The sequence below is a fragment of the Saccopteryx bilineata genome, chromosome 4 (assembly GCF_036850765.1).
Source record: "Saccopteryx bilineata isolate mSacBil1 chromosome 4, mSacBil1_pri_phased_curated, whole genome shotgun sequence".
Taxonomy (NCBI): domain Eukaryota; kingdom Metazoa; phylum Chordata; class Mammalia; order Chiroptera; family Emballonuridae; genus Saccopteryx; species Saccopteryx bilineata.
The window spans coordinates 12,577,020-13,106,699 of NC_089493.1; the positions used below are offsets into that span (position 1 = coordinate 12,577,020).

General features: G+C 48.1%; 5 protein-coding genes and 2 pseudogenes across 11 annotated transcripts; 4 read left to right on the forward strand and 3 right to left on the reverse strand.

The window, feature by feature from the left end:
- Nucleotides 1-31,525: 31,525 nt before the first annotated feature.
- Nucleotides 31,526-36,536, reverse strand: LOC136335388 (eukaryotic translation initiation factor 3 subunit E-like; annotated as a pseudogene).
- A 5,855-nt stretch (nt 36,537-42,391) lies between these two features.
- PPP4R3A (protein phosphatase 4 regulatory subunit 3A) lies at nt 42,392-87,154 on the forward strand. 2 transcript variants are annotated; one of them, XM_066272471.1, is made up of 15 exons: nt 42,392-44,216; nt 58,284-58,339; nt 61,419-61,517; nt 66,349-66,966; nt 69,936-70,013; nt 70,095-70,211; nt 71,066-71,221; nt 73,070-73,201; nt 73,299-73,401; nt 74,697-74,855; nt 81,551-81,720; nt 82,931-83,073; nt 83,752-83,942; nt 84,377-84,603; nt 86,436-87,154. In XM_066272471.1, exons 1-15 carry the CDS (start codon nt 44,075-44,077, stop codon nt 86,544-86,546), a joined length of 2,502 nt encoding a protein of 833 aa, XP_066128568.1. In that variant the 5' UTR covers nt 42,392-44,074; the 3' UTR covers nt 86,547-87,154. The 2 variants fall into 2 exon arrangements, with proteins under 2 accessions (XP_066128568.1, XP_066128569.1); XM_066272472.1 differs by having other exon boundaries at nt 71,066-71,182.
- Nucleotides 87,155-95,973: 8,819 nt separating this feature from the next.
- Nucleotides 95,974-228,981, forward strand: CCDC88C (coiled-coil domain containing 88C). Of its 3 annotated transcripts, XM_066273235.1 has the most exons (30): nt 95,974-96,195; nt 96,943-97,043; nt 103,819-103,927; nt 154,753-154,822; nt 168,258-168,316; nt 169,470-169,553; nt 171,910-172,050; nt 172,469-172,653; nt 173,379-173,460; nt 173,788-173,946; nt 181,927-182,073; nt 182,776-182,920; nt 187,180-187,364; nt 191,006-191,143; nt 193,015-194,085; nt 195,282-195,409; nt 196,808-196,949; nt 198,081-198,269; nt 199,361-199,522; nt 201,138-201,415; nt 204,813-204,956; nt 206,911-207,097; nt 208,356-208,501; nt 211,109-211,198; nt 212,550-212,788; nt 217,635-217,823; nt 219,916-219,984; nt 222,080-222,148; nt 223,560-223,846; nt 226,691-228,981. In XM_066273235.1, exons 1-30 carry the CDS (start codon nt 96,136-96,138, stop codon nt 227,687-227,689), a joined length of 6,054 nt encoding a protein of 2,017 aa, XP_066129332.1. In that variant the 5' UTR covers nt 95,974-96,135; the 3' UTR covers nt 227,690-228,981. The 3 variants fall into 3 exon arrangements, with proteins under 3 accessions (XP_066129332.1, XP_066129334.1, XP_066129333.1); XM_066273236.1 differs by lacking the exons at nt 95,974-96,195; nt 96,943-97,043; nt 103,819-103,927; nt 154,753-154,822 and adding an exon at nt 161,763-161,862; XM_066273237.1 differs by lacking the exons at nt 217,635-217,823; nt 219,916-219,984; nt 222,080-222,148; nt 223,560-223,846; nt 226,691-228,981 and adding an exon at nt 215,387-215,823.
- On the reverse strand, nt 101,805-103,721 carry LOC136333826 (V-type proton ATPase subunit D pseudogene; annotated as a pseudogene).
- A 2,903-nt stretch (nt 228,982-231,884) lies between the features above and the next one.
- GPR68 (G protein-coupled receptor 68) lies at nt 231,885-253,950 on the forward strand. 3 transcript variants are annotated; one of them, XM_066276551.1, is made up of 2 exons: nt 231,885-232,432; nt 250,305-253,950. In XM_066276551.1, exon 2 carries the CDS (start codon nt 250,403-250,405, stop codon nt 251,519-251,521), a length of 1,119 nt encoding a protein of 372 aa, XP_066132648.1. In that variant the 5' UTR covers nt 231,885-232,432; nt 250,305-250,402; the 3' UTR covers nt 251,522-253,950. The 3 variants fall into 3 exon arrangements, with proteins under 3 accessions (XP_066132648.1, XP_066132650.1, XP_066132649.1); XM_066276553.1 differs by lacking the exon at nt 231,885-232,432 and adding an exon at nt 244,774-245,077; XM_066276552.1 differs by lacking the exon at nt 231,885-232,432 and adding an exon at nt 245,278-245,490.
- Nucleotides 253,951-257,420: 3,470 nt separating this feature from the next.
- DGLUCY (D-glutamate cyclase) lies at nt 257,421-319,813 on the reverse strand. 2 transcript variants are annotated; one of them, XM_066274694.1, is made up of 13 exons: nt 319,608-319,813; nt 299,241-299,376; nt 295,485-295,638; nt 293,664-293,862; nt 290,992-291,142; nt 289,810-289,932; nt 286,729-286,932; nt 281,332-281,592; nt 276,097-276,196; nt 272,913-273,061; nt 265,907-266,026; nt 263,919-264,070; nt 257,421-257,750 (listed from the first exon to the last, which is right to left on the reverse strand). In XM_066274694.1, exons 2-13 carry the CDS (start codon nt 299,341-299,343, stop codon nt 257,601-257,603), a joined length of 1,866 nt encoding a protein of 621 aa, XP_066130791.1. In that variant the 5' UTR covers nt 299,344-299,376; nt 319,608-319,813; the 3' UTR covers nt 257,421-257,600. The 2 variants fall into 2 exon arrangements, with proteins under 2 accessions (XP_066130791.1, XP_066130792.1); XM_066274695.1 differs by lacking the exon at nt 319,608-319,813 and adding an exon at nt 319,353-319,457.
- Nucleotides 319,814-359,683: 39,870 nt separating this feature from the next.
- Nucleotides 359,684-494,680, forward strand: RPS6KA5 (ribosomal protein S6 kinase A5). Its single transcript, XM_066276052.1, has 17 exons — nt 359,684-359,996; nt 390,920-390,991; nt 412,188-412,406; nt 435,797-435,912; nt 438,191-438,298; nt 455,172-455,255; nt 458,100-458,203; nt 470,276-470,426; nt 473,190-473,351; nt 475,014-475,139; nt 475,528-475,661; nt 476,351-476,444; nt 479,828-479,998; nt 483,728-483,919; nt 490,957-491,116; nt 492,264-492,427; nt 493,746-494,680. Exons 1-17 carry the CDS (start codon nt 359,894-359,896, stop codon nt 493,983-493,985), a joined length of 2,400 nt encoding a protein of 799 aa, XP_066132149.1. The 5' UTR covers nt 359,684-359,893; the 3' UTR covers nt 493,986-494,680.
- The last annotated feature ends 35,000 nt before the right edge of the window (nt 494,681-529,680 follow it).

The following is a 529,680-nucleotide window of genomic DNA, read 5'->3' on the forward strand; positions in this document are numbered from 1 at the left end:
GGGATCTCTGGGGTCTAAGTCTAAGCTCCGGGAACGTGGCTAGCAGAACACCTGAGAAACCCCTGGAAGTGAAGCCCTTTCCCTTGTCTATCGAACTGTGTATTTTTTTTTGTGACTTGTGTATGTGAAGTCTTTGTTTAATGTGTAACTGTGTAGGGCCTGAATTTTTATGCATGCAAAATTGGAAATTCCCAAATTAAAATTAAATTGGAAATTTCTGGGCAAAAGTAAAAGGAAATTTATAATCTGTCAGAGCTCGCAAAATATAAAATCTCTTTTCTTGGATCCAAGACCTCTAGCTTCAGGACACTCTGGCTTCCCCTGCCCTCATTCTCTTCTAGTGGCTTCTTCCTCTCTTGTCTCGTATTTGGGTACTAGTGAATTGTCTTTCTTTTATTGGTGTGCTAATTTCTGCATTTTTTGGACAGTTTCAATTTTGTATATTGGTGGCTTGAACTATTAAACATGGGAGGAGGGCCCAGTACACAAAAGATTGCCTTAGGCTGTCTCCTAAAGCACTTTCAAGAAGCTTATGGAGACTACGGGATTAAATGGTCAAAAAGAAGGCTTCTCACTCTCTGTGAATCAGAATGGCCCACCTTTGGGGTAGGATGGCCATCAGCCTGGACTTTTAACCTCCGGCTAGTAAGGGCAGTTCGGAACATCATAACTGAGGATCCAGGCCACCCTGAGCAGTTTCCATATATTGACCAATGGCTAAATTTAACAATGAATCTGCCACAGTGGCTAAAAGCTTGCTCCATACAGAATGGGCGCTATGTCTTCCTAGTCAGGCCAGATTTGAGTCTAGAAAAGAGAGGGGATAAAAAGGAAGCCTCAGGACTTCCTGTCCTTACAGAGTCTTCTGAGGAAATGGAGTTACCACGCTCTTATAGGCCAAAAGCTAAAGCCCCTGATCCTACACAGCAGCTACAGGAGGAGGCTATAACTTCCAATGTTACATCCCCACCTCATACTCGGAGTGGATCTGAGCATGGGCAGAGAAGGGGTCCTATGTTGCCACTCAGAGAAGCACCCCCTTCGGGAACTGATCCCGACCTTGAGGAACGGCTCTTCCTTGTGTATGTTCTATTCTCCACCAGTGACCTATATAATTGGAAAAGCCAAAATCCCCCATTCTTGGAAAAGCCTCAAGCTCTAATAGAATTCATAGAAACTATCCTACAAACTCATAGACCTACCTGGGAAGACTGCCAGCTACTTTTAAATACTCTCTTCACTTCAGAAGAGAGGGATAGAATCAGACAGGAAGGTAAAAAGGCAGTTCTAGGGCCGGGAGGGGGATCAATAGAGGAAAATAGGGACCACATCAAGGCAGCTTTCCCCTCTACTAGACCTCAATAGGGTCACAACTCCCGGGAGGGGAGCGCCTCGTTGGACACTTTTCACCGGTACCTCTTATCGGGCCTAAAGGCTGTGGCCCGGAAGCCCACCAACCTCTGGAAGGTTTCTGGAATTTCCCAGGACCCGCAGGAATCCCCTGCTGCATTTCTTGATCGCCTTTGCGAAGCATGCCGGGTGTATACACCCATAGACCTGGTTGCTATCGAAAACAGCGTGGCTATTAATTTGGCTTTCGTGTCACAGTCAGCCCCTGATATTAAAAAGAAACTCCAAAACCTAGGAGGGTTTGAAGGCATGAGTAGGTCCCAGTTAATTTCAATAGCTCAGGAAGTTTTTCATAATAGAGAGACAATTGAGGTAAAACAGGATAAAAGGATAGCTGAAGTAGTTGTAGCAGCACTCCAAGAGACGAACTCTTAAGGAGAGGGGACCCTTAAGGGAGCGAGATAAAGGAAGAGATTCAAAGAGGACTAGGACTTGGCTGGAAAGAATCAGTGCACATATTGCAGGGAGGAGGGGCACTGGAAAAATAGATGTCCCCAACTACAAGCAGCTAAGACAAGTTCTAAGGTTCAGAACCTTGAGGATTGATGGGGCCAAGGCTCCTTTTCATTGAACCCCCGGGAGTCTGTGGTAACAGCAGAAATAGGGGGGAAAACTGGACTTTTTAATAGACATCAGAGCAACACATTTGGTTTTAATCAAGCCTCTAGGGCCCATTACTACACATAAAATTCCAATACAAGGGGCCACTGCCTACTACCCATGGACCACGCAGTGGACAGTCAATCTAGGACAAGGAACGGTCACCATTCGTTCTTGGTCATACCGGAATGCCCCTATCCCCTGATAGGGCAGGACTTATTACAAAAACTCCAAGCCACAATCTCCTTTAAGGGAGAAAATACCACCTTAACTATAGGAGCCAATAAGAGAACTCCAGACCCTGTGTTACAGCTACTCCTAACCTGCTCCCTCTCTGAAGAATACCTTTTACAGTAATCAGCTGAACCAGAAGAAGCCTGCAGCCTGTCGCTACTCCAACAGCTTCAGGAGCGTTTTCCAGAAGTATGGGCTGAAACCAACCCTCCAGACTAGCAGCCCACCAGCCGCCTGTGGTCATACAATTGCTATTCACTGTGACTCCAGTAGCGATAAGACAATACCCAATGAGTCAGGAAGCTAAGGAGGGAATAGCTGTCCACATACGGCGACTCCAGGGAGTAGGAATCTTGGTGCTCTGCCAATCCCCATGGAATACTCCCTTATTACCGGTCCTAAAGTCCGAAATAAAAGATCACCGACCAGTCCAGGACCTTTAGGAAGTTAATAAACAGGTAGAGACCATATACCCTACAGTCCCTGACCCATACACATTGATAGAGACCATACACCCTACAGTCCCTGACCCGTACACATTGATAGAGACCACACACCCTACAGTCCCTGACCCGTACACATTGATAGAGACCACACACCCTACAGTCCCTGACCCGTACACATTGATAGAGACCACACACCCTACAGTCCCTGACCCGTACACATTGATAGAGACCACACACCCTATAGTCCCTAACCTGTAGACATTGATAGAGACCATACACCCTACAGTCCCTGACCCATACACATTGATAGAGACCATACACCCTACAGTCCCTGACCCGTACACATTGATAGAGACCACACACCCTACAGTCCCTAACCTGTACACATTGATAGAGACCATACACCCTACAGTCCCTGACCCCTACACATTGATAGAGACCACACACCCTACAGTCCCTGACCCGTACACATTGATAGAGACCATACACCCTACAGTCCCTGACCCGTACACATTGATAGAGACCATACACCCTACAGTCCCTAACCCGTACACATTGATAGAGACCATACACCCTACAGTCCCTAACCCATACACATTGATAGAGACCACACACCCTACAGTCCCTAACCCATACACATTGATAGAGACCATACACCCTACAGTCCCTGACCCATACACATTGATAGAGACCATACACCCTACAGTCCCTGACCCGTACACATTGATAAAGACCACACACCCTACAGTCCCTAACCTGTAGACATTGATAGAGACCATACACCCTACAGTCCCTGACCCCTACACATTGATAGAGACCACACACCCTACAGTCCCTGACCCGTACACATTGATAGAGACCATACACCCTACAGTCCCTGACCCGTACACATTGATAGAGACCATACACCCTACAGTCCCTAACCCGTACACATTGATAGAGACCATACACCCTACAGTCCCTAACCCATACACATTGATAGAGACCACACACCCTACAGTCCCTAACCCATACACATTGATAGAGACCATACACCCTACAGTCCCTAACCCATACACATTGATAGAGACCACACACCCTACAGTCCCTAACCCATACACATTGATAGAGACCACACACCCTACAGTCCCTAACCCATACACATTGATAGAGACCACACACCCTACAGTCCCTAACCCGTACACATTGATAGAGACCACACACCCTACAGCCCCTAACCTGTACACATTGATAGAGACCATACACCCTACAGTCCCTAACCCATACACATTGATAGAGACCATACACCCTACAGTCCCTAACCCATACACATTGATAGAGACCATACACCCTACAGTCCCTGACCCGTACACATTGATAGAGACCATACACCCTACAGTCCCTAACCCATACACATTGATAAAGACCACATATCCTACAGTCCCTAACCTGTAGACATTGATAGAGACCACACACCCTACAGTCCCTAACCCATACACATTGATAGAGACCATACACCCTACAGTCCCTGACCCGTACACATTGATAGAGACCATACACCCTACAGTCCCTGACCCGTACACATTGATAGAGACCATACACCCTACAGTCCCTGACCCGTACACATTGATAGAGACCATACACCCTACAGTCCCTGACCCATACACATTGATAAAGACCACATATCCTACAGTCCCTAACCTGTAGACATTGATAGAGACCACACACCCTACAGTCCCTAACCCATACACATTGATAGAGACCATACACCCTACAGCCCCTAACCTGTACACATTGATAGAGACCATACACCCTACAGTCCCTAACCTGTACACATTGATAGAGACCATACACCCTACAGTTCCTAACCCATACACCTTGCTCAGCCTCCTGCATCCTGAGCATTGGGTCTACTCTATACAGTCTTAGACCTTAAAGATGCCTTCTTCAGCATCCCACTAGCACCTAAAAGCCAGCCTGTTTTTGCCTTTGAGTGGATAACCCGACAAGGGAATTCTCTGGCCAACTAACATGGACAAGACTGCCTCAAGGCTTCAAAAACTCTCCTACTATCTTTGATGAAGCCCTGAGTGCTGACCTGGTAGCCTTCCGGCAGGAACATCAAGACTGTACCCTACTCCAGTATGTAGATGACATATTACTGCCAGCATCTATGGAGGAGCGCTGTCTCAAGGCCACTCGAGACCCCCTAGCCTCACTACAAGTATTAGAGTACCGAGTGTCAGCTAAAAAGGCTCAACTCTGCACTCCAGAGGTTACTTATATAGGCTACAGGGTCAAAGAAGGACAAAGAACTCTGTCCTATGAACGCATCGAGGTCATACTCCGGGTTTCCACTGTAGCAACTAAACGGCAAGTAAGAGAATTCCTTGGGGCTGTAGGATATTCCAGTGATTTTCAACCTTTTTTGAGCCACAGCACATTTTTTACATTTACAAAATCCTGGGGCACACCACCTACCAAAATGACACTCTAACACAGTACATATTATACATATAGTTAATAATATAGTTTCTAAATGTATTTATACTCACACCTGACCATGTCTCACGGCACACTAGTTGAAAAACACTGTGTAGACTATGGGTTCTAGGTTTTGCCGAACTAGCAAAGCCTCTCTATGCCTGCACGGGTGAGTCACAACCTCTACACTGGACTGAGACAGAGCAAAAAGCCTTTGAAAACCTTAAGAGGGCTTTAGCATTGGCCCCGCTCTTGCCCTACCTGACGTCTCAAAGCCCTTCCAGCTCTTCATTCTTGAGGCTTGGGGAATCGCAAAAGGGGTACTGACGCAGCCTTTGGGACCATGGAAATGACCGGTTGCTTATCTGTCCAAACGACTGGACCCCGTAACAGCAGGATGGCCTGCCTGCCTGAGGGCCATAGCAGTAACCGCAATCCTAGTTAAAGAAGCTGACAGGCTCACATTAGGTCAAGAGTTAACTCTAACAGCACCACACGCAGTAGAAGTGCTCCTAAGGGGAACTCCAGAGAGATACGTGTCTAACACCTGAGGAACCCAGTTCCAAGCTTTACTCCTAGATCAGCCCAGGATAAGGTTTCAGAAAACAACTGCCATCAACCCTGCAAGCCTCCTCCCGGATGACGACCTGAACACCCCGTTCCATGACTGCGAGGAGGTCGTCAACATCATACAGACTGCACGGCCCGACTTAGAGGACTCTGAGCTGCCTGATGCCAATGAGGTACTGTACATAGACAGGAGCAGCTACATACAGGACGGCATCAGGTACGCGGGGCTGCAGTAGTGACCCTAGATCAGGTTATCTGGTCGCAGTCGCTGAGCCAGGGAACGTCAGCACAAAGGGCAGAACTAATAGCCCTTATCCAGGCCCTCAGATGGGGAGAAGGAAAAGCAATTTCCATTTATATGGACAGTAGGTATGCCTTTGCTACGGCACATGTACATAGTGCCATTTATAAAGAAAAGAGGGTTACTAACCTTAGCTGGGAAGGATATCAAAAATAAAGAAGCCTGACCAGGTGGTGGCGCAGTGGATAGAGCGTCGAACTGCAATGCAGAGGACCCAGGTTCGAGACCCAGAGGTCGCCAGCTTGAGTATGGGCTCATCTGGTTTGAGCAAAAAGCCCACTAGCTTGAACCCAAGGTCGCTGGTTCCAGCCAGGAGTTACTGGGTCTGCTGAAGGCCCGCAGTCAAGGCACATATGAGAAAGCAATCAATGAACAACTAAGGTGTTGCAACGCGCAATGAAAAACTAATGATTGATGCTTCTCATCTCTCTCCATTCCTGTCTGTCCCCGTCTATCCCTCTCTCTGACTCTCTCTCTGTCTCTGTAAAAAAATAAAAATAAAGAAAGAAAGAACAAATCTTAGCCTTACTAGAAGCTATCAAACTCCCCTCAGCCGTAGCGCTCATTCACTGCAAAGAACACCAAACAGGAGACTCAAAGGTAGCCCGAGGGAACTGAGCAGCGGACCTAGAGGCCCGGACAGTAGCCACAAAACCAGTGGGGCCACTCCAAGTTTTAGTAACTTTGATTCTGCCTGAGTTGCCTAACACCCCTCACTGCTCTCAGGAGGAAACTACCTTAGCTAAAGAGAAAACAGCTACCCAAAGTGCCGATAGTTGGTGGAGCTTACCAGATGAAAGAATCTTGATCCCAGAGACATTAGGGCGGACAATAGCCCTCCAAATACACCAAGCATCCCACCTCGGAACGTCCAAAATGACTGAATTGCTTCAATCCAGGTATTTCGTACCACACTGCACCAGATACTATATAGCATTATAGGACGTTGCCAGGCCTGCGCACGAATGAATGCGAAACAAAGTAGGAAAACACCATTAGGAGTTAGAGACAAGAGAACTATGCCTGGGGAACATTGGGAAATTGATTTTACTGAAATAAAGCCACCCCACGCAGGGTACAGGTATCTCCTAGTCTGTGTATAGACACTTTCTCCGGGTGGGTAGAAGCCTTCCCCACTAGGTCAGAGACTGCTACCACAGTACTTAGGAAGTTACTCCATGAAATAATTCCACGGTACAGCCTCCCCAAACCATGGGTTCTGATAATGGTCCAGCATTTACTGCTAAAATATCCCAGGACTTAGCTAAAACTTTAAATATTAAGTGGAAATGACACTGTGCATACAGGCCCCAAAGTTCAGGGCAGGTAGAGCGTATGAATCGAACCTTAAAAGAAACTCTGACCAAATTTGTTTTTGAAATCGGTGAAAAGTGGCCCACCTTACTACCCTTAGCCCTCCTTAGGGCAAGGTGTACCCCTTATAAAAAAAAGGATTTACGCCTTTTAAAATAATGTTTGGAAGACCTTCTCCATTACTGTCAAAACTCAGAGAAGAAATAAAAGCTGAATTAAGTAATCACTCCTTCCTTGCAGGGTTTACAGGTTACACAGCAGGCTGTTCACAAGACTATTCGAGAGGGACTTCCAGCAATGCCAGGAGATCTGGTACATCTCTTCCAGCCTGGGGACTTAGTCTGGGTAAAGAAGTACATCACCCAAGGACTGACTCCCACGTGGATGGGCCCACACACCGTGATCCTGACCACTCCCAGTGCTGCCAAGGTGGAAGGCATGCCCGCCTGGGTCCATCATAGCCAGTTGAAGCCTGCAGTCCCAACAGAGACACCCTCGTGGACAGCGGAGACTGATTCCACCAATCCTTGTAAATTAACCATAAGAAGGACAGCATGCCCTGCTCCAGCCGAAAACCAAAAGCTGGTTGGTATACGTACGATTAATGCCAAAAGGAACTCAATAAGGACTCCCTTTTAATCAGACGTCAGGGTAAAAGGAAAGCCAGGGTGGCTGTCACTAAGGGTTAAGGTTGTTTCTTTAAGAAGTTCAGATTAAAAAAAGGAATTGTATAATTTTAGTAACTAAAAATATAAGATATAGAAATACTTTTTTTGAAAGAGAAAGGAAAAAGTAAATTGTCATGAAAGCCAGTTAGTTTTTGTAAATTACAGAGTGTAAATTAATCAATGGCATTTATTGAATTGTATTGTCAAATATCTATTACAGCCTCATGCTCTTCAGTAAAATAAGTCAAGGATTTGACTTATAAGATCGGGGGGGAATGTAGTAAGGTATTTGAAGAACTTCCTTGCTCTTTCAATAGGAGATAGAATTTGTATATTTCTTTCTTTCTCCCCCTCTTTGAATCCTAGGAATAGCATGCCCCTAGGCAATGGAGGGAGGGGAGAGACATTGGAGGAATCTGTGAAATGTACGTCTTGTGAATCCCCACCTGTATGTAGGTGTAAGCTTGTGTTCTGATGTTATGCCTCCCCTACCTGTATGTGGTCGAAGAGTATATAAGCAGCCTCTGAGAGGTAATCAGGGCTGCATGGTTTGGTAGGAGGATTTCCCTGTGTATGCCGCTGGCTTTTCATAATAAAGCTCCTCAAAATTCATATTGGACTTGGTGTCTCTACATGAACCCTCAGAAATGAGGTACAGTACTTTATAAGAATGTAATATTTGTCTGTTTAGCATGTTCCGTGTTCCAGCCACACACTAAGTGTTGGGGCTGTGAAGAGGCAGAGAGCATGTCCTTTTTCCTTATAGGATCTGGGAGCTTCTAGTTAGGAAAAACACGTCAGTTTAACCAAAAATGTTCAGGTAGGGTGCCATCACAAAGAAGTGATTGTCAACATGAATCAATGGAAAGGCAAAAAGGATTTAAAATAAGTAAAATTAGCAAAGAGTTTGGGAAGGGGAAAGGGCTCGACCTAGCTATAATTACCAAGGAATGGTGTGCATCTGAGGTGGGTCTTGAATATGAAGAAGGAACCATATTGATACACGGGAAGAGGAAGTTGTTATTGTCATTGGTTTTGCTTTGTCCCTATGGTGTTTTTTTCAGATGATGTTTACATTTTGAATAATATTGGGGCCTTGCTAACTTCCCTAGAAAGAGAGACTCGTAGATTGATGAGCCTTTCCATTCATGATGATGCTGACAATCACCTCTTGGTCATTTTTTATCAAAGTATGTCCCTGCCCCGCCTACTTTATACAAACCAAAAAGTAAGAGCTTGAAATTTGATTTATTTACTTTTTAATATTTTCTTTAAATAGGTGCCATTAATATTGTAAAAACTTTTTCCATGATGTATTCTTTGTTAAGGAAAACTAATGATGTTACCTGGTTGGTATTTCAAGAGGAAAATAACATCAGTAATAATACAGGCAAAAATTATTTGTATTACTTCTCTTCTAAGTAGGTTATAGTTTAAATATCAACGACATATATATTGAGATTTTATGTTTGAGTAAACTATTTTGAACCAAATTTAGAAGTTGACAAAAAGGTTAATAATCGCTTTTAATCACTTTGCGATATTAAACTTAAAAAATTTCCAGACTAAATACTTTCATGAAAGTATATCTACTAAAAAAGTATCATACAACCTAACTTCCTAATACTATTGATATTTCAATTTGTTCTTCTCAAAAGTTTTAAACTCATTATCTCTGTATGGACCAAGAAAGAGATTGATTTCAAGCAAAAAATTTTATTAAGAAGAGTAAAATTAAATAATCTTTCAAATGATGAAGGAAATGATGGTTTTAGCTCATTTAGTTATGAAGGAGCAATGGGGAACAGCAAATTTTGGCTGTAAGGTATTTAACTTGTCGGAATTTTACTCCGAATTAAAGGCAGTGGGTTGATGGAAAGTGATGGAATCTGTCACTAGAGGAAATAATAATTTCTAGTTATTGAAGTTCTGAGACAGGGTGTCAACATTAAATCTAATGAGAATTGGCAAAGATTGATAACACAATAATATCTAGTGTTAATGAGAACAGCTGTTTGAGTGTGGGCTGGTAGAGTCTGACGGGAAGATAATTTGGAAATATATTTTATGAGCTTTGAGAAAATAGACTACAAAATCACCAGCCATTGTAAGCTACGTAAGAGAGCTCTTTCCAATTTTTTAAGCTCTGTAAATTTCTACAGTAAACTTGTACTAATTTTAGGAAAAACAAATTTAACAATATTATAAGAAGAAATATTTTTCATATTTTTTGTTTTCTCTAGGAAGCCAGGCTTTATCTGGAGACATTGATGCTGAAAAAAATGTGGTACAGTGATACCTGGTTAAAGAGTTTCCTTAATACTGGACTTGGGGACAAGCAGAAAGCTCTGGTCCTTTGTCACATTGCCTAAAAGAGTACCAATTGCAAAGATATTTCCACCAAAGACTTGATTCTTATGTGACTTTAGACATCAAAATGGCATTATTTTGCCATTCCATTATTTTGGTTATTTCTAGCAAATGTCAGTATTGGATTCAAAGACTCTTCCACAGAATGAAGTAAGTGGTCTTAAGTATGTTGATCTGGGACCATTTCAGGATCTTACCTTTAAAACCACCCCTGCTGGTAAAGGTGAGCTTAATACCTGTATGCTACCTTTCATACCTACTCCAAACTTTATTCAAACATTATATTCACTATGTTTACGAGATGCACAATGAAATTTGGTTGACTTTTTTATTCTAGCAGTTAGTTTCTTCTGAGAGGACATTTTTCTTATTCTCTTGAATTTTCAAAATTATTTCACATGAAAGTGCTAGTATTTTCATATATAGGTGACTTAAAATTCTTTAAATTTGATTTATTGATTGATTTTAGAGAGACAGAGAGAGAGAAGCATTCATTTGTTCCATTTAGTTATGCATTGATTGGTTGCCTCCCATATGTGCCCTGACCAGGGATCAAACCCTCAACCTTGGGGTTTCAGGACAACACTCGAACTGACTGAGCTAACAAGTCAGGGCACGTAAGTGACTTCAAAAACAGCTTTATAGAAATATAATTTATATGTCATAACTTTGACCTGTTTCAAGTATATCACTCAATCATTTTCAGCATCGAGTTAGGCAGCCATCACCATGACCTGAGTCTAAAATACATCATCGCCTCAAGAAGAGACTTGTACCCATTAGCAGCCATGCCCGTTGTGTGCTTCAAGCCCGAGGCAATCACTCATCTACTTTCTGTCTCTGGAGTTGTTTTCTCTGGACATTTCATATACACTGCATCACACAGGGTGTGACCTTTTGAGACGTGTTTCTTTCACTTAGCAAAATGTTTTCAAGTTCATCCACGTTGTATCATGAATCAGTACTTCATTTCTTTTTATTGTTGAAGCATATTCTGTTGTTTATAGATATACCACATTGTATTGATCCCTTCACCAGTTGAGGGATATTTGAGTTGTTTTGACCTTTAGGATATTATGAACAATGATGCTATAAACATTTACATCCAAGTCTGTGTGTGGATATAGGCTTTCATTCCTCTTGAGTAGCTAACTTGTGAAATTGCTGAGTCATATAGTAGCTCTAGATTTAACATTTTGAGGACCTGCCAAATTTTTCAGAGTGGTTGCACTGTTTTTACATTCTCACTGGCAATGCAAAGGGTTCCAGTTTCCCCTCACCCTTGGCAATACTTTCTATTGTCTGTCTTTTTTATTATAGACATCCTAGTGGATGTGAAGTGGTGTCTCAGTGTAACTTTTATTTGCACTTGCCTAATGACTATAATGTTGAGTCTTTTCATGTGCTTTTCAGCCACTTTTATAAACTTTTTGGTAAGCTATTTGTTAAAAAGCCTATTCTTTCACAATTTCTTTTTTAAATGAGAGGAGGGGAGACAGAGAGACAGAGTCCTGCATGTGCCCTGACCAGGATCCACTCGGCAACCACATCGGGGACTGTTTGCTTGAATCAACTGAGCTATCCTTAGTGCCTGAGGCCAAGGCTTGGACCAATCGAGCCACTAGCTGTGGGAGGGGAAGAGAGAGAGAAGAGGGAGAGGGAGGGAAACAGAAGCAGATGGTAGCTTCTCATGTGTGCCCTGACTAGGGATCAAACCCCCGATGTCCATATGCCAGGCTGATGCTCTATCCACTGAACCAACTGGCCAGGGCCACACAGTTTATTTTTAATAGTAAAATTTATTATATATGTCTCCATTATAAAAAAAAGTAAACTTCTGCATAACTTGAAAAATATAGAAAGAAATAAAAAAATTATTATTATTACTTAATGACAACTACTTTTAACTATTAAAATATGCAATATGTGCATATATAAGGTCTACCGGAAAGTTCTGTCTGTTTTTGGAATAAAACAAAATACAAATTTTTTTTACCGTCAATAAACTTTATTAAATAATATATTTCCACACCAATCCTATATTCCGAATATGGTCCGAAATTGTTTGCTGAGCAGAATTAAGCCTTTCTGCAATCTCCGATGTTGTCAGAAAAGGATCTTGCTCTAACATGATCTTAACAACATCATCATCGATCAAAGATGGTTGCCCAGAACGTGGCTTATCAGAAAGGTCAAAATCACCTGTTTCGAATTTTTCAAACCATCTTCTGCATGTCCTATCAGAAACTGTACCTTCACCAAACACTTTCAATAAATTTCTACATGCTTCTGCAGCATTTCTTTCTTGTTGAAATTCATAAAAATACAGTGGCGTAAATAAACTTTATCAGTAGCAATGGTACACTATCGCTTCACGTATAAGATTAACGTGAATCAACTTTGTTTTAGTTAATTTGCTACGTCAGTATGTATACATTAAGTGATAAAAATAGAGAGGCACACATGTGCCAAATAAACATGTGCTTACGTGTTGAAACTTGTTGTGATAGAAACGGACAGAACTTTCCGGTAGACCTTATATATATTTAATGTGCATGGTATTATGCTATAAATTTTGTCATTCAGTATTTTGCTTTGTGTACATTTAATTGTTGCTTCTAACTAGTGCATAGTAATCATATTATAAATATACATTTACAACATTTTTCCACTTCCCTAATGATACAACCTAGGTGGCCACTACTTTTCCCTGACCATAAATGTCGCCATCACAACTGGCATCCCAGAGCATGTTACCTGAAGGGCATGGATGGAAATTTCCCTGATATTTACCTAGAAGTGAAGATGCTGGGTCAAAGAGAATTTACATTCTTAATTTCATTAAGTACCTCCAAATGATTGTTTCTAAAATGTCCTTTCCAGCTTAGACTTTTATCAAAACTGTAAGAGTTCCCACGTACCCCATCTTATCCAACACTTGGTAGCATATATCTTTTTATTTTTGTCTTCTGGTGGGTTTAACATGATGTCTATTGTTTCAAAATGTCTCCCACCTGATTACAGGAAGTTTGAGCCTTCTTCACATACTTAACTATTCAGGCTTCCCTCTCTGTGTATTGTCTACTGACAAATTTTTTGTTGAATATAATTTCTTTCCTTACTAATTTGCTTGAGCCCCTTGAGTACTGAGTGGTTTTCATCATGGTGATCGTAATTGACAATAGGAAGTATATTTTACATCACAACTAACACATACACTTTATATATTTATTATGCATAAAGCCTATACATGAATATATTTATACATGAATATATTATTAATCATAGTATATGTTGAGTATATCAATAATACATAATTATGTACTAAATATGTGCTTCATTATATGTTAATATGTATTAATATACTATATATGCATATATGAATATATTTCTAACCAATATACGGTAGATATATATGTCTATTTTTAAATTTATATTTTTATTTATATAATATAAATAAGAGGTTGATGAATATATTCTTCTAATACTTGCTATGCACTATTCTATTCTACTTTATTTTTTAAAATGTTGGTTGCGATCCAAAGTTGAATTTATCACCCAACAGTGGTCCACAAATCATAGTCTAAAATCAGTTGTCCTTGATGTAACCCCTGATCAGTTAAGAGATTTGCAAACATCTCCCAGTCTGTCCCATCTCTGTTCATTTTGCCAATGAGCACATTGTTTATCAAAAATCTCTAATATTCTTGTACTGAGATCTTGATCCATCATCTGAATCTTAGGAAATTCTCTCCACTTCTACTTCATATCCATACTCTCCTACATTTTCTTCATTCAATTTAAAACTTTACCTTTTGTATTTAGGTAAATTCAGTCTGAGGCCAACCTTCTTAATTCAATATAAGGTGGGGATTCAACTTTATTTTCTTTACTTTTCTCCATAGAGTGAGCAAATTTTCCCAATACTATCAATTAGCATTTTTATATCCTTTTATGGTATCTTATATCAGATTCCCACAAAACATGGATTTAGTTCTGTTTGTTGGTCCATTTGTTGGTTTTGTGCCAGCATTCTGTTTTGGTAACTTTTTTATGTGATGTATCTCAACGATAAAGATCAGAGATTGATGTTTTTCTGGGAAGTCGAGGGAGCATCCAAGGTCCTAAGTCATGGTGTCTCAGAGGGGTGGTTTTGCCTTAGGCTTTTATAGGGAGGAGTAAACAAGTTGCCGAGGGGTGACTTGTAGTAGAGGCTGTTTTTCAATCAGAACTCTCCATCAGTTATGTGAACAGGAAATGTTTTTCTCTGTGGTTAGCTAATGTCAGAGGACAAGCATTTTTAATCTTAGTAAATTGATCATGAGACAAAGATTGGGAAGTTGGAGGGTCAGTGTTGGGCCTTGTCATTAGGTTCAAGGAACCGGGAGAAAAGTCTGTATTTGGCCTTGTCAGTGCCCTTCTTGTTCAAGACAAACATCATCTGTCTTAGAGAAAACTCAGGGATTGGAGTCATTTCTGTGGGACCCTGGTCGGGACACAGTGACATTGCCCAGAGAGTCAGCAGTTTCTGGTTGGTGTTCTCCTTGGAGCACTAGCTGGGCCATCTGCTCAGCTCTGATGGTGGTCTGAAGCTGAGAAAGGGTTCTGGGGCAAGGCGTTTCATTCGGAGGATACTTATAAGACACAGCAGAAAAAATGATTATTGGAGGATGTATACAGAGTAAGAAAAGCAAGACTCCAGACCAGCAGGATTCAGTCTAGTGGGTTCCAGGCAATTGGTGTGGAGAGGCGCTTCGATGGTGGGGTCGGGGCTGTGGTGGCAATACAGTGAATTTCTAGGGTAGCGTCTCATAGGTCCTTGCTCATGCAGAGTCAGAGAGGTTTAGGGGAACAAATATGCAAATATTGGGAGCCCTGAGTGTTTGTAAGTAAATTAAGAGTAGAGAAGAACATGGTAACAAGAGCAAACATAAAAAGGTAAAGGGAAGGCATGCCTTAAGGAAGTACTGAAACTAATGAATAATAGAAAGTAAAATAATTATGAGAGCCTGACCAGGTGATGGTGCAATGGATAGAGCGTCAGACTGGGATGCAGAAGACCCAGGTTCGAGACCCTAAGGTCGCCAGCTTGATTGTGGGCTTAATCTGGTTTGAGCAAAGCTCACCAGTTTGGACCCAAAGTCACTGGCTCGAGCAAGGGGTTACTCGGTCTGCTGAAGGCCCGCAGTCAAGGCACATGAGAAAGCAATCAATGAACAACTAAGGTGTCGCAACGAAAAACTGATGATTGATGCTTCTCATCTCTCTCTGTTCCTGTCTGTCTGTCCCTATCTATCCCTCTCTCTGACTCTGTCTCTGTTAAAAAAAAAAATTAATTGTGAGGAGGCTCCGAAGCAGAAATGTGGAGGGGACTAGACAGGAGAATCCTGAGGAGTTAACATTCCAGCATCATGAGTAGAAGCTGACTCCCGCGGGATGTTATCCACTGGTTCCAGAATGTGTGAGAAAGTGGTCTGTCTCATATCCTGATCTGCTTCTGGGAGCTCTTAAAAGAGCCTCAGTTTAAGTCTCCTGTTGGGATAAACTTTCCCAAATTCAAAATAACCCTTGTTTTTCTACAGTTGTGAAACAGGAACACAAGGTTGATTCCTGATAGTTTTGCAAAAGCATGAATGGTTAGGAAGACAGCATAAGGTTCCTCCCAGCTGGGGTCAAGATTGGTCTTTGGGCCTGACCAGGAGGTGGTGCAATGGATAGAGCGTCAGACTGTGATGTGGAGGACCCAGGTTCGAAACCCCGAGGTTGCCAGCTTGAGTGTGGGCTCATCTGGTTTGAGCAAGGCTCACCAGCTTGAGCCCAAAGTCACTGGCTTGAGCAAGAGGTCACTCGCTCCGCTGTAGCAACCCCGGTTAAGGCACATATGAGAAAGCAATCAGTGAACAACTAAGGTGCCGTAACGAAGAATTGATGCTTCTCATCTCTTTCCCTTCCTGTCTGTCTGTCCCTATCTGTCCCCTCTCTCTGTCTCTGTCACACAAAAAAAAAGAAAGAAAGAAATGATTGGTCTTTTCTTGCACATTTTATATATGTGCATTTTATTTTCTTAGGGGTGGTATCTTTTCCAGAAGACTAGGTCTTCAGCCTGAAGATAAGGGAGGGGTCTGGGAGAGAGGCATATTTGAGCTATTGGTGATCAATATGAATGTATTGACATTCATACTTAAGACCTTGGCAGGTCTTAAGAGTATAGATTAGACCAGGTAGGGATTGCCCATACTCCAGCATGAGTAAGGCATCCTCATTGGCTCAGCAACAACTGTTTTATAAGCAGATAACCAATGTTGAGAGGAGAGTGAGGATGGAAGGACCATCAGGCAAGTGGCAAGACTTTGGGCCAAGTCAGGCTGAGTTCCCCAGAGTTTCGCCACTTTTAGTGTAGGAGCAGCATTGGCCCATTTTCTTTGTAGAGAATTGAGGATGGTGAGGACAGTGCAGTTTTCGTGAGAGTGGAAGTGCTCCCTGACTATCCTGAATAAACCTTAGCAAGAAAGTGAGTTCTTCCTTCACTAGAGAAGAACAGAGCGATTCCCCAAGTGGGAAAATTCCCTTCCAGCAGCACCTTAGCTGGAGATGTGGCAGTAGCCTATTGCAGGGAGAAGCTTCCAAGCACTCTTTTTAGAATGCAGACTATAGTAAGAACATACTTATACCCATGAGAGTCCAGGAGTTTAATCAAATCCATTGGATGGTAGAGAAAGGGACCTGACGGAGCTGGCTGTCAGTTTTGCTCCACTTTTACAAGGATGATGTTTCTGGCAGATGGTACATATTGAGATTACCCGTTCAATGTGAGTGCCCAAGCGTCCCTGCCAATGTTTGTGTAGGAAACTGTTAAGCTTTTCTCTACCACGATGTGTAACCTTATGGAGGCTGTGCACCAATTTGGCGACTTCTTCCTATAAATTCAAGGGAAGTGCCTGAGACACTGGGTCAAAAATGAGGATGACGTACCAAAAGGCCAATGGCATGTTATGTTCTTGAGTGAGGAAGCCTAAAACCTGTCCTTCCCTTTCACGTTTATAAAGAGGAAAGGGTAATTGTGTAGGGTCTTAGAGAAGTAAGTCAGGGCCTCAGGAAACCCCTGTGTCCTGACAGTTCGTGCATATTGTTGACTTGTTCTTGTGAAGGCAGAGAGATACTATGAGCTGGGGGAGGGGGGTAAAAGCAGACGTAAGTCAGTGACTGTGACGTGGTGGGTGGGCCTCGAGTGGCAGAGGGTTAGGAACTAGAGGACACCAGGGTTTGACTCTTCTGTTTCTTGTTCACAAGCCAGTGCTGGCCAGCATCCCTTGGCAGTAGCTTCTTCATTGGGAATAGGGGGTATTACAAGGACTGGATGTGGGGACTAAGAGTCTTTTGTCAAGGAGGCCTGAAATTACAGACTGAAAACCTTGGCGGGGGGGGGGGAGCTTCTGCTTTTAGAGGACATTGTGGTAATCCTGGAAGGGTTCATTTCTACTCTGAGAAATCCAGCCTCCTGGTTTTGGCCTGTAAGGGGGGTGAGCAAGTCCAAAGGGAGTCAGGTATCTAAGTTCATGTAATTGGTACTGTCCTAGTCTGTTCAGGCTGCTGTAACACACCATTGTCGATGGGTGGCGCACTTCTCCCAGGTCTAGAGGTTTAAGAAGGCTGTGATCAAGGAGCTGGCAGATTTGGTATCTACTGAGAGCCTTCTCTCTGGTTCATAGATGGCCATCTTTTAGCTGTGTCCTCACATGGTGGAAGGAATGAGGGAGTTCTCTTGGGGCACGAATTTCATTTATGACCAATAACCACCTCCCAAATGTCCTACCACCTAACAACATCATATCAGGGGTTAATTTTCAACACATGAATTTTGAGGAAACAGAAACATTCAGTCTAAAGAAGTACATAAGGGCCTAAAGAAGTTCTGGCACAAATGAGTTAGATGGTCAATGGGAGTCATTAAAGGGCAAAGGTAGTAGGCACAGATGAGGGACCTTAAGGGGGAGGCTCTCAGGAAAGGAGGGACTACTGAAATTCCAATTGGAAGTAACTCTCTTCCCCGAAGGTTCACTGGGTAATGGAGCTGAGCAGAAAGCTGATGGGTATTTTCATCATCTTGATTGTGGTGATGTCTTATTGGTATAAACACTTAGTAAGTTATACATTTTATATATGTGCATTTTATTTTCTTTCCATTATACCTCAATAAAGCTGATAAAAATAAAGAAAATGTGAAAAAAATAAAACCATAACCACACAAACCAGCAAGACTTTTTAAAAAAACATACGTGACTTTATGTGCCACTCAATGGAAAAAGCAAAATTTAAAAGCTGGAGAAAATGCGTACTTTCCTACCGAATTCTACATTACCAAAATAGACCCTTGGCACTGAGTGGTCTGTGCACTAAAAAAAGAAATAGAATCTGTGGATAAACCAATTATCATACAGGAGAACGGAAAGAGTGCTAAACAACTGCCCGTGAAATAAGACCACAACCAGAGGCCTTGACAGCAGAGATGTACTTAACCTATAAGGAAAAGAGAATTCCAATGTTATTTGAATATTTGCACAGAAAAATGTAGAAACTGCCGAGTTCTTTTATAAAGCTTATATAATTTTAATAAAAATGAGCAAATTTTGAAAGTGGATGCAAAAATTCCCAATAAAATATTAGTTAATACAGTCCAGTGTATAACAACAACAACAAAAAAATAGCACATGGTCGAATGGGATATCCCAGGAATGCATGGATAATGCAATGTCAGGGAATTATTCATGACAATGGCATGGACATGTTAAAAGAGAAAAATTACATGAACACATTTAATTCTTAGAAAGCATCTGATAAAATTTGGCAGTCCTTCCCTAAAATAATAGGAATTGTTATGGGAAAATCAATGGCAAATTATTCACTACATCTTTAAATGGTAAATGACTGACGCCACATCAAGGCAAATCAAGAACATAAACATTTGTGGAACAAAGGTGTTCAAGTCCCCCTCCCCTCCGTGGCAGCCCTTCTAGAATGGAAGTAACATGCATCCAGGGACATTGCAGTTTTCAGTGTTTGCAACTAATTAAGAACTTTTAAATCTAGTGTGCGGGCCAGATACAGTCGTAGGGCTGCCAGTTTCTGGTTCCTGTTCTAGAATCTTGCCACTGAGTGTAATGTTAACTTTTTACAAACTTCTTTCTCTTTTCATTATCTTACCAGACGACTGTTCATAGTTCTTAGTTCCACAACAATTGCGGTTGTATTGTATATACCATTTATTCAAGTGTTATTTGGAAATCCAAATGTTTTTGAAATAAAAGAAATTATTTGGATGATATGGACAGCTCCACAGTGGAAGTAATAACTTCTGCTAACCTCCACCATCTGGCAAACTACCCTCCTGGTATATCACAGTTCAATATCTATTTTTAAAAGATTATTAATCAATTTAGAAAATAATTACCTCGGTAAGGATTTTGGGCTACTTTGTCTAATTCTTAGTTTTAGTTCAAGTTTCTATTCTTAGCAAAAGAAAAAAAAAAAAAAAAAAAAAATATATATATATATATATATATATATATATAAATTAACTAACAAAAAAATTAAGGAATTTCAAAAGTGAGAAAGCCCTGGCTTGGTAGCTCAGTTGGTTAGAGCAGTGGTAGTCACCCTGGTCCCTACTGTCCACTAGTGGGCATTCCAGCTTTCATGGTGGGAGGTAGCGGAGCAACCAAAGTATAAATAAAAAGATAGGCCCTGGCTGGTTGGCTCAGTGGTAGAGCGTTGGCCTGGCGTGCAGGAGTCCTGGGTTCGATTCCCGGCCAGGGCACACAGGAGAAACGCCCATTTGCTTCTCCACCCCTCCCCCTCTCCTTCCTCTCTCTCTCTCTCTTCCCCTCCAGCAGCCAAGGCTCCATTGGAGCAAAGTTGGCCCGAGCGCTGAGGATGGCTCCATGGCCTCTGCCTCAGGCGCTAGAATGGCTCTGATTGCAACAGAATGACGCCCCAGATGGGCAGAGCATTGCCCCCTGGTGGGCGTGCCGGGGTGTATCCCGGTCGGGCACATGTGGGAGTCTGTCTGACTGCCTCCCTATTTCCAACTTTGGAAAAATACAAAAATAATAATAATAATAATAAATAAAAAGATAGATTTAACTACAGTAAGTTGTTTTTTAAAGATTTATTCTGCCAAACAGTGAAAATCCGACATAAAGTACTTGGTAATTATTATATGCTTTAACTTGCTGTACCTCTGCTTTATAAATTTTATAAAGTAAAGTGACCTCCCTACTTTATAAATTACCATTATTGTGGAACCAGTGGGCAGTTAGAAAATTTTACTACTAACAGAGATACAAAAGTGGGTGGTAGATATAAAAAGGTTGACTACCTCTGGGTTAGAGCATCATCCAGATATGCCAAGGTAGTGGGTTCAATCCCTGGTCCGGGCACATAGAAGAATCAACCAACGAATGCATAAATATCTGGAACAACAAATCAGTGTTTCTCTGTCTCTAAAATATTAATAAATAAGTAAATCTTTTTTAAAAAAGAAAATTATATAAATCACACAACCTAAGAAATTCTCATTCTTTTCAAGTCTGCTGAATTTTTGGAACCTAATTTTCTTGCTGATATATCAAAAAGAAAAACTTAAAAAAAAAAACAGTTCTGCTGGCTCATCTGAAATGTAGTTATCTGTCTTGGCAGCAGGGTTCTTACTGATTGTTCTAAGAATAGTCAGATACATAAGGTCTAAAGGCCCAGGCATCATTGAAGAAGCAGGACAAGTGAAACCTGATGGGTGTGGCATGCCTTTGCCAAGATGTTTCTGCTGGGTGTCACCAGCTCGTTGTCCTGTAGGGATGTGCGCAGTGTGGCCAGATTTCCCAATCCCACAAGAGGAGTCAGAATTCCGTGTGTGTGGTGTGTGTGTGTGTGTGAGAGAGAGAGAGAGAGAGTGTGAGTGACAGAGACAGAGAGGGATAGAGACAGACAGATAGGAAGGGAGAGAGATGAGAAGCATGAATTCTTCATTGCAGCATCTTAGTTGTTCATTGATTGCTTTCTCATATGTGCCTTGACCAGGGGGCTACAGCAGAACGAGTGACCCCTTGCTCAAGCCAGTGACTTTGGGTTTGAGCCTTACTCAAACCAGATGAGCCCACACTCAAGCTAGCAACCTTGGAGTCTCGAACCTGGGTCCTTCATGTCCCAGTCCAATGCTCTATCCACTGCGCCACTACTTGGTCATGACAGAATTCCATATTTTTATGTAAAATTTCCCAGTATCCAAACTGCATAGGCACACTTAACAGACCAGTAAACTGGATTTGACTGTCAGGTTAGTGGTTTGCAACCTCTAATCTGAGGTAGGAAAGGTTCTCTTGGTAAGGGATGGAGAGGCTGGGCATGCAGAAATCAGAAGTGTGTTGGTTATTAAATTTGAAGTGACAAATGTGGCCCAGTGGTTCATTGGGCCTCAAACTCTGTTGTCTATCACCTCACTTAGAAATATAAAGATGTTCTCAACTTCAAGTTGGTTTAAACTACAGCTCTCTGCCAGGCATCTTCACATATAGTTTATCAAAAAAGCCAGCGCTCTTTTATTTAAAAAAAATTTTTTTTATTGAACTTATTGGCGTGACATTGGTTAATAAAAGTATATAGGTTTCGGATGTACAATTCTATAATACATCTTCTGTATGTTCACCACCCAAAGTTTTTTATTTTTATTTAGTGTTTTAAAACTCAAGAAGTGAATGCCGTTGTGAATCTTCAAGAAGCTACTTCCCAAATTCAAAAAGAGAACGTTGCACTTCCTGGGTAAGAAGCTGGCAGAGGCTACTGAGGGATGACCACTCTAGTAAGGAACATCTCCACCTTCTGGCACAGGCAGGAAATGCAACAGCTAACAGTATAGGGAGCCACTCAGTGCAAAGCACTCAAAGATTGAAATCCTTTGAAAATTAGTATAAAATTGCACTTTTAGTATAGCTACATTTTGACTAGCTGCTTACATAAAAATTCTGGGGATGGGCACTGACATTTGAATCACTGGTGATCTCTAATACAGGACAGTCTTCAATGTATTCTGAATGGGTATCCAGTTCACCCAAGAGTAATCATTGCTCACATTTCAGAGATAACATGCCCAATCTCCAGGTAGCCATATTATTTTCATGCAGAAGACATAGTGCACACGTAATTACCCTTTTTTGGGGTAACTTGTTGTGAAAGGAGGTCATGACAGTCATGGTTTAAGAGTGTGGGTGGAGCGCAGAACGCATTCCTAGCAGCTGTGGCTGATGCAATGCTGTGAGAATACTCCAGCTCTCAGAACCCTCCTGGGCATGCCCAGGAAGGGAGCTTGCCCGCTATAAGGAAGTGACTTAGCACCAACCACGCAGCTCCCTGATCTTTTCAGCCATTGGCTATGGAGGACACACTATAACATCCTATAGGCTGAACCCATGTATATAAGCTAGTTTACTTCCTGAATAAAGTAGATCTGTGTCACTGAACCTGGTCCCCGGAATTGGGTCTTTGCGTCTCCGTTGTCCTCACCCCCAGCAGGACTTGTCCACAACTGGCGCCCAACGTGGGGCAGGGACCTAACCGGCATCCAAGGGACGGGTGAGTGACCCTCTGCAGTGGGAAACCTTCTCTCCCACTCTCGAGCCCCGCAGGCTTGAGCCCTGCATGCCCTATTGCAGAGTAGGCGAGTTACAGTTAGTGAAAGGCTCTTTGTACCTACTGGGAAGTTCTCTCAGGTTTCGACCCTTGGCTCCGGGATGTGCCTCTCTGGGACCCGGATACTTGGGCCTGAGTTTTCTGGGGCATCTGTTCGGCCAAAGTACATGGGGGACAAACCTTCCCTCTCAGCCTCATTCCTGCCCTGCTAGTGATACATGCCTGCCTGACCAGTGCTCCTGCTGGGGACTCTCCGCCAGTGCCAAAGATATTGCAGGCTGCCCCTCTGTCTGGTGAGCCCCTACCTTCCTATTTGCCCCTCTACACTGAGAAGGAAAGTAGTTTAGCCTCTGAGTTTGACAAAATCGCAGCTGAGCGTGCAGAAACAAAACCAACCAAATTGCTAACTGCACCATCAGCTCTGCCACCGGAAAAAGCGGAAGTCACTACTTTTGCATTTCCTGCCAGGGCTCAATGCCCCACCCCAGCCTCTCAGACGCCATTTTCTACCCCAGCTTTAACTCCAACATGTGTTCCTGCTGCAGACCCATGGGCCAGCCTATATGCCCCCATGTGTCTTTTTTCTTTCTGTCTGTCTTGTCTATTTTTCTGTATCTCTCACGCTCTCTCTCCCCCGACCCTCTCTCTGAAATGATGCTGGAAGGACCCAGCCACGGCACAGTGGCAGGGATCACACCCTCTTCTAACACAAGAGAGAGGTTATGCTTGTGTTTTTCAGCCAATTTGGATCCCAGGAACCCCCCAACCTGCTTGACAGGGTTTCTTGGGCACCCACTGAATGGTTCAGTCTCCACCTGTCCAAAGCCACAGTCCTGGCCTCCTCCACACTGACTATGCCTGAGGGGAGGAGGTCCTCAGTGCTCCAGAAGAAGACCTCGCGGCTGGCGTGTGCGCCCCATTACCTGGGGGAATGTGGAGGCTTTGGTGAGGTGGGCCCAGAGAATGACCCCTGATGGGCCCCCAGGCCCTGGTGCTCTGTTCTTGCTTATGTGTACTATAGTTACTGCTGACTCCCAGATGCAGGCAGCAGCAGCCTGGGGCTCGAGCCCGGCAGTGCGAGCTGGTTTTTTCAGTTCATCTTTGGAGGATGAGGAGAATTGGGCTGGAGTTGCGATTTGCAGACTCCAGAAGGTAAACGGCGGCAGCTGCGGCGGGAGGATGAACAGAAGCCAGGCTTGCATCGTTGAGTGGCTGCTGGAACGGCAGGGAGTGCCTGCTAAGCTGCTGATGGGTTCACTGACATTTTGGGACATAGGGGTGAATGCCATCATGCTCTCCAGAGCAGAGAAGGAAATGCTGACAGCCATTGCCACGTGATCCTCTTTGGGACAGTGTAAGACCTGCCACGACGGTAGGGATGAGGGGGGTGGCTGAGGCCTCATGTGCATGGACTGATTTCCTGGACTATGACCCAAGAGACCACTGGCTCCTTTGTTGGATGGACTTACAGATTTTGGACAATGTGAAATACCCTGATGGGGGTGGGGGGCGGCTTTGCTGGAGGCCCTTCCCCTGCCCTGGGAAGCTTTTCCCATGGCTAGAAAGAAGGCTGAGGACATTTTGTGCTTTTGGCAAAGTGCTCAGAGACTGGTGAAATGTACCTTTGTAATTGTTGAAATTGTATGATTTGTCATGTTGTAATTTGTGTAATGTGCCTTGCAACCATATGCAGTACACAGCCCACAGCAAGCCATCCGTTCTGTGTTTGGATGCTGGGACCTTTGTGGGAAGGGGGCGTGCATGGACCTACGTCCATTTTTTGCAATCAAAATGGAACTGTGTTTAACAGCACCTAGAAGTTCTCTGTAACACAATGGGAGGAAAATGACATCCCGACCCCTAGGAGGAATCCCCTGTTTAGGACCCCCATTCTATTTCCTAACTAGTCCAACATTACAGAAGCCTGCCTCATTGTTTAATCTAGCTAATATCAGGTCTACTGGAAAGTTCTGTCCGTTTCTATCACAAGTTTTGACATGTAAGCACATGTTTATTTGGCGCATGTGTGCCTCTCTATTTTTATCACTTAATATATACATACTGACGTAGCAAATTAACTAAAACAAAGTTGATTCATGTTAGTCTTATGTGTGAAGCGATAGTGTACCTATAGCTATTGATAAAGTTTATTTACTCCACTGTATTTTTATGAATTTCAACAAGAAAGAAATGCTGCAGAAGCATGTAGAAATTTATTGAAAGTGTTTGGTGAAGGTACAGTTTCTGATAGGACATGCAGAAGATGGTTTGAAAAATTCGAAACAGGTGATTTTGACCTTTCTGATAAGCCACGTTCTGGGCGACCATCTTTGATCGATGATGATGTTGTTAAGACCATGTTGGAGCAAGATCCTTTTCTGACAACATCAGAGATTGCAGAAAGGCTTAATTCTGTTCAGCAAACCATTTCAGACCATATTCAGAAGATAGGATTGGTGTAGAAATATTCAAGATGGGCCTGACTGGGTGGTGGTGCAGTGGATAGAGCATCAGACTGGGATGCCAAGGACCCAGGTTCGAGACCCTGAGGTCACCAGCTTGAGCATGGGCTCATCTAGTTTGAGCAAAAAGATTACCAGCTTGGACCCAGGGTTGCTGGCTCAAACAAGGGGTTACTCAGTCTACTGAAGGCCTGCAGTCAAGGCACATATGAGAAAGCAATCAATGAACAATTAAGGTGTCACAATGCGAAACAGAAAACTAATGATTGATGTTTCTCATCTCTCCATTCCTGTCTGTCCCTCTCTCTGACTCTGTTTGTCTCTGAAAAAAAAAAAAAAGAAAGAAAGAAAGAAAAGAAATATTCAAGATGGGTGCCACATAAATTAAGTCAGAAGAATGTGGATGATCGAGTCGTCATATGCACATCTCTGCTTGCTCGGAACAAAATCAAGCCCTTCTTGAACTGGAAGATAACTTGGGATGAAAAGTGGATTACCTACGAAAACATCATAAGGAAAAGGGCATATTGTGAACCTGGAAAACCTAGCCCTTCCACCTCTAAACCAAATTTGACTCTGAATAAGAGAATGTTGGTTATATGGTGGCACATTTGAGGACAAATACATTATGAGCTTTTAAAACCGAATGAAAAGTTCAATTTGGAGAAGTATTGTCAGCAACTGGATAATTTAAAGACAGCAGTCCAAGAAAAGAGGCCAGTGATGTTCAATAGGAAGAACATCATACTGCATCATGATAATGCCGGCCACATGCTGCTTTGGGGACTCATCAAAAAATTGCAGAACTAGGCTGGGAAATTCTGTCGCATCCACCATATTCCCCAGACTTAGCACCCTCTGACTATCACTTGTTTTTGTCCTTACAAAATTTTTTGAAAGGCAAAAAATTCAAAAATGAAGATGATATCAAACAAGCACTGGTTCAATTTTTCGCATCAAAAGATAAAACATTTTTCAAAAATGGGATATACAAATTGCCCTCATGCTGGCAAGAAATCATTAATAATAATGGCAATTATATTATTTAATAGTTTATTGATGGTAAGAAAAATTTGTATTTTGTTTTATTCCAAAAACGGACAGAACTTTCCGGTAGACCATATATATTAGCATACAGTATAATAGGTATTATAGTTATTTTAGTTCTACTAGGGTTTCGTTGCATAATGCGTGGCATTCAAAAGCTACAACAACAGCAAGCTGTCATTCATCAAGTCCAAGTGGCCTTAATTAAAAGAGAAGGGGGAGATGTGGGTAGAGCACAGAGTGCATTCCTAGCAGCTGTGGTTGATGCAATGCTGTGAGAACACTCCAGCTCCCAGAAGCCTCCTGGGCATACCCAGGAAGGGAGCTTGCCTGCTATAAGGAAGTGACTTAGCACCAACCATGCAGCTCCCTGATCTTTTCAGCCATTGGCTATGAAAGACATGCTGTAACACACTATAGGCTGGACCTGTGTATATAAGCTAGCTTGCTTCCTGAATAAAGCAGATCTGCATCACTGAACCTGGTCCCTGGAGTGGGGTCTTTGCATCTCCGTAGTCCTCACCCCGGCAGAACTTGTCCACATAAGAGACACTGAGGGAAGGTGGGAGAGTGAAGAAGTGTAAAGAATAAATTGGGGCCCTGGCTGGTTGGCTCAGTGGTAGAGCATCGGCCTGGCGTGCAGGAGTCCCGGGTTCGATTCCCGGCCAGGGCACACAGGAGGGGCACCCATCTGCTTCTCCACCCCTCCCCTCTCTGTCTCTCTCTTCCCTCCTGCAGCCGAGACTCCATTGGAGCAAAAAGATGGCCCGGGTGCTGGGGATGGCTCCATGGCCTCTGCCCCAAGCACTAGAGTGGCTCTGGTCACGACAGAGCGACGCCCCGGATGGGCAGAGCATCGCCCCCTGGTGGGCGTGCCGGGTGGATCTTGGTCGGGTGCATGCGGGAGTCTGTCTGACTGCCTCCCGGTTTCCAGCTTCGGAAAAATGAAAAAAAAAAAAAAAAAAAAAGAATAAATTGGAAATTTTACACTTTGACCTAGAGCAGCCTGATCATATAATGAAAATTATCTAGTGAATCTTTTAAGCATGTATTCCATTAATTGTATCTATTACAAAGACAGAAGACAAAGTGAAGGATACCTAAGCACTATTCCATGCTTGTAATCCTATGGTTTTTGGAAACTATTTCCTATTGTATTATTTAGGACTCTGTGAGGTTTTAACTTTTAACTCTCTAGTATGAAGAGTCCCAATATTAAGCATTTAGTACAGAGGTCAGGAACCTATGGCTCACGAGCCAGATTTAGCTCTTTTGATGGCTGCATCTGGCTCGGAGACAAATCTTTAATTAAAAAAATAATAACGTTAAAAATATAAAACATTGTCATGTATTACAATCCATTCATTTCCTACCGCTCATGTTCATAGTTGCAGGTGGCTAGAGCCAATGCCAGCTGTCCTCCAGGACAACACCAAATTTTTATTGGATAATGCGTAACGTACACAGGTTGTTGTATAGCTCTCACGGAATTACGTTTTAAAATATGTGGCGTTCATGGCTCTCTCAGCCAAAAAGGTTCCTGACCTCTGACTTAGTAGATAGCAAAATTGTCATATTTAATCCACATTCTGTTTAAATGTAAGTCTGTTGCTAAACTATGGTAGGATGATAAAACTTTTCTTTTTACTTTTAAAATAAAGATTTGACTTTCTCTCCATTTATACATCCTATTAAGAAGTAATAACAGCCCTAGTTGGGTAGTTCAGTGGGTTGGAGTATTGTCCTGATTTGCCAGGGTTGTGGGTTGGATCCCTTTTTGGGGCACATACAAGAATCAACTGGTGAATGCATGAGTAGGTGGAGCAATAAATCAAAGATTCTCTCTCCTCCTCTCTCTCTCTCTCTCTAAAATCAAAGAAAATTTAAAGAAGCAATAACAAATTATTTGTTTTTAAAAAATTGACAAATAGAATATATTTAACACTCCTGTATGTACTATAGTATGTTCTTGACAACATGGCTTCTTTAGGATTATTGTATTTCTTATTTGAAGAGGGATACCTTGTCGATGAGGCAAATTTCCATGGTAGAAAGAACACTGAATTTGAGGTTCAGAACCCCACCTTCAAGCTTCAAATTTCCTCTTGTCAGCCACTAGAACCTCGGGTAAGTCCTATCCTTTCGCCATCTCATTTCCTTCTTCAATAAAATGAGACACTTGGATTTCATCACTTCTGGGTTTTTCCATCTCACTGTAACCACCTGTTCGTTTTTATTTTTATTCTTTTTTAAAATAATTTTTCAGTTACCTGCAATATTATGTCGACATACAATATTTTGTTAGTTTCAGCTATACAACATAGTAATTAGACATTCATATAACTTATGAACTGATCACCCTGGTAAGCCTAGTACCTATCTGACATCATACAAAGTTATTACAGTATTGTTGACATATTCCCTATGCCAGTGTTTTTCAACTGCTGTTCTGTAGACCAGTGCCGGTCCACGAGAGAGTTAACTACCCTGATGTTGTATGAAGACATTGGATTTATCAGGTGCATACTACAGAAGAGCTGTGCAGACTAAGTTTAAATAAGAAATAAGTTTGAAGATCTCTTTAGGAAAAGAGAGGGTTAGTTGACTAGATCATAGGCTGTTATAACTAAGCAATCCAATAAAAACAAAGAATGTCAACTGGATTCAAGAGACAAAAATAGATGGAAAAGGCAGTAAGAAAATCTAAAGTATAATGAGTTCCCTCAAGGGAAGAATAAGAGGGCAGAGGGCAATACTTGAAATTTTTTTAGAAATTTGTCAATTTTATTGATCTTTTCAAAAAATCAGCTTTTTTTTCATTGATTTTCTCTATTATTTTTCTGTTTTCAATTTTTTTTTTTTTTTATTAGATAGATGAAGGGAGGGAGCAAGAGAGAGAGACAGGAATAGCTGTTCCTGTATGTCCCCTGACCAGGATTGAACTGGCAGCCTCTGAGCCTCAGGATGATGCTCTAACCAATAGAGCTATCCAGCCAGGGACTGTTTTCAACTTTATTAATTTCTTCTCTAATATTTATTGTTTCCTCTTTCTTGAACACTTTGGGTTTATTTTGTTCTTTATCTAGTTCTTGAGGGTAAAGGCTAGATGATTATTTTGAGACTTTTCCTCTTTTTTTATACATGCATTAAATACTGTTAAATTCCTCTCATTACTGCCTTACCTGTGTTCTACAAACTTTCACATGCTATTAAAATTTATACTTTAAGCTTCATTCAGTTCTGTTTTTTTTCTTTTGTGACAGGGACAGAGAGAGAGAGACAGAGAGAGGGATAGATAGGGACAGACAGGAAGGGAGAGATGAGAAACATCAATTCTTTGTTGCAGCTCCTTAGTTGTTCATTGATTGCTTTCTCATATGTGCCTTGACCAGGGGGCTACAGCAGAGCAAGCAACCCCTTGCTCAAGCCAGCGACCTTGGGCTTCAAGCCAGCGACCTTTGGGTTCAAGCCAGTGACCCCACACTCAAGCCAGTGATGTTGGTGTTTTGAACCTGGGTCCTCTGCATCCCAGTCTGATGGTCTATCCACTGTGCCACCACCTGGTCAGGTTCATTCCATTCATTTTTAATGTGTTATTTCTTACTGAATTTATTGGGGTGACACTAGTTAACAAAATTATACATGTTTTAGGTGCACAATTCTACAACACATCAATCATCTGTACAATGTATTGTGTGCTCACCACCCCAAGTCAAATCTCCATCCATCACCATTTATCCTCTCTACACCTTCTCCCACCTCCCCCGCCTCCCTTTAATGTGTTACTACAATAATATGGTTTTGTTTTCATTCAGTTCAAGTTTTTAAAATTTCCCTTGGAACTTCCTCTTTAACAGATGGTTATTTATAGATGTGTTGCCTAGTTTCCAACTGTTGGAGACTTCCCTGTCAAACCTTTCTGTTACTGATTTCAGCTGATTTCGTTGTGATTAGAGAACACACTCTGTATGTTTTCAATTCTTTTAAATTTGTTGAAGTATGTTTTATGGCCCAGAATAAAGTCTATCTTGGTATATGTTTTGCAGGCGATTTATTTTGCCACTTCTTTCTGGCCTGTGTGGTGTATGATAAGAAATGTGCTGTTATGCAAATTGTTTTTCCCCCTTTAGTTAAGGTGGTGTTTCTCCCTGCTTTCAAGATTTTTTCCTTCTTTTTAGTTTACAGAAGTTTGACTACAATGCAAATGGTGTGGGTTTCTTTTGGCTTATTCTGTTTGGAGTACACTCAGCTTCTGAAATCCTATGGTTTAGACATTTTGCCATATTGGAGGAGTTTTCAACCATCATTTCTTTGAGTATTTTTTCAGCCCTCCCTTCTTCCTACCCTCCTTTTGGGTCTCCAGTAACATGAATGTCAGATCTTTTGTTATTTTTTTCTCTGTTGTTCAGATCAGGTCATTCCTATTGTTTTATCCTCAAGTTCACTTATCCTTTCCTCAGTCTCCTAGATTCTGCCCTTGAGTTCCTCCACTAAGTTTTTAATTTCAGATGCTGTATTTTTCATTTCTAACCATTTCTATTTGATTCTTCTTTATACCTTCCATTTCTTTGCTGAGACTTTCTATTTCTTCACTTGTTTCAAGTCTATTTGTTAGTTGAACTGCTTTTATGATAGTCGTTTTATAATGTCAGATAATTCTAACATCTCTGTCATCTCAGTGTTGGCATCTATTTATTGTATTTTTTTTTTCAATTTGAACTCTACCTGGTTCTTGAAATGATCATGATTTTTCAATGAAATCTGGTACATTTTCAGTAATATGTTATAAAACTCTGGATCTTTTTCTTTTTCTTTGAAACACAGCCAATTTTATTCAAATTCTCCAAAGGTTATACTCAATATGTTGTTTCTGAAATGTATGTATGTCATCCTTTTTATAATAACTTTATTAGCCCATCTTTCCTTTATAGGTTTTTTTCATCTTTTCTTTGCAGTGTTTCATTAGATGCCAGAGTCTTAAGTTACCCACTTAGGAGCCTCCTACCTACTATTCTGATTGTTTCTTCTCAATATTTATGGCCAAACTCTGGCTTCTAAATGAAAATTTTTTGGTCTTTTCATTCATCTGTTAATAGGGTGAGACTGCATTATTACCCACAACCACGTGACCTAATTTAGAATCAACCTTGGCATCCAGTCTTGCATTTCTAATCAAATTTACAATCCACCTTTCAGCTTCTTCTGGAGTCATGTTCAATTCATCTGCATATATCTTAATGCTGATACACTGGTAGATGTGACAAAAAGTCTCAAATATGAAGAGATAGGCATTTTATTTATTTATTTATTTATTTATTTATTTTTCATTTTTCTGAAGCTGGAAACAGGGAGAGACAGTCAGACAGACTCCCACATGTGCCCGACCGGGATCCACCCGGCATGCCCACCAGGGGCTACGCTCTGCCCACCAGGGGATGATGCTCTGCCCATCCTGGGCGTCGCCATGTTGCGACCAGAGCCACTCTAGCGCCTGAGGCAGAGGCCACAGAGCCATCCCCAGTGCCCGGGCCATCTTTGCTCCAATGGAGCCTTGGCTGCGGGAGGGGAAGAGAGAGACAGAGAGGAAAGCGCGGCGGAGGGGTGTAGAAGCAAATGGGCGCTTCTCCTGTGTGCCCTGGCCGGGAATCGAACCCAGGTCCTTCGCACGCTAGGCTGACGTTCTACCGCTGAGCGAACTGGCCAGGGCGAGATAGGCATTTTAAATGAAATCCACAAGACAAGCCACCATGAAGAAGCCATTCACAAGCACAAATCCACATCCCCTCAGCTTTTTCTGAGCCCCATCAAAGTCAAAGTTAACAAAGTTGGTATTCAAAAAACTCTATAATTTGGTCTTTATATGTGGAAGACTCCTGTTGAAGTTTGACAAGATCTTTTAGCACCTGCTAATGTTTTCGACCATCTTTGTTTGTTATGACTGCTATAGTCAAATAGCAAAGAATATGTCACCACATCATCCAAATTGCATTAAGATCCTGTGTCTTGTAAAGGAAGAGTTCAAAATAATATTTTGCCCTTTGGGTGGTTGAAGAAAACAGAGACCAGTGAATGAGCCATGTTCATTGCTGAAGAGACTGGAATGGAGAGCTCACCAACACTATCTATGGCGGTGTTTCCCAACGTGGGGCCCACGCCCCACAGGGGGGCAATTCGATAGTTAAGGAGGGCAATTTGAAAATGGACTCGACAGGACTTTAACACTTTCGCCCCAGGCCATTTAAATGCAATGCTAGATATCGGTGCCAAATTTAACAAAAAATGCAATTCTTAAATAATTGCGGTAAATAATTAAGTATAATTTCATTTGATGAGACCAAAATATCAACTGGGTGATTGGCGTCGTCAAGTAAACTTCATCCTGGGTTCACCGCGGAGCGTGCCCTCTGCCGTGGGGAACCCCGGACGTTTTAAAAGCTCGCTAAACAACGCAGTTATTCTCACCTAATTGGCCCATCGCAACTTCTGTAGTGTTTCACATCATTCAGTTGGTGTTAATTTGAAATAAGTGTCAGTCAAAACTGTTGTAAAAGCTCGTTGATTTAATAAATATACATATATATAGTATAGATATAATTGGTAAGTATTTGATTTTATTTTTATCAATATTAAACTCTTTATTAAGTACTTCTTGCATCGGGGCTAGAAAGCACTAATATTTTATAAATATTATTGGGGCTATAATAGTGCATGCATGACAATTTAATTTTAGAAGCATAACTTTCCAGAAAATTTTGTCAAGTGGAAAAAATATAGATACCTTTTGATTTGCTGTGGTAGTGTAGTAAATGTGTTATATACATTTTAAAAAATATGAATTTTTAGTATACGTTTACTCTATGTCACATTGAATATATTTTAACACATATTTTAATATTAGTTTTTAATTGATCTTATTTTTATTTCTTATAGCCCATAGTAAAATGAGTGGTGCAAGCAAGAAAAAAACTCGTCAATATTCGGAGGAATATTTAAAATTTGGGTTCATACCCGCTGTTCACGATGAGCGGATTCCTTTTTGTCTTTTATGCCAGCAATGCTTGACCAACGAATCAATGAAATGAGGTCGTCTTGAGGCGCATTTGAAGGCGAAACATAGTGCTCATATTAATTCAGATTTGAGTTACTTTAAAACTTTAAAGAAAATTTTTGAAAAAAGAACAACATTAAAGTCTCTATTTACTGCTCATACTTCAACTAATAATCGTGTTCTTGAGGCTAGTTATCAAATTTCTTTATTCATCGCTAAAACTGGAGAAAATCACACTATAGGAGAGAATTTAATAAAACCGTCAATATCAGCATTTCTTAAAACTGTTCTTGAAAAAGATGACAAAGATGTAAAAGCTATGCCACTCAGTAACAATACTGTTAGCAGAAGAATAGACGAAATGAGTGAGAATATTGAAAAACAACTTATTGAAAAGCCGAAAACAAGAAAATTCTCCTTGCAAATGGATGAATCAACTTTGAGAGACAGTGAGGCAGTATTGATAACTTACGTAAGATGTATTGATAAAGGACATTTTGCTGAAGAAATGTTGTTCTGTAAAAGATTAGAAACCACCACTACCTCCAAAGATATATATAATAAGCTAAAAAACTACTTAGATGTCAATGATATACCAATGAAAAATATAACATCTTGTGCTGCAGATGGTGGTCCCAATATGATGGGCAAGAAAAATGGCTGCTTAAAATTGATGAAAGATGCGAATCCAGAAATGATTCTTGTGCATTGTGTTATTCATAGGGAAAACTTGGTAGCTAAAAACATCTCGCCTGTTCTGAATGAAGTATTACATACAGTAATAAAATGTGTTAATGCTATTAAAGCTAGTGCCAAATGTTAGCGTCTTTTCAAGCTATTTTGTGAAGAACAAAATGAAGACCATGTGAGACTTACTTCATACTGAAGTAAGATGGCTATCTAAAGGAAACTGTTTGAAAAGATTTATGGAACTGTTTGATACTCTTAGTGATTTTTTTAAGCGACAAACCTGAAATGAAGTATCTGTTAACAATAGATGGTAAAGCATTTGTGAGTTATTTAGCCGATATCTTTGAAAAACTAAATATATTAAATAAGCAACTTCAAGGAACAAATAAAACTCTTGTCGATGCAAAAGCAAAGATATTTGGTTTCATTACCAATATTGAGTTATGTCAGAAACTTATTAACAACAAAAACTTTAAACAGTTTCATTGGCTCCAAAAATGTGAAGTAACTGATACTGCTTTACTTGTTATTGTCAATCATTTGAATATTCTATCGGCTGATTTAAAAGAAAGATTTTCTGATTTAAAACAAATTGATTTCCCAACATGGATGATGCAGCCAATGTTAGTGGATTTGTCTGATATATCAAATATGCAGTATCAAGAAGAACTCGCAGAATTGCAAAATGATGAGTCAGTTAAAGCTTTATTTAATATCAAAGGAGCGATGGCATGGCTTTGTGAGGAAACAGAAATCAAATACCCAAATTCAACCAAATGTGCAAGAAAACTATTGCTACCGTTTCCGTCTTCATTTTTAGCTGAATGTAGATTTAGTGCTGTAAATGATTTACTGGTAAAAAAAAGAAATCAGCTGGATATAACACAACGTGGAGACTTGAGACTAAAGCTAACCAAATTGGAACCTAATATAAAATCTCTGTGCAGTAAGCATCAAGCGCAAGGATCACACTAAATTAAAATAATAAATTAATATAGAAAAATCTGTATTAAAATTATTTGGAATTTAAATTTCTGTTTTTCATTATATGTTTTGAAATTTTACTTACTGTGTTTTGTTAATAATTTCATAGTGATTTCTTCCTAGAACCTATCATTTATGTTTATTAAGTGAACAAATCAATTTTTTAATGTTAAAAATTATGTATGTTACATAGGGGGGGACATAAAATTTTTAGAAAGGTTAAGGTGGGGCATGGCACAAAAAAGGTTGGGAAACGCTGATCTATGGTCTCTTTTAATGTTCTAAGGTCTTCCGGGGCGTCATCCCAATTCTGCATTGTTTCAGAGGACAGTTTTCCCCAGAGTGAACTCAAAGTATTTTTCTCCATTGCTGGAATGTGAGAAAGTAAATATATCCTGCTGCTCCAAAGAATTCCCACATCCAGAGAATTTTGCAATATCTATAGAGTGTATCTAAATATTCTCACTTAAAACCCTGCTTGCATGCCAGCTAGTGGAAGAGCATTTAACTACCCCTGGTTGACTGCATTTGTCTTATAGTTTCTGGATCTTCAAACATCACAGTTAGTTCTGTTTCTGCCTGAAGCTGTTTTAGTTGCACAACAACCCTGATTCTTTTTTCTCCCAAAGCATAATGAATGTCATGAGAATAAAGGTATTTTATTTTATTTTATTATTTTATTTGTATTTTTCCGAAGCTGGAAACGGGGAGAGGCAGTCAGACAGACTCCCGCATGCGCCCGACCGGGATCCACCCAGCACGCCCACGAGGAGGCGATGCTCTGCCCACCAGGGGGTGATGCTCTGCCCCTCTGGGGCGTCGCTCTATTGTGACCAGAGATACTCCAGCGCCTGGGGCCGAGGCCAAGGAGCCATCCCCAGCGCCCGGGCCATCTTTGCTCCAATGGAGCCTCACTGCAGGAGGGGAAGAGAGAGACAGAGAGGAAGGAGAGGGGGAGGGGTGTAGAAGCAGATGGGCGCTTCTCCTGTGTGCCCTGGCCGGGAATCGAACCCGGAACTTCTGCACGCCAGGCCAACGCTCTACCACTGAGCCAACCGGCCAGGGCCGAATAAAGGTATTTTATACATCCATAGCCAACTCTACCATGTTGGTATCACTAATGAGATCCAGTTTTTCTAATAATTCTTTTCCATTATACAGCTCCTTTATGGAGAGAAACTCAAGCAATGGAAAGGCTAGATGCAGATCCAATAAATGCACAATGTAAGCAGTGAAGTTGTACTCCACCATCTTGGCAAAGGAAAAGAGACATCTTAATTAAACCCTGGTGTGTTTTTTTTCTGGCTTTTTCTGCTACCTTTACAACAGGGGAAGGGAACACTGCCTCATTGCTGCCAGGAGGAAGTAAGAGTCCAGGCTCATACTCAGCCTCCTCTGACATCCAAGCTGGGATGCTCCCCATTACTGTTGGTTGGGGTTGGGGGTTCCCACAGCCCAGTAGGCATCCAGTGATACCTTTCTGACTGGGAGAGGTAAGGATAGAATCCATTTCTCCTCCTCTGTACTCACTGAAACTACTTTCATTCAATAATTTGCCATTTCTGCATGATCTGGGACATTTATAATTAGATTCCACTACTTTGATACCATCTTGCTCCAATCCTTCCCCACAATGCTTCCAGAGTTATCTTTTAAAAACAAGTCCAGGTATCGCATTCCCTTACTTAAAATCCCTTCCTGACTCCCTGTGCCCTCCAGAATAAAATCTGCCACAAGGAAAGGGCTTCAGGATTTGGTCCACACCAAATTCCAGCCCTGTCTTACTGCTTTGTGGGACCCTGCACTTCAGCCACAGCAAACTACTGACCCTGGAACTCAGGCCTGAACAGAACTGAGGCCCCGAGGCAAACAGAGAACAAGAGGAAAAATACCACAATCACTTTTTCCTTCCATTTCCCTCCCCCTCAACAATCTCCTGCCATTCCTCCTACTGACTGAGCCCAGCCAGAAGCAGAAACCACAGGGCCAGAGAGGCTGGGTGAAACACTGCCCCGGGACCAGTCCCCAGGGCACAGACAGGGCAGGGCAGGGCAAAAACTGGATGTGGCCAGGGAGGGGCTGCCACATGGGGAATAACCAGCACACTGAACTTCAAGCCCACCTAAGTCCCAGAACCAAAAGTCTTGCCAAATGCCACTCTTATTCCCCAAGATCATGAGTTTTCTGACAAAGTTCATTAAAGTGTGAATTCCAGCTTTCCAGGTCTCAACTCAAATACTATTAAGTGTGTTATGCAAAATTCCATTTTCATTATTTTGTTCTCCGTGGTTTCAAGATTCTCCATAGCTCAAAAAGGAATGAGATAATTATACCCATAATACATACCCGACTATGCTCACTGACCAAAACATCTTTTCATTCCATTCAAGAGTCGTTTCTTAGAATGCAGCATGTAGTACATTTTCCAGAATGGAATAGATGGAATTTAAGTAGTTTTGTAATTTTTTAAAAATACTTTCTTCTGCTATACTCCTGTGCTTTCTAGAATTCTTTACTTAAGCAGGTACAATGACTGTATGAAAGGAATTTTGGGCATAATCTAGATCTCAAATGTCTGACTCAGGTTCCAAGATTTGATTTGGGAACTATAAATTGCATCTATTAAATCAACCTTACAGGGACTTGTAGATATTTTATAGTATTAGACATCTACGTGTGTGTGTGTGTGTGTTTTACAGAGGTGGCCTTGAAATTTATGCTTAAACTTAACTTTTATTTATGAAACTATTTCTATCTGAAGTTGGATCAAAGAAAACCAAATGGAGAGATGATGATTGAGAATGAGAACATGACCTTCCTCCTGTCAATGACTGAGTGGGACCAACTTTCTCTGAGAGGCGGTGAAAGCTCAGTGTTACTCCTGGCGGTCTGCGGGGTTGATTAAAACTGAGAGCCCAGGCTTGCAAGAGTAGCGTGAGAAAGGAGAGACTTCATTGCAGTTGAGGTATCTACGCTAAGGTATCAAAGAAAGCAAAACCTGAGACAGAGACTTGAGAAAGAGTCTTTTGTTGGGGAATGTGACCCCATGGAGAAAAGAAAGGCAGAGAGGTACGAGAAAACGGGTCTGCCCCTTGCTTTGCTTATTGTTAACCCATGAAGATTTGCTGGGCTGCATTTTGTGAAGTCATTTTTTTCTAACGAAATGAATTGTGAATGGTAGTGAGTTCTAAGTTGCTAAAAGTTTGTTGTTGCTCCAGCGTTCACCTAAAATTACCTTCATTTTCTGATTTGTTCATGCTAACGTTATATTAAGGGTAAAGGATAAGAAAAAATGTTGTCCCCTCCAGGTAAGACCTACCAAATTAAATATTTACCTAACTTATAAAAATAGTTTAGAACAAAAAATGGATGGTTGCTGGACCATTTTATTGTTAGATTTTATTTATTGATTTTTAGAGAGAGGAGAGTGAGAGAGGGAAGGAGAGAGAGAAAGGGGGGGTGGGGAGCAGGAAGCATCAACTCCTAGTAGTTGCTTCCTGTATGTGCCTTGACCGGGCAAGCTCAGGGATTCACACTGGCAACGTCAGCATTCCAGGTTGACACTTTATCCTTTGCACCACCACAAGCCAGGCACTGGGACATTTTTCTGCTATTTTTAAAATTTTTCACCTATTTTATAACATGGTGCTATGAAAATGCCAACGTATGGTCATATTGGCATCTGCCTGTATAGGGATAATTTAATGGTTTCTGTTATTGTCACCGTTATTGCTGCACACCTATGGAATTTAAAAGCTGTAAGTGTCCTTAAAGGTCATCTCATCAGGATTAGAAAACTGAGGCCCAAAGAAGTTAAGTGTCTTACACTAGACCACTAATTTAGTGGCTGAACGACAGAGTTCCGATCTTTTGGCGCCATGCCTTCCCTCCACGTAGATAACATGGTCTCCCAGGCAAACACGCAGGTCGTCTATGTGAATGGTGCATTCTGGAGCAGGGCTGTGCACAATCCAGTAGCTTTGTCCTTGTTCCTTCCAGGGTTTTTGTTTGTTTGTTTTTGTTTTTTTTATTTACAGAGACAGAGAGAGAGAGAGAGAGAGGGATAGATAGGGACAGACAGACAGGAATGGAGAGAGATGAGAAGCATCAATCATCAGTTTTTCGTTGCGACACTTTAGTTGTTCATTGATTGCTCTCATATGTGCCTTGACCGTGGGGCTACAGCAGACCGAGTAACCCCTTGCTTGAGCCAGCCACCTTGGGTCCAAGCTAGTGAGCTTTGCTCAAGCCAGATGAGCCCGCGCTCAAGCTGGCGACCTCGGGGTCTCGAACCTGGGTCTTCCGCATCCCAGTCTGACGCTCTATCCACTGCGCCACTGCCTGGGCAGACCAGGGTTTGTTTTTTATTAGCGCAGGCAACACTATAAAAGAAAAATGCAAATGGATCAAGGTAAGTAACATAGAGTAGGTATAAATATTGCATAGTGAGTTGGCTCCACTGTCTATGAGTTGACTCTCTGCATGGAGGTGAAGGTATAAGGGTTCAGGGGGAAAGTTTTATGTTTAGAGCATAGGAGGAATCTGCATCCTTTTTAATCCTTACAACCTTAGAATTATTATTATTATTCCTCATGGGTGAGGAAGCTGAGGCATTGGGGGGGAGAGGGAGAGGTTAACAACCTTGCAAATATTGTATAGCCACTAAAAGACAGGACCTGAATCCATAACATAACACTCATACATTTGACCACTGATATTGTATCTCAGCCTTTTGTGCTTTGCAACCCCCCTTATTGAACTCCATTAGGAATTTTCTTAAATAGGATTACTATTTGTGCATGGCATGTGGGTAAGTGATTAAGTGAAGTATTTCTTTACTACTGTAGTCATTTTGGCTAGGCTATAGCATCCAGTTATTCAATTAATCGGTAATCTAGCTATTGATTTTGTAGATGTGGTATTAAGAAGATCATCCTTGGTGATCTGGGTAGGCCTCATTTATTCAATGGAAAGGCCTTAAGACCAAAACTGAGGTTTCTCTGGGGAAGAAGAAATTCTATCTGTGGACCACAGTGCCAGCTCCTGCCCAAGAGTTCCCAGCCTGTTGTTGACCTGCCCTATGTATCTGACTTGCCTAGCAATACCTTATCACATAAGCATTTATTTCCTTGACATCTCTTTCTCTGTATAGATGCATCCTACTGGTTGTTTCTCTGGTAGGACCTTGATTGATAGAACTCAACTGTTATTTAAGATTATATTAAGTTTATTTAAACATAAGCTAATGTTCCTGGTAACATATATAATTGTAAATCTTTTAAAAATCCTTGATAAATAATCCCTGATATTTAACTTAGCTTAAAAGGATAAAAAAATGTATTTTTCCACAAATTATTTCACGTTTGGTTTGGGGAACAAATAAGTAATACCATAAGTAAATTTAACGATGTCTTACTGTGTCAAAAGTGGACAGAATCATTGCCATGTCCTGATTTTTAAAATTACTGCACTTTACTTTTTATCAAAAACAATTGGGGCCCTGGCCAGTAAGCTCAGTGGTGGAGGTCTGCCAGGAGTGTGGATTTCCTAGGTTCGATTCCCAGGCAGGGTACACAGGAGAAGCGACTATTCTCTGCTTCTCCACCCTCCCACTACCCTCTCTCTCTCTTCCCCCTTCCACAGCAATGGCTAGAAATGGTTCAAACAAGTTGGCCCAGGTGCCATGGCTCCACGGCTTCACCTCAGGCACTAAAATAGTTCAGTTGCTGAGCAAGAGAGCAGCAACCCCAGATGGGCAGGGCATCACCTGGTAGGGGACTTGCCAGGTGGATCCCAGTCGAGGCACATGTGGGAGTATGTCTCTGCCTCCCTGCCCTTCACTTAATTAAAAAAAAAAGGCTATTATTTTTTATAATTTTCCAGTTTTGTTTGTAAATGATAGCACTCTCAGGTCCTTTTAAGCATCTCTTTGTATTTGACACTGTGGGGGAGAAAGAACCCAACTTCTGGCCTGACCTGTGGTGGCACAGTGGATAAAGCGTCGACCTGGAAATGCTGAGGTCGCCGGTTCGAAACCCTGGGCTTGCCTGGTCAAGGCACATATGGGAGTTGATGCTTCCAGCTCCTCCCCCCTTCTCTCTCTCTCTCTCTCTCTCTCTCTCTCTCTCTCTCCTCTCTAAAATGAATAAATAAAAATAAAATTAAAAAAAAAAAAGAACCCAACTTCTGATTCTAAAACTGACATCCTGCATCCTGGGAAGCCCCTCCGCCCTACCAGTGCCAGCAGGGCCTCTTTCTGAACAGATGGTTATAACTCAAACTACACAGCAAGTTTGACAGGAAATTCCTGGTAGTGTTAAACACCTGCACCTGCCATCAGGGTAGGCATAGTCACAGGTTGCTGCTGAGCACTTGAAATGTGGCTAGAGGAACTGAATTTTAAACTTCACTTAATTTTCTTTAAATTGAAAAAATGATAGTTGATTCATTTTTGGAAACACTTTAAGTATATTTGAAATAACTTGGGTATGTGTATCTTTTTCTATAGTAAATTTAATGAAATCTAAATACAAATCATGTATTTCCAACAAAAATTTAGCATCCAAATAGAAACTTACACTAAGGGTAAAATACACATTGCATTTTAAACAGGAAAAAAAGGAATGTAGCAGAGCACTTGAGATCTTCCTGCTTGGCATGTGTCTCAGTTTGGCTCCAATAAACTCTTATACAAACAAAAAAAGGAAAAAACAAGCCCTGGCCGGTTAGCTCAGTGGTAGAGCGTCGGCCTGGAGTGTGGGAGTCCCGGGTTCGATTCCCGGCCAGAGCACACAGAAGCGCCCATCTGCTTCTCCACCCCTCCCCCTCTCGGTCTCTCTCTTCCCCTCCCGCAGCCAAGGCGCTGAGGATGGCCCTGTGGCCTCTGCTTCAGGCGCTGGAATGGCTCTGGTCGCAACAGAGCCACGCCCCAGATGGGCAGAGCATCACCCCCTGGTGGGCATGCCGGGTGGATCCCAGTCTGGGGCATGCGGGAGTCTGTCTGCCTGCCACCCCATTTCCAACTTCAGAAAAATACAAAAAAAAAAAAAAAAAAAAAAAAGGAAAAAACAAATGTGACATCTCATATTTTTATTGTTTTGAAGAGACTATTCAATAAAATAAATTCCAGCAGTTTCTTCATTCTTTTCTTAAAAAGTGTCTACTATAAAATTTTAAGTTACATATGGCTCGTATTTTATTTCCACTGGACAGCAATGACGTAGACATCCTGGCAAATGAAAACGGAGGAATGAGAACGTTATTTCTGGTGAAGATTTGCTGTGCTTACCACGGAACGTTGGGAATTACTCATCCTGATTATACAGTACAGCATTTTGATTTTGCAACCTCCTCCACTACTATTTGCAATGGAGAAGGCTAGTAAACAATTGTTCTCATAAAGGATGAAAAAATGGAGGTAGATGAATTTTAAGGTGAGGATTCAGCCTTGTCACTTCCTGGGCTCAGTCCCAGACCCAGAAAATACGAACTGTCCCAAGTTCCTAGCCTCGCCGCACCACGGAGTGCCCTCCGCTGCAGCTCCCAAGACCAGCGGCTGGCCGCTCTGCCAAAACCTGTGGCCGTCCCGGAAGGTTTCCAATTTCGTCCCCAAGGAGAGCCGCCTCAAGTCCGCGGGGGTCCGGCGGCCCGATCTCCGCGCGCCCGGTGCCAAAGGTGGCCCGAAAAGACAGTGGTAGAGGCGGGCGCGCCGCGGGAGAGCCCCAGGCCGAAGGGGCCCGGCGACTGGACAGCGAGCCCTTCCGGCAGCCGGCGGGCCGATTCTCAGCCCCAGACACCGAGCGCGCCGGGCGGAGATTACGGGCTCACCCGCCCGGCCAGAGGCGGACTCCACGCCCCTACCTAGTCCCCGAGCGGGGGTGATGACGAACACAGGGCGCGACGCACGCACACACCGCCCCACGCTCGCACGACGGTGCGTGCAGCGAGCGCGAGGGAGCCCCGGCCGTCACCGGCGCGACCAGCGTTCTCCCTCCTCCGCACCCTGTGCTCCCGCCACCTCGGCAACTCGGCGCCCGCCTCCCGCCTCCGTCCGAGGCCTTCGACGCAGCGAGGCTCCTGGCCTCACTCCTGTCTCTTTAAATGGTGGGGTCAGCGGGCCGCCCCTGCAGCTGCTGCCTGGGTGGCCCCGCGCGCCGCTATTGAGGGGCGAACCAAGATGGCGGCGGCTTTGGCTCCGTGAGGAAGACGGAAGAGGCGGCGGCAGCGGCGGAGGAAAGAGACTTCCAATAGCCTGGAGCGCTCGGCGCCTGGGGGCCCTCGGAGTCTCTCGCGTTGAGGAGGCAGCTGCAGCAGGAGCAGGCGCCCGGCGGCGTGGGACATTTGAAGCGAGCGAGAGCGGATCGGAGCCACCGGCTGCGGTGGCAGGGCCAGGTAGCAGGAAGGAAAACATGGCGGCGGCGGCCTGAGGAGGCGGCGGCGCGGGAAGCGGCTTCGCGGACGTGATGGTGGCGGCGGGAGCAGGGCAGTGACCCGCGGCCCGACTTGCTAGCGCGGCGGGGCGGGAGGCTGCGAGGCAGCCGGGCTCGCCGGGCCCGGACAATAGCGCCGCGGCTCCGGAGGCGAGGAGAGGCGGCGGCCCAGAGCTCGGGGGCGGGAGCGGGCCATGCGGGCGGCGGCGCGGCCCCGCGGCGGCCAACGGCGCCAGTGAAGCCGGCAGCCTTCCGCTTGCAGGCGCCCCGCGGCCTCGGCCTCGGCCTCCGCCTCTCCCGGGCCCCCTTCCTGGGCGACTCCGGCGGGGCCCGCGGCCCGGCCCTCGGGCGGGCGGCACGATGACCGACACTCGGCGGCGGGTGAAGGTGTACACGCTCAACGAGGACCGGCAGTGGGACGACCGGGGCACGGGGCACGTGTCGTCCGGCTACGTGGAGCGGCTGAAGGGCATGTCCCTGCTGGTGCGAGCCGAGAGCGACGGTGAGTGAGCCTTCGCGGCGGGACCCTCGCCCCCGCGGCCCTAGGGCCCTCTCACCCCGGGGGCGGAGGGGCGCCTGCCACCGGCCCCCAGCGGCCCGGGAGCTGCCCGAGAGCGCTCGGGACGCTGCTTTCTCCGAGCGCGGCGGGCTGTCCGCGCTGTGCGCCGGGGCGTGGGGGCAGGTCGGGGACTTGGGACCGGGAGTCCGGCCCCGGCCGCTCTTTGCGCTCCAGTGACCTTGAGAAAGGCTCCGATGAATCCCGTCTGCCTCCTTAGTTCACCCATCTGTGAAGCAGGCGTGCGACTTTGCCGGAGCTGCAAGTTCCTAGCTGTTTCCCCGTTTGGAGGACATTTCACTGTCTTTTCTTTCTCTTTTTTAAAAAGAAAAACATTTCTGTTACACCTTTCTGATGTTATTGCAGGTTGGCAACACTGGTTCATGGTCCTGGCAACTCCACTCGGCAGAGAAAAAAAATGCTACTTTGCTGGGAGAAGATAGTTTTGTGTTCCCCATCGTTAGTCGTCTTTCTTTTTCATCAGTAATACAGAATTTTGCTTGTAGTTTCACTGTGTAAACATCTTGCAAGTTTGAGATCATTCTCTGCTAGCTTTTTTGGTTGCTTAAAGGTGTATACATTATTTGGTTCAGTTAACAGGGTGGAAAAGTTGGCAGATTATCTTTAAAACCGTTGGAATCGGCCCTTGTGCCAGTGCTCCAGGTATTTGGAAACAACCCTAAGGTTCAAAGACCAAGTTGTTAAAAAAATAAATGGTTCACGTTTTTAACAACTTACTCTCTTGTGACTGCCACTTCCCTCCCTCTGTGGCATATGCGAATGTCACATCGAATGCTCCTGTCCGATGACACTCTTTTCAAATTGTTTATCCTAAATTTAAAACCTCTTTTGTTGGTTTATAATTTTACAGTAGCTGTTTTGTTTTATTATGATTGCATTTCCCCTGTAGCTGAATTATTACAAACGAATTTTAAAGAATTTAAACTGGACTTTCTACCCCCTAATTCCAGTTCTATGTAAAAACAAACAAGACTCACCCTTGCGTAATTGAAGACTATAGGAACATTGATTTTCAACTTGAATTGAAAAATAGTAATTTAGAGTATATTGCCAACAGGTTATATTAATAAGGTTACCCAAAATAACAAACTTGGAGAAAAATTATATTCCTTTGGGAGGCATTTAAAGGGTCTTAAATGCATCAGGTTTATTTTTCTGAGGGCTGTTAAAATATAAGTTTGAATGTCAAGTGTTAGTGAGCTTTTGTATTTGACTGTTACATAGTAACCAACCCTCTACAACTTGGGATGCTGGGAAAACTTACATAGTAAGTTGGAAAGCATGGACTTGGTAGGTTCAGTTAACTGTTGAGATGAAAGCGTAGTAGATATGAATCAAATCTCTGAAGTCTCATAATTTAGGACAAAACCTTCATGTGTTTAATTGGTCTCATTAAATCAGTCTTGTCTAAAGTACTTTTATAAGTTCTTAATGTTACTGTCATAGGGAATTATACTCTTACCAATTTTTTTTTTAAATTTATTGATTGATTTTAGAGAGGAAGGAGGAGAGAAACAAACATTGGTTTGTTGTTCCACTTATTTATGCATTCTTTGGTTGACTCTTGTATGTGCCCTGATTGGGGATCATACCCACAAACCTTGGCATACTAGGATTATGCTCTATCCAACTGAGCCACCCAGTCAGAGCAGGAATCATACTCTTAGCATAATAATACAAAAATCTGTGTGTGGGGGGGTTCCCTCCATTTTTATTTTTACTACTGTAGAAATCGCCACTAACCTCCCTCCATCCCATTGGGGCCCGCAATAAGGCAGGTTGAATGGCTGGCACAAAATAGATTTAAATTTTTTTTTTTTGTATTTTTCTGAAGTTGGAAATGGGGAGGCAGTCAGACAGACTCCCGCATGCGCCCGACCGGGATCCACCCGGCATGCCTACCATGGGGTGATGCTCTGTCCATCTGGGGCGTCACTCTGCTGCAACCAGAGACATTCTAGTGTCTGAGGCAGAGGCCACAGAGCCATCCTCAGTGCCCGGGCCAACTTTTGCTCCAGTGGAGCCTTGGCTGCGGGAGGGGAAGAGAGAGACAGAGAGGAAGGAGAGGGGGAGGAGTGGAGAAGCAGATGGGCGCTTCTGTGTGCCCTGGCCAGGAATCGAACCCGGGACTCCTGCACGCCAGGCTGACATTACCACTGAGCCAACCGGCCAGGGCTAGGTTTAATTTTTATCTTAATAGGGAAAGAGATGAAACAAGTTAACTGTTGTGCCCTTGTCAAGGTTTTGGAGGGGTTTTTTTTTTGTTTTTTTCTGAAGTGAGAAGCAGGGGGAGGCAGGGAGACAGATTCCTGCATGCGCCTGACTGGGATCCACCGGGCATGCCCACCAGGGGACAATGCTCTGCCCATCTGGGACATTGCTCCTCTGCAACCTGAGCCATTCTAGTGCCTGAGGTGGAGGCCATGGAGCCATCCTCAGTGCCTGGGCCAACCAACCTTGCTCCAGTGGAGCCGTGGCTGCAGGAGGGGAAGAGAGAGACAGAAAAGGAGAGGGGGAAGGGTGGAGAAGCAGATGGGCGCTTCTCCTGTGTGCCCTGGCTGGGAATCGAACCAGGGACTTCCACACGCGGTTTCGACACTACTGCTGAGCCAACTGGCCAGGGCTGCCCTTGTTAAATTTACATTACAAAGAAGACTAAACCCAAAGAGTTGGCTTAGATTCTAAAATACTGTTGTAAATAATCTTTAGTTTGATGACTAATATGCTTTTTTTCTTTTTTTAATTTATTGATTTTAGAGAGAGAGAACATCAACTTTTCTTGTTCCGCTCATTTATGCCATCGCTGGTTGGTTTTTGTATGTGGCCTGACCGGGGATTGAACCCACAACCTCAGTGTGCTGGGATGACACTCTAACCAATTGAGCTACCCAGCCAGGGCTTGAGTAATGTGTTTTCTAGCAGGAAATCTGCAAAGAGGAATAACCAGAATTTTTTGAAAGAGTCTCTATGTTCCAGAGACTCTTTCTTTGTGTCTTGTGGAATAGGATTTATTTGCCTTATTTTACAGATGGGAAAACTGAGGCTCAGAGGGACTAAATAACACAGCTTAGTTAAGAAGCAAGGTCAGTATTCAAACTGTTTGAGTGAGATATCTAGCCTATGGCTTGAAAATAGTATTTCAGTTATTTTATTATAATTAACTGTTTACAGTGTTTTAAATTCCCATGTGTTCATATTGTTGACTTGCATTTGCTGCTTTCTTAGATTCAAAGCTTATTTCAAAAGGAAAAGAACTTTTAAGCAGAAAGGTACTTAAACGTACAGGTTATCTCCAAGCCCCACACGTAGGAGTTTTTGTATTGGCTGCTACCTTGAGTTATCTATTATTGGGTGCTTTACTCATTCTCCATCATCGGATAATTGAGAATTTTATTTTTATTGTGAAGAGCAAAATAGAAAGCATTTCTGATTTTCTATAAGATGAGTCATTTTTCTTATTAGAGGAGCTTATACACTTACCTGAAAATCGGGAACGCAGTTTCTGAATGGAAGTGCTGTGGCCTCCCTGTTACAGGGCACATCTGTGGGGGTAGGAATGCTCTTTACCCCTGAAGCTGAGTGGCTTGGAAAGTCTGTAGTCCATTTTGCCGTGGGGAGGATAGATGTCCCACCAAGCCCTTGAGCCCATTTTCTGGATTGCATCCTTATTCAGTAGGTTCCTTTGGACAAGATAAGTTTTAGGAACATATATTTTTCTTAATAAGCTAGGCTATCTCATTTCTCAGGTTTTATCATAGCAGTGTGCCTGCTATGTTTCATCTTCCTATAAAGATTACGTAGTAGTTTTTTTTTCCTTTCAGCTTATGCTGTACCTGTTAACTTCCTGAAGTGAGGATAATGTCATCTCTCACTTTATGTTCAGCTCATTCCACTTTTCTTCATACGGTCTTTACTGCCTTTACCTGCTGATTTTAGACTTGGTAAAGGAAAGAAATCGGAATTTCTCTACACACTGAAGGGATATCTTTAAAAATGAAGTTATATCCATGTTCTCTGCTCTAAATTACTTGCCAAGCGCCAATAATAATGGGTTGTTGCTTTGGGGGTTTTTTTTGGTTTTTACTTTAAATTTTATAAAGTACTTTTTACATTTCAAAATAGTTTTGTCAATATCTGACTGGATAGTTTTACAGTTAAAAAGGCTGAATGCTCACTGTTGGGATGAGGTGTGAAGAAAATGAGACTTGGGAAAATGTTTTGGTCAAGGTAGCACTGCTAGCTAGTGGTAAGAACTGGAATCCTGAGCTTCTGCCTCTTGGTAGACCATGGTTGCCTCTACCCTATTATAATTAGAAAAGGAGGTCAGAGCACTGGGGTGGGGAAGTCTTTTTTGTTTTGTTTTGGCTGCTGTGGTGAGAAAAATGAACAGAGAAAGCATCAGCATTTTTTATTGCTTTTCTTATAAATCGGTAGTATAGAATCTTGCATGCAGGAAGCAGGCTAGATTTAGCTACCAAGAAGAGCTTAATGTCAGTACTGGGAGAAATACTTCATTTGAACAACTGATTTAAATACTTTTTTTTTTTTATATTGACTGACTTTGTAGAAAACAAACAACCAAACCCTTATTTATTATCATCTGTTACATGTGATAACTGAATGGTTGAGGGCCATCAACTGCATTGGATATAGTTGATGGGGCTAGATAGAGTGTGGTGAAGACTTGACACAGCTGTGAAACCTTTTCATGTAATGCTACCAATTTTTTTCCCTAAACCTTTTCAGTTTTTAAATGCCATGTGTAATCTATGGATCATAAAATCAGCAGAGAGGGACTCGGAACATAGACCTGCTATAAGTATAAAGTATACACTAGTTTCCTCTCCAGATGAGATTTTGGACTTCTAGTAACTAATTTTTGATGGTGTTTCCTTCCTCCTAATGAAGCATAGTACCTAAAAGCCCCTGCCCTTAACTTTGAGCATTGATAAGAACAATATACTGGAGCCTGACCAACAGTTGCACAGTGGATAGAGCATCAGTCTGGGACTCTTGAGGTCCTAGGTTTAAAACCCTGAGGACGCCGGCTTGAGCATGGGCTCACCAGCATGATCCCACAGTTGCTGGCTTGACTGAAGTCCTCTGGTCAGGGTACGCATGAGAAGCAATCATTGAACAGCAAAAATGTCACAACTATGAGTTGATGCTACTTTCTCTCCATGTCTCCCTGTCTCTCCAAAAAATAAAAAAGAGGCAATGTACTAGAGAGCCTAGAGATTGAACTGCTTACTCAGGAGTGACAGACCTGGAGCTGAATTTCATCCTGAAATTCGTGTTTATCCAATTCTAAACTAATGCTGGGACCTATGCTTCTTAACGCCAAAGCAGACATTCCTATACTGGCTGAATCTGGTTGGTTGGTTGGTTGTTGGTTGAATATAGAACCAAAAAAGTTACAGAAACTCTATAATACTCAGTTCTCCAGTGAAAGGAAATGAATTTTCCAGGTAAATAAAACTGTGTACCAGAGGCCCTGGCCAGTTGGCTAAGTGGTAGAGTGTCAGCCTGGCGTGTGGAAGTCCTGGGTTCAATTCCCGGCCAGGGCACACAAGAAAAGCACCCATCTGCTTCTCCACCCTTCCCCCTCTCCTTCCTATCTCTCTCTTCCCCTCCCACAGCCAGGGTTCCACTGGAGCAAGGTTGGCCCGGGCGCTGAGGATGGCTCCATGGCCTCCCCTCAGGTACTAGAATGGCACCAGTTGTAGTGGAGCAACGCCCCCTGGTGGCCATGCAGGTGGATCCTGGTTGGGTGCATGCAGGAGTCTGTCTGACTGCCTCCCCACTTCTGACTGGAAAAATACCAAAAAAAAACTGTGCCAGAGATTACAACTCTCAACAGTTTTCGTGTGGTATTTTCTAAATATCTGCTAGAATCTTTTTCTTAAGCAGTGTGATGAACCTGTGCTGGTTACCCTTTTATTTGTGATGTGTTTCTGGATCATTATTTTCAATACTAATTTTTCTACTATTTAGCTGTACAATGAGGCCAGTGAAATAATTTTCTATTCATGCCCTAAAAAAACTAGGCTTGAGTACTAATTTATGTACTAGCTACCCGTATAGGCACTTCAGTGTAAATACTCAGTTAATACAGCAACCCTAGGATGTACTATTTATTCCAGGGGTCCCCAAACTACGGCCTGCAGGCCGCATGTGGCCCCCTGAGGCCATTTATCCCCCCCCATCGCACTTCCGGAAGGGGCACCTCTTTCATTGGTGGTCAGTGAGAAGGAGCATAGTTCCATTGAAATACTGGTCAGTTTGTTGATTTAAATTTACTTGCTCTTTATTTTAAATATTGTACTTGTTCCCGTTTTGTTTTTTTACTTTAAAATAAGATATGTGCAGTGTGCATAGGGATTTGTTCATAGCATTTTTTATAGTCCGGCCCTCCAATGGTCTGAGGGACAGTGAACTGGCCCCCTGTGTAAAAAGTTTGGGGACCCCTGATTTATTCTAACCATAAGTCTTGGTGTATTGCTTATTTGATTAGTTAGTCTTATGGTCTTATTCTACAGGCACCCAGCCAGAAATCTATACTTTTTTTTTTTTTTTTTGGTATTTTTCTGAAGTTGGAAACCCGGAGGCAGTCAGACAGACTCCTGCTTGCGTCCGACCGGGATCCACCCGGCACGCCCACCAGGGAGCGATGCTCTGCCCATCTGGGGCGTCACTGCTGCAACCAGAGCCATTCTAGCACCTGAGGCAGAGGCGCAGAGCCATCCTCAGCACCTGGGCCAACTTTGCTCCAATGGAGCCTTGGCTGTGGGAGGGGAAGAGATAGACAGGAAGGAGAGGGGGTGGGTGGAGAAGCTGATGGGTGCTTCTGTGTGCCCTGGCTGGGAATTGAACCCAGGACTCCTGCAAGCCAGGCCGACGCTCTACCATTGAGCCAACTGGCCAGGGCCTCTATATATTTTTTAATGTAAAATCTTTTCATTTAAAAATATTTGTGTGTGTGATTATGATTGTTAGATTAGGGAACAGACTGGCTATCTGCTGGCTGGATTCAGGCTGATTTAAACTCTAGTTAGTTTGCATTAAACTACCTTCACCATAGTTCTGGGAGGTGTTTATTTTGACAGGGTGTATTGGGGATAGGTAACAGTACAAAAAAGGAAGAGGAAAAGCTCTCACATTTAATTTTATAAGAGGAACCAAAAAGTCAGAGAGGGACCTTTTTTTTTTTTTTTCTGAAGCTGGAAATGGGAGAGACAGTCAGACAGACTCCGGCATGAGCCCGACCGGGATCCACCCAGCACGCCCACCAGGGGGCTACACTCTGCCCACCAGGGGGTGATGCTCTGCCCCTGGGGGGGGGGGCGTCGCTCTGCTGCTACCAGAGCCACTCTAGCGCCTGGGGCAGAGGCCAAGGAGCCATCCCCAGCGCCCGGGCCATCCTTGCTCCAATGGAGCCTCGCTGCAGGAGGGGAAGAGAGAGACAGAGAGGAAGGAGAGGGGGAGGGGTGGAGAAGCAGATGGGCGCTTCTCCTGTGTGCCCTGGCCGGGAATCGAACCCGGGATTTCTGTACACCAGGCCGACGCTCTACCACTGAGCCTACCGGCCAGGGCCAGAGAGGGACCATTTTTAATGACCTAATTATTTATACTTGGTACTATTTGTTTTATTGTCACTTTTTCTTGCTATCAGTGTGTGATGGCTTCTACCTCCAGCTGTCTTGATGTGATGTTCTTTGTGGTGTTTCCCCTCCTCTACCATTGTGTCCCCCATTTCCTGAGTGTACAGACCTTCTTTTTGTCAGTATATTTGGGGCATCCGGTTGTGTTAGGATGGAGAGTTCTATTTCATCTTTAAGTAGAGTAGTATTCCACTGTATATTTTATTTACACAGCATTTCTCAAACTTTTGTCCTCAGGATACCTTTTATACTCTTAAAACTGAGGATCCCCAAAAGCTTTTGTTTATGCAGGTTGTATCGATATTTACCATATTAGAAATTAAAACTAAGACTTTAAAAAAGCCTTTCTAAAACAAGAAATTTAATGAGAAGAGTGTCATTATTTTACATTTTTACAAATCTCTTTAAATCCTGGCCAAATTTTTTTTAAAAAGAGGATTCTCATCTGTATTCAGCTTGTTAACAGTATCACAGTGTGGACACTGAGGAAAATAGAGTGAAAAATACAAATCACCTTTAATAATATGAATATAGTTCTGATTTTCCAGACCCCTGTAGGTCCTCACACTTTGAGAACAGTTGGCATAGAGATTGTTTCTAGAGGTTACCATTACGAATACTGCCAATGATTCTTTATTCATATGCTTGGTACCTGTGTGAGGAGGTAAGATAATTTTGTCGAAGAGTTGTTGGACTAAAGCATATTATGTTTTGAAAAGCTTGGTAGATAAAGTTAAATGAATGACCCTCCAAAAAGGTTCTGTTGATTTTCAGTCTTGGTAATAGTAATTGAGAATTAAGGACCTTCTTTTTATTTTCTGAAGTATATGTGCAAATAGTGACTTGAAGACCTATCATAGCTTCTTTGGAATGGACTCTGACAAGCACCTGCTGTGTAGGAGTACTCTTTAGTTCACCCAAGGACGTTTGATTATGCTTGCTAGTGTCTAATTGATAGCAGGCAATGACACATTCAATTGCATTATTGCTGCATTCCCCTTAGCTTGATTACCCTCTTGATTTTTCTTTGTGTCTCCATGTTTCTTTCCCAAATACATATCCAGGTTGGAAGTGAGAAGGCCTTTCTCAAATTTTGATACTGACTCTTGTTGTGTGGGCTTGTCTTTCTCTGGTCTTTGTGACTGTCTTTGTGAGACAGTGTGAGGAGGTGTCACTGGGAGGGTAGGAGTGAATTCCTCTTGGGGGATAGGGGCATCTCTTTCTTTGGAAAGGATGAAATGTGTTTCTTAAATAAGGTGGGAGGTGGAGGGCTCTCTTGTATATGTGCCGCAGTTATTGAGATGTACTGGACGTACTCATCAAAAGTATGCGTACCCCTTATTGAGAACCTTTTTTACCTCCCTCGATGTTGGCTTAGGTTCTACTAAGGGTCATCTTGCTCCGTTTTCTCATCGTCTCTGATGTGAAAAATGCCTCTCGGCTACAGCTGAATTGGACATCTGCAGCCATACTCATATATTACTAGGATGGAATAATTGTTCCTAGTACTGTAGCTATAGCAACTGATACAAATAAACTTGGGGGGAAGAATTGTTTGTTGCATACTCACATTGAACTGAATCCTTTTCAGTTGATTGGAGAAGTGTTCATAACTTCTGGAAACTAGAAGTTGGAGGTGAGGAACCTAAGAAATGGTTTATAAATATGTCTTTTCATTATTATCTCACTTAGCCTTCAAACTGAAAAGCTGTTTGCCATGTTCCATCCTCTACAATCTCTACTGGTATCTTAGGGAACATGGTATTTGGGGACTGGAGCTGAACTTTCTAAAATGGTATCTTAGACCAAAGCCATTAGATGTGGCTGAAATGGGTTTTAGGAAAGATGCTTCCCTTTAACATCTTGAATGAGCCCCCCAAAAGAATAAACATAACACTAGAGGCTTCTAGTGCATGCTTATTCTTGTTTTAGCCAGAGCTTTGGGAGGGAACACTTCAAACTTTCAACTTGTGATTTCCTTTGTATTTACCCTGACCCTGTAACACTACTGAGAGAGAGTTTTAAAGCAAATGGAAAAAGGACTGGTACTTAAAAAATAATAGGTTTTTTTTGTTTTGTTTTTAGTAGCTCCCAAGTCAGGTGTGTATGTTTCTTGAAAGCACAACTTGATTACTCCAACTCCCTGTGCCATGTGTTGTTTACCCTGTCTCTTAAATTTATAATCTATATATCAGAAGGGTACACAGATTCTAAGTACTGTATTTAGCTTGATGAATTTTTACAAAATAACCAGTACACAGATGAAAAAAAACATATAACCAGCAGAAGCCTGTTCATGTCCTTTCTCAGTTGCTACCTTTCCTTCACCTCTCCCACCCCCACTTGATGACACTGTAAAACCACAGCCTAACTTCTAATGCCACAGGTTAATTTTTGCCTCTTTTTGAACTTTATGTAAATGGGATTACATGGTATACATGTAGGTTTACGGTTTATATGGAAAAATACAATAATAAATAATACAAGAATGAAGGTTTCGTGTAATCTCAATGTAAACTTACTTTTGCCCACACTTGTATTTTTGTGAACATGTTTTCATTTTTCTGGAGTATATACGTAGGAGGGGAATTGTTGATAACTAACTTTTTGAGGAACTGCCAAACTTTTCCAAAATGGATGCCTTTTTCGTACCCATAAGCAAATGTATGAGGGTTCCAATTTTTTCACTTGACTGTCAGCACTTACTATTGTTTGTCTTGGATTATAGGCAGCCTACCTGGTGTGAAATGGTATCTTGTATATATTTGTAGTTTTAATTTGTATTTCCCTAGATCAGGGGTTGGGAACCTATGGCTTGCGAGCCAGATGTGGCTCTTTTGATGGCTGCATCTGGCTCGCAGACAAATCTTTAATAAAAATAACGTTAAAAATATAAAACATTCTCATGTATTACAATCCATTAATTTCCTATCGCTCATGTTCATGGTTGCGGGTGGCTGGAGCTAATCACAGCTGCCCTCCGGGACAACACCAAATTTTTATTGAATAATGCGTAATGTACACGGGTCTTTGTATGGCTCTCACAGAATTACATTTTAAAATATGTGGTGTTAATGGCTCTCAGCCAAATAGGTTTCCGACCCCTGCCCTAGATACTAATGATAAGCAATTTTTCATGTTTATTATGCATTTGTATATCTCCTTTGAACAGATATCTGTTCAGATCCATTGCTTTTTTTTTTTTAATTCAGTGAGAGGAGGGGAGGCAGAGACAGACTCCCGCATGCGCCCCAACCTGGATCCAACCAGCAAGCCCACCAGGGAGCAATGCTCTGCCTATCTAGGGCGTTGCTCTGTTGCTCAGCATCTGAGCTCTTCTTAGCACCTGAGGCGGAGGCTATGGAGCCATCCTCAGTTCCCAGGGCCAACCCGCTCCAATTGAGCCATGGCCTCAGGATGGAGAGAGAGAGAGAGGTAGGGATAGATGAGGGGTAAAGAAGCAGATAGGCACTTCTACTGTGTGCCCTCACTGGGAATCGAATCTGGGACATCCCACACTTCAGGCAAGGAGGCTCTACTACTGCGCCAACCGGCCAAGGCCCATTACCCATTTTTAAATCGGATCTTTTTATTACTGAGTACATGTAGTTGTAAGAGTTCTCAATACCAGTCTCTTATCAGATACATGATTTCCAAATAATTTCTCCCATTCTATGGGTTGTCCTTTCACATTCTTGATAGTATTATTTGTAGCACAGAACTTTATTTTTTTAATTTTTTTACAGGGACAGAGAGAGGGATAGATAGGGACAGACAGACAGGAATGGAGAGAGATGAGAAGCTTCAATCATCAGTTTTTTGTTGCGACACCTTAGTTCATTGCTCTCATAATGTGCCTTGACCGGGGGCCTTCAGCAGACCGAGTAACTCCTTGCTGGAGCCAGTGACCTTGGGTCCAAGCTGGTGAGCTTTTTGCTCAAGCCAGATGAGCCCGCACTCAAGCTGGTGACCTCGGGGTCTCGAACCTGGGTCCTTCCACATCCCAGTCCAATGCTCTATCCACTGCGCTACCGGCCTGGTCAGGCAGAACTTTATATTTTTGATTATTTTTTCTTTTGGTAGGCATTACTCAGCTTGGTTCTATGACACTAGACCCCTTGTATTTTTTCACACATTACAAAGTCAGTTTTTGTTTACTCTGCTATGTAGTTTTTTAGAGATAGATTGCTTTTGAGAACATGATATATTTCTTTACTTTTTTTAAGTGAAAGGAGGGGATATAGATGGACTCTCGCATGTGCCTGGGATCCACCCAAAACCCCAATGTAGGGCCAACGCTCAGATCAGCTGAGCTATCGTCAGCTCCTGGGCTGACGCTCGAATCAGTTGAGCCATTGACTGCAAGAGGAGAAGAGAGTGAGAAGGGGGACAGGGTGGAGAAGAGAAGCAGATGGTCGCTTCTGTTGTGTGCCCTGACCGGGGATTGAACCCAGGACGTCTGCAGGCCAGGCTGACATTTTATCCACTGAGCCAACTGGCCAGGGCCATGATATATTTCTAAGTAGTTTTTTGGGATGTAGTTCTCATAGAAACCATGTTTATGCCATGACTCCTCTTTAAAAAGTAATTTTGATCCATAATGTATCTGACATGCTCTGTAATTTCATTGTGAAATAATAGAACACAGTTTTTGTTCTAGTAGTTAAAACAGGGGTCAGGAACCTATGGCTGACGAGCCAGATGTGGCTCTTAAAATGGCTGCATCTGGCTTGCAGACAAATCTTTAATTAAAAAAATAATGTTAAAAATATAAAACATTCTAATGTATTACAATCCATTCATTTCTTACCGCTCATGTTCCTACACGCTCATACCGGTGGCTGGAGCCAATCACAGCTGTCCTCCGAGACAACACCAGATTTTTATTGGATAATGCCTAACGTACACAGGTCGTTGTATGGCTGTCATGGAATTACATTTTAAAATATTTGGCGTTCATGGCTAACTCAGCCAAAAAGGTTCCCGACCCCTGAGTTAAAACAATGAAATAATATTTACAAAGTTAGAGATTTAATACTTTCAAGGGACTTGAGACATAGAGTTCATTCACTTGCTGCTTTTTCTTGTCATGACTATAATCACTACATTTCTTAATAATTACCAAAATAAAAATCATGTAGTTGTGCACAAAGAAAATTGAAGAAACACTGGAAAATTTGACTATTCTGGCAAATGTTAGAGTAAGATAAGAGGAAGAGGATTAAACAATTTTCTCTAGAATATGAGAATACTTATCTGAACCTTGGCTAAAATTAGTAAAAAGAAAAGTCTAAAGAAATGGATGTGGGGATACAGGTGGGAAAAATATAGACTGCTTAGCTACCTGAAGTACAGAAAGGAAAAGAGATTTTGGGTTAAACAGTTTCGCTAGTGTGGACACAGGATTTGCTTGAAGTGAAAAGTTGTTCATGTGCATAGGGTATATGCCAATTAAGTCATTACAACTTGATAAATGCTGGTATTTTAACTATAGTATATAACAGCACTGTTACGAGCACATAGTAGTAAATGGTCTGTAAATCACTAATGTGGGACAGTGTCATAAAATCAGTAACAAATTTTAACATAAAAGCAAGCTAATTAAATCTGGAGATGTTAAGCACACCCTTTCCTCAACTGTCTAGCCACTGTTTAGACTGAGTAAATCAGCTTTTAAGTGCTATATGAGAAGAAATGAAAGCTTTGGGCGAGAGGTGCAGAGAAACCTGCTTCTCAAGCATTTTGGGCCAGAACCTGTTTTTAGATTAGTGCATTTGGGGGATAAACTGGAACTGGTTGATGAAGGGAGAGGTGTAAGTATAGTCTTAAATTTTGCTTTTTGTTAAAAAGCAGTAATTTTCTAAATGTCCTAAGTCTTATGACACTCTTAGGGGTAAAAATCCAGAAATGTGCAGATTAGCTTACAGTGAGAAATAAATTATTTGAAGATGGAGAAGTGTGGTAATATTTGTATTAAGAAGTTTCTTTAACTTTAACAAAAAGATGGGGGAGACCTGGCGGGATAGTGTGGTTAGTTAGAATGTCATCCCGAAGCACAGAGGTTGCTGGTTCGATCTCCAGTCAGGGCACATACAGGAATAGCATATGTTCCTGTCTCTCTCTCCCTCCACCCCCTTCTTTCCTTTCCCCTCCTCTTTCTATAAAATCAGTCAAAAAAAAAATTTTTTTTAGGAAAAAGAAATTTTCTTAACTGAAGTTGTATGTACGTCAAATGTTTAGAAAATACTGTATGTATGTGTGTTTGTAAGGAATATATAGTTTTGTTGCTTTGTAGTTACATAATGGAATGTTTTGTCTTTTTGTTTCTTAGGCTCTCTACTATTAGAATCCAAAATAAATCCTAACACTGCATACCAGAAACAACAGGTAAAAATTTGAAGATATGTTTTATTTTGTCTATTACTGTAGCCTCTGTTTGGTGTTTAAATGAAAATTTACCCTCTGATTCCTTACAATAAAAAATTAAAGACAGATTACAACATACTTTGCCAATCTAATTCTAAAATATGAGTTCTACCAGTCTCTCTAGCATATAAAGCAGTTGTCTTAAATTAAAAAAAAACAATTTGACACTATATTCTAGATAGTTGAACCAGCTGAGCCTTAATTCTCAAAAGTTAAAACATCACAGTTATCTTGTTTGTGCCTAAAGTTTAAGAGAAAGTGGCCACTGATAGAATCATCAGCCAGTAACACAACTAAATAGTAGAAACTCCTTCCTTTGCTGTTGTAGAGGCTAGTGTAGATATGAATTTGATTTCTTACATAGCCTGAAGAGGGCCTTATAATGTTATAATTTTTAAAGTAGCTCTCAATTTGAGTACATTCTTTCTTGTACCTTTCTGATATGCAAGAGATACCTGAAAGTAAATCTTTTCCCCACTTAGTTCCTGCTAGCACTACCCTCAAATGGTATCTATTCAGAACACACATACGCTGTTCTACACCACAAGTGAAATCAGTATCAGTTTCTTCATTGCCCTGAAGGTGCAGAGATAAAATAATTTAAAATATTAAAGAATATTAACTAACACATTCATGTATATATTTAATAAATATTTGCTTATATCATTTTGTAAATTATAAAATTCTTTGCTTCATCTTCAACACTAAAATACAACTACAAGGAAATTAGTGTTTTGCTTTATTTTGCGCTTTAGGTGATGCCTAAAGATTGTGCCTTGCTTGAAGTTACACAGAGTACCTACCTAGGAAAGCTGATACTGACTTCTAAATTTTTTTAATGGTGATTTTTTTTTTTGTCCAAAAACATTGGTACAATATGAAATATTTTCCTGGTAGTTTAATGGTTTTTTAAAACACTGTTGCATTTAGTATTCTTAAGAAAACTTAGGTTTGATTGGAGAGGTTGGAGACTAGAGTATTTGACTTTGATGTTCAACACTTAAATACATAAATTCACGTTTTGAGGTTTCAGTGAAGTGTAAAATGTATCCTAAGAAAAAAGGAAAGATTGAGTCTGTTTTGAGGATGAATGAGCAAATCCATGTTTGGTTGGGTGATAAGCAGGCAAGGTGATTTGATGAAAATTAGGTTCTTCAAGGAAACAGAAGAGCAAGTTGTAAAAATTTTCTAACTTCCAAATTTGCAATTGGATAATTAAGAGCATATGTATAGCTGTGCCCTGATTTAAGCCTCCAAATTATTCTGAATATACATTATAGCAGAGTAGTTGCTTACAGTTATATTAATCTATCTTATTACTAATGTGATACTGGTTTTAGGCTTGTTTCAGTGGGTCTTGTACTATCATCCCCTTCATAACAGTATATGTTATACTCATTTTAAAGATGAAGAAACTGTGGCTCAGGGAGATTACCCAACTAATTTCTGGCATGCTGATCTTAACAATGTTCATGTAAATTATTTTGAACCTGAATAGCTACTCATACATGTGAAAAGTTTGCCTGCCTAGGGTCTGTGGTCTCTAGAAATCCATGGAGATGGTAAAAAGGGATCTTGGAGCTCCTTTTAAAAATTCTGAGTAAGTTTTTGTATACTATTAGTAATGCTACACAGCCGATCAAATGATCACTTATAAACTTCTGAATGGCATTACTTTAGTTTGGTGAAAGACCATTGGTCTTATGATGAACATTTGTATACTTGACTGAACAGAGTTAATATGCAAGATTAGCAAACAAATGTTTCAACATGAGATCCATTTGTGTACAATAAAAGGTGTCTTTGATAATGAAAGTATTAGAAACTGCCACAGTTAAAATATACAGTTAAAGTTTCTTTAAGGCACCTTAAAGACAATTTAATGTTTCCTCCTTAATATAGGAACTATCCTCCTGATAGATGCTTAGCCAGCATTTACATGGCTCCTTTCAGTTACTTATTGGTTGAATTGAGATGTTTTGTTTTCCTTTATATTGTACTCAAATCCATCTAACTCTAATTTCTCCTATTTCTTCTCTTTGGACCAGCTTGAAAAAATGCTACATGGTAGCCATTATGTTAAACTGCATTTTTTTGAAATGATTGGTTGCTATGAAACTGTGTATATTTTTTACAGTAAGTTTGAAAAGATACCTAGAGCCTATAAATATTTCTGTTATGCCATGCATGTTTTAGGACACATTATCTTATGCTTCGGGGAATATAAAATGGTCTCTATTGCAAGTGTAGGGTCTTGCTGAGATTACATCTTAATAAAAACTGTTGAAGCCTGACCTGTGGTGGCGCAGTGGATCAAGCATCGACCTAGAACACTGAGGTCGCTGGTTCAAAACCCTGGGCTTGCCTGGTCAAGGCACATATGGGAGTTGATGCTTCCTGCTCCTCCCCCCCTTCTCTCTCTCTCTCTCTCTCTCTCTCTCTCTCTCATCTCTAAAATGAATAAATAAAAATAATTAAAAAAAAAACTGTTGAAGAGTTTATTAAACTTACTACATTAAGAAAAGTGAAAAAGTAAAGGGAGGTAGGAGCTTCCTTGAACCACAGCACTGATTAAAGTTAAGAAACCTGTCTAGATAAATGCTTACATATTATACACTTAGCCAGTAATTTCAAGGGTTTCATGGGCCCCTTGGGCCCCATGTGCACTAGGTAATTGATGTTGACAACAGGAGGAGGAGCGAGGCTTATCAATCCCATCCTCCTAACATACTCTAGTTATTAAATGCTCAGACTTGCTCTTTGGTATAAACTGGAACTGTTCAACCATAGGATTGTACAATGTTTATTTTGTATGTTTTAGTACAGGAGAGATCGCATTCTCATTTGTTGTGCTTTTCCTCAAGGAAAGACAGATTTATAGATTGGATAAAATGAAGCATAAAAAGGCATAGGTAATTACCGATATTGATGTTGCAAAAAGTAAAAATTAATTTCTTTTTGCTTTATCTGTTTGCCTTATACTTGGAAGTAGTTTGTGATAATGTATGTTAATCATTCAGACTACTTTTTTTCCCTCAAGGACACTTTGATTGTGTGGTCGGAAGCTGAAAATTATGATTTGGCCCTTAGCTTTCAAGAAAAAGCTGGATGTGATGAAATTTGGGAGAAAATATGTCAGGTAATTTTAAAAATGAGAAAGCCAACATATTCTCTACTTTGTTTTGGGGAGGATTTTTGTTTTGTTTTGGTTTTTTGCTGTGCTTTCAGCTAATGCCCAAGCTTCTAAACAAATAACAGTGGTGGGCAAAAGTATGTTTACAGCTGTGAGTATTCAAAACACAGTTTATTTTTGTATTACTATTTAGTAAATATTGTATTTATTTGTGTAACTTAAGCATACTTTTGCCTATCTCTGTACAAAGTATTTCATATAAATCTCTTAAATTCACTACTTTCTGTGAAAAGCCTGATTAAAGAAACATTCATTTTCTTGACAGCAAACTATGTAGCCCAGACCTTTGTTGTGTGCCAGTTTTCTATCCACTGCCTTTCTGAGAGCTGCCGTTAGTGCTCACTTGCGTCTCAGATTTAATAGTCCAAAACTAAACATAATGTAACTTAAGTCTGTTCTTTCTCCTCTTCCCCTCATCTCAGTAAATGCCATCTAGTTGCTGAACCCAGAAACTAGAGGGCTGTATTTATCCTTCCTTCACTTCACTCCTTATATTCCTTCATTCCCTCAATTCTAGATATTAAACTCATTCACTTATCTTCATTTTTACTATCAGTTTACTAAGCCATCATCATTTCTTGTCTGGTTTATTGCTTTCATCTAACTGGTCTTTTCAAACCCACACTATAGCTAGGGTGATCTTTTTAAAATGCAAGTCTAATGATATCACTCTTTTTGTTCAGTAATTTCTTTGGCTCTTGACTTATTTCTTCATCCTCAATTTGCATGTTCTAGTTCAGTGGTCGGCAAACTCATTAGTCAACAGAGCCAAATATCAACAGTACAACGACGATTGAAATTTCTTTTGAGAGCCAAATTTTTTAAACTTAAACTATATAGGTAGGTACATACCTTATCGAGGTAGCGCCGCACGTGATATTTTGTAGGAGTCACACTCAAGGGGCCAAAGAACTGCATGTGACTCGCAAGCTGCAGTTTGCTGACCAGGGTTCTAGTTGATACTGGAGTTTCCTACTAACTCGAGTACCTCAGTCTATAATCTTGATAATCTTTTGTGAATGCATCTTACATGTTTCAAAGTCTTAAGCCATTGGCTCTTGTTAAGGGTTCATTTAGACCATTGCATCCTGAGGACAGTTTCTCTATCTCCACATTTATTTTAGCTGGAGAAGAACCTTCAGCAGATTTTCTCTTCTTTTTTCTTTTTCCAAGGGAGAGGAGGGTTGACAGAGGGACAGACTCACACATGTTCCCCAACTGTGATCTACTTGGCAACCCCTATCTGGGGCCAATGCTCACAACCAAGCTATTTTTAGTGCCTGAGGCAGAGGCTCCATTGAGCCATCCTTAGCGCCCAGGGCCTATATGCTTGGACCAGTCGAGCCAGGTCTTCCAGGGGTGAGGGGGAGCAGATGGTCCCTTTTCCTGCGTGCCCTAAATGGGAATTGAACCCGGGACTTCCACATGACAGGCTGATTCTCTACCACTGAGCCAGCCGGCCAGGGCTTTCAGCAGATTTCTTAATTCAGTGGTTGTCAGTGTTTAGTCCTCAGACCAGCAGCATGATCATGGCTTTAATAAGGCCTCTAGATCACATTTTCTCTGAGGGGCAAGAACTAAATTATTTTAGGCTTTGTGGGCCACACAGTTGAGCTACTCTTCAACTCTGCTGGGAGTTTGTTTTTTTGTGTGTATTTTTCTGAAGTTGAAAACGGGTAGGCAGTCAGTCAGACTCCCATATACTCCCGACCGGGATCCACCTGGCATGCCCACCATGGGGCGATGCTCTGCCCATCTGGGGTGTTGCTCTGTTGCAACCAGAGCCATTCTAGCGCCTGAGGCAGAGGCCATGGAGCCATCCTCAGTGCTCGGGCCAACTTTGCTCCAATGGAGCCTTGGCTGCGGGAGGGGAAGAGAGAGGAGAAAGAGGGGGGAGGGGTGGAGAAGCAGATGGGCACTTCTCCTGTGTGCCCTGGCCGGGAATTGAACCCGGGACTCCTGCACACCAGGCCGACGCTCTACCACTGTGCCAACCTGCCAGGGCCAACTCTGCTGTTTTTTAGTGCAAAAGTAGCCATAGATAACAAATAAATGGGAGTGTTTTCTCTTCGTGTATAATCGCACAAAAACAGGTGGTGGGCCATATTTGGCTGTAGCTTGTAAACCCTTGCTTAGGGCAATTCTGATGCATCCTGACATTTGAGAGCCACTGCCTTAAGAGAAGCTGCAATGTCCTTGAGACACAGTTTTTCCTTAACTTACAGAATTTATAAATGATAAATTTATAACTTGTAAATTCTGTTATAAATTCTGTTCTGCTGTGCTTTTCATAAACTAACCTTCCTGTTAAGCTGTGTCTTCCCTCCCTTAACATGTGAGAGACTTAACATTTATATCTGAATGTCTTCTTTGCTTTCTATTCTATATAGTTATTTTTATAGCCTGTTCTTCTAGATCAGGGGTCCCCAAACTTTTTACACAGGGGGCAAGTTCACTGTCCCTCAGACCGTTGGAGGGCCGCCACATACAGTGCTCCTCTCACTGACCACCAGTGAAAGAGGTGCCCCTTCCGGAAGTGCAGCAGGGGCCGGATAAATGGCCTCAGGGGGCCACATGAGGCCCGCGGGCCGTAGTTTGTAGCCGCCTGTTTTTGTCTTTTGGCATTCTCCCATAATAGAGGTGACATTAGTGAGCTTAGGGTATGCAAAAATAATTCTCACCCATTCAGACAAGTCTTGTTCTTCTCCACCTTTCTGAGTTGAACAGTCACGTATTCTTCTATTAGACCAGTATTTAACTCAGACCTGCACTCAATGTGCCTGGCTCTCCTTTAATATAATTATCTGGTCTTGAATGTACTTAATCTGTAATACACAAACTTGTTGTCTTCACTTGGGGCACAGGTAGTAGTGCTTTGTATACTTTCTCTGCAATACTTTTCCTAGGAATCACTGCTAGTTTATGTTCTTTTCTGGTCTCTTCCTCCAACTTTGACATAGCTTATGTTCAGTATTTCATTTCTCAGTCACTCTTTTATGATCCTGTCTGTATTTCTCAGTTATTATTTCTGGATCCTAGGGAATTCATTATATTTTGCTGCCTGAGATCTTACATGTTTCTCAATTTCTTGAACCCTACTCACCATTTTTAGTATACTCTTGGATAGCAGTTCTGTTTGGGTGCATCTCTTTTCCTTTTATATTTTTCATGGCCTTCACAGTCTCATTATCTTCATATTTGACCAGACAGACTTTTATACTTTCCCTTAATGCAAGCTCTTCGCTAGCTTATACCTCTTTTTCTTTTGTTTTCATTCTTCCATTGTTCCTGTTCTGAAAGTAACACCGAAACATTTGTCAAATTGTACAATTCCACTTTGAATTCCCTGAGCTGGTCAGATTCCAAGAGCATCCTAAATACAGGCCCTTTTAATCACCTTCTTAACTTTTACATTTGCAGATTGGCTCAAGAAGACAGCATTTTCATTACAGTAAAGGCTCTTCTCCCATTTCATTTTGTTTTTCAATCAAATGCTACCATTTTTCTGCAGGTAAAGCCATGGCTTGAGTGTAGGAATCAAAAGCTCTAATGAGAGCTTTTGAAATGAACATATGCAGAGCCAAACTTGAAATCCTGCCAGGTACAAGCTGAGGATGCACCCAGCCTCCTTTCAGTGTCCCTGCCCCTAGGTTAAGATGCCACCTTGCAGCAGATTTCAGGACGTATCCCAGGCCTTCTTCCCTCCCAGTACCCATCAACAACATCTCTTAGCTATGCTTAGTAATTTAAGTGTCTTGACCATTTCATAGAAGGCCTCATTTTCCCATACCTTTACCATTCGGTTTGGCCTGTTGGGCTGCCTTAGTGGCAGTGTTTCGAATGATAGGACCAAGAGAACAAAACTTGTTTTATTTTAAAATATGTCTTTGACCTTTTGTATAAATATTCTTTTACCTTCAAGTGCATTCAGCTGTGGAGACTTTATAACCAGATCCCCTACACTGACAGAAGTTGGGGTTTTAATGACAAACTTCAGGACTTCTGGGGGTTTATGAAAGCTACAGGTTTGGGTGTGTAGATAAGACAAAATTTTGTGATTTGGTTACTTTTAGAAGATACTCTTGGGGATAGCTCTTCTTAGATAGGCTGCAGCTAACTTTTACATGGTCTTCCTTTTGTATGGGTATACTTGTGTGTCACTCAACTGTTTTCTTCATCATATTTTTGGCCTAGCAGCCAACATTTATAGCAAGTCAGTGATCCAAAGCCAGTTTGTATATGCTTTTTGGCCCTTGATTTCTAAAATTAAATATTTTCCTTGTTGCTTACAATTTTAAATATTTTCTTAGGTCACAGCATTTTTATTTGTTTAAATTTTACTTAAAAGTTTAATTGTGAGGAGTTTGGTGACTATGCTGGAGCACACAGTGCTGTGAATGTTTCTAGGACTTGCCCTGGTCCGTTGGAAAAGAGGGTCATGGAAATGAGATGTGAGTGTATGTCTCAGCATCAGGCTTCTACACTGAGGGTCTGAAGGGCACTCTTTCTTAACAAGAGTTTAGCATATCCTAGAATGTTTTGTTCCTAGTAAACTTTGCACTTACAAGGAAGCTCATCTTATATCTTAACTTTGAACTAACTTCCTTAAAATTGAAACTGTATTATTTGTAGAAATGTAACTTAGACAAGTAGGCAGTTGGATCAGGTTTGAAGGAGTCTTAAACTTGAAAATTATCATTATAGTGTTTCTTGTATTTATGTAAGAATATCACTTAGGTTGATTATATTGTCAGCTATCACAAATCTGATTTAATAGGTTCAAGGAAAGGACCCTTCAGTGGACATCACTCAGGACCTTGTAGATGAATCTGAAGAGGAGCGTTTCGATGACATGTCATCACCAGGTTTAGAATTGCCATCTTGTGAATTAAGTCGCCTTGAGGAAATTGCAGAACTTGTGGCATCATCTTTACCTTCCCCCCTGCGTCGTGAAAAACTTGCACTAGCACTGGAAAATGAGGGTTATATTAAAAAGCTCTTAGAGCTTTTTCACGTGTGTGAGGATTTGGAGAATATTGAAGGACTGCACCACTTATATGAAATTATCAAAGGCATCTTCCTCTTGAATCGAACTGCTCTTTTTGAAGTTATGTTCTCTGAGGAATGTATAATGGATGTCATTGGATGCTTAGAATATGATCCTGCTTTATCACAGCCACGAAAACACAGGGAGTTTCTAACAAAAACAGCCAAGTTTAAAGAAGTGATCCCCATATCAGATCCTGAGCTAAAACAAAAAATTCATCAGACATACAGAGTCCAGTATATACAAGACATGGTTCTACCTACCCCTTCAGTCTTCGAAGAAAATATGTTGTCAACACTTCACTCCTTCATCTTTTTCAATAAGGTAGAAATTGTTGGTATGTTACAGGTGAGTTTGGTCATTCTTTTCTTCATACTTAAAAAGATACCTACTTGATTGATAACCATATAAACTGTTGTCTTTAGCAGAAATACTTTTGTGTTTGTTTTATGTAACTAAAGTTTCTTTTTACAGTATGCCCAGTCTCTCAGGTCTGGTGTTTTAGGGTGCTCACATCAGAATTACCTAGGCTGCAATTTCCTAGATTCTGCACAAAGCACAGAATCAAAATCTCTGTGAGCTGGCCAGTAATCTCCATTTGTAATACCCCCAAAGTCAAAAAACCTCTCAATATATTATCACATAATGCGTGAATTAGTCTGTTTTAACTGAAATAAAAGTTGGCATAGTGTCAAGATTTCTGATTTATACACCTCCCATATTTTATGTTTTTTTGATACTCATAAGAATAACAGATATGTGATATGACTCCCTCCTTCCGTCCCTTTCTCCCCTCCCTCCCTCCCTCCTTCCTTTCTCCCTCCCTCCTTTCATTTATTATTATTGTTTTTTATTTTGAGAGTAGTTATTAAAGGCTGGGCGGTGACACAGGAAGGGCCTGGGATAGGAGAAGCCCTAGGAGAGAGTCTGGGCGGGGCTGCTTTGGCTCCCTGGGAAGTCAGAGAAAAGGGGCCTAGGAGACAGGCTCAGGGGATTGGCCCTAGACGAGCTACTGTTGCCTATTGGTCCCCTGGTTGCAAGTTTCATGAGGTTCCTTAGAGTCTAGGAGATGCACTGCTGAGAAGGAAGAAAGGTGTGGGCGTGCTCCGGGAGAGGGATGGGGAGGGGGATGGGGAGGAGGGGTGCTGCTAACTGGTTCTTTAGCTCCACATGGCCCTGCTTTTGTTGAGCAGTGATTTGTCACTTGAGTGTTTTCTTGGTCTTTATACCTGTAAAATGCCAGTTTTACTCATAAGTATGAATAATTTCAAGTTAAGTGCTTCTGTGAAGAAAAGAAAATTTAACAAAATTTTTTTGAAGAGTGATTGAGGTATACTTTTATTTTTTGATAGAGGTATAATTTAAAACAGGTGTTTACCAACCCTAATTGCTTTTCATATGTGCCTTGACTGGGCAAGCCTAGGGTTTTGAATCAGTGACCTCAGCGTTCCCGGTTGATGGGCGCTATCCATTGTGCCACCACAGGTCAGGCTACACTGTTCGACAAGTAGAGAACAAGAGTTCTCTACTTCTGTACCCCAAGTGCAGCAGTTCAGAGAATCTTTTTAATCATTTCATTTCTTTCTTACATTGTATCTGGGATACATCTTAAAATTGGAATACCATCCGCAGCTATGGCCTATTTGTACATTTTAGAAGAGTAAAGGTGGGAATAACCAGACTACTTTAGTATCATAGAAAATATTTATTGAGTATCTAGAACAAAGAGTATGGAGTTTATAATATAGTGGGAGATTATGTGTGCACACATACATATTTAGACTCAGGCTGAAGTAGTTAGTGTTGAATTTATTTCTAGCTGAGGTGGTGTGGAATTAAAATACAACAAAAATCTTAAAAAATAGTGATGGAAATAATTGGACAGGAAGACTCTACTATGTACTGTAGTGGGCTTTGGGTAAATTTCTTCATCCGTCTCAACTATAAAATAAGGAGGTAAGATAACATCTGAGGTTCTTTCCAAGTTCTCTACTTGTATTTGCCCCAGGAGAGTGTCTTTTGAATCCTTTCAAAATAATTTAATGTATGTTAAATTATGTATGTATATTGGCTATTTTCAAATAGATGTTTCTTTAAAAGCTCTGAATTTAGCTTTTTTAAATATTAAGTCATTTTCTGTGTTTTTTAAACATCAAGGAACCCTGACCGGATAGCTCAGTTGGTTAGAGTGTCATCCCAATATGCCAAGTTGGCAGATTCATTCCCAGTCAGGGCACATACAAGAATCAACCAAGGATGCATAAAGAAGTGGACCAACTTCAGTGTTTCTCTCTCCCCCTTCTCCCCGTTTCTCCCTCCTCTTTTTCCCTCTTCCTCTCCTCCTTTTCCTTCTTCCTTTTCCTCTCCCTCTCCCCCCTCCTTCCTCTCCCTCCCTCCTTCCCTCTCCCTCCTTTCCCTTCACCTTCCTTTTCCTCTCTCTAAAATCAGTAAATTTAAAAAAAATCAAGGAAACTTCATATGAGAGGTCATAGAACCTTGCCTTCTAAAGTTATGGTCATGAAACCCTTTGAAAACCAGGGGTCTGTAAACTGGTCCATACCTGTTTTTATAAATAAAGTTTTATTTAAACACAGCACACACATTTATTTATATACTGTCTATATCAGGGGTCTCAAACTCGCGGCCCGCCGAACAATTTTGTGCAGCCTGCAGACTAATCCACGAAGTTCAAAATATTTTGGATAAAATTAAGTAAGCCTAGGGGCCTACTTGTATTTTTCATTTCTCTAGCATCCTAGCTAGATATTAGCTTAGTTAACAGCAGTTGTGATGTGAACTACAGTTTCAGTGTTTTGTGACACTGAGTAAACTGCATGTACGATTGTGCTTGTTGTACTGATTTTTTTTTGTTTTCAACTGCAGTGAGAAAAGTGTTGCGTAACAGTTGCCTTTTGTAGACCTAGTGCGGCCCGCTGAAGGGCTGTGATCTTGTTCTGCGGCCCACATGCTGAGTTGAGTTTGAGACCCCTGGTCTATATGGTTGCTTCCTAGTATAACAACAGAGTTGTAGTTGTGGCAGAGACATATGAGCTGCAAACCTAAAATATTTACAGTGTGGCTCTTAAATAGACTTGGGAAACAGAGCGCTGCCAAAATATAAAGAACACACTTTCTATATAAATTGCCAATTCATCCTCTAATAGTTTGGTTTTTCTTTCTCTCTTTTAAAAAAATAACATCACCAATACATTCTTTTTTCAGTTACAGCTATTTACATCTTCTATTACAGTATCTTGAAATTATTTTATTATACTCTTACCCATTAATTAGCATTAATTTATCCTTTGATTTCACAGGAAGATGAAAAATTTCTGACAGATTTGTTTGCACAACTAACAGATGAAGCAACAGATGAGGAAAAAAGACAGGAATTGGTAAGACATTTCATATTATAAAGGACATGAGACTAAAACAACAGACCTTCTATATTCACTTATCGTCTTTTCTGATTTCAGGTAAACTTTTTAAAAGAATTTTGTGCATTCTCCCAAACGTTACAGCCTCAAAACAGAGATGCTTTTTTCAAGACTTTGTCAAACATGGGCATATTACCAGCTTTAGAAGTCATCCTTGTAAGTCTTGTTTTTCTGTACATTCAATTACCATTATATTTTTAATCCACAAAAGGAATGTATATTTATGTAACATACAAGTATTTGATTATAGTTAATATTAGCTGTGTATTACAGTTAAAAAGGTATAAAATTTTAGTGTCAGTTCTTACATTACTGAAAGAATACTCAAGGGAAGGTTTCATATTCTTAATGATAATTTGTTAACTTTGCAGTCTACTGGTTATGTTAAAGTAGAAAAGTAAGAATAAAAGAAAGTATAACTGTATATAAAGAATAAGGGTTTTTGCATGCAGCAGAATTTCCTTGACCTCTTTTTGTTTTATGTTTTTTTGTTGGTTGGTTTTTTTGTGTTTGATTTTTTTGGGTTTTTTTTTGTATTTTTCCAAAGTATAAGTGGGGAGACAGTCAGACAGACTCCCCGCATGTGCCCATCTGGAATCCACCCGGCATGCCCACAAGGGGGCGATGCTCTGCCCATCTGGGGCGTTGCTCCATTGTTACCTGAGCCATTCTAGCACCTGAGGCAGAGGCCATAGAGCCATTCTCAGTGCCTGGGCCAACTTTGCTCCAGTGGAGCCTTGGCTGCGGGAGGGAAAGAGAGAGATGGAGAGGAAGGGGGGGAGGGGTGGAGAAGCAGATGGGAGCTTTTCCTGTGTGCCCAGGCCAGGAATCGAACCTGAGACCTCCACATGCCAGGCCGACGCTCTTATCGCTGAGCCAACCAGCCAGGGCCTTTGACATCTTTTTTTATTGCAATGTTTTCTTATAAATTTGTTAGGTTTTGAATTTATGTAGCAATAAGTACTATATTTTTATAATTGTAGGAGAAATAAGTGATTTTTGATCTGCAGGGCATGGATGATACACAGGTGCGAAGCGCTGCTACTGATATATTCTCATACTTGGTTGAATATAACCCATCCATGGTACGAGAGTTTGTCATGCAGGAGGCACAACAGAATGATGATGTAAGTAAGAAGTTAACAGAGCAAAAAATAACCAACAAGGTAAATATTATTTGCACTAACAGTAAGTATTTATACATGGGAAGCTATAGTGTATTTATTTAAGATTTAAATAGTTGCTGTTTGGGAAAAGTGTAGTCATAATATCAGATGGCTTCTACTTCCTCTAAATTGGCTCCTGTCTTAGTTTTAAAGTGTGTCTTACAGCAGTTACTTTTTTAATGCTCAACTTAAATTTCTTTTTCAGTTTTTGAGATTGTTTTTTAATTCTTTAGTTAACTTTCTGTATTTATATCATTCAATCAATAAACTGTTATTCTGGATGTGGAATTATGAATAACTTTCCTAGGAAAACATTGACTGCTAGGGATTGATTCTCAAAGTCATCAAGAATGAAGAAATGAAGCATACTCCCTTGGAAAGTATTTAGGGCGCCTTTACTCTAACCATAGGGAACAAGCTGTTGTCTTGTTCATACACACACATAACAGTGTTAAAGTAAGTGAGAGAGTATATCCTTGTAACGGGAAGGGCACTCTAGAATGCATGGTGTGTGGCATATGTGGTAGCCCTAAGTGTGTGCTCTGTTTTGCTGTCAGGTAATTAATGCGGTGATTCTGGTCCCTGCTTTTCTTATCCCATTAAATCTTGAAAGTAATTTTCTACTGAATAAATTAGGATGGTCTGCCCTCAACTCCTTAAGGGGGTGGGGGAAAAGACATCCTCTTAGGCTGGAATTCTGTATAGATTTTTTTCCTCATATTTTTACAAAGTGAGAAAATAAATTACCTTTTTAAAAGATCCTGAAGTGTTGTGATGTCAAAGTGAAGTAGAATGTCTAGTTTCTATTTTCAAGTTATTTTTTTCATTGTAATGTCAGGGTAGGTGCAGAGTACAAGTTTGAACTGTTGAATATTATCATGTTTTTCTTTAGTCCTATCTTGGAAACCAAAATATCTGTATTAAAGGCTGTTCTTGTTGGCTCTATAACCCACTGGTTGACAATAAAATGATGTACTTGACTCCATGCAGTAGTAATAGGTCTCTTGATTTCCCGTCTTAATCATCATTTCCACATACTCTTGCATTTTCATTTTGTCTATCCTACCCTTGCACATATAGGCAAGTGCAGGGATTTTTCCATTGAAACTGTCTTGGTTTTTATTTACTCCTTGGGCCAGGAACACGAGTCACAGTGACATTCAGAATCTATATAATACATATATTCTCCTTTGTTGTCCTGTAAATATTGTAATCTCATTTCCCCTAATTTTAGACGTTCGGATACTAATTTATAGTTTCTTAAAAAAGAAACTTTATGTTGTTTCCATAAATGGAGAATAGATATAGATACCATTTGCCGTGAGTAGAAGGAATCCATAAAAATGTGGCGAAAGTAGAACAATGTTATAAATTCTAGCTAAAAGGAAAAGAAAAGCTTGACCCATGGTGGCTCGGTAGATAAAGCATCGACCTGGAATGCTGAGGTTGCCTGTTCAGAACCCTGGGCTTGCCCAGTTAAGACACATGGGAGAGGTAGCTGCTGCCCATTGATGCCTCCTACTCCTCCAAATAAAATCTTTAAAAATATATAATAAAAAAGCTATGGACCTAAGGCTATTTTGTTATACAAACTGAAACTTTGATTTAATCACAGGGATTAAAGATACTAGAAAAAGAAACATTTTTTGGTACTGTTTAGTGTAATGTGCCTGTACAATATTTTAGGGAAAGACTTTCATATATTCCCTTAAAGAAGACAGTTAATCATTTGATTTTTGTTGTAGTTAACAAGACAGCTAGAGCTAGGTATAACGCTGTAGTATGTCATAGTGTGTGCTTTTTCTGTTCTCTCATAGTAAGTAATCCTTATTGTATTTTTCTCACCAGGATATTTTGCTCATCAATCTCATTATAGAACATATGATTTGTGATACAGACCCTGAACTTGGAGGAGCAGTCCAGCTTATGGGCCTGCTTCGAACTTTAGTTGACCCAGAAAACATGTTAGCTACTGCCAATGTAAGCCGTGGCCATTTTTCTGTCATGCTTAGGTATTATTTATTGCTGGTAGAAACCAATGCAGTTAAAATTCATGGAAGTATTTTTGATTCCTTAGAAAACAGAAAAGACTGAATTTCTGGGTTTCTTCTACAAACACTGCATGCATGTCCTCACTGCTCCTTTACTGGCAAATACAACAGAGGACAAACCAAGCAAAGGTAAGGTGATGCAGGCTGGTAGTTCTTTGTTCTTGAATTCTGGAACTTGCTGTTGGTGTTAACATAGAGATCTAATGTATTTTCACATTAGAGGCGTCCAAAGTAAAATTTCTTTAAAGTGTTATCAAAGATAATAAAAGTAAAAAATATATATATAAGGGGTGATTATTTGTTGCTTTCAGAATTTTAAAGCAATTTTTTGTTAAAGCAGTATTTGGTTTTAGTTTGCATTTATACAGATGAGATAAATAGAAGGAAGTAGCTATGAAGAAATTCACTTAAGTTACTTGTATTCCAGATGTGTAGCAGCATAGAGCTTGTACTCAGTATTAAGCTTTTTTCATTGGCATTGAGGATTATTCCTATGTTTCAATTATCAATATCTATTATTTCTGCATTGTATTCCTTTAGCTTTTAGCTTGTGTATGTCTTTTTAATTTAGAAAGTAGTTTTAGGGCCTTCATTGGGAAATCCCTTATTGAAGCTTTTGAGAATAAACACATTATTTTGTCATGAATTATCAATACAGTATATTTTAACCTTACAACACTACTTAGAAAATAAGTGTTAAATTTACTTTTTTTATGACTCTAGAATCAAATCTGAAAAACATGATACTCATTTTTCCTATCTACTTTGTTAGGTAAAACTTGAGGCTTCTTTTCAACCACATGTTCAATTTATCAGACATTTATTGAGAACCCATTGGATGGAAGGCATGTGCTATATATAATCTTTATGGGCTTAGTGGGGGGATTGAAAAAGTGAGAAAAACATTTTGAGAGGCTTGCTGCCTGATGAGGAAGATAAGCCAGTCATTACAATTCAGTGTGGATTCATTATATGTAATAAAGGAGGCACAGAACACACTTGATTCATAGGAGCAGAGAGTAACTCAGCCAAAGACCAGATGGTGTATGGCAGAACCTCTTATGCTACGTGCACATCTGCTGAGGGAGCAGATGTGCTGAGGGATGTCTTAAGACGTGGTGTAGAGCATTCTTGCACTTCGGAATAAAGCAGATCTTATAGATTTGTATCCCATCTCTGCAACTAACTTTTCAGACTTGGATCTTATGAAACTATTTCCTCATATTGTTGTTTAAATAAGAAAAAATGTAAAGCATCATTCTTGGTACATGGTAGGTATTCAATGAATGTTAGTTTCCTTTTCCTTAACTTTAAAATATTTGGATTAATAGAAGGGATTTTACTTGATTGGAATTTGGAATCTTACATTTGGGGAGGAAAAGAATATTAGCCATTAAATATAAATTGTGTTTTGTTTATTTTAGATGACTTTCAGACTGCCCAGTTGTTGGCACTTGTATTGGAATTGTTAACATTTTGTGTGGAGCACCATACCTACCACATAAAGAACTACATTATTAATAAGGACATCCTCCGGAGAGTGCTAGTTCTTATGGCCTCGAAGCATGCTTTCTTGGCATTATGTAAGTGTTACTTCTGCTAGAACTACTTAGCTGTTTATTATCATGTTGTTATCTGTGGGCCTTACTGCCTGAGAAGAAAAGATCACTGGTTTTAGGTCAGGAGAGCTGACACTAAACCACACTGATTATGTACTTGTGCCACATTTTGAGCAGGTGTTGTCCTGACTCCTGTTTCTCATCATTGCACAGCAAAGGGGTTGGAGCATATCTATCAAGTACAGTGTGTCCGTAAAGTCATGGTACACTTTTGGCTGGTTACAGGAAAGCAACAAAAGACAATAGAAATGTGAAATCTGCACCAAATAAAAGGAAAACTCTCCCAGTTTCATACCTATTCAGTGCAGTTCGATGTGGGCTCACGCAGATTTTTTAGGGCTCCTTAGGTAGCTATCCCGTATAGCCTCTACAGACTCGTCACTGACTGATGGCCTACCAGAACGGGGTTTCTCCACCAAACTGCGGGTTTCCTTCAACTGCTTATCCCATCAAGTAATGTTATTCCTATGTGGTGGTGCTTCGTTATACACACGCCGATATTCACGTTGCACTTTGGTCACGGATTCGAATTTAGCGAGCCACAGAACACACTGAACTTTCCTCTGTACCGTCCATATTTCTACTGGCATGGCCGTGGGCTGCTCCGCTGTATACACGGTGTTCCGTCATCATCTGCGCATGCGCATATGCTGCCACATCATCCTACAGAATCTGGGAAGGTTTTCCTTTTATTTGGTGCAGATTTCACATTTCTATCATCTTTTGTTGCTTTCCTGTGACCGGTCAAAAGTGCACTATGACTTTACGGACACACTGTATATTACTCTACTATAGTCCTTCATGAAGATAGCACCGAAGATTGTTTTACCTCAATTATTTTTTAAATTTAGAACAGCATTACTAATTACAAATTAGGAATTCTTTTTCTGAGACAGCTCTCAACACAAATCATGAAGAGCATTTTATAATTCAGAAAATTTATAGCTAATAGAACTGAGTTCCCAAAACATGTTCTTTCTAAGTACAGAATGCCAAGCACAATGGCTGCAGTTGGTCCATTTGTTAATTCCACAAATTATTTTTCCCCAGCTTTATTGCAATATATTTGATACCTAACAGTGTGTTTCCTCAGATATTTTAGAGTAGGAGAGGTAAACTACAGCTGTGACCAAATTCAGCCTCCGATCTATTTTTGTACAACCTGCAAACTATAAATGGTTTTTGTGCTTTAAAGCGGTTGTTTAAAGAAAGAAAAAGCTAGGTACCGTATGTGTCTCACAAAGCTTAGACTATGGCTCTATAGACCTTTCTGGGAATGGTTTGTCAACTCTTTTAGAGCAACAGATTGTCTTTTAACAAGGTTGTTTTAGTTATGTGTGTTTTTCAATTCAATAATTGACTTACTGTATTCTTAAGACTTATTTTAGGTAAAAAACATTTTACTGAATTGGAAATAGGATAATCCAGAATATTCTTTGTCATATAGCAGCTAGCCTTCTTTGGTTAACCTGGCAGTCCAATTTTAGGGATACCCTAGAGCCCTGGTCTGCAAACTGCGGCTTGCAAGACACATTGGCTCTTTGGTACCTTGAGTGTGGCTCTTCCACAAAATACCACATGCGGGCGCTACCTCGATAAGGAATGTACCTACCTATATAGTTTAAGTTTAAAAAATTTGGCTCTCCGTCGCCCCCTGGTGGGCGTGCCGGGTGGATCCCGGTCAGGCGCATGCGGGAGTCTGTCTGACTGTCTCTCCCCGTTTCCAGCTTCAGAAAAATACAAAAAAAAAAAAAAAATTTTGGCTCTCAAAAGAAATTTCAATCGTTGTACTATTGATATTTGGCTCTGTTAACTAATAAGTTTGCCAACCACTGCCCTAGAGGCTTAAGTGCCTGATGGTTTAATTTATGCTTTTTGAGTTTTATAGGTAAGTTTGGTTGTTTCATTGTTGTTTAAAGGCATCATAATCATAAACTAATTAGAAGCCTGAACATATATATATCCATTTTAAATATTTTGCTGAATTTTAAAAATACCCTTAGATTATGAAAACATTGTTTATATAAGGATGTTCCTGATGTTGATTGTCTTATCAACATTTTACCTTTAAAATAGTATTAGAAAAAGATTTCTTTCTTTAAAAAATTTCCCTGGTCGGTTGGCTCAGAGGTAGAGAGTCGGCCTGGTGTGCAGGAGTCCCGGGTTCGATTCCCGGCCAGGGCACATAGGAGAAGCGCCCATCTGCTTCTCCACCCCTCCCCCTCTCCTTCCTCTCTGTCTCTCTCTTCCCCTCCCTCAGCCAAGGCTCCATTGGAGCAAAAGATGGCCCGGGCACTAGAGTGGCTCTGGTCGCGACAGAGTGACGGCCCGGATGGGCAGAGCATTGCCCCCTGGTGGCCGTGCTGGGTGGATCCTGGTCGGGCGCATGCAGGAGTCTGTCTGACTGCCTCCCCGTTTCCAGCTTCAGAAAAATACAAAAAATTATTAGCCCTGGCTTGTTGGCTCAGTGGTAGAGCGTCAGCCTGGCTTGCTGGAGTCCCGGGTTCGATTCCCGGCCAGGGCACACAGGAGAAGTGCCCATCTGCTTCTCCATCCCTCCCCCTCTCCTTCCTCTCTGTCTCTCTCTTCCCCTCCCGCAGCCAAGGCTCCACTGGAGCAAAGATGGCCCTGGCACTGAGGATGGCTCCATGGCCTCTGTCTCAGGCGCTAGAATGGCTCTGGTTGCAACAGAGCAACACCCCCTGGTGGGCGTGCCGGGTAGATCCTGGTTGGGCACCTGCGGGAGTCTGTCTGACTGCCTCCCCGTTTCCAACTTCAGAGAAATATATATATAAAAAAAATTTGATTAACCCTTCTATCAGGTTAACAGTTGTTAGGCTGATTTAGTTTTTCAGGCCAGTGGACAGGACACATTGCAGTATGTACTGAGACTATATCTGGTCAGAGTATATTTTTCATTTTCCTGTTTTCAGATATATTTAGTACAGTTGCTTTCTGCTAATTATACAGAACTTTCATGTTACCTTAGTAAACTTTTTTTTAGCCATAAGAAATAGGTAGCATCAGTGGCATTAACCTAGACTGCTAAGGACAGCAAAAAATAAATTTATTGGTCTATTCTTCTTTCCCTATGTCTACGAGCTTATTAGCACATACGAAAGCTATGCGTTTTCCTTATATACCTAGCACAGCGAAAACGAGAGCCCCAGGACCAAGTTGAGAGGCAGTTTATATAATGCTCCTTTGAATTATGTCACCACAGAAGTTGAAATGTGGGAAAGGGAGTTTGTGAGCCGACGGGACAGAATGGAACAACTGAATAATAAGTTAGTCGTGTATCAATAAATTTAATAAACACCTACTACCATATTTCATTGATTCTCAGATACATTTTTGTTTGTACTTATCTTAAGGTGAGTCTTAACTAATGGCATGTCATCTGTAGCTCTTTTTGTTTGTTCATTTTGTTTTCTTAGAGAAAAGTTTTTTTGCAATCATTGGCATCTTAGAGTTGAAGAATTATGCTGTATACCTGGTACTAGGGAGATTAAGGTGATTAAGACCTGGACTCAGCTGTCACAGGAGTCACAGTTTATTAGGAGGAGAGATGGTCTACAAAAATCAAGACACAACAGAAATACTACGTTGTGATGTGTTTGATCTATATTGGAAATTACATATTCTACATGAATAAGGCAGATTAGGAAAATTTTGTAAGAGTTCAGTTCTTTTGGTCGGGAGAGTGTGACATTCTTGTTTGAATACACAGTTAACGTGAAAATGTGGAAGTGTGGTGTGTTAGTGTCTGGTGTATGTAGAGCATGGGTCCCCTTGGGGAGCGGCGGGCGAGGCTAGTCCTTCAGTTTTTTCTCTCATTTGGCTTGCAGTGTTGTTGCAAAGAAAATTTCTCATAATTTAATGAGCTATGATGAGAATCATTAAAAGTTAATGAAAGTTTATAGTGTAGTAAATTTAAGCATGCCAGATAAATTTTAGTTACATTTTTTTATTGTTAATGTTTTCCAAACTAAGTTATCATTAACTGTAATTACTTCTCAAGTCACTATCAGTGTGGCTGTCTCCCCAGGAGTGAGAGTGTAGAAGCTTCTGAGAGAAGCAGCAGGCAGCAGGAACGAGCTCTTCAGGACTGGCTTTGCAGTGGACAGGAGTTTTTATCAAGGGTTTCTAAAACATGTTAAGTGTAAATTTGAGATCTAAGATATTTTTGGTCTTCTGATAAAGGAGTACTTTAAAATAAGTATACATTTTTAAGGGAGGGCTTTATGAGTAAATTTAGGTGCAAACTTGTTAGGACAAAAGATAACAAGTGGTTAAATGTGAACAGTTTGAGAGGTTGGGGAAACTTGACACTAAAGCTGCTGCTTCTTAGTTAGCATACTTTCATCATATTTAAAAACAACCAATTCAAGTTTGTAGATGAGACCAGCAATACTTTTCAAAATTTAGTCTCTCTGGGTGAGATACACACATACTATGCCCCAAATAATAGTCTCATTTCTTGGCCTTTCCAGGATTCTTGGATCCTACATTGTAGCCTTAAAGCTCATACTTTTATGATGTCTTTATTTTTCTTAAAATGTGGAAAGCTATAAGAGGAATGAAGTAAAGATGATTTTATTCAGCTTTCAGTAGTTACATATGAGGCATGGTGTCTCAGACTTAGTACGTGCAATCTCATGTTGTGTAAGGTCAAGACGGAGTACTTGGACTTGTTTTAGAGATGACTGAAAGCAAAGACAGGACCCCTGGTATGTGATAACGAGGTTGGGGGTGTGAGTGGAAGCGGAGCGTCCTTTACATTGAAAATCTGATGCCTATGCCAATTTGACCTAGCCCAAAAGCTTGCTTTAAAACCCCTTTGAGCAACTTCCTTCACAGAATGCACTGGTACATTTTTGAAAGCAACTTAATATTCAACAAACAAAGAGTAGTGGTTGGATACTTTTGATGCAGGTTTCTTTTGGGGAAGGGTTTGAGTGGAAACATCACAGTTCTCGATATAAATAAATGAGGGCAAATGGAAATGAAGAGCAAAATAAAAAGACCATTCAAACTACCTTTTGTGTACATCAGCAGTTTCTGAACAGAACTGCCCTTGAGGAGATAGTGGTGCCATCTGCATACCCTGGGTCTTAGTGAATTCTAGGAAGGGGGCTTCTTTTCACTTGCCTGGGAACTGCACGCAGACCACAGGGCTTGGCTAGTGTATGTTATGGTAGGACACAAGTCTCCACAGAGCCTGCAGAGTTGGAGTACCAATTCTTAATATGTAGCTCCTGCCTCAATTACTGAAAGCTTAAAATTTGGCCTTAGTAGCATGAGCTCTAAAGCATTGATTTTTATGCTAACAAATGGAACTGCCTAAGTTTGTCAAGTAACGTTAAAAGAAAAACCAAACTCTAAAACCATAGTTTAGTTTTGGGAAAATAAACCCTTGTTTGGGTTTGACTTAAAACACACAAAGATGCCTCTTACTGTTTAAAATGTCTTATTTCACCATGCTTATGTATTTGAAAATATTCAGTAGTTTGAAAAATAAAATGCAATTACTATTCTATAAATTATTTTGAAATTCCCTGCCCAGAGTGTCTCTTTAGAAAGAAACACTCTTATTTAAAGTTGGATTGTTAAGGCAGTTTATAATGAACTGTACCTAATTGGGCATTCACTTGTGGACCTCTTTTCTGCCAACTAAAGAAAAATTGAGCTGCTTTACTCCTCTGCCTTCCCACCCAGAAACCGTGTCAGCATGGTTGCCTGGCTACCTGCTCATGAAGGACATGATTAATAACAAATTGGCAATTTAACGAGCCACTTCCATGATCTCCAAAGAAACCAAAATACAAACACAATATTTAATCTTGCCAACCGAAGACGATGTGACTGCATGAAGTGAGTATGCTTTTTTGAACTGTTTACAATAACTGGGGCATTAACTTACTGATAATTCCATTTAGGTAAAGAGGGCTTTGTTGAAGTCTAGCTGTCTGTATATTTGGATCTTGACGAATGGTGACTTACCTCCCCATACCTCAAGATGTAAATATACCTTCTAATCTGTAAGTTAAAGCCTAATTAATTGTAAAAAGGAAAACTGAAAAAAATTAAAAAGCATACTCGCTGCAATAAGAATAGAGGACCACATTTAAAACAACATCCTCTAAATTTATTTCTAAACTGTGGGAAGGCAAATTTTGGGTCATGCAGATTTTTGTGGTTTATAGCATTTCTACAAACATCCACAAATAAACCAGTACAACCCATGAGTTCTGATGCAAAATAATAAGTGTCCAAAAATAATGATCAGATTATACAGTGGATTGCCCTAATAAAACAATGGTTTTTCTATTGTTTTGAGGTATATATATAAAAAGATATGTTTGGAATTCTCAAGTAGTATGATAGGTTAAATCTCTGCTTCATCTGTAAAGTACATTTCAGTCATTAGTAACTTACAGAATTTTTCTGGCTCTTCTAAGACTTGTGTTCTATGATGACGTGCACTACTTTTAGAATACTTTTTTTTGGTTAACCCTTTTCTAATCCTTATCTTCCAGGTTAACACTTCTGGAAGCAGTAACATCACTGCATGAAGAATTATATTTGTTAAACTTTTTTTTTAAGTCTAAAATATGGAAGGTGTGGTATGTAATTTGAACAATGCCTCTTTGTTTCAGGTGCTCTTCGTTTTAAGAGAAAGATTATTGGATTAAAAGATGAGTTTTACAACCGCTACATAATGAAAAGTTTTCTGTTTGAACCAGTAGTCAAAGCATTTCTCAACAATGGATCCCGCTACAATCTGATGAACTCTGCCATAATAGAAATGTTTGAATTTATTAGAGTGGTAGGTTCTGTACTTTCTTAGTTAGAATTTTGGTTTTAATTATTTGAGAAACTTGATGCATTATTGGTACTTTGGCTTATTTGAGTTACTATATTTAAAGAGAATTTTAAAAGAAAAGCCATGTGGCCCTGGTCGGTTAGCTCAGTGGTAGAGCGTTGGCCTGGCATGCGGGAGTCCCGGGTTCGATTCCCAGCCAGGGCACACAGGAGAAGCACCCATCTGCTTCTCCACCCCTCCCCCTCTCCTTCCTCTCTCTCTCTCTCTTCCCCTCCTGCAGTTGAGGCTCCATTGGAGCAAAGTTGGCCCGGGCGCTGAGGATGGCTCTATGGCCTCTGCCTCAGGCGCTAGAATGGCTCTGATTACAGCAGAGTGAGGCCCCAGATGGGCAGAGCATCGCTCCCTGGTGGGCGTGCTAGGTGGATCCTGGTTGGGCGCATGCGGGAGTCTGTCTGACTGCCTCCCCATTTCCAACTTCAGAAAAATACAAAAAACAAAACAAAACAAAAATAATAAAAGAAAACCCATGTTACCAAAGCTTGTGAGAAATTCAAACGAAAAAAAAATCTCTTTCAGCAGCCATGACTCCTTTTTATAGGCTAGTTTGAAAACTGCTTTAATGTCATGGTAATCATTTTAAGAAAGTAAAGTTACAGTTGATAAGTATGTGGATGTGTTTTTGTTTTAACTTTCTTGACTTTGTTTCAAACATTTCTAAAGAGCCATTTCCTAACAAACTCCTCTTGATTCTTTAATAATATGTTAGGCTAGTGGCTCTGAAACATAGGTGTATGTTTATCTGTGGTATGCTTTTTAAAATATTATGGTAAAGTATAAAATTCACCATTTTAACCATTTTTAAGTTTATAATTCAGTGGCATTAAGTGCATTTATACTGTTGTGCACCCATCACCACCATCCGTCTCCACACCTTAGTGTGGTTTAAAATATATGTGACCAGATCCTGCCCTAGATGTACTGACTTGGAATCATCTACGATGGGACCTGGGCATTTACTTGGGAAAGACCCACAGATGGTGCTGAGGTCCACCAAAAACCGGGGACTGTTACGCACGTTTTCATTGTTTGAGGATCTCTAAGGTAGTTGAATTTTATGAAGTTAAACTATTTTGGGTAGGTTTGTCAATTTACTATAATTTAGTCATATCTTTCTAAAATAACATTTCATTTCATTTTTTATTATTTTCTGTAGGAAGATATAAAATCATTGACTGCTCACGTCATTGAAAATTACTGGAAAGCACTGGAAGATGTCGATTATGTACAGACATTTAAAGGATTAAAATTGAGATTTGAACAACAAAGAGAAAGGCAGGATAATCCCAAACTTGACAGGTAAATTACCATATATTTGAGTCGATTCATTCAATGACAAGTTGCATAACAGTGACTCTTTTTTACTGCGTTTTACTCTTTGGCTTGGCAGGGGAGGAGGAAACAGCATATAGCAAAAGTTGTACTGTTCTGTGTAATGGTCAGTGTAAACGCTGTCCTGACGGTGTGGGCAGTGTGGTCTATGGGCTCTTCCTCGGACAGATAATCAGGCTAGGTGATGGAGAAGAAAAGAAAAGAATGCCACTTAAGTGGCATTGAGGCTTCATGTGTCCAAACAAATCAGAGTATTATTATCTTGTTTTGAATTACTTGAAGGTTACAAATTACTTTAAGAAATCTTATATATTTCCCCTAAATACCTGAATTCACATACTGATGGTCTATTTTAAAATCTATAAATTATGCCTTATTTGTTCCTAATGTTAAATTTAATTACTGGTCTGTAATAGTACAATTTTGATAATAGGAAGTTTGATTCCACTAGTTAACACTAGATATGGCAGAGAGTGTTTTTAAATTATATGTTGGATAAAATGTTTTTGTCCTCTTTAGTGTATATAAATCTATTTTGTCCTATTTATCAATTAAGACTATATCTAATGCAGAACAATACTTGAAGACAGACTATCTAATGAAGTCTTTAGGAGTCTATTTACTGTGCCTTCTCTTTACTCACAGTATGCGGTCCATCCTGAGGAATCATAGATATCGAAGAGATGCCAGAACACTTGAAGATGAAGAGGAGATGTGGTTTAACACAGATGAAGATGACATGGAAGACGGAGAAGCTGTAGTGTCTCCATCTGACAAAACTAAAAATGATGATGATATTATGGATCCAATAAGTAAATTCATGGAAAGGAAGAAATGTATGTTGAAAAGATAGGCAAGGAAAAATGAATTCTTTCTCACTCTAGGTTTATTGACACAATGATTAGTATCTAATTGTATGTGTCAGGACATAGATTTTAAAGACTTTGTTGCTTTATAGAGTGTGAATTAATAGCTCTGTTGTGAAGATAACGACTAAATATTCTTAATCTGACTTAAGTAAGGAGGATAATATATATTATTTCAGGAAGGGTAGGAACACTACATATAATACTGAAGGCTTCATTCCTTCTCAGTAGTAAAATCCAGTGGGTAATGGTTTATAGTATTTTGCAAAATTTTGTTCAGAAATTGTCAGTATGTCTCCCTAGCAGAAGAGTAAACTATATGTGTTTCAGTGTTACCTAATTTGGGGGGGGGGGGGTCAAAGATTGGTATGTTTGACAGCTCTTGACAATATTTTTTGTTTTAGTAAAAGAAAGTGAGGAAAAGGAGGTACTTCTGAAAACAAATCTTTCCGGCCGGCAGAGCCCAAGTTTCAAGCTTTCCCTCTCTAGTGGGACAAAGACTAACCTCACCAGCCAAGCACCTGCGTCAAGTCTGCCTGGTTCTCCAGGCTCACCTGGGTCCCCAGGGTCTCCGGGCTCTCCTGGGTCCGTCCCAAAAAATACATCTCAGACGGCAGCTATTACTACCAAGGTACGTTTCTGACTCCCGGGCTTACCTGATTCAGCTTCTTTAGTGGTGATTACGTTGTATCTGAGGGTCCCTTTGGTTACAGTCTTTTAGAACTGATTTAACATTTGTGAACTAAAATTCATTCTCCCACCACCACCTGAACTTACCTAAAGTTGGGAATTTTATTTTTTTTTACAGAGACAGAGAGACAGTGAGAGGGATAGATAGGGACAGACAGACAGGAAGGGAGAGAGGTGAGAAGCATCAATCATCAGTTTTTCATTGTGACACCTTAGTTGTTCATTGATTGCTTTCTCATATGTGCCTTGACCATGGGCCTTCAGCAGACCGAGTAACCCCTTGCTCAAGCCATCAACCTTGGGTCCAAGCTGGTGAACTTTTGCTCAAACCAGATGAGCTTGCACTCAAGCTGGCGACCTCGGGGTCTTGAACCCGGGTTTTCTGCATCCCAGTCCGACGCTCTATCCACTGCGCCACCGCCTGGTCAGGCACGAATTTTCTGAAAGGTTTTAGGAATGATACAGAAGTCTGAATACATCCTAATTTTCATTATTTGCATTTTAGAACCTTGGGTTCAGATTTGTATGGGTCAGACTATTTACAGAAATTTAAGTTTTACCTTTTTTATCAACTTTCCCAATTAATACCAACATAAAGACTATGGAGAGGCCCTGGCTGGTTGGCTCAGCGGTAGAGCGTTGGCCTGGTGTGCGGGGGACCCGGGTTCGATTCCCGGCCAGGGCACATAGGAGAAGCACCCATTTGCTTCTCCACCCCCCGCCCCTCCTTTCTCTCTGTCTCTTCCCCTCCCGCAGCCAAGGCTCCATTGGAGCAAAGATGGCCCGGGCTCTGGGGATGGCTCCTTGGCCTCTGCCCCAAATGATAGAGTGGCTCTGGTCGCGGCAGAGCGACACCCTGGAGGGGCAGAGCATCGCCCCCTGGTGGGCAGAGCGTTGCCCCTGGTGGGCGTGCCCAGTGGATCCCGGTCGGGCATGGTCGGGCGCATGCGGGAGTCTGTCTGACTGTCTCTCCCCGTTTCCAGCTTCAGAAAAAGGAAAAAAAAAAAAAAAAAGACTTTATGGAGAAAAGATAATCTAAATATCTAGACACCCCTAACTTTAAAAATAAAGTGTATAAATTTTGCTAAGCAAGGTTTACAAAAAAGAATTACTCTTCTATTAGTAAGATTTCATATAAAATGTATTAAAATTTTAACACCAGAAATGTAGGAAAGGAGTCTCAGAATGAAAATCAATTCTTTTGAGTGCCTTATGCTGCCCTGGATCAGCCTAACAGACTGGCATTTGGGACTCATTGATCTAAATCAGGAATATAATGCCCACCCACATGTGAGCATTCCTGTGTTGTGAGCAGGAGACCCCTAAGGGCTAAAACAGAACGGACAGGCTCAGGGTGAGAATGGTGAATTTTTCCTGTCGCTACTACATGGAAGCCCAGATGAAATGATGGGGAGGAGATAGGGCTAGTTCACTTTCCTAAAGTCTTACTGTCTTCATTTCTAGTCATCTGTTTATCTTCTGTAGTTTATTTTTATACAGTTGGTTAATTTTAAAAACATTCTAAGTGTAATGATTAATGTTTTTCTCTCCTGGGTAATTTATTAGGATTATAAATTTCTAAATTTTACTGTTTTATTTTGGAAAATTTAGGAAATACATAAAAATAATGAATTTTAGTTATATATAATCTCTCCACCCAGAAATGACCATGATTGTATATTGAGGTAGAGGTGGTGGTCTGTGTCCTTTATCTAGACTTAAAATGTGTTGAAAATAAGGTGTTTTCTTTAAATAATCCTTGTTTCTGAACAGGGAGGCCTTGTCGGTCTGGTAGATTATCCTGATGATGATGAAGATGATGATGAGGATGAAGACAAGGAAGACACGCTACCATTGTCAAAGAAAGCAAAGTTTGAGTCATAATAATGGCAACTGCCTACAATCAGTACCTGTTGACAAAAACTGGTTCTCTACCCCTACCCCCTACAAAATCCACAACAAAGCAGTGGTCTCTTGTGAATGACTGACACAGATCAGCTTCCCACATTTGACTTCTGCTCATCAAGTGCCAATTCAATGGAGCAGGAGGAGGGGATATTATACATTAGGGGAAAGATGTAAGCCTTTGAGCTCTCCAGCTTGGACCACACATTGCCCTTTTCTCAGGGAAGGAAATGGAAACATAAAGCCAACAGGGCAGGGGTTTGTAAGTGGAACTCTGGATTGACTGGTCAGTTGCTACAATCAGAATATGCTTTCTCGGACCATGTTTGGGACTCAGAAGAATAGGCTTTTCGGCTACAATTCTTCAGTAGTTAAGAATGCCAGCAGTTTCTTTGTATAAAGAGACCTGCCTTTAAAATCGTACATTCTGAACATTTTAGTCAAGCCACAACAGGTTTGGAAAACCTTTGGGGGAGGGGCGAATATAAAGTTTCCTCTTTTTTATCTGTTCCCTTTGCCCTTCAAACTGCAGATTTTTTTAAAGTGGGGATTTGTCCCTACTTGATTAAAGATTGAGTGGAATTCTAGATGTGGTCATTTGTGTCATAATTTTTTTGTTTCATTTTGTTTTTGGTTTTTTGCTCCCCTGAGTGTATGCTTAGTTGAGTATATATATATATTTGGGACCATTAAAACTTTTTTTGATGTAATATAACCTAACGTTGTGCTGGTACCTGTTTCACCATGTGTAATTTTTGTTCTACATCACTTTCTTAATTTGTTTAGAGTTTTATGAAAGATGGTATAATTTTTATTGACAAAAGCAAAGTAATCTTACAACTATGTGCATACAAAAGCAATATTTTGTGACTAAATATTTTATATTAAAATTTACATCAGCAACTGTCTTGAGAATTCAGGGAAGCAGAGTGGAATTTAAAATCTCAACAGTTTTGTTAAACCTAGAACCGTGAAATTAGTATTCCAAAGAGATTCTGAAACTTCGTATCTTGGGGAAATGACGGTACATTAAATCAAAATTGAGGATGGATGATTTAAAAATAACACTTTTGAATAATAAAAGAAAAGCGAAGAGTAAGACAAACTGTATTAATTGTATGTTTTTTTGTTCTTTTTAACTACTGCCTGGAATAGCAGCTGGAATTGAAGGTGGTGGTTCCTAAATAAATACACGGCCAGGGGACCATCAGATACCACCCTACTGAAGCAGTATTTCAAAGTAGGGTCTTTTATTTTCTTAGGTGTGCTAAAGATTATTTTAAGGGGATGAAAATAGGTATCTCGATTCCACATACCCCCACTTTAAGGGAGGGCTTTAGAACTTACTGAAGAATGTATTTGCAAATGTGAACAAAACTTCCTATCCAGGAAAGGGTACTGTGTTAAGTATCATATACTTTGAGTATCTCTTAAGCACTGTGTGCTTTTTTTGCATTAGTCCTCAGTAAGTTCTAATTTGTGGCACCAAAAACAAGGTTGTATTGAACAGCTGGACAGAAAACCAGAAAGCAACATTTGCTCTAATCATGAAAATTTTTGTTGTTAGCTAGTGACTTTTTTAATAGAAAACCTGAATGCATAAGAGTTTAAGTGTGCTTCACTACAGTGTAGAGCTACTTCTGAGTCATAAGTTCTGGCTATTAATAATTGATTGAATTCATTGTGCAAATAAAGAGAAGAAAAAATAGGATCTAAGTTAATTATATTATGTCTTCTTTGTTACCTAGAAAGTACCATGTGAAATGTTTGTGCTTTAAAAATAGTTTAAACTTACCTTTCAAACTGACTCGGAACACTTATTTGCCTTCGTATTCTGAGGGTTCGTGGGTAGAGGGAAGAAGCATCCCTTGTCTTCTTCAACTGTCTGTATGTTTTTAAGAAAGATGTTAACTGTTGGCCTTCAACATTTAAGAAACGCCCTTCTGTGGATGGACTGTTGTGTCTCCGTAGGGATTGTGGCTACTGAAGCAGAAGTTTGGCACTGGTTGCTATAATAGGAGAAAGGAGTCTAAAATAGCTTGTCATTTCATTGAGGAAGACTGTTAGCTAGTAATACAGCATCTGAACCTGACACAGTTCCACCTGACTCCAAAGTCCATGCTCGTACACATGCATAATGTAAATACAATGATGTGAATATGTTTGATGTTTTAATGGTGCTTACTGGTTCTTTTGCTCATTTTGTAATGTTTAAAATGAAAAATATTTACTTCTCAAAGCAATTATGAAACAATTTCTGAAAAGATAAGTAAGTGAATTGCTGCAGGAAACACCTGACATCCTGACTTGCCTGGAAACTCGGCCCTGGCTTTGCTTTGCTTTTTTTTTTTTTTTTAATACAGACAGAAGCTTGATGGTTTTCCCCTGCCTACCGATTGTATTCAGATCCTTCATTTTGTCCCTAGGAACTCCCAATTTGTGTCAATTTTTGTGAATTTGGAAAAGGGGAGGCGGAGAGCAGGGCAGAAACATCCCTCCTGGTTTTGTTCTTAATTGATGTAAGCAGTGGTCTCTATAAAGCTTGCAAAATTCTGTTGGCAGGGTCAAACTGGAAGATTTCTTCTTTAAGTGGAACTTTTCAGAGTGTTTACAATTTCTAGTGTTTACCATGAAAATCTTGGTTTAAATAGAATTGTTGAAATCCCTTTTGGAGGAAAACTTGAGGACCTTCAAAATTCTAGCCCTGGCCGGTTGGCTCAGCGGTAGAGCGTCGGCCTAGCGTGCGGAGGACCCGGGTTCGATTCCCGGCCAGGGCACACAGGAGAAGCGCCCATTTGCTTCTCCACCCCTCCGCCGCGCTTTCCTCTCTGTCCCTCTCTTCCCCTCCCGCAGCCAAGGCTCCATTGGAGCAAAGATGGCCCGGGCGCTGGGGATGGCTCTGTGGCCTCTGCCTCAGGCGCTAGAGTGGCTCTGGTCGCAACATGGCGACGCCCAGGATGGGCAGAGCATCGCCCCCTGGTGGGCAGAGCGTCGCCCCTGGTGGGCGTGCCGGGTGGATCCCGGTCGGGCGCATGCGGGAGTCTGTCTGACTGTCTCTCCCTGTTTCCAGCTTCAGAAAAATGAAAAAAAAAAAAAAATTCTTACCAGGTTATATTAAATTTGTCATGACATCCATTTTGAACAAGAGGATTAGAAAAGGTTAAAGGATGGAGTATTGTTTACCATTATACTGAAACAGACAACATGAGGCAATGGGGCAGCCATCTGTCCGCATGTTGTGATTCCCAATGCTAGATCCCTTTGAGTTTTCTCTCCTTGTCCCTTATGTTTCACCTTGGCTCTTTTGAATGAAACTGTTAGCCTCTCTTCAGACACGTCTTAACTACTGGAGTCAGATGTCTTGTTCCTCAAAATAGCTCTGGTTGGGGACAACTTTCATTGACCTTTCACTCTCCTAGGTACAGTATTCCATGGACTCAGTGAATAGTGATTTCTTCAACACGATGTTAAATAGGTTTTTGTTTCGCATCTTTCTATTCCCACCATTCCAAAATACTGCCTGGTTAGGGCACACCTTACCTGCCAATTCCGTGGACCCCTTTTCATCCTTAACACTACTTAACAGCATTTACTGCTGTCCAGTCTCCTTGATCGTTCTCTTGGCTCTGGTTGTACCATGTGCTTTAATGACCTTTCTATCTTGTCATAGCTCCCTTCTTTACCCCTTAAATGCTAGGATTCACTAGGGTTCAATCTTGGGTATACATCTTCCCAAACTCCAGCCAGACCACATTACTTGTGTGTTCCTGACCCAATTGTGCCATGCCCTAAAAGATACAGCCATTGTGTGTCCCTCAACTCTTCCTGCTTTGCCTGCTGATGAACTCATATTCACCTTCCAACGTACCAGAAGTGTTCTCTGAGAGAATACTTCTCTTTCCTCATAGGAAGGGTATGTTACAGCATTTTTAACTTGGTAATTCCTGGTATCTAGCATGACACCTAACCCAGTGTTTTTCAACCGCCAATCTGTGAGAAGTCTTGTGCCAGTCCGTGAAAGAGTTAACCATCTTGATGTATGAAGGTTATAGACCCAATGCTTATAGACTCATAATCTTCATACATCAGGGTGGTTAACTTTTGTGGGCTGGCACCAGGCAGATCAGTGGTTGGAACACAGTGGCCTAGCCCACAAGTGGATCTCCAAGTGTTTACTGGATAAATGATCGGAAGACCAAGTATGGCACACAGACTGTATAGACTGGAAAAGCCTTTTAGCTGATGCCCTTGCACAGTCAAAGGCTTGATTCGGTCTTGACCACAAAATTCCCTCTTGTGGATATAAAGGGAGGACTCGAGACTTCTGTCCTTTCTACCTCTGCATGTTAAGTTAGTAATAAGAACAGAGTATTTTAGGTTCAGAAATTTACCCACTCCTTGACTCATTTCAAATCAAGTTCTTATTTCTAAGTTTTTCTGGTTGATTCATCCCTGGCTCCAGCACCTCTTACTCCTGCTCTTACTGGTATTTGGTCATAAGTCACATGGAAGTACAGACCTTTGCCTTTTGTCGCCAGACCTAGGCATGAGCTGTATTTCACAGACCACTACTAGTCTGATGTTTACTAAGTATGCGCTAAAACTTGTTAGCATCTTGGTATATTTCCTGGAATGTAGCTCCTAGAAGGCGGACCCAGGTTTATATGATTCTCTCTGTACAGCAGCATAGATTGTGGTTAGGTCCATAGCAGAATTCACCAGAAGGAAACAGACGGTTAGCTCCCTGACATCTTGATTTTTTTGGATCCGACACCAAAAGCAAAGGCAACCAAAGCAAACATTAAAAATGGGACGTCAAATAAAGCTACCGCAAAGGAAATCAACAAAATGGAAAAACCTGAATGGGAGAAAAATATTTGTAAATCATAGCAGGTAAGAGGATTAGTAATATCCAAAATATATAAAAAATTTATAGAACTCAATATCAAAAACAATCAAATCCAATTTAAAAACGGAGCCTGCCCTGTGGTGGCACAGTGGATAAAGTGACGACCTGGAAAGCTGAGGTTGCCAGTTTGAAACCCTGGGCTTGCCTAGTCAAGGCACATATGGGAGTTGATGCTTCCTGTTCCTCTCCTCTATCTTCTCTAAAATGAATAAAGCCTTTAACACAGCGGTTCTCAACCTGTGGGTCTCGACCCCAGCGGGGGTCGAACGACCAAAACACAGGGGTCGCCTAAAGCCATCGGAAAATACATATTTATTATACAATACATTTTTAAATAAAATATGTATTTCCAAAGCTACAGCAATCAAAATAGTGTGGTATTGGTATAAAGACAGATACACCAATGGAATAGAGTCTAGAAATAAACACTATTCTATATGATCAGCCGATTTAACAAGGGTACTAAGACCTTTCAGTGGGGAAAGGTCTGTCTTTTCAACAAATTGTATGGGAAAAACTGGATAGTCACATGCAAAAGAATGAAGTTGGGCCCTTAAAATGGACCAAGGGCCTAAAACTAATATCTAAAATAATAAAACTGGGCCTCACCTGTGGTGGTGCAGTGGATAAAGCGTTGATCTGGAAATGCTGAGGTCGCCGGTTCAAAACCTTGGGCTTGCCTGGTCAAGGCACATATGGGAGTTGATGCTTCCAGCTCCTCCCCCCTGTCTGTCTCTCTCTCTCTCCCCCTCCTCTCCTCTCCTCTCCTCTCTAAAATGAATAAAAAAAAATAAAGAGTATTTCAAAAAATAAAAATAAATAATAAAATAAAATAATAAAACGGCCTGACCTGTGGTGGTACAGTGGATAAAGCATCCACCTGGAATGCTCAGGTCACTGGTTCGAAACCCCAGGCTTGCCCGGTCAAAGCACATACAAGAAGCAACCACTACGAGTTGATGCTTCCTGCTTCTCTCTGCATCTTTCTATATATATCCTCTCTCTAAAATCAATAAATTAAATCTTTAAAACAATAGAAATAAAATAAAACTCTCAGAAGAAAATGTAACACCAAAACTTCATGACATTGAATTTGGCAATGATTTCTTAGGGTATCAAAGACAAATCCAACAACAAAGTAGACAAACTGGATGTTATGAAAAACATTTTTAAAAATTTGTTCAAGAGACACTATCCACAAAGTAAAATGGTAACTCAAAGAACTGGAGAAAATATTTGCAAGTCACATCTGATATGGGGTTAATATAAAAAACAGAGAACTACTACAACTCAAATTTTAAAAAAATTCAAAAATGGGCAAATGACTGAAATAGACATTTCTCCAAAGAAGATATATGAATGGCTATTAAGCACATGAAAGGACACTCACCATCATTACTCATTAGGATAATGCAATTCAAAACTACAATGAGATCCCACCACAAAGCCGTTAGGATGGCTATTATCAAAATCAACCAGAAAAGGAAGTGTTGGCAAGAATGTGGAGACACTGGAACCTCTGAGCACTGCTTTGTAAAAGGGTCTAGCTGCCCTGGAGAACACTGTGGAAATTCCTCAAAAATAAAACATAGCATTACCATATGATCCAGCAACCCCACAACACCCAAAAGAACTGAAAGCAGGGTTGTGAATAGGTATAATACAACTGTGTTCATAGCAAAATTATTCACATTAGCTAAAACATGGAAGCAACACAAGTGTCCATTGTCAAAGGGACAAGCAAAATGTGACATACAACGGAATATTGTCTAGCTTTAAAATGTAGGAAAATCCTGCAATATGCTACAACATGGATGAACCTTGAGGACATTAGGATAAATTCAGTTAGCCAGTCACAAAAAGATAAACACAAATACTACATGATTTCACTTATATGAGGTAGTAGAATAGACAAAATCATCAAGGCGGAGAGTGGAACGGGACTGCCAGGGGCTGGGGGAGGGGAGAATGGGAGTTACTTTTGAATAGGTACAGTTTCAGATTTACAAGATGAAACTGATGGGGACGAATGGTGGTGATGACTGTATGACAGTGTGAGTGTATTTAATACCAGTGGACTGTACATATAAAAATGGTTACAATGGTAAACTGTGTATTTTAACAATAAAAAATAATTTACATTATGACAGTAATATATGCTCATAACAAAAATCAAATACAGACACATTAAAAAATAGCCACTCTTCCCTCCCCCAAGTTGCACAAATAATTTAAACTCCTATCAGGTATCATAGAGATGACATTAGCTTATACTGCTAAGCCAGCATTTTCTGAGAGGGGTGAAAATTCCTTTATCAGAATGAAGATCATAATTACAATATTGCTTCTGTTTAGGAAACAATGTATAAAGAAGAAAAATTATTTTTTTTGATGCAGAAATTAAAGACAAGAATATTAAAACAAAGGGTCAAGTCTTAGATGAAGTGAAAGCCAAGAGGGCCACTGCTTAGTGGTTAGTACATGATCCATGTGTCTGTTCTCTGAAGCTATGTCCCAACTTGATGGAGACGTAGAGGGAAATAAGTTACTAAAGTCGTGGTAGAACAGGGCAGAAGAGACGGTGATTATAAACCCTTTTCCATGCATCACCTTCAACTTCAAAATTATAAAGTCATACATGGAAAATGTCCTTTCTCTGATGTTAGGGATTAAGAGACTTTTGAGAAATAACTTGTCCAAGTCATCCGCTTTTCAAAGCCTTCCAACCCTGTAGCCTCAGCACCATTCAGTTTACAAGGCCAGGAACAAGGATGCTGAGTCAGTTCCTGAATGGTAGGCGGTCTCTGGCCAATGAACTGTTGAAACATCAGTGATGTGAGCCCAAAACAAATTCCTGACCTGGCTGAGGCCTAGGTACCATCAACACCTCCAGGGACAAATTCTCTCACTGAGATGGGAAATGATTTCACTGTCAGAAAGGTTTTGTCCAATGTATTATAGTATGGTGAAAGATTATGCTTATTAAACTAATAAATGACTTTAAAGATCCCCTACTTCGTTTAACAAAAGAATTAGGGTCAGTGTGAAAACAATTCTAGCCACACACACAAGCATCCCTTTACAGAACGGGCCTTCTAAATAAAAATGGGTGTGGCTACAATTAAACTTAACCAATTTTATGATATGGGCATTTAAGGTATTAAGGAACTACTGAATTTCTGGTGCACAAGAAAACCACATAGGCTCGAAGTTTTAGTTCATCCGCAGTCTCCTACTTCCTGTTCCATCACTCTAATTCCACACTTCTCTTTAGAAACCCCTAACTGTCCATTTGGATCCTGGGGCCACACCTCCTCGCCAGCCCACAACCTGCGATAAAACTCGGATGCAATACCACCTCTCACCTGCAGATGCCGCAGCCCTAACACTCAATGGAGCCAACTTTCAAATTACTAACAACCCATCCGCAGCCATTTAGCGCATACTGGATACTTGACGAACAGTGCGCTAGATGCTTCAGGTCAACCCTGCACCCGTTGGCTCATACGGGTAACTCCTGAGAATTAGATACATTAAATCGTATAAAGTTCTTTGAACAGTGATAATATAGTGTGAAATTATTACCACTCTAAGTTGAGGTGGCAGAGAAGGACAGGAGCTCGGATCTACTGCCGCTGGTTCAGCAGTGAGGTCTGGGCCCAGGGCTTACTTTCCATCCAGTTTGGGGTCTTTGTCCTTTCTCCAGTCGCTTGCCACCAAGATGCTGCTATGCCCCCCAGGTTGGAATCTGGAATTTGGCTCCTATCCGGCAAAGTGGCGGTGGGGTTGGGGGCTGGGGGGAGGGGGTGTTGGCACATATGGGCTTGGCCCAGGTCGGTGCGGCCACAGAACTTCTAGCGGGCAGCCAGCCCGGGAGGTGGCACTGTGATGCGCAAAAGGTCGCTTCCTTACGGTCTAAACTCAATCCAAACTTTCCTCCTTTGACCTCAGGGCCTGCGCCCCACCTGCCAGAGAGACCCACCGCGGCACGTAGGCGCGCGCACTGGCCCTCCCGGCGGTGCGAGGGGCCGCACCTGCCTAGGGCTTGCTGTCTCGGGGTCGGGCTCCACTGTGTCCCCGCGTACTGCCGGCCGGAGGCAACCTCGGCGGGGCAGGACGCCCCAGTCCTCCGCACGCACCTGGGGAGGCACGAGAGGAGGGCAGCGCCCGCACACTCAGGTTGGCACTTGGCGCTCGGGCCTCGCGGAAAACGCACGCGCGCAAGGAGGCGCCACGTGCTGGGGCCCAGAGCGCGCGGAGGCTGCGCTTGGCGGCCACCCACGTGCGGTCCGCCGGGCTCTGCCACTCGGACTCTTAATACCAAACGCACGTGCGCGCCGCCGCCCGCTCCCCGCGCCCAGCTCAGCCCGGGCCCGGTTGCCGGGCAGACACCGCGAGGCGGCGCACCGGCCGCCTAGGGCTGCCGAGGGGCGGGGCCGCGCCCGCATTGTTCCTCCCCGAGAGGCCGGCCCTCCTCTTCCCTTAGCCCCGGGCGGGGCGCGGGGCCGCCGGAGCCGCGGAACGTGGGCTCGCGCCCCGCCTTTGTCTCCCGGGCGCGAGCTGAGCTGCCGTCGCCCCGCTCCCGCCGCTCGCTGCCAGAGCCGCTTTGTGCCGCGGAGCGGGGGACGGGGGCGCGGAGCCGGCGGTTGTAGCGTCAGCATGGACGTGACCGTCTCGGAGCTCCTGGAGCTCTTTCTGCAGAGCCCGCTGGTGACCTGGGTGAGTGCGCCCGACTCCCCGCCCCATTGTTGGTGCACCAGCTCCTCTCCCGTCCACCGGCGGTCGCCGCAGACCAGACCCGCCCGGGACTCGGGGGACTCAGCAAGTGTTCTCGGCCGGGGTCGTGGTCCGTACCTTCGGGTCCGGAGGCGTTTCCAACTCCGGAGTCGGCGTACGGGGTGCAGGACCCCGCGGAGCTCCCGGCCCGGGCTGAGAGTGGGTACACCTGTTCCCGCCGGGGTGCTGGGCTGCGGGCCCAGGAGTCAACAAGGTCCGAGTGGTCACCCCGGCCCCTGCAGCTTGACCACTCGGGAAAGGGACCCACCCCCCCAAAATATCCTCGTGTAGTTTTTGAACCCGAGATCAGCCGGTGCATGGCGGTGACGGGTGGGGATTGGGTGTCCGAGTGGGAACATGTACAGGCTGGGGTGGGCACAGTGATTTCCAATGGATCTGGGACGTGAGAAATTTATTGAAAAGTCCCTTTTATTTTTCTTTTTTCTTCTTCTGGGACGCTGGGGGGAAGTGGCGAGGAAGTTTTCCTCCTGCTGTCTCGCGTCCGTTGCCTGGAGCGGGCCGGGAGAGAGGCCCTAGAGAAGGGTCGGCTCGGTGCCTGCTGAAGCGTGGGCAGGCGTTGGGTGACCCCCTTCGGACCACACGGGCCCTGCCCACCTTGGCCCTGGAGAGCCTCAGACTGGGCGCGGGGTGACTTTTCCTGCCTTTCTCTCCTCATCCCTCTCCTCGCAGGTGAAAACTTTGGGGCCATTCGGAAGCGACAACCAGGACAACTTGACTATGTACATGGATTTAGTGGATGGCATCTTTTTGAACCAAATCATGTTGCAAATGTAAGTTGTTGTTACAGACGGAGGAAGGACAAAAACGATACTTTGGAAAGTTTAATTTCAAGTTGTAGAATGGGAACCAGAGGTTGCAATGGGAGAGTTCTTTGCACGTGGGGCCAGTGGTTTCTCAGTATAAGTGCCTTTTTGCCGCCATACGTTAGGGTATGAAGAACACCAGGGTGGGGTTGGCAGCTTGTGTGATGAAGGAAATGTGGAATTGAAAGACTGTCAGACACTTGGTGTAGATAGTACAGTTAACTTCAAACTCAGGTACTTAATGTGGTTTAAGCAATGAAACTTTAAAAAAAAACAAAACTTTTAGGGGTCAAGGAACTGTAACGGACAGTGTCTGGTTACAGGAAGTGTCAGGGGTGGGTCGGCAGCATCTGTGAGTGACTAAGGTTTCACTCTTGGTTAGAATGCCTATGTTTCTGAGCTCCGTTTCATTTCATCTTCCATTTTCAGTTGCTCCGTAGCAAGGGCGGCTGGTTAAGTTTCTTCTCCTGAGCTGGATTGCAGGTCACTGTGTTAGGAGAAGCACAGGGAGTCAAAAGGCTGTGGTGCTTTTTTGGAGTATGCATCTTAAACAGGGTCTTGGTGCGAGTTGTACTTGTTAGCATGTATGTGTGACCACATCCTTTCCTGTTGCTGAATTCTGCAGAGCCTGTCTGATTGACAGCCTGCCACATGTAGGTGTTGGCTCCCACTGCTGCGCTCTGTTTTTAACTCAGAAACTGCAAGGGATATAGTCGAACTTAGTGTCAGTGTGATTCATAGGCACTTGAAGGAAAAGGAAACATCCTAATGTTCTCCGTGGGTCAACCTCTTATGCTCACCTCCCCACCTGCAGCTAAGCAAGTTGTCATATTTGAGTATAAACCCTTTAGGTGATGAGAATCCATTTCTTCTGTGACCCATGCAGGAGAAGGAGGAGTTAGCTTTGGCAGATTCAGAAATTGGTTTAAATAGACTTACCTAAGAAGGTCTGTTTTAAAAAATTTCCCAAGAACATTGCTCTTTTTGTCTCAATAAGTCATGAAGTGTCATGCTGAGGAAGAGACACTTGAATCCTGATAGTTTTTCTCCCAAAAGCACTACCAATCTTACCGATCCTGTATTTGGTTAGATTCTAAACGACTAATCTGTTAGCTTTGGCAGCACTTATCCCGGAACATTGATGAGAATGAGTTTTCCTGGGGTTGTCCCGTGGCATAACCAAGTTCTGGTGATGACCCCTCTATTTTGTTAGACCCCAAAATCACGGGATTCCATTGGTGCCGTCGATCAGTGGATCTGCAACCTGTCCTTACCCAAGCCCAAGACTGTTTAATTAAAAAAACCAGCAGTGCCCCAGCCTTTTCATTGGGCTTTTACACCCAGGCGGAGAGGGAACAAAAGCCCTGGGACTGTTTCTCTTTCTTCCCTGACCTTTGGAATTCCTGAAGCTTTTACCACTTGCTTGTAAATCAGGAAAGCCTGTTGGGCGGTGCTTTGAGCTATTCCAGCTCATCACTCCTTCACACTTGGCCCATGGCTAAATTCCCTGTGAAGGCCTTCTTCCCTCCCCTTGACAGTTTCAGATGTTATTTTCTCCTCTCTGATTTGCTGAGGTCATCAGTCTAGAAGTGGGAGCTGAGAAGTGTGCGGGTCTTCAGGGCCTTAGGCAGTGCTTCTGGGTCCTTCTGCCCAGGGCCAGGCACAGAAAAGGGACAACAGAAAGTTGTTTGGGTGGCTGGCTCTCCAGGACGAGGTAATCAGGAGAGAGTGGCACCGATAGCAAGCAGCGCCTGGCTTACTGATTGGGTGTTCAGGAGGCGCTGCCTGGGTTGGTAGAAATAAGAACAGCTGTAGCCTCCAGAAGTAGGTGGGGGTTGACTGAAATCTATAGGAGAACTTCGGGGACAGGTAGAAGTTTTCTGTATATTAACTGGAGTGTTTCATTTTTCAAAACTCATCAAGCTATAACTGAAGATACATGCATTTTACTCTAGTAAAAATTTCCTCAATTAAATAAAAAGCATTCCAGCTAGCTCTAGTGTCAACACTTAGGTAGCCAGCCTGGGGTTGAGTCCAGGCATCTCATGCTAGCTGCCTGACGCTGGGCATGGCACTCAGCTCCTCAGTTCCCTCCGCTGTAAAACGGAGAGTAAAGTACCTCCCTGAAGAGATGGTTGTGAGGGTTAAATGAGATGATGCACTTCCTAAATGCTAACACATTAAATGGTGTTAGCGTCAGTTTAACATTCGTGTTGACGCCATCTTAACCCAGAAGGGATTTGGGGCACCCTATCAGAGTTGGGGTTCTTTTCTTCAGTTGTCCCCGCAGTCCTGGACTCCCAGATTACTGCATGATCCTAGCCTTTGCCCTCTCCCGGTGAGATCTGGGGCAAAGCTGGACTCTGGGACCCATGTCCTTGCTCCACATCTGACACTATGCTTAAGTCTCTGATTTTTACTTTTGACAAATGGAGACACGTCAGCTCACTAGCAGGGAAGGTGGTTCTGTGTTATCTCCCATGCTAGGAGCTTCCATTGTGTGCTGCTATTCACCTTTTTTAACATTTTAAAAATTTATTAGAAATTAAATTTAATGGAATGCCATTGATCAATATGAGTACACAAGTTTCAGGGAAACATTTCTGTAGCATTTGATGATGATGTGTGCTCATCACCCAAAGTCTTCCGTCACAGTATATTTGTCCCTCTTTACTCCACCCCTCCCCCACATAACCACTTCCCTTCTATCTATGTCCATGAGTCTCATGTTTATATCCCACCTGTGTGGCTGTGCACCTCTTTTGCTTAATTCTCCCCAAGTTGGTAGGACCTGAGGGGAGAGAGCTGTATACTGGCTGGGTTGCGGGAGCTCAGGTAAGAGGCATGTTACTTAACACTTCAGAGCCATATGGAGGCTGGCTGGGGCTCACGTGACTGCACCTGGCCATTGTCTCTGGCAACTGAAGAAGGCTGCGGTCTAGTCTCTTGGCCCTGGCCTCCCGGTGACATCAGTGCCTGGAAGCAGGAAAGCCCTGTGAGCTCAGCTTTCAGGGGAGGCCCAGGTCTAGGAGAATTCCTGAATGAAAGTGAGGCATTGAGTGGCGTGGATGGAGACACATGGGGAACTGGCTGAATAGGTCCTCTGTAAATGCAGAGTCTCAGGGCACCTACTAGTTCCCAGGGGAGAAGACGTCTGATTCACGCTGGACTCATTTTTACTGTCTTGTAGGAAACTTATCTAAGAACTTTGACTAGAGCACTAGGCCGACAAGTTCAAATCCCCGGTCTGCCACTTACTAGTTTGTTACCATGGGAAAATTCCTTAAACCCTCTGAGCCTCCATTGACTGATCTGTACTAAGGGATGGTGCTGTGTAGATCTGGGAAGGATTGAGAAAGATCTTGTATGTAGAAGATGCCCAACAAATGTCAGTCATCATTGTTGTTAGAGCGAGGCCCAGAACCAGGTTTGTGTGTGGTGCCCGCGTGTACTATGTATGCCGCTGTGCATGTATTTATAAGAATAAACATCTTTTGATTTGACCCAGAGTGGAATCTTTCCCTTGATCTAGTTCCTGCAGCGTGGAGAGGTGGGGGTTACACATCGGGCCAAGTGGGGACAGGCCTTCCTTAGGTCCTTGAGTAGTACGAACGTTCTTGTAGGTCCTCGTGCCTCCTGACCATCCAGAGGATGATCGGTTTATTTTAAAAATATGTAAGGAAACAAAAAACATAGCAAATGTATGTTCTTACTGTTTCTATAAATTGGTTATCAAACATGATTTTAAGTTAATAAAACTGTAACTGGAACTAATTTTATTTTTTGAAAATAAAACTCACTCCCGGGGGTCAGCGAGCATGAAAAAAACTCACTACTCAAAGGGTTAAGTATACTTGACTTTTGCTTCGATTTTTCCCAGTAACTTTTCTTTACTCTGAGAGCATGAAAGGAGGGAGTATTAATTAACAATCGTGATAATTAGTTGACTTGCTCAGATAGTAAATGTCAGGGCTCTTTTGGAGTGCTGTTTCAGTTAGCTATTGCTCTACAGAGCTGATGAGAACAGAAGCAGAGATGGCCAGGGCAACCCCAACCCTGAACATCCACTGTCCACACGTGTGCTGAGGCCTTCAGCTCCTGGCACTGCTGGGGTGGTCCTGTCTGACTTAAGTGAAAGCTAGGAGCACAATAACAACAAACAGAAAAAGCCCTGCATGTTCTCAGATCTGCTATATTAAGAAGCGCATTTGTCACTTTATGAAATTGCTTCTTACCTCTTAATGTACTGTAGTCAAGGGAGAATTGCATCTTTAAGGTACATATTTTGCAATGCTGGGTGCACATCTGTAGCTAAAAGCACCTTTGTGGTTTAAATTCTGAATGCCTCCTCTATGCCTAAATTAATTCCCACTGAACTGTTAACCTTTACTTTCTCAGTAATGAATGGCTCCATGAGAAATGTGTAATGTGTATCTTATTACTGTGTGAAGACAATCAGAAATGTTGTCACATGACAACTGAGAAGAGGTCCTCTGGTTTCCCCCAGGTAACCCACGTGACTATTTCAGGGGATACAGAATGAGTAAGACCTGTGGCTGAGTATTGCACGTGATGAGGGAAGGGATTTGCGTGCAGTGCAGTGCAGTGCAGTGTGGGGACGCCTAGCATAGCTATTGAATATTTACTTAACAGTTGAATTTTACTTTATTTTTTTCAAACTAAAATGGTGCCATGTTAGGACTTCTGAATGAACCAGAACAGGAAAGTTCATTCAGACAGAAGACTCTCATCCTTCTCTTTAGCTGGAAGGTTGGTGGGCTCCGTCTCCTCCCCAGCTGCCCTCCCTCCGTCGCTCCAAGTCCTCCTAGGTTTTTCCTGAGACTCTGTCTTCTCCTGTGTTTTCTTTAACCTGTAGACCGCTCCTCGCCTCCTCTCATGCAGCTCCGTGCTGATGCAGGCAAGGGCGCCTTCAATCCAGGGGATGATGGCATGTTCCGCAGCATTTGCACGCCTGTTCCTTATCTTAGTAGCTTCATCCAAAGTGACGAAGGGGGGTGGCGGCGAAGCCAGTTCCACCACTAGGCCCCCTGCTTTGGCACCATCCCTCTTTAATTTAGCCAGTTGCCCGCCTCCAGCTAAACTGGTCGGTTCATAAGGGACAGTTCCCCCATGGTAATGTCCACATGCTGGCAGAGTTAACACCTGCCACATGATCTTTCCTCCCTAGACTCTTCCTTGGGCTTGATTTGCATTTCGGCTAAGTGTGGTACTCAAGTCCCCTGCCGTGAACTTGACCTCGGCAAAGTGAGAAGGCAGCTTCTCTTATCACTTCCCTTGTCCGTGCTCCTTAGGAGGATCCGTTGAAGTCGGAGAGTTAAGGCATCAGATTTTTTTTCTTCAGGAGCTTTCGACTTGTCTGTGCTCCTTGGAATCGAGCCCTCATGATGGTCTCTGCCTTTTGCGAAGGAGAGGCTTCAGTTTCAGGCTTTGCCCTACATTCTGACGGTGACCGTGCAGCCTGGCTTCCCGGCTGGGCGGTCGTGGCTGCCGTAAGACGCGGCCACCTGTCTCCCTCGACCAGTCGGCTGGATGTGTCCGGGTTGAGTTGGACATCGCTTGTTTTTTGTAAAAAAGAAATTGTACATTTCAAATGGTTTCTACCTGTAGGGTTTTTCTTTCTGTGTCAGTTTTGTATTAATTATTGACTTCGCATGAGCCAAATGGCATTGAGGTTGATTTCCGTAAGTCCCCAGACTCCCCTTCATTATGGGGGTGGGGGGCAGTCTGCTGCGGAAAGAGGGGGCGGCCTGCCTCTCTTCCATCATTCCTCTCCCAGGAGGCTCCGCACCCTTATCGCAGGGCTCGGGTGACAGATGAAACCTTGAAGACAACCCTCATTTGAATTAGACATCCCTCCCTGTGTCGTGGGACAGAAGCCTGTAGGAGAGGGCTTTGTTATGAAAAGCAGGAGAGGTGGCCACTCAATTGTCCTATTGAGTCTGTTCTCTTCAGATAGGAAACCTTTTTTTGACACTGAGAATTTTGAGAAATAATCCTGTACACATACATATCTATAGATGAGTGAAATTACAGATCACTTGATTCAGATGGCTGGTTTCATCGCAACCAGACCCGACCTCTGCCTGAGACGGGGAAATAAATGACGCTTTGGGGGTTTCCCACATGAATTATTCGTGTCTCCGGTTAGCATTTCCTGTCGGCCGTGTTGGGCACCATTTAGCACCCCAGACTGATGCTGTTGGGTTTTCAGAGTAGAATTGTGTCCCTGGAATGTAAAACCACAGGCAGGATCAGCCCAAGACCAGTGCTGATGGTGACAGGACGGGGAACCCACATGAAGTGGAACGTTAATGACTTTTATTGATTTAAGTGAGAAAGTGGACTGTTTTCCCCCTTTTTCTTTCTCGATAGTTCCTATATTTTGTTTTGTTCAGCTTTTAATCCTTTTGATCCTGAAATGTCATTTTGGGTAGGGTATTGATTTTTGCAGTGTAACTTTCAGAGTCTGCATTGACATTTGGTGATGGTTTATGGGTGCTGCTAGGAGTAGGAACGGACGTGAGACTGACTAAGGGCCTGGGGTGGCCTCGGGGCTTGCTGTGGGGGCGGGAACGATGCTGCCGGTGGCAGGCCCTCCGCGTGAGCCACACTCAGCAGAGCCATGCAGGAGCCCAGGCTTGGAGAGGTTGGCGCCCTGCTGGGAAGGGTGGGGCGGCAGGTGCCGGGAGACGTCTCTCCATCCTCATGTTTCTTCCCCTAGAGACCCCAGGCCTACAAATCAGCGCATCAACAAGCACGTCAACAACGATGTGAACCTTCGCATTCAGAACCTGACCATCCTGGTGAGGAACATCAAGACCTACTACCAGGTAAGGGCAGCGCTCTGCGCCCCGGGAGCTCTGCTCTGCGCCTGGCGGTGTCATCACATCGCTCAGGACGGTTTCCCTTCAGGAAGCCTGCAGGAAATGGTGTTCGTGCTCAGGCATCTATGTGCTGACGCTTGGTGTGGTTTTTCTTTTTTCACTGTCTTTTTTGGTGAGAGGGCATTGTGAGAAGGGTCAGATGTTGGATTGCTTTATTGTGTCTAGCAAGTGTTGTGTGAAGGGTATGCAAGGCGTTGTGTAGGTCACTGTGAGGCCCCAGAGCCGAGCCTCAGTTTGGCATGGTGGCCCCCAGCACCAGTCGCATGGGGAGCGGCTGGCATGGGCTCCGGGAGGGGCACCCTAACACGGTATCACCCACAGCTCAGCGAGTCTTTGCACGTCGGCAGTTCAAGGAGTTCGAGGAGATAGTGGACCGCAGAAGGGCTGTGTGGGGCCAGGAGTGTAATCGCCAAGCCCCCAGCTTGCAGGCGGGAGCACTGGGGGTCACGGTGTGCTGTCTGCTTGCCGAGTGCTCATCGTGTCTTGTTAGCAGATGGTCGGTGGGTAGGAGGACCTGAGGGGAAGGGCTGTTAACATCTCCATCGCAGCCCGGAGAGGGTCGGGTGAGAACCTTGGGTGTTTTATGATCTTTAAACTGCCAGCACTGATGCACTATGGACTTAAACGGCACCCCGTAGAACCCTGGTTTTCAAACTTCTTTGCACTAACTTTTTCCCCCTTCATGTGATTTTTTTTTTTTTAATATAAAGATCTCAGGTAAGCCCCGGCCAGCTAGCTCAGTGGTAGAGCATCGGCCCGGCGTGTGGAATTCCCTGGTTCAATTCCCGGCCAGGACACACAGGAGAAGTGCCTATTTGCTTCTCCACCCCTCCCCCTCTCCTTCCTCTCTATCTCTCTCTCCCCCTCCCACAGCCAAGGCTCCATTGGAGCAAAGTTGGCCCAGGTGCTGAGGATGGCTCCATGGCCTCTGCCTCAGGTGCTAGAATGGCTCCATTGCTACAGAGCAACGCCCCAGATGGGCAGAGCATTGCCCCTGGGGGGTGTGCCAGGTGGATCCCTGTTTGGGCACATGTGGGAGTCTATCTCTCTGCCTCCCTGCTTCTCACTTCAGAAAAATACCCCCCCCCCTAAAAAAAAAAGATCTCAGGTAAAACCCATGGACTCTGATTGACTTGAGTGTTAGGGGATCCTAGTGCCCTCTGCCCAGCCCCCTCCTCTCCCTCCAGGGCATCTCTGTGGGTTCCCAAACCCCAAGGAACATGGTTTGAGAACCACTCCCTGCTCAAGAACAAGTCCAAATTCATGCTGGGGTTTCACTGAGATCATGGACCAGACTCTGCCTCTGACTCCTGTTCTAAGCACTCAGCTTCTTGGGCTGTAGCTTAGCCTTGGTTGGGGGTTAGGAGTGTCCCCTCTCTGCCTGTGTGGTGGTGGCTGGTCTGAGGTCAGCCCAGGGCCCACTGCGAAGCTGACGGGTGTCAGTGCTATGGCGTCGGGCTTGCACAGGCCAGTTCCTGCTGAGGGCTGTGCTGGCTGCAGGAGCCCTTCCGACTCAACACAAATTAGAAAAAGACCGGGAGAGGGAGGGCGTGGACAGTGTCCTGGGTTTTCTGAGATGGTCGTTTCTGTCCTCTTCCCATTGAGGTCGGGTGCAGGAGAGGGGGTCTGGGGTGCTGGATGCTTTGCCCGAACGGCCGATTCAGCAGGCCCCCTGTGCTCATTCCACACACTGTTGGAGGCACAGCACCGTGACTCCGAGCAGCCTCCGGGAGGCTTATAATCAGCCCCATCCTTTTTGTTAGCACTGCCAGCTGTGCTGAGGAGGAGCCGGGGTCAGAGGGGCCGGGGGAGCTCGAACCATGGGACTGAAGCGGCTTCATTTCCTTGTCTGAGAGGAGCCACACCCAGGGCTGGGCGTGTTGTACACTGTGTGGTGCTGCCCTTGTGGTGGCCGTGGGCAGGGGAAGCTGGGCAAGGGCGATGGTGCTGCCATTGAACCGGGGGCTGGGCATGGGGGGTGCTGTCTGTTCACCAGGTACTCAGGGCTTGATTCCTGTGTGCAGGCGCCATTCTTGGTAAGCCGGTGCTTTTGTGCTGGGTGCTCAGTGCCGTGGGAAGCGATGGTGCCTACCGTTCAAGAGACCAGGCTAACTCAGGCTGCAAAGTGGGGATAGAGGACGTGTTGGAGGCATGAGCCAGTTGTGACCTCCATCCGTCACAGTCAGCACAGGCCACAGTGGTTTGAATGAAGGCCTGTTTCACCAAATTTCAGATGAATCAAAACCAAGGAGATGTCAACATGGGACTCTTGACAGGTGGCCCCCTGCCTCAGGTGTGGCTGGAAGGTAGTAACCTCCCCCTTCCTTACGGCAAGGTGGAGGTGGGGTTTCTGAAGCTCTCCGTGAGCTGCACGGAGCAGCCAGGCGCTTGTGTGCGCTATGGCCGTGCCAATGCTGTCCTCGGGTCTTGCTGGCCGGGCAGGGTGCTGATGGTGATCGCCGGCTTGGACGGTCCAGGTCTGGGCTGGCCAAGGGGGCTCAACACTGCTTGGGACCGTGTCTAGCTGCAGGCAGTTCGCTGCTCGTGGGGCTCTGCTAGAGCTCCCGAACGTGGGACCATCACAGGAAGCCCACCCTCAGGGCCCAGGAAGAGTCCCAGGTAGGAGGGAGGTAGGACCCTGCGTCCTCGAGGGGCTTCTGCGCTGTGAGCCCCCTGAGGGCAGGGCTGGTGTGCAGCCTCGGCGAGAGCCCAGACCAGGTGCTTGCGGAAGCCCGCTGTAATGCCCGTGGTGGCTGAGGCCAGGCAGGTTCCCTCTAGATTTGGGCAGATGCCAGAAAAACTGTGGAGCCAGGAAGCGTTGGGTCGTACCCGTTTATTGGACGCTCTCAAAGACAGGTGAGCAAATGAACAACAAAAGGGAAAGAGCTAATAAACAAAGGAAAACCTGCTCTTTGCAGTACGGGGGCAAGGAGCAAGGAAAATGCACCTCACGGCCTTTGCCTCTGCCACTGGCCCACGCACTAATCAAGCAAAGTGCTTGCGGCCAGTAAACCCCGAGCAGGCCTGACACGCTGCCCGCACCCTTGCTCGAGGCCCCAGAGCCGTCCTGCCCCTCGGGCCTGCGCCCTGGGAGGAGGCTGCAGGACTCTGGCCTTTCCTGCTGACACAGGTTAGGGGTGGGCGGGGTCGTGCTGCATGGTTTTCCCTTCCCATTTATTGTAAAATAAAGTTAAGTTCTGGTTGTATAAGTAATACGTGCTTTTTATAAACAACTTGGGAAGCAAACAAGTAGCAAGAAAACCGCCCACAATCCCACCGCTCCGAGACAATCATCACGCAGTTTCTGTGTTTCCTCCCGGGGTCTGCATGAATAGTTTTTGTTTCACGCTGCTGTGGTGCTGCTGCCTTATAGACAATTGCATATCCTCCCCCCCCCCATCATAACATAAACATAATTGGTTATTTTTGTAAAGCGACAATCAAGAAAGTTTTCCTAAAGTACAGCCCAGCGCCCCCTTGTTATGAGGGCTTGTGCAAAGCAAGACAAACATCATTCCTGCTGTGACCAGGGAGGGCGAGAGGCCACCTCCAAGGAGAGCGGGATTCCCTGTTGCCTGTGGCTTTTCAGGTGGACATGTCACGGTCACAGAATCCAGCCCTGAGTCTTGTTTGCCAGGCAGTGACTCTGTCATCCTGGCTGTCCTTTTCTGAGGCATGATGGGGCGGGGACAGCTAGGAGGTGTTATAAGGTACCTCACCCCGGATTCTGAAAGGCACCGTACCTCACTTCGTCAAGTTCACATAGAGACACCCAGTCCAGATGCATTTTGAAGAGTTTTATTAAAGGAGGAGATTTATTAAATATGCCGGCTGCATATGGCTGACATGGGCAGCAGACTCAAATTTGCAGACCCAAAAATATTTCAGGGGCTGCTTATATACCCTTGATCACACATGGGTGGGCAGGGGAGAGCATGACGTTCATGGCACGAGCTGACAACATTTGTTTAGGGGATACACAGAAACATTAAGACTTTCAAGGTAACGCAATCAAAGATGTTTACAAATCTTTCAGGGTTCATCTTCCCTCACTAGCCTAGAGGTATTTTACCCTCAAGATTCCAGGAAGGGGAAGGAACTACAGTCAATGCAAGGTGGTATGTAAATGCTGCCTCCTATTGAAAGAGAAGAAGTTTCTAGGTTAACCTTTATTTTAGATTTAAAACTAAATGACCCATTGTTCTTGCAAACCAGAAACTTCTACATTCCCTAAAGGAGGGACGGGACAGGAAAGCCTGACCTTTCCTCCCAGAATATCAATATTTTCAGCTTTTTGTTACCTTACAACAGAGGCCCAGGGACCTGTCTTGAAAAGCATGGGCTTGTTCCACAGGAGGCTCAACTTTTGCCTCTGGAAACCTGCGGAGACGCTGTCCTTGACTTTTCTCAGAGGACGGGTGGGAAAACAGCATGGCCAGTTTCAGTCTGACCGCCGAGGTCTCCGCCCGGGTCTCGGGCTCCTCCTGCCCTGCTGCTTGGACTTTGCTGAGGCTGGTGCCAGGAGTCTGTGTGTTCAGAAGTTCCCCAGCCGTCTGAGTCTCACCGTCGTTCCCACAGCACTGGGAGTCCGTGGGCTGGAGTGGCGGTTCTCAGAGTGGGGCTCCCAGACCAGCGGGAGTGGCGTCATCTGGGTGCGGGTTAGAAATGCACCTGACAGTCCGCGTCCCTGACAGGCTCTCGCGAGGCCTGCTGTGGGGGTCCTGCATTCTGTCCCATCAGCCCTCCGGGGGCCCAGCGCACCCGTACACCAGAACCCCTGGTTAGGGAGCCTTTCTCGTGATGTCTAGAAGGGGCCCCTTCAGCCAGCCCTCACCTGGTGACTCCTCTCCGTCACATACGGCAGACACACATCTCTGTCCTGGGACAGGAAGTCGGTCCGGCAGCACCCTGGCAGAGAGGAGGTGACCGGGTGGGGTGTGTCACGGCTGCTGGGAAAGGGCAAAGGAAGGCAGAGTTGGGCAGGGCCTTGAGGTGAGCGCCTGGTTCAGGCTCTACCTTTTAAAGAGGTGGGCGGCCCGGGGGAGAGGAGCGTGGGCCAGCGCCGTGTGCCGCCTCCCACCGCCTGGCAGGTCAGCTCTGCGCGGCCGCTGCTCCTGCTTGTTCCACACTCTCTCACCTGAGTCTTGTCTTTGAATTAAATTTTGGAGTAATACAGTGGTTTCGTTTATACCTCAGAGCCTGGAGTCCTTACATTAAACACACGTTCATTTGCTAGTGCAGCCAGTAGGAAAATAAGGCTGGAGCAGCAGACATCGCCGTGAACAAATCGCTGACACGGATTCATTCTTTTGGGGGTTGCCCGTGGCGTCCCTCTGCCTTCCTCTGCCCCGGGCACCTGCAGCCTTGCCCCTTCTCCTGACGTTAGGGCCTAACGGTCCCCGTGCAGTTGCTGAGGTCTCTCTGGCTTCATGGTGGGGGGAGGCAGTTCACACAGCGCCTTGGGTGGAGTCCGTGATGTGCGTCTTTGTTCTGAATCCACGTGGGGTGTGCGTCTTTGTTCTGAGTCCACGTGGGGTGTCCATCCTGAAATGGGACTCGTAGATGGAGGTAGGGACTGACCTGTAGGACTGGCTGACTCTGAGATGGACGTTTGCTGGGTTTCTTCGAGCTCCGCCCCTCCCTGACCGTGCTCTGGGACCAGTGCGTTTCTTCCCTGGGCTGAGTCCTCGTCTGTCAAGAAGAGGATGGGCCCGGGGGGCCTGCAATTCCACCTTCGCGTGGCATGATGTCCAGAGACGACCAAGATTCCGAGTTATGATCACCGCCAGGAAGTTTTGTTTTATGAGTTCCTTGCACTTGGCTCTTCTGACTTCTGGTCTCTCACCTTCTTCTGCTTAGAAGCTCAGCAGACCCCAAAACACTGTTCTTTTTCTCAGAAGAAACAGTAGAAGAGATAGCCAGGGGTTGCCTCTTTCCTTATTGCTTTGAACAATTAAAAATAAAACAGTACCAGTGTTGATAATGTATCTGTTACTCAAGTGAATATGAACATACGTGTATATTTTTCCTATTTGTTTCAGACCTTTTTTTTTTAGAGAAAGTTTTTCTTTCTTTCTTTCTTTTTTTTTTCTGAAGCTGGAAACGGGGAGAGACAGTCAGACAGACTCCCGCATGTGCCCGGCCGGGATCCACCCAGCACGCCCACCCGGGGCGATGCTCTGCTCACCAGGGGGCGATGCTCTGCCCCTCTGGGGCGTCGCTCTGCCACGGCCAGAGCCACTCTAGCGCCTGGAGCAGAGGCCAAGGAGCCATCCCCAGCGCCCGGGCCATCTTTGCTCCAATGGAGCCTTGGCTGCAGGAGGGGGGAAGAGAGAGACAGAGAGGAAGGAGGTGGGGGTGTGGAGAAGCAAATGGGCGCTTCTCCTATGTGCCCTGGCCGGGAATCGAACCCGGGTCCCCCGCACACCAGGCCGACGCTCTACCACTGAGCCAACCGGCCAGGGCTGAGAAAGTTTTTCTGATAGAAACTCCCAGCATGCCTCTACCAAGTCCAATTATCTCTTTCTCCCTCCCTGGAGATAATCCATATCTTTAATTTGCTGGGTATTTTATACCCTTGCAGTTCACATTTTTTATACCCTTGTTGTGTGTGTACACATGCATATGAGTGTGTATACACATACATGCACACAAACATTACTTTGTGTGATGTCTTTGGGTAAAATGTCCGTACGCTGCCTCTCCCTTCTCCCCGTCCCGCCTGGCCCCGCCTGGCCTTGTGTCTGAGACCCGCCAGCTGTATTAGATAAGCAAGGGGCTGATGACAAAGAATTAGTATTATCTTTAGCAATGTGCTTGCTTGGTTTGGAAAAAAAGAAAGACTTTTGTCAAAAGTAAGAATTGTAGGAAATGTACATTTGACATTGTATGGTGGGAACGCGGCAAACTCACGTAGCGCCGTCTCAGTCTTGTGGTCTGGAGGATTTCAAATGAGGTCCCCTTAGGTTGGGGTGACCTGCTCTGACGAGCGGCGACGGTGTTCAAGGGAGCTTGCACTCTGCTCAGGCCGAATCTATGGGTGTCACCAGGATTTGCTTTATGAATTATACACTGTATCGAATTTGTGGGGTGGGGGCGTGACTTGCTCCACTTCCAACTTTAAAGAGGACAGCAGTGAAGTGGATATTCTTGATTTTGTGGCTTCTGTCTACATTCCAAATGAGAGTTGCCAAAACAGAAGGAAAGGAGCCAAAAGAAAGGGAGTAGGGGTAATAAAAGTAAGATTTTTTTTTTTTATTATAAAACTATTTTCTGATTGCAGATTGGGAAATATAAAGAATAGTAAATCCATTCATTGTCTGTTCATCGAGGGATACCATTGTCTTGGTGTTTGTGCTTTCTGAGTTCTTGTCCGTGTGTGTGTGTGTGTGTGTGTGTGTGTGTGTGTGTGTGGTTGTGTGTGTGTGTTTCAAGGTGTGGATAGCATTCATATTACTTGTCAACTTCCTTTCCGTTTACTGTGTAGTGTCATTAAATAGGCCTTCGTGATAAGGGTTTTAGTGTCTACCTGGAATTTCATCACGTGGCTGCCCCACTATTGTTGACACAGTTATTTCTGTGTGAGGATCATAACCAACACCGCCATGAACGTACTCAGTACACAGATTTGTCAACAACTGTTCTTCTTTTCTTAGGATAAATGCCTGGCTCGGAATCCCTGGGTCAGAGAGCATGCACACCTTGAGGACTTCTGCTACTCACTGCGCACACTGCCTGTTTACACGCCTCTTGTTTTTCTTTGCCCGGGTGCATGTTCTTGCCCGCCAGGCATCGTGAGGGGACCTGTTAGAGTGCAAGGGTCTGTATTTTCGGTGGAGGCTGATTTGGCCGTTCGGATGAAGGTCTGAGATTTTTACTGCACGTCTTTGCAGACCTCCTCGTGTTGGCGAACCATTGGGTCCTGGTTTGGAATCTCCAGCAGGACCGCCGCCGGTGATTGGAGGCGGGAGGGGGGTGGCTGGGTGCCAGGGCCAGGACACCTTCGTCAGAGAGGCCCCTGTGCCCTGTCCCCAGTTCAGCAGTGGGAGCCCCTTGTCTGCTGTAGACTTGACCTAGGAGCTTACAGCTTCCCTGTGAATGTTTGCTTTCAGTCTGAACTTCAGGAGAACCTTCCAGACTGTGTAGGGAAGTGAGCCCGAGGAAGGCAGTGGTCTGCGCGGACCCTCCTTTCCTCCTTCCTTCCTCTCGCCTCCCGTCCCCTGCATGCTCTCTGCTGTGGAGTGACGAAATGTGGGAAGAGGAAGCCCCGGTGTCCTGGAGAGGTGGGCGCAGCTCACCGGGGTCAGCCGGTTCTTCCTCTCTCTCTTCCTTGTTCTTAAGGCTGCTCTCCTGCCTGGGACACTCCCATCTAGGGGGTGCGAGCTAGGCCAGCTAAACTGCTCGCTCTAACCCCTGTGTGTGCCCAGGACACGGGGATGTCACAGGACCTAGGAGCGAGTTCCCCAGCGGGGGAAGGGTGGAGCTCATGGAGAGCTTTCTCAAGGGGGTGACGCTTGACCTCAATCTTGAGGGATTGTCAAGGAGCTAGTCTGGCAAAAATGGGGTGCATGGGGGTGTCCTGGGGGAGCAACATCATGGAGACATAAAACAGCCTGAGGACTGATGAAGTCGCTTCAGAGTGGCGCTGGTGACAATGGATGAGGCTGGAAAGGTGGCCACATCCCAGGGGGTGGACCTCATGCTAACACATATGAACTTCAACCTGAAGACCTCGGGAGTCCCTGGAGAACCTTTAAAAGGGAAAGTGAATATTGAGAGCGGATTATGTCAGGGGGTAGTAGGTAGTCCGGGCAGGTCGTGGGGCCCTGGACCAAGGCAGGGGCAGAGGAGAGAGGGGACAAGTTCCAAGAGACGCTTGCGGGACTGTGCACAGCAGCTTGCTCAGTGCCCTGCCTGGAGCGAGCATCTTTGGGGACAATAAAACCCTTTCCTAGGCCCAGAAAGCGGGGGGAGGGGCCGCAGGAGGCTGAGTGGTCATGGCACTGGGTCAGCCAGACAGGGGCTGCAGGAGGGTAGCAGTCTCAGGGCCACCAGAGTTCTTTTCCACATGGAAGGCATTTACTCCCGCCAGCCAGGGATGGGACAAAGGGGCTAAGGACGCCTGGTCGTGTACCACATGGGCCCAGAGCTTTCCAGAGGCAGGTTTGCTCTTCTGCAAGATGTGAGACTGCCAGATGGACTTAGTTTCCTCTCTCTCTCTCTCTCTCTCTCTCTCTCTCTCTCAATAGGAGAGGAGATAGACAGGGAGGAGGGGAGATAGACAGACTCCTCCTGCATGCGCCTGGACCTGGATCCATCCAGCAACTCCCGTCTACATCTGATGCTCTGCCCATCTGGGGCCAGGCTCGCAACCAAGCTATTTTTAGTACCTGAGGTAGAGGCTTCTTGCAGCACTCAGGACCAGTGTGCTCAAACCAATTGAACCATGGCTACAGGAGGGGAAGAGAGAGCATGGGGGGGGGGGCAGATGGGTGCTTCTCCTGTGTGCCCTGACTGGGAATCGAACCCGGGACTTCCACACACTGGACCCACTCTCTACCACTGAGCCAGCCTGTCAGGGCCACTTGGCTTCCTTTCTTTTTCTCTCCTTTTCGTTTTGAAAAGAAAAGCTGTTGAGGCGTCCTGAAGGGCAGCTGAGAACTTCAGGCTTCAGCCCTGTGCCCAAGTCAGAAGGTTGAGAGAGGACTGGGTGGCAGTTGTGAGCCTCTGCTGGGGGCTTTCTCCAGCCTCCTCGTGGTGAGGAAGGGGTCACTCACTGTCCCCACGTTAGACAGGAAAGCAGGACAGGGAGTAAGACAGGGGAGCAGCCCCAGGGAGCTGCATGTTTTCTTGGTCCTTGGCCACTTGGGGAAACCTCTTCCTAAAAATCAGGCTTTCCACAGCCCCCGTGAAGGGGGCAGCTCACTGCTGCTTGGGAAGGTTGGCAGGTGCACAGGACAGCAGGCCGGCTGGTGGGCCAGGCTGGGAGTGCCGCTGCTGGAGGCCTTCCTGCTCAACTCTCCCTTGTTTACCTGGTTTCACACGGCCCAGCGGGGCCCCAGAGGAAGGGACCGCTCTGCTTCAGGCACTTCCGGGGTTGGGCTGAGGGTGGGACCCAGGGAGCAGCTGGCCCAGACTTTACCCCCACCCCCCAGCAGCAGGAAGCTGAGAATCAGGACTGATTGCAGGGGCTGAGAAGGGGCGAAAGGTGGGCCTGATGTAATTAGCAGGGCTGGAATTCAGCCAGGCCATGGAGGCTTAAAGCGGGAAGATGGCGAGAGGGAGAGAGCAGTGTGCGTGTGTCCCTCTGTCCGACTCCCATCTCCCGGCCTGCAGTCCAGACCTTGAATTGCTAGGGCTTTTCGTTCTGCTCCTGAGCTGCCACTGTCTCCTTTGCCTCAGCAGAAAGGAAGCAGCTCCCGGGTCTTCCTTTTGGTGCCGGGGATGCCCCGAGGTCCCTGTGGGCTGCCCCCGAGGCCCCTGTGGGCTGCCCCCGAGGCCCCTGTGGGCTGCCCCCTTGCTGCGGTCGGTTCTGCACACGCTGCACCCGAGTGCCCAGTACTGTACACGGTTGGCCCAGAGACCCACTCAGGTCGTCACGTTTACAGATCTGGACTTCCTTGTGTTTCTGATATGTGTCCACTCGCTGTGTGTGTACTTTCCACTCTTTGCTCAAGTTTTTCTCTCAATTTTGCAACCGTGCATTTAAGGAGGGCTTTGTTTTAGAGCTGTTCCCGGGGCTCCTGCCCCGAGAAGAGCGGCAGAGCTGTGGCGGGGCGGGAAGCTGGCCCGTCGCCCCATCATTGGACTGGGGTGCAGGGGAGGGGGGGTGGGGGGCTGCGCGGGAAGCTGGCCGTCGCCCCGTCATTGGACTGGGGTGCAGGGGAGGGGAGTGGGGGGCTGCATCGTGGCTTCCCGCAGGGGATTTGCTCAAACCATGACTTTCTGATGGAGCTCGCTGGCCTCATTTTCAGTTAGGTCTTGCTCGCTGCAGGCTCAGAACCGTGAGCCGCCAGGCCTGAGAAGCTCGGGCGCTGTTGTTGGACAGATGCACTTGGAAACACAGCTTATGTTACCTGGTGCTGTAAACACAGCACCAGGGAGGTAGGAAGTGGTAAGAGGCACCACTTGTGACCAAAAGGAGGGAAGTGGGTAGGAAATGGATTTCTCAAGTTGTTAAAAAGTAAAAACAATGAGTCTCTCCTTTCCCTGGGTCTTGGTGTTCAGTTCCAAGATGAGCATGTTTGGTGTGGGAAGTGGTTTGCAGAGGGAGAGCCGAGGCACCTGCCCGGGCAGGCCCTGCCTCTGCGTGGCTCACGGCTCATGGCTCACGGCTCATGGCTCACGTCCAGGGCTAATAACAGTTTTTGTTAGTCAGCTGTTCCTTTTGGAGGGCGGGGTTTTCCTCCTGCTCTTTCGCTGTAGCATTCGGGGACTTGGTCCTTTACGATGTCGTTTCAGTCCTTTTTCTAGGAATGAGGATGAGGAGGTACTTGTCTTTGGTTGGTGGGTGGGGGTATTGACACGGCTGCCCCCCGTGTCCTAATCCGAGTTTGTTGGTGACCCTTTGAGGGGAAGTGGGGGTTTCAGAGGGCTCCCCGAGGCTGCTGGCTGTGTGCTGCAGGGGTTCCACTGGTTTGGGATTGGGTTTCAGCAGGTTCGGGGGAGACGGTATTCCAAATATTGGGCTCTCTGCATGGAGGGAGATGGGGCACAGCGCAGCGTAGGGGACGTTAGCTGCCACCCAGGCCCCCAAGGAGCGGTAGTCAGGTTTGCTTTCTCGGTGGGGGGTTGGAGCTCAAGGCAAGCTCCGTTCACTACCTTGTCAAATTGGGTCATTCACTGCTTTAGAAACTTGTGTGTCGGGGAGGCAGGAAAGACGGATAAGTATGCGGGGACGGAAAATGATTTGATTTTGAGTGATGGGCGCACAACACAATCAACAGTTCAAATGCTCTAGAGATGTTCATCTGAAACCTCTGTACTCTTACTGATCAATGTCGCCCCATTATATTTAAGTTTTTAAATAAAATTTGGGGGTAAAAACCTTGCATGTTACTGTTAGTAGGAGCAAGGTAACGTCCAGTGCACCATGTAACTTCATATTACAGGTTGTCGTGAGGCCCCAATGAAATAACACCAGGTTTTCTGAGTCCGTGAACCCTAACGGGACAGCCCACGCTCCCAGCCTGACTCTGCAGGGGCTGCTGTGCTTGGTCCGTCTTCTGCCGGTTGAGGGGCGACGTCACTGGTGCAATGGGGGACACAGATCCAAGTACAAACAGAGAGTAAGAGAAGCAGCGGCCAGCCCGTCCGTCTGCAGAGGCAGAAGGTACAGGCGTGGGTTCCATTGCGCTCGCCACTCAGATGGTGGCCTTGGGTAACTGCATGTCCTGCCTCAAGGGTGGTAGGGAGGACTGACCAGCACCTGGTACAGGCCCATGCTGATGGTGAGAATCAGGTGTCCCCTGGTCCAGCAGAGGGGCTCATGGGCAGTTTATGGAAGGGCCCTTCCAACAGTTGCAGCCTCTGAGTTTTGGGATTAGCCCAGAGCACGTGCACATGCATGCTTGACTTCTGCCCTGCACGGTGTTCTCCTATATGATGAGCTTTTTGTGTTGAGCTCGCTGTGTGCTCACAGTGTACTGAGTGGCCCAGGTACATTATTATCTCTTGGAAGCCTTACGATGTTATCTGCCACCAGCAACGAAACTCCATTAAAAGCAGGCATCTTTGTCTCTACGTGTCTCACCGCACCAAGGTGAAGACGTGTCTGACAGCGTGTTAGTGACAAGATACAGAACAATAGAAGCCATGACTCACTGGAGAAAGTAGCTCAGAGATTAAGTCATTACACGCAGAGAATATTATACATTGTTGTCCTGCTCCTTGGCCCGGGATCCTATCTCTAGGCTGAAATGACCTTACAAAGGTCCCTGCCCTGTTGCCCCCTTTCGAGGCTGCTGAATAGTTGAGGGTGGGTCCTGCTTGATTCATTCTCTGTCCCCTGAGTTCCTGACACATATCAGGTACTAGGGACCTGACTGTTCTGGGGTCAGTGGGGGCCAACCAGGATGGAGACGGGGTGTGGGGGAGGGGGAGCTGGAGCCTTTGAACCCCGCTCTCAGAGGGTCCCCCGCCGCTTTCACACCAACCTGCAGGCTTTTCATGTGGTGTTTGCTTTGTTGATGGAGATGCCATATGTCAGGTACCGGGAGGCTCAGTCCCTGGAGGGTGGAAACGCAATCGATTGTTTTCAACTTTGTCTAGCCAGCCTGGCTCCCTTGAGCTTTCTAATGTTCAGGCTTAATGAGTTTAAAACTTTAAAAAATAAACGCCTCCTTTCCAAACCACAGCAACTAAAGAAACCGGCTTGTCCTCCGGTTCTGGCAGCCGGTTGGTCAGAGTAGCCTCTGTCCCTTCCAGTGGTGGGGTTGTGGCTACTGAGGTGTCCGTCTGGGCACTTTCTGTGCTGAGTTGGTCTTTTTTATTTTATTTTTTTTATTTTTTATTTTTAGATTTTTATTTATTCATTATAGAGAGGAGAGAGAGAGAGAGAGAAGGGGGGAGGAGCAGGAAGCATCAACTCCCATATGCGCCTTGACCAGGCAAGCCCAGGGTTTTGAACCGGCAACCTCAGTGTTTCCAGGTTGACGCTTTATCCACTGCGCCACCACAGGTCAGGCTGAGTTGGTCTTTTAACCCCCCTCTCCCCACCCCCTGCCGTTGTTGGGGTGAGAATGTGTGACTTTTGAATCTGATTAAAGTCAAACTTACATAATTGGAGATTCTGGATGGAAATGGTCAAAGTGGCCTCTCTCTTCGAGATGCCCAACCAAGGGAAAAACTCCCGGCTCATGTTTGGCTGTCTGGGGCTCTTATTCCAAACTTTTGGCAGAAAGAGGGCACCCTGTGGGTGACCTGGGAAGGGTGGAGGTCCTTCGCTCTGTCCTGTATTTATTTTTGTCGCCTGCCCTGACCCTGGTCGCCTCCTGTGGGAGGGGAACCCCTCTCGGCTGCCTCGGCTGAGCCTGCCCCTCCCCCACCCCTCAGGGGGTCTCAGGCAGATTCTCCTGTCCATCCTGCAGACAGCAGGCCTCTGCAGAGCCGCCTCGCTTCCTCTGCCCGGTCAGCGTGACCTGGGACAGGCGTCCTGACCCCTCCAAGCCGGTGCCGTTGTCGTATGGGGATGGTCACTGCACTGGCCTCCCGGGTTGTGACCGGTCAGGGCTCACATGGTGCCTGCTGCCAAGCTGGAGGCTGGTGAGCATGGGCTGTCCTGTCACCAGACGGCAAACCTGTCTGTGCCCCTTGCCTGGGTGCTTTCTCCTGCCCACGGCGCCTTCCCTCGTCCGCCTCAGGTGCTCTGAACCTGAGTTTAATTATTTTTATCATCTTCATCACACCTTTCATTCCCACCGGCTCTCTCTGAGTCCTGCACCAGGTTGCAGGCTTCTTCTGGTCAGAGCTGTGGTGGGGAGCCTTTCCATTCCCCCCTCTCCCCAGGGTCAGGAGCGCAGTAGTTGCAAGTCAAAGGGTCGCCCTAATATTTGCTTGGATTCCCGTGCCCTGGTCCCCTGACTGTGTCTTATAGAAGCACAGCGCTGACCAGACCCCCTTTCCCCCAGCCAGGGAGTGGGGGAGTCTGGTACCAGGCTGAGACCCCCCCCCTGCAGGTCCGTGTGATGGGCGGCCCTCTAAAGTGTTCCTACTTCAGTGCAGCCCCTGTATTGAAGCTCTGAATTGTTACTGACCCCGAGTTCAAAAGGTGGGATACATCGATTTTTAAAGGCAAAGCCACTCCAACAAGCCTTTTAATCTTGTCCTCTTAAACTCAATCGGCCTTTTTAAACAAAGTAATGGGGAACGTGACCAGTGAAGCCTTCCTCCGTTCTTTTATCCCTTTGAAACGATTGTCCTCTAGTTTTGACTCAGATCCCCTTCTCTGCTCTGGGAGGTCAGGTCAGGACCGCAGAGTTCCATGTCCATAACACCCCCACCTCCAGCTTTACGGGGCAGGAAGGGGCGATCCAGTGCAGAGTTCATAGGTCATTTACATTCCTGGGTCTGTACGCATGCCCTGAGGTACAGTCTCAGGAAGGGAGAACTGGAGCCACTGGACGATGGCCCCAGTGGCCGGAACGGGGTCAACTGGGCGCAGCTGTCCTGGTGGCCCCAGAGGGCTGGGAGTAGCCAGTTGGTGTTGGGAGGTGGAATTCATGATATGACTTTGAAATCCAAGTCTGAGTTCAGATTGGTTTGGAAAGAGTTTAGAAAGTGCGAGGAGTAACATGACTTTTAAACTCCCAAGTAAGTAGACCAGCAATAAAAATGTGAGCAAAAGGGATACGATGTGTTCAAGAAAATCGAACTTTGAGTCCTTGAGGTGATGACCTCTGACTTCTAAAAAGCAAGGAGTGAAAACACTCACGTCCGTAGCAGCATTATTCACGAGAGCAGAAGTTGGAAGCACCCGAGTGTCATCGGTGGGTGTGTGGACTAACAAAAGGTGATGGACATGTACAAGGGAGTATTAGTCAGCCTTAAAAAGGAGGGAAATTCTGGCCCTGGCCGGTTGGCTCAGCGGTAGAGTGTCGGCCTGGCGTGCGGGAGTCCCGGGTTCGATTCCTGGCCAGGGCACACAGGAGAAGCGCCCATCTGCTTCTCCACCCCTCCCCCTCTCCTTCCTCTCTGTCTCTCTCTTCCCCTCCCATAGCGAGGCTCCATTGGAGCAAAGATGGCCCGGGCACTGGGGACGGCTCCTTGGCCTCTGCCCCAGGCGCTAGAGTGGCTCTGGTCACGACAGAGCGACGCCCCGGAGGGGCAGAACGTCACCCCCTGGTGGGCGTGCCGGGTGGATCCCAGTCGGGCGCATGCGGGAGTCTGTCTTACTGTCTCTCCCCGTTTCCAGCTTCAGAAAAATACAAAAATAAAAAATAAAATAAATAAAATAAAATAAATAAAAAGGAGGGAAATTCGGACACATATTGTAACACGGGTAAACCTGGAGGGTCCTATGCTCGGTGAAATGAGGCATTCACGGAGAGCGACATGCTGTGTGGTTCTACCTGTCGAGGGACCTGGAGTCGTCAGACCCCCAGAGTCGGACGGGAGCCTGGTGGTTGCCAGGGCCTGGGGGAGGGGCGGGGGAGGGGAGTCATCCTTCAACTCATTAACCCTAGAGTTTGGTTTTGTGAGATGAAAAGAATTCTGGAGATTAGGACAATAATGTGTGAACATCCTTAACACGGCTGAATTTTACTCTTAAAAGAAGTTAAAATGGTAAATGTTTATGTGTATTTTCTGTGTTTTTGTGTTATGTGTCTTCTACCATAATTTTACCAGAAAAAGGACTGAACCCACACCCTTTCTTTCCAGAGGCCCCCGTTCACGCCGCTCGCTCCCTGGGTCAGATGGGTGACCCGTGGCCCGGGCAGAGGAAGCAGGACGTCCCTACTCCATTCTCTGGACTTTGGGATCTGTGTTGATTTGGTGGGGGGGTTTTTTGTTTGTTTGTTTTTTTGGTTGTTTGTTTTTTAACTTACGTAGGCGCTGGGAGTCCTGGTATAGAATGAGACCAGCCATTGGCTTTTTGCACGTGGTCCCTAGAAGGTGGTTCTGGTGGCCCCGTCGGGAGGACTGGACAGGTGTGACCGCGGGCTTGACCTGCCGGGGCCCAGCAGTGCGGATTGGGAACGGCCAGTTAGAAAACCTGGGGTCAGGACTGCTGGCTGCTCGGGGGCCTCTGCGTTCCAGCCCCAAGGTTTTCTGTGGGGGGGTGGGGACACCTTTGGGATGCCCGCTGTGTGATTTCTGCGTGGAGCACAGACTGTGTGCCGTGCTTCAGGGGTGGCACTGAGTTAGGGGGTCCCCGCCCTCTCTAGTATGGTAATGAGATGGAGACGCTGAAAGCATAAATTAAGAGGATAGAAGGTTTTTATGGAAGGGGTGGCACTGCGCCAGACGAGGGTCTCAGATACTTTCTAAAGGAACGAAGAGGCATCTAATAGGAACGTACGTGATGCTAATCATAACAGGGCCTGAAGGCCGGGCCGCGGCTCTCAACGTGGCGAGCTGACCGGGCGCGGCGAGTGGAGCAGGATCAGTCAGCATTTCTTTTTTTTTCTTGCCCTTTGTCTTTTCTTGTTTGTTTTAAAGGAAAAAAAAAAAAAAAAACCTTTTCCCTTGGAGTCAGCAAAGGGGTTTTTCCACACTGAAGCAATTCATCTTAAGTAACTAAAAGCAAAGATACTTCTGTTGATGATGGATAGTCCTGAGATATGAGGACTTTTTAGAAGTCCGCACTTAAATCAAAGCAGGATTAAACTGCCAGGCACGGAAGCATCCCTTTCCCCTTGAAGGCTTTTGGGTCTGGGTCAGCGACTTCAGCTTTGAACTTGGCATCACATCTATTTAGAAGAGCAGTCGGAAGCTTCCTCTGACGGGGCCGGGGAGGAGGAGTAAGGTGGTCGCAGGGTCAGGCAACAGCAGTTCCCCTGCTTTGGGAAGGAGGGGCGATGGAGCCATTATTTTTCTTTCTCAGACTACCTACCCCTACCTGGCCCACGAAGGCCTCCGCTCTACTTGACCATTTGCTGTTGAGCCCTTAAATGAACTCATTTGACCCCCCTTCGGGGCGGAGGACAGGCGTGCCCCCTGCGCACCTCGGTTTCCCTGGGTCTGATGCTAGCCTGGCATCCAGACTAATAACTGCCCTGAGCTGGTGAGCAGTGGCTGGGGAAGAGGTCCTCTCCACTGGGATAACTGCCCTGAGCTGGTGAGCAGTGGCTGGGGAAGAGGTCCTCTCCACTGGGATAACTGCCCTGAGCTGGTGAGCAGTGGCTGGGGAAGAGGTCCTCTCCACTGGGATAACTGCCCTGAGCTGGTGAGCAGTGGCTGGGGAAGAGGTCCTCTCCATTGGGATAACTGCCCTGAGCTGGTGAGCAGTGGCTGGGGAAGAGGTCCTCTCCACTGGGATAACTGCCCTGAGCTGGTGAGCAGTGGCTGGGGAAGAGGTCCTCTCCACTGGGATAACTGCCCTGAGCTGGTGAGCAGTGGCTGGGGAAGAGGTCCTCTCCACTGGGATAACTGCCCTGAGCTGGTGAGCAGTGGCTGGGGAAGAGGTCCTCTCCATTGGGATAACTGCCCTGAGCTGGTGAGCAGTGGCTGGGGAAGAGGTCCTCTCCACTGGGATAACTGCCCTGAGCTGGTGAGCAGTGGCTGGGGAAGAGGTCCTCTCCACTGGGATAACTACCCTGAGCTGGTGAGCAGTGGCTGGGGAAGAGGTCCTCTCCACTGGGATAACTGCCCTGAGCTGGTGAGCAGTGGCTGGGGAAGAGGTCCTCTCCACTGGGATAACTGCCCTGAGCTGGTGAGCAGTGGCTAGGGAAGAGGTCCTCTCCACTGGGATAACTGCCCTGAGCTGGTGAGCAGTGGCTGGGGAAGAGGTCCTCTCCACTGGGATAACTGCCCTGAGCTGGTGAGCAGTGGCTGGGGAAGAGGTCCTCTCCACTGGGATAACTGCCCTGAGCTGGTGAGCAGTGGCTGGGGAAGAGGTCCTCTCCACTGGGATAACTGTCCTGAGCTGGTGAGCAGTGGCTGGGGAAGAGGTCCTCTCCACTGGGATAATTGCCCTGAGCTGGTGAGCAGTGGCTGGGGAAGAGGTCCTCTCCATTGGGATAACTACCCTGAGCTGGTGAGCAGTGGCTGGGGAAGAGGTCCTCTCCATTGGGATAACTACCCTGAGCTGGTGAGCAGTGGCTGGGGAAGAGGTCCTCTCCATTGGGATAACTGCCCTGAGCTGGTGAGCAGTGGCTGGGGAAGAGGTCCTCTCCACTGGGATAACTGCCCTGAGCTGGTGATCAGTGGCTGGGGAAGAGGTCCTCTCCACTGGGATAACTGCCCTGAGCTGGTGATCAGTGGCTGGGGAAGAGGTCCTCTCCACTGGGGTAACTGTCCTGAGCTGGTGAGCAGTGGCTGGGGAAGAGGTCCTCTCCATTGGGATAACTGTCCTGAGCTGGTGAGCAGTGGCTGGGGAAGAGGTCCTCTCCATTGGGGTAACTGCCCTGAGCTGGTGAGCAGTGGCTGGGGAAGAGGTCCTCTCCATTGGGATAACTGTCCTGAGCTGGTGAGCAGTGGCTGGGGAAGAGGTCCTCTCCACTGGGGTAACTGTCCTGAGCTGGTGAGCAGTGGCTGGGGAAGAGGTCCTCTCCATTGGGATAACTGTCCTGAGCTGGTGAGCAGTGGCTAGGGAAGAGGTCCTCTCCACTGGGATAACTGCCCTGAGCTGGTGAGCAGTGGCTGGGGAAGAGGTCCTCTCCATTGGGATAACTGCCCTGAGCTGGTGAGCAGTGGCTGGGGAAGAGGTCCTCTCCACTGGGATAACTGCCCTGAGCTGGTGAGCAGTGGCTGGGGAAGAGGTCCTCTCCACTGGGATAACTGCCTGAGCTGGTGAGCAGTGGCTGGGGAAGAGGTCCTCTCCACTGGGATAACTGCCTGAGCTGGTGAGCAGTGGCTGGGGAAGAGGTCCTCTCCATTGGGAAATGAACCTTCCTGGCCCCCCCCCCCCCCAGGAGACCTTGGCCAACTGCAGAAAGAACTGGGAACCTGCAGGCTTTCTTTGCTGCTTTCTATTTTTATCACGTCACCGACACCAGTCAGAATAAATCTTTGCGTGAAAAAGAGAAGGCAGATGTCCCCACACCATCCTGCCACCTCAGCACATTAAAGTGGTTCAGAGTTCACTGTCCTTCAGGGCTGGCCCTTCCTTGGGAAGGGAATCTGTGGCTTTTATGGGGACAGCTGAGAGCTATTAATACCCCAGGAAGTCCTCCACGCCAGGCCCGAGGCGGGGGGGGGGGGGCAGCCTCTCTACCCACAGGTGCTTCTGAGCGGCCCAGTGTGAGCGGGACCTCTTTCTTTGGCTGAAACGTCATGTGTTGGAGTGTATCGGTCCTTTTTTAGTCATTCTCTGCGTTTCCCAAGTGGCTGCCAGCTTGCCATGTGTATTTCTTCTTGTTTACAGATCCGTTTGGGAGCTTACTGTGAGCGCCGGGGTTAAGCCCTGAGCCGCAGGCACGCTCCGTTCCTCGAGGGAGCAGTAGCTTCTGTCGTGCAGGAGAGGCTGAGCGGCCTCCGCCGGCACCTAGAGTCCCTGTGGCGGAGTGCGGCAGAAGCCTTAGCCCGGGGCGGTCCGGCACGGGCGCTGGCTGCCACCTGCCTGGACCTCCGAGTGCGTGAGGCCAGTGGTTAGAGTCAGCCAGGAGCATTGGAAAGCTGGGCGGAGGCAGCTCGGAGCCGCCAGGTCCAGTTCCCTCATTTCACACGGAGGGGTAGGGGGGTGGGGGAGGGGCTTGGCATAGGCCACACCCTGAGTGATTATAGCGGAGCTGGGACCCAGCTCCCGTGTGACAGGGCAGAACTCTGAGGGGCTTGGCATGGCCACACCGTGAGTGATTATAGCGGAGCTGGGACCCAGCTCCCATGTGACAGGGCAGAGCTCTGATCATACGTTGGTGGATCCTCGCTCACTTGCCGGAGGGGAGGGACATCCCGGGGGCTTGATGAGTGTTCCTCTGTGTTGTTAAGGCTCAGGGGACTCTAATGAGGGTGGCATCAGAACTAGTCCCGATGGTGCGTGGCTGGCGGGATGTGAAAGCCCGGAGGGGTGTGAGGAGGACGGTGGTCGTGGTCCTTGTGCACCCCGCCCCCATGGAGTGAGAGATTCTGATTTAACTGGTCGGGTGGGCTGGGGTGTCGATATTGTCTAAAAGCACTCTTAGGTGTTTCTAATTGGATGGTGCTGGCGTGCAGCCAGGCTGAGAACCAGTAATCCTCCTGTTCAGCCTGCGACTGTTTAACAAACAGGAAGACACAAAGATTGGGCCCTGAGTGGTGTTCTTTTGTCTCCTCAGCTATGTGAAGGTGAGTCCAGGATCTAAGGTCTCCACTCCTGTGCCCTGAGGTCACTTTCTCCCTCCTGGCCCTGTGTCTCCCTGAGGCTGTGGAGAGCCCCCGGGGCGGCTCTGGCTGGCTTGCAAACTGGTGGACAGGGCCACTGGAGAGAGAGCACCCGAGTCTGTGTCCTGTGCCTTTTTCCAGCCTATCAAGACAGAACAAGGATGCCTGGGTTTTTCTGTTTGAATCTGGCTTTGGGACTGTGGGGGAGATAGGAGAACCCCCAGACACGCGTCGTAGCTCTCGGCCCCAGAGAGGTTTTGTCTGGTGTGTGATTTCTTCAGTGCACGCTGCCCAGGAGGCTTGGCCTGAGCAGGGTCCAGCCGTAAACATCGCTGGAGCCCCTTTGCTGGGCCTCCCTGGGCAGGAGACTAGGCATAGCCTTCTTAGCAGCACGGGCCTTTGAACCTGACCGGTGTGTCCTGGAGTCCCTGTTGATAGGGCTGGAGAACACAGTCTGTGGTTAGGGACCTTGGAGCTGGTTTTTGGGTAAGTGTATCACTCCTGGTCTGGTTACCAGTGGTGTAATTACCTTGTTGTCAGGTGCAGCCATCCAGAGGGGCTGTTCGGAGTGTCAGGTGCTTCTGGTCCCATTGAGCACCTCGTCCTTTTAAAAGGCCTTTGAAGTAAAACCCTGGATGCTCCTTGTTCCCCAGCCAGCACTCAGCTCCAGGCTGGCTGCCTCTCAGAAGGCCCTCCTCCCACTGAGCGCCTGCTGTGTGCCCACCACTCTCCTTGGCAACCCTGAGAGCACGTGGGAACGGAGGGGCCAAGAAGTTCTGTAACGTGACTCAGCCAAGAATGCACCTTCTTCGGGCTCAGGAGCTGAATGAAACCGTAACAGCAAGTTCCACAGAGGCATTTAAGTGACCTTTGCCTAAACATTTTGTTTCCAACCCTGCGGTTCGTTTGCTTTTCGAACACAAGTCCTGGCATCAGACGCTGCGCGTGTTTGATGTGAATGGTTCTCCAAAAGCTGGTACCCCTTCGGGCCCGGTCACTCCGCTTCGTCGTGCCTCCAGCAGCAAGGTCAGACTAAAGATAGGTAGGTCGTGTCATTGTATTTAAGATACTTAGAAGAGCCGGGCCTGTGGTGGCACAGTGGATAGATCGTCAACCTGGAAAGCTGAGGTCTCTGGTTCGAAACCCTGGGCTTGCCTGGTCAAGGCACATACGATAAGCAACCAATGAATTACTACAGTGAAACAACTGAGAGTTGCTTCTCGCTCTCACCTACCCCCGCCCCCTCCCATAAAATCAATAAATAACACATTAGGAAAATGGGGAGAGGGCCTAAAAAAAAGCAACACTTAGAAGAGTCGCCTGGCACTTAGAACATAAGCATGGGCAGTCACCGTCGTCACCGCGTTTGATAGCAGAGAATGCCCAGAACCAGCCTGCGGCAGTGAGTTCTGGTTGCCGTCTCTGGCTTAGGGGCTGTAGTTGGTTGTAAGGTCCCTTGGGTAGTCTAGGGGACAGGACTGGCACATGGACCATAAGAGCAGATCCCAGGACCCTTTCGGTCGCCGTGACACTGAGCGTGAGAAGGAAAGGTGCCAACCTGAGGGATGGGTGACATCTGGAACAGTCACGTCTCTCGCCGTGATGCAGGGTGCCTACAAGATGCCACGCAGGCCGCCTGGGCAGGAAACACACACAGGCGGGTGGGTGACAGTTCCTGTTCTGGAACAACAAGACGCTACCATGATGAGTGTGTGTGTGTGTGTGCACATGTGTGCAAATATACGCAAGCCCTGTCGGCTCTGACATGAGTCCACTGGCTGCACTTACTTTTTAACTGTAGGTTGGTCACAGGAGAGGAGGAGAATGCTCAGTCATCGAAGGATCTATGGAAACCTATGACGTAGAGGGTTCCAGTATTATTAGCCCATCTTACAGACAAGGAAATGAGACCCTGGGGATAAGTGGCTGCTCAGCGTCAAGTACGGAGAGCGGGTGTCAGACCTGAAATTGGAGCTCAGGCCTTTCTGCGATTGGTGTGGAATCCTCTCCTGCGCTGCAGGGCCTCTGCCATACAACCGCATGCGGGTAGTTCTCCAGGCTGAGGGGGTGGGGGCGGCGAAGCGCCCGAAGCCCTGAGCCCTGCACGCCGTCCAGTGCTAAAGCAGACCTTGACGACTTCAGACAGTCCGCGCCTGTGTCTGGCACACCCCGGATGACCCAGGAAGGGTCTGGCTTCATGGCCACCCCCACCTGGGGACCTGAAGCCCATCTGCAGTCACAGGCTTCCCGTGGGGTAGGCGGGCACGACACCTACCGCCTTCCTGGCACCTGCCCATCGGTGCCTCCCTGAGGCTGCAGGAGGCTCCCGCCCAGGTGCTGCGTGCCTGGGAGCCACTGACTGTCGGAGCGGGAGGTGGGGGAGTGGGGTGCCTCCCTGAGGCTGCAGGAGGCTCCCGCCTTGGTGCTGCGTGCCTGGGAGCCACTGACTATCGGAGCGGGAGGTGGGGGAGCGGGGTGCCTCCCTGAGGCTGCAGGAGGCTCCCGCCTTGGTGCTGCGTGCCTGGGAGCCACTGACTGTCGGAGCGGGAGGTGGGGGAGCGGGGTGCCTCCCTGAGGCTGCAGGAGGCTCCCGCCTTGGTGCTGCGTGCCTGGGAGCCACTGACTGTCGGAGCGGGAGGTGGGGGAGCGGGGCGTGCAGCCACCACCGGGGCGTTCCTGGGGTCCACGCTCCTGGTTTCAGTGGGACAGGAGAACTCTGGGTGTGGGAGACGGAAGCAGAGGACTCCGGGACCCTGACTGGTTGGGTGACATTTATTGCTAAACTTCTTTTTATCCCCAGGCTGTTAGAAATATCCGAAGTTCGATAGATAAGATCTGTGGTCAGCAGATTGCACGTGTCACCCAGGGTTCCCCGCTTTGGGGTCCTGCAGGCCTAGACGTTAAAGCAGAACCAGCCCTGGGAGCTGGGAGCTGGGCGGACCTTCTCTGTGTCAGAAGGGCGGGCTCTGCGGGCCGTGGGCTCACCGTGTGGCTCATCTGAAAGCACTCTTGGGAATCTAAGTGCTCACATTGCATTGCTTCATGTGGACAAGTTTCTTTGAAAGAAAACAAAGAAATAGTTTGTCTCTAGAGAGTGGAGAGTACACGGTCACTTGGAGTTGTGTGGATGGTGGCCCGAGACCCACCCCTGTGCTGCCGATTTGAGGGGCAGGGTCTGGGGCATCCTCAGATGCAGCCCTGGGTCCCCTCCCCTGGGGTCCTCTGGTGACGGAGGACATGCCAGTGGGCCTGGATCCACCACAGGGCTGTGTGTGACCAGGGAGGGAGGGAAATGAGGACGGCAGGGCCCAGAGTCCAGCATGTGACTTGTTAGCACCACACTGACCAGCCTAGTTCACTGTCTGGCCCTCGGAGCCACTGAGAGGGCGGCTGACAGGGCCGAGGAGGGCAGTGGGGAGTGGGGTGCTGGCTGCCCTCTCCTCCCTGCGCTGGTGCGCCATTCCCAGCCTGGTCCTCCCAGTCCGGGTCTTCCCTCCTGAGAAAGCACAGGTGACCTGCACCGCTTGGTTTTCATGCGTGGAGTCTCTTACCTCAGTCTTACTGAGTGCATTGGGGACCCAGGTGTGGTGTCCCCAGAATATCTTCAGAATGTCTTCCCAGGTTGCACCAGTGTGCCATGGTCCCCAGGGGCGGTGCTCCCAAAGGCCTCCCCTCCCCCGGGTGCAGAATTGGCCTTCAGAGCGGAAGTCCGCAGAGCGGTGTCTGCAGGCTTTCCGGCGTCACCTGTTACTGGGAGTTGACTTGCTAGTTCAGTTTGTCTCCGTCTCCCTGTGAGAAAACAGGCCTCGTGTGGTTTGAGGCAATAGCATTTCGGTGGCCCGACCCCTCCGTGGGCGACTCCGGCGCCTTGTCCCAGCACGCAGCCCACAGGAAAGTGGTCTGTAACCCACAGGAGTGCTTGTGTCTTTTCCCAGCGCTTCATGTCCCCGAGAAGGGCGCTGTTCCCAGGGGTGTCCGGTTTCCCGCCGCCATTCACCAAGCCCCACGCCAGTCCTTAAGCAGCAAGAACTGGTTTGGCAGAGTAAACGGATACCTCCGTGTGTCCTCCCCGAACAAGGATGGGGGCTTAATAAGTTACTGGACCTTTGAGAAGGCCGCATGACCCCGGGCTCCTCCCTTCTCCCCACCCCCTTCTCCTGGCTCCTTAACACTTGAGCGAGCAAGGAGAATGAGGGAGGGCCTGCCGTTCCCTGGTGTCGGAGAGGAAGGCTTCATCAAAGAAAACGGTCTTGCCTGGGGCCCTTTACGGCCCCTAAAGTTTCTGGCGACCGCCCACTGGAGCAGGCAGACTGTTCACCTGACTGCTCTGTGCCGGGCCCAGTGAGTCAGGCCACACGGGTGGCTGTGTCGCCCCATCTCCAGTTCTGAGCTGTGACGGAGAAGAGGGGGCTTCTGCAGGCAGCTGGGAGCCTTAAGCTTCCATGGGTTTGGCAGGAAGACCCTGGGGCTGGGGAGCATGGTGGGGCCAGGCACCGGAGCCTTGGTGTCCTTCAGTAGGAATCTGACTTGACCTTAGAGACTGGGGTCAGTGGGGGGGGATGCGGGGAGGGAGCACAGCCCCAGGCTTGTGGGGCAGAGGCTGGGGTTTCAGCAGTGAGGTAGACTCTAAGGCTCATTCTGTCCCTGAGGGGTTGACGGTGACCCCCAGGCCCCAGCACTAGTGGCCTCTCCTGGGTTAAAAGCAGCACAGTCAGGTGGTGGGTGCTGTGTGTCTGGGGGAGGATAAATCGGCATTTGTACCTGGTGGCAGGGCCAGGTTTAGAAGGTGTGGTTGAGTCTGTGCCTTGTGTCCTGGAAGACAGGTCTCTCTTCCCGCAAAATTTTTGCAGGAGACCAGACAGTGTGGGACCCGAAGAGCATCCTCTCACACCTGCACTCATTCCTCAGGCTGAGGTCAGACTGGGGGTTATGCCCCACCGTGGTGGCTGTGTCTTCACCTCTTCTACGCTCTCTCCCCTCACCTGCTGGCAAGCTCCCTTCTGCACAGGGGGCTTGGCCTTGGCCCTGGGCCCCAAGGAGAGATGTGCAGACATCTTGGGGTTGAGAGACTGTAGATTAATATAGCAGAGGCAGAGCTGGAGATCAGACAGCTTTGTATGGGTCTCAGTGGGAAGAACCCTTCAGAGTCTGTTACTCCTAACAAAGGTCACAATTCAAGAGTCCAGATTCTCAAGGGAAGCATGAATCGTTCCCACTTTTTGCCCCTAGCTTCCCAATAGTCTTCTCCTAGGTGCTGTGTTGTGGGACCCACCCCAGGTACTGTGTCCTTAGAAACCACCTAGTCCAGGAGCGGCAGGTAGGGTTACTCTTAGGTGCAGGTGGGTTCGTGGTATCTGCCCGGTGTGCCTTATTGAGAAGGGTTAGGAGGCCCTGATCTGGATTCCGGGGGAAACAGTGCTGCAATCAACTAGTGATGTCTGGCGTGGAGGTGGGAGGAGGAGGGTAGTGGTGCTCTCTGCACAGTTATTTCTGATTTCACAGATGTAGACTCTAAGGCCCAGAGGTGCTGTGACTTGTCTCCGTATTGAACGGTGGGGATGGTGCTGGGAGCTGAGGCTGCTGAATCTGCACCCAGGTCTCCTCCTACTGCCCTGGCTGTGAGGAGCCTGTCCTGTCTAGAGGGGCCTGGAGGAGGAGGAAGTACCTGGTCGGGGCCCTGATAAAATGCGCTGCTCAGAAAACACACCTGGAAGGGATCGGGAGGGGGTGGGGAGACAGGTTGTACTGGAGAGAGGAGGGAGCTGGGTCTGGCAGGAGGGGCCTGGTTTCGAGAGAAGGCAGTTCTGTCCCCTCCACCAGCACTCTTTGTGGCAAGCCTGGCCACCTGGGGCAGAAAGTGCCCTAGAGGAGGAGGGGAGGGGTAACTTCAGGGGCAGAGGGATGCAGAGTAGAGAAGATCTGAAACTGGAGATTCCTTCCACGGAGCCGACTGGTTTGTCACACCTGCTGGGGCCCAGCACCTGTGTTCTGGTGTCTCTGAGACTTGGGGTTTGTTCCCCGTGGCTCCCAGCACTCCTGGGGCAGGTGGGGGATGGGGAACGCAGGCTCCCCACAGAGAAAGCCCCTGCACCTGTGACTTCTGTGCAGCCAGGTGCTTCTCTGGGAGCCACTGTGATGCGGGCAGGACATTTTCCATGGTGGGAGCAGTAGCCTTCACAGGTCAAACAACGGGGGGATCAAGGCACACGCTGCTTCTGTCCTAAATTTGGGCTCCTTTTCTCCTGGACAGGGAGTCTGTTTGACACTTACAAGGGTTACTTGATTTTTCCACCATTTGTGTGACTGCACCTTCGCATGCCATCAGTCCCCAGTTTCACATTCTCTTTGGCCAGTGGGTTAGAGTCATGGACGGAGCAAATGAAAACCTGCTTAGGACGTGCAAATCGGAAGCTCTCCCTAGAGCAGGGGTCCCCAAACCTTTTACACAGGGGGTCAGTTCACTGTCCCTCAGATCGTTGGAGGGCTAGACTATAAAAAAAGCTATGAATAAATCCCTATGCACACTGCACATATCTTATTTTAAAGTAAAAAAATAAAATGGGAACAAATACAATATTTAAAATAAAGAACAAGTAAATTTAAATCAACAAACTGACCAGTATTTCAATGGGAACTATAGGCCTGCTTTTGGCTAATGAGATGGTCAATGTCCAGTTCCATATTTGTCACTGCTAGCCGTAACAAGTGATATGACGAGCTTCCGGAGCCGTGACGCGTGCGTCCTGCGTCACTGGAAGTAGTACTGTATGTGAGCGACACCGTGCTTTGCGGCGCCCCCACATACAGTACTCCAGGAGCACAGGATGCGATGCATCTCACTGACCACTAGTGAAAGAGGTGCCCCTTCCAGAAGTGCGGCGGGGCCGGATAAATGGCCTCAGGGGGCCGCATGCGGCCCTCGGGTTGTAGTTTCGGGATCCCTGCCCTAGAGTGTCTTTCTGTCTGTCTGCAGGTTTCACCAAAACAGATTCTATGTCCTTGCTCCACCCACCCCTACTCCCTCCCTCCCATTACTCTCCCTCCCTGTTCTCTCTCCTACTCCCCTTCCCTCCCACTGCTGGGCTGGCCTCCCTCCAAAAACAGAGTGCTTCATTTTAAGAAGCACATTGGAGGGGGGGGTGTTGCTGCATGTGATTGTGGTTATTATGTAAGACAATGCCGGTACTCTTTAGGGATGCATTCTGATGGAGGGGTGAAGGGACATGGTGCTGGAGTTAGTTCGCTTTAAAATTCTTTTTGTTTTACAACAAAGAGGAAAAGATGGATGAAGCAGATCTTGCTCATTGTTGCAGTGGAGTGATGGATTTCTGGGGACGTACTATACTGTTCTCTCTCCTTTTGTTTACCTGTGAAGCTTTTCGCTGTAACTGTTTTTAAAGTGGATAGGATTCTACTGAAAACATCCTGGCTTGTGTGTCGTTCTTGGTTCTGGTCTGTAAGACGGCTTTACCTGCTCAGAGGCGCGTGTCTGACTCACAGACCCTTACGTCCTGGCTTCCTCCTGCTTGTTGAGCATGGACGTGCTTCTTTCTGCAATGTTTTCTGAAAACTTGGCTGTGTTCGTTCACCCCAAGATGGCCAGAATTCTGCCAGTAACATTTTAAAGAAGTTTTTGAGTACTCTTGTTTTTGTTGGACAAACGTGTATTGAGCATCAATGTGTGAAGACAAAAAAAGAAAAATGAGGACCTGACTGACAGGGGGGAGGGACCCTGCCAGTCTCAAGGTCACACTGGAACCCGGCTGGTGAGCCCCAGGCGGAGGGTCCCTTTGGGACCCTGTCCCATCGCGAGGAGGTGTGCTCTCGCCGTGGGCCTGTCCAGTGCCCGGCCCTCTCGCCCTGGTATCACAGGTACTTACGTTCAACCCCTTTGCCTTTGCTTGGATTTTCTCAGCCTGTTCTCAGGGTAGACTACGTTCTCTGGTAATTAAACTTCTTAGGGGCAAATAAAGGCCAGTGTTGTGTTGTTTTGTTTATTATGTTGGTTTACAGCCGGCCCCTGGAAATGGGGAGCGAGGAAGACACTCCGGTGGAGATCCAGGCACCAGGGTAGGTGCCAGGCCTGGCTGTGGAGGGCCATCCCCGGCACCCGTCCCTTTAGCCAGGACGGCGGCAGGTGCGGGGAGGGGGGGAGGGAAGGAGGGGAGCTCACACTTGTGGGGCCCAGTCAGCTGCCCGCTCCTGTAGGGGTGCTGGGGGGCAGTGCCTAGGTCAGGGCAGTGAGTAGCGGAGGGGGACAACAGTGGCCCCTGGCCCTGCAAGACCAGTCAGACCTCCCCCAGGGACATCCCCTGGGCCTACTCCCTAGCGACAAAGGCTGGATCTGTGCAGGCTGGCCTGGGGTGTCTGTGTGTCAGCTCTTGACCCTGCACTGGACCCTGTTGAGGGGTCCGCCTTGATGGAACCCCCTGCCTGCCGTGTCACCCTTGGCCTGTAGAGTGGGCGGCCTTGGCCGGGGAAGCACGGGGTTTCAGCATCCGGGCAATGGGGTCAGTGCCCGCTCCCTGTGAAGGGGGCACTAGCACAGGGGAGTTGGAAGGGGTCAAAGCTCTAGGTGAACTCTAGCTTGACAGGGTGTTCTGTCCCTTAGCCGCGACCAGAGGGACTGCAGACTGGTGCTGTCTCTTTGGAAAAGGGCCTGGCATGAACGCGTTAAGTTCTCCATCCACATCCAGGTGCCCTGTGGCCCAGCCAGTGTCAGGCCCAGGCGTGGGCCCGAGAGAGGCACCTGCGCACGGACGGACCCCGGCGGACTGTGCAAGAATGTCCACTGCCTTCCTGTGCACTGGCAGCAAAGCCCGGAAACAGCCCAGATGCCCGCCAGCGGGGGATGGGTGAATACCCCGAGACATGACAGCACAATGGAATATTATACAGCTGTCTGAACCAATTAACCACAGCAGCGTGCAGTGATGTGGAGGGATTTTAGCAATATCATAGATATTAGGCAGACAGAGCATGTGCTCCCAGAGGTGACATATGGCACTGTTCCCTTCCATACAAAGGTCAGAGGAACTAAAATAAATGTACAGTGGAGGAATATTTACCAATCCACTAAAACTGTAACAGAGAGCCAGGAAGTGCGCATTTCTGATTCAGCTTGATGGTGTCTTGGATGGGAGGGGGCGAGGGTGGGGCGGGGGCCCATCTGGTTAGATGCAGGTCACTGTCAAGGTCCCAGCCTTTGTTTTGGGTGGTGGGTTTGCAGGTGCTGATTACATTGTGAGAAGTAACGACAGGAAAGTGAGCTGCGTGTGACCACAGAGGAGTATGTGAGCCAGGATTATGATTGATAATTAACCCAGTTCTGTGCCAGTCAGGTCCTGTACCTCTCCCCGCCCTGAGATAGTGTTAACAAAGGCTGGGACAGCCCAGAGTTCGCTGGGGGCGGGGTGGAGTCTGGTCTTCCGCAGCTGCCCCCCCTCTGCCCCAAGGCCCATCCATCCACCCCAGGCCTCCACAGCCTGCTGGCCAGAGTGACCTCAGCTGCCTACGGCTTCACTCTTCTTAACCACTTGTTTCCTACGGGTCACACAATTGGGTCACACAATCGATGCCTTGTTGTAGATGGCCTCACCCACTAACCATTTCCACACGTGTGTTATCTTTCTAAGGAGGTGGTGATTTCCGAGAGGCCAGAGGGCGTGTTTTATCCCCTATTATGTGACCAGTGGCTCCCTGGCTCCTGTTCACCTCCTTCTTCCTAATAAAAGAGCCCCAGCCTCCCCCAGCCAGTCAGGGCCCTGCGGCCAAGAGAGATGTAGGTGCCGGAGTTGAGTGCTGCTCTGGGAAGCCTTCCGGAAAGGAGGCAGCGGCGTCCCTTCTTCCCCTTCCCCCTCCTCGCTGCCCGGATCGCCGCGTGATGCCCACATCCTGACGCCCTGACAGCCTGGGGTGGGTGGGCTCTCATGGTCTGAGACCTCTTATGCTGGCCTCTCTTGTAATATCTAGACCAGGGGTCCCCAAACTTTTTACACAGGGGGCCAGTTCACTGTCCCTCAGACCATTGGAGGGCCAGACTATAAAAAAAAACTATGAACAAATCCCTATGCACACTGCACATATCTTATTTTAAAGTAAAAAAACAAAACGGGAACAAATACAATATTTTAAAATAAAGAACAAGTAAATTTAAATAAAAAAACTGACCAGTATTTCAGTGGGAACTATGCTCCTCTCACTGACCACCAATGAAAGAGGTGCCCCTTCTGGAAGAAAGTGCGGCGGGGGCCGGATAAATGGCCTCAGGGGGCCGCATGTGGCCCGCGGGCCGTAGTTTGGGGACCCCTGATCTAGACTCTTATGTAAGTCACTGTTTTCAGGTCTCTGTTACTTGTAGATCACAGTAATTGTCGGGGATATGTCGCATAACCCCCCCCCCCCCCCCAGCCCTTAGCGCAGTGAGATACCTGGTGATTGCCCCATGAGCCCCGTGGATTGAAAAGATCAGCAGGATCTTAAGTTAGCATCTGGATTCCACGGAGCTGGCGTTGGGTCCTGTGCTCCACTCACCTGCAGGTGACCTGGGCAAGTCACTTAACCTCTCTGAACTCCGCTAATTCAGGGACTTAGGGACCGGGCCTGCGGACACACCAGAGCTTGGCAGCCTATCTTGTCAGCTGTTGAGTGCTGTGTGCCCTGGACACTCATGTCGTGACTGGTAATTTTCAGAGCAGTACCGTGAGTTGGAGTTCGCTACGGCAGTGGTCCCCAAACCCTGGGCCGCGGACTGGTACCCATCCCTGAGCCTGAGCCATTTGGTACCGGTCTGCAGAGAAAGAATAAATAACTTACATTATTTCCGTTTTATTTATATTTAAGTCTGAATGATGTTTTATTTTTAAAAAATGACCAGATTCCGGCCCTGGCCTGTTGGCTCAGTGGTAGAGCGTAGGCCTGGCGTACAGGAGTCCCAGGTTCAATTCCCGGCCAGGGCACATAGGATAAGCGCCCATCTGCTTCTCCATCCCCCCCTCTCCTTCTTCTCTGTCTCTCTCTTCCCCTCCCCCAGCCGAGGAGGCTCCATTGGAGCAAAGATGGCCCGGGCGCTGGGGATGGCTCTGTGGCCTCTGCCTCAGGCGCTAGAGTGGCTCTGGTCACGACAGAGTGACGCCCCGGAGGGGCAGAGCATCACCCCTTGGTGGGCAGAGCGTCGCCCCCTGGTGGGCGTGCTGGGTGGATCCTGGTCGGGTGCATGCGGGAGTCTGACTGCCTCCCCGTTTCCAGCTTTGGAAAAATGGGGGGGAAAAATGACCAGATTCCCTCTGTTACATCCGTCTAAGACTCACTCTTGACGCTTGTCTCGGTCACGTGATATATTTATCTGCCCCACCCTAAAGGCCGGTCTGTGAAAATATTTTCTGATGTTAAACCGGTCCGTGGCCCAAAAAAGGTTGGGGACCACTGCGCTACAGAAGCCCCCCAAGCTGCCCTGAGCATTGGTGCCACACCTCAGGAGTGGATAGAGGGGCCCCCGTGCCACAGCTGGGCCTGTTGAAGGTGCCCCTTTCCTGGCCCGATGCTGCCAGCTGTTGGCGGTGACTGCAACCCCTGTACTCTCTCCAGGAAGCCCAGGGCCAACAGTCCCAGATGAGATGAGCTTGCTCTTTCAGGTGGGGGGGGGGGGCTTTATCGTGGCTTGTTTCTCTTTTTACCTCTACTAACAAAGAGCAATGTCTCAATGGAAACCTCTGCGGAGGGGTAGGTGGCTGTGCTGGGTACGAGCGGAGGAGGGGGTGGTTCATATGTGTGGGGCTGCCCCTGGTGTGGCCAGGGCAGTTCTGTCCCACGGTCAGTGTCCAGCCTCGTTTTCCTGGGTGTGGGTGGCCAGAAGTGTGACTGGTGACAGGACAGACCTTTCCTACTTCGGTAGGCCGGGTACCTGCGGTCGGTCAGCTGTGGACTGAGCCCGCTGCACCCCCCACCAGTGTCTTACCTGGAGTCTGTGGTCCCTGCTGGGAGGGCAGACATCCTGTCCTCCTGTGTCTTCCCTCTGCTCCCAGATGGGAGATAGGATATACAGTGACCGGCTGCTGGCTTTCCAGAGTCCCCACTCTCCGTGCTTTCACTCAGGAAAGGTTTATGTAGAGCCTCCCCTGCCGCATGTCTGACCTGAACCCTGTGCCCGACCCGAGCCCCGTGCCCCGTGCCCGACCAGAGCCCCATCCGGACTTTGAGCTCCATCCTGACCCTGGACGCTGTTCTCAACCAGAGCTCCGTGCCCGACCAGAGCCCCGTCCTGACTCTGAGCCCTGTGCCCGACCAGAGCCCCGTCCTGACTCTGAGCCCTGTGCCCGACCAAGACTTGTTCCTGACCCGAGCCCTGTGCCCGACCAAGACTTGTTCCTGACCCGAGCCCCATCCCGACTCTGAGCCCTGTGCCCGACCAGAGCCCTGTCCTGACTCTGAGCCCTGTGCCCGACCAGAGCCCCATGCCTGACCAGAGCCCCGTCCTGACTCTGAGCCCCGTCCTGACTCTGAGCCCTGTGCCCGACCAGAGCCCCATGCCTGACCAGAGCCCCGTCCTGACTCTGAGCCCTGTGCCCGACCAGAGCCCCGTCCCGACTCTGAGCCCTGTGCCCGACCAGAGCCCTGTCCTGACTCTGAGCCCTGTGCCCGACCAGAGCCCCATGCCTGACCAGAGCCCCGTCCTGACTCTGAGCCCTGTGCCCGACCAGAGCCCCATGCCTGACCAGAGCCCCGTCCTGACTCTGAGCCCTGTGCCCGACCAGAGCCCCATGCCTGACCAGAGCCCCGTCCTGACTCTGAGCCCTGTGCCTGACCAGAGCCCCATGCCTGACCAGAGCCCCGTCCTGACTCTGAGCCCTGTGCCCGACCAGAGCCCCGTCCTGACTCTGAGCCCTGTGCCCGACCAGAGCCCCGTCCCGACTCTGAGCCCTGTGCCCGACCAGAGCCCTGTCCTGACTCTGAGCCCTGTGCCCGACCAGAGCCCCATGCCTGACCACAGCCCCGTCCTGACTCTGAGCCCCGTCCTGACTCTGAGCCCCGTCCTGACTCTGAGCCCTGTGCCCGACCAGAGCCCCATGCCTGACCAGAGCCCCGTCCTGACTCTGAGCCCTGTGCCCGACCAGAGCCCCATGCCTGACCACAGCCCCGTCCTGACTCTGAGCCCCGTCCTGACTCTGAGCCCCGTCCTAACTCTGAGCCCTGTGCCCGACCAGAGCCCTGACCTAACTCTGAGCCCTCGAGTCAGGGTGGTTGGTAAGTGCCCATCTCCACCGCGAGACCGAGTCCCAGGAGGGCAGCCTGCCCTCCTTCGCCATCATGTTGCCCACTCCCGGTGCCCTGCGTGGACTGGAGCAGCTTGGGACGTACTGGTCGAGCAAGTGATTGAACGAGTCGGTGTCCGAGTGAGGCAGGTTACAGTGTGGGAGGGCGCAGAGCACAGAGGGTCGGGGCCGAGGTCGAGCAGGCGGATGCAAACAGAGCCCCCTGGGAGCCATGACTGCAAATGTCCCGGGGTAGGCACTTCGGTGTTTTGAGGCCCTGAGAGGTCAGGACACCGTCACTCAGGTCAGAGCCTGCCGTGATGATTGACGGCCTCTCCTGGGGCCCCAGCCTGAGGGACCAGGGAAGCCTTTCCCGCTGCTGCAGGGTCACTGGTGGTCACGGCTCCTCTCGCCTGTCGTCTCCTCTCGCCTGTCGTCTCCTCTCGCCTGTCTCTCCTCTCGCCTGTCGTCTCCTCTCGCCTGTCGTCTCCTCTCGCCTGTCTCTCCTCTCGCCTGTCTCTCCTCTCGCCTGTCGTCTCCTCTCGCCTGTCTCTCCTCTCGCCTGTCTCTCCTCTCGCCTGTCGTGTCCTCTCGCCTGTCGTGTCCTCTCGCCTGTCTCTCCTCTCGCCTGTCGTGTCCTCTCGCCTGTCTCTCCTCTCGCCTGTCGTCTCCTCTCGCCTGTCTCTCCTCTCGCCTGTCTCTCCTCTCGCCTGTCGTCTCCTCTCGCCTGTCTCTCCTCTCGCCTGTCTCTCCTCTCGCCTGTCGTCTCCTCTCGCCTGTCGTGTCCTCTCGCCTGTCTCTCCTCTCGCCTGTCGTGTCCTCTCGCCTGTCTCTCCTCTCGCCTGTCTCTCCTCTCGCCTGTCATCTCCTCTCGCCTGTCGTGTCCTCTCGCCTGTCTCTCCTCTCGCCTGTCGTCTCCTCTCTCCTGTCTCTCCTCTCGCCTGTCTTGTCCTCTCGCCTGTCTTGTCCTCTCGCCTGTCTCTCCTCTCGCCTGTCTCTCCTCTCGCCTGTCTCTCCTCTCGCCTGTCGTCTCCTCTCGCCTGTCTCTCCTCTCGCCTGTCTCTCCTCTCGCCTGTCGTCTCCTCTCGCCTGTCGTGTCCTCTCGCCTGTCTCTCCTCTCGCCTGTCGTGTCCTCTCGCCTGTCTCTCCTCTCGCCTGTCTCTCCTCTCGCCTGTCATCTCCTCTCGCCTGTCGTGTCCTCTCGCCTGTCTCTCCTCTCGCCTGTCGTCTCCTCTCTCCTGTCTCTCCTCTCGCCTGTCTTGTCCTCTCGCCTGTCTTGTCCTCTCGCCTGTCTCTCCTCTCGCCTGTCGTCTCCTCTCGCCTGTCTCTCCTCTCGCCTGTCGTCTCCTCTCGCCTGTCGTCTCCTCTCGCCTGTCGTCTCCTCTCGCCTGTCGTCTCCTCTCGCCTGTCTCTCCTCTCGCCTGTCGTCTCCTCTCGCCTGTCTCTCCTCTCGCCTGTCGTCTCCTCTCGCCTGTCTCTCCTCTCGCCTGTCGTCTCCTCTCGCCTGTCTCTCCTCTCGCCTGTCGTCTCCTCTCTCCTGTCTCTCCTCTCGCCTGTCTTGTCCTCTCGCCTGTCGTGTCCTCTCGCCTGTCTCTCCTCTCGCCTGTCTCTCCTCTCGCCTGTCGTGTCCTCTCGCCTGTCTCTCCTCTCGCCTGTCGTCTCCTCTCGCCTGTCTCTCCTCTCGCCTGTCGTGTCCTCTCGCCTGTCGTGTCCTCTCGCCTGTCTCTCTTCTCGCCTGTCTCTCGTCTCGCTTGTCGTCTCCTCTCGCCTGTCGTGTCCTCTCGCCTGTCTCTCCTCTCGCCTGTCTCTCCTCTCGCCTGTCGTGTCCTCTCGCCTGTCTCTCCTCTCGCCTGTCTCTCCTCTCGCCTGTCGTCTCCTCTCGCCTGTCTCTCCTCTCGCCTGTCGTCTCCTCTCGCCTGTTGTGTCCTCTCGCCTGTCGCCTCCTCTCGCCTGTCGCACTGTGGACTCCCAGGGTTGCAGGGCTAGATTCCAGCCCCAGCCTGGTCATCACCAGACATGTGACCCTCGCGAGGTCTGTGCTTACCATGGACATCTCAGTTTATTCTTATGTGAGATGGGCGCAGTTCCAGCGGCTGCCTCATTGAACACATGGAGATTCACGCGCAGGGGAAGGTGCTGGACCAGAGTGAGATGTTCTCCCCACATACAGCCCGTGCCTCACAGAGCCTCACACGGTGAGTGCTTGGTTAATGTGCATAATCTTCTTTGTCCCGGGCTGGGACAGTCCACACTCGCCTGGTGGCTGGGTGGGTGCCGACAGTCATCCTGTTCCATGCGGGCTCAGGAACAGCTGGTGAGGGTGCCCGTGTTTGCCTGAGGGGTGGGCTCTCAGCCGGCCCTGCTGCGGGAAGTCCGAGCACCTGGCCGGCCTGTGACCAGTTGTCAGGGCTGGTCTGTGTGCCTTCATCTCCTTCTGTCCCGCCGGCCCACACGCCCACCGTGCCCACACCTGCAGAGAAGCTTCCCTTCTCTTTTTTGAAAGTCCTCACTCAGGTCAAGGGCCTCACGCAGTCGAGACCCCGATGGTCTAACTGGAGGGCACTGTTTCTACCCCCCTGTCCCCTAGGAACCACATTCTAGCTGTTTGCACAGCAAACACCGTGCCAACCCTGGGATCGTGGCCCTCCGTGCCAGGCCCTGGGATCGTGGCCCTCCGTGCCAGGCCCTGGGATCGTGGCCCTCCGTGCCAGGCCCTGGGATCGTGGCCCTCCGTGCCAGGCCCTGGGATCGTGGCCCTCCGTGCCAGGCCCTGGGATCGTGGCCCTCCGTGCCAACCCTGGGATCGTGGCCCTCCGTGCCAGGCCCTGGGATCGTGGCCCTCTGTGCCAGGCCCTGGGAAGGCACAGAGCCCAGGACCCCACCCCTGGGAGCCCACAGCCGGGTGTGGAGACTTGGAAAGTGAAGCTGGACAGAGGAGGCTCAGTCCACTGCTTCCTAATCAGTGATCTGGAATTACTAAGTCCCTTCCCCACATCCCCTCCGCATGGCTCACCTCATTGGGGTACAGCAGGCAGTGTCGCTGCGGCCTAATTCCTGGTTCAGGCAGACATCCCTAATCCATCACGTCCCTCTGCCTGTAAGCTCGGACCCGGCTTCGGGGTCCTTCTCAACACGGCACTGCAGGTAGCTGCTACCAGTCACCTGGCCTGGCGTGCGGGCTCAAACTGCCTTTACAACCTCTGGTGTCGTAGTAGTTGCTCGTGTGAGAGCCCTTTGTGCCTCCCAGGGCTTCAGAACAGGACATCTGACCACAGGAGCCCCCTGTAAGCACTTTGGACGGTTGGAAGTGGCTTCAGAGATTAGGCTGGGCCACCACCAGCATCGAGCGCGGAAGGACTGCACAGGCTGTTCCGGCTGCCGCACCTTCCCATCGCCTGTCCCCTCTGCCTGGGGGTCTCTCATCCCCCCTCTCACCTGGCTCACACCTTTCCTCCACGGGGCTCACCTGTCGTTGATTTCACCGGCAGGCCGTGTCTGACCACCCGTATGTATTAGCTTCACTTTTTATCATTCTTGACTGTCCTGCCCTGTCCTTCCTGGCACAGATGCATGACATATTTCTATGCCTCTTGATATCCCCAGTTTACTACGGTATCCCCGGAGGGCAGAAACATTTCTTGGTCAAATGGATTTGCGCCGGGAAGTGGCTGGTGGACCAGGAGTACCGCCTCCGCCTGCCAGTCAGGATGAAATGAGATGGCACACGCGGTGTCTAGCCCAGGCCCTGGCTTATCGGGCACTCTGATCTATCAGCGTTCAAAGGAAGGTGCTCTCTGCATTCTGAAAAGGGGAAGGTGTGGTTAGTGGCCTGTCCGAGGTCCTGAGGTGTCTGTTCTCCACGGACCCTTCTTCCCTGTGGTCGGTCAGTTCAGTTGGTGAGCATCTGCTGTGGGCAGCACGTCCAGAGGCCTGGGGCCAGGAAGGCTTCAGAGGTGAGCGCACCACAGCAGCTGTCCCTGCGATCCTGAGTCACCTCGGGTTGTGGGTACCGTGTGCGGAGCTTGGGGGACACAAAGGAGTGATCCCTTCCAGCCAAGGCAGTCTAGTAGGGGGAAGATACTGAAGTGGGGAGTGTTGTAGGGTGGGGAGCATTGCGTTCAGTGTCTGGGGGGTCCGACCACCCCAGATCCCTGCCCACCGCCAGTGCAGACTCGGCCTGCCTCGGAGTCCTCAGCACAGCGGCGTTGAAGTCGATACCATCTGTTGAGATCTCCACTTCCTGCTCTGATGTTAGTCATCACAGACTGGGTGTTTCTTAACCTTCCTCCTCCCCAGGGTTTCAACTGTGTCCTGAGTTGCCCTCCCCTAGTTTCCTGCTAGAGAACAAACTCAGTGGTAGAAGAACCCTCCAGAGCTCCTTACGCTCTCAGTGAAGTGTGATCCGTTGTTGCAGACGCCCATGATGGGAAGTGACCAGTTCACAAGACGTGTTCCCGAGTCCCGTCCGTGGCCTCGGCAGCTGTTTGGGAGGGGTAGACGGGGGTGAGGGAGGCAGGAGCCGTCCTACCTCGGTCGCTTACCCACTTCGGAGGTCTCGCAGTTCCCTTGGTGGTTGCACAGAGCTTGGCCACCTTCTCTCCGGCCGTCACTGTTCTCCCAGGCACCGGCTGCGTGGCTCTGCCCAAGGTTGGCATTGCTCATCAACCAGACACACCTTCCCTGGAGACTCGGCCTGCCTCGGAGTCCTCAGCACAGCACCCCCCCCCCCCCCACAGTGAGGCCAGAGGGACAGACAAAGGGAGAGTGAGGAGGGGGCGGTCAGGTGTCCTGTTCAGTCCTTCCTCCTGCCTGGTGCTGAGCCCCGAGCGAGCAACAGAGAAGGAAAGGGGAGTGGGGTGAGCCCGGGGTGGGGACGATTTCTGTGTTCCTGAGGAACCCAGGGTGGACCCTCAGGCCCGAGTATCTGTGGACATCTTCCTTTATGGGTTTCATTTTCTGGTCACCGTAGCCTCCTGTGTGTGTGCTCCGCGGAGCAGTTCTAAGCGGGCTCCCTTGAAGCAGGAGCCGGTGTGTGTGTTTTCCCCGAGCGCGTCTGGAACGGCACCAGCTGGGACCGCGTGTCAGGTGCCGTGTGTGGTCTCCAGTAGGGTAGGTGCAACGCCTGCCCACCCAGCTGCTGGAGACCAATCACAGGGCTTGAAGCCGAGGTCCAGCAGCAACAGGCTGGGGGTGGACCTGGGCAGGGCACTCCTCAGCCACCGCTGCCACCTGAGCAGGGGTTTTGGTTCTCTTTCATCCTAGGACTGCAGTGTGGGGAGACACGAGGTGGGGGAGTGCCTTCTGCTTCTTCCATTGCCTTTGCTGCCCTCTCTCCCTGCCACCAGCATAACCCCCCTACATGCACACACACTCGGGGGGCACCTGCTCCTGTTTGTTCCCATTTCAGCTCAGCACCGCCTCCTCCTGGAAGCCTTTCTGGATTAGTTCCTCCCATGTTCCACTCTCCCCTGGCTCAGATGTCTCTCATCCCCTTTGTTAGGGCAGTAGACTTGCCAGCGGGCCTGCCTGTTCCCAGGCTGTTGCGTCTGATGGTAGGGCCTGGCCTCATGCACACACCTTGGGCACCCTTGCTGTTGTTCCCTGTCTGTTTTGTTGACTTCGTTGCATTTCCTGGATTTGAAGACAGAGGTCTTGTCTGCTTCAAATGACAGAGGTGGTGTGCTTGTCTTCTCTCTCCCACAAGCACACCGCCCGCCACCCAGGTGGTGTGTAGGAAATACGGCGGTATAGACAGGAGGGGGCTGCTCTTCCCGGCCCCCTGCCCTAGGGCGAAGGATTTGGGGGCCTGGTGGAATCGGGAGCCTTGTTGCATTTCATGGTGTGACACTCATGCTGTGGGGTGGAGGGGGGCTGGCTTCCCTGTCTCACAGGTCCCAGCAGGCTGCCACCTGCCGCTGGAGGCTTCCTGGCACACTCTGCCACTCCTCCGACAGGGCCCCTGGGGAGGAGGGAGCTGGTGTGGCACCGTCAGGCAGCGGGGTGTGGGTGCCAGGGTGGGTGGGTGGGTGCCGCAGGCCTGGCATGAGGGGTGGGATGGGGCAGAGGGGCCACAGTGGGTGTATTTATGCCATACTACCTGGCCCAGCTACTTGCTGTGACAGAAAGGCCACACCTGCCCCACACAGCTCCGAGGCTGTGTCCAGGGAGAAGGCACCTATGGAATCAGGCCGGAGCCCCCATCTAACAAGGGTGCAGGGAAGCAGTTTGGGTCCCATGGACCTTGCAGTGTTGGTGGCTCTCCCAGCCCGTTGGCCAGCGTCCCTGGCTTGCTGTGACCCCTACATGTTGCTCTCTGGCTGTGAGTAGTGTGGGCTGTTAAGCCCCACACCCTCCCTCGCCTGCCAATCAACAAAATTGTTGACTTTTCCAAGAAGCTCAAAGAAAGAGCTTTAGAACTGCTGATTCAAAGTTGTTAGATTCCTCACCGCCATAAAACAGGGCCCCTCATATCAAGCCTGCCCCCAATGCCGCTGTTTGAGTTGGGAGGAAAGGACAGGGTGACCCAGAGTCCCCCCTGGCATGGGAGTGTGAGGACAGACCTGCCCCGCCTCCCCACCCCTGGCCTCGTGGTCTCAATCCTTCCTCGCTGTCCCCTGGGTCCCCCACTGGAGGGGGGACCTGTGCATGGGAAGCTCTCCGTAGACACTTTTGAGTGGAAGTGGGCTTGCCCGGGCGGTGGAAGGAGCCACCGTGACCGAGACCCCGGAGACCTGGCTGTCGAGGCCTGAATGTGGTGCTGTGCCCCGGTTTCCTTCTCCAGCCTCCGTGGGCCACTGTTAAGGTCGTCTGTGAGCCCCCCAGAGACCTGGCTGTCGAGGCCTGAATGTGGTGCTGTGCCCCGGTTTCCTTCTCCAGCCTCCGTGGGCCACTGTTAAGGTCGTCTGTGAGCCCCCCAGAGACCTGGCTGTCGAGGCCTGAATGTGGTGCTGTGCCCCGGTTTCCTTCTCCAGCCTCCGTGCGCCACTGTTAAGGTCGTCTGTGAGCCCCCCAGAGACCTGGCTGTCGAGGCCTGAATGTGGTGCTGTGCCCCGGTTTCCTTCTCCAGCCTCCGTGCGCCACTGTTAAGGTCGTCTATGAGCCTCTTCTCTGCTCCGTGCTGGTCCCCCCACCCCCTGCTGTTGGCCGGGGCCTCCGCCGGCGGGTCCACCTGGGCCCCGTGCGCCCTCCCCACCTGCACCTGTGTCTGCGCAGGGTGTCCCCGCAGAGGTTGATTGCTAAAGCCCAGCTTTGGTTGCTGGCGACCAGGAATGGAGTGGCCGTGTGAGATGGCCCCTGGAACCCCACTCGTGGGCAGAAGCTCTCGGAGGAGAGGGGGCAGTGCCCGCCCTGCTTCCGAGGCCGCCCCACCACCTTGCCCGGCGCAGGGCTCAGAACACGAACTAGCATCAGATAAGACGGCTGGCTACACCCGCCCAGCACCCCCAGGCCAGGCCCAGCCCGGTTGGGTTTCCCCTGTGATCTTCCGGGACACGTGGGCACTTGCCTTTCTCAGAGTTGGCAGCCCTGCACGAATAACTCCGTAGAGACCTGCCGTGCTCCTCTGTGCCAGCCCCGTGCCCCCTTTCCTGACCCCCTCTTCCAGAGGAGTCAGTCATCCCTTAGAGGTAGTCCTCGTCCTTTCACGGGTGAGGGTGAGGCTCAGAGGGACGGCGACCTGCCCCCCAGCGAGTGGCTCCATCCTCACGGGGTGGCGTTGGCGTTTCCAGGTGCTCCCCCCACCCCCAGGTCTCCTCCTCCTCCCTCCGCTCAGAGGAAACGTTTGTTTTCCTTTCTGTGAACAAAGAGCGGGCTGGGCTTGCTCTGTGCACAAGTGAGGACGGTGTCAGGATGTGTTCCTGGGGGGGGGGGGTTCTGATGACGTGGTGGCCGTGACTCGCTGGGTCCTATGCCGCCGTGTGGCCTAGTTAGGGGAGGCAGGTGCTCCTGGGCCTGGGAGGCTCGCGCCGGTTTCAGGCCCCGGGGACCCCAGATTAATTGAGACAAGGTGGAGCAGATGGCTGGAGTCTATCAGCAGCTTTATGTGACAGCCTCTTAGCACGAAAGCACTTCATTACCCGCTCGTTCTGCCAGCCCCCCATTCGAGCAGGCAGGCGGCAGGAACGAGAGCCCCTGTCCTGAAGGAACTGCAGTTGTGGGGCCCTGGGGGCCGGGCTCCAAACTGGCGGCCCAGGGGACAGCATCAGGCCTACCTACATCACCTCTGAGCGGCTAAACTAGAAAATCGTGCTCCTGGGAGCGGCGTCCCAGAGAGCGGGCTGGGGCGCTTGGTGTGGGTGTCCAGTCTCTGTTGTACTCAGACGGGGCGACACCGTGGGAGGCATGCTGGGGGGGGCAGCGGGCTGTAGCCGTCACGACTCACAGTGGAAGCTACGAGGCAGATCAGCTGTACCAAGTGCCCCGGTGTGGCCACTCGGAGGTCGGTGTGGTACAGGGGACAGCTCCCAGGCCGGACCGTGCAACCCCGCTCTTGCTGTGGGTCCTGCCCTTACACCCTGTCACTAGGATGGTGCCATGCAGTGACTTACCCCCTCTTGGAAATTCTAGCAATCCTTGTCCTGACCACCTCCCATAAATGTTGGGCAGGGAACAGAGATGGGACCCTCCCTGTGGTTGGGTTGTAGTTGTGAAGGTCAGGTTGTCGGGCAGTTTTTATTTGGGTCCAGGAGTTGTTGAAGGGCGTTCAGGAACGCCTGTTGGCCTGATCTGGTGGGAGGTGTGAGCTGGAGGAGTGGTAAGGGGTGACATGGGCACGGGCCCCAGGGTGCGTGCGGGAGCCCTGGGGAGCTCCTGACTGTGGATCTCTCTGTGGGGTGCCCTGTGGGTGTCCCAGCCTTCCAGAAGCCCGGAGGCATCTCCTCTGGGCTGGAGAGGAGCTGTTGCTGGCAGTGCTGTCGCTCCTCTTCTCTCGGGAAACCGGAATGGGGCTGGCACGGGTGTGGGACCGTTTCTGTCTCAGTCACTTCTGGAGTTTTTAGAAATGGAAAATTAACCTTGCTTTGCATCTCTGGCTCAGAAAACGATCGTATTTGGGGTTTTACAGTTGGAAAGCATGGTGTATTCAAACCAGCATGACCAATTCACTTTGAGATGTTGTTAACTCGCGCTAACCTCTGCAGGCCGTGGAATCTTCAGCATGTGTATGGTGACTGGTTTTGCCCGGTTTCTGGGACATGGAAAGTAACGGGGGAACCGTCGTCATGGTCAGGGAGCAAAGCAGTTGGTTTTCAAGGCTTGGTTCCCTCGATAGTCTGTGAGACAGAGAAGACACCTCTTTCAAAGAAGACATTTTGTTTTTTAAAAAGTTAATATAGGCCTGACCTGTGGTGGCGCAGTGGATAAAGGGTCAACCTGGAAATGCTGAGGTCGCCGGTTCGAAACCCTGGGCTTGCCTGGTCAAGGCACATATGGGAGTTGATGCTTCCAGCTCCTCCCCCTCTTCTCTCTCTCTGTCTCTCTCTCTCTCTCTTTCTGTCTCTCCCTCTCCTCTCTAAAATGAATAAACAAAAAAATTAAAAAAAAATTAAAAACAAAAAATATAAATTTTGAGAAATGTTTTCCGATCAGTCTAATTTTGTGAACTGTGGCTATTAGCAGCTTTTTGCTGCCTCTGAGTGGGAAGTCAATTGACAAGGCAAAATGTGAAAATGCTTCAGAGGTGGGCAGATAAGTGTTAGAAATCGAGGGGAAAGGAAATCGTATTGATTAAGGGCTTCCAGGGTGGCTGCCTGGAGGAGGCGGTGTTTTTGCTGAGCTTTGGAAGATTAGTAGGGTTGTGACTGGTGGTAATCAGGGCCGGGGATGTGTGAGGAAGAGAGTACCAGCGAGTACACACACCAGTGATTGTGTATACAGATAGTGTAACCAAAGGCTTGACTCGCTGGCCACACTCAACAGTTTATATGCATTTCCCAGCTCTCTCCTTGACCAGCTGGACTCCTAAGCCCAGCTCAGAAGCCACCTCCTCTGGGAAGCTTTCCTAGACGTGCTTGGGCAGAGCTGGGATGTGCTCCTTGTGCTCTGCTGCTCTGACACCTGTCCTTCTGCGCAGAGATGGCTACCTGCTTGCCTTCCCAGCTAGGCCGAGTCCTCAGCTCACAGCAGGGTGCTGTGTGAGTTCTGAGTGCACACTTGAAGCTGACGTCACTCATGTTCCTGATTTTCATTACTGACTGAGAACGTGGATAGGTTTTTGGTGTTTCTTTGACTGTGTGGAAGGCGCATTTCATTATCCAGATCAACTTGATCTCCTTGGCAACCGTGAGCATCATCTTCTATCTGGGTGTTTGTCTTAACTTTTTTGGGATTTCTCTCTTGTTTACTCCACATTCACAGCTCCCATTCAGACCCCCGTGGAGGGTCAATCCGTGGACCTAAAACTCTGGCCTTTAGCGCTTTTATTATTCCTTTCCGGCAAAATGTCAAGACATAAAATTCAGTTTCATGTGGAAAGAGAAACAGATTTCTTCCCATTTCTTGATGAAATCATTGTTCTTAATCCAACAATGCCAATGTTTGGAAAGGAAACAAGATAACCTTTGCCAGCCGTGTGCACACGCACACACACACACACACACATTCACACACACACATTCTCTCTCTCTCTCACACACACACACACACACACACACACACACACAAGTGTTTACACCCTGTGGCTTTTCCAGGACCTGGCATTTTTTCTACCAGCAGGGAAAATGACCTTTCCGTTTGAACAGGCACAGAGGTCGGCGTGGGCCCAGCAGGACTTGAAACCTTCTCAGCGAGGCCCCTGCGTTGCCTCAGGCAACGGGTGGCACCCTGAAAGCCCAGGCTTTCCCCAGCCAGCCCTGCCCTACCTGGTCAGGCCACCTAGCGGCTCCTGGCAGCATCTCCTCCAGCTGCTGGAAGCCTTGCAGTTCCTGATGGGAGGTGCTAGAGTATGCCATGATTTGGGGGTGGGGGTGGGGTGGAGGGGAGACTGTTTTTAAAAATAAAATCAATAATTCAAGTCATTTTTTATCTTGGATATATTGTGAATTGTCTTGAAAGGATTTTTTTTTAATTCAGTGGTGCTGTCCCATTCCCAGCTCAGTATCTGATGAACACTGCTGACCACACTTTCTCTGTGTGCAAGCGGGCCACAGAGCAGAAGCATTTTAATTTAAGGTGGTACAACCACATTGCAGGATCTTTAGGAGATGTTGGGGAAACTAGCCCTTGTCCTGATCACGCTAATGAAAAGAGTTCTCTCATTTTGGTGTAGTTCCTTTTTTAGCATAGCTTTGATCCTGTACGTACCATTAGGTGTCCTTTTACTCATTCAGGCATTTTGTTTTGTTTTTGTCATCTTCCTGACCAAGACGAGTGGCCACATCTCCCAGGACCTGACCCCCACCCCCCTCCTTACCAGCTGGTGGAGCGCTGTTCCTCACCACAGAGCCCTGCCGTGCTTGACTTCGGACTGTGAGGGTTCGGTGGGGTGTTTTAGGGCCTTTGTTTACTACAATCCTGCCGTAGACAGTTTACTGAGAGTTTGGGGTACACACACTTCTTGTCAGGAGTGAGTTGAAGGGGCTGTTTTAAGGGGCCTGTTGCTAAACCAAGGGACAAGGTCCTGGGAGAAAGCTTGGGCTCTCGTTGGGACTTCTGAGACCTTCAGCCTTGGTGGTTGGCTGGGTGCACTATTTATAAGTCCTGGGAAGAGACCGGCTAGAAAGGAATTAGGAGGCCTGGCCCCTTCTAGCACCTAACAATCTAATGGGAGGTGACTGAACAAAACAAAACAAAAAAAAATGAGTTTCATCTATAAGCCCTGGGAGCCACCAGTCACCTCAATCCCGAGGGGCAGATTAGGTGGCCTGTCCTGGGGTCCTTCCCGGGGTCCTTCCCAGGGTCCTTCCCAGGCCCTGCTGTGCCCCAGGCCTCTGCCTGCCCCATTTATCAGGCACTTAGCACCGATTCCATCCACAAGGTGAGGAAACTTGGGTGCTTCCCTGGGAGGAGTGAGGTAGGAGGGGCCTGGGGAGGATGAACAGCTGAGGGCTGGCCTGTTGGAGGGTTTGGTGACGGAGGGGATGGTGGGGACGCGGCGTGACCTCCTGGAGTCAGCCTGGAATTGCAGCCCGGGCCCCACATCGGGCTCTGAGGGGCCCGGAGGGGGATGGGGACAAGCGTTTGGCATCGTGGGCTCAGTGAAGCCATGGGCCTGGGTGCTGGTCTTGTTTGCCGTAGGGTGGCTAAGAGGTCGCGTCATCCATGACCACTCAACCTGGTCATCAACAGGTGTGAGTTTTGCGTGTAGCCAGGTGCCTCTGGAGTCTGCTCACTACCCTTCTCCGTCCCTTCTGTCACCAGCAGAGCTCAGTCACCTGTGGTGCCTGGAATGGGCCACCCACCTCTCTGTGTCCTCCACTTTGCTCAAGACGATTCTAGTAGGAAGGGAGGTGTCTTCCTTTCACATGCCTTCCTGGTTCTGTTCTTAGCATTGCTCTCCACTGGTGACCTCTGCGAGCCAGTCCACAGGCCTCAAGACCCCCCTCCGCACCCTCCCCGTGTCACTCACAGGTGCCTCCGGAGCGTCCAGGGCAGGAAGCTGGGAGTCTGATCGTGCCCAGCGGGCGGGGCTTGTTGACACCTTGTGCAGACACAGATGCAGCCGCTGGGACCCACCAGCTGGGGTGACAGACGCTTCCTGGGGAATTTCCTGGCCTGTCCCATCCCTCCCCAGCATGTGTGGGGCCTGGATTTTGTTGGGATAGCCCCCGGGGCACGTTGGGATTGATAAGCTCTTCGATTGAGAGTTGCATCCCGAGTGGTGCTCATCACAGTCGCTTCCCAGCCCCCAGCTGCTGAGGGTCCAGGCACGCCCTTCCTCCCCGGCTCCATCTCGGTGGTGTCTCCTTTGGTTTGAGGCGGTGACGGTGGATCCTTCCAGGATGCTGTCAGTGCGGTTTCATCCCCGAGTGGGAAGACGAGGGTTTCCCCAGCATCCGGGACTAGGATCCGAGAGCACAGCTGGTACACAGTCTACCCCAGTTCACACATTTTAACATCCCACGAGGGTTTCCCCAGCATCCGGGACTAGGATCCGAGAGCACAGCTGGTACACAGTCTACCCCAGTTCACACATTTTAACACCCCACCCTCTGTGGGGAGCCAGTGCCTCCAGGAGGGCTGAGCTTCAAGCCTGACTCTGTCCTGCCCGTGTCAGGCCACAAGGATCGGTGACAAGACGGCGGCTGTCCTCGTCCCTGCCTGGGGGTGTGACAGTGGCCTTTGTGAAGGCCTGGGTGGCACCAGGAGGTGCCCGATTTGAGGGAGGCCCAAGCACACCAGTGGGTTTGCACTCCAGCCTCGCTCAGTTCCACCCACGCCATGCAGCCGGCTGCGGCATGACCAGGTGCCCGCTGAGCGGGCCAGTGTCAGCTGCGGCCTCCACAGTGGCTTTCTGTTCCAAGTGCCAGGCGGGAGGGTCCTCTTGTCAGCAACCTCCTCACGTCCCCACTAGATGGAGGGACTGGCCTGTTGCCCTGGACGCCCTGCCACCCCAAGGGGATGCATTTGCTAGGCTTTCCGCAAGGACTGAAGGCCACCAAGTCCCCTTGTCACTGGTGTCGGGGCGCACGGCAGCCACTAGCCACAGGTGGCTGTCGGGATCCCCCGATGTGGCTAGTGTGACTGAGGGATCTTTAATTTAAATTTAAAAAGCGATGCTCGATTCAGTTACTGGAGGACTTCTAAGTGTGTTCGGAACAACTTGGGTAGAGAAAGGCACTGTTTCCGGTCAAGTGTTTCCAATGAACACGTAGCCCCCGGACTGAGACGGGCTCTCAGTGCCAGCTGGGCACTGGATTCCAAGGACGCGGCAGGGAAGAAAAGAACGTGAAACGTTCATGACTTTTTGTCAATTCCGTGGTGCCATGACAACACTTCGAGTCTATTGGCTTAACATATACTGTTAGGACATTCTCACCTGTTTCTTTTTACTTTTTTGAACGTAGCTATTGGAACGTTCGAAGTTAACGTGTGTGTCACGTTTTCTGTTTCTGCTGCCCTCGCCACTCAGCCCTCTGAGCTTGCTTCTGCTGGCAGCGTGCTCCGGGGCTCCGGAGGGGACACTGAGCGCTCAGGAGTGTTTTTGGTCACAGTAAGGTCTTCAGAGACTCATGGTGTTTTGAAAGAAACAAGAAAAAAATTCATAAAACAATACGGCCTTGGGAAAATTCAACACGAGAGTCTCTCAGCTGAATGGCTCATCAAATGCTTCTTTATCTTTAATATCTTTATCTTAAATGTTTTAAAAAAACATTTACTTTCAGTTTTATTTTGTGTATTTGTTGTGTGTTTTTTTGACAGAGACAGAGAGAGGGACAGACAGGGACAGACAGGCAGGAAGGGAGAGAGATGAGAAGCATCAGTTCTTTGTTGTGGCAGCTTAGTTGTTCATTGGTTGCTTCTCATATGTGCCTGTCCAGAGGGCTACAACAGACCAAGTGACCCCTTGCTCGAGCCAGCGACCCTGGGGTTTCGAACCTGGGTCCTCCATGTCCCAGTTTGACGCTCTATCCACTGCTCCACCGCCTGGTCAGGCTGTATTGTAAAACATCTTTTTTTTTTTAATTTTTTTTAATTTATTCATTTTAGAAAGGAGAGAAAGAGGGAGAGAGAGAGAGAGAGGAGAGAGACAGAGGGAGAGAGAGAGAGAGAGGAGAGAGACAGAGAGAGAAGGGGGGGAGGAGCAGGAAGCATCAACTCCCATATGTGCCTTGAGCAGGCAAGCCCAGGGTTTCGAACCGGCGGCCTCAGCATTTCCAGGTCGATGCTTTATCCACTGCGCCACCACAGGTCAGGCTTGTAAAACATCTTAATTGCACCAGTGACACATATTTCTTGGGGAAAACAAGCAAGCACTGATTAGACCAAGTTAAGCATCCTGTTAAACACGCAGCATTCCCAGCGGTTTTGTGCTTGTTTAATCCTCAGCACAGAAATGCCACGCAGCGTTACTACAGGGACCCTCGGGGTGCCCACCGGCCATGCCTTCTTTAGACACGTGCGCGCCTCTCCCAGCTCCCTGATCGTGGGGTGGGTGCGCCACACAGTTGGACAGGGCAGAGGAACACCTGCCAAAACTTGAGAAGAGACTGGAGATGCTTGGGCAGCGATAACAAGCGAATCTTCTCGAAACCGGGCTGAGCGTGTGACTTTGTAGGAAGGCGGTGTGGGGACTCCCCAACACAGAGCGCATCCTCGTGCCAGACGGGCAGCTGGACAGTGGCTTTTGCCGACTGTGCTCGTGGGGCGTGTTTTGCCCCAGGGTGGGACTGCAGCATTTGGTGAGCCATTCAGCTGAGAGACTCTCGTGTTGAATTTTCCCAAGGCCGAGAGGGAGGCTGACTTACTCAATGCCGACTTCTGTCCAGCACAGATATTCACCCACTGAGACATGTTGAAGAAAACGTTAGCCATCTCTGATGCAGTGACATGTGACCCCAGATAATCTTTCTCCAACACTGAGCAGAGAGGGGGCCCGGTGAGTTCGGGTGGGTGCACCTCATGGTTTAGCGCCCCTTCCCCCAATTCCTGGTGTGGACAGGAGCCATAGGACAATAATAGAAGGGAGGGCGCAGTCATTGCATAAATTCTTTGTCAGCGCTGGCCCTGCCCGGCCTGTGTGCCCAGGCCACCATTCCGATCTGAGGATTCAGGATGGTTCTGGGGTGTCCGCTGGGCCCTGCTGGGTTAGCTGATTGTGTAATCATCCTCCTCTTCCTCGTCACTGCTGGCTGGCAGGATGCCGAAAGCAGAATGTCCTCGAGTTATGCAATAGGGTGACTCCTAAAACAAGTTGGGAACACTTTTTCAGAGGCATAAGAAGAGCTTTCTGATGAAGAATTTTCTGTTGTGACCACTTTTGTATGACCAAGAATACACAGGAAACCTACTCCCTTGTCTCCTGTAAAATTAGATTTTTATTTTCTGATTTGTAAAAACAGAAAGCAAGGCCCATCTGGCCAGGGAAGGCAACCTGCCCAGGCGGAGCTCCCGGAGACGAGGTGGTGGGTCCGGGTGCGAGCCGGCACGCTCTGGGGAGAGCCTGTCAAAGTCCCCAGGCGAGGGGCATGACGTATGGCGGCTGCCTGGGCCTCCCTTCAAAGACCCTTGGTGTGAGGGCCAGAAGGCAGCCCATTGCCCGCGCCACCTCTCTGACAGCTACAGATTAGCGGTGATTTATCCCTGTCCCAGGGAAGTCGCGGCCGTAAAGGAGACACATCTCCCTGTGTACAGCTCGTACCGGAGACCTGCTGCATGTCAGCATCCTGAGTCGGAATCATCAGGTTCCCGAGACCCAGCTGCATCTCCTTGTCCTTCTTTATCTTTAATTGCACGGGCAAACCGTGACATAAAATCCTAAGTATTTCTTCCTCTTATATAACATATGTTCCTAGTGACCGTGGACTGGCGGCGGGCTCACCCAGTGACTTTATAAACTATTATTTTCTTAATCGTTAGTTATTTTTGTTTCCTCCTCTTAATGGTATCTTTCCCCCTTTGTTTCCCTAGGAAGTTCTCCAGCAGCTGATCGTAATGAATTTGCCCAATGTGTTGATGATTGGCAAAGACCCGCTGTCTGGTGAGTGAAAGCCGCCCCCCGCGGTGCTTGGCCCATGCCGCTGGCTCCAGGCAGCTGTTGGACGCAGAGCTCCGGCCGCCGGCGTGGAGCCAGCACAGTGAGAGCACGTGATCACTTTGGTGAGATTTTAAAGGGTGGGTTTATCGCCCGAAGGCATGAAGCCAAGAGCACGTTTCCTTCTGAAGGACTCCTGGCGACCCCCCCCCCCCTACGAGTGCAGAGGCCAGCAGGACTGCTGCTTAGGTGGGCTCCGGGCCCTGAGTCATAGGGCGGCCTCTCCGGGGGTCTCCCCGCTGCAGTAAAGGTGGAATCAGGGGCACTGTCCTGGGGTGGGCACCTTTTGGTAAGAGAGTCGGACGCTTGCGGGAACTCGCCTCTCTTCCACAGGGAGGCTAGTGCTGCGTTCAGTCCCCAGCAGGTCCCCCAGGATGTCCTGTCATGTCTGGTGTCCACGTCGCCCACTGCACCCGGCGGCCCGGGGAGGCAAGGGCGCCAGGTCCTCGCTCGGACACTCGGTGTGACCTTGAGGGACCCGGTGAGATGGGCTCCGGGAGCTAGTTCGTGCTTGTCGGTCAGCTCCCGGGGGAGTTAGCCAGGCTGGTGGATCTCCCCCACCACGTCCCGGGCATCTGCTGCACCCGCAGCCTCTGGACGTACGCTCGCGGGCCCCGGGGACGTGCTTCATTCCAGGGGAGACCTCGGCAGTGTTTTGGAACCCCAGTTCCAGGCCTCGTGGGCTAGGTCAAGCAGTGCAGGAAGGAAGGGTCACCACGCATTCCAGGCCTCGTGGGCTAGGTCAAGCAGTGCAGGAAGGAAGGGTCACCACGCAGGAGGCGTGACGGAGGGGACTGAGCTTCCCTCTGTCGTTGTCGCTGAGCCTGGCCCTCCTTGCTCTTGTCCGTACGACAGTAGCTGACGTTGCCTGGAGACAGAAGGGCCAGTGCACTGAGTGGCCAGCCAAGGACATTACTCATAGAGGAGCAGTTCTTGGTTAGTGTCACAGCCTGAGACCAGCAGCAACAGCAGCTTCGAGGGGGCACCAGGCCAGGTGTGGCTGAGCATTACATCACGGTGCTGGGGGGAGGGGACCCTCCTGAGTCCCAGCTGGCTGACACATCCCTTTTCTCTGTGTGAGCCTAAAGAAAGCGGTTTTCTTGACCTCCCGTTAGTTCTCGGCAGGGCCGGCCCATGAACCCTCACACCCTTGCACGTCAGCTTTGTGGCGTCCACCCAGGTCTGCCTGGTGGCTCCTGCCCGTGCACACACTTCCCCACTCCACGCATCGGTAAGAGGGAGCCTTTGGTCGCCTCCTCCCCACTCCTCGCTCTGCCTTTGGGCCATTTGTTCTCTGGCTTTATTTCACGGTCCCCCCAGATAGAAGGTACCAGGTGCAGTCCGTCCCAGCTACAGCCCTGGGCCCCGGGGACAGCTGCGACTCCGGTCTCTGTAGTAACTTCAGGAAAGCGGGAGGTCTGCTTTGCTGAGCAGAACTGCGTTCCGTGTCCTGATTTATTGGGGGCGGGGGCTGGTGTTAAGGGGAGAGAGGATTAAGGTGCTGAGAGAGGTTGGTGGTGCAGGTGCGTGAGGCACTCGAGGAAGGCCGGGGCATGGAAGGGGGGCGGCTCACGTCTTCAGCACTTGGTGAGCCCACCGTGTGGTTTACGTTGTCCGTGTATTAAACAGCAGAAATGGAAATGTGCTTCTGAGGTGTGACTGTGCCGTCCCCAGTTATAGATGAGAAAACGGAGGCTCTCAGAGTTCAAGGGTCGAGTCCTCGGTCACTCGGTCCGTCAGCAGAGGTGCTGGCTGGAAGCCTGCTTCGCCTGACCCTGACCCTGGGCCCCCGTCTGTGTCACCCGCGGGTGTGGACGTGTGACGTTGAGCTGTGCGGGATTGCCAGGGCTCAGCCCGCGTTGACCTGCACAGCAGCAGTGGGCGCAGTGGGTCTGGCTCAGCCTGATGCTAAACACGCCTTCCTCCCTCGCCCACCAGCCTGTCACCTCATCACACTGCATAGCTCGGCCACCGTCCTGTCGATGCCCCCATTCCCTGTCCCTGTCATTGTCCCCACTTCCTGCTGCCGTCCGGGAACCCCTGATCCACCGGGTACCCCCCCCCCGGACCAGCCCTGGCTCCAGCCCTCCCCTCACTCAGCACTCTGTTCCAGCCTCTTTGGAAACCACGTGGGATGACCAAGGTATCCACGTGCAGAGCACACAGGTGCCTGCCCGGGGTCTGGTGCTGAGCGGACGCATCTGCAGAGGTGTGGGCACTGAAATGAAAACACACACACAGGCCCTGGCCGGTTGGCTCAGCGGTGGAGCGTCGGCCTGGAGTGCGGGGGACCCGGGTTTGATTCCCGGCCAGGGCACACAGGAGAAGCGCCCATTTGCTTCTCCACTCCCCCTCCTTCCTCTCTGTCTCTCTCTTCCCCTCCCGCAGCCGAGGCTCCATTGGAGCGGGGATGGCCCGGGCGCTGGGGATGGCTCCTTGGCCTCTGCCCCAGGCGCTAGGGTGGCTCTGGTCGGGGCAGAGCGACGCCCCGGAGGGGCAGAGCATCTCCCCCTGGTGGGCGGAGCGTCGCCCCCTGGTGGGCGTGCCAGGTGGATCCCGGTCGGGCGCATGTGGGAGTCTGTCTGGCTGTCTCTCCCCGTTTCCAGCTTCAGGAAACACACACACACACACACACACACACACACACACACACAAAAACCCTCCAGTTTTATTAAGGTATAATTTTCATACCATAAAATTGACCCACTTTAATATTTTCAGTGATCTTTTTTTTAAGTGTACAGCATTATGCAACCTTCATGAAGAGAGTGCCCCCCCCCAGCCTCATATAGAATGATAGACGCTGATCAAAGGGGCTGTGGCCCCAGCTCCGAAGAAGGTGGAGGTGAGACAGGGAGCCCCCGGGAGGTGAAGCCCCAGGAGGCCCACCTGTGCCACAGGCTCGGAGGGGGCGGGGCTGCCTGCCTGTGGTGTCAGGACCAGAGAGAACTGGGCTCAATGCAGGCCTGGGCAGGTTGGGGCGGGTCCTGGGGGTGTGGGGAGGGACCCCCAGAGCCAAGGAGGTTGGCAGGTCCAGCGCAGCAAGAAGAGGCAGCCCTGTGTGCCAGAGGCAGGGGGACGTATTTATGGAATAGGGTTTTCAGTTGTAAATTTTAAATCTATTTTAAAATGTGTGAAGCATTTGGGGTTTCTTTGTAAATAAAGAGTGAAGTTGGCTTCTCTCTGTGCGGTTGCCTGGAAGTCAGGGCGGGGGGCGGGGAGCGGGGAGGGGTGCTGCTTTCTTACTAATTCTGTAACGCGTTTCAGGAGCGTGCCTGTCTCTGGTTGTTGACAGGGTCCTGTTATTTAGAACATGGCACAGTTTTGGGTTATTTTTTGTTTTCGACAGTTGCACCGCAGTGGAGTCCAGTGCCAGGGGCAGGACAGATCCCAGCAGAGCACCTAGTGTCCCCCCCCCACCGCCATTACACACAGTGGCACAGAGAGACCCTGAGGCGTCAAGCATTTGTCCCCCTTCCTCTGATCTAAGTAGAGGGAGATGTCGCAACTAGTACAGTTATGAGATTCTTCTGCGCCCATTGGACAAAACAAGGTCCCCTGTTTTTCTGCCCTGGGATTTGAGGACAGCCGGTGGATGTGAAAAAGCCTCTCCCATACTTTAAATTGCTTTCAAGATCTCTCACTGTCTGCCCCGCTCGGCCCCCAATCCTCGCCCTCTCATTTCCTGTTTTGAACTTGGGACCAGGTCCGTGGATTTCCTCTCCGATCGTGCATGGTTCAGCTCTTGCTCAATAGGACATCTGTCCTTGGGGAAGCGTCTATCCGGCGCCTCCTTTGTAGACCCCCCCTTCTTGGAGCCCGGCCTGGGGTCCTGCAGGACCCTGCTTTGAACCCCCTCTGTCACCTGCCGACGATGGCACTTAGCACAAAAGCCTTTTCCTCGGCAGCTGGCCTGTGTCCTGGCTCCCAGACGGGGTGGCGCATGGTGTCCTTTGTGTCGTGTCTTGCTGGATGAATCTTACCCTTTTCTCTTATCTTGCGGCTGTTCCTGAGGCAGGTACCTTGGCTCTTTCAGCACAGCTGAGCCCTCCTCTCCCCCTGCCTCACTGCCACCCTGCCACTCTGCCGGATGCCACCCTGTCACCTTGGCTCCGGCCACCACCGCCTTCTGCCGGCTGCACGCCGTAATAGCCCTCCAGCTACCTGCCCACTCTGCCTTTGCCCCTGCAGCCTGTTCTCAACACAGCAGCCAGAGCGGTCCCCTTAGAAGGTTACTCAAATCACGTCACCTTTCTGCCTGTCCCCGCCCTCTTAGCACTAGGGCCTGTGCATTGGCTGTTCCCTCTGCCTGGAATACTCTTCCCGTCAGATACGAGCTTCTGCTGAACTGCCGCCTTCTCAGAGCAGCCTCCTGACCTCGCTGTGGACAGCACCAGCCTCTCCCGTGGGACGCGCAGTCCCCCAGCCTGCTCTGCCTCCCTTCTCTCGTAGCGTTCAGCACCTTCTGTGTCAACAGTACTGACTTTCTTTCATGTCTAGTGCGTTGCTTGTCCTTCCTTCTCTAGGATGTGGTCTCTCATGAGGGCATGAATCTTTCTAGGTTTATTTTGTTGTTGCGACATCTTCTAAATGTGCAGATCAGAGTCTGGCACATGGCAGGTGCTCGATGAATAGAGTGTAAGTGCTGGCGACCCCCTTCTCTCTCCCTTCCCTACTCCCTCAGGCGGGTGCTCCCGCCCAGAGCCAGCCCCGTGCTCTCACAGGTACAGGGTCAGCATCGGCTGAGAGTCAGTCTCAGCACAGCATCACGGCTGTGGCTCCCCAAGGCCGGAGAGAACGGCCCGCACCTCACCCTCTTGCCAGCTGTGTATCCATAAACATGTCTGCGTGGTTTGTCAAAGAGAATCTTCTAGAAAGTCATATGGGAACCGAGAGAGGATGGCATCTGCTTCGTCTGTGAAGGGGGGCGGTTGTAGGACGAGAGCCGGGCCCGGGTTTCCCAGCAGCGGGCCTGTCCCTGTGCCACACACGCGCGTGGAGGACGAGGTGTGTCAGACAGGGAGCCAGTACATTCACTTCTGGGATGAATCGCAGGGCAGTCCGGCTGGAAGGGGCCGTTGCTTTTCTTCCGAGGTTTGTATGCAAGAACAGTAGTGGTTTTCAGCTGCCCCCACCTAAGCTGTTTAGAACGGAAGGGAGGGAGGCACAGAGGTGCAGAACGCAGCCCGGGGGGGGGGGACGACTCATTCAGAGGCACTCAGCATGGTGGTCCCACAGCTAAGAGATGTATTTATCATAAACTGCATAGATGGCTGTATGTGGGGACAATCAGCCACAGGTCCCAAGCAGGAGGACTGGCCACGGCCACCAGCCTTGTCCTGCCTGCCGTTTCTTGGATTCTAAGTGTCAGACAAGATTCCGAGCCCGTGGAAGGCTGCCCTGTATTCACACCCTGCCAAGTCCTATCTGTGAGGACGGTGAGACCTTTGGGAGTAGCCTTAGGGCCCTCAGGCCTCTGTTGTCTCCCTCGTGTGGCTAAAGAAGGGGCTCCCAGGGACAGAGAAAGCACCTTGAGGAGCTCAGGGCCAGCCACTGTTTGTGGAAACCAGAGGTCCAATTCCTGACCCTCCCAGGAGAAAACCGGAAAACCCTCGAGCCCTTCCTCCTCGGAGCAGACCACCCCGGCCAGAGGCTCAAAAAGGACCTCAGCCAAGTTCGTTCTCCGGCTTTCATTGTCGAATACCCACCTTGCTGGGCCCAGAGGTCCCAGAGGCGGATAGTCTATCTCTGCTCAAGAAGTCTTCAGTCAGTGTTGGGGCAGGGAGGGGAGGACAGTATCCAGAACTATGTCCATCCCAGGGTGAGAGTGCTGTGAGCGTGCTCACAGAGTGCAGAGCAGGTAGGGAGTTCTGCCTAGACAGGTCAGGAAGACTTCCTGGAAGAGGCGGTGTGTGACAAGGCATTGAGGAACTGAGCAGCAGAGGGAAGGAGTCCCGGGTGGAAGCAGCTCAGAGGAGTGGAAATATGGCAGTCTTCTGTCACAGCAGAAGTTTGTCTCGGAGAAAGGCTGGAGGGAAACGGAGCTCCTGACACCACTTGGATTTAATATTTAACCCTCTCAGTGTTTACTTGCTCTCTTGCCAAGGGTGTCCTTGAAGTGCTCTTCAGGTCCCATGGCAACCTTCCTGCACTACTCTGCCTTTTGGTGACTGACTGGGACCCCGAGGGCTGGTGTGCCCAGCGGCCCAGTTCCCTGCCCCGGGGCCGCTGAGGAAGACGGCTCACAGCTGATCTGTTAGGACTAGTCTTCTCGCCACTGAGAATGTTCTTACAGAAAGCTAAAGGGCTTTTTCCTTCCTTTCATGGGCCTGGGCCCTGCCCCCTCCTCCCCGGGGCCCTGCTTGCCCTGTGACCTGCTGGGTCCAGGGTCGACAGTGGGGGCTACCCAACCATTTGGTGTTCTTTTTCCCCAGCATTTTTTTTTTCTTCTTTGTAACTCTCTAATACAAATATTTTTAATGTTTGCATTTGCAAAAGCCTAAGTTTCTTCGAATGGAGAGGAAAAAGTAAGAAAGGCTCATTTTCAGGCATTCTGTGCTATTACTGTTCCCCATTCTGTCCTGGAGGGAGCAGGTTCAGGGACACCCTGGAGCCCTGTTTCGGATGTGCGGCTGGCGGCCCGCGCCGTGGCCTCTGTGCTAGCGCTGGCTTCAGATGAGTCTTCAGTCCACCGAGAACGTGGCGGGGGGGGCACCGAGCTGGAAGAAAGCCAGCTCTCTGCTTTTCCAGGGACGTGAAAAGCTTGGTTAACACCAGGCCCAGGCCAGCGTGGCCACTCGGCCAAATGCTGGCCTTGTAAGCAGCCCCTGGGCCCTGCCTGGAGACCGGACTTTGTTTATAAACTTCCTAGCGATGGCCTGTACACAGAGAGGGTGCTCCCGGCTGCAAGAACCACGCCATGGCTTCCAGCGGGCCTGCTCTCCGCGGCCGTCCGAGGAGGGGGGACGAGATGTTATTTGTCAAAGGTCACTCTGTTCCCTGCTAATATTTGGGCTTTGAGTTTTCTGCCCGGTGGGGTGGGGTGGGGTGGGAGGGACTCTTTCTCAATCCCCCCTCCCCAGAGCCAGCACAGACTCTGGTCACTGTCTGAATTCTTGTGGTTGGTTTTCCTTTTCTGATCTTCAGCCGAGGGATGCTAGGAAGTAGATTTGCTCTCAGCTTCTGCGGCCTGGGCAGGCTGGTGGGGTTGGGAGTCGTTTTTGGTGTTGGTGGTGACGCTGAGGGGCTGATGTGGCTTTTCATATTGTTCTGCAGAACCTGGGAGAGCGGCCTTCTGTCTTCTGGGCTGAGGCTTCTAGTTGCCCACACGTGGCGGTGCTGGGGGTGGGGGTCGACTTGATGTGCGTTACAGAGAGAGGCTGAGTGGGGCAGGGGGCCGCTGGCCTGGGCGCGCTCAGGAGGCCCGGGCACCATTGCACACCGACGGGTGACTCACTACCCGCCCCAGTCTGCATTTGATCAACATTTGTTGAATGACTAACTGAAGAAATAAGGGAGTGCTGGTTATGCTGATGCCTGTTGGGAGCTCCCTGTGTGATGTTTTCAGAGTCAGAAATCCAGGTGCGGGTTTCACCAGGGTTGCCGTCCAGCTGTGAGGTGGTGTGTACAGGTGCCTGCTTCTTACTGCATGGACCAGGACGGTAGGGTGAAGGGTCCTCTGTGCCCACCCACAAGGAATTCATTGCTCACACTGTTCCTTGGCAGTGCCCGTGGAACCCAGGGTGACCCTGATAAAATAACAAACAGCTGTTCTCGTAAGCAGAGCCGCCAGCAGGGCCCACAGGGCTGTGGCGATGTGGCTGAGTCTCGGGATGTCATTACACATAGAGGCGACATACACGGGGCCGTGTTCAATGCAGTGCTATTTTCAAATCAGTGAGACAGCCCCAGAAATCATCCTTATGCAATGACTGGTTTTTAAATACGAGACCAGGGAAAGCACAGTCAGTGGTTGGCTCTCACCTGAGTCAGAAGAAAGCAGAATGTAGAATTATTGAGAAAACAAAATATAAGCGAGCAGCTTTTCAGTTAACATTGCCCGCAGGTTCTGTGGCTTTAAGCAAAACTGTGTATAAACAAAACCATGTTTACCTCGGACAAGTTGATAGAATCAGGAATTAGGTTCCTACAGCGTCTTACCACCGTGCTAATGAAATGATGTTGAATGAAACGACATTTGAGGACCTGCCATCTCCCTATGAAAATGGAATATTCCCATCCCAGCAAGGACGGAAACACACACTGCTCTCTTGGACCTTACCGGGGTCCTGATGATGACAGTCCCACTGCTCATTCAGCCCCGGGACCCTGGTGAGACCCTGCACTGCCGCCCGAGGAGGAATCTAAACAAGGCAGAGAGCCCTGCTGTGCAGAGGGGAGTGTGAACGGGTAATCACAGTTCTAAGAGGAGGCCGTGGTGAAGAGTTAGGGAACGCAGCACCCGGGACCACACCTTGGTTCTGTAACTCAGTCTGAGCCCCTTTCATGTTTGTCAAAGGGAGATTTTTTTTGCCTTTTGGGGATTAAACCCAACAGTAGCATGTTGTATTTAAGTGCAGTGATGGTCTGTTGGGGCAGACGACATGGGGGAAGGGCAGAATTGACTCCTGAATGGGGTTAGTCCTTCTGGGTGTGAGGCCTAAGCCCTCAGCCGCACTGGCGACGTGCAGGTCCCGGGCCTCCGGACCATTGTTTCTCTCTGACCCCGTCTCTGCAGACCAGCCCCGTGTCTCAGACCTCAGCACAGCGGAGTGTGTGCACGGTGGGGCAGGGGGCGCTCCCTCTCAAAAAGGGCTGTTTGGCTGCCATCACGTCACCTAAGTCCCCACCTTCGTACCTGAACGATCAGTTACAGACAACAGGATGTGTTTCCCCTCTCCAGAGACCAGGAAGTGCGAGCATTCAAATGGCTGCATCTTAGAGAATCAGAGAGTAGAGTCCAAAAGGGCCCCGGGGACCGGGGACCAGGCAGGGTGGATAGGTTTGGTTTCATGGGCGTGGCGGTGGCTGGAGAGGACTGTGTTCAGAAGGACGCGGGGCCTCATTCCAGGCTCAGTACGACAGTTGTTGTGATTGACGGGCCCTGTCTGCCATGGACTCGAGACGGGAAGTCGGGGACTTTTCCAGCCCTAATGTAGTCAGTCCAACCTGTACCGTGATCCGACTACACATCTGTTACCCATGTTGACCCTTCCAGCACATGCGATACCAGGTGGTTTCCCTTCTGTCCTGGGATCTGCTGGCTGCAAACATCTGGTAGATCAACATATCTGTATTCGATTTCTGCTGAGACACTGGGCCGAGTGGCTCTGTGTCGGGACTCCAGGAAGCAGGTCGTGAAGGCAGTAAAGTTCTTAGATTCAGCTGTTAGCTCAGGCTGTTGTGGGGTTCCCCCGGAGGCTGTGGGTAGATGTGGAGGGTGTCTGATGTTTCTTCACCTTCCCCCACCCATGGTGACTCATTCTGTGCAGAAATCCACGTAGCTTCCTGCCCCGTCCCCTGTTCCTCACTCTGAAACCCAACTCTAGTAAGCTTAACCACAAAGCCTTTAATGATTTGGTAAATGCCATGTTCTCTAACCCCTGGGCCTTTGCATGTGCTTTTCGCTGTACCTGGAATGCTCTTGCTCACCTACCTCCCAAATCTTTCCTCTTCGTCCTTGGGTCTCAGCTCTGAGGTCATTTCCTTTAAGGAGCCTTGACTGAGTCTTGCTGCAGACTAGATGTCCCTCCTCTGGGTTCCTTAGCATTTTTCAGCCTTTTTTTTTTTTTTTTTTTTTTTTTTAATTGCTGATGTTCGTAGTCTGAGCTCAGAGGACCGTGTTGATTATGGCGACGCGCTCAGCACCCAGGACACACGAGTGCCAGGGAAGGGAGTTGTCTATAGGCTCGTTTCTCCTTTGCCTGCTTCACTGTGACACTGAGCCAGTCTCGCTGGCAGGGACCCAGTAGAGAGTCTTCTGTATGTTTTATAACTATTCAGAACTCACAATCTGGTAGATTTATGAAAATAGCAATAGTTGTGGGGGTTTTTGGTGTTTTTTTTTTTTTTTTATTCCTGAAATCCTGAGAGAAACTAGGCATCAGACTCCCGTGAGAAATGAGGGAACTTCTGCTTCTCTCCCTCTTTTTCTATCCTCTCTTCTCCTCCTCTCTCTCTCTTCTCCTTTCTCCCTCCTTTCTCTCCCCTCTTTCTCCTTTTTCCCTCTCTCTCCCTCTCCCTCCCTTTCTCCCTCCCTTTTTCCCTTTCTCTCTCCCCCTCCCTCTCTCTCTCTCCCCTCCCCCCTCTCTCTCCCTCTGTCCCTCTCCCTCCCTCCTTCTCCCTCCTTCTCTCCCTTCCTCTCTCGCTCTATCTCTCTCACATAAGTTTCATAAAAGTCTATGTAGGGGTAAAAATCACAGGATGCATTGTTATAGGTGAATGTTTTTATTCACTGACCCTGGTGAGAACAAGCATAGGACTGCTTCACCTACGTCAGGGCAGAGGTTGCCTGACCAGTGGTGGGACCTCTGACCTGGGACAACTAAGGTCCCAGGTTTGAAACCCCCAGGTCACCGGCTTGAGCAAGGGGTCACTGGCTCGACTGCAGTCCCCCAGTCAAGGCACGTATGAGAAGCAGTCAGTGACCTACTAAAGTGCTACAACTACAGGTTGATGCTTCTCATTTCCTGTCTCTGTCTTCTCTTGCTAAAAAAAAAAAAAAAGGCAGAAGTAAATTTCCTGGCACCCTGTTTATCACCCGGAAGTTTATTTTAAATAACTTATTCCATGAAGATTTTTCTAAAGTTATTTCTCTACGTTTCAAACCTTTTCCCCCTCTGTTACAAAAGGTAACCACTTTTCTAACAGTGGTCTGGATCAGATTTAGTTTTTTCTTGATGCCTAATGGGTGTGAAGGAGCAAACGAATGAATGGATGGATGGATGGCTCGTGGTTGTCACTGTGTGTCAGTGCAGGTGCTGAGGGAGCAGAGCCCTTTGCTCTTTCACTGAACAGCCTCAGACTGTCATTTTGAGCGTGTGTGTGTGTGCGTGTGCACGCACATGCGTGCAGGGTCTCGATCTCCTTGCTTACACTTTTGCTCCTAGCAGTGCTGTTCCCCAACAAGCCTGTCCAGTGCTTGTTTCCACTTCTAAGGCCGTTTACTTTTGCTGTGGCTGGGAAAATGGTCATCAGATCCGTTTGAATTATTCGAAAGCATGAGACAATTAGATCCTTGGGGGCCTCTGCTGTGAACAGAGTACATAAAGATGTTCTGTGTGAACTCTGCCTTCCGTCTGGGCTGCTCCGAGCCCGCCAAACGCTCCCTCCCGTGCGCCAGCTCTCTGCTGGTGACAGCACCACGTACGGCCTGTGAGAGGTGATCGCTGTGGGAAGAGGAGCTGGCGATGGCCGGCCGGGGGAGGGGGCTGTACCTGGAATGGGCGCCAAGGGCTTACGAGAGGCGCTTGCTGGTCCTCTGGGGACTAATGATGGGGAGGGGAGGGGAGGATGGTCACACGGGCCGGGCGGCAGCACTGTGGCCAGGAGAGATTTTGGTGAGAGTGATCGGAGGCTTTTAATGCTCGTGGGCATTTCCTTTCCTTTTCATCAAAACTAAGACTGTGACTGATCCGCTCAGCGTCACCAGAGAGGTGAGTCAGGGTGGTGGTCTTGTTAACTAGAGCCTCTGGGGCCACCTAAAAGGCCTCACGTGGAAAACAAAATCCATAGAAGTCTTTGAGGGTTCTTCCATGTCAAACGCTGAGGAAGTCCTGCACTTAGTCACGAGAAGAAGGGTTTGACCGTAGGAGTGTGACCTACAACGCCCCGCCTTATCACACGTGTCCTTAAGAGTGGAGTCTGAAGGGTCCACAGGGACCCTGTGATCTGGCCCCCACCGCTCCCGCCCACCTTCAGGCTGAGAGACGGCAGGGAGGGTGTCGGTTAGGTCAGCGAATGTCCAGGCCCCCCAGGTCTGAGACGCAACCATGGTGTCATCACTTCAGGAAAGGTGTTTTTTAGCTATTTCTCAGCTGAGAGGTATCAGGACGAGGCTCCGCGTTGCTCCATACACACCTTACACCCGAGGACCCACAGTGAATCAGCACTAATTCTTGGGACATGAGTTTGTTTTTTACCCATTTTAGCACAGTATAAGTAGATGTTGGTACATCTATCAAGAAAACGATGCTATTTCTAGCATGTTCCTTCTCCCCGAAATAGAACAGGATATAATGAGAAAGACAGAAAACCATAGAATTTTTTTTTTACCCAGAAACTACTCTGCACATTACCCAGGCCAGCTGCCCCCATTTCAGAGATGTGGAAACTGAGGCTGGGGACAGCGTACAGCTTGTCAAGGCCGTACTGCTCCTGGTAACCAACCAGGTCTAGGGCCCCATATTCGGACTCTGTTTATTTAAGTGGTTGGGACTCTTCCACACGTGAAGATGCATTCACTCTCAAGCATAATCGAACAGACAGTGTCAAATGATTTTTTGGCCCGATTGTCAGAGCGGAGAAGGAGCGGTAAGACAGAGTCAGTCTGGGGTCCGAGGAAATAGGGCTTACTTACCAGGATGTCGGTTGTGAGAGGGTAAGATGCCAAAGCCTTTCTGCCGCACAGTTTGGCAATAGGAAAAGCTTGAAAGGTGAGTTTCTCCTAGAGAATTCAATAAGGCTGTGCATGAAGCACTAGCCACAGAGAGGCTCGTTAGCGTCATTTAGGTTAAAACATCGAAAAACGGAGCCTCCGGAAGGGGGGTGGATGGAGCACGTTTGTGGCCTTCGTGCAAAGTGAGGATGAGACCATCACAGATGATGCGGATGCGTTGTCTGGGGTTTGCTTTGGAATACTCCAGCCAGACCCTGAAACGGAAACGGGCAGGAGGAGGGAGATGGAATAGAAGAGCCGGTGCTGATAACCCGAAGGTGGGCGACGAGTCTGGGGGCTGTGGCCTGCTGGAACCGTTGCGTGACGAAAAGGTCACGTTGCCATATGCGCAGTCTTAATTTTGCGTCGACTCTGTTTCCTGTGGAGATGGTTCTCTGCTGCTGGACTCTGCTTCCCACCGACACTAACGAGGAGATGCCGACGTTGATGTTCGCTGATTACCACGGGAGGACGTTTGTGATGTGTTTTGAATGGGAGAGGACCACACATAGTTACGTACAGAACTCCTCATTTGGTTTACGTAGTGGATGAACCCGTTCGTAACAAACAGATGGCGAGTGTATGTGCACCTACCTGGAAAATCACTGGGGAGAGAGGATTTTCTTTCAGCGTATCTGATTTTTCCCCCTATAGCAGACCAGTGTGTCACTGGTGAGATTTCATAAACAGTTGAGCCTAACTCAGGGTGTTGCTCTTTTGATCTAGGGAAGAGCATGGAGGAAATCAGGAAGGTGCTGCTGCTGGTGCTGGGCTGCGCTGTGCAGGTAGGTGGGGGCGGCGAGGGCCCGCGCTCAGGCGTGTTGCGTTTGTGTTCATGGTGATAACACTCCCCGTTAGTGAGGTAGGGGCGAAGCTGCTTCCAGCCCAACATGACAGGTCGCTGGGCTTCTGAGAGGAGGGACCGCCAATTAGGCAGAAGCCGTTTCTGGTACCAGGCCACCTTTGTCAAGAAGCAGATGGGGATCCCCTCTGGCGGGGGCACCATTAGCAAATTGTCCGCAGTATAAGGACGACTAGAGCACAGATCAGCAGACTGTTACAGCCTGTGGGCGGGGTCTGGCCCACTACCTATCGGTGTGAATACCTTTTGTGAGAACAGAGCCCCACTCATTTCTTCACATGTCACCTCTGGCTGCTCTCCCACCCTGTGGCAGAGCCGAGACCGCATGGCCGGCACAAAGGTGTTTTTACCATCCGGCGCTTTGCAGATGAAGTTTGCCAGTCCCTGGACTAAACCAGGGGTTATTTTTTTTTCCTTAAGTGAGAAGCAGGGAGGCAGAGAGACAGACTCCTACATCTGCCCCAACTGGGACCCACCAGGCAAACCCCCCTACCGGGTGCTGTTCTGCCCATCTGGGGCTGTTGTTCCATTGCTAGGCAACCAAGCTATTTTTAGTGCTGAAGCAAGGCCATGGAGCCATCCTTAGTGCCCGGGGCCAACTTGCTCCAACCGAGCCATGGCTATGGGAGGGGAAGAGATAGAGAAGGGAGGGGAGAGAGGGGTGGAGAAGCATATGGTTGCTTCTCCTGTGTGTCCTGACCGGGAACTGAACCCAGGATATACATATGCCAGGCTGATGCTCTACTACTGAGCCACCTGGCCAGGGCCTGGGTTCTTGATCTTGTCTTAAGAGTTCCCTGGAGAGCGTGTTGAAGGTGCCAGTTTCTGTGTTTCACTTCCAGTGTTTTCAGCCTGATAGGGTTTTTAAGAATAAGCACCCCGACGACAGCGTGTCATCGGTGGTCAGAGCACGTTCTACAGCAGCCTCAGTCTGAGGGAGGACAGATTCTCGGTTATGAAGGAGGAAGCCGGGGCCGGGGTGGGCGGTTCGTTTGGAAACTGTTTCTGTGGCGGCAGTGGCCTCAGATCGCCTCCCTCGTGGAACGCTTCTCACTAACACGTGTTGCCCTCCGCAGTGTGAGAGGAAAGAGGAGTTTATTGAGAGAATCAAGCAGCTGGACATTGAGACCCAAGCCGGGATTGTGGCCCACATCCAGGAGGTAGGTGTGGGGAGTGGGGATGGCTTTACGGTGCTCAACCGGGGACCGCTGCTCCCATGGCAACCTGGGGTCAGGCTCTGCCCACCAGCGAAAAGCTTCAAGTCTACATCATTCATTAGTGATTTTACTAATTTTAGGTTTCAGACACCGCAGACAAATTGAATCTGTTTGGGAAGCTAGCCATCAGCATGCTAAAATAAAATGGGGGTAAAAATGTAAAAAACCACTTTTTTAAAAAAAGACACCTCAATGAAGTCTTCTTTTGTCTCCTCTTTTTGCCTAATATGGACTCAGACTATTTTTAAACACTGTCAAGTGGTTTGGGTTCAGAATTTGATTTACAGGCCCTGAAAATGTATTCTGGCAAATGTCACCCTGCTTCACACGGTTGATCTTTACGGAGAAAGATCCTCCGTTTCTGTCGGTGACACAGCAGAGAAGCAAGCTGCTACCGCTCGGGAAGTTTAAAAACCAGCCCGTCCCAGAAGGGCTGTTCCCAGAGACTCTGCCGGTGGGCTGGGTCGGGAGGGCTCTGCCCTGATGATGCCCCTCTGCCATCGCCCTGGGCGGAGGTGGCAACATCAGAGAGGTGGTTTCCCTGGAAACCAGGCCTGTGGGCAAGCGTCTACCTGGGAATTGACTTCGCTGCCACCCACCCCCGCCCTCCCTGCGGAAGCAGCACTGGACGCTCTCATCATCCTAGGAGATGTGGTTCAGCCTTCTGTCTCGCTGGACAGACGAGATGAAGGCCGGGAAGGACGGGAGCAGGAGCCCAGGAGCGGGTGTGGGTCTGGCAGGGGCAGCTGAACCCAGAGCTCCCCGCGCCAGCGCCGGGGCAGGCAGGCTGGTGGGTTCCCCGGGCCCCAGGCCACCTGGGCTGGTGGGGTCTGAGTCAGCACGGGAGTCAGGAGACGGAGGTGGCTTGGTGCTGTGGAGGGCCCAGCGAAGCCGGCGTCGGAGGAAGTCGTATTGTTGTCAGTGTCCTTAGCCGTTGGTGTCAGTGAGTGGCCACCTGTTCACTGAAGGACTGTGCTGCCTTTCCTCGCCTGCCGTGTGTCTTGAAAACGGGTGTGTCTGGGCTCTGGCCCCTTTGCCTCTCACTGTCTTTCCTGCTCAGCCAGCAGGATGTTTAAGATGAAAGATGGGCAGAAGGCAGCCCGAAAAGCCCCAAGTGATTCTCAGTTTCAGTGGCTGGAGGTGGGGGCTGGGTTTCGGAATTAGTGAGGCGCTTCTCAGACACTCGGGTGCCCGGGCTCCACGGGAGACCCACCGAGTCAGGATCGGGGGAGGAGCCTCCAGTCCAGTCCCCAAAGGGGACTGGGTGGTGTCCCCGAGTCCCCTTTACAGACAGAAGAGGCCTTTCCCAGGCGCTGGTGTGGAGTAGGCCTGGAGCCCCACCTCTGAGCCCCTGCCCCGTGCCTGTGGGGTGCCCTGGGCCGTGGACCGTGGGCGCTGGCTGCGCTTCCCGCCTTCTCCGAGACCAGCCGAATCCAGCTTTTCCTGTGGGGTGGGGAGAGGTACGGAACTGGCTGTCGTTTGAGAAAATGAAAGGCCCCGTTTTTTTGTTGGTGGTGTTTTTTTGGGTTATTTATTGTTGTTGTTTTAAGTTATGTACTTCCCTTAACTCCTCCGGAAAATTTAAGGACTTCCTTTTTGGCGTGCCTCACGGGGTGGTTTTCTGTTAGTTTTCCCCTTTCGAGTTCCGAGTCACCGATACTCTCTTCCCAGACTGAGAAGGCCGGAACTTGACACGGATCTCTGGCCCCCTCTGGCTGGCCTGGGGGGGTGGTCGGGTGTGGAGGTGAGGTGGGCATCGGCCCCTTCTGGGGAGTTGGGGTGAGGAGGTGAGGTTGGCAGTGTTGATGGAGAGGCTGCCTGGTGGGATTCCGCTCCCACCCGGCGGCAAGGGGCAAACCAGGTGGTCCTCCGTGGCCCGGGGGTGAGAGCTACGGGCTTACCTGCAAAATGTTTTAGCTTATGAAATACTTCCCAAAATATAACAAGACTGTTAGGTACCCTGCATTCCGACAGCAGAGTGTTAATGTTTTGCCATATTCGCATGAGATTTTATAGGAAACCAGAGGCTGTACCTCTCCTCGGCTCCCACCCCCAGGGCTCACCTCCATTGTGGCATAAGTGGGTGGTGCTCCTCGAGAAATACCTGAGGGCTGTCTGGGGAACACCCATGTTGTCAGGAGCGCAGTGTCCCCTTGGAACCAGTGCTGAAAGCAGAAGTGGTCAGAGCCCGGCCGCAGGGAGTGCGCCACGCTGGGCGCGGGGGTTAAAGGGTCAGGGAAGTGGGTCGGCGGCGGGAGGTCTGCCTGGGCTCTGCAGCACCTCGTGTGTGTGCCCTCAGGTGACCCACAACCAGGAGAACGTGTTCGACCTGCAGTGGCTGGAGGTCCCGGACGTGGCCCCTGAGGAGCTGGAGGCCCTGTCGAGGAGCATGGTCCTCCACCTCCGGAGGCTCATCGACGAGCGGGATGAGTGCACGGAGGTGTGTGTGCAGGTGGCCCGACTGCCCCCCCCCTTCCCGGGGGACAGGGCCTGGGGCCCCAGGTTCCTGCCTGCCTCTTCCTCTGAAGCCTGCTCGCCCCCCTGGCCCTCCTGGTCCAGTTTCTATGGAGGGTGGGACGTGGGCATTTCCCTGCCGTGAATGGTCAGCTCCAGACACCGGTGTGAGGCTGGAAGTTGGACTTGGGAACCCAGCTCCATTCGCAGGCTCCTTTCTGTCTCCCTGAATGTGTCATCGCTTTTTACAAACTTACACCACTTTTTCCCACCTCCCTCCCTCCTGGTCCCCTGTCTCAGCCGACACTCTCTTCCCCTCTCCCGGTCACTCTTCACGGGTCTGAGTGCAGGCACTGCGCGGGGCACAGAAGCGCGCGGTGAGACCCCCTCTCTGCCCCCTGCAGCTGATCGTGGACCTCACGCAGGAGCGAGACTACCTCCAGGCCCAGCAGCCGCCCAGCCCCCTCCAGTCCTCCAGCGCCGATTCTACACCCAGCCCGACCAGCAGCCTCTCCAGCGAGGACCGGCAGCACCTGGCCGTGGAGCTGGCGGACACCAAGGCCAGGCTGCGCCGCGTCCGGCAGGAGCTGTGAGTCCTCTAGGGATCCCCTGATTTTTCTGCCCTTGTGCCGTGTGTCACAGACACATCTCTAGCACATGGGGTTCATGGCGATGCCACGCAGCAAGCAGGCGAGCTCTGACTTGGGCCCCGGAGTCAGCTGGGTTTGGCTCCGAGCTTAGTCCCTCTTTGACCGTGGACTGGTCCACCCCGTCCCCGGGCCTACGCACAGGGTTCTGCTGGGTCTTTGGGGCTCCTGCCAGCCCAGACATTACAGACTGGACAGAAGCAACCTGCTGCCCACCCTCAGGCCCAGTGTGGGCCCCAGTGACCGCACGCTGGTGTGTGTCTTCTTCAGGAGGGAGGATGTGTCTCACCCCATCTGGTGAGCCTGTTTCCCCGCTTGCTGCAGCTGCTGATGTCACTTTGCCTGTCATCTCAGGAGTGCCCGCCTTCACCTCCCCGCCAGTGGGCTCTCTGCCTACCTAGCTGTGGAGTGGTGTGGCTCGTGGGGTCTCCTTCCCTGTCCCACACCCTCCGAGGAAAACTCTGGTGGGTGTAGTTTGGAGCAGGGATCGAAAACTTACAAGTGCCGTTTGAGTCAGGAGCGTTTCTGCAAGCCCCGCATGCAGGCTCCCTTGTGCCCAAAAGTCGGGGCCCCTCGCCTTCCCCCTGTGGTCTCCCAAGGCGGCGGCGGGTGGCTTTCCGGGTGCTTCTGAGGAGGCCCTCCCCATGCGTCCTGTCGTCGCCCCCAGGGAGGAGAAGACGGAGCAGCTTGCGGACACCAGGCATGAGGTGGATCAGCTGGTCCTGGAGCTGCAGAAAGTCAAGCAGGAGGTGAGCGGGCCCTGTCTTGTATACAGGGGTTGGGGGCCAGGCTGCCCCGGTAACTGGCCCGAGGTTCAGGAATGCAACCCCAGGGGCCCTCCCAGCCCAGGCCTGTGTTTTCTTCCTGCTCAAAGCAGCGCCTCCTGAGAGCCAGCTGTCCCGAGACTGGGGAGAACGTGTTTTAGTGATGGCCTGGGGGACCCCCGCCCCGTGGCTTGCACACGGAGCTGCTTGGCCCCGAGGAATTGGCTTCTCGTGGGACTGCAGGGACTTAGTTCTCTCGTCCCCACCCCGGAGGGAGCCCTGAGCGAGGTCCCGTCTTTGCCCGCCTCCCAGAACATCCAGCTGGCGGCCGACGCCCGGTCCGCTCGTGCCTACCGGGACGAGCTGGACTCCCTGCGGGAGAAGGCGAACCGCGTGGAGCGGCTGGAGATGGAGCTGGGGCGTTGCCGGGAGAAGCTGCACGACGTGGACTTCTACAAGGCCCGCATGGAGGTGCGCGGGGCGGCCGCGGGCACTCCCTGTGCTGGAGCAGGGCAGAGAGCCCCGAGACCCCACACCTCCGCCGTCTGCCACCCCCCAAGGGCTCCCTCTTGCAGGGGAAGGGCTGTGGTTGGGAATAGGGTTGAAGGGCCCCGCGTCCTTGTAAGGTTTTTCTTTCTCCTACTTCATGCCACGGCGACACCCTTCTATTCACAAAGCTTTTTGTTGTTGTTTTTAAGACTTCTTGCCATTTCTGTGGCTAAGTCTTACCAGGATTGTTTTCCCATCTATAAAATAGAGATAATTGTACTATGTCATGAGGTTTTCTTAGGATGAAAGAGGTAAAATGCCAGGTATTTGGCCAAGCCCTATATGAAGCCCTCAGTGGTGGAGCCAGCTCTTGTTACCATGGTTATGGGTCCGTGCAGGGGAGGATCTGAGGGTTAAGGGGGGATGGAGGCCAAGACCCAGGTGGAGTCCCAGAAGCTTTGACCGCTCACCCCAGCTGCTTCACGTCAACAGCGGGTTCTAGACCCTCTTATCTGAGGATTTGGGGATTTTGCCCCCATTCCAGTCCTGGAGTGTGGAGGCCGTTTTAGTGAGCTGGGTTTCACCAGGGTGTCGGCTCATACCGAGTGGGCCGTTTGATGGTAAGAAATCGTCCCCGGTGCCAGCGAGGACACTTTTCAGAGGACTGAACACAGGTCTGGGGAGCGTGGCCGTCCCTCTCCACGCTGAGCTGCTGGCGACGGGTGCGCTTGGGGCAGGCTGTTTGCCCGGAGACCTCGACTCGCTCTCCTGCTGCAGACGGGCCCTGGGCCGGGCGAGGCGGGCTGGGGGTGGCAGCGGTCCAGGCTTGTTCCTCCAACTTGCTCAGGGGGTGTCTGCTCCCCCAGGATGTAAGTGACACACTCGCCGGCCCCCTGGGTGCTGTGCACAAGCAGCCTGGCCCGAGCTGGGGTGGGGGTGGCAGACAGCTCCTGGCTCAGTCCTGGCAACGGTCCGCTGGCCCAGCCGATGGTGGAAGGCATGTCTCCCGCAGGGGCAGGCTCTGAGCATCTCCTCACTTGCTGGAAACGCCACAGTTGGGAGAGCAGGGACAGTCAGTCACGGGCAAGTTCCCCCGGACTGCTGCCTCAACAGCCCTCTCCCCACGTCCCCTGCACACCAGGCCCTGGTGCAGCCCCCAAACAGGACCACAGATGGAGGTGGCTCCCACATCTCACCCCGACACTCTGTCCCATGGCCGGGGGGCAGGTGTCAGAGTTCAGTCTCTGTCTCCATGTTCATTCTGGCCTCGTCCAAGCAGCCTGGCTCAGTCACACAGATGCAGTGACTTAGCGCCTGCGTGGTATCACGCCCTGCACCAGGAGCCGGGGGCTGACACCAAACAAGGCTGGCTCCCTGCCTTCAGGGAGCTTCTGGACTTTCGGGGGTTTCACATGGGAGCCCTTTTTCATGTTCTCGAGTTTCATGCGTCTGGATGATAACAGCAATATTTCCCGTGCCGAAGACTGGTTTTCACAGTGACGTTACCGTGAAATCAGTACTGCCTGAAATTTTGCGTTAGTGTAATGAATTACAAGAGGAGCAATGTGGTCTGTGGCGTCCAGGCCACGAGGGAGGATGGGCCACGCGGTCCTGAGGGTCCCATGGTATCAGGACCCAGAGGACAGTGCACCTGCACGCCTCCGTAGGTTGCAGTAGTTACAGCCGCCCTGCAAACCGTCGTCAGCCCTGCCAGGCCAGGCTGCCTGTGCGCACCTCGGGCCCCGGGGGGGGGGGGGGCAGGACAGGGTCTCATTCGCCTACATGCCTGCACGTCAAGCAAAACTCTGCCTCTCAGCAACGGACAGACTTGCAGTCTGGGGAGAGGGACGGGAAGAATCGTGAGGTTTGGTCCCCGGAATGGTGACGTGTTGGGTGTGATGGGCAGTGGAGCGGAGGGGCATGCTCGTCACGCTCGTCACGCTCGTGCTGGCTCCCGTTGGTGGGCACCCACCGCGCAGGGGACAGTCCTGGGCATGAGGGGAGTGACAGATGGCCCAGGCGCCCTCCCTGAGAGCCTGTCCAGTGTCAGCACTGAAGGCACATAAAAGGGAGAGGGTGTCAGGGCCACGTGGGAGGAAAAGATAAGGGCCTGGGGTTCAGGGCAGGGGCAGGGTTAATTTTAGTTAGAAAAATATGGAACACAGATTTCCTTGTTTGGTTTTTAAACTTCTGGCAGCTTCTGTGGGGCTGCTAGTCTGGTTGACATAAGGGTTAAAACAACAAGAGGAGAGAGGCCTGGGCATCCCTGGCACAGTGGGAGTTGGGGTGGGGTGAGTTGGCACCGGGTGGTCCTTGACTTCCCTCTGCAAACAGTTGTCTCACCTCCCTCCTCTGCACTGCCGGGGGACCGAGGACACAGGCAGACCGGGATCGGCCGGGAGGTTCCTCCTGTCCCGTGCATTGTCATTGGCTGCCGTTCCCCACAGCAGTGGGCAACGTGCCGTGTGCGTCCTGAGCAGGGTGAGGGCCGGGTGGTCTTGTCTCTGCCCCCGGAGGGAGGTGCCGCTTCCTAGGCAGTGCTCGTTTCAGGAGGCGGAGGAGGCCGAGCAGGGCCCAGTCGCAGCTGTCACGCCACGTGCTGAGTGTTGAACAAGCCTTGTTCCCGTCCGTGAAAGGAGTGGTGCTCTGGGGGTCTCTGCGTCCCTTGCGCCCTGGTATCGTGTGGCATGGTTACGAGCACATTTCTAGTGAGCTTACTGTAGCGAGCCCCTGTGCCCGGAGACGGGGCCTCCGGGGCCTGATCCGTGCAGGGAGGGATAGGGCGGGTGGTTGGCAAGGCAGTTAGCAGCTCGGTTAATGATTGGTCCGGGGGTCTGGTACACACCCACCCTAAAGAAATCCCCGCAGTGCCCAGTTCAGGAGGGCTTGGTCCGCCCTGAATATCCGGGCCTGAGAGATGGGGCCCTAGCTGGACTCACCCTCCGGCCAAGGCACAGCCGCTCATCTGCACCCTGGGGTCCGGCTGCTAAACCCTTGTCTGTCATCCCCAGTAGGAGAAGGTCCTCAAGACACGTTGATTTGAGTCTAGTCTTTAGGATGCTCAAGCTGTTCCCACCTGCACTTTCTGCCCAGTCCTCTGCGAGCCTGTCTGAAGGAAGGGAAGACCTGTGTCCTTCATTTCCCGGGTCCTCCATCCCCGGGCATTCTGCTGACCCTGCACCTCCACTCCGCTGCAGCCGTGCCTGAGCATCGGCCCAGGTCCGGCGAGCACGTCCAGCCACCCTCGCCTGCCCTCTCTGTGGCCTGGACACCTGCACCCACCTCCTCATCGAGCCGCCCTCCTCTTGTGCCTGAGTTCCCGAGCTGGCCTTCCCGGGCCCACTCCCGGTCAGCTTGGTGTGCCCACCACAGCTCCCTCTGGGCTTTCTCCGTGGCATCTGCCCCACCCCCACCCCTGCTTTAGCCGCTTTAGCTAACAGACCAACAGGTCCCAAATCCTAACCTTCAGGCTGGCTGTCTCCTGCCTTCCAGGTCTCGGTCCATCCGGAGAATCCATGTCTAAACCCACTGTCTCCCTCCCCCAAGCCTGCTGCTCTGTCTCTAGGCTGCAGTCACCACCCACCCACCCAGCTACTCAACCCAGAGCCGGTTAACCTTGATTCTTCTTCCTTTCTCCCCGCTCCACCCACTGGGGTCCCAGGTGCTCCCCGTCCTCCAGGGCCCCGTCCCCGTCTGCCAGCAGGTGTTTGAAGAGTGAGTGGGGCTGCAGGGCTGCCCCTCTCTTTGTTTGCTCGTACTATCCAGTGGCTGCCCAGGGTCACAGTATTATTACTCCAGAACAAACCCCCCCACCTCAGATACCTGAACTGGCCCTTCTGTCTGTCTCTCTCTCTTCGCATCCGCTGTCCTGCTGCCAGAGTGGCCCTTCTAAGCTCGTCGGGGCACCTCTCCGCGGCTCTTAGGATAAAACCCACACTCTGCCCTTGTCTGGCGCTCACCCACCTCTGGTCCCCAGTGGAACTCTGCTCCAGCTAAACCCACCTCCCGTCAGGTCCCCCGGAGTCCTCTGCGGTCTCCTCGGCCCAGCCCGCCTCCCCCAGCGGGTCCCGAGGAGGGGTGGGTGGGTCAAGTCCTACAGGCCTCGTCCCCTAGCCTCCTGCTCCACATTTCCTGTTAACCCGTCACCTTCAGGCAGTGTCACCACGTGGCATTGTCATGATTCCGGCAACTCCTTGAAGACAGTCTGTGTTTTCCTGACCCTGAGTTTGGGTCCTCGGTGCCCAGCCCATGTGTAGCTCGGGGATGGGCAGACTACAGCTGTCCGGGGGTGAAATCCGGCCCCCCGTCAGTTCTTAAAGATTCATTGGAACCCAGCTACACCCGTTCATTCACATGTCGTCTGGCTGCATCTGCTACCCCTGCGGAGTAGAGTAGTAACAGACTCGTGACCCGAAGAGCGGAAGGTTTTACTCTGGTTCTTTTTTCATTTTTCTGAAGCTGGAAACAGGGAGAGACAGTCAGACAGACTCCCGCATGCGCCCGACCGGGATCCACCCGGCACGCCCACCATGGGGCGATGCTCTGCCCATCCTGGGCGTCGCCATGTTGCGACCAGAGCCACTCTAGCACCTGGGGCAGTGGCCAAGGAGCCATCCCCAGCGCCCGGGCCATCTTTGCTCCAATGGAGCCTTGGCTGCGGGAGGGGAAGAGAGAGACAGAGAGGAAAGCGCGGCGGAGGGGTGGAGAAGCAAATGGGCGCTTCTCCTGTGTGCCCTGGCCGGGAATCGAACCCGGGTCCTCCGCACGCTAGGCCGACGCTCTACCGCTGAGCCAACCGGCCAGGGCTACTCTGGTTCTTTAAAGACCCGGGGTCTGGCCCATGTCTGTGCGCAGTGAGGTCTTTAAAAGGAGCAGAGTGACCGTGACGATGGAGTGTCTCCCACCGCGGGGACTGTGCGGGGCTCCAGCTGCGTCCTGGCTTGTCGACCTCCTCGTGGCCCCGCGAGGCTCAGCGGCCCCTGGGCCACTCGCCCTCGGAGGAGAAAGCTGAGGGGGGATGGTTTGCTCAGCGTCACAGCTGGCGAGGAGGTAGACCTGACATTGAACTGACATTGAAACACGTCTGACTGCCCCCAGGACCTTGGCCTTGCCGAGGAAGAGGGAAAATGTGGGTGGGGGTCCTCGTGGGGGGCCCAGCCTCCAGCAGATCATGTTGGCCCTTAAGTTCACGGAACTTAACTGACTGCTTCGAACACCTCGATCCTGCATTCCCACTTGGGACTTCGTGTTTCTCTGTTTCTTAACAATGTTGACGGCACCTAGGTAGAATTCAGTGCACTGAGAAGTAAGAGCTGCTGTTTGGTGTGTGGTTCAGTCCACCCCCAGGAGGATCCCCATGGACCTCAGGTCACGTGAAGTTTAAAAAACAGGCTGGTCTTCCAGGAGGTTTAACCGACTGCAGCGAGCCTGGTGAGCAGGTGGAGTTTCGTGAGCGGCAATCTTCCCTGGGTGGGTGGGAAGTCTGCCCGCCCTGAGTCGAGTGACCCAGAGACAGGACGTGATGGGGACAGGCAGCCAGGCTGCTCGCTGGGCTCAGGAACTGGGCACGGTGCACTTCCTGCGCCTTATCACGTCAGATCTCCCCGTGTTCGTGCTCGTGGCGGGAAGGAGAGACCCACGATTGAGGGACTTGGCCTCACTTGGGGTCCCTTAGCTAATCGTGCACATGCGAGTTGGAGCCCGTCAGCCCGTGTACCCAGTTGTCACTCCCGGTCACCGTGGCAGCTCTTGGGCCACTTGGGGACCGGCCGTCAGACCTGGCCTTTGACTTCCTAAACATGGCCCCTCAGCTGTTCGCTGGGCTAGGTCATGCCTTTAAATAGGCTCCCGGTTCAGTTGGGGCCAGGGCCTCGGGAGGCTGGCTGCCTGCGGGCAGCTGCCAGGGGGCGGCTCCGCCCTCCTCCAGGCCGAGCCCTTTGCCGAGGACTCGGGCATGGCTTCGGGGGGTTTGGTCTCTTGCTTCCGCGGTGGGGGTGTGCAAGGCAAATTGAGCTGTTTCTGCTGCCTAATACACGGGGAAGGTTGATGCCACCAGAGGGCGGAGACCTGTTTGAGGAGTGGCTGGAAATCATTTTGTTCTGCGCTGCGTTCTGCTCTGGACGCTGCCCAGCGCGACCTGTCTCCAGGTCCTTCGGGGCCACCTCCCATGCCGCTCCCATTTTCCCTCGTGGCGTGATTCAGCCACCTGGTGTTACTGACCACTTCCAGGAGGCCCACAAGAACAGAACTGGAACGGTCCTGCCCTGCAGACTTCACAGCCTGGGGGAGGAGGACAGGCCAGCTGTGTTTGCCTTGTAGAGTGCCCAGGGCACTCCGGGAGCCCAAGTGCCTGACTCAGTGGGTGGGACAGAGTGGAGTTGCAGACACATCTCAGGGGGGCAACTTTGGCTGGGTTTTGAAGGCTGAGTAGGAGTCGTCGTGAGACTGGGGCAGGCTGTGCTGTGACACTCGGGGCCTGAGAGTGTGGTTATCCTGGGGAGCACTGGTGGGCAGACTAACTGGAACACAAGGTGAAGATGGTGGGGGCAGTGGCCAGAGCGGGAAAGCTGGGCCTTCTTCCTGCTTGAAACCCCGCTCAGTGCTCTGGTTCACATCACTGATACCAGTTTGGAGTTGGGGTCTCTGACCCACACGGGCTCTGTGAGGGTGGGTTGCAGGCGGCTGAAGACAGTGGAGAAAACACAGGTCTGGAGCTCTCCGGCCTGAGTTCAAGCCCCAACTCCACCCCTCACGGGCTTTGTGACTATGGCTCACTCTTTAATTTACCCAAGTCAACCTCTTCATGTGTAGGAAGGGACTGTTTCTGCCTCCCTCTCGGGGCTGTTGTGAAGAATGCCTGAGTCAGGGGCAGTGAGTGCCTAGTGCAGGGCCGGGGATATGGGGAGAGACGGCGGCCAGATGAATCCTGATTCTCAATGACCAAACCCTCCCCGGCCGCCAGGCTTTGAACCGCGCCTGCTGCCAGCACACTGCATGGTTTCTGCTCCACTAAGACCCTTAGACGCCGGCCCACGCAGGGAAACTGAACACGTGATGGATAAGCGGGAGCTACCGGCCCACACTCAGTTGTTAGAAGCCGTGAGTGGGGCAGGCCTTGGAAAACCGCCCACCCAGGGAAGCAGACATTCCCGCGTGTGCGTGTTCGCAGACTGTGCAGGCGGTCAGGGGGGACTCAGTCGCCCTGAGATACCGAGTGTTCCTGGACAACTCGGGGAGGAGGGGGGAGTCCAGCAGACACCTCGCCCACCAGGGGCCAGCCATTGCGTTCCACACCCAGCGTGTGCCTGCACACAGTAGGCCCACAGCACTCGTTTGTTGTGTCTTGCACACTCCTCATTTCCAGGAAACTGCAGAGAAATGTTTTTTTCCACGAGAACGGGTCTAAAATGTTCAAATGGAAGTTTATCCGAATAGCCATTTTTGTCCAGGACCCAGATCAGTAAAACAGACGTTGGCTTGAGAGGCCTAGACTCCGCCCTCAAACCCAGGGCAGACTCTTAGCCTCACCCCTTCCTCGCTGAGGAACCGGGGGCTCAGCAAAGCCCCCTCCGTGTCAGCAGGTTCACTCGTCCCGCCAGACACGTCGGATGTGTCAAACCCTTGCACGGCACAGCGGCATCGTCGACCCCGAGGAAGTGTCTTCTTCCCGGATTGAAATAGCTTCTGGTTCGAGGCTGTGTTCTGTAGAGAGAGTCTGTTTGGCTGATGTGTTCTGTAGAGAGAGTCTGTTTGGCTGATGTGTTCTGTAGAGAGAGCCTGTCTGGCCTGGCCTCCCAGAAACGGTGCGGGCGCTGAGCAGTGGAGACAGAACTCCCCGCGGCAGCACTTCTATCGCTGGGTCACTGGGGTGGCTCCAGATGTCTGGGAGAACGCCGTCTTCACGGACCAGGTGCCTTAATCTGATGGCTCTCATGCGTGTGTGTGTGTGTGTTTGCTGACCAGGAGCTGAGAGAAGATAACATCATCTTAATTGAAACAAAGTCCATGCTGGAGGAGCAGCTGACGGCCTCCCGGGCCCGGGGCGACAAAGTCCACGAGCTGGAGAAGGAGAACTTGCAGCTGAAGTCGAAGCTTCACGACCTGGAACTGGTATTACGGGCGTGGCCGGCACGTGTGAGACAGCCTAGGACGGCATCAGGGTCAGGCCGTGCCCTTCCCTGATTCAGGGTCAGGCCGTGCCCTTCCCTGATTCAGGGTCAGGCCGTGCCCTTCCCTGATTCTCGGCGTCTGGGTTGTGGCTGCTGCCAGCGTGGGGACCCGCTGACGGCAGGGTGTCACTTGCTGAGCTCAGCGGCTTGAGTGGGCCACCGCTTAGCGCCCGCAGAACCGATAAGCCTTGACTGCTGTCTTGCTTTTCTGAGAGGATGGGTGTGTGTGAGCGGCTGTCACAAGAAGGGTCTTTGCTGACATTTATGGGAAGGGTTGAGCTGTGATTTGTAAGTCTGTCCGGCCTGTCCCAGGCGTGTCAGGCCTGCTGAGAGGCCACGAAGCTGCCTGTCCCTGCATTGCTTGCTTTAAAGCCCTGTGCTGAGCATCAGCTTATCCAGATGCTACTCAGAGACCTCAGGCCTCCTCACCACCTGGGTCTCTGGGTCAGCCTGTCGTTGAGCGGTTGTAACTCTCACGGCTGGGCCGTGTCGGAGTCGTTTCCGTGCAGCTGTGGTTTTGGAAGTGAGCAGGTGCATGGGGGCCCCTCACCCTGCAGGAATGAGGATAGACGCGTGGGGGCTGGGGCCTGTCTGGGGGGTGCCCCGGGCCGTGTCCTCACCGCTCCCCTCTTCGTGCACTTAGGACCGGGATGCGGACAAGAAGCGCATCGAGGAGCTGCTGGAAGAGAACATGGTCCTTGAGATTGCACAGAAGCAGAGCATGAACGAGTCTGCCCACCTGGGCTGGGAGCTGGAGCAGCTGTCCAAGAACACAGACCTGTCAGACGGTAGGCAGCTGCCCGGGGCCTGGGGTCCGGCCTGGCTGTGCCTCTCCCTCAGCCGGGAGCCGAGCCCTGGGCCCTGACTCGTACGTGGCAGCCTGGCCTCACCCCGATTAAGCAGGGTTTCTGTCAAGGGCTGCTGGGAACAGTTGCACTGCTGTTCTCCCCAAGGAGAACGTGAAGGGCCTGGCGGCCTTGATGTCAGGACATGAGCTTACAAACCCAGTGTTGCCAGGCCTCCCAGTTCCCATATGGACCGGCCCAGGAGCTTCCAGATTACAGCACGCCGGCTCCCGGAGGCCGTCTTAGCTCTGTCCAAGGATGATTGAAAGCTCTGGATGGCAGGAGCTGCCCCCCGTGGTCACTGATCCCCAGTATAATAGACCCTGGGCATTATTTCCTCCATTCATTTGCATAATTGGGCAAGATGGATGCAGTCTGTGCACTGCCTCCCGGGGTGGGGGCCCTTTCCTCTCCCTCCGGTGTCTGCACCCCTGCCCAGCGCCTGAGAGGAGGTGTGGCGTTGGCCTGGGGAAGGCTGGTGGGGCAGCCGTCAGCTGGGCCGCAGGAAGCCCGGCACGGGCAAACCGAGCCAGTTCCTGTGTTCAGAAAAGGCGCACGTGCACCTGAGAGTGCTGGTTAACGTTGACTGAGAACCTGACGCGTGCAGGAGAGCTTCCGGCTGGCAGGGGGAGGGTGTTGCTTTTTTCAACGCTGATAAACATTCCCGAGCATAATGAAGAGGCTGTCGAAAGCAGTGGGATGTTTCTTCTCCTCCAGGGTTCCCATCCGTTCCCAACCGGAAATCAGTTCACTGAACTGTTGGTCTGTGTGAGAAGTTGGTTCTCTCTGTGGTTGGGTGGCAGGGTGGCAGGGTGTCAGGGTGTCAGGGCAGGGATCCGCGGGGATTCCCAGGTGCTCTGGGCCGGCGGGTTCATCGGGGAGGACCACTGCCCCCTGGTGGAACACAGAAGTGGTGCAGGCTGGTTAGGTCCGGCTCAGACCAAGAGTTGCTTCTGTGAGAGACCAGGGTGGCTGGATGGGTTGGACCGCCTCCCTGATTCAGACCCGTCAATGTAGTGAGTCATTCCTGGTGTTCCCATCCCCACTGCTTAGCTGGCCGGTCATGAACAAAAGCATGAGCATACTTTTGCGTGGATAGATGGTGATTGCTTGCGTCCGAAGGACCTGGCTTCAAGTTCCGGCACCTCTACTTGTAGGCTAGGTGACCACTTTTAAACCTCAGTGTTTTTGTTTGTAAAATGGGGGTAACGAAACTGCCTCACAGAATTGCTGTGTGTACCTGGTGAGAGGAGACAGTGACTGAAGCATCACACAGGGCCTGGCCCACGGGGCCCCGATAAAGGGTGGTTGTTCTTGTCACCCTTGTCTTCTTAAAAGATATTTCATTACTCTGGTTCTTGGTGTGCTGGGGAGCGTAGCACCCCCTAAGGAACTGTCGGTTGTTTCCCTAATGAGCTGTTGTGTCATCACAGTAGTCTCTGAGGCCCTGGCTTTTTACGGAAGAGGAAACTGAGGCTTATAGTCAGTTCCATTGTTGAACTTGGAGAACCTTCAAAATTCTTTCCCGTGAATGCAGAACCTTGGTGTGAGGTAATGAAAAGTCTAGTTGTAGAGGGCGGTGATTCTTGCAGAACAAAGGGAATGTACCTCATGCCACAGAGCTTTACCCTTAAAAGTGGTTAAAATGGTAAAATCTGCCTGACCTGTGGTGGCGCAGTGGATAAAGTGTTGACCTGGAAATGCTGAGGTCACCGGTTCAAAACCCTGGGCTTGCCTGGTCAAGGCACATATGGAAGTTGATGCTTCCAGCTCCTCCCCCCCCCTTCTCTCTCTCTGTCTCTCTCTCCTCTCTAAGATGAACAAATGAAACGGTAAAATCTATGTTGTGTGCATTTCACCACACCTTTGAAGTGATCTTTAAAAATTTTGTTATTTATTTTAGCAAGAGAGGAGGGGGAAGAGAGAGCATGAGAGAGAGACATTAATTCATTCCTGTATGTGCCTCAATCAGGGATTGAACCAGCAGCCTCTGCACTTCAGGACGATGCTCTAACCATCCAGATAAGCTATCTGGCCAGAGCTTAAATGCTTTTTTTTGTTTGTTTTTGGGGGGTTTTTCTTGTTTGTTTTTTAAGTGAATGCTATAAAGATACCATCCAACGGATCACAGCTGTGAATTAGTGGAGTTGTCAGTGAGTGTTGTTTGTAGCCTTGTTAGGATGAAGCCCTTCACACGTGTTCGTTTGTTGAGAGCATGTGTGCGCACCTGTGTGGTCAGCGCTGGGATAGGGTCAGGGCCACGGGCAGTTTGTCCACCCCACTGCCGCGCTGCCTGTTCTTGGGGTCTCTAGGCCAGTGGTTCTCAAACTTTTTGAAGTCGGGGCGCATGTAAAATCTTACAAATAATTGTAGGCGCACTATATACAAATTTCTGAGAAATATGTTATAATAATTAAGTCATATGTTAAAAAATATAAAGTCCAATCGTGCTTTTATGGTAATTAAAATAAATATGACAAAATTAAATTTATTCTGACATTAAAAAACATTTTTGTTATATTTTTTGAGTTATGCTTTTTAGAATTTATAAAAAAGAGAGGTTTAAAACTAAAAAAAAAAGATAAAAAATTATCTTTTTATACATATAGATATATTCTTAGTAAGATTTAGTAAAGTCGGCAGGTCCTGGCACGGATGTGTTAAGCTTTTTCATTCTTGTGTTTATGAGAAACATGAGCCTGATGTGTCCTAGTGATTTCTTCAATGTTTGGGCATATATTTGAAAGGCAAACTCTCATTTCCTCGTCAATTTGTTGAAGAATTCCTCTCTTTTTACTCTTGTGTTGAGTGCAGAAAACCCCCACCATACATATCATCTTAACTTTACACCAAACAAAGGATAGAAGAAACTTGCCTCCAGTCTTTCCGGGGAACATGGCGGGTAGTGTAAACAATCCAGCACCACAGCTTAACAGCCTTTTGCAACCTAATCAGGCAAGTGAGGTGAGGGGTTGGACAGACTGTCAGCTTACAGCCAATTCCCCACACCTCTGTCCCCAAAAATATAAACTCCAAAAACCCTGTTGATTTTTTGATCCCCAACAGGGACATATTTCTCTGGAAGACCATAGGGTGCACCTGGAAATCTTCTAGGGTGCACCAGTGCGCCCTGGCGCACACTTTGAGAACCACTGCTCTAGGGTGTTCTGACTTGTTGGGTCTGTGCCACTGTCCTTGGTGGAGGTTGAGAACCCCAAGTGGGATGCAGACACTTTTTCGACCTTACAACCCTGCGGAGCTGCTGCACACACACGTCTCCTGCTTGACGTGCCTGCTGTTGAAGCTGTCCCCTCGCGCACCCCCCGTCCCCTGCGGTGATGAGTGCAGGGCAGGTGGGGTGCAGCCGTGTTAGCCGTACAGTGTGGCGGCTCCCAGGGCTGAGCATGTGGCACTGGAGGGCCAGGTGAGGCAACAGGTCTGACCCCTCTTTCAAGGGCTTTCATCTATATTCACTTTTTACCTCCTGAAAGAGCCCCGGAGTGTTTTTTACCTCTGCCTGACGTCGCGCCTGGTTGCGGCAAGGGTGGGGCCGAGAATGCCCATTCTTCCTCCTCTGCGTACCCTTTTCTGTTGGCGTTCAGGATGCGTAAAAGCCACGTAGAAAACCTACCTTTCTCTATCTTTACCTTACGTTTTTCTCTCGCTTAGAGTTCTTAAAGCAGCTTAGATAATACTATGAAATTTCTGCACAAAGGTCCTTATCCAGGGAGGGCAAAGCACTGGGCGTGCGTACCCCATGGCCTCTGCCACTCCCGGCAGACACAATAGTCAACCATCATGAGTGTCCCAGCCCCTGGCTGAGCCACCCAGACTCCCACTTCTCTCAGCTGTCATAGAGAGTGTCATCTGTTTGCCCTCTCTGCTAGTCTCTCAAATCCTTGACTTGACAGTCAGGTTAGCAACTTGGCAGAAACGGTTCCTGCAGTTACACGGTCTTTAACTTTTGGGGTGGCCTCTCCGCGGTCGCCAGCTTTCTTAAGCTCTGGGTTGCTCCCCCAACAGGCCCCAGCTGAGCCAGCAGAGGGGCCCCAACTGCCTGAGGAGCCCTCGGGTGCTGACAGCAGCAGCGCCCTGTGAAAAGGGGGGGCACCGTGCTGACCCGTGGGGGACCGTCCCGGGCCCCGCACGCCCAGGGCTCAGGGCCCCTGGAACCCGGGCTCTGACCCACCCCTGCCCTGCAGCCTCCAGGAAGTCATTTGTGTTCGAGCTGAACGAGTGCGCCTCCAGCCGCATCCTGAAGCTGGAGAAGGAGAACCAGAGCCTGCAGAGCACCATCCAGGGGCTGCGGGAGGCGTCCCTGGCGCTGGAGCAGAGCGGCCTCAAGTACGGGGAGCTGGAGAAGGAGAACCAGCAGCTCAGCAAGAAGGTACCGCGGGTGGTGTGTCCCCAGCCCGTCCACGCCCTCCGGGCAAGTAGGTGGCCGGGCGGCGCATTCAGGTGTCAGCAGCCACAGTTACAATAGCGGAACAAGAGTCATCACTGGAAGAGTCACGAGGCAGCATGACGTGTCCCCGCAGCAATGTGGCCTGGACACGACTGACCTCTGTGTGCCCTGTTACCTTCATCTGTGCAGTGGGGGTCCTCGTGTGCCCACCTAGGAGGTGTTGTGAGGATTGTATGAGTTAGTGTAGGTCAGGGGTGCAGCGCACAGTAAGCGCTTGGTGGAAACAGAGCAGAGCCCTGTAAAAAAGCCTCGGGCGGGGCGTGGGAGGGAAAACGCACTCGCGAGCGTGCGTGTGGCCACGGATAGGCCATTTGGAGCGTTGCTGGTGGTGAAACGACCAGTGCTCGCTCTCTGCTGTCAGTTGATGGGATGAGGAAGAGGAAGAGGAGAAGGCTGAACTGCATGTGCTCTTCAGGGTAGCCCCTGGGTCTTCCCAGCAGCACAGCAGAACACAGATGTGTGGGAGGACAGTCTTCACCCCACAGTTACGAGGACCCCCCCTCATTCCCATAGCAAGAAGGGTCGTAGGCTGGGGACCGCTTCCACGTGCTGGTCATTGTGGGTCAGAGGCCATCAGTATCTGTAGCCACACTGTGGATAGCATGGTGCACTGTGGGCTCTGAACACACCTTGACCCCTGGCTGGATTCCAGATGAGGGAGAGGGCAGGACCACTCTTACCTGCTGGCCACCACGTAGGACTGGGGCTTGCAGGTGTCCGAGTGTCTGTCCTTGCCGGCCCGTGACAGGGCTGCAGACGGGAGACCTGGGTTCCTCTGGTCACGGCTTTCTGGGACTTTATTTCTGGGTGAGGCTTGGGACCGTTTGTCCCCCCGTGAAATGGCTTCTCCAGTCCTCTCGTGGGACGTCCGAGGCTTGGTCACTCTTGCCCCTCTGAAGCACTGTACACCTTGCAGCAGGGAACCTGCCAGATAGTTTGTTTTCTCTGTGGGACAATAGGAGCCCCATCTGTGCCCTGTCTCTCCCGCAGAGCAGCACAGGGAAAGCGGCCAGACAGCGGGGGTTCTTTAGACTCACGTGGGCCTGGCACAGGAAATGTCTTTATGAATGGCAGTCCGACCTTGGCCGAGATATGAAAGAATTGACTTTAGAATGATGAGAACCTCCAACTCTCTGGGTCCTCAGGAGTCTGCTGCAGAAAGCCTGCATTGTCACCTCTGTGGCCCAGCCCCCTGCGGGCCTCAGGTGGCCTACGACGCTTCTCCTGCCCTCGGGATCCACCCTTGTCCCTCCTCTGCACAGACAGGGCTGGCGGTGGGTGCTGCCGACCGGGCGGGACTCCTCAGCCGCCCGTCTCTCGGGTCCCACCCTCCTGCTTCCTGTCTGGATCAGTTCCCTGCTAGGACACCACGGCCCTCGGGGAACATCCTGGCTCAGAGTCCCTCGTAGAAGGAAGGGGCTGCGGTTCCCAGAGCAGCGCTGTCCTGTGTCCGGAACCAGGCGCCCCGGGAAGGCAGCCCTCGGCTCGCCAGGGCACTCCTGTCCTGTCCTGCAGCCTGCCCACTGCCCACTGCCTGGCGGCGTCTGTCCTCACCCAGCAGGGCTGGCTTTGCTCTCTCCCCACGAGCCAGGCGCGTAGTGGGTCCTCCCTAACGTTGGATGGGTGGCGTGGCTCTGCCCTCGGCTGAGCACCACAGGTGACAAGCCCAACACGAGTGGTCCTGGAACAAGGGCAGGCACAGCCTCCGGACAAGTCCAGACAGCACGGCCACTCTGGGAGGTGTCTGAGAAGGAGGGAGGTGTCTGAGAAGGAGGGACAAGGGTCATCCGGGACGCAGCGGCGGGAGTCCAGCTCTCCCAATGCCAGCTCCGCGCCCCCACCACCCCGAGGGGCGCTGGGCTGTGGGCTTTCTTCAGTATGAAATGTCTGTGTAAACCATGGTTCCCTGAAGTTTACATCCTTGCCTGTAACTCACAACACCTCTGTGAACCTTAGAGAAGGTGCCTCTGTCCCACATCTGACTTTGCATTGACATTCTAAGAGTCCATTTCTTCAACCAAGAGTCCTGATCTTCAGAGGACGAGGGGCGGCCCTTTGGGGACCTGTCACGGTAGCACAGAGCAGTACGGGGCGGAGAGGCGGGTCCCTGGCACCTGCGCACTCGGGGACCTGCGGCCTCCCCACCGGAGCTCTCAGGCCGAGCCCGGCACTTCAGGGAGGATGGGGAACCGGTGGGGCCAGCTCAAGTCTCAGCCCAGCGAACTCCCCCAGGGGAACCAAGGGCCTTCGGGGACAGACAGGAGAAAGGGCTCCAGTCCCACGGCTCAAGGAACCGGACAAGGAGAAAGATAGGGGTGACTAGCAGTGGTGGTTGGGACACGGGGCAGTCACACCTTCAGATGAGAATCACCAACCGTCGGAAATGCAAAGGCTGGAGTCACATTCTTTTCTCTGGGAGGGAAGGGAGGGCGGGGGTGAAGCCTAGTAAACAGTAAGGCGGGAGTGGGGGGGCGGGGGGGGCACACCGCAGGGGTGAAGCCTAGTAAACAGTAAGGCGGGAGTGGGGGGGCGGGGGGGCACACCGCAGGCCCCGCTGAGTGGGCGGGGCTGGAGTAGGCCCGCGGCTGTGTGCCCGAGCTCTGCCTCATCCTCGCTGTGGGCCTTTGGGCAAGTCACTCGACTTCTCTGAGCCCCGTGCCCTTCTATGAATGATGGTTACAACACCTGCTCGCTGCCTGGCTCCTCACGGCCACTCAGTCGTGTTCCCTGCGGAGCGCAGGCGAGGAGGAGGTGCGAGGAGGTGGGGCAGCGATAGGAAGGCTGCGGAGGTTGGTCTCGCTTGTGAGACAGACTTGGACACAGTACACAGTACGGCACGGCACATTGTGCTGTTGGCCCTGGCTGCGGGAGGCTCCCCCATCCCTGGGTCTCCGGGTCGGGGCAGGGGCTCAGCGTGCTGACAGGGTGACGTGTGGACACGCATACGAGCCCCCCTGCATCTGCCCTCTCCACTCATGGGGAAGAAGCTTGCCTGGTTGGTGACGGGGCAGTCCAGGCAAGATGGACCGTGGTCTGGCCTGGGGCAGGCAGCAGGGTGAGGGGGGAGCAGCGTGGTGCCCCTGGAGGCACATGTATTTGGGGGGTGAGAGGAGTCAGGCAATGCGGAAGGCCACCTGAGCATCTGGGTGAACAGGATGTCACCATCCCGTGACATCCCTGCACGGCACCCAGTGGTGGTGGCTGCCGGCCCCAGGGCATGTACTCTGACCCTCAGGATAGTGGTCAAGGCCTGGGATGGAAGCAGGTGACCCAGGGGCATTGAGCACGTGGCCATGAAGGTGAGAGGTTGGTAGGCCCAGAGGGAGGCTGACTGCTTAGTGCCCATGACTTTTCTCTCTGCCCTGAGCTGGAAGTGCAAGCTGTGGGCTAAGAGTTAGTGGTCAGGGGTAAGAGGAGGTCACTGCCCAGCAAGGCCTGGGCATTTTCCCTTGAGAAAGGCCTGCTAAAGGTCTTTATGGGGCTGACACAGTTGAGATTTGCTTTAAAACATAGTTTGTTTTGTGAAACTGACTTTTCCACTGGCCGGCTGTTTGGCTCTGCAGATCGAAAAGCTGCAGACCCAGCTGGAGAGGGAGAAGCAGAGCAACCAGGACTTGGAGACCCTCAGTGAGGAGCTGATCAAAGAGAAGGAGCAGCTGCAGAGTGACATGGAGACGCTGAAGGCTGACAGAGCCAGGCAGGTCGGCCCCACAGCGCGATACGGCCCCCGGGACCACCACCCCCCCCCCCCCGCCTGCAACAGGGAAGGCCCAGGGTCCTAGCCACCTTCTGGTAACTTGTCAGCGCTGCGGGGTCACCAGTGTCCTCGCTCTCCTGCAGCTTGGACCGGCAGTTTTCAACTGCAGGAGCGGGCGGGTCCAGACCCTGCCTCTCGGGGACACTGGCGACCTTGTTTTTGATTGTCATGGCATGGGGGAGGAGAGAGGAGGTGCCCTGGCATGTTGGTGGGTAGAGGCCAGGGATGTAACTAAATGTCCTGCACACACGGGACAGCCCCACAGGACAAAGGATGACCCAGGTCCGAATATCCAGCATCACGCTGAGAACCCGGACGAGCCTCCAGGCTTGGTTTGCCTCACACTGTGAGAAGTCCCAGGGCACGCAGTCTGGTGCTGGGACGGCAGTGCCACCCAGGAGCCAGGCTTCCCTCTTCCTGCTCCGCCAGTCTTGGCCGTGGCTGTTGTACATCCCCAAGAAACGGGCAGGGGGACGGCCTCACCGGGACCCTCTGTTGACATCTCGTTGGCCAGACCTAAGACATGACTACCCCTAGCTGCAAGGGAGGCTGAGTATCAAGGACTTGGGTTTTTTAGCCTCTAATAGAGCAAAGAAAGGGAGTTGGGATGGTGCTATGTATAGAACAGACGTGGGGCCTCCCCCCTGATGTGTCTTACATTGTAGAAGGCAGAATGACAGGTGACTTCAGATGTATGCTATTGAGGGAATGAGTGTGGGTCCAGGGAGAGAGTCCTGCTAAGTGCCGGACGTTCAGAATCGTGGTGCAAGGCTTCTCCGAGCAGCTGACACCCCACGGAGCCCGGGGGAGGGGGTGAGCCGGAGCCGGTGAAGCTGCAGGTGGGGGTGGAGCGTGGCGAGGAGTCAGGGCGGAGGGAAGACTGAGCCGTGTCTGTGGGGGCGGGGCATGAGGAGAGGCCACTGAGCGGTGTCTGTGGGGGGCGGGGCATGAGGAGAGGCCACAGAGGTGTGTCTGTGGGGGGCGGGGCATGAGGAGAGGCCTCAGAGGTGTGTCTGTGGGGGGCGGGCATGAGGAGAGGCCTCAGAGGTGTGTCTGTGGGGGGTGGGGCATGAGGAGAGGCCTCAGAGGTGGGCGGCCGCATCTGGGCTCCTGCAGACCAGGATCAAGAGTAGGACGGGAAGTGGCCCTGGCCGGTTGGCTCAGCGGTAGAGCGTCGGCCTGGCGTGCGGGGGACCCGGGTTCGATTCCCGGCCAGGGCACACAGGAGAAGCGCCCATTTGCTTCTCCACCCCCCACCCCCTCCTTCCTCTCTGTCTCTCTCTTCCCCTCCCGCAGCCAAGGCTCCGTTGGAGCAAAGATGGCCCGGGCGCTGGGGTGGCTCCTTGGCCTCTGCCCCAGGCGCTAGAGTGGCTCTGGTCGCCGCAGAGCGACGCCCCGGAGGGGCAGAGCATTGCCCCCTGGTGGGCAGAGCGTCGCCCCTGGTGGGCGTGCCGGGTGGATCCCGGTCGGGCGCATGCGGGAGTCTGTCTGACTGTCTCTCCCCGTTTCCAGCTTCAGAAGAAAAAAAAAAAAAAAAGAGTAGGACGGGAAGTCACTTCCCTTGTAAGAGGAGGTGTGACTTACGTTTCTGAGTCATCCTGGCTGCTGTGGTGTGTTTCGACCTCAGCTGTCTCAGGGGGCATCTGTGTGCCCTTCGCCTGTGTCCAGAGCAGACCCTGGGCAATGTTAGGATCTCTCTGGGTACATGGTAGGAGAGTCTTCCAAAGCCTACACATTGGTCCCCCAGTTCGGACCCAAATCCCCGAAATGTGTGGGTGCCACCGCCCATGTCGTTCTCGCTGTGTCTTCCTGCAGATCAAGGATCTGGAGCAACAGAAGGATCATCTCAACCAGGCTGTGCGGTCGCTGCGGGAGAGGGCACAGGTCGGCAGCGAGGCGCGCGTGAAGGACGTCGAGAGGGAGAACAAAGCCCTCCACCAGACGGTGACGGAGACCGGCAGCCAGCTCAGCAGGCTGGAGTTCGAGAAGCAGCAGCTGCAGCGGGACCTGGAGCAGGCGCGGGAGCGGGCGGAGCGGGCGGAGGCGCTGGAGAAGGAGCTGCGCCGGCTGGAGAGGGAGGGCGAGCAGCTGGCCGGGAAGGTGGCCGCCCTGACCGCGGCGGCCGAGCGGGCCGACGCCCTGGAGCGCGAGGGCCAGGGCCTGACGCTGGAGAACCGGAGGCTGCGCAAGTCCCTGGACACCCTGCAGAATGTGTCGGTGCAGCTGGAGGGGCTGGAGCGGGACAACAGGCAGCTGGACGCGGAGAACCTGGAGCTGCGCCGCGTGGTGGAGGCCATGCGCTTCACGGGCGCCAAGATGGCGCAGGTGGAGCGGGAGAACCAGGAGCTGGAGCGGGAGAAGGAGGAGCTGAGGAAGACGGTGGAGCTGCTGAAGGCCCTGGGCAAGAAGTCGGAGCGCCTGGAGCTCAGCTACCAGAGCCTGAGCGCCGAGAACCTGCGGCTGCAGCAGAGCCTGGAGAGCAGCGGCCAGAAGGCGCAGGCCCGGGAGCGGGCGCTGGGCGAGCTGGAGGCGGAGCGCCAGGCCCTGCAGCGGGACCTGGAGGCCCAGCGGCTCACCAGCCGGCAGCTGGAGCGCTCCGAGCAGGACAGGAAGGCCCTGGAGCAGGAGGTGGCCCAGCTGGAGAAGGACAAGAAGCTGCTGGACAAGGAGGTGAAGCGGCTGTGGCAGCAGGTGGAGCTCAAGGACGCCGTGCTGGACGACAGCGCCGCCAAGCTGTCCGCCGCCGAGAAGGAGAGCCGCGCGCTGGACAAGGAGCTGGCCCGCTGCAGGGACGCGGCCGCCAAGCTGAAGGAGCTCGAGAGGGACAACAGGGACCTCACCAAGCAAGTCACCATGCACACGAGGACTCTGACGACCCTGAGAGAGGTGAGCGGGGGACGGCAGCCCCTCCACGGGGGACGGCGGGCTGGTGCGCTCCGGCCTGGCGTGGAAGTGGGGCTGAGCGGCCTCCTTAAGTGTTTGCCCTGGTGCTGAACAGGGCAAGACCGAAAGGTAAGAAGCAGCAGGTGAAAATCAGCTGGTCTCTCACTGCCCAGAGATAACCACTGCTGGTAGTTGGTTTATTTTATCATTTCTCCTATGCATGTACTCCTCCCTCCTTCCTTCCCTCTGCCTCTCTCCCTCCCTCCCTCTCTCCTTCCCCCTCTTTCTCTCTTCTTCCTAATCCCATTATATTTACTTATGCTTTTTCTCATTTATGTTAATAGGTTTTATGCTACAATTTCTAGTGGCTGCCGGCACTAATTACACTAATTCTATAGGTTTACTGTAATTATTTTTTGGCAGTTAGGTTGTTTTCACTATTTTAATACTGGACATCGTTGCACATGTAAACATTCACAAAGGTATCTATCTTCTTCAAACCTGGCTTCACCTAACGGCAGGTGGCTGGGAAGTTTGTGGGTGGAGTGTTTGGCGAGCACCGTGCTCTGTCACGCTGCGGGTCCAGGCCTTCAGATCGGTGGGGGCCGGCACGCGTGCACACAGCTGTGAACGTGGCAGGAAGTCGCGGCATTCTGGAGAGCTGCGAAGAGGCGTGGGCGTGGGTAGCCGACACGAAGGCAGCCACCCGAATGAGAGTAGCACCCGCGTTAGAAAAGGAAAATCAAAACCGGGATTTAAAATGAAACCTTGCTCCTTTTTGTACTTTCTGTCTGTTCCCAGTTCTTGCCACGAGCGTGGCATTACATTACCCCCCAGAAAAGGGAACCCTTGTGGGGATTTGAACCTGCCGGGTAAAGGCCAACATAGCGGTATTTCAGGCCCACGTTTGCGTGTGTTTGGAGCACACTGGCTCCGTCCTGACACACTGCCCCGTGGCCCGGTCATCTACAGTGCAAGGGGCCGGAAGGGCGTATTCAGTCTTCTCTTTGGGAGACGTTCTGAGGCTCACCTGTCCCCATCTGAGCCACCGCCCAGTCCTCTCGACACCCGAGTCGGTCACCCGAGTCGGCCGTGACCGGGAAGACAGTCGCTCAGCCTCGGGGAGGACCTGTGCCCAGCCCTCCCTGCCGTTTCCGCCGGGCTCCTGTCCGACTCACGTCCTCTCCCTGTCCCTGCAGGACCTGGTGCTGGAGAAGCTGAAGAGCCAGCAGCTGACCAGTGAGCTGGACAAACTGAGCCAGGAGCTGGAGAAGGTCGGCCTGCACAAGGAGCTGCTTCTGCAGGATGACAACAGCAACAGCGACACGTGAGGACCCCTCCCATGAGTCTGCAGGCCCGACACCCGCACCTACTCCCACGTGCACCGTGTCCCACCTCCTCGCGCCCTCAGTGCAGAGCTCTGCGTAGCCCTCCTGGCAGAGGGCGGGGGTCCTTCATGTCCAGGTCCTCCTCCTAGAGGGCCCAGGGAGGAGAGGGCGGAGGTGCCTTTGTCTAATAAAAAGGCTTCTTTTTTTTTTTTTTTTTTTTTTTTGTATTTTGTATTTTTCTGAAGCTGGAAACGGGGAGGCAGTCAGACTCCTGCATGCACCCGACCGGGATCCACCCGGCATGCCCACCAGGGGGCGTGGCTCTGTTGCGACCAGAGCCACTCTAGCGCCTGGGGCAGAGGCCAAGGAGCCATCCCCAGCGCCCGGGCCAACTTTGCTCCAATGGAGCCTCGGCTGCAGGAGGGGAAGAGAGAGACAGAGAGGAAGGAGAGGGGGAGGGGTGGAGAAGAAGATGGGTGCTTCTCCTGTGTGCCCTGGCTGGGAATCGAACCCGGGACTCCTGCATGCCAGGCCGACGCTCTACCACTGAGCCAACCGGCCAGGGCCAGGCTTCTTTTTCTTAATAGACTTTATTTTTTAGAGCAGTTTTAGGTTCAAAGCAAAATAGAAGGGAATTAATTAAAGAAGGTGCAGTAATTTCCCATGTACCCCTGTCCCTGCCGTGGACACAGCCTCCCCCATAATCAGCGTCCCCTGCTGTGGTGGTACGTTTGTCACACTCAGTGACCTGCACTGACACGTCATCAACCCCGAGTCCATAGTTCCCGTTAGGGGTCACTCGTGGTGGTGTCCATTCTGTGGGTTTGGACGGATATATGATGACAAGTGTCCATCATTAGTGTCCTACAGGGTAGTCTCACTGCCCTAGCAGGCCTCTGTCCCACCCTTTTATCCCCCTCTCCCCCACCCCAGCCCTTTAATTTTTTTCTTTTTACAATTTATTGCCTTTGCCTGCAGTGCTTTCTTAAATTATCTCATTGTTCAAGGCAGCCCTGAACTTGTAACTGACAAGATCCACATGCTAGAACGTGACATCCTTCTGGTGCAGTCCCCTAGCACTGTGGCCTTGGGCAAGTTGCTCAGCCTCCCCGAGACTCAGTTTCCCCTTGTGTAAAAAGGCCGGGATCACTCCTCCCTAAGACAATGGCTGCAAACCTGCCCCAGTGACCCTTGAAGATGTCACAGGCGTGTTGACCTGGGCGTCCCGGGGTGGCCCTGGCCGGGTGGTTTCGGCTCCTGCAGACGTTCTGGGCTGGTGGCTGCCACGTGCCGAAGGAAACCAGTCTGATGGAGGCGGGGACAGGTGGCGGCTGGGAGATCGGAGCTTGTGGGTGGCAACGGCAGACAGGATACTATTGTATCTTTGTGCTTTTCAGGAAATACAAGATTTTGGAGGGCAGGAATGAATCAGCATTAAGGACGACACTAGCCATGAGAGAAGAGAAGATCGTGTTCTTAGAAGCGCAGGTGGAAGAGAAAGCCAGCCTGAACCTCCAGCTGCAGAAAGAGCTCCAGGCGGTAAGAGCCGGCCTGCGGGGCAAGCTCTGGGTCCCGGCCGTGGGGTCCCTGTCTCACCTGGGTAGCAGAAGGGCAGCCGGGGTGCCCGTCTTCCTGGACACGTGTGACCGAGCAGCAGGGTTCCGCTACTTCAGAACCGTGCATATCGGGCTGCACAGAACCAGAGTGTGAATCAGAGGCTGGGGGTGGGGAGGAAAGGAATAATATCTGGGGACAATGATGAGAACCCACTGAACCTGTGCGCATCGGGCAGTAAGCAGAGTCTCACGGGCACCTTCAAGCGGGATGGAGGCTTGCAAGGATGTACATGTCTACTCTTGGCACACACATGCCCTCCACATGCTTGCACACACATGTCCTCCATCTGTTTGCTCTCCCACACGTGCACACAGGTGCTCTTCCATCCCCCCTTTATGAGCCCTCAGCGCGTTTCCTGGTTGTGCGATTGGATAAGGAGTCCAGAGCAAGGCGGTTCTAGAGCTGGGACGGGCTTTATAACAGCACGTGGTCCACGTTGCCCGGGCTCACCTCCGTCTTGGTAGAGGGGAGAGGCTGAGGCTCAGGAAGTGAGAAGACTCGCCACCGTCGTGTGGCTTCAGTCAGGACTGCAGCAGGCTGGGGTGCCAGCCTCTGTGCAGGATAGAGCAGGGGTCCCCAAACTGCGGCCCCCTGAGGCCATTTATCCGGCCCTTACCGCACTTCCAGAAGGGGCACCTCTTTCATTGGTGGTCAGTGAGAGGAGCATAGTTCCCATTGAAATACTGGTCAGTGTGTTGATTTAAATTTACTTGTTCTTTATTTTAAATATTGTATTTGTTCCCGTTTTGTTTTTTTACTTTAAAATAAGATATGTGCAGTGTGCACAGGGATTTGTTCATAGTTTTTTTTTATAGTCTGGCCCTCCAACGGTCTGAGGTACAGTGAACTGGCCCCCTGTGTAAAAAGTTTGGGGACCCCTGGGATAGAGGTTACGTGCCCCTCCACCAAAGCAGAGCAGGGTGTCGGCCTTGTGTGCCGGTGCTGGGGGAGGCGGGAGGTGGGGGTAGGGCCGCTGCTCTCCGGCCACTGGGACAGGCACTGTGCCAGGCCTCTTCCTGACCCCAGCCTGCCTCCGTGCCCCTGTGCCCACAGCTGAAGGAGGACTGTGAGGGCCTCAGGCAGAACCAGGAGGAGGGGAAGCACCTTCAGAACTCTTTGAAACCCCCTGTGGGGACGTCGGCCACTGGTCAGCAGGGGAAGGAGAGCTGGGGGTCGAGCCACAAGGAAGCCACCGTGGAACGGCTGCGAGTACAGGACCGGGCCATCGAGCTGGAGCGGAACGTGAGTCGCCCCAGCCCTGGGCCCTGAAAGAGAGCCCATCTTCTGCATGACCCCCGTGACATAATGCCATCTCTGGGAAGGACACTGGACGTAGATTCTGTTGAGACTTATCCAGATCTAGGTGGACACTTCTTGAGTTGTGTTGGCAGGACCTGTGAGCTGCTTTTCATGTCAGTGTCCTTCAGCATTCCTAACACATACAGGGGCATACTCACAACTTCCAGTCTGCCTGCCCATCCAACGTGGCCTGTGGCTTACACACCGGGACTGTTTTCATACTGTGTGTGTGTCTGCTCTGTACCGGGGCTGGCAAAGCCCGGCCCGATGCCCACGTCTGAAAACAAGGCTTTCCTGGCACATAGATGTGCCCTTTGTTCACCTGTCGTGTGGGGCTGCCAGCTCCGCGGTGGTGGGGCTGAGGAGTTGGCGTGGAGACCACATAGCTGGCGTGCCCCAAATATTTAGTATCAGGCCCTTTGCAGAAAATAGCTCTGCAGTGTCAATCCAAGCCCCCGATTTCATTTCACTCTCCCAATACTTTGAGGAAGTACACGGCGATAGTTTTCATCAAGTTTAAGAGACTTGACCAAAGTCCATGCTAGTGAGGTGTGACCCCCGTTACCTGTGACCTGTGTGCCCTGGCTCCTGGCCCAATTGGTGGCATGTTTTATGAGGTCTTTATCAGCCTCATGGAGCATGAACCACTTTATTCCGCCTGCTGTCAGTCCTGAGTAGGGTGAGGCCGTGGCCGCAGGCCTACTCGCTCATCCTCTGCAAGCAGCCTCCTGAATTGCACTCTCAGAAGTTCAGCAGAAAACAGAAGCGTTAGAGAGAAAGGACGGGGTGGCTCCAGCTCCAGCCTGCCTCTGCCTCTCCCTCAGGCTCAGGTGCTCTGCAGAACCCCCTTGAGGGGCATTCTTTTCTGTCTTGAAAGCACATCCCCCCTCAAAATAGGTCCCCCCCCAATTCTGTTGATTGTTTTTTTCCAAGAGGGAAAATGTTACTTCTCCCACCTGGTGGGCCCTGACTCTGGCCTCCAAAGTGCCGTTTCCTGAGCTGGTGTTTGATGACGGCCCCCTGCTTCCCCCTAGAACGCAGCCCTGCAGGCCGAGAAGCAGCTGCTCAGGGATCAGCTGCAGCACCTGGAGACCCAGAACGTGGCCTTCAGCAGTCAGATCCTGACGCTCCAGAAGCAGAGCGCCTTCCTGCAGGAGCACAACGCCACGCTGCAGACCCAGACAGCCAAGCTGCAGGTGAGGGCAGGGCACGCATCTGGCCCTGAGACCCGCCCCGGGCACGCCAGCTCCTCACAGTGACTTCACACGGCACGCCTCTGGCCCCGAGACCCGCCCCGGGCACGCCAGCTCCTCACAGTGACTTCACACAGTGAGCATGGCAAAGCCTGGGCGAAGTGTGGGGTTCTGTTCCATTTTATTTTTAATGGGCTCGTTGTAAACAGAGGTGCCTAGCCTCAGGGCCTTGGAAGGTGGTGATGATGGTCAGGTTAATGCACTGGGTTCAGTGAATGAACCTACGACGGCCTGGGCTGAAGGCTTCATTTCCCTGTTTTTACTTGCACATCTTGTCTGTTTTCTTTTTTTTTTCTTTTTTTTTTTTTAATGAGAGAAGGGGAGATACAGACAGAAATCCACATACACTCCCACTGGGATCCACTAGCACACCCCTCCACTCTTCATCTGGGGCCGATGCTCACAACTGAGCTATTTTTAGCACCTGAGGTGGAGGCTCCATGGAGCCATTCTCAGTACCCGGGCAATGCACTCAAGTCAATCGAGCCATGGCTGTGGGAGGAGAAGCAGATGATTGCTTCTCCTGTGTGCCCTGACCAGGGATCGAACCCAGAACTTGACACGCCAAGTTGACGCTCTACCACTGAGTCAACAACTGGCCAGGGCCAAGGCTTGTCTATTTCTCAAAGTGTGTTGATGTGCAATTAGGAATGACTTGGAAGAGAGATGCTGGGATCAACTATAAGTTTTGTTCAGTAGAGCTGAGCAGGCTTCTTGACTGTGGGACATGTAGAGCCTTTTGAAAGCTATGGTGGACTTTTAACCTCCACGAGGGAACCAGGGTACGAAGGGGCTCCTGGGCCATTGAGAGCATCGAGCACACGAGTGTTCTGGGCCACACAGCTCGAGATTTTGGTTTGTAGTTATGGTGAATAGATTGTGGGAAGACGAGTTATCATGTATTATTAATTCAGCGTCTGAGAAAAATGTTTGAAAATACATGACTTATGGGTCGGGGACAAAACACAGGAAACCCTTTGGCTGAGAGGTTGGGGTTTGTTGTGTGAAAAATGAAACAGGGTATGTATTGGTTTATAGTTTTGTTTTTGTTGTTTCGATAGCGGGAAGATGCCAGCCTCAGGACAGGTGAGGACCAGGTCCTCCCTCCTCCCTCTCTGACAGTTCTGGGTGTCGCTGGGCGGCGTACTGTGAATAGCAGGTTACATTGGTTGCTAGTGCTGTTCAGGCATTCTGTAGCCTTACTGATTTTCCGTCTACTTCTTTTTCTTTTTTTTTAATTGGCTTTTAAAAGTAGTCGAAGACGATACCCGAGGAGCTTATCCTGAGAAAGGACATAATTTTTCCAGAAAGGTTGCATTTGAGTAGAGGGGCACAGGACTAAAATTAGGGCCACGTGACAGTCTGTTATGCCACCGGCCTCTCCCCAGAGCTTCCCTGGGTTCTGGTAGAACTGTCCTGAGCCCGGCTGGGGTGTGCCTGCCCTGAGGGTCCCTGTCATTTCTGTGTCTGCACCTGCCCTGCCCGTGGCCCCTTGCTGTGTGCGGCTCCCCAGGGCCAGCACCGGGTGGGGCACCATCATCACCTCTCCCTCCGGCAGGTGGAGAACTCCACGTTGAGCTCGCAGAGCGCCTCACTGACCGCGCAGTACACGCTGCTGCAGAGCCAGCAGGCGGCCAAGGAGAGCGAGCACGAGGGCCTGCAGAGGCAGCAGGAGCGGCTGGCGGCTGCCTACGAGGCGCTGCTGCAGGACCACGAGCACCTGAGCACGCTGCACGAGCGGCAGTCCGCCGAGTACGAGGCCCTCATCCACCAGCACAGCGGCCTGAAGACGCTGCACCGGAGCCTAGAGCTGGAGCACAAGGAGCTCGGGGACAGGTGTGTGCGGGGCCCCTGCCCGTCCTCGTTCTGTCCCCTTGTGCTGCTTCTGGGCCCCCCACTTCAGCGTCTGGGCACCGCAAGGTTCCCCGCGGGAAGCACAGCGGACGTCACCCTCAGCGACTAGGACTTTGTGCAGCTGGAGACCAGGGTGCACGGGGTCCCTGAGAGGACGAGGCTGTGCTCAGCCGGCTCAGGGAAACCTCGGGTCAGCACTGGGGTCCCTGAGAGGACGAGGCTGTGCTCAGCCGGCTCAGGGAAACCTCGGGTCAGCATTGGGTCCCTGAGAGGACGAGGCTGTGCTCAGGGAACCCTCGGGTCGGCACTGGGGTCCCTGAGAGGACGAGGCTGTGCTCAGGGAAACCTCGGGCCGGCACTGGGGTCCCTGCTCCCCTGAGGCTGTGCTCAGGGAACCCTCGGGTCAGCATTGGGTCCCTGAGAGGACGAGGCTGTGCTCAGGGAAACCTCGGGTCAGCATTGGGTCCCTGAGAGGACGAGGCTGTGCTCAGGGAAACCTCGGGTCAGCATTGGGTCCCTGAGAGGACGAGGCTGTGCTCAGGGAACCCTCGGGTCGGCACTGGGGTCCCTGAGAGGACGAGGCTGTGCTCAGGGAAACCTCGGGCCGGCACTGGGGTCCCTGCTCCCCTGAGGCTGTGCTCAGGGAAACCTCGGGCCGGCACTGGGGTCCCTGAGAGGACGAGGCTGTGCTCAGCCGGCTCAGGGAAACCTCGGGTCAGCATTGGGGCCCCTGAGAGGACGAGGCTGTGCTCAGCCGGCTCAGGGAAACCTCGGGTCAGCATTGGGTCCCTGAGAGGACGAGGCTGTGCTCAGGGAAACCTCGGGTCAGCATTGGGTCCCTGAGAGGACGAGGCTGTGCTCAGGGAACCCTCGGGTCGGCACTGGGGTCCCTGAGAGGACGAGGCTGTGCTCAGGGAAACCTCGGGCCGGCACTGGGGTCCCTGCTCCCCTGAGGCTGTGCTCAGGGAACCCTCGGGTCAGCATTGGGTCCCTGAGAGGACGAGGCTGTGCTCAGGGAAACCTCGGGTCGGCACTGGGGTCCCTGAGAGGACGAGGCTGTGCTCAGGGAAACCTCGGGCCGGCACTGGGGTCCCTGCTCCCCTGAGGCTGTGCTCAGGGAAACCTCGGGTCGGCACTGGGGTCCCTGAGAGGACGAGGCTGTGCTCAGCCGGCTCAGGGAAACCTCGGGTCAGCATTGGGGCCCCTGCTCCCCTGAGGGTCCCCACGCCCTCTTCTTTTTCTCTCCAAACCAGGAGCAAGGAGGGGAATTTCACCCCAGCTGCTGACGTACAGTAACATAGTGCCCTCCCGCGCTTCCTGGGCCTTTTCTTCCCTGTCAGAATCTGTGATTCCTTTATCTATTTATTCTAGTTTTTCCATTGATTGTGGGCGCGGGATGGAGAGAGAGAGAGAAAGAAGCATCGACTTCTAGTTCCACTTGGTTGTGCCATTGATTGCTTTTCATACGTGCCCTGACCAGGGCTCAAACTGGCGACCTCGCGGGCCGAGTCAGTGCCCTCTGTGTCAAATCCCAGGGCTCCTGCCAGTGACCTCGGCCCTCTGGGATGACGCTCTGTCTGCTGTGCCACTGGCCAGAGCAAATGAGCGTCTTCTGCTTCTTGGAATTCCGGTCTCTTCCTCCTCCTGCGCCCATCCCACAGTCACGTGACGCTTAGGGAGCACCTACTGTATGCACGGTGACAGCTGTGTCTAGACGTGGGGGGAGGGCACCCTGCTGCTAGTGACGTGGAGCAGAAAGCGTTGACACGCTCTGAAACCCACATGGTGCCCGCCGTTCTCCAGGCATCTACAGGTCTCATCCTAAGTGTCCTGTGACACGTTACAACAATGTCACCATAGTCTTACTGTCTGTCCAGACAGGGAAGGTTTGTGTAGGTGCAAGTTGACAGGCTTGAAGGAAGAGAAGTTCGTTGTTGTTTTGCCCGTAGCTCCGTGAGCAGTAGAACATGCAGAGCTACCAAACTACACGGTGGTTTCTGCTGGTTAGACAGACAGCACGAGGCCCCCGGTCTGGCTGCCGCGGGGCTGTAGGTTTAGAAGCGCAGGAGGCTGGGACATAGGGACGGCAGCTCGTATTCGTTTCGTTTGATACATGAACTGGAGACTCACCCGTTCATCCCCCCAACACACGTTTCCTGGGTGCCACACCTCGTGCCGGGGGGTTCGGTGGGGGCGAGGCTCACAGGGTCGCTGTGCTGCTGGGTGGTCACTGATGGTCGGACTTTGCTTGCTCAGCGTGCTTTTCCCGAGACATTCCAACAGGGAGGCAGGAGTTGGGGACCCTGGTGGTCCGTTGTCCTCATTTGTCAAACCTGGATGATCTTCTCCAGAATCTAGATGAGGAACCTCGCCACCCTGAAAGCCAGACACCCCCACCTCCCAGCTTCCCACTTCACCACGTCGGGGCAGCCTCTGCCCCGTGACTAAAGGCCACCTGCCTGGGCGGGTGTGTTTCCAAGTTTGAGTCCCCCCACAAGTCTTGGCTCCAGTCAGATGGTCCAAGAACAGCTGATGTGGGGGTAGAGGTCTGTACACAGCGGCAGGGAACCCCGGCACACTGTGGGGTCTCCGCCAGACCTTCTGTGAGGTGGGAAACTCGGGAAGGGGGTCTGGAAAGGGGTTTATGTGAGTGGGGAAGATTGAAATGTGATGAGTCAGTCACCACCTTGGACGTGGGGGAGCTCCTGAGTCGTCCCTGAACACAGAGGGTTCCAGCAGGCGGGAGGAGCAGGCTGGGGCTGGTCAGGGACGCCTCCTCCCGCCTGCTGCCCTCCAGAGACAGCCGTGTGGTCTTTATAAAGATGGAGACAGAATATAAAAGCCCCAGGCTGAGGGGTAGTTGTGGGGGAGGGGAAGGACTGGGCTGGGGGTGCCTTGAGGAGCGGGGTATGTGTGTGCATATTTGTGTGTGCAGAATGACCCTGGCAACTGCGTGGCACCCACCAGGCACGCCTCTGGCCATCCACACGGCCTGGCTCTGACCAGGGAGACTCATTCCCAAGCGGGAGTGGAGGGCTTACCCACTCCCGGTGAGGGGCGATTAGCTGTTCTGTGCGCTGGAATTCAGCTGTGTGTTGTGGTTTCTTTTAGAAGGGCGTGGAGTTCAGAAAATAGTCCTGGTGTTCCCAGCAGGCTCACGGAGGAAGGCTGCTGAGACAGGGACTGGAAGGGACCTTGGAAACACAGGTGGCAGGAGTGGGATTCAGCTCTGAGACTGGAGGAGACCCCAGAGCTGGCCCGGCCTGGAGCTGGCGTGGACATCTGCCCCGGCGGCTGTTCTCCCTCTTCCCTGCTGTCCAGCCCCGCCCCCGCCGTCTCCTGGGCGTCTGTCCCGAGCTGGGGTGTTTCCCTCCGACAGGCACGAGGACATGCTGAAGCATAAGGCGGAGCTGGAGCAGCTGGAGAAGGTCTTACACACGGAGCGGGAGGCGCTGCAGCAGGAGCAGAGGACGAGTGCCATCGCCGCGGGCGAGAACCAGAGGCTGCGGGGAGAGCTGGACAGGTAACCGCCACCGCCCCCATGCAGCAGCATCTGCCGGGATTTCTTTCAGACCCACTCACTCAGCCCCCGCTGAGCTAAGGTCAAGTCAAGTGAGTTCCCTGGTAATGGTGCATTTTTACAAACCCTGTCGTGTTAACAGCAGGGTGGTAATAAGGTCAAAGGGGACTCTAGCTGGTGGCTGGGACGGGAGGACTCAAGTGACATCTGGGGTGGTGCACTGGCTAAGTTTGGATAGCCTCATCTCCCACACTTGTGATGGTGACGATTGGCACCTGACCTTCGTCATCTGACAGTGACGACCCCACGAAGGCAGTGCGGTCGATCCCGCCATTCACGCAGCAGCTGTTTGTGAATTCACCCACTCGCTGAATGTGCCTGTAACCCTCAGATCGGAGCTCATAGCCATTCGTGGACGTGCCCAGAGCGTGAGGTGCCCAGAGTGTGAGGTGCCCAGAGCGTGAGGTGCCCAGAGCGTGAGGTGCCCAGAGCGTGAGGTGCCCAGAGCGTGAGGTGCGGGCGTGCCCTGACGTGCACCCTGCAGCTGAGGTTGAGCAAGGCCCGTGGCGCTGGCCTCGTTTCAGCTCTCCTGCTGCAAGCGAGCTTCCTTTTCGTGGTCCATTTCGTGCTGCGGTGTCCTATTTTTGTGCTTTTTGGTGGTGACATCCCTGTTCATAACGGCCCCCAGACGAGGGCTGCAGTGCTGTCTGGTGTCCCCCCAGTGCCAGGCCGCGATGGGCCTCACGGGGACTGTGCGTGTGGTGGGTGGGCTTCATTCAGGCACGGGCCATGGTGCGGTTGGCTGTGACCGTGTTAACTCAAGGCTGTTGTATGTCTTGATCGGTTGACAGAAATGTGGCCGGAGACTCACAGAACCTATGGAAACAGCTTCACTATACACTAATTCAGTGTTCCAGGTGACTTGGTAGAACATTGTACTGCAAATAACCAGAATTAACTGAGCTATTATTAAAAAAAAAAAAAAAAATGAAACAGGCTCAGAGAGATTAAGTAACTTGTTCAAGGTCAAGGCTCCTGGTTACTGGCAGTCAGGATTGGAACCCAGGTCTTGTCTCAGCTCAGAGGTGTGACCAGATGAGGCCGCCCCCTTCCCACAGCCCTGTTTTAATGGGCCGGGGGGGGGGGCGCACTCAGGTGCCCCCACGGGGGAGGAGTGGCAGCGACAGACCAGACTGACATGGGGACAGTGCTCCGTCTGGCGGTTGTCAGCCGGAGACAGCGTCACAGCCAGGTCATCCTCGGGCCGTGCTTTATTCTCCAAGAAGCTAGACATCCGAATGTTGCCGGGAAACATTACAATTTCTAAATGCTGCTAAACTAATTAAAAAAACAATGCAGTGTGCCAGACTAGGCACATCTGTGTTCAAACTGAGTCCATGAGGCTCTGGTAATTTGAGCTTTCTGATATAAATCTTCCCCAGGAAACCCCAGTTGGGGGATGGTGATGATGATGATGATGATGATGATGATAATTATTTCGGTGGATTTACATATATCTTAGCGTCTTGTATTTCATTTGTCTCACAAGGTGAGATCAGAAAGGGGCTTGGAAATTAGAAATTAGAATTGCGGAGAAGAGCCAGGCATACATGTGGAGTTTTAGAGCAAAAATGTGTTACTTCAATGTTTTTTTTAAATGTTTGAAATAGAAGAACCCTTTCTTCCAAGTAGGCACATAGGCCAAAGCCCCAACTATACACGACTTTAACAGTGGTGCTCTGTTGGATGGGTGACTCAGCCTGTTCTGTCTCCCCAGCCCAAAGTGGGGGCACCCTTGTAAACCCCCCAGTGGACACAGTGAGAACCGCCAGTTTGGTTCCGCCCACTCATTCACACACGGAAAACCACGGAGGCCCAGAGAGCCTGCGGTTTTGTGTAAGGCTGCACAGCGCTGGGCGCGCCCCTCAGCACGCGGCCCTGTGGCCCCCTCCCCCAGGGTCAGCTTCCTGCACCAGCAGCTGCGGGGGGAGTACGAGGAGCTGCACGCCCACACCAAGGAGCTGAAGACCGCGCTCAACACCGCGCAGCTGGAGCTGGGCCGCTGGCAGGCCCGCTTCGACGAGCTGAAGGAGCAGCACCAGAGCATGGACATCTCGCTGACCAAGCTGGACAACCACTGCGAGGTGAGGCCCGGGGCCGTGTTCCCTGGACGGCAGCTGCTGGCTGCAGTGGGTCCTCGGGGGCATCTGCTCAGCCACCGCGGGTGAAGGTCACACAGAGGCCAAGAGGGGGCCGCAGGCGTTTGCAGGGGACGAACGCGGTCGTGGCGGGATGTGTGAGAAAATGCCTTCTCCTGGCCTTCGTGTTCTGCAGGGTCAGAGCGGTTCGGGAGCAGCCGAGGACGGTTTCAGTTCTGTCCTGAGCACCGGGCACTTTGCTCCCTGCTTACCCTGTCGCCTCCTTTAATTCTCACAGTGACCTTGTGAGCTGGGGTCCCCACCCTCGTCCTTCCCGAGCAGCGGGTTGCCACCCAGTGTGTCTGAAGCCACAGCTCGAGACTTTCCCGCTAGACAGCCGCACTGATGCTACTCGAGGGCGGGGCCGGCCTGGGCCCGAAATGCAGCCCTCGCGCCTCCCTGTGTCTGTGCGTCTCTGAGCCCGCATGGCTTTGACAGGCTGTACTGGCTGGGAGAGTCCCAAGAAGAATAACACTGGGTGGCAAATGGCAACCATGTGAAATCTAAATGCCAGCGTCTACAAGTAAAGTTTTTTTTGGTTTTTTAACACAGCTACGCCCACGCGCGTGCGTGTGTCTGTGGCTACTTGCCTGCTGGGAGGACAGAGGGGGATAGTTGCAGCAGAGACCCGCGTCCTGCCTGAACAGCCTAGAACGTTTGCTTTCTCTCTCTCTAAAGAAAGAGTGCCGACCCTCTTCTGGAGCAGAGCTGTCCGACAGCACTGAAATGCAGGCCACCACCTCTAATACAGAATTTTCTAGTAGCCACACTAAAAAAGTGGAAGGGGAAACGGGATTAATTTTTTTAATGATATGTTTTATGTAGTCATTACATCTAAAAGATCACATGTAACCCCCAAAATTATTAATGAGGTATGTTACATTGTTTTTTTTAACTTTATTATTAAGTCTTCAGAATCTGTTGTGTATTTTGCACGAACAGCACGTCTTAGCTCAGACTGGCTGCATTCGGAGCACTCCGGCCACGTGTGGCCAGTGGCTACCAGACTGGACGGTGCGATTGCAGGGGGCTCGGCCCCCACCCCCTCATCATTGCACATTGGTCCTTCCCACTGGTGTCCAGATAACAAAACGACCGTCTTAGTGCATGTGGCCTTTGTTTTGTTTTTCTTCTGGAAGTAGATTCCCCACGTGGCCTCACGCAGGGCGCAGAGCGTTTGAGATACTGTCCATCTGTGTTTTAGCTGCTCTCCCGCCTCAAGGGGAACCTGGAGGAGGAAAACCATCACCTCCTGAGCCAGATCCAGCTGCTGGGCCAGCAGAACCAGCTGCTTCTCGAGCAGAACATGGAGAGCAAGGAGCAGTACCACGAGGAGCAGAAGCAGTACATGTAAGGGGGTGCCTGGCTCCCCACTCCGTGCCTACACCACAACCTCTGGTCATAGAGCCCCAGGGGCGCTGGTGTCCCGAGGGCAGGGGACAGCTGTCTTACCAGCACGTTCTTTTGTTTTCCCTGGAATGGTTCTAGATGTCTGCAGGCAGAGGTGTGGACTTCTGTTTACTTTTTAGAGACACTGCCCACAGCCAGGAGCTTCTTAATCTGCTTTTGGAGTTGCCTTCACTTTAGAAAACAGACAGCGGGAAAGAGAGGGACCTGAGGCAAGAGGCCCATCAGAGGCCGAGCCCTTTCTGTCCGTGTCCGTTTCCCCCCGAATGGGCTGGAGCAAGGGGTTGTTGGCGTGCCCTGGTCGTCCTCCCTCTGCTGGGATTTACAAAGTCCAGCTTTTTTTTTTTTTTTTGTATTTTTCTAAAGCTGGAAACGGGGAGAGACAGACAGACTCCCACATGCGCCCGACCGGGATCCACCCGGCACGCCCACCAGGGGGCGACGCTCTGCTGCGACCAGAGCCGCTCTAGCGCCTGGGGCAGAGGCCAAGGAGCCATCCCCAGCGCCCGGGCCATCTTTGCTCCAATGGAACCTCGCTGCGGGAGGGGAAGAGAGAGACAGAGAGGAAGGAGGGGGGAGGTGGAGAAGCAAATGAGCGCTTCTCCTATGTGCCCTGGCTGGGAATCGAACCCAGGTCCCCTGCACGCCAGGCTGACACTCTACCGCTGAGCCAACCGGCCAGGGCCTAAAGTCTAGCTTTGACATGGGTCCTGCGAGGTGCCCAGAACCGGTAACCTGGTCGCCAGGAACTAGCAGGGTTAATGGGGCATGAGCAGAGCTGCGTGCACACCAGACAGATGTGGAAGGGCTCCGTGGAGGCACAGGAGAAGGCATGGTGCTGGGAGTTGGGGCTCTGCAGCTGATACAGTTGGGGTGAGGTTAGCCTTGGGGGGGCATGAAGGGAGAGCACGTGTGGTCTGGGTGCAGGGCAGAGGCAGGCACACCAGGAGGGAAGGCTTCCGTGCCCGGCTAATGAGTCAGATCCACTGGGAAGCGAGTGGTTAAGGAATGCTGGTCCGCCCGACCCAGGGAGCTGCGAGAAAAGTGGTCAGGAGATTGAGCCTCAGTCCCGGAACCCTTGTAGTTTGGAAGACAAGTGATCTGAGAGGTGTCTGTGGGTCCAGGGTGGTCTCCACCTTTCCCTGCTGTGCTAATGGGACTGTCCTTCCTTGTGATCAGGAATGGCTGGCCAATGTGGGGCAGAGGGACATAGTTGCAGTGACCACCGGACGCTCGCTGTCCCAGCCCCCGGGGGCAGTGACACTGCTTCACTCTTCTCCTGGTGTCATCTGCTCGCCTCCAGGCGGCTCAGCGCCCATCGAAGGGGATGGTGTACATGGAGAACCGCACTAGCGTTGGGGGCAGAAATGACTGTTGCTCTTAGCTGGCCCTCTGTGATCCAGCCGACAGAAGTTCCCTGCAGACCGTGGGCAGGTGCAGACTGGCTCCCCAGGCGGTGCCCTGAGGACGGGCTCACATTAGAGTGTCTGCCCAGCACCGGGAAGTTGGCAGGCTCCCGAGTCTGCTCCAAGCGGGTACCTTTCCCGGCCCTGGGAGGTTGTGGTGCCTGCCCTCCTGAGTCTGTGCAGCTGGAGGGGCCGGGGAGGCAAACATGAAAGCACCCAGCGTGAGGCACGCGGCATGGCGGGGACAGAATAGCACAGACCCGGGCGCTGGAGCAGAACCAGCCTGGCAGTCAGGCACCCAGGGCCCTCAACCGACTGTTTTTTTAACCTTGACCGCTGTCTTACTCCCTGAGGGCAGACCTCTCCCCACCTCTCTAACTCCCTGAGGGCAGACCTCTCCCCACCTGTGTAACTCCCTGAGGGCAGACCTCCCCCCCACCTCTCTAACTCCCTGAGGGCAGACCTCCCCCCACCTGTGTAACTCCCTGAGGGCAGACCTCTCCCCACCTCTCTAACTCCCTGAGGGCAGACCTCCCCCCACCTGTGTAACTCCCTGAGGGCAGACCTCCCCCCCCACCTCTCTAACTCCCTGAGGGCAGACCTCTCCCCACCTCTCTAACTCCCTGAGGGCAGACCTCTCCCCACCTCTCTAACTCCCTGAGGGCAGACCTCTCCCCACCTGTGTAACTCCCTGAGGGCAGACCTCCCCCCACCTCTCTAACTCCCTGAGGGCAGACCTCTGGCCACCACGGAAAGTGGTGTTAATGGCACCTGCAGGGGCTAGTCTCGCCCAGTGTCTGACCCCGAGCTCCCAGTGTCCTGAATTGATCTGGCCAAGTGGCCTGGGGTTTCCGAGCTTATGTTTCCGGATGCTGAGGGGTTTGCTCTCCCGAGTTCACGTACAGCCTGATGCTTCAGCGTGTCTCCTCAAGGTGCTAGGGCTCCTGGACCCACGTCAGACCCCTGTATTCACGTATGCTCCACTCGGCGGCCGTGATGGTCACAAGCACCGTGACATCTTGAACTCCAGGAATAATGCTGGCCCCTTCTGGTCAGGTCCCAGGCTGGGACGATGAGTAAGTTCATGTGTTTTATTTAAACATATGAGTAAGTTCATAGGTTTTTCTTTCCCCTCTGTTCACAGAGATAAATTAAACGCCTTACGGAGACATAAGGAGAAGCTGGAAGAAAAAATCATGGATCAGTACAAGTTCTACGATCCTGCTCCCAAGAAGTGAGTTGATTTAAGTGCCAGTAACCGAAACACAGGACAGAAGAGCTTGCCCTTTGCCAAGGAGATGGGGGAAACTAGCCGTCTAGAGCAGGGGCCAGTTTGTGTCTTCCACTGTCCAGCAGGTCACCCGTGTGCGGGCCTGCCCCCTCACAGGTCTCTCCGTCCTCAGGTTGTCCTATGAGGGGAGGCCGTTTGCCGCCGGCCACAAGCCACAAGGTGGCAGAGGTTGCGGTTTTAGAGCCGTTAGAGCAGGTGGATCAGGTTTTGTCTCCAGATTTAACAGGACAGAGAAAGCCATGTTTCTGTTTTGCATCAGACCCCTGGACTGGCACCCCTGATCTTCAAACACAGGAACCGTGTGGCCTTCCCTAAATGCCTCTGGATTCCCTGGGCCCCAGGGCGGCTTCATAAACACGTCCCCTTCTCCAGGGAGCAGCGGCCTCGGTGGTGGGCTGGCTGGGTCCCCACACGGCCAGCCTCCATCCAGCAGGGCTTCCTTCCCCTGGTGCCGGGCCTGAGCCCCAGGAGCTGGCCCTTCACGGTGTCCTGTCCCGGCCCAGCTTTGCAGTAGGTCACCAGGCATCCTGCAGGGCCGCTCTGTTGAAATCACAAAACCATAGAAGTTCAGAGCCTCCGCCTGAACTTTCTGTGGACAGAGAAGTGGAGGCCCAGATGGGGAAGTGGTTTGTGTAAGCACAAGGCCGTTCAGTGGCCGAGCCAGGACTAGAACCCAGGTGTGGTTCTTGTTGGGTTAGAGCACCCCCATTTCCAGTTAGCCAAACTGTATTACTTACTCTTTAAATTAACCGCTTTCGATCCAGACAGCCCACTCTTCGTGCCCTCTCCCCCTGCCCCCAGGCTTTTCAGTGCCAGGAACGGTCGGAGGATGCCGGCGTATTTCACTTAGTGCTAACTCTAGCAGAATGTGAGCAGGTCCCGGACTCTTCCTGAAAATGGCTTTTTGATGGGAAAATTGCCAACAAACATATGTAGATTAGACGAGCACAGCAATACTTCCTATATTTCACACAGATCCCCAAGAGTGCTGAGAGCTGTGTTTAAGGGTCTGTTTCCCTGAGAGCTGTGTTTAAGGGGCTAGTGTGGGTTTCTGCCCCGTGGACGTTTCTACCTTCTTTGGGTCTGTGCAAATTAACGGTGGATCATGGTTCATCTCCCGAGCCCCCAGTGCGATGATCATGGTGGTGGTGAAGGGCACCATCATTCTGAACCTCAAGTTAATGGCCACCTTCCCAGGCTAGTGATCAACATCCCAGCTCACATCCGGGCCCCCAGTGACCTGCTGGAGGGCCAGGGAGAGCCGGCTGCATCCTAAAAATCAACCTCTAACTAGGAAAAACCACTGGATTGGAGCCAAAGCCTTAGTCAAATTCATCAAACCAAAGAAAGAGAGTTCCAGAGAACGACTGAAGTCAACCACAGACACCCCTCCGTGGCCACCGGAGTCCTCAGACCCGGCCTCGCCCACTGCTGCCCAGCCTCTCAGATCGCAGCCAGAGCCCCCTGAGGCCACCCCGTTGGGCTCCAACTGTGTAGAAGAACGAGACGCCCACAACGGGCCCGTGGGGAAAGGTAGGAGGGGCAGCCCCGGCTGCTGGCAGGGGGTGGAGGAAGGAAGGGCAGGGTGTCAGGTCTCCCTCAGCACAGGGCGGAGCCGCCGAGATGCGTGGGGTGTGCACACGCGTGGGTAGGACCTGAGAGCGTGTGCTCCATGCACACACATCTGCCTCTTTAGGTATGTTAACAACCAAGTAGAAAATGTCACCCACGTCAGTGTTGTGACAGTTTTGTCCCATAACAGTTTAGTTGCTTTGGCCTAAGAAGCATCACTCATCACATAGACTGTGGTAGGGACTCGATTATCCAAAGCTGACGTCCTCACAGGCACCACGGGGACAAGCTCAAGAGTGTATGTATGTGTTGGGATTTCCTTCTATCTGTCAGCGGCCTAGACTAAGACATTTTGGTAGGGAGATTCCCGGTGCATTTGACATGGAGTGGACAGATGCAAGTTCTTCAGCAAGTCCTTGTGTGGCTCTGACCTCTTAATTGCTTTGAAAAGCAGCAGGTCTGGATTTTTCCTCCAACCTGATCTAGCCTTGGGGTGAAGTTCACCTTGTCACTCCGGGCTGTCATTTGGAGTTTTCCAGAGGTTCTGAAATGGATTTCTCATTGCCTGTGCTGCATTTCATCGACTCTAAGGGGCTCTCGGTCACGAGCTGCACAATTATTGTGCACCCCTAAGAAGGAAACGAATTGGTTGTGGAGGTGACAATTTTGTCAGAATTGCCGCCTAGCCCACACTGACTGAGACACACTCAAAGCTGCATTCTGATCTCAGAGATGTTAAAGTTCGGGGGACGGGGAGGGGAAAGGTGCCTCCTGCAGTCGATGAAACGGTGTAAGCCGTTGCCTTAAATGTGGTCAAATTTTCAAACATACTTTTAAGTATCAATTTTACAGATGATTTATCTATAAACCTGCCAACCTGCACCCTTGAGAAAGCTACATTTTATGAAGGACATCAGGATTTTCTGAAGATCAGGCCCATGCCTGAGAGTCCTGCGCTGTCAGGGGCTGATGTCACAGCACTGGGGGCCGGTGACAAGCAGCCTTGTGAGTGTGATGTGCACAAGCCTTTCTGGGGGACAGTCACCACCTCAGGTCCTGGCTTGTCACTTGAAATGCAAAAACGAAGTGTGTACACGCATACATGCGCATTGTTAGGGCACTAATGTTCACGGCCAGTCTTCCCAGGAGGCGACGGGTGAAATGCTCACGTGCAGGTGAAGGATAATGAAGCTGAAGTTGCCTGACACTTGCTTTTCAGAAGGGCTCTGCTGCCTCAGGCTTGCACACTGCCTCTTTGTTTTTTGACACGTATCACCTGAACTTACGTTACTGTCTGAGTTGACCTGATGGACCATAATTGGCCTAATTGAGTTAGGAAAACTTTCAGAGAAAAAAAAAAGAAAAAGCTTGACTGGTCCCCACTTGTGCTGACCCATCAATGAGCAGATCAGTGATAAACATGGGGAACAGCAGCCGTGTGAAGGGATGCTCTTCCCAGGCCCGGCACCCTTTTAGCTAATCGACCTGCTGTATCTGTCTCCTTTCATCCTAACTGCTGTGTGGTGTAGGCATGGTTACTATTCTCTTTTCGGAGCTGAGGAAGTGAGGCTTGACAGGGAGTAAGGGTTAGAGCTGGGATGAGAACACGGATCGGACAGATCACGGAGCCTGGGCTCTTCGCCCCTGTGAGCACTGCCTGCAGTAGCAGCAGCTGCTCTGGTCCCCAACCATGCCAAAAAAAAAAAAAACTAGGGCGCCAGCATGGACTAGTTGGTTCCTTATCCCGAGGCGTGAGCTCTGGCCACCAGGTGGTGCTGTAGAGAAAGAATGGAGGCTCCACTATCCACGTGAATCCTAAATCAGAAATTGGGTAAACCAGTGAAGTTAATGTTTGACATGTTCATAAAGTTAGACCAAACTGCTCTAAGACTATAATTTAAAGGTCATAAAGTGTCAGTTTGGAGCAGAGGATGCATAGGGATCTAAAAGGGAATAATAAATTCTTGATGTCGAGGGTGTTTTTTGGTATCAAAAAGAGAAATGTTTTTATTATTTTCCAACTCATCCTGCCAAAAGAGGTTATTCTAGATGTGCCAGAAATATTTGTGAGTCGTCCAGATAGATTGTTCTATTACAGCAGGCCAGAGACATATCAGTAGGTGTTTCCCAAGGTCTTTGGACGTTAGTAGGAGCCGTGTGTGAGCCAAGTTGTCCGGGAGCCTGTCATTAAAATGGATGAGTAAGAAAAGCCGGGTCTTAAATTAATAAACCATCTCATTTAATAATTTAACACACTGAAATTGAAGAACAGCCTTGACGCGTGGGCTCCGTGAGCTATGGAATTCTTGTGTGCCGAATAAGTATCGGCACAGAGATGCCACGGGGTTAATTGAATTGAATCGGTGCGTCAGTGATTCACCGAGTCCTGATTCTGGTCGTGTCGTGGGTGTTTCTGTCTCGCCTGAGCTGGGCAGGACTCTGATTTCCCTAGGACGTTTAGCTAATGTAGCATCATTGGTTATTTCATTTCATTTATTTGCTGTTTTATTCCCCCCCCCCCCTTTCCTCTCTTGGGTTATCCGGGGGATAACAATTTAGCGACCCAGCGCAAAAAGAGTCCCTTTTTGAGAAGCAAAAGCCAGGACAAGGACAAGTCTCCGACGGCCCACCCAGCTTTCTCTAAACGCCTCCGGTTCTGGTCTTCCCCTGACATCCCGCCCTCTCCTAACAAGCCCCTCCCCTTTTCAGACCTTGGAGACTTCTAATCCTCTCCCTTTATCCGTGTCTTCATCACATGCCCTCCTTCATTTCTGAAACTCAAACAAACAAAAATAACAGTACCTAAAGGCCAGATGACCCATAGTGGACCCCTCCTCCTGACCCCAATTCCAAGCCAAGCTTTAAAAAGTAGCCAGCGTGGATTCTGATTTCAAAAGAGAAGAAGAGTTGTCACACCCTCGGGACCGGACTCCAGCGCAGCAGTCTTAGGGGAGCCTCGGGACATCCGCGCACAGGTCCCTGGGCCAGGAGGTCCGTGCTGAGTAAGTCCGCTGGCCGGCCACGTGTCGCCCCCTCGCGCGCACCTGTGGCTTACGTCCTGCCCGTGTGTAACGCAGAACTGGTCAGTTGTCGCTATGCTTCCTGAAATGTACGGCCTCTGTCGAGTCAGATCTTTTTTTTTTTTTTTTAAGACTTATTTTAAGCTGCTGAATTTAAAAATGTTGCCTCCCCCCCCCTTTCCTTGTCAGAGCACAGAATTGTTGGCTTTTGCGGACCAGGCCATTTGTAGGGAAGGATTTATGGCTCCATTCCAGTGTGCTGCATTAATTGGATCGAGGCTGCTGAGCCGGGGTTCGGCCCAGAGACAAGTTTTGCGGCTGTGCCGAGGTTCTCCGGCGTCTGGGCTGCTGGTGTCAGAGCAGCGGAGCACGGGCCCTCAGCACACAGCTCACGGCCCGGGCGGGGGGGTGCTGGTCTGTAGAGGCCTTTAGCTACTGCACTGTCTGTCATCTGTCTTCAGCCATCCCTGTGCCATCTCCATGGCGTCTGCCCTGCGTCTGTCACCTGTGCATGCTTGCCCTTGACTCACTGTCTCCACTGACATTTATTTTGAAAGGAAAAAATAATCATTATCAGCACTGTCCATGGAAAACCAGTCTCACCTTAAAAACAAGGTCACCGTAAAAATAAACACCTAATGATGAGCATGCTCAAGTCAGTTGATGGGGCCCCGGTCCCGTCTCACGCACCTGCTTCCGGACCCCCGGTGGCCATGGCTGGGCCTCTGGCCTCTGCGCCCAGGTGTGCTGTCGGGGGACAGGCATGCTTTCGGGGGATGGCTGTCTCCCCGCCGCCCCCGCTGCTCCTCATCCTCCCTTCTCCCGGTGGACACCTGTCCGAGTCGTCCCACCACACTTGACACTTGCTTCTCATCAAGGTTATCTTTCCAAATCCAAATTTTCCCTTGATTTCAAGTCGTAAGATTTGAGTGCTTAAACCTTCACAGTGGTGGGGAGGGGGTTGGGGGCTCCGGTCCCCGAAAAGTGTGGAAAGGGGCCAGGGTCTCGACGGTGGGCTGCCTGGAGCGGGAGGTGGTGACAAACACGGCGTCCTATGCTGCCGCAGCTCCTGCGCCGTCATTTCTAGCTTGTATTTGGAGCGCCCCTCCCCTTTCCTACTGTGAGGTAGTTGAAGGCTATTTTGGGGTTTTTTCTTTTTTATATCGGGTCTTTTTTTTTTTTTTAACTTTGACAAGAGTTTATGTTCACATTAGGAAATTCAGAGGTTGCCGAAAAGCTGAGAATCCAGGGTAAAAGTCATTCTCACAGTAATGTCACCATGCAGAGAGTAAGATGTCTTAAAAAACAGGTTGTTGTTAGGGTGGCAGTTAACTTCCTGGGATCACAAGGGAATCCAGTTGGCGGGATGTACATCCTAGACCATGAGGGCCTTTGGCTCCAGGTCTGCAGGGGTCCTGAGCAGACACCTGCCGTGGTCTTTTCGTATCGGGGATGTGTCACTCAGGGCCGTGGAGAAGGTGTGCCCTGTAGTTACTGTGTTGGGACTTTTACCAACGTTCTGTTGAGCCTCTTGAGTTGGACCCTGGTTTCCTTCCAGCTGTCCAGGGCTCGCACTGTGATCTGTGTCAAGCCAGGGCCGGCCTCCCGCAGTCCGGGCCTCCCGTCCCCACTGCAGCCCGGGACGCATAGCCCGGGGGACGCGCAGCCCAGCTCTTGTCTGTGTGGTCTCTGTGCCCTGCTGCCTCTGCTTCTAGGCCTCAGTGTGGCAGCCCCACCCTGGCAGGGGATTTTGCAGCCCCGTTTCTCAATGTCCTTCTCTGCCCCAGGCCCTGGGGACCTAAAACCAAAGCGAGGGTCCCCGCCCGGGGGCAGCCTTGACCACACGGATGCCTCCGCTGACCCGGCCGCGAATCTCTGGCCGTCAGAGCTGGGCTCCCGGACCTGTTCCTCCTCGGCCATCTCCACCACCCCTTGCAGCTCCACCCCCATCTCCCGGCACCCAGGCCGCACCAAAGGTGAGTCATCAGCTCTGTCCCCAGGGCCCCGGCTCTCAGGCAGGAGGGTCCCCCGGCTGAGAGGGGGTGAGCAGAGTGGTCAGGCTGGGGCAGCACCCAGACCTCAGCTCTGCCTGCAGCTGAGTGACCTGGGGCAAGTGGCCTCACCTTCTGGAGCCTGGCCCTCCCTCAGCTGCTGATGGCGGAGCCCTCGACCCCACCACCCTGCTCAGGGCTTGGTGGCAGCAGATAGCTCCAGAACGGATGTGAGCCCGAGTTTGGGCTAAACTCAGGCAACCTGGGAGGTTTCTTCTCCAGAGAGGAGACTTGACAGGGTCTCCAAGCTGGAAGTCGTTGGTAGAGTGGAGGCAGGCATCCTAACCTGGGAAACAAGGGGCTCGGGGAAGGATTTACCGACCGAATGTCCCCTGGGAGACCCGTAGCCATGCGTGTCTGAAATGAAAATCAGGAGGAGTTCCCAGTGGAACTGTTGAGTCAGACCTTGCCAGGCGAAGCCCACGAAAGCTCGGGCAGGCCTGCCACAGCCGAGACCAAAGCCAGTGTGAGAGGCAGCAAGTCCACCGTCATTCAGCACAGAGACAAAAACTTGAACATGCCTGTCATTAACAGCAGAGGAAATGAGTTTGTACCCATCAAACAAGAACAGGGTGCTGTAGTCAGGGGAAAGCACTTGGAAATTGCACATATGCAAACAGAAAGGAGAAAATAAAGCTTAGAACTAAAAAGACATTCCGCTTATAACTTAGAGATGAAGATATTGGAAGAAAGCTGCTGTGAGTCATGAGTGCCTCTCGGGTTTTAGAAATTGAAGAGTACAAGAGGGATTAGTATTTTTCATAATAACATCACCCACTGGACTCTTGAAACCATAGCTTGCATAACCTTGGTGTGACAAGCAAGGACAGACAGGGTCCCTTCTGTCAAGGCATGCCTGGGTCCCTGCTGTCACCGCATACCCGGGTCAGCTTCAGTGCCTGGTCCCTGTTGTTCCCCAATCAGAAACTCCCCGGGAGAAGGTGAGCTGGGTGAGCCCAGGGCGGCCAGGCAGCCCTTCTCTGCCCCTGGCCGGACACTGAAAACAGTCACTTACTGTTGGATGTCAAGAGACTTGTGCCACGGGCCAGCTGGAGCGGACGTGCTCAGGTGTCCGTGGCCGGCAGCTAGCAGTCTGCTCTAGGCTTCCAGGTTCCGGGGTACAGAAGCCCTGCCTGGTCGCAAGCAGGAGCTGGGGACACCGTCTCCCCTCAGACCCCCAGCGGCCTGTGTGGCTCAAGGCCTGGCCCTTCAGGCTAACTCACGGTCTGTCTCGGCCTGGATGCCACCGTGGGCCAGAGCCCAGGCCTGTCCGTGTGCCTGCAGAGTCTGCATGAGGGCCTGTCACACTGCAGACCCAGCCCTGCCCACCACGACCCCCTGGCAGCCCAGTTCTCCTGCTCAGGTGGGCATATAACTGCAAAACGGAAACCCTGTTGTCATTCTGGAGGCGACCCAGGGTCCGCTGTCAGAAGCTAGCAGGTCTGAGGCATGGCATTTTAGTCCTTCTCGGGGAAAGCAGGTGACTGGTGGCCCATAGATTCCACACTGTTCCTGGTTCGGAGCTGCTGGTGCGAAGTTCAGTCTCTAGGGAATCCGCGTCCTCCCTCGGGCGATGGATTCTTCCCTTCTCGTTCCTGCGGCCAGGTGGTGAGAGCGAGGCCCCTAGACGGGAACTGCTTCTGCGGCCCTCTGCTTTCAGGGAGCCGGCCTGCGAGGTCGGGAGGGACTCCCAGGGTACCAGGGGTCAGCTCTTTTTGCTGCGTTGTCCTTGGGCCAGAACTCTGCTTTCATGTGTAGTCCCTGTCATTGCATAGGCAGAAGCGTGATTTAAAGTCAAAGCAAATAGGAGTGTGAGGCCACCTCAGCAGGAGAAATGGAGGAAAAGATAGCACAGGTAGGTCCTAAGGGCATGAGTCACAGGTCCCCCCCTCTCCCCAGGAGCTGGACACAGCCGCACTCAGGTGCCGGGTGGGGCAGAGGCGGCTGTCTGGCGCAAAGCCCAGGCTTCCCTGTGGACGGACCGGGCCCTGGCTCATCAGCCTTATTTTCTCCGTAGGCTGTAACTCGGAGGACAGCCTCTGTGAGCCGTCCCTGGAGCTCGAGTTTGCCAACCACAGGCAGCACGGTGAGTGGTCAGTGCACTGTGCCCTTCGGCCTGGGCTCTCAGACTTGTTTTCCTCAGTGGTACTTTTCCTTCGAGCCAACTTCTGTGACAAAGTCCAACACACAAAATAGGAGAAGTTGTTATATTGACGTGGGAATGGGGGACCCACAACAGCTCCTCAACATTCCTTCCCTGCCCTCCCTGGGGCCTGAGCATACAGCTTCTGCTTACATACCTCCAGTGATGGGGAAGTCACTACCTGCCAAGTGTCCTACTTCAGGAGGCTCTGACTCCCTCCCCTTGCTTTCGGGAGGTTCTGGTGACTCATGCAGGGAGCTTGGATTGCAGGAGGGTCTTCCTGTCCTCACGTGGCATTGAGTTGCCCAGAGCAACTAAGATGAAGTTGTAAATTTCATCTTAGAAATGGTTAGAAGCACTTGCCATCTGATTTAGGCATATTGTAAATTTCTGCCGAAGGGAAGCAGTGAATTAATTATACCAGCCTTCTCAAAAATTAAAAGTCACTTTGAGTTTTTATGATTTCTGAAAAACAAATCCTAGAAGGGAAGCAAATTAATTCTCTTTTTTTTAAAAAGAAAAAAAAAAAAGAAAAGAAAACTCAGTGTTTACATTGGATTCAGCTTCTGAAGTGATGACTGATGTGGGAGCAAGCTTCACCCCCTCCCGTCATCACCTAGGAAGTTTTAATGATGTTGACATTGACTCACACAACATACGAGTGAAGTCAGGCTCTGAGGTGAAACAGGTTGACCCCGTGGAGCCCTTTCATCTTTGCCCTGGGCGGGGGGGGGGGGGGGGGGGGGTTGTAACACGACAGAAGGTTCCGCTGCCTTTCTCGGTAAGTCTCTCCGAATAGTCAGATTTCTGCTTAATCAGCTGGTGGAAAGGATTTTCTTCCTAAGTGTTCTGATTCCTGGAGCGTCTTATCAAGAAAGGAAGGGCAGAGTATCCCAGCTGCCTTAGTTAGTGATACTGCACGTAGGGGACTCTGAGAAGCTGCTTCCTCGCTCTTAACGAAACCAGGTATTTTTTGGCTCACCCCCAAACCGCGTTTGTGAACCGGTTTTCCCCAGATGCCTGCTCTTTGCGGCGCGCACCAGCACCTGGGGACTGGGCGCCCTGTCGACCCAGTCGGTCCAGAGCAGGCTTGGCTCCGTGGGGTGGGAAGCAGAGCCTCTGAGCGTGTCCCTAGTTCTCGGTGCAGTCCACTCCACACCAGCTGTGTGCGGGGGAGGGGGGGTGACGGAAACGCGGCCCCTGTCCCCCGGCTGTTGTGCCGCAGGACCAACACTGATGATAGGGGCAGGACTGGAAGGGACAGCCTGCCCTTGGCCGGGGCAGTGCCGCCCTCGGACCCGAAGGCTGCCGTGGACGTGCGCGCAAGCAGGCACGCGCCACCTCCAGGCGGGCTGGTGCCCCTCACGTCACTGTGATGGTTGAATTTTTCCCTTCGGGGCAGATGTAAATTAGAGGCAAAGACAAGGAGCAGGACAGCGAACAGCTGAGGAAAGAGAGCCCTTTCTTTCCTCCTGAGGGTCCCGGCACCCGCTGCCACGGACCCCCGCGGGGAAGCTGCCTGCGCACGGCACACACTTCTTTGTACACGCGTGGTGTGCACACGCAGCCGTGCCCTGACTCTCACCCTCATCAGGGTGCCCTGTCTTGGTCTAAGCAGGGTGCTTCCGCGTGTGTTCCAGAAAGCTCCATGCAGTGATAAGGGGGGGAGTCTCCTTGTACCCCCCAACTCTTGGCATGCTCAGAGCAGCTCTTTTTTTTTTTTTTTTTGTCTATATGGGAGCCCTACGTGACATTTCTTTTGTTAACAGAGTTGAAGCCACACTTTAGACCTCACAAGAACAGGACAGGTTGTCATTCTGGATAGCCTACTGTGCGCTGCGCCCACTGCCCAGGGGGAGCTGGACCCCTCCCAGAAGGATTGAGAGAATCCCAGAGCCGTGCCTCCTGAGGGCGGTCGCCTGAACGTTGGCACGGAGCTCCTCTGTCGCGTGACTGTTTCCCGATGAGGTGCTTTAGTCTGGGGTGCACTGTACTTGGTCAGGGGCCCCCGAGGCTAAGGGTTGCCGTTTCCTTCCAGTGTCCCGGCCAGGTAGCCTGGAGAGCAGTCGGAACGCATCCAGCGGCAGCTCGCCTCTGAACCTGAAGGGTGAGTCGGCCTCTCCTCGTGTGCACTTTCCAGGACTGGGCTCTGGGCTTGTAGTATTTGGGTAATTAAAAAAATACGGCCCTGGGCCCTGGCCGGTTGGCTCAGCGGTAGAGCGTCGGCCTGGCGTGCGGGGGACCCGGGTTCGATTCCCGGCCAGGGCACATAGGAGAAGCGCCCATTTGCTTCTCCACCCCCTACCCCCTCCTTCCTCTCTGTCTCTCTCTTCCCCTCCCGCAGCCGAGGCTCCATTGGAGCAAAGATGGCCCCGGGCGCTGGGGATGGCTCCTTGGCCTCTGCCCCAGGCACTAGAGTGGCTCTGGTCGCGGCAGAGCGATGCCCTGGAGGGGCAGAGCATCGCCCCCTGGTGGGCAGAGCGTCGCTCACGTGCCGGGTGGATCCCGGTCAGGCGCATGCGGGAGTCTATCTGACTGTCTCTCCCCGTTTCCAGCTTCAGAAAAATACAAGAAAAAAAAAATACGGCCCTGGCCAGTGGCTCAATGGATAGAGCATCAGCCTGGCATATGAATGTCCTGGGTTTGATTCCTGGTTAGGGCACCCAGGAGCAGCACCCATCTGCTTCTCCCCCCCCCCCCCCATCTCTCCCTCTTTGCCACTTACAGCCAGTGGCTCGATTGGTTTGAGTGTGATCTGGGTAGGCGCTGAGGATAGCTCTGTTGGAGTGCATCGGCCTCAGGCACTAATTCAAGCATTGGCCCCAGACAGTGTTGCAGGGTGGATCCCAGTGAGGGTGCATGCCGGAGTCTGCCTCATTGTCTCCCCTCCTCTCAGTCCCCCAAAATACATTTAACAAGGTTCTTGAAAAAACCTTATATCCATGAGGCCACATCCTGCAGTTTCGAGCCCAGGCCTGGGAGATTTAACAGGTTTGGGTTTGAATCCCCTCTCCTCCACCAACCAGCTCTGGGCACCTGGGCGAGGCCCCTCACCCTCTGAATCCGAGTCACTGCATCTTCAAAGTGGGGATAGTGCCCCGAGTTGCGATAGTGGTCAGAGGGCACACTGGCTGACTTGGATTCCTTTAAAATGTTTAAAGTTTGTTTTACGGCGCAGAACACGGTCTGTCTTTGCAGGTGTTTCCTGTGCATTGGGAAGGAATGTGCAGCCCCACGAGCTAACAAGTGTGGTCCCTTACAGCTATTAATAATTCACCCTTTCACAGAAGCCTTCCGCTTTCATCTCAAGTTATTTTGTTTTTAAATGCCAGTGTGAAATTCTAAAGAACTCCAGAATGTCCTTGTCACCCAAAATGCCAGTCTGGAAGAAATGTGCTCTGGGTTCTTGGGCGGGCGGGCTGTTTTCAGTGAGCGGAGGCAGCTCCCAGCCCATTGGGGGCCAGTGAGAGAGAGTGGGAGATTGACGTCTGTCCCTCTGTCACCTCCCCGACACCCAGGTTCCTCTGACCAGCTCCACGGCAGGTCCGAGAGCTTCAGCAGCGAAGACCTGATCCCCTGCAGGGACACGGCCACTCTGCCCAGGGATGCCAGCGCCCTGGGACGTCCTGCCTTCAGCCGCCATGAGCACCTGCCGCCCCAGAACGGGCCTCTCCCCCCGGAGGGCGTCCAGAAGCGCGGCGCGGCCCAGTCCCACGCAGGCGTGCGGCCCTGCGCCTCCCCGAGCAGCGAGATGGTCACCCTGGAGGAGTTCCTGGAGGAGAGCAACCGGGTCTCCCCCACACCCGTGAGTGGCCCTCGCAGGGACCAGGGCCATAGGCGGAGACGTTGACAGCACAGTTACAGGGAGCGATGGGGCCGGGGTGGTGCAGCCGGGGCGCAGAGCTGGCTTGGATGGGGGTACGTGACCACTAGCCAGCCATGTGCTGGCCGCCGGCCCAGACCTCAGAGTCTTTCCTCCACCTGGGGAGCGAGCGGGCGGAAATGTGTTGCCAACATGGAGGGCAGGGATAGCGTGCGTCCACCACACGGGGCTTCTCTGAAGAAGGGGCCGGCATGCACTTGCAGAGTTAGGACCTCAGGCGGGGTTTGGGGCAGAGCTCTGAGCACCACTGACTCGGAACCCTCACCAGCAGAGGTGGGCAGGTTCTGTTCTGTAAAGGGCCAGATCATACACGTAGGCCACGCCGTCTCTGCTGCACCGTCACCCGTGCTGTTTGGGCAGGAAGCGGACTTGGGCCATCTGTCGGTGCACGGGCACAGCTGTGCTCTGGTAGCACTTTACTTAGGGACACGGACCTTTGAATTTTTTATAGACTTTTCACAGAAGACGTTTTTTAAGAAAATTTTTTCGATCATTTTAAAATGTAAAAAACTATCCTCAGCTCACGGGCCACACAAAAACATGCCGCCAGCAAGGGCTGGCCTGCTGCGCTCGTTCATGGAGCTCCGCTCGGCAGCTCTGACCTCCAGACATCAGTGTCAGGAAACCAGCCACCCTTCCGGGTCTCCGTGTGGCTTTTCTGAAGCCGCTTAGTCAATTCTGTGATGTGCACTCATGGGGCCCAGTGGCACAGAGAACACAAAGTGTTCAGTAGATATTTACTGAGCATGTACTGTGTGTTAGGCAGCATGTGTAACACGTGTTAGCAAAAACAAACAAAAAATAGCCAGCTAGTTCTTATCACATACTTGCCAGATGCCTAGTCCTGGTGTTGACCCTGAAAGGAAATACAAAACATAATAAAACTATGTGCCAGGAGCTGGAGGAAGACAAAAGCCCTGTCCTCAAGCAGTTTGCGGTCTGAGGTCATGGTTCTCAAACTCCAGCGTGTATCACACTACCCTGGGCTGGCCTGGGCACAGGCTGGACCCCGGCGTTTCCAACTCGGGAGTCTGAGCTGGGACTCCCGGGAATTTGCATTATTACCAAGTTCCCAGACGATGCATTGTCCTTTTTCAGCTTCAACGAGACCAAAACAATTTTTGGAATAGGTTTTGGAAGCGGATGCTCGGTGCCTGAGAGCCGCCCCCACTAACCTGAGTGGGCCTGGAGAAGTCGGAGTCACGCAGTGCCCCCGCCCATGCCTCCACTCCCTGAGTGTTGATGATGGTGGGAGGGGCTGTCACACGATGGGCTCCCAGGTGGCCAGAGAGGGTGGACTCATGAAGATGAGTGTCAGAGATTTAGAAACATGCAGAGAGAAACCAGGTGGGTGAGGAAAACAGCTGCAGAGCCAAACAGCTGTGAGTTCAAATCCCTGATCTCCCATTTTCTAGATGTGGGGCCTGCTTAACTTCTATAACCCTGTTGCCTTACCTGTTAAGAGGTTGTTTTAATACAACCTCGCAAGACTGTGTTGAGAACTGAGTGAGTTTTGGCAGGGGTGTTTGTGTTGGGTTTGTTCTTTTGCATAATTGCACCTGTGGTTTCTATCACAGTACCTGGTGCAGGCGAAGCAGGTGGGAAATGGTGTTTGTTGATGTTGATGACCACGGGTCTTACTGCACAAACACCCAGGACATGTGGCTCCTAACTAGCATGAAAATGGCAGACGGTGTCTGTCAAGTGGAGTGTCCAGATGTCTTTATGGGCCAGGAGGTTCAGGCCAGTGCAGACGGCTCCTGAGCCTTGACCGGTCCTACAGACTGACGCTCCAGCACAGGCTTAGCTGGCCGGGGTCTGACTCCATCCACTCGTGACCTCTGACTCTCATCTTCCCCATGAACTCACACTGTCCTCTTCTTACCGTGTCCGTGCACCTCCCTCAGCAGACACCTCTGCTAGGCTCCCTCAGGCTGGGAGGTGCTGGCAGAAGGCTACAGTCACCGGAGCAGGGTCAGACCTCGGCCTCCGGTGGCTCTGCCGCCCCCACCTGGTGGGAAAGGACGCTGGCCAGAGGAAGCCCAACTCCAGCACAGCCGCTTGGCCAGACGTAGCAGCTTGAAGGGGTCAGGGGCAGGGTGGCCATCCCCTGTGCGGCCTTGAGGTCCTGGGTGGTCTGCATTTCTCATTCCTGCATCCTTTCTCAGCTCAAGGGAAGGCTAGAATGGCAGCAGGGGCTCTGAAACTGGCTGGCTGGCTTTGCAGGAGCCAGCCTCGCCTCTGCTCCCCGTGGTCCAAGATCAAGCCCCTGTGAGGTGTCAGAGCACTGTGGCCTGAGGAGGAGCGGAGGTCCAGTCCAGCCCTTGGGCTTCCTGCCTCTGCTCTGCTTGCAGGGGGGGTGGGGGACAGGTCGACGCTATTAGCTGTGGTCAGGCCTCCAGCCCTAACCTTCCCAGGGAGTGGCTGAGTTTTGGGAAAAGCTGTTTCCCAATATGGGTCTGTTGGTCCTTCCCAGGGAGTGGCTGAGTTTTAGAAAAAGCTGTGACCCAATATGGGTTTGTTGGTCAAGTTAGGGAGCTGCCCGAGTGACATCTGGGCTCCCTCCCTGGTCCACGTGCTGCCCCAGCCCCCACCGTCCTGCGCAAGGACAGTCCGTGTGGGGCCACAACGCTAGGCTGGGAAAGCGGGAAACTTCTGTCCTGGCCATGTGTGCTGCGCAGGGCACATCTGGGCTGGGAGAGGGGCTCCCCCAGGACCCCCCTGGCCCGCATCCCCGCCTCTCAGGTCTTCCTCTTTCCTGTGTAGGACACTCCCAGTTGCCGGGATGATCTGCTAAGCGACTACTTCCGAAAGGCCAATGACCTCCCGGTCGCCGGGAGCCAGCCAGGACCACCCACCAGGAAAGAAGGGGCCAAGATGCCCACCAGCTTTGTGGCCCCCACCCTCAAGATGGCTGTCAGCACGTCCGAGGGGAAGCTGGTGAAGCCGGGGCAGTACGTGAGGCCAAACTTCAGGCCTGCTGAGACCGAGGCTACGCCCAGTGCCCCCCTGAGGCAGGCCCAGCCTCCCCAGAGCCTGTCCCTGGGCAGAGCCCGGCCGGCCGCAGGGCCCCCAGCCTCCCACCCCCCGACTGGCCGGAGCACGTCCCTGAGCCGGGCCTTCAGCCTGGCCTCGGCTGACCTGCTGCGGGCCAGCGGGCCAGAGGCCTGCAAACAGGAGCCTCCCCAGAAGCCGGGGGGCTCTGAGGCCTCGAGGGGCAGGGAAACAGGCAGCCACGCCCTGCAGAGCCCCACACCCCCCGGTTCCCACAGCCTGGCCCGGGAGCGGACCCCACTTGTGGGAAAGGCTGGTGGCTCCGGTCCGGGCCCGGGTCCCCGCAGCCGACCACTGGACACGAGGCGCTTCTCGCTGGCTCCCCCGAAGGAGGAGAGGCCGGCCCCACTGCAGCAGTCTGCCACGGCCCCGGCCATCGCCACTGCAGCAGGTGGTGGCGGCAGCTCCCAGCCCCCGCACTGCTCCCCCGCTGCCAGGACTAAGCCCCTGACCCCCCAACCCTCGGGGGAAGTGGCTGCCGTCGCCCCTGTTCGAGCGGGGCTCAGCCTCTCAGAGGGTGACGGGGTCCCGGGACAAGGCCACAAAGAGGGGCTCCCTGCCAAGGGCCCGGGCAGGTCTCCTGACGTGGCTCCCCACGCCAGCCGGGCCTCCGAGGACTTCAGTCGGGGGAGCAGCTCAAAGAGCACGCCTGCGTCCCCGGAGCCGGGTGGGGACCAGCAGACGGTGTGGTACGAGTATGGCTGCGTGTGACGTGTCTCCTGGAACGGCAGCTCACAAACCTTAAAACTACTGACACGCCTTCCGAGGACGGTGGCCTTCTCTCCTGTCTGCCCGTGGTGTCAGGAAGGGTTTTAGAACGAGGAAAGGGGTCCTGTGCGTTTCTTCCGTGCGTTTCTCAATGGAAACACTGTGCCAAGCCCTAAAGGATTACACGCACAGGTGCACAACGTGGCTTCGTATCTGTAGCTTCCAGCACCTGGTATCTTTTGAACAAATCCACTTTGGCCTGGGATGCAGCTCGTAATGCAATGACAACACTGACTTCCCCAAAGCAGACACTATTTTGAGAGTGCCCCTCTCTGTAGAACACTTGTTTGCAACTCGCCGACCTCCATTAAAGCACGCGTGCGTGTGTACATCTGTACACACGTGCACACACGCACGCATGCGCACAGGGCTGAGCCCTTGTGGGTCTGGAAACTACTCCTTCTCCAGAAGCCATTTGATCCTAGGAGAAGCCCAGATCGGCCAGACTACAGAGATCTTGAGGCCCTGGGTGGACCCTAAGTCCGGCTTACTGTTAACCAAGGGTGTTACAGTGCCATTTCTGGGGTCCCATGCACTTCCCTGTACCCCAGGGTCAAGGAGGCCTTCCAGGCAGGTGGCAGGTGGCCTCAGGCCTTTGCCTCTCTCCTACAGCTAGCTCCTGGGGCCACATAGGGACCTGCCTTCCCTGGCTCACTTTCCTACAAACACTGGATCTGCCGGGCCTGGGGGGTGGGGCAGAGAGAAGCCCTGCCCATCCCCTCCCAGCAAGTGTACATAGTGTACAGGGGGGAGCGTGGGCCAGGGAGGTGCACGCCTCACTTGTAACGTCGTAACGTGGCTACAGCACCCCAGTGTCCCCCACGGCAGGGGGAGATGTTGATTTGTTCTTTCTGAATAACTTCTTGCAGTAGAAACCAAATTCCTTTTCATATATTCCACATATGTGTACACACTTCTGTGACATATGTACATAGAAGGGGTTCTATTTATGTTCCACTGGGGGTCATTCTTTTCCTCGGGAGTCTCACCTGCTGCTCTGTGTATGTGGTCACGTTCCTGACACATTCTGTTTCCTGTTCAGTAAAGGTGCTCTTCCTGGGATGGACTAAACCTGGTGATTTTGGCTTTTAGAGATTTTTTTTTTTCTTTTCATTTAATGTACTGAGAAAGAAATGGGAATGTTAATAACACTGTCAGTTTTCGGAGCACTTTGGGATGTGTGTTAGATCGCCTCTGGTTCTGGAACACAAGGACGGGACTGGAATAAATGCAGTGGCATAGACTCGGGTCCCAGTTTTCCTCGCCGCATGTCCCAGGCAGCGTTGCCGGGGCCTCGGGCTTTGGGGGCTCCTTGCGTGTGGCCCCCAGTCTCCCCTCCCCCGGAGCCCAAGCTCCCTTTGGCCACGAGGTCAGAGAATGGGGAACAAGGGTTTCCTGTTTACCATACAACAGCTTTTTTCCACACTTGAATTTACTGTAAGTTTGTATAAGTTGAATCACATTTTGATGGAGGATTTATATCACAACAGGAGCTCAGCTTAAAGGGATGCTTTGGTTTTCTCCGAGGCTGCTCAACTAGGAGGTGCCAGATCTAGTGTTCAGGTCTTGGGGGCCTCAGATCCAAGGCTTAGAGATGAAGGAGGAGGGAGGGAAGGGTGTAAATGTCCCCACCTGACCAAATCTACGGGTTTGCTGTCCAGCCGCTGCCTCCCTGACTCCTTCCTTCCTCCTTCACCAAACCTCTTCTGTAAAAGTGTCTCCTCTTGTCCTCTTGCCTCCTTTCCCAATGTTCTGTCTGTCGTGTCCGACCACGTGGTGGGAGTCGCCATCCACCATGCTCTGAGTCAGACGGAGCAGTCGCACCTTGCAGGCTTCATCCCGTGCGGCCTTTGGCCTTTGTGGGACTTGACATGTGGCCAGTCGCTCCTCAGATCTCAGCCTCAACCTCATGATCTCCCCTCTGGGCAGCTCTCCAGTGCTCAGACTTGCCGGCCCCTCAGTCATCACCGATCTCGTCCACAAGCATTCATTGAAAGCTTCCTGTATGCTCAGTTCTAGGTTCCACCTTCGAGGCATCTTCCTCTGACCACTCCAGAGATTCAGGTCTGAAGGCAGCTGCTTGTCAGACACCCTGCCTGGATTGCCGACTTCCTGACTTCCTGGCTCCTCTGGGCTTCCTACCTTAGTCAATGACACCAGCTGTCAATCACAGAAGCCCGAAGCCTGTGATGCAGGCTTGACCCCTCCTTTCCACTCCCCACATTTTCCAGGTCACCTGAACCTGAGACTGTGTCTGGAGCCTACCCCTCCCCATATTAGCCAACTGTTCTCATCCTAGGTCGCACACACCCCTGACCCTGCATCTTGGCAGGGGACTGCCAACTGGCCTGCCTGCCTCACACCTTCTCAGCCCCCTTGGTACCTTGGGCATTCACCCCAGGTGACCTTCCTTTTTGACCATTCCTCTCCCTCGGCCTCCACACAAGCTACACCCATCCCTTTGTGGTCCAGGTTCTCTACATGGCTCACCTCAGAGTGCACCCAACCCACCCCTCCCGCCCAGACAAGCTCATACACATCCACAGCTCTGATTACAGGCTTTTCCCAGAAGGCTCACACACCCCTCTAGTCCCAGCCCCACCTCGGAACCTCCATATCTCTGGTTTGGATGTCCCAAAGACGCCTCCAATTCAAAATATTCAACACACAGTACACTCTCCACCCCTACCGCCCCCCCCACTGAAGGCTCCGTGTTCCTCATCATATCTGTCCCCTTACATCCAGACGATGCTTGGGATCCCCCACCTCTTCCCCTTGACCCACCCAGTACTCCCATCAGTTGGTTCCAGTTCTGACACCTCACATACACAGCCAACCTCGGGCTAGGCCCCCTGGGCAGTTCCATGAGGTCCTGTTGCTGAGGGAGCATTGCAAACCATGCTGCTGCTGAGCCCAGGGCACCACCCTCCCTCTCAGCACTGGCCTGGGAGATGTGTGACCAGTTGGGTAGGAAACATCCAAGTGACAGCTGGTTATTCCCACTCATAACTCAGGGCTGAGGTCTTCCTGGAGAGAGATTTGGGATCACCTGTGGATTAAGAGGCTCACCCTGGGGAGAACTGTAAAGAGAAAATTAGAAAAGGTAGGATAAACCTTGGGAAGCATCTAGCCAAATGTTTATCAACCAACCAGGGGGAGAGGAGGGATTATATGTACATAAATGCATACATATATATATATACAGCCAATTGGATCTCACTGATTTTTGCCAAACTCCTGTATTTATAGCCAACCTATGCTTACATGCCACTGATGAGTGTAGTTCCAATGTAAGTGTTGGAAGCGCCCCAATTTCTTGTGCTATTTGCATTCTAATAGCTACATTTTTTTCAAAAGATACAATTTACCATAATATTTACCCAAGACACACTTTTAAGTTTAATCTTCACTATCAACAGTTTCTCCATCACTTTCTTAAGAGACAGACACTGAAGAAAACAAATCAAGCCCTGATTTGGTAACACTTGCCAATTTCAATATGGTGTAAATATTTTCACCACAGTTAATTTCAAGCTGCCAATATGGTGTCGCACAGGGGTGGGCAGAGATGTGCGGGGTCACCCTGGTCTATAATATCACTTCCAAAAAACTGGAAAGTTTTAACTATTTACTGCCTTTGTTTTTAATATAAATTATTTATTTAATGGCAGGTTTACAGAAGTTAATTTTTCATGATGGCTGTGTTTAACACCTGGCTGCAAAATTCCTGAAAACGCACCAGTCTGCTCTCACAAGCTGGTACGGGCTGGCAACCGCCCAGCACCAGGAGCACTGCCTTTTAGGGGTGGGCTGAAGGAGGGGACCACAAGTGAAAAGTGGCCAAAGAAGGTGTGTGGCAAGAGCAGAGCAGCGGGGCCCTGCAAGCTCGACAGAGCTGACCCCCGTCCCCGTTAGTATGGCAGGCACAGTGACCTTCCCACGTGGTCGCACAGAGAGGCCGTCTGGAAGCTGGAAACCGCCCAGGTGTCTCACTCCTTCCATCCTCCCTCCCTGCCCTTTTCCAGGGAGCAGAGCTGAAAGCGAGGGATCTGGGGAGGCTGACAGACCGAAGGCCTGGGGAAGCCATCACCTCCCCATCTATCCAGTGGGGCAGAGTAGACGACAGGAAGCCAGCCAGGAGCCTGGGGAGGGGGTTGGGTCCTGGCAGGGCCGGCCGCGCCTGGGCAGTGGTGGGGGCGTCCTTGCAGGCTCAGAAAGGTCATCCCCTTTCCAGGCTCTGGCTTTCCGGCCCAGCCCACTGAGGCCAGGCTCGCCCGTGCGGTCCGAGAGCTGGCAAAGGCGAAAGCAGCCACCTGCTCCGCGAGCCCCCTCCCCCAGAGACCGCGAATGAACGCGGGGAGTGAACGTCTGGGCCCCTGCGGTCTCCCCGCGGGGGAGCAATGGTCCTCCTGAGCTCGGCTGGAAGCCGCATCCTCCCAAGGCCTCGGGGACAGCTGCCCTGCGCCCGCCCGCCCGCCGGAGCGCCCGCCCGGGGCCTCCGCCCCTCGCTGCCTCCCGGTGGCGGCGCGGCGAGCCGGGGCCACTTCGCGCCACGCCCCCGCCCGGTCCCTGCTGCTGTTGCGGCCGCCGCGCCGCGCCGTCCCTCCCTTCCCGCCGGCCAGGGCCGGGCTCAGCCGGGTGGGACCCGTCCACCGCCGGGCTGCCTGCACAGGGGACCTGAGCGAGGTGAGTGCGCCGGCCAGCTCCGGTTGAACCCTGGGCAGCGGGGCGGGCAGCGCAGGGAGACCGCGGCTGCCGGCCGGGCGGTGGGAGGGGACCACCGGCCTTAGCAAGGCCGGCTTCCCAACATCTCCTGGAGGGGAAAATTCATAATCCAGTCTCTAGGATAAAGGCTTTTGGGGGGAGCGGAGGAGGAGGAGCGCTGGGAAGTGGGTCCCTGTCATTCCAGGGTCCGCCTGATAGTGCTTCTGGTGTCCAGGGACCTACCAGCACTTGGGGGGCATTTGGGGGCGCAGCAGGCCAAAGAGGGCTGCTCTGCCCAGTGTCCCTGGGGTGGAGGCGGATCTCAAAAGTCCAACACTGTCCAGGTTTCCTGGGGACGTGTCTTGACCTGCCTAACGGCTGCTCAGGCCCTCAGAAAGGCATCGCGGGAGAAGCCCAAAGGCCCAGCCCAGCGGAGGCTCTCCTGGGCTCAGGGCATCCAGTCAGGGCCGGGGAAATGCCATCCTGCCCTGGGTGGGGAGGGTGGCAAACTAGTGTCTACTAAACACCTGCTGGTGCTTCTGCCTTATCCCTTTTAACTGTCCCAATTCATCCCTCTGTTCACTGAAAACGGGCCCTCTGCAGGGCTCCACCCCCACTAGTACTCAGAGGGTTCCTTTTTTACCCACTGCACCATGCGCACCAGGCACTGGGAGCATTCCCAGGATCCCTCCTAGTGCCCCCTCAGGTTTCAGTTTAGAAGTCATCTCTTCCAGGAAGGCTACCCTGACTGCACTCCTCCTGATCAGGTGCTTTTGGACTTTGGGTTCCCACAGTATGGTGCTTCCCTCATTGTCCTTCAATCAGAGCTGTTGTCAGAGTGTTGTAATTGTTGTATTAATCCTAGTTTTCTCTTCTCAATCAGTTTCAAAAACTCTGCCATTCAAGTTTCATTTTATAATATATGTAAAGGAGGAAGAAATCTTCCTCTGCCTTCTCAAGTTCTTTAGGCTGGTCTAATTATTAAATCTGCATGAGACAGATTAACAAGAGAAAATAACCAAATTTATTAACATAAGTACACAGAGGAACGCGCACAGACAGGAGAGGTTCAAACACAGCAAAGGAAAATGAGGTACATATGACATTCTGAGCTAAGAATGAGGTAAGGTGCCACGGGGCTTCAGAGGGGGGAGGTCATTGCAGGATGATAAGAACAGCTGTTCAGTAATTAATTTGCCTTGTCCAATAGATAGGTTGTGTGTGTGTGTGTGTGTGTGTGTGTGTGTGTGTGTTTAAGTTATTTCTGGTGATAACTCTTGTTATGGGCAAGGCTCCTAATTCAAATTCTTCTATGGTAGTTAAGGGGGAGGCAGATGTTTTTCTTGAGCCTGTAGAATCTCCATTGCCTTTAGCTCAAAGTAATCCACATACACCTAGGAAGAAAAGAAACAGGGATGCATGTCCCATTATGCAGCCTGCCACCCTGAGGTGCGCACACTGTGATCAGCTCTGCTCTCTGGCAGCCTGCACGGGCCCTGATACCCACTGTGTGCTTCCCGGGCACAATGCAGAGAGTTCCTCAGAGGTCCCCTGAGGTGTCCCTGCTGCCTAGACCCCTGGCATGGGAGCCGTGACTCCAGCAACATCTCTTCCACGTCCCCTGAGCTCCTGCCCTCACCCCACAGCCCTCCTGGGTGTTCGTTCACAGCTCCTCTCCTCCACAGCCACTTAGCCACACAACCGTGCATGATAAATGGAGGGCGTGCAGGCCACTCGCTGTCCACAGGCTGTCTCCCTCTTCCTTTATTCCTGCCCAACTCCTGGGAGAGTTCTAAGAGTTTTATACTTACCAACTCATTGAATACCCACAACCACTCTGTGAGATACTGTTATTATCCCCATTTCATAGATAAGGAAACTGAGGCACAGAGAGGTCGTATAACTTTCCAAGGTCACACAGCCAGTGAAAAGAGCCAGGATTTGATCCATATTCCATAAGCAGGGGAACCAAGGCAGAGGCTGGTCAAGGCTGGTTAACAGCCCCAGCCTGGTGCACCCTGCTTCAGTCAGCCCGGCTCCCTTGTGTACCATCCCAGCCTGGCCTGCACCTGCACGTTTGTGCTCCTGGTTTCTATGTCAATGCAAATTCTTGAGAGCACCTTTACATTTCATTCTCACACTGATCTCCATTATTAACCCCATTTTAAAGAGGAAACAGGTTCAGGGAGGCTGTGTAACTTCCCAGAGCTCTAACAACCAGAAAGCAACAGAGTTGGTATTTGAAGTCAGATGCTCAGATGTTACCCCCCTTCTGCCAACTGCCTCACCCTGAGCAAGCCCAGCCTGAAGGCCTCCTCCAGGAGTCTGAAGTCCAGCCCAGGATGCAACCTGGGTCCCTCAGCCCTCTAGATGTGTGTGCTCACGCTTCATCTGGGCTGCAGCTGCCTCTCCACCAGCCTCAGAGTTTCCTGCCTTCGGGTGTCCGCATTAGTCACACTCTGAGCGCCGTGGACTGTCTGGCTGGCAGCGGAAGCAACGCGGCAGTGTTAATCGGGTCAGTCGTCTGATTCATCAGCTCAGGCCCGAGCCTGCTGGAGTGGGGTTGACACCAGAAAAAATTATCTCAGAAAAAATATAGCTGCCCACTGCCTGAAGCTGGCCTGGGAGGCGCTTGACTCCGCAGCGGGGAGGATTTCCCTCCCGGGAGGAAGGCTGTCTACCAGAATCTGGAGGCTGGAAGCCCTCGGGCAGGAAGCACAGGGCGGGCTGCAGGGTGAGCCCAGGGAGGAAGTAGGGACTCATCCTGCTGTTTGGGGGATAAAGAGAGCTTTCCTCTGAGGCTAGCCAGCTGCGCTAATTGGAAGAATGAATTGGGAAATCAGTAATTTTTGTTCTTTTAAGTAGAGCATCTGTGAGTCCTCCAAAACAGGCACACATTGTCCATTAGTGTGAGTTTGCAGTGAGGGCGCGCCTGGCCCATCCACTTCTGTAGCAGGTGGGCTCTTGGCAGGAAGTGGAGGCACAATCAGGCAGGGTGACGGGAGAGAAGTTAACACAGGGACAGTTTTCGGTGGTATTGATACGGTCCGCAGTGGTCGGCAAACCACGGCTCTTTGGCCCCTCAAGTGTGGCTTTTCCACAGAATACCACGTGCGGGCGCTACTTCAATAAGGAATGTACCTACCTATATAGTTTAAGTTTAAAAAATTTAGCTCTCAAAAGAAATGTCAATCGTTGTACTGTTGATATTTGGCTCTGTGGACTACTGAGCTTGCCGACCCCTGGAAGGAACCAGCGCCGGATGGTGTGGTGCCCTGGAACTGGCCAATCTCTGAGAAGCTGTTACCATGCCCAGGCCAGGAGGAAGAAGGGGGAAGGAGGGACTGTCACAGGAGCTGGTGACTTCAGTCCAGGGAGGCAGCCAACCTGAAGCCACGCCGGCAGGTGGATAAGTGCTCCCCAGACCCCGCTCGGCTCCATCCTCTGATCCCATTTGCCAAGCCCAGCGGAAGCCAGGTGGCAAGGGGCCCGGCGATATAATCAATGGAGCAGGGTGGAGAAGGGTGAAGACTGGATCCGACGGACCCAAACAAAGTCCTACCTGCCATGTGCCTCCGCGGACCTGACACTGGGAAAATGCAGATGCCGAGGCCAAAAGCCCACGAGGGGCTGGAAAAGGAGAAACGACACCAACGCCACGTATGCTGCATATGGAGACATTCTGACCACGTCCCTGGAGCCCAGCCCAGTGTGGGAGATGATTTTTGTGGGTAAGAAATACAGTTATTAGTACAGCGTCTCAAATCAGCATTGCATGAGCACGGGCCATAATTTACCATTCGGTCCAGGGAGGTTCTGGAAAACAATTTGTGCTTCATTCTGACTTAGTGAGCTGTGTGCTATTTGTAAGGGCAATGACTGGTTTTGTTTACAAAATGACAAATTCTGCTGCCCCTGCTAAGGACCAGACACCGAGAAACACAGCAATGAAATGAATCTCTTTGCTTCTCCACATCTCGCATTTTCTCAGGGAACGCGTGGCCCGAAGCACCAAGCCTGTACTCCACAGGCCCGTCCTGGACCTCTAAGTAACCGGGAAAGACGCCATGCTGTTCTGTCTCTAAAAAGAGAAGCACGAATCAACACAGAGCTTATTTTACTTGAAGAGTAGTTAGACTGTGAAAGGTTCTAGATATGTTTGAACATCTGTAAACAGAGACTCTGGGCCAGAAAAAGACAGGCAGGGAGACAGGGCCACCAAGTACTGCATACAGTGTCCCCCCACCCCTAAGTGTGCAACGTGGCAGCTCTAGCAGGATTCACTTTGAAATCGGCTTTCCACACAGCGGGCTCTGTACCCCTGAGAGTAAGTCGGAATTTTGGATCTGCAATTGATGATGGCGAGCTTTAAAACACCCCACTTTTTGGCCCTGGCCAGGTGGCTCAGTGGACTAAAGCATCATCCTGACATACCAAGGTCACGGGTTCGATCCTTAGGGCACATATGAAAAGCAGCCAATGAATGCACAAGTAAATGGAACAACTAACTGGAATAAGTTGATGCTTCCCTCTCATTCTCTTTTCCTCTCTCTGAAGTCAGTGAAGAAAGTTAAGACAGCCCCCTTCTTTCCTGGAGGGGTGGGTGAGGCTGAGCAGAATCACTGCAAGTCGGCTTCGCAGTCAGGACTCCGTTCAAGCCCTGGGTCGGCACTCAGAGCTGAGTGGCCTTCGACGATTCACTGAGCCTGTTTCCTGATCTGTGAAAAGGAGAGAATAGAGCTACTTGTTGGGATGAAAAGAGATTACTTATAAGCACTAAGGACACTCAGAAGATAAGAGCTATGTATGTGAAAGGGCATTTGCAGTGGGTAATAATAATAACAGCTGGCATCTATTGAACCCTGATATGTACTGGGTGTTGAACAAAGGGCTTTATTTATTTATTTATTTATTTATTTATTTTGTAACAGAGAGGCATAGGGACTTATCCAGGGTCACACCTTACTAGCAGGTAGCACAGGTGGGATCCAAATTCAGGCACTCTGGTTTTCAAAGCCAAACCCTTAACTGCTTTCAGTTTAACAATTTTTAAAAACCATGTATGCACTTTTATGCCATGAATAGTGAATCCAGAAAACTCTATTTGTGAAGCTTTTGCAAGTAGGAGAAATTTCAAAATGAGCACCAGAAAAAGAGGCCAATCCAGTCCCAGAGAAGAGCCTGCTGGGAGGTTGCCTGCATGTGCCCAGCAGGGAAAGCAAAATAATACCCCACCTCCCCATCTGCCTGCTCCCTCTGCCTTCGTGGGGGGATCTTTGCCTTCTTGCCCACTGTCCATTTCCTTCCATACTCACCTAGGGGCTCAGGTAGAAACTGTGGAGCTCTGAGCTGCCCAGAGGAGTTAGCAGAAAGTGAGACATGGCTGTCTTATCTCCCCTGCCCACACTCTGACTGCCCTACAACCCGAACCCCCGGCAGTCTGTCCTGACAACCAGCGCACAGCTTCTGCAGACTCCTCCAGCGACTGTCCCAGACTCTCACTTCACAAAGAGGAAGAGGGCGCCCTGCTCTGAGCCAGGCGCTGGGCAAGAATGTAGCCCATGCAGAGAGACAGCTGTGGGATAGTGACCCCAGTGGGCCGTGCAAAGAATGCTGGGAAGGGAGTCACTAAAGGGGCTCAGCACAAATTGCCTGGGACAAACATGGAGGCTCGGTAGGGGAAGTGACTTTCTGATCTTCAAAGGAGGCCAGGAGTTTGGAAGGTCTTTTGAGTGGAGAGGGCACAGTAGTGAATGTATGCAGATCTGGAAGAGCGAGAGGGGCTGAGAGTGAAAGAGCTCCAATGGCTCAGGATTGGATGCAGGTGGTGATGAGGCAGTGGACTCACGTGCCTGGGATCGAATCTCGGTGACTCGACTTATTACCTGTGTGACTTTGAGCAATTCCGCAACCTCTCTGTGCCTCATTCCGCCATGTGTAATAGTAGTATCTACCTCATGGAGTGGTGAGGATCAAATGAGTTAGTTCATACATTTAAGTGCTTAGAACAGTGCCTGGCACAAAGTATTCAAAAACCGGGTGCTGTGGATATCATTGTCAGCTGTGAGCTTGTGGGGCACAGGGCCCTCAGGCGTCTGTGAACTCTCAAGAAAACCGGCAGGAGAGCCGCTGTGCTGTCTCTGACCACCCCAGCGGCCGTAAGCACACTCGGGCCCTAGGAAGCACCTGCGCTCGGTGGGAGCAGGTGGAGAGAGGCTGGGCAGCAATCAGTAAGCAGCCTCCCCGAGCGGGTACTGCTGTGCGACCCAGAGCGCACGCGGTAAACTGGGGAGAAAGGCTGCTTCATGTACTCCTCCCAGCTTCTTCCCTACGGCTTCGGGGTGTCCTTTGCAGCTAAGCCCAGCCTGAGCCCACCCTGGCGGCTCCAGACCCTGTTCCTGGGAACAGGATGGTAGCTGGGGGCGGGGGTGCTGTACTTCCAGGACAGTTCTGCACCACCGGGTTTTCCCGGCAGGCGCCTAGCCCATGGCATGTGGTCAGCCTGCAAAGCAGGGCGCGAAAGGGCAAAGGTGGGTGCGTCGGCAAGGGTCGTGGGGGAAGGATGCGGAGAATCTGAGCATAATGTGACCCAGCGGTCCAAGCAGTAGAAAGGCCCGGTGGGAACGGACCCGCCCAGCGTCCCGGGCCACCCCACACCAGCAGCGAAGGAATCAGTGCCCACTCCGCTTGCCGTGCCGGCCGTAGGAAGGGACGCGGGCGACGGGTGGGTGGCTGCGGCCGGACCCAGGCCACACAGGTATGTCTCCCCAAAGCCGGTCCTCTTCCACTTGTCACGGTCTCGGGGGAATGTGGGGGGTGCGCACCAGGCAGGGGAAGCCGCGCGCGGGCGGCCAGCTCTGGGCACTTTCCGGCGCGGTCCCGCGCGCGGTGAGGGTACAGCCACGTGGCCCCGTGTGTTTGCGCGGGGGGCGGAGCGGGCGGCCAGGGGCGGGAGCGGCCGCGTGTGCACGTGCACGAACCTGGAGGTGGCGGCCAAGTGTGGGCGCGCCTGAAGGGGGCACAGCGGTTGTACGGCAGCCGCGCGGCCCGCCAGGTGTCTGCCTCCGAGCGCCGGCGCGTCCCCATCCCTCTTCCGGGTAGGGTGTCTCCGCTGCGGTTGTCGCCTGGTTTAGCAGCCACCCCCTCGGCTGGCTCCGTGGCCACCTGGTAATTAACTTCCAAATATATATGTATATAATAAGACAGCTAACCCTTCATTTTCCTGAGCTCGGCGGCACAGGTGACCCAAACATTTTCTTTCATTCCCCCAAATCTGTGCATCCCCGCTTAAACCAAGGACAGCTCATCGGACACTGGCCGAATTACGGAGACCCGAAGCTGGCCTATGATTGGCCGCTGCAGCGGCGGGTCGGGTCGCTGGTTGGCTGGGCCCCATGGCTGGCAATCGTGTAGACCCAGCTAATCCTCAGGCTGGAGAACCGTGATGCGTTGTCCAAAGGGTTCAGGAAGGAAGGCTCTTCGGGGTTTAGCAGTGGGCAGAGGAGAGACCACTGACTTGGAGCCAGTGGCTGTGGTACTTGCTGTGGCTGGGCCTCTCTAAAATGGAGAAATACTCGCTGTGGCCACCTCACAGCGTGGGTGTGTGCACAAAATTGCTGTGAGAATGGTTTGAACCTATACACATCTGAGATGATATGGTTATTACACTTTGCTTAACACTGTCCCTCTTCAGCTTCCAAAAGAAGGCAGGACGGAAAAGAACTGGGTTTAACAGAGGAAGCAGGGCCGGAGCAGTGTCAGTGCATTAGACTACAGGGACACGAGTATCTGCAGTTGGGAACGCAGTGCCAGAACCAGATGGCTTGGGTCCACATCTTAGCTCTTCTGCTTATGAGAGCTATTACCTTGAGATAATCTGTGAAATGGACATGACAGTAGAGCCTGCTTCTCAGTGTGGTTATGAGATCACACACATAAAAATCTGGCCGTAAAAGTCTTGCAGTGCCCCTAAATGTTAGCTTTATTCTCGGTATTTCCATTATGTTGCACCCTTCAGAGCACAGAGCACTCCATAGGGTGAGAAAACTCATCTAACAGGAAACAAAGAATGAAAAGCAGGTTTCATCCTTCCTAGCTGGCTGGTCTCAAACAAGAGACCTTACCTCTCTGAATAGATTGTGGGGAAAATCAGGATTATTATACACACCTCACAAAGTTGTTATAAAAATAAAACCAAGTAACCTTATGAATGAATACACCAGGTGATAAACCCTTAAGTGATTTTGGAGAAAGACAATACTTATGTTCTAGTTATCTATTGTTGCATAACAAACCAGCAGTGGCTTTAAATAACAGTACTCATCTGTTTTGCTCATGAATCTCTGACTTGGGCAGGGGTTGTTGGGTATGGGTTATCTCTGCTCCTTGCAGCATTAGCTGGGGAGACGCAGCTAGGGCTGGACGATCTTCTTTCAAGATCATGCAACGTGGGGTGAGCCCGTTGATTCAGGCTTCAGCTGGGGTTGTTGGCCAGGCTCTTGGTTCCTCTCAATGTGGGTCTCTTTAAGAGGCCACTTGGCCTTGCTCCCAGCAGGGTGCCTAAGTTTTAAGAGCAACATCCCAAGAGATGCCATCTCTTTAGACATGGACTCAGAAGCTGGCACAGGGTGGCTTCCACCTCATTCTTTTGCTCAAGCAGTCACAGAGCCCACTTAATTTCAAGGGAGGGGACCTAGAACCCATCTCTCAATGAGAACATCAAACAATTTCCAGCCATCTTGAATCTACCAAAACTTGAAAGTCTTCCTTTTTGCTTTTTTTCTTTGGGTGCTGTGGTAACACATTAAGTCATCTCTGCTAGAAGACCAGCAGAGATACAAACATCCCGACCGAGGGCCTTATCGCAGAGCCTGTTTGGGTCAGGATCAGGTTCTCTGGGCCGGCAGGGATGAGGGAGCTGGCATCCTATGTGGTAGCTTCTCTAGTATCTGTTTCCCTGGAACCTCTGAGGCTTCAGCCCCCAGCTCTGCCAAACCCATGCCTTTAGGACAAGAGAGAGAAGCCAGAGAGAGAGAGTAATATGGCTTCAGAAAGCTAGATTTTAGCAGGTGGCCTGGGCTGAAAGTAATTAGCATCTCTGCTGCCCTCAGGTCCCTGGAGAAGCCTGTTTGTTTTTCAAGAGGACTGTTGCCTGGATGTTTAGAGTGACTGTTGTCATACATTATTAGGTTATTAATTGATGGGTTGAAGCACTCCTGGTGGGAAGGCAGGCTGGTGGGGGCAGCATGCCTGCAGTTGCCATGGCAACCTTCAGGCCTGTGATTTGTGCTTCCGGCCTCAGCGCAGGAAGGATGCTCAAAGCTGCTCAGACCTCCTCAGACAGACATAGACTCTCCAAAGAGAAACCAAACACTTTCTTTTAAGAGTCGGCTTCCGTTGTCATGTATTTTCACACTACCACCCACACCCTCAGAGTCAAAACCAACCCTCTTCCTGTCGCCTGATCCCACATCCTGACTGTCACCCCCAGTTCCTTAGCTCCTCGTTCGACTTCAGCCACGCTGCCTTCCAGGTGGGCTGCAGAAGTAAATGGAATTTGGGTTCATTTTTTTCATTCAAATATTCAACCCATTTTTGTTGTGCATTTATTGCCGCAGAGGACGGTTCCCCCTGGCAGAGAACAAACCAGAGCCAGCTCCGTATTCCTGATGGAGCGCTTACCGTCTAGAGGGGAAGGTGGGCGTCAGCAAGTAATTGTACAAATTCCCCTGCATGGCAGTGGTAATTATTAAAATGCAGTTAATTCGGACCTTGACTTGAATCCCAGCTCTGGCCACTTACCAGGTGAGCCCAGGGTGATCACAAAGGTTCTTGAAAGTGGAAGAGGGAGGGCGACAGGAAGGTTGCAGTCAGAGAAGATGTGAACAGAGGCAGAGTGAAGTGGTGTGAGAAGGCCTCAGTCCCACTGCTGGCTTCGAAGAGCAAGGGGCCACAAGCCAAGGAGCGCTGGAAGCCTTCAGAAGCTAGGAAAGGCAAGAAAGTCTACTTTCCCCTAAACCAGCTCCAAATCAGTAGAGTAGCCATGGGGAATAAGGTAACGCATCTTACCGAGTTGGCCTGTCTGCCCTTCACCATCTCTAGGGTGAGTCAGACCGTGGGGCGGACCGCCGAGCCTGAGGGAGTGGTGCTGTCCCTCTGTCTTTAACCTCCGTCCTGTGACTACAGGCTTGCTACCATGCATGGCGCCACAAACTTGGGGCAGCCTCCAGAGTCCTCCCTGTGATGACCCCGGACTGCTTGGACCTCTGGGGGCCACTGGCTGCCCAAAGGCCTTGTGGCCTGGGACCCTGTTGCCCTCAGAGTGGTCTCCAGAACATTTCAGAAAGTTCTCCCAGCCCTTCAGAGCCTAGGTCCCTGGAGCAGATGTTTATGCTGGAGGCAGACCGGGCCCCAGGGTTCGGCAAGCCTTCTGGTCTGTCACCCCAGTGGGGTCTCCAGCGCTCCTTGACTGCTGTTGCTGGGGCTGAGAGAGAGAGAGATGGGGAAATGGGTTCAGGGGGCGAGCCTGGCCCCAGTTAGGCCCTTAGGTCTCTGCAGAGTGGAAGAAGCCACAGGCAGAGGCGGGCCCTGGCAGCCCTGTGAGGCCGCCCACCCCACCCGGCTCCAGCGTTCTCACCTTTCACTGAATGGCCCTTCTCTGCTCAGTGGCAGCGCCATGGTCGGGCAGTTCAGGTTTAAGGAGAGAAGTTTGAGTGGGGGAGGTGGGCCGGGGGCTTCTCTTGAAGCTAGGTGTTCATTATAAACTCACTACTTTCACGTAGTTGCAGGTTCCCTTGGAAAGCTTTGGGGTCGAGGTTATGGGTCTCCAGGACCCCTAGGTCACCGCCTGATGCTTGGTGTCGTCACAGTTTCTCATCTCCCCTGCCTGTTTTAGATCAAAGATGAAATCCTAGTGCCAGAGTGGAACATAGCTCGGGCCGTTCTCTCTCTTCCCGAGCGGGCATTTCACAGAGGACATGGGCTCAGCCAATTTGAGTAAAACTGAAGTCAGCTTCATCCCAGGTGCATCCCAAAGGCCCAGTGGGGAGCGCAAGGGGTCCCTGGCCCCGGAGAGAGGAGGGCCGCCCATTCAGATGACGGGGCGTACACTGTCGGCAGAGGGGGCAGGACGGCCTGGGGGCAGCTTGGGAGGCTTGGAGGAGAGGACAGGACACGGGGTTATCAGCGGTTCTTCCAGGTACAGACAGCGATGGGATGGGCAGCCTGTGTGTGCATGCCCTGTTAGGGGGCTGCCCGGTGGAGAGCCAGGGGTGCTCTCTGGCCAGTGTGCCCTGTGCATGCCCTATAGGGGGCTGCCCTGGGGAGAGCCAGGGGTGCTCCCTGGCCAGTGTGCCCTGGCTGGAGCCAGGCATTCACTACGAGGTCGACCTCGTAGTCCTAATCCCCCCATCCTTTCCACAACAGGACTAGAGCGATTTACTCTCTAGGACAGGGCCCACTGACCACATAACAGCAGGGAGCATGGACACCCTCAGTGCCCCACCCCCACGCACAGTGGGCGTTGGCTTCCTCCTAGTTCTAGCAACATACCCAAGGAGCAGCTCCCGAGGAGGGAGGAAGGCATGCCAAAATAGCATGGCGTCTGTTGTGGGCAGCAGCTTCCTGGAGTCACAGCTCTGTCGTTTCGCTGCAAGACCCTGACCAAGAAGAGCCTTTGCCTGGCTGGGCCTGAGTTTCCCAACCTGGATGACGAGGAGGCTGTGCTAGGGAGCCTGCCGGGGCCCCGTCAGCCCTGCTGGGTCGAGAGTCCCATCGGGGCGCCTGAGAGCCCGAAGACCCCTTGACACGGAGCCTGTGCTTGCTCCCCACGTGGGGCCGTGCTCTTTAAAAACACGGATGCTGCCTCACCCATGGCCCAGAGCGATGCCCTCACTCCCCTGGTCTGCAGAACAGGACCCAGCCTGCCTCCGACACATTCGTCAGTGCTTCTGTAGTGGCTGCCCACTGGGACTGCCCAGAGAACTTTTACAAACATCGGTGATGGCACAGCATCTGCAGGAAGTGGGATTTAATTCTGGGTGGGGCCTGGGCAGTGGTATTGTTTTTTTTATAAACTCCCCAGGTATTCTATAAAGTACGTGGGACCCACTGACCTGGATGTTGGTTGCTGGTGGCTGGAGGGTGACAGCCTGGGGGGAGGGGAGTGGAAGTGGGAAGAAGCAGCTTGCTTCAGGTCCTGGACTGTTGTCCTGCTATTCTCCCTGGGGTCCCTGGTGTACTCCAGTGACCTGAGTGTCAGCATGCCTGAGTGACTCAGGCGAGGACCCTGGGCGCAGGGGTTCAATGGCCTGTGTCTCCTCTCCGGGGATCCTGTCGGTAGAATTCGTGCACCCCACCTCTCCTGCATGGCCCCCAGCCCCCGAGGTCCACTGTCCCTAATCCAGGCTTTAGCATTCCCTGGAAGGGTGCTCCCTGCCTCTGGGGGTGTGGAAAGCAGGGCAGGCCCGCCTCCCTCATCCTGTGGCTGGCGAGTGTTCTTGGCAGCTGCCATCCTGACACCCTGATCTGATCAGACGGACCGACCACTGACGGACGGAGTTCACATGATTCTGCCTCAGCTCAGGAATGGACGGCCTCCCGCTGGGGTTTTCTAGACCAAGCTGGGAGGTACGTCCAGTCCCGGGAAATCCCTGGAGGGAAGTGTGGTCCTGACTGCAGGGTTGTGGGCACGGGGGTCCACCAGGCAGGGCGAGGTGCCTTTCGGCCCCTCCCTCAGCCCTCCAGGCTGCTGTAGGAAGTCGAGCTGTTTGAGGTCTGAGGGCAGAGCTCAGTGGGGAAGCAGTCACAGAGGACCCACGACTCCCCTGGGACAGCTCCCCTGAGCTCTGCCTGCTCCTCACCTGGCTGGGAGCCCATCGCCTTCCCGTGGGCCAGAGGCTGAGCAGGTGGGGTCAGTCCAACTGTTTCCAGACAGGATCATGACCCATTAGAGGGTCAGGAAATCAATTCAGTAGCTCATGACCTGCATTTAGAAAAGCAAAATAGAAGGGACACGATCAGAGTGTGTTGCAAATCATAGGGTAAGTATTGCTCTGGGGAAGTTTGTTGCTGTGTGCACACACTGTGTGTGTGTGTGTGTGTGTGTGTGTGTGTGTGTGTGTGTGTGTGTGTGTAGAATGTGTGTGCTGGGATACAGTGTTAAGTGCATTTGTTGCTTGTGGTTTGTGGCCCAAGGAGCTTTAAGGCAGCAAGTTGGCGCCTCCACGCCTAGATTCTGGACTCAGACCCACCGGACCTACTGGGTGAACTTGAGCCACTGCGTTAGCCTCTCTGGGCTTCAGGTTCTGTGACATGGGTGGGCAGTGCCAGTATCTCCTCACCCCAAGTCACAGTGACTTCCTGAGCCATAGAGAGCTGAACGTGGAAACGGTGAGGAGGCCTTTAGAAATGAGACTCTGTCTCATTGCGGCTGGAGCGAGGCTCCCTGGGGGCACAGTGACTAAGGAGAAATGCCGCCCGATTTCTCCTTCTGCCCCAGACGGAAATATTAACAGCCTCTGAAACAAACACTTTTAGGGAATGAAACAACCTTGTTTAAAGCATGTGGTGGTTTAACCAGATAAAGGAAGACAAGCTGGGCCTGCAGGAAACTCCCTGCCCTGTGGGCTCAGGGCCCCCTTGAGCAGGGCCACCGTGGCACCGTGAGTAATTGTCCGTGAGTCCATGTGCACTCCACGGAGAGACGGGTGATGGATTAGGTCATTGTTTATGTGCCCCAGCATGCCAGCCCTGGCACTCCTCCTGGCTGGGACCGTGCAAGGGGCTCTCACCTTGCACCAAAGAGGCCCTTCCTTTCTGGGCTTACGTTGTCATTGAAGTCCTCAGAGCCACCTCGTGCTGATGAGCACTTGTCTAAAGATTTGATCTGAGGTGTTGGGTTGCCTGTGTGTGGTCTCTGTCCCTTAGCTGGACGACGAAGTGTGAGGTCGGTGCAGCGGCCCTTGTTTTGGTCCTTTGCCCCACCCCGTCCACTTGGGCCCCAGGACTGGACGCACAGATTTCCTTCAGTGGGTGTAGAGGAATTGGTTGAGGAGGCGGAGCACCTCCAGGGGCAGGGGCTAGCCTGGGACTAAGTCTGGAGCCTGGCGAAGCCTGGAGGTGGAGGGCCGCCTCTCGGGGACAGTCATGACAGACAGAAAGAGGGCTGGCCTACCACCCTGTAACTGGGACACTGAGCAGGTTGGTTCGTCTCTCTCTCTCTCTCTCTCTCTCTCTCTCAGCCTCAGCTTTGTGTTTGCATCTGTAAAATGGGCACTGAGAGGAGCGGAGTTGAGAGGAAGGTGCCTGGCACCTGGAGGGCGCTCAGCAGATAGGAGCTGGCCCCTCCGTCCCGTCTACAGCCTCTCATTTACCAAACACTTTTGTGTCCACTGTGTCTTTTGACTATTGAGGAGTGAGATTCCTTTGGAGACCAGCTAGAGAAGGGCCACTGTGGCTAGGTATAGTTTGCACATGGGGATGCCTATCCTCAGGGTCTGGGAGAAGGGGGGACTGGCTGTGACAGACCTGGGGGGAAAGCAGGGCTCTCTGAGCCACTCGGGCAGCCTGAGCAGGTGCCAGGCTGCCGGGGACAAGGCTGCAGTGATTGCTTCTCATCATTTCTGTTTCTGTTCATGGCGTCTCCACTGCCCCAGCACCCAACCTCACACCCTCTCCGCGCCCCAGCCGTCTGCCCACCTGCCAACCCATCATTCATCCATCCATCTACCCACTAAACCGTCCATCTGTCCATGTACCTGCCACTGATCCGGCCGTTTACTCATCTCTACTCGTGACCCCTCATCCATTCATCTGCCTGTCCATTCACCCATTCACCCACCTGGTCATCCACCTAACAAATTATTTTTGAGAGCTTATAAGGACTTAGCACTGAGGAACATCTCAGATTTGTCCCTAACTCTTCCCCACCCCCTTTTAAGTAGTTCTTAGTTACTGCAGCCTCTGTCTCCTCTCTGCCACGCCCTCCGCACACCTAGGGCCAGTCATGCCAGCCGCTTTCTTTGCCCGGAAGGAACCCACGCTTTCTCTCTTGGATTTGGTCTGTTGCACGCATGGTTTCTATAGGCAGACACGCCCCTCTGCTCCGGCAGCTCCTCCCCCTTCTGTTAGTCTTAGCGTGCCTTGCTGCTCCGGGAGGCTTTTCTGGCTGGGTTAGGTTCTCCCTAATGAACTCCCTTAAAATCCTGGGCTCTCCTGAGAAGCTGGTTCACGTATCTTCTCCCCGCTCCCAAGAGACTAAAAGCAACTTGAGCTGCACTAGGAGCCAGTGTCCCGAGCGGTGCCTTCCATATGATAGATACTCTATAAGTATGCGTGGTGTGAATGGATAGTGAGTGGGTTAGTGGGTGGATGGATGAATGGATGCATTAGAAAGCCATTAAAGGGTGTGAAGCCGGAGTGATTAGGTTAGACTGGTGTCACAGAGGAGGGCTCTGAGGGTGGTGAGGCGGAGACAGGGAATCTGACAGGAGGCCGTGGCACTGATTCCGGGGAGAAAGTCTTGACCAAGCCAAACTGGGGCGGTGGTGAGGGGGCTGAAGAGGAGAAGACGGACGTGGGAAATACTCAGGAATTTAAAATGGCAGTCTGGGTAATTAAGCAGATGCTGTGGATGAAGGTGAGGGAAGAAGCCGAAGGCCATTTCCTAGTGGCGAAATGACGGAATCCGGGTGGGCCTCTCTGAGCGTGTCTGGGGGGGAGCAGGAAGCTGGTTTTACCAGCCTTCCACCTGGGGGAGGGTGATGAGGTCTGGGAGCCGTGAGAGTGTGGAGGGGGTCGAAACCACAGAAGAGATGTCGTCCCCCAGAGAGTGCATGTGGAGTAAAAAAAAATGAGCCAACGTTCAATAGAAGTGGGCGGGGTGGACGGTAGCTCCCACCGTACACTGCCTCTGGTGGCAGTCTTTTGTACCTGTGACCTTCCTGTCTCACAGGATTGGAGGCTCCCTGGGGTGCGGGCTATCTCTTCCTCATCTCTAGGTCCCCTGTGTCTAGTCTGGTGCTGTGAACATTGTAGATGCTCCTCAAATACTTGTTGAATGAAACCCAGAGGTGCTGGACTACTGCGCAAGCTACTCCATCTCTTTGGGCCTCAGTTTCCTTTTCTCTAAAATGGGAGAATAGCAAGGCTGTTGTGAAGCTTGGGCAGAGGTGAGATGTGCAGTGCTCTGTGAACGGAAAGATTCGGCAGCTGCGCTGTGTAAGGACAGTCAGTGTGTTCTGAAATACATTCAGTCACTGTATCTTGGAAGCCTGAATCAGGCTGTTGATCTCCCAAAGGCTGAGTCCTGGTTCTGACCACAAGGTTCGACTGGTCTTAAGTTCCCCTTCGAGCCACCTCTACTCCCCAGCCTGGGAACTCATGTAGGACCCTAGCCTGGAGCAAACCCCAGACCTTCTGGACCTCTGAGTCCCTTACTACTCAGTGTGACCCGTGGGCTAGGGGCACCAGCATCACCTGGGAGGCGTGTGGCAAACGCTCCGGCCCCAACTCAGACCCACTGAGCCAGAGGCTCTGGAGGTGGGGCGCCGTGATCTGTGTAGCAGACCCTCTGGGACTCAGGTGCGCCCACGTTCAAGGAACACTGTCCGGAATACCCAAACCATCTTTTTGCTCTGAAGTGAACGTAGGAGGTACTTTCAACATAGTAAGTTGCCCTGCAGGGTTGACTATTTGTGACTTTGATGGCCGAACTTTACTTATTGTTGGCCTAGGAAAGAGGAAGCCACAGCCATTGTCTCAGCCCACCCCACACGTGTACACTCACACTAATAAACAATGGGCCTCTGGTGACTCTCCAGGAATTCTTAAGACCTGACAGGACATGTTTTTGCTGTGGCTTCACGTGCCCTGTTTTATTGACATGTGGGGGCCTGTGTTTATGAATGAGTTTTATCTTCCTGTGGGTGGATTGTATCTACTACAGAGAACCTGGCACGCAGGGTGGGTGCCCCTGGGGACCGTTCGGGGACCCGTCTGCTGTCGACTTTCTGCCGTGGAAGCCAGGTGAACCATTTGGCCCTGCAGGTGTGGGCTTGGGATTCACGGACAGGAGAGCCAGCAAGAGGAAGGCAGGTAGGGCCGGATCCTGACTCAGTAGGCTGTGGGCGGAGCGCAGGGTCACAGGCCCAGCTGGCCCACTCCCCTTCCTCTCACCATCAAAACATAGAATGCTGTGACTGTGAATGGCCCTTATTGTTATCGAAGGTGGTGGCTGGGCCCTCACTGTTGCGTGTAGGTTGGAACTGACCTTCATCTTCAGCTTTCCTTGGAGAGCTAGGCTCAGGATGGGCTGAGCTCACAGGACCAGGGAAATAAACAAGGGACGGGAAGCCAGGGACAGAGGGTGGAGAGACACAGACCACAGTCAGATGTTCTGGTTGAGTTGGGGTGGGTTGGCTGGGTGGGCCATCCTCTAAATTAAGGGAGGCACTTGGAACAGTGCCCGACACACAGTAGGTGCTGTATCAATAGTTTTTTGGGAGGGTTTTTTGTTTGGGTTTTTTTGTGACAGAGACGGAGAGAGTCAGAGAGAGAAACAGATAGGGACAGATAGGAAAGGAGAGAGATGAGAAGCATCAATTTTTTGTTGTGGCACCATAGCTGTTCATTGATTGCGCTCTGATATGCCCCCTTGACCAGGGGGCTACAGCAGACCAAGTGATCCCTTGCTCAAACCAGCGAGCTTGGACTCAAGCTGGCGACCTCGGGGTCTCGAACCTTTGTCCTCCGTGTCGCAGTCTGAGGCTCTACCCACTGCACCACTGCCTGGTCAGGCAGTGCTGTATCAATGTTAATCCTGTGAGTCTGAGCCTTTCCTGCCTTTGACTTTCAGAAGCTCCCCGTCCACCAATGAGGCCAGCCTCTGGTACAGCTTGAACCGCCTCCCATAAACAACATGGCAGCAGAGAGACAGGCCCATTCCCTGAGCCCATGAGGGGCGAGGCCCCTTCAGGCCCGAAGATGGGGAACATCACCGCCGACAACTCCTCCCGTTACTGCGCCATCGACCACACCATCCACCAGACGCTGGCGCCGGCCGTCTACGTCACCGTGCTGGTGGTGGGCTTCCCCGCCAACTGCCTGTCCCTCTACTTCGGCTACCTGCAGATCAAGGCCCGGAACGAGCTGGGCGTGTACCTGTGCAACCTGACGGTGGCCGACCTCTTCTACATCTGCTCGCTGCCCTTCTGGCTGCAGTACGTGCTGCAGCACGACAACTGGTCCTACGGGGACCTGTCCTGCCAGGTGTGCGGCATCCTCCTCTACGAGAACATCTACATCAGCGTGGGCTTCCTCTGCTGCATCTCCATCGACCGCTACCTGGCCGTGGCCCACCCCTTCCGCTTCCACCAGTTCCGCACCCTGAAGGCGGCCGTCGGCGTCAGCGTGGTCATCTGGGCCAAGGAGCTGCTGGCCAGCGTCTTCTTCCTGCTGCACAAGGAGGTGGTGGAGGACGGGGACCGGCACCGCGTCTGCTTCGAGCACTACCCGCTGGAGTCGTGGCAGCGCGGCATCAACTACTACCGCTTCCTGGTGGGCTTCCTCTTCCCCCTGTGCCTGCTGCTGGCCGCCTACCGGGGCATCCTGCGGGCCGTGCACCGCAGCCACGGCACCCAGAAGAGCCGCAAGGACCAGATCCAGCGGCTGGTGCTCAGCACCGTGGTCATCTTCCTGGCCTGCTTCCTGCCCTACCACGCGCTGCTGCTCGTGCGCAGCGTCTGGGAGTACAGCTGCCACTTCGCCAAGGGCGTCTTCGATGCCTACCACTTCTCCCTGCTGCTCACCAGCTTCAACTGCGTGGCCGACCCTGTGCTGTACTGCTTCGTCAGCGAGACCACCCACCGGGACCTGGCCCGCCTCCGCGGGGCCTGCCGGGCCTTCCTCACCTGCTCCAGGACGGGCAGGCCCAGGGAGGCCTACCCCCTGGGGGCCCCCGAAGCCTCCGGGGGGAAAAGCGAGGAGCCCGAGGTGTTAAGGAAGCTGCACTCAGCCTTCCAGACCCCTAACTGCCCTGGGGGGGCAGGGCCCCCCGCAGCTGAGCTGGCCTAGCCAGTCTCCCACATGTGGGGTGAAGGGGTCCCTGAGCTTGCCGGCCCGCTGCCACCCACTTTGCTGAGTGCAGGTGCCTCTTTCTGCTGGAGGGGACAGTGCCCGGGGTCCCCTCTCTGGTTCCGGGGAGCCTGCTGAGCCCGAGGACACGCCCTATGGGCTCATGGCGCCTTCTGCTGCAGGCGGGGCTGCTGTCCCCTCTGGGAGGTTTTCAGAGACTCGGCTGGGGGAGTGCAGAGGGCAGAGGCGTTGGCAGATGAGGGTGGGCACCTAAGTGTGTACCTGCCTGGGCCTTCCAGTGCCATTGTTGTCACAGATGCCACCTGTCCAGATGTACAGGTGTTATCTGAGGAGGTGACACAAGCTGTATGGTCATCGTTAACGCTTGAGGCCTACCCCAGGAAGGCCTCCGTCAGACCCGGGGAGGAAGATGCGTGCAGCCAGGAGTCTGGGTGGGAGAAGGAATGTGGGGAGGCACTTGGGGCACTGGGAGACTGCATGAGGGGGCAGTGAGGGGGATGACTGGCAGAGGAGGGACCCCAGCACACAATTTCATAGGGAGAGCCAAGCAGACTCCCCAAGCTCCAGAGCTGATGGAACACAAATCTCAGGGCTCCCCGGGGCTCCTGGGACAATGTCTGTGGTCCTTTAAAGTCAGTTCTGAAGTACAGTGTCAGGACGGAGGCCCAAAGCCAGCGTGTTTGATCGAGCTCCCCGACACACAGAGTCCCTTGAATTAGGGCCTGTTACTGTCTGCCCGGGAGCGCCAATCCTGGAAACCTGCGAGTGTGTGTCCATGTTTAAAATCCAGGGTCTTCATGACAGCTGAATGCCAACACTGAGGCTAGGGTCCTGTGACTACTGGGAGTGTCCCCAACCCAGGTCTCTGCCTCTGGCCCCTGCCCAGAGCGGGGCATGGCATTCTCCACGAGTTCTCAAATACAACAAAACAGGGATGCCTTCCCTACCATCTCCGCCCAGAGCCCCCCTGTGGTGTAAACAGTCCCCTTAACGAAGACAGGGGGCTGCCCCGGGCTCACCTTGCCTTCTCTGTTCTCCTGCCCTGCCCCTCTGCCAGATCTCCCACCTTGCCCACCTGGACAGTGAGAGTGGGCCTGTGGGCCACATGTAGCCCCAGGTACTGACCGCCCCCTTTTATCCTGTCCTGGGAGGCTGGGTACCAGCTCAGCTCTCTTGCAGCTTTGTGCTGACCATGTTGAGCTACTGCCCTGGTGAGCATACCAGGTTCCAGAGAGCTTATTACCGTTCCAAGGACCTGCCCTTCTTAACAGAAATGCTAGCCCTTCAGATGTCCTAGTCGGTGGGCTGGGGGCCAGCTCTCACTTTCCTGGGATTTGAATTCCTGACAGACAAGGGGCTCAAGTCTGGGAGGGACCAGGGATGGGGATCTAATAGAAGCTGGCATCTGTAGAACATTTCTGGAAGCTGCTAAAGGGAGGGCCAGGGAGAACATCTATCTTTCTTCCTGCCTCTGCCCCTGCCCCTCTCTACGAGGGATGCCCGAGGCAGACAGCCCAGGTAGGCTGCCCCAGGGAAGTGGATCCAGGGTTACACTAGGCTCTGACTGGGAAACACCTGCCCAGCTCCACATGGATGGTCTCCCATAACCTGAACAGGTTATCTTCCCCTTCCTGGAGGAGGAAGTGACCCGGTCTGACGGTGGCCGAAATGGCCACACAACCAAGGACAGCCCACGCGCCCCAGCCAGGATCTCACTGGGACAGCGGCGCTGGTTTGAGCCCTCCGTGCCTCATTTCAAACTTCTCCTTGTTCTGACCTTAAATGCCGGCGTTCCCACTGGGATGGACTGGGGTGAGCTGAGGGCGGTTCCATTTACTCTAGAGAGTTGTATTTTCACATTGTCCTCCTTTTATGCCAAATGTGTATGTGTGTCAGACTGTGTGGTGGAATTATATAGCAAACGTGAGCCTTCAAATAAAACAAAGTAACTAAAACAAAGTAACCAGCCCAGCTGGAGTGTGCCCGGTCCCTCTGGGGAAGGAGGGTCTTCCAGCACCAGGGGGATCAGAGGGCCCTTCAAAAGCCCAGTGGAGTCAGGAAGGTCAAGGGGTTGACTTTCTCGTGGAAAACCTGAACAAGAGCAATCAGGGGATTTGCCCTTGATCGCCCAGCGGTGTTCAGGGTGGGCTGAGCCCACAGTGAAGTGGGCCTTGCCTCTCGCCTCTCGAGATGCGCTGAGTGTCTTCAGCTCTTCAGAACTTGTTGCAGACCCTCCCTGGGACCTCACCTGGACACTTCCCCTTTGTGGACGGAACCCGGCCCTGTGGTTGGAGAATAGTGCTCCTTGGGTCCTTGGACACAGGACCCCTTCTACGGCCCGCTGAAAGCCGCTGCCCACAGAGGGAGGGGGGTGGATCAGATCACCCACCCTTCACCCGGGAAGGTGACCCAGGCAGGAAGGCCCGCTGCGTCATCTCGCGGGGGCCGTCCGCCCTGCTTGGGTTTTGTCCGGGGAGGTCCACAGCTGTCGGCAGTCTGGAGCATCTGCTTGGTGGCGGCAGGCTCCATGTTTATGACGGGGGATTAACTGCATCATATTAAAATGTAACTTTGGTTTTAGTCACTTAATCCTAGTCTGGATCAGATTCCTGGAGTCCTGAAGTGTTTTCGGAAGAGTCGATCCTTCTTCCAAACACACTAAGGACCTTAAGACACAGAGAAGTTTGGGATTCCTGTCTATCCTGAGAGAGTGGGCGGAGGAAAAGGCCAGCTGGTGTGGACGGGAGGTGGCAGAAGCCATGAGATGCCTTCCTTCTGGACCAGGGTCGCTGACAAACTGAGGCTCATCTTCCTGTTTATACACCGCAGTCTGTGGGTCGGCCAGACGGGGAGAACTCGGTGTCCCCATCCGCTGCTCTGCTCAGCTGCTGCGCTCCTCTGACGAGTCCGACCCAGGCACAGCCAGATCTGGCCCTCTTGGGTCCATGCTTTTCAGAAAAAAACTGCTTCTTACAGCTGGTGAACCTGCAGTCTCCCAGAATCCATCGGGCAGGACAGCAGTCTTTGATGGCAATGGTGCCCAGTGGGGAAATGGTGGGATTTCAAAGTCCATTTGCTTTATAATTCAACAACTATCAGAAGGATGCTAGGAGATTAGACATAACACATCAGTGCTGGACTATACCACAAATACCATGGAAGTCAATGAATTATTCCATGCGTCTGTGTGTCCCCCAAATGATGGTCCAGTTGTTCAACAGATACTGGCAATGACACTCATTTGCTACTACTCAAGGCAGTCCTTACAAGGTTGGGCAGACAGTATTAACTCCTGATGAGCCAAAGTGGAACCACTTTTCCCACTGGCCTGAGATCTGGCCTCTGGAGCCACGTGACCCTACAGGGAGTGGTATTTGAGACAATGCCGGTACCCTGCTTCTCAATGTTCCCCCTCCCAAGCTCGTGGGCAAGGCTGCTGTGTACAGTGGTGTGTACCCACCAGGGGACAGTGCCTTAAAAGTCTGTCTCCTGCTGATGCGGAGTCCAATGGGTGGCTGCTTTCTGACAAGTCTTCCCAGCTGCGTGACGAGGCAGCCCTTGGCCAGAGGACAGCCGGGGGGCTGAGGAGCCCTGGCACCCGCCCCCTTAGCTGGTTTTCTTGCCTTTAAGTCCCACCTGCCGGCTCTATGGGACACACGCACCTTGATGTGCCCGTGGTCTCCAGCCTGTCCTCGAACACCCACAGAGCATCTATCCCAGGCACTCTGTACCAGGATCTGTCATCTGCCCCCACCCCCAAACTCCCGGAAATGCCCAGGATGCTCTCACATGCCCCGTGAGGCTATCCTGGCAGATGTCCCAGCCCACCTCCAACCCCACCATGCAAGAACAAGGTCACCTCTTGCCCCCCTATAACCAGCTTCTCCAGGTGGCAGCCATGCCACTCCACACATGGCCACAGTCCCTCCCCCAAAGCAGAGCCAAGACCAGGGCAAACCTGAACGAAACTTTATTGAAGGCGTGAGCAGGAGTCAAATTGTGGAAAAGCATTCAAACCGGATCCTAGAGCTCAGAGCTCCCGTGGTCCCTGGGCTGGACCTGCTAAGGCATCTTCTCCTGGCGCTCCCTCCCACCTCAGCCCCTGCTGCAGGGCCGCCGGCCTGCCTCCCCCCAGAGCCAGGACCCCCTGCTCCCAGCCTTCTCTGAGTTCTACCTGGGTCTCAGCCTTTTCCCCAAACAGCTTAATCATCTCCCCACGAACTTCTGCCCACAGTGAAGATAACCTATTACATGGTCATGCCTCAAACTTCCCCATGCTGGAACCGAATTCTGCTATGACTGTTGCAAAACCAAAGGCACATTCGTGTCTTTCCCAGAATATGAGTCAGATGAGTGCTGGCAGCCGTACCAGGGTGATGGTTTCTCTCCCAGCCGTCCAGACTTCAGAACTGCTGGGGGACAGTCCCAGTCAGAGTCCCCCATCGCATGGAGCTCTGCAGCCTCAAATCAGGGGCAAAAACCGTACCTGAAGGAGGCCTGGCCAGTGAGGCTTAGGGCTGTGGTGGGGTTGGGAGCTGTGGCAAGTTGCAGGTGGAGGAACTGTGAGCTCATGACCTTGGGCGCACCAACCTTGATGCCTCACCAGCAGGACGGGACCTGCAGACGGGAACTCCCCGCCAGAACGACAAAGTGGGGATCTGGGAAATCCCCACCCCCACTACTCCTGGCCACGGGTCCCCCACGGCCTGTGTAGGGGGCTGCATTGGGAGTTAGCCCCGATTACGTTACTAGACACGGAGGCTTTACTGCTGAGTGCCTACAATGAGAGGTTGTTTCTGGAGTGTGTGGCCCATACTTTATAGTGTGTGCCTCTTAAAGAATCAAAGCAGACAGGTTTAAGAACATAAAACCAAGCAGGCTCAGTAAGCATCTGGGGCCCTAGCTGGGAAGCAGGACGACCTCGTCCGGATGGGCCAGCAGGAGGCGCTCCTGCCTGGTCTCAGACTGAGTGCAGCGGCATGTGGTCAGTGACTGCACCTCTGGTCCCCTCAGAACTGCGCAGGGAGGTTGTGCGGGAGATAAGGACGAGCTGGCTCGAGTTGTCCGGGAGGCCTCTGTGAGTGACCCGAGTCCTAAACTGTCCTGACCGACCCCAGACTCCAGGAGTGTGGCTGCCCCCTCCGCAGGAAGGACAAAGCCTCCAGCTGGGTGAGGGAGGCGTGTGGGGTGACGGGAGGCGTGTGGGGGTGACGGGAGGCATGTGTGGGGTGACGGGAGGCACGGGAGGCGTGTGGGGGTGACGGGAGGCGTGTGGGGGTGACGGGAGGCGCGTGGGGTGACGGGAGGCATGTGGGGGTGACAGGAGGCGCGTGGGGTGACGGGAGGCATGTGTGGGGTGACGGGAGGCACGGGAGGCGTGTGGGGGTGACGGGAGGCATGTGTGGGGTGACGGGAGGCACGGGAGGCGTGTGGGGGTGACGGGAGGCGTGTGGGGGTGACGGGAGGCGCGTGGGGTGACGGGAGGCATGTGTGGGGTGACGGGAGGCGTGTGTGGGGTGACGGGAGGTGGGGGCAGTAAGGAGGTGATGGTGATAAATGTAAGGCTGAAGGATCTTTTGCCTAAGTAAACAAAATGCTGTTTGAAAAAGAGACCATTTCAAAGGTATAAATATTTTGTTGGTCATGGCAGTGAGTAAACCTAATTAAGCAGAATCCCGAGTTTTATAAATACACAGTACCCATTTGTACAGCTTCCTATTTCCGATTAGCAGGGGGATTGTTCATGGCCCTGGTGATGCCCACTTGGTCTGCCTGCTACTTTATTGCTCACTGGTGTCCCTAAAAGTGAGGGTCAGACAGCTCTCAGAGTAGACCGCGTGGGTGGCCTGAGGGTGGCCTGAGGGTGAAGGAGAGGAAATCAATGCCTCTGGCACGTTACGAATCAAAGAAAAAACTGGAAACCCAGAGGATGGTTCGCCCGCACTGCCCGCTCCCAGGAAGTGGCGTGCAGTGCCCCAGGGCCGGTGTGAATCTGCAAGGCCGCCGTGATCCAGACGTGGCCACTGGTATGTACTCCGCGTGCAGGTCATGTAAACAGTCACTTGCACCCCGTGGTGACATCTAGCAGCTTCTGGATCATCTGGGCGTGAGTGTCGTGGAAGGGCAGCCCGTCCACCTCCATGCCCACGCGGCCCGAGACGCCACTCCGGACCTCGTGCCGCACCAGGATGCCCAGCATTGCTTCTTCCTAGAACAGAATGGAGCAGAGACAGCGTGGTGAGGGGAGGGGAAGCGCACGCATCCCCGTGAGTGGAGGAAGAGCACTGGACCTGACACGGCCTCTTTCTTCACAGTAACGTGTGGGCTAAAGACACTAATGCCACTGGAAGACGCGTAAGGACAAACAGCAGTGTCCTTACCTACCTCGTGCTTCGCCAGCCCCCCGCCCCGCGCCCCAGAAATGGCCACTTCGATCAGTTTGGCTGCTGCTTCTGCTGGTTAACCTTCATGTAACCAAATACTACGCTCTTTATGGAAACCCGCGTCTTCTTTACAGTCCCTAAGGAGTCCGTGCTGCAGGTGCAGCGTGGGCTACCCCACTGCCAGCCTCACCCTCCCGGCTCTGGGTAACCTGCTGCTGGCCTCTGTCTGGGAAGGCCCCATCCCCCCGAGACCCCACCGTTAGCTTCCTGTGGGGCACGTATCCTGCTGCTGTCGCGTTCTAGGTATTTCTCAGTGTGATGTGGAACCTTCTGGAGGGAGCCCAGCCATGGAGAAACTGCAGGTCCCTCCTGATGCTGCAGCCCAGGGCCCAGCAGGCAGAGTGCTTTGGGATCTGACAGATCTGACTTGGGTCTTTTCTGGCAGGTTTTTTAAACCTTTCTGTGCCTCAGGGTCCTCACCTATATAATGGAGAGATTGATGGTGATGATGATGATGATGATACCATGTTTAGAGGGCTGTTGTGAGGATCAAATGAAATAATGCCAGTAAAGCACCTAGCATGGTCCTTGGCACTTAGTAGGTGCTCCCAAAATGAGGCAGATTCTTCCTGGCAGGGCTGGGTCTCCGGCCTTTAGCCCAGAGCCTTCTGAAATATGATTTCCCTCCTTCTCTTCCCTCTACTGTCTAAGCCACTGATGTATCTGTCCCAGCCCCTGAGGAAGGTGGATTTGAAGTAAGGACAGGAGGAGAAAGGACCACGCCTGAGGGGAAGACGTCAAACACATCCTCCCCATCTTCCTCCTCCACAGAAGGAGGGGGTGAGAGGAGGGGACCAAGGCGCCGAGAACAGGAGGATGCGACGGGTCTGAGCAGGGCTCCCAGCTTCCTGCTCGGCCGGGCTGATTCGTTTAGTCACCGAGTGAACTTTGAGCACCTGCTGTGTGCGGGCCCTGAACCAGCGACCCAGGGGTGGCTGTGGCACCACTGCCCCCGGAGGGTTCACAGTCTAGAAGAGAGCTCGGGCACGCACAGTCCATGGGGACCCCAGCACAGAGCAGGGCCCCCACCCCTTCACCAGAGGGACTCCAGGAAGACTTTCAGGAGCAGGGGCAGCTAGGACCACAGGTGACAAAAGCACAGAAGCGAACCAGATAAGGGGCGATGAGGAACATTTGCTGAAAACTTCAAAACAATGGAGAAAGTGCTGGCAAATGTCACTGGGAACTGTCTCTGCTCTCAGCTGCCGGGAACCTGCGTTTCATTCTGCCCTGGGCCAAGGTGGAAGGGAGGCCTTTGTCCAACAGCCCCCTCCCGGGGCTCCCCAACCCAGAGTGGCATTTCCCGTCCTTTGTTTGGGCTTCATTCTCCCATTTCTCTTCTCCATTGGGTCATATCCTCTCTTTACAGGGAAACGCTCTGGAACCATCTGGCCACTTCCTCCCAGGACACTGCCTGCCCCACCATTCGTACCCTAGGGTCCCAGGGAGGGAGGGCCCTGTGGTCATCATGTACACATGGTCAGTCCACAGGAGCTGGCTGGCATTCAGCCTCTAAGAGCCACAGGGACCAACAGTGACTGCTTGCAAGTTTCCCAGGAATCACCATCTTCCAGGGGACCCCTCCAAGTGGAGGGGGTGGGGGTGGGGGGGTAGAGAGAGCTGACCAGGGGTCGCCGGAAGCAGAGCACCTAGAGGCTGCTGCACCCACCTGGGCGGAGACAGTGGAGTAGGAGGGGAGGGACAGAGGACAGAAGTGAGGCAGAGGGGACAGGGCACCGGGCCATGCTCGCTGTGGAGGGGGGAGGAGGCCCCAGGATGGCTCCTAGGCTTAGAGCAGGGGTCCCCAAACTTTTTACACAGGGGGCCAGTTCACTGTCCCTCAGACCATTGGAGGGCCAGACTATAAAAAAAAAACTATGAACAAATCCCTATGCACACTGCACGTATCTTATTTGAAGTAAAAAAACAAAAACGGGAACAAATATAATATTTAAAATAAAGAACAAGTAAATTTAAATCAACAAACTGACCGGTATCTCAATGGGAACTATGGGCCTGCTTTTGGCTAATGAGATGGTCAATGTCTGGTTCCATATTTGTCACTGCTAGCCGTAACAAGTGATATGACGAGCTTCCAGAGCCTTAACGCGGCTGTCCCGCGTCACCGGAAGTAGTACTGTATGTGAGCCACACCGCACTTTGCGGCGCCGCCATATACAGTACTCTAGGAGCACAGGATGTGGATGCATCTCACTGACCACCAATGAAAGAGGTGCCCCTTCCGGAAGTGCAGCGGGGTGTGGATAAATGGCCTCAGGGAGCCGCATGCAGCCCACGGGCCGTAGTTTGGGGACCCCTGGCTTAGAGGCTCAGGGTGGAGTGGTTGCTATTGATTCACACTGGGAGCCTGGAGGGCTGATATTCATGGTTAGGGGGTACTGACATTCAAAGTGGGGTGGCAGAAAGCAGCCTCCTGGGGCCTGACCAGGCAGTGGCGCAATGGATGGTGCATCGGGCTGGGATGTGGAGGACCCAGGTTCGAGACCCCAAGGTCGCTAGCTTGAGCGTGGGCTCATCTGGTTTGAGCAAGGCTCACCGGCTTGGACCCAGGGTCCCTGGCCCGAGCAAAGGGTTACTCAGTCTGCTGAAGGCCCATGGTCAAGGCACATATGAGAAAGCAGTCAATGGACAACTAAAGTGTCGCAACGAAAAACTGATGATTGATGCTTCTCATCTCTCTCTGTTCCTGTCTGTCTGTCCCTGTCTATCCCTCTCTCTGACTCTCTCTCTGTCTCTGAAAAAGAAAGCAGACTCCTGGGAAGTTGCAATGGTTTTGTAGGTGATCTTAGTGACAGTTACACAGGTCATATATATATATATATATATATATATATGTACAATTTATATAACATTTATTATATATTATAGATATGTAAATATATGAGTATATGTAAAAATTAATCCACTGTACACTTAAGGTTTCTGTGGTTTATGCCAGTTATACCTCATGGAAAAGTTATAAAACAGTAGAGTGAGATTAAAGTGCTGGAAGGGAATGGGAGCCCAAGATGAAGCCAGAGGCCGTGCTCCTGTCTCTGCCTCATTTATCCATCCATTATCCGCTCATCCACCAGTCTGTTCACCCAGCCAGCCAGCCAACCAACCAGCAGTCTGTGCATCCCTCCATCCCTCCCTTTCTTCCCCCTCTTTTCCTCCCTTCCTCCTTCCCTCCCTCCCTCCCTTCTCTCTCTCCATTCATCCATCTATCCATCCCTCCCTCCCTCCATCCATCCATTCATCCTCCATCCATCCATCCATCCATCTATCCACCCATCCATCGTCCCTCCTTAGTCCCTCCTGTAAGCTGTCATCCTTGGCTCTTGGTCCCTAAGAAAGTCTGGGGAATGCTCTTCAGCCATTTGTTCTGCCCTCAAATGAGATCCCAGGGCACAGCAAAGGCCAGAGTGGGCAGGGCATGGCTCCCTGGGCTCCTCTGCATGGTGCCCACTCTTGCTACCATTATGATCAGATCCTTAAGAACTGTCCCTAAATGTGGGAGGCCCTACTTACAAGCAACTCACAGAGCAGAGATTGGGACATTTCTCTGCCCCTAAATAACCCAGCCTCACCACCAGCTCAGGCCACAGCTCTGCCCAGCATCTCCTAATGACTCAGGGAACCCCAGGAAGTGACCCACTGAACTCTAGTATGACCATTCCAGTTCTTTTGAACACTGCGCCACCTCATGTCCCTGCACCTTCTGCTGCCTGGAAGGCCCTTCCCCACCCCACCCCCCTTCCTTTCCTTGCTATTTATATCCTGCTCGTCCTATAAGACCTAGCTGAGTGCTACCTCCTCCAGGCAGCCTGCCTCGAGCTCTCTGAATACCCTAAGTGCCCATTTTCAGTGTCCCCATGCAGCTTGCTGTGCCCACTTCCATCCTGGCACCTGCAATGACCTTTCATGTTGACCCCTCTGTGGATCCTGAGTGCCTATCCAGGATCCCTCACTGTCTCCCAGAGCAAGCCTGTGCCTGACCCAGATGTGGGGCTCAACAAACATGTTTGTACCTTTGCTTTAAAAGTATTCCCTTTTATTTTCTTTATAAGGGTGGTGAATTATTAATACATTTATGAAGGACTGGGTAGAAACTCAAAGGGATAATTTTCCATCCCCCAGGGTGAGTGTCTGAGGGTGTGTGTTTGGCTGGGTTCACTCTTTTATGTCTGTGTGAATCAGGAGTCATGTGTGAGGCCGCCCCCTGAGGGGATTTTTCCAGTTCAGACCAGGAAGTGCAAAGAAAGCACAGAAGGCCCTGTGGGTCCCTCGAGGTCCAACCATTTCCCCAGAAAAATGTCATTTCAGCTGCCAAACCCTGCTTCTCCCCTCCCCTCCCACCCAGCAGCCTGGCATTACCAGGAACCGGTGCCATTACCAAGAACTGGGAAAGTTCTGAGCCACAGTGGGAAGAGCCCAGAGTGCGGTGAAGATGAAGCACAGGTGAAGCTGTCAGCTCACAGGTGAAGTCACTTCTGCCCTGGGATTTAGATGTAAACTCAGGGCTTTGGCCCCTCCATCCCATGGTCCAAATTACTCTGGAAAATTCCCCCCGAAGGTGCTCTGTAGAGACTGACGCTCCACCAGCTTCTCTCCCAGGTGAGTGGTCCCGGCTCTGCTTGGGCACCAGGGGAGGTGGGTTGGGGTCCGGAGTCATTCAGGGGGCGGGGTCTGCTCCTGGAGAGCTGGGAACGAGGCGGCAGGAGTCCAGTGCTCAGGCTCTGCGCTGGGGGCCGAACCGCACCACCGATGGGGCTGGCGTCTCCCTCCTGTGCTGTCCCCGCCCTCCGCGCAGGCAGGGCCACAGAGCCTGAACCTCGGTGTGACGCTTGCCCCTCTGCACGTGCCCTGCCGGTGGCTGGCTCTGCAGGCAGACGAGCTCACACAAAAGCCACCCCGTGGGGCCCGAGTCTCTCGCTGAAAGCCTTCACCTGGCTCCCCCTCACTTTTTCGTAAGACCCTCAAGTGAGAGGCCACCATTTTGGTGGATGCAGCTAACATGAGATCCCTCTGCCGGGGGGCCCCAGACTACCCAGACAATTCGATGAAACCACGGATCCTTGCCCAGAAAACTCCATGAATGGGACCCTTTTGCAAAGTATTTCAAAGAACTCATGGAATCAGAAGCCCTCCCCCACTGGGGCATGCCCCCTGCCGACTACTCCCCCCAGAGTGGCCTCCCTTGCCGGCACTGAGCTGTCTTCATCTCCTAGCTGACAGTCCCCGCCACGCCTCCTTTCCAGACTGCCTCCCCTCCTACAGGTGTGTTCCTCCAGCCCCCCTCCCCGTCCTCTCCCCACCTGAGTGCCCCCTTAGCGCTCTGTGGAATGGCTAACTGTCCCCTTCCACCAGAGGTTTCAGGGCCCTGGCTGGATTGTAAACTCCTTGGAAGGGGCCACAGGACACCTATGGCTCCAGCATACCTCCGTACAGTGCACTTCACCTCGCTGTGCTGCACAGATCTTACTTTTTTTATTTTTAATCGAAGGCAGGACCGTCCCTGCCAGTAGAAGATCACAATTCACCTCATTGCGGTACTCGCTCTATGGCAGCGGTCTGAACCAGCCCGAGCACCTCCCAGTCTGTGTGTTCATGGTCCTTCCAACATGCTGCTGGCCCCATGTTACAGACAAAGAAAAGGAGGCTCAGGGAGGGCAAGCAGCTTGCCTAAAGTCAAACTAGAAGGAGAATGGTCATGGATACCAGGTCTTCCATGATCATTTAGGATCAGGAGTGTCAAAGGTCACCCAATCCAGTTCAGCTCGGACACTTAGCCTCTAGGTCGGCCCTGCCTCTGGCTGTTGATGGGCAGCCATGGAGGTGCTGGCCCCACGGCTCACGGCTCTGAAAACCGGGCCTGCTCCTCACGCACGGCAAAAGCCGCTTGCATGGAGCGGCCTGTAGGGGTCTCATACCTTATTGATGGACGGGAGCGCCTCAATCCAGTTTTGTTCCCCAGCTGCTCTGGAGGGCCCAGTTGCCTTCCTCAGATAACGTCCGTGGACCTCACATGAGTTCAGGATGTGCAGAGCGCAGGCCAAGGCATAGCCTCCCCAGTTAGAAACACCTAGAACAAAAAAAAAGCTTTCAACATAGAACTGGAAAGGTCATGTAGTCCATCACCCTGCCTCTGAGCATCAGAACTCTTCTCCAGAATGGTCCTAAGGCCAGTGGTACCAGTAGTGCCTGGAACTTGTTGGAAACACTAATTCATGGGCAGTAGCCCAAATCTACATAATCAGAAACTCAGCAGGGAGTGGGGAGTAGGTGCCTGTTAATGAGCCCTCAGGTGATGCTGATTCAAGTTCAAGTTTGAGAAGCATTACTCTAAGCCAGTAGTTTTCAACCTTTTCACACTTGGGGACTGGTGAAAATTGGAGAATTATTTCAGGGACTGCTAAGGCAGAAATCACCCTGAGCATAAGCGAATTCAACCAAGATCATTGGGTCTGTAATCTTTGTACAACATCAGGGTGGTTAACTCTTTTGTGGACCGCCATGAACTCTTCTGCAGACCAGTGGTTGAGAAACACTGCTCTAAACCATCTGGGTGATGCACGGTTCACAGCCATCAGAGATAAGATTCAGGCTATAGCTCGAGGACGCCAGTCCAGAACTCTTTCGTGTGGTGGCTAGCCTGAAGCCTCAGGCTGCGTGGAAGCCCGGCCTCAGAGGGGCAGGTGACCGCTCCATCCGGCTATGCTATCCCACCTCTTCCTGTGCCTGGAGATGACCCCCGAGTCAGCCTCCCTTCCTTCCTCTTTTCTCACCAGCCCCAAAGGCACATGGCATGAAATACAAGGCATCTATCAGGATACCGCGGGGGAGATGAAGTGATGGTAATGATACCGTAGTTCCCTGATTCTAAGATATACCTTTTATTTTTTACATTTACATCTCTGAGATTGAGATGCCACTCACAGTTAATACGATCTTGCAGTTACAAATGGCAGCGTTTTCCTTTCTTAGCGGGACACAAAATAACGGCAATTCACGTCATCAATGGCATCGTATAGTCAATGGAACAGGGTGACTTGCTTTGATTGGTGTGAGGCACTGTTCCAAGGCCTCCCAAGCATTAGCTCCTGGAGTCCTTACAATCAGCCTGGCCACGCCCATGGGGTTTCAATGATATGAAGAACCTACATTCTGGGGGGCAGATACACTAGAGGAAATCTGAGGATTTCCAAAGAAATTTTCCCTCCCCCTTGGACCCAAGACCCTGGGAGAAGGAGCCGGGCAGACCAGGGGTCTGCCAACCACAAGCATGCTCGGGAGGCCTGAGGGTTTCCTCCTCCTCTTCTGGGTGTCCCCGCTGAGAGGCAATCCGGAGTGAGACCAGAGGCACAGGACGTGGGGCATCTTTTCCTAGGATGACTTGCCCTCCCTAGATCGTCTTTGCTGAGGTGTCTAGGCCTTTTGCCCATTTTTTAAATGGGGTTGTTTGTCCTCTTATGGTAGATTTTGTGTGTGTGTGTGTGTGTGTGTGTGTGTGTGTGTGTGTGTAACAGAGACAGAGAGAGTCAGAGAGAGAGAGAGACAGATAGGGACAGACAGACAGGAAGGGAGATGAGAAGCATCAATTCTTGGTTGCGGCACCTTAGTTGTTCATTGATTGCTTTTTTATATGTGCCTTGACCAGGGAGCTACAGCAGAGCGAGTGACCCCTTGCTCAAGCCAGTGACATTGGGCTCAAGCCAGTGGCCCCACGCTCAAGCCGGCAAGCTCAGGGTTTCAATCCTGGATCCTCTGCATCCCAGTCCGACACTATATCCACTGCGCCACCGCCTGGTCAGGCTTATGGTGGAATTTTAAGATAACAAGCTTCTGGCTGGACAGGCTCTAAGCCAGGCCCCTCCCCCTAGGCAGCCAGGCCCAACTGGCTGGCCCTCTGAGCACTCACCGGCAATGACAGCAAAGTCAGCCTCCACGTCACAGGCGATGACATCCCCATTTCGTATGTGGCGCTTCACGGCCTCCTTGACTTTGCCCATCCCAAGTTCGTTGCCTCCGTCACCAACCCCTGGAGGGAGGACACACGGTGTCAGTATGCAGGATCAGGCCGTGCCGGGGGTGGTCTGGGGGCAGGGCCACCCTCCACCCGTGCCTCGCTGCCTCTGGGAAGGGAAAGGGGTTGGCTCTGGATACAGTTTCAGACAAGCAGGTGAGATGTACTTCTTTAACTATTTTAGAAACTTCCTTTGTTAAAAACGAGTCAAAGTCTGGAACTCACCAGAGCGTGGCTGTCTCCCCTCCTGGTCATGTTCTCTAGTCACGAATAGAGCGCAATGATGGCGAGGGGCTTCCTCTCCTTTCCTGAGTGGCTTTTGCTCAGAGAGAGGTCACAAGTCCCTGAGCCCCATTAGTGTGACCAGGTGGCATTCCATTGGCACAGTTGAACGGTATAGATTTTTAAAGTCAATTTGGTAATTTACTTTAACAGTTTCTGTTTAAAGATTGTGAGATGTATGCGTGTCAGTTCACGTTTATCTACACCAACCAGAGGGGTGCCTGGTTAACATCTGGAGCGGCCTAATCAGGAAGACACACTCAGGGCTGGTTGGTTAGCATTTGAAAGAGACCATAGTCTAAAGCCCAACCTGTTAATCTGCTCCAGAGGGTTTGTTAATCAGCGTAATAAATGCTAGAACAATATGTTTGAATAAGTAAATGTTAAGACATGATTTAATCCATCGGTGAAATTAATAGTGTTCAAAATAGGTGAACTGGCTAAAAATAATGAACAGGCACCTCCACCCTCACAGGAACAGTGGGTACACTAAGCAGCCCTGCAGCCTGTGTCCTGGGAGGTGGTCCCCTGTGTCCAGGTGTTTCTGGAGGAGGATGCCGTAGACTAGGACAGTGGGGTCTGCTTGTACAAGGTGGCTGGAGCGGCCTCGAGATGGACAAATATTGGCCAAGTGCTTGCCCACGTGCCTCGGAGCAGAGCCAGGCCTCTTGACCCCGCAGAACGGCTGCCTATCCCGCGCCACTAACAAGGACACCCTCCAAGAAACGCACCATCAGGCGGTGTGGTGGCGCAGACAGACGTCAGAGCGCACCTCCGCACCGCGCAGTGGTCCAGCCCGCCAGTCCACACCTGGGCTCTGTGGCCACCCCGCGGTGGTCCAGCCCTCCACACACCTGGGCTCCTGGCCACCCCGCGGTGGTCCAGCCCGCCACACCCCCAGGCTCTGTGGCCACCCCGCGGTGGTCCCCACCGCCACACCCCTGGGCTCTGTGGCCACCCCGCGGTGGTCCAGCCCGCCACACACCCGGGCTCTGTGGCCACCCCGCAGTGGTCCAGCCCGCCACACACTCGGGCTCTGTGGCCACCCCGCGGTGGTCCAGCCCGCCAGTCCACACCCGGGCTCTGTGGCCACCCCGTGGTGGTCCAGCCCGCCACACACCCGGGCTCTGTGGCCACCCCGTGGTGGTCCAGCCCGCCACACACCCGGGCTCTGTGGCCACCCCGCGGTGGTCCCCACCGCCACACACCCGGGCTCTGTGGCCACCCCGCAGTGGTCCAGCCCGCCACACACCCGGGCTCTGTGGCCACCCCGCGGTGGTCCAGCCCGCCAGTCCACACCCGGGCTCTGTGGCCACCCCGCGGTGGTCCAGCCCGCCACACACCCGGGCTCTGTGGCCACCCCGCGGTGGTCCAGCCCGCCACACACCCGGGCTCTGTGACCACCCCGCGGTGGTCCAGCCCGCCAGTCCACACCCGGGCTCTGTGGCCACCCCGCGGTGGTCCAGCCCGCCAGTCCACACCTGGGCTCTGTGGTCACCCCGCGGTGGTCCAGCCCGCCACACACCCGGGCTCTGTGGCCACCCCGCGGTGGTCCAGCCCGCCAGTCCACACCTGGGCTCTGTGGTCACCCCGCGGTGGTCCAGCCCGCCACACACCCGGGCTCTGTGGCCACCCCGTGGTGGTCCAGCCCACCACACACCCGGGCTCTGTGGCCACCCCGCGGTGGTCCAGCCCGCCACACACCTGGGCTCTGTGGCCACAGATCTGTGCAGCACACCAGTGTACCAGAGAGCAGGCAGTCATAACACGAATGGTATTTGTGTAGCTACCCATGGAAGAGGCACAGTAAAAATACAGTATTAGAGGATTAAAAAAAAATGGCACATCTGTCCAGGGCACTTATCGTGAACAGAGCTTGTAGGACCGGAAGCTGCTCTGGGTAAGGGGGTGGTGAGTGAGTGTGGAGGCCCAGGACATTACTGTACATTATTGTAGACTTTATAGATACTGTATTCTTAGGCTACCCCACATTTATTTTTAAAATATTTTTCTTTCTTCAATAACAAATTTACCTCAGCTTATTATAACGTTTTCACTTAAAAAAACTTAAAATTTTTTTAACCTCTTGACTCTTTTGTACTAGTACCACTTAACTTAAAACACAAACACATGGTACAGCAGTATGAAACTAGTTTATTTCTTTATATCCTTATTATATAAGCTTTTGTCTATTTAAACAATTTAAAAATTTTTAAACTATTTTTATATTTTTAAAAATTTATTTATTTATTTATTTTTTGTATTTTTCTGAAGCTGGAAACGGGGAGGCAGTCAGACTCCCGCATGCGCCCGACCGGGATCCACCCGGCACGCCCACCAGGGGGCGATGCTCTGCCCATCTGGGGCATCACTTTGTTGTAACCAGAGCCATTCTAGTGCCTGAGGCAGAGGGCACAAAGCCATCTTCAGCGCCCGGGCAAACTTTGCTCCAATGGAGCCTTGGCTGCAGGAGGGGAAGAGAGAGAGAGGAAGGAGAGGGGGAGGGGTGGAGAAGCAGATGGGCGCTTCTCCTGTGTGCCCTGGCTTGGAATCGAACCCGGGACTCCTGCACACCAGGCCAACGCTCTACCACTGAGCCAACCGGCCAGGGCAAAAATTTTAACTATTTTTAAAAACCAAGACACAAACACACTCATTATCCTAGGCCACACAGGGTCAAGATCATCAGTGCCACTGTCTTCCACGCCACATGTTGTCCCCCTGGAAGATCCTCACAGACAATAACATGCGTGGAGCTGTGTCTCCTACGATAACAGCGCCTTCTTCTGGACGCCTCCTGAAGGAGCAGCCTGAGGCTCTTCTTCAGGTGGTGTCAGTTTTCTGAAACACATTGTGTTGTTTTGCCTGGCTTGTCTCTTTTTTCCATCATACATTTGCTCGTAAGCAGATAATGCACCTTGAACATTCCTCTCTATTAGGGAAAACCTTTTGGTGTTGGAGTTCACGTTTTCAAAGGTTGAAGGAGCTTGTTGAGGTCCACAAAAGCTTCTGCTGAACCCTTCACTGTGGATTTTTTTTGGGGGGTGGTCTTCTTCTCCTCCTCCTGTAGTTTCCTCTTCTCTTGTCTCTTCCTCAGCTGTGCACTCCTGTTCCAGGTCCAACACCTCGTTAGCTCCCTCAGGAGCCCCCCAGGACCCCATGTCACCCACAGCCAGGTTACAGTTCACCATCCCAGCCACGGCCTTGGTGACCTGCCCAAACCTCATTCTAGCAAATCCTTTGAAGCCACGGACGAACCTCTGGAGGGTCTCCTTCCAGATGCCGCTCGGGGGTCCCTGGCGACAGCAGCCCTGCCCCCACACGGTGTCTGATGCAGTCACAGGTGCTGAGATCCTTCCGGAACTGCACCGCTGCCTTCTCGGCGTCTTCCGCAAGCGCAGCTTGCCTGGGCGCAGGTCCCCCTCGGGTAGTAGGCTTTAGAAGCTGCCAGCACTCCTCGATCTATTGTTTGGATCAAAGAGGTAGCGTCTGGAGGGAGAAGCACCACTTTGCTATTGGGATGAAGGTCACCAGGAAAAGGAGGATGTCTGAGAGCGTTCTCAACAATAAGCAAAACCTTGAAAGCTGTGTGATTCTCTAAACATACCTGTTTAGTTGACAAAGCAACTCAGGTGGCCGTCTTGGAAGAGGAGCTGGCTCACCTATGACTTCTCGTTGCTCCTGCCGTTCACTGGCAGTGTGTGCTAAGTGATGAGCTTGAAGGCCCTGGGGTCTCACTGTGCCAGATCACAGAGGCATTCACTGTGTCACTTAAGCATTGCCCCCAAGCGAGACCGTTATCCTGTCAGAAGCCTTGAGACCGGCATTGACCTGGCTTCCTCACGGGCAAAGTCCTTTCAGGGTACATTTCCAGGATAGGGAGCTTCCATCCAGATTGAATATTTGCCGCATCAAGTCATTTCCCCCGCGATCAGATTTTCTCGAGTTTCCAAAAGTCCTTCAGCTGCCTTCCCCTCAGCGCTGGCAGGCTCACCCCTCACCTTCACGTCGCGTAGTGAATAACGGTTCTTGAACTGTTCAAATAACCTAGAGCTAGCTGTGGATTCATCACAGTCACGCCCAGTCCCTGATTTCCACATTGCAAACAAACTTTCTGCTCCGGTCGTGATCACCACAGCGCTGAGAGGGACGTGTTTCTGCGTCTGGTCTTCAGTCCGGGCCGTTGGAAGTTTCTCCATGTCTGACACAGGCCCTCCTCGGATTTGCGTTAGGTCTCACTGCCTTCCGTGAAGCAGATCCGTTAGCAGCTTGTCACTTGGTTCTTGTTCTTCAAGGTTGTAGCTCTGACAGGAAGGGACAGGCCTGGCTGGTGAGCAGGAGCTGTCACTGATTTCTACCTTTGTCACCCTCAATCACTGCTTCCAGGTCAGTCACTCGACACGGCCTCTTGCTGGCAATGTGAGCAGTGAGTGTGCATGCTTAGGGGCCATGGTGAACAAAACACAAGGTTAAATCGAGCCCAAGAGGAAAGGGTGCACTTGGGAGATACGGTTAACACGAGACGTGAGGCTGCGGCCAGCACAACACGGCACAATGCTTTCCAGCAAACCTTCCTTTTTAATAAGTAGAGAGAGTGCACTCTAGAATAACATGAATCTATAGCAGAGTGAACACACAGCCCAATAACACGGGTGCTTATTATCATTAGCAGCAAGTACTGTGTACTGTCTGTAACTGCCTGAGCCATGCTTTCACGCCACGGGCAGCACTGCGCATGTCTCTACACCGGCATCACCACGAGTACGTGAGCAGCGCAATGCTGGACGTCTGGACAGCTACGATGTCACTGGGCAAGGGGAATTCTTCAGCTCCATTATCTTGAATGGGACCACCGTATACACGGTCCGTGTTGACTGAACCAACATTATAACTCGCATGATTGTATGGCAGTTTTTGCATCTGTTCCTATTGAGGCTTGGGATACAGGCGGAATACCACAAGAGGTTAGTGTTCACTGTGAGGGGGTGGAGGGGCCGCCGCACGTGACCTGCCTCGGGCACCGGAGACCTGGCCTCGGCCAAAAGAATCTGGCGAAGGTGAATGACCAGATTCCTCAGGTCCACACCCTACGGGGCTTCCTCAGAGCAGTGGGCCAGGGCCTGGCAGCCCCGTGAATGAGGGGAATAATAATGATACCTAGCTGTGGTATTTTATTTCTGTCCCTGCTCTTTGGCGTTTTATGACTGTCATCCTGTTCGCTCCTCACGTCAGTCCTGTTGGTGGCCTTGTGTCCCTGCCCGCGCGCGGGGTCTCTGAGCAGCAGGGCTCGGGGAGGGGCAGGGGACTGTCTAGGTTCTCGTTTGAGTGCTGTGTACATGACAAGGCAGCTAGCTGCCTGGGGAAACTGCTGAGGAAGGAACGGGGTGTTGATGGAGCAGAGGAGAAAGGACATTCAGGGGGCAGTCCTGCTGGGCAGGGGGTTTGGGAAGCTGCAGGAGGGCCTTAAGACCCTGAGGCCAAGAGAAGCGGCCAGAGGTCCACAGAGGGGCAGTCGGAAGACACAGTCAGCTCCACCTGCTTTCTCTGGGGTTTGGGGGCCTCGGACTGGGGTCTGTTCAGCAGGGAAAGAGCAGCTCCTTTGAACTTAGAGACCTTTTCCTTCTCCACCCTGGGCATTCCCCCTCCGCCTCCTAGGTCCCACGCTGGCCCTGCCTGCCCAGAGAGACAGGAAGCACAGAACCAAGTGTGCTGTGGGTACCACGCCCAAGGCCTCTTCTGGGAAAGACCAGGGCGGAACTGCAGAAATTTTCTACTCAGCTCGGAAGACTTTCATTGTCTCATTAAAACCTTAAAAGCCAAAGGCACTAATGGGTTGGCAGACGCTCTGGGGTGTTTGAGAGAACAGATAAACACAGAATGGTAGACAGGCCTAATGACTCCAGGGTCCGGTACTTCCTACCCCCAAGGGAGAAAGGCTGGTCCTCTGGCGTTACATCAAGGCTTCAGCAACTCACAGATTACAGAAATAGTTTAGCCTGGAGGGTCGTGGGAGTCTGCCCCTTCTCCTAATTCTCCAGCAACTCCAATTAGCTAGGCAACTTGGGAAGCCCTCATTTTTGGACACTATCCCTGTCTTACCTGCCTCACAGGGTTTTAAAGAGGCTTCAACAATACAATGAATGGGAAACCTCTTTGAAAACGGTGGAGTTCTGTACTTGACACAAATGATCACACTGTGATATTATTAGCAATCCAAATGTTGTACTAATCATCTAGTTAACATATTTTAAAGTTAATATGCTTCATAAGATGATGCATCGTATATACATGGCGCATTCATCCCATCGTATATATGGCCAAAATCATATGCCATCCCTCAGTTTTATTATTATTATTCTATTATTAGTTTTAGTATTTTAGAGTCGGGCAAGTAGAATATGCTAGGTTACATGTCATTCCCCTTTGTTGCTTGTGGGAACACTGGGTTTCTAAATGGCAATGTCATTATTGTCTCTATGGGCCATAGCAAACAAAGACCATCTAGTGAGTGGAAAACAATGGTCCGCATATAACTCTTTCCTGTCCTGCATTCAATAGTCAATAAAAAGGCATTTAGTGCTGACATGTTTGTGTTGAATCCTGGGTGCCCCTTGCTTACCAGTTGATGAGACCCCAGGGATTTTCTGCGCAACAAGGAAGAGATCATCAATGGGGTCAACCAGATGCTTGATGTTCATTTTCCTGGCGTTGTAGTGATTGCCGTCAGCAGCCCTTCCTGTGCGCTCTATCGCCACCAGGTGGTCGAATCTGCCAGGGAACAAGAGCACATGAGAGTGTGGCCGCCGTGCTGTAGGGGGTGCCTTCCTAGGTTTGCGTCAGGGGCACTTCACTCTTTCTTTGATTCCTTCATTCTTGCAGAACTTGGCCGCGCGTCTACTATGTGCCAGGGCCTCTGCTGGGGAGCACTGGGAGTAAAGATATCAGAATTCTTAGCAATTATTAGAGCCAGAGGCTGCGAGAGCAGGAAGGCTGCCAGTCAGGGTCATGGCCCCGGACAGTGCCGGTGCCGGGCACAGGCCTCCATTAACCAGCGGGGGAGCCGGCACCAGTGGTTTGAGTGTTGGCTGCTATTGGCTCACCACCACTGCCCTCTTCCAGGATCTTGTTCGGTTTACAGACACAAACAGACTTAAAGAGGAAGTGAAATATTAGACCAGTGAATCTACCATGAGGCAAACTTCTTTAGTCAGAAAGAGATGGAGAGATGAAGGGTAGAGATGGCACGGGGGGGGGGGGCAAGAATGAGGGCTGTGGGATGGGATCCTGCAGGGCCCCCTGCCCCTGGCCCTGCGTGAGCTGCCTGGCCTCTCTGACCTCATGTTCCGCACTGGCCACATGACCTCACAACAGCACCACTCTCCTGCAGCCTGAAGAGAGCTAAGAGAGAAAACGCACAAGAGGCGCTTCGCAGGAAGCACTGCACCTTCTCAGTGCTCAGCAAGTGTGGTGGTTGTTACTGTTATTAAGAGGAACACTGTTTTGTTCATCCAATTATAGAACATGAATGCTGTGCTTTCATAGCTCTCTAAATCCCTACCCCACCACGATGGAGTTCATCAAAATCTTAACTCTGCTGTGGAAAACAGTATGGTGGTTAAACTTTGAATAGAATTACTATATGACCCAGCAATTCCACTCCTGGTATACACTCAAATGAATTGAAAGCTGGGTGTCAAACAGATATTTATACACCCATATTCCTCAGCAGCATTATTCACAGTAGACAAAAGGTAGAAGCAACCCATATCAATGGACAAATAAGCAGAATGTGGTACATACATGCAATAGAATACTACTCAGCCTTGAAAAGGACGGATTCTGATACGTTATGACGTGGATGAATCTCAGTGATATAAGCCACTCAACATGGCAAATACTAGGTGATTCCACTCACATGCGGTCCCTAGAATGGTCAGGTGGAGAGAAATATAAAGTAAAATGGTGGCCACCAGGGGCGAGGGTCGGGAAGAGTGTTTGATGGGACAGAGTTTCAGTCCGGGAAGGTGAACAGGTTCTGGAGACAGATGGTGGTGATGGTTGCACGACAATGTGCACGCACTCAGATGGTAAATCTACCACACACTTAACAGGGTAACCGTGGTCCGTTTCACGTTATGTATAGTTTGCCAGAATAAAAGCCTCTGAACTCTGGATGCCTTCTCTGTACATGGTTTTTAAAAGCAGAATCTTCCTGCCGGTCCATGTCCTTCGGCTGTGCTAGGAAGTGGCAGCGGCGCGTGTGCTTGGCTGAGCAGGCCGCTGAGTGGGTGCTGGACAGGAAGCCCGAGGCCACGTGGCCAGGGCGGGAGAGGCGGCCACCGAGAAGCAGAAGGGACAGGAGGAAGGAGCTGACCCTGTGTCTCCTCTAGGTCTGCACCTGAGGTGATGACGAGGACCTGCACGAGAGCTCCAGCTGAGATCACGGCGTCCCCTGCTCTGGAAGGGGAGCATGGCTGGAGCCCCCCACACACACAGGACAACTCGGTGCGTACCTGTGAAGGTGGGCTGATTTTCTTTTTAAGCCAGAAGGCCTCACTAAGCGACCGTGGGAAGTAATTCCCTCCTGGGAAGTCTACTGCCTGGGAAAAGTTCATGCGTCTTCCCCAAAGAGAGCCGGCCTCTCTCTCCCTGCGATCAGATCTGGCTCCCTTCCCTCCACTCAGCAAACAGAGCGGCACCTGGGTTATCTGGCATCAGGGTCCTGCCCAAGGGGACTTGCTAGCTGCCCCCTGGGGAGCCAGGGCTTTGTGTGCATGCCAACCATTCAGAGAATGAAAACATTTCTAACAGGCGCCACACACATTCTTGCCACTTTAAATAGCATATCAGAGCTGCAATGGAATTTTTCCATGGTGACTCAGGCCCTCATTGTGAACACCTGATTTTGCTGTGGGCTACAATGTAGTTATACCCTCCAGGCCTATTAAAGCACTGTTTTTAAATTCTAAGTAGGCACTCATTAGTGGGTGTAAAATAAATGTATTAGGTCAGGTCAGCATTTTTTGAAAAGTAGACAAAAACAGAGTGGAATAGAATAGAATAGAATAGAATAGAATAGAATAGAATAGAATAGAAAATGTCCAAATATATTATTGCATGGAGCAAGAGTAAATACTGTTTTTGGAAACTTCTGATTCAAGTGTGTGTGTGTGTATGTGTGTGTGTATGTGTGTGTGTGTGTGGTTTGCCAGGCATAATGTGTCACTGTGGATTGCTGTCAAAAACAGTTTGCAAAACATGGTCCTAGAAGTTATAGATATGAAATACATGCTACGTACAATAAAGTGATTTTCATGTTTGACCACAACACACAGTAAAAAAAAAAAATACACACACACACACCCCCTCACACACACCCCCATGTTTCACAAGCGAGTGTTTGCTATTACTATACAAGACATACATTGATATTTCTATTTCATTTTCCAAAGGCGTTCATTACCCCCCACTGAAATGATTTCACTACTCTCCAATGGACCATTACCCAGTTTGAGAAACTGCTCTTTTTTGTTTTTTATAATTTTCTTCTCCCTCTATCAAGAAGACATGCCATTTCTCAGGGACCTGCTACTTCGAGAGACCCTCTCCAAAGCCCCCTGTGCACCCTGAAACTCCCAGGACACCTTGAAACCCTAGCCTCGTTGGTTAGTCTGGCCCACTGGACCCTGTGGGCTCGTGGCTTTGTTTGAGGGCTGCGGTGTGCGGGAACATAGTTGACAAAGTTCACAGCATGTGGGCTTGCCCACTATCACCCACTTTCAACAGGGAAGGGACACACGTACCTAAGACGCTTGGGGTCCCTGTCATCGCAGAGAAATGCCTGAGCAACTTCTGCTGATCCGCCCTGGTAAGTTAATATTGGGATCTGCGTCTTCAGAACACCTTGAAAAGAAAGGCAAAGAGTGGACACATCAGCCTAGTGTGAATTTTGCGAATTCCTGTTGGCTTTTCAAAAGCTGCTTTGGACATTTTCATTTCCATATTGAATGACATGTACCTGTAGAATAGTTTGTTTAGGTAAGCTGAGACTTTGACCCAGAGGATATTTAAGGTTGTTGACTTTTAATCCTGAGTAAACCCTAGGGCTGGGGAGGGGGAGGTGAAATGAGGCTGGTGTCACCAATATTGTGGCTAGCAAGTACATTCCCCGTAGATGCCACAATACCACGTGAACACAGGCCTGTCTTAAGTCACTGTTCTCATGATGCTGGGGACACATCTGGTGACATGCAGGCTCTCATTTCATTTTCACAATTCTGTGAGATAAGAACCGTTGTGATCCCCATTTTACAGAGGAGTTAAACTGAGGGTCAGAGATACTAAGTTACTAGGGCAAAGCAAGTATGCAGGTCAGTGTAACAACCCCAGTTCCCACCCAGACAGGCAGCCTAGCAGAGCAGGGAACATAACCTGTCCCCACGTGGGCTCACATGGTAGGCACAGCCTCAGGAAAGGAAGGTCAAGGCAAGATGAGACCTTGCACCTGAGCTGCAAAGAACCAACTTATCAACATTGTCAATTTATACTCAAGGCAAGGAAGAAGTGACTCAGCTTTTCCCTCTTTAAACATTTCCTAGGCTTCCATTATAAAAAGAACTGGAATTACTGTCATTAAAAGGTCAAAATCACTTTTATTTTCTTCATCCACACATATAATGAAAGTTCTATAAAATCCAACAAAGCAAATTGTACCCACTAAGCCACTGTGTGGACGAGCTCATGTCTGAGCTCAAGTTCAACTTGAGCCCCTGGGCGAGGCGAACAGGTGAGCAGGGCAGAGCCATCAACTTCTGGGAAAGGGGGTGGCTAAAAATATCCACCAGACCAGTTCTTAGATGGTGTCAGCCTGTTGGTGGCTGTTGGCACAGGTGGCCGTCCCTTCTCCTTGATGACAACAGGGTCCCTTGGTTTTCCTCCTTCCCCTTTGCCGCTCCTCTGTGTCCCTGCTGGCCCAACCTCCGTCCTTTCAGCCTCTCCACATGGGGCCTCCCAGGGCACAATCGGGGGCCTTTCCCCCTTCTCCACTTATTCCCTTGGTGACCTCATCCGGTGTCGTGACTTTAAAGGTCATCAGTATGCCAACCTCTCTCCAGTTGATCCTTCTAGCCCAGATGCTCTCCGGAACTTGGCTCGTGGACCTAACTGCCTGCGTGACCTCTCCACTTGTGTATCTAGTAGGTAGCTCACACTTTCCGGTCACCCAGGTTCCGACCTGCCTTCTCTTTAAAATTGTAATTGTGGTAAATAGAACATCACGTAACATCTATCATCTTACTCATTTTCAAGTGTAAAGTCCTCCAGCATTCAGTATATTCATGTTCTTGTCTGACTGACTTCACCATCTTCACTAGAACTGTTACGTCTTCCCAAACTGAAACACTGTACCATGAAATTCACTCCCTCACTCCCCCAGTCCCTGGCAGCCGCCATTCTTCTTGTCCCTATGATTTTAACCCTCTGAGTAGTATGAACGTTCATGAACATCCTCGTGCCTCCTGACCATCCAGAGTACGATCATACAAAATTTTTTATTTTAAAACCATGTAAGGCAACTTTAAAAAAAGGCAAATGTATATTCTTCTTGTTTCCATAAATTGGTTATCAAACAAACATGATTTTAAGTTAATAAAACCGTAACTGGAACTAATTTCATTTTTTGAAAAAAACTCACTCCCGGCGGTCAGCAAGCATGATAAAACTCACTACTCAAAGGTGAATGATTCTAGAGACCTCATATAAGTAGAGTCATATGGTATGTGTCCTTTCGTGTCTGGCTTATTTAATTTAGCATAAGTCTTCAAGATCCGTCATGTAGCATATAACAGGATCTCCTTCCTTTTAAAGACTGAACATCCCATGGCCTGGACGGACCACGTTTCGTTTGTCCGTTCATTCACTGACAGACACCTGGTTGCTTCCCCTTCTGTCTATTGTGAATTATGCTGCTATGAATATGGGCGTGCAAATAGCTGTTGGAGTTCCTGTTTTCAATTTTTGAGGGGTGTATATCCCCCGAAGTGAAGTTGCTGAATCATATAGGTATTTTCTATTTTTAATTTTTTCAGTAACTACCATATGATTATCCTCTGTGGCCGTTATCAGTTTACATTCCCGCCCACAGCGTGCGAGGGTCAGCCTGCCACACCCACCATCTTCCTAGTCCCAGCTCACAGCAACTCCACCTGGTCAGCTACCCTGCTGAACACCTTAGAGCAGCGGTTCTCAACCTGTGGGTCGCGACCTCGGCGGGGGTTGAACGACCAAAACACAGGGGTCACCTAAAGCCATCGGAGATACATATTTTATTTAAAAATGTATTGTATATTGGCCCTGGCCGGTTGGCTCAGTGGTAGAGCGTCGGCCTGGCGTGCGGAAGTCCCGGGTTTGATTCCCGGCCAGGGCACACAGGAGAAGCGCCCATCTGCTTCTCCACCCCTCCCCTCCTTCCTCTCTGTCTCTCTCTTCCCCTCCCGCAGCCGAGGCTCCATTGGAGCAAAGATGGCCCGGGCGCTGGGGATGGCTCCTTGGCCTCTGCCCCAGGCGCTAGAGTGGCTCTGGTCCCAACAGCGCGACGCCCTGGATGGGCAGAGCATCGCCCCCTGGTGGGCAGAGCGTCGCCCCCTGGTGGGCGTGCCGGGTGGATCCCGGTCGGGTGCATGCGGGAGTCTGTCTGACTGCCTCCCCGTTTCCAGCTTCAGAAACATAAAAAAAAAAATGTATTGCATAATAAATATGTATTTTCCGATGGCTTTAGGCGACCCCTGCGTTTTGGTCGTTGGACCCCCGCCGGGGTCGCGACCCACAGGTTGAGAACCGTTGCCTTAGAGCAACTCCTGACACTTCTGTCTCTTCTCTCACTGCACCCAGTCCACCCAGGAATCATCACTCTGCCCTCAGAGTGTGACTGTGCTGGCTGCTTCTCACAGCCTCCACCTGTACCGTCCGTCTGTCCGGGTTCTCCTGAAATCAGTCAGAGACAGAGACTTGGGTGCGGCGGTTTATTTTGGGGATGACCCCAGGGCACAGGAAAGGACAGGACGGGGAAAAGCCAGTAGCAGGGTATGTGTATTTTCAAGGTCACTGCTCTGGGCAATGGGGTCTCCAAAAGATGGAGGCAGGGCACTACCTTCCATCAGCTACTGGTTGAGCCCTCCCCCAGAGCCATTAGCCGCCAAACTTCTGGGCTGAGTGGTTTTTCACAGCTGTGGGAAAACCCTGCAGAGCACTGGCTGTGGGGCTGGTCAGGTCAGCGTGACTCAGAACTTGCACCCACTAAAGGGACCTGCCACAGGACACACCCCCTCCATGCCACCCTGCCTCCCACCCGCAGGAGCCTGCCTAGTCTCCAGTTTCCCCCCTTGTCCCTCCAGCCACCACGGCGATCCTTTACCTACCCTAGCGCATGGCCCTCTCCACTCAGTGGGCGCAAGGGCTCCCAACCCCCCCCAGAATAAAAGGCCAGGTGCTCACAGACCCCTCGAGGCCCCTCTCCGACTGGCCCCTGGGACCTCTCTGTCCCCCTACCCGGCTTCTCTTCTCTTCAGCCCCTCCAGGCCAGTCAGCTGGCCACCGCCCTCTCTTCAACTCCATCTAATGGCTTGTCACAGACTGGGACATTCTTCTTCCAGCCAGCCCCAACCCCACTCCTGCAGCAACGTCTCCTGGAAGCCTGTCTGAGCATCATGTTTAAACTAGCAGCCCACCAGGACCATATGCTCCCCTGTTTTCCTGTGATGTCTACTGTCTGCCACACTCCGCTAGAATATGCACCCCAGGAGGATGGGACTGTTGTCAGACTTGATCACCAACGGATCTCAAGAGCCGAAAATAGTGCCTGGCACATAGTAGGTGCTCAACATACATTTGTGTGATTCGGAGTTCGTATGTTCAGGCACAACCTTTCTGGAACTTCCAAAGGAATGGGTGCTTTGGGTATGCCTTCAACCTGCCTGGGCGTGAAGCCCTTTTTCAAGGCTAAAAGGAAATAGTACATTTGAAGAAGGCATTCTGAGGGACACAGAGAGACAGCACCAGGCTCCCAGCTTATGTGTGAACAGCACCGGCAGAATGGAAGGGAGGGAGGCACCCGAGACCGATACTGGCATCCTAGCCTTGCACTGCCATCACGCGCGGCCCTGGGAGTGCCCACCCGGGCGCCCCAGGTCATCACGCCATCACGGGCAGCCCTGGGAGTGCCCACCCGGGCGCCCCAGGTCATCACGCCATCACGCGCGGCCCTGGGAGTGCCCACCCGGGCGCCCCAGGTCATCACGCCATCACGCGCGGCCCTGGGAGTGCCCACCCGGGCGCCCCAGGTCATCACGCCATCACGGGCAGCCCTGGGAGTGCCCACCCGGGCGCTCCGGGCCGTCGCGCCATCACGCACAGCTCTGGGAGTGCCCACCCGGGTGCTCCGGGCCGTTGTGCCATCACGCGCGGCTCTGGGAGTGCCCACCCGGGCCGTCACGCCATCACACGCAGCTCTGGGAGTGCCCACCCAGGCGCTCCAGGCCGTCGCGCCATCACGCGCGGCCCTGGGAGCACCCACCCGGGCGCCCCGGGCCGTCACGCCATCACACGCGGCCCTGGGAGCGCCCACCCGGGCGCTCTGGGAACCCAAGCAGCGTGGGACGTCCCTTCCCATCTGGGCGGGATGAGATGCTGCTGTCTGAGCCTCTCGACCACTCTGTTTTCGACTATCTCACCCCCCGTGCCAGGGGTCCAGGGATGTCCTGGGTTGCTAAGAGTCCTCTGTAGGTCACCCCCACCTCTCACAGGGAGGGTATCAGGTACATGGGTTCTGAGGCCTGATGGACTTGGGTTCAAATTCCAGATCACCAGTCCTACCTCAGTAAGTCACCTGGACCTCTCAGAGCCTCAGTCTCTTCCTCTATAAAATGGGGATAATGCAGCTTCTCCCAAAGAGCTGTGCTGAGCTTTAAGGACTTAAAACGCCCATGTCAAAGGCACAGAAGACGTTCCACAGACACTGACTCCACCCCAATCTCACGGCTTACCTTGCTCAACAGCCTCTTCAACAAGCTTCTTGAACAGACTCAAGGCTCTCTGGTCAACGACCATGGAGACGCCCTTCCCCAAGGCCTGTAGGAAGGCGGCCAGAGCGATGGCCCCTGGTGGGCCGTCTGTCTCCTCCGGGGGCTCGTGGTTGAAATGCGTGGGGAAGCCGGTGGTGATGAGCACTGAGTGGGCATGGGACAGCGACAAGGACGCCCTCAGCAGCTCGTCTTTGCAGAGCAGGTGCCCGATCCCCCTGTTGCCTAAAATTACAAATAATTTTAAATTTGTAATAATTTTTTTAAAATTACAAATTGTGTTTCAAGTCTAAATCTGTGCCAGCATTTGGTTGGTTTTCTGTTTGAGCGCCACAGGCTGCTAATTGTTCACCAGAATGCATTCTCTTCCCCTGCTCCCAGGAGTGAAGTGTATAGCTGGTCGGATGGCCCAGCAGCCTTTCAGTTTGCTGTGACCCCAAGACTAGTTTCTCTCTAGGTGACAACCCTAGAGTGCTTGAGAGGGAGTAAGAGTAGGAGTGATGTGCGCCCCCTCCTGGCCACATACCTCCCATGCACTCCTCCTAGCTCTTCCATTCCTGGGGGCTGGGATATTGAAAACTGGCGCCCCCCTGTGGTCTCATGATGTGGTGGCAGAGCTGCTGGGTCCCTGAGTGACTGGGTGGAGCAGATACCCCCTTCCTGCTGAACTAGAACACTCACCCTGGAAGTGCCACCCTGGACTGTTGCATGTGAGGCATATATATATATTTTTTTTATTTGAGCAAAGCCTCTTGGGGTTTATTTGTTACAGCAAACCCGAGTACAAGCAACCCAGAAAGAGGAAAGGACACAGTACTGTTTTCTTTGGGGAGATCCCAAAGGGTTTGGGTGCAGGTATTTCAGTGGAAAGTAAGCCCAGGAAACAAGTCAGAAGATGGAGGAAGTGATGCGACACAGAAAAGGGAGAGAGGCCACTAAAGGATGCATGAGCAAGCCGATTAACTGTGAAGGCACCTGGGGCTCAATCCGGTTGAGATCCTGTGAGAGTGTGGAGCACACCTGAGGCTTGTCCTTCCCAAGGACAGGGAGACCGGGCATTGGTGTACGGGCTCCCATCCCCGGACGGGGGAAGGTTGCCCATTGGGATGTTGAGTCCTTGGCACCCCTGGGTTCTGCTTGCCCTGGGAGAGGGGCAGAGAGGCCCCAGCCCAAGGTAGGAGCCATTGTTCTGGGAACTGCCCACTGCAGCTGGGGTTTGGGTAGGGCATTGGCGGTATCTGCCACAGCTGCTACCAGAGGCTGCCAAGACAGTCCCCGTGGGCAGCATGGCCTGCTGACTCTCGTCACGTACAGTTGTGCCTTTGTCTATACTCGGGTCTCCTCAGAGCGTATCTGCGCCACGGGAAGGCAGGATGTGACTCAGAAATACCGTCCTTGCTGGGGCTAAAACGAGAGGTAGGCCTAAGGGCTGTGAGCGGAGGCGCACTCGCCTTTGAGGGGCCTGGACAACGAGGGGACAGGGCTTGGGTTCCTGTGACGGAGGGAAAGTTCCAGATTTAGAATCTGGAGGCTTGCATTCAAGTACAAGTGCTGGCACATGGTGGCTGTGTGACCTTGGCCTCATCCTGGGTTGCCCTGAACTGCAGTGTTCCCACGTGGAGCACAGGGGGTGGTCCAGGTGGAGGAAGGGGTGGGAAATGGCCCCGCACACGCGGCCAGTGGGAGTGGGAACTAGAACACTTGTCTGGAGGGTGATCTGGACCTTAGATGCGCACACTGGAGCCAGCAACCCCTTCTAGGAAGGTGTCCCAATGGAGTGATTGTGGGTATGTAACAAGCATAGTCATAAGGATGCTCGCTGCAGCGTTGTTTACGGTGTCAAATAGGACAGTAATAAAATTGGTGGAACATTTGCAAAATGGAATTCTGTGCAAACATTAAAAAGATTGTTGAAGAAGACAAGGGGACAAGAACATGGAAAATGTTCATAGTGTACACAAATAGTGTTTTAATCAAGTTCTAAAATAATATCACAGCATGATTTATACACACACACACACACACACATACAGAGGTGGGAAAAAGTAGGTTTAGAGTTGTGAGTATGCAAAACACAGAGTTAATAAAGGTATTGTACCCATCATAACCTGTGTGTCTTTTTCCATAGGAACAACTGTAAACCTACTTTTACCCACCCTGGTATACTGTTTTTGTTTCAGTCTTACAGGTTCAATACTGAAGAAAAAGACTTTGAGTGCAAGCATGCAAATGCTAACAACAGCTAGTTGGGATGGGATTCTGGTCATTTTTACTGCCTCTTTACGTTCATATATTTTACACAATGAACATGAGTTGCTGTTGATAAAAGGGGAGAATAATAACATTCTGAAAGAAGGCAATTGGACTGTAACCTATTTCAAAGGATGCGGTGAGGACCAAAAGAAGAGAGGCCGAACGAGAGGACCCTGTCAACTTTAACGTGGTCTGTGCAACTACGATGATTTTATTGTTAGTGCAAACATCATGATTATAAACCTTGTATCTCGTCTTAGTCTCCGGCACTGCAGTGCCAGCCACTGCTCTCTCAGAAGTGACTGAGTAGCTCCGTTATTGTGCCCAGTGAGTGATGCTCGGTCCACGGCCATTCATCTTCTGCCTGCTTATTTAATACAGTCAGAATCAGGAGCATCTGTTGTTCTGGGGGGTTAACGATGCTCCTTAATAGATGGTATTGGCACGTCCAGACACCATAAATCTGCCTTTCCTCTGAGCCTTGTGCTTCAAGCCTTGTTACCCAGTCTGCACCAGCATCATGGGGGGTGCTGTGGACGACCTCCCAGGTCATTTTTTAAGCCATGGGGGCACTGCGTCTGCAGTAAACTCATTTCACAGTCACTTTCTTATCTGAGCTAATGGTAGGGTCAATAATTCATCTTCCCTCATGATCCTTGTGCTGAAACAGAGCGCCATCAGCATGGGTAAGAATGTTTGTGAGAGAGAAAGTGTTACAGAAAAAATTTAAAATATCCACCAAGGAGAGCAACTATATAGGAGGCTCTAGGTAAGCACAGCCATGAGCGTTCTCCTCTGTATACACGTATGTCCGAAAAGGCGCGTCTGTGTTTGGGGGGGCTAGGTAAAGAAAACCATATTCCCACCTGACTTGTGGTGGCGCAGGGGATAGAACATTAACCTGGGACACTGAGGTCCTAGGTTCAAAACCCTGAGGTTGCTGGCTTGAGCAGGGGCTCATCTAGCTTGAGTGTAAGGTCGCAGCTTGAGCAAAGGGTCACTGGCTTGGCTGGAGTCCCCTGTCAGGGCACCTATGAGAAGCAATCAATGAACAACTAAAGTGCCACAACTACGAGTTGATGCTTCTCATCTCTCTCCCTTCCTGTCTCTCTCTCACACACAAAAAACAAAAAAAGAAAACCATATTTCCTGCAGAATGAATGAATGAATGAACGAAGAAATGAACAAATGAACAGATAAAAGACCTAACAGACAGACAAGCAGAAAGCTACTGCCTGTGGTTTCACAGGGCACTGTGTTTTCACTTTTGTTGCTGCAGACCCCTCTGTAATTGGGGGCTGGGGGGCAACCTCTGCTCCCTGGTCCAGGTGACTTTTCAGATCAGACATTTTTCAGGCTGGTCTGCACTGTCGGATTTGGGGCCACAGTGCTAGCCAGCACGGAAAGGCCCCCAGGCTGTCTGCTCGAAGGCCCTGCTCAGACACCGTTCTCTACCCCAATGTCCCCATGGCCAGCTCTGTCTGGGTCTCAGGAGGCTGGTCTCACTCCTCTGCCCTCCCCAGGTTCCCCACTGCCAGAGACCCAGGAATCTGCGTGGGAAACAGGTGCCAGGTGGGCCCGCAGGGAGGCCACATATGCCTTCTTCAGAGAGTCAAAGTGCTGAGAACAAACCAGGTCTGGAATCACAGCCCACGAGAAGGGGCAGAGAGGGGAGGGGTGAGTCTGGAGAGGCTGGAGCACGCTGAACTGCCAGGGAGCGGCTGGGACACACCACTCACATTCAGACTCCCGTCTGTCCTACACTTACTGACCATGGCCTTGTAATCGCGTGGACGTGGGTTCAAGTTCTGCCCAAGCATCTACTCGGAATGTGGGTTTGGGCAAGTTTCTTAACCTTATATGCTCCGGTTTCCTCATCTGCTAAAGGAAATTAATAATAGCTGCCTCATAGGACTGTTGGGAGAATTTAATAAGATGAACAGTAAATAATTTTAGCACATGACCCAGAGTAAAACTCAGTAGATAATAGCTATTATTATTATTATTTAAACATGTTTTTCTACTGATTTGAGAGAGAGAGAAAGGGAGACCAACAGAGAGAAGCATCAACTCCTTGTTCCACTGAGTTGTGCACCACTGATCGCTTCTCCGTGTGCCCTGAACGGGGACTACCACCCGCGCCCCATGCACCAGCTGGACAGCTCTGTCCACCCAGCCAGGGCAACAGCCATTATTCTTATTACCCCTCAGAACCCTGAGAAGGAGGGACAACTGCTATTACTCCTGGTATACTGATGAGGAAGCTGAGGTGAAGAGCGGGTGTAAAGTCTATACCTTCATCCTCTGGGAACCTTTCTCAGAAAAATAAAACAACTCCTTCCACCCCCTCCCACCCTCCGAAACCATCCATGCACAATGGCGCCCTCTGCTGGCCACCTGGGATTAGAAATTCGGCTTACGAAGATGCAGCCGGAAGCTGAAAGTCAGGCGACCAGCCTTCAGCAAACCTTCTCCTAACTGGACCCAGCAGACCCTTTAAACCACAGAAGGGCTGTCTTCTCTCCAAGACGCACTGTAGCATACATGTTGGCTGCCAACTGTTGTGAAGCAAATTGCAGGGTCCCGCCCCACCAGGATCCCCCAAGGGGTAGCAATCCAGCCCCTGCCCCTACCCCTGCTGCCCAGTACAAAGCACCTGCTCTAGACACAACCCCAGGGCAATGGCACAAAAGGGGAAGACTAGATTACTAACTGTTGTTAACTACGTGGATGATGTTTAAACGGTGGCACTGGACGCCCCAGGAATCAGTTTCCCTTTTGCCTTGCACTGCCAACCCCAGTTTCGTCTGGCAACGTTCCCAGCTAATAAGCTCACTTCTCAAACTCCCTCACATGTTTAAGGTTGAACATTGTTTAGGGGAAAAAATAAAGAAGAAAACAAGAATCACCCATAACTCCAAAACCCAGAGATCATCCCCACCGGGATTTTGTTGCATTTACTTCCAGCCTCTTTGCGGGTCATACACAGTATAAACATTTTTTAAAATATCATATCGTAGATGCAATTTTGTACTGCCCTTTTCACTGACCACCATGTCCATGATTCATGTCCCCAGGTCACGCAGGTGCGAACGCTTTGTTTCTTACCTGGGTCTATGCCAATGATAGTCTCTAGTTCTCTGATCTTCTGCACGGCTGAAGCTGATGCGATGCTGTAGTGCAAAGGATCCTGGGAAATGTGGTGCACCTCTGGCATCCCCTCGGGGGTGAGACACTTGGCTGGAGCCTCCGTCCCTGTCAGGTCAGTCATAACTGTGCAGCCCGGGGCACTGGCGAAAGCCAGTGGGGTCTCTGAAACACACAGTGACAGGGACTGAGCCCACGCTCTTTCACCACACCCATCCATCTGGGCTAGCCCACTGCTGATGGACAAGATGGCGCCATGCGTCCACTCTGCCAACTGCCAGCAGCACTCCTTACACCATTTGTTGGTATATATGCAGGCTTATGGCTAAATCAAGTTCCATTCAAACAGGTGCTTCCAATGTTTAGGATAGTGAAAGGGAGGTGAGTGTGGGGGAAAGAAGTGAGGGATAACCACAGCTGCAGCTGGGGCCCTAGGAGGTCCCCTCAACTTAACCCCACGCACATCAGAAAGTTCTCAGTGAACGCTTATGACACGTCCAAGCCATCTTGCTTCACTGTGCAGCACAGGTTAGATTTGCTAACAGCTCTCGCTGAACGTAGCTCCTCATTGCACTTGTATTGTGCTTTGGTTTATGCTGATTTTGTTCTTTAGAAAACTCTCCCCTGCTAGATGACGGGCAATGTGAGGAGCTCTGGCAGAGTTATTGAAAACATGACGTTAGCACAGCAAACACGCTTGAGTTTGAGATGCAATCTTATTCCCCCTAAACCTGCATCCTCAACCGTAAAATAATGACAATACCTCCTGTGCTGGTCAGAACTAAATTGGAAAGTGCATATAAAAGTATAGCAAAGCGCCTGGTCCAATGAAAGCCCTCGATAAACGCTGGGCTTTCATTTGCTCCTTGAACTGGGCACTGTATCTTGCTCCTTCTGTGTCTCTGTGCCTGGCCCATTAGGTGTTTAGTTCTCACTATACCTAGTCTATATCTTTGCTTCCTTGACTGTCATCTTACCCTTGAGGATGCTAACCCACTCAGCTGTGTGCTCCTGGAGACAAGGGACCGTTGCCTCTTCGTCTCAGGATCCCGCATGGCGCCTTACACATAAAAGGTGCCCAGCAAACGCAGCTGGGACTTGAGTAAGTCATGTCTTGGATTGCACAGAAAACAGGAAGATGTCTCACATCTGACGGAAAGCCACGGTCAGCCAACACTTCAGAAGGCAAGCCCACTGATAGCTGCAGAAATCATTCTGACTTTCAGACATGACGTTTAAGGAGAAGAACTAGGTATTTTGATGAATGCAGGCACTGTTTTTCTGTGTTCTGGATAGCAGCTAGAATTGCCACTGGAAAGCCCAGTAGACATCACAACAGTCAGCTCAGAGTATGACGGGGTTTTGCCCCATCAGTTGTGAGGTGTGCAGCAATTAACCTGTTGCTCACAGAAGTTTAACTATTAGAGTTTGAGCATGATTTTTGTAAATTACAGATTCAAGGTTGTCCTTGACCAATAATGTCATGTGTTCTCATTTATGATCAAATATCCTATCACAAGTCATAACTAAAGGGCAGGAGTGTGCTGGGCTGCCCAGGGCAGTGAGACCCCTGCTGCGGCCTGCCCTGCAGCCGTGACAGGGGAGCTGCGAGGCCCCTGCGCTGGAAGGTCCTTACCGCATGGGCGGGGTGTGCACGCCCCTGAGCACGCGCACACTCGGGAATGAACACAAGCTCCCCGAGGGCGCATCTTGTCTCGTGCAGCATTTTATTCCTAAATCTGGGCCCTGCCTGGCACACAGTCGGTGCCCAATATATTTATGTTAAATAAGCAGAATCCCGCAGGTTTTGGGGTTTAGGCCTCATCAGAGTGTTAGAGATGCCCCTCCTATCATGAGGCCACTCTGCCAGATAAACATGCGTGAATGCTTTCAAATAAACAGAAAGTAACACTCAAGGCTACGACTTGTAGCGCAGTGTGGCTGGCACTAGGATTTTCCAGGGCCGGTGACAATGGGCAGCAGTAGCTGTCCTTTCTGTTTCTCTCACATCCCACTCTTACGGTGGGCTGGTGGGGCCTCGTGTGTCTCTTCACTGTACTATCACCCCAGGCCTTGGGGGAAACAATGTGCCGCCTGCAGGGCTTGCAAACACTGTGTGGGGCGTTTGCTTAGTCGGATCACTTGTTTTCACCTTTGCTTTCAAAGCCGCACCCACCTCCAAAATGTCTCAGAAGGTCCTCAGAATGGGCTATGAGCCTTCTGCAGAGAGAAATATATTTAATCAGGACATATTTGCCTGGCCTATGGTGACACAGTGGATAGAGCACTGACCTGGAATGCTGAGGTCGCTGGTTCAAAACCCTGGGCTTGCCCAGTCAAGGCACATATGACAAGCAAGCAATGAACAACTCAAGTGAAGCAACTATTAGTTGATACTTCTTGCTCCCCACCCTCCTGTAGAATAAATTAAAAAAAAAAAATCTAAGGGCCCTGGCCGGTTGGCTCAGCGGTAGAGCGTTGGCCTGGCGTGCGGGGGACCCGGGTTCGATTCCCGGCCAGGGCACATAGGAGAAGCACCCATTTGCTTCTCCACCCCCCCTCCTTCCTCTCTGTCTCTCTCTTCCCCTCCCGCAGCGAGGCTCCATTGGAGCAAAGATGGCCCGGGCGCTGGGGATGGCTCCTTGGCCTCTACCCCAGGCACTAGAGTGGCTCTGGTCGCAGCAGAGCGACGCCCCGGAGGGGCAGAGCATCGCCCCCTGGTGGGCAGAGCATCGCCCCTGGTGGGCGTGCTGGGTGGATCCTGGTCGGGCGCATGCGGGAGTCTGTCTGACTGTCTCTCCCCGTTTCCAGCTTCAAGAAAAAAAGAAATCTAAGAAAAGATATTTGAGCAGAAAGACAAGCTGCTCTGGAGGGCCCCATCCCTGGGATGAAAAACAGGCACAGATGACTTTGGTGTGGGCTGTGGGGTCCCATGACTTTACTCCTTAAATCACTACACCATAAGCCTAGCCCTTCAAGAACTATAAACCCACCCGGTTCTATCCTAGGTCAGAGCAGTGGCCCCCAGAAGCCCGGACATACTGTGGCCACTGACAGCTTCGAGACTGGTCAGCTGAGAAGGCCAGAACACTGGGACGTCCCCTGGTTGACATGCCACAGGATCCCCGTAGTCAGGTTTGGAAAGATCTTTGATTCCCAGCAGTCCTGCAGATGGAAAAAGAAAATGAATTCTACCGGGTCCTGCGCTGGCAGCTACCACCCAACTTAAACATGGTGAGATGTTTACGGTTCTTCCTCCAAGAGGAACTCTGGTCATAGGATTGCTGTAAAACCTATCGGAGAAAGATGGGGACGGGGGATGGAGCTGGGACTCAACTGCTCAGGATGCTGGCTGATGACTTCTAGTCCATTTGGAGCCACACGGAATCTCGGAGGCCTGGTGTGATTGCTGGAGGGGTCTCAGGTACGTTCAGCCCGACACCTTCACTGTGCAGATTGCTAACAAAGCCAGTGTTTTTGAGTTGATCTCGGTGCAGACTGACTCACATAATGCAGACCTGAACTCTTGCTTGACCACCTGCCCCTGGCCAGCCACAAAGTGTTGTTCACAAGTACAGCAAATGTTGTCACACACGAGGAAAAGATCAGCAGACCCTTGGTGCTGGATGGTCCTATCTCATTGTTCTTTAAGGAAGGTGGCAAGTGCTAATTGCAACTTTATGGAATGCCAGGCTTTGTCTGACTTTGTTACACAGCTGAGCAAGTACAATGACACTGAACGCCCGCCCGCACCCAAGGCCCAATTCCACGCTCCTGTCATGCCCCCTGAGAGCCTCCATGAGCCTGGACAGCTGCCACTCTCGGATCTGCTCACTTGCTCTCAGATTTTCTCTCTCTCTCTCACTCTCAGATTGAGCTCAGACGCTGGGGATCAATGCATTTCAGTTCCAGTTAACATTTGGAACGAAGCCGCGTCCTACCCAAATAGATTAGAGGTTGCCCTGAGCTCAAATCTCAAGACAAACAGCTCTGCTGCCTCGCTCCCCCTCCTGCTCCCCCACCCCAGGTTCACCTGAAGTTCACAGGAGCCGTTCTGCCAAGGGCAGCACCTGTAACCCTGCGAGGCATCTGTGCACCCAGCACGGTTCATTCGGCTGCAGAAGGGCGAGCTATGGGAGGAGCTCAGGAACACAGCAAGGTCCCAGCATCTCGGGCCAAGTCCAAGAGCGGCTGTCAGAACCATGAAGGGGCGCAGACGCTAACCTGGGTCACCGATGTGAACGGGTTGTCCTTGTTCTCCCACCATGGAGCAGGTGGCCTGCACCAGCCTTTCCAGCTTGTCCTTGGGGATGGGCCGCATGGTGACCACTAGAGGGCAGGAAAAGCCAGCAATGGTGGCACAAGGCACTGTGGTCTGCCAAGAAAGCAAGCCGTAATATGTTAAAAATTAGAATTAGCACAGATTGGAGCCCTGCGTACCGAGAGTTCAAGGCAGTGAATGAAGTAGGTAGCGGGTCCCGGTAGCTTATAGAGATACGGCTTCTCCTTTCATGAGACATCCAGACGAGGAAGTTGGCTGGTAATTACTGGTCTCAAACAGAGACTTTTGACTTTGTGTGTGCAGTGGACCCCTCTGGTAGGCTGGCACAGCCACGGAGCCCCGTTAAAGGAATGTCTTTAACCACATGAGAGGAAATGCACAGGGTTATAAGGAAACCAGTTATCCTGCAAACGCAGATACCAGATTATGAAAAAAGCGTGACATCGGAACGTGTGTTTCTTCATTGACAGATAAGGAACAAGACAACAGAGCTACCGTTATCGTTTTGAAATCATGATCGGCCTACAGGATAGTTTTGAGCCATCTGGAAGAGCGGTAACGTGACATGAAACTAACTCTCTGTGGTCCCTTCAGGCAGCCACGAGGTCACAGCATCAGCTGACATGACAGCCATTGTTGTCGGCTTTCATAATCAAAGGAAATGCTCAATTTCAGTTTGAGGCTATGGAAATAAAAGCGGAGTTTTTCTTGCCATCCAATTTCGTGGACTCTCTGAATTTTCTCCATGGCCCTCAGTGGCCAGGGGACCCCAGGCGACACCTCTGGGACAGTCGGGCAGAGGAACCCCAGGGATCGGGAGGCCCCAGGTCTTCTGGGTCTCAGGAGCCCACTTGGGATGGAGACCTCTGCCCGGACCCTGCTGGGCCCTGCCTCACTGGAAGTTGCCCAGGAGGCCCGGTGTGACTTTCACTGGGGGTGCTGGTTTCTCCCGAGTCATTTCTAGTCCCTGGAAGGGGTTTATGGGAGATGTAGGGCCTGGCCGGAATGGAGGCGTTTCTGGTCCCTGGAAGGGGTTTATGGGAGATGTAGGGCCTGGCCAGAACGGAGGCGTTTCTAGTCCCTGGAAGGGGTTTATGGGAGATGTAGGGCCTGGCCGGAATGGGAATCTGCTGGGACGGCCCTGGCAGCGCCCGAAGGCCTTGCTCTCAGCACGCTGGCAGCGGCCGGATGAAACCTGTGGACCTGCCAGGCTGGCGTAGGAGTAACCGCACCGGGGAGAGGACCCGTGCCAGGGAAATGCCCAGGGAGCAGGCAGCAGTCCCCGAGGCTGGGGCGCCTCCTGCCCGGGGCGTGCTGCCTCCCTGCAAGCCCGCCAGCGGAGCCCAGAGGCCGCCTGGCTGTTCCTCCCGGGGCCACAGGCAGAGGCGTCAGTGTTGTCCTGCGAGCTCTCTGGTAAGCGGGGCGCAGGGCGGTGTGGGAAAGCCATGGCTCTCTGAACACGTGCTCAGGGCAGCAGTGAGCACCTTCGTGCGAAGCGTCAGTTAACTGTCACACCTCTGCTAGGGACACTCTATGGATGGGAACCCGGAATCCGGGTTCCAGTCTGGCTTCGGGACTTGGGCAAGTCTTTGGTCTCTCGGCTGCACTGAAAAGCTGCACGTGACAGGCCACGCGCCCTCCCAGCTGTGACCTGCTGCAGTGGGGGGTCTGGGGCCAGACCCTGCCCTGGGCCCTGCCAGCACCGAGGCTCTGCCCCGCCCTTCCCTCCCTTCAAGAAAATCACCAGACACCTATTTCCCACAGGAAGAGCAGTTCACACTGTGGGCAGCCTGTTTCACACCAGAGGCAACTCGGGCCTCTCTGGCCGGAGCCCAAACCAGTGAGCTTTCATGAAGTTCTGGAGCCCAAGATGAAGTCTCCCATCTGGCTCCCCCATAAAGACACTTGGAACAGGCCGTGGACCCTGGATGACCATTGATTCAGCGACCTAACTTCTCGGACCTCACACAGATGTCCCAAAAGGGGTCAGTGGGATGAGGGAACCGGTTCTTTCCCCATGACAAACACTGGCTGGACTTAAACCTCAGGGACACGGCAGAGAGGCAGCCCCTACAGTGGGCACGTCCCAGGAGAGGGGACCACCCTATGACTGTGACCACCAGTAGCCATTTCTGGCCAAGGACAGGACCTAGCCTCCCTGACAGAGACATAACCCAGCGGCTCATGGCCTGGCAGAGGCTCTGCCACAAGTCCCTGGGCACTTGCCCAGCCAGGCACATTCTCACTGATGCCAGGAAGTTCGAGCCAGAGAGGATTTTCAAAAGTCTCACTGAGATGTCCTCCATTAAGGAAGCCAGACAAACTCCCAGCAGCCATGGTCTGTCTAAAAGGGCATGATTCACACCCCCAAGGTCACACCCGGGTGCTCACAGCAGTCCCAGAAGTGGGCAGGAGAGAGGCTGGTGGTCTCACTTTACGGGTAAGGGAACAAGCTCAGAGAGGTTAACTGCCTGTCCTAAGTGGCACAGCTAGAAATGTGGCTGAGCTGGGGCGGAGCTTAGGTCTCTAGCCTCCCAAGCCAATGTTCTTCCCACCACAGGAAAACGCAGGGAGAGTTTTCAAGTCGTTCTGCCCTTGTGGAGTATGTCCCTACCTTGTATGCACCCGCGTGGCCGTGGCCTGCTGGCTCTTTTCTGGAGAGCCCTGCTTTCTCCAAGGCCCCTTCCAGGGACAAGCTGCAGCCCAGGAAGAAGGTCACCATGTCCTGCAGTTGCTCCGAGTACTCCTCCAGTGAGGTCACACTGCCCGTGCAGGCACCGAACTCATACTTATGGAACTGGGGACAGTCCATCCTGGGGACACGAGGGAAAGGTCACAGGTACTCAGACTCCAAAGGGGCCCTTGACCGTGCATTTTTAAAAAGGACCAGGGAGAGAGAAGAGGACGTCTGGGGCTGAAATTTCAGGCACTGGCACCAAGGTAGGGGATGTAGTTTTGAGCAGGGTGCCTTGCTGACCCCCTTGAAATCTTGCCAGATTGGAAACTGTTAAATCAGCATGTAGAATGGGAGCCCCCGCCCACCCTATGACATTTTCTGTAACCTCAACAGGAGACCAACCAAGCCAGCAGGAGAGAAACAACGGTGCCCTCTCTGCCATGGAGGCAGGGCCGGAAGACCAAAGGGACAGAGGACATATGTCTGAAGGAAGCTCAGTGGTGATGCCTCTTTCCTTAGAGGAAGTCTTCTGCAGGGTTGCAAGACTGGTTACAAGTCTGTGTCCACTCCCAAGCCCTTTTGCTGAGCCGCTGCTCTGTGCCAGGTGCAGACCAGACCGGGTGACAGTGATGGAGAAGACACAGGCCCAGCCCTTACGCAGCTCGAACTACAGCGGCAGGTGAGACCCCATTGAAACCAGACACTTGCAATACAAAGAGCAGTGAGGCTCACAGTCTAGGTGGAGGGGTGACAGAGGGAAGGGAGAAATCCATTCTTTCCCAGGAAGGGGGAGGTTCCGGCGTTGGGTCCTGAAGGAGGAATAGGAGCCTGCTGGTTGGGGCGAGGAGAAAAAAGGGCCCCCAGGTGGAGCAAGCAGCGGAGGCGTCAAGCACTGCGGCCCACTGAGCTCTCTGCTCTAAGAGGCCCCGAGCGGGCCACGTGGGAGGTGCTAGGAAAAAGGTGGGTGTCCCTGAAGAACACCCCTCGCCCCGTCTGGAGTCCGCAAACTGATAACAGCAGAACATTCCTAGGAGTTGTCTCTCTCGGGAGAGGGTTGGGACAATGGAGTGTCAGGGGTCGGGGCGGCCCTGAGCTGAGACCAGCTCAGACAGAACTTGGTAGGAGGCTAAGGGGTAAGCTGCAGGGAGGCATGAAGAATTTTAAACGGGAGAGTCATGTGACCAGACCTAGCGGGAGAAAAAGGCAGTCTCGTGGGGCAGTAGAAGGTGGGGGGCGTGGGAGGCGAGGAGGGTGAGAACCGGGCACGGAGCCGGTTCCGGCGCCCAAAGAGTTCAGACGTGGGAAGACGGAGTCCGAGCTGGGGCGCGGGAGAAACGCCGGCTCCGGCAAGCGCCGCTGCTGAAGCAGACGCAGCGGGGCCATTCTCTGGGTGTGTTCTGTGTTGAAAGTCTGGGGAGCATACACCGCAGTGGTAACAACGCCAGGGTTTGCATTTTCCTCCTCATCCTGTGCGGACAGGTGTCTGGCTTTGGTGATGACATGGGTGGATGGCAGCGTTCGTGGGATTTCTCCAGGATTGGACTTTCTTGTTGGTGATGCCACAGATTCTACCCTGGCCAGGGGCAGGGGATAGAGGTATGAGTAGGGACAGGGGAGGGCAGCTCCTTCCTGAGCAACAGTCTTGAGAACCAGGTGTTGTGGGGTCCTGAGGCGGGACACAGGTCCCCGGTGACAGAGACACCTGGCTGTAACGTCCGCCACGTCCAGCCTTTAACCCCAGTAACCCACGGGTCTTACCTGGCGTCAGGGACAGCGCCCAGGGCAGGCACCGCCCACTTGCCTGGCTCGCTTCGGCCCAGCAGGGGTAGAGGGCCACTGTTGGTCTGGCAGAACTTTTCAAAGGCTGGGGCGAGGGACCTGTGCAGGACCACCACGCTGGCTGGCCGGAGCCCTGGGTTTGGTGAGAGAAGGGCCACACGCACAGTTAGTTGCTTCTTGGTAGAGCTTCTTTAATTAACTTTCTATTGCAATGTAACATACACACAGGAAATGCATGTAGGTATACAGCTTGATGAATTTTCAGAAAATGAACACACCCCTGTGACCAAGAAACAGAACACTGTTAGCATCCCGGGAACCCTCTCAGTAACCTCACACCCCTCCCCCTGCAAGGGTAGCCGCCATCAGAACTCCTAACATCACAAGAGTACTTGTGCTTGTTTTTCATGTAATGTTCCTCATATAATGGGATCACACAGTGTGGGTCTTTTGAGTCTAGTTGCTTTTGTTCAACAATGTTTGAAAGAACCATTGATATTGTTGCACTTAACAATAGTTGGGTCAGCCCTGGCCAGGTAGCTCAGTTGGTTAGAGTGTCACCCTGATATGTCAACGTTGCAGGTTCAATCCCCAATTGGGGCACACAGAAGAATGAACCAATGAATACATAAATACATGGAACAACAAATCAATGTTTCTCTCTTTCATTCTCTCTCTCCCTTCCTGTCTCTTTGAAATCAATAAATAAACTTAAAAAATAAAAAATAGTTGGTTCATTCTCATTGCTGTGTGGTATACTCATTACCACAGGGTATTTACCCCAAACTATTGCAGATGGGTATTTGAATGGCTTCCAGTGTGGCATTATTACAAATAGTGCTGCCACAAGCATTCTAGTACATGCATTTTGGGGTACACAGGTGCGCATTCCCGTTTGGCACATGCCTAGGGCTGCAGGGTCTGTCTGCACAGGTTTGGCCTCGAGACATACCGCTCAGCAGTCTCCAGAGTGCTTGTACCAATTTACACTCCCGCCCACCAGGGGCGCGTGAGTTCAAGGTGGCACCATCGTCTTCCCCATCCTCGGTACTGCTGACCTTTCTCACTCCGGCCAGCCCGGCAGGAGAGCAGAGGCCTGGCGTTGGGTTTTACTGTGCATTGCCCAGATAACTAACGGGAGCGAGTGCCTTTTCACATTTCCTGGACCATTTGGGTACCCTTTTTAGAAGAGGGATAGACTGTTCACATGTTTTGTCTGGGCAGATTCTTGCCTGTGCGGGCTCACAGAATCCTTGACTCTCGCTCTAAAGAGGCTGTCTTAACGGAACTGTAGAGGAAGACAGCTGTTTCCCCCCAAACTTGCAAGCTATGACTCCCTCTGGTGGCAGCCAGCCCTCCTCTAGAATGAGCAGTCCTTTGGCTTTGGAGGCTAACACACCTGGGTTTGAATCCTGACGCTGCCTCTGACCAGCAGTGTGACGCTGGGCTCAGCTTTCCCACAGAACATGGCAGTAATCTACTGACCTCAGTGAGAACTCCGCCAGTTGGTTCCTGTGTGTAAATGACCTGACACACGGGAGTGCAGGGAGGTGGGGCTGGAGTTCCCTTCACTCAGCGGAATCTTGTATAGACATTTAAATTATGGTATAGAAGAAATATTGATATTTAATGATATTAAGAGATGTTTGGGCTGTATCATGAAAGTAACAAAACAGTAGGTTCAGTGTATTCCCTTTGATATAAAATCGGTGAGAGAGAGAAGGAACAAAAAGAGAATGCATCCCCACGCTAATCATGTTTATCTCCAGGTGACACGACTGCGGGCGATTTTAATCTTCAGACTTTTCTCAATATTCTAAAACTTACGCGATAAATAGAAATCGTTCTATTACTAGAGACAAAAACAAATAAAAAAAGTTAAGTTTCAAAAAAGAGGATTATTTCCTTTAAAAGGCCATTCCAAAGGAACACATAAGGATGCTCTTTTGGACAAATACCCTTGGGCACAATTTTCCTAAATGCCAGACTCGCTCTACCGACGCATGGACATTTCTTTTCTGCAGGAATGTTGTCAGCGAACACTTTCTGAGTGTTCAGTATGTGCCAAGTTCATTTGTCTACGTAATCGTCTGTATTTTACACACGACAGGAACAAGCTCAGAGAGATGCAGTGACTTTCCTGGGGTTGCACAGCCGGTGCATGGCATAGCCAGGATGCACACCTGAGACAGGTGGTCTGTGGGTCCCTCTCATGTCACCCCTGGGCTGCGGGTAACTGGACCTCGCTAGGATGGGTCCACCACCACCTCCAGCACCTTTCTTCCCGGGACGGTGAAGGGAAGCAGACGCCACCTCTGCAGGGAGGAGTCCCGGGATGGGCTCCTGCTCTACCTGCCTAGAACTCATGCTCTCCGATCCCCAGTGCTACAGGCCGGCTTCCAAAACGAGGACAAACAGGACACTTGCAGCGGCTGCAAGCCCAAGGACGCCGACTGCTCGTCTCAAGCCAGCCCAGCATGCCTCCAAAAATAACCTGGAGTGAGGTGGGCAGAAGCGGCCAGCCCAGAGGCCCCGCACCGCCAAGCCACCCCTTCCTTACCTCCAAAGCCCACTGTGAGAGCAGACTGGGTTTTTAATATCATACATCATAAGGAGACCAATCGACCTCCTGTAGGGAGGACAGCCCCTCTTTTGTAAGTTCTGTCCTCCCTCGAAAAGTGTCCTCCTCCATGTCCTCCGTTTTGATATCGGAAGACTAATCTGTAAATGTCCTTATTCGATTGATGCAGAGTCGGTCCATTGCATGTGATGTGACGTATTTGTATCTAAATGAGTACTTTTTCTTACAATTATTATTAAAAATTAATAGGCATGTAAGCATAATTATAATATAAAATATTACAAATGGTTTTATTATGTATTTATCATATTATAGTGTATTGTTGCAATGAATAAACTGTTTCTTTTATTTACGATATTGTTTTCTTCAATTTATTTTTGTCCTTCTTTTCATTGTACAAAAGTCAGTCACCTATAAATCAGGGAGGTCTCCTGCTCACAATGCTTCTTTGTTTTCTGTTCGACTAAAGGGGCTTCAGAGCCATTGTGTTTTGGTTTTGTTCATCTCCACTTCTGGTCATAGAAAACTTTCAAGCTGCCCTGTTAGGAACGGGACATGGTCTGAGGACTGTGTGCTGTTTGGAGGGGGTGGTGGACCCACAAGGGGAGGATTCTTTGTGGTCTGATGTAATTCATGCATCCCTGGATTGTGAAATTTTGCTGGGTCTCGGGTCAGTGACAACTTTGATATGCTTTCTCTGGCAGGGTCTTTTAGAACCTTGGGTGTCACTCCTGGGAGACAGTGGGGAGATGGGAGCCACCCAGAGAGACCAGACCAAGGTGGGGAGACTTGGCCTGAATCTAACCGGTTTCAAATGCTGCCATAATCTATTCCAGAGGCACTTTTCCGGGAAGGAAAACTCTCTTCACCTGAGACAATGGGTGGTTCTCCCTGTGCAGCCATGGCAACCAAGCAGCGTCACGTGGAGCTGGACCCCGCTGTGTGCGGAGGTAGTCACACCTGGGTCTGGCCCACGTGCCAGCTCCTTCTGGGAAGCTAAGTAGTGACCAGAGCTGACAGCATTCTGCTCTTGCTTCCTGTCTCCCCCGTGGAAGCTGGGCATCTCGGGGATTCCTGCACCCTACACAGCTGGTTTTCCAAAATGTCATGACCAGGGGCTTTTCTTCTTTTTTTCAACACCCAGCACCACTCACCCGCCACCATGCTGGACTTGTTTCTGATGTTCGGTTTCTTCCGCAGAATCAAACTCCTTATGGCAGAGGGAGGGCAGGACTTGAGGTGGAGGGTGAAGGTCATCACTGTACCATCCTTTAATGGGCTGCAGAGAACCTGGATAATCAGGGGATGAAGGGGAACAAATAAGAAAGCACAGCTCCCTTAAGCGGCTGATTCCCCATCAGGTCCACAGCCTATCCACTCGCGGGCTGTTCCTGGTCCCGCCCCGGATGGGTGTTGGTAGGAGCAAGTTCTTCTCCCTCCACACCCCTTCGTGTCTCAGTCTCTGATGAGAGATTCCTAACACTTTAAGACCTTCGCTTAGGCCCTTCCCCTGGCCTGGAATGCTCTCCCTCCATCCCTCCCAGAGCCCTTTCCACTCCTCAGAACTGGTTCAGAATCTTCTCCCTCTATGAAGAAGCCGAAAGGCGTGCACTGGCTTATTTACGGTGGGGCTCCTGAGCCCTGAGAACATTCTTTGAGCCACTAATTTTGGCCGGGACTGCAGTTGACCTGGTGTCCTACTGGACTCTGAACCCCCTTTCTCTCTCCCAGGGAGACAAGTGCCTACCCCTCTTTGATGGCCCCAGAGCACCTACAATAGCCTAAGCACATGGTACACGCCAAAAGTACTTACAGCCAAATGAACACATGAATGAATGCCATGTGTAATCACAAATGAAGTAACAGGCTGAATTTTTTGTCTGCGTGTGATTTCTGTTATTTAGACCTGGGTCCCTAGGAGGTGGAGACTTTATTTTCTTCCCTATACACCCTCACTGCCACTGCTCTGGGCACAGTGCCTGACACAGGGTTTTGGAGACTGAATAAATACAGGGGTAGGCCAAAGTAGGTTTACTTTTGTGAGTATGTAAAATAGAGCTTATTCTTGTATTACTATTCATTCATTATTGTAGTATTTATTTGTATTACAACCCTAAACCTACTTTTGCCCACCCTTGCATTACAGACTTAAAATACAGAGATGGTCTCAAAGTCCCAGGAGATTACATTTAGAAAAGAATTCTATAAGTTAACTTCTTATACTCTTGAAAGAGAGGTTCCAATGTGTTAGCCAAATCTAGGTCACACTGTGTTGGTCCTCTAAGGCAAAGTCCATGTCTTCTTTATCAAAATTCACCCAGTGCCAAGCATAGTGCTTGGCACAAAAGTGGGGAGCTCAGTTAGTGTTTGTTGAATGACTGGCTGACTACAGAATGGGGTGAGAGCACAATTCAAAGGCAGTGCCCGTAAGGAAGGCTCTGGACAAGCCTGACTTCCCACAACTCTTGCTATTTAAAAGAGAAGAACCCAGTGGGCTCCTAAACCATCAAGACTTGTTCTCAACTCTAATCTCAGAGGTAGAAAACTATGTAAACCCCATGGCCATTCTGATGGGGAATTTGAGGTTGTATAAAATCTCTAACAAAGATTTAAAAATATTGCCCTGGATGGGCAGAGATATACTTCAGCCTGGCAGGGACTGCTGTAAGAACGGCAGGATCAAAGCCGTGGGTGTGGCGCCAGGGAGAGGGCAGCGGGTCCTGCCTGGCGGGGCCAGGTGCAGGAAGGTCAGGCGAGGTTGGGCGCCATACCCCGGGGCAGATGCTGAGGCTTAAAGCAGCTGCTTTGGCAGGTCAAGCCTGGGCTTGCCCGCTGGACAGAGAGAGCCTGCCTGTGCCTGGCAGACCTAGCTTCTTGGCCAAGCAGCTGAGGCACCGGCCGAGGTCCTAGATGTCTGTGGTTCTCCCTGGTCACCGCGAAGGGCTTAGCACCTCAACCAGGCACTCAGCAAAGGTCAGAGACAGAACCGTTCCATAACCATGTGGAGACAGCAGCCAGAGCCCTCTGATAATTGTCCTCACTTCATTTCTAGAGGAAAGAAGGAGGCTGACCCCACACCCAATGAGATGAGGGACCACACAGGTACCTGTTGGCCCTCACCCCCTATTTACTTGATAGGGTGTCAGGTTCAAGCTGAGGGCTGTTTTGCAAATAGATTGTAGCCAGAAGACCAAACATCGGAGGATGATTGCCTGTCCTTTCCTTTGCTTTATTTATTTACTGTTTTAATATAAATTCAAGTGGATCTCGGTCATCCTTGTAATAATGGTGCTTTCCTGGCCTGGAGATAGAAGACTTGTCCTGTGAAATGCATGCTGGGAGTGTGCCAGGCACCTGAATGTCACCCACATGCATGCTGGGAGAAAAAGAAGGCTGAGAACCCCTACCTCATGGAGTCATCCCCTTGGAGGCAGGGGTCAAACAGAGCATGGAGTACATGCTCATTGGCTCTTGCCAAAGAAGTGCCCTTACTATACTTACTACACCAACCGGAGAATGCCCAGTCACATACTAAATGATAGCAACACCCACCATGTGTGGGGACCCGCTGTGTGGCAGGCCCTTTACCCTCATTGGTTTACAACCACCACTCCCAAAAAGAAGACATTGTTAATTCCGTATAGACAAAGGAGCTGGGGCTCAGGGAGGATAAAAAAGTTACCTAAAGTCCTACAACTAGTATGTGGTAGAGCCCAAATCCAAAAGCAAGTCTAAATTCACACCTGCTTGATCAATATCTACCTGTCTGTATCTAAGTACCATCCATCCACCCACCCACCCACCCAACCATCCACCCATCCATCCATCCTGTGGTCTGTGGTGTTAATAGGAATGTTTCTCAGTAGGAACAGTGGGGACCATCCCCTCGCCCCCACAAGATGACCCTGAGGCCAGTCTCTTGAGCCTATCTGTTTCTTTGAGGACAAACCACTGAACTTCCAGGCTTTCCACCAGAGTCCTGAGTGAACTCGCTGCTGACAGGTCCTGAGTGGCCCGGGTGTCTCAGGGCCCAGTGAGGCCTTGCTCTAGAAGTGTAATAAGACGGGGGCGGGGCAGGGATCCTCATCAGCAAGCCTTGGTTGGACTTCAAAAAGCCACCTTTCGCCCTGGCCGGTTGGCTCAGTGGTAGAGCGTCGGCCTGGCGTGTAGAAGTCCCGGGTTCGATTCCCGGCCAGGGCACACAGGAGAAGCGCCCATCTGCTTCTCCACCCCTCCCCCTCTCTTTCCTCTCTGTCTCTCTCTTCCTCTCCCGCAGCGAGGCTCCACTGGAACAAAGATGGCCCGGGCGCTGGGGATGGCTCCTTGGCCTCTGCCCCAGGCGCTAGAGTGGCTCTGGTCACAACAGAGCAACGCCCCGGAGGGGCAGAGCATCGCCCCTGGTGGGCAGAGCATCGTGTCGGGTGGATCCCAGTCAGGCGCATGCGGGAGTCTGTCTGTCTCTCCCCATTTCCAGCTTCAGAAAAATACAAAAAAGAAAAAAAAATCCACCTTTCTGCAGCAAACTCTTTCTTTTCTCTTTAGAGAATGACAAAATATCAAACCCACAAATGTCATTTCCTAGCACTGAATATACCAGAGAGGAGCCCCACAAAAGATCAATTCCATAGCAGGACCTGACACTTCCCAAACTCCAGTATAAAAAATCTCCTCTCTGCTGGTCTGAGATGACTGAAAACCCACCATTAGAAAGTCATTCCTCTGCTTTACCGAAGCAACCCACCTCAATTCAGTTCCGGAAGAATGCATCTTCAGAGGGCTGAATGATGGCTGCCCATGGCAGCACTGTTTGTAATAGAAACAACCTAACACAAAATTAACCACGAAACGAACCTTGTTTAGGCACCATCCAGAACCCACGTATTCATTCAACAGGCCTCATGACCCAGAGCACAGACTCGGGGGTAGACTATCTGAATTCTAAGCCTGCTCTACACTTAGGAAGGGATCATTAACCTCTCTGTGCCTATTTTCTCAACTGTACACAGGGACTAATAACAGTGTGCACCTCCCCGAGCTGTGGCAGGATGAAATAGATAATCCAGTGAGGTCCTTAGAACAATTCCTGGCCGGACCCACAGCGAGCGCCGTGGAAGCGTTGCCTCTGCCCAGGGTGCTGCCGACAGCGTGGGGAAGGCAGCCGCAGCCCACGCTCACGGGGGTTTCCTCCCTGGAGTCAGACATTAACCACATAATTACCACTGTGCCTGTCTCCCTGGAGAGACAGGAAAGTAAATAGACTGAACCCTCCCGGGCCCCAGGCACTGCAGGGGGAGGGGGGAGAGGGGAGAGGGGCTGAGCCTAAAAGGGAGGGAGGGCAGTGGTCAGAACAGCGGACAGGTGAGGCCGAGGGCGCTCCGGCAGGGGCTAGCAGGAGCACCGGCAGGGAGGCCGGTGGGGGGAGCTAGCTCCCTGCGGAGGAAGTACATGCTGGAGTCTGGGGAGCAGGGGCTGGAGGGTCAGCAGAGGCCAGCTCTTGAAGGAATTTGGACCTACCCCCAGCGCCATGGGAAATCATGATGGTTTTCAGCGAAAGAGTGGCTTGGTAAGACTATTGTTTCTGAAGACGGCTCTGGCTGCAGGTGGGGGACAGACTGCAGGGCAGGGAAAGTGAGAAGCTGGCAGATGAGAGGGGAGGCCAGGCCAGGAAGTCTCCCTTCCAGACAAGAACCTCACAGGAGAGAGACTGCCGTAACCCTTCCTGTGCCCTGCTGGACCAGCCTGTGCTCAGCATGCTCTGGGGGGTGGGGGTGGGTTGTTTCTGTGAAGCAGGGACACACACATGCACACGCACACGTGCACACACACAGGGAGAGTTTTCTGTTTCCCTTCAGTTCGCTAAGGCAGAACTTCTGATCTGTTTCATTTCTTGCGGTACCTCTAGCACCTACAGCAGAGCCTGGCACACGGAAGGCTCCCAAGACATGTGCACTCGCAGGGGCATGGGCACAGCAGGTGACACCCACAAAGGCAATCAAGATGAGTCGACCAGGGAGGCAGGAGAGAAACCAGAGGGCTCAGAAGCCACGGGAAGCGAGTGTTTCAAGGAGGAATGTAGGGTCATGGAGGTCAAGGTGGATAAAGCGTAAGCATCCATTGGACTTGACCACCCACACTTGCTCCCTCTCTACTGTGTGGAAGCCGTCACGGCTCTGTAGTCCAACGAGCATGGGAGCACCTGATACATACAAAGGACCTGACCTTGAGGGGTACAGAAGATAACAGGAGACACAGTTCATTTCCTTGACGCCCCCAGTTGAGCCAAGATCACATTCTTCACAAGCATAGGCGTAAGGTATTATGAAAGTCCGTTTCTGATTTCTGTAAATGTCTCCTGGATCCCTTCCTGAGAGTCCTACACTTGCTGATGGAAGAACAGAATAAGTAGGTGTGCAGACCTTGTCTCCACTAATTTCTGTGGTGGGAGTTGTTCAACATATGCCAAGGCAGTTGCTGGTGGCAGCCTAAATACAACTCCAAGTTTGCAAAACATGTGGCCATAATGAAAAAGGCATCCTACCTGTGTAAATATTTCAAAAAAAATTTTTTCATTACAGAAACAGAGACAAAAGACTGGGCAAATGCAGGAAGTCTTGTGTATTGGTTACTATGATGTATTTAATAGTTGGGATACCAGTGCTCCCAATATGCAATGGATTGTTAACAAGTATTTTCAGCTGAAGTCAATGGAGGTTCCTTCTCCTTCCCCTTCCTGAACAATTCAGTCCTAGCATCAGGATGTGGAGCTGAGCAAGGTAGGAGTCCATGGTGGGGGGTGGAGGGCAGGACCCCATGGTGGCCCAAAGCAGGGCGTCAGAGCCCACGTGATGAGTGAGGCATTTCCAGGGAGGGTGGCCTGGCCTGTGGTGTCACCGTCTGTTCAGGGTAAGGGGGAAATGCTTCTTCTGAATCGCGGGCAATGGCAGCCTGGTGTGTGATATTGGAGGGTAAGGACTGCGCATGTGTGTACATGCACGTGTGAGTGTGTGTGTGTGTGTGCGCGTGTGCTAGAAAACATCCTTTAGCTCTGCCTGGGAGCGGCAACATTTCAACAGTACTGAGCACATCTAGTGTCCATGGCCTGGCTTCTAAATTCCCTTTGCCATTAAAATGAATCACGACTCCTTGGAGAAACGGTTGATTCCACAACTGGGGCAAAGAAGTCAAAAGACGAGCCTGGAACATCTGTCAGGTCAGACGGCGAGGATGTGCTCTAAGAGCAACGAGCCCGTGTGGAAAGGACACAGATTGAAGGGACTCTGCCTGGTCAAACTGGGGACAATGGGAGCTTCAAAATAAATAATGATGGGAATGGAGTGTAATTCACTTAACTAATACTTAACATCCATATAAATATATCAATAAAAATAATTCAAGTTCATGAGAAACGAGATATTTACAAGCTTCAAAGTATCTCCCCATAAAAAGCCTTTTAATTACAGAGGAAAAAACTAACTTTACATTAGAGAAACCTGGTAGATATCACTTTAATCATGTGATCTAAGGAACCTGATTAGTATAGGAACAAATCAACATGGTGAGCCCCTTGGTAGCGGGCAGGACAGGGATGCAGGGTCGCTGCTCTGAATAGCCAAGTGTAGCTTCCCACCAAAGAAGCCAAACCTGCATCTGATCGTGAGGAAACATTAGACAAACCGTAACGGAGAAAGTCTACAGCATCTGTGATCTTCGAAAGTGTCAAGGTCCTGAAAGTCATGGAAGGACCGAGGAGCTGTTCTTCCAGACTGAAGGAGATTAAACAGACATAAAATACAAGAGTGATTCTGAACTGGATCCTTTTGGGATGAAAGACACTCTTGGGATCACTGGTGAAACTTGAATGGAACTGGAGGATCCGATGATAGCAATGAGCCTGAGTTACCTTCTTGGGTGTGACGGTTGTGTTGTGGTTAGGTAGGAAAAACGCAGGAAAGTATTGGAAGATGATGGGGCACCCAAAAATCTTATTCTCAGAGAGCTCAAGAAAAAAAAAAAGATGATTTTTCTTATACTACCCTAGCAACTATTCTGTGTTTCAAAAATTTTAAACAAGGAATAAATTATAGAAAAACTAAACTATAAATAAAAAAATATGGTATGTACATATAATGGAATATTATTTGGCCTTTAAAAGGGAGGAAATTCTGCCACATGCTATTACATGGATGAACCTTGAAGACATAAGTGAAATAAACCAGTCACAAAAGGACAAATACTGGGTGACTCCACCTATAGGAAACACCTGGAACAGTCAAGTTCATGGACACAGAAAGTGGAATAGTGGTTGTCCAGGGCTGGGGACAGGGAAGAATGGGGAGTTCGTGTTTCATGGGGACAGAGTCTAAGTTTGGAGGATGACAAAGTTTTGGAGAGGGATGGGAAGGATGGTCCCACAACAATGTGGGTGTGGGACCATCTAAACTCTCTGTCACTGAACTGATTGCTGAAAACTGGGTAAGACAGTGAATTTTATGTTACATCTATTTTACCAGAATAGAAGAATAAATTCCACATTAAAATGTCAAAATAAAAAATTGAGGTACACGCAAATTAAATGTTTAGTTTCACAATGTTAGCGTGGAAAGTGACACTGGGGTTGGCGTGTATCTTGAGTTAAATATGAAGTGTCCTCTAATTCCGGCTCCAGTCCCAACTCCAGGGCAGAGAGCTCGCCTTGGGCAAGGAGGGTTTTGTGTGTGTGCTCCACATGGCCAAATAGTAACTTCATGATTCTGTGAAATTTGGGAAAAACCCTTTCTGCTGAACGTGGCTGCGGATGTCCATTCTTAGAAAGTTATAGGCTATTGGAGAGCCTCGTTCTTCAAAGCAGATCTGCTTTTAGTTACTTAGTCAAATAAAGCAATCCAACCAAGTGGCAAAACTCCAAGGTATGACACTGTTACAGGCTAGAAAGGCAAGTCCTTCTGTTTCCTCGTTTGTGGGGCCTGTGAAACTAGAGCACACGTGTTTGCTGATTTAGTTCAGAGGTCTGCAATGCCCCAGCAGACCAGACCGCTGTGGCCATGGAACAACACAGGGACCCCAGTGTAGGGTCAGGGTATGGTGCTCCTAACAGTAAATGCCAAGTCACATGGTTCCATGGGTGAGTCCTGGGGGTAACCAGGCAGTTGCTTAAATGTCTGGGTCTCTTCCTCTCCACAGCTCAGCCAATGGTGTGACTCACAAGCCTACTTCAGGGTCACTGTGAACAGTACTCCCTGGCTGGAGGGGCTGCAGGCTCTATGGACTTGTGCTAGGAAGGGCTTGCTATGACAATGACCTGGCACCTCCTGCATACGTAGAACATAGGGTGACCTAGCCAGCACAGCACCGTGACACTTCGGGCTTTGGTCTCTTCATGTCATATGCCAATCATACCAGGGTAGACATTTTTTAGTGCCTTCTGGTTTTATGATTTTCATAATCTGTACCTACCAAGGCAATAATTTATGAGATAATGATGGTAATAATTAACTTTTTAAAATTGATTTGAGAGAGACAGAGAGAGAGACAGAGAGAGAGATCAATTTGTTGTTCCACTTATTTATGCACTCATTGGTTGATTCTTGTATGTGCCCTGACAGGGGATTAAACCCACAACCTTGGCATATCAGGATGATGCTTTAATCAACTGAGCTACCCAGCTAGGCCCATAACTTTAGAAGTTTTAAAAAATTTCTTTGTCAGGGGTATGTGTGTGTTTGTTTCTTTAATTGAGAGTAAAATTAATTCTCAGTGGGTAAGTTCTTAAAATTATTGGTCTCAGAGCCATACATTAATCGAAAAGCATCCTTGCCCTGCCCTGAAGGAAGTATGCCATCTGATAGCATAAATGCAGACAACAAATAAACCTAATAGAGCCCATTACAGACAGAAGTAGATATTAGGGTACAGATATAATAGTACATGTTCTTTAAACTGAATCCTCTTATGCTAGGCTCAACATGAAATAGGTTTAAAGGCTGTATATATATGCGGGTTACATTTCAGAAGACATATAATTGGTCTAAGTCCAAATAAAAGGAACTAAGCTCATCCAGGTTCATTTATATACATCTATCAACAGATTTTAAGACACTGAATTTTAAGTGTCTTAAAGCTTACTATCGGCATGTTTTTTAGGTGTGCAGAGACAGTTCTGTCACCACTGTGGGATGGCTTGAGCGGTTGTTTCAAAGGGTCTTTCGGTCCATTAAAACTGCATTCAGAGAGAGCTGGGCCTGAGCCTGGACTGCCCGCGGTTTCATCAGCTGAAAAGCAGTCTCAGGTGTGATAATGCTCTTCCCTGCTCTGCTTTCTGGCTGAGAGCCTCTGAGGTTTCATTTCATGAGTACTCCTGGCCAGAAAATGCTTGAGATGCAGTCCCACCCCACAGCGCTCTACAACCCGTTGTATAAACTCAGTGACAGTTCTACATCCAGGCAGGATGAGGACAGCGTGCTTCCAACGGTGGGTGATCGCTGTGCTGGGCAGAGTCAAAGCTCCTTAAGTGACTTCCCTGGGAGGACTAGAGGACTCAGAAGGCCCCTGATGGGGCCTTTGGGGGTCGTGTGCACCATCAGGGACCTCAGGCAGTCACAGTGAAAAAGTCAGACATCTCAAGGGGCCACCCTATAGTGACCCTCTCGCCTGGTCTGGGGTCAGGCCCTTCGAGGGTCCTGCCTCATGCAGCAGCCAGAACACAGCAGAACCCCGCTGTCCCCAGCGTGTGCGCATCACCATGGGAACGGCTGGCAGCCCCACACTGGGCGGGCAGGCGGTGTGCGCCATCTATTTCTATGGTACCTATCACCATGGCACCTGCTTGCTCTGAGAAGCACAAGCTAAAAACAGAACACAAAGAAAAGGGGGCAATGCACCCCCCTGCTGGCACCTCGCCTGCAGCTGTTGTTATACCTCAGACGGCTTGCGTGGACCTTATCCGCTCCCAGTTTCCGTGTTTTTGTTGTAAATGCCCTTAAATAAAAAGCTTACAGTCGGCATCATCTAGGGGTGATGTGGCCCAAGGCTCCGGGAGGGAGCCCGCACAGGAGGTGGCTGCTCCCCGGGCCTGTTCTGGGCTCTTTAGACGGTGTTTGGGGAAGGGGGCAAGTGGGAAGTAGGGGAGAGGGACACCAATGTGCACAGATGGCCCCAAAAGGACCTGTGCTCCTTCCAACAATGGGATCGCAAGCTCTCCTGAGAGCTCATGGGACATTGTCTCCAGGGCTGGATCCACAGGCCAAAGAAACCCTGAAGGTTTTCTGTAAGTGACAGAGCTCACCCTTCCAGTTTCTGGGGTCAGACAGAACTTGAGTTCAAATCCAGGCTCAGCCACTTGCCAGCCGGGTGAGATCAGTGGTCACCCTCTCAGAGGTTAGGTCTATTCATCTGTGAAATGGGGATGAAGAGACACACTCCACAGGAACAGGCCCCGTGCTGTCACCTCAGCCTTCGTGGTTGCTCCTTGGTCACCCATCTATAAAATGGGGAGAATAATTGCAGCTGCCTAGGGGGCTCTGTGGCGGTTCAAGGAGGCGAGGTGGGTGGAATGCTGAGCACTGGAGATGCTTGGAGGTGTGCAGAGGAGGAGGAGGAGAAGGAGGGAGAGGGGGAGGAGGAGGACAGCAACCACAGCCAGGATAGGGGTGCCCGGTGGCCCTGCCTCGCCAGGGCCGGACGTCTTGCCCTCTGTCCCAGTGGGGCAGGTACAAGGGTAGCCCCTTGCCCCCCAGATTCCTACAAGTCCTTGGCTGCAGCAAACGGAACTGAGGACAAGCTCATGCTCTGAAGCAGGTGTCATCATGCATAGGGTCATCAGCCTGGGGACTTGCTGTTATACACCGGACAATGGAATTCTCACCACCTGGAGCAAATTGCCCCGTGGCTGCCTGCTTGTGGATTCGGGAGTCTGGCGGGCCTTGGGCTCCAGTCTCCCTTCTCCCACCTGTGAGCTGAGTGGCTCTGAACAAGTCACTCAGCTTCCCTTCCCCTCTTCATCTGTGAGACGGGGATGATGCCTCAGGGCTCAGAGGGCGGCTGGGAGCGGTACCGGAGGACATGCAGGGACAGCCCCTGGCCGGGCGTCCCCCACCACGGCGAGCCCTCCTCGGTGACAGCGGGCTCCCTTTTCTCTATTTGCCACACTGAACGTCTTAGGGCAGCATCAGTGTTTAACAACTAGAGGATTATCTTTCATAATAGAAGGAAACGGGCCCGTTTCCGGAACTTGCTGGTCAATGCCCAGTGCAACGCCAGGCTCCCTGCAAGCCCCAGCGCTGGGACCGTGTCCTGCAGTGCCCCCGCCACCCTCTCAAATGCCATTTCTCACAACGCCCTCTCAGGAATGCTCCACTTGGCCAAACACAACTGTGGGCTCTCAGACACAGCTTGCTTGTTCCTTTTTATTCTATTGTATAAAAGCAATTTCCCCGTTACGAGCTTTGAGGGTGTCTCTCTGCCAAATCGCACAACCCAAGAATGCCCAGTTTCCATTTGGGGATCCGTGTGCTTCTGAGGAACTGGACTTGGCTCCGAGGTTCTGGTTGTGGAACCTGTGACCGAAGCTAGGCCAGTCCCCTAATTCTATCCCCTATGTGTGGGGATTGGTTCAATCAGAATGACTCTCAGGACTCCACCTGAGAGTGGGGACAGAGGTCCACAAGGGCCAGCGATGTGGGGTCTGGACTGCTCGAGCCATCTGACCATCATAAGCAACCTGACACTGAAGAGCACCAACTCAGAGCCCTGAGCCACGACCGCCCAGCACAGGGACACCTAGATCCAACTGCATCTCAAGCGTGACCTCCTGGTGAGTTTCTTAGATCCACAAGTCAGTACGCTCCATTTATGTTTAAACCAACTGAAGTTGGATTTTCTGCAACATTAGGATAAAGAAAAGCACCTGGGACACTCCTTCCTCTCTGTAGTCTCGGGTCCTCACCACATTTGGAGCTTACGTTTCAAAGTTAGGTCTCGAAGCAAGCCCACCTAATTCCATTTCTTCCTTACCCTCTGCCACTGTGTACCATCAAGAATTGACCACGTATGCAATAAAACCCTTTGAGATTAGTAGTGTCTCCATTTTTCCAATGAGGACAACTGAGGCCCAAAAAGATGTGAAGTTCTTCTCTCCAAAGCGACACATTTCATAGGTGGTAAGCTCAGGACTGGACATGAGGACCCTTGTCGTAGGTAGGCTACGCATGTTTTGATTTCTTTTCCTAAGTATTAAATTCTTTCAATTCTCCAGTTGGATTATAAATTTCTTCAGTCCAAGGCTATTTTTTCTTCCTAATTTGACCATCCATTACAGTTAACTTAAGTGTTTCGAACCAAATGGTCAGTGAGGTCGCCTTCGGCCAGGAGCACCCCAGCTCAGGGGCCCAACCACGCCTGGAGGTCTGCTGAGCACTTTAAAAAGCACCAGGCACTGGAGTAAATAAGTGCTGGACATAGATAATCTCTTTTTTTTTTTTTTTTTTCATTTTTCTGAAGCTGGAAACAGGGAGGCAGTCAGACTCCCGCATGCGCCCGACCGGGATCCACCTGGCACGCCCACCAGGGGGCGATGCTCTGCCCATCTGGGGTGTCGCTCTGTTGCATCCAGAGCCATTCTAGCACCTGAGGCAGAGGCCACAGAGCCATCCTCAGCGCCCGGGCCATCTTTGCTCCCATGGAGCCTCGGCTGCGGGAGGGGAAGAGAGAGACAGAGAGGAAGGAGAGGGGGAGGAGTGGAGAAGCAGATGGGCGCTTCTCCTGTATGTCCTGCCCGGGAATCGAACCCGGGACTTCTGCACACCAGGCCGATGCTCTACCACTGAGCCAACCGGCCAGGGCCTTAGATAATCTCTTTTTAAAAAATGGTTCATGGTCTTTACGTTATTCTTGGACCCAAGGGGCCTTTCGCCAAGGCCTGTGAGTGGGACCTGTTTGAACCGAAATCAGGGGTTCTGCTCTGAGGAACAAACACAGAGGGCAGGGCCCCTGCCGGTGGCAAGGGGCACATGACCACGTGGAAAGGCCAAGGGCGGGGCTTGCTTCTGGGTGGTCTTATTATCTGCGTGGTCTTGCACAAGTGAACTGATGTACATTTGTCAGATGAGGACGGAAGGCCGGCACCTCTCCGGGAGAACTGATTGCATCAGCCACACAGCCAGCACCATGCAGGGCACAGTCTTGTTTCTCCCACTAAGTTTCCTCCTCTTCACCGGGCACCACCTAGTGAGGCTTTACGGTCGGACGCTAGGAAAGTCCCTTGGCCAGGACAATGGCGCAACTGAGACAAAGAGCTGACCGAACTGCCCGAGCCATTTACAGCCAGACACTGAAGGTCACTTCCTTAGAGATAACAGCTAGGTCTCAGCGTTAGTTTAGCTCCAGCCCCAGGTGGGCTAAGCCAGGACCAGCTACAATGACTAATAAACCCCTGCCCTGGAGCTGACCCATCCGTAAAGACCGTGGCCCTGAGAGGGCACACCTGGAAAAGCTGATAGATGTTCTATTGAAATTCTCCCCTAAACTCTAGGTCTTTAAAAACCCTCAAAACAAAGGACCCAGCCTGCAGGCTGCCACCCCTCTCCCCCTTCCCTGCCCTTTCTTTACCCCACAGGCGTGTATCTCCTAAACTTTAAGGGTCCTCACAAGACTTGCAACCAGGGAGCAGTGGGCAGCGGCAGCTCGTCCCAGGCCAACCCCCTGAGCCTGTCTCCAAGGCCCCTTTTCTCTGACTTCCCAGGGAGCCAAAGCAGCCCCACCTAGGCCCTCTCTGATTGCTTCTCCTATCCCAGGCCCTTCCTGTTTCACTGTCCTCAGCTTTAAAAAGGAGTCACCTGGACTCGCATTGTGAAATCTTTCCCGCATGAAGAATCAACACGCTACTTACTGGTTGGCCCTAGGCAGACCCGAAGGGCCAGGCCACCTGTCCGCTAGCACTAGTAGCTGGCCCTCACGGGCGTGTGTCCATTGGCCCCTGCTCTGTGGATTGTGGCCAACCCTACCCCGGAGCCAAAGAGAGACACGAGAGCTTAGGAGAACAGGGCCACCAGGGGAGGGAAGTTTCCATCCCACTCCTTGCCAAACACAGGTTCGCCTCTGGAAAGTGGAGGCCGCCAAGGAGGGGCCGTGGCCCAGGCCGCTTTGTTTCGTTACAAGGTCATTGTGTTCGGATTATAACGCAGTCTTTTTCTCCCTGCCTCTGCCTATCAAGCCATGAACCGTTCCAGATCTGACCGCTGAGCACCAGGTCTGGCTTGACTAAGCAGGAAAGGGGAGCGGCTGGTGGCTCAGGACGCAGTTTCAGTTAAGATGTGACCCTGTTCTCAGCACAGCCAGGCCTCCCTGGGACCTGAGTGTCACCCCAGAGCCGGTACACACACACGCAGGATGTTCATCAGGACAGGGGAATGTTCTTGTAGGTAAACCTGATTGAACTGCATTTTTCTGGGGCTTAGGTGCCCGAGGGACAGTGAGAGATAAAATGCCTTTACATTTTACCATCTCTTCTAATCTCCTCCTTCCTCAAAGAAGGCAGGTAGGGCCAGCCTTTGTTCCACTCCAGAATGAGGTACGGAATAGTTATACCCTCCTGGCAGAAGCAGTTGAGTTTCTATTTATGGGACGCAGTGTTTTCAAAGTGTAGATCTCCAGGACACCTGCATCAGAATCCTGGAGTGCTCATTAAAAATCTAAGCTTCTGGCTCCGCAAGATTCCCGCTGAATTAGACTCTACACAAGACTGAGAACCTTGGGTAGCGGTTAAGAACATGGGTTTTAGTGTCAGATAAACAGGGACGACCGCCAAGCTCCGGCTCCATTCCCTACTGCCTGTGGAGCGTGGGCAGGGCAGTTAACCTCTGCGGGTCTCAGTTTCATCCTTGTGCACAGGGACTGCCGAACCGCCAAGGACTAGGGAGCTCATGAGGTTGTTCTAAGGGCGAAATGAAACAATACATGTTTAGCAATGCTTGGCTCGTGGTAAAGGTTTAATACATGATGACTTTTAATTTAATATCTGTATTCACACAGTCCTAGGACCCTACAAGAGATAATAAACTTGGCCATCACAACCAGTGTTAAGATCCCTGCTACAGTACTTTCCACTGTACAGGTTTGGACAAATCTACAAGACCAGCAACCAGACCTGGATGTACCAAACTGACACAAGGAGAGGGCAGCAACGTCTGAGCCCCACCAACTGCCAGCCAGGAGAGGGCAGCAGGGGAGAACAGAGTCTAACCCTGTAGCCCTGGAAATCCCAGTGCCCAGGTATCGGGGCATTCATGTTAAATCTGATGGGGGTGGCCCTGGCCGGTTGGCTCAGCGGTTGAGCGTCGGCCTAGCGTGCGGAGGACCCGGGTTCGATTCCCGGCCAGGGCACACAGGAGAAGCGCACATTTGCTTCTCCACCCCTCCGCCGCGCCTTCCTCTCTGTCTCTTCCCCTCCCACAGCCAAGGCTCCATTGGAGCAAAGATGGCCCGGGCGCTGGGGATGGCTCTGTGGCCTCTGCCCCAGGCGCTGGAGTGGCTCTGGTCGCAACATGGCGACGCCCAGGATGGGCAGAGCATCGCCCCCTGGTGGGCAGAGCGTCGCCCCTGGTGGGCGTGCCGGGTGAATCCCGGTCGGGCGCATGCGGGAGTCTGTCTGACTGTCTCTCCCTGTTTCCAGCTTCAGAAAAAAAAAAAAAAAATCTGATGGGGGCTCAGCAGTAGAGCGTCGGCCTGGAGTGCGGGGGACCCGGGTTCGATTCCCGGCCAGGGCACATAGGAGAAGCGCCCATTTGCTTGTCCACCCCTCCCTCCTTCCTCTCTGTCTCTCTCTTCCCCTCCCGCAGCCAAGGCTCCATTGGAGCAAAGATGGCCCGGGTGCTGGGGATGGCTCCTTGGCCTCTGCCCCAGGCGCTAGAGTGGCTCTGGTCGTGGCAGAGCAACGCCCTGGAGGGGCAGAGTGTTGCCCCCTGGTGGGCAGAGCGTCGCCCCCTGGTGGGCGTGCTGGGTGGATCCCGGTCGGGCGCATGCGGGAGTCTGTCTGACTGTCTCTCACCGTTTCCAGCTTCAGAAAAATACAAAAAAAAAAAAAAAAAAATCTGATGGGTGCAGGAGTGGCAGCACGGGTTACCAGTGGGTGGCGGCTGGCTGGCTCTTGGTCAGCTCACAGACGATGTACTTTAGGAATTCACACAAGCATCAGTATACTGTAGGAAACCACCAAGCTTCACTGAAATTTAGATGTTGGGAGACTAGACTAAGCCCGGGGCTGGCAAATTTTTTGTACAGCCTTTGAGCTAAGAATGTTTTCTTTTTTACATTTTAAAAGGGTGTTAAGAGGGAGTGAGTGGGAAAGGAGGTCTCTGTGAAGGATATGGAGAAAACTGGCCAGCACAGCAGGGTGGGAACATAGAGCAGAGAGCCATGGAGGGTGGGGGGAAGCTCAAGGTGCGAGGGTGACAACAGTACCCACACTCGAGAAAGGTGGCATCAGATCAGGGAAGAACAGCACCAGCTGGGCCTCGGGCACGGCTGTCTCCCAGGACTTCTGTCTGGGCACTCAGTCCTGGGGACAGAAGCCAGACTGCAATGGGCAATGGAGGACTGAGGGGGCAGGCAGGCAGTGTAGACAGCCTGTGTGGACAATTCTTTCAAGATGCTTGGTTGTGGAAGGGAAACTGAAGAGAGAATGGACAGACACGTGGGACCCAGAACAGGGTATATTTCAGACTGAAGTGACTGTGCACGTTTTGGCGCTGATGAGAAATGCTGGCAGAGAAGAGGCGGAGGATGTGAGTGAGAGAGGACAGTGCATGGGGAGGGGTTCTGGAGGAGCTGGGAGGGCATCTGAGCACAGGGGAGGGCCGCGGGGGCGGGAGCACACCTTCTCGCGGAGGGGGTAGGGTGGAGAAGGAGAGTAGGAGGTATGCTGGGTGCCTGCCAGGGAAGACCTTGAGGGAGTTTCCCGGTCCTCAATTTCGTTCAGTTTTATCAATGGGAAGGATGGAATCTCTACCAGTGATGATGAGAGACAGTCAAACAGAGGTTAAAAGAAGGGTTGACAAAAGAGGGACAGGCAGGAGGCGATGCCGACAGGATGGGGAGTATCTAGGAACTTCTACAAGGGTTCCCAGGCAGCCTTAGGGACCTAGGACTGCAGGTTCAGACAGACACGGCGGACCAATTCCTTCAGCACCCCAGGAAGGAGTAGAGCAGAAAGGCTCCAGAAGTGGGGTCCAGCTGGGTGGGCCCACGCAGAAGGATAACTAGACAAGAGTGATTAGAGAGAGATGGAGGATAGAAAGGAAAACCAACTGCCACAGTCAAATACAGCTGCCCCCTGAGTGACTTGTCACTGGTTCAGGTGCTTGGCAGAGGGGTCAAGGTCCCTTCTGTGTATGGTCTAGATTTCCTCCTCAGCAAAGCGGCTGGAGGCAGAGGAGGTGCTAATGGAAAGAGAAAGATTTGTAGAATCAGACAGATGTGGGTTCAAAATCATCCTTACCATTTCCCAAAATAACATTTTGTTTCTAAAATGTGAAAAATGCCTGCTTTGCAGAGCTTACGAGAATTCAATGAAATAATTAATGTAAAGTACACCTGCAAGGTTGTAATTATCATTAGGTGCCTGTCTTGTTATTTAGAGCCCTAACTTTTGCTTCTAGTAGGTACCCAGCACATAGTAGGCCCTCAGCAAATACAAATGTCCTTCTTCATCTGGTGAGGTCGGTAGTGTGGGTCCCCTTCCCTTATTCATCAAAGCACCTTCTCTGGCTTTTGATTGAGCTCCCCTGAGACAACTGACAGCCCCTTCCTGGACCTGTCCAATATCAGTTATTGCAATAAGGAAATGGAACATTTATCTAGATTTCCTTTCATTGAGACAGGCTATTATTTAACCTTCAAGAAAGTATTCAGGACCTTATGGCAGCCCATCCATTCACCGGACAAATGGCTTGGCTTCTTTATCACAGCCCTGCGGGATCATAGATAATCCCTGAGGGGAAGGAAAGATGGTTCCCTCGTCAACACGTGCAAGGGTGGACTCCAGGGTAATGGAAGGAACACAGGTACTCTGCCTTAATGAGCCACCCAGACCCAAGATCACAAGAGATAGTGACTCTCTAGGCAAGGGGGTGTGAAGTTTATGTTACATGTTGAAGAACTTATCAAAGGATCCAGAAAATTAAAATAAAAAACAGAGCCCCACGCCACTCTCGCTGGGAGGTTTGGGCAGTAAAGGGACGGGCTGCCCAACGCAGTCAGTAGTCAGTCCAGCCTGCAGGAGATGATCGCACTGTCGCCAGAGGTGTCTATCTGAAACATGGAGCCAGGAGCTGAGCTCGGTGTTTCTAAAGGACACAGCTGTAGAAAGGCCTGTGTGCCAGGCATTGTTCTAAACACTTTACACGTGTTAACTCATTTAATCCATACAACACTCACCAAATGAGGGCTGGTGTCCCCATTTAACAGAAAAGGAGGCACAAGAAGAGTCGATGCTTTTCCCAAAGACTCAGAGCTACTGACTGGCCTAACCAGCAGTCAGACAAGGATTCTGGAAGAGATTATACCCTTAATCCCCATGTGTATCAAAGCACAACTTTTTACAACTCCACGCAGTCAAAAGGACACGACTTAATTCTTCAGAGAGCTGTGCCTGAATATTGACGTGTCTTCTAAGTGACTCCAGGACCACGGCTAGTCATTCAGCGTCTCTCCTAGTTGGTTTCCCCCAAGAGAGCACAGGGAGGGACCCACACTACCGACCTCACGGAACCACTGGAATGATAAAACGAACCCATGTGTGCTTAAGAAACGCTTTGAAAGCTATAAGTGTGGCTTAAATATTGTCTCAAGGGAGCTGGGAAATCCTTAAAACCAAAATAACAAAGTGCATTCAATTAAAAAAAAAAATTCCAATACCATCTAGCAATCTGGCAGGTCGCCTGGAAATTCTGCCGAAATCTGCCAAGGAGAGGGGGTACGTTTGGTTTTGTGCATCTGTCATCTCGACTGAAAAACGGGGAGATTAATGGAAATTAATTGAGAGAGAGCATACCTGTGTGTGAGGTGTGCATGCACACGTGCACACATACACACAAACACACACCGACACAGGCTCTCGATAGAAGAGGGTCTTATTATCAAGAGCAGGAGTAGCAGCAATCTTCAAGGCCTATGGCAGCCAGGCAGGTACAGAGGTTGGGGAGCGGGATGGGGATCGCAGAATGCCCACAGTGTGAGTGGGGACTTTGGGGACCAGGAGCTCTGGCTTGAGCTGCCCTGCTGGATGTGAGCCTGGTGTTGCCAGACCTTTCAGAAATGCATGTGAAATTTCACTGTTTTCCAAGGGTGCACAAATTTACAAATAAAACATGTCAGGGGCCACCAGTTGACTTCCTGGGATCTAGCCCTGCAGCCAGAAGTCACGTGTGACTCTGTAAGATGCTTCATCAGCAGGAGGTACAAGCGCAGTTCAGCTTTCCCTCCACTCACCCAGCCTGCCCTGCGCTGCCTCTCCCCACCACACCTCCCTCTTCTGTCTTCCACACCGAAACTGGGTTTCTCTGCGCCCTCCACTCTTGAACCTCTCTTCCCCTCCCTTGTAGCTTGTACCCAGTTATCCTCTGCGTGCCAATCAATGCCAGCATTCTACTTTCTGCCAACATAATCTCAACCAGCTACTTGCCCCACCACGTGATATTGTCTGCCTGTGTTCTCCTGAAGTAAGGTGGGTTACAGTCAGGTATCAGTTGTCTGTAACGAAGGAGGGGGCCGGCTGGCACAGATAATGCTGGAAGCCACGTGGTTTTGCCCTTCGCATTCGGTGGTGTACAAGTCAGAAGCACACCACTGCAGCCACCTGTGCCACATTGGTCCTGGCCCCCAGTGGAGACTGAGACAAGCAGAACTATAAGCCTTGGAGAAAATTCACAGAGCTCTGCTTCGGGGTGAAGGACATGCCCTGGTTGCTCCTTACTTCCACCTCTTCTCGGAGGTCCCTGCTTGTGTCGTTTGGATGCCCTGGAAACTTTGACCTGGCCAAGTGCCCCTGTGTCTGCGACAGCTTGGAGTGCCTTCACCCCCACTGCAACCTCCCATTTTGGTCATTAGCTTCATCATCTTATCCCCAGCACTCTCCTGTCCCAAAGGCTGATGGATACCTCCGACAGGTTTCAGTTTTACTCTTTGCCTTCCCCTGACCTTGGGGGTTCACAGGGAAATGACACGGACCACAAGGACCACTCAGGAAGGAGGACCGAGAGGAGAAACGCTAACCCCACCTGAGATGTTGTCAACGATCACGTGCTACGTTGTCTTGAGCTGAGAGCCCCGAGACTTCTCAAAGAGAAACAGAGCCAGCCCCACCAGGGAGAAGGTCAGGAAATTTTCTGCCCTGCTCATTGGCTGTGCCCGCCGTCTGTGGGCGGGCCCTCTGCAGCGGATTGGCTCCTCAGGTGGAAGGGGGTGGGAAGGTCGCCCAGGGGCGGCGGCTGGGCGGGCGGGCCTGTGCTGTGCTCGGTTCCCTCTTGACTTACTGTTTGTTTGGGGCGTCTGGACTAGGGCTACAAACAGTTCCTCGCTTTGTGTCCGCAGCTTCTCAGAATGTGCTTCTCTCAGAAAGACATAAAAGATCCTCTTTCTTGGGCTTGCCTGCAGCCCCGGGGCTGTTCTGCAGGGCTCGGATCGGCAAGCTCAGGCCAGCCCCTGCGCTGACTGTCGCAGCGGCACACTGCTGCCTGTGCTCACGTGGCCTGTACCATGGCGTTTGGCCTCCTTGGCAGGCAGCCAGCCCCAGTTCTTAAAGCCACAGAGCCTCTGGCAGCTGGGTGAACCTTGCATGCTGTGTCCCATCCTCCCTGCAGGAGTTAGCCCTCCACCCCTGGAAACAGGATGCATAATGCAAGGGCGTGGCTGATATCACCCCGGGAACTTTGAAGAATTCTGATGCCAGGGTCGCAGCCCCAGAATTTCTGATGTATTTGATCTGGGAAAGCAGTGTGGGCACCTAGTTCCTTTCTAGACCTCAGTCTCCCTGTCACTCATGTAGGTCCGTTGTTGTGAGGATTAATGAGATAATGGGCATGCACATCAGAGCAGCACCTGGTACTCAGGAAGTGTCCAGTTGTGATTTGTGGCTGGATGCCTCTTCCTTCAAGGTAAAACAGGATCTGCTTTCTTCTGACCTGACTGCTGCTTCAAAGCCTTTGGGACTTCTCTTTTGTCCTAGGATTAAGCCCGAACACCATACAAAGTCACTGTCCAAACCTGTGTGCTTCCCCTTTCCTGCCCTTCCTGAATCTTGGCACCCCCACCTCGAGGCACAGGTCACACCCCGCACCCTCTGTGGTCCTCCCTTTCAGCGCCAGCCCCTTGCATGTCCCAACCTGGGCCTGGCTTACCCTTTCCGCCCTCTGTCTCTATCTTGCTAACTTCCTTTCTCACATGACCTGGTGAAGGTGTGTCTTCCTTTTCTGGCTCCCAAGTACAGGTGAGGTGCCCCCTGTGTGTCCCCATAGCACGCCATGCTCCTCCTCCTGAAGCCCTTACCCTTAGATATTGTGTAGATTTATTTCTCTCTGCCGATAGTGGCTGGATGCTCAGGGTGGGCAGACCCAACTTTCTTAACACTGAAATTTAATAATACTGGAATATGTGAATGAGTGAGAAAATCAATGGGGTTAGAACAAACAAAATAGAAGCAGGCTCATAGATGCAGAGAACAGACTAATGGTTGCCAGAGGAAAAGAGGGTTGGCGGACTGGGTGAAAAAGATGAAGGGATTAAGAACTACAAAAATTTGTAGTTACAGATAGTCACGGGGATGTAAAGTACAGCATAGGGAATGTAGTCAATAATATTGTAACAACTATGTATGGTGCCAGGTAGGTGCTTGAAATGTTGGGGGGATCACTTTGTAAGGTCTAACCATTACACTGTACACCTGAAACTAATACAAAATAACATTAAATGTCAACTGCAATTGAAAAATAAAATAAAATAAATGAATGGGTTTAATTGAATGAATGAATGAATGAATGAATGAATGAAGGGAGGAAGGAATGAAAGTTCTCTTTTATTACAGAATCAGAAGTCTTATGTTGTACAGTCTCACCCACCAAGGGTGCTGTCTCTGACCAGCTGGACCCTTAGGCATAACGCTGCAAAGTGACCATAGCTACCCACCCTTCACTCTTCAGCCCCAGCTTGCCTACAGAGCCCTGGTGTTGAGGTCTCTCTGTGCAATATCCTATTTCCAGAGAATGAAATAAAGTAAAAGGTAGTTGATAAACTGGTCCTGGGTCACAGAGGAGCCAGATCCCACCTATTATGTTAAATTTTATTAGAAAATTACCAAAGATGGGAACAACTCAAGTGTCCATCTACAGATGAGTGGATAAACAAATGATATACACATACAATGGGATATTAGCCATAAAAAAGGGATGAAATTCTGATACAGGCCACAACATGGACGAATCTTAAAGACATAATGCTAACTGAAATAAGCCAGCCACAAAAGGACAAATATCTGATTCCATGGAAATAAGGTCTCTAGAATAGACAAATTCATAGAGACAGAAAGCAGAATAGAGGGACTGGCAGAGAGGAGAATAGAAAGGTACTGATTAACATGCACAAACTTCTGTTTGGGTTAATAAAAAGCTCTGTAAAGGGACGATGGTAAAGATTGTATAACATTGCCCTGGCCGGTTGGCTCAGTGGTAGAGCGTCGGCCTGGCATGTGGAAGTCCCGGGTTCAATTCCCTGCCAGGGCACACAGGAGAGGTGTCCATCTGCTTCTCCACTCCTCCCCCTCTCCTTCCTCTCTGTCTCTCTCTTCCCCTCCTGCAGCCAAGGCTCCATTGGAGCAAAAGATGGCCTGGGCGCTGGGGATGGCTCCTTGGCCTCTGCCCCAGGCGCTAGAGTGGCTCTGGTCACGACAGAGCGATGCCCCGGATGGGCAGAGCATCGCCCCCTGGTGGGCGTGCCGGGTGGATCCCGGTCGGGGTGCATGTGGGAGTCTGTCTGACTGCCTCCCCGTTTCCAGCTTCAGAAAAATACAAAAAAAAAAAAAAAAAAAAAAAAAGATTGTATAACATTATGAATGTGTTTAATGTCACTGAATTATGCAATTAAACATGATTTAAATGGTTAATTTTCATGTTATGCATATTTTACCGTGAATAAAAAGAACTTTATTAGAAATCTAGGCAGCTCTGGCTGGATAGCTTGATTGATTAGAGTATCATCCTGAAGAGCAGATGTTGCTGGTTCAATTCCTGGTCAGAGCACATACAGAAACAGATCAATGTTCCTGTCGCTTTCTGTATTCCTTCCTCTCTCACTAAATCAATAAATAAAAATTTTAAGAGAAAAGAAAAGAGACGAAACTGTGGCGACACTTTAACCTGCCCCCAAGGGAATGACTGTTGAGGAAGAAGCAGAGCTCGGGGGCCTGAAACTGGCTCGAACTTTCCGTCCCATCCTCCCCGAGGCCCAAAGCTGAAAGCAGATCCCCGGGAGGGTAGATGGTGTAGATGACCAGGGGTACAGGAATGCCAGATATTTATAGTTGGTTTCATGGGGGGGTGAGATCCAGGCAAAATTGCGAAGGGAGAAATTGTACAATATCCGGTTAGCATCAGAGCATGTTGTGGGAAAGAAGCAATTGTTTGCATCAAAAGACTTCAGAAATATGACTAAGCTATTGTTGGCAACTTCTTTGCTAACAGGAGTCCCCTTAAAAATAAAAAATTAAAAATCAAACCCAGGTAACTATTATATGCCATTTATTTGTAACTGTTTAAAAGTTAAGAGAAAGGCCCTGGCTGGTGGCACAGTGGATAGAGCATTGTCCCCTGGGGCACCCCTCAGGGCATTTATCAATCAGAAGCAATCAATGGGTGCACAACTAACCTGGAACAATGAGTTGATGCTTCTGTCTCTCTCTCACTTCTCCCCTCCCATCCCCTCTCTCTCTCAAAAAAAAGTTAGGAAAAGGAAAAGCAATTGAAGGGACTCAGTGGGGGATAGAAATAAGAATTTAAGATGCTTTTCCCAAAGAGGTGCCTCAGCTGAACCAGACAGGGAGTTTCCAGGTTTGGGTGCCTCTGACAATGGCGGGGCTGAGGAGTAGTCCTCAAAAGTTGATTTGGCCTCTCTTTGAAATCAGGTCTCTGCAAACTGTTGAAGAGAGATCAAAGTCCGTTTCGTGTTTCAGCTCCGCTGTGCTGGAGTATCCTGCCCTGATCGAACGAGACCTCAGAAACCATCAGCCGCGATCCAGCAGCCATGATCCAGCAGCCGCGGACCAGCATCCTTCAGCATCTTCTCACTCGTTGTGAAGTCAGCCCCAAAAAGTTTAAGGTAGGACAGAAAGAAATGCAAGCTCTTGTCTGCTGGGCCCACAAAGGTAGCTGGGAAGAACTTGATTATGGGCTGGATCTGCTGGATCTCCCCCTTTGCAGGATCAAACTGCTCTTTCTGCCAAGTGCATTTGCATCTCAGCTCTCCTATCTGCTTGACCTCTCTAAGGGAAAGGAGGGAAGGGAATCATTGAATATTACAATCTGAACCTTACCCCTGGGGATGAGACCCCCAGAATCTAAGGGAGTCAGGACATGAGGACAACCAGGCCCCAGAGCTTCTGCAGGTCCAGGGAGGGACACAGGGACAAGCCCAGCCACTTCCCTTATCTTTCTATCCTAGATCAAGCTTTACTTCCGCCAGGCAGCTACCTGACCACCCCCATGCCAAATCAACACTTCCTGTTACTAGTTCTCAGAGCTCCCAAACTTTTCCTTCAAAGCACTCATTACTTCATGAAATCCTAAATTCATAAATTTGTTAGATTGTCTGACTCTCCCACTAAAGATCAAGCTACTCTAGAGTGGGAAACACGCCTATTCTATTGACTTCCATGTCCCCTGTGACTAACACATAGTAGGTGCTCAATAAATTCTTGTTGATTGAATGAATCCATGGGAGTCAGAGGATGGAAAATGTGTTCTGAAATACTCCCTTCGGGTCTTGAAAATGAAACTTCCTCCCATGTTTATTGTACTTTATCTCCAAGTTCTGTTCATAATAGCTACCATTTCCAACCATACTATTAGAGCAGACAGACAGAATGTCAGGGAGTCTCCCCCACTGGCTAAGATGATGCAGGTGGAGGGTCTTACACTGAGTGTGTCAAAGGCTAAAAAGATGAATGAACAGGGCCCTAGCACGTAAAAAGCTAGCAAGATAATTGGACAGGAAAAAAGCCCTCCCCTCCCTACCCCCATAATAACTGCAGGCTTTAGCAGAAGGGAGACGATCTTTGAGATGGGAATCCACCATTCTCCCAGGTGCGGCCCCTGTATATATACAAGCATCTTTCCTTTCACATCGGTACTTGGGTCACGAGTTTGTTTTCTGTTGTGGCAGGCAGCTGAGCCCACTTGTTCGGATACAGGACTAGTAATTATGGTAACTGTTTACTGACTTTTTACTACGTGCTATGTTCATGGTTTATGTCATGTAGGGGTTTGTCTCATTTGACCCTGATGCTCTGTGGCAGGTAGTACTGTTCCCATATCAAAGATAACTTCAGTTCTGAGAAGTTGGTTAAGTGTCTTGCCTGTGGCCATACAGACGTCATGGGGCAGAGAAGGCAGGTGACTACCACTGGGTCCTTCACAGACGTAACTGCATTTCATCCTCACGTAAACTCTATGAGGTGAGGCTCAGAGGGGTTGAGCAACCTGCATAAGTTTTCCCAGCTAGGAAGCCATGGAGTCAGACTTCAAACCAGGATCTGATTCCAAAGGACTGTTCTCCAAAAACAATGTCTTTATGGCTCTGGTAGAAAATGTCATTTTTTTAAAAAATGATTAGAGAAGTCTGTTGAGTGACTCTCCCAGGGTGAATCAGGACCAGAAATTCAGATTCAATTGAACAGAAGTCTAGAAGTTCCTGTTGAAGGGGCTGCCTGACCCCTGACCCCCACTCTAGCCTGGTGCCTATTGTGCATTCCTGTCTGTCTGTGTCTCAGGAAATTACCTGTCCTCTGAATTCTCCCAGCCTGGAGTCACCACCACCTTGGATTGAACCCTTTATCTAGGACCAAAGCCCGGGGCAGGGGAGGGTTTCCTGTGACCTCCCTGCCTTTGCAGGGCACTCAGCCAGCCTCTCCCGTTGCTGTGCCCGGGCCCCACAAGGCTGGGAGTTCCTGAGAGGTTGGGCAACCTTGTGCCCAGTCTCAGGGGCAGAGCAGCTCCTCCATCCATTCGCTGCCGGGCAGAGGGAAGTCATGGCCCCGTGGAGTGGGGCCCGCCCAGCGGGAGCCTCTATAAGCACAGCCTCGCTTCAGCACAAGGGACCCGTGGTTTTCAGAGTCTTCAAAAGTACATTTCTCAGCCGCAAATAATGCCATTGTCACGGTAGCACTTCCTGTTTTCCACAAATCAACCATATTAAAAACAGAAGGGGGCAAAAGGCTGGCATTCGTTGCAACTGCTCAGTTGTTTGGGAAATGTTGACTTCTAGGGCGGTTTAGAGGCCAACGAGACACATGAAAGGCCTGGGGCTGCCAGCTTGGCTTTCTGTGGCCTTCTGTTCCAACCCCCGGGGGCCTGGGTCGGCACAACACGTTTCCCAACTGGCCCTGGCGCTATGCTCTCTTCCCCTGCTTCTCCGCACGGCTTCCAGACAGTCATCCCAGATGGCGTTGCGGTGACATCATCTGTTTGCTCAAGACCCTTCAGTGGCCTTTCCACAGACCACAGAGTGAAGTCTGAAGACTCAGCCAGGCGTTCAAAGCCCTCTTCTAGTGACTGTGACCACAGGTGACACGGACTCTGCTTCCAGGGCTGAGACCAGGGCAAAATTTAGGAGTGCACCAAATAATAATATGGAAGTGCACTCAGTAAAGTAAGAACTCATCTTTAAAAACAGAAATTAATGCAAAAAAGAAGAAGAAGAAGAAGAAGAAGAAGAAGAAGAAGAAGAAGAAGAAGAAGAAGAAGAAGAAGAAGAAGAAGAATCGTGATGAGCAAGATGCAAAATTTCCCATAAAGACAGGGTCGGGCCCTGCGCTCGCCTGTCCACCTCGCAGGCCTGTGCCCTGACTTCTGCCCACTCCCTGCCCAGCTCCTGACCCTTCCTGGTCTGCATTAGTTTTTCATGGTACTTATCACCATCTGATGGGTCATTTTTAGTTTATTTATGTTGTAAATCCAGTAGCCACGGCCACCATCACAGCCACCTGGCCCGTGCAGGTTCACATTTGATTCGGACATACGGTAATGAAACATGGAGCCAAGAACTGGTGGGCCATTAGCTTTAATCCTAGTTTGCACCTGGCGGGCGAGAAATACACACTGGGCTCCAAAACCCATTCATTCAGCACTCACAAAGCTACTGACTCATCCCAGTTTCCTAGAATCTGTTCCCCATCTCCTTCTCTCTGCACAAACTCTGCACAAACTGGTTTCTCCTTCAGCACTCCGCCATCTTGCCTGCCTCTCCTTGCAATGCTAATTTCAGGAACCTAGTTAGCGAGTTCCTGGTCTGCCCCACTTTATAGTGTAGAAATCAAAAACTTTAAGCCAATATACAAATAAGGAAGTCTCTGATAGAAAGCCACTTATCTGAGGCATAAATGGGATTCCTTATAAGTGTGCACCACCCCATATCATGCAGCAGTCAAGGGTGTGGGGAAAAGCTTAGTGTTGAGAAGATCTTAGTATTAAAAGAGTGGGAAAGGCTTAGTCTTAAAACTAAGCCTTAGGCTATAAGGCCTGTTTACAGCCTGCCCCCCCCCCCACCCAATGCAAACTATAAGCAAGCAAATATATACATCATATTTGCAAACTTATTTGACCCACATATGTCCAGTTATGGGCTGGAATCTTAGCTTCATGAGAACAGGGCCTGATGTCTGCTTGTTTGTGGCTGAGTTCTGGAGCCTGGAACAGGGCCTGGGATATGGCACGTTCTGTTCCTGTGTGTTTGTCTCCTGTGTGCCCACTGCAGATAGGCTCCCTGGGCAGGAATCCCACCTTGCCCCTCAGGAATCCTCAACTCTAGTGCCTGGCACATGGCTCATGCTCAGGTGTGTGTGTGTGTGTGTGTACACATGTTTAAATTAGATTGAACTTAACACTGAGTGATCTATGAGTCCTCAATCTCCATTCTTGAACTCGCTGGTGAAAAGTAAAAAGAGAGGCTATTTTCATGTCATACAGTAATAAATGAAAACAACATCAGCTAACATGAATTAGACTCTGCCATGAGATTTACTTGGATTTTCTCTATATACTAAGCGCTATTCTTATCCCCATTTTACTTGAGAACACACTGAGGCTGCCAAGAAACAGAGAAGAAATTGTTACTACAGACACATAGCTGTGCCCCTGAGAACTAGGACTCATACCAGGCAGTCTGGCTCCAAAGCCAGCTTGGAAATGATATGAGGCCACTGATTGGACTGATTATGAAGAGAGAGAAAAGAGAAACATGAGCAGGAAGCCCCAACTGAGTAAGGTAGAGGAGGAACATGCAGAGGAATGGCCCCAAATCACGTGGGAACCAAGACAGAGAAGTGCCCCAGAGCCCAAGCGAGAGCGGCTGAGGGCGGGGAGCATGGAACACGGTTTCTTGGACTTGGCATCGGGGACATGCTAGGTGACCTCGGCGGGAGTGGTCCCTGTATCAGGCTTTCTCAGCTGCTGCACTGCTGACGCTGGTGGCTGGACCATTCTCTGTCCTGTGTGCTGTCCTGCTCAGCTGCATCCTTGGCCTCCACCTGCCAGACACCATAGCACCCCTCCCCCGAGTCGTGACAACCCAACGTGTTCCCAGACATTGCCAAGTGTCTCCTGGGGGGCAGAAGTGCTCTGCGCTGAGAACAACTGCTCTGCAGAGCGGCGGAGGCAGAAGCTAGCTTGGAGCAAGTGGAGGGCAGCATGGGTGGCCGGGTGGTGAGGGGAGGTGAAGCCACAAGCGAGGTGGGAGCTGGAGGTGGGAGGCAGGGCCAAGGGTGATATTTGTTGTTGTTTTTAAAACTCATATCTACGGTTGTGTATATACATATGTAGTATGCATATATATTTACATATATACACATATATAAGAGACACAGTTCTGTGGGTTGGTGGCAATAATCCAGGACAGAGTAAAATTTTGCTGATGGGAGAGAGAGAGGGAGAAGGAGAGAGAGATGGAGAGGGAGAGAGAGAGGGAGAGAGAGAGGGAGAAGGAGAAAGAGAGGGAGAAGGAGAGAGAGATGGAGAGGGAGAGAGAGAGGGAGAGGGGGGAGAGAGAGAGAAAGGGAGAAAGAGAGAAAGAGAGAGAGAGAGAGGCTAGACACACAGATAGTAGATGTGGTATTCTGGGCCAGGCAAGAAGGAACAGCATCCAGACCACAGTTGAAGGAGTCACCTTTGAAAAGAGGAGAGACACTCACCCCAGTGTAAGAGAGAAAGAGAGCCCATCGCAGAAGGCGATGTAGGAAGGTGTGTGCATTTGGCGGCGGCAAGAGGAGGGAGTTCCCATCTGTCGGCTTCTATTTTACCAACCAAGCATGCGGCCCAGTCAGCAGCGGGGCTGGGATGGAGAGCGGGGAGGAGGAGGGAGGCAAAGGCACAGTCCTCGTGTTGGAGCAGAGCAAGCTAAAAGGAGGAGAAGAGAGGACTGCAAGGCAGTGCTGATAGCCCATTTGCAGTCAGAGGCCAGGAATTGGAAAGGAAGCCAGCCTTTGTGATGTGAACATTCTCTAGCAACTTCATCAGCAGTGGGGACAGCATGGAGCAGGTGGATGAACCCTTGGGGACTGGCAGCGGCTCGTCCAAGCAGCCCGCAGGAGCAGGGCCACATCGTTGGGTTGTCCTTCCTTCAGCTGGAGGTGAGACATGTGGGTATCTTAGCACCCTTGAGATCAAGGACCGAGGAGTCACAGCACCTCTGATCCCCAGGAGCTAATGCACAAATCTCCCAGCCCATACCCAGTTCCGCACGTCCACGGAGCTCTCTGCACACACGCCTGTGAGCCTACCTCTACCCCAGGCCTCTGACCCTCCCCACCCCAACAATGGGTGCCCCTGCTCTTCTGCAAGTCATGTCTGCCTCCCACTCCCAACAACGCCTGCCTTTGGGCTTCTGTCCCCAGTCCCAGAGATAGGGCAGTAGACATAGGCAAGAATTCCAGGTAGGAATCAACACGCAATATTCCAGACACGATGCTCTGCTCATCTTAAAATGAGGCAAGCTCTCTATTAGACCTGAGACAAAAGGACATTTCAATTCATCCCAACATCTCCTCCTGGAATCTACCCATCCTCTCCCAGAGAACTTTAATCAGAGTCAGATAGACACCCAGAAGTCTTGAGTACTGATCAATTTATCGGAGCCAGATAGTCAAATTGGAAAAGCAATCTCTGCCCTGGCAGGCTGGCTCAGCAGTAGAGCGTCGGCCCGGCACGTGGAGGTCCCAGGTTCGATTCCCTGTCAGGGCACACAGGAGAAGTGCCCATCTGCTTCTCCACCCTTTCCCCTCTCCTTCCTCTCTGTCTCTCTCTTCCCCTCCTGCAGCCAAGGCTCCATTGGAGCAAAGTTGGCCTGGATGCTGGGGATGGCTCCATGGCCTCCACCTCAGGCGCTAGAACAGGGGTCCCCAAACTTTTTACACAGGGGGCCAGTTCACTGTCCTTCAGACCGTTGGAGGGTCAGACTATAAAAAAAAACTATGAACAAATCCCTATGCACACTGCACATATCTTATTTTAAAGTAAAAAAACAAAACGGGAACAAATACAATATTTAAAATAAAGAACAAGTCAATTTAAATCAACAAACTGACCAGTATTTCAATGGGAACTATGCTCCTCTCACTGACCACCAATGAAAGAGGTGCCCCTTCCAGAAGTGCGGCGGGGGCCGGATAAATGGCCTCAGGGGGCCGAATGTGGCCCGCGGGCCATAGTTTGGGGACCCCTGCGCTAGAATGTCTCCGGCCACAATGGAGCAACACACCAGATGGGCAGAGCATCGCCCCCTGGTGGGCATGCCGAGTGGATCCCAGTCAGGCACATGCGGGAGTCTTTCTGACTGCCTCTCTGTTTCTAACTTCGGAAAAATACCCAAAAATAAAAAATTAAAATTAAAGAAAAGAAAAGAAAAGCAGTCTCTTGTTTCTTTTGACGTGACTCAAGAATGCTTTGAGAAGCCAGTGGTCTAATCTGAGTGGCGCTGGAACATCCCTCAGGTGTTAGGAGGTTACCTACCCCCTAGCCAGGGAGTGGACAGCTTTCCATGTCCTGGTGGAAATGTCATACCATGTGAGGGCATCAGGAATGTTGCTTTCTGAGAATCTCCACAGTGTGACTGCTGACCAAGCTCTGGTTGTGGGGCAGTGTGATATCATACAGGGCTTCTCAATGTAACCGTGCATAGAAATTGAAATCCCCCCACCCCGCCCCGCTCAAAGGCTCACAGGGCGGTGCTCCCAGAGTTCCTGATTCAAGAATTTATAAGCTCCCAGGGGCTGTTGATGCTGCCAGCCTGGGGAACCCACTTTATAGCCACTGGCATTGTGGAAGAAGACGGGCGTTGGCAGGTTTCAGTTGGAATCCTGGCTCCATCGAGCTTTGGAAGCCTGGGCGGGCAAGTCCCTGCACTGCTCACTTCTAAAATGGGGCTCACGCTGCGCACCTTGAGAGCTTGTTTTGGAAATCGGAGAGAAATCATGCCAAACCCAAGGGCCCAGTAGGCACTCAGTAAAAGAAAGCGGTAGTTATTTTTGTCACTATTCTAATACACCTCCACAACTCATAGCTACTTGGATTAGGCATTCAAGACAAGCATCGACTTGGCCTCAGAAGTCGTGCAGAGGTTACTGACTTGGTAATCTCCCCACCCTCTCTTCCTCATCTTCTGAACATCCAGGCACCAAAACAGCCCCCAAACCCACCAAAGCACTGCCAGTAACGACATCTCCAAGCGGAGGAGATAACTGATCCCTTTCCAATTTTGAAATAGTTTAAGTGCATTATTGTTAAAATCTAGGTCAGGGTGAGAAATGAACTGGGGCTCACAGATTATTAGAGCTGAGAGGAAACTTAAAAACCATCTGATTTTCTGTGAAAAGTGAGGGAGTCAAAGGTGAGAAAACTGAGAGTCAGAGAGGGGCAGGCACTAGGCAAAGGTGGCACAGCAAGTCAGAAAGCAGGTGCAGACCTGGAGGTCAGTGCTTCACATCCTGGTTTTCAGGATGGTGGGAGGTGAGGGCGGGGGTAGGTCATTGAAGAAACAGCTCAGCCGACCAAAAATGTATGCTTTCATAAGTGAAATTGCAAACCCCTTGGGCAGGTTGGGGAGAGCCAGAATGTCTGAATACGGAAGATTCTCATCTTACAGCAATGGTTATACCTTCTCAGAAGGTTAGATCAGAATCTCTGGAAAAGAAGGGAGATTCTTCTGCTTATCAGTGAAGGGCGTGTGTGAAAGGAGAGTTGGGAAACACTGACCCTGCAGAGCATCACCCCTTCTCAGTTTGGGTTTCTCTTTGGTAGGTGGGAAGGGAGACCAGTTTCTTTGCCTTGATGCTTCCACACCTCCTTCCTGCTTCAAGCCAGCCTGCTCCTTTCATTCTCCGTATCTCATTCTCCTCTGATATTACACCCCCAATGCAAAGAGGGCGAGGCTGGTGCCTAGTGCAGAATAGAGATCTTTTACTTTCGTCTAACTTCTAAAGATAAATAAGCTAAAGACCTATTTGCATTAAATGTTCTCTGTTGCATTATTCTTTACTATTGAAGAAGCCAGTGTTTTCAGGAGACTATTGTTTGCCAAGCACTTTCTAGCCGCTGCCCTGGTTTCAAAGATGGCCCCTTGCTCTAGATGACAAGCACGTGTTGAGCAGGCCTCGTACATGCTCGCCACTGGGCCACAGGCTGAATCATGGATGAATCAGTGATCAACAAGACAGACACTGTCCCTGCCCTTGAGAGTGTCCAGGCTGCCTTCTAAGAATTTCAGCGAGAAGGAGGCATGAGCAGCGTGGGATGGGTGGGGTGCTAGAGCAGGCTCAGACAAGCTTGTTGAGTTTTCAGGGATTTTGTGAGCTGGTGGTTAAAGACAGCCATTATTAAACATTAAATTACATATGCTTAAAACAAATTACATTAAAGACAAAAGTGAGACATACTCAAAACTCATCACTTTCTAATCATTCTATTGACTATGGCTCTTGAGGTTATTTACATCTACAAGTAGAAACGCTACATAATGGTACCCTGCTGGGCATTTTTCAGCTCTGTGTTCAGCCAGCGGGTTGGTAGCTTGACATCGGCCATGGTAGAAGTATTTACATCACAGAAATCAGAAAATGCTACAGACGGGCATTTTCTTTTCCTGGAGAGCTGGTTGTTAAACATACTAGCACGCCACTGCATACAAATGACACAGTAAGAGGTAGGAGAACTGAGTGAGGAATTAAGAACATTCAGAGGGGGTGCTCTTGAATGGGTCCTTGAATGCTAAGTAGAGAGAGATGGGTGAGGGTAATGGTGAAGCCACGATGTCTACACTCCTGTCTAGCTTACACAATTCACCTATTCATCATTTTCCGTGTATTCACAGAGTTGTGCAACCATCACCACAATAAATTTTAGAACATTTTCATCATCCCAGAAAGCCCTATACACACTGGCAGTCACTCCCCATTTTGCCCCAACTCCTTTTCCTACCCCTCCAAGTCTTAGACAACCACTAATTAATCTACTTCTTTGCTGCTGTAGACTTAAGGCTATTGTTTAAGCTGACACAGAGACCAGAAATTGTATGAGTTCATCTTGGAGCATGTTTCATGGTTCCCTTGCTCTGTGCCAGTCCAGCAATCTATCCAGTATTCCCAGTGTGAGCTCAATAAAATTGTTTGCTGGCCATTGCTTACCCACCCTCTCCCAGTGGGCCAACTGGTCTCCCTGGGAAGGGAGAGTTCATCCAGGTGAGCTGAGTTGTGATTAGAGCTAGCCCCAGGCTGAAGGTACAAGGGGCAATCTTGATGGTTGAACAATTCAGAGAAACAAGCCCGGAGGTTGGAGTGCTCATCTCAGCAGCGAGTACGGTTTCAGAGCATTCCAGGGGCAGATAAGCCTTTCTGGGAAACTGTCCTGTGATCAGTCCCCAGGCATTTCTGGGAAATCCCAGCATCTGTACCTCTGTACAGACTGCTTCATCATGGATTGACTCAGTGGCCCAGGAGGAGAAGAGAGAGGGTCTCATTTCCCAGTTTTCAACAAGGCATTGCTCCACTGATTCAGTTGGCTACTTGTGCAATATAATTTGAGGGTGTGATGAAGACTCAAAAATATGCCCTCCTATCTCAAAATATACCCACCGCCCAGCCCATAACAGCACCTGAGATCCCTGTCTTAGAGCCTCTGAGTTATGCCATTATCCCCAGAGGCCCCTGGTGGGACTCCCGTGATGGGGGTTTGGATAGAAGGGACACTGGCACCTATAGATAGATTGATTCAGTTTAGATTCTCAGGCCAACAAGATTTCACCCTGGGAAGCAGGTATTAAATCTTTTGTACCGTGGGATGTTGGAGATGCAAGGTATGGATGGAAATGGTGAGCTGTAGCGATTGTTCTAGAGTAGAAATATAAGAGGGTGCATTTTGGGGAAAGGTGGGCCCAGACTGAAAGCTGGGGTGTGCAGGGTGATCTGGTGCAGAGTACTGCTGAAGAGATAGAGAGAGGAGAGGACCCCGGCTTTGGGGGATTCTTCCCTCAGTTTGCGTAGTCTTCTCTCTCTCTTCCCACCCCACACTACAGATAATTGCAAGGCTTTGTTCCTCGCCATTGTTCCCCAGCTGTTGTCACATTTCTGAACTGAATAAAGCATCTCTTTTGAAATCCACAAAAGAAATTGATTGAACTATGTGTATTGTTTTTTTAAGAGGCTTGACTCCATTAGCAGAAAAACACTCCCTTGCAAAAGAAAAGAACATGGAGTGCATCTAAAACTAGTCACTTCCCTTCATGTGCAAAGAGGTAGGGGAGCACACTCTCACTGGCCACGTGCCCCGTTGGACGGGGTGTGTGTGTGTGTGTGAGAGAGAGAGAGAGAGAGAGAGAGAGAGAGAGAGAGAGAGAACACGTGGGGGCTGGAGCAGAGCCGAACCTGGGGAGGATCCTGAGAACAAGCTCTCCCCCTCCCCGTGCTCCCCAGGAAACAGGGTTTCCCAACCCTGTCTCTTGGCGGCTCTTCAGGCAGGGGCGGATTAATCTCTCAGCAATAATCACTGTTTTCATGATACTACGGGAAGACGGTCTAGAGGGCAGGACCGCTGAAGAATGGCATCTGCTCTGCTGATACTGAGGAGAAACGCGAGCTGGGTATCTGGTCCACCTCCGGAGCCAAGGAGTTCGGCTAACGAACTGGAGGGGGAGTTGTCCTGGGTGCCCTCTCAGGAAGAGAGGACATGGCCACATTCTGTGTGACAAGGGGAAGTGATGAACGATTGCACACCTCCTGTGCCCAAGGCTCAAAGTGAGTGGGCTTCATTCTAACGGGGGCAGATCCTCTCACAAAATTTTATATCAGTTCCCTGGACATCCACACAGGCCAGAGAGGTAGCCGTGTCTGGCGAGGTCACAGCCTGACCTCTTACTCCAGGCGTGAGAGACCCTGAGGCACGCCCACTGGTGTCTACAGGTTCCTAATCCTCATTCTGAATAGTCACCCCTGACTCTGGGATCCTGAGATGTTGCTGCTTTTTTGTTTTCTTTTTAAATTGTGGTAAAATACATGTAACATGAAATTTACCAGTTTTCAAGTCTACAATTCAACAGCATTAACCAAATGCACAATATTGGGCAACCACCAGCACTATTTTGTTCCAGAACTTTCTACAACTCAAGATGGAAACCCTACCTATTCAGCCATGTCCCAGGAAAGGCAGCCTGGCTGGGGCAGGGAAGCCTGGAGCCTGGGATGCATTCAGCGGACTCAGGGTCATTTATCCTGGGCTACAGTAACTACGGGGACTCCTCCTGGGATGGAACAGGGGGCTGTACTCACAGTGATCTCTTATGACAGGACCCGATGCCTTTGCCCTCTATACCAACCATCTTCTGCACCAGACATGCAAATTTGAATTGGCTAGACAGACTTTCTGCATTACTGCTAGGTTCAGGAAAACGCCTATGCCTTCTGGGAATGGACAAGTGGACTGGAAGTTTGCCAAGCTGGTTTTATAGATATCTTTCCACGCTCAACACTCCTTAAATGCAATAGCCCATCAGGTGGTAAAGTCCACCGGCCACGCCTTCCTCCCACTCTTCTGGGGGGCAAAGGGTAGAAGACTAAGAGGTCCTGTGTTTAGAAGCCAGTGTGACTGGTGGACTTATACCTGAGGACGCGGCCTTTAGAGCAAGCCTGAATAGTCCCTACAGCTCACCGTAAGTGACCTTGGATTCTGATGTGAACAGCAGAGAGGAGATGGCCTGGCTCCTCTGAAGGCGTGGGCATCTCCTTCAGCCCCCCCCCCCCCGCCCCGGGTCGTGGAGAGCTGACCTGTGTGAGTCCTCACACAGCCCCAGACGTGGTTGCAGGGGCTGTCATTAACCCCGTGGCCACCCATGGACGTAAGGAGCTTGTGCCAGGGGCCCCTAGTTTCCCCCAGGAGTCCGGCCCTGAGGGACCCCTTACCCTCAGTCCAGATGAGAAGTGATGCTCATGGTCAAAGAAACCCAGCAGGAAGGGTTTCCAGAGCTCACAGTCAGGGGCAGCCACACCAGAAACGGGAGCAGAGCCGTGGGCAAAACGTCACTGTCACTCAACAGGTTCCCTCTCCTTCCGCTTTTCTGGCTGAGGAAACTAAGGTCCGGAGAGAGTAAGAGTCCTTATCGAGACCCACAGCTGGGATGGGACCAGCCTCGTTCCTAATCTGTGGGGTTTCCCCACAAGAACCCCATGCGTTTTGGAACAAGCCTGGAACAAGGCATTTTCCTCTCTATGGTGTGGTGAGTGTGGTCACGCCAGGGGGAGGGAGGAGAAGCTAACTGGGCACCCGGTCTGCAGCTGCCAGGGAAATATCATACCTACACCACTGGGCCTTCCCTCCATCTTCATGGCCCTGCCTGCCACCCCTCCCCCCACACTAGAAGGGTCAATTTGTCCCATTGTCCTATTTGCAGGTTACAAGGAGGGTGAACAGAGGTCTCGGTCTGTTCCCAAATATAACTGTCCCAGGTTGTCTCTGTTGTCCCAGAGTAATTAGTAGTGACCTCTTACATTTGTAAAGTGTCCTGGTTTGGACAATACATGACTTGGCCACCCTAGTGATGAGGAACAGACTTACATAAAGCACACAAAGGAGCTTCAGCGGAGGGAGGATCTTACTGCCAGAGGCTCAGGCCAGTCCAATGCTGTCGGAACCAGGGTCTCACGCCCTGGGTGGCCCTCCCTGTCCCTCCTCTCCGTTCCTTTCCACTCTGTGGCTTCAGTAGCCTTTTCTTTCTGTGCCATCGCCCTTGTCCTCAGCCAGATGCCACCAGCTCCTGAGCTGTACAATTGACAGCCTCCATCAGCAGAAGGACACTGGCTTTGTCAGTTGCAGACCCCGGAATATCCTAAGGAAGAGACTTATGGCCCCGTAGAGGGCAGAACCTTGAACTCTGGGGAACCAGTGAAAGAACGGAGGAATGGGAGGAGTGAGAGGGGTGAAGGGTGCAGAATACAGTCCCCTCAGTGCCCAAAACAGTCACATCAATAGTGACTGAGTGACCACTGTGGCACTTGGTTGTTATTTATTTACCAGGGAGGGGTCAGTCTTCCTCAGAGAGATGCCATTCAGCCTGGGGTGGCACACGGAGCTGGCCGGGGGCAGGATGGCGGGAGTGCTTCCTTGCTTGGGAGGGCGGGGTTCCTGAGGAAAGATGCTTGTCCCAGAATGCACGTGGCTTTGGGTTGGAGACCCCCCTGCCCCAGCCCTTGGGGTGTGCCTCTGTGTGTGTGTGTATGTGTGTGTGTGTGTGTCTGTCTGTCTGTCATCACTGGACCTGAGGCCCTAGAGCCAAAGTACACTGTGGCCTGTGCATCCCCTGCTGAGGGTGACCTTGTGGAAAGAGGCCTCGCCCCCACCCTGACCATAGCCCACATCTCTGTCCTGGATGCACTTTCTCCCTCGGCCGAGCTCTGCCCCCAGGGTCAGCAGAGGCACGACAGCAGCATCACTAACGTGGAGGACAGGAGCCTCCAGACGGTCCCTCAGTTTTCCGACTTTCCTCTGGAGAGCCAGAGACATGACACTGCCCTTCAAGGCGGAGCAGGGCCCCTGGCGTATGGGACTCACTGCGAGAGAAGGAGTTTTCCCAATAACGGAAGAAATGCATTCAAAACACAGCGGCCAGGGGCTCAGAAGCATATGCAACTATCCTCTTCAGTACCCCCCATGCACGCGCACGTAAGAGATGAAGTGGAGCACAGTGCTTCAAATTGTTCTTTATTTCACTTCTCACGTCTTTTACTGCGTATTCCATGAGGGCAGGGAGCCCATGTTGCACTTGGTTGTAACCCAGAGTTGGGAACAGCACGCGGCCCCTACGCTGAATTCTCAGTAATTACTTGCAGTTCCCAGAAGGGTCGTGTTCTCCCTGGCTCCTGGCTCCCCTCCTCTGCCTGGGACATCTTCCTCTGGCCCTTTGCCTGCTTAACTCCTGCTCGTCCCTGGGGACCCCACTTAGCTGTCCCCTCTCCAAGATATCTTCTCCGACTCCCAGGCGCCCATGTGGAGGGGGCCCAGGTCTGGTGGGATTAGTGTCCTCATGAGAAGAAACAGACACACCAGAGAGCCTGCTGCCCCTTCACCACGTGGGGGGACAGGGAGGAGAAAGCAGCCCCTGCAACCCTCACCCAAACCCAACTGTGCTGGCACCCTGATCTTGGACTTCTCTCTCAGAACCGAGAGAAAATCAAGGTCACTTCGGCCACCCAGTCTATGGTGTCTTGTTATGGCAGCCCAGGTGGATTAATATGCTGAATGCCTTGCCTCCAGGGGCCACCCACTCTGATGGGGGATCGGAACAAGTACAAGACAATGACCCATCAGGGCTACAGACACCGTGCTACAGGGTTTAGGAGTGAACAGTGAACTCTACTTGGGAAGGGGAGAAACAGCGGGTGGTAATTACAGGAGTGGGTTTTAAACTAGTCTGTGAAGAGACGCTGGCATTTTCCAAGCCGAGATCAGGAAGGAGAAACTGCATGGGGGGAAGCACGAAGGGGTGAGGTTTCATGACCTACTTAGGAGAAACAACAAGCAAGAGTTCTCTTAGCTTTAAAACCACACCCTTGCCTCCTTGCTAGCCTCAAAATCTCAGGCCCTGTCTTCATGATACTTGACACGCAAAACTAAATGTGAGTACAGAATAAAGCAAAGCTAGTGAGAGAAGCATTGCTTTGCTTTGCTTTCCATCTGCACATCCTTACTGCAACCTCCAGCTCCAAGGTCCTCCCCTGGGGTGCCCCTCTCTGCTACCATATTGGAAATCAGCCCATTGGTTTGCATGGAGGGGCAGTGAAGGCAAGGAGCAGACTCGGGGAAGCAGCGTGGTGAGATGCAGGAGGCACACGTGGTGACGGGGGATAGAGACTGGAGCAGACAGAGCCCTTGTGAACACTGTCTGAGGGCTGAACATTAGTGCTGAGGGTCAGTGGGGATGGCCTGGAGACGGGTCATGGAGGAGAGAACTGGTACAGCTTGGAACTGAGTGGATGGGGGGCATGCAGGAGCACAGGGCCTTGGCCCAGCCTGCATTGATCCATCCGGCAAGATGTATCGCTGGTCTTCCTGGGTGCCAGAGGCTCTGGTACGTGCTGGGGATACAGCAAAACATGGTGCCGGAAAGCCCCCATTTGCGTGGAACTTGCATTCTGGAAAGGGGAAGATGGGTCCCAAAGAAGCACACAAGTATATGAACAAGATCATTTTATACAGCGGTCCATGCTAGGAGGACAATGGCGTTGGGCGATGAAGTGGAGAGCCAGGGGGGCGGGGCCGGGTGGAAGGAGGCCTGGGGGCCATGAGAGGGACGTTCAGAGGTGCCCGCTCAGCTTGAGTGACGCTCTGGCAGTGGGGTCAGCCAGGGGAAGACCTGGAGGCGGAACACTTAGGCCCCAAGGCAGGAACACATATTTCTCATACTAAAAAAAAAAAAAAAAAAAGAAAGAAAGAAAGAAAGAAAGAAAGAAAGAAAGAAAGAAAGAAAGAAAGAAAGAAAGAAAGAAAAACATTGCTGGCAATCCTCTTCCCAAACTGACGTGAGAGCAAGGAGACAGCTCCGTGTCCCTGGCAGGAGCTTCAAGGACACATTGTCTGGCTCCTTCTACTACTCTTTTCTTTGTTCAGTTGCAGGTTACATTCAATATTAACACATGGTGAGACAATCATGTACTTTACAGTGTTCCCCTCGATGTTTCCAGCAGCGACCTGGCACCATCCAGTGATCACAATATGACTGACTGTACTCCCTGTGCTGCACTTCCCATCTCCACGACTCTTCCGTAATGACCAATCTGTGCTTCCTAATCCCTTCACATTCTCCTCCGTCTCCCAGCTCCGCCGCCCCTCTGGCAACCACCGGCAGCCCACTCTGTGTCTGTAAGTCTGTTTGGACCTTGTTTGTTCATTCTGTCCTTCAGATTCTGCCTGTAGTGAAATCATGTGGCATTTGTCTTTCTCTGTCTGCCTCATTCCACTGATTGCTTCTTCTACTCTTGCTTACCCGCAGTAGGACATGTGGGTCAGGGCCTGGAGACTCACTCTTTTCTGGGTCTTTCTCTCTTTGTTCTATAACTGTGAGGTGAGCACACCCCTCAGTGTGGTAAAAGTATAAATGTGCTCTGAGCAGGCCCGCAAATAGGGCTCTTTTCCCTTATACAGCTCCCAACACGTAGATTTGCGTTGAAAGTGGGCACTTGATACACGATGCCTGCAGATCTTTCTGAATGAAAGATGTATAACTTATTATCTCTAACAAAGCTACCTAAAGGCCTGTGCTGGGATGATGGAGCCTATACCGAACGTGAGCTTCATTGGGGTCCCCCAGGGACATGAAACATAAAAATCATAGAAGAAAAATACTAGAAGAAAATATTTCAAAACAGCAGTAGAGGTTGCCCCTAAATGATTAGATAAAAGGTTATTTTCCCCTCATTTCTTTATTATTTCTCTGTACTCTTCAGTTTTCTTCAGAGGACATGTATTACTTGAAGAAGACCAAAAACCACAAACCCAAAATGTCCCAAACTGAAAAACTGCATTGTGGCATGTTTCTTGCTTATTTGTGACTGCCACATCCTCCAGGGTACAAAGCTATTTTCTTTTCTAACAACTGCTACTTTAATCCTAGTTGTTGGGGTCAATCTAGTGTTTTAAAAAAAGAGGTATATGTTTGTTCACAGAAAAATAGACTGACCAATTCCATGAATGAATGAATGAATGAATGAGTGAATGGCTAGAGGGGCCTGACCTGTGGTGGCACAGTGGATAAAGTGTCAACCTGGAACACTGAGGTCCCCGGTTCGAAACCCTGGGCTTGCCTGGTCAAAGCACATATGGGAGTTGATGCTTCCTGCTCCTTCCTCTGCCCCTCTCTCTCCCTTTCTCTCCCCCTCTCTCTCCCTCTCACTCTACCTCTCTAAAATGAATAAATAAAATAAAATTAAAAAATGCTAGAGGGACAAAAGAACCCACCGGGTGTGTGGGGGGCATTTTATTCTCCCACACTATAGTAACGTCACCATAAAAAATTAGGTTCTAAAACCACAAGTTTTCATTTGCAGAATAAAAGCAGACAACCAAGTCCCTTGAAAGTAGATGTGGGCCAAGTTTATTAAATTCAGCTTTTGAGGGCAACTGAATTGCATACCATTCAAAGTAGCTTTTATTGACATTGATTCTGCCTTTAAAAAAGTAATTAAAATAAAATTACTTTTTTAAGGTTTGCCAATGTTTAGTGCACCAGAAAGACACTATAAGCAGAGTGTGTTTTGCAGGATGTTATGAGAAAAGAAATTTATTTTACTCCTCTATCGCTGATTTCCCAGTTCTCCTGGGGTCACCCTGGCCCAAGACCTGGCATGTGACTCCCCTACTGCACAGCCTCATGGCTCTGGGCGTTTGCAGTCCCCAGAACTTGAGCTGTGCTGTGCTGGCATGCCCACGTTGTCCCTTGCCCACACCCGCTCACCTCTCAATATGTAACCCAAGTGTTGCCACCCCTGTGAAGTTTCTCTGACCCTACCCCACCCTCATGGGTTTGAGCACTCTTCCATTTTCACCTCCGTCAGCTTTCTTTGGTTTTGTTTGTTTGTTTGTTTGTTTGTTTGTTTGTTTTAGAGAGGGGGAAGAGAGGAAGAAGGGGGAGGAGCAGGAAACATCAACTCCCACATGCGCCTTGACCAGGCAAGCCTAGGGTTTCAAATAGGTGACCTTAGCATTCTAGGTCGACACTTTATCCACTGCTCCACTACCAGTCAGGTCTCCATCAGCTTTCAAACAGGCTCCTATCATGAAGTCCTGACACACTATGTACACGCTTGTTTTCATGTCTGTCTCCTCTTGCCCAGCCACGAGCTCCTTGAGTGCAGGCTCGTTTGTGGTTTGTCTTCATGGTGCCTGTATGTGTACATAGGACATATCTGCCCAGACTTTTATTGCCAAGAGCGTACAATAAAAATATATATATATATATACTTAATGACTTTTTAAAATCTCTGGCTATGACAAAATTTTTCTCTGAATGTCCAGATAGTTACTATTTTAGACGTTGTAGGCAAAGAGGCAAAATGAAGACTATTTTATAGATATTCATGTAACAAGAGAAAAAAGTTTCACAAATTTTATTGTGAAATAAAAATATAATAATAATTGAATCAAACATTTTGTCACACTTGTCTGTTAATGAGGAGAAAAGAATTCTTTCCTATGAGAAATAGAAAATGTTCACTTATGTGGGGTTCAAAGTTAGGGTTCCCTATCATCAGATCAATTATGATTGTTCATTTGTTAAAACCATTCTTAACTTGTGACCCCAAACCAGTGAGCAGATCTGGCCTGAGGGCCATGATGTGCTGACACCTGGATTAGGTCATTACACCCAAAATAATTCAAACTCCTCCACAATACAGTCCCAAATACCTTTCCCGCTTTGATGACTGCTGTTCCCCTGCTGAACATTTCTTTTCATCAACTCAGTTACTGGTGTCCCTTGGGCCTTCCATGGTTTCTCCTGAAAGGCCTCATTGTCCAACAGAATAAGCAGAAATCAAGAAGATCTGGGTTCTGTCACTTTACAGCTCTGTGTCTTTGGTCAGGTGACTTAACCTCTCTGTGCCTCAGTTTCCCCATCTGTATGGAACCGTGTTTTTAAGCTTCAGCATGCTGTGGGCAAAGACGGAGTCACCAGTTTCCCTGACACTTGTTCCACCTTCTCATATTGTGCTCTTGGTCCCAGTTGAAGCCTCCCTCAGGGACTGTGGGGGTCCCGCCTGTATAATCCCATGCCTGCCACATTGTCCAGCTGTCACTGCTGCCCGGTGCCAAAACCCACCCATGGCACTAGAGAAGTTCAATCGGTGCTCCTGGATGATGTGCGAGGGAGGCTGCCCTGTCCTGTCTGCAGCTCACTGTCAGGAGCACAGAGCAATGCTACTTACAGCCCAATATTTAAGAGAATTCTGGTCACACAGTCCCTTCACATCAGCCCCCACCCCGCAGAATTCAGAGAGGAGATCACTGGGGCCCGAGCCAAGGGAAGGCTCAGAGCCCAGCCAGGAGACCTACATCAGAACCATCCTTCTTCTCTGATGATGATGACATTTTTATCAGGAAAATCTCTTTGTGGTTGGCTGAGCCGCTGCTTCTCCTGAAATCTTCACTCCAGAAGGCTTATCAACCCCTCTGGAAACAGTCCTCTATTGAGCTTTTCCAACTCATTCACTTGGATTTGACCCCATTACCTGTCCCAGGGTCGAAAATAAAAACAATTACCTGACCTGTGGTGGCGTAGTAGATAGAACATCAACCTGGAACACTGAGGCCGCTGGTTTGAAACCCCAGGTTTGCCCGGTCAAGGCACATACAAGAAGCAATCAATGAACAACTAAAGTAAAGCAGCTACGAGTTGTTGCTTCTCTCTCTCAAATCAATAAATAAAATCTTTTTAAAAAATAAAAATAAAAGCAATGACTCAATTGCTACTTTTCTTGTGCATTAAATGATAGCTTAGAATACAGAGCTCTGCTCCCACTGACACAGCTGAGCTCCACTGGTCTTCCATTCCAAGTCCTGGCGACCTGGTTCCCCTCACTCAGGACTGCATCGCTGTTGGGGCAGTGGCTCCACATGCAACCTTCTCAGAAACTATGCACCGATGACTTCTGGGGTTTTTCCCACGTGCAGGTGTGCATAGATTATGCAGGGTCTGTGGCACCTGTTTCCCCTGGAAGGTCTCCAGATGTGTCTGCCTGATGTGAACAGCCCCACCTCCGACAGCTACAGACCTCACCTGTCCCTAGGTTGCAGAATGCTCACCAGAAGTGCACAACTGCGATGCATTATTTAACGTCCTGCTCCCATGCGGTCTCAGCTGACCTGGCCGAGCAGAAGAAGTAGGGCTTCCTGGTGTGCCTTGGTCTAGTCCAGCAGAATTACATCATGTAGTTACCATTCCCCAGTGGGAACAACTGGGCAAATATAGTTTTAATGGCTGCGTAATTCTTCATCATAAAAACAGGATTTATTGAACCATTCCCCTGTTGTTAAGCAAATGTTATTTTCCAATTGTTTGCTCTTATGAAAATTGCTTCAGTGAACCTATTTGTATATGAACCTTTGTGCCATCAGCTTTTGAACAGGTTCCTATCAGATACCCCAGCACACTATTGCACGTGCTTGTTTTCGGGTCTGTCTCACTGTGCCACTTAATATGAAATGTATACAATATGATGAAATTGAAGGACGTCGACATTGCCTGAGTAGTAGGTCATCTCCTGACCAAAGGAAATTTAGAAGTTCCTGCCCCTCTGACAGCTGAGTTGAATTAGAACTCAAGTGTGACCTTGACACCATGCAGTTTTCTGTCTGTTTCCCAAAAGATTGGAAGGTGTAACCAGCACTTAAAAGGAGTTCCTTGGCCTGACCTGTGGTGGTGCAGTGGATAAAGCGTCGACCTGGAAATGCTGAGGTCGCCGGTTCGAAACCCTGGGCTTGCCTGGTCAAGGCACATATGGGAGTTGATGCTTCCAGCTCCTCCCCCTTCTCTCTCTCCTCTCTCTCTCTGTCTCTCTCTCTCTCCTTCTCTCCTCTCTAAAATGAATGAATAAATAAATAAATAAATAAATAAGGAGTTCCTGAAAACGAAGGAGGATCTCTGCCTTCCGGAAGGGTTGTCATTTGGATGTAGGAGTTATCAAGGACTTCTGATGACAGGTTCACTTTCTTTTCCAAGGTATTATGTTATTTTAGATGCCTTGTTATTTTAAATAGGTTTAATTAAGTAAAAATAAACTGCAGTCCATTGCATCAGATGGGATGACATCAACCCTGAAATGACTGGAAATTTCTTCACAGAGTAAACTGGGGATGTTTCTGGGATTTGCTTCCTGTCCCCCTTTTGTACAATCCAAATACATTCTGAATTTCTCCCATGGAGGCAATGGGGTATTTGCTGTCACAATTCCATCGTTGAGCTCAGGCTCAATGACGTTAAATGGTGTCTGGTCCATTTCCCAGTCTCCAGGCAGGCCTCTGGCTAAAAACTGTCTCTGGTCACGAGATGTAGGCAAACGTAGCACAGTGGTTGTGCAAGGAGCACACGACTCCTCAGGGCATTCTGATCTTAGCCTCCTTCCCCACCCTCTTCAATACGTGGCTGTAGTATCCATGAGTCCTTTCGATGGGCTCCTGGCACTGTCATCCAAAAAGGATGAAGATTTCTTTAAGCAAAATGACTCGAAAGAAAGAAACTAGAGAAACTAGCTAGTGGTGGAGTTAGGAAAAGTGAGAAATGCTCACCGGACCCGCCTCCCAGAGAGTCTGGGGCCCAAAGAAGACACAATCCTTGGTTTGTCTTAACCAGGCTCTGTGATTGGCTGGCGGGCCCTGCGCTGGCTTCACTTTCTAGTCCCTCCACAAACCTGGGTCAGGTTTTCTCTCTCGTGTGCAACGTCTCGCCACTGCAGCTGGCCTACAGCTGCAGTTGAACTTGAATTATTTGCCACCATTTAAAATAATTACCTAATACTACTCCTTGGTAGTCTGGATTTTGATGTTTCCTGAAAAACTAGAAGGTTAGGCTATGGTTGGCCAGCCTGTCTGGTGGCAGCAGCTGACTGCAGCTGAGGAGTGAGGGCCACTTGGAATAAGGTGTGGGCGCCTCCCCTCCTCCACCCCCACCGGCTGCTAGGCTTTGTCTGTCTGGCCTGTGGGTTTCAGTTTCAAACGTTGAAGGAAAGAATATGATCCAAAGGCACTGTAAGCACTTAGAAGTGAACACATCTTTGATGTCTGTTGAAAACTAGACCCAAATTTCTCACCTTTCTTTATCAGCCCTTACCCACACAGTCGCCGGAGTGCTGTGGTTAGCGGCAGGAAGCTCAGGTTTGGAATCAGAGAGCAGGTCTGGGGTCCAGGCTCCGCAGCGCGTTCATTAGCTTTGCGGTGCCAGGGAAGAAAAAGTCAGTCTAGGGGGGTGTTTCCCCAAGAGGGGTGCCATCATCCATGGAAGGGCAACAGGTTTGGGGACGGACCACTGTCTGGAGTAGACACGGAGAGACATAAGGCGGGAGGGGGCAGAACTTCCCAGAGGCACCTCAGAGAAGCTCAGGTGTGACCCACGAAAAACTGGCAGAGAACGTGAGATATGGGGCATGACCTGGGAGTCTGCCTACAGAACACCTGGGCCCTCCCACCTGGCCGCATCCTGGAAGTCTCTGTCACCCAGGAAAAGTACTGTCAGATTCCTCTCTTTAAAAAAATAAAAAAACTCCAAAGGGGGTAAAATCAGTACATTCTAGCATTCAGGACTCACAGGCATTTGTAAGCTTCTGGTCAACAAGCCCCGATACACAGGACTCCTAATTGACTTTTGTGGGCTTCCCTTTTAATTAAAAATGGACAATGAAGAATCTCTAGGAACTTCAGGAAAAGACTCCATAATAAAAGAGAGAGGCTAAACTAAACAGGAAAAAAACCCACAATGGCCTTGAAGGAAGCAGTCATTTTGAGGAAGAGAACCCAAATCAAAGCAAACTAAGCTGAAAAACTCCAATGAATATATTCAGAAAGACTCATGAAGCTATTGCATTCATTACAAAAAAAAAAAAAAAAATGGGTGTCAGGACAAAGGACAAGCAAGAGGAGCTCTTATAAATACAAACTATGACTGTTATAAAAGAACCAATGGAAAATTTGAAAGATAAAATTATGATACTCTCTCTAATGTATAGAACCAAAAGAAAAAATGTTTTTTGGGTTTTTTTATTGATACAAAAAGGCAATAAAAAAGAAAAAAGACACGGAAAGCAAATACAGGAAATTTAACACCCAAATAACAGTAGATTCAGCAAGAGAGAATAAATTAAATCTGGGGAAAAAGTATCATAAAAAAATACTGTAAAAGAATTTTCCAGCCCTGAAGGCCACACATGTCTGCACAGAAAAGGCACATTGAGTGGTAAACATAGAGTTTGGAAAAAAGACTGATCTAGTCACATAATCTAATTTTTAAAGCACATTAAAGATAAAGAGAGCAACTGCAAAACTTCCAATTAAAAAAAAAAGTCACCTAAAAAGGTATGAAAATTAAACAGACATCTCATTGGCAAGACTAGATGTCAGAAGGCAAGCGTGTAATGCCTTCAATATTCTGTAGGAAAATGATTTTCAACCTACAATGTCATACTCAGCCACACTGCCAGCCAAGTATGAGTGTAGAATAAAGATATTTGGGGACCAATAAGGCTCAGAAAATGGACTTCTCACACACCATCTCTTAGGAAGATCCTTGAAAATGTGCAGCAGCAAAACAAAAAATATAATTTAAGAAGTAGGAAGAGATGAATCTTGGAAAGCCTGAGTTTGACCCAGGAAAGCTATAAAGGGAAACCCCATCATGTCAGCTACACAGCAGAGGCGGAAGGTGGGCCTCAGGGAGTGGGGGTGGAGGGAGGGCTTAAAAACAGCAGAATATCTGATGGGATGAAGAAGCTGGGGGGGAGGGGGGAGCTATGATAAAGAAATAAAAAACAAGACAAAAGAAAGGCAAATGGAAAATCGAAGGGAGAGAGGGGGTTGTACCATAAAAGGGAGAATATCTTTTACAAACATTTTGCCTCTTGAGTGAACTATATGCACAGTTAAACAATGTAAATGCTGTTTAAGTGATTTTCATTTTCAAGCTGAAGTTTTATTTAAAATGTAAAAGAAATGGTCTTTGAAAATGGGGATGAATAAAGCAAAAGGATATAATGCTTTCTTTCTACTAGTCAGCCAGCCTAGCCAAGTGCAGGGCCCTAGTACAGTACGTCGGGCTGGTAGAATCACACAGTCGTTTAGTGGTAGATCATCTGTATCTAGCTAGGCTATGTAGTTTCGCAGTCTGGGACATCCGTTCTGGGTTTACACTCCTGGGCCATAGCCAAATCTCTGGGGCCCAAAATTCTTTGCATAGCATCCTTTACAATAAGATTTCACCTTCTTCCTCAGTCAGGGTTGTTGATTAAAGCCTCTTCCCACACTTGGCACGCAGGAAACAGTTTCTATGCCAGGGCTCTCCCACTCCAATGATCTTATGGAATCCCCACATCTGGACCACTTTTCAGCACCTCCATATTTCTGAGTAAGTTTAGAAGTGTTTGGATTTGTTGCTGGCCTGTGAGGTTGAACACCCTCTGGCTTGACGCCCAGCCTCTCGCCCTGGCCCATGCTGAGTATGCCAGCGTCCGTTTAAGTGAGTTTCCTTTTTATTTTAGGATCAGCCTATAGAAGCGTTAACAATGATATAAAAAAGAACGTAAATTCTTAGCTTTAAAACTGCATAGGGTAGAAGTTGGGAGGCAGATGTGGAAGAGAAATTAGGAATGCTGTTGCATTTGTCTTAGAATGTGAACAGTCAAGAGATGCTGCTCTTGGTGGATGAGCCAGGTGAGGAGGGCGTATCGATGGAACACAGGTAACCTATGGAGAAACAAAGAAGTGTGTGACTATATAAAGAGAGGAGGACACGCTGGTGAAATGAGCTTCTCCTCATTTATCACGTAAGGAGGAAGACAGGTAACAGAAATAGCAATTAAGAGCAATAGAAAAATATTACTTAAAGATATAGAGATAACACCAGGCTATCTAATATCCAAGACTGTTTCTGAGGAATGGGATTGGGAGAAAGCTGAAGTGGGGAGGGGGTATTTTTCACTCTCCCCTTTTTTAAGATTATATTTATTGATTTAGCAGGGGTAGTCAAACTTTTTATAAAAACCACCCACTTTTGCGGTGCTGGTCAACCTAGTCCCTACCGCCCACTAGTGGGCGTTTCAGCTTTCCTGGTGGGCCACCCAACAAAGCCCAGGGTTTCGAACCAGTGACCTCAGCATTCCAGGTCGACACTTTATCCACTGCACCACCACAGGTCAGGTGTATTTTCATCACTTTTATCTATCTACTCAGCTTCCCACCATGTTGCTTTTTTTACCCTCCATCCTGACATTTCCCAACCCTTTCCCCTCTGTCTCTAGCTTTCTGGTCCCTGACTTGTGTGTTTATTCATTTAAAACCAATTTTTACTGTTGTTCTTTAAGAAGTCAACTAGTACAAAAGGCATAATCTGATTCCCAATCTCCGCAAATGTCTCACCCTACAGTGGAGTCTTCTAGCCATTACATAAAACGGTCCATTTTCTCACAGGGCTCGTGGGGCTTCTGCAGATATCCTAAGCTCTGCAGATGCAGAATGAGGAACACAGCAAGAGGCTGGGGATGGCACAGGGATGCTGATGGCATTGATGGTGATGACTCTGATTTCTGGTGAGGAAAAGTTTTTCTGATTGTATTTGTTTTCTATTGCCGCGTAACAAATGACCACAAACTTCACAGCTTAAAAAAACCCCAAAACACAGCCATTTATTTTTCCCTGGTTGGGCAGGCTAGGCTCCTCCCTGCAGGTTCCGGCAAGTTCATTCCGGTGGTTGGCAGCATTCAGGTCCTTGCAGTTGTATGGCTGAGGGCCTTGCTTTCCCATTGGTTGGGCAAGGGGTTGCTCTTAGCAACTAGAGGCTGCTTTCAGGGCCGTGCCATGTGCTCCCCTTCAGCCAGCAACAGGATGTCTCTCTGGCATTGTAGACTTTTTATGCTTCTATCCTCTGACTTCTGCTAGAAGAAAACTCTCAGCTTTTAAAGTGCTCCTGTGGTTCGGCCCACCCAGATCTCCTCCCAATCTTAAAGTCAACTAATCAGTAACTTTAAATACGTCTGTAAAATCCTTTTTGTCCTGTACCATAATCACTCAGTGGCACCTGGGAGCTAAGATTACGAGGGCCCTTTCATTGTTCTCTCGCATTACTCAGAAAAATGACTATTATTTTTATGGATTTGTTTTATGATAAAAATAACCCAGAAAAATATGCAGAGGAAGTTTTTTTAAAAAACATGCCCAAAATCTCACTTCCCAGAAACAGCCATCGACATTTGGAATACTATCATCTCAACGGGCCTCTGTGCATCGAAACAGAGTAGAAAGATCAATAGATGGTGGGCATTCGTGGGATTTTACTCTGCAAATGAATTTTAAGTAAACTTATTAAAATTAATTTTACAGAAAATGAAACTGAAGTAAAACAGAAAGACACGCTGAACTTCAGCACAGTGTATCTCTACTACAATAACTATCTCCTTGATAAATAAGAAAAACGAATAGAAAAATGATCAAGAAGATAAAATCAGACTTGCTTTTAAAAGCTGCAGTTTAGGCATTTTATTGTTTAGCGTGATTATTTCCCTTGTATTAAATATGAGGAAATTTATATGCTTACAAGTCTTCCTACTGCCCTTCCCCCTCACTTCCCCATTTTAATTTAGATATATAATTATTGTTACAGGGTAAGAGTGCGATTCTTATATTTTTTGTTCTAAAACCATAAATTTCCCAGCTCTTTAATCTTACTTCTGTATTTAAAACTATTCAAAACTCACTTTCAGTATTTTTAAAAAAATCTTCAATTATCCTTTTGATTTTTGATTCATTGGGATTTCAGTATAAAGAATATTTTTCAAGAATGGGTAAACTCTAAGTTCTTTTGTGCTTGCCAATGACTGCCAAGTCTTTACACTTACAGGACAAATTGAGTAGAATATAAAATTCATAAGTCACACCTTTATGCTCTTACTTTTGTAGACCTTACTTTATTGTCATTTTTCAATCTGGAATATTTTATTATGATCACTGAACAAATTTCACTTTGACACAGTGTACTTTCTATCTGCTGACTTAAGTCTTGCTTTCAGTGAAGTTTCCTCTATTATTCCATTTGTTCTGGGAGCTTCCTCAGGAATGCCATTATTCATATGTTGGATCTCCATTGCCTATTTCCCATAATGATCAAATTTTTGTAATTTTTAACATTTCTTTTCAGCATCGTTCAATTGTGTTCTTGTGTTCCTTCTGTTTGGGGTTGGTTCTGAAGCAGCCTCCCTTCCTTGTGCTCTGGCACGCCATGTTACCCTCTTCTGTTGCTATAGAATACCTTATTTGTACCCCTGAACTTCCTCTTTGAGATTTTTTAAGGGAGATAATTTGTTAAGGAATAGCATGGGAAGGGGTGGAGGAAGGATGTTGAAGCACTTGGCAGCTTTACTTTGGTGTTTCCAAATCTGCTAATTTCTTCTTCATGAGAAAATGTCTGAGGCTCTCAGGTGTGGGCACTCAGGGAGCTAATGAGGACCCCAGCAAGGTACTCTTATCTAGTCTCTCTGGGTTATAGTCTAGCAATTGTCTCTGTATCCCAGTGATGGGCAATCTTTTGAGCTTGGTGTGTCAAAATTCGCCAAAAAACCGAGCATAACTCGGGTGGTGTGTCACTTTGAGAAAAAAACCATAATTTCATGATACTTATACTTTAAATAACAAAAATGTATAATTCTAATATATAACTGTATTTAATAAACCAAAACCTAATTATTTAACTTACCTGCTTAGTGACTTCTTTGTTCATCTGTCAGTCAGTTTCTTTTGTTGGTCTTGATATTATTTAACTTGTGTGGGGTGCCGTGAACTAAGATAAGTGAGGGGGGAGGCGGAATTCTTTAACTAACCTGCCTATTAGTGACTTTTTTGTTTCTGAATTTCATTGGCTAAATCTTCAATTGAAGGTTGGTATTTTGTGCACTCCAAGCCCAAGCAAGCGCTACTAACTTCATCTGTCAATCTGTTTCTTTTGTTGGTTTTGATATTATTTAACGCTGAGAATAAGGTCTCACAAAAGTACATAGAGGGAAAAATTGTGAGTAAAGCCATTGCTATATTTTTCAGGGTGCTAAAAGTGTCTGGTAATCGGTTCCAGGCACTCCAAATTTCCTGTTCGTAGTGGCACTCCTTTTGATTCTCCAAGCAGCACCTTTCCAGATTCTCAAGCTTTGACCTCAAGTCAACAAACACCTGAGCCCAGATGCTGTCTTGAAATTCTGCAAGTTACATCTTATGTAAATTAAGATGGCTGCCACTATTTCTAATGGCAGGAAATGGTACCCATAGCACAGGCCCTCGCCTCTCCCAGCCTCCCCCTCACTTATCTCAGTAATGATGGTCAATCAGAAATCCACCACACCCCAGAACAGTAGATTGGATGATGGTTGTTGAGGTTATGTGGTTGCTGGTAATGGCGATCACAGGGCCCCCAGAGATGCGTCCCCCACGGCATTCTGCTGCTCCTTGCTCCGCTGGCTGGAGGTAAGGTCAGAGATCCCCTAACAGCCTAACTGGAAGTCCCAGAACTAGATGCTCTGTGCCAGAGTTCTGTTGTTTTGGCCTACAGACCTCCGACACAGAGTGTCTACACTACAGCAAATGTTTTATCCTCGGCTACTGCACCTGGCCGTGCAGGATCTGAGGATGAAACGTCCTTCTCAGCATGTGGCCCCATACTTCTCTGGTATGCAGCCGCGTGTCATCGAAAATGGCTACACGTGTCAGTGCTGACACGCGTGTCATAGATTCGCCATCACGGCTCTATCCCCTTCACCCTCTTGCCTCTACAAGATGCCTTGACTTGGAGGCCAGGCAATAAATAACCATCAGCCTGGTTTCTTTGCATGAACACTACCTATTTTTCTTGCCGTGTCCTTGGATCTTGTAACTCAAATCTAAATTTCAGGCATTTGGGTACCACTTCTTTGATTTTATCTCTTCTGCATATCACCTCTATTATAATCAATTGTTCTTCTTTGAATTAATTCCCAATTTTTACTTATTTAAAAAGGAGGTATATCATTACCATAAATGAAAAGCCAGTATCAATTGCCATAAATAAGAAGTAACTCTTAAAATAAATGCAATGAAAACAAAACAATGATAGGAAGTTCTAGCTACAATAGATACAGTTGCCTGCTGGAAGCTGAATCTGAGATCTATATTTTCCTGGTTAGAAAGAAAGATTAGTGCAAATCAAAGGTATGCTAAAGACCACTGGCACCAAACCAAGACTTTCTTCGTGATGTAATCACAAGTGAAAGGGAACTCAGAATGAATCCCTTTTTCATTATGCTACAATTAAATCGCTGTTTGTGTAACACCTAAACTTCTCCCCTGTTCCCCCAGTAATACAAGCGTCCCTCAGCTTTGGGAAATCTCACTCCACTCCAGGGATCAATGATTGGGTCCCTGGGGACTGTGACACTAACTTCTACGGAAATAACGTTTCCTGCTCAAGGCTGGAGGCCATGTTCATTGGCTCTCAGCATTTCACCAATTTCAGTACAAAGTTTACAGTATTTGGCAGGCATACTTCATGGTTTGTGGTCTGAGGTTTTGCGAGTTTCCTTGTTTCATTAAAAATGGGACTTTTTCTGTTTTTACTTTGTTTTCTTTTTCGTTGCTTCCGGACGATTTAGGGGTGGAGGGGTGGAGAGGTGGAGATGAAGGGGGTAAAATGTCTTTACTATCTTTATTTTGAATATATTTGTGATGTGCAAGCCTCTAAAGTGTCCCCCAGCTGTGGGCTTGTGGACACAGGTCCACACAGCCAGATCTCAGACCAGATCTTCCGACTCAGCTGCATGCTCTGTATCCGTCACATTCAGAGGGTTTCCAAGCGTTGTATGTACTCTCTGGAATAACGAAAGGGGGAGTAAAATAAAAAGAGAGAGAGAGAGAGAGAGACAGCAAGAAACTGCCTAAATGCTGCTGCTCCTCCACCCCAATTCCCTTCCTGTTTGTGAAATCAAGGTGTGTGTGAGCCTTCCCAACATCCTTTTTGGGGGAGAGTGGCAATATGTCATCTTCAGCAGTACATGGGTGTCTTACAAAACAGGATTTTCACACTCCCTAACTCTATTGGTCTCTGTATCCTGCAGCATGTCCTTAACCTTACCAGATTTATATCACACAGTGAAGGTCCTGACAAGGTCAAGCACAGAATCAAGATGTTGATGTTGTTTCCGACTTTTTGAAAGAAGTTCTTTCTTATCTGAGTATATATCTGAGTATAGTTAAAGCGGAGCATGATGTGGTGAGTCTGGTGTTAGCCAATTTTTATAAATCCAAAGGTGAGGAGCTTCCCACTCTTGCTGCATGAATAATGAGTTCATTCAGTCCCAATGGCTCATGGAACAAGGCCCTCCCCTCCCTGCGGAGGATCAATGAAGCCACATAGCACCGAGCCCCATTCTGGCAGCAGGCACCAGCAGGCCTGGTAAAAGGCAGTTTCTAAGGGAAACAAATATATTTTCAAGCTTTTTTCTCTATTACGCTTCCCAGTCTTAGCAGAAACCTGACTTTCTCCTGACATTTTCCCTTTCCAAGCCGTTTCACGAACAGACCTGCCCTCCCTACTTGTCCATCTCTCAGGGCACGAGGGACCACTGATGTTTTCCTCAATTCCAGCAATTCTATCCAGACCACTGTCCGTTATCTCATGCCCCTTCAAAACCTTTCCCTCTTTTGACTCCCAGCCATCCTCTCATATGGCCACCTGATGCGTTGAGCTCCCACCTGTTTTGTTGGGTGTTTTCAGCCCCCGATTTATACTTTTTCTTCCTACTCTATCTGGCATTGCTACCTCTGAAAAGTCGCTGTTTCAGAACTCCAGTTTATTCGCCACACTCTCCTCTGTTCATTGTATATTAGAGTTGTACATCACAAAGCCGGTTTTCTACATTATAATCACACGGGGAACTTTAAAAAAAAATATTCTGAAGTCCAAGCCCCACCCCAGGCCAATTAAGTCACAGTTTTCAGGGGTGGGAGTTTTTGTTTTTGTTTTAAAGTATCCCAGGTGACTCCAATGTGCAGCCAAGGCTGCAAACTGTTGTTTTACTCATTTGCGTTAATAAGCTGCTGCCCCTGGACCCCAGCCGATTCTCGCAGGCTGGCAGTGTTTTCTTGGCTTCTGCCTGCTCACCCAGCTTGGGCCCCAGGGTCACACTCATTCCAACTGGTTTGTTGCCTAATCGCTAATCTCCAACCCTGAGGGGGTAAATTGCTAAAGGAAGACATCTGACTATCCGGATTCAGGCTTTCTCACTCCACCTGGGCTCCCGGTGCTGTCAGCAGTTATCCACACTGGCTCACTGTATTTATTTTCCACAGTGACTGTTCCAAACTGTTTCCACTGCCCTCGATTCCCAAGTCCTTCTCCTCCCGTCTCCCCATCACTCCCCCACCACAGGACTTGCATTTCTGAAATAAACTCTCTGCTCTATGTGTGTACATCTGACTGTTTTTAACCTCTCTACAGGTGGGATCAGTTCATAGGGCTTATTTCTATTTCACTGAGATTACCCTCTATGTTGGCTCCTCTTTTTTCTTTTTTTAAGATTTTATTTATTGACTTAGAGAGAAAAGGAGACAGAGAGAGTGAGATCATAGTTGCTTCACTTGTTTACTGATTGCTTCTCATAATGTGCCTTGGCTGGGTAAGCCCAGGGTTTCAAACGGCGACCTCAGCGTTCCAGGTTGAGGCTCTATCCGCTGCGCCACCACTGGTTGGGCAGCGCCTCTTCTTCTATCTACTCTTTAAATGTAGGTTTCCAACTGTAGGGAAAACAGCTGTATTAGGCACTTTGCATGACTAGTGTGTGAGCACGAGGCACAAAGCAAGCGCGCGTGCGTGCGTGCGTGCGGCCTACATAGGGCCACAGGTACTTTCCCTCAGTACGGATTGCTTGCCCACCGCCGCGAGGGGCAGTTTTTCTGTTTGCTCACCCACCACCCCGAGAATCTAATAGACGGAAACGGCCGGACGTTTTCCAGCTCCACGGTTCCTCTACTGTCTGCCCGCATCCAGTGTGGACCTGCCTGGCTTCGGCCACCGGCATTCCAGGTATGAAACATATTAATATCAGAGGAAGTGTGGTGGAGGGTATGTGGAAATTCTCTACTGTTTCTGAAACTTTTCTGTAATTTAAAAATTATTTGAAAATAAAAAGTAAATTAAAAAAACTCCCTAGGTCCCTACAGCTGAGGCCTTCCTTCTCTGTTTTCCTTCAGAAGCAAACTCCTTGAAAAAGATGTTCACACATACTGTTTACTCTGCTTCTCATTTGTTCTACCAAACCACCTGGGATATTGTCACCAGTGGCACCCAAGTTGGCAATTCACGGGCTCTTTCTTTCCAGACTTCATCTTATGTGACCTCTTAGGGCATGTGACCTAGCTACCACTCCCTCCTTCTTAAAACACTTTGGCTTCCAAGATACAAAGCTCTCCGGCTTTCCTCCTACATCTCTGGCTCCACCTTCTCATTCCAACATCTCAGTGTTGAAATTTCTTCAACTTCAGTCCTGGGTCCCCCTTCCCTCCTTCTGCGCCTTCTCTCCCCAGGCACTCTTACTCAGAGCTCTGGCCTCAAATACCGTCTACGCGTCCAGGATTCCTAAAGTTACATCTCCGTCCCAGGCCTCTCTGCAGTTCTCCAGATCATATACCGCATAGCTACTTAATATCGACATCGGATATGATGAAATGAAACTCTTGATAGTCTCTCTGATACATGCTTTTCCTTTCATTTACCCCTCTCCTTATTTGTCACCATCCTCCTCTCCCATCCACCCAGTTCTTCATGTTAAAAACTTGGTGTCATTTCAGATGCCCCCTTTTTCCTCACCCACTGAGTCCAATAACTCATTAAGTCCAAAGTATCTATCTAGAAACATTCTATTCCTTTTCATAGCTATCTACTACACCTGCTGTCATCTTTTGCCCAGATTACAGGGACAGCCTCCTAACCGGTATCCCTGTATCCTCTCTTGGTCCCTCCAGCCCAGTCTCCAAACACTAACCACAGTGGCCTTTTGAAAACACTTCCCCATTTATATCATTCCCCTGTTTAACTTCCTTCCATTGCTTTTGACTTCACAGAGGAAAAAATTCCAAAATTATAACTTGTACCGCACTTTGCGACTGGGTGTCTGTCTGCCTCTCTTATCTCATCTCTTGCTTTCTGTGTTATGACCCTATGCGCTTTCCCTCAGTCTCTAAAATACAATAGGCTCTTTGCCTTACATTAGTACTTTGCATCTGAAACTTGAGAATTTTTTCTTCCCAACAATTTATATGTGATTTCACCAGGGTGGGTTAGATTATGCTTTGGTTGCAAACAACTCCTCCAACACTGCAGTAGCTTATGCTTACTATGGTTTATTTATTGCTCACATGATAGTCTGATTTAGGGCAGGATGGCTCTTCTTCAAGTGGAAACCCAGGGGTTCAGAGTTCTTCTAAATTGTGGCACCCCCATATTCAAAATGTGGCCTTTGTAGTGCTATGGTAAGAGAAGAAAGTGTGAGTGATTATGCATAGGGTTTTCTCTGCCAGGCCTGGAAAGAAAGATGTGGACACGTCACCTCTGTCCATACTTCATTGGCCAGATAACAGCCACATGACTTTAGCCTAATGGCAAAGGAAAGACTTGTACTGTACTTCTCTGTGTGTCCAGGAAGAGGAAATGAGATTGGTGAGCATCAGACCAGTCTCTGCCACATCCTGGTTAAAACCTACTCATCTTTAAGAATCAGTTTAAATAGTACTTCCTTATACAGGCCTTCAAGTTCCTCTGACCCAAATTAGGCCCCTTATATATTCACTGTAGCACACTACCATTTTCTTTTATAGCGTGATCACATGGAAAATGTACATTTCCTTATCTTAAATTTCCTAATGCAATAACTTAAGATTTATTTCCTTTTCTAGACTGTAGGCTCTATGCATGCAAGGATTGCATGTTTTGTTCCCACTGTGCCTCTGGCATCTACCACACTACTTGATATATAATTGATGTAAAAGTGATTGAGTGAACAAACAAACAATCGCACACAGTCATCCCCTGGCTACAAACAGCACACTACTTGTGGAAGATAAAGACAAACAAGTAGGCAGCCATGGGTTAGCACAGCAATTTTTATCTTCCCAGACTTGTATACCTAAAGAATTTTTAAAACATGCACCACCTGACTATTTAGTCAGGGGCACTGCCTCTTTCCACTTAGAGTGTCAGATAAAAACGACAACAGCCAACACAACAATAGCCATCTGGTGTGAATGAATAAAAATTGTGCCTCTATATTTTGGTCACATTGGCAAAAAATACATTTTTTTGGTGTGCCACAGAATTATAATAATTAATTTCTGTGTGCCATGAGAAAGGTTGAAAATCACTGGTTTAGTGGGATGACTGCTGCAGGTCGGCAAGCCCAGTGAGCTGAGGACAACCTGAAGGAGCTGCCGAAGCTCCTCTGCTTTACCTCTTCAGGCCGTCAAGTCTAGGAGTCTAAGGGGCTGTGCAAACTATGGCTGCAGGTCAATTCTGGTTTACTGCCTGTATTTTCCTTTTTGTTGTTGTTTTTAATAGTCCACGAGCTAAGAATGGTTTTTTAAAATATCTTTTAATGGTTGAAAAAAATAAGAATATATTACGATGTGAAAATTATGAGAAATGTAATTTCAATGTCCATAAATAAAGTTTTGTTGGAACACAGCCATATTCATTAGTTTGCTTACTATTTATGGCTGCCTTCAATGGCAAATGTGAGTAGCTGTGAAAGAGACCACATGGTTAGCAAAGCCTAAAATATTTACTATTTGGTCCTTGACAGAAAAACTTGGCTGACTTCTGATCTAACCCATGCTTAGTTTAAAAGGTTGCTTCTATATGAATTATGTTCAAGTGTCCATCTTTAATCCTCTTTTTCCATTCTTGTGTCCGCTGCCAGAAATTAGGCCCCATAAGTTCTCCGCTTGCATCAGTATTTTCACCCTGCAGTCTTTCTCCTCCTCTCTTCAGTCCATATCAGCCTTCCCTATCACTTCATCCCACCCTTGCCTTCTTCCAGGTCTGTGTTGATACCGTCTCTCTATGAAACGTCTGCTGCTGGTATTGAATATTTCCACCTTACCTATTCTTTAAATTGGTTATCTCAAATGCCTCCTTGCCCTAGAAGCCTTCCCCAACTCGTCTACTGAGAATAATTATTGCCATATGTGCGATTCTCTAACAGTTTGTGTGACTGTTTTACTTCAAATTCTGCTTTACAGTTTCTCGTGTATGTACACAGATTGTCTGTTTTTCTCATGTTCTATTGAAAGCTGCTTAGGGGCAGGGGTTGCATTTTATTTTATTAATCTCTTGATCCTTTTGGTGCCTAGGATGAGTCTTGTACAAAATGTAAATGTCTAGACTTTGCTAAAGTCCTCAGCTAGAGCTGGGATCGTGAATTTTTGCTAAGGACTATTGTACTTAAGCACAAACTCCACTTATTTAGGGCTCACTAGTGCGAGTAACACCTTTTTAAGACCTGTTGTTTTCCAGCTGATCACACACCCCTGTATCACTACCTAGGACCCTCAGGTTTGTCCTGCAAACACGTGCGTGAGAAGCGCTCCCCACCAGAACCCAGTTCTGTGCACCGTGACTGGCAGACCAAATATTCCAATCAGCCCTCCCGCCTCTTTCAGCAATAGCCAATCACAGGCCCCGTGCGCCTCCTGACTACTAGACAGTGTTTACTAACAGATTGAAGCTGGGGGATAGGGGCGTGACCGTTCTGGGGAGGTCAGGGAAGGGAAGGTTCTGACTGCGCGTGTGCACCAGGAAAAATAGGCGGAGCAGAACCTTAGATCTCACCAATCAGAGTAGTCGCGCTCCTCCCTCTCCTGCCACCCCGCCAAGCAACAACAATTCGAGGAGCGGGGCGGAGCAGCTCTTGAAGCGTCAGAGCGGTTTGCCAAATGGGAGCCGGCATTGATAGATGCGCGCGCCCGGTGCCCAATAAACGATGGCGGCTCGAAGGGCTCCGGTACCTAGCTGGCTGTGGGCGGAGCGGCTTGAAGGAGGAGGCGGTGAAGCAAGGGGCGGTTTGGTTGCGCGGTACTAGCGGTGCCCGCTGGAGGGGGAGGAGGCGGAGGAGCGATCCGTGCGGCCAGAGCGGGAAAGAGACTCTTCTGTGCGTCCGACTTCTGGAGCCACCGCACCCGGGCTCCTGGGGCTGCAGCGGGAGCTGTGAGGGGCCGGACGTCCACAGCCTCCCAGGTCCCCGTGCAGAACCGCGGGATCCGAAAGGGAGAAGATGGAGGAGGCGGGGGGCAGTGGCAGCGGCGCCGCGGGGACCAGCGGGGACTGCGGTGCCGCGGGAGAGCAGCTCCTCACTGTCAAGCACGAGCTGCGGACCGGTGAGCGACCCCGCCTTCTGCCGGCAGGGCCGGCGCGGGGGCGCGTCCGGAGGGCACGGGGTGCCCGTTCGCTGGGGGGCGCGGGGGCCGGGCCGGGGCGGGGCCTCACGGGCAGGGCGGGATTCAGGGGGTCCCGAAACGTGGGGGCGCGCTCGGAAGGAGCCGGCCGAAACTTTTCCCTAGCCCGGGAATGAGCGGCTGGCGCTGGGCGTTGGGGCCCGCGGGACAGCAGACAGCTGCCTGTTGGCACTTGTCTGCGAGGAGGATGTCTTCGGGCCCCTTTCCCGCACAGGTGACACGGCTGTCACTGCATCCTGTTCGGGTAAAAGGTGCGCCTTCCTCAGTGTGGGGTGAACGATGCTGTTTTAGGGTGTGACTCACTTCGCCACCCCTGTGCCTCCCCAGAAGTGGTCCCGTAGGGGTTTGTGGAATCGTGCCCTAAGGTGCTGGGGTCATGTACGAGATAAGAGGGTGACTGTTCCTGGGCTTTTCAGGAGTGCACTCTCTAGTGAGATGAAGGCGGACCGCTGGCTCCAGGATCTGAATGCTTTTATTTGCAGTTATCATGAAATACTATACTTGGCCTTGAATTTCCTTCAAAGGTCTCTGGAAATGAAGGCTCTGTAAATTTAGAGCTCGTGGTAAAAAGCGACTCCCGAGCCGGCTTAAGCGCTTACGTTCTAATGTTTGAGATCACTACTAGAGTTGTGCCAGGCTTTATACTTAGATTATTTTATTCATTGTGTGGGTCTGGGTTGTTCATTTTAGAAAATGCTTATTTGGACTAATCAGTAAGTTTAGATTTATATTTGTGGAGCCCAGTCCCGTATTAGACTTTTTTTTTTATTTCTGAACAGATACTGCTTTGAGTTGTCCATTATTACTATTAAATGTTCTCGTGAACACCTATCAAGGTTTTTTATTTAGCTTCGTTGGCATGTTAAGATAGTCTTTTATTGTGTAGACACAGAGCTTATATAGCAGGTTTCAGGAGTATGCATGCCTAGTACACCTTGTGCCTGTTTTAAACAGATTTTAAAGTCAAAGCTGCCACAGTTCTTTTTTTTTTTTAATTTGATGGCCATTTAGCATTCCATTGAGTGCCAGTGTGATGACTTCTTTTAAGATGTTAAATGCATGCTTAATTTCAACATTTTTAAACATTGTTTTTTTTTTGGTCGTTGTACATTTATGTATCTTGAGCCAGTTACTCCATAATATTTTTTTAAAGATTTTTTTATATATTGATTTTTTTTTTTTTAATTTAGTGAGGGGAGGGGAAGCAGAGAGACAGACTCTTGCATGTGCCCCACTGAGCTCCACCCAGCAAGGCCACTAGGGGACGATGTTCTGCCCATTGCTCAGGAACTGAGCTCTTAGCACCATCCTCAGCGCCTGGGGCCAGCTTGCTCTGATCCAGCCTTGGCTTCAGAAGGGGGAGAGAGAGAGAGAGAGAGAGAGAGAGAGAGAGAGAGAAAGAGAGAGAGAAAGAAAGAGAAACAAGTGAGAGGGGGAGGGGCAGAAAAAGCAGATGGGTGCTTGTCCTATGTGCCCTGACTGGGAATTGAACCTGGGACATCCACACGCTGGGCAGTGCACTCTCTACCACTGAGCCAACCAGCCAGGGCCTATATATTGATTTTAATTTTTTTTTTTTTGTATTTTTCCGAAGCTAGAAATGGGGAGAGACAGTCAGACTCCCGCATGCGCCCTACCGGGATCCACCCGGCACACCCTCCAGGGGGCGATGCTCTGCCCCTCCGGGGGCGTCGCTCTGCCACGACCAGAGCCACTCTAGCGCCTGGGGCAGAGGCCAAGGAGCCATCCCCAGCGCCCGGGCCATCTTTGCTCCAATGGAGCCTTGGCTACGGGGGAAGAGAGAGACAGAGAGGAAGGAGGGGGGGTGGTGGAGAAGCAGATGGGCGCTTCTCCTATGTGCCCTGGCCGGGAATCGAACCCGGGACTTCTGCACACCAGGCCGACGCTCCACCACTGAGTCAACCGGCCAGGGACAACCAAGCTGTTTTAACACCTGAGGTGGAGACTCCATAGAGTCATGCTCAGTACCTGGGGCAATGCGCTCAAACCAATCGAGCTGTGGTTGCGGGAGGAGAAGAGAGAGAGAGAGAGAGAGAGCGCGCGTGCGCGCACATCACCTGTGGTGGCGCAGTGGATAAAGCATCGACCTGGAACGTTGAGTTCTCCAGCTCAAAACCCCAGGCTTGCCTGGTCAAGGCACATATGGGAGTTGATGCTTCCTGCCCCCCCCCCCCGTCTCTCTTTCTCTCTCCTCTCTAAAAAGAATAAAAATAAAACTTAGAGAGAGAGGGAGAGAGAGAGAGAAGGGGGAAAGTGAGGGGTGAGAAGCAGATGTTCGCTTCTCTTGTGTGCTCTGACCCTTCTCTTGTGTGCTCTGACCGGAATTGAACCTGGGACTTCCACATGCTGAGCCAACCAGCCAGGGCTATATATTGATTTTAGAGAGAGAAGAAGAGAGAGAGAGTGTGTGAGAGGGAGCAAGATCATAGTTACTTCACTTCAGTTGTTCATTGATTGCTCCCCACATGTGTCTTGATTGGGCAAGCCCAGGGCTTTGAACTGTAACCCAACACTCCAGGTTGGTGCTCTAGCCACTACGCCAGCACAGATCAGGCTACTCCATAACCTTTTTGAATTCCTAACATAACATGTGTATGTTTGTTTGGTTTGATATTTCTCTCTCCCTTTAATAGACAACTGATGTTTTCAAAGGGCTATTAAATTATTTATTTAGTAAGCCTTTATTCAGAATTAATACCTGATTTGTGCCAGGCTCAGTGTCAGGTGCTTTCTGGTATGGAGGTTTTGAATCTCTTTTTCTTACCTTACATAACAAGTTACCGATTTTTATATGTAGGATTGTTCTGTACAGCAGAAGCTACTGAATTCATATGCTTCTCAGCCATCAACCATGGTACAACAAGCAGCTTCTTGCCAAATGACCAAAGAGCAACCTACTTATTATTAGTAGTCAACCAACTGCTCGGTTTCTGGGTTTTGCAAACAATGCTAGTTTTGTAGAAAACAATGAGTACTGCTTTATTTCCTTTCCTCAACTGTGTGAATCATCAGATTCAAGTTTGCATTTCAGAAATTTCTCTGATGGATGGTGAGATTATATTGAATTCATTAGTACTGTTAACTGTCAAAGGAAATGAACAGTTATTTTGATGTATTGCTGAACATCGAAACAACTGACCGGATATAGCGGTCAAAACGCTGTTAAAAGATAACTTGAAAAATTCACTCATCTTTAGCCAACTGAGCTCCTGTCCGCACATGATGCTATAATAGGCACCAAAGTGATCTGATCTGACAGGGGTCCCTTCTCAAAATGTGGACAATTTCAAGCCATATCAAGTCAGCAGTTGGTGATTGCCCATTTGTGCCCCGGCACTGTGTTGTATGCATCAGGATGAATGAAAAGGCAATGAAAGTCACATGTGAGGACGTGGAAATGGTCTCAGCCATGTTGATTGAAGTAGCATGGCATTCCTGGATATGGAATTTGAAGACTTCGTTCTAAATCTCAGCTCTGCCACTTACTAGCCATGGAACCTTGGGGAAGTCATTTCAGACTCACTTCTCTCATCTACAAAATGTGAAAATTGAATGAGACCCTGTTGGAAAAGTGCTACGCATCTTGCTTGGCACATATTAAGCACTCAGGAGATGGTCGGTTGAGTGTAAGTCTAAAAATCACTCTGTAACAGTATCTTTTCTTAAAGTGTGTGAATTAATTCAGTGTAACTTGGAAAACAAGTAAGTCATAGGGTGCTCAGGCTCTGCCACGTTGCCAGACTCTTATCTTTTTCTGTACACGTCTTCTGAAGTAGAGAGTAAACTCCTCATAATCTCTGCTTCTGTTTAGCAGCCTACGCATATCTCTTTAACATTTAAGACAAATACTGTATTATCAATTTACTTGTCTGTGCTATATTGTAAGGTTCTTGAGGCCTTGTTCTTTTTTCTTTCTTTTTGGGTGGGGGTGTATGTGAGAGAGAGAGAGACAAGAAGGGAGAGAGATGAGAAGCATTAACTCATAGTTGTGTCAGTTAGTTCATTGATTGTTTCTCATATATGCCTTGACCTTGGGTTCAAAGTCAATGACCTTTGGCTTAAGTCAGCGAACCAGCACTCAAGCTGGTAAGCCTGCCCTCAAGCCGACAACCTCAGGGTTCTGAACCTGGGACCTCAGCACCCAGGTTGATGCTCTGTCTACTCTGCCACCACTGGTCAGGTGCCTGTTGTTGTTTTTTCTTTGACCATATCCCTTGTCCATTTTCAGTCCCTGATATATGGTAAGTATGTACTATTTGTTGAATAAACTTATTGAATGGATGAAAATTCAGAACCAAGTCTAACAATTTATAGTATTCTCAGTACCTTGAATATATTAGGAGGTTGATAAGTTGATGAATGACTATAAAAGCTGATTAGACCAGTTAAACTTAAATTTCTTGAGCACTTTGTTTTCTAGACTAGATAGTACTGATACCAAAAATGACTAAGAAAATAGTTTGCCCTCTGATAGTAGGGGAGGAGGCCATGTAAACCAGTAATTAGGATACATTATCATAAGTATGATAATAAATAAAGGATTATACAGAGTATAAAGGTAGTAAAGAAGAAGTGAGGTTTCAAATAATCAAATCTAACTCTATTGCCCAATAGCAACAAAAAGTGAGGAGTATTATTGGAAGGATTCTGGGTTGTCTTACCCATTTATTTATTCAATAAAAATTTTATTACCTCTTATGTATTGAGTGCTGTTTTAGCTGCTGGGGTTAGAAAACAGATATGGTCTTTCCACTAGAACCAGAGACTTATAGACTTCCTCCACCTTGAATTTTTGTCTCTGTATAATGACTGTTCTTCTCTACTGTTGTCCAACGTTTCCCACATGGGAAAGAACATGGCTTCTGATAGATGCCTAGTTTTACGGTTTTACATCTTACAGCTTCAGGTACTGGAGAGACACTGCCTTTTACTTAGCTTCAGATATTGAAAATCTCAGGGATGGACTTTATTGGGCTGGCTTTGGTCAGGTGCCCTGTTTTGGATCATTCAGCTAAGGCCAGGGAATGGAATTATATTCTAGTAAGACATGACAACTATTACACTAAACATATGGCTGGGGTAAAACTAAGGAAGAGGGAAGGTTCCTGGGGAAACATTTGCGTAGGTGTCTATCATTAGGAGAGAGAGCCTAACACTGAGGAGAGGGTCAGGAAAGGGATATTAGTTATCTATTGATGTGTAACAGATTACCCCAAACTTAGTGGCTTAGAGAGCCACAGGATTTCTGTGAGTCAGGACTTTAGGAGTTATTTAGCTTGATAGTCTGGCTCAGGGTCTCCCATGAGGTTGTATCCAGATGTTTGCTAGGATTGAAGTCACCCGAAAGCATGTAAAGGGATTGGAGATTCCCCTTCTAAGACAGCTCACTCATGTGTGGTTGGCGGGATGCTTTAGTTCCTTGCCATGTGGACCTTCACATGCGAGTGCTTGAATGTCCCCATGATATAGCACCTGGCTCCTGCAGAACAAGTGATGGGAGAGCGTGCAAGGTGGCAGCACAGTGTCTCTTATGCTAAACAGCTTTTTTTGAGATATAGTTTATATAACATAAAATGTACTTGTTTTAAGTGTACAATTCAATGAATTTTAGTTTATTTATAGTTATTCAGCCATCACCATCATCTCATTTTAGAACATTTCCATTACTTTAAAAAGAAATGTCTTACCCATTTGTACCAGTCACCGCATTCCTCCAAATTTGCTAAATTGATTTTTTGCTACCAATTAAAGATCTCTACCCGTTTGGTTGCTGGCATTCATACTTCAGGTCTTCTAAGTAAAGACCAACAGAGGTCATGCAGTGGACCATCTTTCTAGCTCTGCCTCCAACTTGCTGTGTGACCTGGAATAGGTCATTTCACCTTTCTGAGCCCAAGTTTTCTAATCCATAAAGTAAAGGTGTTAGACTTAATTATATCCAGAGTACTTACCAGTATTAAGCTGGTGTTCTATGGAATTACTATGGAAATCTTGCTATAGATAAAAGTTGGGAATAGTGATTTGCTTTAAAAGATAATTTTGTTTTAACAAAGGATTTATGATTGGATTCCATTAAAAATAACAGTTCCCTGATGCTTTTTGAGTATGATTCCATTTATAACAATTTAATTTATAATTAGTTCTTTAGGAGTATAATTTACCTTACAGTTAGACACTTTGAAAGATTGCAGTGACACTCTTAGTTATCTGTGAGAACAGCACAACTCTCCTTTTTATTATACAGGCATAAATATATATATCTGTTTCTCTCTGTGTGTATTTTTATAGTACTTTTCCATGTATTCACACTTTCCTTGACTTGAGAGGAGTAGGCAGAACTTGTGGTCTATCTTTAGTTTTATAGGATACATTAAGAAGGTTAAAAATATAAATAGGTTATTGATAGTACCCTAGCTTAATTCCCTAGCGCCTAGACCTTAAAAGACAATACCTTAACTTTTTACCAAGTTTTAGAGATGAAAATACTGACCTGTTTGGCCAAAGGAGGTGGTATCTCAGCCCATAAGTCAAGGGGGCGCCAGGTATATTTTGTATTTGTGGTCCATAAGCAGAAAACCTTCCTGAGTGGTGTGTGTCGTGTTGTGTCAGACCCTCCACTCTACATTAACCTCTGCTCCAAAGCAAGGGAGAATCGGGAGCCTCAGCTTCCTGGTGTCAGGAGTGGTTTGGTGGGCAGGATTGGTAACAAAGCTGGTGCTTGGCGAGGGCTCCTCTAGGGAATGAGCCAAGAGAAAATTGTACCCCAGGCCCGGTGACCGAGTATAAAACGTGAAAGCTGTGAGTTATTTAAATCACTGTTTTAGTAGAAAACGGTAACAAGTGTTGCGCTTAGTAGACGTGGACTGATGCCTACTCTAAGGAATCCCAGAAGACATTCCTTTCCGAGCTTAGTACCAAGACGGGCCGAGCTGCTTTGGACCAGCTGTTCTCTTTTTCATAGGCGTCCTCTGAGGTGGGTCCCTGAGCAGAACTCCTTTACCAAGTTGGTGGCTAGACAGCTTCAAATCTCAGGCCTCTACCATGTCAAGTTGTGGTCTGGCATGCATCTCGAGCCTCTTCCTTGGACTGTTTTCTGTCCCTGCCTGTTCTTTTTCTTTTTCTTTCTCTTTCTTTTGTTGAGTTTTAGTTAATCCAAGTAATTTGCCTTAACTCTTCTCTGGACCAAGGTAGGGATTATGTAAATATGTGATTATATAAACACCTATATACATACTATGAATAATAAGGAAAATATGAGAAGATGCTTGATTTCCTATCCAGTGTTTTACTTCTTAAATAAAATATCTGTCATAAAGTATTTGCGCTATTTTTATATTTCTCTAAAAAAGGAAAAAAGTGAGGTCTTTAATTAATAGCACTTTTTATTTAAAAAATTTTTTTTTATTGATTTCAGTGAGAGAGGAAGAGGGAGGAAAGAGAGAGAGAGAGAGAGAGAGAGAGAGATCCAGCTGTTCCTGTATGGGCCCTGACCAGGGATCAGACAGCAACCTCTGTGCTTTGGAATGATGCTCTAACCAATCGAGCTGTCTGGCCAGGGCCACTTTTGGTTTTTAAAAAAAATGCATAATGAGACATCAGTACAATAGAGGCATACTTTTTTTGAGAGAGAGAGGGAGAGAGACAGGCAGGAAGGGAGAGAGATGAGAAGCATCACATCATAGTTCTGGCACCTTTAGTTAGTCATTGATTGCTGATTGCTTTCTCATATGTGCCTTGACTGGGGGGCTCCAGCCGAGCCAGCAACCCCTGGCTCACACCAGCGACCATGGGCTTCAAGCCAGTGACCTGTGGGCTCAAGCTGGTGACCACGTGCTCAGGCTGGATGAATCTGTGCTCAAGCTTGTGACCTCAGGCTCTCGAACCTGGGTCCTCAGCCTCCCAGGCCAACACTCTATTCACTGCTCCACCGCCTGGTCAGGTGAGGCATCCTTCTAAAGAAGAATTCTAGTGGCATAAAGGTAGAGCTCGCACACAGGCTGGCTGTCCTGCACCAGGCGGTGTTCTACACATTGGGAATATTCTTGATGTCGTTAACTGGAAAACTAAGTCAGCTGGGGCAATCTGTCTTCTAACCACATCAGTAACCTAGAGTGGAGATATATATGTTTTTCTAAGAGAAATAGCTATTTAAAATATGTTAAGGATGTTTCACTTTGTATCTGAATGCAGTGCTGCATTAAGAGGGCATAAACACCAAATCTTAGAGGTAGATTTGCAATAATCCTTTTCCATGAAATTGCCCCTGCTTTTCCTTTAGGTATAAATGTCAATTTGTTTGTTAGGAAACACAATAATTAGGCCTGGATTAGGACAAATCTAATGGACTCATTTACATATCAAACTCATAATAATTTGTCCTGCTGTTGCCATGTATAAGTTGGGCAAAACAGCCACAGTGTTTTCATTCATAAAAGATTTGTTGAATTCAGGCACCGTACGTACCTAACGCTGGATTTTAGCAGGGAACAAATTAGATATGACGGCTACCCTCATTGAACTATATCTAACAGGAAGACCTTAAATATATAGTACAATTAACTACCTGATGGGTAGCAACTCGGATGAACTTTAAGAACGTTTCTGTGAGAGTCTTGCAAGGTGACCTGGCATCGTGTGAGGGGGAAGGGAGGTTGCTGTGCAGCAGTAATTAATGTTCAGTAATGGCCTTGCTGTTACAGGCTGGTGAGTGGGAGGAGGAAGCATTTCTGCCAAAGGAAGAGACACGGACAGCCCTAACGGGGAAGAAGCGTAGCACACTGGGCTTACCGGAACAAAAGCCTTTGTGGCTTGAGCATGGTATCCACACATGAGAGTCACAGGAAACGGGACTGGAGAGGTAGCCAGGGCTGTTTCGTGTGGGGTGTTGTAGATACTTCTTAGATTTTCAGGCATCCTGAGTGCGCACTGTCAAGCCATTGGAGGGTTTTTGAGAGGTATGTTTTGCATTGTAAAAAATGATACCCATTTGCCCAGGCCAGGTGACTCAGTGAATCAGGCACAGTCCGGGCATGCAGAGGTCGCAGGTTCAGTCCCTGGTCAAAGCATATATGAGAAGTAGCCAATGAGTACACAACTAAAAATGGAAAAAGCTGAGTGGAACAATAAGTTGATGCTTCTCTCTCTCTCTCTCTCTCTCTCAAATCAATGGAAAAATTTAAAAAACAAAAATTTTTTTAATGACTCCCATCGCTGTGAGGAGAAAGGGAAGAAAGGTTGTATAAAAGGAGACCTAATGGTTAGGCTAATACAGTTCAGATGGGATATACAGGCTTGGATTAAGTAACAATCAGAAATTAAGAATTGTGAATATTTTTGAGATGTATTTAGAAGATAACATCAACAGAATTTGGTGTTGTATTGATACTGGCTTTTCTGGCTGGAACAAATGTATGTTTGAAGGCGTTATTCAGATGGTGTTTTAATTTCCTATTGCTGCATAACAAATGATCACAAATTTAGTGACTTATAATAGCATCCATTTATTAGCTCACAGTTCAGTAGGTTAGAAGTTCTCACAGCATGATTAAAATTAATAAGGTGGCAGCCAGACTGAGTTCATATCTAGAGGCTCTGGGTAAAAATCCACTTCCAAGCTCATTCTTGTAGTTGGCACCTATCAGTTCCTATAGTCATTGAGGTCCCAGTTTTCCTTGCTGGTTGTCAGCTAGGGTCCTCTGTCAGCTCCTAGAGGCCACAGCATTTCTTCTCATTTGACTTCTCAAGCTGCGGGCCAGCAAATGCGTGTCAGGTCCTTCCCAAGCTTTGACTCTGACTTCTAGATCTCCTTCTCTGACTTCTAGGCTTTATGTGATTAGGTTAGGTCATCCTGGATAATCTTTCTTTCATAAGCTCAACTGATTTGGGACCTTAATTATGTCTAATTACATCTGCAAAGTCCCACTATCACATGAGTGGTATCTTCTTATATTCAGTCACACGGGCAAGAATTCTAAGGAATTCTGCCTTAGAATTCACAGATGGCAAACCAGGGGTGATACATATGGGGTGGACAGAAAAGAAAGGATCCGATTTTATACAAAGTTTGAGATGTCTTTGATGTATTTTAATGGACATAACTGGTCATAGCAATCAGGATAATGAAAGCTTACTATGTGCAGCATAGGAGATGCTCTCATCAGTACATTTAACGCACACAATAAGCGTATGAAGTGGATACTGTTACTATCTCAGTGTTACGGATGTAGAAACAATCTCGGCACCGACTTGCTCAGGGTTGCCCAGGGAGCAAGTATAAGAACTAGTTTCGACATCCGTGCATTCTGGCCCCAAGGCTCATCTAAACCACTGTGCTTATGTCACCAGTGGATATGGGTTTGGAGCCTGGAAAAGATGTCTAGGCTGCAGATGAAAATCTTAGCATCATTGGCATTTAAATGACATTTCGATGACATTTAAAGCCCATGTGCAGAAGAGATCACCTTAGGAGAGATTGTAGAATGGAGAGAGAAGACGAGGACTCAGAACTGAGACCCGGGAAACTCCAAAATGTAGAGGGTGGATAGAAAAGGGATTACTAAGAAAAAGTATGAAGGAGGAAGAGCCGATGAAAGATGGGGACGAAACCTAGGAACGCTGTGGTGGTATGGGAGCCAAGGAGAGAAGGTGCTCCAAGGGGCACCTGTCAGATCTGACGCATCAGCTCATCTCCTTGTCAAGAGCAATTCTGGTGGTGATTTGGCAGGAGAAGCCGGATCAGAATGGGTTAAGGAGTGGGTGCAAGTGAACAGAACTTTCAAGAGACTTGGTTCTGGAGGAGATTAAAGAGAGAGACTTAGCCAGAGACAAACGGGGTTCAGGGGTGGCAGTGTTATGTGCTGTTTTAAGATGAGTGACACTAGAACATGCTTAAATACCACTAGTCTGGATCCATGACGGAGAGTGAGAGGTTGAAACTACACAGACAAGAGGGGATAGCTGATGGCATCAAGGTCCCTGCGTAGGGCCCACGGGGATGGTGGGGTGGGGCGAAGGTCGTCCTAGGTAAGAGGAAGGGGGATGGGAGGACTCAGGTGCGTTTGTAGATTTGGTGGCAGGAAGATATGGGGGTTTTTAGCTCAAGGATTTTTTCCTCTATGAATTGTGAAGAAAAAGCAGTTCTTTGTTCAAGAAGAAAAAAGAGCTTCATTGTTTAAAAAAAATTGTTATTCTGGTCTTTAAAATTTTTAGCTATAGAAAAACACACAAGTTGACATAAAATTTGCATGCTACAAGGTGAGACTTTAGAGAATGTTGTGGAACAACTTCACAGAAAGGTTCTCAGGCGTAAGCATTGAAATGCTTCCATGCTCTCCCAGAGGTCAGTTCCCTGACATGTTCTCTCGATCATGCCAGATTTCTTAGCAAGCATAGTGTTCTTTTTCTTCTTTCTGAAGTGTTTATATTTAGTTCAGTTCTTCTAAGTTGAATTTATTTGGTACACATATTGGGGGGGAAAGGCTGTTTGTTACTGCTTTGTAAGCATTTGTTTTCTTACTGAGTCCATTTTTGTATTGGCTGTCATGTAACCCCCAAATCAACTGGGTAAGTAAACATTGCTGTTGTATACTCCAAAACTACAGTGCTTCTTGAGTGTAAGTGACCCTGGCAACAAGAAAAGTGGGCAGCATTGTTTTAAAGTACACAGATGTTAAATTTAACTTTGTTCTGCCTCCAGCAGAATGCTGTCCAGAGACATCGTTTGAGGCCCAACCACAAATCTAAACAGCTTCAGAATAGCTTACCACCTGGCAGTTAAAAGAAACCTCATGTGTGAGCTAGTTAGCTTATTTTCAAGCGTATTTTCTAGAATTGAGCTAATGGGAGCCTGCAGACGGGTTAAAAGGTTTTAGATTTCAGAGTTATACATGTGCTGTCCAAACTATGCTGGGTAACCCCTAAATTAGAGCTTATCTGGTAAATTATTTTATAACTAATGTGTTTTCCCTGACAAAAAGAGAAAAGCTAAAATAGCAGAGGCAGGGTTCTTTTTCTCACTGCATACAATTGTCACCTTTTGACTGAAGCTAAATTAGTCCAAGAAGCTTATGTTTTTGTAATGTTGAGTAAGAAAAGACGAGGTTTTATAAGAAAAGTTATTTTACAGCTTTATTAGGTTAGTCCCAATAAACCAGATGCTATTACATATTTCCTGGTTGGTTTATTTAAAAACAAATCCAAACATATTAAACAAAGGTGATTGAGTCAGGTTGAGTTCCTACATCTCTTTGAAATCGTCCACTTCCTCAGAGAACTTTATTTTTCCTCCCCTTCCCCTGGTCCTCAAACTCTTCTTCCCACAAACAGTTGAGTCTTGTTAAAAACAATAAATAAATAAAAAATAAAAAAGACTGTAGCCTTCGAGTGTTTGCTGTTGCTCCCGTCCCTCCAGTCTTCGGAAGAGCAGTCTCTGCCAGCGGTCTCTGCCAGCGGTCTGTCCCCAGCGGTCTGTCCTGCGTCGTCTCCTGTTTGCTCTTTGATGTGCTGTGACACCAGGCTTCCATCGGCCACTCCACCGAAGCTGTTCTGAGATGACGAGTGGCTCCCTGGTTTCCTGGCAGGTGGGAATGCCTCCGTTTCACTTCACCTCTCTAGAGCAGCTGGGTCTCAAGTGTTGGTCCTGTCCTCCCCTACCCAAGATGCTGCTCTTCCTCCTGGTTCTCTGCCTCGGACTTGCCCCATCTCCCGCTTTACTGGCCTTCATCCCCGTCCTCGTCCCTTAAATGTTGGTAACCCATTGCCCGCCTTCTTTTCTGGTAACTGGGGAATTGCTGTTATCATGGCTTGAACTACCATCCAAGTCTGTTTTCGCTTTGATCTCTTTTTTGTGTTTTTCTCAGTTACTTCCAACTGTCTACTGAGCGTAAAACATTTGGATAGCTCACCGGTCCTTACCCTCTTAAGTTGAATAATGCTTTTTCCTCCAGCTTTCTATATTTTATTCAGTGTCATTGCCATTCTTTATCCTCACAGGGCCCTTCTTCTACCTACACTCTCCCTGCCCATCAGTTTGCTCTCCCATTTGTCAAGTATAACTCTGGAATATCTCCTCTTTCTGTTTCTTGTTCACCATGACCACTGCACAGCCTCAGTTCAGTGTCTAACCTAACAATAACAGCTATCATTTATTGAGCTTTATGTGTTAGGCACTCTGCCAGGCATTTTGCATGTCTCATTTAATTCTTACAACACACCTGTGTGGTTGGTGCCGCATCTGACGCCCCTGGCGCACGCACTCCCTTCCCATCTGCCTGCTTGAGTGCAGCTGTGGCAGCGGCAGCTGTGTGGGCATCAACTCACTCTGGATTGATGGCGTCTCATTTTAAGTGTGCATGCTACATGTTTTTCACTTTCTGCCCCAGGACTTTGACTCCTACTCCAAGATTTAGGACCCTGGGGGGGAGCTGACTCAGCAACGACAAGCACACGTACCAGAGTGGAGGGTGTTCATATCCCAGTGGGGCAACTGTCAACTAATGGAGGATGTGAGTCAGTAATAAATGCTTCTCTGGGTTGGTCCTGGAGTAGAATAGGGAGACGGTCTATACGTTCCCCAAAAGGTCCAGAGTCAATTGAGTTGATAATGTACCCTTGTATTGGCTTTTCCTTCCTAGTTTCAGTCTCCCGAGCTCTTCCTTACCCCTCACTGGGGTTACCTTCCAAATAAATTGCTTGCACATGAGCCCCGGCTAAGACAGGTGCCACAGTGGCTCTTGAAAGCATACCTTGGGTGGGTATTAGAGTGGGCCACTGATGGGTATTAGAGTGGGCCACAAGACTGCAACAAGGTAGTCGTGCTGGTGACAACCCCGCATGTTTGGCAGAACAATTGCTAGGACTCCCTCCCACCTGCAGGGGATTTGGACTAGCACGGAATTGGAGGATGAAGTGTTGGGTTATATGATAGCTCTGGGACTTGAGTGGTATGGGAACAATGGCAACTGTAAGGACCATGAAGCTGACTGACCTCTTTTACCTTCAGCAGGCTTGAAAACAAGAGAATGACAGACTTAGGCCAACTAGTTATCAGTGCGGGGCAGACGGAAAAGAAGACCTCTATGATAGCATTTGAAAAGATCCAATTGCCTGCAAGTATAGAACTGATGATGCTTAAAATGTGGGCCCAGGACTTAATCTTCAGGATGGAAGAGCTGTGTATCTTATGTGGGTTTGTGCTATGTCAACTGAGCTGAGCTGGAGTGTGTTTCCCAGAGCTGTCTTCTGGGTTCTGGGTTAGCACTGGCCATAAGAGACATTTTGAGCGAGGTTTAGAAGGCGGAAGTGAAGCAGCAGGCATGTTGTTTTATGCGTGAAGGTTGTTGGTACTGGCGCCGTGGCGGTTCCCACACACTCGTGTTGAACTGCAGTGCCGTGTCGTTGGCGCAGGGCTTCAGCCAGACCCGCAGCCCCTTCAGCTCCTGTTGGACCATCTCCATTAGCCTCTCAGAATCCTGGGCCTGCGTGTGCAGCTTTCTGCAGTCCCTTGCCTCAGTGAAGTTGGAGGCATGAAGGTAGTGAGACAGACGTGGGTTCTTATTTATCTTCCTGGGTTCTGGCTGGTCTTTGGGAGCCCAGTTTATCCTTGCTCCTTCCCACTTCATGTTGAACTTTCCAGCTGCTTGCTCTGTTGTCTTCGGGCTCAGCCCCAGGTGAAGAGGCAACAATCTTACGTAGACACTTCAGCTAACTCCCATACCTGTGTGAGGTCAAACCTTATTCTGTGTCAGAAATTTCAGAGAAGAGAGACTCTTAGAATGGGTTTATTATAGGATACTGGAGAATACACCCTTTTACCATGTTTCTTAGGAGGGTCCAAAGAAAATAGCTTATTCCTTAAGGTAGTAACTGAATGTACTGGTGAAGGGAAACAGGCTGGAGTTGATAAGAGATACTTCTGTGGAACTGGGTTCCCTAGTATTCATGGAAATGATAGGATTCTGGAATAACAGAGGCCAGATGGTGCTACTTACCATCAGGGCAAGGTGGGTGAAATGACCATAGTGGACCAGAGTGGCATTCAGTGTGTCCTGGCCCACAGAGCTCTGTGGCAAAGGCTAATAAGACACGGGGCAAGAAAGATGGCCAGCCAGCCAGGATGTGACAGGACTTGTATGATTAAGACCATCTCTGAGGGATCTTAGGCTTCAGTTACCTTTCCCTTGTTGGACTGTGGTTGTTCCAGATGCCTATTCTGCATTACTTGCCAGATGTGGAAACAAGAAGCATAGTAAGTCCCTTGAGTTTAAATAAGTTCTTCTCTGTCTTCATTATGCAGTAGCTACACTAGCTCTTCCTTGAAGATCTAATGACCAACCTTTTATTTCTTCTCTACCTTGACTGAGGTATAATTGGCATAAAACGTTGTGTAAGTGTCAGGGTACAAAGTGATGATTTGGTGGCACATATGTTCACTGACAGAGGCAGGAGGGAGTTTGAGCTGTTTTCCATCAGTTGCCTCTTAAGTACCCCTTAATGTTCTCTTCAACACTCCATGCAGGCTTCGACTCACTTTGCCCCAACAGTGTCTTATCTCAGGTATGTCCACTGCTCTCCTTTCTGCTCCAGGGCTTCTCCAAGGCCCACTCAGCAGGAAATACAGGCAGAAGGGCATGGAGGCTGGTCCAGCCTATGTGCCCAGAAGTTAATGCCCACCCTAGGAGACAAAGAAGAAATGCTTCTCCTTGTCTTTGCACAGGTAATTCTAAGAGCTTTCTAATCTTTCCCTAGAGAGTTTTGGCAAGATTGAGATCCATTTGCCCACAGCAGTGAGCACCTCAACAAGGTACCCTTTTACTGGCTCATACTTCTTTCCAGTTTCATCCTCCTTGGTCCTCTATTCCTCCTCTCAATTTATAAATCCATTTGATGCTCGGATTAGTACATGGATGTGTGATTATCCATATGTCCATATGTCTGCCTAACTACCTGTCTGTCTAACATGCATGCATCCATCCATGCATCCATCCACCCATGCGTGCATCCACTTGCCCATCCGTGTATCCACCCGCCCATCTATCCACCCATGCATCCATCCATGCATGCATCCATCCATGCATGCATCCATCCATCCAGTCAATCACAGATTACATAAGGGGAATAGCATAATAAGAAATAATTGCTCAGCACAGCTTTAGTAAATGGTAGAGCTTGAGTTCTAAATAGATTTCATCTAAAGCCAAAACACATTTTCCTCTTCCCTGCTTATAGTACCATCCCACCTTGTGAAGAAGAAATCAATAGGCCTTAGTTAGCCTGTCCTTCAGAGTCCTCAGTGATTTGGCCTCCTCACTGGCCTGTCCATAGGAGGAGTGTTGATAGTTCACCCATCTAAAGTTATCCCATGCGTGTGCTCATCCTTTTGCCAGTAGGATTTCAAGTCCCTGAGTGATGTTTACTCTTCTCCTTGCTGTCCTGCAACTTCAGCACTATGTTATAAAGTCAACACATCATATGTTACATGATAAAGGGGAGGAGGAGAAAGAGAGCAAAGATACCTGAGACACACACACACACACACACAAACTTATAACAAAGGAAGAGAATAGGGAAAAATACTCCTGACAGTTGTAGGGAAAAATGCTCCTGACAGTTGCAGTATTCGTTTCTGAAACTGGTTCCGTGATTCCTTCACCACTCTCCTTCAGGCGCACCCAAAAAGGAGCAGTAGTGTTGTAACTATCTACCTTTGGGGGGTGCTTTCCTGTTGTGCAGACCGTCTGTAAATGGCCTAAGTCTTTTCAGTCTTTGATCTTAGGGTCCCTCCCATGAGGCAGAGGTGCAAGCTGGGAGTGTGCTGGCAGTGTAGCAGGAGAGGGCACAGTGGGCATTTGGGCCCCGTCTCCATGTAAGTGACTGATGCTTTCAGGGCCTGCTCTGCTCCAATCTTATGTCTACCACTTCCATTTGATCATGGAGGTCAAGCTGTTTTACTCCAAGTCTACTGATTTAAATATTAATCTTCTTCAAAAACACCCTTATGGAAATACCCAGAGTAATGTTTGACAAAATATCTGGGCATCCTTTGATCCAGCCAAGTTGACAGATAAAATTAACCGTCACAAAGAACATTGCACAATTGATAAAACAGAATAGGAACTGTAGATTAAAATATTTTATCAATGTTAATCTTTCTGAGTTTGCTAATATACTGGGAGAGAATTTTTAGGATCCTGAACAGTGGAAGCACAGTGAATAAAGTGTCAGCCTGGGAGGCTGAGGACCCAGGTTCGAAACCCTGAGGTCACCAGCGTGAGCACGGGCTCATCTGGCTTGAGTGTAGGATCGTCAACATGATTCCATGGTCTCTGGCTTGAGCCCTAAAGTCGCTGGCTTGAAGCTCAAGGTGGCTGGCTTGAGCAAGGGGTCACTGGTTCATTGGAGCCCCCCCCCCGTCAAGGCAGATATGAGAAGCAATCAATGAAAGACCAAAAATGACACAACTATGAAACTATGAGTTGATGCTTCTCATCTCTCTCCCTTCCTGTCTGTCTATCTGTCTGTCTGTCTCTGTCTTTCTCTCCCTCACCAAAAAAAAAAAGAATTTTTAGGGCAAACTGAAATATTAAGGGGTAAAGATGTATGATGTGTACAAACTGCTCTGAAGTAGATCAGGAATATGTGTGTGTGTGTGTGTGTGTGTACATGCATAAAAGAAAACAAATGTGGCAGAAAGTTAAAAATTGATTAGGAATATGGGAACATAGTAATTGTGTTTAGAAATACAAAAGATCTGTAACTTTTCATATGGCAACATAATTATGCTTGATAGCCTGAATTGCTGAACTTGGTTTCAGGGGAATGAGTTCCTCCATGTTTGAAATAAGCCAGGGAGGTCCAGCAGGGGGCAGCCCTCTGCTGCGGAGCTCTGGTACCTGTGGTTCTCCCCACCCCCACCCCGAACGGGGGGCTCTGAACCTTTTCTTCTCAATCCCAGACTTGGTCTCAAAGTATGATTATGTTGGAGAAACCAGAGTTGCAACTGAAATAGAGCAAGGAAGGATGGGACAAGACAGGATGGATGTAGTTTCTTTGGTCCCCAGTGTGCATAGAATGAAATTAGGTAGTTTACTGTGAGTTAACATTTTTTAAAAGTAGGATTATTCTTGAAAACTCAGTTGTTAGTAGCTCTATGACAGTTTATAGTTGTAAGCACAAATTATTGCAAACTGATATTTGATTCAAATCTGCTACATTTAAGTACTTAGAAACCAAATTGGCACTATTAGCAGCATGTTGTCTGACAAATAGAAAAAGGAAAGGCTGTTGATCCAGTACTTTCTCACAATAGAATTAAGTATAGAGGTAAAAGTATAGAGGTAAAAGGATTGCAGTGGGAAAATGAGGTTATGACTTAGGAACAAAATGCTGCTGTATTTTTTTTTTTACATCAAATTGAAATCTCCTTGGGAATGTTACTTTGGACCATTTGAAACTATTTCACTGCTTGCATGGAAGGTACACTTTAAAATATATCAACAAATACCAAAATAATTTTGCTTTGCTGTAATGGTTCAAGTTTTTATCATTTATATTATCTAATTTTTTGCTTGCCAAAACACTGAAGCATCACTTCTACTGCAAATGAAGGTCTCCTTCACTTAGTAAGGAACGCGTGCTGAGTGTAAATAGTGCAGTTCTGTTCTTTGTCTACCTGGATTTAAGTTCGAAGCCCGAGTGTCTGTAAGCTGTCAGATAATTTATAAACTAACACTAAGGTACTTGCCTTTGAAAGTAAGTCTTATAAAAACTTCTATGTAGTCCTTTTGATGTGATGTATTATTCCCTAATTTACCTTTTTCTTCACATTTTTGTGTATATTAACTTCAGTCATATGGCATGGCGTGGAAATGAAGTATTCTAGTTGACTGTTCTTTTTCTGTTTACTTTTTGTTGAATTTATTGGGGTGACATTGGTTAATAAAATTATACAGGTTTCAGGTGCACAATCCTACAATACATCATCCGTCTATTGCATTGTGTGCTCTTCACCCCGAGTGAAGTCTCCCTCCATCACCATCTACCCCCCCTGTCCTGCTCCAGCTCCCCACCCCCTGCCCCTTCTGTACCCCCTACACTGTTGTCTGAGCCTACTTATTTTCTTTTTTAGTATTTATTTTATTATTATTTTTGTTTGTTTTCTTTTTCTTTGCTTGATCCCGTCACGTTTCTCACTCACCTCCCGACCCCGTCCCCCTCTGAGTCGTTGATTGTTCATTTAAAGCTTTGTTTCATAATAATTGTGACTTTTCTAATAATCTGACTACAGTAAAATTCTTTATTGTCCTTCGGCCATCTTCATTTAGAAATCCCACAGACATTTCATGTACTTATTTTTAATTCATAAAGTTTATGTTCACCAAATCTAGGTATAAACACAGCTGCATGTTAATGACATGCTAGTCAGTCATATGCTCCCTCATAGCAAGGACAGAAGAACTTGTAACATTTCAGAATAATGAAGTAAGTCATCTTTTTATAAAATTAAATAACAATTTGCTTAGGTGCTATAGTGTTAAGACCTATCAGAAATGTGTGCATTTTGAAAAATAAGTGTAAGAAGCTTTATGTTGCAATTTAGAAGCATGTGACTTTTCTAAAAAGTAAGCATTAACTTTGATAAGTAAATAGATTTGTATGCAAAACAATAACCAAATAAACATTAAGAAAATCCTTATTGAATCTGAACATATCTTCTTTATAATATTACTGTTTAAAAATTTTTTTGGATTTTTACTTTATAGCCTTTTTTTATATTGAGGTATTATTTACATGAGAAAAATTCACTCTTTTTTGGCATACAGGTTCACCTTGTGACAAATGAATATAGTTCATGTGAAACTTTTTGAAAATTGATCCTGTCTTATACTGAGTACTTTCTGATCTCATGGTCACTTAAGGATCATTTTAAACTTGAAAGATGGCATGATAGCTATTTAGAATTTAATAATTTTAATAATTCCTAATGTTTTCATTTTGCTCTTAGTAGTATTCATGAATAACATATCGGGCACTTTACTTTTTCTCTCTTTCCCTGTACCTTAGTTTGTTGTTTCGGGCCTCGACTATTGCATCAACCTGTGCATTGGCTTTGCTGTCTTCTGTGTGAATTCTTGCTAATTCACCTTCCACACTGCTGCTCATGGTCTTTCTAATGTACAGAACTGATTATCTTAATCCTCTGCCTGAAATCTTCCGTTGGCTCCTATTCCCTTTAGAACGACATGGAAACTCTTTCAGGTCTCACGCAGTCTTTATGCACTGGTCCCTGCTGTGTCCTGCTGGGCCTCTTCCCCTCCATTGCCTGCTTGCCTGCCTGCACTGCGGGCAGGTCCTAGACAGGCTCTGATCTGTCTTCTCGGGGCTTCTCTGTGTTTCCTTCTGATGGGCAGGCTTTTTCTTCTGCCCTGCTGTCCGTCAGCACCTGACTTCTCCAAACCTCCAGCTGTGGTGAGATGTCTCTTCTGCCTCCTGGTCTCTCTGTCCCTTATACCTGTCTACTAGTGCTTGTACATGGGGCTTTCTCACTTGCCTGAGCGCCCCCTCTGCACCCTGCACTGCTTGGCATCATGGGTGTGTCTGCTTCAGTCTCGCCTGTGCTTTGCACAATATCAGACAGGAGTCAGCATTCAGAGTGCTTGTTCAATTAGTAGACTATGTAGTTATATGTAGAGAATGATGATTATGTAAAACCTACATAATAGGTAGGGGGAAGACAATGTATTCTTACCGCAGTGGGCACCAGAATTCCTATTATGGAGGGAACTGCCCTGGGGACATTGCCTCTATCAGGTTCACTTAGGGATATGAGAATGGACGGTAGCAGCAGCTGAGAGGTCGGAAAAGGAGGAAGCGGCTTGGCAGGAAACAGGAAGGTTTTGTTGGTTCGTTTCTAACAGAGAAGGGGAGAGAGACAAGGAGAAAAGTCAGAAAAATGATGGGAGGCCAGGAGCTAGGTGAGATAATAACCCCCTCTCTGGAGGATGGAAGATGGAGAGAAATTAAGAAGGATTCTACGTTGAATTCCCTTCTCTTCAGATTAGAAAAGATCCGGGGGGGTGGGGCTTGGGCTCTGTGGGCTTTGAGTCCATTTAGTAGATTATAAGGAACTGGCAAACCCCAGCTAATACCTAGGATAACATGCAGAAGAAAAGACTGGAAATAAACACACAGAACGAGGGTAGCTAGTATTAGGATGGTGGCGTTGTGGTCGCCCCCACCCCTGAGACTTTCTCTGTCCTAAGTCACAGGAAAAGTTTTAAACAGAGAAAAGTGCCCATAATATCATGATGTGCTATTTTTCACACCAGGACTTGGAAATTAGAGGTTCATGTTTTCTTAAATATTGACGGTACTGGAAAGGGGAAGGTGAAACTAATTACTGAAGAATAAGGAATTTGGGCCAATACTGAAACTCCTTTCTTTACCAAAAACAGGAACTTTTTGATTAACTTGTTAGGCTTTGTTTTTCCTCCCCCTTTGTTTTTTTAAGTCAATGAGCAAGTGTCTCAAAGAGAAAGAAAAAGTTCCTGAAAATTGGACAAGGTTTTGTGTAGCGAGTTTAAGTTTTAGTAGTTGTTCTATAGAGCCTAGGTTTATAATCAGTTATGGCTTAATTATTTCAGTTTCAGCAGCAGCAGCTGTTAAGTTTCTCTTCCTATTGCTTTCACAACTAAATCTCACAATGTTACTTTTTAAATAATTGTTCTCCTTTTCTTCTGAAATGAAGAAAAGGTCAGGAAACAAATGACATATAATAACATGTTCCTTGATAGTGGCAAATTGGTTTTAAACGCTGGATCATCGTGTTGTTGGTGTTCTCTTTGTGCTCTGATTTCATGCTTATCGCTATAGTTATCACAAAAGACTGATGTGTAAACACAAGTGACACTATCCCAGTTTACAGTGGGAATACAGGTAAGTATTGCGAAACATTTGTGTTTGCTTAATTAGTGTGTTTTTCCTTTTTGGTAAAAGTATCAAGGTAAATTGAGTTGCTTGGTGAGCGTAGAATTAGGAAGAAGGAAGTTGGTTGTGTACTCTTAATAGGTAAGACATAAAGTCGCAGGAGTAGGGTCCAGCCGTCTCCTGCATGGGTGTTCCTTCCTGGGGGACCTGTTATCTGAAACTACTGATTTCTGATTAGGTTGTCCCTGGAAAATGCTAGAGACCCATTGCTCAATTATTTTTTGTTTTTAATTTTGTTCGGTCTGTCTTTTGATTACCTATTCTATTTGTTTTTGTTTTTTGTATTTTTCTGAAGTTAGAAGCAAGGAGGCAGAGAGACAGACTCCCGCATGCTCCCGACCGGAATCTACCTGGCATGCCCACCAGGAGGCAATGCTCTGCTCATCTAGGGTGTTGCTCCGCTGTGGTCAGAACCATTCTAGTACCTGAGGTAGAGGCCATAGAGCCGTCCTCAGCGCCCGGGCCATCTTTGCTCCAATGGAGCCTTGGCTGCAGGAGTGGAAGAGAGAGACAGAAAGGAAGGAGAAGGGGGAGGGGTGGAGAAGCAGATGGGCGCTTCTCCTGTGTGCCCTGACTGGGAATTGAACCCAGGACTTCCACACGCCGGGCCGACACTCTACCGCTGAGCCAACCAGCCAGGGCCTGAATGACTATTCTTTAAGTACTTAAGTTCTTTCTATGAAGATGGTTTAAATCTTTCTACACTGCTTACAATGATTTTTATTTTGGAGACTTGCGTGGACCTCATTTCATAATCTGTTGTGCATTTTAGCCTAGCTGGTGTCTGAGGTATCTGCCTCTTGTGTCAACGCACTGCCTCTCTGGCGGGAGGGCTTTGTGTCCACTGGAAAGGCTATAAGCCTTTTTTCCATCCCTACCAAATCTCGATCCTTCTCTCCGTCCTTCAGTGCTTCTCTAACCCTCTCTGTTCTGGATCCCATCCTTTATCACCTCATGGAGGATCTGCTCCGCAGGAAGCCCCTCCCCCTCCACTTTTCCCAGCCTTCCTCATTTTGCCTTTGTTCATCTGCCTTCTAAGGTGGAAAAATGTTTCATATGATCTTTCCCCATTTCCCTCTTCGATATCCCATTCATTGAACAGAACTGTCTCGATTCATTGGTTTTAAGGATGTTGTTTTGTTTTCCCATCCCTATCCTTACACCTTGCCCTCCCTGCCTGGACTTGAGGATACTGTAACTTAGGAACCGCCTGATGGAAGAAGTCCATCGGGCAGGTATTGGTTGAGGTATGTCGGGCGGGATGGAGAATGAGGACTTCCAAGCCTCACAGGGAGCACCAGCATCCTAGCACCTCTATGTGGGCACCAACCTCAAGCTCTCTGAACTGTGGTTTAGGGTTTTATGGAGGGTGATATTATGTAGGCATAATTGATTAAATCTTTGACCATTGTTGATTACCTTAATCTCTAGCCCACCCACCCCTCCCAAAAGGAGAAAGGGGAGGCTGGGGCTGAAAGTCCTAGGTTGTTTTTTTTTTTTTTAGCAACCAGCCCCCCACCCTGAAGCTATCTAGGGGCTGGGTTCCCAGTCACCAGTCATCCTGTTAGGTAGACACACCTCCCACTCTGCCGGTTCCCGAGCTCCTGGGAGCTCTGCGCCAGGAACTGGGAACAAAGACCAAACATGTATGTCTAGTTGTACCACAGTTTGACTTCATTGATAATCAGTTTTCTATCAGACATTCTTTTCTAGATTTTCTAACCATGTCTCTGGCTGTATTTCTTCTTGCATCCCAACCCTGATCTTTACTAAGACTCACCCTCCTTTTCGGGGGGTCTCTGGAAGGGCTTTTTTCTGCATGTCTAGCCATTGCCCATCTCTTAATAACCTTGTGCATTTTAGGAGAGGAAAAATAATTTTTATTCTCTACCTTTGTAAGTTCTCAATCGGGATCTCTGTAACAAAAGACAATAACAAGAGAAAACTATACAAATTTAATATTAATTTTGTGTGACTCGGGAGCCTTTGTAAGGAAATGACTCAAAGAAACCTTTAAGCCTGAGCATGCTCACATGAGGTTCGCTGAAGAGTGAAAAGGGGCGTGATAGGACAAAGGGTATGAGGAAGTGCAGTGAACTGAGGGACCCTTGGGGCGGCCTGTTTGTTCAGACTCCTCTCTGTGTCCTTTGTCTTCAGAGATAAGGATGCTCTTTTCCTCTGGGGAGCAGGAGGGCACCTCTCACGAGAAGGTGGAAGCCCTGCTTCGGAGGAAGGTCAGAGAGTCCTTCCTGCACTTGCTGTTACTCACAGCCCCGGAGCTTACAATCCTCAGTGTGCCACGGCTCTGTAATTTGGGGGGGGCATGTCCTGAGTCCTGTCAGAATTCCGTCTCTTCTCTGCAGACCTTTAGTTCCTTGTCTAGAACGGCCCGCATGGCGCTCCTTTTAGGATGTCCTGCCATTACTTCAAAATCAGGGCTAAACCCACAACTTCCCCTTTCAACCTTCCCTTCCAACTTCCTCTTCCAACAAGATTCTGTCGGGTGTTTCTCCTCAGACCTGACCCTCTTGGTTACTGCAGTCACCTCAGCATCTTTTAGCCTCAGTCTCTCCCTGCTGCTGTGCACGTGCTGCATCACTGCCGGAGTCTTATGTCTAAGACCTGACTTTCAGCTTGTCGCAAAGCACCATTACTTAGGGATTCAATTAAAACAAATTAATCTGGCATTCCAGATTCTGAGTCAGCAAGTTTCATGTACTTATTTGACGTTATATTTTTACTGTTTTCCCCACATAAACCAATAATAGCTCCTCTCATTATTCTCCGCTAGGAAAATACTTATTCCTACCTAGGCCTTTGCTCTAACTGTTTTTCTAGCTCAGAATTCTCTAGCTGATGTCTCATTTTTGCCATTTCAAATCCTGTCCTTAACTAAAGGCCTAACACCTATTCAGGTGTTACTAGGCATTCCCTATATATGTGAAATGAGTGAATGAGGGCCTGTATTCCCAATGAGCGTTGCTAACTAGCTTCGCATGATAATAAAACTCCCCTTGGTGTTCACAGACACCATTATCCTTTCTATTAAATTACGTTTCTCATAGCTTATTGCAAGTTTAACAAGTGATTAATTTATTGGATAAAATCTGGTATGTGAGTGCCTTAGTCAAATACTAGAAACCTTACTTGAAATGGCTTCAAAAGCATTCTTGTCTTTATTTGTATTTTAAGTATAAAAAGCTTTTAGATTAAGCCTTTTATCGTTAGCACATGTGAATCATTGGATCTAATCATGCGTTTTACCTGATTTTCCTCCATAAGAGTGGGAAGTTCCAAGTTAAATATCTCACAATTAAAAAAAAAAAAGATCTGGCCTGACCTGTGGTGGCGCAGTGGATAGATAAAGCGTCGACCTGGAAATGCTGAGGTCGCCAGTTCGAAACCCTGGGCTTGCCTGGTCAAGGCACATATGGGAGTTGATGCTTCCAGCTCCTCCTCCCCTTCTCTCTCTCTGTCTCTCTCCTCTCTAAAATGAATAAATAAAATTAAAAAAAAGATCATAGATAATATGCCTTATGAATTACATTTACTAATAGAATTGCCTAGAAAGTTCAGTGAGAAGCCATTTTTCAATCACAGATTTATGTCTAAGATCCTGGAAGAATATGCCAAGGATTCTGAGTCTACTTTAGGCCTATTATCTATTTTTTTCAAACCCTTGCACATACATTATTTTATAATAAATAATACAAACAACAAAGCTTTTTAAATTTGAGAGAAAAGACAATTATCTATTAGTCTAAATTTATTATTTAAAAAATTATATCAGTCAGCCTGACCAGGTGGTGGCACAATGGATAAAGTGTCAGCCTGGGACGCAGAGGACCAAGGTTCAAAACCCTGAGGTCACTGGTTTGAAGCCCAAGGTCACTGGCTTGAGCAAGAGGTCATTGGTTCTGCCGGAGCCCCCCCCCCCATCAAGGCACATATGAGAAAATCAGCGAATAACTAAGGTGCTGCAATGAAGAATTGATGCTTCTCATCTCTCTCCCCTCTTGTCTGTCTGTCCCTATCTGTCCCTTTCTCTGTCTCTGTCTCGCTAAAAAACAAAGTTCTATCAGTCATATTTTTCCACATCACAGATACCCATGTTAATTCTGTACAAGGAGTCGCAGGATCTAGTGATAAGTGTGAGGAACCAAGTATTGATATTCATTGCTAATACAAGATGTTTTCTGTAACTACTGTTGATAATCCAGACTTTCCTAAAGGGAATCATTTAAATATTGAAATTTGTTTGAGTTTGACAAAGATATTTTTTTAAAAAATCCATTGACTTCTCATAAAGGACTTAAATTTAGTCATAAAAGTGATTTCCTAACCAGAAAGTATGCATTATAATGAGTAACACTAATCAAGAAGTAAAGGATTTTCAATGGTATAGTTCCTTATATTTTAATAAGAAAAACATTGGTTAAAATTGCTTTGTGAAAGCATTTCAACTGTTCACATCTATCTTTTCTCAATGAATAAACTTAGTAATACATTACTGTGAAACAACTATACATGCTCTTGAGGAGAGGATCTTTAAACATTAACAGCAAGAGAAAGGCTTAAAGTTGACCATTTTAGAAATACTTGTTTTAGTCTAAGTGTACTAATATTTAACATTCATGTGCTGTGGGCTTCAAAATAGCTGTCAGATATAAACCACTGATGTGGTCATACTATTATGTACCAACTAAATAGCTCTAGTCTAAGTTTTTAAAGTTTCTTGCTATTCTTTGTTATTTTATGTATTTGTGAAGAGTTTTCATGGGGCTGAGGGTGTAATTTTGGTGCCTTTAAGCTATTATGGTCAGAAATTGAGAAACACCCAACTCTGCCCAGCCAGTCTACCCTTATCCCTCAGGAGTCACAAGGGGACTGTCTGCAAAGAGCAGTAGCCAGTGGGACACAGAGTACCTACCACACTAATGAGAGTTGTGCCAACTTCCAGCAGCCAGTTAATCCAGGTGGCACTGGTGGCTGTAGTTTAGGCCTAAGCCATAAGTGAGGACTCTTACTTCCCTTCCAGCCCCATCTAATTATAATCTTGGGACTAGCATGTTGAGGTGTCTGAGTTAGAATGTTAGAGGGGAAAACAAACTAGTGAGTGAACATTAAGTCCTCAAAGAACCCCTGAATCTGCTTAGTTAACTACTATCTATAGTGGAGAAGTGCAGGAGAAGAGCCATATGGCCTCAGAGGGTTGGGCCAGGCCAGGCAAGAAGTTTGAGGCAAAAAAAACCCCACACAAAAAAATCTTGTGTGGATTCCGTCTACTACTAACTGTGCCCAGTCAGAATTTTGGACTCTTAACTACTTAGATTAGTAACCTGTCTTACTTTGGGAGAACTAGACAGGGGAATGGGCAGAGGCATTCCTGGCGCAAGAAAAGGAGCTTCTACCACCACAGTGGAGTACATTCACTTTCATGTATGAAGAAAGGCAGTGGGCAGTCCTGTCTCAATACAGCACAGGCCTATTTCGGGAACAATCTGGTCCCAGTTATGCAGGTAGCTACACACCGTATGATCAAAATATTATTTTGGATTTTACTAAGACATGTAATGACTCAGAAATGCAGAAGATTTCTGTGATTGGCTGATGTTTATTTCACCTCGAGTGTGAAATAAACTATGTAAATATTTTAAGCCTTGTTCTAATAAATATTATTATTGTTGCTGGGAGGTTTGAGCTCTTGATCTTAGGTTAACAGTTTATTTAAGAGAAATGCAGTTTATTTTTAGATTTTCATGCTTAAAGGCTTCTAATTACAATGACAAATAATAGCGTAGAAATGAGAACCATTTGGACGCTTAGACTGACATGCTTGATTGTGGGTTTGTCATTGCTTAGGATTCTATGTAATGTCATATTAAATATTTCCATTTATGTGTTTTGTCTTTAACACAATGAAAAAATATTTATAATAAATATTCCCCCCACGCCTAAATATGATAGAACTGCCTATTGACTTGCTCCCATTGTGTGTGAGCACTTCCTTTGCCTAACACCCTGGTCGGCAAACCGTGGCTCGCGAGCCACATGCGGCTCTTCCACAAAATACCACATGCAGGTGCTACCTCGATAAGGAATGTACCTACCTACAGTGTGTCTGTAAAGTCATCAGTCACAGGAAAGCAACAAAAGATGATAGAAATGTGAAATCTGCACCAAATAAAAGGAAAACTCTCCCAGTTTCATACCTATTCAGTGCAGTTCGATGTGGGCTCATGCACAGATTTTTTAGGGCTCCTTAGGTAGCTATCTCGTATAGCCTCTACAGACTCATCACTGACTGATGGCCTACCAGAACGGGGTTTCTCCACCAAACTGCCGGTTTCCTACCAAGTAATGTTATTCCTATGTGGTGGCGCTTCATTATAAACGCACCAATATTCACGTTGCACTTTGGTCACGGATTTGAATTTAGCGAGCCACAGAACACACTGAACTTTCCTCTGTACCGTCCACATCTCGACTGGCATGGCCGTGGGCTGCTCCGCTGTATACACGGTGTTCCGTCATCATCTGCGCATTCGCACATGCTGCCACATCATCCTACAGAAACTGGGAGGGTTTTCCTTTTATTTGGTGCAGATTTCACATTTCTGTAGTCTTTGGTTGCTTTCCTATGACCGGTCAAAAGTGCACTGACTTTATGGACACACTGTATATAGTTTAAGTTTAAAAAATTTGGCTCTCAAAAGAAATTTCAATCATACTGTTGATATTTGGCTCTGTTGACTAATGAGTTTGCCGACCACTGGCCTAACAGATGTAATGTAAAAGATCAAATGATATGATATCAAGTTCAAGATCTCTGAGATGGGACTATATCATATACCTTTTTACTTTTGTTTTACTCTTTGAAGTTAACTTGCATTAGTTGAAGTTAAAGTAGAAACTACTATTGTTGATGGTAGGAAGACTTTTGCTACTTATTAATGTCAGAATAGGACCCCAACCAGAGAACTTCTTTGCAAAGAAACAACTATAAAACCTGGAGTTAATACAAAAAGCAGCAATTTAAGGCACTCAAGAGCAAACAGAAACAGATAGGCTCTGGTGGGGAGGATACAGTTGGAGGAAGGGAGCTATAAGAAATAACTTGGGGCCTGACCGGGCGGTGGCACAGTGGATGGAGTGTTGGACTGGGACCCGGAGGACCCAGGTCGAGATCCCGAGGTCGCCAGCTTGAGCGCAGGCTCATCTAGTTTGAGCAAGGCTCACCAGCTTGGACCCAAGGTCACTGGCTTGAGCAAGAAATCACTTGGTCTGCTGTAGCCCCCGGTCAAGGCACATATGAGAAAACAATCAATGAACAACTAAGGTGCCGCAACAAAGAATTGATGCTTCTCATCTCTCTCCTTTCCTGTCTGTCCCTATCTGTTCCTCTGTCTGACTGTCACAAAAAAACAAAAACAACCCCAAAAAATTGGGCTTTTCTCTGTCTATAGCTTCAGGCTAAGTACAGCCCACATACTCTGGGGACTCTGGTGGAAAAACAACAGTCTCTCTGGTCAGAGAAACTGGAAGACTGAACCCAGTTAACCTTGACCACTGAAGACAGTGGAGGAATCCCAGGAGAAGAGCGAGAGAAGGAAGGGTCCTCAGATTTTGTGTACACACATCTGTGAGTGACCTCTGAACTAAGCAGGAATACAGCAGACTCGGAGTGGCCCCGCTAACGACAAAAAATCTAGGCTAGAGCTGCCTCCCAAGAAACAGGAGCCAAACCGAGATATTTGCCTGCTAAAACAAACACTAAAACCAGCTCTCGTTGGAGAAAAAAAAATAATCTAGAGTTTTCACAAATGAACATTTATAAAGGTGTTCAGGTCAGAAAGACATGAAAGGAATGGTCTGCCAGTCTCAGGTAACAGCTTCGAGGACCGTGGTCAGGGTTCAGATCTCTGTACCCTACCTTACTGCAGTTAGAGCTGCGAGGTCTCCCAAGTGAGATTAAGACAGAAGACAGAACGAAGTGAAGAAGTCCATAATGACAAGCTTGATCTTTGGTACCTTACCCCAGACTGAAACCTTGCCTTGGGTGAGCTGAGCTGGACCACATGAATCTGCTTAAGATTCCCAGGTCACTTCACCCTAAGCGGATACTCCCTAAGCTTGTTCACTGGGATCTCACCATTCTTATGTAAGTAAAGGCCAGGAACAGGAACTCGAGGAGAAACTTGGGGTGAAAAGGAGTGTTTTTATAAGCCCAGGGCTGCTCTTTGCAAGCCCAGCATTGGGTTTTCCTAAGATCTGGGGCTTGAGGTATCAGGAAGGGCAGAACCTCTCCTAAGCTCTGCCTTACCTCACCAGCCAGTGGCGACAATCTGGATAGAAAAGCAATACCACACTGAATAAACTCTCAGCAGCTAAGCCAAAGACGGGAGAAGCCAAAGAGCAGACCTTGAGGAAGCCGGCGCTGACGTCCTCCTCCCTGGGAACCTCGACCACCCCCTTCCACCAAGTACAGGAGTCGCCAGTTCCCTTCTTCCTGAGCCCTGTTCAGTTTTCACTTCATATCTACACAGAAGAATCTGTGTCTATTTTCAGACTATATTGGGTTATAGTCTGTTAGTACTTTGTTTTATGTTAACCTTGGTACAAATAATATGTAGATACTACGTTCTTAAAAAAGTCTTATTGTAACATATAGCACACAGAAAATTACAGAAAACATAGCTGTTCAGTTTAACAATTAATTACAGAGTGAACACTGGCTTAACTACCTACGTCAAGAAATACAGCATTGCCGGGGTCTCAGAAGTCCCCGCGGGGCCCCTCCTGTAACTAATCCCTTTAATTATTGTTTTTTCTCTGTTTTTTAGCAAATTTGACAGGACATGCAGAGAAGGTTGGGATTGAAAATTTTGAGCTCCTGAAGGTCCTAGGAACTGGAGGTAAGTCTTGAGTTAGTTCCTTTTGGGGGAAAAAAAGTTCTTGTTATTCCTGTGACAAAGGATTGACATTCCCAGTGCAGAAATTAGGTAAAATTTAAAAAGCATAAGGAATCCAACAGGAGAACTGTCAAAGAACATGAACAATAACAACAAAAAAGAACAACAACAAAAAGAACATGAACAAATGATTCACAGAAGAAATACAAAAGGCAGAATTTGAAAGAATTAGCAAGGATTTAGAAAAATCAATCTCTTTTACCCTGCTGTTGGGAATGTAAATTAGCTCAGTGTTTACATAGGAGACAATATTTTTTTTTAAATCGCTAACATTTATAGAGAACTTGTTACTTGCCGAGTACTGTGTTAAGTGCTTTATACTGATTGACTCATTCAGTTAACTTAATTGACATTCGATGATCATTATTTTGAATAATGAAAAACTCAAGACTCTTCAGAAACCCAACAATACGAGTTGGGTTAAATGGAACATTATTATGTTCTATAATCCATAAAATTGGATTGAAAGGATCTGTACTTGCTAACATCTTTGAAAGCCCTTGTAATGTAATAAGTATAAAAAAAACCCACCAACAAACACGGAAGATAATTTACAATACACCATTTCCATAATGTAAAAAATTACGAGTCATATCTACCTGTGTCTGGGTGTAGGGAAATGTAGCTGGGTTAGACACCAGATTGCCAACCATGGTCGTCCCTGGGTGGTGGGGTTATAGATGATCTTGGTTTTCTGCTTTATACGTATCTGTGCTGCTCAGTTTTACTGCTATTGTTCTTGCTGCTTAAGAGTCAGGCCTCATGGCTGTTCAAGATCCCCACACTTAGAAGAGCCCCACATTTGGTTTAACACTCTGCGCTTGCTGTTCTGAAATTCTAAGTCAGGAACAAGGCAGCCGCGGTTGACGTTCTGCCCTGGCCGCGCTTGCATAGCTTGGTCGGGAGTGCGCCTCATGTTCCCCGCTCCCCTGCAGCGCGCATGCTCATTCATTTCCCTTCCTTCAGGTGGACGTGGGAGCGGGACTTCACCTCGCTCCACCCGTCCACTGCAGGCCGGTTGTCTCTTTCCCTGGAGGGACAGAGAGAAACCAGGGGACACTGTTTTTCTTCCCTGCTTCACACTCTCAGGGGCCAGTGTGCTTCCCGGAGCCGATGGATGGCTGCAGTCCATATGAGGGTTCTGCCCAGTCTGGGGGAAAGTCCTTTATTTTGGGCTTTCACAATCAAACCCAGCCACTGCCCTAAATACCCATGTAAGTGCTTATATATACATCTACAGATACGTTCCTATCTGTAATTTGTCTTTAGCTCACTTGGTATTGAGCCTTCATGCCTGGGGTTCAATATCCAAATAATTCTGTTATCCCTACCTTTGTTTTCTTATTTCAAAGGCAGCATCTGCTCAAAGGGGAAGGAGGGTCACAATCCTATGGTGACTCAATAGGAATAGTGCCTATGCCATCTTGTCCAAAGCTTTTTTTTAAGGTCATCTTATATTTTAGTCACAGAATCTGTTTTATGTGCATGTCTTATATTTAAATAACGTTATTGCAATAGAACTCACATACAGTATAGTTCACCCACTGAAAAGGTACACATCAGTGGTTTCAGTATATTCACAGAGTTGTACAACCATCACCACAATCAATTCTGAACATTTTCCTTACCATGGAAGAAGCCCATTAGCTATTACTTCCCAAGCCAACCCTGAACAACCACTGAACAACCCCTCACCTGCTTTCTGTACCTAATTGCCCTTTTGGGACACTTCACATAAATTGAATTGTATGATATGTCGTTTTTGTATATGGTTTCTTTCATTTAGCTTGTTTTCTAGGTTCATCATGTTGTAGCATGAATCTGTACTTTTTGTTTATGGCTTAATAATTATTCTGCTGTATGGATATAACACATTTTGTGTAGCCATTCATCAGTTGATGGACATTTGGGTTATTTCTGCCTTTCAGCTATTATAAATAATGCTGCTGCGAACATTAGTGTACAGGTTTTTGCGTGGAAATATGTTTTAATTTCTCTTGGGCATATACTTAGCAGTGAATCTCTGTTTTATATGATAATTCTGTGTTTAATTTCTTGAGGAACTACCAAGACTGTTCAAAATGGCCACACCATTTTACATTCTCAGCAGCAGTGTGAGTGTTCTGATAAATCCATATCCTTGTCAACACTTGTTATTAACTACTTTATAACTTTTTGTTATAGTCGTCCTACTGAATGTGAAGTGGCCAGGGTTAGTTTTTTAAGAATAAAATTTATTAATATTTCTTGTCTGGCTTTAAAGATAAAATCATTCAGGTCAGCTCACTCATTTTTCCATTTTCAGATATTTTACATGAAGTCATAGATATTTAAATATTTTGAATGCAAGGTTATATTTAACTTCCCTCTTACGTTTATTCTACTTTTAAGTGATTCTTTTTTTATTTTATTTTTCAACACTTAATATTATTTTGTATTAGTTTCAGGTGTTTAAGTGATTCTTGATATAAGAATGAGCTTATCTATTTTTGCTGTAGGAGAGGTGTAATTGTGAGACAGTAAGAAATCCTTGACAGAAAAACATTGCATGCTTAAATTATAATCTATATTCCTTGAGGCGATTACAGTGTCTTGTCCTATTTTTTCTACCAGAATTTATCTTTTAATTCAGTAATATGGAAAATAGGATTGGAATAAATAAAAATTTTTCAACAGCTAAGGTTTCAAAGGTAATGCCTTATACACAGCAGTCTCTAAATAAATGTTTCCTGAAGGAGTGAATAGAAGAATGAATAAATGAATACACTTATTTTACCTAGTAAGATATTTCTGTAAAACCTTTATATATTTGAAAGTGAATTGCTGGTTTTTATTTGTAATAGTCATATTCTGTTTACATTCTTTTTCACACAAAAGCTTTAGAAATGTCAGCTTTTATATAACTTCTTGAAAACATAAGCACAATTGATCAACTGAAACTATCTATTTACCTCTGCTTTTAATTAACCCAATTATTTCTGACTTTATTTTTAAAATATATGGGTAGCTAGTCTTTTAGAAAATAAGTTATAAAAATTCAGACTAAGATTAAGTTTTATTTCAGATATGATAAAGCCCAAAAACTTTTATTCAGTGTTAACAGATAACTTCTCTGTAGCAAAATAGATGTAGAATCTACAGATCTTCTCAAGCACGCTATTAAAATATGAAAATGTAATATTAATTTTTATCACTGAATTTTATAGTATGTAACAAAAGCCATGAAACTATTACGTTCCTTGATCTGACACGTTTATATTTGGTGGTATATTCCAATACATAAATAGAAATAGAAAGGCAATTTCCTTTTTCTTTTTTGTGTGACAGAGACAGAGAGAGGGACACAGACAGGCAGGGAGAGAGATGAGAGGCATCAATTCTTTATTGCAGCACCTTAGTTGTTCATTGATTACTTTCTCATATGTGCCTTGATGGGGGGGGGGACTACAACAGAGAGAGTGACCCTGTGACCCACTGGCTCAAGCCAGTGACCTTTGGGCTCAAGCCAGTGACCATGGATCATTTATGTGATCCCACACTCAAGCCAACGACCCTGTGCTCAAGCAGGTGACTTTGGGGTTTCCAACCTGAGTCCTCACTCTATCCCAGTCCGACACTCTATCCACTGCGCCACTGCCTGGTCAGGCTATTTCCTCTTTCTGCTGACAACTTTAGATACCTGTAAAATCCTTCTCATTTAAGCCCCTAATGTGCTGGGTTAAATTTCTTAAAAAAAAAAAGTCTACTCAACTGTAGATCAGCGGGCAAGAATGAGCATAATCCTTAGCGTCAAAGAAGAAAATGAGGACAGGAATCTGGAGAAGCATAACCTGAAGGCAGAGGTTGTGCTGGGAACATCTGCCGTGGACTGTGAGCTTGTTCTTTGGATTTGCTACTTTCATGGTTGGTATGGGAGACAGCGACTAAGGCTCCTGAGAGGTAGGGATGGCTGCTGCTCAGTATAAGACTAAATGAGAAAAAGAAACTCCAGCCTGCACAAGGTGGTGGAGAGGAAACTTTTCTACCTCAGCATTGCCTCTGGGTGAAGGGAATAAAAGATGAAATAAAAGCCTTCCCTGAGCATTCACTGCAGAAGCCAGTCACCATGTGGGACTGCAGCTGTATTTGTACACACTTGTGTGACCCCAAAGAACAACAACAACAAAAACTAAGAATTTAGTTTACAGTTGGACTGAGTTGGTCGTGTTCCCAGGTGCCTAGAAAAAGCAAATGTAAATCCTCTTGGGAGAAATAAACTGTTATCCAGACCTTCAAGAAGTACCAAAGAAAGTTGACCAGGCATAGTGAAAGATGTGGAAACAATAAATAGCAGAATTAGACCCACAGGGACTGTTGGGATTATTAGATGTGAGATGTGATGTATGTTTATATGGTTTTAAAATTAAAGAGAGATCTGACAGTAATATTAAGGAACAAGGCATGCTAAAGAAAAATGACCAGATGGATTTAAAAAAGAACCAATACTTCTAGAAGTGAAAAAAATAATTCAAACTATAAACTTAGTAGGTGTTTTACTAGCAACTGAGATATAGTTAAGGAGAGAATGAGCAAATTGGGAAATGAATTTGAGGAAAATATGCAGAATACAGAATGGAGATAAAAAGGATGGCATCTATTAGAGAGAGATTAAGATTACAGAGGACAGACAGAAGATATGAATTTGTCTAGTCAGAATCTCAGAAGGAGCTAACAGTATGGATCTCAGAAGGAGCTAACAGTATGGAGAGGCACTGTCCAAAGTGACAATAGCTTAGAATTCACTAGGATTGATTGAACATATCAATTTGCAGATTTAGGAAATAGAGCAAATCCCAAGCAGACAAGTATAAAGAAATTCTTATATAGCTACATCATAGAGACACTGATGAACACCAGAAACAAAGAAATATCCTAAACACAGCCAGAGAGAAGACTTATTTATGAAGGAACAGTTATTAGATTAACAAATGACCTTTTCAACAGTGACCATGAAAGCCATATGAGAGTGGAAGAATAGCTACAAAATGCCCGGAGAAAATAATTGTCAATTTATAATCATATACCCATCAAAACTGTTTTCCAGAAGTGAGAGCAAAATAGATATTTTCAGACATACAGAAGCTGAATGTGTTTGCCACCAGTAGGTCCTCACTAAAATCTGAAAGATACAGTTTTAGGGAGAAGAATAGTGATCTGAGGAGAGTTTGTGAGATGCAAAAAGAATTGGTGAGCAAAGAAAATGTTACACTATTGTCTGTGTAAAACCATGGTCATAATGTTGAAATTGTGGGGTTATAAAAAGGCAAACTGAACTATTGGACAAGAATAGCATATAATTTTGGATATGATAGGAATGAGTATTCTGAGGTAGTGTTCCTCAAGGTTTATCATGCACATGAATCTTGAATGTGTGAATTACCACACTGAAAAAAGGAATAACATCCAAATAATTTTAGAACTCTTAAAGGAATCGGTCCATAAATAAAAGTCTTCTTACTATGAAAACACTTGATCCGGTTTTAAGAATAAATTCTGTGAAACATTAAAGGCATAGATAATTTTAATCTTCTACAAACTCAGAGAACAGAAAAATTTGGATTATTTTCTTCAGTTTATTCTAGGAGGCTGGTAGGATAACCTTGATTCCAAAAACTGACAGAGTGTGAGGAGGAAAAATTATAGGTCAGTTTCATATGTGTGAAAATTTTAATATCAAATTTATAAAATTAGGCCCTGCCGGTTGGATCAGTGGTAGAATGTTGGCTCAGTACGTGGATGTCCCAGGTTCTATTCTGGGTCAGGGCACACAGGAGAGTGACTCTCTGCTTCTCATCTTTTCCCTCTCTCCCTTCTCTCTCTCTCTCTCTCTCTCTCTCTCTCTCTCTCCATCTCCTGCAACTATGGCTCAGTTGGAGCAAGTTGGCCCTGAGTACTGAGAATGGTTCCATGGTCTCGCCTCAGGTGCTAAAATAGCTCAGTTCTGATCAATGGAGCAATAGCCCCAGATGGGAAAGCATCGCTCCATAGAGGGCTTGCCAGGTGGATCTGGGTTGGGGAACATGCAGGAGTCTGTTTTTCTGCCTTCCTGCTTCTCACTTAAGAAAAATAAAATAAATAAATAAAGATAAATTTCTGAAATCAAACTGTATTTTCTTTCAACACATTATCTACCTCCACTTTTTGAGTGCTTTGATCACAGGTTTTAAAAATAATTCTGCAAAGGCAAGGAAAGAGTTTATAAGTAACGTCTTACTTCTGTATTTCCTTTTTATGCTTCTTTGCTGTTCTGTAATTGGCAAACTGTTAGCCATGGGTTACTGCTTTACCTTTTTGTCAGCTGACAGTATACTTGCTTAAAGACAATGGAATAACTGTCACTGTAGATATTCCTATATTTAAAATCACAGTTTTGATGACTAAATGGAGTAGGCTGAAACTTTTATTATGAATATAATAAAATCAATTTTTTATTCAAAAATTTCACCATTAATCTTTCAGTTTTATTACCTTTTTAAGATAATTTTTCCAGCACTATTCAGAATAATAGAGAAGTATCATCAGATGGCTTTATGTGTCATGTCAGGTTCTCTTTGGAAGTAAAACTGAAAACACTTCTGATGAATTTATTTTTATATATTTTGCACTGGAAAAAAATGCTATTCTTCCAATATCTTGAAGAGTGTGATACATTGGAATAGGAAAGACTTAGTTTTTTGATGAGATACCTACATGTGTGTAATGTTCATGAAAAAAATTCTTTTAGCAGGGTATTGATTTATTTTTCTTTTCAGCTATCTTGTTTCTTTTGGGTCTATCACTAATTGGTAGATCAGTTTCCTAAGCAAGAGACTTGGAAGTAATTTTTGATTTTTCTGTATTTTGATCTTTTTTACTTTGTTTTCCATAAAATCTTATAATTTTGCCTTTAAAATGACCCTTGGAATAACCTTTTCTTCTCTCTTCCCAGGGCCATCACTCGTATTACCTTACACATGCATTGTTTTTAGGGTTTTCTTACTGGTCTGCCTTTTTGTAGGTTCTCTCTTCCATTTTATGCATTTTATACATATTCTGTTATAAATTAATATGCATCCTTATTGAAACACAATATTATTGCTCTATTCTTCTGTTTTCAGAACTTACAGTTCATTTTTCTTTGAGTTAATTATTCAAGTCCAAATTCTTGCCTTGCTTGCAGATGCTGCCGTGTTTTCACCTGTCTTTTCTCCACTTACCCTGATTTTCTGCCTACTTCTCTCTAGCCCGGTTCCTTTCCCTTTACTTCCTCTATAATTATGTGTACTTTCCCGTCCTCTGAGGCACTGCCTTGTCTTGTTCTCGCATCTTCGTGCTCCTCCTCTTCTCTACCTGTCCGTATCCTGCCCAGATTGCTTCATTCTCTGAACGGTGGCACTGAAACTCCTTTGTAGAGAACACAGCACTGTGGTTCTCTGAATTTTTCTTCACATCTGCTATTTTTTGTTTAGCTGGTAAGGTCTTAAGGTCCTCCCTGTATGTTTTTCCAACCCTGTTGCTCTGCCCCCTCCTCATATCTGTAACAGTATGAAGTACAATACTAGTCTATCAAGTATATGCATTATACTCTTGTCTCTAGCATTGTGCTGGAGACTGATACTCCCAAGTTTAGGAAGTATCTCTGGTTCATCTTTTAGAATTATTTTGTTTCATGATGAAATTTTAGATTATTTGTGGGAATAATGACTCTGTGTTTAGATCTGCAGCCTTCCTTTTGACCATTTTGCTTTCTCTTGAGACATCTGTCCAAGTATAGAAGTCTTTAAACATCTTCATAGTGTGCATTGTTACTAACTCTGATGCTCGATGAGGTAGAGCGTGAAGGTCTCGGCTAAAAGAATTTAGTATTCTCTTTGAATTTTCTTTATTCATCACACATGATCCATACTTTGGAGATCTAGGGTCACTATGACAAAAAGATGAAATATGCCATGTAGCTAAAGTGTCAGTGGAGTTGACTTCCCCTTCCAATTTTGGTGCATTCACAGTTGTGAAGTACTTGGGTATCAAAGAAGACTTCTAAGTCTCAGGTTTGAACCTTGATATTAGCATTGCTTACTTGCATTCAGATGAGCTCTGCAAGAGGAAGTCCCATTGGCATGAGTTAATACCTACCTCACAATGTTGTTACAAGATTAATGCAATAATAGGTAGGAATTGTCAATTGCTAGATAACCATCAGTTGTGGTTATAGTACAGTGAACTCCACGGTAAAGTTATACCCTAAATTATAAAAATAGAAATAATTTAGGACTTATTTATAAGGATAGATTATTAGTGGTTTCATATAGTCACTTACTCTGTTAGCATATCTGGGAGTAATTTTCACTAAAGTTATATTTCTAATAATAAAAATCTAACAAATGAAAATTATTTCATGAATGACATGTTGAAAAGCTATTATCACTTCTAAGACATTGATTTGTAAATTAACTTAAAAATAACATGGCAAATGAAAATGTCTTTCTTGCTTATTCTTTGTCCTCTCCTAACGATTCAAACATTTTAGGTTAACTTTTTTTTAGTTTAGGCTAATAGTCTTATGCTAAAATATATACATCAAATGAGTAATAAAAGATTTAGATTGTCTGACGCATAGTAAATGGGATATAAACTTGAGCTATTTATATAACTGAAAGGGAAAGAGGCCCAGTTTCTAAAAGAGCTAATTTAATGCATTACCCAGGTCTCAGATTAGCTTAATACATAAGTGAATGTTGTTTCTTAGCAAGTGTTTTATTACCCGAAAATCTGTCCAGCAGCAGGGAAATACAGCCACCGAAAGGTCTGCCGGGTTTCAGCGGTCTCTCCTAATCCATTCTCCACGACAGCCAGAGTAGTCTTTGTTACGGGATCTTTTTAGAGATCCTTATTAAGTGCATGTCACTTCTCTGTTTAAAACCTTTCAGTCCCTTCCCATTGCTCTGGGATTCATTCCTTCCGAGAGACAAGTACTGTTTTGGGTGCCGGAGAAAGAGTAGCGAGCATTTAAAAATATATTTATATATATTACATACAAACTTGCAAATAGAATAATATGAATCTGGTCTTTGTTTAATGTAGAATTATTTCTGGATTTATGAAACCTTGGAATGAGTGCCGGCGGAGACTAGAAATTCAAAATGCCTTGCCTTAAGTAATGTCTAGTGAGCAACAACCACTGTGCCTCTCTCAGTCCCTGGTTTCCTCATAAGAAGGTCACTTTTTCCTTATCCTGTGGGTTTTTGTGATTTTTTTTTTTGTCATCAACAGAAGATCTTGCAAACTGCTCTGTGAAAGTGCTGATTTGTAGAGAGCTATCTGAGTTGCCCACCCCAGCAGTAAGTGCCCCCTTTGAAATGTTGGCTTTGATCCTTCTTTATGCATTGGTCCCAGACTCTTTGAAAATCATCCCTGACAGGACAGACTTAAAAAATTTTTTTATTCTTTACTGCAGACTTTTCAGAAACATTTTATTTATTAAATAAGACATAAGTCTAGTTCTCCTGGGTAATTTGCCACTAGAGGGTGCTAGACATTGCACTAGGCAACTTAAAGTCTCAGCTACTCTTTGGTGATAAGATGGGGGGGAACATTGGTTGAGTGTTATAAAACACTGTTTTAAAAAGTACGATGACTTAGTCATCATTTGTCATTTTATTCTCTTAGGCGTTTGGAAAGTATCCCTATTAAAAATAGTACTTTTAAAAGCATGTGTTCATTAAATTGTCAAAATTGTCATTCAGAACAGTTTACAATTTTGCATCTCTGTATACCTGCTATACCCTTTGCTTCAGTGTAAACCTGCAGTGTTTATGGAAATCGGAGAGGTTAAACATTTGTGAGGTTTTATGCCATAAAAGATGATTCCATATGATGATGTTGGTTGACATTTCTCCCTAGCGTAAATACAGTTCAGTTTATGACTGAGTTGTCTGTCAGAGGCAGAGTCTGGGACAGGGATTTGGGCACATGTGATTTATTGCGGAATGTTCTCAAGAGAATCTGAGGAGCATTGAGGACGGGGCAAAGTCTAAGGATCGTGTGGTTTAAGCTGGGTCTAGATTCACCCTGAACCTATAGGACAGCGGTTGAGAACCACTGCTATAGGAAGTTGTGGAGCAAGAGTGAGGAGGCAAACCTTTTATGACCATGTCCGTTATTGGCTGTAGGCTGCTTGGTTAGCGGCGGGGTAGGGAATGTTGGAGTGTAACCTCTCAGGTGAGGTTGTGGCCCCTGGCTCCCTTAGGCCTTTTGCAGAGAAGAGGGCAGCTGTGGGCTCCTCGCAGCTGGGGTCTGTATGATGCACCAGTCTGTAGAGGTGTGACCTGGCGGGCACCATTTGCATCTATTACAGATGGTCATTGACACTGGCCATTAAGACATAACTATTTAGCTAGGCAAATAGCATGTTTGTTGAGGTATAAACAGAGAATGACCCAAGAATGTGCTTCTTAGTCATCCTTATTTCCTTCTTTTCCCGTACTGTATTCTTTTGGTAAGGTCCTCTGGCAGTCACATCCGTAAGGGCAGTCATTTCCAAGTCTGAGCCTCACAGTAGGACACTGTTTCCTTGGCAGCTTTTTCTTTTTTCCTGCCCACTGGAATCTTTGTTATTTGGGACCTGGGTTGAGAAATGGCCTCTGGCTTACATGAATCATTCATGCGGAGATAGTCAGGATTTGGCCCCAGCTACATATGCAAATACATGCAATTACAAGCTAGGTTAATGGATGGGGTGTCTTCGTGCTTTCTCGGAAACATAAAAAGTGCTTGTCTAGGAGATGATTATACAATCAGTCTTTAATTATTCAAGCTAATGTAATATATGTAAATAGAATCCATACGTGGTTAATCCTGTAATAATTTTTTTATTTTTAGCTTTCTTACGTATCAAATCCTTTTTTAGAAACTGTCACCATTCATGAGAAAATGCACTGATTTGCCTGACCAGGCAGTGGTGCAGTGGATAGAGCATCGGACTGGGATGCGGAGGACCCAGGTTCGAGACCCCGAGGTCACCAGCTTGAGCGCGGGCTCATCTGGTTTGAGCAAAGCTCACCAGCTTGGACCCAAGGTCGCTGGCTCGAGCAAGGGGTTACTCGGTCTGCTGTAGCCCCACAGTCAAGGCACATATGAGAAAGCAATCAGTGAACAACTAAGGTGTTGCAACGAAAAACTAATGATTGATACTTCTCATCTCTCTCCGTTCCTGTTTGTCCCTATCTGTCCCTCTCTCTCTCTCTCTCTCTGTCTCTGTAAAAAAAAAAAAAAAAAGGCACTGATTTGTGTGCCTAAGTCCGTTCTACAACTGTTTTTGACCATTAAAGTAGTTAAGCAAATGAGTCAAATGTCCCTTGGTTAATTTAAAACTAAAATTGGGTTAAATCTAACATGCTGACACTTTTATTATATCTTTTTCAGATTTTCATTATTATGTATCTTCTAGACAGGATATGTTTATGCCTAAAGCAAATGGCCTACCTCAGTCTCTTTCCCAAAAATTACTGCCTATGATTTCATATGCAGTTACTATGTCTCTTTGGTTTACTTTTAGCCTTTATGTAACTGAGTGTGTTTGGGTGTGGATCTTCTCCTTACGTGTTAGAAGATTATTCTACTTCAGTCAGTCTACCTTTATTAATCTTAGAAGTTTTGTTTTTATGATTTTACAAATCCTGGCAAACAGTGGTTAACAAAAGAATAGTTGGCCTGACCTGTGGTGGCGCAGTGGGATAAAGCGTCGACCTGGAACACTGAGGTCGCCGGTTCGAAACCTTGGGCTTGCCTGGTCAAGGCACATATGGGAGTTGATGCTTCCTGCTCCTCCCCCTTCTCTCTCTCTCTCTCTCTGTCTCTCTCTCTCACTCCTCTCTCTCTAAAAAAAAAAAAAAAAAATCAATCAATAAAATATTAAAAAAAAAAAAAAAAAAGAATAGTAATATTAAATGGCTCAAATGCTTGTTTTTTGTTTTAAAATCATGTTGATGTACATAGTTTAATAGGCATTTTTTTACTTTTTTAGAATTCAGTTTGTAATTGAGATACCTGTTGTGTAAAGGAATTTAGGAATCAATGTTCTGTTTGATAAATATGTAAAGTCAGTACATTTTAAATGTGTTTCAAAATTTACCCATTTTCAAAGATAGAAAAAAGAAGGAACTCCAAAAAATAGAAGAAAAAGAACAAAAACCAGATAAAAGGAAATTGAAGTGGATGTTGTAGATGCTGGGAATGAGGTTGTCATGACTGAGTCTTAGTTTAACTCTGAAACTAAGAAGAGGAGGGAATAAAGGCAAAATTCTTTGGCCTACATAATTTTATTTTTTTAGGGAAAGGCATATAAATTTACCTAGCACAGTGGCGTGCAAGCTTTTTTGATTATTACTGGTAAGATGAAGTAGGCATATTTTTATATTGCAGCTCAGTGTGTGTATTTGTGTATGTGTATAGATAAACAAACACGCACTTTCTTACACTCACACTGACATGGTATTTATTATCTGCCAGGCCTTAATTTGTTTAATCCCCCAAGTACTTGATGTAGGAGCTATTACCATCCCTTATGAGGAAATTGAGACAGTTACATTAACTCTTTGCCCAAGGTCACAGTTTCTAAATAGCACATCTAGGATTCCGACCCAGCCAGTCTGGCACTGGTCTATTTTTAGCCATTATTCGGTACTGCCCTCTTTTCTCCCCTCCCATGTACTCAGATTGTTTACATTTGTATGCACATATGCATGTGTGTATATATAAATAAAGAGGAAACAGAAGTGTCATGAAACATTTTTAGTATATTCAGTTCTATTTTTGTTTTTTAAAAGTTAAGTTAGTGGTTGGCCCCACTAACTTAATACCAGCATCCTCTAATGGGTCATGGGCCACAGTTTGAAAACCTGGTCTACCGAGCCTTTAACCAACACCAAAGTTATCAAATGGTTCCTAAATCACAGACATTAAATAATATGAGAGTAGCATTTTTGGCAAAAGAATCAGAGAGATTCTTGAAACAACTAATTTTCTTTAAAAAAGTGACACAAGGAAGATTAAACTTCAATTTGCTAAGGTCTTTTTGAGCCGCATCTTTCTAGCTGCTGCTGTGTTCTGAGTGAGGTGCTTGCTCCCTGCTGACCCGTCTTCACACAGGGTAGACTGTAGCCAGTCACCCGGATGGGCGGCACTGTTTCTGAGTTCAGAGGGATCCCGCGTTTCAGGTGAGTCTTTAGAAGTTCCAGATTATGTAAGGCCAGGTTCTCTGCAATAACACTGAAATGAAGCTGCTTCTCTGAGGATGGTGGTTTTACAGGGACCAGATACCTGCTATTCCAACATCACTCACCATGTACGTTCAGCTGGCCTGTTAACAAGGATGCCCGTTTTCCACGGGCAGAACAAGGGAAATTGAGAGTTCCAGGGGTGTATTTCTTGGTCAGTTTCATTCTTGACACTGATGTCGTGAGGCAAATGAATTTCTACAGGGAAAGAGAGGGGGGAAGACAGGTGGACTGATGGTCAGTGGCCAGGACATATCACATGTGGAAAGATAGGAATCTTTCCCCAAGTTAAATTATATATGAGAAGGGGATGTGGCCAGGCATTATAATTAGTTCTCACGTGGTTGTGGCAGATTAGAAAGCAGTGCCATATATAGATGTCACTATGTTAAGCTATTTTCCTGTTCTCGAATGGGGACAGCTAAGGTTCCTAAGGTCACTTTCACCAGGGAATATTGCCAGGAATCCTATTTAATACACAAATTAAGATTGTTCCTTCCCTGAAAGGAAGGAGTTGGCTAACAATAGCTCTGTACTGTGGATCTGCATGGCTAGTTTCTTCAACTTTGTATCCAAACTGTGAGCTAGAAAGAGGGTATTTGGTTATATCTTCTAGAGCAGTTCCTTTGCTCTTTTCCTGTGTGTTAGCTTGTTTGTTCACTTCTTTTCCCATGCATCCAACATTCCTTGAGTTTCCATGATATGCCAGCTTCGGAGTTACTTGCTGTACAGAGTAAAATCAGACCTAGTTCATAATTTTGTGGAATTTATCATCCAGTAGAAGTTAGATTATGAAGCAATCATACAAGTAAATGAAAACTAATGTTTCTGATCATTTCTATGACAGAGAATGCATGGTGTTATAGAGCATAAAACTAGAGGACTTGTACTGGTCTGGGAGGGCAGGGAAGGCGGGGCGGCTGCAGGAGTGAACTAACAGATGTTGGGAAGGTGGAGAGAGGTAGGTAGAAGCCGGACAGTTTCGGTAGGTGATTTTCCAACCTTTTTAAACTTGGAGGCCAGTGAAAATAGAACTATTTTGGGAACCACTCAGGGAACACTCTGAGCATAAGCAAATTCAACTAAGATCATGGGTGTATAATCATCATACAACATCAGGCTGGTTAACTGTTTTGTGGACTGGCACGAAATTTCTGGCAGACAGGCACCGGTCCATACATGGGCAGGTAAAAAACACTGGCTTAGGTTATATTAAGGATTCTCTTTAAGAGCAATGGGAAATCAAGTGTTTTGGGCTGGCTCAGTTATATGTTTATCAACGATGTAGGTGACAGCACAGAAGGTATGTTTACCGGACGGGGAAGCGAGCTGGGAGGCGCAGCGCTGTGGTCCATGGCCATGTCACCTGTGGCAAGTTCAGTTATCTGGAAGGACGAGGGAGGGATGAGCCCAGTGATGACTGTGCTCCTCCTGTTAGTGTGAACTCTCTCATGTGACATGGTTGGCACTTGTAGTTAATCAAAAAAAGTTCGTTAAAATGGAAAGCTATTTTAAAAGGACATATATGAATATATACTTTGAACATACTACTTTTCACTTAAAATGTAAAAGGTCTTTGGATGTAGGCCCAGTACTCTTTCTTTGAGAACAGATTCTTTTTTTTTTTTTTTTTTTTTTCTTTTTCTTTTTTTTTTTTTTCATTTTTCTGAAGCTGGAAACGGGGAGAGACAGTCAGACTCCCGCATGCGCCCGACCGGGATCCACCCGGCACGCCCACCAGGGGCGATGCTCTGCCCACCAGGGGGCGATGCTCTGCCCATCCTGGGCGTCGCCATATTGCGACCAGAGCCACTCTAGCGCCTGAGGCAGAGGCCACAGAGCCATCCCCAGCGCCCGGGCCATCTCTGCTCCAATGGAGCCTTAGCTGCGGGAGGGGAAGAGAGAGACAGAGAGGAAAGCGCGGCGGAGGGGTGGAGAAGCAAATGGGCGCTTCTCCTGTGTGCCCTGGCCGGGAATCGAACCCTGAGAACAGATTCTTAGACAATGGCTTCTTTTGCATAAACCACACTTGTAATGCATCATCTAAGATTAAGTTTTGGATTCTTTTAAGTGGAGTAAGAACCAGACACACCTGAAGTAATCTCAGTACAAAGTCCTTTTAGATTTTCGTAATGCTTCCCCTAGCCTTTTATTTATTTATTTATTGTATTTTTCTGAAGTTGGAAACGGGGAGGCAGTCAGACAGACTCCCACGTGCGCCTAACCGGGATCCACCTGGCATGCCCACCAGGTGGCGATGCTCTGCCCATCTGGGGCGTTGCTCTGTTGCAACCAGGGCCATTCTAGCGCCTGAGGCAGAGGCCATGGAGCCATCCTCAGCGCCCAGGCCAACTTTGCTCCAATGGAGCCTTGGCTGCAGGAGGGGAAGAGAGAGACAGAGAGGAAGGAGAGGGGGAGGGGTAGAGAAGCAGATGGGCGCCTCTCCTGTGTGCCCTGGCTGGGAATCGAACCCGGGACTCCTGCACGCCAGGCCGACGCTCTACCACTGAGCCAACCGGCCAGGGCTCCCTAGCCTTTTAGATCGTTTCACCCACACCTACTTTTTCAGCAATTCTTTTGAGATGTCTTGCTTTTATCTAGTTCTTCCAGTGCATTCAACCTCATTTTTCCCTTTTCTTTCACATTTACATTTCAGTGCTTATGTAATATCCAGTTAACTTAAGAATAGCATGCCACATGCACAAACAGGTAGGGCAGTGAGTATACCGTTTTAAGCAGCATTAATAAAAGTTTGAGTGACAGGAAACAATAATTGCCTGGTGGTTAAGCCCTTCAGATCCCAGTGGGAGCAGCATGTTCTAGGTGAGCCCTAGAATGAAGGCAGTAAACCAGAGGCCTTCTAGAACAATGGCTTCTTAACCCTTTCCTCCAGAATAACACATAAACACATACAGATTTTACATGCATGTAACTCCTGGCATTGGAAACTGATTGCTTTTACAGACTATAAAACTATTTTTAACAAATTGATCTCGTCATTCTAATTCAAAAATGAAAGACCATTTTCTCAAATATTTTAATGAATTCAGATTTGACAAATAAAACAAGATTAGTTTAATTATGCTCAAAATAAATTTCAGCAAGAGGACTGCTTTTGTTTAGCCTGAAAATAGTAGCTAGAAATTGTGCAGTGGCTTTTGACACAGCAGGAAGGATGAATGTCATCTTGTTTTAAAACTGTCAGTCAGTTTCAGCTCTTCTTGGTGACAAGTGCTAAAAACCTGATTCATGGTGATTATTGTGGCAAATGGAGTAAGAGTCCACATTTGGAAAAGCAAACTGACGCCTACTCCAGGGAACTAGACGTTTTCCCTGGCACTCTTTAGTTCATTTTACATTATTTCCTTTACCGTCCAGCCATTGAGATTGTTGTCAACAAGGTTTGTCAACATTGTGCCGTGTCGGCTAGAGTAGAATTATGAACCCACACTTCAGTTTGTTCTGAAGTAACCCCCATAGCTATCTATGGTTTCCCTCCAGCCTATGGAGATCTTTCTGCATCTGTGGAAAGTTTACACAGTTGTCTCGTCCTAGTTCTCTCTCACAGCTGCTTGGCTGTGAGGGCGCACGGGTTTTCAGCAGAATCCAAAATGGTGTCTTAGGGCCTACATCTGAAAGATTTACCTCATTCATGTAATCACAGATATCTGTCAGGCCAAGTCAGGAATTAATCCTTCGTGTCATTTATCCTCAGCATTTACTTTCCCTCAATCTCAAACTAAGCAGAACTTCTACCTCAAGTTCGGCCCAGGGCTGCAAGGCCAGTCCTCTGGAAGCACAGTGAGCCCATTCTCTCTGCTGTGCGCATTTCCTGGCGGAGTCTCTGGTAGAGGCCCTGGCTCAGATGGAATTGGTAAGGTCCCCAAGGTGTCTGTGAAGGTTGCTAATAGACAATCAGAGCCTCCATGTTGATGCAGAAGCTGGAGTCAATGCTAACGCATGAAGCTCAGTCTCCTGACCTAAGCAGCAAATCTAGATGTGTTGCCTAAATTCCATTTTAGGGGCTCTATCAGAGCAGAAAATACTGTTATTTACCTTTTTTAGCCAAAGGAATGTTCACCATTTGATAGCCTTTGCAGTTCCTAAAAGATGCGTTCAGAATAGGAATTCTTCCAAGACATCAGCACACAGAATCAGTGAAAGCCAAGAGCTGGCTGCACCCGGAGGCAGGCAGTCATTCGGCCAGTTGCAGTCAGAGGGAAATATTACTGCCACCAGTTCAACACCGGTCAACAGAAGGGCTTCTTCACCCTCTCCCTCTGTACTAACCTGCAGACCAGCTGAACCTGCCAGGAAGGGGACCCCAAGGCCCCTCCAGCCGTGAATGTGCTTTCTTCCCCTTTGCAGGGTAATAGCAGCCTGCCGGGTGCGTCAGAAACACGGCTCTTTGGAGGCAGCTCTGTTTTAGTTAGGCAGCCTACTCACAATTAAGATCCTGCTTGTCTGAAATACTTGTTGTTTGGAACACTGTAAGGCACTCCTTGGATTTTGTTGACATAAGCATCTATTGGCACTTACCACGTGTGGCTTTAGTTCATCATGGCAATCATAAAAGTAAAAACAAAATATGTGGGAGCTTCATCCTTGTTTATCCCCAACATCTTTCTGATAGATGAAAATTATTGCATTGGCAGGAGATGCAGTCTTTAGCTCATGTTACTGGAAAAGTTCTGAATATCGTCACATGGCGAGGAGGCTGACAGTTGGCTGTGTGACCCTACAGCATATAATGAGGCCCCAGGATGATCTATTAGCTGACCACATACATTAGCACTCTATGCTACCTCATTTATTTGGAGTTAAATATGACATTTTTTAAAGTAACAGGAAAGAAATCCAAGAAAAATATCTACAAATTTATAGAGCACATCAGTGGAACTACCTAGTGGTGAGAAGTCCCAAAGTCATTTACTTTAAGATTGGTTTAAGGAATAAGGATGTTTTGTGTAGATGGGATGGCAGAATCATGATGTCAGATGTTTAAAAAGTTATCTTATAGAAAGGTAATATTCTTGGCCCTGGCCGGTTGGCTTAGCGGTAGAGCGTCGGCCTGGCGTGCAGGAGTCCCAGGTTCGATTCCCGGCCAGGGCACACAGGAGAAGCGCCCATCTGCTTCTCCACCCCTCCCCCTCTCCTTCCTCTCTGTCTCTCTCTTACCCTCCTGCAGCCAAGGCTCCATTGGGGCAAAGTTGGCCCGGGCGCTGAGGATGGCTCTGTGGCCTCTGCCTCAGGCGCTAGAATGGCTCTGATTGCGGCAGAGTGACACCCCAAGATGGGCAGAGCATCGCCCCCTGGTGGGCGTGCCGGTGGATCCTGGTCAGGCGCATGCGGGAGTCTGTCTGACTGCCTCCTCGTTTCCAGCTTTGGAAAAATACAAAAAAAAAAAAAAAAGTAATATTCTTTTTTGGTAAATCCAGAGGGTGTAGAAGGCCCAACAGGTGAATATTATAAAAAGACCTGTTTCCACTTGATGTAAGGGACATTTTCCAATATTTGTATCCCTTATACTCTCGTTTCTCTTCAGATCGCATAAATCACCTTTTACCAATATTTGTATCCCCCCATCAATAATAACATGGGCTACTTTACTTTACAAAGTGTCTCCTCTTGGTGGCAGTATAGCACAGTGCCCTTTCCACCATGATTACACCCAGTTTGTGTTGTGACTTCTGTTTAATGTCTGCCTCCTTATTGATTTGCTGAGGGAGCCCTTCACTCAGGGGAGGCAGCTGGAGCACAGCGAAGTGTGGGTTCCCAAGTCTAGCTAAATGGACACGTGTGGCCCTGGGCAAGCGGCCCAACTCTTCTCCACTTCAGTTTCCTCATCTATGAAATGGAGGTGACAGGAATGAGATGAGTTAATACCGCTCTAAAATGACTGACAAGTACTAGCTGTCAGGTGCTCACACCTGGTGGCCACGTGGTCAGCACCTGAGCGGAGAGGCAGATGTGAGTGGGAGGGGAAGCTAGACAGCATCTCAGGAATGCCATAGAAAGGTGTTCTTGTTGGAGAGGCTGGATGGATAACAGAATTTCTAAGGACAGTGGCACTCTGGAGAGAGGGATTTAGGCTAGGTGCTGTGTGTGTGTGTTTGTGTGTGTGTGTGTGTGTGTGTAACACAAAGCCCCATACTTGTTGAGGACTTGACTGTCTCTCGAGTTTATAAGTGGCTACTCTGTGTATGATAAACACTTTATTAGAATGTTTTTTACTTTTGTTTCAATCCTTCTGAATAGATGAACTTTTTTCCTTTTTATACTTCAGGTTAATTTATTAGGGTTACAGTTTTTCTTTCTTTTTTTGTTCACTTCTGCCTTAGCTAATGTCTCAACCTGTAATTATTTTATTTACAATGAAATAAGACACATACATTTTGTGAGCTTTTTCTGTATTCTAGAATGTATTCATGGTGCTGACTTTATTAAAATCTAGAGGGTCTGATTTCTAGTATTTGTGAAGGATCAGTTTTTTTTATTTTTATTCATTTATGGTGAACATGGTTTCTGGCATCACACTACTTGGGTTTGACTCAGTTCTGCCACTTCTTATCCAAGTCTTTGGGCCAGTTCCTTAAGTTTCTGAGCCCATTTCCCCATCTGAAAAGTGGAGTTACTGAAAGTACATTGGCTGTTCTGAGGACTAAGTGAATCAGTATGTGGAATGTGGTCAGCCCAGAGCCCGGCATAGAGAAGTCCTGGTAAGTGTGGGTCTCCCTCCCTCCTGGGAGTTGTACAGTCCTTCACTGCTCCATGGTGTATCCTGTCGGTACTGTCGTACGCCGGAAGCACTGAGCAGAATAACGGACAGGGAACAGGAGCCTTCCTTCAAGCTCTTATTCTGGTGGGTGGGTTAGAGTAGAGTGTGTGCTGAACACTGGCGAGTGTGGGCAGAGTGTGGAAGCGCTGGTCTGGTCACAGCTCTGACTCCATAGTGGGCTGATCACAAGGGGGACTGGGTTGAACTATGCCTGGAGGTGTTCGCATTTTTTAAAGGAAAGAGACTGTATTATACTCCTGGGGATGAATTGGGAGCCTGTCCCTTTCCTGGCAGGGTGTTTTTGCCTGCCCTTTCTCCTCCCACCTCTTCCTACCCTCCCACCTTCTCTAAACAAATGCAGATACCTGCTCTGCCCAAGAAGTGCAGTGCCCAGAGGCACCACCAGTTCCTCACCTAGGGGTGTGGCGCCACACCCAGGCTTTGCCCAGCTAAACCCTTGCTTAGTGAAAGTGTAGCACAGTGGACCTAGTAAGCTGTGAATTGCTGCCCAGAGATGTAAAGGCATTTGTCAGTATTGTTTGCAATTAAAGGTCTTTTCATGTTTTCCTCTCTTTAATCTGAAGATCTCTTTTGTTTATATAATGTCAGTGTCTGATGCTTTAGAATTTTAAAACAAGTTTAGAGGGGTACTTGAAGTGCTTGGTTGATATATGTGTATGAGATTCTCATTTAGAATTGTTGTTATTCATTTAGCAAAACCTAGAGGTTTTATCTGATGTCTAAAATGTCCTAGTTCTTCCAGAATTGGATTGTGGTTAATTGACCATAATAACAGCTAGTTTCCCACAGCTAAAAATGTTGAGGAGAGAATAACAGAAAGAGTAAAAGCCTAACTTTGTCAGCAGTGTTTAGGTATGTAAATACTGAGGGTTAGACTTAGAAACATGTTTGGCATGAAATTGAAGAAGTATTTGAAACAGTACTAAAGGAGACTTTTTCGTGCAAGGATTTTTTTTTTTTTTTTGTATTGTAACTTTCAACTTCCAATAAATTATCATTCTGCCTGTGAATTAAAGCAGTTAAATTCTTTTTTTCCCCTCATTTTCAGCTTATGGAAAAGTATTTCTAGTTCGTAAAGTAAGTGGTCATGATGCTGGGAAGCTGTATGCCATGAAAGTTTTGAAGAAGGCGACAATAGTTCAAAAGGCCAAAACCACAGAGCACACGAGGACGGAGCGGCAGGTCCTGGAGCACATCAGACAGTCACCATTCCTGGTGACACTGCACTATGCTTTCCAGACGGAAACCAAGCTTCATCTCATTTTAGGTAAGTGTCAGTTGTCACCACACTTTTTACAGAAACATGAGGGGGGGTGTCTTAAGTTGGAATGCAGTCAAAGGTAACATTTTGAACTTAGAAGTGAATATTTTAGCTTTTCATTCTTCTCTTTGTGGTGCCATTTCTGGGAGCCCCTGGATCGGGACCTCCTGGCCTGAGGGAGTTCACACTTCCAGATCACACTCCTTTATTCCTCTTTAGAAACACTGGAGTGGTCAGCTGCCCGGGGCGGTGTGCTTCCGTTCCAGTGTGAGGGGCTGGATAGAGGAGTGGGCACAGTCCTTGCCCTCGGAGTTCTCAGGAGTGCCCTGCTCTGGGCTGACGTGATGGACATCAGTAATTGGGAAAAATAAGAAAGAGAGAAATGATGTCTAGAGATGCTTTGCTTTTCTGGTGAGAAAGCTGCGTCCACAGCGAGTGCCCAGTCACCCCTTTGGTGGCCCCCGTTTCTGCCCACAGACACTTTCTGCAGCCTTCCCCTTCCCAGAGGGACTTGGCCCGTTGCACCTGAGCTCCGGGAATGCCCTCTGTCCATACTGCTAGTCCGCTTTGCAGAAGAGTTGCCTCCTTTTCTGTTCCTGCTACAAGTCAGCGGCAATACTTCCAGACCGCGCTCTGCCGTCATCCAATAGTTCATCTGTTACGGTTTTAGTCCCGTTCTTGTGATAATATGCATTTGTGTGTTATGATCCCGTTTTCAAATTCTCCTGATAGATAGATGAGATAGAAGTCACGTTATCTTACAGAGTGCTCTGCAAGCATTACCTATTCTTGAGTGCCCAGGGTGCCAGTGCTGCACGAAGTGTGACCCAGGGCGTCACTAACCCTCACGACAACGCTGCCAACACCCCCTCATTCGTGCCCGGAGGTTCCGGAAGCTGCGTTTCTTGATGTTACATATGTTGTGCGAACTTGAGCACGAAGATTGGAACTCAAGCCTGACTCATATCAAAGTTTGCCAAACAGTGCTGTCTGGTGTTTTTGATTATTGGTAGTGCAGACAGGTTTACATATATATTTGGCAATTTTACTGAATGCTCTCGTTTTGGAAATTAACTTTTGTTAGCGATGCCTAAAGTCACATTCCCGTTTTGAGTCATGAAGTTACACTTCTGGTTCATTTTTCAGTGCTTCCCACCACCCACCGACAGTCCTGAGTCTTCTGTACACACAGGCTGCAGCCTCGCCTGTCCTGTCCAAGTCCCCACTAATGTTGTGAACATTTTCAGCAGCACAATCGTTCCCTCAAGTGAAAACAATCATTCAGATGGAAAAAGGTAGAACTGAGTAGCTCTGCTCAAATCTGAGCTCGAGAGCAGCACGTGCTGTTTATTTCTGTTCCCTACCCGGCCAGGCCAGAGTTGACGAGGAAGCCTGCAGCCGCGAGGGCCGGTGGAGGAGTGGTTATCCTGTTCAGCTTCTCCCTTGACAGCAGACCAGCTCGTAAAAGTTAAATCGGGAGCCTGAGCTCACATGGCCAATGTGAGCCGGGGCAGTCAGAACCCACAGTCCTGGGCTCTGGACCACCACACTGTGGCTTCTCGCTTCCTTTTTTTTTCTGTTCTCTAACCATAACTGCACTCTTGCTGATGATGTTTCTAATTTAAAAGGAGTTGAGTGAAATATTTTGTATTTGATTTAAAAAACAATAATTCTTGATAATGTTGCTTTTTAGTTGTTGGTTCTCCATTATTTTTGTTCATTGTGAGTGGCCTGTAAATACACAAAACAAAACTAGAAAACCCATTTCTTGTGCCAGCTCAAAAGTAGAATGTGGCCTGATCAAGCAGTGGCGCAGTGGATAAAGCATAGGCCTAGGATGCTGAGGACCCAGGTTCAAACCCCGAGGTTGACAGCTTGAGCGCAGGGTCTCCTCTTAAGCGTGCAGTCATAGACATGACCCCATGGTCGCTGGCTCGGGTAAGGGGTCACTGGCTCGGCTGGGGCTTCCCTCCTCTGGGCCAAGGCACATATGAGAAGCATCAATGAACAACCATAGTGCCACAATTACGAGCTGATGCTTCTCATCTCTCTCCCTTCCTGTCTGTCTGTTCCTATCTGTCTGTCTCTCTCACCAAAAAAACAAAACAAAACAAAAAAACATAAATGAAGAGTAGAATGTGGACTAGACATGTTGTTCCATCACGAGTGAGGTCATGCATCCAGGCAGTGTGCCCTCTACTCCTCACAGATATGTTTTATATAGTTTCTCTCTGTGCCTGTTTCCAGTTGTTATTCAACTTTAAAGATAAAACTCTTCAGAAATCTAGAGAAAGACTTTATTGTAAAATGTTTTAGTGGTTCAGTTTTTTGTTTACTGTGCTTAGAAGACATACTACATCGGTTTTCCAAATACTGTGCTATATATACACTTAGCCCCTGCCTTATTTAGTCTGCTCAGGCTGCCATAATAAAACATCACAGATGGGCATCTCGTGGTTCTGGAAGCTGGAGGTTCAAGAGCAAGGTGTCGGCCGGCCGATGGGTTTCTTTTGAGGGCCTTGGTGTAGGAGGGGACCTGTTCGGGGTTTTGCCAACCAACGTGGGCCTGGCCGCCCTCTTGCTGCCTTTCCTCATGGTGGTTCCTCTGGGCGTTCAGACCCCTGCCATTGCTGTTTGTGTTCAAAGTCCCTCCTCTTCTGAGGACACCAGTCAAATCGGATTAGGACCGACCCTAAAGGCCTCATTTGAATAACCTGATTACCTCTTTAAAAGCCCTGTCCCTAAATACAGTCACACCCTGTGAGGTACTGGGGTTAGGGCTTCAGTATCTGAATTTGGATGGAGGGACACAGTTCAGCCCAGAACTGACTGCTGAGGTTTAATGATAACTGACTTTGTTCAGCTTTTGTGTTCTATGAGAGGGTAATAGCAAGAATTTGATACTAACCATTTCAGGGACCCAGCTGACCTTTTGTCTGATAAATAAACAAGTGAACTCTATAGACCTTTTAAACAGTGATATTTTGAAAAATATTTTATTTCTACAAAAGCATCTATATGCATATAGAGCATATAAAAAAGCCATAATAAGAGAAGAAAAATCTACTTTCACTTCCCAGTTTACCTATAACAAGGTAAACTTCTCCCTGTTATTAATTAGTGTGTGTCCGTCTAGATCTTTGTGTGTGTGTGTGTCTTCATGCATGAATGTTTTATCAAAATGAGGTTGCCCACATGCATACAATTTTTAATCAGAATATTTTCCAGTGAATGATGTCTGACTTTTCTGGTTAATAAGTTTTTATTTCATAATATACAGTGGTACAACCTACTTATTGCTGAATAACAAACCACTCTAAAGTTTAGTTGCCTAAACAATGAGTTATTTTCTCATGACTTCGTGGGTTTGCTGAACAGATCTCTGCTGGTTTAGCCTGGACTCACTCCTGTGGTGGTCAGCTGGGGAGCTGGCTGGCCTTGCAGGGCCAAGATGGCTTCACTCTCGTGTCTGGCAGTGGGTGCTAGCTGTTGGTGCGGCCTGCTCCTCCACGTGGCCTCTCAGCCGCCAGTGCCTCGAGCAGCTTCCCAGCATGGCGGTCTCAGGGCAGCGCGTGAGGACTGCCTATAGGGAGAGGCTGGGAGTCCCCCCGAGGACCACTGGGACTCGCGCAACCTCATTTCTAACACGAGACCAGCCCAGATTTAATGGGTGGGGAAATAGACTTCATTTCTTCTTAATTTTTAAAAAAATATTTTTTAAAAATTGAGGTGCAGCTGACATACAACATTATATTAGCTTCATAATGATTTGACATTTGACTATTGAAAACAATAGTTCTAGTTAACATCTGTCACCATACACAGTTACAGAATTTAGTTGCTATTGTGATAAGAACTTTGAGCAATTCTTTTCTTAGCAACTTTCAAATATGCACTACAGTATTATTAACTATAATTGCCATGCACAGAATATCCCCATGCCTTATTTACTTTATAACTGGAAGTTTGTACCTTTGACTCCTTCACTCATTTCATCCTTCCTTCTCCTCTGGCAACCACTAGTCTGTCTGTTCTCTGTATCTGTGAGTTTGCTGGCTTTATTTATTTATATATTTGTATTTTTCTGAAGTGAGAAGCGGGAAGACAGAGAGACAGACTCCCGCATGCACCTGACCCGATCCACCCGGCACGCCCACCAGGGGGCGATGCTCGGCCCATCTGGGGCATTGCTCTGTTGCAACCAGAGCCATTCTAGTGTCTGAGGGAGAGGCCATGGAGCTGTCTTCAGCCTCCGGCCAATTTTGCTCCAATGGAGCCTTGGCTGCAGGAGGGGAATGAGAGAGATAGAGAGAAAGGAGAGGGGGAAGGGTGGAGAAGCAGATGGGCACTTCTCCTATGCGCCCTGGCTGGGAATCGAACCCGAGATTTCCACACACTGGGCTGATGCTCCACCACTAAGCCAACTGGCCAGGGCTGGCTTTTTTTAGATTTCACACATAAGAGAGATCATATGGTATTTGTCTTTCTGCTGTCTTAATTATTTCACTTGGCACAGTGCCTTTAGGGCTCATCCATGTTGTTGGTAAGATTTCATTTATTTTTCAGGGCTGAATAATACTCCCATGTATGTATGTGCCGCGTTTTCTTTATTAATTCATCAATGGACACTTAGGGTGTTTCTCAGCTGGACCATGGCACACTATTTGGTGTGAATGGTTTTTATTTGTCTCTAAGTTTTGCTGAAAGTGTGGATCATGGCGGTTTACTGTCATCCTTGCTATTCTCTAAGGTAAAAATTTTGGGAGCAGATGTGAGGATTCAGTTCTAGGCTGTCATGCCCCTGCTGGGATTCATGGCTCACTAGATTTTTAACCAGGCTTATTCCTTCAGGATAAAATTTGCCTGATTGTAACAGGCTTCTCAAATTGATAAGATTATTATAGTGTTAGCATCAACTCGACAAGTTCTTACCTTTGACATTTGCCAGATATGGAATATAGCATTTCTCTCAGAGCCTTGTGTGTCTGACTGTTCCCTACAGTGTTCTCCATTTAGTTGTTACTGCCTTGCAGCCCTTTACATTGTTTCTGTTGTCCTCTGAGTCAGGGGTCAGCAGTGGCAGACTAGATTTGGCCTCTGGGCTGTGATTTGTTGACCCCTCTTATAAACCCATCTGTTATAAATCACATTAAAAAAGTCTACATCATTAATATCTTTTTTAGGCTCTGTTTTAAGTTATGTCTAATAGTATCATATGACTTTGATGGGTTTTCTCTTTTATATATTTTTAGCCTTTCCAAATCTTATAACATGGAAACCATACCTCCTTTTATAACCTTTTCTGTACCTCTGCATGGTTACACAAGAAATACAAAAAATACTTTCACCTATTCTATATTCTTAAAAATTGTATTCATTTCAGCTGACAGTGGGAAGAAATTCCATGTGGAAAACAGTCTGTAAAAAAGCAATCTTTTTCGTGTTCTCTGATCTCTGTTAGTGGCAATTTTGTCAAAACACCAGCTGATCTATGACTGTTTAAACTGTCAGATTAATCAGTAGAATTTATAAGACACTGAAGAAGCACATCACAAAGGTATTTATAACAGTGATGCTAAGTAGCATTCTCAGTAATGGATGCCACCCCAGCCTTAATGACAGTTCTGTCTTCATGAGTCACCCTTTCAGTGAGTTTAAAGGTATTTAAAATATTAAAGCTTCACTTTTGAATATTAATTTCATCTCAGAATTTGCAAGGCGGAGGATGCCAGCCGAGATGGCTACAGAGGGGTCCGTGATCCATTGCCATCTGTTGTATGTAGCAAAACAGACAGCAGCTGAGAAGCTTCCTTGCTGTGAAGTAAATATGACTGATTCACAACACTGACGAATGGATGTCTTCATGAGAATTTTATGATTTTGATAAGCTGGAAGGCATTTGTAGGAGGAGCTATTAGAGTGGTGAGCTAAAACCAAAAGGGGAGAAAGGTGAGATGACTTTGGCATGACATTAAAAAGATTATTACTTCCAAGTGTGAGTGGTACATCCTGTTAAGATTGTACATTTAGGAAAAAGGAGCAGTCAAGAGAGATTTAGGTGGTGTGCAGGGGGAGGAGCGGGTGGAAATGAGAACCAGAAAGTGGGAATGAATGTGTATGAGGCAGGCCCGGAGGAAGAGGAAAATACGGAGGGGAGAAAAATAAAAGAAGGCCAAGTAACTGCATGGCGGTGGGTGGGGTGGGGTGGGTGGGGTCTGAGTGGAGGAGATATGCACTAATAACTGCTCTTTGGAAGGTGCCTCCATCAGAAGAAATATGAGAGAGATGCAAAAGACTAGAATTTGAGATACGAGGGCTGGATGACCAGAGGTCAGTCAGAGTGGTACCGGAAGTAAGTAAGTGTTTGGAGGGTGAAAGCAGAACAGAGACCTTCCGGGAAGCAGGAGGTGCAGGACTGGACCCTGCTCTCTTGTCAGTGACGCTGCTGCTTCCTCTCCTGCGGGCGGGTTTCTGGGAGATTGCACCAACAAGACATGGCCTCAAAGTTGACCAGCTCTGTCCATCTTCATCCTTTTGCATCCTCGATGGAAAATAGTGCTGTTTAGGTCGTTTCTGTAGTTTTCAGTAATCCTTGGAGGTTTATCGAACTCGTATCTCTAGTGGATTTCAGTTTCTCCGTCTGTTAATAGAAGCATGTAAACTGTGAACAATGGAGAGTCTTCTGGTTCAACATGAAGTCAAGTCAGATGCGCAGGGGTCTTGAGCAGCTGAGACTGTCCTCTACCTGCTAACAGCGCATGCTCCTTCTCAGCAAAGTGAGTTTGTTCCATGTTTTTAATGTGCTCATATCACCGCCTCTCAACAGGTAGTGCAAATAGAAAAAGTTGTTGTAAATACAAATGATTTAGGACACATAATTTTTTTATTTTGGAATGGAAATTATTAAATAATATATACTTAGAAAGTAATAATTCTGATTGAGAGCATATGCTGTTTACCCTAATGTTAATCCCAAAAGATATATTTTTCATGGTTTTATTTAGATATAACTGACATATAGCCTTGTATTAGTTTAAGGTATACAGCATAGTGGTTTGATATATGTACCTATTGTGAAATACTACCGCAGTAAGTTCAATTAACATCCATCACCTCACATCGTTAGATTCTTTTATTTCCAATGAGAACTTTTAAGATCTCCTGAACAACTTTAACATATATGATACAGTATTGTTACTGATAGCCCCTAAAGATATTGTCAGAATTATATGAGAAATTTTTTCTTCGGGAGCTGCTAGAATCCCAGAAATTTATGAAGCTCTTCCGTTCAAATTTTCAAGATTAATTCACTATTAAAAAATTTTTACTAGTTTCTAGGCTATTTCTTCCTCCTCCAATTTCTACCCATTGTCCTCTGTACACATGGGGATGGACACACACACACACACACACACACACACGGTGCTGCTCTGAATCCAAGAAGGAAACATGATTGAGGGCAGGGAAACCCTGTAACAACAAAATGAAATCATCTTGCTGTTGTTAAATACCTGTGGACATTAAATGTCATTGGAATGAAATGTAACTTAAATCCCTAACATGAGTTTAAATTAAAGGAACATAATTCTAGTAAAATAGAGGGAAAATAGTTTTAAGGGAATAATAATTTGGTATTTTAACATTGCAATTGTAAATATTTTTTAAAAAAATTGATGTGTCACATTACTTGAATTACTAGACATTGGTGAAAGTCTTTTTTTTTTTTTTTTTTTCATTTTTCTGAACCTGGAAACAGGGAGAGACAGTCAGACAGACTCCCGCATGCACCCGACCGGGATCCACCCGGCACGCCCACCAGGGGCAATGCTCTGCCCACCAGGGGGCGATGCTCTGCCCATTCTGGGCGTCGCCATGTTGCGACCAGAGCCACTCTAGCGCCTGAGGCAGAGGCCACAGAGCCATCCCCAGCGCCCGGGCCATCTTTGCTCCAATGGAGCCTTGGCTGAGGGAGGGGAAGAGAGGGACAGAGAGGAAAGCGCGGCGGAGGGGTGGAGAAGCAAATGGGCGCTTCTCCTGTGTGCCCTGGCCGGGAATCGAACCCGGGTCCTCCGCACGCTAGGCCGATGCTCTACCGCTGAGCCAACCAGCCAGGGCTGGTGAAAGTCTTGAGCATTCTAACTTGTTACTTCTTTAGACATAAACTTCTCCCCGATCTTTGGGTGAAGCCTTTCTGTCACAGACCACGGACCTAATACTGGGCCCATTTAGAAGCTCAAGAACCCTTGCAGGACCTGAAAGTGAAGGATAAATGATGCTCCTTTGAGAGATGACACGTGGCTTCATATTCTTCAAATTTATTAATAGATTTCCTGGAGGACTCACTGCAGGGGTCTCAAACTCGGGGCCGCGGGCCGCATGCGGCGCACCCACCAATTTTGTGCGGCCCGCAGACTGGCCCGCAGACTAATCCACGAAGTTTGATTAGTCTGCTGGCCGCACAAAATTGGTGGGCGGGCCGCGAGTTTGAGACCCCTGCACTAGAGGAACTGCACCAAGATATAGTCGTTCTGAAACCCTTCATGCTACAAGTATTTGCTTGCTTACTATGTATGTGTCGGGTTCTTGGCTATAATAGCAAACAACCTTGACAAGATTCTTGTCCTTAGGGCCTTATAACCTAAAAGGGGCACAGAGGTTAAACAAATTAGTACACAATTAAGTAATTACACTTGAAATAAGTAGTTGGAAGAAACTACAGAGGGTATCAATGAGAGCATATAATGAAAAGACTTAAATTGAGTCTGGGTTATCGGAAGAAGACCTCAGAGAAGTGACATTTAAAGTAAAACTTAAGATTAGAAGTCAGAGGAGCAACAGGAGGTGAATGGAAGGACAGTCCAGGCACAGAGCTGCAATTAGCATCCATGATAGTCCTAGGACAGGACAGCGTGTGGACCCTTAGAGGACTCTGAAAAGGTAAAGGTGAGTCCAGCTCAGAGTCCTTGGGCAGCGTACTGGTGAGGTCTGGTCATGCAGAGCCTTTAGATTCTGGAGTCAGATGGACTTAGGTTTAAATTCCAGCTTCGTCGCTTATTAAGTGAGTGATCTTGAGCAAGTCACTTGGCATGATAAACTACCCCCAAATTAAGTGGTTTTATCACAACCATTGTGGGGGACTTAATGTGAGCTGGACCCACAGGGACAGTTCTTGTGCACGTCTCACTTTGCTCCCTGAAATATTTCTGTCCTTGGTTTGCAGCGCGCATCTGGCAAATCAAGTGATATGAGACCCGAAGAAGCCATTGACTGCAGCGACATGAGGCGTTTTTAAGCTTAGACTCTGGTGGTATTAGGGAAGTGGAAGTCGTACTGGAGTGTTTTAGGAAGTGAAGAGAGGCTGTGGTGGGCAGAGTGACTGCCACCAAACATGCCCACATCCTAATTCTAGAACCTACGAACATGTTGGGTTACAGGACAAATGAGAATCAAGTTTGCAGGTGGAATTAAAATTACTGTTCAGCTGGCTTTAAGGTAGGGAGATTATCCTGGATTATCTGGGTGAGCCCAGCGTACTCACAGTGGTCATCAGGAGTGGCGGAGAGGAGAGTCAGGTGGCGATGTGGCTGCAGAGGAGGTCAGAGTGCTGCAGTGTGAGGGCCCGCTCACCTGCCACTGCCGACTCTGAAGGTGGAGGAGGGGTCATGAGCACGGGAGTGCAGATAGCCTCTTGAAGACGGGCAAGGCAAGAAGATGCACTTTCTTTTGGAGCTTCCAGAATAAATGCCAATGGCATGCCTATCGCACTTCTAATTTACAGCATAAAATAGTAAACTTGCATTGTTTGAAGCCACCAGTTCTATAGTCATTTGTTACAGCAGCAACAGGAAATGAGCAGAGGGTAAGGAGAGTTTGATCAGACATGTCGGCCACTCTTTAAAGAAGTTTTGCCATGAAAGGAAGAAAAGGAAGAGTTGGGACTTGCTGAATTTCGGAAGGAAGGCAGTGCATTAATATCGGAGAGATTGCATTGTGTAGTTTGGAAGTTTCACGTTGTGATCTCTGTTGTTTTTATGCTCTGAGGGCCATAGCGGCAGAGTGCTACCTCTGGCACGATGGCCACTGCCACATAGAAATCTTTAAAAGCAAGTTGATTGCACTTCAGTAAAACCCAGATATCTCTTGAGTGTTGCACTGAAATGTCAATTATGTAAGAAATCTTTTTAGCTTAATACTGACTAAACCTAATCAGACCTAGTAGTGCTTCCAGAAATATCTATATATGTACATTGAGAGAAGAGCTTAAGTCAGGGTACTATAAATTTGAATTTTATATTTAAATCATTAGGTAAACTTGGCAATATTTTTCAAGTCTGTAAATTGTAATTAATGTCTACAAATAACAGTAGTGAATAGACACCATGTAATAAGTGCTTTAGTGCAGTGATTTTCAACCTTTTTTGAGCCGCGGCACATTTTTTACATTTACAAAATCCTGGGGCACACCCCCTACCAAAATGATACAAAATGACACTCTAACTGTTAGAATTTATTTAAAGTTTAAATAAATTACATTTATTAAAAAAAAGTTAAATAAAAAAGGTTAACTCCCTCATATATACAGTCCCATGTAACATCCCTCATATATACAGTCCCACGTAACATCCCTCATATATACAGTCCCACGTAACATCCCCTCATATGAGGTTACAGTCCCATATAACCTCATATATACAGACCCATGTAACCTCATATATACAGTCTCACATAACATCCCCTCATATACAGTCCCATGTAACCTCATATATACAGTCCCATGTAACACCCCTCATATATACAGTCCCATGTATCCCCTCATATATACAGTCCCGGTAATAGATACTGGAGCTTTCTTTCATCAAGGTTGTGGGTTCAAATCAATTTGGCAAATACTCTCTCTATATAGAGACTGGACAAAATCAATTTAAAAAAATGTTGGGTACTTGTGTAACATCATAAGTCCTCAGAGCATCTCTACTGTCAGATTGAGAAGTTTGCTTTCTAGGTAAGGATTCTGATAAATACTAGAGTTCTCCCTGAGGTTGTGGGTTCAAATCCTATGGTCAGCTGGGTGCAGGAGCCTTGGTTCTGTCTTGTTTTGATGGTGTATATAGAGATTTGAGCTCTTTAAGAAGATGACCCTTCCGGAGGCCATATACAATATAGATAACATTGTGATGCATTGTATATCACCCTCTGCGGGGGCCTTTTTTAAAAAGAGAAAGGTCAAATATCTATATATACCATCAGGATAGACATAACTGGCTGAGGCTGAAGCTTCATCTAGTGCAGCGGTTCTCAACCTATGGGTTGCGACCCCACAACCCATGGCAGGGGTCGAACGACCAAAACACAGGGGTCGCCTAAAGCCATCGAAAAATACATATTTATTATACAATAATTTATTATACAATACATATTTATTATACAATACATATTTATATTACAATACACAGGTTGAGAACCGCTGATCTAGTGGTGGCAACATTTACCTCCAGTCCTGACCAGGATTAGAAATCATGACCATGGGCCGCGGCCACACAATGACAAGTGCGCGGCAGCCCTAGCGGGGACCTTCCTGGGTGTGGATGAGAGGTAGCTTACTATTGGTTCATCGCTAGTGGTCTGGATGAATCCTAGAAGGTGATTGGTCAGTGAGCGTTTCCTGTACCTCCACTCTTCCTGTCGCTGATAGCTGGAGGGATTGTGAGGGGAATGTTTATGTTCGGATGGAGGCGGCTGGTGGAGGGCTGGATAAATAGCCTCCGCGGGCCATATTCACGCGGGCCGTAGTTTGGGGACCCATGTTTAATTTCCCACGGCACACCTGACCATGTCTCACGGCACACTGGTTGAAAAACACTGCTTTAGTGTGTGTCCGGCCCAGGATTAACCCTCAGTAGCTCATTTAATCCTCATGACAATCTTATGTGAAAGTTAGAATTCTGTCTCTTCATATTTTATAGATATAGAATATGAGCCGTTCTATGTCTAAAGAAGATAATTTAGCAAAACAAAAGAATTGAGATATAATCATTTTCATATAACAAGAACTTTTTTTAGTTTAATCAAGAAACCAGTAGTCTATACATGCATCGTAATAAGTTATTCCATTGTATGGACTTTAAGTAAATCTCAATAGAATTATAAACTGACAATTTTTTTGGAAGAGCCACATCAATGAAATGTGCTTCATAGCTTCTGAGAACGTATCAGATTTATTTACTTACTATTTATAATTGTTATCATGAAGGTGGACTATTGTTTGTTCTTCTGTTATGAAAAGAATGTCTTTACTTCCACTGAAAATATATTAAGTCCAACTGCTGCAAACTCAGATTTTCTTCTTATCTTTCTTTTGCACCTTCAGAATTTCTTTTTTTTTTAATTCTTGATTTTAGAGAGAGAAGAATGATGAGAGAGAGAGAGAGAGAGATATGTTATTCTACTTATTTATGCTTTCATTGGTTGATTCTTATATGTGCCCTGACTGGGAATCCAGCCCACAACCTTGGCATATCAGGATGATGCTCTAATTGAGCTACCCAGCCTGCGCCACATCTCCAGAATTTCTGTCTAGGAAATGTCTATCAGACTAGTAAAAATTAAAGATCATGATAATAATGAGTTGGTGAAAACATTTTTTAAAGGCATTTATTCACTGTCAGTGGGGTATATAAATGGGTATACCCTTTAAGGGAGGAAAATATTTACTAAAAATAAACAGCAATCACCAAGATTTGAGATGTCGGTTGTGTGGCAACTCAGCAATCTAGTTTTGGGAGTCTGTCCTCCTAATCTATACCCACCCAAGTGGACAAAATGGATGTACGAAGGAGTTTCTTGTGGCATTATTTTCTTGTTTTTATTGTTCTAATTATCGTAAGAATTTCAATATAAAGGAAGTTTGGCTGTGGGCTAGAAAATGCTAGACTCCTGTGTCCAGAGTTACAGAGGAGTTGGAGATGAAGACAGCAAATATTTTTCATTGTAATACTCATTTTTGTAGGACTTGTTTGTTATCAGGCACTGTTGTTGGCATGTTCTGTACATTATTTCATTCAGTCTTTGCAAGCAACCCTTCAAGGTTTGGATTATCATCTTTGTTTTACAACTGAGATGTCCTAGGCTCAGGGAGTCGAGAGAGGGACCCAAGACCTCATGGATGGTACTTGGAGGGACCGCAGAAAATTAGATGGTTGTGATGTTCAGATTTTGACCTCTCTTGATCCTTTTCAATTCATAGTTTTTATTATAATTTAATTAGTTTTCTTAACACATAGCCATGATTGGATCACCCCATGGCTTCAAGTCTCCCATCAACTCCCATTTTATTTGAAGAGGATATCCTCTAATCTCCAGAGTGAGGCTTCTGAACCAATCTGATCCAGCCTCAGCCTTTTCCACCCAGGTACCCACACTCGTGCTCTGATGCCCGTGCTCCAGCCAGCGCACAGAGCCCACTCACTCCTCTGTGAGCGTGCACTTTCTTTCCCTGGTGCTCTGATGCCCGTGCTCCAGCCAGCGCACAGCCCACTCACTCCTCTGTGAGCGTGCACTTTCTTTCCCTGGTGCTCTGATGCCCGTGCTCCAGCCAGCGCACAGAGCCCACTCACTCCTCTGTGAGCGTGCACTTTCTTTCCCTGGCGCTCTGATGCCCGCGCTCCAGCCAGCGCACAGAGCCCGCTCACTCCTCTGTGAGCATGCACTTTCTCTCCCTGGTGCTCTGATGCCCGCGCTCCAGCCAGCCCACAGAGCCCACTCACTCCTCCGTGAGCGTGCACTTTCTCTCCCTGGTGCTCTGATGCCCGCGCTCCAGCCAGCCCACAGAGCCCACTCACTCCTCCGTGAGCATGCACTTTCTCTCCCTGGTGCTCTGATGCCCGTGCTCCAGCCAGCGCACAGAGCCCGCTCACTCCTCTGTGAGCATGCACTTTCTTTCCCTGGTGCTCTGATGCCCATGCTCCAGCCAGCGCACAGCCCACTCACTCCTCTGTGAGCGTGCACTTTCTTTCCCTGGTGCTCTGATGCCCGTGCTCCAGCCAGCGCACAGAGCCCACTCACTCCTCTGTGAGCGTGCACTTTCTTTCCCTGGTGCTCTGATGCCCGCGCTCCAGCCAGCCCACAGAGCCCACTCACTCCTCCGTGAGCGTGCACTTTCTCTCCCTGGTGCTCTGATGCCCGCGCTCCAGCCAGCCCACAGAGCCCACTCACTCCTCCGTGAGCGTGCACTTTCTCTCCCTGGTGCTCTGATGCCCGCGCTCCAGCCAGCCCACAGAGCCCACTCACTCCTCCGTGAGCATGCACTTTCTCTCCCTGGTGCTCTGATGCCCGTGCTCCAGCCAGCGCACAGAGCCCGCTCACTCCTCTGTGAGCATGCACTTTCTCTCCCTGGTGCTCTGATGCCCGTGCTCCAGCCAGCGCACAGAGCCCGCTCACTCCTCTGTGAGCACAGAGCCCACTCACTCCTCTGTGAGCATGCACTTTCTTTCCCTGGTGCTCTGATGCCCGCGCTCCAGCCAGCGCACAGAGCCCACTCACTCCTCCGTGAGCATGCACTTTCTTTCCCTGGTCTGCACTTACATACACTGGCTTGAGTTCAACCCTGGGCTTCGGTATTTCCTGAGAGACAACTCACTTAACCTCTTTGACCCTTTCTGTGCTTTCCCGTCTGCCTGGAGTAGTTTGGCTTAAAGGGGATGATGCATGTGTTGACTCTAAACAGAAGGTATTCTATCATTGGAAATGATCTGTTGGGGAAAAAGAAAGGATTGCAGTGTGCTATGTGCAGCCGTGGCAAGCCAAGTGCAAGAGAGAGCAAGAAGAACGTTTTTTTTTAGAGGGGGAAAGGAAGTTAAGAGGAGGGCTGTTAGAACCATCCAGCACGGCCTGACCATAGAGCTCTTCCTGTAGGGCTTTTGCTGACATAGGGTGTGAGAGCCCCTCCTAAGGGCCCTCCTTATTCCTGTGCTGGTTAAGGTCTCGGTCATAAATTTTAACACATATAAAGTGTTTATTGCCACCCCTGGCAGATAGCAATTTGTAGTGGGGGCTGTATTAAAATAAAGCCAAGCAAGATGAATGTGGAACACCCGGTGACAGGAAGTGAGAAAGGAAGGGCAGTAACTGAGGTGGAGGAAACCCTTTCTTACAGCATACACCAGAGAAGGACTGGGGTTAGGGAGTCATCCTTGCTTTGTAAAGTGGATGGGCACTAGTTTGATGAGAAGCAGAATATTTTTACTGAGTCTGAATTCCTCTCCCCACACCCCACCAGTTACTTCCAGAGGGAAACGCAGTCCCTTTATGGTGGAGAAATCTGGCAAATCCCACCTGAAAGACTCCACATTAATGACATGGTCAGAATTAACACCCGCATTGGGGAAATTAACATCACATGCTTCCTGATATTTTCTAAGACAGGTACCATCATTTCACTGATATTCCTTCCATGAGCACATAACCTGCATCTAATTATGAGAAAACATTAGCTAAAACTCAGCTTTAAGGTTGGGCCTCAACATAAGTGGCCTACCCTCTTCAAAGATGTCAGGATCAAGAAAAATACTGGGAGGGTTCCAGACTAAAGAGCCATGATAGTCAGTGTGACCATGAACTGGGTCCAGGACTGGAAAACAAGAGCATTAATTGGGTCAAATGACAGAATTTGAGTAGAGAGTATAAATTAAGTAATACTATTTTTATCATACAGTTGCACTGCGGTTATACGAAAGGATGTTCTTAGAAGAGGCACACTGAAGGGTTTAGGGATAGGAACATGATGTCTGCAGCTTATTATCAACTGGCTCAGGAAAAATATGCACCTGTGTAAAAACAATACCAAAGCAAGAGAAGCAAAATATAAGTAATCGGTCAGTTTGCATAATGGGAATATGGACATTTCTTGTACTGTTTTTGCAAATACTTTTTTTTTTTTTTTTTTCCATTTTTCTGAAGCTGGAAACAGGGAGAGACAGTCAGACAGACTCCCGCATGCGCCCGACCGGGATCCACCCGGCACGCCCACCAGGGGCGGTGCTCTGCCCCCCAGGGGGCGATGCTCTGCCCATCCTGGGCGTCGCCATATTGCGACCAGAGCCACTCTAGCGCCTGAGGCAGAGGCCACAGAGCCATGCCCAGCGCCCGGGCCATCTTTGCTCCAATGGAGCCTTGGCTGCGGGAGGGGAAGAGAGAGACAGAGAGGAAAGCGCGGCGGAGGGGTGGAGAAGCAAACGGGCGCTTCTCCTATGTGCCCTGGCCGGGAATCGAACCCGGGTCCTCCGCACGCTAGGCCGACGCTCTACCGCTGAGCCAACCGGCCCGGGCCTGCAAATACTTTTTGTAAGTTTGAAATTATAACAAGATACACTTTTTAAAACCCGAGAGTAAGGCATTGTGATCTAGGAGAGACTTCTTTAGTAGGGCCCAGATAGAACGCAGTTTTCACCAGCCTTCCTAGACTAACGCCAGGTTTCGTGTCACTATCCCTTACGATGTAAGCCTGTGAAACAAAATTAGAGTATAATTTTTCCAAAACAGTGTTATTTGAGTTCTCAGCTTTCTCCTGTTCTGACTTTGCTCAGGCCAATCCAGCATATCCAGAACGATGTATAGATGACACGTGTTGTCCTTTGTGTGTCTTATTTCTCAGCACTGAACATTCGATGAGATTTGGACTGCAGGCAATTTGAGGTGCTCATCTCTGGTGAGCATTTAGAATGTAGCTCTTCTCTGTTGCCAAATTCAGATACTTCTTCAACAGGCAGATAGATTAAAGTGATAACCTCTTAGAAAAAGTATAGATATTGCTGCAGGCCAGGCCAAATACTCTAATGAGAGCACAGCCCTGGGCACACTCCTATAAGACATAAATCTGCTCTTAAATTCTATGCTATAAATATGCCAGTGATAATTTTAGCTTGGCACAGTCTCAAGCAAAGATTGAGACTTCGTTTACCGTGGCTATTGAAAAATACCTCTGTGTAGCCCCGCCCCTAGCCCCAAATGTCTACTTTGAGTACTGCAACATTCTGATGAGACCTCCAAACTTAATTGTTGAGAGTGTAAGATAGTGAAATTAAATGATCATAGAATCAATACACAGAATTAAATATATAGAATTATTGGTGCTTGGTCATTTAAATATTTGAGAGACAGACTGGTTGACCTTAGGGCAGTTTTTCTGACAGTAATTAGTTAGCAAGACCAACTACCTGATGAGGCTGCCCTATAAGAGCCAGTAAACCATGTGGAGGGGGGAAGGGCAGTTCCTTATCCCGCTTACAGGCTGCACTGTTTCTAGAGATCCTAATTTCTCTGGGGATAGTGCTATTAAAAATAGTACCTACCTCAGAGCATTATTTATGAGGATCAAATTCATAATCACACATAGAAAGTATCCAATATCTCTAGATGTTATTTCCTCTTACTCTGGTCTCAAGAGCAGTGAGCTGTGTTAAAATGCAGATTTCACAGGGCAGCCCTAACCCTGTTCTGTGTCCCTTCTTTTTCCCCCGCCGGGCCCTTCCCCACGCACCTGGCTGAAACGAGGTTACTAAGGGGCGGCTTCCACACAAGCTGCGGTGGCCAGGAGTGCAGGGAGTCAACACCACGTAGTTCATTTCCATCGTAACGTCCACAGGGGCGAAAAGCCTTAGGAATGTCAGTAAAAACTGGACATTTGCATGCTGTTTCTGGCAGTTTCCCTGCCAGAAAGAGAATAAAAGCAGTCAGCATATCCTCAAAAACCTTCACACTTGCAAATGTGAGAAATTGGCAAAAAACTTGAGAAATGTAATTTCCAGAAATCGAGTGAATCCATAATTTTGATACGGAAGTTTTTCAGGGTAGACAAGTCGGCATATAAAGCAGAGAAGAATCTTACTCTCCGAGGTCAGTAAGGGCCTGGGTCTTCTTCATGCTACGCCCACTGTGCTGATGCCACCACCGACGCTACCCCGAAGCCTGCGTCCACTCCTGATCCCTGCGCTCTCTTTCAAGAGAAGAAATGTTTTATGCTTCAACTCAAGTGCAGTAATGACCCCACAGCCCCTTCTAAGTTTGTCTGTTTGATGTTGCACTACCTGACTCTGTTCTTAGTTTTAAGCTCCCACTTCGCCCCGACACAGCTGCTAGATCTCTAGACAAACCCAGAGGTGGAAAGACACCGGAAAAGGAAAAGCAATTCCAGCACACCCTCAGTACACAGAGGTCCGGTTGAACACGCAAACCCCTTGCTCCATGTCACTTTTTAAACCTCTGAACTGCGCCAGTCCAATCCTAACTACAAGTAAGTGCCAGGACAGCTGTGCCGAGCCAGGGCAGGAGTCCAGGGGCAGTGAGCTCAGTGCCACAAGCAGCTGGTGTTGGCTGAGTGTGCTGTGATGGTCAAGTCACGGTGCTGGCGGGCAGGAACCTGCTCCCCGATGTTTTCCCGGTGTGGTGGTCAGCGCGTATCGGTTTGTTTGTAAACAAATTTGAAAGGAACTCTTCCATTCAAATTTATAATGTTCCTTAAACTTTTTTTGGCTTACAATCTTTTGGGGAATCTGATAAGAAGCTGCGGACCCTCTCTTTTCAGAGAATTCACGTTTCTTTACATGCATTCAAACAAACTGTGCGTACAGAATTTCAAAGAAAGGTTTGTGGATCTTCCTTTCAATGCTCTAAACCTGGCCTTAAGAAATCTTATCTTCCTGTTCCTTTGAAAAGGTTCTGCTAGGGCCCTCTTAAACCTCTTAACAGCCTCAGAATGTATAATTCAAGTTGATGGTAATTACCATTTATCAAACTTTTACTATTCCTCAGACACAGTGTATCTTCGCATTCAAGAATCAACTCTGGATTGGCCCTTCCAAACCTGTTCTTCCTGCAGCCTTCCCGTCTCCACTAACTCCAGCTCCATCTCTTCAGGAGCTCGGCTAGGGCCTGGTCCTTACCGCCACTACCGCTGTCTCCTTCCTCCTACCACCCTCATCTCTCACCTGGCGTATTTGCGAGTGAGCTCCTTATTTCTGCCCTTACTGTTCTCAACACAGCAGCCAGTCACTGATCCCATTAAAATGCAAGTCTTGCCATACTCCTTAATATTCTACCCAGAATCCTACAGAGGTTGCCCATTTCATGCAGAGTAAAAGATGAAATCCTTAGAGTGGCCGGAAGCTCCATGCCGCCGCCCCCGGGGCCCCTGTTCCCTTGGGTCACGTGATGTGCAGAGCATGGCAGACAGAGCAGCCCGGGGATGGTCCACAAGGACCCACGCCGGCTGCCCCAGTGCTCCAGCTCACTCACGTCTGTGACCCTGGCTCTCCCACGAGGACCCACGCCGGCTGTCCCAGTGTGGCTCTCCCACGAGGACCCCTGCCGGCTCTCCCAGTATGGCTCTCCCACGAGGACCCGTGCCGGCTGTCCCAGTGTGGCTCTCCCACGAGGACCCGTGCCGGCTGTCCCAGTGTGGCTCTCCCACGAGGACCCCTGCCGGCTGCCCCAGTGAGGCTCTCCCACGAGGATCCCTGCCGGCTGTCCCAGTGTGGCTCTCCCACGAGGACCCGTGCCGGCTGCCCCAGTGAGGCTCTCCCACGAGGACCCCTGCCGGCTGTCCCAGTGTGGTGGCTCTCTCACGAGGACCCCCGCTGGCTCTCCCAGTGTGGCTCTCCCACGAGGACCCGTGCCGGCTGTCCCAGTGAGGCTCTCCCACGAGGACCCCTGCCGGCTGCCCCAGTGTGGCTCTCCCACGAGGACCCCTGCCGGCTGCCCCAGTGAGGCTCTCCCACGAGGACCCCTGCCGGCTGCCCCAGTGAGGCTCTTCCACGAGGACCCCTGCCTGCTGTCCCAGTGAGGCTCTCCCACGAGGACCCCTGCCGGCTGCCCCAGTGTGGCTCTCCCACGAGGACCCGTGCCGGCTGTCCCAGTGTGGCTCTCCCACGGGGACCCCTGCCGGCTGCCCCAGTGAGGCTCTCCCACGGGGACCCATGCCGGCTGCCCCAGTGTGGCTCTCCCACGGGGACCCATGCCGGCTGTCCCAGTGTGGTGGCTCTCCCACGAGGACCCCTGCCGGCTGTCCCAGTGAGGCTCTCCCACGGGGACCCATGCCGGCTGTCCCAGTGTGGCTCCCCCACAAGGACCCATGCTGGCTGTCCCAGTGTGGCTCTCCCACGAGGACCCGTGCCGGCTGCCCCAGTGTGGCTCTCCCACGAGGACCCGTGCCGGCTGTCCCAGTGTGGCTCTCCCACGAGGACCCGTGCCGGCTGCCCCAGTGTGGCTCCCCCACGAGGACCCGTGCCGGCTGTCCCAGTGTGGCTCTCCCACGAGGACCCCTGCCGGCTGTCCCAGTGAGGCTCTCCCACGAGGACCCCTGCCAACTGCCCCAGTGAGGCTCTCCCACGGGGACCCATGCCGGCTGTCCCAGTGTGGCTCCCCCACAAGGACCCATGCCGGCTGTCCCAGTGTGGCTCTCCCACGAGGACCCGTGCCGGCTCTCCCAGTGTGGCTCTCCCACGAGGACCCGTGCCGGCTGCCCCAGTGTGGCTCTCCCACGAGGACCCGTGCCGGCTGTCCCAGTGTGGCTCTCCCACGAGGACCCGTGCCGGCTGCCCCAGTGTGGCTCTCCCACGAGGACCCGTGCCGGCTGCCCCAGTGTGGCTCTCCCACGAGGACCCGTGCCGGCTGCCCCAGTGTGGCTCTCCCACGAGGACCCGTGCCGGCTGTCCCAGTGTGGCTCTCCCACGAGGACCCGTGCCGGCTCTCCCAGTGTGGCTCTCCCACGGGGACCCGTGCCGGCTGCCCCAGTGTGGCTCTCCCACGAGGACCCATGCTGGCTGTCCCAGTATGGCTCTCCCACGAGGACCCATGCCGGCTCTCCCAGTATGGCTCTCCCACGAGGACCCATGCCGGCTGTCCCAGTGCTCCAGCTCGCTCACATCTGTGACCCTGGCACTCGCCGTTCTAGCCGCACTAGCCTCCTTCCCGGTACCCTAGTCTGCCAGGCCCGCTCCTGCCTCCAGTCTTTGCACTTTTTTTTTTTACTTCTGCCAGAAATAGTCTTTCCCCAAACATCTTCGCTCATGTCTTCACCTTTTTAAAGTCCTCACGCAGAAGTCGCCTTGGTGGGGCATCCCCTGACCACCCTCATTAAAGTGCCATCCTCTCCGCCACCCTGGCCTCCCTCTCTGCCTTGATCTGTGCTGCTTTTTCTTTTGTAATCATCATCTTCCAACACATTCATCGTTTCTAACTTACTTATGTGTCTCCCTTCCCGCTGGGATGCAGGCTGTACGGGGCGGAGATTACTGTCTGTTCTCTTCAGTGCTGTGTGTGCAGTGCCGAGGGAGTGACTGCTGACTGGTACATAATGAGAGCTCAAGTATCTGTTGAATAAAATGAACAGCCTCTGGGGGGGGGGGGAAATACATATATATTTATATATATTTGTTGTTAATACGGTTTTAGAGTCAACAAGATTAAGCTACTTGCTCAAAATGACACAACTGATAGGTGAAATATCTAGGAGTTTTGCACTTTTCCGACGTCAAAAGACCTGTGTTCTTAACTACTAAAACTATTTTTAAGTATATGCCAAATAAGAGGTCACAATGTAGTCCAGAAGTGACAGTCTCACAAGCCTGAGGAGTCAGAAGTTCTCATTGCTAAGAGTGGCTGCGAACTCGGGGGACAGGGACCCTGGGAAGATGGATCCACGGGTGAGGTGGCTCAGAGATCTATGTGCAGTGACCGACTCCTCAGCAGAGGGTGCTTGGGGGACAGGGACCCTGGGAAGATGGACCCACGGGTGAGGTGGCTCAGCAGAGAACTATGTGCAGTGACTGACTCCTCAGCAGAGAGTGCTTGGGCCTAGAGTCTGAGCCCGCAGCTGGAGGAGCCAATAAAGATTTCAGCAGCTCGCACCTCGGGTGGACAGACAGAGTTAGGAGTTCATTTCCTCCAAAGGGGCAGGGACTTAGTAAGCACCACAAAATTTTCATCAAAGTTCTAGATGAGCCAGTAAGAAGCACATTCTCAGAACCAAAAATAAATAATTGTATTGATCCATAAATATCATATTAGATTTAAGTAAATACTTAAAGGTAGAAAAATCTTATGGTTAGTTTGCAGGAATGCTGTGTTCCTTTCCAGCTTTCTAATCATTAGGTTTGCGTTCAGGTGTGGTTAACCCCCGGGCAAGCTGCGGCAGCCTTCAGAGGGCCTCGCTTTTTTGTGGGCATGCGCTTTGTAATATACATCACAGAGCAGCCAGCCATTACTGCTGTATCTGCCTTTGGAATTTAAGTCAAACGGGCAAGATAAAACAAAAATTTGTGAGTTCATGAAGATTTTGCTGAGTTCATGAAGATTTTGCTCTGCTCTTTTATCAAAATTTGGTAAACTTAACAAATGCATATACTTGTGATACATTTAATTTTTTTTTAAGAGTAAAGCTTTAAACTGTATCTGTGACCATCTTCTAGGTATACATTGTTTCTCACACGCAAATGTTGTGTGATAAAGTGGCCATGTTAGTTCCTGATGAAACTGTTATCAGTTTACCAATAAATGTCTTATTAGATCCAGTTATGACAGAATTGTTTTATTATTATTTATTTCTCACTGTAGCCTTTTTGCTTCTGATTTTATTATTCCTCTTGAGAGAAATAGGGCAAACTGAAAGGGAAATGAAAGTCTTTAAAAAATGTTTATTGGTTGATTTAAGAGAGAGATATCAATTTGTTTTACTTATTTATACATTCATTGGTTGATTCTTGTATGTGCCCAGACCGAAGATGGAACCCGTGGCCTTGGCGTGTTGGGACAATGCTCTAGCCAGCTGAGCTACACGGCCAGTGCTGAGATAGAAGTCTTTAGTTTCAGGTGTTTTGATTTGCCAGTGTTGTGCTAACTCTTCTTTTGGGCTCTGAGACACAATAGGAAGGCGGTATGCTACCTAATATACATTTTTGGAAGAGTGCATAGAAAATTCTGGAAAATAAGGAATCTGTTTAAAAATAGTGGCTGTTAAAAAGGAAAGATGGGGTTTTCCTTTGTGTGTTTTGTTCTGTCCATTTTTTATTTTAATTATTGAAGTGGCAAATGTTCTGTACTCCACAGCAAGTTAAACATTGTATGGTGATGGCAGAGGTCTCTGATATGCTGTATTTGGGAAACTGTATTTAAATATATGCGTAATTCATGTACTAGTTTTAATGGTAGTATTCTATGCAAATTCATTTTATTGCAGTTTAGGGTAATCATTATCTTACGAATTTACTACTATACTATACTAAGAATTGTACCCAAAAAATCATATATTAAAGTCAGTTCCTTATGGTTAATCCAAAGTGATTGAAAGGAAATCCTTTAGTTTATGAACCCAAGTCAAAGAAAGAAAAAATATATTTCATTTTTAGATTATATAAATGGTGGAGAACTTTTTACTCATCTTTCTCAAAGAGAGCGTTTCACAGAGCAGGAGGTGCAGACCTATGCCGGAGAGATCGTGCTCGCCCTCGAACATCTCCACAAGGTAAGCCGCTTGACCTCTGTGGTCTCTGTTTTTCAAAACCCTACTAACCGGAGTTGTGCTGGAGCTAAAAGAGCTAATGCTTTCACACATCACTGTCGTGGTGGAGATTGTGAAAGCACACTGGTAGACCGTTAACCGGGCTCAATTCCATAGTTTTCTTTTAATGAAAAATTTGAATGTTTATTACAAAATATCAGAATAAAATTTTTGATTCTTCAGTGTTCTTTTGCATTAGTTTCAGGTGTACAGCATTGTGGTTAGGCATCATACACTTTACAAAGCATTCTTCCTGGTATTTCCAGTTCCGAGGTGACACCATACATAATTACTATAGTAAATTTTTCATGCTTACAATAACCTTGAAGACGAAACCAGAAGTCATACCACGTATTTTCTTCGTGTGGCTGACTCCGTTGCAGACTGCCTTTACGTCTTCGAGGTGTATTTCCTGATTAGGTTGGAGTAGACGAGTTATTTGGAAGAAGCAACTCCCTGTGCCCCCAGCTCTCTCGCTCGCCCACTCCGGCTTTCTCTTCCACTTGTTTTGTCCCTGAGACCCTCTCTTACTCCCTTCCCCACCCCCCCATTGCCTACATGGGGCATGACCCAGTTACTGAAAACTTGAAATGAAATTCTTGTCTGTGATGCTGTTTGAACTCTATAATATCAATTTAAACTTTTAAAAAGATATTGTTTCAGATACTGTTCCTCTTGATCCAAGAAACTTGGACTAAAAAAACCCCTTTTTTAAACTTAATGAGGAGGCATTATTGTAGAAGCAAGCAGTCATTATGTCGACAGGCCTCCTGCCTCAGAAACAAAGCACTAGAGGAATTTTCAGCCAAGGCCTACGACACTGTGAAGAGACCAGCAGGCGTGAGTCACTAAGTCAGGGTGACCAGGGGCATCACCAAGCCACTGTCCGGAGTTCAGGTCCTACAGTAGATTACAGAGAAACAGATTAAAGTGCTGACTAGGGAGCACAGAAAAGAGGGGAGAGAGATGAAGGAAAGTGTCAGGAGGGAGGATGAAGTTTTGAAAGGGGCAGGGAGATGAGAATGACAAGATGGAGGCAGTGGATGGAAGAGGCCGTGAGGAAAAGTGAGAAGATGAAAGGAGCGAAGGATCAGAAAAGGGTAGGTCCGGCCCAGAGTGCTGATAAGACCAGGCAGGTGGGGGGAGGCGGGGTTTCGAGGAGGAATCTTCAGGGGCGTGAGTGAAAAGTAGGGAAAAGCAGGAGGGAGAGCAAAGGGGCTCTAGGGGCGGGGCACAGGAAGGGTGGCGCGGGGCGGAGCTGAGATGACTGATGGACAGACAGCCATCTGTCTTTTCAGAGAATTGTCGATAAGGTGACAAGCTTTGTGCTTGTGATTGTTTCTCTGGGATAGAAAGGCGTTAGGACATCTTTTAATACAGGAACCAAATTGGGCCCAAGAATAGGCTGAAAACATCTTTGCATTTTATGGTTAGGTGCATTAGAAGTAGTTTTTTTTTTATAACATAAAAAGGATGGTGAAAAATCGCTGTAAATTCTAGAGTAAAAACTAACAAAATACAAAGCTCTGACGGGAAAGCTTAGTAAATTCGGTTTTTAATGTGTGTGAAAGCTTTAATTCTGTTTATTAAAGGAGACTGCACGAGCATTCATTATCACTATAAAAGGGTAGTCAGAAACAGAGACCTCAAGAATGTGGTGAATACTAGCTATAAATGTAATTGATACGGAGTGAAAGTAGCATAGCAAGTCAGATCTCAGTAAGTCTCTCTGAATCTCACTACCCTAAAAAAGATAAATACAAACAAGTATAACAAAGCCAGTTTTGTTAATCTTGCTATAGCGACTAACACTGAGTTTCCCAGGAAGAGACAAAAATGGGAGTTTATTTGGAAGCGCTGAAGGTATGGAAACAAAGAAATGACCCACTGTGGGACTAGACATGAATTGTCTGAGAAAGTACCTAAGATCAGCTGGACTGAGGATGAATCTGTGAAGAAGAGCAGAGGCAGGAAGAAGCAGTAGCCATCGGGCAGACCCTACCTGAGCAGGCCCAGCGGGCATGGCCCCTCTGCACTCAGAATGAAGGCCTGGTTGGATGGCCCAGGAGCCCAGCGTGTGAGCTCCAAGGTGGAGGAATTGACGTTCACCTTGTTCAGTGACCGAGACCCATTACAGCACCCTGAGCAGGAGGATGCCCTTTTGGGGGGGTTGTTTTTAAGATAGATAAGAAAGACTTTGGAAACTGTTATTTTAAAATATATATCTTTTTTGTTTTTACAGTTGGGGATTATATACCGTGACATTAAGCTTGAGAATATTCTGCTTGATTCTAATGGCCATGTGGTGCTGACAGATTTTGGTCTGAGTAAGGAGTTTGTGGCTGATGAAGTGAGTATTATGTTTTAATTTAAAGTTAGTAATAACAATAGAAACAATAATGAAAACTTAGCTATAGAAAAAGCATTTTAATGACATAGTCTACCATATGGATTATGGGTTTTTGTGCAGATTTGCCTAGAGGAACATGTGGTGTGAATGACTGGAAAGATTTTTAGTTTAAAATTACCATGGAACCATCCTGTTAGAATTGCAGGAAACCTTTGATGAATATATCAGAATTCCTCAGTTTAAAACAAGAACAAAACTATGCATTTAACTTTTCCCATAAAATATAACCGAAAAACTTAAATAACCCATTGGGGCCTTTAGGAGAATTATGGCTTAAATGGTAGCCAGTATTGAATTGGAAAACAAAGCGCACACAGTTTACATTACAATTGCAAAGCAGGACATGTCATATTGAGATAGTCCCTTGATTTTGCTTGAAAAGAATGATAAGAATCTACTAGACTTCTTTAATAATCTAGGGGAGAGTTTTGCTCATATGAACTAAAAGATGATACTTAATGTGCAGACTTTAAATATGAAGGACTTTGCATTTTTACTATTGATTAGAACTTGTTTAATATTACAAATGCATTTAATGACATTTAAAGTTATACATCATTCTGTTATAGTTAAGTACTATTTATGTAGCAATTGTAATGAAAAGTATATTTTTACAGTCCTAATTATTCAGATAACTAAGTAAATATGAATGCCATGTTATTTCTAATCTGAGAATTTATTGGTATAGAATACAGAATCATAGTAACATTATTGTCATAAAGGACTTTGTATGAAACATATCATTCTTGGCTTCCAAATGAGGTATATCTGTTTCTGATTGTTTGCTCTTGGGAATATTGCCAAAGCAGCTCTAGATGAACTAAAGTGCTGAAATTATAAAAATTAACGATCCCAAGTTTAAATCATACTATATTCATTGAGTTTACTTCTTCAATAAATATTTATCAACCACTTATTATGCTATGTACTAGATAATATGACAATGAATAAACAGAAAGCTGTGGTTGTAATATATTATCTCTGACAAAAAAAATCAGTTATAAAACAGATGACTTTTTGAGAAATTTTCTTCGAAGTTTGATTTTTAATACTTCTTTGCAGAAATTTTAGTGACAACTTCAGTAAAATGTGACTGATTAAGTATGTTAACAGTTGCTTCCTCACTAAGTTCCACTACAAGTAAAAGTCAGGGAATGAAATGGGCATGCACTCAAAGGGGAAGGAGACGACACCCACCCAATCTGGGAAGATGGACAGCAGAAATACTAGTTGTAACCCAGATACGCTTGCATTAAAATACCATCTTTCTGGGAATGAGTTTCTTTTTGTCCATTCCCGTTCTACCTCCTTGGTTTTCAGCTTAAACTCGCCTCCTTGTCTTAAGCCAACAATGTGAGAAGCCCCAAAGCAAGCTAATTTGCACTCTTGACCCCCACCCGCCGATGGGCTCAGGGATTGGAGGCACTAGAGACCCCTCAGAGTAGGGGTGCAGGTGCTATAGGACACAGGAGGCTTGGTTGGAAGTCTGTATGAGAAGCAGGTAACCCCCACATTTCATGTCTGCCCCATTTCCTTAATCAGCTCTGCCTCCCTCACCCTCAGGGATGATGGAAAAGGGTAGACAGACACACCATGCGTTTGGGGCCATGATTCCAGCTGAGGGTGAGGACGCCCTACGGAAACTAGTGGATGTAGTGAAAGTTGACACACTGTGGAACTCCCACAGCCTTTTTCTCCACTTTACGAGGAAGACAGTGGCTTCCTAGACAGGGGTATGGAGGATTCCTCTCCTAGGAACTGAGGATAGGAAATGGCAGCTGCTCTCCGTGGGTGGTCTAGCCAGTGCACTGGCCCAACCAGATCTCCCCCAAGTGCCTGTGACTGGCCCGGCCCGCCCTGCCCAGCCGAGGCCACAGAAGCATATGTGTGATGATGGCGCAACTTCTTTTTATATTTTGGTTTTAATATAGTTCAATATACTTAGTTTCTTCTATCATACTATATTTTTACAAACACTATTCTGAGAAGGGGTCAGCTTCCGTAGACAACCAAAAGGTCCTTAGCATGTAAGGGACCCCTGCATAGAAAGATCTGTGACCTTTTCCTCTGTCTGTGGACCCATTCCGACATTTGCTCGTTCACTCCATCAGTATTTGGTGAGGGCCTTCGACGTGCTAGACATGAGGCCAGGTTCTGGTTATACAACAATGAAAAGAATCACTTGGTAAATCCTAGATTTATGGGCATGTATGTCTGGTCATTTGGCACATGTTGGTCCTGGGGAACAGCAAATTTTAGAAACCAGAACAAAAATAAGCAAACAAAAGTCAATCATGGATCGGAGTTGTTGGGATTTAATACAAATTCGTTAGATATGCTGTGTGACTAAATCAGCCCATTCCTCACAAGAGAGACTTGTGTTTTCTGCTAGTCATGTCAACAGCTACTCCTCAAGGGAAGGAAGGGCCTTCTCATCGGATGCTGTAATTTTGAGCACTTAGTTGTTTAGGTGCAAAAATGAAATATTGGGGTTCAATCTGAAATGGAGAAATAATTTATATATTCCCATATTCACTGAATACAGTCTAGCTGCATTTAATAATATAGCTAAGTGTTATTGTCCTGTGTAGTGAACTTTACAGTTCATCTCTCTTTTACCCTCAAGACGACCAGCTCTTAGCCATAGAGGACATACTATCACGTGAGGCTTTGGGTTTGACTCCCAGAGCTCGGGAAGCTTTCCTGAGTCCCCTGAAACTTTGTCTAATAGTCCTTTGCTCCCCTGACTCCACCAGTATGGACTTAGCCAGTCTTCCTGCCTAGACCCTTCCTACCTTGAAAATTCTCCTGTCAAACGATTTCTGTTGTGATTTGTTATCATTTTTTTGGTTTCACTTCTCAGCCCAACTCATTCACATTGAAACATTGTCTTTCTCAGAATGAATTGCTTTTTTGTTCACTTCTATTGTGCTGCCTTAGTTTTCGGTTTAAACTCTAGTTTAAGGAGTTTCTTCCTTGGTTTCTAGTTTATAGAGAGATTAGATATCTCCGTCTCTTTCTCTAACCTCTCTCCTTGTCAGCCTCTTCCTCTTGGACCCTTTCGTCACCATTTTAGCTGCTTAGCCCCACCTGTCTTAAAAAGTTTTAATGGAGAGTCAAATGAGTGGATGGACTGACTGATAACAGGTGGATTAAAAGGAAAACAATCAGCCTGACCTGTGGTGGCGCAGTGGATAATGCGTCGACCTGGAAATGCTGAGGTCGCCGGTTCGAAACCCTGGGCTTGCCTGGTCAAGGCACATATGGGAGTTGATGCTTCCAGCTCCTCCCCCTTCTCTCTCTCTGTCTCCCTCTCTCTCTCCTCTCTAAAAATGAATAAAGAAAAAAAGATTAAAAAAAGGAAAACAATCTCCGAATCCCTGTCCTCTTCTAGGTGGTGTCTCGCTGTTCTCCTTCGTCTGTGTTGGTTTACACTCTCTTACCCACCCAGGTCGCTGACTTCTGAGTCCACTCCACTTTGCCTTGCACCCCTTGCCAGTTGAACGAAAGGGTTCTTGCCAAGGTCACAATTGACTTCAGTTTTAGATGCTTTCTCCTCATCTTGCCGACCTACTGGAGCAGACTGGAATCACCTCTCGCCTTGGCTTCTGTGACCCCACGCTCCCTGACTCCTCCTCTCTCTTCCTCTGTCTTTTGTAGGCTTTTCCTCTTCTACCTGACAGTGCAGCCCTGAGTTCCTCGCAGTTCAGAGCTAGGTGCTCTTCTATTTTCATGTTGCGGTCTGTCCTCATGCTGCTAATTCCCCAATATATGTGACCAACCCTGACCTGTCTTTTGGAATTCAGACCCAACATGCCATAATTATTTCCACTCGACTCTCTCATAGTGACTCCGGTTCAACATATCAAAAACCGAACTAATCTCCCCCCACCTAAAGCTGCCTCCCTTTCAGTATATCACAATGTTATGTATAACAAATTCTGTCCTCCTTTGCTCTGAGAAATATATTTCTATTTAATTTTTAGGAATTTATTTTATATGTATGCTTTAAGTTCCTGCTCATGGTGTAATATTTATCTCTCTCTATATTTGTTAACTTAATAATTCAACAGATATTTATTGAGAGCCTACTATGTGCTAAGTAGTGTAGAATAGAAACATTCTTTGTCTTAATGAGCCTGTATTCTAGAGATACTCATCAAATATTATATAATTATTTAGTGATGAATTGTTTAATTATGACTTATTTCTAATATTTAATTATGCATTGTTTAATTATGAATTATTAGTAGATTACATTTTGCTAAGTTGGATTAATTGTATACAGGATAAAATTGATTTATTTTAGAAACCTTAAAATATTTTTATATGCTAAGGAACACTCTACAAATTTGATACTTTTATGGATCTGTTCTTTTATCAACCACATAATTTAATAAATCCCTTGAGATTCTGAGAACAATAAAAGACATTTCTAAATATCTGCAGACTAGTATATGATCTTCATAGGATTTTCTGAGAGTACAGTTCAAACTTGTTGACTTCTTACTATGAGACAATCTGCTAGGTATTGGATGTATGATTCTAACTGAAGACTTTCAAGCCATTACGAGCATCTGTTCTCACCTATATATAAAGAAGAAATAATGTAAAAATGATACATTTATGTGTTATTCATTACCCTATATTAAATATGGTACATGCATTTTCTGTTTTCCTAAGTTAACATTGAGCCCTTGAAAATATTCACTACAGATTATTAAAATGAATCAGCACAAAGATAAATAAAACTAGAAGAAAAATAACATCCTCAACATTTAAAGCAGAGGTAGCTAAGTTAATTCTAACTCACTGCCATGACAGCTGTACTGAAGGAAAGGTCTGCGGCTCTGTTTTCTCTCACCAGAAAGTAGAAAAATGCAACCTTTGCTCAGTTCAGATAACGTTATTCATTAAATAATTTTTTGAACATACAAGAGGCATTTCAGTGGAGTGCAAAGAGCACATATTAAAGTTAGAAGATCTTTTGGTTCTACACTTCCTGGCTGTGTGACATTGGCAAGTCACTTAGTCATTAACCCGCTCAGTCTTAGTTTCTCCATCAGTCATGAAAGTACTTTTTAAAGTGTGAAGCACTATATAAATATCAATTTCTACTTGTAAGAGGTACTGTTTAGATTACTGTGAGCAAAATTAAAAGCTATGAATGAGAATCTTAAATTATTCTTTCTTAATTTTCTTATTTGTAGGAAAGTTGTAAATTAAACTTTCCCTAATAAACGCCTAGTTAATAATTTCATATGCAAAATTCTGTCATCATAGCATACGGATCGTCAGATGCCTGGATGAGGCTCAGGATCCACAGAGAGCATGTTTGTGTTAGGAATCAGAGAACTCAGTTCTCTGTTTCAGCACGAGGCTCTAGTCCAGGGGTCTCAAACTCGTGGCCCGCGGGCCGCATGCGGCCCGCCGAACAATTTTGTGTGGCCCGCAGACTAATCCACGAAGTTCAAAATATTTTGGATAAAATTAAGTAAGCCTAGGGGCCTACTTGTATTTTTCATTTCTCTAGCATCCTAGCTAGATATTAGCTTAGTTAACAGCAGTTGTGATGCGAACTACAGTTTCTGGTCGTTTTGTGACACTGAGTAAACTGCATGTACGATTGTGCTTGTACTGATTTTTTATTGTTTTCAACTGCAGTGAGAAAAGTGTTGTGTAACAGTTGCCTTTTGTAGACCTAGTGCGGCCCGCCTAACAGCTGTGATCTTACTCTGCAGCCCACATGCTGAGTTGAGTTTGAGACCCCTGCTCTAGTCAACCGAGCTAGAGCATCTATCTGGTCAGGGCTGAACCCAGTTCTCTAAGGCAGTGTTTGTAGTTACCTCTGTCTCCTTTTCTGATTTGTGTGACATATATTCATGATTCTTTTCATTTATGTGTGTTCCTGAAGAACCTATTAGGGCTCTGTAAATAAGTCCTATCAATCATTCGCCAAAAGCATTGCAGTAAAATTATTGTGATAAAACACACATAACATAAAAAGTACCGTCTTAATCATTTTTTAGTGTACATTTCAATAGTGTTAATTACATTCACATTGTTGTACAACATCCCTAGAACTTCTTCATCTTGGAAAACTAAATTCTGTACTCAGTGTACAACTCCCCATTTTCCCACCTACTGGCCTCTGGCAACCGCTATTCTACTCTTGGTTTCTATGAGTTTGACTATTTTAGATAACTATGTAAGGGGAGTCGTACAGTGTTTGTCTTTTTGTAACTGGCTTACTTCAATTAGCCTAACATCCACAAGGTTCATTGATGTTGTTGCTTATGGCAGCACTTCCTTCTTTAAGGCTAAATAATATCCCACTGTATGTATGTGCCATGTGTGTTTACCCATTTGAAGGCATTTGAGTTGCTTCTCCTTATTGGCTATTGTGAATAATGCTGCAGTGAATGTGGATGTATCAAATATCTCTGATATCATGCTTTTAATTCTTTTGGTTACATAACTAGAAGTGGGATTGCTGGATGATAGATAATTTAATTTTTAATTTTTTTAGGAACCTCCATAACTGTTTTCTGTAGCATCTACACCAGTGGTAGTCAACCTGGTCCCTACCGTCCACTAGTGGGCGTTCCAGCTTTCATGGTGGGCGGTAGCGGAGCAACCAAAGTATAAATAAAAAGATTTAACTGTAGTAAGTTGTTTTATAAAGATTTACTCTGCCAAACTTAGCGAAAATCCAACATAAAGTACTTGGTAAGTAATTATTATTATATGCTTTAACTTGCTGTAACTCTGCTTTATAAATTTTATAAAGTAAAGTTACTTCCCTACTTTATAAATCACCATTACTGTGGAACCGGTGGGCGGTTAGAAATTTTTACTACTAACAGATACAAAAGTGGGCGGTAGGTATAAAAAGGTTGACTACCCCTGCTCTATACCATTACACATTCCCACCAACTGTGCACAGGGGTTCCGGTTTCTTCCCATCCTCACCTATACTTGGTAATCTCTAAGTATTTTATTATTTTTGATGCTAGTTTTAAATGGGATTTTTTCCTTGATTTCCTTTTTGGGTTGTTTGTTGTTAGTGTATAGAAACAACTGATTTTTTTTTTTCTGAAGCTGGAAACGGGGAGAGACAGACAGACTTCCGCATGAACCCAACCGGGACACTCTGCCCACCAGGGGGCGACACTCTGCCCACCAGGGGGCGATGCTCTGCCCCTCCGGGCGTTGCTCTGTTGCGACCAGAGCCACTCTAGCACCTGGGGCAGAGGCCAAGGAGCCATCCCCAGCACCCAGGCCATCTTTGCTCCAATGGAGCCTCGGCTGCAGCTGCAGGAGGGGAAGAGAGAGACAGAGAGGAAGGAGAGGGGGAGGGGTGGAGAAGCAGATGGGCGCTTCTCCTATGTGTCCTGGCTGGGAATCGAACCCAGGACTCCTGCACACCAGGCCGATGCTCTACCACTGAGCCAACCGGCCAGGGCCGAAACAACTGATTTTTGTATATTGATTTTTATATCTTGTAACTTTGCCGTATTTGCCTATTAGTTCTAACAGGATTTGTGTGTGTGGGGGGGGGGGTGTACTTTTTAGTGTTGTTTGCATATAAGGTCGTATCTTTATAAGCAGAGATAATTTCACTTTATTTCCAACTTAGATGACTTTTATTTTTCTTGCCTAACTGCTGGCTAGGACTTCCAGTGCAGTATTGAATAAAAGTGGTGAGAGGAAGCATCTTACCTTGTTACTGATCCTAGAGGGAAGAAAAACTTTCAGTCTTTCCACCATTGAATATGTTTGCTGTGGGCTCTTTATATATGGCCTTTATTATGTAATTTCCTTCTATTCCTAGTTTGTTGTTGAGGGGTTTTATCATGAACAGGTATTGAACTTTGTCAAATACTTTTTCTGAATCAATTGAGATAATCATGTGGTAGTTCTTCATTTTGTTAATGTGGTGTGTGCTACATTGACTGACTTTTGAATCTTGAAATACCCTTGTATTCCAGGAATACGTCTCACTAGCTCGTGGTATATAAACATTTTAATATGCTGTTGAACTTTGTTTACTAGTATTTTGTTGAGGATTTTTATATCAGTTTTCGTCAGGAACATTGGCATGCAATTTTATTTTCATGTAGTATCTTTTCCTGGCTTTGGTACCAGGGTAATGCTGGCTATAAAATGTGTTTCAAAGTGTTCTCTCCTCTGCATATTTCTTGGAAAAGTTTGAGGAAAATCAGTCCTATTACTTCATTAAATGTTTTTTAGAATTTTCAGTAAGCCATCTGGTCTTAGACTTATCTTTGTTGGGAGGATTTTGATAACTGATTCAGTTTCCTTACTGATTATGGATCTGTTCATATTTTAAATTTTTTAATGATTTAGTCTGATACATTGTATATTTCTAGGAGTTTATTGATTTTAGGTTAATCCAATCTGTTAGTGTATAATTATTCATAGTAGTTTCTTGGGATGTCTTCTCTTTTGTTTCTGGTTTTAGTTATTTTAGTTTTCTCTGAAATTGTCAGTTTTGATCTTTTTTAAAAAAAAACAAGTCTTAGTTTTATTAATTTTTTCTTTAATTTTTCTTTTTTTTTATTTTATTTATTTTTTACAGAGACAGAGAGTGAGTCAGAGAGAGGGATAGACAGGGACAGACAGAAACGGAGAGAGTCTTTAATTTTTCTGTTCTCTCTTTTATTTATTTCTGCTGTAATTTTAATTTCTTTCCCTCTGCTAACTTTTGATTTTTTTTAGTTCTTGAGTAAAATTAGGTCATTAATCTTTAAATATTTTTAAAATAAACCCTTTTCTATTTTAATGTGTAAGATATTTCATTTTTTTAAATTCACACTTTGAAATTTTTGATTTACTAGGAATTAATTTTTATATGTAAAATAAAGTGGGGATCTTATTTTATTTCTTTTTATGTAGATAACCCAGTTGACCAAACTATTCATTGAATAGTCATTTATTCCTTTCCCTACTGATTCTAGGTTCTGCACTCTATTTGTCTGCCTCTCCCTAAATCAAACCCCAAAATCCTGAAGGCCACAATTTTATAGTAATTCTTAAATCTGGAAAAATGAGACCTTTTTTCCCTTTACTCATTTTTTGTGTTTTTTTTTTTGACAGAGAGTCAGAGAAAGGAACAGATAGGGACAGACAGACAGGAAGGGAGAGAGATGAAAAGCATCAATTCTTCGCTGCAGCTCTTTAGTTGTTCAGTGATTGTTTTCTCATATGTGCCTTGACTGGAGGGCTACACCAGAGTGAGTGACCCCTTGCTCAAGCCATTGACCTTTGGGCTCAAGCCAACAACCTTTGGGCTCAAGCCAGTGACCATGGGGTCATGTCTATAATCCTATGCTTAAGCCAGTGACCCCTTGCTCAAGCCAGATGAGCCCGTGCTCAAGCCTGCAACCTTGGGGTTTTGAACCTGGGTCCTCCTTGTCCCAGTCTGATGCTCTATCCACTGCGCCATCGCCTGGTCAGGCTCCCTTTACTCTTTATCCTTCTGTTCCCTTCTCCTTTCCCATGACCTTCCTCCTCTCTCTTCACCATCTTCTTTCTTTATTCTCTGTATTTTGCTCCCTCCATGTGAATTGTGGAATGGAATTCATACATTAATTTGGAGAAAACTGCAATCTTTGGATATTGAATACTCTGATCAATGAATTTGCATAAATGAATACTTATATACTTCCATTAATTTTATGGTCTGTGTTTATAACTTTTTTGTAATACTTCATATTATTAGGTTTTATTTCTATTAACTTTACATATTTTGTTCCTATTTACAAAAATGAGAATAGCTATGTTTTTTTTGGCAAAGCATAGGAATGTTGTTTATGGTATACAGCAGTGTTGCTGAATTCATGGTAGTTCCACTAATTTACAGAGTAAATTAAAATCTTTACATTGATGACTATATATAAGAGAAAAACCAGAACTACTATTGGTAAGTAGTGATGGTTTTACATGAAATGAGTTTGGAATAGTTTATATAAAACAGAGATTCTCTTCCTCTGAAGGATTCCTCTGAATACTATCAGGGTATATATTTTTCCCCTTTCTGGGTGAGTGTGATTGGCTTTTCAAATACTGATGTAATATTTTAAGAAATATTTATAGTTATATTTAGGGTTTTGATTTCTTCTTGAATCAATTTTGGTAATTTATATGTTTACAGAAAATGTTATATATATATTTTTTTAATTCTCTGGTATCGTGTTGGTCATAGAATTTTCTTATCTTTTAATCTCTATTTTAGTTGTAGTAATATTTTATTTAAATTACTATTATTAATTTTTAACTTTTTTAAACCAATTTGCTAGAGATTTGTTCATTTTATTATTTTCTTCCAATAGATAACCTTTATCAAGTTCTTGTTTTTTCTTTTTCTTTTCTGATGTTCCCTTCACATCATTTCTTTTACTTTCTGTGTTTCTTATTCTTTTTCTAAACTTTTGAGTTGGACATTTAGCTCACTAATATTTAATCTTTCTTTTTGAATAAAACTCAGTTTCTAAGAACATCTTTAACTTTATCTCACAAGTTCTGAAACTCAGCATTTTTACTATTATTCTAATAGTCCAATATTCATTGTGGTTTTTCATTGGGCCATGAATTACTTAGTAATAGGTTTTTAAGTTTTCAAATACATAGAATTTTTTGGTTACTTTTTTATAATTCTAATTTTTTTTCTGTTTGGAGAACAAATTAGAAGTGATTTCATTTTTATGGTATTTAAGATTTGCCTTGTGACCTATTATATAGTTAATTTCTGTAAATGTCTTATGTTTACCTGAAAAGACTCTCTAATTCAGGGGTCCCCAAACTACGGCCTACGGGCCACATGCGGCCCCCTGAGGCCATTTATCCGGCCCCCGCCGCACTTCCGGAAGGGGCACCTCTTTCATTGGTGGTCAGTGAGAGGAGCACATTGACCATCTCATTAGCCAAAAACAGGTCCATTGTTCCCATTGAAATACTGGTCAGTTTGTTGATTTAAATTTACTTGTTCTTTATTTTAAATATTGTATTTGTTCCTGTTTTTTTTTTTTTTTTTTTTTTTTACTTTAAAATAAGATATGTGCAGTATGCATAGGGATTTGTTCATAGTTTTTTTTATAGTCCGGCCCTCCAACGGTCTGAGGGACAGTGAACTGGCCCCCTGTGTAAAAAAGTTTGGGGACCCCTGCTCTAATTGTTGGATATAAAGTTTTGTATATTTCTATGAGCATCAAGCAAATCTTTCATAGCTTTATTAATTACTGTCCTGCTTGAGCACTCAGTTGTATAAGAGATATGGTAGAATACCTATTCTGATTGTGTATTTGTCCATTTCTTCTTGGAGATCTCTCCATTTTTGCTTATATAGTTTAAGACTCTTCAAAAAAATTTGAGGGTATTCAGATTTGGAATAGTGTTATTCCCCTAGTGAAATGTTCCTTTTCTTATTATGTAATGACCCTACACAATTTTAATCATCTTTTTTACCTTAAAGTTTGTTTTCTTGCTATTAATAAGATTCTCTAGCTTTCTATTGGTTAGTGCTGATCTGATACATCTTTTTCCATCTCTTTACTTTCAGTATTTTTTGTCATTATGTTTTAGGTGTGCCTATTATAAATAACATATAGCTGGATTTTATTTTTGATCCAGAGAGTTTCTGTCTTGTAACTGGTGAGTTAAATCTGTATATTATGATTACTGATATATTTTTTTCTTATCTGATTTTATTTTTCTTTTTGCATAATTTCTTTTTGCTTTTTCCCCTCCTTTCCAGTTTTCTAGTTAAATGATTAAGATTACTTTATTTTATTCCCCCCAAATGGCCTAGATATTATATATATTCTATTTTTATTCTTTTAGTAGCTATTACCCTGAAATTTTTAACTTACATAAAAATAAAGACTAAATTTCACTATTATGCCTATGAGTATCATGACCACTTCTAAAACACTAGACTGTTGTAACTTCTGTTATCCATCTCATTTTATATATTATTCTTATTTTAATCTCACCTTATATTTCTTCAAATTAATCATATTGTGTATTGTTTTCATTTTATAAATAAATACTTGTTTAGATTTTTTTGTTTATTTTCTCTGTTCACTGTTGCCTTTTACATTTTACTCTTGTGAGTTCAGCTTATTTCTGAAGTGCATCTTTTAAATTTTTTTTAGCAAGGATCAGTGAATAGTAAACTCTGTTTTTGTCTTAATATGCCTTCATTTTGCCCTGTGTATCTAGTGATTATTTAGCTGGCTATAGATATATCTAGGAGTGGACTAGATTTTAAAAAAATATCTTTTTATTGGCCCTGGATAGTTGCTCAGTGGATAGAGTGTTGGCCCAGAATATGGACATCCCAGGTTTGATTCCTGGTCCGGGCACACAGGGAAAGCAACCATCTGCTTCTCCCTGCCCTTCTTTCCCTCTTCTCCTTCTGCAGCCAGTGGCTTGATTGGTTTGAGCATGGCCCCGAGTGCTGAGGATGGCTCTGTTGGTACACGTCAGCCTCAGGCACTAAAAATAGCTCAGTTGATTCAGACATCACGCCAATGGGATTGTCTCGTGGATCCTGATCAGGGCACGTGTGGGAGTCTGCCTCACTATCACCCCTCCTCTTACCTAAATGAAATAAGTAAATAAAAATAAAAATCTTTTTATTGTAAAATGAAAGCAAAAGACAAAAGGATGATATAGTGAATTACTATAAGGCAAACATTATTTATAACCACTACTGAAGTTATTAAGAAATAGAAATGCATCACCTATGGATATATTTTTATGTAGTTTGCTTAGGACTCTTGAAACAATAGATCATTTTCTCAAATGTATCTTCTATTTTACAAATTTTCTCTTTAGTTGTGTCTACTCTGTTAATTTTGCCTATTTAATTTTTTTTATTTGTATAGTTCCTATTGATTATTTTTATGTCATTCTAATTTTTTCTGTGCTGCTATATTGTTTTATGGATATTTTCCTTCATTTATATCTTTTATCTTTTATAACCTGCTGTCTTTTATAGGTTATTGATCTACTGTCTAAAGTAATCCTTCCTTTTGTTGTATTTATAGAATCTAGTTTACTTGTTTAGTAATTTTGTACATCCAGGGTTTCATCAGTATGACCAGCTAAATTGTGGGAATTTCTCTCATTCTGTTATGTATTCCGGAGTATCACCACATTGGACCAGAGTTTCTCAGGACCATGGGGGTGTGGGTGGTGAGAAAATATATGCTCCAAATCTGCAAAAGCTACAAGCCTAACAATTTGATTTCAAAAGAGCAACATTTATTTGTTTGTTTTTAAAGCTAGGACCCAAATTGAAACAAACCTGTGCTAGGGGGTAAATTTTCTTTTTCTAGACTTCATATATTACTGAAGGTTCAGCTCTCTTAGGTTCCTAGGTTTACACAAGAGTGTTCATTTCAACCCACCCATTCTGGCGGAGGGCCTTGCCTTTTGTCTTCACAAGAGAATCAGATGTCAAGCTTCTGGACTGCTGGGCCCTGTGACAAAGCACCCCCCCTCCCTGTGTAGCAGTAGCACAGGTCGTACGCCTGCCGCACCGGCTTTCAGCACTCTCCTCCAGCTGCCACCTGGGCTTTCCCGTCTCGTGAGCACAGTCTCGAATGATTAACAATGCGATATTTACTTAAAATCAAACATTTCTTAGGTAGTTGTTGTGAGAGTTTTCAATATTAGGGTGGGAAAAAATACAAGATGTGGAAGAAACTTCTTTTCATTGGTAGTTTACATTTAACTCACGGATTTATCCAAAATGAGCAGATAAGAATGTGGGGTATAATATCAACAAATAAAAACTAGGAATTATTTAATCTGGGCTTTTATTGAGGGTTTGGCAGTTGAGTTCCTATTTGAATTCTTTCTTAGAAAGAAGCCAGTTTCTTTTATCCATTGTCATCTGATTCTTCTGTCCAGGGAACATTAAGCCTCTTTGATCACCTGATCACTTAAGTGTAACAATACCCGTGTTATCTGGCAGGATGGGAACATGCACTGCTTTTACCATTCTCACATTCACATACATTCTCATCTACAATACTTTAACTTTATGGTGGCTTTAATAAGTAACATTGCTTATAAAGTACAGTATTGTGGACTTAAATTCTAAACAGGTGGATTACCTGTCTCCCTGAGAAAAATAGTACTGTACAGATATTATGAACAAACAATAAACAGTAATCACAATAGAATTTAGTTTTGTTATCCTAGCCTTTTCTATATCCCAGTTCATAAAAAGTGAGCCTGCAATCTTTCCTGCCTCCCACCAGACACCTTCCCCTGTCATACCTCATCAATTTGTTGTCTAGGGAGAATTACTGGAATTATTCTAAAAGTTAGAACCAAGAGGGAGTGACACTTCCATTGAGTCAGATTAGGAGGAGGCAGATGCAGAATTGTAAGGGCCTGAAATGGCAATGTTTTTCTTAAAAAATGAGACACTTAGAAATGCATTGTCTTTGTTTACTATTATTCCTCAGTGACTGGAACTTGCCAACACTTCAGCTTTAATTTTTCTGTCTCCTAGAATGTCTATGAAATAATTCTGTATTAATTCTTTATCAATGTAGACACTGCCTACTCCTCCCTTACCCCCCCCCAAAACAAAACAACAACAAAAAAAACAGAAAGCTGATGGGAATTAAGAGAGAGCTCAAAAGTGGAAGAAATATTTCTTGCATTTACTGTGGTTCTTGGCTCCCTCAGTGTGGAGACAATCAAGAACTGAGCTGCATGGTTCTCACTGTCAGGTAGTAAGACACAGGAAGTCTTCCTGGCAGTAGTCAGTAAAATCTGTGTTTTCATACTCTTTTTACACTAAACTTAGGAATATCTAGTGTTCTGAAGAAGAGAATGCAGATTTTCATGACTTTCAATTTGTAATACTGAATCATTGTCTCATTCTTGGAAGGAAATACACATGATTTCAGAATGGTTTGTGATGCGGAGTTGCCTATAAATGCAATGCAGATGTATATTCACTAGACAAAGCAAAGAAAACTCTGGTTTTCTAAATAAAAATCTTCAAAGTCAATACATCAGAACCCCTTATCTTTTCACTCATAAACGAGCTTGAAAAGTTTATTTTTTTCAGGATACCTAAACTTAATTTAGCAGATAGTGTTTTAAAGGTGTCTTTTAAGATGAGATCAAATGGTAAATACTATGACTTAGTAATTTTTGTGTCTTTCTCTATGTTGGCTGTATAGTGATGTTTGCTTACTATCCTAAAAAAGGGTTATTGCCTAATAAATTGTATATATATTAATAATATTAACAATATTATAATTAATAATAACACTCTTTAGTGTTATGAAATCTGGGTTTTTTAAAGTAATTATGTAGAATTTTTAACAATTCAGTAAACAGATTAATGCTGTCTTATACACAAATTTTTTTCTAACAAAAATGTTACAAATTATTCATTACTTTTTATACACAAATTTATATAAAATAAATTTTATTTAACTTAACCTTTCCAGTTGTTTGATACTTGGTACTGAAATAATGAAGCAGAGAGATGACATTTGGTATATGATTTATATTAATTATTTAATAACATTCTACCAGCTAACAAAAAAGTCTTTTGCAAATCTATGCATAATTGAATTATTTCTTTTAGTTTCTAGATAGATAGCAATCTTTGCACATAAAAAATAAATGAATTATAGACCATATTTTATTTTATTTGTATATATTACAATTAAGTAGTTTTAATACATTTATTATTGCAGTGTTTAAATAAATATATTGCATTCATTGTCTCTGGGCTTAACTTTCAGCCAACAGAAAAGAGGACTTCTACCATTTCTATAACATTGCTAGAATAGTGTTCTTTACAGTTAAAATTGGTAAATAAGAGGAATATTTGTTTTTCTTAAATCCTTGCTAGTGGAAGAATAAAGTATAAATTGAAAACCTTCCTCTAAAGTAATTTTGTAAAAGTATTATAATGGCACCAAAGTGCCTTTAGAAGTTTTAAACATAGCCATGCGGATGTGTATTATTAAAGAGGAATTTTTTATCCCTATTTAATATATCTGCATTGCAATTCAAATCCTCGTTACATTAGGATGAGTCATATGACACAGTCATTTAAAAAACTGCTTTAGTTTTTTAAACTAATCTATAGGCTGATATATATAATTAGCCCTTTTAAAAATTCTATAAAGGAGAAACAGTTGTCTTTAAGAGAAAAGCCTTTTTTTAAAGACAGTTTTCTCATCATCACTAAACATTCTATAGTATTAGCAGTGCCAAACCTAGACAAGATGGTTTGGGAGGAAAAATATTTTTTCTTTTTTTTTAATCCTTGGATTTCTATTTCCCTTCATTGCACTTGGCTTTCCTTCCTTCTCCCAAGTTTTCTAGTGTTTTCCCAGTGTTACCTATCTGGAAATAAAGTCATCTATAGTAAAGTATTAGACAGTTCATGTTATCCTACTGGGACTGTTTGCATTCTTACAGAAAAGAATAGTTAAGCCAGTCATCGAAACCTACACCCATACAGGAAAGAAGAGGGGCTGACTGGGTTCATGAGTGGCTGGGTGGTGCAGGGGTGCAGAGATGATGATGGCTTTTAGGCACGGGAAGTCTCTGTTTACCCAAGACTCAGAGTATATAAGCGATGGTCTATCATGGGGAGAAGGGGTCTGTCAAGTAGATTCCACCACTGCATTGCTTTGCTGCATATAGTAATTAATCTCAGCCACTGACCTGTAGTATGAACTTGGCTCTTTTTGTCACTAGCTTGAAATCAAATCCCTTTTTGTTTGATTGTTTGTTTAAGGCTGAAAGAGCATATTCCTTTTGTGGAACTATTGAATACATGGCACCAGATATTGTCAGAGGGGGAGACTCGGGACATGACAAGGTATGTTCTGTTTTTGACACTTCTTTATATATCTCTATAAACTGTATAATAAAAATCCTAGTAGTAACTTGGGTACAGTCTCGTCAACAGAGTCCACTTCCTGGTGTTCTTACCTTTATTTTTTCTCTTCTGCTTTGTATATGCATGAACACATATGCTATCTAGTGTTTTGTGGAAGAAGATAATAGAAAGATTAGGACATTCTAGATTTCCCTTTTTTCAGGTTTTATTGGTGAGGATAATTCTTTGTTTTATAGACTAACACTCTTTGTTAAAGGAAACCTCAAAATCAACTAATTCTTCAAATAATAATTTTTATATTATTTCCATTAAAAAAGTTTATATTTTGAGCAAAGCACCAGTTTTAACTTTAAAACAAACCATTGATTTTCTGTTGCTGGGACTTGCCACTTTAGGATGCCACTGAGCCACAGTCCCCTACAGAGGTGTCACTGATGCAGAAACTGCACGTGCTGTTGTCTGAGTCGTGCTGAATGGTTTTGGGCAGTGTTTATTGGCGTCCTTGATTTTTTTGTTAGAAAAACATACAAAATATTTAAGTTGACTGTTTCACCTTTAGTTGATATTTGCTTTCTAAGAGATCATTGAAAAAGGGACTCCTTTCTATTTTCTTCTTCCCAGTTTCTGCTTTTAACTTGTAGAGGTACTGGAGACATTCTTGATTATCTCTTTAACAGAAATAACCATTGTAACAGCCTTGGAGAAAGAAAATAATCCTCTTTTTTTTTTCTTTTTTCTGAAGCTGGAATCGGGAGGCAGTCAGACAGACTCCTGCATGTGCCCGACCGGTATCCACCCGGCATGCCCACCAGAGGGCGATGCTCTGCCCCTCTGGGGCGTCGCTCTGTTGCATCCAGAGCCATTCTAGTGCCTGAGGCAGAGGCCACAGAGCCATCCCCAGCGCCCAGGCCATCTTTGCTCCAATGGAGCCTCGGCTGCGGGAGGGGAAGAGAGAGACAGAGAGGAAGGAGAGGGGGAGGGGTGGAGAAGCAGATGGGCGCTTCTCCTGTGTGCCCTGACCGGAAATCGAACCCGGGACTTCTGCACGCCAGGCCAATGCTCTACCGCTGAGCCAACCAGCCAGGGCCAGAAAATAATCCTTTTTAAGCATTTAAGATATAGTCTGTTTTCATAAGCCCTCTAAAGAGCTTAATTATTTTCCTCCTCCCTCCCCTTTGTGCAGAACAAAGGCTGTGAAGTCTTTCTAAGTAGTTATGTAGTAAGATGTCCATCACATGTCATTTCTTCCTATAGTAAAGGGACAGATCTGGTCAGTTCTTCCTTAACACTTCTGCTTTATTATTAACTTTCCCCAAAATAAGGGATTCTGACTATTTTTGGCTCCTTACCTTCCCCTCTTCCTCATCCCTTTACAATACCCTCCATATTGTCTACAGCCATGCCACCCTGAACGCACCTGGTCTCGTGTGATCTCGGAAAACCCCACACATACAGTCCAAATAGCTTAAGTGTGGAAAATGTTTGCTAATGACATATATATTTGAAGCCTGTTCTTCAAGTTTTCATACTAAGAATCTGATTATAGAGCTGTATCAATTTCAGAGCATGTTTTCAACTGAATCCAACATCAGAACATTCTGAGGGTCCTGACTCAGATAGCAGTAAAACTGCTTGCCTAAATAAATGAATTGAATTGCTGGTTTAGTTTGCTTCAAGGTAATCTTTGAAGCTATTGGAATTTTGGTAGGAATTTATCACTATTAAAATTTGAAAATTACCTTCTAAGACCTAATGGAACCAATTTTTAGGAAAGAAAACCTTATATTACTCCTAGAATTTCTGCATACCTGAGGTCCCAGATACGGTTGAGTCGATGGGAGTTCCTGGCACACTTGGCGACCTGGAGTGAACTAAGTGAGATATGACATGACAGGGCCGAGTGCTCTGCACTGCGCTGTGTCTGGCTGGCACCCCTCTTTGATTTCAGTCTGCCCGGCCCTGTGTTATGTGTCACTGTTAGGTAGTTTCTTTAAAATAACTCGAGGCTCATAAATTGTGCATCCTTTCTCTTAAGCTGTGGCCCTGAAATTTAGAAGTAGAGAGTTTAAAAATTTTAGCATCCAGTTAATATCTCATTGACATAAGCTTCTGTATTCAACTGTTTTTGAAATCTTGATTTCTGTAATATAAAAGTAGTAATTTTCAGTATATCAGGGTCCTTAATTATATGTAATTTGCTGTGTTCTCAGTTCAGGTAACTACACTTATAAATTGGTTTCTAATTTAGATCACATTTTGTTTTGCATTATTTTAAATCTCACCATGCTTCCTACAAATGAAGGCTCTTAGATTTAGGTGATAGTTTCTATGAGAGGAATTGGTTTAGTTGGCTATAAAAATATAGCACCTTTAGAAGAGATTTTTTTCATTTTTGTTCGTTGACTTGAAGTAATTTTATATTTATTGGAGCTGGATAATTAATAAAAATTCTAATTGATACTTTTTTTCTCCACTGTTACAAGTCCAAAGAGTCACTTACTTAAAATTTATTTTAAATTAAAAATAACTTTTAATTAATAGAAGTATAAAATCACTACTAGTAGTTTAGAAAATAATCATAACCCTTTTAGCCCATTGATTGGTGGCCTGTTTAAATTCTGTTCTGAGGATACCTGGATATTTGTTCTCCAGATGTGCTTGTGCTTGCGTGTGCTAATTTAATACTCCTGGGCGGAGAGCTGTGTATAAAATATTTTTGTTAAAATCTTTTCCAAACATATAGCTGTAGTTTGTTTGTGTGTCTTTTCTCACAAGTGATAGGATGGTTACTATTCCATCAGCGCCACCCTTGTTGTTTGGCAGGCAGTTGACTGGTGGAGTTTAGGCGTCCTCATGTACGAGCTGCTGACCGGAGCGTCTCCTTTCACTGTGGATGGCGAGAAGAACTCCCAGGCGGAGATATCTCGGTAAGACCTAGCAAAATAAGACGAATGGATTTATACCGCAAAGAAACTGATCAAATTTCTGCAGTTCAAGTGATGGGAAAAAAAGAAGTTTTTGAATGGGGGTAGACAAAATTGTGTTTAATAGTTTAGTTACTATTAGTAGTTAGTTTACTTTTATAATCATATAGGATATAGATACATAACCTTTATATTTCTTTATATTTTATGTGCCTAATTAAATCTTAAGTTTCATAGGGATAGTGTCGTATCTGTGTTCCAAAGCACTTTTGTCTTAACCTAGTAAGTACTTGGTATATTGACATTTATTTGATGGGCACTTTCTTTCCACTATACATATTATAATTTCTGCGTGACCTTTAATATAAATAAACAGTTGTGATATTTTTCAGCTCATGTATATAGGCTCAATAGAAACAAATACCATAAAACCACCCTTTTATAGGTTATCATAGCTTTATTCCGTTCCTTTCCTTCATAGGAGTTATCACAGTTGCATTGTTCCGTGTTTGTGTATAAGTGCTTGGTTCATGTCCGTCCCACTAGGTTGTAAGCTCTGGGAGAGCAAGGGCGTGTCTGGCTTTGATCCTCGGCATTGTCTGCACAGGTGCCAACCAGCACATACTCTGCAGAATCCAATATATAGTTTTGGAATGAAATGAATTAATGAACAAATAAGCGACAGTGATAAAGCATTATACTAATTACTAGCTATGTTTTTGTTCTGTTTTTATTTGAATTTTATAACTTTGAAAACAGATTTGACATTAAAAATTAAAAATTGAGACTTTAATATTTTACCAAGATGGAATAACAAGAACCTAATTTACTTGCCTACCTGAAACAATTTTTAAAATGTGCCTGAAAGAGCATTTTATCTGAAAGAGCAGCAGTGAAGACATTGGACATGTGGCAGGGGAGGACAGTGAGCGCTGTGGCTGCCCGGCTTTTGCCTCAGAGCGTCCAGGCTGCAGGGCAGGGAGGGAAATGAGGCAGAGCTGGGGTGGAGCTGAGAGCAAACACACGTGTACAGGAACTACTCAGTGTAGTTAAGATGTTATTTCTCTCCAAACTGGTCTATAGATTCAACACAATCACAATTTCAGGAGATTATATTTTTTACTAGGTATTGAACAACCTGGGTATAAAAACATATATAAATGCAGAGAACCTAGAATAGCCAAATCATCTTTGAAAAACAGTCCAAAGTTGACTTTAAGACTTATAAGCTACAATAAAGACACTGTGGTGTTTGTATCAAGATAAACAAACAGCCAATGAAACAGAATAGAAAGGCCAGAAACAGAACCACACAGTATAGGCGACTGATTTTTTTTTTTAAAGGTGTGAAGTCAATTGGGTAGAGAATTGAGTCTTCTGAATAAATGATGCTGTACCACTGGCTGCCATATGGAAAAAATGAACTTCTATAAATACTTTGTACCATATAGAAAAATTAACTAAAAATGATCATTGACCTAAATGTGAAACCAAAATTTATAGAATTTCTGTAAGGAAACATAAAGGAAATCTTTGTGATGTTGGATTCAGAAAAAATTTCTTAGATATAGCACAAAAAATGCAATCCATAAAAGAAAGTGTTGATAAATCAGACTTCATTAGAAGTTTGCTCTTCAAAAGAAGCTGTTAAGAGTATGGAAAAACAAGCTACAGACTGGGATAAAATTATAAATCATATCTGAAAAGGACTGGAATCCAGAGTTATAAAGAACTCTCAAAACTCAAGGGGGGAATCTTCATCTTTAAAATGGACAAAAAATTTAAACGGTTAACCAGAGAAGATCTCTGTGTGACAAACAAGCACATGAAAAGGTGACCAACATTGTTAGACTTTAAGGAAATGCCAACTAAACCCCAGTGAGATACCACTCACTGGAATGGCTCAAAGTAAAGAGACTATCTTAGTGTTCTCCCGAGAAACAGAAACAAGAGGACATATAAAAGGAGGCTTTTTATAGGACTCAGCTCACACATTTTTGAAGGCTGAGAAGTCTCCGATCTGCCGTCTGCAAGCTAGAGAACCGGGGAAGCCAGTGGTTTCAAGGGCAGAAGACCAGTGTCCATCCAGGTCCAGTGTCCCAGGGACTGAATTCTCCCTTTCTCAGCTTTTTCCCCCCTCTATTCAGGCCCTAAAGCGATTGGTGTGTTCATCCACATTAGGGAGGGGATTCAAATGCTAATGAAGAAACACTCTCATAAACATGTCCAGAAATAATGTTTAATCTGGGCAACCTGTGGTCCAGTCATGTGACACGTAAGAATTAATCATCACGAGTTCACCCTTTGTCACCTTGGCAGCCATATGCATCTCCTTACACCATATTTAATCTCTATAAACAAGGACAATACCAAGGCCATAATTCTACCTGGCGCAGAATGTGGTAAGACCAGTGAATTTCAGAAGCATGGTTCCGTTCACGTACTTCAGTAGTTGTGAATTGACTTCCTTGATCAGAAGCAATGCTGTGTGCAATATGAGAGTCTATTCTAGTTATATGAAATGCCCCTTCCATAGTGGGAACAGTCCCATGCAGTCAGCCTGGCAGCAGGTGGCTGGCCCATCACCCTGGAGATTGGTTCAGTGTTGGTTTCTGTAGCTGGCAGATTGAGAACTCGGTGGTGGCCATAGCCAGGTCAGTCTTGGTGAGTAGAGGTCCATATGTAACCTCTGTTCCTGCCACCATGGCCATCCTGTTCATGACCCCACTGGGTGATACTGTGGTTGACTGGTGGCCACAGAACAGGTCATCCTATCCACTTGATTATTAAAATCCTCCTCTGCTGAGGTCACCCTTTGGTGAGAATTCTCATGGCACAAATATCTTCACACCCCTCCCCCCCATTCAGAGAGGTCTGTCCACATACCTCTTCCCCCAATATCTTTGTCAGCAGACTTCCTCGTCACCACTTATTCACTCATGTTCCTTCCAAGCCTCTGACCATCCAGTCAAACCATTGGCCACAGCCCATTAATTGGTTTGAAATCACACATCTGGTCATTTCTCCTTCCAGGCAAGATGAACCACAGCAGGTGCGCTGCTCAAAACCCTGCTCACTGGAAAGGTTTCCCTTCACCGCTGTCCTTCAGGGAGGTCCCAGAAAGGAGACTGAGTGCTGTCCACTTTCCGGTGGACCTGCATTATCTTACAGAACCATCTGTAAGCTTGGCCTGAGTCCTCTCGTCCTCTGTCAGCTACTGTAGGGAACACTCCGTGAGGCTGGGCTGACAGAAGGCAGTGTGGCAGGAGTGGGGACCATGACATTTGGACTTCTTTATGGAACTGGCTCATGTCTTCAGGGCTTGCTCGGGCCCAGTGTGGTGTCTGCCACTTCCATTTGACGAGGGACTGCACTCCCAACCTGTGGCTTTGTGCATCAGATAACACCCAATCTAGGATGGGCATCTTGGGTTGTATGTGACTTGGGGGCCTGCAGTTAAGTGTTCAGTCTCTACTAAGGCCCAAGAACAGACCAGTAGCTGTTTCTCAAAATGGGTATAGTTATCTGTAGAAGATGGCAGGGTTTTGCCCCAAAATTCTAGGGGCCTATGCTGCAGTTCACCTGTCAGGGCTGCCGCAGGCTCTAAACAGCCTCCCTGTCTACCACTGACAGCTCAGGCTCCATTGGACCTGCTGGGTCACATGGCCCAAGTGACAGAGCAGCCCGGCCAGCAGTCTGGACCTGTGGCAGAGCCTTCTCTTGTTCTGAGCCCCACTCAACAGCCCCTTTAAGCTGGGTCGCTTGCTAAATGGGACAAGTAACACACCCAAATGAGGAATATGCTGCCTCAGAATTCAAAGGCGCCCACTAGGCACTGTGCCTCCTCTTGGGTTGTAGGAAGGGTCAGACGCAACCACTTCTCCTTCACCTTCCAAGGGAGGTATCTTGACATTGCCCCACACACTGGGCCCCTAGAAATCACTAGGCTAGAAGGCCGCTGAACTGTAGTCGGATTTGTTTTCCACCCTCTGACACACAAATGTCTTACCAGTAGGTCTAGAGTACTTGGTTCCTCTTGCTCACTAGATCCAATCAGGATAAAGTCATCAATATAATGGACCAGGGTGATATCTCACGGAAGGAAAAGATGATCAAGATCTTGGAGAACTAGATCATGATGTAAGACTGGAGAGTTGGTATACCCCTGCGGTAGGTACGTTGAAGGTACATGCCTGGCCTTGCCAGCTGAAAGCAGCTCCTTTTGGTGGGCCTCGTGCACAGGGGTGGAGAAAAGGGCCTATGCCAGATCAACAGCAGCATGCCCGCTGCCAAGGGATGTGTTAATATACTCGAGGCATGAACCCACATCTGGAAGAGCAGCTGCACTGGACTCACCACGGGGTGGAAACTTACTGTAATCACTGTCAGCCTCCAGTCCGCCTGTCTTCCGCACGGGCCCCGCAGGCGAGGTGAACAGGGGTGTGGTGGGACATAGCACTCCTGCGTCTTCCGAGTCCTGGACGGCGGCATGGGTCTCGGCAGGCCCCCGGGGGTGCAGTATCGCTTTTGGTTTACTGTGTTTCTAGGTCAGGACAGTTCTAATGGCTTCCACTTGGTCTTTCCAACACAGTGTTCTCACTCCACATGTCAGGGAACCCATGTGGGGATTCTGCCAGCTGCCGAGTATGTCTGTCCAATTTGCATTCTGGAACGCAGAAAATAACCACAGGGTGGGCTCAGGGACCCACCGAATCCACTGCGAGATGGCCGTGAGCTGAAACTGCATTGATCACCTGGCTGCCAAGCCCCTCCTCTGACTGCTGGGCCGCACGGACGTTTGGGTCTTCTGGAATTAGTTAGGTTCAGAACCAGTGCCCAGTATGCTGTTAGTCTGGTAAAAGGCTGTACGTCATCTGGGGAAGTCTGGGAGGAAAATCAGCAGTATAAATTTTGGGCTCTTTTCTCAAGGTGATCCACCCTCCCCTTCATTCAAAAGGTGCTGGGAATGCAAACTGGCTCAGTGTGGGAACTGACTGAGGGGCAGTTGCCTGGGAGGAGGGCAAGACTGTTGACAGAGAGACATGTGACTGTGGAGGATGTTGGCTATGTTCATTACCTTGATAGCGGTGAGGGACCCACAGGTGTATACATATCTCAGAACTCTTCAAGTTGTATGCTTTGTATGTGGGGAGTTTACTGTGCATCAATTTTACTTCAATCGAAAAAATTTTAAGTAAACCTTTTACTAGACAGATGAAGTAAATAATTCTTGCTATCCCACATGCCTAATACCGAAGTTAAGTGATCAGGAATAGTTCTTGTTCAATATATAGTTAAAATCAGGTCTGTTATTAAAAATACTAAATATGTTTTGGCTTATTTTAAGTGGGCTTTCTGACAGTTTTAAAATGTTTCAGAATTATAAAAAACCTTGGCTATAGTCTTGAGAATTTGGGTCCCCTTGCAAGGTCATCCCTGTCATGGTGACAGGTGCAAAGGGTGGCCCTAAGCTGCAACCGTAGACAGTGGCTCCTATGACTGATCCCCCTCTTTTTGATTCCAGAACACAAGCAATCTTCTTTTTAATTTTTCTTTCTGCCACAGGTCTGCCCGTAGAGGGATCTTACTGTATATTGCTGGTTATGACAGCAGGAACATTCTGAACCAAGTGATGTTCCAATTTAAATTGCTTGTTTTGCCTTCAGATCAATCAATTGGCATTCTGGTTTCAGAAAGAGAAAGAGAGCCTGCGTCAGATTCCTAAAATCTTAAAACTGGAGCAAGTTTTCAAGACTTTAAATAGAATATTTTTCCCTTTATAATCAATTATCCAGTTTGTCATGTTGTTACTATTTTGTTTAAAACATGGTTTTTTTGTGGCATTGTTTTGTTCCTGAAATTTATAAACAGTGTAATGACTGAGTTATCTTACACTACCTGTCCCTTTCAGGATAATCATTCTGATAGTCTTTCCTGGTGTAAAATCTTTTCTAGTCCCTTTTTAAAAAAATATGCACCATTAAGATAAAAGTATCATTATCTCCAAATGCCTTTATATTTTTTTTTACATTTTTTCATTGATTTGAAGCGGGGGGAGAGAACTACAGAGAAGCATCAACTTCTTCTGTTTAGTTGTTTCATGTAGTTGTGCACTCATTGGTTGCTTCTTGTATGTGCCCTGACCAGGAATCAAACCTGTGACCTCAGTGTGGCTGAGACAACACTCTATCCATGCACCACACAACCAGAGCCTTAGCCCTAAATGTCTTAGTTAACCAGGGCTATTTTTCATCTTTGATTCCTCTATTCCTTAATTATCCCTGAACTCTGCGTATTTTTGATAGTTTTTACTTGAGATGTTTCGAAATTATATATTATCCAAGTTATCTCCTTGCCTGTTGTTGTGTACAGGTAGACAATCTTGTTCCTAAAATCAGAACAAGATTGTTTTCCTGGTACATCAAATTCCAAAATAAAAGAATTTAGAATGAGAATGAAACTTTCTTAGTAATGTGAGAATCCCTTAGTCAGTGACCTGGTGGCTATCTCCGTTCTGCCTGAGAGCCATTGATGAATGGATGGAAGACACCACTGTATATGGTATTTCCAAGGAATCCCCGTCAGTGGAGCAACCTTAATTGTATAGAAACTTTTCCCACTTAAACTAAGCTGAAATGAGCTTCCTCTGACCTCTGCTTGTCAGTCCTGGTTCTGTCCTCTAAGGAATGTTCTGTCGTTTCTTCCAGACATTGCTTTAGGTATTTGAAAATAGTTTTATCTAGGGTAACCCTCTCTAGTTCTCTTACAGCTTGTTTGAAATCATTTCTTTCTTTTTTTTTTTTTTTTTTTTTTTTTTTTGAAATCATTTCTCGATTCCTTGTATCTTGGTACCATTTTGGACAAATACTAAATTGTCAGTGTCATGGATTTGAATGCTCCTTAGCTTTTCTGTGAATCTGTTTCTTTTTTTTTTTTAATTTTTTTTTTTTTTTTACAGAGACAGAGAGTGAGTCAGAGAGAGGGATAGACATGGACAGACAGGAACGGAGAGATGAGAAGCATCAATCATTAGTTTTTCATTGAGCGTTGCAACACCTTAGTTGTTCATTGATGGCTTTCTCATATGTGCCTTGACTGCAGGCCTTCAGCAGACCGAGTAATCCCTTGCTGGAGCCAGTGACCTTGGGCTTAAGCTGGTGGAATTTTTGCTCAAACCAGATGAGCCCGCGCTCAAGCTGGTGACTTCGGGGTCTCGAACCTGGGTCCTCTGCATCTCAGTCTGACACTCTATCCACTGCGCCACCGCCTGGTCAGGCTGTTCCTTATTTTTATTTCATGTTTGTAGGGTGTGCTTTTCTTACTTATGTGTCTCCTACTAGTTTTTTTTTTTTTTTTTTTTTTTCATTTTTCTGAAGCTGGAAACGGAGAGACAGTCAGACAGACTCCCGCATGCGCCCAACCGGGATCCACCCGGCACGCCCACCAGGGGCTACGCTCTGCCCACCAGGGGGCGATGCTTTGCCCATCCTGGGCGTCGCCATGTTGCTACCAGAGCCACTCTAGCGCCTGAGGCAGAGGCCGCAGAACCATCCCCAGCGCCCGGGCCATCTTTGCTCCAATGGAGCCTTGGCTGCGGGAGGGGAAGAGAGAGACAGAGAGGAAAGCGTGGCGGAGGGGTGGAGAAGCAAATGGGCGCTTCTCCTGTGTGCCCTGACCGGGAATCGAACCCGGGTCCTCCGCACGCTAGGCCAACGCTCTACCGCTGAGCCAACCGGCCAGGGCCCTACTAGCTTTTATTGCCTTTCCGTGTAGGACTTCTTTTAGGGTGTATGTGACTGCTGTCCGGGAAGGTGTCCAGCCAGTCACTAGTCTCCTTCAGTCTTTCTGCCTGCCCGCCGCCCCAGGAAGGAGCCCTTTACTTGGCGGGAGCTTTGTAAACCATGATAGCCGAACATACCCTCCCCTGGGACTCGGACACGGAGGTCCTGTTTGCAGCCCTTCCATCGTCTCCAGCAGGGTTGTTTGTCGTGCCTTCGCTGCCACTGAAGTGTAGGAGCTGTTTGCCAAGAGATGTTTATTTGGTACTTCATTTTCCATCCATAAAATATGCTTTCTTAACATGTTCATTGTACTGTTAAAAACATAACATGATTATATTCAGGCCTAATTGGTATCAAAATAATGATACTAAACAGTATTCTGATTGTAGTATTTAGGTCAGGGGTTGGCAAACCACATCCATTCTGCTGCACACACACGTGTGTGTGCGTGCGTGTGTATGTGCATGTGTGTATATATGGTCTGCGAGCTCAGAATGGATTTTATATTCTTCAATGGTTGAAAAAGGCAAAAGATGAACACTATTTTGAGGCGTGTTTCTGAAATTATATGGAATTGGGCCTGACCTGTGATGGCATGGTGGATAAAGTGTTGACCTGGAATGCTGAAGTCGCAGGTTCAAAATCCTGGGTTGATGCTTCCCACTCCTCCCCACCCCCCTTTCCCTCTCTCTCCTCTAAAAAATCAATAAATAAAATCATTAAAAAATTATTTTAATTTAAAAAACCAGAAGTTGGGATCTCAAGGCCCATCAGTGACGTTGATCGGCACACGGCCACGCTCAGCCACGTGTGCTCTGCTCCAGCCTGCGTCCGGCTGCTGCAGCGGCCGTGCAGAGCAGCCCAGAGACTGGGGGCTTTCCGAGCCTGAGTGGTTACTGTCTGGCCTTGGGTCTGTTATCCATGGCTAAGGAACAAATTACCTCAAAACAACAAACATTTGGCCCTGGCTGGGTGGGTTAGTGGGTAGTGTACTGAGGTTGTGGGTTCGACCCATGGTCAGGGCAAGTAGGAGAAGCAGTCAGTGAGTGCACAGCTAAGTGGAACGAGTTGATGCTTCTCTTTCTCTCCTCCCCCCCCCCACTTTCCTCCCTTGTCCCCTCCACACTAAATTAATGGAAAAATTTATGAAAAAGAAAAACGATGTACATTTATTACCTCAGCGTTTCTGTGGGTCGGGAATCTGGGCACAGCTTCGCTCAGTCCTCTCGTCAAGGTCACTCCCGGGCTGCAGGCAGAATGTTGGCCGGGCTGTAGTTATCTCAGGCCCAGGCGGGAAGGGATTGCTTCCAAGCGCATGTGGTTGTTGGCAGGATTCGGTTCCGCAGAGCTGTTGGACTGAAGCCGCAGTTCCTTGCTGGCTATTGGCTAAAGACCACCGTCAGTCCCTTGCCATGTGGTCCTGTCCAGCATGGTGGCTTGTTTCTTCAAAGCATGTGAGCTTGGAGGGATTCTTCTTTTTTTTTTTTTTTTTGTATTTTTCTGAAGCTGGAAACGGGGATAGACAGTCAGACAAGACTCCCGCATGCGCCCGACCGGGATCCACCCGGCACGCCTACCAGGGGGCGATGCTCTGCCCCTCCGCTGCGCTGCCCTGTCACGACCAGAGCCACTCTAGCGCCTGGGGCAGAGGCCAAGGAGCCATCTCCAGCGCCCGGGCCATCCTTGGTCCAATGGAGCCTCGGCTGCAGGAGGGAAAGAGAGAGACAGAGAGGAAGGGGTGGGGGTGGAGAAGCAGATGGGCGCCTCTCCTGTGTTCCCTGGCCAGGAATCGAACCTCGGACTTTTGCACACCAGGCCAACGCTCTACCACTGAGCCAACCGGCCAGGGCCGCTTGGAGGGATTCTTAGTATGCTGTTTGATTTTTTTTATTTTCTTCCTCATTTTAGGCTTTTTATTTTTGTACCCAATAGCAACATCTATGTTTCGGGGGGCGGGGGTTGACTAGTTACCCCCAGATCTATTAACGGTTGTCCTAATAGCTGTTGTCTGCACATTCTTCTACACGAACCAGCTGCAGTGGCTTGGCACTCACGACCTCCCTTGGTACTCATACTCCTCAGCTCGCGATTTTATTTTTGTTCACCGTCCTTTAGATCCGTTTACTCTGCTTCACTCGTGTGATGAGGGCTGGAACTGGACCGCACTGGATGATTCATTTTCCCTCATAAACTCTCTAGGCGGATAGAGGGTGAGAGCCCTGAATAAAATACAGGGCACCGGTTCTCTGTAGCTTTCTAGAAGGATACAGGTCGGAGCGGAGTGAAGCAGCACCTCTTCATCAGGGGTCCTTCCAACCACCTAGGCCGGTTCCAGCCCAGAAAGGATGCACTCAGCATGAGTGATGAGATCAGTGGGTGCGTTGGGACCACCAGCATGGGAAGCTCAACCAGAAACTGCATCTTACAACTCCCAGGAGCATAGCCTCAAGCCCCGCCAGGACACCCTTGGGGAGAAGAGAGAGCACACAGAAACTCTTGCTTCTGAAATGCTTTACTAGTACTGGACCAGAGAGCCCTCAGGGCTTATGTGTCTGCTCACACCTCTCAGGCCAGGGGCAGCGCACCTCTCATGGGGAACTTCCCAGTAACTGGGCGTGGCTGGCATTTCCCATTTACTTTGAGGGGGACAACACTGCTGGAGTTTTTAGTCAAAAATTACAGCCACTGTCATTTCACGGATTCTAGGTGGCTGCTGCTGCAGTCTCTTTGGGTCGCCTTGGACGGAAAGAGTAGAACTGTAGCTCACTTTATCCAGCATTTGCTGTGCTCATCGCTGTACACTATACTTTAACTCATTGAAACATCATACTGCCCATTTTAAGTAGGTTATCCCCATTTTATAGTTGAGAAAACCGAGGTACAAAGAAATGAGCTAAGTATCTCAAGGTACCCCACCAGTAAACAGCAGTTTATTGAACTCTAGTGTGAACAGTCTGGTTCCAAAGCCTATATTCTTACCACCCTATACTGTCTTATACATTTTATTATCTGCTTTGTTTCATAACAGTTGTTCATGTTTTAATTCACAACAGCAGACCTTTCTGCAAACCCAGATAATGGAGTAACTATCTCTCTGTAGGCTGTGTTAAGCTTCTTAATTTCAATCAGTCCTTTCCATTATTTCTTTCTCATTGAATTATTGCTGCTTGATCTGGCTTTTCAGGGGGCAAAGGTACATTTAGATTGGATTGATTTCTTCTGTGACCTTAGAATAAATTCAGATATTTCACCAAGGAACTTGATTATCTTAATTTTTTACTTCCACACTGAAGAGCAGACGTTACTCCATCTGGGAGTCGCGCTTGCCTACTGGGGCTTGCCCACCTGTTCTGTTGAGGCAGGTGATGAAACAAGCTCTCGTCCCGTGCAGAGCCCCAGCTCTGGTGCTGATCTTCAGATAGCGAGAGTTCGAGCCTCATCCAGGCGGCCTGACTTCCCTGTCTCAGTCTTTCGTCCCTCCCCATTCCCACTGGCCCTTCTGTTCGCTAGCACACAGTGAAAGAGAAGTGAGGCGGGGACAGTTGTGGGGGTTTTTGTCCTTTCAAATCTGAATACTGAACTCCTTTCACTGAATTTATTAAGAGTTGTTTCCTGCCTGATTAGTGGTATCGTAGGGGATAGAGTGTCGACCTGGGATGCTGAGGGCCCAGGTTCAAAACCTCAAAGTTGACGGCTTGAGCACAGGCTCTTCGGCTTCAGCGCGGGTTTGTTGGCTTGAGCATGGAATCATCGAGGTGATCCTATGGTCGCTGGTTTGAGCCCAAAGGTCATTGACTTGAAGCCCAAGGTCACTGGCTTGAGCAAGGGTCACAGGCTCAGCCTGAGCCACCCAGTCAAGGCACGTATGGGAAGCAATCAATGAACAACTAAAGAGACGTACTAGGAGTTGATGTTTCTCATCTATCTCTCTGTTTTGCTCTCTTGTGCGTGCAAAAAAGGAAAAAAAATGGAGAGTTTCCATTGTGAAGTCTTTAATAATAAGAGTTTAGTCCATAGATAGACTGTTTAGTCTAGCCCCAAGCTTTTATTTTTCTTTCCAATGAAATATTTGGGATGGTGGCTTCTTGTAAGAAATGATTTATATTGAAAAATTATCTGATACTTTTTGTTGCTGCTTATTTAAGTTTCAGAAATTTGATTTCTTAAATATTTTTATCTGTTTTTCACATTTGTTCAACTCAAAGTGCGTTGTACTGTCTCTGTTTTTTTAAGGATACTGTCATTATAACTTTATCTTCTAATTGTTTTAACAGCAAGTTTTATCTGCCTACAGGAGAATATTAAAAAGTGAGCCTCCGTATCCCCAAGATATGAGTGCTTTAGCTAAGGACCTAATTCAGCGTCTTTTGGTGAAAGATCCCAAGAAAAGATTGGGATGTGGGCCACGTGATGCCGATGAAATCAAAGAACATCTCTTTTTTCAGGTGAAATGTACTGAACAGATCTATGCCCTGTGATTTCAGTGTTTGGCGTCCTTGATGAAATGAATGAACATGTTCTCTTTTGAGTTGTTTTCTCCCCATGTTTATGTGCATTGCACTTTTTAAAAAAATGATAGGGACCCTTTAGGAAAGATCAGAATTCTACTGGTAGAGACCTAAGTGGTCTGGGACTAGGGAGGATCATAATAACATTTTGATGTTTTTACATACTAATGGTTAGAATTTCTGAGTATTAGTTTCCATTTATGATCTCAGGATATATGCTAATGGACTAAGGAGACTTTTTTATATATATTATATATATATATATTATATATATATATTACTTCTCTCTCATGATCCACTGTGATACAGCTTTTAGATAGTGATTTTATCTCTTCTCAGGAGAAATTTTAGAAAATTCAAAAATCTACCTGTTTTCTTGGTTGCGTGTCAATAACAATTACTCCTTTATTTTCTCTGTACTTGATACAGTGATTTTTTTATTCTGGAAAAGCCCCAATGAGACCATTCTACAAAACACCAACACATCTCAACTTAATTTACTCAGTTTTGTAAAAAAAAAAAAAAGAAAGAAAGAAAGAAAAACAATAAATTTTAGATAACTGCAAAAAAAGTTAAATTGAGTTGGCTATTTCAGTTATTTCAATCTAAATGGTCAACCTGGGATACTGTGACCTTGATTTCTGAAAACCTGAGCTTATGACTTTTAAATAATTTCATTATATCAACAAGCATGACCTAAATATTTATGGTCTAAAGAGACCGTCTAAGTTTTATTTTTATTCTGCAAACTGAGCTTTTACATTATTAGCACCAAAACATATTAAAATAGCTACCAAAGAAAAAAACTGCTGTTGCATAAGCTTACATGCTGTTAATTTGTTTTTCTTTATTTTTAATTTATTGGATTGACATGGTTTCAAGTGTCCCACTTAATATCACACCCTCTACACACCTCGTTGTGCATCCCTGTTGTTTTTTAAATGTAGAACAATAAATCCTAATTGAGAATAAGAATTGTCTCTCTGTATTCTGTACTCAAAAAAGCACATTTATTTTAGTCTCTTTCTCAGGGTATACCTCTTTCATAGATGCATATGGCATAGAAAGGTCAGTGTTTGAACGAACAGTTTCTTATATCTTGTTCAGGAATGTGGCTCAAAAATTAGTAAGACAAAATTCAAGCAAGTATTCAAGCAAAATACCCCAATTTAATATTTTCCTAAGGTTTTTTTTCTCCATCTTTAATATTTGTGGCTATAAAAGTAGTATATCTTTCTCCTTAAAGAAATTTCTCTATAGCTTGGAATAGCAATTTTAGATTATTGAATTGCCTTGACTTTTTAAATGACAAAGACACTATAGGAAATATCAGAAGTCTACTTGTAAAGACCTAAATGGAACAGAGGTAGAGAAGATTATAATAGCATTCAATTTTCTATATACAGTACTAAATGTTATGCTAAAAACATACTTCTTTAAAATGATCTTCTTACTCTAGAACTTCTTTCTCATATATGCACACTAGCCAAGCACACATCACATAATGGGAGACATTGCCCCACATAGAGGAAAGAACACTAAGTAAAAAGTCAGGAGACCGTGTTCGAACCCTGACCCTTCCGCCAGCTAATGTTTAAGGGACATGGTTGGTTATTTCCAGGCTCAGTTCCCATCTGGGTCAAAGAAAGGAGATACATGGAATGCTCTCTAAAACCTGTTGTGGCTGAAAATTTTGCAGCCCTGTCACTTAATGATTTTATCTCCGTTGCCTCCACAAGAGGGCATAATAAACATTTTATGTTAGTTGGTTAAACTTACTGAATGTCATCAACCCAGAATTGCAAGTTGCACATCTCCAAAGTCACCATGCATCTTACACTGGACAATATCTTGCTATTCTAATTGATAATGCTTTTTCTTTATAATGGTACATAAAATAATGGTATATCTTACTATCAATGACATCTTAGATTTGAAGAAATACATGAATAGGATATCCGTAGGGCTCAATTCAGTAGGTATTATCTGAGGTTGTTTTAAGTGACAGAAGGAGCATAAAAAAACAGCAATGGGTTGAATTTGAATACTGTAGTGTAGAACATCAATTTATCACACAGCAAGTGTCTGATGTGGGTGGCAAGGGGTCTAGGATTGTCCTGCGGGGAGAGAAGAGGCAGTGTTTAAAATGCTTGACTACAGGTGAATGAGAAAGGAGTGATTCATCAGTATGAATCATTTAGACTTACAGATGTAAACAAATACATGATTTATAGTGAGTTTATTTTCTAATCTGTCCAGATGACCAGGAGAAAAACGAATTAACACTGCCTCTAGAAAATAGGAGTCTGCTATTAGGCTTAGTAGTCATATCCACAGAGCATCTTAAAGCCCTTGATTACGGTTTGTTTTTGTTTTTGTTTTTGTTTTGGCTTAACACCTTTCTCAGAAGGAGGCTCAGAACAAAAGTAATTTCTGTGGTCCCTAAGGGCAAACGAGGGTATCCTGTTGCCCCCTGGAGGACATGATGAGACTCCACACCAGGCCCGGCGTTGGCTGGAGCTGTATGGTGCAGTCAGAAAAAGTGCTCCTGCTTGTAAAAACATTACGTTTAATCTTTAGTTAGAAATGTATGCCTCTCTACTGATCAATTAAAATCCTAGCCTGGCCATGTTATTCTTAGAAAATATATTTTGACTGTGCTGATTTTTACTTTGTACTAATTTTCTTCCCCTGTTTTAGAAAATAAATTGGGATGATTTAGCTGCCAAAAAAGTGCCCGCCCCCTTTAAACCGGTCATCCGAGATGAATTAGACGTGAGCAACTTCGCAGAAGAGTTCACAGAGATGGACCCCACCTACTCGCCTGCCGCGCTGCCCCAGAGCTCTGAGCGGCTGTTTCAGGTAAGCCCCGGACTGCACGGGTATGTTGACCGTGTGTGCTTTGGAAGAGGAGGTTACTTTCCCACAGGAAAGTTTCTTTTGGCATTTTAAAAACAGAATTCTCTCGCCCTGGCCGGTTGGCTCAGTGGTAGAGTGTTGGCCTGGCGCGTGCAGGAGTCTCGGGTTCGATTCCCGGCCAGGGCACACAGGAGAAGCGCCCATCTGCTTCTCCACCCCTCCCCTCTCCTTCCTCTCTTTTTCTCTCTCTTCCCCTCCCATAGCCAAGGCTCCATTGGAGCAAAGTTGGCCCGGGTGCTGAGGATGGCTCCATGGCCTTTGCCTCAGGCGCTAGAATGGCTCTGGTTGCAACAGAGCGATGCCCCAGATGGGCAGAGCATCGCCCCCTGGTGGGCGTGCCGGGTGGATCCCTGTCGGGTGCATGCGGGAGTCTGTCTGACTGCCTCCCCGTTTCCAACTTCAGAAAACAAACAAACAAAAAAAACCCAACCCAGACTTCTCTCATCTCTTCAAAATTATTAAACACAGAGATTTGCAAATTGTTAACTGAAGCTTATGGTTTGTTAAATAGCAGACATTATTTATGTGTTTAATTTTGATACAAAAAAGTGGTTTTTTGCTTTTTAAAAAAATATTTAGAAAGAGTTTTGTGTTTAGAAAAGGATCTTTCTCCAACTTCAGATGAAACAGTCTTAACTATTAAGTGGCATCAGTTTCCCTCCTCCACCTCCCACGAGTGGACCGTGAGTGTGGCTGGGTCGGGCCCTCCAGACCAGGGCTTGGAGCATCCCTGACACTAACGTCAGCCCGTGGCCGGGCACATAGTGGATGTTTTTAAAAATGTTTGTTGAACGAGTGAATGTTCTCACTTGAACAGATTAATCATCCATCATTGTGTCACTTTTGATTGAGGACATCATTCTGCCACTTGATTTTATTCATTTTCTAAAACAATTTTAAATCTAATTATTCTAAGGAAATTAATAAAAATCAAACAACTGCTGAATTAGAAACCTTCTGGAATGAAACGAGCTTTTTTTCTAGTTTGGAAAACAGTAGCACTTGGACAACTTTGCTTACTATCTTAACTCTACCTTTTTTGAGAAGTTAGTTGTGTTTATAAACAGACTTTTATCAGCAATGCAAAAGAATTACAGCTCCAGGTGAGATTTTGAGAGCAGAATAGAGACGAGATTTTTTCTACCTTTAATGTAACTTGGTTTCAATTCTACCAGAAGATGGCATTATCTCCTTCTGAAAAGCAGTTTTTCTTTTAATTTGAAATAAGGTTGCATTTTAGATTACAAATAAAATTAGAATCATCTTAACAAATATTTGAGTGTTTATTTTATTTTATTTTTCTTGAATTGAGAACAAAAGTATTACAGTCTAGACTCCTGGCCAGCAAACTGCGTCTCGTGAGCCACATGCGGCTCTTTGGCCCCTTGAGTGTGGCTCTTCCACAAAATACCACGTGCGGGCGCTACCTCGATAAGGAATGTACCTACCTATATAATTTAAGAAGTTTGGCTCTCAAAAAAAATTTCAATCGTTGTACTGTTGATGTTTGGCTCTGTTGACTACTGAGTTTGCTGACCGCTGGGCTAGACCAGGCTCAGCTGGAAAATTGCCCATCTTTGTTCTTCCCGTGCTTCTGTCGTTTAGGGCTATTCCTTCGTCGCCCCCTCCATCCTGTTCAAGCGTAACGCAGCTGTCATCGACCCTCTGCAGTTTCATGTGGGCGTGGAACGCCCTGGCGTGACCAACGTTGCCAGGAGTGCAATGATGAAGGTACGTACATGTGGTTAATTAAGTGGCATCTTTATGGTTTAAATACCAATAACGATTAACATTGTCAGGTCCAATAAATTTAATAGACTAACCATTCGCCCAACATGTGACTTTTAAGAAATGAATAAATGGAAATTGTAATATTTGCCCTAGAGAATTATTGACATCAGTGTAAATGAGCTCCTTGTTATAATGATTAAAGATTATATATCTTAAATAAGTGATATAAACATAGAAATAAGCTAAAGTAAGATGAATTTTAGAAGATTTTAAGTGTATTCCATTCATATTTATTGACATTAATAATGTCCTATTAGATTATAATTTTATTTGTCCCATGTGTACTACTACTATTTTCTTCAGTTAAATGATGTTGGTTTCTTATCAGGACTCTCCATTCTATCAACACTATGACCTAGATCTGAAAGACAAACCATTGGGAGAGGGAAGTTTTTCAATTTGTCGGAAGTGCATACACAAAAAAAGTAACCAAGCGTTTGCAGTCAAAATAATCAGCAAGAGGTAAGACCATTGCTGGCAGTCCCTATGTATTCATCCGGGTCAACAGATTCTGTAAATTAGGATTTGTATTGTAAAGGGAATCAACGGTATATTGTAAGGCTTGTTACCCACAGCTTCGGCCATTCAGCTTTTCAGCTGATCCATTATACTTCTAACTCTAATAGATACTTTCTGATTAAGTTATCCGTTTCAGACATAAAGTATAGCATGATATACTTTTGACTTTATTATGAGAAAACTCCGGGGGCAGTGGTATTTAATCAGGCTTGCTTGGTGAGTTCAGCAGCTGTTGTCAGTCCTGTTTATTGTATATAAATATTTGAAATCCTTTTTAAAAACAATTTTTATTTACCAATCTACTACTAGCTTTTAGAGCCAACTAGTTGTTTTGGTAACTGATTATTACCTCTATGATTATATATTCCTGTTACAAAATTGTCGGGCAAGTAGGACATCCATTTCTTCAGGTGATTAGCTCTTTCTGACTCAGAAGCAGTCTTTTCTGGGGAATAATGCATTCCTTGTTTTGGTGGGTGGTATGACTCATTACTTGCATGGGAACTTCATTCTGATATTTTGACACTTATATTCTGAATACACTGTAAATAAAAACAAAAGTAGGGTTGGGACAATACTGACATAAAAACTTGGTGAAGAGGCTGGTAGAAACTAACTGTTCCATCTTGTAGGATGGAAGCCAATACCCAGAAAGAAATAACAGCTCTGAAACTCTGTGAAGGACACCCCAACATCGTGAAGTTGCATGAAGTTTTTCATGACCAGGTATTCCACGCTGTGTTTCTGTGCATGCTAATTCATACTCAGGTGTCTACTTTTTTTTCTTTTTTTTTTTTTACCAGTTTTGTTGGTGCTGCTGGTTTGGAGTTAGGACACAGACCTCACCCAGCAGCCGCAGAGGGCAGGGCAGTCGCTCCGCACACGCATACCCACCCCTTTCCCTTCTGCGTTTCTCCCTCAGCGGTGGCCATGTGACGGGAGGAGGCCGGAGGGCCAGGAGCCCAGGGCCACGGCTACCTGCTGCACTGCACTTGTGACCAGTTCAGCTGCTCTCATCGTGCTTAGCCACTCATGCCCAGGACTCAGCATTTCCACCCTTCAGCCTCCACTTGTAGACTAGATCGCAGAGGGCCGTAAGCCTAATTGGAGCAAGCTAAGGGACACACGGGGCAGAAAGGGGGATGCTTCCCTTTCATTTGCTTAGTCCAGGCCACAGTGCTGGCTCCGCACAGGCCATGCCATGCTGCCTCCTCTCCTACTCCCAGTCCTGGTGTTTAACAGGCACCTGACTCAGACCAGGTGACAGGCTGCAAGAGGAGCACCAGGGTCAGGTCCTTGTCTCCTCCCCAGTTCCTCCACTGCCATCTTCCGCGACAGTTATCTTTTCCTCGGGGAGTGGTGGGATGGAACAGCCCTGCCCAAGACAGCACGCTGAGGTGCTTTTAGCACGAGAGCTAAAACCACCCAGGTTTTACCAAAGAAGAAACAGACCAGAGATCTGTCCAAGATCACATAGCAAGCCAGTGAAAATCTCGTTGGGAAAATGTGGCCTCTGGTTCTGGGCTTCTTCCTGTGCTGCTGTAGCACCCACATGCTAGGAGAGCTGTGGCCCGCTTCTCTGCCACACTGAAATGTCCCCTGATGCTATGCCCAGGAGTGACACATCCTGGGGAGACCGGGTGGCAGCGGCATCAGAACTGTAAAAACCGCTGCCGTTGACTGTCATACCTCATGCAGTCCAGGCGCTGTACCAGACACGCTACCTGGATTGCCTTTTTCAGTCCTTACAGTAACCATGAGATAAGAACGGGAGCTCACGGATGGTAATGCCAGGGTCTCACAGTTTGTGAGTGCTAACGCTGGGCTCTCAACCCAAGCTGCCCAACTGCAGGGCAAGCTTTTAGTCACTTTGCTCTATTGCCTCAGGGGAGACGGAAACACAGCCTGGTTTTCTCATCTGGTGGATGAGCAAAAATATCACCTTCTTCTTGCTTTTTGGTTCTCACAGCCAGGAAACATCATCTTTGTAGCAAGTACTCAGGAAGAAATGCTCTTCCTGCTCCTCGACTGCCTCCACCTGTTTGGGCTGATCAGCCACAATGGAGGCAGTGAGTCCCCTGTCCCTGGGACGTGCTTAGGAGGAGCCTGGACCATCTCCTGATGAAGATAATCTTCAATACCCACCTCCGGTTTTGCACCCGTCACCAGTACATCCCAGCAAAGACATTCACTCTCTGACTCAGGCTGATGTCAGAGCTCAGAGACTGAATCCCTAATGTTTTATGCCACAAGTTATATTTATTATTTACTATTTTTATATTTAAGAGTTACTAGAATATGAATGATACCTGATACAATTCTATAGGTACTAGTATAAATATATTGTCATTCTAATATGCAGTTGATATCTTGGGTTGTTTTATCTATGATGGTGACAGTTGTCTAAATCGTCCCCAATCCATACAGTCTTGTTTTCAACTCATGAGTGAAATCTATTGAGGGCGGGACTTCCTCCTTTGGCTGTGCTATAGTATAGTTCATTTTCTATACCATAATTCATGCTTTACTGCTTTATTCACTTCCTATCACTGCGGTAACCAATTACCACAAACCTGAAACAATACAAATGTCTTATCTGCAGTCTGGAGATCAGAAGTCCCCAATCAGTCTCACTGGTGTCAGTGAGGGTGTCAGCAGGGCTGGTTCCCTCTGGAGGCCCTGAGGGACAGTCTATTCAGTTGTCTTTCTCAGCGTCTAGAAACTGCCCACGTTCCTTGGCTTGCACCCCTGCACGCACCACTCCCATCTCCTGTTTCGTAATCCCGTCTCGTACTGTTGAGGCTGCTGGGTAAGTGAGATAGCCTCCCTGTCTCCAGATCTGTCACCACAACTGCAGACCCCTTTACCGGGTAAGGTAACAGCCACAGGTTCTGGGCAATGGAATTGGGTTGTCTTTGGAGGACCGTTATTCAAGCTACCACATACACATTTTCTCACTGTTACCTAATTTATTTGTAAGGGCCCTAAAGTTACTTCATATCCCCAATGTCATTAAGTAAGAGAACTGGTATTCAAATCCAGGTCTGACTCTAATGTCTATCTTTTAAGCCACTATAAGGTAGGTATTGCCCTCCTTTTTAAATAAAAAAGCTCACAGGTATATACTTCTAATAGACCTTCAACTTTGACCTTATTCGTGTGATGTAGAAACTCAAATTGGCTTGATCGCCAGGAGCCTGAGCATAGTTCTCTTACTAAAAGGGCTCTGCACTCTTGACCATTTGCCCAGTTGGTATTTATAATTGTCTTTTTTGTGATGCAAGTTTTCTGGATTTTGCGAATTCAAAGCACCATTTTGTTGTTTGAGTAACATTGGTATTGGTGCTATATAGTACTCAGCACCTGGATCTGAATATTGATTTGGTAGTTTTTAAACTGTGTTCATTCGAGAGCTAATATAATTTCTTTGCTTTTTGAGAGCTATGTTCCTTTCTTTATGAAATGTACGAAAAGCAGAGTAAGTGCACTGCTCACAAGAATGAGGGGATGTTTCAAAATGGATATGAAGCGTTGAAATATCCCCTCATTCTTGTGAGCAGTTATATAACATTAAACAAGTTAAGATAATGCCATTGGGATCAAAGCAGTTATTAAAAAAACAAAACCAAAAAACCCTGCAGTGAGTTATGGCTATTAACAGGAACCCCGAAACTTCATCTGCTAAGCCCTGACAGGAAGTTCAAAGTGACATCACCACACAGCGCCTTTCACAGACGCCAGGGTTGGTAATCTTGTACATTGTTTAAAGCAGCCATTTTCATGTTACAGTGCTAGATCACACTTTAAGAAGAAAACATGTCAACTTGATAGAGAGGGTTGGAATGGAATTCAAATGAAAGAGTATAAAGACTTCGCTGCAGTACTTGAAATTTTCCATTACCAAAATAGAACTCTAAAAATGCCACCTTCCCTTTTAGCGCTTTAAAATACAAGGATCGCTGTGGATTTTAACAAAGGCTCATCTATGTTTATTTGTGGTAGTTCATAGCCAATAATTGTTTTACATGTTAATAAATATATAAAGAATAAATATAAAGAATACGTAATGTTCATTAAGGCCCCCCACCTTGTTCCTCTTTCTTTCCTAGCTTCACACATTTCTGGTGATGGAACTTCTGAATGGGGGAGAGCTGTTTGAACGCATTAAGAAGAAGAAACACTTCAGTGAGACGGAGGCCAGCTACATCATGCGGAAGCTTGTTTCTGCTGTGAGCCACATGCACGACGTCGGAGTGGTGCACAGAGATCTGAAACCTGAGGTAGAGAAGGACACGTTCTCTCCCATCAGCCCCTCCGGCCTTATTATCAAATATCCCCCAGATGTGTGAGCTTTTTTATTTTTACTTTCAGGTTTTTCTGCTAAATAGATACTCATGTTCTTTGGATTTTTTTTTCTATCTATTTTAGTCTAAAATAAATGTCTTTTTTTTTTTTTTTTTTTAGATACTCATGTTCTTTGGATTTTTTTTTTTCTATCTATTTTAGTCTAAAATAAATGTCTTTTTTTTTTTTTTTTTTTTTTGCCAGCTAATCATCTCAAGGCTATATTTGTAAGTGTGAGAGCCTTTTATGGAAGAAATACTTTATACAACAGTTGTGTAGTAAAAATAGCAATGGAAATTTTTGTTAGCAGAAAATAATATTCCTTCTATATGTATACCATTTTAGAAGGGTTTTTTTAATGGTGTATTTTAAAACCTTATTTTTCACATTTGTAATCAGATCGATTAGCTCATGAATAGGAGTGCATATAATTTTGTTCTACATATTTAAACATAGAGAATTGTCTTGGTTTAATCAATTATGCCATCCTTGTATGTGCTTTCCTTTGCTCATGTACTATAATATTTATAGAACTGTGTAGCAATGCAGAAGTAGCACTTTTTAAAATATACTTCTTCTTTGAAAAGGTTAATAAAAATGGTTCTAACTCTAGAATGATCCCTTTTTAGTATCAGATATAAGAAAGTTCTTTCCTTTTAGAAAATCATCAAAGTAATCATGAAATTTTAAAAGCAAACCCAATAATTTATAAAAGAATAACAATGAAGCATCCTTTACTGTATGTAAAATTATACATATTTCCTCTTTAAAATAGAGTACCATGGCCCTGGTCAGTTGGCTCAGTGAATAGAACGTCAGCCCAGCATGCAGATGTCCTGGGTTCAAGTCCCGGTCAGGGCACACATGAGAAGCAACCATCTGCTTCTCTTCTCCTCTCTCTCTTCCCCTCTTGCAATCAGTGGCTTGATTGGTTCTAGCATAGCCCCAGGATAGCTGGGTTGATCTGAGCGTGGGCCTCAGGTGCTGAGGATAGCTCAGTTGATTTGAACATCAACCCCAGACCGGGGTTGCCGGTGGATCCTGGTCAGGGTGCATGTGGGAGTCTATCTCCCCTCCTCTCACTTAAAAAAAAAAAAAAGAATACTATTTTTAATTACCTGTGTGATTATAATGCATTTTCAAGTATATTTAAGATTATTTATTTGGTGTTTATTTTTTGTGTGTCAGACCACAAAAGAATGTTTAGCAGAAGGCACCATTTTTGCCTTTTATTTAAATATCTTGGATTATTGGTGGGAAGAGGTTTTTAAAAATGGAATTATGTATGTGTTCAAATATAATTGACCAACTCCTAAAGTATTTCAACTTCAGCCTGTGTATTTTCTGTTGCCGTTATTCATATTACTAGTGGTTAGTCGAAAACGAATTTGCTTTAGGCACTCGCAGCTCTGATAGCTGCCCCTCCGCTTCCTTCACCGCAGCGCTTACTCTCCTACATGACGCCCCCTGAAAGTATGGCGCTCTGTGCAGTGAAGATTAGCTGTCTATTTTTAAATGTGCAAGCACACCACTTAAATGTTTTCTTGGTAGCTGAGGAACAAGCATGTAAGTTTTTTTAATTGAAAGATCTGTTCCATGACTGTAGAATTCATTTTCACATGTTTTATTCTTTGATAACTGGCCATCTGTCATCTCGTGAGTCTCGAACGATGCAGCTGTCCTCTGCAGAATGTAATTTGCCTCTCTGTCTTACCTATACTTCATTCTTCTCATTTGTTGTAAAACTTTTCTCTGGCGTAGGCATTTGAAATGGGGACTTGTCATGTCATGTAGGAAATTCTACTACAATTATAATCCTAAATCAAAAAAAATTTTTTTTTGGAGAAATGAAAATGTACCTATTTTCATAATGAAAGAGCTTTCACTTTGACTTTTAAATGGCAGTGTATATTATTTCCAAACTGAAAATGTAATACTTTTCCCAGTGATGTAGCATTTAAAGATCTGATTATGTATCTTTTGGGACATAGTTATGTGGCATTCATTTTTTGCATAGGCAAAAATCCTAAATTCTGGGTGAGAATCAGATAAATTTAGAAGCTGGCTGACATTCTTGGTAAGCTGCTTTTTATTTGTTGCAATTGGTTCCCATGCTCTTGGAAGATTAGGAAAAATTATATCAAATTAGTTTCCGGCAGAGCTGGAGACAAGGAGACAAGGAGATTGAGTGGTTACTCCCTTTCTTTGGCAGCTGTTGACTCCCGCTCCAAGCGGGAGGAGAGAGGAGAAGGTTAGGGAGTGCCATCTGCCCTCTACTTCAAGGACTAAGGTCACGGAAGCCCCCTGCCATGCTTAATAAGGAGTAAACTGAAGCCCTTCTCAAGGGTCCAGGCTCAGTGAGGACAGGGCCCGGTGTGCTTGACTCGCAGGTCTGGAGGTAGCCCTGCAGAGGAGCTCAGGAGTCGTTTGCTGAAAGACGTGTCCCAAGTACACATTCCGTAAACCCCACCTGTGACTTCAGTTGTGGTAAAGCCTTCCAGATAATTATATCATATTTTAATTTCACTACAAATTCAAGATTAAGCATTGCATGATAGAACATATTTTTAAACTTTTTAGTTAATTGTTTTTCTTCCCACTCTACTTATTTTTAACTTCTGAATATAAGGCTTAGAAGATTTTTCTTCTTTGTATCAGTGAAGCCTTCTGTGATGTTTTTTATTTCAGTAAGAATACTATTAGCAAAGCAAATGATGTTGCTAGGCTAGGGAATAATTTAATGAACATTGAAGACATAATAGGTTTTCTTAGCATGCCTATAGACATTGTAGTCGGATTTACCTACTGTGGGTTCTGGCTTGACAAGCTGATAAAAATGGTGGTTTGGGCATCAGTACAGTTAGCATTTGTTAAGGAGGTAATAAATATAAAAAGTAGTACAGTAAAACCGTGGGATTGAGAAGCCTTAGTGGGTGAATGATTCAAAAATAACAGTGTTTTCTGAATAATTGAGGTATAATATTCATAAGCATCAAAAAATGTTTAAGTATTAAATGTTTGGGGAAAAAGAGTTCTGAAATTTATGTTACTACCATATCTTCTTTAATAAGCTAAACTAGATCTTATATAAATATTTATTTATGACAATTCAGTAGATGCATATTCATCAAAACATCCATTGTCTGCCTGCACCAGACCCTCAGGATGGAGTCATAGATAAGGTGGACACACCACACAGTATCTACCCTGGAATTATGGTCCAGTGGGGACGGAGACATTGAATTAATAATGCACAGCTGTTAAGAGCCAGGAAGGAACTGTAAGGAATGCTGGGAGGAAATACAGAAGCAAGCCCTAACTTCAGTGTGGTGGCAAGGCTGGGCGGTGTCTCTGAATGGAGATCAGGCTCGCCTACGCCGTCTTGGAAGGGAGCTTGGCAGAGGAAGTGGAACGCGGGCACAGAGTTCCAGAGAAGCATAGGCAAAGGCATGGTGTAGCCAAAAATGCTTCACGTGACACTGTACCATTGAAGTAACACAACAGATCACAAAGCAGAGGACAATAGGACACTGGCACCCAGCCCCCGCCCCTCCCCATCAGCCCCTCTCTGTGTCTGAGTCCTGTATCAATATATAATTTACATAAACGGCATCACCAAGTCCCATGATGTTTTAATAAGAGATTGATGTGTTTGTATCTTGCAGAATCTATTGTTCACTGACGAAAATGACAATTTAGAAATTAAAGTAATTGATTTTGGGTTCGCACGCTTAAAGCCGCCTGATAACCAGCCACTCAAGACCCCGTGCTTCACTCTCCACTACGCTGCCCCAGAGCTCCTGAACCACAACGGCTACGACGAGTCCTGTGACCTCTGGAGCTTGGGTGTCATCTTGGTGAGTTCATTTCAGGAGAGCCATTAAACCCAGGCAGTTCTTAGATGTCCTCTGTACCTGTCTCTTTCTTTGCAGTTTTTCCTAATTCATGGAAAAATGGGCAGATTCGTTTCTTTTCAGTTAGAATACTGACACAAGGCTGTTTCCCTTAAACATTTACATTGTACTCAATGTAGGAATTTTGATTTGGGCTTATTTTGAAATAGTTAAGGCAGCTGTGTTTCATGTGACTAAAACAGTTAAATATATAGTTTTAAAAGATAGTGTATTTTCAAAAGATTTGCACACTAGATATAATGTGAAAATAGTGAAGTTACTCAATAGAATAACATTAAAAATGTATTCTTTGAGTTTCTAAGACTAAAAGTGTAATTAAGGAATACGATTTAGGGTAAATTAACAAGTTAACAGATAAAATTAGAAATGTTTATGGTAATTTAAAATAATCAGGGTAAGCATACTTTTCACAAAATGTCCTTGGCTACAGTGATCAAAAATAGTACATTAAGCTAGCAAAATCTTTGCGTATTTATTCTCAAAATAGCTTTGCCTTTTATGCACGTAATTTGTAATGCATAATCTTAGGGAGAAATTTTCAGACAGCACAGAAAGGTAGACGAAAAAAGTGAGCTCACTCGTAATCTCATCATACAGAGACGATGCTGTATAAGCTCTCACTGTTCCTTATTTTTCTACTAGTAGTTCTACATACATGTACATATATTTGGGGTTTTAGAAAATGAGATTATAATATACACATAGTTTGAATCTCAGAAGTTTAACCATTTACTAATGTGAAGTTAGCATTTTCCAGTTTTTCATTAATTTAAACTGTACAAATGAATTTTTTTATATATATGCTTACATTTACCTGATTTGTTTAGAATAGATTTCTAAGAGAAGGGTATGCACATCTTTATTTGGAAATCTGTGCCTTGACTTCTGGAAGTTTTTCCTATTACATTCTCATGAACTGCATGCCATACATGGAAGACTACCAATTTCAGGCTTCCAAGTTACTTCCTGCTCTTGTCATTTGCACACATTTCTGTGATGAATGTTGTCTGAGCATCTTCTCCTATGTTTGGACACTTGTACTTCTCTTGTCTGCATTGCTGTTTATGACCTTTGCCCACTTCCCTGTGGGAAATTTTTCTCCCTGAATTTTAAAGCTCTATTGAAGATTTTAATTCTCTGTCTGCCATTAATATTGGAAATGGTTTTATCCAGTGTGTTGTTTGTTCAAAAACTTTATTTATAGTAATATGGGGTTCTAATTTTGTTTTTAGAGGATTTAAATAGAAAAATTTTTTTTTATTTCTATGTAGTAAGATACATCTGTCTGTTCCTTTGTGGTATCCGGCTTTGATGTCAGATCGTGCCTCTACCCCTACCCCGATCCAAGGTTATAAAAATATCCCCCTAAATCTTCCTGGAGAATTATATGTATTTTTAGAGTTTAATTTGCACTCCATCTGGGGTGTGTTTCGCTGCGGCTTGTTTTCTCCTAGTGGCTGGCCAGGTGTCCCTGCCGGATGGCTCGTTTGCTTCAAGCTTTATATGGTTTTCATGTCAGTAATTTTAAGTCATCCTTTCTAATGTTCAAACTAAAGTGACATATTTATGAATCAGACTTTTTAGATAAAAATAAACAACTTTTATAGATATGAGAGTTTTATTTAAGGTCTTAAACATTACTAGCACTCTCCTAAAAAAAAGTCTAAATAAAAAAGCAGCCTTTTGTTTTTTATATTGATGTAAGATTACCCCTTTTAAGAGAACCTTTACATCTAAGATAAGCCAGTTATAACCATCAACCTTTTTTTTAGGTTGTAAAAGACAGTCTTAGACGTGCAGGCAGGTATTTTAGAGCTCCCGAATTGAGGCCGTTTCTATGGAAATAACTTCGTGTGGTGGTGTGGACGGAAGTCATGCTTCTCTAGATCTGAGTGCCGAGTTCTTTAGAGAAACAGGGCACAAAGAGCCAGTTAAATGATACCACAGGAGTACAATCACAGCGTCCATGTTGTGTGAAGTTCCACAGGACAAATCACCCACTTCCTCCACCAAATAAGTTTTAAGAAAAAATAGCATGGGAACCTATAGATCGAAAGACACACAAGAAACAGTGCTTGCATTTTACTTGAATTGTGATTCTAGCATATTCTAATTTTTTTTCTTTTTTTTTTTTTTTTTTAGAGTCAGAGAGGGATAGATAGGGATAAACAGACAGGAACGAGGAGAGAGGAGAAGCATCAATCATCAGTTTTTCATTGTGACACCTTAGTTGTTCATTGATTGCTTTCTCATATGTGCCTTGACCGTGGGCCTTCAGTAGACCGAATAACCCCTTGCTCAAGCCAGCGACCTTGGGTCCAAGCTGGTGAGCTTTTTTCTCAAACCAGATGAGCCAGCGCTCAAGCTGGTGACCTCGAGGTCTTGAACCTGGGTCCTCTGCATCCCAGTCTGATGCTCTATTCACTGCGCCACTACCTGGTCAGGCAAGCATATTCTAATTTCAATGCTATTTATTAAATTCAAACTAAATCTAACTCATACAGATGTACTTATAGAAAGCATGTAACACAATTGGAAAATTTTAAATATTGATTGAATATTGAATTATACAAAGGAATGACTGCTAATGTTTTTTGGGTGGATAATGATATTGTGGCTGTGGTTTTTAAAAATGTTTGTTTTTTAGAGATAATGAGGTGCAGGCCAGTGACTTAGTGGATAGAGCGTCAGTCCAGCATATATGTATATCCTGGGTTTGATTCCCGGTCGGGGCACACAGGAGAAGTGACCATCTTCTTCTCCACCCTATTCTCCCCCCTTCTCTCTCTTTTCCTCTCCTGCAGCCAATGGTTCGATTGGTTTGAGCATCAGCCCTGGGTGCTGAGGATAGCTCAGTTGGTCTGAGCATGTCAGCCTCAGGTGCTAAAAATAACTCGGTACTCAAGCATCAACCCCAGACCGGGGTTGCCAGGTGAATCCCAGTTGGGATGCATGTGGTAGTCTGCCTCACTATCTCCCCTCCTCTCACCTAAAAATAATAAAAAAAGATACATAATGAAATACAGATGGAAAACAAAGTGAACACCTGAATTAAACTGTCAAGAAAAAAGAATGCTTTGCAAATGTTTCCACACAAGTGAATACATATCTCCAGAGGATCTAGATACGAAGCCTGAATGATCCCATAGCAAGTGCAGAGTTTACTTAGAGTCTCCTGTTCTGCGTTAGAAATCAGTGGTCCTTTAGCGTGTTGCAGCTACTAAACATGAGTGTGGGTATTTTAGTATGCACATAACTGCTATTTCCCCCACTGAATAACAAATGCTTCAGGAAGATGCGTGACGGCATACATGGCTTTGGTTACAGCCCCGCCTGCCTCATAGAGGTGCAGTCCCCGTCGGAAACATATATATAAGTACATCTGTATGAGTTAGATTTAGTTTGAATTTAATAAATAGCGTTGAAATTAGAATTTGCTTCAATCAGAATTCAAGTAAAATGCAAGCACTTTCTTATGTGTCTTTCCATCTATAGGCTCCCATGCTATTTTTTCTTGTGACTTATAATACACAGGACTGCACTAAATAGAAGTGACACCCAGCCTCCGTCAGCTCAGAGGGCCGTAACCAAGCACCGCAGACGGGGCCCTAGACAACAGGCACTCATGTTCTCACAGTTCTGGACGTTGGGAAGTCCACTATCCAGGGGTCTGCACGGGATGTCCTCACAGAGCCTTTTCTCTCGTACTTGGAGAGGGAGTGAGCAAGCTCTCAGTGTGTCTCTGGGTACAGACGCTAATCCTGTCCAGTCAGAACCCCTCCCTGTGACCTCATTTCACTTACATTACCTCAGTTGAGGCCCTGTCTCCAGATCCAGTCACACTGGGGGTTGGGTCTTCAACATCTGAACAGATATGTACAAACATACACACACAATATAATGATACAATACATATATATGGACCATAGAGATTTAGTTTTCCCACCCAACAGCCTGTTGCATGTTTTTTTTACAACAGAAAGCAAGAAAACTCTATTTGTAAAGGTTGCTTATGTTTTGCCACATACGTACCCTTAAAAAGTGGGGTGGGAATAAGAAGTGGAGCAGATTTGGGGGCACTGTTTGGCGTATGACTAAGCTTGTGCACACCAAAGGACCCAGCAGTTGTTCTCAGATCTGTAGCCCCTAGTGGGCATTTTTGTGTACCAAAGGACATGTACAAGAAAATAGCACGTTTCACAGTTCCCCACATTGGAAACGAGTCAGATGTTCATCAACAATAGAACAATACTAGGTGGGCTCCCCAGAAAGCAGAAGCTAAAGCTAAAGCTATATTTTATCAAGTCCCCAAGGAGCAGCGCCCGGAGGAGCGGGAGCGAGGAGAGAGGGCGAGCAGAGGCCGCACTGCTGGGCTGCCACCAGTTCAGTACCAAGGCAGCCGGCCGCCGGACTTCAGGAACCCGAGACCTAACTGAGGAGACCCTGCGTTTGCAGGACAGAAACCGGGGCTGTAAAAGTGGGTCATGCACCCATTGGGTCTAGATCTGGGAGGCCTAGCACCAACAGATCGGCCATCGGTTCAGCAGAGTCCCCAGAGACAGAGCCCCAGCCCCACTGGGTATTGTCCTGTGTTGGTGCCTTTACTGAGCTTTTCATGTTCTGACAAACCAGCCGCACCCAAGTGAAGGGAATGCAGCCCATCCATCAAGGAGGCTCAGCTTCCTCTCTTCCTCCATCAGATGGTCATTGGGAGCCCCCCAATATGGCATAGGCTTGAGGGACGGAAGAAGCAGCGGTGCCGCAGAGAGGTGGCACGCACCTGTGCGTGGAAGGTACTGCCGTCTGGGCCTCCTGGGACTCATGCTGAGTGCCATGTCCACCGTGCATGGATTGCTGCTGCAACTCTGTGGGTCGATGCATCTGCTGATCCTAGTGCACAATACACTGCTGAGACCACTTGTTTGGACACTCAGAGTCTCGTAGGGCCCAGTGGCATCCCAGTGTCACCAAAAAGGGACCAGGACCGAGGAGGGTCTACCTCAGCATAGTCTGCAATGTGTGGGTTCTTGACGTTGTGTAGAAAAGATTTCATGGCACATGTCCATGTAATTTTGAGAGTAGTTATTAAAGCTGGGGACAGGGAAACAAAGGAAAGGCTTAAGAGAGAAGAGGCAAGATCACAGTAACAGGAGTGAGCGAAGACTGGGCTGCTAGACTCGGGAAAGGAAGTTGCAGTGACAGAAGTGCGCCATGCTGGGCCGCGTGGACAATGGAAAGGAAGTTACAGAGGCAGAAGAAGTGAATGACACTGGACTTCGTGGACTCGGGAAACAAGCTGTAGAGGCAGAAGGAGAGTCCCTGGAGACAGGTTCAGAGGTTAGCCCAGGATGAGCTGCCACTGCCTGCTGTTCCCCCGATTGCAAGTCTCACGGGGACACTTGAGTTTAGGTGAAAGAAAGCAAAGTATAGGCCTGAGGACGGTTTGCAGGCATGCGTATCAGTGCCAGAGCCGTGTTGACTTGTACCACATTCAGCGTGGCAGCTGATCCTCCTGGCCCGTTTTAGCCATGAGCTGTCATTCCTTTGGTGCGTACACTGTTCCTGTTCTCAGTTCCTCCTCCTCACAGACTGTGCTTCCTAGTAACATAATTGTGTGTAAGCTTTTGCTTCAGACTCTGCTTTCTGGGGAACCCAGGCCGAGATAGCTGGTGCTATCAGTGACCTGGAATGCAGAGCTTAGAAGGGGCTTTGAAGTTGCACGTCTCCACCCCAGTTCCCACAGGGGTGGGGTCCCTGTTGCCCTCCAGCCAGAGAAAGAGGAAGGGTAAACAGAGGGAGGCCAGGCTGGAGGGAGCTGGCTACTGCTTGTTACCAAGTGCAATGGAGTGCTTGATCTTGCTGAAGAACTCGTCCCAGAGGGTTAACTAATTTCCCAAGCTAGTAAATCAAAAAGCACTTGTTTGAAGCCAGGTGTGCCTCTCAAGTTCATTTGTCCCCTTCTGCACCACATGTCCTCTGTGCAGGGAGGATGGCCAAGGACAGAGACCTAGTTAGATTGGTGGACTTTGCCAGCTGAAGAAAGCAGATGGTGTTGTGAGGACACTTGGTACTTGTGCGGCCAGGGAGGTGGAGGGACTGTCGGTAGGGACAGTGGGGTTGAAGCCGGGAAATGCGGAGGCTGAGGCCCACGGGGAGCGTGTGGGGAAGCCAGTGAAGGGTTGAGTGCGTTAACGTCACTCTGGGTCTGTATGAGCGCTGACGGAGAGAGGGAGGGTAGAAGGGGCAGGGAGACTGCTGGGTGTAATGTTGGGCAGCCTCTCTGAGCCAGTGGACTCGAGTTCAGTCTGCTGTAGTCACAGCCTTCCCCACCAAGGATTTAGGAGGGTTGGGTTTGTTTTTTTTTATTAAGATTTTTGTCTCTGTTCTACAGATGTCCTAGCATTTCCCTCCTTAGAACAACTATTTCTCTTGTTATATTGTTGAAATTAGAAACCAGTTTCTTTTCCTTGTCTTCTATTTTCAAACTCTCCGATCCCACGAGTATAGTCTTTATTCTCCTCAGGCACAACTTTCTTTTTCAGAAAGTCCGCATTTGCCCAGAGCCTCCCAGTCTCAGGTAACCTAGATGGTCGCGTGTCCTCCCCCTGCCTGGGTCTCAGACATACACCTTTCATCCTTCTTACTTGGGTTTTGTTGACTGCCTACCTGACTCTTAGTTTTTCTTTTTTATGTTATTTTTATTATTCTGCCTGGGAATTTCTGCCAGCGGGTGGGGGAGTAAGAAGTATTAACTCATAGTTGCTTCACTTCGGTTGTTTATTGATTGCTTATCATATGTGTCTTGATCAGGCAAGCCCAGGGTTTCAAACCAGTGACCTCAGCATTCCAGGTTGACATTTTATCCACTGCGCCATCACAGGCCAGGCAGAAGTCACATACTCTTTAAAACCCAGCAACGATAATCATAATAAACTGTTGAATGAAACATTCTGTTTTGTTTCTCCTTTTTTTCTCAATAGTATACAATGTTGTCTGGGCAAGTTCCATTCCAATCTCATGACCAAAGTTTGACATGTACTAGTGCAGTGGAAATCATGAAGAAAATTAAAAAGGGAGATTTCTCCTTTGAAGGAGAAGCCTGGAAGAATGTATCCCAAGAGGCTAAAGATTTGATCCAAGGTAAGAATCGAAGGGAATTATACATTTTATGTGATGTGCAGTGACTGAAGTGGAATCATGCCATTACACGTTTTCTGTTAATTACACTAGGAACCCATGTGTTCTCAAAGGTTTCCAGGCTACTGTATTGGACCTTTTCTTCTTCTTTTTCCTCTTTACCAAGGGAGAGGAGAGGAAATAGAGAAACAGATTCCCACATATGCCCCAATCAGGATCCACTTGGCAATCGCCATCTGGGGCCACTGCTCTGCCCTTCTGGGGCCATGTTCTCATCAGAGCTATTTTTAGCACCTGAGGTAGAGGTTCCATGAGCCGTTCTTAGTGCCTGGGGCTGATGCACTTGAACCAGTCGAGCCATGGCTGCAGTAGGGGAAGAGAGAGAGAAAGAAGAGGGAAGAAGAGGGGTGGAGAAGCAGATGGTCACCTCTCCTGTGTGCCCTGGCCAGGAATCAAACCCTGGATATCCACATGCTGGGCCAGTGCTCTACCACTGAGCCAACCAGCCAGGGCTGGGCCTTCTTATCAGAACATCCTCCCTCAGTAGTCTAGTCCTCAGCCACCACGGGAACTAGCCCTGGGTGGGATTCACCAGCATCCTGGTCTGACCCCTCCAAATGGAACCTGCAATTCCTTCCTCTCCACCTCGCTCTTTCGCACGGCCAGGGAGCCAGGTCACCAGTGCAGGAAACTGGGCCCCACCTGGCCCTGCCTTCCTCACCTTCCATAGCAGTCTCTCAGTCCTCATTCATGACTGCCACCTTAGTGCTTGTCATTTCTCTTCTAAGATCCTACAACATCCTTTCAACTGGCCTTACTTCCTCTGACTTTGCCTGTCAGTCATCAATCGGCAGAGTGACCTTCCTAAGATCCACATGTGCCCACACTTCTCTTCTGTTAGGCTCCTTCAGAGACTCCATTGACTTCCGGTCGGACTCCGTCATGGAGCCTTCAGGACGCAGCCCTGGCTGCCTCCGCTCACTGTCGCCTCGCCCCGCCAGTGTGGAGCACGCAGGTTCCTCAGCCATGCCGGCTTCCGGGTGCCAGTGCGCCTGCGCCTGTGCTCTTCCTGTGATTTGTGTCTGAGGTTGACTTTACACTGTTTGACATAGCAAATCATAAAATAAAAATATCTTGTTTATTCCCACAGGACTTCTCACAGTGGATCCAAATAAAAGGCTTAAAATGTCTGGCTTGAGATACAATGAATGGCTTCAAGATGGCAGTCAGTTGTCCTCGAATCCTCTGATGACTCCCGACATTCTAGGATCTTCCGGAGCCGCTGTGCACACCTGCGTGAAGGCCACCTTCCACGTAAGGGCCTTGCTGTGCACACGGAGGGGGTTTGGGAAGGAATCGACTCTCGATAACCTCAGAGACACGCCCTTAGTAATACATGTAACACAATGTGACCTTTCCACTCTAGGTGTTTTCATAAATCCCTTCCTGGTACGCACACATTTAGAAACAGAAAGCACGTGGGGGAGCCGAGTCCCTGCTAGCCCACAGAACTTCCTTCAGTTAGAATGACTGAGATAAGGCAGTAGTCTGATATCTGAATAGGCAGAGTTTCAGTGAGTAGTGAAAACAGCGTGTGTGATATTAGAACTATTTTCTCTCAAATAAGCTAAATCATTTTCTTTAAAAACTCTTAACAAACATTAGGAACTAAGACCCACATATGAGTTTGTTCATTCAACAGCCGTTTTGTGGCTCCTATATCCTAAAGACCGTGGGGGAGAAGAAAGGACTTACTTGGCTTTAGGTATTGATTGTGTAATCGAAAGGCTGCGGCTACGTTGCAGCAACTGCACGTTTGTACCAGGCAGATGCAAATACGTTAAGATAATTCTCTAAGGAGTAATTGCGTTGAGGAGCAATAAAATTACCTTGAAGGGATTATCTTGAGAAAGAAGGGATAGAGTTTCCTCTTCAGCTGCAGAAAGTGATTAAAAAGTTAATGAACTAGGATATGGGGAGTTGTAAAGAGATTAACTGCAAGAATTTTCAGCAGATGATCCAAATCTTCTCAGTGTCATATGATGCGAGGTTTCAGGGGCAACTGCAGCAAGGCCCAAGCATGAGCCTAGAAGAGTCAAGACAGGCTGCCGTGAGGTTTGTGGGTCTGATCTCTTCTTATTTAGTGGCCAGGATATACCCAAATCATTGACTTGGAAGTGGAGAGCAGGGGATCATAATGGATCAAGTCTGCTCTGTGTTGGGACTTTGCAGTCAGAATTTTAGATCTCAGACCCAGAACCAGTCAGAGTAATGGGGGCGCCAGGCTGGGGGGTGAGGAGAGGGCTTAGGTTGCCGACAGTCTGGGAATCTCCCGTCAGGCCATGTTATTATTGAGCGGCAGCTGCGCTGACTTCCTCAGGTGATGTATTCGAGTCTCAACTCCTGAGCAGCCTCGCTGGTTTGATTTAAACCGCACTCTCAGAGATCCCCATGAACTTCTGCACCCACAGGAGGCTTGGATGCAGTGGTTTTGAGGACTCTGGTCCCCAAACCAGTGGCAGCTGTGATGGACAGCTCCAAGTTGTCTTCTGTGTGAGTCATAACTGCCCAGAACTCTCCCAGCCTTTTACCTTCATCAGAGTCCCCGCCCACCTCTTTTTTCCTCCCCTAGGCCTTTAACAAATACAAGAGGGAAGGCTTCTGCCTTCAGAACGTCGACAAGGCCCCGCTGGCCAAGAGAAGGAAAATGAAGAAGACCAGCACCAGCACGGAGACGCGCAGCAGCTCCAGCGAGAGCTCCCACTCCTCGTCCTCCCACTCCCACGGCAAGACCACGCCCACGAAGGCGCTGCAGCCCAGCAACCCCTCGGACGGCGGCAACCCGGACACCCTCTTCCAGTTCTCGGACTGAACAGCACGGAGCGGCGGGAACGGGACCGGTGAGCCACCGCGCCTTCGGTCCCGGGCAGGTGCCTGAGGTGACGTCTTGTGCTTTTAGAAACCGAGTCCCACTGCTTTCATTGGAATCTGCCTCTTAGGGGGTTTTTTCAGGACAACTCAGTTGGTTATCCTTGTCCAAAAGCACTGGACAGAGACTGTTACTGTGAATAAAGCACGTTGTACTGTTTAGCGACCTAGCATGAGGCCAGCAGGACGGCTCTGGAGAGAGCAGAGGCACCTGTAGGTTTAATTAAGGACTGGCTAGAGCGGAACTGCGTACAGAGGATGTCACCGGCCCTCAGAGCTACCCTTGCTGTGATGACACCTTTCACTGCCTTGTGGATAACGTGGGGTTCTAAGAGATTTGCATCCTTTGAACAGTGATTTATCAGAGAAGAATGTCTGTTTTCAAAATGATTCTGTAATGAATTTTATGTGTGGCATAGACTTATTTCTTGAGAGAGGATTTTAACTTATTGTTTTTACTATATGGTTATATATGATGATAACCTGCTATTAATCTTTTTCTTAAAAAAAAAAAAAGGAGTAAAGCAAAGCTGTACGGACTTTCAGTCCAAGGCGCTGTATTTGGGACCCACCTGAGATGCATGCTAAGCTGCGTGTGTTTTTAATTTTGCACTGCTCTTTCCTGGCAGTTTGTTTTAATGGTTATTGCAAAAACAATAAGGTACATATCTCTGTTTTGAGTAATATTGCACTTTATAAAAGACTATGAACAAAGCAAACTTTTATAAAGTGCACACTGTTTAAAGCATATGTACTGTATTTTTTGCCATTTTTTTCTATTCTCTCTTTTAAATTTGTCCTCACATCCACCACCTACTTTGTTTGCATCAAGTAGGAGGGGCCGGTGGCATGACGTCCTCGCCACTTGGGCAGCGATGTGAGGAGACGCAAAGGGAAGTTCTCTTCAACACTGTGCTCCAGGCTTGTCCACTGTGTCGCGCTACAGGGCGGCGTGTCCTCCTGTAGCAGGAATTACGTACAGACTACTGTACAATCATAGCTACGATTGATTTGGACATTTTTCTGTTAAATTTTAAATCCAGAAAGAATATTTTATAAATTTATGCAGAGCACTTTTATTGCTCAAAGGTTCTGAATTCATACGTAAAACAAGTGCTATGTGATGATGTTTCACGTAATGATTGCTGCACTTAAAAACATGATGAATTTCCTATGCAAAAATAGAAGTGGTAGAATTTGTATGTTATATTTTCTTTTTTATTGAATTTATTGGGGGTGATACTGGTTTACAAAGTCATAAAGGTTTCAAGTGTCCAACTCAACGAAACATCATCTGCACACTGCATCGTGCGCCCACAGCCCCAGAGTGGTAGGACTGAGGAAGGAGATCTTTGCTCTGTTTACAGGAATCGTGCTTTAAAAGATAATGCCCAACATGTTTGTTTTATAGTTTTTGTTAATGATGACCTCTGGAGCATTAGTATGGAATTTGGGCATGATGTTTATTTATTCATTTCTTGAGATAATGCAGCATTAATTTCAACCAGTTATGAATACTAAAAATATTGCACTCTATGTAATTGTAGCCTATTTATTGCTAAATCAATGTATATATTAATAGCACAGGCAGCAAAAATGGCAAATATTAAAATATTTTCAAAATAATTGTATTACCTTGTTCGCATTTTTGTCCACAGTGGTTATTGGAAATAAGTGTTTGTACTTTTCAGTGATCCAAATGGCTACATAATTCTCATTTGTATTGATTGTACTCCTAGCTTTCAGTCATTCCGATGATGATGAGAAGTCTTATGTGAATTATTACCAAATGGCAGTTAATTCACAAGATGTGATCCCATCAGCCACAGATTTATAATAATTAAGAAAATGCCTGCCTGACCAGGTGGTGGCACAGTGGATAGAGCGTCGGACTGGGACGTGGAGGACCCAGGTTTGAAACCCCAAGGTTGCCAGCTTGAGCCCAGGGTTGCTGGCTTGAGCAAGGGGTTACTCAGTCTGCTGTAGCCCCCCGGTCAAGGCACATATGAGAAAGCAATTAATGAGTAACTAAGGCGCCACAATGAAGAATTGATGTTTTTCATTTCTCTCCCTTCTTGTCTGTCTGTCCCTGTCTGTCCCTATCTCTATCTCTCTCTGTCTCTGTCACACATACAAAAGAAAGAAAATGCCCATTTATATCTATATTTATATTGATCATATTTGGAAATATGTGAGTTAGCTCTGCAAGTCTTTTTTCTTCTTTAACTGTGCGTTCTAGTAGAAAACACTAGTTGTAAAGTACTACCTAAAGGGATTTTGCTGCTGATGGGAAAAGATCCAGAAACATGGCTAGTACACTGTAATGATTGATGATGTCATTGACTCGTGGTGAATATTGAAAATTAATGGGTTCATTTTTATTTATTTTCCTTGTCTTCTCTTCCGGAGGACTTGACAGAGAAGGCAATGGGTAGCACGTCAGGCAGAGTGAGAAGAGGAAGGCAAGAGAAGTCTAATCCATCATCATCTGAGCATCCCAGAGTGGGCTTCTGAGAAGCACTCAAAAAACACTCAGGGGTAGAGCCCTCTCATCGAGTGTCTCCATCCTCGCCCTGCTCCATAAATGCCAGAAAGACCACATTTGATGCCAGTGTACAGTGAAATGCACTTTTTTAAAAAATATTTTTCTGAAATGAGAAGCAGGGGAAGGCAGACAGACTCCCGCATGTGCCCGACCAGGATCCACCTGGCATGCCCACCAGGGGGCGATGCTTGGCCCATTTGGGGCATTGCTCCATTTTGGCCGGAGCCATTCTAGCACTTGAGACAGAGGCCATGGAGCCATCCTCAATGCTGGGGCCAACTTTGCTCCAATAGAGTCTTGGCTGTGGGAGGGGAAGATAGAGATAAAAAGGAGAGGGGGAAGGATGGAGAAGCAGATGGGCACTTCTCCTGTGTGCCCTGACTGGGAATTGAACCCGGGACTTCCACATGCTGGGCCAACACTTCACTGCTGAGCCAACCGGCCAGGGCCTGAAATGCACTTTTTTTTTTTTTTTTAAATTTTATTTTATTTATTCATTTTTAGAGAGGAGAGAGAGAGGGAGAGAGAGAGATAGAGAGGGAGAAAGAGAGGAGGGGGGAGGAGCTGGAAGCATCAACTCCCATATGTGCCTTGACCAGGCAAGCCCAGGGTTTCGAATCGGCGACCTCAGCATTTCCAGGTCGATGCTTTATCCACTGCGCCACCACAGGTCAGGCTGAAATGCACTTTTAACATTCACAAAGTTTTCATTTCGTCACATCAGCAAGAAATTTAAAAAGACTTCATAAGAAAATGATAAATGAAGGACTCTTTTGGTTTTACGAGTAAAATGTGGATCTAAGAAAAACAAATATATGCATTAAATTCTCCGTATAGCAGCTTTAGAGATAAAGTCAAATCAGCCATCTCTTCTTACTGATTTTATTGTGTGTGGTTTTCATGCCATTGTCACTCCCGGCTCGTGTCGTGGCTTCATAGCTATATGTCGTTTGTTGCGAGGCAAGATGAGGAAAAGGAAGGGAATAGAGGAAAGAAATTTTGAGAGACCAGTTTCTTCTGATTCCTGGGCCAGATCCTATGGCTGAGGGAGTTACACGAGCTATTTTGAAATTCACTAGTTCTTCCAAACCTCTTATAAAATGAGAAATCACGGAACCGCTGGAGCAGAAACTCAAGCTTCCTGAGTTAATTTCAGCATGCTTGTGTGCCCAGCAGCGGCAGATCCATGTCCCCCTGAACACCTGCCTTGTGAAGTTTTATTTAATATTACTGCCGGTTTCTTCAATAACTAGGTCAGAAGCTGCACTTTAAATATAAGGTAAGTTATTTTAAAGAAGCTTATGAGGGAAATCAGTGACAGTTTTTAAATGAGGGAATTCCTTTTGTATCTCATGTAAAAAAAATAATGTTCTCAAACACTTAAAAGTGTACAATCTATTGTTTCCTTGCTCACCCCGGTCCCCTTTCAAACACCTGTGCTTGCCATGTTTATTAAAATCAGGGTACCTCAGCATGGTGAGAATTTCTAAATTATTGGTCCTGTGTGTGCCTTAGACCAGTGGTCCCCAACCTTTTTTGGGCCATGGACCGGTTTAATGTCAGAAAATATTTTCACGGACTGGCCTTTAGGATGGGACAGATAAATGTATCATGTGACCAAGACAAGCGTCAAGAGTGAGTCTTAGACGGATGTAACAGGGAATCTGGTCATTTAAAAAAAAACAAACATCGTTCAGACTTAAATAAAATGGAAATAATGAAAGTTATTTATTCTTTCTCTGTGGACTGGTACCAAATGGGGGGGTTGGGGACCACTGCCTTAGACCACTTAAATATGTTGGGTGTTCTCCCAGGGACCAATAATCAGAACATAATTGGGCATGTGTGTTTTTACACTTCTAATAGTCTTTAAGATCTAAGTCTAATAGTCTTTAAGATCTAAGTGAAAAAAGTTAAATTCTGATACAACACACTATCAAAATATTTATAGTTGTCTTAGAGATGAATTATTATAACATAATGAAGAATCTCAAAATATAATATATACGGCTTGGCCCCTTAAATGTCTTAACACTGTTCGCACCCCAATTTCTGGCCTTTAATGAATTATGTCCCCTGCAGGAGCGCCTGTCTTCATTTGATGCCTTGATTGTGCATTGAACTGAATGTTGCGGGTTCTTACGGAATTCAGAATTTAAATGTGAGTGATTTTAAAACTCAAAGAATGGGAAAGTAATCATAAGCCAACAGGAAGGGTGCATCAAGGGAATAATTTTGAGTGGATTCTACCCAGAGCCAACCGCTGCTGCGGCAACATGCGGGTTTTATTCTGTCTGGTTAAGTGACTTCACTCCAAGTCGGGACACTCCTTAGAGGGAATATTTTCCTTAATAGTAGTGATTTAAATTCTTTTTTATGTAGGGGGGAGGGGGAGTGTATTTTCAAGGGGCAACAGCTTTCATCTTGAGAACCGTGGGCCGCCTCGTGTCAGTCCTCATCCTCAGCACCTCCAACCTTCAGGCTTTCGAGGTATTCTTTTCTGTGCCCTTTCCTCTGTGTGCCCAGCTCCCTGTTAATGTGATTACGTTAAGCTTCCCTCCCCTAGGCTGCTGTCCACCTTTTAGCCCATGAATTTGTGGAGTAAGCAGGTGCCGATATTATACATTCTGCTGCTCTTGGGCTGGAAAGGAGTAAGAAACTAAAGCTCCCCAGTAGGACTGTCTTCGCCTCTTCCTATGAGGGCAGAATAGGTTCTGTTGATTGCCAGTCATTTCCTTCCCATTATCACTTATGACCACATGGTACAAAGCTTGTATTTAGAAGGAGTCTTGGATTGAACATCGGAATTCTTGGTGGTTCTGATCAGGCTTCATTTTCCCCGCTGTATTTCTGCTGGAATGAGTAGAAGGACGTGTCCTATTTTTCTAGTTAGGTGCCGCGTAGGTTACCGTCAGGAGTAAGGCGTAGTTTGGCTGAATTCGCGTTCAGTACAGCAGCTTTTCTCCAGAGACAGGATCGGGGCTGGTGCTGCGTGTCACGTTGTTCCATGGTCTTTTCCACTGTGTAACATTTTTTATTGGTACCATTTTATAAAATGTGTCTTTTCCGTAAAAGAATATTGCATTTTCATTCTTGTTCCTTCCCACATTGAGCAGATGTTTATCTTTTCACTTTTTCTTTATTGAATTTATTGGGATGGCATTGATTAATACAATTATATATGTTTCAGGCATACAATTCTATAATACACCATCTGTATGTTGTACTGTAGGTTGCCACCCCAAATCAAGTCTCCCTCCGTCCCCATCTGTCCCCCTCCTGCCCTCCTCTACCTTCCCCATCCCTTCCCCTCTTGTAATCACCGCACTATTGGCTGTGTCTGTGGGTTTCTTTCCTTACTTAATCCCTTCACCTTTTCACCCAGCCCCCAAACCTTTCGTGTATGTTTTGAAGTCCTATATTTATAAAGCAGAAACCAGAACAAAAAGATGTCATGATTTAGAAAAGGAAATTTTAGTTGTATGCACAGAATACTACAGGTTGATTTTCTGGCATTTCTGCTTGTAGGTGGCCTGGGAAAAATCATTATTTTTGTTGTAATTTTGTTTTTTCTTTTTTTTTTTGCTTTGTTTTAAAATCCAGTAAGATTGAGGATCTTGACATTCTTGGCTGCGGTTTTATTTTGAACTTTTGAAGAGACTGGTCACTTAAAATGTGCACTGTTTCATTGCAACGGATTATGTGCTAACTGTCATTAAAGACCTGTTGCTGTGGTAGACGTCTGAGTATTCGTAACAGTGTATTTGAGGTCCTAGAGCGCTATCCTATTTGCACAAATGGTAAGCCCTGGGAAAGGGGAGAGGAAATGGACCAGAAGGAACATTCTTTCTGATGGATCTAAGGGGCGATATGAAGGTGCTACAATGCTTTAGTAGTACAGTTTTGGAAAATATCCCTAAAAAGTCTACTGGCATGATATTTAAGAAAGAAAAAAAAAAAGTGAGAAGATCACGTACACACATCCTCGGGGAATTTTTTAAAGATTAGCTATGCTGCAATAATCTGTGTCACTGTGGAAAGTCATCCACAGCTTCCCATGAAGATAAGAAAGTCGATGGCAGATTAAAAGATGACAAACACTGTTTCTCTTCTCTTCCCTGTGGACAGTGAGAAGCGTAGCCGGGCCCCAGTTCAGAGGATCGCGGTCTCCACCCGCTGCTGCCGGTGGCATCTTCCTAATTGCGCAGTGGCACTTCTTGCTTCCGCATGGCTGCTGCTGTGATGACCGCACCATTGATACACCACACCCATAGCCATGTTTTGACTAACAATTGCAGGGTGTAATTAAGATAAGAGAAATAAAGGCTTGATGGAGACAGAGAAAGGAAAATTGGGGCGGGAGTGAAAATTAGGTAGGATGCTGTGTGAGAAAGCCTCCTTCCATCTCAGAGACACAAACGTCTGGTGTGAACGGAGGGCTACTTTACAAAGATACTGTTTCAGTGGCTGTACCTATAAATCTGTTTCCAAAGTTCCGTCTGCTGGGTAAATAGATGAGCTCTTGTAACATGTCTACACAGGCCACCCACTCTTATTGTTGCTCCTTTGCAGGTAAGAGGTCTTTTTTCCTCCGTCACTTTTAAGATTTTTATCTTTGTCGTTGGTTTTTAACAATTTGACTGTGACGTAGGTATGTGTGGTTTCTTTATCTCCCCTAAGGATAGTGAATTTGTTGACTGTTGGTTGATGTTGTTCCTTAATTTTGGAACCAGTCGTTAATTCAGATATTTTTTCCTAGCCGTTCTCTCCTCTTTTCTGGGGTTCGTCCAAACCTTTCACCGTCTTTCCTTCCATATGTATTTTACAGCCTTTTCTGTGTGTCCATCTCTATTTCTTGTGTGATTTTTACTGACCTGTTTTCTAATTCATTTATCCTTTGTCCTGCTGGACCTAATGAATTTTAATTTTACGTACTGTGTTTTTAGTCTAAAATGTTGACTCTTATAGATTCCAAGTCTCTGCTGAAATTCTCAATCTTTTACCCTAAATGGTCTTGAACATATTAATTTTCAAGTTCTTTGTCTGATAAATCCAAAGTCTACATTGCTCCTTGTTGGTTATTTCTATTGTTCATCGATGTTTTCTCCTGGTTTTCGTTCATTGGGTCCTGTATCTTAGGGTGCCTCCTCAGTTTGGCTGAATGCCACCCTCTGTGTGTTAGAGATTGTGTAGGCTCCGCGTGTTACCTTCTTCCTGGGTGGCTCTGCTTTCTTCTGCGGGTGGGCGGAGTACAGGCACATCACCTAAGTCCTGTTGAAGTTGGTGCTGGACTTCGTTAGGACTGGTTTCAGGTTTTGCCTTTATTCCTGGCACACAGCCTCTCTGGGTTCTCAGCTGAAAACCCAGGGTGTTTATCAGGGCATTCTCGGTGGCTTTGATCTGCGGCCCCCGTCTCCTCGGCGCTGACAGCTCCTAAGAGCTCTCCTCCGCTCCTCAGCCTCCCCGCTGCTGCTGTTGGTGGCGGTCTCACCTTGTGCCCGTGACTTAGGACCAGCAAACACCTCAAAGATGAAGCAGCATTTCGGGCTCACTTCCCTGAGGTTTTCCTCCCTGGGGTCTTTGCTCCTCCAGTCCTGGCTCCTTTGTCGGCCCAAACCCCAACCGTCATCTCTTCAACCAGGTGGGGTTGCTGCTCTCCGCTGGGAATTGACTCGGCGCTGGGAGTGTGCAGTGCCCTCCGGGAAGTCGGGGTGGGGGCGGGGCTCCCCTCGGCCGGCCCCTTCCTGGGGGAGGGGGGGCTGCCGCTCCGCAGGTCTGCAGCGTCCGTTTGCTCCCCGATGCTGGTAAACAGATGAGATGTGCAATGAGCTTTCATAGCAGTTTTCAGGACAAGGGTTACTTCCGGCCACAGGCTACACTGTTGTCTCCAGAAGCAGGAGTGGTGGTCATCAGTTTAATCACCATTGTATTTTCCCACAGTGGCTTCCCATAGCGGTGACTCCATTGTCACAGGTGCGCATGGCAGGGCACCAGGTTTATTCATTTGTTCCTTCACATACTAGACACTTTTGAGCTCCTGGTCAGACCAGGTGCTGTTCTAGACACAGGCAAAGATAGCACCGTGAAAGGTAAGATCTCCGCCCCTTCGGGACTCACAGCCTCCTGTTCTAGAGAAAAGCTAGGGTGTCTGTATTGTACTAATTAAAGATTGGTTTTGTTCATTGATTTTTTTAGAAAGGAAAGGGGAGAGAGAGAAACACACTAATTTGTTGTTCCAATCTTTATTTATGCGTTCATTGGCTGATCCTTGTGTGAGACCTGACCAGGGATTGAACCCGCAACCTTGGAGTTAGCGCATTGGGATGACACTAACCAACTGAGCTACCCGGCCAGGGCAAGACTCTTCTTATGTGTGGGTGAGAGAGAGACAGACTGAGACCACGGCCTTTTAGGTTCTGACACCTTTCTATTTTGTACAAATGTGTTTAGCCTTTCAAATAATTCTGCACCACATTCACATACGTGCATTATTAATACTTGGCCCGTCTTGTGAAAGCTAAGACATTATGTTTAATTTTCTATCTATGAGCTTCTACACCATACAGACAAAGCAAGCACCTGAAGAACTGTTGCTTTGGAGCACAAGTATGTGGCAGTTTGAGTTAAAACTCCAGGAACTGACTTATGGAGAGCAAATTTAGCTCTGAAATCAAGTCTCCCTATGAGTGTCAACATGAGCTCTGATAAAGAATCAGCCTAGGCCCTGGCCGGTTTGTTCAGTGGTAGAGCGTCGGCCTGGCGTGCAGGAGTCCCGGGTTCGATTCCCGGCCAGGGCACACAGGAGAAGCGCCCATCTGCTTCTCCACCCCTCCCCCTCTCCTTCCTCTCTGTCTCTCTCTTCCTCTCCCGCAGCCAAGGCTCCATTGGAGCAAGGTTGGCCCGGGCGCAGGGGATGGCTCTATGGCCTCTGCCTCAGGCACTAGAATGGCCCTGGTTGCAACAGAGCGACGCCCCAGATGAGCAGAGCATTGCCCCCTGGTGAGCATGCCAGGTGGATCCCAGTCGGGTGCATTTGGGAGTCTGACTGCTTCCCCGTTTCCAACTTCAGAAAAATACAAAAAAAAAAAAAAAAAAAAAAAATCAGCCTACTTGTGGTTTCTCATTTTAGCTTCAGTTTTTAAAAAACATTTCACATACCATGAAGCACTTGTTAAATGCTTTGAAGTACTAACAAATGGCTTGATGTTACCAGTCTTCCAGAATAAGTCAGATGTCACTGTTACCAAGAGAAAAATCTAATCTGGGCATGTGTTCCTGTTAAGATATTATGGTCAAATCAAGACTTTTACTCCCCTGATCTTTGTTACTCTTCCACTTCAGATGCCACGTATTCCAGAGATGATCATTTGCACTTCCTTTTATAGTCCCTGTTCGTGTGATCAAAAGGCAGTCACAGAACCAGAATGTCATCATATACAGTAGGTCTGGAGAAGCTGATACTCTCCGAGGACAGGTTAAGAGTCTTGGGCCCCCATGGTTTGGTGTCCTTGGAATTGCAGCCCTTTTGGAACGGCTTAAGAACTACCAGGGAATGTGGGCGAAGCCAGGCACAGAAAGTCACATATCGTATAATTCCATTTATCTGCAATGACCACAGTAGGCCCCATGGAGACAGAAAGTAGATTAGTGATTCCCAGAGGGTGGTAGGATGGGGAAATGGGGTGTGATGCTTGATGGACAGAGGTGATGAGGCTTGGGGGTGATGAAGATGTTCTGGAATTAAATAGTAAGGGTTGTACAACCATGTGAATGCACTGAAAACCACTGAATTGTACACTTAAAATGGAGAACTGCATGCTAAGTGAATGTGATCTTAATTTTTTTGAAGTCACACTCACAAGCTACCAGCGACATGGGTGTTCCGGGAAGTCGGTAGCTGTCGCGCCCAGGGGAGACCGTCCGCCTTCCTCTCTTTGGCAGCAGCTCTATTTGAAGCATAATTGATATTATGTTTGGAAAATCTCTTACAAACAGAAATGAGCTCTTGGGAGCAAAGTGAATTTTTTCTTGTGGCTGACACCAAAATTTCAGCCAAACACAGAGAGGGCAGCTGCTTTGAATCCTATTTCTCCAGTGCTGGGCAGTGGTGGGCCAGACGTGGGGGGGGGGGGGGCTGTATGTTTCCATGGCGACTGCCTCCAGTTTATCATGACTCGTAGCTCTGCTCCAAAGGCTAGTCGTGGTCATGATGGGACCACCAGGCCCTTGTTTTATAGGCATTTTTCTTTGGGGAGTGCTTTCTCCAATCTTTTCTTAGCCTACCTATGTGAACTTTCTCTCAGAAGCAGGTTCATTTGTTGAATGTGACAGAAATACTACTTCATGTCTTTCTGAAGTCGTTTGGAACAGTTTTCTCTTTCTCCAGCGTCATACGATTGACGGACCAGGAAAGTACGCTACTCATGACTTGGCCACTTTTCTAAGTAATTGGAAGCTATTGTCTCCCTTCATCCACTGTATACAGTTACAATTTCTCATCCTTGATAAGGTATTGATACTCATTGAATGCAAGTTTTGCCAACCTGAGGGTGACTGTAGCACTCTTTTTACTCACCAATCAAGGTAGCCCATGAAACTTCGCTTTGTTCCTGGCAAAGAGGAACTACATTGAAGAAAATCAATTAGACTTTGAAATTTTCAGACTGCTTACATAGCAAGTGTAAATAAAGTTGTTTCAAACTGCAGATTGCTTTCCATAAAATCCTTATGTGAAGAATATATATATTGCAGCACAGTAAAATTGGTACTTTTTATACATTTTGAATGATAAATGTTTTGAGGATATTTTTAATAGTAACTAGCTATGAAAAATTCTTAAGTATTTAGAATAAAGCACACTTAAAACATGTGAACCAGTGTAAGTGTTTCGTATCATTAGTCTAACTATATACATGTTTTAAGACAATGTTCTGGGAAGGTAAAAGGTTTGTTCATAATTCATATTTTACTGAATAATTCTGATATACCTTTTAGATATTTGAGTAAAGTCAAAGTAGCAGCCCATATTTTTTTATTATTTCAGTGCCCTTGTTTTTGACCCTGGTGTTGGCTTTTTAATGTCAGAATACTCAAACTCTATTCAAAAATGTTTTCTAATGATGAATACATTCAGTGAAAAACTTGAGTTTTTAAAACTTTTCATTAGAATTTAAGCTGACTTATTTGGGCCTAGGAATCATGAAACCTAAAAAGATAATGCTTGTGACTATTATACTTAATGTATAATCTTCATTATATAACCTTTAAAAAAGTAGTTTCTGCACTGGTTTTATGTTAAGCTTTTCAAATGTTACCAGATTATAGTAAAGGATTTTGTTTTAAATCTGGTAACATATTGTCCTGGCCGGTTGGTCCTGCGGTAGAGTGTTAGCCCAGTGTGTGGCTGTCCCAGGTTCGATTCCTGGTCAGGGCACACAGGAGAAGTGATCATCTGCTTCTCCACCCCTCCCCCTCCTTCTCTCTCTCTCTCTCTTTCCCCTCCTTACATAAATTTGATGCTTTTCTTTTATTATTAGCTACTTCATTGTTGGTGTTTAATGGAAGGTTTTAGTTTGATTGTTCAACTCTTTCTGCCGGGTTTTGGGGTTTCAAATTGGTTGGTTGGTTTTAGAGGGGTTTGGGGGGGGTGTAAGATAACCTAAGAAGACTCTGCAGTAAAAAAAAAAATCATGAAACCATCCATATACATATGTCCCTTATAAAGTTGTGGCACTTAGAGGGATTTTGCAAAGCCCGTGTTGGGAGATGGGCAAATTAAGCAAAACATCATAGTGGACTCTCCACAGTGAACTCATCTTACGTCTAGGATGACAACATATTTAGCACTTTTTGCTAATATTCTGGGCTCCTTTTCATTGTGACTGCTTTTCAAACTTATTAATGTTCTTCCCTGATAAGAGGTTCACTGGAATGTGCTTTCGGTTAAAGATAAGTGTTTTAATACAGAGAAGAGAAGAGTTGCACGTGTGTCTCTTGTGGCGCACCCTAACTCGCCCTTCTCCTTTGCAGCAGTGGCGGGCGCTACCTCGATAAGGAATGTACCTACCTATATAGTTTAAGTTTAAAAAATTTGGCTCTCCAAAGAAATTTCAATCGTTCTACTGTTGATATTTGGCTCTGTTGACTAATGAGTTTGCCGACCACTGGACTAATACATAAATTTTTGCCCCTTTTGAAGGTATTTAGACATTACAAATTAATGGTTTGCTTGTGAACCATAGTTTTGAAAAACCATTGTAGATGAAGTTTCCATTTGTAACCTCTTTGTAGATGAATTGCTTGGGCATAATGCTGTGTTTCTATACTCTAGGACTATTACTAAATGATACAATTCATTTATGTCGACCTATTAGCTCTTCCATTAGCTCTTTTTTGGCCAGAAGCCTGCCGAGCTGATCCGGAACACTGTGTGTTGATGTTAGATGCAGCCTTGACTGCCGCACAGTGAGCCTCCTGAGAGCTGAGCCTCCGGAGGCTGTGAGTCACGGAGCCGAGCTGTCAGACGTGTCTGGCTTAGTCAGGGCTCCCGCATTGTTCCTCAGCACTCAGTTTTTAATAATATTAGCATTTTAAGAAAAGCACATTTGTTCTTTAAAAGAAAATAGAGTTATCACCCCCCCACACACCAAAAAAGCTCATATATTCTTTCTCTCTTCTTTGAACCCTTGGCTTTTCTTGAAGAATAAGATGTACTATGCATGACACCGTGAATATTACTAATGATTTAGCAAAAAAGGAGGTGGGGGCCCTGGCCGGTTGGCTCAGCGGTAGAGTGTCGGCCTGGCGTGTGGGGGACCCGGGTTCGATTCCTGGCCAGGGCACATAAGGAGAAGCGCCCATTTGCTTCTCCACCCCCACCCCCCACCTTCCTCTCTGTCTCTCTCTTCCCCTCCCACAGCCAAGGCTCCATTGGAGCAAAGATGGCCCGGGTGCTAGAGTGGCTCTGGTCGCGGCAGAGCGACCCCCCAGAGGGGCAAAGCACCACCCCCTGGTGGGCAGAGCATCGCCCCTGGTGGGCGTGCCGGGTGGATCCCGGTCGGGCGCATGCGGGAGTCTGTCTGACTGTCTCTCCCCGTTTCCAGCTTCAGAAAAATTAAAAAATAAATAAATAAAAAATAAATAAAAAAAAAAAAGGAGGTGGGGAGATGGTTTGGTACCATAGTTCCAAACTGGTCATAGACTTGGTGACCCTGAGCAAGCCATTCAGCCTCTCTGTAAAGTGGGAATAGGTACACCTGTCCTTCCCTGCCTTACCAACATACTGAAGGATCAATTAAAGAAGAGGAAAAAAATCTATAAGGTGCATTGATCCTAAAGATGGGCAGAATGTAGATGGAGTTGTTATTAAATAAGGAGAACTAGATTATGTAGTAACTCATTTTTTAAATTTTATTTAGAAAATTAAATTTAATGGGGCGACATTGATCAATAAGAGTGCATAGGTTTCAGGTGAACATCTCTATAGCATCTGAACTGTTGATTGTGTTGTGTGTCCATCACCCAAAGCAACTCAGTTTTTAAAAGTGTCTGTTCTATATGGGGAATATCAACTAACTTTTGGGAGTAGACATTGAGAGTAGGTAAATAGATGTTTAATATTTATGGTCACAAATAGTATTAGTAAAAATATATAGTGTATATTAGAGGCCTGAGTATGGGTTTAAAATGTATCATTGTACTCAGCTAATTTGCAGCATGTTTTGTTATTTGAGCTGATTTTGTTTATTTTAGAGGGCTACATAGTTGATCACATCAAACCATAATCATAGCAGTATTTTTAGCATATCCTAGAACCTTAGAGTTTAGGAGCCTTAGAAGTCACCCAGCGCCATTTCCTTCCGGAAGCAAGCTTCCTGCCCGGTGACATCAGTGACAGGGACTCGCGCCTTTTCCTGAAGACCTTAGACACAGGGGTGTGCTGCTACCTCACTACTTTGAAGTGTACCTTCTGTTCACAAATTTCTTAAAACCTGGAGCTAGTCACGTGTTACATCAAAAGATCCCGGCATTTGACCTTTTGCGTTGAACGCTGTTCTTAAAGGACAGATGGGTAACGTTGTCTGGGTTTGTTTCTGGCACGCCCCCCCCCCATTGATTGGCTTATTTTATCCTTTTTCCTAAGAATTTGAAATAATTGTCTTCCCCTTTCATTTGTCTCTTCTTCCATTTAGTATTTATGGTAGCAAGGAGGGGAGCTACCATAAGGTGGTCGATTTTTTTTTTTTTTTTTTTTTTTCATTTTTCTGAAGCTGGAAACAGGGAGAGACAGTCAGACAGACTCCCGCATGCGCCCGACCGGGATCCACCCGGCACGCCCACCAGGGGCTACGCTCTGCCCATCCTGGGCGTCGCCATGTTGCGACCAGAGCCACTCTAGCGCCTGGGGCAGAGGCCACAGAGCCATCCCCAGCGCCCGGGCCATCTTTGCTCCAATGGAGCCTTGGCTGCGGGAGGGGAAGAGAGAGACAGAGAGGGAAAGCGCGGCGGAGGGGTGGAGAAGCAAATGGGCGCTTCTCCTGTGTGCCCTGGCCGGGAATCGAACCCGGGTCCTCCGCACGCTAGGCCGACGCTCTACCGCTGAGAAGGTGGTCGATTTTTAAGGTGGACTGAAACCACGGACTTCGCTCCTTACCCCGTACTTTGGCACCGGCATTGATTGCTCTCATTTAAAGGGCCTTCCTTCCAAACGAGAAGCCGTTCCTGTCAGTCAGCGCCTGGTCAGCGATGTGAGGAGCTCCGGGGATGGGGAGGCTGGGGAGGCCCAAAATAGAGAAGTGTCTGAGTGTCCTTCTAAGGAGCATACGGCACAGATGTGGCATTCTCCTGTCGCGCCAGCTGCCAGGTGAGAGGGCTGAGACAAGGTGTGGCTTTTCCTTTAGCATGTCAGGTTTGGGGATCTCCCCCCCCCCCCACGGTATTCCTTCTGCTTTCTCCCAGCTTTCTAAGAGAAGCCGTACTTGATCTTGTTGTCGTCCAAGTTACCGTGTCGGGATGAAGCAGCCTCCGTCTCGAACCCTTGCAGCAGCTATTACCTGCGGGCAGCCGCCAAGTGACCTGTCTTAGTTTTAGACAGCTGTGCGCTGTGTGGTCACATCAGCTGTGCAGCAGCCCAGGGTGGCCTTTCAGGCAGAAGATCACCAGCCAGTGGGTATGTTTCTGAAATAAAAGAGCTGTACTCGGTGTTCCTTTTAAAACTTCTCTTTTCACTTGTATGGGGGTACGTGTTCATCTCTGGCCAAAACCTTGTTTTCAGTTTCAAAAGGGCTGGTTCCGAGGGCGTCTTTGCAGCCAGGTTACTGCTGGCTCTGTTCGTTGCCTGATAAGCAGTAGCTAATTCATCACTCCCTAAATGCGAGAGGGGCATCTGTTATACTCAGAGCCAGGCTGCCTCTGCCTCCCGAGGACCAAGTGCTCATTTGTCATCGAGGGAGAAAGCTGCTCTGTCTGCAGAAACTTGCCTGCGTCTTTTCTTCTGTTGGTCTTGCCATAGTCTGCCTAGCTTGATGAGGTTTTTTATTTCACCAGCATATCTCTTTTTCTCTTCTGTTCAACTTAGCCCAAATTTTCCGATATGAAAAATTAAATGGAGAAAGGGGGGAAAAAAAGAAAGAAGCAAAAGGTGCTCTTTTAAGTGAAGTCTATAGATAGGGTTTGCTTTGGGAATAGATGATTTCTTCTTGTGTTGGTTGTAAACATCCATTTGGATGGCAATTAGACCAGGTTCTTAAACCTTTTCAAAAAAGCCCTTCTGGGGGCAAACCTTTGACAAAGTCGCTCAACTGGCATGTTATCGGAATTTCATTTGCATGGCTTTTTCCTAAGTCTATCTAGAAGAACATAAGACCCTCTTAAGATGCAAGAAATGAAATGATTTTCACATCGAGTCAATTTTATATCTGCCTTTTATGCCATCTTCCTTTCTCTGATTAGTATTAATCTAGTATTAATTCTCCCCAAAGGGAGTGACTTTTTACTTTTTTGCTGGATACCTCCTCCATTTGGTAAGTATTAGTTTCTCTACACTCGATTCCCTGAAACCCATATTTATAATACTTGACGGTAGATTTTTAAAACATTGATTCATTCTAGCTGGGCTAGAATCTTCAAGTATTAATTTATACTGAACTTTATTTCCTCTTCTGGGGTTATTTAGAAGAGCTAAACATTACTTGTTTCTTTTGTCTCTGTAAAAATGCATAGATACTGCAATGTTCTTTGAATGCTTAATTACAGGGATCAATGGTCCTGCTCTTGATTGAATGTAAGCGATATGGAGTTAAGGATTTTTATACTATGAACTATGTAGTGAGAGTTTTCAGAATTCCATAGCCACTCATCTGTAACGCTTAGAAGAGGCATGTATTTTCTCCCTTTGTTCGGGCAGGTCTGAATGAGTATTGTATCAACTGGAAAACATAAATGTAGCCAAAAGCGGATGTATTGTGGAAATGCGATGTTTTCTTGCTTTGAGGGGTGGGCATTGGCCAGAAAGTTTTATGTATGAGTTTCCTTGTTAACAAAGCTCTAAGGGCTTACTTTTCACCAACTCCTATGTGTGTAAAACTGTGTTGTTCAAGCTTTGAGAAAAGAATAAACCTGTCAATATTGAAATACTTGACATCTGATTTGGATTTGCGTATCAGGGGAAGTTGGGGGCAGGTGTTTATAGTATGTTTCAGGAATTAAGGTTTTTTCCAAAACATTGATTTGAGAGAGAGGAATATTGATCTGTTTCTATATGCCTTGACCAGGGATTGAACCAGCAGCCTCTGCACTTTGAGACAATGCTCTAACCAACTGAGCTATCCAACCAGAGCTAGAATTAAGATTAAAAAAACACAGCAGTATATATTGGTAATTTTATGTCTTAGAAGAATGGCTCAAATTAACTCGCATGAGCTAAAACTGGATGTAGGTAACTGAACGCGGTTTTCTGTTCTCTTACCTGCACGCCCCTACCTGCAGGGTCTGGGAAAGAGAGGGATCTCCCTCTGTACAGAGTTCTCTGCAGGTCCTGTCCCCTAATGGCCCATTCATCACTCTTGCCTGTCACGTGACCTGCAGCTCAGGAAGAAAGCAGCCCCTGAGCCAATCAGAAGGGAGGGAGTGCATAGGCCTTCATCACCTCAGCTCTTGGCACCCTGCTGTCCTTGGCTGCCACTCACCCGATCTTCTGGGACTCAGACACCCCCCCGCTACCTCAGCAGTTATCCTCACCTGTATCCTCTGTAACTCAGCCACCTTCCATCCAAGGCCAGCTTCTCAGTCTCCCGAAAGCAATAGGTCCCGAATATCATTATTTTGGAGGTAGCAGCCATCGACGGGAAGAGCACGTGCCTGGGTGCTGTAGTAGTTACCTACTGCTGCTTAACAAAACGTCTCACTGTCAACTGTTAGTTCACAGTTCCTGTGGGTCAGGAGTTCAGGAGCAGCTCAGCGGGGTGGTTCCTGCTCAGATCAGAGGCTCAGGGGGTTGAGGTCAAGGTGAAGTTGTTGGCCAGGGCTGCCTTCATTTGAGACTTGACTGGCCTGGCAGGTCCGCTTCCAGAATGGCTCACTCATCAGGTAGCATGCCACCTGGGCCTGTCAGTAGGGCTGTCTGAGTGTCCTTACCATATGACAACTGGCTTCCCCTAAGCTAATGATCTAAGAGAAAGCAGGGGGAAGCCACAGTTCCCCTGCTGTCTCAGTGTCAAATGCCACAGGCACGACGTCCTCCAGAAGTCAGCAACCAAGTGCAACCACACCTGAGGGGAAGAGAATTAGGTCCCACCCTTGGAAGGGAAGCCTACTAAGGAATCTGGGGGTGTATTTTCAGATCTCCGCAGGTATAAATTCTTGCTCCGCTCATTCTATTAACCATGTGATGTTGGGCGAGTTACACTCCTAAGCCTTAGTTTCATCTCTACAGTGAATAGAACTCAGCCCCCTCCAAGGGTAGTCATGTGGATTCAAGGTGCTTAAAAGCATCTAGCACAGCCAAGCGTGGTGCATGGTAGGTAGGTGTCTGATAAATGGTAGTCATGGTGACCTGGGCTCTGGAGGAAAACCAGGGCCGGAGTCCAACAGCGCAGGTGAAGGAACCCAGCATGTTGGGACAGGGAGCATCTGGGGACACGCTCCCCAGACAGTCCCACCGTCCAGGGAGCTTTCCTGCAGCCATCCCCCGTGTGCTTCTCCTCGGCTGGGTCAGGGAGTAAGCCAAGATGGACCTTCGTGCAGAAGCGCCAGCCTTTGAACTAGAGGCCAAAAACATGGTCCAAACTGTGCCGTCTCCAAGTGCCTCTGGTTGAGCAAGTCTCTCCCCGCTTCTTACCTACTTCCGGGAGTGGCCCTGCTTTGGGCTGACACCCCGAGAGATTTTCTCGGGGCATTGTGATCGTGAGCTCAACCAGCTGAAACAGAGACCTGAGATGGAATAAATAGGGCCTGAACTTAGAAGCTTCGGCGGTTATTTGGCCCAAGAGTAAAGCGCCGTTTGTTTCTGGTTGGCTTTGGACTCCCTGCCTCTGGGCTGGGTCCAGCACACTATTTGTGTATCCTTTGTATCCAGTCTGTGACCGCAGGACATCTTCTCTAAGGCGTGGTTTCAAACTGGATGCGTGGAAGAGGCCAGTGGATTTCTTACTTGCTGAGGCGGAAGGATGTGTGTCAGTGGCTCACAATTTTGTGGCGCGGCTCTTCTTGGAATCGCAGCCCTTTCTTATTTCCTAGATGTTATTGCCCACCTCCTGCTTTGGGAGTCCTGTTCTCAATCCCTGTGCCTTCCCCTCCCTCTCTCTGGCCCTTGAACCTTCTGACTAAATGGGAGAAGCTTACTTTCACCACCGAGAATTACCAGGGAGTGGTGTCTTCCCCATGCAAGACCGTGTGGCTAGAGGGTTGACAGGAACAGGATTGCCTCATGAGGACTGTCCTCAGCCCGTCCTGTTTTTTGGTTGAGCCTCAGACCCAGGCACAGACTCGAAACTGGACTCGCGCTTTGCCTTTTGTGTTTCTTGAACGTTGGGCAGCTGTGCAGTATGCCGTCGGCTCAGACTGAAGAGCCAGCCCCACGTACTGACGGCTAACCGGGCATGTGGGTGGCTGTTTATAAGACAAAGAAGAAACAGTCCCCTGTGTAAAACCAGGCGATAACAAAGGCTGGGGACTGAGCGGCCACAGAGAGGCGTGGGGGGAAGGGGCCACCCCGGGCCACCCGCCGTCTCAGACGGTGGCTCCTGCGTCCTGCTGCCCCATCTCTGTGTCAGCGTCGCAGAATGTTTGGCTGCAGATGACGCTGAGCCACGTGCTCAGACTGGGTCAGGCGTCCCATTTCTGTGAGATAATAATGTGTATTAGGCATCCATGGCTGTTTCTAGTAAATACTGTTAGTGTTTATTCTCTCAGACTTCCACAGTCACAGAGGATACAGCTGAGCGACATCACAAATCAGACTCCCTGACTGTACCCTCGTGGTAGGCTGGGGCTGCAGCTGGCACCGTGTGGCACTCAGGGGGAACACAGATTACGGCCACCCTGGGTCCCTTTGCACAACAATGGGGAGGGTGCCCGTGAATGGCTACAGAACAAAATAGTGGATGGACCAGCCTGGCAAAATGTCAGAGTCAGCCTTCGGTGGAAGGTCTGGGGGTGGAGGGGCTCTGTCTCCGAATTCCGTCTTCTTGGCAAGCTTGATACCCCCCTCGATACTCCTTGGGTCCCCACCACTGGTGGCTCAGACTTCTCTGGGCCTCAGTCTTCTCATCTGCAAGATGGGGATAATGCTATTGTTATCCTCCAGTCACTGTCTCTCGGTAACAGGCCCTCAAGCTGCAGAGGACTGGGTTCTCTGGGGTAATGATTCTTTCTACTGTAAGTTCTATATATAGTGTCTGATACTTGCAGAATGCTCAAGGATTTTAGTAGGTATTGATGGATTGCACATAGCGATGGAGAGCCTGATGCCTGCAACACGCTGTGCGGCTTGGAGAGGGAGCCCTGAGCGGGCAGACCCGCGCACGGCAGCCCTGCCGGCCATCTGGGCAGAGGGGCCGGGCCCAGGCCCAGGCAATATGTTCTGGCAGTTAAAACATTTTTGTATTCTAGGTAAAGTGGCAGGGGTTGAACTGCAGGGGTGGGCAAAAGCATATACTCCCAGTTGTGAGTACACACAACACAGAGTTTACTCTTGTGTTATTTGTATTACAAGTGCAAACCTATTTTGCCCAACCCTGTGTAGCAAGCCATCTTTGTGTGTCGAGGCCTCTTTATCCTGGAAGCTACGTTCTCCTTCACCCTCTCTGGGTTGGGCCGTCCCCTTGTGGCATTGCAGAATAATGGGATAATCTTGCCATTTATGGTCAAGATGCTGCATCCAACAATGAGGGTTTTATTCTGAGATAAAGTTTGGGAAAAGGCCCAGTGAATGCCAAATATTAATTTCCATGTTTGAGGACGAAAGAAATGCCGATTGCAGCAATGCTATGTTGATTCAGACTGTTGAGGCTGGAACCCGCTCTTTCCCTGTCGTGTCTTCAAAGAATGTGACTCGACGCCCCAGTTCGAGGTCACGTGCGTTCTCCCAATCAGTAGCACGCCTTACTTTCTGAGGAGGAATTAGGTAGCCACTGTGATTAGGAGCCATGCATTCCTTCTGAGAAACCTTCAGCGGGGGCAGACCAGAGGCTAACCTTCCGGGAGCTTCCTTCGCAATAGCCAAGAAGTGGAAACAACCCTTGCCCACCACTGGTGAATGGATGAGTAAAATGTATCCACAAAATGTAACATTATCCAACTATAAAATTGAATGAAGTGCTGATACAAGCTACAGTGTGGAAGGACCTTGAGAACATTATACTAAGTCAGGGGTCAGGAACCTAGTTGGCTGAGAGAGCCATGAACGTCACATATTTTAAAATGTAATTCCGTGAGAGCCATACAACAACCCATGTACGTTACGCATTATCCAATAAAAATTTGGTGTTGTCCCGGAGGACAGCTGTGATTGGCTCCAGACACCTGCAACCATGAACATGAGTGGTAGGAAATGAATGGATTGTATGTAATACATGAGAATGTTTTATATTTTTAATGTTATTATTTTTTTTATTAGAGATTTGTCTGCGAGCCAGATGCAGCCATCAAAAGAGCCACATCTAGCTCATGAGCCATAGGTTCCCGACCCCTATACTAAGTGAAAGAAGCCAGTTACTTCTTGTATGACTCCATTTATAGGAAATGGCCAGACAGGCAAATCCAGAGGGACAAGAAATCAATCCGTGTTTGCGAGGGGCTGGCATGGGGCAGTGAGGAGTGCCTGCTAATGGGTCTGAGGTTTCTTTTAGGGTGACAAAGTTCTCAAATTGATTGTGGTGATGGCTGCACAGCTCTCTGTTTTAACAACTACTAAATTATATATTTTAAATTAAGAGTATGTGATTTGTATCTCAAACTTGTTTTTAAAATGACACATTCTAACACACTACACAGATGTTATTTATACAGGTGGCCTCTGGCATGACAATTCCATTCAATAAATGTTTTTTCATTCAAAAACTATGGCATCAACCCAGATGGTGTGGGGGATGTTGAAGTGACTGAGACCCAGTCCTGGCCTTGCGGAGACACCCTGGTTTGTTCCGAGTAGCAAATACCCAATGCCTGCGACAGGAGCGGATTGTGGGTACCTGTTACAGTAAAAGCACAGTGTCAGACAAAATGACAAGAGGGAGAGCTGGAAATCCCAACTGCTCCTTCCTCTTGGGAAGGAGATGGGCCTGGTGAAGAGGGAGGTGGGGTTCAGCAGGGATGTCCCTTCTCTTTGGGGGCTCTGCAAAGGCAGCACCATCGAGTGGATGGGTGGGCTGATGAGCCGGGCAGCAGTGCATCCTGGGGTTGGCACGGAGGACTCAGGCATGGCCCCTAATGCCCAGGAGTCCACAGCCCAACAGGCAGGGATGCAGGGAGGTGACACACGGAGCCACTGACCTGCAGAAGGCAGCAGGTGACAGGCGCTGGGTTGAGTGCCCCATGGTGATGTGAGACGGGAGTGCCAAGTCCTGCTTTGGCTCTTTCCAGACTGTGCTCCTTAATCCCCTGTGTGTGGCCAGATGTCTCCTGGCACGCCCATGCGGACATGCACACAGAGCTCTGTAGCAACTGACGGTTCAGACCAGGGTTTAGGGATGAGATGACAGACCCACAGTTGTCATGAGCGAGGAAGCATCCCTGAACAGAGTCACTCACACACTTGGTGTCTTTTCACAATGCCGGGTGTATGAGGGGAGACCTCCCAATCAGCCAAAAGAGCAGTGGTTCTCAAACTTTATGAAGTCGGGGTGCATTTAAAATCCTACAAATATGCCTGACCTGCGGTGGCGCAGTGGGTAGAAGCATCGACCTGGAACACTGAGGTCGCGGGTTCGAAATCCCGGGCTTCTCTGTTCAAGGCACATATGGGAGTTGATGCTTTCTGCTCCTCCCTCCCTTCTCTCTCTGTCTCCTCTCTCTAAAATGAATAAATAGCCTGACCTGTGGTGGCGCAGTGGATAAAGCGTCAACCTGGAAACACTGAGGTTGCCGGTTCAAAACCCTGGCTTGCCTGGTCAAAGCACATATGGGAGTTGATGCTTCCTGCTCCTCCCCCTTCTCTCTCTCTCTCTCTCTCCCCCTCCCTCCTCTCTAAAAGTAAATAAATAAATAAATAAAATCTTTTAAAAAAATAAAATAAAATGAATAAATAAAATCTAAAAATAAATAAATAAAAATCCTACAAATAATTGTAAGCACACTATATACAAACTTCTGAGAAATATGTTATAATAAGTCAAATATTAAAGAAAAAAATATAAAGTCCAAGCGTGCTTTTATGGAAATTAAACGAAATAAGACAAAATTAAATTTATTCTGACATTAAAAAACATTTCTATGTTACATTTTTTGAGCTATGCTTTTTAGAATTCGTAAAAAAAAAGGGGTTAAAAAATAAAAAAACGACAAAGTTATCTTTTTATATATATAGATACATTCCTAGTAAGATTTAGTAAACTCGGCAGGTCCTGACATGAATGTGTTAAGTTTTTTCATTCTTGTGTTTATGAGAAACATGAGCCTGATGTGTCCTAGTGATTTCTTCAATGTTTGGGCATATATTTGAAAGGCAAACTCTCATTTCCTCATTAATACATTGAAGAATTCATCTTTTTACTCTTAATTGTGTTGAGTACAGAAAACCCCCACCATACATATCATCTTAACTTTACACCAAACAAAGGATGGAAGAAACTTGTCTCCAGTCTTTCTGGGGAACATGGAGGGTAGTGTAAACAATCCAGCACCACAGCTTAACAGCCTTTTGCAACCTAATCAGGCAAGTGAGGTGGGGGGTTGGGCAAACTGTCAGCTTACAGCCAATTCCCCACACCTCTGTCCCCCAAAATCTAAACTCCAAAAACCCTGTTGGTTTTTTGGTCCCCAACAGACACATATTTCTCTGACTACCATAGGGCGCACCTGGAAATCTTCTAGGGCACACCAGTGCGCCCTGGCACACACTTTGAGAACCACTGCAATAGAGTCACATGCAGGTTACACACAGAGAGGGGATCTTCGGCAGGAAGTCCTGGTCAGTCCTGGTCACTGGCAGTGTCCGCAGGTGGCGCGGCAGGCATCCATCTCAAGCCAGGTAGCTGTAGTAGTGGCACGTGTCTAGTGGAGTGGAAGTCCAGCAGGCCTCTAGGTGTGACCCTGGGGACAGCCAAGCCCGGGTGGTGGGTGGTCGGAGCTCTGAGTTCTTACAGCCCATCAGGGTGGAGGTCCCACTCACATCAGTGGCCAGATGGAGCCCTTAGCCCAGTGTCCAGACCTGTGGTTTGTGGCATTCTGGGCCCCTCCTAAGGGTGTTCCTGTACACCTTGTTACCTCAGTCTTTGCACTTGGCATGACTATCGTGGCGGACAGTGATTCCACACTGGATTGTCAGAGGTGTCCACAATGTCTGCTCTGCGCTTGCTCTGAACAGGAGCCCAAACTGAGAGCGGGGGTGGGGGGGTGGGGGGTGGGGCTGGTTCTGCCCCCACCTTCCAGAGGCCTTTCCCTCTTCCTCCTCCCTGTCCAAGTCCCAAGAAGGGACCCTCCCCCAGTCCCCACAGCCTACCCACATGGGGTGAAGCCCACTAGAGGGGCCCTTTGGCCACTCCGGGGTGGGCCACCCCCCAGGCTCAGGCCCATTCTAAAGCACAGGGGCCTCTCACCAGAATCTGTTGCTCACGTCAAAGATGTCGATGTAAGAGCTGTGCTGGGGTGGGGGGTGGGAAAGTCTTGTCTTCCATTGTAAAAGCCCACCCCTATTAAAATAGTACTTTAGGTGAAGGGCTTCGCAGCCTCTTGGGCCTGAGGCCGGGAGCAGCCTGAGACTTCCCCATCAAGCAGAGAAGCTGCCTGTGATGAGGCTGATGTTAAATTTCCTCCTAACCCACCTCCCCTTGCACGTGGGAAAGTCCAAGGTTCCTGAGTGAAAAGCTCAGAAAGCAGACAAGGGAAAGAAGCCCAACTTGCAGGAAAACCCTCCCATGACTCACCCTGCAAAGAGCTGGAGGACTTGACCCGCTCTGTGATTCACTTCCCTCCGCGCAACTGGTGACTCCGAGCGACAACAGTGCGGTGCCTCCCCTGCCCAGTGCCCTCTCCTCTGCCTGGGTGCCGCACCCTCTCCTTGCCCCGCCCATGCCCTACCCTCCTTCAGGAAGCCTCCTCCCTTCTCCTACAAGCCACACAGACCAACCCGGCTCATTTAGGCAGAGATGGATCAGCTAGGAAGGGGGCCAGGCTGGGAGCTGGGCAGCCAAGGACGGAGGCTGGAAGTCCTCGGGGCTGTTCTGGCAAGGAGAGGGCACTGCCATCACCGCTGGGCGTGGAAAGCCACAGGCACCTCACCAACTTCACCCACGGCTGCCAGATCAACCTTGACCGAATTGGGATGCAACTGTCTCTGGACTCTGGGTGGCACCTGCTCCACAGGGCTGAGGTCATCACCCTCATTGTAGCCACAAGGGAGCCTGGCGCCATGAGCAGCTGGCATTTTCAACTTCTCCAATAGGAGGAAGGTTCTGCCTTATCAGGTAGGGGATTCTTCATACACAGGAAAGGAGATAAAACCCCAGGTAGCCACAAAGCAGGACAGATGGCCATTCTGCCTCCCATGCCTTCCCTGATCAGCACTAGCTCTGACTTTGGTAACAGCCACCCAGGTGTTCATAGCTGAGTCAGACATTCAACACACTTGGTAAGGCCCCAAGCCAAGTGCAAGGGTCCCATTTCCTTGGGAAAGCTTCTTAGAAGAGCGTTCTACAGCAGTGAAGACTGTTTTCCTCTGGGCAAAAGGGTTGGCTTGCCTGGACTGCAGCTAAACAGAGGCTGCAACACAAGGCCATCTTTACAAAGACACCTGGGTGGGGCGAGGACCAGTGTGATGTCTGTCACGCTCCTTCAGCAGCAGACACCCGCAAGCCATCCAGGCCATGGAGCTCCTCAGCAAACGGAATGGCTTCCTAGAATAGGCATTGCTGTCAGCATCCTTCTGCTGGCCACAGACTATTCTGGGCAGTTGTTTTTTTTTTTTTTTTGTTTTTTTTTTTACAGAGACACAGAGAGAGAGTCAGAGAGAGGGATAGACAGGGACCGACAGACATGAACGGAGAGAGATGAGAAGCATCAATCATTAGTTTTTCGTTGCGACACCTTGGTTGTTCATTGATTGCTTTCTCATATGTGCCTTGACTGTGGGGCTACAGCAGACCGAGTAACCCCTCGCTCGAGCCAGTGACCTTGGGTCCAAGCTGGTGAGCTTTGCTTAAACCACACGAGCCCGTGCTCAAGCTGGCAACCTCGGGGTCTCGAACCTGGGTCCTCCACATCCCAGTCTGATGCTCTATCCACTGCGCCACCGCCTGGTCAGGCTGGGCAGTATTTTGAAAACAAAACAAAACTGACTTATTAAAAGCTTGCAACAGGAGGCACACAGGTTGGCTGGACTGCTGTGTGGTGTGGAGAGCCCCGGGCTGTGACCCAAGGTCATGAGAGTGAGTCCCCTGGGGATGCAGCAGGGGACTGAAATCTCAGTTCTCTTGCCCCCACTCTCACACTGTGTCCCTGGTTGCCACATGACCCTGAGCAAGTCACTTAGTTTCTTTTTTTGTGAAACAAAGCTGAACCCCCTTGGAGTCCTTGGGGTAGGTGAAAAAATAATACAAATGCAGCCACTTCAAAATGGATTTGGGGCTGCCATCCCAGAGGAGCTGCCTTGTATGTCTTACACCTCAACCCTCTGGAATGTTTGGGCAACATAACCTTTGAGCTGGCTGAAAGCAACATTATATTCCAAACAACTGTGCAAAGTTAACAGGAAAGCAGACATTCCGATGCCCAGACCGAAAATTACAGTCGTTCTTTAGAATGTACACCAGGTACAGCTAAAGAATAACTTTGCTTCCTTGCATCTGTGGAAATCCCTTCCTTATTAATACGAATAGAAATTCTTTCCTTCTATTCATATATGTATTCCCTTTCCCTCTACAAAAACTCCTTGCCTTCACCCTCAAATCAAAACACTATTTGGATTTCTGCCTGAATCAGTACTTCCCAAATAGCAATTCATTTGGATCTCAAATGACTGCTTGTTGCCTTTACTTTATAGCCTTTTATTATTTTTTTTAGGTTATCATTGCTCAATGACAGGAATCAATGTGGGTCAGCTAGGGACGGTGCTTGTTATCAGAGAACAGAGGCTGGAGAGTCTCCTGCAACCTCAGGGCCTGATGGCATCTGGGCCTCAGGAAGGTGGGGAAAGTGATCGTTTCTTCAGCTGATGTTGATTGATTTGCCACTGCAGGTGTCAGACCATGGAGACCTGGTAATAAACAAACCCATGGGATCTCTGCTCTCGAGGAGTTCACGGTCAGCCAGTAAGCAAATACGTGTAGTAGCGCTGCAGGTGACACATACAGCGAAGACACTAAGGCAGGCGAACATGATAGAGCTCGGTTGGAGAACGGGCCGTTTTAGACTGTCTCTCAGAGGAAATGACATTTGAGAACATTACTAATTGTGAGGCAGCGTGGGAATGATGGGGGCAAGAGTTCCAGACGGAGAGAAGAGCATGCGAAAGCCTCTGGTGGGCCCGTGCTAGGCGTGCTGCCAAGCCCAATGCGCCTGGAGTCTCGTTAGTCGTGAGTTGGAGCCCGTGACCCAAGGTAAGTATGAGAGGGAGGCAGGAACCTGGAGGGCACCTTTGGATGGATTTTCTCTTCGTCTCCCATCCCCGGGCCTTGTGTCTGCTTCACTGCAGTTTTCCTTCTTCCGTCTGCAGACTGGCTTCCTCTGCTCTGCAGGTCACGTGGCAGAACAGAGCTGGCCTTGAGCACAAACTTTACCCCTACGGGCTAGGGGCTCAATGGGATCACCTCAATCAATTTCCGGGAAAAGACTGGTGCAAGCGCATCTCTGGTCCAGCTACCTGTAGCCAAAACCATGGTAGCTGCTGGAGCCCTGGAGATCCCCAGGAATTTTATGGCAAGGACAGGGCGGGCATCCCTAAATTACCCCAGAAGCAGCCTCAAAGGTCCTACGTTGATTTAAATCAGTTCTTCACCTTGAGTGTGCATCTCACCTTGGAGGGCTGTTGAAACAGGCATGGCTGGACCCCTCCTCGGAGTTTCTGAGTCAGTAGGTCTGGGCTGGCACAGCCTATATGAATTTGCATTTCCAACAAGTTCTGATAATGTTTCCAATGCGTTGTTTCCCGAAGTGGGGTCCATACCCCAAGCCCTGCCAGCTTCTTCACCGGGCTGGTTCAGGAGTCAGGGCTGGAGGATGGGGCGTGGAGTTTCAAACCGTCAGAAATGCCTTTGTTCCCAACCTTGAGTGGGGTAAATAAAAGAGGATCAGCCCATAGACTCTGCTCAGCGTCCTAAATGGTGAGTGGTGACTCAGTGTGTCTTACTGGACCAAAACCAACCTCCTGCTTTCACCAAAGAAAATGAGGGTTCCTCCAGAATAAGTAAATCCAGCCGCTGGGGTGGGTAAAAAGCCTTTTTTCGGGGCATTTTCATTTCTTCCTGCAGGAGCAGACCAAGTCCGACTCATTGCGTGGCTCGCTTCTCAGAGTAGATGAAAGCCGGGAGAAAGTTTGGAGACTCGCCTGCCCGGCCGGGACTCCCGGCGGGAGGCTGCCATCCACCACCCCGCCCCGCGACCGGCGCCCTGTGGATCCACCAATGAAATGCCGAGAAAACCCATGACCTCATCGGTAGGCTCTCTCATTGGCTGCCGAGCCTGCCCCTTTTGTCCGAGCTCGGGAGAGCCGCGCGGCCCCGCCCCCTAGGCCGAAGGAGACCGCGTTCCTAGCCAGGTCTGCAAGTCCTGCGGGCTTCTCTGCCAACAGCAGCTCCCTCGGAAGGGAAGTCTGCTCCCTGACAGACGTGCGTGTTCCCTTAACCAACTAAAGTGCTGGTTTGCTGCGCTGACCTTAACTGATGTGTTCCTGCGGGTCAGCCGGCGCCTTCCTCTTCCCCGTTCCTTTCCTCGGTACCTGACAGATTGTACTTACTCTAACCATGTGGTTAAATGAGTTTTTCTAGCTTCTCAGTGGGTGAATTTCTCAAGCCTGATCTTACTGTGGAATGCTAGAGATAATCTCCTACACAATTAATTAAAGCGGGAATTAATTCACTGACACCTAGATGGGGGATACGACTTTCACAAGGTCACACAGCAGGTTACAAAGATGAAAACCAGATCCACGCCTCCTAACTCCAACTTCAGTGTCGCAGACCTCCCTCCACCCCCATCTGCTGCCCGAGAGCTGAGAAGGGGGCTGCAGTCCAGACACCTTGGCTTGTGGGAGAGCCCGCATCCCAATGAGGGATAACCCTGTTTTCCCCGCGGTCTAGCAGCTGCCTAAGTCTCACTTTGACAGAATAGGATCTCGTGTCAGAAATGAGACAATTGCAGGGTACCTGATCAGAAGCCAATTGGTGATGGCTAGAGGCAGGACTTAACCCAGGCCTCCTCTTCTCCTCCAGGGAGGAGCTCCAAATGCCGAAGCAATAGAATGGCCATGAATCCCCGGGGAAAAGTCTCGCGTGGTTACCTACTGCAAGCATCTGATCTGAGAGAAGAGAACAGTCGGAATTGTTTGTATGCTTCTCTGGCTGCCCAGCCGGTCAGATGAGTCCTCACCCCCAATCTCTCTGGCCAGCCGGTGCTTTGCTAAAGAAAGAAGACCAAGCTTGGGGGTGGTCTGGGACTTGATGTATGTGAATGCTGTGACCCTGTTTTGAGTCCAGGGGTTTTGAAAATTCATCTGTTAGATGGTAGGAGTTGGTGAGCAGACTGGATCTGAAATCCTTTTTTCAAGGCTCTACTCGAATCACCGCATCCAGGAAGACTTCTGTAACCCCCCGCCCAGGAGGGTCAAGGGCTCCCCCAATCCCTACTTCTGATCTGAGTCCCACTGCAGAGCTGATGTTCACTTTTTTGTCCCTTTTCCCAACTAGACTCTCAGTTCCTTGAGGGATGGGATCACACCTTATACAATGCTGTATTTCCAAAGCCTAACACTAGTTGGCACATAATAGAAGCTCAATAAATGTTGAATTGAACTGTGGTAACCTTGAATGCTACTGGCCTTGTGCAAGGGACAATCACTTGCAATTCCTACTAGAAGTGGATTCCGTATGTATGAGCCTCCTTCACACAGAATGAGAATTAGCTTCTTCTTATTAGTAAAGTGTATCAAATGAAAACTGCTCAACTTGGCTAATACAGCTCTGTAGGAACAACCAAATACCTTATGCTTATCTCGTTTCCGCTTGTCCTTACAGTACAAATGTGGGAGTCCCCTGTGTTATTCTAATCGAACAAGTGCATGCATTTTCTTCTGTAACTGGCCTGCTAGGAAGCCCAAAATCAGTCTTGTCAAACTTTCTGGAACAGTCTCCCTCCTCTCTTGTGGCAGGTACAATATTCTCCCCTGATTCTGGATATTTTCTGATCTTTATTGTTATTTACATGTATCAGTGGATATTTTATCATAAACTCCCTTTGCCTTTCTGGAGGAAACTAGGGCAGATGATATGTAAATAGCAGGAAAGTGTCTCCAGAACTCTGCATTTTTCTCACAAAGATAAGGGATTCCTATCACACAGGCTTAAACCAAACACCAACTTGACTATTCTTATGGGGTCCAAAGCCTAGGAAAGGCCAGCATGTATGAAGATGAGAAGGGAAGATGAACAGAGCTGGCCCAGCCTCACCCTGGGCAGGAGGGCACAGACCCGGGACATGTGGGGAGGTGGTCTCAGGAACAGGGCCAAGACAGCCCACAAAACTTTTCCAGGGCCTGGGTGATGGCCTTCCTGAGATTTTTCTCTCTGATTCCAAGTCCCTGTTCACTAAACAGCCTCCTGACAACCATTTCAGCTTTGTATGCATCCTGACCCTGGGAACAGGGTCTCTGGATATGGGATCCTGGGGGAGTGGCTTCCATCACACAGGAAAGTTGATGTGGAGTGTAAACAGTGGTCTCTGATGGGCTTCATTAGAGGCAGTCAGTGGAGCACCCTGGAGCACCCAGGGGTTTCTGGACTTGCAAAGCTAAAGGCCACCTTAGGAACAGACTCCCCTTGATTGGTCAGCCAGCCTCCTACATCTGGCTAGCCCTCTCAAATGGCAACGGGTGGTAATTAGGGGCACAGCCTCAGTGCCAGCAGCGAAGTAGCTCAGCAAGGTGCCCATGGGTTTGCCCCTAAGTGGGAAGCATGGCTCCAGGCAGCAGCGGGAGGCCTTTGGGAAGAAAGGAGATCTTCAAGGGGGGGAGGCACAAAGCCATCTTAAGTCATCCCCTGAAACCCTGCTGAGAACAGTGGCTCAGCTGCAGCCGCTAGACAGCACCTGGTTGCAAAGGTGAACCTGGGCCCTGGAGACAGGAACCTGGAGGACGGATCATTCAAGCGTTGTGGGGTCACACTGGGAGTGTTTCACACGAGGGAAAAGGAAGGAACCACAGCTGCATGCAACAAGGAACATAATGAACTAAAAAGCAAGTTATAGAACGCAATGCCAATCTTTAGAAAGAGTGAAACCAAACAACATCCGTGTAAGAGTACATACCACACTCACGACAAGTGGTGGCAGAAAGTGAGTTTGGTGGGTGATAAAACTACTTTTTAAAGAAGCAAGGGTATGATGAATACAAAAATGAAGCTGTTGGTTAACTCTGGGATAGTTAGTTCCCTGGTGTTCATTTTATTAATATAAGGTCTACCGGAAAGTTCTGTCCGTTTCTATCACAAGTTTCGACATGTAAGCACATGTTTATTTGGCGCATGTGTGCCTCTCTATTTTTATCACTTAATGTATACATACTGACGTAGCAAATTAACTAAAACAAAGTTGATTCACGTTAGGCTTATGTGTGAAGCCATAGTGTACCCATGGCTGCTGATAAAGTTCATTTACGCCACTGTAATTTTTACGAATTTCAACAAGGAAGAAATGCTACAGAAGCATGTCTGTCGCATCCACCATATTCCCCGGACTTAGCACCCTCCGACTATCACTTGTTTTTGTCCTTACAAAATGTTTTGAAGGGCAAAAAATTCAAAAATGAAGAAGATATCAAACAAGCACTGGTTCAATTTTTCCCATCAAAAGATAAAACATTTTTCAAAAATGGGATATACAAATTGCCCTCATGCTGGCAAGAAATCATTAATAATAATGGCAATTATATTATTTAATAAAGTTTATTGACGGTAAGAAAAATTTGTATGTTCCAAAAACGGACAGAACTTTCCGGTAGACCTTATATATTACATAGGCGTCTCTTGATTTTTTGTTTCTGTATGTATCAAATATTTCATAATTAAAAACCATCCGAAGGCAGTGTAGCTATGGTTAGGCCTGCATGCCGTGGCCCGGTTTCCAGGGTCCCCACAAGCATTGCTGGCTGCTGCTCGGCATGGTGAGGTCAAAGGTTAGGAGAGACTGTTCTGTTAGCACACTGAGGCCCCGTCCTTCCCTGTTTTGGGATTTCTGTCTCCCCTTCAGCCTGACCCATCTGCTTCAGCGAGCTGACTTCCACTTCTCTGGGGGCCTGTCCGTGGGGATGTTCAGGCCTGGACCCCACCTGTCCAGTCCAGCCTCACCGCCTTCCTTCTGCTAACCCACCCACTCAACAAATATTTACCGAGCCCCTACTGTGTGCTGGGTACCGTTCTCAGCGCTGGGACGCAGCGGTGAACAAAACCACACAAAAATCCTTGCTCTCATGGAGCTTACATTCTAGAAGGAAAAGAAATACTAAAGTAATAAATATAAGTCAGGTGGTGACCAGGAAAAAACCACAGCAGAGTAAGAGGTTAGGGAGCAAAGGGCTTGTACAGGCCGGGGAGGGAAGGCCTCTCTGAGGGGTGACCTTGGGCAGAGACCTAAAGGAAGGGAGGAGAGCCAGGTGGGTATCTGGGGAAAGGCTCCCAGTCTAAGGTCAAAGGTTGGCCAAAGGGAGGCACAAGGGCAAAGGACTGGCCCCTCCCTCCTCCTCACAAGTAGACTTGTGTCTACTTCCCGTGAACTCCGCCCACCCTCCCTGGCCAGGGCTCTCTCCAGCCCTCCGCCCCTCTGCTCCCCTCCTCTGCTATACTAGCTGCGCAGGGAACCTGGGCTTTCGGGGAAGAGGGACGGGAGGTTTCCGGACCACAGAAGCACCGCTTGCACCGACCTTTGCTCTGAGGCTATTGCCTGGCTCCACTGACCCCGCAAGCCAGCTTTTCTCCAGGAATTAGCCTGGAGCCTCCTTCGCTGAGCTTCTTCCCTGTCCACCAGGCCTCACGACCGGATTTGGCTGTGATCGTTCACACCCTTGTCAAGCTGTAATACCCGTGCCTGGAAAAAAAGATGTTGGCTTAATTAATATTATTAGCACAAATGACCCCCTACTCCTGAATTTCCCTGAGTGCCACCTGCAGGTAAGCTCACCTGGAAAACACTTTGGGGACCCCCTCCTCAAGGGATCACTTGTCTCTGTGGTTGTGGTGGCAGCTGCTGGAGCAGCCTGGGCGACAGGTGAGGACTGGAACCTCGCTGATGTGGGAAGGAGCCTAGAGACTGAGAGTCCGTGCTCTCTGGCTCCACACAGTGAAGGATCAGAAAGTTCCTTCCCTCTGCTGCTCACGCTGACAGTGCCAGCCTTCGCTCTCATCCCCTACCCAGCCACCTCAGTGCCCAGGCAGGTGGTCAGAAGAGGCTCTGGTGGGTGTCGGTCACGCCCATGCTGGCCTGCAGAGAAGGTAGAAGCCTCAAATGCAGACATATTTGTATAGTGATTATTGTGTTAAATCCTAATGGGAAGGCTGATTCTAGATCTTGTAGACCTCTGTTCATTACATTCATTCATTCACTCACCCTCTCATTCAAGATCCTACACTGTGCCCTGCCCTACATTGGGTGAAAGGGGTTCAGAGACACAGAATGACAGCTCACATTTATTGCACTCTGAAGGCATATGCACCCCATTTTTTTTTTCCATTTTTCTGAAGCTGGAAACAGGGAGAGAGAGTCAGACAGACTCCCGCATGCGCCCGACTGGGATCCACCTGGCACGCCCACCAGGGGCGACGCTCTGCCCACCAGGGGGCGATGCTCTGCCCATCCTGGGCGTCGCCATGTTGTGACCAGAGCCACTCTAGTGCCTAAGTCAGAGGCCACAGAGCCATGCCCAGCGCCCGGGCCATCTTTGCTCCAATGGAGCCTTGGCTGAGGGAGGGGAAGAGAGAGACAGAGAGGAAAGCGCGGTGGAGGGGTGGAGAAGCAAATGGGCGCTTCTCCTGTGTGCCCTGGCCGGGAATCGAACCCGGGTCCTCCGCACGCTAGGCCGACGCTCTACCGCTGAGCTAACCGGCCAGGGCCCCCATTTTAGTGCTTTACCTGTGCGTCCTCACTTAATTCTCAGCCAGTTCTATGGGGTGGGCGTTCCAGCTGAGGAGCGGTCGGCATGGAAGGCACAGAGAGGTTAAAGGCCACTGCCCAGGCAGCTGAGTCCCGGTTCAAGCTCCACTCTGCCCTTGTGGATACACAGGCCTTGTCCTAGAATGTGTCATCCAGCTGGGCAGAGAGATGGACACCAACAATTTACCCTACAGTGTAGGAACTGAGGCACTGTAAACATTAGTGTTTATTACGGCAGAGTTTGCTGGGAGAAGTCCTATCACAGAGGAAACACCGCTACCGTGAGGTCACGCAGGGTCGGTCAGATGTTGAGCGAGGCCTCTTGGTGAACTTTGTTGGGGCTGGGTCTCAAAGAACAAACCGGCATTTCCCTCCTGGACCAGAGGGGAGAGAATATTCCAGGCCAACATCTGGAGAGACAGACCTCTGCGCTAGAGTTGAGAGGACAATATCTGGGTCTGGGGGGAGGGGACACTTCTCTGATGGAGGTTCCTCTCCTTTCCCCCCTGTCCCCTCTTGGTGAAACCTAAGGGACCAGGGCGCCCTAAAGCCCCCGGTTGAAACTTTAACATTCTATTTCCCCTTTCCCTGGGCTGTCCACAGTGTCTGAGGCTCATCAAGTCAACCTCCATCACCTCGCTGGCCTTTAGGGTGCCTGAAGGTGATGCTGGTCACATCAGAAGGCATCTCCTGATCTTCCCTCCTCACACCTCTTAATGTCTGAGTGTCAGCTCCCTCGCTGGTAAACCCTGTCCTCAAGATCTGCTCTTTCAGAACAGCCCAGGGCTGCCGAGGGGAGGGGAGAAGACCCTGCATGTGAGAACGCGGGATGATGGTGCCTGGAAGGGATGGTGCTGATGCTGACCTGGGGCTTCCTCGTAGCTGGAGTTCTAGACCGTCTGCTCCATCCTCACATGGATCTAAGCTCCACCAAGGCAAGGATTTTGTCTGTTGAGTTCTCCGCTGTATCCCTGGCATCTAAAACAGTGCCTAGCACACAGTAGGTGATCACAACACAGTTATAACAGAGCGCACAGCTGGGACACCCGCCCCAACTCTGGGTCTTCGGGGCCAAGACAAGGGAGCCCCA

Bases quoted from the DNA above. Each gene is read 5' to 3' on its own strand.
- PPP4R3A (XM_066272471.1), top strand. From the start codon at position 44,075: ATGACCGACACTCGGCGGCGGGTGAAGGTGTACACGCTCAACGAGGAC. The intron at 81,721-82,930 runs GTAGGTTCTGTA...TATTTTCTGTAG, and splicing joins TGTTTGAATTTATTAGAGTG to GAAGATATAAAATCATTGAC. The intron at 84,604-86,435 runs GTACGTTTCTGA...GTTTCTGAACAG, and splicing joins CGGCAGCTATTACTACCAAG to GGAGGCCTTGTCGGTCTGGT.
- CCDC88C (XM_066273235.1), top strand. From the start codon at position 96,136: ATGGACGTGACCGTCTCGGAGCTCCTGGAGCTCTTTCTGCAGAGCCCG. The intron at 204,957-206,910 runs GTAACCGCCACC...CCCCTCCCCCAG, and splicing joins CTGCGGGGAGAGCTGGACAG to GGTCAGCTTCCTGCACCAGC. The intron at 222,149-223,559 runs GTGAGTCGGCCT...CCCGACACCCAG, and splicing joins CTCGCCTCTGAACCTGAAGG to GTTCCTCTGACCAGCTCCAC.
- GPR68 (XM_066276551.1), top strand. From the start codon at position 250,403: ATGAGGGGCGAGGCCCCTTCAGGCCCGAAGATGGGGAACATCACCGCC.
- DGLUCY (XM_066274694.1), bottom strand. From the start codon at position 299,343: ATGACCTTCACCCTCCACCTCAAGTCCTGCCCTCCCTCTGCCATAAGG. The intron at 273,062-276,096 runs GTACGTGTGTCC...GTTCCCTGGCAG, and splicing joins AGGGACCCCAAGCGTCTTAG to ATTCGACCACCTGGTGGCGA. The intron at 266,027-272,912 runs GTAAGCAAGGGG...TCCTCCCTCCAG, and splicing joins CCCTGGGGTCTCATCAACTG to GGGTTGGTGACGGAGGCAAC.
- RPS6KA5 (XM_066276052.1), top strand. From the start codon at position 359,894: ATGGAGGAGGCGGGGGGCAGTGGCAGCGGCGCCGCGGGGACCAGCGGG. The intron at 438,299-455,171 runs GTGAGTATTATG...TGTTTGTTTAAG, and splicing joins AGGAGTTTGTGGCTGATGAA to GCTGAAAGAGCATATTCCTT. The intron at 476,445-479,827 runs GTATTCCACGCT...TTTCTTTCCTAG, and splicing joins ATGAAGTTTTTCATGACCAG to CTTCACACATTTCTGGTGAT.